The sequence below is a fragment of the Scyliorhinus torazame genome, chromosome 13, assembly GCF_047496885.1.
Source record: "Scyliorhinus torazame isolate Kashiwa2021f chromosome 13, sScyTor2.1, whole genome shotgun sequence".
NCBI lineage: Eukaryota > Metazoa > Chordata > Chondrichthyes > Carcharhiniformes > Scyliorhinidae > Scyliorhinus > Scyliorhinus torazame.
This window is the reverse complement of record NC_092719.1, coordinates 7,280,677-7,806,862: the sequence shown is the minus strand read 5'-3', so window position 1 is coordinate 7,806,862 and position 526,186 is coordinate 7,280,677. Positions and strand designations below refer to the sequence as shown.

Below are 526,186 nucleotides of genomic sequence, written 5' to 3'. Positions count from 1 at the left end.
AGGCGTCGGAATGTGACGACTGGGGCTTTTCACAGGAACTTCATTGCAGTGTTGATGTAATAATAATAATAATCGCTTATTGTCACAAGTAGGCTTCAATAATGTTACTGTGAAAAGCCCCTAGTCGCCACATTCCGGCGCCTGTTCTGGAAGGCTGTTACGGAAATGTGTCCCTAGTGTGAGAGAAGTGGAAACATGGAAAAGCTGAAGGGGATATTATTCTGAGCACGTGGAATGGACAACACTGGACAAACATTTTGTAGAGAAAAAAAAAACTTTTTTCTGAAAAGCTTTCCAACAATTGGCTACTCTGATGCATAGAAAACTTTCATAATGCATAGAATTTACAGTGCAGAAGGAGGCCATTCGGCCCATCGAGTCTGTAACGGCCCTTGGAGAGCACCCTACCTAAGTCCACACCTCCACCCTATCCATGTAACCCAGTAACCCCATCTCACCTATTTGGACACTAAGGGGCAATTTAGCATGGCCAATCCCCTAACCTGCACATCTTTGGACAGTGGGAGGAAACCGGAGCACCCGGAGGAAACCAACGCAGGCACAGGGAAGATGTGCAGACTCCGTACAGTGACCCAAGTCAGGAATCGAACCTGGGACCCTGGAGCTGTGAAGCAACTGTGCTACCGGGCCGCCCAATCCTTAATAATCCCTAGATGCCAACTTCTTTAGTGTACGAGTTCTACTAATCACCCAATCTCTCCGTTCTCTCCTTTTTCACTCCCCACTGCAGGAGTCAATTTCTAAAAGCACTTATCTTTACTGGACCTGCTACACATAATTCATTAGTTATGGCTCAGAGTGTTTACAGAGCAGACAGTCCCAGGTCCAATCCTTGTTTTTTCCTCGAACATGGTGCTTTCAAACTATACCTTGTATGATTGCCAACGTTGGTAACCAAAGCACATTAGAAATGCAAGACCTGAAAGTGCTGTGAAAGAAAGTCCGATGACTAAAGTATGAGGGGGAAAAATAACCAGGAAAGCTCTTGATTTTACGAGCACGGAGGAATCTTACACATGAAGGAACTAAATGAAGCAAAAATGATTAATCTGATGTAGGATTTCAGGTTAACCCATGAATGTAAAAAATTACAAAAGGGTACAAATTAGCAGCAGGCAAGACACAGACAGGTCATAGTTTGACGTTCGGAGGCTTTGTAAAGACAGTAGCAGGGACGGCCTGGCAGACAGTTCCAATGGCAGGACAAAAAAATGGCAATTCCCTCGAGCCAAATAGTTCCTGATGTGTGAGGGATGTTAACATGTGTAGAACAGGCAACCGAACAAGATTGGTCATCTCACTAGTCTGTGAGCCAACTGGATCTTGCCTTGCACATCTAGAATCATAGAATTTACAGTGCAGAAGGAGGCCATTCAGCCCATCGAGTCTGCACCGGCTCTTGGAAAGAGCACCCTACCCAAGGTCCACACCTCCACCCTATCCCCATAACCCAGTAACCCCACCCAACACTAAGGGCAATTTAGCATGGCCAATCCACCTAACCTGCACATCTTTGGACTTGTGGGAGGAAACCGGAGCCCCCGGAGGAAACCCACGCACACACTCTGCACGGACAGTGACCCAAGCCAGGAATCGAACCTGGGACCCTGGAGCTGTGGAGCAATTGTGCTAACCACTATGCTACCCTGCTGCTCATCTAGGGGGCTTCAATCTCTTTATCCTCCAGTTTTCACCCTCCCTTTCCCAATGCCAAGATACATTTCCTTGATGTTACAGTTCCTCAGCAATTAGAACGCCAAGTCGTTCACTTTCTTTCCCCGCCTCAGTATTAACAGGTTTTGCACGAAACCTGATCCAGACCACACCTATGTAAATATGCAGACACTTGAACGAGGGCTCAGCAGTAACCAGGGGTGTGAACCTTGTCAAACATGTTTCCCTGAATGGTATTGGAATACCCCAACCAATGTAATAATAATATTTATTACTGTCACAAGTGGGCTTACATTAACACTGCAATGAAGTTACTGTGAAAAGCCCCTAGTCGCCAAATTCCAGCACCAATTTGGGTACACAGAGGGAGAATTCAGAATGTCCACTTCACTCAACAAGCACATCTTTCAGGACTTATGGGAGGAAACTGGAGCACCCGGAGGAAACCCACGCAGACACGGGGAGAACGTGCAGACTCCGCACAGTCACCATAGATTACCACCGTTCAGAACTTAACTTCATACTGTTAGTATTCGTTTGGTTGAACAGAATTCGAGTATTGCTGAAAAGAGACATGGCGAAGCTTTTTGTCTTGCACTCAAGATACTTTGTAAGGATGACTTCCGGCTGCGGCGATGACCAGCTAAGTCGCACGTTTCAGCACCTCCCGTTTTGACGGACGTTTGGGCTCTTATCGGGAGCCCCAACGGCAATTTTCAAAGGCTAAACCCACTGTGAGGCGACATAGAAGGGAGTCCCCCCGGATGTGAATGGACAGAAGAGATAATAGCGTCCAGATTGCGGAGGATCCTCTGGAGCAGCGGCAAAGAAGGGAAGTGAGAAGCAAGATGGTGGTGGAGGGAGGCCAGTTGGTATGGGGCCTGGAACAGCAGGAGTTCCTCCGGCGATGTGTAGAGGAGCTCAAGAAGGAGGTGCTGGCGCCGATGCTGCAGGCGATTGAGGGGTTAAAGGAGGCGCAGAAGACCCAAGAGATGGAGCTCCGTGGAGTGAAGGCAAAAGCTGCCGAGAATGAGGACGAGATACAGGGCTTGGTGGTGAAGACGGAGATGCACGAGGCACTACATAAGAGGTGTATGGAGAGACTGGAAGCCCTGGAAAATAGCTCGAGGAGGAAGAACTTAAGAATCTTGGGTCTTCCCGAAGGGGCAGAGGGAGCCGACGTTGGGGCGTATGTGAGCACGATGCTTCATACGTTAATGGGAGCTGAGGCCCCGACGGGCCCCCTGGAAGTGGAGGGAGGGTATCGAGTCCTCGTGAGAAGACCAAAGGCAGGAGAAATACCTCGAGCAATAGTGGTGAGGTTCCACCGCTACAAGGACAGGGAGATGGTCCTGAGATGGGCGAAAAAGACACGGAGCAGCAGGTGGGAGAACGCGGTGATCCGCGTGTATCAGGATTGGAGTGCAGAGGTGGCGAGAAGGATGGCGAGTTTCAATCGGGCCAAGGCGGTGCTCCACAAGAGGAAAGTGAAGTTTGGAATGTTGCAGCCGGCAAGACTGTGGGTTACATACCAGGGTAAACACCACTACTTCGAGACGGCAGTAGAGGCGTGGACATTTATTGAAGAGGAGAAGTTGGACTAGATTGGAGAAAGAGTGTTTGAAATGAAGTAGTGAGGTGGTGGTAAGGGACTGTGAATCAGATGGGGGAAAATTTTCTTTCCCCTCGAAGGGGGGAGACACACGAAGGAATGTGGGCGCCGGTGGGGAAGGGAGGGGGAAGGAGAGAGGGAGCTGCACCATCAGGGGCGGGGCCGAGAGGGAAGCTCCCGCGCTATGGAAATTGTGGCGGGAAAAGGGGGCGCAGGAAGGAGGGGGCCTCACATAATGGGAGGCTAAGGATAAACGGGGGAAGCCGAGGTCAGCCAGAGTTTGCTGACTTCCGGAAGCAATATGGGGGGAGCAACTAAGCTAGAGAGGGATCTAGCCGGGGGGGGGGGGGGGGGGGGGGTGTTAACTGGGTTGCTGCTGCTAAGGGGAAGGGGGAGCTGTTACGGGATGGGATGGGAGGGCGCCGTCGGGGGGATAAGCGGGTGCGTGGGAACCGGGTGAGGAGCTGGTCTAAAAAAGGGGATGGCTAGTCGACGAGGGTGGGGGGGGGTAAAGAGCCCCCCAACCCGGTTGATCACGTGGAACGTGAGAGGGTTGAATGGGCCGATTAAGAGGGCAAGGGTACTTGCGCACCTAAAGAAGCTAAAGGCAGACGTGGTCATGCTTCAGGAGACGCACCTGAAACTGGCGGATCAGGTCAGATTAAGAAAAGGATGGGTGGGACAGGTATTCCACTCGGGCTTGGATGCGAAAAATAGAGGGGTGGCAATACTGGTGGGGAAACGGGTATTGTTTGAGGCGAAGACCATAGTGGCGGACAGTGGGGGTAGATACGTGATGGTGAGTGGCAGATTGCAAGGTGAGGCGGTGGTGCTGGTGAATGTATATGACCCGAACTGGGATGACGTGAACTTTATGAAGCGTATGTTGGGGCGCATCCCGGACCTGGAGATGGGAAAGTTGGTAATGGGGGGGGGGGGGACTTCAACACGGTGCTGGACCGGTCCAGATCTAGGACCGGGAGGAGGCCGGCAGCGGCCAAGGTGCTTAAGGGCTTTATGGAGCAGATGGGAGGAGTAGATCCCTGGAGATTTACTAGGCCAAGGAGTAAAGAGTTTTCCTTCTTCTCCCATGTCCACAAAGTGTACTCCCGGATAGACTTCTTTGTCCTGGGAAGGGCGCTGATCCCGAAGGTGGCAGGAACGGAATATTCGGCTATAGCCATTTCAGATCATGCCCCACATTGGGTAGATCTGGAAGTAGGAGAGGAAAAGGAACAGCGCCCACTCTGGAGATTAGATATGGGACTGTTGGCGGACGAGTGGGTATGTGGAAGGGTGAGGGGATGTATTGAAAGGTACCTAGAGATTAATGATGACGGAGAGGTCCAGGTGGGAGTGGTCTGGGAGGCGCTGAAGGCGGTGGTTAGAGGGGAGCTGATCTCCATAAGGGGAAACAAGAGGGTAAAGAAAGGGAGAGATTGTTGAGGGAGATTTTGAGGGTGGATAGGCAATATGCGGAGGCTCCAGATGAAGGGCTATACAGGGAAAGACAGAGATTGCACACGGACTTTGACTTGTTGACCACGGGTAAGGCGGAGGCACAATGGAGGAAGGCACAGGGAGTGCAGTGTGAATATGGAGAGAAGGCGAGCCGGCTGCTGGCCCAACAACTTAGGAAGAGGGGGGCCGCGAGAAAGATCGGAGGGGTTAGAGACGAGGAGGGAAAGATGGAACGCGGAGCGGAGAGGGTGAACGGGGTGTTTAAGGTATTTTACGAGAGGCTATATAAGGCTCAACCCCCGGAAGGGAAAGAGGGAATGATGCGTTTCCTAGACCAGCTGGAGTTCCCGAAGGTTGAGGAACAGGTGATGACAGGACTGGGAGCGCAGATTGAGGTGGAGGAGGTGGTAAAAGGAATTGGGAACATGCAGGCAGGGAAGGCCCCGGGACCGGATGGGTTCCCGGTGGAGTTCTATAGGAAATACGTGGACCTGCTGGCCCCACTTCTGACGAGAACCTTTAATGAGGCTAGGGAAAGGGGGACACTACCCCCGACGATGTCGGAGGCGACGATATCGCTGATCCTGAAAAGAGACAAGGACCCGCTGCAGTGCGGGTCATACAGGCCTATTTCCCTCTTGAACGTAGATGCCAAGCTTTTGGCCAAGGCGATGGCGACGAGGATAGAGGACTGTGTCCCTGGGGTGGTGCATGATGATCAAACGGGGTTTGTTAAAGGGAGGCAATTGAATGCTAATATACGGAGGCTGCTGGGGGTGATGATGATGCCCCCACCGGAGGGGGAGGCGGAGATAGTGGTGGCGATGGATGCAGAGAAAGCATTTGATAGAGTAGAGTGGGACTACCTGTGGGAAGTACTGAGGAGGTTTGGATTTGGAGAGGGGTTCATTAGATGGGTTCAGCTCCTGTACAGGGCCCCGGTGGCAAGTGTGATTACAAATAGGCAACGATCTGACCACTTACGACTATATAGGGGTACAAGACAGGGATGTCCCCGTTACTGTTTGCGTTGGCAATTGAGCCACTGGCCATAGCGCTGAGGGGCTCTAGGAAGTGGAGGGGGGTACTTAGAGGAGGAGAAGAGCATCGGGTGTCATTATACACGGATGATTTGTTGTTGTATGTCGCGGACCCAGTGGAGGGGATGCCTGAGATAATGCAGACACTCGGGGAGTTTGGAGAATTTTCAGGATATAAATTGAATATGGGGAAGAGTGAACTGTTTGTGATGCACCCTGGGGAACAGGGCAGGGGAATAGACGATTTACCGTTGAGGAGGGTAACAAGGGATTTCCGGTATTTAGGGATCCAGGTGGCCAGGAACTGGGGAACCTTGCATAAGCTTAACTTGGCACGACTGGTAGAGCAGATGGAAGAGGACTTTAGGAGGTGGGACATGGCGCTCCTGTCATTGGCTGGCAGGGTGCAGGCGGTTAAAATGGTGGTCCTTCCGAGGTTTCTTTTTGTGTTCCAGTGCCTCCCTGTACTGATTACAAAGGCTTTTTTTTAAGAAGGTGGACAAGAGTATTATGAGCTTTGTGTGGGCTGGAAAGACCCCAAGGGTAAAGTACAGCGCTGTAGGGACAGAGGGGGACTGGCACTGCCGAGTCTAAGTGATTATTATTGTGCCGCCAACGTGTCAATGATATGTAAGTGGATGAGGGAAGGGGAAGGAGCGGCGTGGAAAAGATTGGAGATGGCGTCCTGTAGGGGAACTAGTCTGAAAGCACTGGCGACGGCGCCGTTACCGTTCTCCCCGGAAAAATACACCACAAACCCAGTGGTGGTGGCAACTCTGAAAATTTGGGGGCAGTGGAGACGACATAAGGGAGTGACGGATGCCTCAGTGTGGTCCCCGATAAGGAACAACCATAGGTTCGTCCCGGGAAGGATAGATGGGGGATTTAAATCTTGGCAGCGAGTAGGAATTGCGAAATTGAAGGACTTGTTCTTAGACGGGACGTTCGCGAGTCTGGGAGCACTGACAGAAAAATATGGGTTGCCACCTGGGAATGCATTTCGCTATATGCAAGTGAGGGCATTTGTGGGGCAACAGGTGAGGGAATTTCCGCAGCTCCCGGCGCAAGAGATCCAGGGCAGAGTGATTTCGGGGGCATGGGTGGGTGATGGTAGGGTGTCAGATATATATAGGGAAATGAGAGACGAGGGGGAGACAATGATTGAGGAGCTGAAGGGAAAATGGGAGGAGGAGCTGGGGGAAGAGATTGAGGAGGGGCTGTGGGCAGATGCCCTAAGTAGGGTAAACTCTTCGTCCTCGTGTGCCAGGCTCAGCCTGATACAATTCAAGGTTCTACACAGGGCGCATATGACTGGAGCAAGGCTGAGTAGATTTTTTGGAGTGGAGGATAGGTGCGGGAGATGCGCGGGAAGCCCGGCGAACCACACCCACATGTTTTGGTCATGTCCGGTATTGCATGGGTTCTGGGTGGGTGTGGCAAAAGTGATTTCAAAGGTGGTGGGGGTCCGGGTCGAACCAGGCTGGGGGTTGGCTATATTTGGGGTTGCAGATGAGCCGGGAGTGCAGGAGGCGAGAGAGACCGATGTTTTGGCCTTTGCGTCCCTAGTAGCCCAGCGAAGGATTCTACTTATGTGGAAAGAAGCTAAGCCCCCGGGTGTGGAGGCCTGGATCAATGACATGGCAGGGTTCATAAAATTGGAGCGGATAAAGTACGCACTAAGAGGTTCGGCTCAAGGGTTCACCAGGCAGTGGCAACCGTTCCTCAACTATCCCGCAGAGCGATAAGGGAAAATAGGAAAGGTAGCAGCAGCAACCCAGGGGGGAGGGGGGGGGGGCTCATTTGGGTCCTCAGGGGTTTTATATTAGTTATTTATATTTGATTTCACAAAGTTACTTATTTTAGTTATTATTTCTGTTGTTTCTTATTTTGTTGTTGGCAGTTGCCGTTAGTTAGCATATTATTTATTTAAAAAATGATCAATGTATATATTATTACAAAGCTGTAAAATGGGAAATTTTTGTTTGATCGAAAAACTTTAATAAAATATATTTATTTTAAAAAAAGGTACTTTGTAAGAATACCGATTTAAGGGGAAAACAACAATTTATACTGGCATGAGAAGAGAATGCTGATTGGTTGGCAAGTGGACTCTGATAGGGGCATTGGCATGAAGAATGCACCAGTTGAGAGTGGCCGACAGATAATTGGCAAGCACAGACAGTCACCCGAGGCCAGAATTGAACCTGGGACCCTGGAACTGTGAGGCAGCTGTGCTAACCACTGTGCAACAACTCAGCCTGAAAAAAAATAACTGTTTCTCCGTCAACACATGCAGCCCGGCTTGCAGTGTTTCCAGCATTTTCTTGTGATTTCACACCTCCAGCAACCTCAGTAATCTGCTTTTGCCTCCATGCCAATAATGTCATTGTATTCAGGATTACTGAAAAAAAAAACAGCAGCAAATCAGACTGAATGGTGCAAAAACCATGGTTCCGTTTGTAAAAGATATTTTAAGTCAGGGTCATGGATTTAACCTTGAATGAGCCAATTTCAATTTCTGCAGGAACCGGGCGGCACACTACTGCCTCACAACGCCGGGGACCCGGGTTCAGTACCGGCCTTGGTTGACTGGCTGTGTGGAGTTTGCACATTCTCCCCGTGTCTGCGTGGATTTCCTCTCACAGTACAAAAATGTGCACGTTAGGTGGATTGGCCATGATCAATGCACGGGCTTACAGAATTAGGGCGGGGAGTGGGCCTAGGTAGAGTGCTCTTTCACAGCGTCGGTGCTGACCCAATGGGCTTCTGCACTGTAGGGATTCTATGGTCACTGAACTTAAGACTAAGCCGAGAGTGACTGTCCATAGTTCCCCCGTTAATAATGATTCAATTCCCCCAAACAGGTCAAGCGCATTGGGCAAGACTAAACTGCTGACATTCACTGTCTTGGGCCATTTACGAAGACTTGTTAAGTCAAGGTACTGAGGGCATTCAGTACCCCTGGAACCATACGTCCCTGTGTCATTCCCTTTGATGGGCACGTTCTTCCAAAACCCAACAACTAATTTGTCACAACTCTTTAAATTGGAATGTAAGATCGAGTAACCTGTTATGGGTGTGTAATGATATGTTGCAGCACTATTGCTATGTTGTCTGTATTGCTGGAAACATTAAACAAGGGAAACTGCTGGCATAATTTAGAATTTATTACAGCAGCCCTCTTAGGATACTCGTCCCATGATCCAGTCTACAAGTCCGAGCAGCCTGTTACTGGAACCTGCTCGTTACCATTGGGTGCACTGATATCAGTTCCTGTCAATATGGAGTATTCGAGTGGAGTGAGTAGAAAGAGACTGAAATATTCTTCATGTCAGATTATCTCTTGGCCTCACCAATGAATCGAGTGGCCGCTAAACAAGTATTGAGCTCACTCATTGGACAAATAACTTATCTTCATTATTGCAATAAAATTCCCGATGATGTGGATGCTGGAATGATGGGAGTATCAGATGCTGCCTAAACCTAATTTTGGAAGTTGCACAGTAGCTGTGACGCGAAGCAGTGGGATAGTCACCAAATGTAAACCCACACAATTTTGAAGGATAAGTTACTCTTACATTGCTATGTTGGACCACATTCTGGTGTCTGAGAAAAATGTGCTGATGTTTGAAGAAATGTCGAAGTGCCTAGATATATTCCAAATAAAGTTGAGAACGGTTTGATCAAACAACAAACCATTTGAGCATGCCCCAGTTAGCAAGAGAGTTGACCTCTGGTTGCTGTGATGTGCCTCATAGCTGCCATGCTTCACACCACTGGCTGTGGTATCTGAGGGGGTTTGCTCTTGGCATGGGTGGAACTGTGCAAGGGTGTTTGTGCATCATTACCAGGGGACGGCACAGGAAACTACAGATAAGTCTCATAAACCAAGACTGGGGTGTGTTCAGGAATAAACTCTCTTTATTAAGAGGCTCTTCATTCTTATGCCAATTAGCTGATATAAAAGTGTCCTGCTTGCCAGCAGTAACTCATAAATGAACCATATAATTGCCGTCTTCACAACAACATTTTTTTAACGATTTCTGTTCATTGCTTCAATATAATACAAAACAAATAATTACCTCTTTTCCAATGCTGATCCAAGACATGAAGCACATGCACAGTATAAAAGTGTGTTCATTAGCTTGAAGTATGGCAAATCATAATAAAACAGTTTATCATAACCACTGTATAAAGTTGACAAAATCCAACTAATACTTAAAACGCAACTCAATTTACAGAAATTATTACAATCATTTAAGGTTTTCTGTCACTACTTTGCTTTTCGTCAAGATGGATACACAGCCAAATATATACCAGCTGCATGTGAATTTTGAACAGAAAAAGAATGACAACTATGCAAGAAGTCCCAATGCCTCCAACCGGACACCCATTTTTAACGAGTGCACAGTGTAATCAAATAGTTCCAGTATAATTACTTTCTTCAGAGTCAAATCACTTCACTGAAAAATTAATAAGTGTAACGTTTTACAAATTTTGTCACAAACATCAACAATGGATGAAGGGAAGGACTGGTTGAATAGATGGAAATAACGACGTCACTGCTTTCCCGGAAAGTTCAACAAAATCCCCAGGAGCTCAAGCTAATGAAAGAATGCATTTCCTGAAAATGTATTGGGTCGCCCGATCAGGTTACCATCCCTCAACAAGTCAAAAACAAACTCGAAATGGTTTCAATAGCCAAGGTAAATTCTGATGGAAAATACTACAACGAAGCTCTGGTTTCGGAAACAGCCTCCCGTACAGAAGGAAACAAGAACAATGGTAGAATGTCACACTTGCCAACTGAGCATTAGTTCAGGGTGAGCTTGTGAAATCCAAACCACCCGTGTGCCCCTAGGAAAAAACAACACCTCCTCTTGAGGATGCGAAGGAAGGAAAAATATAATTACTGGCTACAATTTAAAGATGGTTAATGTCATTTCAGAATGAATTATAGTTCCCCTCCCCTTTCTTCACAACTTCGGACTGAGGGGACTGTTTACACCGTGTGCAGGCAGCCGATGGATGTAACACTTTCGCTTGTGCTTCTAGTAAAGGTCACCAAGGTCCAGCTGACGGAATTTATCCAGATTGTAGAAACACGCCTGCACCACGCGGCCACCAAAGTATCTTGTATTCAGGTCAACAACAGCTGGAATAAGAGGAGCATCAGTCACTATTTCCAGGGCCTAGACACTTGCAGTAGTAAAGAATTAGCAGCATAACCATGAAACTATCACCGCTGGTGGAAGGTAATTAATACAGAATAATTATAGTCAGGAATTAATCACACGGGTAATTTTGGTTCAAAGGAATGGAACAGGCATGCATACATATTGTTGATAAATTTGTGCAAGATATAAAAAGAGGCTCTTTCTGATATTATTTTTTAAATTCATTTTAAATTTTAGGAAACTGACGCCAGTGCTAGTTTTAAAATTGACTTGAATTAAAAATAAAGCCAAACTTCACACATGACCAGAAATACAGGGCATTAAGGACTCCGAGTTCAACAATTTCAGATAACCTCTGTGCTCGCTTAAAACCTAATACGTCTCTTAACTTTCTTTCCAGTTCTGCTTAAGGTCACAGACCTAAAACATGAACTGTGCTTCTTCCTCCACAGATTCTGCCAGATCGACTGGGTACATCCAGCAATCTCTGTTTTTATTTTAATTAAGGAGCTCATATGGACACAAACCTGCCCCACTTAAAAAATCCATGAATAAATATCTCATGAAAATCCATGTGCAATCGATCAGCAAATAACAAGGTCTTTAGTTTGGTGAATTGATTTTATTATTATAATCATTATTATAATTATCTTATTAGTGTCACAAGTAGGCTTACATTAACACTGCAATGAAGTTACTGTGAAAATCCCCTAGTCGCCACACTCCAACGCCTGTTCGGGTACACAGAGGGGGAATTCAGAAATGTCCAATTCACCTAACAAGCACATATTTTGGGACTTGTGGGGGGCTCTTATAGAAATATATAAAATTATGAAGGGAATAGATAGGATAGATGCGGGCAGGTTGTTTCCACTGGTGGGTGAAACCAGAACTAGGGGGCATAGCCTCAAAATAAGGGGAAGTAGATTTAGGACTGAGTTTAGGAGGAACTTCTTCACCCAAAGGGATGTGAATCTATCGAATTCCTTGCCCAGTGAAGCAGTAGAGGCTCCTTCATTAAATGTTTTTAAGATAAAGATAGATAGTTTTTTGAAGAATAAAGGGATTAAGGGTTATGGTGTCTGGGCCGGAAAGTGGAGCTGAGTCCACAAAAGATCAGCCATGATCTCATTGAATGGTGGAGCAGGCTCGAGGGGCCAGATGGCCTAGTCCTGCTCCTAGTTCTTATGAAACCAGAGCACCCGGAGGAAATCCACGCAGACACGGGGAGAACGTGCAGACTCCGCATAGACAGTGACCCAAGCTAGGAATCGAACCTGGGACCCTGGCGCTGTGAAGTAACAGTGCTAACCACTGTGCTACCGTGTCGCCCATGTGTTGTTGAAAGTGAAGAATGGAACACTATCCTTCTGAGGCCACCCACTATCAGGTGTGGCACAGATATGTTTCTGAGTAAAGATCTTACTTCAGTAAAGCCTCAAAGTCCAAATTAAGGATGACTCCTGCTCTTAAGTTTATTGTCCTACAATATTCATACCTTTCTAGCCTCGAGATACTAATCTGTTCAGTCATGTTTCACCAGGTGTCACATACCTTTCAATACCTCAGCCAATTAGCCACCGTTTGTGTGTTCACAGTGCATATATTCCTAGGCTAGTCAGCCAAAGCAGCTTCACAGCCAATTCAACTCGTGTTCTCACAAGATTCGCAAACATGCACCCTTCACCTAAGAGTCACCGGATAGAGATCAGCAACTGGGACTATCTTTCCTTCCTGGCCCACAGTCACTAAGTGTGGCTGTAATGTGGGTTGCTGTAATAGTATTACTGGCCAAGATCAGCTGAGCATCAATTAGGTATCAAACCTGCAAGGTTCCTGGTCTATCTGCCATATGTATTCACTGGGATAACACGGGGGATACGGTAACGCTCTAATTTTTTTTTTTAAGTGACGAAAAGTACTGTTACCTTTGATTGCAGACTCGACCCGCTCAAATTCCACAAATATCCTGACTGCCTCATCATCAGGTGCCCCAGGAATCTGAAAGATTAAACGAAAGTATTCATTTGAGAGGACCCAGAGGACGCACAGGAGTCAATGAGTAGGTGGAGGACAATGGCACCAATTCTCTGGATGCTTTGAATCAGGTGTGTATCTTTCACAGCCACTCAAACCAGGGTCACAAGCTTCCAACAAAACAGGTGAGAACGTATCACTGGACTAACTCGATATTTTAGTCCATTTACACTAATTCCACTGACTAATTTTAAAGACCCATGCAAAACACATTCCCACGGCTGCGGGGCAGCTTTTCCGAGGAGGAATAAGATTTTAAGTTAAAAGAACTACAGCTTTGTAAGTTGCACCTTTGCATTTTTTCCACCCTACACCTCTAGGTAGGGCCACGAGCCATCAGTTCTGTGACTGTCATATTTTGCATCAACAAAGGGTTTCCCCTCCCTGAAAAATGAGAAAGTTGCTATTTTTCAAGAGGAGGTGGTGGAATAATGGAGCAAGCAGCTAGTGTTTCAACACTCGAGTACTGTGCCCATTCCCATTATCCTCATACTGCAAACAGCAAAGTCATATTCACCTGGAGAAAGACTGACTAGGTTCCAATCCAAGGAAAATACAGCAGAGTTGCGCCACCTGCCTCAAGTCTGAACGGCCCCAAACTACAGCACAAACAGTACCGGAGACTGTCATCTCCGATCTCCTTACCATTTAAAGTCTCAGGCTCTCTGCAAATTCACTACACTCTGGGGGTTATTAAATAGGGCAACCCATCTCCTTATGAATTACTTAAAAATGAATTGAGCTTCCCTGATAGTTTGGTGGATATAAATGTATAATGTAGTCCAGTACCAAACTGTACACACCAGCATAAGTCCAGGTTCACCCCGAGCTAGTTAATCCTGACCAATGCATTGATCAGGGCTTTATTTAGCCTGGGAACGAGGAAATGAAAGACATTTTTTTTAAAACAGTCCCATGCTCCTGAAAGTCTTGTCACTTTTACTGAAAAGTGTTTGTAGGCGATACTGGATGATGTGGACTGACCTCCATTGTAATAACCTTTGCCCTCTCTCCCTTCACCCAAGGCCAAATAATGCACCACTATTAGTGGTATGGCTTTGTTAGTGTCTGATCACTCACTGACTTAAGGAGAAGAAAATGAATAAAAGAATGAAATGAAATGAAAATCGCTTATTGTCACAAGTAGGCTTCAAATGAAGTTACTGTGAACAGCCCCTAGTCGCCACATTCCGGCACCTGTTCGGGGAGGCTGGTACAGGAATTGAACCGTGCTGCTGGCCTGCCTTGGTCTGCTTTCAAAGCCAGCGATTTAGCCCTGTGCTAAACCAGAATCAAGTAGGTGTTAAAACATATAAACAAAGGAGTGTCTGGTGTGATTCTATAACAGCTATGGAAAGTTCATAATGTTTGCTCTAGTTTGTTACAACATGTACCAACATGTGAATAATCTGATTGTAGAAGGATCTTCCAGCTGACCAGCACTCTCCTGGGAACTGGGGAGATTCTGACTCAGCCTAAATGACCCTTGGCTGACCAGTACACCGCTATCAATACAGGTCAGCTGAATTCTCTGGCTGAATTTGTAAAGCCACAAATTGAGGCTGTTCCTGAAAAGAAACACTTCTCGATTAAAGTGCTTACGTCACAACTCCTTCAGAAGACGCGTCAAGGAAACTACAACAGGAAAGGGCTGGGAGCAATGCCAAGTATTGAAGTGTTTGCTGAATGGGTAAACCGGAAACCACAGTAGAACTTTCTTCTCTGGAGTCCGGGGCAGTAAAGCATTACAGAAGTTTAATCTACTTATGTCCAAAACAAATTAATATTGTTCACAGAACTATCCATTTGATAATTCTTTCATATACAGTGTCAACCACAAAGCACAACTGACAGCTCGATTATTTGCCAAAACGAAGCTCGCTCAAATCTCAATACTGTAATTTTTAGTGTATCCCTGCGTTTCAGCTCATGTAAATCAGTGAGTGGGGAAGCTGAGAATATTGGCATTTGGGGTACACACAAGAAACTACAATTCAGTAGAGCCACAAAAGGCGGGTTTTCTCCATCTATGGAAATGTTATACACACTCTCTCAGAGTTAAAGGATGAGATATTTGGGTGAGTCATTAAACTGAGGCCTTGTCTGCCCTCTCGGGTGGATATAAAAGATCTCATAAGGCTACAAATTTACACCCACTTCAAAAACATGTAAAATTCTGATTTTTCATCAGGGAATCGCGACATCATTCTACACACTGGCTGAGGAGTAATTCTGCCATTCAACTTACATTTATATCGCACTTCCCGCAGCCTCAGGGCATCCCAAAGCATTTGATAGCTTATTAAGTATGTTTGGCAGTGCAGACACTTTTGTTATGGAGGAAGCATGGCTGTTTTCACTTGGCAAGCTGACAAACAGTAATGAAATATGTAACCAGATCATCCATTTTAGGTGTCATTTGAGAGATAAGCACAGGCCGGGAGGCATGGCGAACTCTTCTTTGAATGGTGTCATGGGATCTTTTATATCCACCTAAGAAAACAGTCAGGGCTCAAGTTAAACCTTTAGTTCTGACATTCTACACACTCGCAGTTTTGTAGAAAGTAAACTTTAGAATAATTTTCAGCAATCATGTGCTGGTGCACCAACGTAATGCTGCAGAAACGGATGGAATACACCTGCTTTAATCCAAATGGTGAGTTCTTAATCTCAGTCTCTAGCCATCAGCAAGAAAATCTTAGAGAGGAAAATTGCAGAAAATACTGAAAGTTCTGCCTTAATCCAATTTATTAAGAAACGGCTGAAACGTGTAGAAGTAACGTTTTGATATCAGCTGCTGAAATAAGCATTGAAACTATGCATATGTTTATATCACAGAAACCCATATATCAGGTTTAAAATACCCTCGAAGCATTGAACTCCATTCTCAATTCACCTTGAGTTCCATCTACTCACCAAGATATAGTTTAGAAAATTGTCATCGCTGATTAGGATGCCCTGCATTCTTGGATCACCTGCATCAGAGCACTAGCAGTGAAAAGGCTCAATTATCTAACCCTCTGGTGGGAAACTGTATTGATGGAAGTGTTGCTTTCTCTCTCTTCGTCTTTTGCCAGTTCACTATGTAAATGTTCAATAACTTTGAACTTATTCTAGATTGTCGACAATTAGATTTGTTTCCAAAGAATAATAAAATGTTATTCGCCTTAACAACTCTCAGGCTATATATCATTTGGCATGGGTTGATTTGTGTTTAATGTTACTCTAGTGTTCGCTACACCTTTGGCAAGTATTGGTGGGGCTGGTTTAGCACAGGGCTAAAATCGCTGGCTTTGAACGCAGACCAAGGCAGGCCAGCAGCACTGTTCAATTCCCGTACCAGCCTCCCCGAACAGGCGCCGGAATGTGGCGACTAGGGGCTTTTCACGGTAACTTCATTTGAAGCCGATTTGTGACAATAAGCGATTTTCATTTCATTTTCATTCATTCTTACTTTTCACTGTAGTGAAACTTTCTAACACCCTTCAACTATAGTTGTTTGCAAACTGAGGTCCGTAGACTCCTGGCGGTCCGTAGAGAGGGGGAGGCAGCCACATGTGGAGTGCAGGGTGGGCTGTCAGTCTCATTTTCAAGGGGAGTCTTTTAAAAAAAATAAATTTAAGAGTTTCCAATTTGTTTTTACAATTAAGGAGCAATTTAGCGTGACCAATCCTCCTACTCTGCACATCTTTTGGGTTGCGGGGCGAGACTCACACAGGCTCGGGGAGAATGCGCAAACTCCACATGGACAGTGACCCGGGGCCAGGATCAAACCTGGAATCTCGGCGCCGTGAGGCAGCAGTGCTAACCACTGCGCCGCCATGCCGTCCTTCTTCAAGGGGAGTATGAACAGCGAGAACAGCTAGGAGACCACTGGGTAAAGTCTCAGTTCCAAAGTCCGATGCTGTGCCTCAGGTGAGCTCAACCTTGTTCAAGGAAAGGAGATATTATTATTAAATATTTAATTACTGTATGTTGTACAATGAGAAGCAGGCACACCCATCTCGCCGATATCGGGAAGTAAATACCCGTTTTTGTTAAAATAAATATTAAATACTCTTTACATGCAGTTATTATGAGTGTTGTATTTTTGCATTTATAATAATAATAATCTTTATTGTCACAAGTAGGCTTACATTAATACTGCAATGTTACTGTGAAAAGCCCCTAGTCGCCACATTCCGGCGCCTGTTCGGGTACACAGAGGGAGAATTCAGAATGTCCAATTCACCTAACAAGCTCGTCTTTTAGGACTTGTGGGAGGAAACCGGAGCACCCGGAGGAAACCCACGCAGACACGGGGAGAACAGTGACCCGAGCCGGGAATCGAACCCGGGACCCTGGAGCTGTGAAGCAACTGTGCTAACCACTGTGCTGCCATGGCAAAATTTTGTAATTTCGATGGGGGGGGGGTGTCCATGATTGGTAATCCATTTGAAAGGAGGTTCTTCAACAAAACGGGTTGACAAACACTGCTCTAGTGATTGAGTCTGACATATTAAACCATTGCTGCCTGTGAAAGGTTATCAGAGTTGTAATGAGCACACATCTAACAGGATCATGAGTGATGCATGCACATAAAGGAAGGTAAAATGTGCCTCCTCAGCGGATGTGCTAAACATGGGGGATCAAGTTTACAAAATATTTAAAACAGCATCTCAAGCGGATAAAGTCAGAAGGAATGTTAATGCCAGTGATTTTATGGCAAAAGGCATAGATTACAGAATTGTAATGGCACAGGAGGAGGCCTTTCAGCTCATCGTGTCTGTACCTGCTCTCCAAATGAACTAAGTTAATGCGATTTCCCACATTATCCCCATAACCCTCCAAATTCTTCCTCTTCAGAAAAAAATCAAGTCCAATTTCCTTTTGAATGCTTCAATTGAACCTGCCTCCACCACACTCTCAGGCAGCACACTCCAGAACGTAACCACTCGCTGTGTGAATCTGCCTCCACCACACTCTCAATCAGTGAATTCCAGATCCTAACCACTCGTTGCGTGAACCTGCCTCCACCACACTCTCAAACAGCGCACTCCAGAACATAACCACTCGCTGTGTGAACCTGCCTCCACCACACTCAAACAGCGCACTCCAGAACATAACCACTCGCTGTGTGAACCTGCCTCCACCACACTCAAACAGCGCACTCCAGAAAATAACCACTCGCTGTGTGAACCTGCCTCCACCACACTCTCAGGCAGCACGTTCCAGATCCTAACCACTCGCTGCAAGAACCTGCCTCCACCACACGCTCAGACAGTACATTCCGGATCCTAACCACTCGCTGTGTGAATCTGCCTCCACCACACTCTCCGACAGAACATTCCAGATCCCAACCACTCGCTGTGTGAATCTGCCTCCACCACACTCTCAGACAGTGAATTCCAGATCCTAACCACTCGCTGTGTGAATCTGCTTCCACTACAATCAGACAGTGAATTCCAGATCCTAACCACTCGCTGTGTGTATCTGCCTCCACTACAATCAGACAGTACATTCCAGACCCTAACCACTCGCTGTGTGAAAAAGATTTTTCCTAATTTTGCGTTATGAAAGTCAGGATAGAAAAGTAAATCTATATTAAACATTTGTGCTGTTAGGTGAATTGGACATTCTGAATTCCCACTCTGCATACCCGAACAGGCGCCGGAATGTGGCGACTAGGGGATTTTCACAGTAACTTCATTGCAGTGTTAATGTAAGCCTACTTGTGACGATAATAAAGATTATTATTATTGATTCTTACAGGGCTGAAAAGGGTTTCCCCAGGCCTGGGGTTCTAAACCAGCACACACAGTCTCAGAATGAACGGTAGGCCATTTAGGACCGAGATGTTATGGAATTTTCAAACGCAGAGGATGGTGAATCTTTGGAATTCTCTGCCTGAGAGGGCCGTGGAGTATGTTCCAAGACAGAAATCAATCGATTTTTAGAGAGTAAAGGCATCAAAGGACATGGGGAAAATAGGGTAAATGGCATTGAGGTAGCAGATTAGCCATAATCTAGTTGAATGTTGGAGCAGGCTGAAGGGGCTGAATGACCTACTCCTACTCCCTATGTTGCTAACTCAACTGGCTCACTAATGTTCTTTGGGGAAAGAAGCCTTGCCCAGTCCGGCCTACATTTGAATCCGGACCCACAACAATGTGGTTGGCTTTTAGCAGATCCCCGAAATGGCCCAGTAAGCCATTCAATTTTTGCAAGCACCTTCTCAAAGGTAATCAGGAATGGATAATAAATGCTGGTGATTCCAGCGACTCCCACAGCCCGTGAAGGAAAGAAGAATTGCCAAACAGGCACATCAGATAAGAGGTGTACTGCCCTCCTGTTTAATATAGGGCATGCGTCAACAAAGTTCCTACCTCGAATATGACACATTTGGACACTTTTCCATACTTTTCACACTCCTCCTTTGTTTCACCTTCCAGGTCATCATCGACTTCTCCGGCCCCGACCATGTTCTAAGAATAAATCAACCAAATATAAACTAACCAATATGAAACAGTGACCGAACAATACAAATGAGGACATGGGCGAGCTAGATTTAGGTTTCATGCGTTTTAATAAAATATATATTTAAAGTGGCTTCTAAATTCAATTTCTTCTTAATTGGATCAATATATCAAACTACTTAAGTCAAAAGTAATCACCAGCAACACTATCGTCAGAATGTGCTTTTCTTTGCAAAACATGCAAATTCTGGATTCCTCATAAAAATGAAATTTCAAAGACAAAAGTCTAAATATGTTCTTGGATACCAAACGCTTACGCTGTTCTGCTGCTCGAATGAAATTCTTTCCCATGGGTGTTAGAAAAGTGAGGGTTCCCATTTGCCACCAAGTTTACACTATATATAGGGACGGCATGGTGGCGCAGTTCTCTGCTGCCTCACAATGCTGAGGACCCAGGTTCGATCCCGGCCCTGGGTCACTCTCCGTGTGGAGATGGCAGTCTCCCTGTGCTTGGGTGGGTCTCACGCCTACAACCCAAAGATGTGCAGGGTAGATGAAATGGCCACGTTCAATTGGCCCGGAAGTGCCCGGAATTGGGTACTTTGCACTTTCTGGGCGGGATTCTCCAGCCACGTCCGCCGAGCGACCGGAGAATCCTGCCCGAGGTCAATGGATTCTCCATTGTCCGCGTCTCGCCCGTGGCGATCTTGCCCTATATTTCTATTTTATAATGTCAGACAGAAATGGCCACTGTCCAATAGGTTCCACAGAAAGATGTAATGTCTCCCTGTACCACAATTTAATCACTTGCTTAGAAGGTAAATTTAGAAACAATCACAAGATTATAGAACAGTAGTCATCCCAATATCTGATGCATGAATCAGAGATTCACACAGGAACGTAATCATCTGCAAACTCGAACTGCACCTGGGACACCAGCACAAGCAAGTTTCCATCATTTGGTAACGGCTGTAGTATTTTAGCAGAAGTGTGACGACTATCACCATTGTCTTTATGGCAACTGAAAATCTATATGCAAGGTAGGATTTTCATGTGAATGATGCACAGATCAATTGTATACGTATCGAGATCAGTTACAAAAATGTGCATCTTTTTTAATAAACTTATTAGTTTCTGATTCCAAATTTTAAAATGCAAACAGGTTAACGCCTTCATTCCTTACCCGTAATAAGACCACTTTTGTGGGATTTTTCAAGATCTCTGTCAGTGGGTTTGCTTCTGATTTCTTGGTAGTGACAGGCATTTCCACTGTTAAGTCAACCAAAAGTCAATATAAATTCACGTACTGCCATTTTACCAAGTTTTACTGAAACACAATTTCATCTATGAAGCTAAATTGTAAAAGTTAAAGTGCCCTAAAGGCATACTGCATAGTGCATGCACTGGATTAGAATAACAGAACAAGAGTCCCAAACACTAATCATGGCCAGTATCACTGCGCTTGGACAGAATAGGTAGGGAGAAACTGTTCCTCTTGGTGGAAAGATTGAGAGCTCAGATTTAAGGTAATTGGCGAAAGAAGCAATGGTGACAAGGGGAAATGTCTGAGTGGTTAGAATCCAGCATGCAGTACCAGAGAGTGTGGTGGAGGCAGGTTCAATCGCGGTTTACAAGAGGGAATTGGAATACTATCCAAAAAGTACGATGGGGAGAAGGCGGGGAGGAGCGGCTCCTTCAGGGAGGCAGCACGGGCTGAATGGCACCTATCTGTAACCATCCTGCGATTCGGTAATGTAATTTCCAAGAAACACAAGGTACAGAAAGCAAGTCGTGCAAGTCACTTGGATGAAAAAGATCACAGGGCGAGGCCAGGAATATTTGGTACTTTTTCTTGGAATTTTATCCTGGTTGAACGAGGAGTGCATATTGCAAAAGGTCCTGAAAGGGACAGGGAGAAACAGAAACAACATGAGAGGAAGAGACATTTCTTCTTCTTTTGCTTTTAATGTCCATTATTTGATCGTTTTAATTGCCCTGATCTTTCTGATGACAGGAATAAATTCAGATTAAATCAGTAGCGTTTTCAAAGCCAGCTGCTGTTGTCAGCAAGACACTCCGGCTCTGTATTTTGATGTGTTTGAGACAAGAATGCATAACATAAAATAAGAGAGAGACACCTTGATACAAAAGGTTAAAATCACTTGGGATATTGGAGAGGAAATGACCCTCAACTGGTTCACTAATGTCCTTTAGGGAAGGAAATCTGCCATCCTAACCTGGTCAGGCCTACATGTGACCCCAGACCCACTGCAGTGTGGTTGAATTCCCTCAAGGGGGCATTTAGGGATGGGCAATAAATGCTGGCACAGCCTGCGACACCCACGTCCCATGGAAGATTTTAAAAAAATTATTTGATGGCAATTTATAAAGTAATTTTCAGTGAAGGGAAGTGAAGTTACAATGTCCCTTTAATACAGATACCAGACATTGGGCTGGATTCTCTGTTTGGGAGACTAAGTCACCACGCCAGCGTGAAGGCGGTGGTGTTTTACACCTGGAAAACTGGTGCAAAACAGCCACCGATTCCCCGTTTTGCTGGGGGCTTGCACAGAGGCAGCACGGTAGCATTGTGGATAGCACAATTGCTTCACAGCTCCAGGGTCCCAGGTTCGATTCCGGCTTGGGTCACTGTCTGTGCGGAGTCTGCACATCCTCCCCGTGTGTGCGTGGGTTTCCTCCGGGTGATCCGGTTTCCTCCCAAAGTCCAAAGAGGTGCAGGTTAGGTGGATTGGCCATGATAAATTGCCCTTAGTGTCCAAAATTGCCCTTAGTGTTGGTGGGGTTACTGGGTTATGGGGATAGGGTGGAGGTGTTGACCTTGGGTAGGGTGCTCTTTCCAAGAGCCGGTACAGACTCGATGGGCCGAATGGCCTCCTTCTGCACTGTAAATTCTATGAGAGGCAGCGTAGAGCTCCCAGCTCTAGCTGCCGAAACAGCCCGGAACATTATCGGCCCCAGCCCCGAATGAAGTCCCCCCCTAACCCCCCCCCCCCCCCCCCCCCCGTCCGTCCGTGGATTGGCTCTTCCCCCGACAGTGGCAGTGCCGGACTGAGTCCGCAGCCGCCAGGCCAAGTTCACAACGGGCGAGACCACGAGAATCCAATGCCATTGTGAACTCGGCCGGTCGGGGATGGAGCACCACGAGGCGGGCCTCAGGATATGGAGGAGTACGCCACTTTTCAGGGGGCGGTGCATCGTGAAAGCAACGCCGCCCCCGATTTTGGCATCATCAGGGATTCCCCGTCCCCTCGCCGAACGTGATTTTGGGGCCAGGAAGCGGAGAATCCAGCCCACTGTGTCTGTATGATACAGTTCTCCAATGAGTTTACAAAGCACTGCTCTGATATTTTTAAATCATTGCTGGCACACACTGATTTAGCCCTTCTGTTCCCTGTGAAGTTTGCATATGGAGGATGGCGCATTCAAATGAATTTGCACAAATGTGTCACTTAGTGTGCAGCACAACCTGGACAGGAAGAAATTTAAAATTAATACTGTAGATTTCATCTCAAATTACAAAAGGTGTATGGAGCCCATTATTCTGTTAATATTTCTCATTCAATATTTTTATTTGCAGGTATAGTAGTTTTGATAAAAGCATTAATATTTGGACCCAGTACTAGAGCCTCATGGGTGCGGGTACCTTTTTCTGCGCTATCGCCAACAATAATCTTTCCTCCTCGTTTGCTTGTCTTCTCCACTGACAGTGCTGTGCTCAAACCTTGTTCGTGTTTTCCTAGGCCTTGCCCCTCGCGGAAGCCATATTTCTGCATAATTTTGTGTGCCACCGTGCCACTGTGAAAAAAAGAAGGATGTGTGTAAATTAAAAGCCAGCTATTGGAATTGGTGGATGCACTTTGTATCCAATTTCATAGCCCTTTAGCTGTGCTTTCAGCTGCCAAAGCCCCAAGCTCTGCAATTTCCTCCCTTCTCAATCTCTCTCCTCTTTGGTTTGGTAACACTCCTGTGAAATTCCTTGTAATAATGTGGCACGCATCAAAAGTGCTGTATAAATAAAAGATGTTACTCTCTAAATCTGTTTCTACGTTATACAATTTTCAGGAAAATTCCAAGATCCACGTGTTGAAGGACACTGCAATATAGCACCAGGTGTAGCTCAACCTGGCGCAGAGTTAAATCCACGTGTCTGCAAAATAACGTAACGAGGCGAACACGCAGACAAAAAGAACTGTTGCTACGTTAATCGTAAGCCAGCCCACTGTGTGCCATTGCATCACGTCAGTCTCTTATTTGTGAATTGGCCTCTCAGCAAGGGTGGAAAAATATAAATCTAGGCAGGAGTAGTTACCACATGACACCAGATTGCCAGCGAGCAAAACAAGTGAAATTAAACTTTGCAAAAGGTTAGCCCGACTAAAACCAGAAAAATATACACATTAAAATAAAGCTGAAGCCTAAATGTGAGTTTGTGCCTTCCCTGTACTCCCCAGCACACGTTAAAGAGTTGTCTTGCTGCCAAGCATTTTTGAGATTAACACTGCCATCTGGTGGCCAAGGGCAACAAAATGAGCAGTTGTTTGGTATGGGAACCGCCACTTGCATCACCTTGCACACCCACATTTAGTTTCATCCTAATGTATCCCCCCAATCTACTCATCTGTCATCAACGCCATTCCACTCCCCCCCCCCCATCACCCACAAAGCCGCAGAAACCTTTGTTTCACAATTAACTGAATCCCTCTTTCTGCATTATCTGCACATTTTAATATTGTGGTCTCTATCCCCAAATTCAGATGATTTATACTGAGAGCAATTTTCCTAACACCTTCTTCAAAGTGACGTCAACCATTTCTTCTATGTCTCGGTAATACAGCTAAGTCTGCAAAGTACTGTGGTGCTTGGCATACCGCCTCTTCAGGTGGCTGTATAGCACATACGTAAAATTATTTTTAACTCATTTTATTTTTCAAGCTTTCCTTTCAACTGTGTAAAAAATTCTAGTTGCCAATACATTAAAACTACTGCTAAGAAGAATCTCGCGACATAGTCACAGTAACTTTACTGTCCTTTCAGCTCCAATATTGGGGGCAAGTCTAACCATACCGGGAACCCACAGGGTCGGGTGAAATTTAGGTTGGACCCCAGGCAATATTACTCATTGGCTTCAATGGAGAGTAGAATTGGTTAGGGTGGAAAATCAACACTTTACCAATCACATCAGCTTCCCCACTTAAGAGGGCAGCACGGTGGCGCAGTGGTTAGCACTGCTGCCGCATGGCGTCGAGGACCCAGGTTTGATCCTGGCTCCAGGTCACTGTCTGTGTGGAGTTTGCACATTGTCCCCGTGTTTGCATGGGCCTTACTCCCACAACCCAAAGATGTGCAAGGTAGGTGGATTGGTCACGCTAAATGCCCTTAATTGGGGGGGGGGGAAAAAGAATTGGATACTTTAAATTTATTTCAAAAAAGATTCCCAACTTTGATTTTTGACATAGCAATAATAAAGGAATGACGATATAGTTCCAAGTCGGGTTCATGTGAAACTGTGAAGGGAACTGGAGAGTGGAGATTTCTCAAGCACCTTTTGCCTTGATACATTTTGCAGGTGGTGCAATCGAAGAAGCCTTGGTGAGTTGCTGCACTGCATCTTGCTATGGTGCACAATGCTGTCACTAAGCACAGGGTGAAGGGAGTGAATGCTTAAAATGATGGAAGGTGTGTCAACCTTGGCTTTGTCCTGGATGATGTCAAGCTTCAAGTGTTGTTGGATTTAGGCAAGTGGGGAGTTTTCCATCACACGTCTAACCTGCGACTTGGCGGGCAGGCTTCAGGGAGTTAGGAGAGTTATTTTTGTAACAAATTTAGACCGTATTTCATGTACATGCCTGGGGCTGGGTTAGCACAGGGCTAAATCGCTGGCTTTGAAAGCAGACCAAGGCAGGCCAGCAGCGCAGGTTCAATTCCCGTACCAGCCTCCCCGAACAGGCGCCGGAATGTGGCGACTAGGAGCTTTTCACAGTAACTTCATTTGAAGCCTACTTGTGACAATAAGCGATTTTAAAAAATAAAATAAGAGTGAGAGTTTTGGAGCAAGTATATATACGCTGGGAAATGCACATACATAAATCTGAATTGTTCAAAATAGCAATTGTGTGTCAGAGATTCAACTGACAATCCATACTGTGTAGAATTTTGATAAAGAAATTTGTTTGTTTTCACCGACCCCATGTTTGCAATGAAGGAGTTGGTGGGCCCAGGCGGTGACCGTGGTCTCTCTGGTTCCTCATAGATTGGAGGGGGAATCGCAGCCTTGCTAGGTGCAGTACGTGGTCTGGATTCATCCTCATACTGGAAAGGTGCAATGACTTGCGTAAAAAAGAGGAAAACAGCAAATTAGCGACCAAGATGAGAACGTTTCCCCTTTTATTCGTCGAGTACAGTAAACAAGTGCAAACCATAAGACATAGGAGCGGAAGTAAGGCCATTCGGCCCATCGAGTCCACTCCACCATTCAATCATGGCTGATTTCAACTCCATTTACCCGCTCTCTCTCCATAGCCCTTAATTCCTCGAGAAATCAAGAATTTATCAACTTCTGTCTTAATGACACTCACCGTCCCGGCCTCCACCGCCCTCTGTCGCAATGAATTCCACAGACCCACCACTCTGGCTGAAGACATTTCTCCTCATCTCTGTTCTAAAGTGACTCCCTTTTATTCTCAGGCTGTACCCCCGGGTCCTAGTCTCCCCTGCTAATGGAAACAACTTCCCTACGTCCACCCTATCTAAGCCATTCATTATCTTGTAAGTTTCTATTAGATCACCCCTCAACCTCCTAAACTCCAATGAATATAATCCCAGGATCCTCAGACGTTCCGGACGTTTTTGTTTCTATTTCTGAAAACAAAATCTCCAGAATATTTCGGGAGTTTATTTTGGAAGCAATTGACAAGAACATTTTTTTAAAAGTAGAAATGATTTTCAATATTAATTGGGATGGGGGGGCTGATCTGTAGGGCTTACAAACAAGATTCCTGAACTAAATTAGAATGCAGGGCTGGAAAAGGAAGTATGGATTCCTCGGAAGCCAGAGACGGCGTTTACAGCTCAAATTCAGAGAGAGTTAATATAAAAATCATGTAAATCAGAGAATAATAAATGATGGAAAAGGGATGAAATATCCGGGGATAAAGTGGAGGGAAAAGAGGGAGAGATTGTGGAATAGTGGTAATGTCACTGGACCAGTAATCCAGAGGGCTAGGGCAACGCTCAGGGACATGGGCTCAAATCTCACCACGGCAGCTGATGGAATTTAAATACAATTAATAACATCTGGAATTGAAAACTGGTCACAGTAATGGTGGCCTTGAGGTTAAATCACCACCGGTCAGCTCTTCCCCCCCCCCCCCCCAATCAAAGGGGAAAACAGCCTGTGGTCATCTGGGACTACGGTGACTTTGCTTACTTTAATCCCAATGAGACTTGGAAACAATGACAACAGAAAGTCCAGAAGGTTAACACTGGTCAGAACAAAAGAGGAACTGGCTTCAGAACATTCTGAGGACATGGAAGAGAGTTGTCGGTCTAAAATGGAGCACAATAAATTTATACAGTAGAAATTCCCAACGAGTGACCACCGTGTAGGAGGAAGCCATTCCGTCCTCAAACCAGTTTCACTAGTCCATTAGATCATGCCTTGTCTGTATATTAATTCCATTCACCTGCTTTGGTTTCTTATACCGATATCCCTATGAACATTAATTTATCGATCGGTTTTGAAATTTCCATTTGGCCCACAACCTCAGCAGCTTTTTGGCTGACAGAACTCTAAATCTCTATGACCCTTCTGATGAAGAACTGCTCCCCAGCATCAACTCCACACATCTTAGCTTGAATTTCAAGGTTATGCTCCTTTGTTCTGGGTGGCCTTACCACAGAAAACTGATATTCGCTACCTTTCTTTTACTCTCTCATGTGATGTGGGCAAAGCTGGCATTTGTTGCCCATCCCTAATTGGCCTCGAGTAGGTGGTAGGTGAGCCACCTTTTTGAACCACTGCAGTAAGTGTGGTGCAGGTACATATGCAGTGCTGTTTAGGAAGGGAGATCCAGAATTTTGATCCAGCAACAGTGAAGGAACAGCGATATTGTTCCAACTTGGAATGGTGTGTGGCTTGGAGAGGAACTTGCAGACGGTGGTGCTCCCTGCGTTTGCTGCTCTTGTCCTTAGTGAGGTCAAGGAAGACTGGCGCAGTGCTGCTGTGCATCTTGTACATAGTGCAAACTGCTGCCACTGTTCATTGGTGGTGGAGGGAGTAAATGTTAAGGTTGGTGGATGAGGTTCTGAGCAAGCGGGTTGCTTTTATCCTGGTTGGTGTAGGGCTTATTCAGATTGTTGCAGCTGCACTCATCCAGGCAAATGTTGAGTATTCCATCACGCGTCTGATTTGTGCCTTGTAGATGGTGGATCGGCTTTGGTGAGTCAGGACGAGATATTTTCTGCAGCATTCCCAGCATCTGGCCTGCGCTTGTAGCCACAGTATTTATAGGGTTGGTCAGTTCCGTTTCTGGTGAATGGTAACACTCGGAGTTGATAGTGGGGGAATCCAACAATGATAATGTCATTGAATGCCAAAGGGAGATTCTCTCTTGTTGGAGATGGTCACTGCCTGAACATTTGTGGCAAGAATGTTACTTGCCACTTATCAGGCCAAGCATGAATATTGTCCAGGCCTTGCTACATTTGTACTCACAGGCTGCTTCAAATGGTGCTGAACATTGTGCAATGAATGAACATGCCCACTGACCTTACATTGATGAAGCAGCAGATGATGGTTGGCCAAGACACTAAACTGAGGATCTTCTGTAGCGAGGTTCCGGAAGCGAGATGATTAGCCTCCAACAACCATAACTACCTCCCTTTGTGCCAGGTATGACTCCGACAAGGGAGAGGTTTCCCCGATTCACATTGACTTTAATGTTGTTCGGGCTCTCTCATGTCAAGGGCAGTCACTCCCACCTCATCTCTGGAGTTGAGCTCTTTTGTCCATACTTGGACCAAGGCTGCATTGAGGTCAGAAGCTGAATGGCCCTGGTGGAATCCAGCTGGAGAGGCAGTGAGCAGCTTCTTGCAAAGTGCTGCTTGATAATACTGTCGATGACATCTTCCTTCAATTTTGCGATGACTGTGGGGGGCCCTGATGAGGCGATACCTGGCAGACTGGATTTATCTTGCTCTTTGGGGACAGTACATACCTGGGACATTTTCCACAATATGCCAGTATTGGCTAGGGTCTTCAATACTATTGCCGGGATCTTGTCAGCCCCACAAGCTCCGCAGTATCCAATGCCTTCAACCATTTCTTGATATCACGTGGAGTGAATTGAATTTTTAAAAACATTTAGAGTGCCCAATTCATTTTTTCCAATTAAGGGGCAATTTAGCGTGGTCAATCTACCTACCCTGCACATCTTTGGGTTGTGGGGGCGAAACCCACGCCAACATGAGGAGAATGTGCAAACTCCACATGGACAGTGACCCAGAGCCGGGATCGGACCTGGGACATCGGCGCCATGGAGTGAATTGAATAAGCGGAAGTCCGGCATCTGAGATGCTGGGAACCTCAAGAGGCGGCCGAGATGGATCATTCGCTCAGCAAATGCTTCTTTGCACTGCTGTGCTACGCTGCCCCATCATAGATGATGGAGATATTTCTGTCTCCTCTGCCTGCTCATTGTTTAATTGTCCACCACCATTCACAACTGGATGCGGAAAGAGTACAGAGCTCAGATCTCACCTAGTGTTGTAGCTTTGCCAGATTGACGGTTAATTTTTATATTTGCCCAGTGCTATTCCTGACATGCCCTCCTGCAGCCTTCATTGACCGAGGGCTGAATCCTTTGCTTGATGGTTAGAGTGTGGGATATGCCAGTTACTAGGCCACTGTCTTATGATCCATCCAATACAATCCTCCAAACGCCATAAACAGCTGCTAGATCATCACCTAATCTTCCAGTCACAATTCACTTGTCCATTTATTTTACAACTAACTGCCTCCTCCAAGCTTTGACACATTTGATTATCGAAATGAGGTAGCTGAGCAGTCTCATCAGAAGGTTTGTGCGAGACTAAATCTTTCCCGAGTGTTGAACGTTTTTACTCATTGCATGGTAATTAGACAATTATTTTCTTTCAATATCCTATAAACGATCTTTGACACAGAGTATGGAAAATGAATAGCTTTGAGATCAGAGTAATCTGCTTTGAAATAAAAACAAGCTGTATATGCCAGAAATCCGAAGTATAAATAGGAAATGCACAGCACAGCCATCAGCATCTGCAAAGAGAAAAGAATTGAATACGGTGAACAGTTTGGTCCCCTTGTCTAAGAAAGATATACCGGCATTGGAGGCAGTCCAGAGAAGGTTCACTGAGTTGATCCCGGGTATGGAGGGATTTTCTTACGAGGAAAACTTGATTAGGTTGGGCCTGCACTCATTGGAGTTCAGAAGAATAAGAGGCGACCTTATTGAGACATGTAGGATTCTCATGGGGCTTGACAGGGGAGATGCTGAGAGGTTGTTTCCCCTTGTGGGAGAGTCTAGGACCAGAGGGCACAATCTCAGAGCAAGCGGTCGCCCATTTAAGACAGAGATGAGGAGGAATTTCTTCTCGGAGGGTAGTGAATCTGTGGAATTCTTTACCGCAGAGAGCTGTGGAGGCTGGGTCATTCAGTATGTTCAAGGCCGAGGTGAACATATTTTTAATCAGTAAGGGAATCAAGGGTTATGGGGATAAAAATGGATTTGAGGATTATATCCGATCAGCCATGCTCTCAGTGAATGGTAGAGCAGACTTGATGGGCCGAGTGGCCAACTTCTGCTCCGTCTTATTGTCTGCATGTTTAGGATGATGACCCTTCACCATAAACTGGAAACCAAAGGTCAGTGAGCCCCTCATGGAAGGATGTCCAATCTTTCAGAGCCGCATAAAAATCAACGAGTGAACCACCCCTATATACAGAGAAATCCAAGTTGTAATATACGTCCCCAACAAAAGATGTCCAAAGTAATACACACAAAAATTCCAAGACTTCCCAAGACACAAAAGAAACAAGATCCCTGACACAAACATTCTGAAACTAGACATATAAAAATTCTGTGATCTCGAGGAAACAAAAATGAGGAGGACAAGGGAAACAGGCACCAGCTCCAATTCACTGATATATTTGCAATATTTACATTGTAGGCAGTATGTCATTGCAAAATGTTTGACCAACGTCAGAGAAACATATTTGACAATCAAACCGAGTTTACAGCGTAAATCATTGTACATACGTTCTTTGTCCTTTTCAACAAGCGACGAAGGTGGGGCAATTGCTGCTCCTCCCATACCTAAAATACAATAAAATAAAGATTATTCAACTGGTGAAAACTTTTGCCTGTGCAGGAATGAATGCCGATCTCAAGAGTGAAAAGAAACTGAAAGCAACAGTCACAACACCACACTGTAAAGACCGCCATGGTGTCTACTTCTAACCTAACAGTCACAACACCAACCTGTAAAGAACATAAGAAGCAATGTTGGTAATTCAGCCCCTCGAGCCTGCTCCGCTGTTTAATACAATCATAGCTGATCTCATCATCGCCACCTTCCTGCCTCGCTCCCCGAAACCTTTCATCCCGTTGCTAATTAAAAACCTAGCCACCTCCTCCTTCAATTTGTTTAGTGTTCTGCCATCCACTGTACTCTGGGTTAGAGAATTCCACAGATTCACAACCCTTTGAGTGAAGTAATACCTCCTCCTTTCTGTTTTAAATTTGACATCCCTTAGCCTAGAACTGTAGCCTCTCGTTCTGGAATGTCCAACAAGAGGAAACATCTGCTGTGTCTACCCGTCAATCTCCTTTAGCATTAACACCTCTCAACGGTGTCTACTAACCTACCAACAGTCACAATACCACCCTGTAAAGACCGCAAGGGTACCTACTCCTTTTTCGCCTTTCTTTTTCTCTTTCTTCGTCATCTTCATCCGATTCTGGATCTGGTCTTCTCGGCAACCCACTAGGTTGTTCATGTCTCTCTTTCCTTCGCCTGGATGTATAAATATAGAAATTACTTTGACACGTACATATTATTTTATACAAGTGTACAATGCTGCTAGATCTATAGTGATAATATCCGGGGTGAATCAAGAAGACAGGGTATCAGACAAAACTGGTCAATGCCAAATAAATGCTTCACACGAGCTTCCTAACATTTAATTACATCGGCCCCCGCCATATCGCCCGTGTCCCATACAGGGGGCTTGTTTAGCACAGTGGGCTAAATCGCTGGCTTGTAATACAAAACAATGCCAGCAGCGCGGGTTCAATTCCCGTATCAGCCTCCCTGAACAGGTGCTGGAATGTGGTGACTAGGGGCTTTTCACAGTAACTTCATTGAAGCCTACTCATGACAATAAACAATTATTATTTGCCCCGCCATATCCCACTATTCCCATACATCTGCCCTGTCATATCCCACTATTCCCATACATCTGCCGTCATATCCCACTATTCCCATACATCTGCCCTGTCATATCCCACTAGTCCCATACATCTGCCCTGTCATATCCCACTATTCCCATACATCTGCCCCGTCATATCCCACTATTCCTATACATCTGTCCTGCCATATCCCACTATTCACATGCATCTGCCCTGTCATATCCCACTATTCCCATACATCTGCCCTGTCATATCCCACTATTCACATACATCTGCCCTGTCATATCCCAATATTCCCATACATCTGCCCTGTCATATCCCAATATTCCCATACATCTGCCCTGCCATATCCCACTATTCCCATACAACTGCCCTGTCATATCCCACTATTCCCATACATCTGCCGTTATATCCCACTAGTCCCATACATCTGCCCTGTCATATCCCACTATTCCAATACATCTGCTCTGTCATATCCCACTATTCCCATACATCTGCCCTGTCATATACCACTAGTCCCATACATCTGCCCCGCCATATCCCACTAGTCCCATACATCTGCCCCGCCATATCCCACTATTCCCATACATCTGCCCTGTCATATCCCACTAGTCCCATACATCTGCCGCCATATCCCACTATTCCCATACATCTGCCCCGCCATATCCCACTATTCCCATTCATCTGCTCTGTCATATCCCACTATTCCCATACATTTGCCGTCATATCCCACTATTCCCATACATCTGCCCTGTCATATCCCACTATTCCCATACATCTGCCCTGTCAGAACCCACTATTCCCATACATCTGCCGTCATAGCCCACTATTCCCGTACATCTGCCCTGTCATATCCCACTGTTCCCATACATCTGCCCTGTCATATCCCACTATTCCCATACATCTGCCCTGTCATATCCCACTATTCCCGTACATCTGCCCTGTCATATCCCACTATTCCCATACATCTGCCCTGTCATATCCCACTAGTCCCATACATCTGCCGTCATATCCCACTATTCCCGTACATCTGTCCTGTCATATCCCACTATTCCCATACATCTGCCCTGTCATAGCCCACTATTCCCGTACATCTGCCCTGTCATATCCCACTATTCCCATACATCTGCCCTGTCATACCCCACTATTCCCATACATCTGCCCTGTCATATCCCACTATTCCCGTACATCTGACCCCGCCATATCTCACTAGTCCCACACATTTGCCCCGTCATATTTCTCTATTCCCTTCTCCCTTGTGAACATGTCAGTTCTCCTCTTGAAATGTATCAATGGTATCGACTTCAACCAATCTATATGGTCGAGTGCTCCACTCACACACCACCCTCTTAATAAAGAAATCCCTTCAAAATTCTTTATTTGATGTGCTAGTGGCTATCTTAAACTTATGCCCACTTGTTCTGAACTAGTGGAATATAAAATTCCAAACCACCAATCCTGAATATATTCATAATGATGCACGAGGTCCCCTTTGTTTTCACTTCCTCACATAAAAGAAACCCAGTAGCCCCAGGGGATAGGGTCGCAGAGGCAGAAAGAGTGAGACCTCCTCCTGTACATTACCCGACTCTCATACTCTCCAATCATTTCTCTGAAAAATGTCTACCCAACACTTTTGATGTGCCCATTGCTTGGTGCAAAACATTTGATACTAAACTACTGTGCATATTTGCATTTAGATAAGTGCCAGGTAGCACTGAGGAAAATGCAAGGACTTAAAAGCAATGTTGAAACTTTGCAATAGGTCCAGTTGGACAATCTGGCACATCATATAATGGAGCCAATGCCATTCTTTCTGAGCAGTAGAAGCAGAACCCTCAAACTTGAGCCAAACTACCCAAAACGCTTAATGCAGCAGATGCTCATTTGTGGTGAGCTAGTATTCTTTCATTCTCCCTGCAGAGTCAAGAAAATACTCACAGGTGGCACGGTGATTAGCACGGCTGCCTCACGGCGCCAAGGATCCGGGTTGAACCCTGCCCCAGGTCACTGTCCATGTGGAGTTTGCACATTCTCCCCATTTCTGCGAAGGTCTCGCCCCCACAAACCAAAGGTGTCCAGTGTGCGTGAATTGGCCACGCTAGAGTGCCCCTGATTTGGGAAAAATATTATTTTAAAAAAGTAAATACTCACAGGTTCCCAAATACTTACTTTTCTCTTTCTTCAATTTCTTTCTGTCGCTCCAGTTCCCGTTGTCGTTGTCTGTCCTCACGCTGCCGTTTCACAACTTTCTCATAGTCATTTGGGTACATGGGGTCATATTCATCTGCCAGTGGGATCAAGACCTCTCCTGTAGAAAACCCACTTGGTACAGGATCCTTGGAAGGAGTAATAATATTTAACATTTATCCATAATAAAAGAAACAATACCTCCTGTTACATACATGACCCTCTTTAGATGGTCAAGTATGCTGCTTAGATCATACATGAAGCATCACAATGGAATTGTAGAATGGTTACACCACGAGGAGGCCACTTGACCCAGCGCGTCTCTCTGCAAGGACAATTCACCTAATGCCACACCCCCACCTTTTTTCCCCAATAGCCTTCAAACTTTTCCCCTTGAGATAGATAATTATCCAATTATCTTCTGAAAAAGATTTTGCCTCCATCACACTCGCAAACATTACATTCCAGAACCTGCCCTTTGACCTCATGTGACCATTACTTCTTTTGCTAATCACCTTGAATCTGTGTCCTCTGGTTCTCGATTCTTCTACCAATGGGAACAGTTTCTCTCCATCTGCCAAGATGCCATGTCCTTTATTATTCCCACTCTCAAGCTGACCTCCCAATGATTTATGCACATTTACCCCCAGGTTCTTCTGCTCCAGGCCCCGCTTTAGGATTGTACACTGTTCGTCTTACCAAAATGAATCACTTCTCTACATTAAATTCGATCTGCCACTTGTCCGCCCATTCCACCAAACTGTCTTCCTCCTTATCAAGTTCCACACCATCTTCCTCATGATACACAATGCTTCCAAGTTTCGTAGCATCTGCAAATTTTAAAACTGTGCCCTGTACACCAATGTCTAGGTAATTAATCAAGAATAAGCCATGGAGGAAGGTGAGCGCTTGCTGAGCACAGTCCTGAGCTGGAGCCACAACCTTCATAGAATCCCGAGTGCAGGAGGAGGCCATTCGATCCATCAGATCTGCACCGATCCGCTGAAAGAGCACTCCATCTATCCCTGTAACCCCACCTCACCTACACATCTTTGGACACGAAGGGACAATTCAGCGTGGCCAATTCGCCTAACCTGCAGATCTTTGGACTGTGGGATGAAACCAGAGCACCCAGAGGAAACCCACGCAGACTCGGGAAGGACGTGCCAACTCCACACTGACAGTCAAGGTCAGAATCGAACCCAGGTCCCTGGCGCTGTGAGGCAGCAGCGCTAACCACTGTGTCACCATGCCTTCAATTCAGGGCCACGTAAAGTTGGGTAAAAATTTAAATGTTGATTGAGTATTTCAATTCACCTGCCAGGATCAGATTTAAATCATATCATTCTGATATCATCTATACGGAACAATATATTTATATCTTGCAACATGGAATTTTGGCATTCATACCTGAAGGAATAGAGTATAAAATTAGGAAAGTATTGCTGCAACTGGACAAGGCATTGATGAGACCGCACCTGGAGTACGGTGTACAGTTTTGGCCCCTTATTTCAGGAGGGATGTAGTTGCGTTAGAGGCAGTTCAGAGGTTCACGAGATTGATTCCAGAGATGAGGGGTTTGTCGTATGAAGGGAGATTGAGCAGTTTAGGCCGATACTCTCGAGAGTTTAGAAGAATGAGAGGAGATTTAATTGGGATATATAAGATGATAAAAGATACTGACAAAGTAGACGTGGTGCAGACGCATCCTCTCGTGGAGCAATCTAGAACGAGAGGTCACAGTTTTAGGATAAGGGCTAACAGTTTTAAAACAGAGATGAGGAGAAATTACTTCTCTCAAAGGGTCGTGAAAAAGGTGCGGAATTCACTGCCCCAGAGTTTGGTGGGTGCTGGGACATTGAGTAAATTTGAGGAGATAGACAGATTTTCAATTAGTAATGGATTGAAGGGTTATGAAGAACGGACAGGAAAGTGGGGTTGAGGTCGAGGTTAGATCAGCCATGATCTAAAAAGTGGCGGAATGGGCTCGAGGGGCTGAATGGTCGACTCCTGTTCCTCGGTCTTATGCAAAAGTGAGATCACATCCTAATTAATCAACCGCTTTTCCTTCAAGAATTCCTTTTTACAAATGTTTTAAAATCTAAAATGTGAGACATCAAAATAGTGTTCAAAACATTTATTATGAAGGATCCCACCCACAGTATTCATACTTATCGCTACCACAGGCTGTATGGCCACATCCCCTGTACTTCCAGAATGCTCTGTATTATAGCTGATTTCCAGTGTTTGTGGTTTTCTCTTTAGCCTCAGATTATCCACTATGGATGCAACCAGCACCATAGCTTACAGGTAAACCATAAAGAGGCAATTCTGAAAAGCCAATACATGATTCATTGCTTTTGTTTGAAATAAGATGTAATTCACCCGCTCTCTGTCGCTTGATCCGAGCCGGGCATTGGAGCCTAGATTAAAGGAGCTATCACTGAGGACTTCCATTTCCGATTGCTATTCAATCATCTCCACTGAATCAGTGGTGGCCTCAGTATTCCCTACAGCCACTTGGGAGAGGTCCCAGGATTGTTTCAAACTGTGGTACTACACCAACTCCAAACATACTTCCAGCAAGGAGCCAACAGCCGGAGGAAGGAACAATAAAAGTAATATTTTAAAAATGATAAAAGGCACTCATTAGACTTTATGGAGGCTCTTACCTTTAAACCAGATGCTATATGAGGCGGCGTGTCAATGATCTGCCTGTCATCCCCAGAGCTGCCTCGCTTTAGGTCTATTACTGGAGCTAAAACTGTGCTCTGCTTTGAACGCTGGGTCTAAAAGCAATGGCAGACATGAATTAGAACCAGTGCTACTTTCTAGCAAAAGATGGCAAGTACCAATTGAAGATCTTTAATAAATAGTTCCACCAGATTACATTGACAGAGACATATCTCCTGCTGATAAACACTACCACAACCAGGACCTCAGATGATAAAATATGTGAATAACCAGTTAACAACAAAAGTCATTTGGACCGGTTCATCAAAAACAGCCCATCATTTTGCTTTCTGGAATAATTTTCATTCCTCTCTACTTACCAACCATGTTTTCTTCTGCCATAAAGTGGGCAGTTCGAAAACGCTTCTCTTGATCATCTGGCCTCCAGGTATTGCAGTTGGGGCACTCTGCCCGAACCGCTCATCAATTTTCCATTTTCCCTTGAACTCTGTGGCAAAGTACTGGATGAAGACTGGGCACAATAGCAGAAACTGGTAGCTTCACGCACCACAAAGACACAGAATTTCATTTCATACCAGTTTATCGCAATCGCGCCTATGACACCATATCAAGTTCAGTGGATATTGGGCATGAGACAGAGACGGACTGTCCAGGCAAGATTCAGCACACTTTAGTGGCTAATGTCAAAGTTGAAATGCAGAAGCTCAGGCAAACAAAATGCACAACATAGAAAAGCCTGCGCAAGATACCTCTTGAGCGTGTGAAAACAGAAATTCTGGAAAATTTCAGCCAGTCTGGCAGCATCTGTGCAGTGAGAAACAACACATTTCAAGTACAATATTACTCTTCTTGAGAAAAACGTACTGAAGACGACTCAAATTGGACTCAAAATATCAACTCTGTTTCTCTCTCCACAGATTTTGTCAGACCTGCTGAGTTTTTGCTTTTATTAAAGTATTACCTTTGTTTGAGTAAGTGTTGCTTTCTTCACTTGCAGCTGAGACTGAAGGAGTTTGAAGTTTTTGGACCAGCCCTCTGTCTTTGAGTCGCTGGTTTCCACACCCAAGTCATCATAGAGAGACATTGTGCTTTCTCTGTACAACTGCGACAAGCAGAACATAAAATCACATTTTGATCAAATTATAAATTCAGTCAGTAAGCAAGCAATGATGAAGCACTCAGGCCTTTGGCAACATTTCAAATCCCCCAATGAATTTGAGCAATCCGCTGCAAGTGATCAATACAGTGTGAAATAAATAATTCAATTATTGGGGTTGGTATTTAGTGATGTAGACAAAAGCAGCACAAATCAGCAGGAGCCGGTTTCCCGGTGGGGAACGAAGAACATGTTCAATACATAAAATAAATATATTAGGTATGTTGGAAACCGGAACCAAAAACCAAAAAGCTTAGAGACACCCAGAAAATCAGGCAGCATCTATCAAGTGAACATACATCAGTTGACAAAAGAGATGATGGGAGAGAAGAAGACATGATGGGGAGAAGAAGAGATGATGGGGGAGAAGAGGTGATGGGGAGATGGTGGGAGGAGAGATGATGGTGGGGGAGCAGATGGGGGGGGGGGGAGATGATGGGGGGGGGGGGGGAAGAGATGATGGGGGGGGGGAAGAGATGATGGGGGGGGAGATGAGGGGGGGGGGAGATGATGGGGGGGGGAAGATGATGGGGGGGGGGGAGATGATGGGGGGGGGGAGATGATGGGGGGGGGGGAGATGATGGGGGGGGGAGATGATGGGGGGGGGGAGATGATGGGGGGGGGAGATGATTGGGAGAGATATGGGGAGGAGAGATGATGGGGGGGAGAAGATGAGGGAGGGAGATGATGGGGGGGGGAGATGATGGGGGGTGGAGAGATGATGGGGGGGGGGAAGAGATGATGGGGGGGGGGAAGAGATGATGGGGGGGGGGAAGAGATGATGGGGGGGGGAGATGATGGGGGGGGGAGATGATGGGGGGGGGGAGATGATGGGGGGGGAGATGATGGGGGGGGGGGACATGATGGGGGGGGGACATGATGGGGGGGGGGAGGGGAGATGATGGGGGGGGGAGATGATGGGGGGGGGAGGGGAGATGATGGGGGGGGAGGGGAGATGATGGGGGGGGGGAGATGATGGGGGGGGAGGGGAGATGATGGGGGGGGGAGGGGAGATGATGGGGGGGGGAGGGGAGATGATGGGGGGGAAGAGATGATGGGGGGGGAAGAGATGATGGGGGGGGGAGAGATGATGGGGGGGGAGATGATGGGGGAGGGGGGGAGATGATGGGGGAGGGGGGGAGATGATGGGGGGGAGATGATGGGGGGGGTGGATGATGGGGGGGGGGGGGGGAGATGATGGGGGGGGGGGGAGATGATGGGGGGGGGGGGGAGATGATGGGGGGGGGGGGGAGATGATGGGGGGGGGGGGAGATGATGGGGGGGGGGGGGAGATGATGGGGGGGGGGGGAGATGATGGGGGGGGGGGGAGATGATGGGGGGGGGGGAGATGATGGGGGGGGGGGAGATGATGGGGGGGGAGATGATGGGGGGGGGGGGGAGATGATGATGGGGGGGGGAGATGATGATGGGGGGGGGAGATGATGGGGGGGGGGAGATGATGGGGGGGTGGATGATGGGGGGGTGGATGATGGGGGGGGGGGGGAATTTTAAGGCGCAGACCTGGAGCTAATGCCGGAGGCCCGGCGCTAAATTTCACCCGGAGGCGGCTCCTGCGCTGTGTGGCGGGGCCTCACCGTCGGGCGGTCCGGGCCCCGGGGCTGCTCCGGGCTCTCCCGGTGCCGGTCTCTCTCTCCCGGGTTGTTGTTGGTTTCCTCCCGCCGGGCCCTCAGCGCCGCGCCGCTCACCGGAAGCCGGCGCAGGTCCGTCCGCATCGGGGCTCCGGGGGGAAACACGGAGCGGCCGGGCCGGCCCCCGCCACACACACTCACACCCTGCTGCCCCCAGACCACTGTCCACTCCCACTGGGGTCCCCGACACCCCCACACCCCCTAAAACACCCACCTCAGCCTCCAGCTCTCTGCCTCCCTCAACCACACCCTTGGCAATTCGACTGTGGTGGGCATCTCGGGTTGACAAGTGTCCAGGATGGCCCTGGACTCCAGCAATTGAAGATTAATTCCCCTGGACACTGCTGTGAGCAACCTCGAGGGTCATTAAAGAAATGTTCTTGGGAGGGGGGGGAATCCTTCTAGCAACTTTGCCAATTAGAATAATATCATATAATCATTATTAGTGTCACAAGTAGGCTTACATTAACACTGCAATGAAGTTGCGGTGAAAAGCCCCTAGTCGCCACATTCCGGCGCCTGTTCGGGTACACGGAGGGAGAATTCACCTAACAGCACGTCTATCGTGACTTATGGGAGGAAACCGGAGCACCCGGAGGAAACCCACGCAGACACGGGGAGAACGTGCAGACTCCGCACAGACAGAGACCCAAGACGGGAATCAAACCCGTGTCCCTGGTGCTGTGAAGCAACAGTGCTAACCACTGTACTACCGTGCCACCCTAATTAAACTAAGTAACGTCAAAGGGGAAGGCCGTTCGACTGGGCCAGGTACCGGATTGAGGGACCATAACCTCCAGGAGTACAACCGACCAAAGTTGGCAACCCCGTAGGCATCACGGCCAATCGTGTCTTCATCCCCACGGCCTGCACTTCTGCCAGGGGTCACTCATACCCATCGGGGTGAGAGAGGAGGGGTGGGTGAGATTGTGCCCCTTTTGCCTTCTGCAACCCAGAGTCCAAATGTTCCACCACCCCCAGTTGGAAGAAAGAAAGACTTTCATTTTTATATCGAGCCTTTTGTGAGCTCCAGAGGTCTCAAAGCAGTTTGCTGTCAAAATGAGTATCTTTTTAAAAAGTGGAACTGCTGTTGTAGTGTCGGGAACACTGCAGCAATTTGCACACAGCAAACTCCCACAAACGATGGTCTGTTTTGGAACCGTTGCTTGAGGAATAAAGATTGGCTAGGATGGCCGAGAAATATCCTCCGCTCCTCTTGAATAGAGCCATACGTACACCCGAGAGGGAAAACAGGCCTTGGTCGAATGCCTCATCTGAAAGTTGGGGTATCGCACTGGACTGTCAGGTTTTTAAAAAGGCTTAAGAGTATCCAATTCTTTGTTCCAATGAAGGGACAGTTTAGCGTGACCAATCCACCTACCCTACATATCTTTGGGTTGTGGGGGCGAAACCCATGCAGACACGGGAAGAATGTGCAAACTCCACACGGACAGTGACCCAGGGCCGGGATCGAACCCGGGTCCTCGGCGCTGTGAGGCAACAGTGCTAACCACTGTGCCACCGTGCCGCCCTACTAGAACGGGAGTCGTGCTCAAGTCCCACAACCTTCTGGTGCAGAGGTGAGAGTTAGCCGCAGCCCCAACATTGACTAGCAGATACCTGTGGCGTGACTCACAATACTAAAGCTTTTAAACATCACCAGCATCAACATTTGCAGAAGTGTTAATGGTGGGGAAAAAAGAAAAACACAGGGGAAACCCATTTAAATAAAATAGCCATTTTTACCGACTCAGGTATTATTAGAGCAGGTTAAACAAAAAAGATTATAATTTACAATGGAACAACATTCATCAGGGGGAAAAGGGTAAGCAATAAGTCAGCAAACCCATGGTTGGAGTGGAACAGAGGTGGAACTTTAAATCTGAGTTTCGGGTTGTGTTGGGGCCGGTGTACTGTATGAACTGAAGCATCCTGGCAGCACCATGGGATATTTGTACGCTGCTGGAAGATGTTTCGGGAAAATCAGAGGCTTGGCAAGACCCAGAGCTCAGCTTTTGCAGGGGTGGCGCACGGCGAAAATCGTACCTCCTGCTCACGCCCAAACCCGCTTTGCCAGTGAGGCGGCTGCGGCCAAATGTGAGCGACTGACTGTTAGAAAGCAGAAGGACGGGATCAGGTTGGTGTTGACTCAGAATTGATTCAATTTTAATTTACTGCAGTTTACCGGAGAAGGTGGTGGTGCGCTGCCTTCTTGAACCCGCTGCAGTCCGTCCGGCGCAGGTACGTACACCCACCGTGCTGTCAGGGAGGGAGTGCTACAATTTTGACCCAGTTTGATTGACCTGAAGGACAACTGTCCCAATTCTGGCACAAATCCACAATAGTGTGTCTTCGTCAACAAGTTGGGCTTTCTATGACGAAGGCTTAATTTGCCCTTTATGCCAGATTTATTTTGTCAACTAAATTCCAGTTGAACCCTCCAGACCTCCTTCCGTGAGCCTCTTTGCCTCAGCACTACCTTTCCTCTTTAAATAGCCTCCTTCAAACCTTTGATTTTTTTTTCAACCGTATGTCACTGTGTCTTGCGGGACCGAGGGTTTGAAGTGATCACATGTTTAGACCCGATGATGGAGCCTCAGCCAATCTATTTCTCGGATCACGCTGAGGCACGATCAATTGGACAAAAGACGATCGTTGAATCCAACTGAGGATTTATTGCTCTCAGATGTGTGGCCTCCCACAGCAGCTGGCGAAATGGCTGCTGGCTGGAGGACATGCATATTTATACCCCGCCTCCTGGGCAGAGCCAGCAGGCAGGGACTACCGGCAAACCTGTAGTACAGGTCCTACCGTACATCACCTAATAGAGGTGCAACAGTGGTTTGCCACACACGCCATGTGCTGTGGACTGAGACATAGTTGTTTGGGAAGCTGGCTGTCGTGCGGCGGTGAGTGATGGAACTCTGGATATATATCAATGAACATTCAGGGCAGAATCTTGTGCCCTCCTCCTTGACAGATTTGGTGGCAGGGTGGGGGGGGCATTTAATCAGGCAGGAGAGTGACCAGTTCGATTTAGGTTCATGACGGGAAGGTCAGTGGACCGGTCTCCCCGCCCAGCCGACAGTTAGGGCCATTAAATAGGCAATTGCTGTCAAGCAGTGATCTGCCTCTCAGCTTAGCCAACTCAAGCAGTGGAACTCTGACCATTTCTCCCCAGCCCTCCAAATTTCCTGGCCTCTCACAACTCTCTCATCTCCGACAAGGCAGGGCAGCACAGTAGCATAGTGGTTAGCACAGTTGCTTCGCAGCTCCAGGGTCCCAGGTTCGGTTCCAGCTTGGGTCACTGTCTGTGCGGAGTCTGCACATCCTCCCCGTGTGTGTGCGTGGGTTTCCTCCTGGTGCTCCGGTTTCCTCCCACAGTCCAAAGATGTGCAGGTTAGGTGGATTGGCCATGATAAATTGCCCTTAGTGTCCAAAATTGCCCTTAGTGTTGGGTGGGGTTACTGGGTTATGGGGATAGAGGGGAGGTGTTGACCTTGGGTAGGGTACTCTTTCCAAGAGCCGGTGCAGACTCGATGGGCCGAATGGCCTCCTTCTGCACTGTAAATTCTATAAGTTTATAAAGCACAGGAGAATTTACTTCTGTGAAGTTCCCCTGTCCACTGTTTTTATAAAACGTTTCACCCCTACATTAAAACAGCATTCATTGGTTAGTAATTGCGGAGGAGGTCATGTGACACAGTGGCTAGCGATCTCACTTCTGGGCCAGAGTTCTGGGTTCAAATCCCACTTCAGGACTTGATGGCCACTGAAGGTGGGTTCATAGTGTGGCCAAACAAGCTGATCATCCTTGCCATAGGATAAAGAACGAGAGCATTCCCTGGTCAGCCGGACTGCAGAAGGCAATGGAAAACCACTGCAATACTTTGTCAAACATAATCATGGACCAGTCCAATCAGAGTCCACCGTTGTCAATGGCCTGAAGTGGGAGGGGTAATAATGGACTATGCAATTTCAGACCAATGGTATTTAGTCAAGGGCTAATCATTTAGAGGATAATGTTCAACACATTCAGAAACTGGACCAGCCATATAAAGACAACATAGTGTTCCAAGAGCAGCTCAGGCTGGGAATCCTTCAGCGAGTAGCTCACCTGACTCCCCAAAGCCCGTCCACCATCTATAAGGAATACTCCCCACTTGCCTGGATGAGTGCGGCTCCAACAACACTCAAGGTGCTCGACACCATCCAGGACAAAGCAGCCCACTTGATTGTTCATCCATAAACATTCACTCTCTCCATCACTGACGTACAGTGGCAACAGTGTGTACCATCTACAAGATACACTAAAGGATATCACCAAGGCTCCTTACGCAGCACCTTCCAAACCCATGACTATTACCATCTAGAAGGACCAGAGCAGCAGACACATGGGAACACCATCACCTGGAGGTTCCCCTCCAAGTCACTCACCACCCTGACTTGGAAATATATCGCCGTTCCTTCACCATCGCTGGGGCAAAATCCTGGAACTCCCTGCCTTACAGCACTGTGGATGTACGTATATCACAGGGACAGTGGTTCAAGAAGGCAGCTCACATTCTCGAGGGCAATTAGGGATGGGCAATAATTGCTGGACGCCCGCATCCCGTACAATGAATTAAAAAAACACTGAAGTTCATTTTAATTCGCAGCACCGAGGCAATACCGATCGCAGTATTGTTATCACGTTGAAGGAGGCATTCGGCCCATCATGTCCGCACCGGCTCTCCAAATGAGCATTATGATTTAGTATAATTTTACACCCATCTGAATAAACATATAGGGCCTCAGTTTAACATCCCATCTGAAGGACAGTGCCTTTAACAGTGGAGTGCTCCATCAGTACTGCACTGAGTACCAACCTTCAACTGCAGGTGTTCAAGCCCTGGAACGGGTCATGGATCTAGAATCTTGAGATCGGTCCGAGATGCGAGTGCTACCAAACTGAGCCACAGATGGCAGAGGACGTCACCTTCCCACTGTAGAACGTGTCTGATTGTTAGTCGATAGCAATAAGGTGAAAATTGGCAGGTTGTATAACAAGCATGACATACTGCCGGTGGTGAGGTTGAAAATTATGGCATAGATTCGTGCACAAGTCAAACTTTTGAGACCAAATGTCTTTTACAGGGTAATGTATTTGAGATGTTGACATGCAGGTTTGATTTAAGGTCCATAAAAATGGCTGTCCCAATGAAACAAAATAAAATGCTTCAGAAAATCATGTTAATTATCATTCTTAATCTGATTACTTTACTAATTTGAATAAGAAAATACAAATTTTAAACATCGGAACATTTTAAACATTTACTTACCAGTATACATTATCATTGTAATTTATGCATTTACAATGAAATTAAATCATTACCGTCTCCAGGATTACACTTTGGTTCTGAAACTTTTGAACTTTGAGCCCGAGGAAACTAGGATTGACTTTTACACATGGTGAATGAAAAATTACATATTTTTGGCCAAAAGCCATGGGGTTAACTTTCACAAGACTGATTTTTACACAAGTCTATCTGGTACTCCCGTACGTATAATCTTGATCATTTAATTTAATCAAGCTCCTTTTGGTAAGCCATTGGGTGAACTAAGAATATCTTAGTAAATGCTGTACGGGTAACTGCCACGTAACTTTGTCTGCTGGAAAATAGTTTGTCTTCTGTTTAGGACCATCATTCTGAATAACCCAAAGAAGCGGAATGCTCTATCACTGACCATGTTAGAATCTCTGCGCAGTGACCTCCTCCATGAAGCAGAGAGCAATGACCTCCGAGTTATCGTGATTTCAGGTAATTCCAGACTTGATTTAGGATTTACTAAACAAGTTAAGATAATCAGTCAAGCTCCTTATGTGGCACATTTACCCTTGCTAGAAGTGACTTATATTCATACCCAGGACCTGTATTCTGCAAGCAAAAGGAATATGCTCAAGCCTCGCATCTTCTTTGAATTACCTGGGGGTTTGGGGAGCCTATAGTTTCCTGTTGCTTTCTCCCTAGCAACATCTTGGCCAATCAGAGTCGGCTTCCAACCAAACACCACTCTTTTCTCATGTGGTACAAATTGTTGTAATTGTTTGACATTTAGCATCCTTGTTGTGGTGTTCTTTGTGTTGCTTATTTCAGGATGGTTAGCGTAGTGTTCACAAAGACCAGAAAATAGCTTGAACTTAAACAAAGCTATAAATTTATTAAGACTACTAACTTGGATTCGACACGTACTCCTGAAGAATACACAGTTGATTAATAACATCTAAACTACACTCATCCACAGCTAATCTCACTACTGATTTAAACTATGATCTGCTCTCACTTACACTATCTGTACTTTGGACTCTCACCAGCTAACTCCTGCACACACTCTCCCACAAGACTTAGCATCACTGTCTTATATAGTTGTAAATGTAGCTCCCTCTAGTGGCTAATCTCGACACTTCATTAACCCTTGCAGTACCGACGGTTACAATAATACCATACTTGTGTTTGTCCAGATGAGTGCAAGGTGAGAAGCTTCAGCAACACGTCTCTCTTTTCAGTGATATTCAGTTCTGTATTACCAAGTTTAATAAGGTCCAACAGATCGACTTAGATCTCAAGTCAAGCCCATGGGGTAAGGTGTGAAACTTGGCCAGGGAAACCAGAATGAAGCCAAATTCAACAGCTGCCTTTAGCCGCATTGCTTGGTTCATCCCACCCACCGCACCGACCAAGGTGCAGTGATTAGCTCCAGGTGGGAAATCAGCGGGTGCTCCTGCTCAGCTGTGTGGATTTGGAGAGTTCAGGTGTGGTCCGGATCAGGCTGGGCTGCAACTTGCGGACACTGTCAAACCTCACGCATAATCAATGGGGCAGCCAGCAAGGGACGGAGGCTGCTGATGGAACCATGTCCCGGCAAGGTGTCAGCTCCACGAGAGACAGGAGGGCTGGAAAAGGGGGCAAAGAATTGAGTTATGAGAAGTTATGTCCTGTAAGGAGAAATTCCAGTTGAAATTCCCCACCTGACCCACGCACTTTGATTCTGGGGATTGCTGGTTGTCCCAGTGCTGGCCATCGCTGGGCTTACGGAGCTGCCCGCCAGTCATTCTGAGCGAGGGGCGGGCATGTCACCTCCAGCCCATTAGTGTTGCTCAGAGCATTGAATGGCTGCTCGGAATCCCAGGGATGCATTCCCCAGCAACCTATCCATAGGTCTGACTCCAGAAAGATTCTGTCCCATGTCGCTGGATCACTTCCCAGTTAAATAGTCATAATGCAACTGAGCCTGTTTGGGTTCCGCTGGGGAAGGATGAGGTTGATGGGCCGAATGGTCTCCCTCACCTTTACATATCTGTGGGAGACCTGGGAATAGGCTCTCTCTCTATCACTCTCTCTTCCTCTCTCTCTCCATGCCCTCTGCTCTACAGTACAAGAAGGAGAAAACAATAAATTTGTGCTGAGCAAAAGAATGTGTTAATATGAGCAATTGCTGGAAACATTTTCATTTGTACTAAATGCAATATTAGTGTCCTATTTCCATTTGAGGCTTATCCTGTGTGATTCACGTGTGCAGCTGAAGGGCCGGTATTTTCATCTGGACATGATCTCAAGGAACTGACGTCTGCCAAAGGATGGGATCACCATGCCGAGGTCTTCGCAGTCTGCACTGAAGTAAGCTGATCAATTTATAATTGATGTATTGAGTAATGACAGCAGCTTGCATTTATATAGCCCACAATTGTTCACAATTTACATAGATGATTTGGAGTTGGGGACCAAATGCAATGTGTCCAAGTTTGCAGACGACACTAAGATGAGTGGTAAAGCAAAAAGTGCAGAGGACACCGGAAGTCCGCAGAAGGATTTGGATAGGCGAAGTGAATGGGCTGGGGTCTGGCAGATGGAATACAAAGTTGCCAAATGTGAGGTTATCCATTTTGGTAAGAATAACGGCAAAAGGGATTATTATTTAAATGATAAAATATTAAAACATGCTGCTGTGCAGAGAGACCTGGGTGTGCTACTGCATGAGTCACAAAGCATTGGTTTACAGGTGCCACAGGTGATTAAGAAGGCAAATGGAGTTTTGTCCTTCATTGCTAGAGGGATGGAGTTTAAGTCTAGGGAGGTTACGCTGCAATTGTATAAGGTGTTAGTGAGGCCACACCTGGAGTATTGTGTTCAGTTTTGGTCTCCTTACCTGAGAAAGGACGTACTGGCGCTGGAGGGTGTGCAGAGGAAATTCACTAGGTTAATCCCAGAGCTGAAGGGGTTGGATTACGAGGAGAGGGTGAGTAGACTGGGACTGTACTCGTTGGAATTTAGAAGGATGAAGGGGGATCTTATAGAAACATATAAAATTATGAAGGGAATAGATAGGATAGATGTGGGCAGGTTGTTTCCACTGGCGGGTGAAAGCAGAGCTAGGGGGCATAGCCTCAAAATAAGGGGAAGTAGATTTAGGACTGAGTTTATGAGGAACTTCTTCACCCAAAGGGTTGTGAATCTATGGAATTCCTTGCCCAGTGAAGCAGTTGAGGCTCCTGTTCGGGCCGGAGAGTGGAGCTGAGTCCACGAAAGATCAGCCATGATCTAATTGAATGGCGGGGCAGGCTCAAGGGGCCAGATGGCCTACTCCTGCTCCTAGTGCTTATGTTCTTATGAGATCTCGTCTTGCAATAAACAACATACAAGACATGAGTCCACCTTTCATTGCTTTAACCATTGGCTTAGTGCTGTAAAGGAGTGAGAGGTTGAACCATCAAGTGGAGCGGTACAGCGGACAGGATCGGGCTCAACCGTGCAGACGAACATACCAATTCGGAACAGGAGTAGGCCATTCGGCCCCTCGATCCAGCCCCACCATTTGATAAGATCATGGCTGATCTGATTCGGGTCTGAACTCTACTTCCCTGTCTGCCCCCAAATCCTTTGACTCACTTGTCAGTCAAGAATCATTCTGATTCGGCCTTCAGGAGTTCCACAGACTCATGACCCTCTGAGAGAAAACATTTCTCCTCATTTCTGTCTTGAAGGGGAGACCCAGGGGCAGCACGATGGCGCAGTGGTTAGCACTGCTGCCTACGGCGCTGAGGTCCCAGGTTCGATCCCGGCCCTGGGTCACTGTCCGTGTGGAGTCTGCACACTCTCTCCGTGTCAGCGTGGGTCTCACACCCACAACCCAAAGATGTGCAGGGTAGGTGGATTGGCCTCGCTAAATTGCCCCTTAATTGGAAAAAAAGCAAAACATTAAATGGGAGACCCCTCCTTTTTAAACTGTGTCTCCGGGTTCTCGACAGTCTGACAAGAGGGAGCCCCCCCCTCAACATCCACCTTGTCAATTCCCTCAGGACCTTCTCTGTTTCAATAGGACAGTGGGAGGGATTTTTCGCCCGTTCCTGCCGAAGGCATCACCGATCCCGACGAGGGCGAGCCCCGTGACACATTCCCCGGCGGAGAAGGGTGCACACAGCGGGAACGCCGTTGTCAACGGCGGGATCAGAAGGCCCTGCCACCAGCCAATGGCGGGCTGCTTCCTCTGCCGTGAAAGTTGCCGTGGAGGGGGCGGGGTGTCGTCCCCCCCCCCCCCCCCCCCCGCCCTGGGGGTCCCCCACCCTATGATTCCCTCGTGGTCAAGTTACCTGCTAGCATTCTCGGTGTAGACGCCCAAGTGAAGAGTGGTCACTTTGGAGCGATACTAGAGGGCAAGGGGCGCTTGCGAAACAGGCAATATCCCTTCAGGCGACAAGGCATTCAGGATGGGAGACAGTTGCTGCAAGGGCTTAGGAAAGGGGCAAGGAGGTAAAGAATAGGAAACAGAATGTTATTGAACAGGAGAGAGAGATTGCAGAACTCGGAGGTGCAGAGGGATCGGGGTGTCCTGACGCACGACTCTCAAAAAGTTAGTCTGCAGGTACGGCAAGTGGTCAGGAAGGAACGTTGGTGTTTATTGCAAGGGGAATGGGATATAAAAGCAGGGAAGTTTTACTAACACTGTAACGGGCCTTAGTGAGTCCACATCCGGAGTACTGTGAGCAGAGTTGGTCTTTTTATTTGAGTAAGGATATAACTGGGTTGGAAGCAGTTCAGGTAAGGCTCACTTGACCCACTCCTGGGTTGAAGGGCTTATCTGATGAAGGAAGGTTGAACAGGTTGGATCTAAAACAATTGTGGTTTAGAAGAATGGGAGGTGATCTCATTGAAGCATGTAAAATCCTGAGGGGACCTGAGAGGGTGGATTCCAGAAGGATATTTCCTCTTGTGGGGGAGATGGGTACTATGGGACACTGTTTAAGAATACGAGGTTCTTTTTTAATAGAGATGAGGAGAATTGTGTTCTCTCTTTCAGGGCCATTAACATGTGGAATGTTTTTCCCCAGAGGGCAGTGGTGGCTGGGTACTTCAAGGCTGAATTTTGATTGTCAAGGGAGTCTAGGGTTATTGGTGGGACGGAGAGGAAAGCGGAGTTGGTATTACATCCAGATCGGCCATGATCGTATCGAATGGTGGAGCAAGCTCAAAGGGCAGAATTGCCGACTCCTGCTCCTACGTCCGACCTTCCCATGTCCTAAATGACCGTGAATAATCAGGAGCAGTCAAATGAAATGTCACCAAGTTAGCTCTGCCTCTCACACTTTTCATAACTTGTAGGTCATGACCCTGCTTCAGGATATTCCGGTGCCAGTCATTGCTAAGGTTAACGGTTTGGCCACAGCTGCTGGCTGTCAGCTGGTTGCCAGTTGCGATGTTGCCGTGGTGTCGGACAAGTCAAAGTTTGCCACTCCAGGAGTCAACGTGGGAGTCTTCTGTTCCACACCAGCTGTCGCAGTGGGGCGATCTCTTCCTAGAAAGGTGTGTGGCGGCATCATTTCAACTGGGTTGAATTTCACCGCAATGTGTTTGTACTGTTGTCAGCATATAATTTTAATCTTTATTACTGTCACAAGTCGGCTTACATTAACACTGCAATGTAGTTATTGTGAAAAGCCCCTAGTCGCCACATTCCGGCGCCTGTTCGGGTACACAGAGGGAGAATACAGAATGTCCAATTCACCGAACAAGCACGTCTTTCGGGACTTGTGGGAGGAAACCGGAGCACCCGGAGGAAACCCACGCAGACACGGGGAGAACGTGCAGACTCCGCACAGACAGTGACCCAAGCCGGGAATCGAACCCGGAACCCTGACGCTGTGAAACAACAGTGCTGACCACTGTGCTACCGTGAATGCCTCATCCAAAGCGTGGCACGTCCGACAGTGCAGCACTCCCTCAGTACTGCCCTGGAGTGTCAGGCTTGATTTCTGGGCTCAAGCCCTGGAGTGGGACTTGAACCCACACTTTCCGATTCAGGGTGATCTTTTCTTTCCCTCTGAGAAATGATTTCCTGTTGTAGTCTCCCTGCCCCCTGATCCTTCCTAATCCACGGTAAAAATTTCAAAAAGTACTCCAGCTCTGTGTCGACGTAAAACAAAATTGGGGCGGAAACGTATCCTTTTGCTCAGTTTTCCTTTAATGCAAATACGGAAACTCTATTCGCCACAGGTCACTTTAGAAATGCTGTTCACGGGAGAGCCTATTTCCGCGCACGATGCGCTGCTGCATGGGCTGGTCAGCAGAGTGGTGCCCGAGGACAAGCTGGACGAGGTGACCATGAAAATTGCCGGCAAGATATGCGAAACCAGCAGGTCCGTCGTGGCACTGGGAAAAGCCACGTTTTACAAGCAGATGGCCCTGAACCGAAATGAGGCCTACCAAATCGCCGCCCAGGTCATGGTGGACAACCTAACACTGAAGGACGGCCAGGAAGGAATCCTCTCCTTTATCCAAAAGAGGAAACCTGTTTGGACACATTCCGCAGAGAAGGCAGACGAATAACCGTCTCTGTCGTTTCGTGGTGTGCGGTGATTTGATGAGTGTTTCCAAAAAGAGAACCGGGACGCAACCTCTGTAAATTTCCCAGCGTGAGACGCAATCCACTTCGGGGAGTAATGATTTCTGCGTGAAATGAATTGCACACGGAAAATAGATTGTAAATAAAAGAAAATTTAATTTGCGGTGGAATTTTATATTCAAACTACAAAGAGTTTTTTTTTTAACGATGAATCACAACTTTGAATTATAAAGCGATGCCGCACAAAAGTTGGCCATTCCGCCTATCAGATCAGTGCCTTTAGTCCCACGATTGCCAGATAATTTTTCCCTTTGCAAGTACTTATCCAATTCCAAGTATCCAAGTTATTAGTCAATCTATTTGCCTCACCCTTTCAGACACCACATTCCAGATTGAGTCAACTCAGGCTTAAAAAAAGTCTCCTCAGCTTGGGCCTGCTTGTTTTGCCAGTCACCACATATCTGTGACGTCTGGCTACTGGGCCTGCTGCCAGGGTTAGCTATCGGATTATTATTCTGCCAAGCAATGAAAGATGATTCTGAGTTTCCTGATAGCTCAGTGAGTTTAACCAGTGTGTATGTAGTAGCTCAGCTATATGGATGAGGAGCAGCAGTGTGGCGCAGTGGGTTAGCACTGCTGCCTCACGGCGTCGAGGACCCAGGTTCAATCCCGGCCCTGGGTCACTGTCCGTGTGGAGTTTGCACATTCAGCCCGTGTCTGCGTGGGTCTCACCCCCACAACCCAAAGATGTGCAGGGCAGGTGGATTGACCACGCTAAATTGCCCCTTAATTAGACAAAAAATAATTGGGTAATTACATTTTTTTTTTTTTAATTAAATGGATGTGGCTAATATAGGTTTATTCTACATAGCCTTAGCTTGGGGGCCATTGGGCTTTTTAAAAATAAATTTAGAGTACCCAATTAATTTTTTTCCAATTAAGGGGCAATTTAGCGTGGCCAATCCATCCACCCTGCACATCTCTTTGGGTTGTGGGGGTGAGACCCACACAGTCACGGGAAGAACGTGCAAACTCCACACGGACAGTGACCCGGGGCCGGGATCGAACCCGGGTCCTTGTCTCCGTGAGGCAGCAGTGTTCACCACTGCATCACCACGACGCCCAATACTCACACACCACAGCAGATGTGGTCTGTTTCCCTCAGCGAGCCGATTGAAAGTTTGCCAATGTGTTTACGTGGAACTTCACAATGTTATAACACTGCTTCATTCTTGGTGCAAATATCCAGATCTGACTGGATTCCGATACTAATTTGATGCAAATAAAATCCAGGTGAGCTGCTGTACAACAGCAACATGCTTTCTGTTGGTAAATAGCAGAGCATGGTTTCGATCCATTGACCTCTGGGTTACGGGCCCAAGCACGCTTCCGCTGCTCTTTCTAGCAGGGGGCCATTGATGATGGTACAATAGTCTTCAATATTAGTGGGTTACACATCAACTGAGGTCTGAGATTTAATAATGGGAGATGAGGAAATGGCTGAGGAACTGAACAGGTTTTTTGGGTCGGTCTTCACAGTGGAAGACACAAATAACATGCCAGTGACTGATGGAAATGAGGCTATGACAGGTGAGGACCTTGAGAGGATTGACATCACCAAGGAGGTAGTGATGGGCAAGCTAATGGGGCTAAAGGTAGACAAGTCTCCTGGCCCTGATGGAATGTATCCCAGAGTGCTAAAAGAGATGGCTAGGGAAATTGCAAATACACTAGTGATAATTTACCAAAATTCACTAGACTCTGCGGTGGTCCCGGCGGATTGGAAATTAGCAAACGTGACACCACTGTTTAAAAAAGGAGGTAGGCAGAAAGTGGGTAATTATAGGCCAGTGAGCTTAACTTCGGTAATAGGGAAGATGCTGGAATCTATCATCAAGGAAGAAATAGCGAGGCATCTGGATGGAAATTGTCCCATTGGACAGACGCAGCATGGGTTCATAAAGGGCAGGTCGTGCCTAACTAATTTAGTGGAATTTTTTGAGGACATTAACAGTGCGGTAGATAACGGGGAGCCAATGGATGTGGTATATCTGGATTTCCAGAAAGCCTTTGACAAGGTGCCACACAAAAGGTTGTTGCATAAGATAAAGATGCATGGCATTAAGGGGAAAGTAGGAGCATGGATAGAGGATTGGTTAATTAATAGAAAGCAAAGAGTGGGGATTAATGGGTGTTTCTCTGGTTGGCAATCAGTAGCTAGTGGTGTCCCTCAGGGATCAGTGTTGGGCCCACAACTGTTCACAATTTACATAGATGATTTGGAGTTGGGGACCAAGGGCAATGTGTCCAAGTTTGCAGACGACACTAAGATAAGTGGTAAAGCAAAAAGTGCAGAGGATACTGGAAGTCTGCAGAGGGATTTGGATAGGCTAAGTGAATGGGCTAGGGTCTGGCAGATGGAATACAATGTTGACAAATGTGAGGTTATCCATTTTGGTAAGAATAACGGCAAAAGGGATTATTATTTAAATGATAAAATATTAAAACATGCTGCTGTGCAGAGAGGCCTGGGTGTGCTAGTGCATGAGTTGCAGAAAGTTGGTTTTCAGGTGCAACAGGTGATTAAGAAGGCAAATGGAATTTTGTCCTTCATTGCTAGAGGGATGGAGTTTAAGACTAGGGAGGTTATGCTGCAATTGTATAAGGTGTTAGTGAGGCCACACCTGGAGTATTGTGTTCAGTTTTGGTCTCCTTACTTGAGAAAGGACGTACTGGCACTGGAGGGTGTGCAGAGGAGATTCACTAGGTTAATCCCAGAGCTGAAGGGGTTGGATTACGAGGAGAGGTTGAGTAGACTGGGACTGTACTCGTTGGAATTTAGAAGGATGAGGGGGGATCTTATAGAAACATATAAGATTATGAAGGGAATAGATAGGATAGATGCGGGCAGGTTGTTTCCACTGGCGGGTGAAAGCAGAACTAGGGGGCATGGCCTCAAAATAAGGGGAAGTAGATTTAGGACTGAGTTTAGGAGGAACTTCTTCACCCAAAGGGTTGTGAATCTATGGAATTCCTTGCCCAGTGAAGCAGTAGAGGCTCCTTCATTAAATGTTTTTAAGATAAAGATAGATAGTTTCTTGAAGAATAAAGGGATTAAGGGTTATGGTGTTCGGGCCGGAAAGTGCAGCTGAGTCCACAAAAGATCAGCCATGAACTCATTGAATGGCGGAGCAGGCTCGAGGGGCCAGATGGCCTACTCCTGCTCCTAGTTCTTATGTTCTTATGTCTCTACTACTGATTTCCCACTAAGATACACTTTGTGAGCGCATGGGTGAGGATGCGATTAGTCCTATCGTGACTCTCCAACCCCTTGTCCTACAGTCTGCCAACACTCACTGTCAACACTTCCAAATGAACAGTAGTTCCTTGGGACCGGGCACGGGGTCTTTGGAAGCATATCCCGGGATGGAACCAATACCTTCAGTCAAGAGCAGGAATATCTCCAACAAACAACGTCAAAGAAGGTTCTTTGCCTCTGAAGAATCGTAGAATTTTTTTTTTTACAGTGCAGAAGGAGGCCATTCGGCCCATTGAGTCTGCACCAGCTCTTTGAAAGAGAACCATAACCAAGCCCACATCTCCACCCTATCCCCATAACCCAGTAACCCCACCAACACTAAGGGCAGTTTTGGACACTAAGGGCAATTTAGCATGGCCAATCCACCTAACCTGCACATCTTTGGACTGTGGGAGGAAACCGGAGCACCCGGAGGAAACCCACGCAGACAGGGGGAGAACGTGCAGACTCCGCACAGACAAGCCGGGAAGCGAACCTGGGACCCTGGAGCTGTGAAGCAATTGTGCTAACCACTGTGCTACCGTGCTGCCCTAGAAGAGTTGGGCGGACTCGAAATGTCAACACGGGTTCTCTCTCCACAGATACTGCCAAACCTGGGTTTTTCCCATATTTCCTCTTTTTACTTCGCTCGAGGATTCCTGGGAAGGCGCAGTCCTACGAAGAAAGGCTGAACAGGTTGGAGTTTAGAGGAATGAAAGGTGCCCTTGTTGAATCACATAAGATTCTGAGGGGGCTCGACATGGCTGTGTTCCCTTCAGAGTGGGTGGTGGTGGGGAGGAGGGATGTGTGGATGGGCAGTCAAATCTACAAATATCGGTGTTTCAAAATATGGGGAGGGGGCCCAGTTAGGACAGAGATGAGAAATCTATTCTGTCAGAGGGTTGTCAATCTTTGGAAGGCTTCACCCCAGAGGCTGAATCATTGGATGTATCAAAGGTGGAGTAAGATAAGTTTTTGATTGACACGCCGTCAAGGGTTATGGGGGACAGGTGGGGAAATGGAGTTGAGGCTAAGATCCGACCAGCCATGATCTCCATCCGGCCAGCCATGATCTCCTTGAATGGTGAAACAGACACAAAGAGCCGGAATGACCTTCCCCCGCTACTATTCCTTACAGTCTTATCTCGGCCTCAAATTTCCCTCTCAGCGGAACGTTACAGCTCCATTCAGCCTGAAGGTGGCGGTAGATTGCAAACTTATCCATCAACTGAAACAACCTTCAAACGAATGAAGCCACAAGACACCAAAGTTAAATATTTTCAAAGACTCGTATGGAGTTTGAGACAGGATTCTGCAAAGGTGTGAGATGCGTTATTTGAGGGCGTTTTCACACACTAGTTGTTGCAATTTGGATTCCGTTGCACTGTCATCTTTCAGGGGTTCCAATAAACAAATTTCAATAAATAAACCTTACAATCTGCAGTTCACCAGCCGTCCTTCTTCAATAATGCATTCTTTGCCAATTGCATAACACAAGGATTATTCAGCCTTTGTCAAACATAGATTTATGTCACACTGCCATATACACTTTGGAACAGCAGATTGTAAACTTAGATCAGGTTTTAACAATCACATAAAGAAATCAAGCATAAACCTTTGGTTAATATTAAAAGATATAAACCATCAATGGATTGGAGAACTTCGATTAGCAAGCTTTAAATATCTAAATGCGTGAGAATTCTTACAGTCTTGGGACGGTACGGTGGCGCAGTCGTTAGCACCGGGTTCAATCCCGGTCCCGAGTCACTGTCCGTGTGGAGTTTGCACATTCTCCCCGTGTTCGCGTGGGTCTCGCCCCCACAACCCAAAGATGTGCAGGTTAGGTGGATTGGCCGCGCTAAATTGGCCCTTAATTGGAAAAAATAATTGGGTACTCTAAATTTATAAAAAACAGTGCAGAAGGAGGCCATCGGGTCCATCGGGTCCTCACCTATGAAAGAGCACCCCACATAGGACCACTCCCACGCCCTATCCCTGTAACTCCATCTAACCATTGGACATTTTCAGGGGCGATTTTAGCAGGGCCAGTCCACCATCTTTGGACTGTGGGAGGAAACCGGAGCACCCGGAGGAAACCCACACAGATACTGGGAGAAAGTGCAAACTCCGCACAGACAGTCCCTCGAGGCCGGAATTGAACCCGGGACCGTGCCGCTGTGAGGCAGCAGTGCTAACCACTGTGCCGCCATGCCGGGAGAGTTTGGTAACTTGCCCCTCGTGCAACTTTAGTGTCTCTTATCGAAAGAAAGGTTTGTGTATGTTGTACCTCATAGAATCATAAAAATGTTCCAGCAGAGAAGGAGACTCATCAGCCTGTCTAGTCCATGCCAGCTCTCTCTGAAAGCGATCTGGTCCCACGCCCCCATCTTTTCGCCACGGCGCTACTCATTTCTTCACCTCAAATACATACTAATTTCCTTTTGAAAGCCCGTGAAGTGGGAAGTGATGAGGGTAGCCCTCCTGGCCATGCGAACCCTCGCCCCCAAGAGTATTCCAGGGATTTGCAATTGCCCAAGGATGTGACTATCTTGCACGTTCCCTGGAAAACATACGCACACGTGCATGAACCTCACCTGGTGCTCACACACCAGCTGGACATTAAGGGAGTGGAACCCTGGCGCAGTTGAAAGGTTGGTTGAGATTGGGTGAAGACGGAGGGAGGGGCCATCTTGGGTGGATGATTAAGAACTACGTTCAGCTCAATCAAAATGGGGAGGTCTCTGCAGCCACGTTCTGGGGGGCTTAGAAGGCGGTGGTTCGGGATGAAATTATTTAGTTTAAGGCCCACAGAGATAAGGTTGAGAGGGAGAGGTTGCTGTAAGTTATTGGGGCGGCACGGTGGTTAGCGAGTCGCCCGATTGCCCATCAGTTGCGACGGCGGGCAGCGGTAAGGGAAACTGTGCAGGTGAGGGCGGTGGAGGGGGGGGCCGGGGGGGGTGGTGGTGGTGATGGAACCAGAGACCATAGATGAAGTATTTGGGGCCTTTTTGTCGAGTGTTGTACAGGGCTGAGCCTAGGGGGGAGGAGGCAGATATGGCAGGTTTTCGAATGGGAAAAGTGGGAAGGATTGAACAGGTTGGTGTACCTGGAGGTAGGGGAGGGGAAGCAGCAAGCATTGGAGGAGCCACTGAGGTTGCAGGAGGTAGTGGAGTGCATTGGTATGATGCAGTCGGGGAGGGCGCCGGGGCCAGATGGTTTTCCGGCAGTTTTTATATACAGCTCTCAGCGGAGATGGGCCCCCCATCGTTTGAGTAGGTTTAATGAGGTGGTGGGAGGGAGGAGCTGCCGGATACGCTGGCGCAAGCCAGACAAGGATCTCGATAGAGTGTGGGTCTTATCGGCCTTTCTCGCTGTTGAACACAGACATGAAAGTATTGACTAAGCTACTGGCAAGGAGGTTGGAGGGGCGTGCGCCGGATGTGGTCTCAGAGGATCAGGCAGCTCTCCAGTAATATTAGGTCATTCATAGATTATCATAGAATTTACAGTGCAGAAGGAGGCCATTGGGCCCATCGAGTCCACACCGACTCTTGGAAAGAGCACCCTACCCAATGTCAACACCTCTACCCTATCCCCATAACCCAGCAACCCCAGCCAACACTAAGGGCAATTTTGGACACTAAGGGCAATTTAGCATGGCCAATCCACCTAACCTGCACATCTTTGGACTGTGGGAGGAAACCGGAGCACCCGGAGGAAACCCACGCACACACGGGGAGGATGTGCAGACTCCACACAGACAGTGACCCAAGCCGGAATCGAACCTGGGACCCTGGAGCTGTGAAGCAATTGTGCTATCCACAATGCTACCGTATGAATGGTTTGGATGAGGGAACAAATGTAATATTTCCAAATTTGAAGAAGACAAAGTTGAGTGGGAGGGTGAGCTCTGAGGAGGATGCAGAGGTCCTTCAGTGCGATTTGGACAAGTTGAGTGAGTGGGCAAAAATGGCAGATGCAGTATAATTTGGAGAAATGCGAGGTTATCCACTTTTGTAGCAAAAACAGGAAGGCAGACTATTATCTGAAAGGCCATAAATTAGGAGAGCATAATGTGCAACGAGACCTGGGTGTCCTCGTACACCAGTCGCTGAAGGTAAGCATGCAGGTACAGCAAAAGGTAAAGAAGGCAAAGTTTTGGTGGCCTCCATAGCGAGAGGATTCCAGTACAAGAGCAGGGGTGTCTTGCTGCAATTATACAGGGCCTTGGTGAGGCCACACCTAGGATATTGTGTGCAGTTTTGGTCTCCTGCTCTGAGAAAGGATGTTCTTGCTCTAGAGGGAGTGCAGCAAAGGTTTACCAGACTGATTCTTGGGATGGCTGGACAGAGGGGTGAGGAGAGATTGACTAGGTTAGGATTGTATTCGCTGGAGTTCAGAGGAATGAGGGGAGATCTCAAAGAAACCTATAAAATTCTGACAGGACTAAACAGGGTAGATACAGGAAGGATGTTCCCGATGGTGGGGGAAGTCTAGAACCAAGAGTCACGGTCTGGGGATACAAGAAATGTCTTCACCCAGAAGGGGGTGAGCCTGTGGAATCCGTTACCACAGCAAGTAGTTGGGGCCAAAACATTATGGGAGAGACTTAATGGCCACATTGTGCCTGAAAAGCAGCTCACCATGGCGCAGTGTGGTGGATAGACCCCGCTCCCAGGATCTACCTGGCTCGCAACGCCTCGCGTGATACAACTCGATCGTGGGAAACGCTGCGATGTGAATCCAACCCATTGTGGGTGGATCACATTTTTAGCTGTTCTGCATCTTAAAGTGAGACAGCTAGTCTCCCTTAATGTGAAGATTCTCAAGTTAGTTGGGGGGGGTGGGATCAATCTCCCTTGCCTTGAAGGCCGCGGGCGAGCACCGTTCAGGACTGGTTTCCACAAGTGGGGCCCAAATGGAATGACACTCCTGGGGTTCTCCCAGGGGATCGGAGGCCCGAAGCTGCATGGCCTTTGGGCAGTGCGGCACCCTGGCACTGCTGGTGCCACCTGGGCACCCTGGCAGTGCCACATGGGTGCCAGCCTGCCACTGGCAAGCTACTCAGGTAGCACTGCCAGCTGTAGGGGCCCTGCCAGGGTGCCAGGTCGGCACTGCCAAGGTGCCAGGCTTGGGCGCAGTGGTCAACACTGCTGCCTCACAGCTCCGAGGATCCAGGTTCGATCCCAGCTCCGGATCACTGTCCATGTGGAGTTTGCACATTTTCCCCGTGTCTGCGTGGGTCTCATGCCCCACAACCCAAAAAGATGTGCCGGTTAGGTGGATTGGCCACGCTCAATTGCCCCTTAATTGGAAATAAAATAATTGGGTACTCTAAACGTATTAAAATAAAATAGGTGCCAAGCTGGCAAATTTTGCACAGGTGCGATCGGGCCAGAGGAGTGTGGGGGGGGCTGGGGATCCTCCCATAGTGCACTGGGGCTTCTTGGGGGGAGGGCAGGAGGATGGGGTTCACTTGACCTCTATCAAGCAGGAAAGCTTGAAGTTCAGCCTTCTCTCTGCAGTTATGACGATCCAGCCCAGGAGGCCTTAGCCTTGGCTCCCCTTCACAATGTCACTGGGGAGAGAGGATCAACCAGGGTTGGGCAATGACTGGCACAGAAAAATCTCAATGCATCACCGCACGCCCTCTTCAATTTTCTCAAATTCCTTTTTGAACCGTGAGCGTCAAGAGATACAGAATCGAGGTGAATGGGGTTATCAGGCCGTCACCTTCCTGCTCAGGGATTGCTTTCAATTCCGTTCAGTTAAAAATTGAGGTTCTTTTGCGCACTTCACCCCGGGATCGAATGCGACCCTTCCCCGACTCAGGAACACATTCAAAAGATTCAAACTTCAAAGACACAGCCCGACAAGCAGACAACACGGCAGATCAAAGGGTCTGAAGATGAAAACTCCACAAGTCCCGTTTCGCGCGGTATCCATAGTAACCATCTGAGGCCACTGTAATATTCACAGGATTCAGATTTTTCAAACCCAATCATTGGGAAGAGCAATGGTCCTTCTTTGAACATAAATATTTTGGGGGGTCACGTGACGCGAGCTCGGGACTGCCTGTGCTTTCGCGAGCCCGGTCTTGTCTTTTAATCCTTCATTTTATCCTAATGCACATCCCATAATTATATATTTTGGGTATATATGTCTTGCACTATGTCCCTGGCTGATCCTGGCTGGATTTTGGTATTAAGGAGCCAAGTTAAAACAGACGAAATCCTGGTTTGATTGAGGCAGTCGGAAGTGGCTGGGGTGGGGCCCAAGTTGCCATGGTGAATTTGCTGGTGAGCTGCTTTTCAATGTGGTTATGACCCCCCTCGGGAGGGAGAGTGCCTGAGATGATTGCATCCATGGATGCGGACAAGGCCTTTGACCAGGTGGAGCAGCGGTACTTGTTTGAGGTCCTTGAGAGATTTGGATTTGAGTCGAAGTTCGTGGCCCGGATCCGGCTACTGTCCGCATTCCCCAAGGCGAGTGTGAGAGCGAACGAGGCAATATTTTGGGCTGTCTCGGGGGGCAAGTCAGGGGTGACCATTCTCACCATTGTTATTCACGTTGGTGTGATTGTGAGGGTGTCTCTCTACGCTGATGATTTATTGTTGGATGTGGTGAATCCACTGGAGAGTATGGACAGAGTTTGGACTTATGGGGGATGTTTGGGGCCTTTTCCGGGTACCAATTGAATGTCGGGAGAAGTGAGATCTTCCCGATGAACGCTTTGGGGCGGAATGCGAATTTGGGGGCCCTGCCGTTTAAGGTAGCTAGTGTTAGATTCCGGTATCTGTGGGCAGCACGGTAGCATAGTGGTTAGCACAATTGCTTCACAGCTCCAGGGTCCCAGGTTCGATTCCCGGCTTGGGTCACTGTCTGTGCGGAGTCTGCACGTTCTCCCCGTGCCTGCGTGGGTTTCCTCCGGGTGCTCCGGTTTCCTCCCACAGTCCAAAGATGTGCAGGTTAGGTGGATTGGCCATGATAAATTGCCCTTAGTGTCCAAAATTGCCCTTCGTGTTTGGTGGGGTTACTGGGTTATGGGGGTAGGGTGTAGGTGCTGACCTTGGGTAGGGTGCTCTTTCCAAGAGCCGGTGCAGACTCGATGGGCCAAATGGCCTCCTTCTGTACTGTAAATTCTATGATCTAGAGACGAATCCAGGTGGCGAATGACTGGGCCACCGTGCATAAGTGGAAGTTGACAGTCCTGATAGAGAGGGTTAGGGGGGATACCAAAAGGTGGGACACCCTGCCTTTGACGTTGGCGGGGAGGCTGCAGGTGGTAAAGATGAACGTGTTGCCAAGGTTTTTGTTTATTTTTCAATCCTTCCCAAATTTCCTTGCCAAGGCCTTTTTTTCAAAGGCTGGACAACCTGATTTTGGAGCTTCTTTGGGCAGGCAAGACGGTGAGGCTTAGTCGGGCCTATTGCAAAGAAGGAGACTGGAGGAGAGGCCGACGCTCCCCAACCTGCTGTATTATTACTGGGCGGTTAATGCCCCCATGATGGTGGGGGAAGGGGGGTCGGGATGGGTCTGGCTGGAGGAGGAATCTTGTAAGGGCATGAGTTTGGGGGCTCTGGTGACATGGGATGTATGGGAGATGGCGGGAGGAAGGAAGGGATAGAGCAGGTTAGGGACCTGTTGAGGGTGTGTTTGCGAGGTTGGAGGATGTGCGAGAGAGGTTTGAGTTGCCGAGGTGGAGCGAGTTTAAACATTAGCAGGTGAGGGAATGTGCGCGGAAGGAACTGCCCTTGTTTAACGGCTGCTGGACTATACGCTGTTGGAGCCGTTGTCGGTCCCAGATGAGTCAGGGGGAGGATAATTGGGGATATCTGTGGGTGGTTGGCAGAGAAGGGGTCAGCCCTAGTGGAACGGATCAAGCGGAAGTGGGAGGAGGAGTTGGGGATCGAGGTGGGGTGGGGAATTTGGAGCGAGATAATTCACCGAATCAGCTCAACCTCCTCGCGTGCGAGGATGAGCCTTGTTCAGTTTAAGGTGGTGCATAGGGTTCATACGGATCTGGATGAGTGGGTTCTTCCCGGGAGTGGAAGATGTGTGGGAGAGGGCTGGCGAACCATGTTCACATGTTTGGGGGGGTGCAAAGTTGGGTAGATTCTGGGAGGCGGTGTTTGAGAGTCTGTCGGGGGGTCATGGGGGTGAGGAGGACACCGGACCCTATTCTGGCGATCTTAGGGGTGTCGGAGGTGCCGGGGCTGAAGGAGGGGAAGGGGGCCGATGTGGTGGCCTTCGCCTCTCTGGTATTTTGTTTATTTTTTTAACTGTTGACGTGCCTGTGTGGGTTTGGAATAATATTTATTTTTTAATACAAGGGAGTGGAACTCCCTCCTATTGATGAACGGAATTCCCCGATGCTATGAGGCGCGGAGGGCAAAATGAGCACGATTCATCGCACTCATCTGTGGCAGACAGATGCAAAATTCTGCAGCTCCCTCGTCCTGCTGGGTCTGGTCCAGGTCGAGGCCCTCGTGTGAATCCGAGGGAGATGTTAGGACAGATGACCAAAACTCTAATCAAAAAAAGTCAGCGCCTGTTTCAGTTCTCGTCTGGATCTTTGAAAGAAATCTTGTTCATTTTATTTCTGACTTCTGCCCATCTCTCACCTTCGACTCTTTCATTCACTTCCTTGACACTTCTATCTCTGGGAACGGACTTCCCACTATTATCCACGACAAGCCCTCCGACTCCTACAGTGACCCCAAGTATCGTTTTCCACCCCCATCATCGTGAGCAGGGTCCGCTGGATCTGGGCCGCCGCACCTCTGTGCACATAGTTCACATGCATTTGTCATTAGTAACAATATCCTCATTGCGAAAGGGTCATAGAGCTTATCGTATTGATATCACCCGCAAACAGGTCTCACCAATCTATATTGTTGCAATAAAGACAGATCCGTCCAATAAGAAGTATTGGAAAATATTTTATTGTCGTCTTATTATTTTGAAGGGCCTGTTTCATCCTGGCGAACATCAATAAAGCAACATTACTGCCCAATCTGATGGCAGAACAAGTGGTACGTTCCTCCTTCGATACAATGCTCGTGGGTTAAGCTGGTTTCTCCGTGTTTGACACTGATTGGTTTGAAAGAAGTCACGTGGTCTGTAAGCACCAGCGAAAACTCTGATCAGCTCCTGTGTTACAAAGAACATCGGTAAACATGCAAACTGCCAATTCATCTCGATTACATAATTAAACAAACAACTGTGAACATTGCTTGCAGCATCAAAGAGAAGCTTTTCTTAACTCAACACTTACCCTTGCAGCTTTGAAGTTCTGCACCTTTCTACTCAGTTTAACAGTAACTCAATGGGCCATAGCTTCCTGGCTCCCCAACATCACATTTAGGAGGTATACCCCAATGATACACTGGGGACTCCTTCTTGGAAGTTTCCGGACAAGGTTTTACCCGGCAATTGCCCAGACCTCCCCTGGGAAATTGTACTGGGCTGGGAAACCGTCCGATAAAGTGATTTAAATCACTAACTTTGATGCTTCTGCCAGTATTACTTTCATAGTTACTCTGGAAGAGTGAGAGGGGAAAAAAAGCACTTCCAACTGATGCATCCATCAATTCACACAAAACCAGGAGTAGAAGTAAACTGTGGCTTTAATCAACTAGAACAGTGCCTGCCTGCGACTGATCTGTTAATGGGAGCCGCCTACAGGGCGACTGCTCTTTATACCTCCCCTCAAGGAGTGGAGCCAGGGGCAGAGCCCACACAGGCCCCAACATGCTACATCATAGGTAATACCATACAATGGGTCCATAGGTGGAACCCACATGGGCAACAGCGTAATACAGATATGCACATGGTGAATTGTTACAGCAATACATTCACCACATTCACCCCCTGTTAAAAAATGAAATCCGGCGGGTTCAGCCTGTCCGCCGCACGGATTGTGCGCTGTGATCGCCGAAGCTCTGGTATCGCAGCTGACCCAAGCGTCAAACTCAGTTATGCGGGCATCGGGAGTGAAGTCGCCGGTGCGGGCACAGATGTGGACTCCGGGAGCGTATCTTCTGGGGTTTCATTCCTGTGGGTCGGTGAAGGGGGAACGGTGGGCGGGAGGGGGTGCGGGTGCATGTAGGGGCGCTGGTCAGCGTAGGTTGGGCAGGGTAAGATGGGGATGGCGGTGGCAGTGGAACCTGCGGGTGCCAGGTCCTGGAGGGAGACCGTATCCTGTCGGCCGTCGGGGTGTTCAATGTATGCGTACTGGGGGTTGGAGTGTAGGAGCACGGTGGTTAGCACTGTTGCTTCACAGCACCAGGGACCCGGGTTCGATTCCCTGCTTGGGTAATTGTCTGTGCGGAGTCAGCACGCTCTCCCTGTGTCTGCGTGGGTTTCCTCCCACAAGTCTCGAAAGACGTGGGGCGAGATTCTCCACTCCCGCGCCAGTTGGGAGAATCGCCTGGGCCGCCAAAATTTCCCGGGACGCCGGTCCAACGCACTCCCGCGATTCTCCCAAGCAGCGGGAACGGCCCCGTCGAGTTCCGCGGGCCGCAGGCCGGAGAATCGCCGGAGACACCCAAAATGGCGATTCTCCGGCACCCCCGCTATTCTCAAGCCCGGATGGGCCGAGCGGCCAGGCCAAAAGGGCGGGTTCCCCCCCGGCGCCGTCCACACCTGGTTGCTGCCGTCGGGAACAGCGCGGGAACGCTGGGGGGGCGGCCTGCGGGGGGGGGAGGAGGGAACCTGCACCGGGAGGTACCTCAAATGTGGCATGGCCCGCGATCGGTGCCCACCGATCGTCGGGCCGTCCTCTCTGAAGGAGGACCTCCTTCCTTCCGTGGCCCCGCAAGATCCGTCCGCCATCTTCTTTAGGGGCGGACTCGGAGAGTAAGGCAGCCACGCATGCGCGGGTGACCCCAGTTATGCGGCGCCGGCCGCGTCATGTATGCGGTGGCGCCGCCTTTACGCGGCGACAACGCCTGGCGCGTGTAGATGACGCGGCCCCGATCCTAGCCCATTATCGGGGCCTGAATCGGTCGGGCTAGGGGCCGTTACGACGGCGTTCACGACGGCGTGGGCACTTCGGCGCGGGAGTGAACAATCCCGCCCGTGCTGTTAGGTGAATTGGACATTCTGAATTCTCCCTCTGTGTACCCGAACAGGCGCTGGAATGTGGCGACTAGGGACTTTTCACAGTAACTTCATTGCAGTGTTAATGTAAGCCTACTTGTGACAATAAAGATTGTTATTATAAAATTATTATTATACAACACAGGGGTGAGCTGCCAGGTTCACTGTCAAAGACTGAAGCCTCCCGCCTGCTCAAGCACCCTTTAATCAAGTGTGCTCCCATGACATCAAGGGCCAATCCCAAAGGAAGACCTCTTTGCTATCTTTCAAACTGACCCCTCCCCTCCAATCTCCTTGACAGGGCCCGGCTGACTGCCTCAGCTAGGGCCCCTCCACCGCTAAGCTGGGTTCCAGGGCCTGAGGCACTGCTCCTTGTCCCGAGTCACCTACAGACCCAGCTGGGGCACCCACTCCCGGTGCCATTGCAGGGACTGATCTACCCACCTCTGTTTGGCCAGCAGCGTTTGGAGGCCGGGCATCAGGCCTGGTGGCCCTGGAAACCTCAGCAACAGGCAGTGAAGTGTGAATTGGGATTGAATCCATTCAAGGCTCCTAGAAATGGCTTTGGCGGGGTTGCCACTGGCTTTCCAGCTGATAGAGAGGCTTACCACTACGGCTATGACACCCAGGTCAAGATGGCAAGAGACATCCTTCTCGTGTGTTTGGGTGGGGGGGGGGGGGGTTACATCTTTTTGTTAGGGGCGGGTATTGACCTATGTTGCAACTTAAATTCCTATGTAATGAAATCTGGCTCAATCATTGATTTTTATGCAGCTTAAGGTTGGACATCCTTCCATTCAATGATTGAACGTCTATGTTCCAGCTTTTGGTGAAGGATCACAATAATCCCCTTTCATTTGAAGATTCAGATGGGCCACATGTGCATTTCCAGATTATCTTTTACTTCGGAACGGATTACTGTGTGATCCCAAACCAACTCATTTCCCCAACTTCATTTTAAAGATGATTCATGGTATATTGAGAAATAATTGGCTGGGGGTCAGACCAAAACAGAGGTTGGTAGATTTTTTTCCTGGGCAAGGTTATTACAGGAACCAAAACATGTATCTGGAGTTCAGGTAAAGATCAGGTACGATCAAATTGAACAGGATTTGTTATTTATTTACAGCACAGAAGGAGGCCATTCGACCCATTGAATCTGCACCAGCTCCTATAAGAACAGCCAAGCTCGTCCCATTCCCCAGCCTGTACCCGTAGCCCTCCAAATCCGTCACTTTCAAGTATATATCCAGCTCTCTTTTGAAGCCTCCTCTGGAATCCACCTCCACCACCCTCCCAGGCAGCGCATTTCAAACCCCAACAACTCTAGCTCTAACAACTCTAACAACCAAACTCCTGTTCTTGAGTCTTGTGTTGAGTTCTTTGCTGGTCTGACTCACGGCACCGTGATCTCCACCACAATTAGGGCAAGGCAGCAGCTGCCAGAACCACCCCAACTGGAACAGGGATCGAACCCCGTGTTGTTGGCACCAAACCGATCCACATCAGCCATCAAGACAACTGAGCCATGCAGCCTGCGAGGGAGTTGAGTGGCTCTTTTGCGCGTAAGGAGCGATGGGTAGTGATGGTAGTGGCTTCAATTTCTTTCCATCACATGATCCTCCAGGAATCTCCCCCCCGCTCTTAGCACCGGCCATTGGCATGTGTTGGAAGAATTTACAAGTTGATACTCAACCTGTTTGACCACATTATGGACATACCTTCCTTAGTCATCAAGTCCTGGAGCCAGAGTGTGTGCCTCAGACGCACAGAGGCTACCCTCTGCATCACAGGTGCCCTCAGCTATTATTGTATGAACATGGAAAGAAAGAGCAGGGTTGGTCTAGAATTAAGTACAATAAACTTGCATGGGGGAGCAAAAATTGCCAAAGAAGTTTAATCATTGTGCAGGAGGCCATTTAGCCCCTCTAACCTGTTGGCTTGTTCTCCTTAGAGCAGAGAAGATTAAGAGGGAACCTTATTGAGGTGTTCAAAATTCTGAACAATTTTGAAAGGGTAAAGAAGGATATTCTGTTTCCGCTGGTTGGTATGGCGGTGACTGGAGGGTAACAATGTCAAGATGATCAGCAAGAGAGCTAATAATAATAATCTTTATTAGTGTCACAAGTAGACTTACATTAACACTGCAGTGAAGATACTGTGAAAATCCCCTCGTCGCCACACTCCGGCGCCTGTTCGAGGGAGAATTCAGAATGTCCAATTCACCTAACAAGCACGTCTTTCAGGACTTGTGGGAGGAAACCGGAGCACCCGGAGGAAACCCACGCAGACACGGGGAGAACGTGCAGACTCCGCGCAGACAGTGACCCACACCGGGAATCGAACCCGGGACCCTGGGGCTGTGAAGCAACAGTGCTAGCCACTGTGCTACCGTGCCGCCCAGCTAGGTGTGAGATGAGGAGAAATGTCTTTACCCAGAGAGTTGTTGGGGTTTGGAATGTACTGCCTGGGAGAGTGGTGGAGGTGGATTCCATGGAAGGCTTCAAAAGAGAGCTGGATATATATTTGATAGTGACAAATTTAGAGGGCCACAGAGGTAGGGCTGGGGGAATGGGACTAGCTTGGTTGCTCTTATGGGAGCCGGTGCAGACACGGTGGGACGAATGACCTCCTCCTGCGCTGTAAATAAATAACAGATACTATTCAATTTGATCATGCCTGATCTTTACCTGAACCCAGGTCCCTGGCGCTGTGAAGCAACAGTGCTAACCACTGTTCTACCGTGCCGCCCCATGGAATAGTGTTTGTGGTATTATCGGGTATTACAGTACCCAAGAGGCCGAAGACCATTGGTTAAACCTAGGAGTTTACCATTGGCTGTTGGTACGTAGCTCCGCCTTGACGGGCGGGGTATAAGAACCGGTGCCGTCCCAGCAGCCCTCACTTTCTGTACCGAAGCTGCTGGGGAACAGTTCTAGTTGATTAAAGCCTTCAGTTATGTTACAACCTCGTCTTTGAGTTTAATTGATCGTGCACCAATTTAATCGACTAGACTTAAGCTGAAAGAATGGATCTCCGAATTAAGCCGGAGTGTCTAAAACTCAGCCCCGACGCAGAGAACTCGGCGGCGATATTTAAGCACTGGCTGGCGTGTTTTAAAGGCTACCTCAAGACGGCCGGAGACACCCCCTCAGGAGAACAGAAACTGCATCTCCTGCACTCGAGAGTAAGCCCTGGAATCTTCACCCTCATCGAGGAGGCGGAGGACTATGATGCTGCGATTGAACTGTTAAAAGGACATTATATCCGCCCTGTAAACCAGGCCTATGCACGTCACATGCTCGCAACTAGACGGCAAAGCCCCGGGGAATCGCTGGAGGACTTCTCCCGTGCGCTACTGGTGCTGGGCAGAAACTGGGCCTGCCCGCAAGTTTCAGGCTGCGAGCACACGGAACTTCTAATCCAGGTTGCCTTCGTAGCAGGTATGAGCTCCTCAGAGATCCGTCAAAGACTCTTAGAAAAGGACACCCTGGGACTGAGAGAGGCATGGGCCCTGGCAGGGTCCATGGATGTTGCCTCCAGAAACGCGCAGTCCTATGCGCCCGACCGTGCGGCGCCCCCTGGGCTGTGTGGCATCCCGCCGCAGCAGCCCCACTGACCTTCCCCGTGTCCCCACAGGCCTGCGCTGTAAGACGGCCCGCTAACTCCGTCGGGCCACGCTGTTTCTTCTGCGGGCAGGCGAAGCATCCCCGCACGCGCTGCCAGGCCCGCTCCTCCACCTGCAAAGGGTGCGGCAAGAAGGGCCACTATACTATTCAATTTGATCATGCCTGATCTTTACCTGAACTCGGGTCCCTGGCGCTGTGAAGCAACAGTGCTAACCACTGTTCTACTGTGCCGCCCCATGGAATAGTGTTTGTGGTATTATCGGGTATTACAGTACCCAAGAGGCCGAAGACCATTGGTTAAACCTAGGAGTTTACCATTGGCTGTTGGTACATAGCTCTGCCTTGACGGGCGGGGTATAAGAACCGGTGCCGTCCCAGCAGCCCTCACTTTCTGTACCGAAGCTGCTGGGGAACAGTTCTAGTTGATTAAAGCCTTCAGTTATGTTACAACCTCGTCTTTGAGTTTAATTGATCGTGCATCAGTGTTTGGCATCTTTGACTTCATTAGTGAATTGGTTTCTAAGCCTCTCTGCCATTATAGTGATGAAGTTATCGTAGGCTCTGTGTGATAAAAAGCTGGTCTTCACTGAGCCTCAATATTGATAACTTTTCAAATGCTCTTTGAGAAGCTCATCACATTCACTGAGATATTCAAGGCAGACAAAAAACATACCTGTTTGACTTGACACTGATGACTCATCATGTCCTCATAGGGGTAGTCCGAAGGAGTTCAGCAGTTTGACTGTGACAACAGCACATCTCGACACTTCCCCCAGTAAGAAAACTCCTTTTCAACGTGAGCCGATAACGCTGAATCAATTCTTCCAGGTAATATATCTTTGACCAAACGCACATACAGCCTCAATGTGATTTTTGGAAGTTTCATGATCAGCGATATCTCTCCCAACATTCCTCCAGTTAGAGAGCCCATCGACAGACAAATAATTGTTTCCTTTCACTCGAGTCAGGGAATCATTTTTCAGGCGACGTGTTGTCTCTGGAAATCAGCAGGTCGAAGTGATCAGACAGGTCACTGAAACTTTTGTGGATGTTGTTGAGGATGAATGTTCAGTACTGCTCAATACTTCAAACCTTTTAAAGTAAAGTGCTGAACTTTCTTTTGCCTCGCTTCGTCCTCTTGCCTTGCCTTCAACTTTCTGCGTTTTTGACATACTTCCAGATTCATAATGTCTTTTCATATTGATTTCAATGTGAATTTTCAGAAACAGCAGGCTTCTTTGCCCTCCTCAGCACTGGCCTGGGGGTCGGGGCGCCCCTGTCGCAGCTCCCCTCGACGACAGGAGTGCTAGTGGGGACTCACTGGCTGCCTGACTATCTGGCCTAGCCTCCTGACTCGCCCTCGCTGGTCCGGATTCTGCCTCTCATTCTCAGCCCTGGCCTCTGGCTCTGGTCAATTGCCCCGCTGGCCGTTGCACCCTGAAAACCCCGATCCAGCCCTTGCCTGGCCCTCGCACCTACCGACTGTTCACCTGTCGCTCAGGTGGCCAGGCCTTGAGCCTCAACGGCAACATGTGCTCCTGGCTGGCTGCCTGGCTGGCTGCTGGGCTTGGCCTTATCTAGCCTGCTCTGGTCTCCGTTCTTTCTTTGGATGGTTGCCCAGCCTCCCTCCTCAGTCCCGGCCTAGAGGGCGGGTGTCTCCCTGCTACTTCCCTCGATGGCCATTGGCCAGCGCCTCGCTGCGAGGCTTCATGAGAGTTAAAGGTTTGACTGATCTCACGCTTCTGAAATTTTCCATCTTTTTTAAATTTTGTTAAACAGTGGCCTGGATTTTGCAGTGAGATTAAGCACTCATCATTATTAAGGAGTAATGTGGAGATACGTAAGAACATAAGAACTAGGAGCAGGAGTCGGCCATCTGGCCCCTCGAGCCTGCTCCACCATTCAATGAGATCATGGCTGATCTTTTGTGGACTCAGCTCCACTTTCCGGCCCGAACACCATAACCCTTAATCCCTTTATTCTTCAAAAAACTATCTATGTTTATCTTAAAAACATTTAATGAAGGAGCCTCTACTGCTTCACTGGGCAGGGAATTCCATAGATTCACAACCCTTTGGGTGAAGAGGTTTCTCCTAAACTCAGTTCTAAATCTACTTCCCCTTATTTTGAGGCTATGCCCCCGAGTTCTGCTTTCACCCGCCAGTGGAAACAACCTGCCCGCATCTATCCTATCTATTCCCTTCATAATTTTATATGTTTCTATAAGATCCCCCCTCATCCTTCTAAATTCCAAAGAGTACAGTCCCAGTCTACTCAACCTCTCCTCGTAATCCAACCCCTTCAGCTCTGGGATTAACCTAGTGAATCTCCTCTGCACACCCTCCAGATGCCAACGTTGGACTGGGGTGAGCACAGTACAAAGTCTTACAACACCAGGTTAAAGTCCAACAGGTTTGTTTCGAATCACTAGCTTTCGGAGCGCAGCTCCTTCCTCAGGTGAATGAAGAGGTGGGTTTCACAAACACATATATAGATGTGTTTATGTATGTGTTAATATGTGTTATATATGTGTGGTCTATATATATGGTTGTGGAACCCACCTCTTCACTCGCCTGAGGAAGGAGCTGTGCTCCGAAAGCTAGTGATTCAAAACAAACCTGTTGACTTAACCTGGAGTTGTAACACTGATTATTAAGGAGTAAATTGGTTTTTAATTTAATATTTTAATAAGGATGTGTGCCTCAGGTTTAATCTCTCTTCCAGCTTTAATATTGGTTTCCTGGGCCTCAGGAACTCTGGCAGCTAAAGGGAGGCAAGGGATGAAACAGGGAAGTGCCTTTTTGCCATTGCTTGTGGTCCAGGAGGAGCGGGGCTGTTTCCTGACCACCTCCCACAGCCTCCCTCTCCCCATCTCCCAAGCTCGCCCATTTCCCCCTCGTGCAATTGGAACTGGTACATGATTGGAACCCTATTCCCTGTGATCACCCTCCCTCCCCCTCCATTGCTCCCTCATTTCCGCCCTCAATATGTGTCCAATCCTCTGCAATCACCACTGAGCACTCAAGTCACAGTGAGCTGTGCTATCAACCATTTGCAATCTCTGGTCAGGAAAGCCGCCACAGTCCCAGATGACCATAGGTTGTTTTCCTCTTTGATGGGGAGAGCTGACTGGTGGTGATTTAATCCGAGGATCACCACACCTCAGCCGAGGGGCAAGGTTGAGAAGGCGGGACCTTCATGAATATCCTCAGCCGGTACAGGAATTGAACCCGCGCTGTTGACCTCATTCTGCATCACGAAACAGCTGTCCAGCCAACTGAACTGGTTTCCAACCAGCACAATGCCCTCCCGCCAAACCCCACAGCCCTGGCCTGGTTATCCAACCCCAGTAAAGATCGCCCCCTGTGTGTCTTGAACAGGATTCCTCAATCGCTGGACATGGCAGCACGGTGGCGCAGTGGGTTAGCACTGCGGCCTCATGGCGCCGAGGTCCCAGGTTCGATCCCGGCTCGGGGTCACTGTCCGTGTGGAGTTTGCACATTCTCCCCGTGTTTGCGTGGGTTTTGCCCCCACAACCCAAAGATGTGCAGGGTAGGTGGATTGGCCACGCTAAATTGCCCCTTAATTGGAAAAAATGAAATGGGTACTCTAAATAAAAATTTTTTAAAGTCAGTGTAACGAATGGCTGAAGCCGTTCCTTCATCACTGACCACACAATCCGGGCCATATTCTTCCTTCAATTTGTATTTCGGCAGCCCGAGCAGGTGAGATTGGTGCTGTTAAATCTGTTCCTGTAGCCGAGCGGCAGACTCCTGAGGCGGAATTCTCCCATTTCGAGACTCAGCGCAACGTTTGTCCCACTGACCAGAGTGGCGGGAAACCGTGCCAAATTCTGTGCTTGGAATCTTGTTAATTATGCACAAGCGAGTTGACCTCCCCCCCCCCGAACCTCCTTGTGGACGGGCAGCTGATTTGTCCTCCCAGCATCAGCGGACGGGTTCGATGGTCCAAGCGCCATATTTAAATACTTGTCCAGCGCACTCGTATCGCTCTCTCCAGCGCACCTGTCCTCACCAGACTCTGCAGGATTATCATAGATTATCATAGATTATCATAGCAATGGCAGAGATGGATGGCAGCAATCCAGAGGGAAAAGGCCAGCAGATCGAGGAGAAGTCTGCTCCTCGATTCAAACACCTTCCTCCTGAGCCCATCATCTGCGAGGCGCCCCTGCCCCACACGGACCTCTACCCACCGCATCTGGGGGTCTTCATCCGCCCCCCTTCCAGTAAACGATGTGCTCTGCCTTTGACCCTCCTTGTGAGTAAGCTTTTCGTGCAGCCTTGTCGGGGTCCAGCTTTCCTCTCCTTCGTCTTCCTGCTGCCCTTCATTGCTCATCGTCTTCATCCGCCTCCTTGCCACCGTGCCTGCCACCGTGAGCCCTCGCCACCCCTCCTCACCCCCAATTGTGCAGGTCTCTTCCACATTCCCCCCTTTTTCTTCATACGGGGAGGTGGTGGCATAGTGGTATTGTCACCGGACGAGTAAACCAGAGACGCAGAGTAAGGCTCTAGGGACCCAGGTTCGATTCCTTCCGCTGCACATGGTGGAATTCGAATTTAATAAAAAATCTGGAATTAGTAGTCTGATGATGACCATGAAACCATTGTCGAATGTCGTAAAAACCCATCGGGTTCACTAATGACCTTTAGGGAAGGAAATCTGCCACCCATACCCGGTCTGGCCTACATGTGACTCCAGACCCACAGCCGTGTGGCTGACTCTTAAATGCCCCCTCAACGGCAATTAGGGATGGGCAATAAATGCTCGCCCAGCCTGCGACACCCGCACCCCATAACCAATAACCCTGCCCCCCACCCCCAGCCTTCCCGTGCACTCCACCCCTGGCTGAACTTTGGCCCTTTGTTGCAGTGGCTGCATGGGTCCCACAGCACGGCGCTGTCCAGATAAACACTGGTGCCTGGCACCGGGTGAAGGAGACCCCTGTGTTCCCCAACCCCAGGTGCAGTACTGATCCGAGATGGCGACAGGAGGGTCCCGCAGCACGGTGATGTCCTTGAAGACCAGCTCGGAGACGGAGGAAGGAACTGGTCTGCCCCGGCAGAGTGGTGAACAGCACATCATGAGCAGGTCGTGACTGTGGAAGAAAGCTTCTGCACTCACCCCCACGTCTCTGGTGAACCGTCTTGCGCCCGCCACCCATTGGCGATCGGGTTTGACGCCGACATAAATACCCGCTGGTGTGACGCAAGTTTGAAAGGCCTGATGGAATTCCAGCGGGCAGCTGCTTTAATGAGATGCAAATTAACACAAGTGCTGTTTGCGCCACCTGGCAGCGGGAGGAGTGACGCACCATAAACCCGCCATTGGGAGAATCGCAATGGGATTCTACATCGGTGGGTTTCTGGGCTGTTTATTTGCTGTCACCTGTTTTGATACATGTTTGTAATAAAATACATTAAAAAAAAAGAATAGAAGCAGATTGTCAGTTGTTCGTCATTGAGGGAAGGCCTGGGGGAGAGATGCCAGAGAACCATTTAGATTACATCTGAACTTAGGCAGTATCCACCCCAACTCTGAGTAACAACTCTGTAAATAGAATCCAGTAGTGCCAGACTTTTAGGGAACCAGTATAAACAAGATGCCCCCCCCCCCAGCTCCTCTGGAAACAGCTGGGATATCAAATATGAATGCTGTCTCTATCTGTGAGGAACGCTGTTATTGCTGGCTGGAGGTCAGCCAACAGGGAAGAATTGCATAAGGACAGTTGTCTGTCTGTCAACATCAATGTTTGGAATGTGCCTCATCTTGTACAGAACCAGTGCATTAAAGAACCAGTTCTTCAGGGACGTGTTGTGAGTTTTTTTTTAAAAGGCTTCAGAGTGTTAGGAGTTAATTCCAAGATTAGATCTCCATACAGCGTTACCCTTGCTGCGTTGGACCATTTTATATTGTCGGACGGTGAAAGAACAGCAATGTTATTACAGTAAGGCTCTTACGCATCTGCCCTTGCATAGCACAAACTATTACAACCACAAACATTGAAAAAATTATGTCCCAAAGCACCTCACAGTTCAAGGACAGACCTAAGTAAAAGGGAGACTTGCATTTATATCTTTTATGAACTCAGGACATCTCAAAACGCTTTACAACCAATGAAGTACTATTTAAGTGTAGTCACTGTTGTAATGTAGGAAATGCAGCAGCCAAGTAGCACACAGCACGATCCCACACACAGCATTTTATTCTTAAACTCAAATCATGCTTTACAATAAAATAGTAGAAGCCGATTATTTAATACATATGCCTTATTAATGCTGGCGCATCTGTATTGACGAGTCTGTCCTCACCACAGACCATGGCTGAATGGCAAGCAAGGTGGCACAATGATCAGCACTGCTGCCTCACAGCACCAGGGACCCGGGTTCAATTCCAACTTTGGGTGACTGTCTGTGAGGAGTTTGCACGTTCTCCCAGTGTCTGCATGGGTTTTCTCCGGGTGCTCCGGTTTCCTCCCACAGTCCAAAAGATGTGCAGGTTAGATTGATTGGCCACGTTAAATTTCCCCTTAATGCCCAAAGATTGGGCGGTTGCGGGAATTGGGCGAGGCATTGTGCCTTGATACATTGCTCTGTCAGAGGGTCGGTGCACACTCGATGAGCCGAATGGCCTCCTCCTGCACTGTTGGGATCCTATGGATTCTGAGCTGCTGAGTGTTTCTACCTTGACTTGTTTCTGATTTCCAGCATCTGCTCTTTTTCGTGTCACAGGCAGGAGAAAGAGAGGCACACTTCTTTATCCGCTTACTGCCTGCCTGTAGGCAGAGATGTTTTTAATTGTTTTAAAACCCTCAGTTTGCATGGTCCAATTTTAAATCTTTATGGTCAACTCAGAAGGTTTGTTTATTGCATGTTCAAACCAGAGGGGTGGGGGGAACATTTGTAACTCCACACATACACACACGCACATGCACACACACACACACACACAAAGAAGGATAGAAGAGAGGGAGTTTTACAACTATGGATCACAATAGTAAAAGAACAACAGAAATGAATATTAGTTTGCATGATTTTCAGAGTCCAGAAAGTCGAAGTCCAGAGAGAGTTTCCTTCATGGAGATTTCAATTCAGATGAGTCCATGTTTGGAGAGAGCAGTGCAAAAGTCCTTTAAAGTGACTGATGAGTCAGCACAATGTTGTTTCTATACAGACACTGTTTGACAGGCAACGGTCAGATGGTTTTAGAAGAAATCAGGCTTTGATGACTAGAGAGTGGTGGCCAGCTACTTGATCAGCTGGGGGACCTGCTGTTGATCTGTACAGGTTCGAGGCAACCTCCAGATACCTTGTTTCCCAGTTCTCAACTGAATATAGAGATTTGCATTTGTGTATTGTGACCTCCTTCCTTCACAGTGATTTAAAAAGGAATGTTTATCTGGTGTCTGGGTCTGGCTTTTGTTTTATAATTTCCCAGTCATTAGCTTCTGAAAGAATCACCATCCCTGCTGAGAATCTTGTTGTGGGGAGCCATTGTCCGGACAAACCCTGTGACTCCACTACAAGGGTAAGCTTATCAAGGTGCAAATGACATCCATTTTCCCCCTCAATGGTCCCTTTTTGAAATGGACCTCGACAGTCCCAGGTACGAGATGATTCTGTTAACACCTCTGCGGGAATAATGTGTTTTGAACTCTGCGACGTCCCTGGTTTTGTGATTAAGATGTCCTTACAATGAGTTTCCACAGGGATGAGGGGGGAACCATTTTGTTCTTGCTGGAAGCTTCCAGAACATAGAATTTACAGTGCAGAAGGAGGCCATTCGGCCAATCAAGTCTGCACCGGCTCTTGGAAAGAGCACCCTACCCAAGGTCAACACCTCCACCCTCTCCCCATAACCCAGTAACCCCACCCAACACTAAGGGCAATTTTGGACACTAAGGGCAATTTATCATGGCCAATCCACCTAACCTGCACATCTTTGGGCTGTGGGAGGAAACCGGAGCACCCGGAGGAAACCCACGCACACACGGGGAGGATGTGCAGACTCCGCACAGACAGTGACCCAAGCCGGAATCGAACCTGGGGCCCTGGAGCTGTGAAGCAATTGTGCTATCCACAATGCTACCGTGCAGGTGCAGTTAAGTTTGACATACACAGTTTTGATTTATTTCATGTCTTACTGACCTGTCACTAGGTTTATAAAGAATGAGTTGTTTTGTGGGAACGAACTTTAATCCTAACATCTCTTTTCTTTTCCTGTCTTGGAAAGTGGGCATTGCTAGCAAGACCAGCATTTGTTGCCCATCCCTAATTACCCTAAATGCTCAGCGGGGTCATGTCGACTAGGCCAGGTGAGGACAGCAGATTTCCTTCTTTGAGATGTTTTGAGATGTGCTTTGAGATGTTTTTGAAAGACACAATGATTTGTTACTCCATTGTGAGTCTTTCTTTGTCGAAGAACAATGTCACTTTATTTATGCCATATCTATCTCTGCTAATGCAACCACTATCTTATTTGCTTTGCAGAGAGGCAGCGTTTGTGTGTCACCCAAAGTGCTTTACAGTTGCGTGGTTCTTGACTGGAAAAAGGTTCCGAAATGCATTAATTAATCTGGAACTGACTGTGGGTTCTTCTCTGGTCTAAAGTAGAATGATTTATCTTCTGAATTGCAAAGTAACGAAACCAGCAGCAGGCGCTGTTTATTGCGGACGTTTCATAGAATCGTGGTTACAGCATAAAAGTCTGTGCCAGCTTTATATAAAACCTACTCAGCTAATCCCATTCCCCAACCTTTTTCCCAGGGGTTGGGGAATAGGGAAATCTACAATTGGACTTAGCTCCAACGCACCATCTGTACATTCAAGCAGAAACTCCAGTGTTTGGGTTACTCAGGCCTGGTGCTTCTCTCCCACCTGTGGTATTATCATAACTATCAGCATTACAAGGGTTAATGCAGTGCTGAGAGTAGCCACTAGAGGGAGCTGCAGATATAACTATATAAGGCAGTGATGCTAGACCTTAGGGGAGGAGTGTATGCAGGAGACAGCTGGTGAAGGTCATCAGAGCAGATAGTGTGAGAAGGTATAGTCAGAGGCTTTTCCCCAGGGTAGAGGGGTCAATTACTAGGGGGCATAGATTTAAGGTGAGAGGGGCAAGGTTTAGAGTAGATGTACGAGGCAAGTTTTTTACTCAGAGGGTAGTGGGTGCCTGGAACTCGCTACCGGAGGAGGTGGTGGAAGCAGGGACGATAGTGACATTTAAGGGGCATCTTGACAAATACATGAATAGGATGGGAATAGAGGGATACGGACCCAGGAAGTGTAGAAGATTGTAGTTTAGTCGGGCAGCATGGTCGGCACGGGCTTGGAGGGCCGAAGGGCCTGTTCCTGTGCTGTACATTTCTTTGTTCTCTGTTCTTTGTAAGGTTAGATTATAGTTTATACCAGTTGTGAGATTAGTAGTAGTCGAGATTAGTTAGATGTTATTGATCAATTCTGTATTCCAAAGGACTAAGTGTCAAAACCCAGTTTAATAATATAAATAAAATCATAGCTTTGTTTAAGTAAAAGCTATACTGTGGTCTTTGTGGACACCACGCCAACCATCCTGAAATAAGTGACACCATGAAACTACACCACCTTGCAAAAGTACTGTGCTCAATTCTGGGCACCAGACTTTAGGAAGGATGTGAAGCCAGCAAAGAGGTGCAGAAAACATTTATAATTACCGTTCTGCAGATGAGAGACTTCAATTACACGAATAGACGTGAATTTTAGATCCACGCCACTCGCGGAGGAAGAACCGATTTTCCTCATCAAACTTCTGGTCCTTTTTTCGATCACCTTGCATCGGTAGCCTCTTGTTTCCGAGCCTTCCAGTAACTATCTACTCTGCCCAGACCCCTCATGATTTTGAACTAGCCTAATCACGGAATCTAATCTCTTCTCCGGCCTCTTTTCCCTCTGGGGAACTGTCCCAACTTTTCCAATCTTTCCGGGGAGCCGGAGTCCCTCAACCCTGGAACCCTGGTTGTGAAATCCCTTCTGCAAAACTGGACACGACACCTTTGCAAGGCTGGAGAGAAGCACCTTGCCTGACTAATCCAAACCTTTGCTTGAATGTACGAATGGTGAGCTGCTGCTGTTGATTCCGGTTTCAGCCGGATGCTTCATTGTGTTCACATTCCACTGCTGCTTGGGAGCTTTTCAATGGGATTATCAATCAAGACTGCAGAGGGTAACCTGCTCTCCCAGCGGCCAGCCAGCCATCAATCCACCCAGCTCAGTCCATGAGCTTTCAATGCAGAAACCATCAACCTCCGCACACCAGCAGCAAGAAGAGCTTGCATTTGAATCGCACCTTTAACATAGAAAAACATTCCAAGGTGCCACTGAAGCATAATCAGACACAAATTGACATTGAACCGAAGGAGAAGATAATAGGACAGGTGGCCAATCCACCTAACCTGCACATCTTTGGGTTGTGGGAGTGAAACCCACACAGACATGGGGAGAATGTGCAAACTCTACACGGACAGTGACCCAGGACCGGGATTCGAATGCGGCTCCTCAACGCCATAGTCCCAGTGCTAACCAATGCGCCACATGCCGCCCCCTTACAGAGCAAACATGACAGATCAGTTGGCATTGTAGTTGTGTTTGATGTTCTGTCACAAACCCGCTGTCTCCTCTGATTCATGGCGCACAGTAGGATCCCCAAAAGGAATTCCTATCTGTAGTGCTCAATTCTTCTGTGCTTAATTCTGTGTGTCTGGCAGCACGGTGGCGCAGTGGGTTAGCCCTGCTGCCTCACAGCGCCGAGGTCTCAGGTTCGATCCCGGCTCTGGGTCACTGTCCGTGTGGAGTTTGCACATTCTCCCCGTGTTTGTGTGGGTTTCACCCCCACAACCCAAAGATGTGCAGAGTAGGTGGATTGGCCACGCTAAATTGCCCCTTAATTGGAAAAAATGTATTGGGTACTCTAAATTTAAAAAAAAAAAATGATGTGTGTCTGTTTACGATTGATGCTCACTATGTTTGATTGGGTCCACACCCAGACTTAGCCAGGAAAAAAACAAACCATAGAAAGAGCTGGAAGATAGAGCGAGAAGCACAGAGTACGCAGTGTGATTCACACCAAAGAAGCTGGTGTGTCATCTCTGCACAGATCCGAGATATCTAAAATGTATCGCACTGTCAGAAGCCCTTTGTTTGATGCAATTCCGATGCTGCAACAATACGGTGTGGCAAATAGTAATAAACTGCACAAAAATTCATCCTTCACTGCAAATTAAACTAATGCAAGGAACTAGATGCAACAAAATACCAACCCTGCATTCAATAAAGCACAAGTTTTAATTGAACTTTGGTTTTGGTAACACATCTTGAAGAATTGAACTTCAGCAAAGCAGGCCAGCGAATTAGTCTCTGCACGTTATATGGGGAAACTGAGTAGCAAGGGACAGGAGCACAAGCAAGCAAGGTAAAGGGGGCAATTCTTTGGCCATGTTGCACCCGGCGCAAATCCTGCCATATCGGGAAAATATGCCCCCTCGGGGCATAAACCGATCGTAAATCTCCCCACCCACTCCAGTTGATTAGGATCTCCCCAGCAACAGGTCCCAGGGGCGTGAGTCACTACTGGTCTCAAAAAGCTGAGATCAAGTGCTATGGGAACCAAGGGGCTTACCTCCAGGGTGCCGAGCGGGGTCCTTCAGGGGACATGGGGCTCAGGGGGCTCAGGCCGGGGGATTTTCCTGAGATGGGGGACATGTGACAAGTCATCTCGCTGCAGGTTTGAAAATCTTTAAACTCTTGTTCAGCTTGTCAATTTCAGAGAGCTGTCAGTTATGGTTAAACAGAATTAACGTAGTTAGAGTTAAACAGTTAAAGGTGTTGAAAACTGTTGATGTCTCTTCCAACATGTCAGTTTCAAATATCTGTCTGATGAAGGGAAAAGTCTCGCCTCTGATGTGCTGGAAACCTTTGAAGTGCTTTGTTTCACATTCTATTTCATTTTCCTTGAATATTTTCAAGCCTCTGGACTAGCTGAGAAACCAAAAAGCTTTGAACTGCATTGTTCACATTCAATTTGACGGCCCATTACCTTTTACAAGCCTCTTGATTGACATGGCCAGGCTATTTCAAAGGAGGGCTTAACTTTGTTTGTTTTTATAGCTCTTCACGGTCCATTAATTCTGAAATGCTTCCTCTTTTGAGCAGGTGTTGTTTCTAACCTCAGTTCTTTTGTGATGGGGTTTCATAGATTTACATAGAATTTACAGAAGGAGGCCATTCGGCCCATCGAGTCTGCACTGGCTCTCGGAAAGAGCACCCTATCCAAGGTCCACATCTCCACCCTATCCCCATAACTCAGTAACCCCACCCAACACTAAGGGCAATTTTGGATACTAAGGGCAATTTATCATGGCCAATCCACCTAACCTGCACACCTTTGGACTGTGGGAGGAAACCGGAGCACCCGGAGGAAACCCACGCACACACGGGGAGGATGTGCAGACTCCGCACAGACAGTGACCCAAGCCGGAATCGAACCTGGGATCCTGATTCTGTTCTGTTCTGAAGTCCGTCCTAGAAAGTCTATGTGCTCTGCCCGGCTGCCTTTTTTTCATAGTGTGTCTTTTTCAACCTCTTACGTCGGAACAACATTCCTGTACTGGAGGTTGTTTCCAGCCAATGAAGAAGCTGGCGCAACTCAGAAAGTAAAGTCCAAGGGTTCCTCAATGAGAACCTTCTCGCAGCCACTGTTTAATTTTCTGGATAGATATTATGACCACGCCCAGGGGGTTTGGGGGGCTTTTGGAGCCCCTGGTTGGCCAGTGGCATGGCTGGATGGTGCACTGGCATTGGCAGTGCCACCTGGAACCCTGGCAGTGCGGGGGGGGGGGGGGAGTGGGGGGGGAGGGAGATGTCACTTTAGGCCACCCTTTAAAATGGCACCCCTATCTCTGAGGTATCGGGCCGCTGTGTTTAGGCCCCGCCCCTCTCCGAGCCGGTGCAAAACTCACTCCCTCCAAAAGAATGAATAAGTGTGGGTGGATTGCAATCGGGATCGTTGCCAAACACCTAGCGGGAATCTTACCCTCCTTCTTGCCGGAGATTACATTTTGTGATTTTTTTGGGGAGAACTCTGCCCAAAGTTTTTGTTGGGATTTTAATGTCAAAACACTTCCACGCTTCCCTCACAGGGAGGTCACTCTGACCTACAACGCAACTGTCCTTTGGGCCACTTTCTATGCCAAAGAGCAAAATATATATTTTTGAAAAATGTATTTTATTACAAACATGTATCAAAACAGGTTACAGCAAATAAACATCCCGGGAAACATACTTCCCAGCAATTGACTGTACAGTCTGTACAGATTTTCCCACTTTTTCACCCCCCCCCCCCCCCCCCCCCCGGCGACGAACAGCTCCTCAAACACAGTCACAAACATCTCCCACCTTCTCTCAGCCCCCCCTGCAGAGCCCCTTAACTCATACCTTATCTCCTCCAACCGCAGGAAGTCGTACAGGTCACCCAACCAAGCCACTAACCCCAGTGGCGATGCCGACCGCCACTCCAGCACAATTCGCCGCAATGCAATCAGAGAGGCGAAGGCCATGACATCGGCCTTCCTCCTCTCCATGAGCTCCAGCTTCTCTGAAACCCCAAATATCGCCACAAAAGGGTCCGGGTCCACTCTCTCCTCCACTATCCTGGCTAAGACCGTGAACACTCCCGCCCAGAATCTTCCCAATTTTTTGCAACTTCAAAGCATGTGCGCGTGATTCGCTGGCCCCCGCCCACACCTCTCACACTCATCTGCTACCCCCTGAAAGAACCCACTCATTCTCACCCGAGTCCTATGCAACCTGTGCACCACCTTAAACTGTATCAGGCTCATCCTTGCACAAGAGGAGGTCCCGTTTACCCTTCGCAGTGCCTCACTCCATACTCCCCAATTGATCTCTCTTCCCAACTCTGCTTCCCATTTCTCCTTGATCGTCACCCTGCTCCCCCAGCCACTTATATATATCCCCAATTCTTCCCTCCCCTTCCACATCCGGAAGCAGCAGTCGCTCCAGCAGGGTCTATCCCGGCAATCTAGGGAACTCCCTCCAGATCTTTTGCGTAAAGTCCCTAACCTGCAGATACCTGAACTCATGCCCCCTCGGCAGCTCTACCCTCTCCCTGAGCTCCTCCAGACTGGCGAATCCTTCCTCTAAATACAGATCCCTCACCTTGACCAGCCCCACTTCCCTCCACCTCCTGTGTACACTATCCATCCCCCCGCGGCTCGAACCCATGATTCTCGCACAGCGACGTTAGCACCGACATCACTCCCACCCTAAAATGCCTCCTCAACTGATTCCATATCTTCACCGTGGACTGCACCACCGAGGCAAAATGTGATGTTCACCATCTTTGGGACATAGCAACAGGCAGAGTCAATCCAACACATTGAGCCCGTTCCATCCTTTAAGTTTTAAAAATTTACAGGATCCAATTATTTTTATTTTTTTCTCCAATTAAGGGGCAATTTAGCACGGCCAATCTACCTAACCTGCACATCTTTTTGGGTTGTGAGGGTGAAACCCACGCAGACATGGGGAGAATGTGCAAACTCCACACTGACCGTGACCCAGGGCCTGGATTCGAACCCGGGTCCTCAGCGCTGCAGTCCCAGTGCTAACCACCATGCCACCGTGCTGCTCCAAGTCCATTCCATCCTTCATGGCTGATCTGCATCTACACACCATCCACCCACCTTGGGTTCTTTCACAGAAATATTCTTGCCCAAGGAAAATCTACCAATCGAAGTTTAGAAACTTCCAATTGATGCCACACCTCAGTGCCACTGACATATTTATTAATATGAATTTGCAGCATTATTTTTCTGAGGTCAATTTTTATTTAGTTATGGTCATTTTGGTTTCCAACATTTCCAAAACAAAAGGTCCATTATATAGGCCCTCAGCCGACTAGCAACGGGGGAAAAAAACGTTCTTCCAATATCAAATTCCACAGGACATCAGGAAGCCACACAGGATGTGGCTGCAAGCTACACATTTCTGGTCCACAGTAAACGAAGGTAACGTTCAACATGGGAGTTGGTTTGGATGTGGCCCAAGAACAGTGCTTCATAGCTGAAGCGCTACAGGATAAAAGAAAGCCATGCAGGGCGATCAGCAAGCACTTAAGCAGCACAGGCCACACCTGTCATTATGCGCCAATAGTACCTGAAGGTCTTGGCACACTTCTCCCGCCAATGACCTGGGACACTGGGCGTGCAGTCCCCAAGGTCAGCCAGCAGCCACTTGCTGAGCTCTCCCACCTTGCAGCAAAGACACCTGCAGTCAACCTGTATCGTAACAAAAACTTGCAATAATATAGCACCTTTAAGGTGGTAAAACAAAAAATTCCCAAGGCACTTCCCAGGATTGTGAAGCAAATAAAATCTGACACTGAGTTACGTAATTGGATATGCGGCAGATGTTCAAAAGCTTGGTTGAAGAGGTAGAATGCCTGAATAGAGGAATGCGAGGTTGGGAATTTGGAAGAGGCTCAGGGAGTGAATTTCAGAGCTCAGGACCCAGACAATGGGCAAGAGTGGTGGTACGATTAAAATCAGGGTGGGCAAGAGACCAGAATGAGGGGAGCGCAGTGACTTCGAAGGACCTTCGACGGAGATTGAGGGGCGACCTGATAGAGGTCTACAACATTATGAGGGGCAGAGACAGAGTGGATAGTCAGAGGCTTTTTCCCAGGGTAGAGGGGTCAATTACTAGGGGACATAGGTTGAAGGTGCGAGGGGCAAGGTTTAGAGGAGATGTACGAGGCAAGTTTTTTACACAGAGGGTAGTGGGTGCCTGGAACTCGCTACCGGAGGAGGTGGTGGAAGCAGGGACGATAGTGACATTTAAGGGGCATCTTGATAAATACATGAATAGGATGGGAATAGAGGGATACGGACCCAGGAAGTTGTAGAAGTTTTCAGTTTAGACGGGCAGCATGATCGGCACAGACTTGGAGGGCCGAAGGGCCTGTTCCTGTGCTGTATTTTTCTTTGTTCTTTGTTCTTTGATTGCAGGGCGGGAGGAGGTTACAGAGAAATCTCAGGTTTAATTCCCCATCTGTGCTACGTTAGCTGTCCATACCTGACAGCTTGTTCTAACTGACATATGTGTTCAGGCTAGAGAATTTGAAAGATGCCCAGCCCTCTGAGCAAAGGAATTTCTCATGTCAATCTTCAATGGCTGACCCCTTAACCTGAAAATATTCCGTGCACCCCCTCCCCACCACCCCCCCCCCCCCCTTCTCCAAGCAGGAGAAACAGCCTCTTCGCACCCACGGTGTCAAAATCCAGGGAGCTGTGGGTGATCTGATGTTGAGTATTTTCATAGACAGCAACCAACAGATTTTGGGGAAATGAAGGAGTTAGAGGATAGGACGGGAAAGTGGAACTGAGGTAGAAAATCAGTAATGATCTGAATGTCGGAACAGGCTCGAGCAACCATATTGGCTGTCTCTACTCCCGCTCTTATTTATTCTGATTGCCAGTTATCGATCTGACCTGATTCCGTTTCATTAATTTGTTCATTTGGGTACCAGTCCCCAATAGGGCAAGTGGGGAGATGGTGGTGAAGTGATAATGTCACTTGATTATTAATCCAGGCACCTAGATGAATGCTTGGGAGACACGGATTCAAATCCCATCACAGCAGCTGGTGGAATTTAAATTCAATTAATAAAATCTGGAATTAGTCATCAGTGATGGCAGCCATGAAACTACCGTCGATGGGCGGCACAGTGATTAGCACTGCTGCCTCACAGCAGCCGGGACCCGAGTTCAGTTCCGACCTTGGGTGACTGTGTGGAGTTTGCACTTTCTCCAAGTGACTGCCTGGATTTCCTCCGGGTGCTCTGGCTTCCTCCCAAAGACGTGCCGGGTAGGTGGATCGATGCCTCACGGCGCCGAGGTTCCGGGTTCAATCCCGGCCCCGGGTCACTGTCCGTGTGGAGTTTGCACATTCTCCCCGTGTTTGCGTGGGTTTCGCCCCCACAACCGAAAGATGTGCAGGGTGGGTGAATTGGTCACACTAAATTGCTCCTTAATTGGAAAAATTAAAAAATATATATATAGAAAAAAAAGGGTAGATGGCTTGGCCGGGCTGAAGTTGCCCCCGAGTGTCCAAAGAGGTGCAGGTTAGGTGGGGTTACGGAGATAGAGCAGGGGAGTGAGCCTAGGCTGGGTGCAGACCCGGCGGGCCCAATGGCCTCCTTCTGCACTGTAGAGACTCTATGTTGTAAAAACCCAGCCTGCTGACTGATGTCCTTTACGGCAGGGAAATCTGCTGTCCTTGCCTGGTCTGGCCTACATGTGACTCCAGACACGCAGCAATGTGGTTGCCTCTTAACAGCCCCGCTGAAATACCCCGGCATCACCATCCAGTTCAAGGGCAATGAACACTGGCCTGAACCCAACACAAAGGCCATCTCAATCTGGGCAGGAATCTGGCGGCCAGAACCTCCCAAATGCCCAGGGAACCATAAATTGTCAGCAGGTGGCGCTCTTTCAATTGATTTCCTGCAATCAGATCAGAAACTGATTTTCTTTCCTTTTTTAAAAAATAGGTGAAATTCTGAATATTTCTCAGCGCCCAAGAAGAAGAAGACACTGGAAAGGGGGTGGGGACTTTCAGCATATACCCCACAGGCTGCCCAGTGAGATTTCCCCCAAGTCCTGTTCTGTGTCCCATTGCAGGGGAGGTGTCCAACAATGATGTCATGTGCAATTCATGCACACAATCTTGCATCCACATTCCCCAGTGCATTTAAAAGGAAATGTACACACCTCCATGCCCCACAGCACTCCATTCCAGCGAATGCAGGCGTGGCAAAATAGTAAGTGGAAACGATTTAACCAGTCCTCGCCCCTTTTGCCTCCCTCACGTAGCTGAGGTCTATTAGTGACAGCAGGCTGTTGCGCACGGGCAGTTGCCTAGAAATGGGAGCTCTTTAAATGGAGAATTAATCAGTAACTCGCTGGCAAGAGGGACTGAACCCAAAGCTCAAGGAGAGAACTTGCAGGCGGACATCCAGATACGGCTGAGAGAGAGAGAGAGGGGGGCGGAGAGGATGAGAAGTTAGTCATTGGCACAGGTACACAGAGCCCCCCCCTGTTTACTGCTGCCTGCTGCTGCGAGATCTCCACCACTTGTTCAGGTAAATCACTGCGGCTGGGTGCGGGGGCTTTGCTTTGGAAAGATCTCTTCCTCCTCCTGTCTGAGGACAGTCTTCCTGGCTGATGTGTTGCAATCTGTCGGTGCTGGAAATCCAGGCATTTTTAAAAAAAGTATCCTAATCTGCTTTCTCTGCAGGACCGAACCCTCTGTCTGCCTGGCAGCGCCACAGTTTGGGGGGAGTTCTGTACATGTTTTAAACCTGTTTGCTCTGTGCATCGTACTCAGCAGTGGTATATTTTACACGCCATTGATCCCCAACCAGTACAGATTGTTATAGATACTGACTTGTCATTTAGAATCCTTTGTGAAATTCCGTATGATGGGGAATTAATTATTATTTTTTTAAATCAGAGGACTTTGCATTTGCATAGCGCCAATCGCGACCACAGGGTGCTCCACGGTACGTTGCAGCCCAGTGAAGGATTTTTTTTTTGTTTGTCGTTGAAGTGTCACTGCTGTCAAGTAGGAAACGTGGCAGCCAGTTTGTCTCGTGCACAGCAAGCTCCCACAGGCAGCAGTGGGATATTGACCAGGTGAGGTGTGGCTGCCATGGCTGATGGATAATTATTGGCCCCAGGACACTGCATGGGGTACCTCCACCCCTGCTTCTCCATGGGATCTTTTTACATTGAGGGCAGAAGGGGCCTCACTTTTATCGTCTCATGTGAAAGACGGTGGGCGGGATTCTTCCCCCCCCCCCCCCCCCCAGCTATGTGTTCCTCAGCCGTGCACCGTTTCGCTGCCGATGGGACACTATCTTCCTGCCGCTTGTCAATGGGATTTCTCATTGTAACCACCCCATGTCGCCAGGAACGTCTCAGACAGTGTCGCACTCCAGCGGTATTGCGCGGGAGTGTCCGTGTTGATTTGTTGCGCTCTATTCCTTGAAGTGGGATTTTTTTTTCTATTCCTTCACGGGATGTGGCCATCACTGGCTGGACCTGCATTATTTCTCGTCCCTAATTGCCCTTGAACTGGAATGGCTTGCTCCTCCATCCCCAGTGCATTTTTAAGGGTCGATCACATTGCTGTGGGTCTGGAGTCACATGTAGGCCAGACCGGGTAAGGGTGGCAGATTTCCTGCCCCAGAGGGCATTAGTGAGCCAGATGGGTTTTTGCAACAATCGACATTCGTTTCATGGTCACCATTCGGCTTTTACGTGATTTTTCACCACCTGTGGGAATCGAACCGGGACTCCCCAGAGTATTAGTAGACCCCTGTCGCCACTACCCTTCTGCCCCCACAACCTTCTGACATGGGTTGAGGGTGCTATCAATGGAGCTGCGGTGAACACAAAAGCTAGTCAATCTGGAACATAGTTTTGCCTGGGAGAGGAGAGCATGTGAAGTGGAGCAGACGCTATGTTGTGCACCCCCGTGCTGGTGTCCCTCTGGGCAGTGGGGGGGGGGGGATGTGACATTCCTGTTTTGGTGCCGCTGTGTTGGGGGGGATGTGTGGGCACTCCTGTGTTGGGGTGGGGGGGGGCACTCTATGTTGGTGTATCTGTGTTGGGGTGGGGGCCATGTGGGCACTCCCGTGTTGGGGTGGGGGCCATGTGGGCACTCCCGTGTTGGGGTGGGGGCCGTGTGGGCACTCCCGTGTTGGTGCACTTGCGTTTGGGGGGGGGGGCGCTACCTGTTTTGGCATACCATTCTTGAGTTGTTTACCCATGAGATCGTAATTGTTGCATGTCAGTCTTACGTATGTGTCAGTGTACCATATTAATTTGCATTTCCCATGTCAAGTGCTTTGCATATTAATCACACACCAGGGTGAGTTCCTGTACCTATTGTTGTGTCACATACAGGTAATGGTGAACCATGTTGACACATGTCAGTTTGACTGATTTGTTGCTGTACGTAATAAGGTGTGTTCTGTTAACACATCTTGCCAGTATGTATTTAGCGTGCACTTGCAGTGTACCTTGTCTCTGTAAATGATTCATTCCAAATCCACCCATCCAGACTCTGAAACTAGGCTTTGATATACTGAAGTCACCCCTCATTAGGGGAGGGATATCATATTAACAAGTTCCCTTGATGGTGTCATTGTCCAGATGCAGTGCCAAACTCGGCACACAGTCTGCGTTGAGTTATCTCATATCAGTTGAGGTGGTGATGAGCTTCTTCATTCCGGGCCTAGGGAAGAGGGAGGGGGGAAAGCAGCCAAGGTTCTTGTGGCTGTTCATCCGATTGAAATCCTCGCTGAAAGGTGCAAACATCTGGTTGTGGAATGAGGGCAGGAGCGGCTTGGCGCTGGGGCAGTAATCTTCCAGACAGCATTGGCTGTCTGGCTTCAGACATAAAATAAAGTTTATTTGGGTGGAGGGGTGTTGCCAGAACAAAACCTCGGATTGAGTCACTTGTCTTTAGTGAGAAAAAACAAGATACAAAGATTGTACAAGAATGAGAAACACGGAAGTCCCCAACAAGTTCCTGGTGTCAAACCCCATCTATCAAACGGCAGGATTTGAACTACCATGGAGACAGGGGTTCTTGTTAAACAGGTTCAGGACAGGCCAGGGTCCCTGTGCAGCCACGCTCCACTGCCTGGGTCTCAGTACATGTACCTGTAGAGAGACACAAACTATGCTGTATGTCAGCAAGGACTGTCCCCATCACAGTATAAGTGGCAGTCCAATCACCTTTTACACTCGTGTGTTTATCATTTAGCTTTAGGGGTTTGCATTTGCTAAATGAAATATACAAACGTGTGTGTTTCACATTTGTACCGAGTGACGTTCTCTTTAAGGATCTGAAGTCAAAATATTTGCAGGTTTATGAGGATAGGCTGCCCCCACCTCCCTCTGTGCTGGAGCCATTCTGAATCAATTCTATTTTTGCACAACGTGCTATCATTGAGGTGTAGACATCAAGCAAAATGGCTGCTCACGTTTAGTCATTTGCCAAACGGGGGTGGGACGCGGTGTAGCTCGGTGAGCCTGACTGATATGGGAGGGCAGAACTTAGTGCAAGCTGGACATATGGCAACAGAGAGATTTAAAAGTGTGTGTGTGTGTGTGTGTGTGTGTGTGTGTGTGTGGGGGAGGGGGTTGGGGGGGGGGGAGAATTCCTTAGGGTGGAGAAACTGAGTGGAACTGAGAGTTGAGAATGTGGGACTTGTGTGAGAAAGGACAAGTGGATTGCAATGTCCAGCCTGTTATGGTAAAAATCCAGGAGTATAAATCTTTTTAAAAAAATTATTGTCACAAGTAGGCTGACACTAACACTGCAATTGCTATGAGCCAGGTTTTAGAGAACCCCAAAGTATATCATGGAGTTCACCTGACCCACAACTTTTACTAGATTGTGGTATGGGGAGCACACGGCCCACTCTACAGGTGTGGTACAGCAGAAATGGAAAAGTATTTTTAAAAGCAAAACAATGTTTATTCTATGAACTCAAGTTAACCTTTTTAAAACATACCGTGAACATCTTAGCAACCATTAATTCAAATACAACCCCCAAAGAATACAACACTAAGTAATCCTTTAAGCTTTCCTTTTAACATCCATACGACTTAAAAACACCTTTTAACAGAAGCACATTAGGTTTACATTCACTACTGAGAACATTTCTAATTCTGAATTCACCAAATGATCAAGAGATAGTCTTTTGATGGCAGAGAGAACAGTAGTACACCTGCTTGGTCTGGCTTCAGCTCCAACACTGAAAACGAAACTAAAACACACCCTGCAGCCTGCTCAAAAACGAAAGTAAAAAGCTGACAGACAGCCCAGCCCCACCCACTCTCTGACATAACTGAAGTAGTAAGCACCTATTTCCTAAAGGTACTCTCACTACAGATATTTATATACACACCCATTTATAAACACCCATTTCTTAAAGGTACTCCCACATGACACAATGAAGTTACTGTGAAAAGTCCCTAGTCGCCACACTCAGGCACCTGTTTGGGTACACTGAGGGAGAATGCATAATGTCCAATTCACCTAACAAGCACGTCTTTCGGGACTTGTGGGAGGAAACCGGCGCATCCGGAGGAAACCCACGCAGACACGGGGAGAACGTGCAGACTCCGCACAGACAGTGACCCAAGCCGGGTATCGAACCCGGGACCCTGATGCTGTGAAGCAACAGTGCTAACCACTGTGCTACCGTGCTGCCCAAAATGTGTTTGGTTCACCTCTCCTCCCTTCTCCCTCAAAGTATTTATTTCAAAAATCAGTAGACTGTTGGATATTAAGGGAATCTAGCGATGGGGAAGTGGAATTGAGATAGATTAGGTCTTGTTGAATGGTGGAACAGGCTCAAAGGGTCAAATTGCCTGTCCAGTGTGCCTATTCCATGATTCGAAGTGCAGCAGTATCTCGCGTCTCCTGAGGGGTTGAAGATTTCCTGTGGTGTCTGTTTGTTAGTGACTTCATGAACAAGAGTGTTAAGATTTCCTGGAAAATCTTTTTAATATATTCCCTTTTGAAATGTTCGTAGAACATTTGGCAGAAGGATTTCCTGTTGTGTATCTGGTGCCATAGGTATGCTACAGCCAGAGGATATCCCACCCTCCCAATTAAAATGGCTAAATTCAGCCAGGAGGGATATGTTCACTCATCAATACTGCACGCAGTAAGATTACTTGCCTACACCTGGGGTTTCAACATTTTTCAAGCAACTAGTTGTGACCTGGTTAGGATTGACAAATTGGATATTTTCAGCCGCCAAATGCATGTTCTCTCTGAAAAGAGATGTTTTTAAAAAACATTGTGAATGGAACCCAAGTGAGGTGGGACAAACTACCGTCTCGGCTTGAGGGGAAAAAGTGTGACTGGCATGTTCATTATTTTTAAAATTTTTCCAAAGTTCCAAATGGAAGCAATCACATTTTCATCTTTTAAAGAGAGCAAAATCACTCGCTGGTTTCTCCGCTAGATTTCTTCCAGGAGTGCACATGAATGTAGGACAGTGGATCAGTGCAGTGTGACTGGCTCATCTCTGATAACTACCCTCCCCTCCTCTCCAAGTTCGAATACTTGGCTGACATTCACAACTGAGACGCACAAAGAAGGACAGGGTTGCTGACCGAACAGCAGGCACCTGATGCCAGTGGAACCAGAGACAAACATGGATTTGGTTAATGGCAGGAGCGCATAATGGACTCATTGCGAATTGGTGGCCTGTTCCACACTGGGACAACTTACTTTCCCATTTACTTTATTGGCAAAGGAATGAAGTTGAGTGTGAAGTAGGGTGACGATTTGCTCTGAATGCCTTCATGTTGCTGGGCGTCAAAGGAGTTCACCCTCAAAGTTTTAAGACACTGAACTATATAAAACATTGGTTAGGCCACAGTAAGATTATTGTGTGTAGTCCTGGAATCTACATTATAGGAGCGATGTGATCGCACTGGATTGGGTGCAGAGGAGATTTACCAGGATGTTGCCTGGGCTGGAGAGTTTTAGTTATGAAGAGAGATTAGATAAAACTTGGATTGTTTTCCTTGGAGCAGAGGCGATGGAGTGGGGAAACATGACTGAGATGTATCAAATAATGAGGGGCACAGATAAAATAGGAAGGAACTTGTCCCCTTGGTGGAGAGATCAATGACCAAGGGACACAGATAAGGGGCAGGAGGTTTAGAGGGGATGTGAGGAAAAGCCTTTTTACCCGGAGTGTGGTGGGAGTTTGGAATTCGCTGCCTGAAAGGGTGGTGGAGGCAGAGACCCTCATAACATTTTAACAGGTATTTGGACGTGCTCTTGCGATGCCAAGGCAAACCAGGCTATGGACCAAGTGCTGGAAAATGGGATTTGAATATTTGGGTGGTTGCTCTTGGCCGACGCATATGCGATGTGCCGAAGGGCCTTTTCTGTGCTGTGGACCTCATCAGCGTGGTTTAAAAACATGCTGCTCATTCTCCCCCGCACTAAAGACACTTTTGACAGACCGCATGGGCAGCCGCTTAATTATATTTGCCGTTAGCCCAATAAATTTGAAAGCTAATATTTATGAATCTGATTGAACAAGAGACTATAAATTGTGATCTGTAGTGGATGATGTCCATTTCTGTGCAAGTGGCGTAGCACAGTAGTTAGCACTGTTGCCTCACAGCTCCAGGGTCCCAGGTTCGATTCCCAGCTTGGGTCACTGTCTGTGCGGAGTCTGCACGTTCTCCCCGTGTCTGCGTGAGTTTCCTCCGGGTGCTCAGGTTTCCTCCCGCAAGTCCCAAAAGACGTGCTGTTTGGGTGAATTGGACATTCTGAACTCTCCCTCCGTGTATCCAAACAGGCGCCGGAGAGTGGCGACTAGGGGATATTCACAGTCAGTTCATTGCAATGTTAATGTAAGCCTATTTGTGACAATAAAGATTATTTTAAAAAATAGTGGAATGCAACTACAATACCGAGGAGTTTCAGTATAATATCCCTTCTAGGAAATTACAAAAGAATTGTGTGCTATGAATATAAATCAAATTGATTTCAAGTACAGACTGAAGTATTTTAAGTTGACAATATGTTATTTCAGAAAGACGTTATATGTATTCTATCACAGTCTTTTTAAAATATACTCCGAACTCCTATGCAAGGCAACTTGATAACTTTGACTCTGGATTCAAGACCATTGGAAAGGTAATAGCAACCAAAGGCACTTAATACGATTATCTTATTGTAGAAATGACAAAAAGAGATTTGAAGAGCTACTCTAGAAGGTATACCAGGCTAGTTTGGAAATTTGATTGCAGATGACAGGATCACAATCGCAAAAAATAAAAAGGACCATTGTCATGTGAGAGTACCTTTAAGAAATGGGTGTTTATACATGGGTGTGTATATAATTATCTGTAGCGAGAGTACCTTTAAGAAATGGGTGTATATGACTGCAGTGATGTCCGAGAGTGGGTGGAGCTGGGCTGTCTGTCAGCTTTTTACTTTCGTTTTCGGTTTTTTGCTGCAGGGTGTGTTTTAGTTTCATTTTACTTAGTGTTGTATTCTTTGGGGGTTGTATTTGAATTAATGGTTGCTAAGATGTTCACTGTATGTTTTAAAAAGGTTAACTTGAGTTCATAGAATAAACATTGTTTTGCTTTAAAAAATACTTTTCCATTTCTGCTATACCACACCTGGAGAGTGGGCCGTGTGCTCCCCATACCACAATCTAGTAAAAGTTGTGGGTCAGGTGAACTCCATGATACTCTTTGGGGTTCTCTAAACCCTGGCCCATAACACCTTCTGAATATTAACCTGACGAATGGACTTGGGAATGAGGAAAGTTAGAATAATTGTTACTTTTGGCATTTTGGGACATTTGCATTTTTGTGTTCAATACTCATCGTTAGTCACATCATATAATTCTCTGGGAAACTGGAGATCTACAACCCAAATATCTTAATCCTGGACGTTGTACAACTCTAGATTAAAATCTAATCGGGAAAGGACAAAATGCAGAACTCTGCTGCTTGATGTTTTGAAACAGTTCAGCAAGGAAACATGTACCCACACTCGTCAAAGAAACAACACTGGAGTGTACACACTCTCCCCGAGTCTATGTGGGTTTCCTCCGGGTGATCCGGTTTCAACCCGCATTCCAAAGATGTGCAGGTTCGGTGGATTGGCTGTGCTAAATTGGCCTTAGTGTCCAATGATGTGCAAGTTAGATGGGGTCATGGGGATAGGGCGGGGTAGGGGGGGTGTTGTTAGGTGGGGTCATGGGGATAGGGTGGGGGGGGGGGGGTTGTTCTCTTGAGGGTCGGTACAGACTCGATGGGCTGAACGACCTCCTCTGTACTGCGGGGGATTCTGTGGCTGCAGTGGCAAAAGAGAAGGCTGCCCGACAGCCAGGAGAGGAGATGGAGAGAGTGGAAGGTGAGGGAGGTTAAGAGGGGAAGAGGGAGAATCTGAAGTTACATTTGTCGAAGGCACGATTCGGGGACTGTTTTTAAAAAATATTTTTTTGAATGACAATTTTGTGCACCCTGCCTCCAACCCATCTGCTATGGGAGTGACTAATGCTGACGAACAGAAAAATGTTAATTGCTGCATTCCTTAGATTTAAAAAAAAACGCCTGAACTGAAACACAAAATAATTACACAGTTCCATTCCAAAACTGCTCAAATCATTTTTTCCCCCCACTTTTTTTCTGTTTAGTTTGACATGACAATGTATTGGTCCTGCTAGGATTTGACACAGTATTCTATTCATGTTCGGCTTTCCAAACCAGTCTTGAAAAATACAACATTGGACTCCGACAAACTGCTCTGCGGTTCTTCCTGCTCAATATCTCGCTTAAATATCGCTCTGTACCAGCTTATTGGAATGTACGCATGCCATCCTGGCTCTCCTCTTCATCTATGGCAGGCGACGCTCTCTATGGAACAGATCAATAACAGCAACCCGCATTTGCATGCCATCCTCAACATCATGTAGCGCCCCACAGGAGGATGAGACTTCGAGGCACAGTAACACAGAGCGACACAAGGAGATATTGGGGCAGGAAAATAGCTTTCATGGAGCATTTTGAAGGAGGAAAAGTGAAGGAGGAAAAGGGAGGGGAATCTCCGAGCTCGGGGCCTGAGCAGCTGGAGGCTTTGATGGTGGAGCCACTAAACCTGGGCCACCTGATAAACCAGAATTAGAGGAGTGGAGCAATTTCTGAGGAATTTATTAGTACTTCAGATGTGCGTTTCACCTCCACGTGACATTTGTTTTGTCCGTAATTGGTCTTCCTTTGATAGCTCATTACAATATACGTGTTGATCAAAGACATTTGGATTCCAAATCTGTTCATCCATTCTCCTACTTTCTTTATGTCTTTCATTCCCCTTTGTTAGACCTGGATACTTTTTGTCTTCAGCCTGGTTCTCTCGTGTATTATGAGCCTTTGGTAAAGGTACGGTAAAGTTGCCATAATTCCAGATGACCTAAGGCTACTTTCCCCTTTTGAAGGGGGCGAGCTGATTGGTGGTGATTTAACCTGAGGGTCACCACACCTCGGGTGAGGTGCACGGTTGAGAACGCGGGGGGCTTCATGAATAACCTCCGGTTATGAACCTTGCATTTGGGGCAGCACGGTAGCATTGTGGATAGCACAGTTGCTTCACAGCTCCAGGGTCCCAGGTTCGATTCCGGCTTGGGTCACTGTCTGTGCGGAGTCTGCACATCCTCCCCGTGTGTGCGTGGGTTTCCTCCGGGTGCTCCGGTTTCCTCCCACAGTCCAAAGATGTGCGGGTTAGGTGGATTGGCCATAATAAATTGCCCTTAGTGTCCAAAATTGTCCTTAGTGTTGGGTGGGGTTACTGGGTTATGGGGATAGGGTGGAGGTGTTGACCTTGGGTAGGGTGCTCTTTCCAAGAGCCGGTGCAGACTCGATGGGCCGAATGGCATCCTTCCGCACTGTAAATTCTATGATTTGTGAAAAGCCTCCTTTTTCTGTTTCATTTGAAATGTATGCTTAATTCTTTTGCCGATCACCTTCACTAGAGGTGGCTTGAGAAAATGTTGTTTATGTATTTGAGTGGTTAGGATCTGGCATGCACTGGCTGAGAGTGTGCTGGAGGCAGATTCAATTGTGGTTTTCGAAAGGGAATTTGCCTGAACGGATAAAAAAGATTTGCAGGGTTACGGGGAAAAGTCAGGGGTGTGGGGCTGTGTGTGTCACAGTTGCAGTGAGCCGGCATATACTCGACGGGCCAAATAGCCCTTTTATGCATGTCATGAATTTTCAGTAAAATACGTGTTTGTGTAGAGTTTTTAAAAAGGCTGCCTTCAAATCGTGTGAACTTTGGCATTCAAGTTATAGCCAAATACCTAATTAAATATAGACACCTGTAGCTATGCGGGAAATTCACACATCTCTTTGTTTAGGGCCACAAAAGACTGTGGAGTTATCAGATATCACTCGTACGGAGTGGAAGGGAAGATTGAAACCCATAACACCAGGATGTGATATCAACATAAACATCATCTCTATAAGTCACATGGGCCAGCCATGTTTTTGTCTGCTTTAGAAATGAGCTATCAGTCATCAGTTGTTCACAAAGCCAGACCACAAACCTGCCAGTCATCGCACAGCCAAGGGAATTATCAGCAATACCTTTTAAAGTGGGAGATCCACTTCAAAGCATGGAAACCATTCGAGAAACTGCTAGCCTTGTGGGAGACTGGAGATTGGCTAAGCTAACTATAACCTGTAAACGACATTATTTTCCCCGTTTTCAATTTTGTTTGTGTGTGTGTGAGGTCACGTTGGTAACATTGCATTTAATTTAGGGTAAATGGGTGGGAATCAATAACCTCTATTTTTAAACTAACAAAAGCTTGCTGGTGATTTTTTTTTGAATCGGACTGGAATTCAAAGAGGGAAGGAAGCACACACCTCTTTCCATACAATACATGCTGATTTGGAGGATTAAGAAAACAGATACATTCTGTCCTGTGATAGCTGTAACTAAACTATGATTCTATGAATTTCAGCCATGCACCTGTTTTGATGGGATTAGTTGGGGAATAAATATTAGCCAGTTCACCAGAAGAACTCCCTGATCGTAGCAAAAGGGCCACTGGTTTTTATTTACATTAACCTGTACATGCATACAGGGCAACATCTCACCTGAAATATGCCAGCTGCAACAATGCATCACTCCCTCTCAGTACTGGATCAGTATAATTTATCTTTTAACCTCTGGAGTAGGGCTTGAACCAAAGTAATTCAAGCCAATAATGCAATAATACATAAATGCTTCATTTCCATTACATTGCTCTTCTATCTGCCTGCACCACATAAAAATAGACGGGAGCGAAGCTAGGAATGCAATAGACATCTAATGTCATTCCCCGTTTCAATGAATCATCTTTTCTCCAATTAATTCCTTCCCCTCCAGCGCACCACCTCCAGCGCACCACTGTCTTCTCAGCAGAGACTGAGGGGAGTTTCAGCTTGGGTGTGTAAAATTGCGGGGCCGTGGTAGAATGGGACCAGAAGGATCTATTTTCCTCAGCAGAGGAGTCAATGACCAGGAGGCGTGGATTTAAAGTAATTTTCATCCAGAGGATGCTGCAGGGGTCTGGAACCCACTGCCTGAAAGAGTAACAGAAGCAGATACCCTCATCACATTTAAAATAAATACCTGAAATGCCCTAACAAACAGGACTACAGACCAAGAGCTGACCATGGCCAGAATGAGTTCAATGGCTTCCATCGCTGCCATAAATGCTGCATCTGTGTTATTGGTGTAATATTCCGCCCCCTCTGCACCCAGAACATTAGGAGTGCAGTGCAAGCTATCCTGCCAAACAACAGGTAATCAAATTATATATATATATATATATATATCAACTTGACACCAGAATCTCCAATTTAGAAAATTGCCAACCTTTCTACAGCCGATACCTGGACAGCACTTAGGTATTTTTTATTTTCTTTTAAATAAATTTAGAGTAGAGTACCCAATTGTTTTTTTTCCAATTAAGGGGCACGCAGCCAATCCACCTACGCTGCACATCTTTGGGTTGTGGGGGCGAAACCAACACGGGGAGAATGTGCAAACTCCACACAGCCAGTGACCCAGAGCCCAGATCGAACCCGGGACCTCGGCGCCGTGAGGCAGCAGGGCTAACCACTGCGCCACCGTGATGCCCAGCACTTGGGTATTTGAATACATCTGTTGCAATGGTCCTGCAGATGTGCTGTCTGTAGCTGTGAATGGGTCTGTAGATCCCAAGAATGAGGGATTTATAAGAAGACCGACGCACGACCATCACTGATGCATATTGATCAGGTTTACTTTTTAGAACTAAAGTACATGGATTGGGAGGAAAGTCTGGAAGTTGAATTCAGACAGTTTTTGGCTTATGTTGCATTGAATAACTGTGCAAGTGCCTGCCTTTGGTTCAGAACACAGGGAGGAGAACTTATTATAACAACTTGGCAGCAAAGTGGCCTAATATACTCTCGAGCAGCCGATCTCCATATACCGGAAGTGCTGCAGTTTCCCCAGCTTTAATGCTCTTAAAGGGTGGGGGGAGGGAAGGAGAGGAAAAAAAGTATTAAAGAGGAGTAATCCTACCAGCAGGGATCAAAACAATGAATTTAGAGCCATTCTCAGTCGAACAGCTTTTATGCAGTAAATCAGAAATGAATAAGAATGTTCCTCCAGTGCAGCAGTAGCTGATCAAAGACTATTAATTTATTCTGCTGTGTTCAGGACCGAAAACAACCCAACACTTTTTCATTCAGAAGTCAGAAATATAAGTTTGCAAAGGAATAGTGCAGGGCGCTGATAGCTTTTATCTGAGGTGAAGGTAGTTTATTTGTTTACCTTAACCCTTCATTGATCAAGGCAGCTTTTGACCCAGTTTGGCGCTGTCTTAACTTATCTGAAGACATTTCTCCTGGATGCACATGCCAAGCGGAACATGAAAGTGTGTTTACAATGTGGCTGAATGGCAATTTAAAATCGCCCAATGGAGCGAAGGAGGCAAAATAATTCTGAAATAAATCCAACGTGCGAGGCAGCTGCTGCCATTGCTAATTGTCAGCCGAGCTGTAAGGTGACCTGCTGTAAGTGGCATGCTGTGTTTTATTTGAATGCATGTTTACCGTCTCTCGTTCCGTGTTTGTGGTGACTGTGGGACAGGTGGCCCGTCCCACGCAAACTGGTTCTAACCGATTACAGATTGTGTCAAGATATTTTAAGCTTGGAATCTGTGGAAAAATCCAGTTTTGTGTTGCGCCATTCAGTTTTGTTCTGGCCTACATGTGACTCCAGACCCACAGCAATGTGGTTGACTCTTAAATGGCCTCTGGAATGGCCCAGCGAGACCCTCGGTTGTATTCAACCGCTAGAAAAACCCGAAAAAGGAATAAAACTGGACGGACCACCCGGCATCGAAACAGGCACTGGAAACGACAACGGCAAACCCAGCACTGCTGACCCTGCAAAGTCCTCCTCACTAACATCTGGGAGCTTGTGCCAAAAGTTGGGAGAGCTGACTCACAGACTAGTCAAGCAACAGCCATAGTCATACTCACAGAATCATACCTCACAGACAATGTCCCAGACACCACTATCGCCATTCCTGGGTATGTCCTGTCTCACCGGCAGGACAGACCCAGCAGAGGTGGCAGCACAGTGGTATATAGTCAGGAGGGAGTTGCCCTGGGAGTCCCCAACATCGACCCCGGACCCCATGAAGTCTCATGGCTTCACGTTAATCATGGGCAAGGAAACCTCCTGCTGACTACCACGTACCGGCCACCATCAGCTGATTTAATCAGTACTCCTCCATGTTGAACAACACTTGGAGGAAGCTCTGAGGTTGGCAAGGGTGCAGAATATGCCTTGGGTGGGGGAACTTCAATGTCCATCACCAAGAGTGGCGCGGTAGTACCGCCACAGAGCGAACTGGCATAATAGACTCGAGCTGCAGCAGGTGGTGAGGGAACCAACAAGAGGGGAAAAACAAACATGACCCCATCCTCACCAACCTGCCTACTGCAGATGCATCTGTCCATGACAGTATCTGTAAAAGGCTACCCTCCCTCATGTTGTGTGGCACTAGCAACTCGACTGGGCGTCCATAACTTACCGTGACCATCAGCAGCAGGAGAATTGAACTCCACCACAATCTGCAACTTCATGGCCCAGCATATCCCCCACTCTACCATTACCACCAACCCAGGTTCAATGAAGAGTGCAGGGGAGCATGCCAGGCGCAACATCAGGCACACCTTAAAAAATGAAATGTCATCCTTGTGAAGCTACAACACAAGACTACATGTGAGCCAAACAGCATAAGCAACAAGTCATAGACAGAGCTCAGCAACTCCACAACAAACACATCAGATCCAAGCTTTGCAATCCTGCCTCTTCCAGCCATGAATGGTGGTGGACAATTAGACAACTCACTGGAGGAGGAGGAGACTTCACAAATATCCCAATCCTCAATGATAGAGGCACCTAGCACATCAGTACTAAAGACCAGGCTGAGGCATTCGCAACAATCTTCAGCCAGAAGTGCCGAGTGGATGATCCAACTCGGTCTCCTCCGGCTGTCAGTCTTCAGCCAATACGATTCACTCCACGTGATATCCAGAAACAGCTGAAGGCCCTGGATACGGCAAAGGCTATGGGGCCTGACCATATTCCAGCAATAGTACTGAAGACTTGTGCTCCAGAACTTGCCGCACCCCTGGCCAAGCTGTTCCAGTACAGCTGCAACACTGGCATCTACCCGGCAATGTGGAAAGTTGCCCAAGTGTGTTCTGTACACAAGAAACAGGACAAATCCAACCCAGCCAATTACTGCCCTATCTGTCTACTTTCCATCATCAGCAAAGTGATGGAAGGAGTCATCAACAGTGCAACAAAGGGCAGCACGGTGGCACAGTGGTTAGCATTGCTGCTTACGGCGCTGAGGACCTGGGTTCGAATCCTGGCCCTGGGTCACTATCCGTGTGGAGTTTGCACATTCTCCCCGCACATTCTCCCCGCGCCTGCGTGGGTTCAGCCCCACAACCCAAAGATGTGCAGGGTAGGTGGATTGGTCACGCTAAATTGCCCCTTAATTGGAAAAAAGAATTGGGTACTCTAAATTTTTTTTTTTTTTTAAACCAATGCAACAAGCAACACTTACTAAGCAATAGCCTGCTCACCGTTGCTCATTTTGGATTCTGCCAGCGTCATTCAGTTCCTGACCTCATTTCAGTCTTGGGTCAAACATGGACAAAAGAGTGGAATGCCAGAGGTGAGGTGAGAGTGACTGCCCTTTGACATCAAGGCAGCATTTGACCGACTGGCATCAAGGAGCCGTAGTTAAACTGGAGTCAAGGGAATATGGAGGAAAACTCTTGGCTGGCTGGAGTCATACCCGACACAAAGGAAGATGGTTGTGGTGGTTGGAGGTCAATCATCTCAGCTCCAGGACATCACTGCAGGAGTTCCTCAGGATCGTGTCCTAGGCCCCAACCATCTTCAGCTGCTTCATCAATGGCCTCCCTTCCATCATTATGTCAGAAGTGGGGATGTTCGCAGATGATATTTGCGACTCCTCCGATAATGAAGCAGTCCATGTCCTAATGTAGCAAGACCTAACATAGAATATACATACAGTGCAGAAGGAGGCCATTCGGCCCATCGAGTCTGTACCAACCCACTTAAGCCCTCACTTCCACTCTATGCCCATAACCCAATAACCCTTCCTAACCCTTTGGACACTAAGGGCAATTTTGGACACTAACGGCAATTTAGCATGACCAATCCACCTAACCTGCCCGTCTTTGGACTGTGGGAGGAAACCGGAGCACCCGGAGGAAACCAACGCAGACACAGGGAGAACGTGCAGACTCTGCACAGACAGTGACCCAAGCCGGAATCAAACCTGGGACCCTGCTGCTGTGAAGCCACAGTGCTAGCCACTGTGCTACCATGCTGCCATGACAAACTCCATGCATGCTTGACAAATGGGAAGTTACATTTGCACCACACAGATGCCAGGCAAGACCATCGACCATCTCCTACAAGAGGGGATCTAATCAGCACCCCTTGATATTCAATGGCATTCCCATCCCCCATAATCAACATCATCGGGGGTTACCATTGATCAGAAACTGAACTGGACTAGGGGGATTAATACTGTGGCTACCAGGACAGGTCAAAGACTAGGAATCCTACAGCGAGTAACTCCTCTCCTGACCTCCTCTCTCCCCCCCCCCCCCCCCCTCTCAAAGCCTGTCCACCATCTACAAGGCACAAGTCAGGAGTGTAATGGAATATTCCCCACTTGCCTGGATGAGAGCAGCTCCAACAACACTCAAGAACCTCAACACCATCCAGGACCAAGCAGCCCACTTGATTGCTTCCCCTTCCACTAACATTCAAACCCTCCATCACCGACTAACAGTGGCAGCCATCTACAAGATCCTCTGCAATATGTCACCAAGATTCCTTGGCAGCTTCTTCCAAGACCACAACCAGCTTGAAGGACAAGTGCAGCAGATACCTGGGAACCCCACCACCTGGAGGTTCCCCACCTATCCCGACTTGGAAATATATCGCCGTTCCTTCACTGTCGCTGGGTCGAAATCCCTCCCTAACAGCACAGTGGGTTCACCTATACCTCTGGGACTGCAGCGGTTCATGAAGGCAGCTCACCACCACATTCTGAAGGTGGCTCAGTGGTTAGCACTGCTGCCTCACAGCTCCAGGGTCCCAGGGTCAATTCCGGCCTCGCGTGACTGTCTGTGTGAAGTTTACACTTTCTCCCCGTGTCTGCGTGGGTTTCCTCCGGGTGCTCCGGTTTCCTCCCACAGTCCAAAGATGTGCCGGTTATGTGGATTGGCCATGCTAAATTACCCCTTAGTTTCCTAAAGGTTAGGTCGGATTATTGGGTTGCGAGGATAGGGTGGAGGTGTGTGGTGCTCTTTCCAAGGATCAGTGCAGACTCGATGGGTCGAATGGCCTCCTTCTGCACTGTAAATTCTATAACTAGGGATGGGCAATAAATACTGGCTTGACTGGTGACGCCCACATCCCGGGTATGAATTAAAAAAAAAAAGACATTGTGGAGTCAAATCTGATTCTAATTGAATGTGTTGAAGCGGAAAGCTTTTTTCAATTTGTTCTTCTGATGTGTGCATGACTGACAGCATTTATTTCCCTCTGCGTAATAGCCCTTGGAAAGGCTGCTCTGAGCCACCTTCTCAATCAGCTGCTGTCCAAATGGCGTAGGTGTGCCGGAATGCTGTTCGGGAGGTAGTTTGAGGATTTGGACCCAGTGACAGTGAAGGAAGGACAATATATTTCCAAGTTAGGATGGCGAGCAGCTAGGAGGGGAAATTACAGCGGGTGGAGTTCTTGTGGGCCTGTTTTTGGTCTTTCTCGGTGGTAGATGTCATGGGTTTTGAAGGTGCTGTCAAAGACGCTTGGCAAGTTACTGCAGTGCACCTTGCTAACGGCACACACGGCTGCTGCTGTGTTCTGGTGGTGGAGGGAGTGAATGTTCATTACTTAGTAAGGGAGTAAGGAATAAGAACATAAGAACATAAGAACTAGGAGCAGGAGTAGGCCATCTGGCCCCTCGAGCCTGCTCCGCCATTCAATGAGATCATGGCTGATCTTTTGTGCACTCAGCTCCACTTTCCGGCCCGAACACCATAACCCTTAATCCCTTTATTCTTCAAAAAACTATCTACCTTTATCTTAAAAACATTTAATGAAGGAGCCTCTACTGCTTCACTGGGCAAGGAATTCCATAGATTCACAACCCTTTGGGTGAAGAAGTTCCTCCTAAACTCAGTCCTAAATCTACTTCCCCTTATTTTGAGGCTATGCCCCCTAGTTCTGCTTTCACCCGCCAGTGGAAACAACCTGCCCGCATCTATCCTATCGATTCCCTTCATAATCTTATATGTTTCTATAAGATCCCCCCTGATCCTTCTAAATTCCAACAAGTACAGTCCCAGTCTACTCAACCTCTCCTCGTAATCCAACCCCTTCAGCTCTGGGATTAACCTAGTGAATTTCCTCTGCACACCCTCCAGTGCCAGTACGTCCTTTCTCAAGTAAGGAGACCAAAACTGAACACAATACTCCAGGTGTGGCCTCACTAACACCTTATACAATTGCAGCATAACCTCCCTCGTCTTAAACTCCATCCCTCTAGCAATGAAGGACAAAATTCCATTTGCCTTCTTAATCACCTGTTGCACCTGAAAACCAACTTTCTGCGACTCATGCACGAGCACACCCAGGTCTCTCTGCACAGCAGCATGTTTTAATATTTTATCATTTAAATAATAATCCCTTTTGCCGTTATTCTTACCAAAATGGATAACCTCACATTTGTCAACATTGTATTCCATCTGCCAGACCCTAGCCCATTCACTTAGCCTGTCCAAATCCCTCTGCAGACTTCCAGTATCCTCTGCACTTTTTGCTTTACCACTTATCTTAGTGTCGTCTGCAAACTTGGACACATTGCCCTTGGTCCCCAACTCCAAATCATCTATGTAAATTGTGAACAGTTGTGGGCCCAACACTGATCCCTGAGGGACACCACTAGCTACTGATTGCCAACCAGAGAAACACCCATTCATCCCCACTCTTTGCTTTCTATTAATTAACCAATCCTCTATCCATGCTCCTACTTTCCCCTTAATGCCATGCATCTTTATCTTATGCAACAACCTTTTGTGTGGCACCTTGTCCAAGGCTTTCTGGAAATCCAGATATACCACATCCATTGGCTCCCCGTTATCTACAGCACTGTTAATGTCCTCAAAAAATTCCACTAAATTAGTTAGAAGGAGGTACTGAGAGTGGGAGAGGAGATAGGGTGGGAGGACACTTGTGTGGAGCATAAGTCAATTAATGAGAACCTACTGTTCAGCGACTATAATTTCAATGTAATCAGCCTTGCTGTCATTAACTTCAAATCCAGAAATAACCAACTTCCCAGGTTCCACATGGCCTCACAGGGTTTTAATTTTAATTTTAAGAATGATTGGACAGTTTTCATTTTTAACAATTTGACCATATATAAACGGATGTTACATCGTTTCTCGGTCTTGTGGCCGGGATTGAGCGTGAGGTCAGGTGGAATGCCTGGATCTGGTATGTCTCGTTTGTGGGGACCATGAATTGGATTCAATTTGAATTGGTTTTTGGAGCAGGCCAGGAGTGGGATTAGGGGTTTGCCCCGTCCACCACTCTGAGAAAGTAATTTTTTAAAAACCGGATGTTACAAGTTTTTAAAAATAAATTTAGAGTACCCAATTCTCTTGTTTTATTCCAATTAAGGGGCAACTTTAGCATGGCCCATCCACCTACCCTGCACATCTTTGGGTTGTGGGGGTGAGAATCGCGCAGCCAAGGGCCGTAACACAGGGCTGTGATCACTGCGCCACTGCGCTGCCCACGGATGCTACAAGTTACTTAATTAAAAAACACATGACCAACAGGATAGATCACATCCAACAAACCCTCAACCGTAAACTAAACCCCCATTCCCAAACAACCGACGGTGACTAACTCTTTTAAAAGTGAAATTAATGGCTGCCATCTCGGGTGGACCCCCCCCCTCAACCGACCTCCTGATGGTGTATTTGACCTTCTCCAAATACAAAAATTCCACGAGGTCACTCAATCAGGGCCGAGGCATCGGGCGGAGTCAGGGACCTCCACCCAAACAGAACTCGCCTCCGCGCTATTAACGAGGCAAAGGCGAGGACATCGCCTTCACTCCCGTCTGCAGCACCAATGGATCTGATACCCCGAAAATGGCCACAAGCGGGCAAGGCTTCGACATTCAGAATTACTGACATGGCGTTAAAAAAGGAGACCCAACAGCTTAGCAATTTGGGACATGACCAGAATATCTGAGTGTGGTCGGCCTCCGAGAGCATTGCTCACACTGGTCCTGCACTCCCAAAAAGAAACCACTCCAAATCTTGGTCAGATGAGCTCTGTGAACCACTTTAAATGGAACCGCACACAGGAGGACGTGGAGTTTACCTTGCGAAGGGCCTCACTCTACACCTCATCCAAAAGTGGATCTCAATTTTCCCTACCACTTTGCTTTCATTTCCTCCACTGTGGCTGACTCCACTTATAAGATGTGCTCCCCCACCCACCCACACCACCACCACCAGATTCGGCAAAAGACAGAATCCAGGGATGATGGTGGCGGCAAGGGAAATGAGGGGAAGGTCTTTTGCACCAAGCTACGAATCTGGAACATGTTCATCCCAGAAAGTTGAAACTTTACCAAAAGCTCCCCAAAGCTGGCAAACCGTCCCTCCACGAACAAGTTGCCAAACCTCACCAGACCCTTCTCCTCCTCCCACATTGAGTCCAAACTTGATGGCTCAAGAAGATGGTAACCACACAGGGGCCAACGACATAATAATAATCACTTATTGTCACAAGTAGGCTTCAATGAAGTTACTGTGAAAAGCCCCTAGTCGCCACATTCCAGCGCCTGTTCGGGGAGGCTGGTACAGGAAAACATGGACCAAAGCTTAAAAACTGGCCTCGTAAGCTTAAAACGTTGTCTAAATTGCAATTTTCCCCATTGGATCTTGTTTAGTTTGGTTTTCAAAAATCCAGTATTACGAGGCCAGTTTTGCCACCAGGATAAGAGATGGGTGTGCTGCTGCCAGGATCAAAACAGATTGAGTAAGCCAGCGCCTTTAAAATTCCTCCATGGCCTTGCCCTCTTCCAGTCTCTGTCATCTCTTTCAACATCACCGCTCTTGAGGCCTCTTCGCTCCTCCAGTTTAATCTCTTCACCCTGGTGGCCAAAGCGCTAAACTCTGGAATTCCCTATCCCTCCCTTTTTTACTTTAGTCTCGCTGCCTCTTTGACCAAATGTTTAGTCATCTGCCTACTATCTCTTTATAGAACCATGCAAGTTGTTAGTTCAACAGAGTCTACAGGTCCAGTGACAATTCCACTACACCACCACCTCCTCCCCTAAAGGTTATAGGGGCTCAAAGCAATAGAAATATGGCACACTTAACACTGACGCGAGAATAGCAATTCATTGGACTATTGTAAGAATTTGCCATTCTCAGCCTCCCCTTCCAGTACCCAAGTGTGTTTTTAAAAAAATCTGCCCACCTCTTTTCTCTTATCCAACTCCTCACCTACTATTTTCAACCTTGTGGTTCTCCAAAACTCCTGGACCTACATTTTTCAACAATACAAACTATACAGACGGGCAAGGACTGTTTCTTTTAAATTCAAATTGATTTCCAATTGCCTTTTATGATATAAGCGTAAATCGTTACAAAAGTTCATTGGGGACAGTTTCTCGAAGTAAACTGACATTTTCATAATAGCGCTGGTTTTGAAACATTTTAAACAGGTTTTCCGAACTTTTCAAGACTGGCATGGGGTGTGTTCTTCTCTCAAAGGTTTGCAAAATAATGTGGATCACATCTAAGTTCTAAAATCATGGTCACTGTCCAACCTCACTCTCTCTCTTTCTCTCTCAATCACATTCTCTCTTTCGCTCTCTATCATATTCTCTCTCTCTCTCGCTCTCTATCACATTCTCTCATTCTCTCTCTCTCTCGCTATCACATTCTCTCGCTCTCTAACATTCTCTCTCTCTCTCTCTCGCTCTATCACATTCTCTCGCTCTCTATCACATTCTCTCTCTCGCTCTCTATCACATTTTCTCTCTCTCTCTCACATTCTCTCTCTCTCTCTCATTTTCTCTCTCTCTCTCTCACTATCACATTCTCTCTCTTGCTCTATAACATTCTCTCTCTCTCTCTCTCTCTCTCTCTCTCTCTCTCTCTCTCACATTCTCTCTCTCCCTCTCTCTCTCTATCATTTTCTCTCTCTCTCTCTCATTCTCTCTCTCCCTCTCTCTCTCTCTATCATTTTCTCTCTCTCTCACTCTCTATCACATTCTCTCTTTCGCTCTCTATCACATTTTCTCTCTCTCTCTCTCTCTCGCTATCACATTTTCTCTCTTACTCTATAACATTCTCTCGCTCTCTATCACATTCTCTCTCTCTCTCTCTCTCTCTCTCTCTCTCTCTCTCTCTCCCAGCAGAGACAGAGCCACTTTCTTCGAACCAGCCAAGTGAAATCCAGACAAAGGCCTTATCCATTTGCACAGTGCCGGTCGCCCTGAAGTGAAGTATAGGTTATTGTAGCTGATAGGTGCAGTTTAACCCGTAGTAGATATTGTGTTTGCATGTCAAGGTAACTCTTGTGTATGTAAAGAAACCATCTTTTGAACTAACTAACTGGTTGTGTGGTCATTTGATCGATATAAGGGAAGGCTTGTGGTTCACCAACATTATCATTAATATCAGCAGCAGTATTGGCGACACTGTTGGGATCGAAAGCGGGCAACATTCCCTCTCGCTAATGGTGACCCCACTTTCTCAAATAAATAAAAGATTCAGCGAGTATCCCCACTAGTCCGGGCAGCAAGGTGGCACAGTGGTTAGCACTGCTGCCTACGGCGCTGAGGACCCGGGTTCAATCCCGGCCTCGGGTCACTGTCCGTGTGGAGTTTTCACATTCTCCCCGTGTCTGCGTGGGTTTCGCCCCCACAACCCAAAGATGTGCAGGTTAGGTGGATTAACCTCGCTAAATTGCCCCTTAATTGGGGGGAAAAAAGATTGGGTACTCTTTAAAAAAAAAATTTTTTTTTAAATCTAGTGCTTTGTTCCTCACAATGGGTAAAGGGAGGAATACTGGTTTGAAATGGGGAACAGCACCTTTCTTTAAGTCTGTGTGTTCAGGATTCCAGTCGGGTATGAGTGCAATTGGACCCAAAATTGTCGTAACAGAAGCGATTTTTGAGAAGTTGTTTTTCATTCTAATTTTTTGTTTTCAAACACTTCCCTGGCCTTCCCACTCCATGATGGCCAGCACAGTGGGACAGTGGTTAGCAATGCTGCCTCACAGCACCAGGGACCTGGGTTCAATTCCTGCCTTTGGGTCACTGCCTGTGTGGAGTTTGCACGTTCTCCCTGTGTCTGCGTGGGTTTCCTACGGGTGCTCCGGTTTCCTCCCACAGTCCAAAGATGTTAGGTGGATTCGCAACGGCAAATTGCCCCCTGATGTCTAACGGTTGGGGTGGGGTGGGGTGCTCTTTCGGAGAGTCCGGACAGACTCGATGGACCAAATGGCCTCCTTCCGTACTATCCGGATTCCGACAGCGGGATTCTCCGACCCCCCCCACCACCCCCGGCCGGGTCGGAAAATCCCCGGGGGGCGGCGTGAATCCTGCCCCACCGCCCTGACGCCGGCTGCCGTATTCTCCGGTGCCGGTTTTCAGGAGGGGGCGGGGTTCACGCCGGTCGGGAGCCTTTGACAGCGCCCCCCCCCCCGGCAATTCTCAGGGTCCCGATGGACCGAGCTGCCGTCTGCTTTTGGCCAGTCCCACCGGCGTGGGTTAGGTGTGGTCCCACACGGTGGGACCTGGCAGGTAAGTTGGCAGGGGCAGTCCTCGGGGGCGCAGGGGGATCCGACCACGGGGGGGGGGGGGGGCATGGTGGCCTGGCCCGCGATTAGGGCCCACTGATCTGCGGGCGGGCCTGTGCCGTGGGGGCACTCCTTCCTTCCACGCCAGCCCCTGCAGGGCTCCGCCATGGCCGGCGCGGAGACAACAACCCCCTGCGCATGCGCCAGAATACGCCGGCCGTTCTGCGCATGCGCGGAACCACGCAGGCGAATCCGCGCATGCGCGAGATCACGCCGGCCCTTTGGTGCATGTGCTAACTCGCCTTTGGCGCCGGCTGGCGCGGTGCCAACCCCTCTGGTGTCCACCTGGCCCCTGGCTGCGCTAACTCACGCAGTACCTTCGGCACCAGCAGGCGCGGTGCCAACCCCTCCGCCGTCCACCCTCCGGCGTCCACCTAGCCCCTGGAAGTGTGGAGAATTCTGCACTTTCAGGGGCTGTTGCCGCCGGAGTGGTTCGCGCCGGTTTTCCCGCCGGCGTGGGGACTTAGTCCTGCGAAAGGAGAATCCCGCCCCATATCTCTGTAGTCTCCTCAACCCTCTGAAGTATCTGCATCCATCTAATTTTGGCCTTTTGAGAAGCCTCCTTTTTAACTTCTACACCATTGGTTGCTGGGCCTTCAACTTTCAAGGCCCCACGCTCTGGAATTCGCTCCTTGCAGCTCTCTGTCTCCAGATACGCCTTAAAACCTACCTCAACTTGACAAAAGAGGAACTTCCAAAGCTGACTGCTTTTTTGTCCATTCATCACAATTGCATGTTTTCAGCTCCAATTCTGCTGAAGTGTACAAATAAACATTTCATGGTGAGTTCGAGCAGCATCTGTCAAAAGAATTTGATATCTGCCCTGGTAATTGTTTTGAACTGGTTGACTGCCTGAAGTGGAACTATAACGGCTCTCAGCCCCCCGAGTTATAAAATATCAACAGGGTTTTCTTATGCTGGTTACTCGCCAGTGGTACCTGCTGGGGGAGGGGGTGGGGAGGTGGAGGTGGGGGGGTGGGGGGGGGGGTGTATACAGATGTGACACTAGGCAATTGCACCCGAACCCCAAGATCAGATATTTGGTGGTAGCTTGCTGTGTACAACATGACCGCCTCATTCCCCATGTTCCAGCAATAAATGCACTTCACTGTTGGCCTTGCTCTGCATCACAAGCCAGCTATCCCGCCAACTGAGCTAAACCGGCCCCCGTACCGGCTGATCATGAAGGCCCCGCCTTCGCAACCTCGCCCCCTCGCCTGAGGTGTGGTGACCCTTGGGTTAAATCACCACCAATCAGCTCTCTCTAATAGCAGAAAGCACCCTATGGTCGTTTGGGACAATGGCAACTTTACTTTTACACTCGACTGCCTTCAAAAAAACTTTGGGATGTCCCGAAGCTGTGAATGGTGATGTATAAAGTATTTAATTTTAGACCAGCACAAGAGTGTGGATTATAGCTGAGGCTTCCCTGGTTTGTGAAGCTCCGATAGTCACTGGGAAGGCCGGAGCGTAGCGGCAGGCAGTGGTCCAGAGGTATTGCTGCTGGACTAAGTAATCCTGAGGCCCATGTCCTCTGGGGACTGTTGAAAGCTGTAATGTTGGCCATGAAATTGTCATCAGCTGTTGTAAAACCCTGTCTTGGTTCTTGAATGAATCTGGCCTGGCGTCCATGTGACTCTAGCGTGGTTGACTGGGCAGTTAGGGATAGGCAACAAGTGCTGGCCTTGCCAGCGATGCCAACATCCCGTGAAACTAGTAAATTGCACAGAAATAGCACAACGTTCTGTGCAACCAGTTCATCTCCATCACATCAGTCTTCAGCAATACTGAAAATAATGAGTGAGGAAGTCTACCTGTCTTCAACATCTTGCCTTGTCTCCATTCACTTATGTTCCCCAAAAGGATCCAATAATTCACACTTTCATTAAACCCCACTCGCCCTTATTATGTATCCTCAACCCGTTGCTAATCTATAAAAATGTAGCAGGATTTGCATTTCACTATTTTCAAAACCCCCTTTTGGAGAATATATACCATGTTCATGATGACTTTGTCATATGTAAACTGGGATATGGGACCAGTGAGAAATGAAGCGAAATAACAAGCCTATGAATTTGATTTAGAGTCGATAAACACACCCAATTCAAACAGCCAAGTTAACTTTACTTCAACAAACAGATTGTCTTTTACACAATACATTTAACATTGTTTCTGGAGGGTGCAGATCATTGGAATAGTAAAGTCTTGAGGTGACAAAGGCTCGACTGAGGGTCTCAGCAGCAGATGAACTGAAGGCCTGAGGTCCAACGTTACAAAGTGTGAAGTAGGCAGACCACCCTTTATGGTGGAGGGGAAATATGGGCCCAGCACACTTCAGCGTCCTATAGCGACCAACGTTGCGAAAAGTCCGACTCCACCTGAGACCGTGTCGGGATGGGGATGGACTCAATTCGGCAAGTGCGATCTTTGTGGTGGGTGTTGATCGTGTTTAACGAGAGGAAATGGTGCCTCATCCAGGACAATCCAGAGGTGGTGGAAAAGTAGAGCTAGGTGTCAACGTACTCATAGAACCCAAATCTTGGGTGTCACCAAGGTGTGCCGCATGTAGATGAGCAGAGGAGGGGTGGTGCTGTCAAGAATATATTCCACGGAGCTATTTGTGAGAGGGCAGCAAGAAACGCCATGACGGGAGATAATCTGACTATTATTGAAGAGATGAGAGTAGAGTCAAGAGAGAACTTTCTGCTCTCACTTCATCCCACATCTGGCCTTTGCCCAAATAATCACAATTTGTTGTCATTGATTTTAGTTTACCTTGTGCAGAATTTACCTCGACCATTTTTCAAGAACCCTAAGCTTCCAAAAACAAAAGGCAAACTTCACTTATTAAATAAATTGCACATTCCCTGGATTCAGACATTTATTGATTCAAATTTCAGCGAGTCCCTAAAATGATAAAGCAAGCAATCAGGGAGGAGTAGGTATTGAACCAACTGCACAGTCGGTTATATGGTATGGCTTTCAGATGGAAATCATGCGAGTGTATAGTTTGCAGTGTAATGCAATATAGAGTCTACTTGGGATCTCTGTTTGTTAATCCATTTTCCTCTCTCCGAGGTGTAATTATGTTATTACGGGTTACAGCATCCCCAACAGCTGTTAATTGATTGGCGGTTTTGCATTTCATTGCATGCTCGTAACATCAATAGTGCTCCCAAGTGAACTGTACGGTTCATTTAACATTCAAAGGTAACCCCACTTGAGTGTTTGGCCTCCGATGTTCCCGCACCTCTAATTATTCTGCCTCTGTGAGCTCCTTGCTTACTCTCATGGCTTTGCACAGTTTCAAATGCCACCTTGACAAATGATGGGTGACCATTAATACCAGGGGGCTTAAAATCTTGGAGATATGTTACCGACTATGAATGGTCCATTGCTCTAAATCGCCTTGGCTTTTTTAAACTTTAGTTGTTGTCAGGCCCAACAACACAGCTCATGTTGGTGTGTAAGAGGACACTCATCGAACCCAATTGAATGTGGGATTTAGTGAATACGTGGCCTGACCTTGCACTTCACCTCTATTGGACTAATCTCGGTGAAGTAGCTCGTTCAGTGTCTTCCTATTAAGTAGTTTCCAGCTGGTTATTAAGGTTCCTCCCCAGGGAGGGGCTGTGAGGAGGTTGTAAGTCAATTATAGTTGGCCCTGGCGTGAATTTCGGGGTAAAGGTGTTGGTGTTTGTCAAAAAAAGACATCACCCGATGCCCTCATTTGCCTCTATTCAAAGGCCAACCTGTTTCCCTGATCGTGGGAGCAAATCTAAACCGTTTGATGTGCTGGTAGTGGGTTTGCTGTTTTTGATGTAGACATGGGTGGGATGACTTCTCGAGCGTCCATGAATGGAAACAATGTGCTTTTGCCAATATTGATATGTATGGGTCTATGTTTCACAAGGTGTGAGGGTAGGTTCTAGTCAGACTGGAATAGTCACTCATCTATTACACCTTGACTTGAAAATTTGCAACCATGTGTTCCAATCATGGCCATCAGCCTCACCGCCACTGAAACGACGTCCGTCTGGAATACAAATTGCTCCAGATTCAGGTGGTCAGAGTGCTGGCCCATTAGCATGTCCTGAATTGCTCCACAAATAGCGCCCCCCAATGGGAACACGAACCCCTCTCAATCCAGTCCTGGCGTCAACACTTACCCAAAAGGAGAATTTCGCCCAATGTATCACCGTGTTGCCACAGTATCACATGTAGAATCTTCGCAATAGAGGAGAAACATTCAACAGTACAATTCTAGAATTTGTTCTTCTGAACTGAGAATGCGCCTTGATTGAGGTTTTTGTAGCGGGTAACATGAAAGTCAGCACCTTCCGACCCCGCTACGAAACGGGACTTTGGGGTTTTTGGGCCTCGGCAAGGAATGCGCGAATGAGGTCGCCGTCAGTGCAGGAAGAGATCAGGGCACCATTTTTAAATGCTGCCCCAATCTCTGGACCACCACCATAGCATCTAAACACCAGCACCCCCCCCCCCCCCCCCCCCCACACACACATACACACACGCACACAACCCAACTTACCTGTTAGGGGGCTCTCGGGCCCCAACCTTACCCCACCTCATAAGGTAATGCACCCCCTGGCCTGGTACCTGCCAGTGCCCCAGCGAGCCTGTGCCACCCCCACCCCAGGGTGCCATTGGGTTAATCTGGCGGCAACATATTTAAGTGAGCAATTATGCAAATCTGGACCTCGCTCTTCTGTTTGATCTCGCGAGGCGTCCTAAGCATCACCGATCTCGCGAGAGGCCTCTTGTGAGATTTCACAGCCTCGTTGCGTCCCAAATCAGGCACGATGCGGCCGTTCAGTTGGGCCAATGGAGCCTAGCTCCGAAAGTGAGTGAGTTCAAATCTTACGTTTTATTTTCAGTTTTCCTTTTCTTGGGCCCTCTCTAGGTCAAACAGGCAACCTGCTCCAAAAACAAGAAATTGGAGCAAGATTAGACCAGACGGCCTGTCGAGCCTGCTCTGCCATTTAATACGATCGAGGCTGATCTTGGGCTTCAACTTTACTTTCCTGTCCTCGCTCCATCGCCTCAATCTCCCTGAGAGAACTAAAATCAATATATTCAACAATTGAGTATCCACTGGGGTAGACAATTCCCAAGATTCACAACCCTCGAAGTCAAGTCATTTCTCCTCATCTTGGTCCTAAATGATCAGCCAATTATCCTGAAACTATGTCCCAGTGTTTGCGACTCCCTGACCAATGGAATACATCTCTCAGACTCCACCCAGTTACGCCCCCTCAGAATCTTGTATGCTTCAATGAGATCACCTCTCATTCTTCGAACTTCAGAGAAATTTACTTAGTCTCTCATCACTGGATCCTCTCCCGAGGGACGATTTAGTGAACCATCTCCAATGCAAATACCTCCTTCCTTACACAGGAACAACAAAACTGTACACTATTCCAGGTGTAGTCTCACAAAGCCCTATACGAATGAACTCTTCAAATGGGGGATATGCAATTGCAGGCTGATTTGTTTCCCAATTTCCATTGGTTTCTCCATCTCCCCTACTGCCCCCCCCACCCCCCCTCCCCACCCCCCGCCACCCGCCACCCGCCCGCACCTCCCAACTTGCATAAGGAAGATCCCCGGCAGAATGCTTAGACTCACATGGATTAGCTGAGCGTGCAATATGCCAGTTAAAGGTCCACATTCTTGGGTGCTCATTATCCACTCATGATGATGTACTAGCTGGTATTCTACGCTTGTATGTGCTGCATAATAATGATCTAATACCTTTGGCTTATTTACTGTACAAGAGATGGCAACAATCACTCATAAGGATTGGGTAAACACTTGACCTAGTGAGCTTTATTCCAATCTTGAATCTGTCATGATGCACATTCACATCTAAAGTTCCTTTGCATTTCCAACAGCCACATTGCTGTGATATAAATGGGGCAGTGTTATTCCTGCTGGAGTATTTCGTAAGATGGTATTTCCTGGGACTGGAATATCACCATCCCCTGTTGCCATTCTTTCTGACTCCTGCAGATAACCATCGTGTTTCTCTGCTACATGTCCTTTATGACCTCTCTGCAGCCATCAGGAAAGTTGCAAATTAAAGGGGCAATGGATGGCATGCAAACATGTCATGTGAGGGTGGGGCATGGACTGTATGGCTGAGCTCTGTGTCATAATGTTGAACTGTTGATTGGGTAATGTGTGCTGTATGTGAGTTGGACGTCAAAAGGGCCTTTGCTGTCTGCCTTGGGAGACGGATATTCTAGGAGTATTTTGGCAGGTGAACTTTGTGTCGATCCCCATTTTTACTTTTATTTATTTTTAATTTAAAGTACTCCATTCTTTTTTCCCAATTCCAATTAAGGGGCAATTTAGCATGGCCATTTCCACCTACCCTGTACATCATTTTGGATTGTTGGGGTGAGAGTCATGCAGACACGGGGAGAATGTTTCTCGCTACCCCTCACTCGCCCTTTTATAATGCTCCTTAAAACTCCACACAGACAGTGACCTGGAGCCAGGAGCGAACTCGGGTCCTCGGCGCTGTGAGATGCTGTCCCTAACCCCCTTGTAGCGTGCTCATTAAGTTGTGTCGATAACAACATTGGGATATTGCTCGCCTCTATTCCCATAAATTTGAAGTCCTACAAAACTCTGTTACAGCTGCTGTCCTAACTCACGTCAAGTCCCCACCTCCCCCGTTCTACCTGAATTATGCTGGCCATTTGAGAACACCTTGATTTCAAAATGCTTATCTTTGTTTCAAATCCTTCCGTGGTCTCACCCCACCTTTATCTCTGCAATCTCCTCCAGCTTCTCAACCCTCCCAAGATACCTGCATTCTTCCAATTCTTGTCTCGTCTTTAATTGCCTCATCGCTGGTGAGTGGGCTTTCAGTTGATGTGGCCTTGCACTGTGAAATTTCCTCCCTAAACCTCTCCGTCTCTCTCTACCCCTCACTCTCCCTTTTATAATGCTCCTTAAAACCCTCCTCTTTGACCCAAGCATTTGGTCACCTGTCCCTCATGTCTCCTTACGTGCTTCAGGGTCAAGTTTTGTCTAATAATGATCCAGTAAAGTATCTTGATTGCTTCACGAGGTTAAAGGTGCTATATAAATACAAGTTCATGTTGTGTGTAAATGAAAATCCGTTTTAGATTAAAATAACAAGGATGTTTTTTAAAAAAATTACTTCAGGATATGTTCAAACAAACCGGGCCTCATTGCTACCCTTTAACATCAACAGAACTTCTATTGATGCCTGCATGAAGTTGGCAGAGTCCGGCTTCTGCCATACCTCAAACATTTCAGTGAGCGACTGCTAGTTTTTATTTTGTTTTCTTGAGGTTTGACTCACCCGGATTCCTGTCACTGCTCAAAGCCACCTTCCTAACACACTGAAGTTCATGAAACACCAAAACACTTCAACATTGGAGTTGTCCTCCAACTTCAGTGTTGTCTTGGGGGAATCAGGTTTTTAAAAAAAAAACTTTCCAGATGAAACCAGAATATTTTCTTTTAAAATCATTTTAAAAAAATTTTTTACTCTCTACGTTAAATGAGGCATCGCTTGGTTTGCAAATAAACAAAGGGTCACTTTGGGGAAATTTAAATATCCTCGAGCTCCATTATACATACAGGCGGTTAAACTAATCCTTCAGAACAAATATTCACTAAATAGGAAAGGATATCTGTTACTTGCCAACAACTTACTCGCTGGTTAGAGCTGCTGCCAAATCCAGCTCCTGTCCATTGCTAGAATAACTCGGATTTCAGGGTCAGCAACTGCGCTTGCCAAGGATGCGGCACAAAAGGATTTAGCCATTTCTGTGGCACGGATTCCCCCTTTTCCAAAGTCCGTTTGAGTTTGTCACTGAGTCGGGGGGGGGGGGGGAGGCAGGGGTGGCAACCCAAGTGTGCAGCAGCCATGATGTCAGCAAGGTAGGTAAGTAGCCAATCGTATTGAAGAATCCCCGCAGGCAGCAAACCAGGAAGCAACAACCACTGAATCGCTTTTACGTTAAATTTTTAAAAAGAATGATTGGAACACAGACCGAGGATTAAAGTAAAGCTGAAATATCTTAAAGTTTAAACATATTTTTAAAATGTGGACTTTTTTATCAGTGAGAAATTTGACGTTCAACAAATACAAAATTAGTTTTTCTTCTATTTTTAAGTTGAAAAACAATTACTGTTTATTTATACCAGGAACTATCGCAGTAAATACAACTGAAGAACAGCCCCCTTTAATGGTCCCACCCACACTCACAAGGCAGACAAATACAGAGAGCGGTGGAAAGGGGTAAAATAATAAGGATGTAGGTCAAAAGATAAGAGGGCGGGATTCTCCACTCCCGCGCCGAAGTGGCCGCGCCGTCGTGAACTCCGTCAAGGTTCACGACGGCGCGAAACGGCCCCGACCCCGACCGATTCAGGCCCTGACAATGGGCCAGGATCGGGGCCGCGTCATCTACACGCGCCAGGCCTTGTCGCCCGCGTAAAGGCGGCGCCACATAGATGATGCGGCCAGCGCCGCATAACGGGCGTCATGCGCGCATGCGCGGGTTGGCCGGCACCAACCCGCGCATGCGTGGTTGCCGTCCTCTCTACGTCCACCCCGCAAGAAGATGGCGCACGGATCTTGTGGGGCGCGGAAGGAAGGGGGGTCCTCCTTCAGAGAGGACGGCCCGACGATCGGTGGGCACCGATCGCGGGCCACCCCACATTTGAGGTACCCCCCGGTGCAGAATCCCCCCTCGCCCCCCCGCAGGCCGCCCCCCCAGCATTCACGCACCGTTCACGACGGCAGCGACCAGGTGTGGACGGCGTCGGGGGGAACCCGCCGTTTTGGCCTGGCCGCTCGGCCCATCCGGCCCTGAGAATAGCAGGGGTGCCGGAGAATCGCCATTTTGGGTGTCTCCAGCGATTCTCCGGCCTGCGGCCCGCGGAACTCGACCAGGCCGTTCCCGCCGCTTGCGAGAATCGCAGGAGGGCGTTGGACCGGCGTCCCGGGAAATTTTGGCGTCCCAGGCGAGTCTCCCAACCGGCGTGTGAGTGGAGAATCTTGCCCATGAGTCTTTAGTTCAAATGGTGGCTCTTTAGCACGCTTTCCTCACAGCACGCTGGTTAATCATAAAGTCTCTGATTTATGGCTAGTAATGGTCTTCCTTACAGTCAATGATTCACTTACAGGCAACGGGCTTTCTGGAGAGACGCTTAATTCCTTACCAAACTGGGCCTTCAGCTCAATGTTCGCATTCAGGCCTATATCTTTCTGTATAGGCGCTTCCTTTCAGCTCGTGGTTCCACCTCAGGCCTGTGCAGTCTCAAGAGAATGGCACCCCAGCAGAATTAGTTTTTCAGAGCCAGTGAGGTCGTTTAGCAGCAATCATTTGAGTCAATATGCCGTTTGTTTTTTTTGTTTTTTTAAAAAGCCGTTGCCCATTATTCAACAAGAGGTCACTTTCTCAATGCTGTTATTTGCTTCGCAGTAAGACTGCGGGGTGTAAGGTTGGAGGTTCTTGTCAGTTTAATGATTTCTAATTGATTGCAGTGTGTGGGGACCTCGACCACTGATCCTCTGACAGCAACCCCTACGATTTCCATGTTTAAATGACCCAGTAAGCCACCCTGTTCAAGGGCAATTAGGCAATGCTCACATCCCATGAAAGAATAAAGGAAACAAATGTACGAGAGCTGATTCCTTCCAGGGGATTGATTTTATTGATTCTTTTAATCCATTCAAAATCCACCCCGAGCAAAAGTTCAAGTATTGGGCTTTAGTGGTTGCTCCTAATGATGACAGTGATCACTGATAGTTTATTTTCAACATCATCATAAAATCCAGGCCAATTTCGATAATGCATTAGACCTGTTAGGTGGATCAGCTGGTTTAAGGCACTGAATCGACAAGCTATCCAGAACAGAATGTCCTTCGGTTGGTTGCCCACTCTTGACGAGGTTCGATGATCAGAGTGGGAGTGGCAATGGAGGCATTAAATTATTCCTCCCCCCTCTCAGGAAAGGGATAATCAGCCAGAGTTCCCACCCCTGATTGATACACAGTCTCTTTTTGCCAGTAGCGTCTGTTTGTGGACACTGGGTGAGGACAGGGCTGTCCTCTCTCTGTTTTCCCCACTGCCAACCAGCACGCACCATCTAGCACTCGAGCATTGATGGTGCCTGTGGAACCAGACCCCAGATAATCAATGTTAAACCTAGGTAATGTTGAGTCTATGGGAGTTGGTGAATAGCTGGGACACTGCATTGTTCCAATCAGTTCCATCGACATAATACAAGTGAATATTGGGCATGTCGTACAGCTGACGGAAAAGCTCATTATGAACCTTGCATCTCCCCTCATATCCAACGTCTACCCCAACGCCATTTCGTTAGGAGAGTGAGTGGAGGGAACGATTGATGTGGAAACTGTATTATGTTGGAATTAGATGCAGTGAGGAATGACCTGTTTCCTTTCGTGCTTTTGGAGACTTTGTGAGGAAGCTGAGGCACCCCAACTGGAATTTGGAATGCAGATGTTCAGCAATGATTTATTATTAGACTGTCTTGGGACATGCCCAATGTCTGTCTGATTTTTCTATTTATAAACAGCTGCTTACAATGAAAACGTGTCATTATACTCCATCTGTTTCAAAATTCAAGTTTAGCTTGTCTGACAACAGCTTTAAATCCATTCTGCCTCTGTTAAAGTCACAATGGGTGGATTCATTTCGTAATATTGGCAAAGTAACCATCGGATCTTGACCATCTATCTGATCTTGAAACGCTGCAATTTTTGGCAATGAATGTCTGGTAATAGTCAAAGCTGCAAATTTGGTCTCAATATCAATTCATTCATTTTTTTTCCAGTTAAGGGGCAATTTAGCGTGGCCAATTCACTTACCCTGCACATCTTTTGGTTGTGGGAGTGAGACCCATACAGACATGGGGAGAATGTGCCAACTCCGTCATTGCAAAAGGAAAATAGACCCCACCTCCTACCTTAGCCAAATAGGCAACTTCACCCCATTTAACACATATCACAACATGAAACGAAAAATAGAACTATATACAATCTTCCATCCCACCTACCCTCAGTCCAAGACCAATCCTCGGTCCCATTTCTCACTTCTGCCCCAATCCTTCTGCCTTCACAAACGCCTCCGCCACTTCCACCATCTCGAAGTATAGTGCTGTCTTTACTCGGCCGAAGGCCGCACGCCTCCTCGCCAACTCCGCGGTTAAGTCCCAGCAAATACATATACCAACTCCAGCCCACTGCACCTCCCGCTTCTGCTTTGTCCAACTCCGGACCTTCACCTTCACACGGTACCTATGGAAACAAATAATCACCGCTCAAAGCCCGCCTTTCATTTAGACTTCAACGACCGATGAGCCCGATCCAGTTTGTACCGGGAGGGATCTGCCCCCTCCCCCAACAGCTCCGTCAACATCTTGGGCCCTCCACCCCTTTGGGAAGGCCCACGATCCTCAAATTTTGCCGCCTAGCTCAGTTTTCCAGGTCCTCCTCCTTCACTCGCAGACCTTTGTTGGTCTCCCCCACCCTCTGCACCTCCTCACCCATCGAAGTGAGCTGATTGCTGTGTTGCGACAAGGCCTCCTCCACTCCCTTCAGTTTCTCACCCTGCTCCCGCACCTCTGCCGATGTCTTCAACACCGCCGCCTTCACCGGCGCAATCGCCTCCTCGACCAGTACCTTCAACGCCGCCATCATCTCCTTCCTCATCACCTCCATGTGCTTTGCAAACTGTTTTTTCAAATTCCAGAACCATCACCTTGGTCATCTATTCTTCCGCGAGCAGTGCAGTCCCACCCAACGACCCAACCTCCCCCATCCTTCCAGTTGCCGAGCCAACCCTTCCACTCGGCGGCGAACCTTCATTCACCCCCTTCTTTTGGGTTTTGGGCATCCTTCTTCCTTGCACTTATTTGATGAAAAATTGACCTGGGATCGGGCATTAAAGTCTAAAAAAAAATCAAGTGCCGAGCAGGAGCCAGCCAACATGCGACCTCCTCCTACATGCTGCCGCTGCAAGTCCCCCAAGAATGTGCTAACTCGACACGGACAGTGACCCAGGGCCGGGATCGAACCGGGGTCCTCGGCTCCGTGAGACAACAGTGCTGCACCACCCTGCCGTTCCAAATTTGAACAATTTTTGATACTGATCCAAAGATCTGTCCCCTGGAGGTAAAAAAATAAAAAATGAATTTCCCTCTGATTTTAAACCCATGCTAACATCAATGGGAGTGAACTTTGTTGTGGCGTTCAATACACGTGGGTTAACTGTGGCTGACTCGGGCAGCTGTCCAACACTGATTTTTGCCTCCTCTTTAACTATGTTTTGGGTGGCTCGGCAGCCGCGGCCATTTTCTTTCTGAATTTTGATTTGTTTATGTAGCACCATCGATCACCCACGAGGCGAGACAGAGAGAACTCCAATCGAGGCTTTATTGAGCAGACTTGTTCAGACTTGTTCCCCGGCAGCTCAGTCACAGATTGCAGCTGCGGGGAGTAGACCGGGTTCTTATACCCCGCCTATCTGGGTGGAGCCCAGTAGGCGGCAGATCCAATCGGGACCCAGCATCTGTCCTCCAATAGCTCCTCGGCATTCATGGTGTACCGTATTACCCCTAATACATACCTCCACAGTTCATAAAGTTGCTAATGCTCTTGTTGGTTGTGCCAGACCTGCGGCATGTTCAGCAGGCTGAAAGCAGGAAAATTACTCTCTCTCTCTCTCTCTCTCTCTCTCTCTCTCTCTCTCTCTCTCTCTCTCTCTCTCCTCTCTGGGTTTCAATACTTTCAAACCCTCCACCAGCGAGTCAGCTGAATTAGAAAACTGACCCAAGGTGGACACGTCATCCCCCATCCCCAGTGAACCGGTTCAGTAAACAGACCTGGTGAACACTTCACTGTTTAAAAGCCCCTTGCTGATCGTTGCAGGGGAGAAGTCTTTCCATAAATTCAGAAAGATCATCCTGCCTCTGGGTTTCAGGTGCTTTTTAATCACGTCTTTCTAGCTTGTGGTTCAGTCTGATATTTTGTTTTGTTTAATTAATTTCAATCCTGAATTGCAAATCAAACATTGCAGCAGATGTTCAGATTGTAGCCAAGGTTTCAAAGGGTTGATTCCGTTTTTGAAGTGGTGCGAAGCGAGAAAATAAACAGCCGTTTACAACTGGCTGGGAAGGTGTAGCCGTGTTCAGTACAAAACGTGATTGAGCACGGCCCTTAATGAGTAAAAGTGTTGATACATTTTACAGCGATCCGGTGTCAAATCCAGTTTGGGCTGAGATTGCTGATTTCAGTCATTGATCATAGAATTTACAGTGCAGAAGGAGGCCATTCCGCCCATCGAGTCTATACCGGCCCTTGAAAGAGCACCCTATTTAAGGTCATACCTCCACCCTCTCCCCGTAACCCAGTAACCTCACCTAACCTTTTGGACACCACAGGCAATTTAGCACGGCCAACCCACCTAACCTGCACGTCTTTGGACTGTGAGAGGAAACCGGAGAACCCGGAGGAAACCCACGCAGTCATGGGGAGAACGTGCAGACTCCGCACAGACAGTGACCCAAGACAAGAATCAAACCTGGGTCGCTGGCGCTGTGAAGCAACACTATGCAACCGTGCCACCCAGTCAGGAAGCGAGTTTTAGGGGGATGATTTATGAGGCGTTGGCTCAGCCACAACTGGGAAACCTGTGTCCAATTCTGGGGCCATCCTTAGAAAAAAATGTGACGTTGTTAAGAGTACAGAAAAGATTCACGAGAATGGTCCCAAGTATGAGCTACTTCTGTTGTGAGGGTTGTTCTTGTTCCAAGATGTTGGATGCCATTCAGTGGGCCTCTGTGAAGTCTTTGTAGTCTTAAGAAAGTTAACTGTATTTTTAAACATACAGAGGGTTCAGACTCGTAGTTGTTTCCATGCTTGCTTAGACACACAGCTCTGCCCAACATTAGACTGACCTCTTAGCGCAGGTCATGTAATCTCTTACATCACTGTGTGGGTGGTCCTGTACTCTTTCCCCCCCCCCCCCCACATTAACCCTATGTGTGCCGGAACCTTGTATTACAGTTCTCCTTGAAGAGAAGGTTGAGAGGAGATTTGATTGAGGTATTCAAAAGCATGAGGGATCAAGACGAGAGCTGTTCTCATTGGTAGGAGTATCTAGGACCAGAGGGCACTGATTGGCAAAAGAATCAATGGCGACCTGAGGAAAAGGTTTTCTTTTTATACCAAGAATGGTTGGGATCTGGATTGGATTCTCTGCGCATGTGGTGGCGGCAGAGCCAATTGTGCCTTTGAGTTAGAAATTGGATACCTAATTTGAAGAGGAAAAACATGCCGGACTACAGGCTGGAGTGGGATCAGGTGAATTGTTCTTGCAGAGAGTTAGCGCACACAAGACTGGCCAGGTGGCCTCCATTCTATGATGCCGAGATCGTGATGAAAGCAACGCAATTAACCTCGGTGCCCCTACACTAAGGAAAAATAAAACCAATGTTTTGCTTCCTATTGTTACTCAGTGAGCAACCTGCCCTTCCCCGAACGTACAGTTACATAAACAGCTTCCGAGGTGTGGATTGTTACAATGTAAGAAGCGCTCCCAATAAATAATGCAGAACTATTCTCGAATGAAGACTCTGTGTCATGGATAGCGTTTGTTTTCACTCCTTAGCAACCTCAGTGCATCACCTAGAATTCCTGCCTCATCATCAACGTTCCATTGTCCCTACAGGATATAACGGAGAAAGATTGCCACCCGTGAATGAGCTTCATTCATTTTTTAACGCGCAACTCAATCCCTGTTTATATAACCCAGCCAATTAGCCATTCTGAGCACCCATGTCACCAGCAGCCGAGCTGCTACCGCACGCTGTCACACCAAAACTGACCATTCTGGTGAATCTATGCCGCATCTTTGCTACACTTTTATACTGGGACTCCGGAATTACGCAGTCCATATCTCGACCCTGCGTTATTTCATAGCTGGTTCCTATTACGATCGGGCTTGATCCCAGCCATGCCAGGACTGACATTGAAAAATGACATGGAAATCGCTTATTGTCACAAGTAGGCTTCAATGAAGTTACTGTGAAAAGCCCCTAGTCGCCACATTCCGGCGCCTGTTCGGGGAGGCTGGAACGGGAATTGAACCGTGCTGCTGGCCTGCCTTGATCTGCTTAAAAAGTCAGCTATTTAGCCCTGTGCTAAATCAGCCCCAAATATTGCATGCCTTTTTCTACAGTTTCCAGTCCATGTGCTCCAAAATCAATGAATAAAGCAGGTGCTGCGTAAAAAGCGACCAAAAAACACTGACCTCTCGCACCTTGACCAGAATAGTCAGCAAAATAGGAATTACGGTAACACCAATTCAAAGGGAAATGCCCAGTAGAATCAGGGGAACAATCAGGAGGCGGCACGGTAGCACAGTGGTTAGCACTGTTGTTTCACAGCGCCAGGGTCCCATGTTCGATTCCTGGCTTGGGTCACTGTCTGTGCGGAGTCTGCACGTTCTCCCCGTGTGTGCGCGGGTTTCCTCCCGGTGCTCCGGTTTCCTCCCACAAGTCCCGAAAGCCGTGCTGTTCGGTGAATTGGACATTCTGAATTCGCCCTCAGTGTACCCGAACAGGCGCCAGAATGTGGCGACTAGGGGATTTTCACTGTAACTTCATTGCAGTGTTAATGTAAGCCTTCTTGTGACAACAATAAAGATTATTATTATTAAGTGGACACGGCCGCTTAGGAATCACACTACATCTCATCACCTTAGAATTACAGAAGTTCCAGAAATGCAGACCAAAGCTTCCAACAACTATTCAACACATTTCTTTTCTATCCATGTGGTCTCGTGTAAACTGTACAGGCACGGGCCATTCAGCTGCCTGCTTATTCTCCACATTAACCTTTATAGGGGGAGATAGTAATGTGACTGGACTAGTAATCCCGAGGACCCAGGCTAATGCTCTGAGCAAAGGGGTCCCAATGGAGCCAAATACATCTCTGTGGTTCTGGAGTCACATGTAGGCCAGCTGGTGGAATTTAAATTCAATTAATAAATCTGAAATATCACGCTCATCTGAGTAACAGTGACCATAAACCACAATTGATTGTTGTAAAAACCCATCTGGTTCACTAATGTCCTTCAGGAAAGTCTGATAAATGTAGAAAATTGTTATATATTTTTTATATTTTGTTGTAGTAATGTTATTTAAAAACCCTGGGTCCACATACATGTAGCATGTCTGCTAAAACTGTGATTACGAAGGCAGAACGGTGGCGCAGTGGTTAGCACTGCGGTCTCACGGCGCCGAGGTCCCAGGTTCGATCCCGGCTCTGGATCACTGTCCGTGTGGGGTTTGCACATTCTCCCCGTGTTTGCGTGGGTTTCGCCCTCACAAACCAAAGATGTGCAGAGTAGGTGGATTGGCCACGCTAAATTGCCCCATAATTGGAAAAAATTGGACACTCTAAAATTTACACAAAAAAAAGGAAGAAAAAACTGCGATTAAGGATCATAAAGGTGAAGTAATCATTGATTTTAGCCATTTACCAGTTTACATACAGATGGCTAATGAAATATTGTTCATGTTTAAAAGGTTCCCTGTAGTGTAGATAATTTGAGGGATTGTGTTTAGTCCTAGCTAAATTGGGCAAGGAACATCTTAAGGAGACTGGAGAATGCCTTATGCATGGGATGCAGATTGATTAATGGGAGAAGCCAGGTCTGACTGTAGTTTTGCAGTCTGCTATAATATTTTATGTTGAGCAGAAGTTTGCCATAGGATTTGAATCTGACGAGAAGGATTTTCAGGTTGATCCTGAAAAGAACTTTCTCCAAGGTTTGCACAGAGAAGCAAGTAATCCTGATTATTAATTAATATTTATACTATATATTTGAACTGTTTTTGGTTGCTTGTTCGGAAAACGTATTGGCACGTGTAGATAGGGAGTTGAAGGATTTTCACCTTTTTTAAATTTAAGAACTATTTTAACTGTTAATTGGAAAGCTTTGATGTGCTGCTATTACTGTGATTGATTTCAGTGAATCATAGAATCATAGAATTTACATCGCAGAAGAAGGCCATTCGGCCCATCGCATCTGCACCGGCCCTTAGAAAAAGCACCCTATCTAAGCCCACACCTTCACCCTATCCCCGTAACCCAGTAACCCCACCCAACCTTTTTGGACACTAAGGGCAATTTATCATGGCCAATCCACCCAACCTGCACATCTTTGGACTCCGCACAGACAGTGAACCAAGTCGGGAATTGAACCCGGGTCCCTGGCGCAGTGAAGCAATGGTGCTAACCACTGTGCTACTGTGCCGCACGTTTCTTTTAGGTTGTATACGGGCACGAGGCAGGGGTGTCTGTTGTCGCCGTTGCCGTTTGTGCTAGCGATGGAGCCCTTGGCGATGGCCCTTAGGGGGTCAGCAGAGTGGCAATGGATTAGGAGGAGGAGTAGGGAGCACCGGGAGTCGCTGTACGCGGACGACCTGTTGTTATATGCGTCAGACTGCTGGAGAGTATGGGGAGAATTATGAGCCCGATTATGAGCCGAGAGGTTCGGGGCCTTCTCGGGTTATAAATTGAATGTGGCGACAAGTGAGGTGTTCCCGGTGAATGAGTCGGGTCGGAGACCTACTTTAGGGGGGTTGTCATTTAGGATAGCCAGCAATAGGTTTAGGTATCTGGGGATCGAGGTGACAGGGGACTGGGCGACATTACATAAGTGGAACTTAACAAAGTTGGTGGAGGACTTTATGAGATGGGATACACTGCACCTGATGTTGGTGGGGTGGGTTCAAGTGGTGAAAATGAATGTCCTCCCAAGGTTCCGATTTCTATTCCAGACGCTCCTGATTTTTATTCCAAAGGCCTTTTTTCGGAAGATGGGCACAGTCATTTCAGAGTTTGTATGGGTGGCGTAGGTGCCAAGGGTGAAGAGGGCCCTGATGCAGAGGCAGAAAGGGGGGTTAGCGTTACCGAACCTGCTGTACAACATGGGCATCGAATGTGGAGAAAGTGAGGCGGTGATGGGAAGGAGAGGGGTAGGGGTTGGAATGGGTTAGGATGGAGGAAGGAGAGGTCTGGGGTTGGAATGGGTTAGGATGGAGGAAGAGTCCTGTAGGGGGTCCAGCCTTAAGGCCATGGTGATGACAGTGCTACCGCTGGCAGTGAGGAGATGTACGGAGATCCCGGTGGTGCTGTCCATGATTAGGCTGTGGGACCAACTGAGGAGGGGATGCCGGTGTTAGCGCCGCTGGGTGATGACCACGGGTCTAAACCAGGGGAGATGGATGGTATGTAAAGGCAGTGGAGAGATGTGGGGCTGGTGAGGGCGAGGGATTTGTATTTGGAAGAGAGGTTCGCAAGTCTAAAGGTGCTGCGGGATAGGGTAGAGCTCCCAAAGGGAAGTGAATTTGCATGGAAGTTGCGGTAAGGCTGCCGAAGTTTGCCCTCTTGGAACGGTCTGGATGTGGAAGGGAAGGGTCGAATTGGGGACATGTATGGGGAGCAGGGGAGGATCAAAGAGAAATGGCGGGGGGGCGGGGGGGGGATGGGTTGTAGAGTGAGGCACTGCGTAGGGTGAATTCGACCTCCTGGTGTGCACAAGACTCTTGCGAGGATGAGTGGGTCCCTCCAGAGAGTGGCGGACGAGTGTGACAAGAGTGGGTGAGGACCAGCAAACAACGCACTTATGTTCTGGGGCTGTGAGAAGTAAGGAAGATAATGGGCGGGAGTGTTCGGGACGCTAGCAAAGATTAGCTGGCGAAAAGTTTTGCTGGAACGGAGGTTGACTACGCCTCTGGGGGAGGCGGCCTGACTAGGAAACCTGTATGACTTACTCCAGTTGGAGAAAATCAATTTTTCATTGAGGGGTTCAGCGGAGGGCTTTGAGGCACGATGGGGATTGTTCGTGTCCATGTCCGAGGGATTGTTCGTTCGGGGGGGGGGGGGGGGGGGGGGAGAGGGGGAAACCTGTATAGACTGTTGAGTTGGGGGGTGTTCCCCGGTTATTTATGTTTTTTTAATTTTTTAAAATATGTTTGGAATAAAATACATTAAAAGATTTTTCCTCTGGAGTATGTTTGATGCTGACACTGGTATTGCCCAAGACAGGCCAACATTCCTCACATCGTCATTCTGAGCATCAAATCATGTTGGCATTACCCAATTTAATTCTCTATTTCCAATCATCTCCATGCCACAGGAATGTTGGTTATGAGTCAGAAGGTTGCGAATTCAAACCCCACTCCAGGATTTAAGCACATAATCTCGGTTGACGCTGCATTGTCGGAGGGTAACATTTTCAGATGAGGCGTAAAACTGATTATTCCAGTGGATACAAATGATCTCCTGCCACTATTTGAAGAGGAGCAGGCAGTCCTCCCCTTCGTAAAAGATTCAGAGACTGGCTTGCCCCGAAGGAATCAGTCGCCAACTCTGTTAAAACCAGATGGGCAGATTGTGGGTCAGGTTTGAGGTTTTAATTTTTTTTTAAACCTCTCTCTAGCGGTCTCCATCTCACTCGTGGGTGGCACTAAACCTCCCCCCAGTAATCCAAAGTCAGTCTTCCAATCTCCTGTGGGTGGATTAGTTGAGTTGGGTACTTCCCATGCCACCGCGAGCCCCAATAGTGAGCAGTCCTCCAGGTTTATGTGGCTGGTTTGCAAATTGAATGCTGAGTCACCTTCATTGTTTCACTAAACTGGATTGACAGAGTTGACGTGACACGATCATTGAAGCATCTTGTACTGTGTCCCAACTAATAGTAATCAGCATTAAACTCAGTAACTCTTTTCAAAGTCCGTTCCCACTGATAACATTTCCAGTTATGTGGGATAAGGCAGAAGTATATCATTGACTATTTAATTGTTTGAAACAAATAATGGCTTGTTTGGGAAGAACAATTACTAACTGAGTTTCACAAACTCGAAAGCCAAAATAACGATGATGGGTTCAAGTCTGGAAATCTCAGCAGAGAGCCTTTGATTGAGCGGCTGGGTGGAGCTTCGAGAGAGAGAGAGAATAGAACCCTGTTTTAAACCGGTAGAGAAGAAGGCTTTAGAAATAGACCGAGAGAGGTCATTGCCATGGAGGCAGGCTTTGGGAAAGGGTTCAGGATGAATGTTCCTAACAGAAGAAAAATTGCTTCATAAATGCAAGTATTGCCTTTGTCTGGTGGTGTGATTGGATTGGATTGGATTTGTTTACTGTCACATAAACAGATTTTTCTGCATGAGAGCTTCATGTTTATTGAAAGTGCTGTTTAATGGGAACTAGTGTGTTGAGGTTGAGAAACTACGTGTAATCTGGTAGTGTTGAAGTTGAAAGTTTAAATTTTGTTTTGTTTTAATAAAGTTTGTTCTCAATAACCAACCCCTATTTCTTATATTACCACTCTTGGAACGAATCGATCTTTCTGCACCATCTTAAAACGTATCTGGTCCAGTCTCTTAGCCACTGTTGAGAGCTGAGCGGGCGACTGTAACAATACTAGCAACTTAGTCTGCTATCATAGAAACATTGAGTATACTGTTGTCCTTTCTACCCCTTGTTATGGTTCCAGCCAATCCCAGAGTGGAACCTGGCTTGAAAGATCCCTAACTTTTTTTTTAGAACCAGAGAGCAAAGTTACTAATCATATTCATAGGAGTCTGCTAGTGTTTTTAGAAAGTCCAATGATGTGCAGGTTAGGTGGATTGGTCATCCAGAGATAATTAATAGATTTCATAGAATTTACAGTGCAGAAGGAGGCCATTCGGCCCATCGAGTCTGCACCGGCTCTTGGAAAGAGCACCCTACCCAAGGTCCACACCTCCACCCTATCCCCATAACCCAGTAACCCCACCCAACACTAAGGGCAATTTTGGACACTAAGGGCAATTTATCATGGCCAATCCACCGAACCTGCACATCTTTGGACTGTGGGAGGAAACCGGAGCACCCGGAGGAGACCCACGCACACACGGGGAGGATGTGCAGACTCCGCACAGACAGTGACCCAAGCCGGAATCGAACCTGGGACCCTGGAGCTGTGAAGCAATTGTGCTATCCACAATGCTACCGTGCGGGTTAAGCGTGCTTACGGGGTTGCAGGGATAGGGTGGCAGCCTGGTTAGGTGCTCTTTCAGAGGGTCACTGTAGGCTCAATGGGCTGAATGGCCTCCTTCTGCACTATAGGGATTCTATGATTTAAAAAAAAAAATAGATTTAGAGTATCCAATTATTGTTTTCCAATTAAGGGGCAATTTAGCGTGGCCAATCCATCTAACCTGCACATCTTTTGGGATTTTGGGGGCGGGACCACGCAGACTTGAGGAGACTGTGCAAATTCCACACAGACCGTGACCCGGGGCCAGGATCGAACCTGGGCCCTCAGCGCCGTTGGCAGCAGTGCTAACCACTGCGCCACCGTACCACCCCAGGGATTCTATGATTCGATTAAATATTTTATTCTTGTAGTTGAGGTAGAGTGGGCTTTTTTTACACCAGGTTAAAAGGTTGGAAAAATCTCGGTAAGAAGACTGTTCAAATTCCCACTAGTCCTTCACTTCAGCAATATCTTGACAGACACATATAAACCAGTGAAGAGTTACCACTAGCTTGGCACGAAGGCGTCTCACTTTGGACTGGCACTGTTGCAAATGGATTTCTTCTGATGATTTCTTTTTTAAATTTAGAATACCCAATTATTTTTTCTCCAATTAAGGGGCAATTTAGCGTGGCCAATCCACCTAACCTGCACATCTTTGGGTTGTGGGGGATGAAACCCACGCAGACATGGGGAGAATGTGCAAACTCCACACGGACCTTCTGATGAATTCTTGAGCATTTGCTTGATGCTTCTCTCCCAACTTGTGTCTCTCCCTGAGAGACCCTGAGAAACCCTGAGAGACCCCAAAACCACACTCTAAACTCACTATTTCTTTAACCGCAGAGGAAACAGACTCCGTCTTCCAGTAGCACCTCTGCTGAACTGATCACTTTGTCCTCTAACTTGATTATTCAGTTTATTACTGTCCCAATAACCTTGTAGATCCCTTGTAATTTTTTTCTTTTCAGAGAGCTTAAAATCGTTGTCTTCTCTCTGGCACACACACTGAGCACCCCTCCCTCAACTCATGCCTTTGCTGTGTTTATATCCCTGGATCACTGTCGTTAAACAACAGTAAAGTTTTTCTACCAGAATTACAAAACATATTCACCCCTTTTAACCCATCCATTTAACTTTCGGGGTTGTAAGACCTCATTAAAAATGTGCATTAACAAACTCATTGTGACATTTTCAGTCACAAAACTATCCAGGCACCAAGGTTCATAAAGCACACCTAAATGAAACTGAAACCATTTTTACCTTTTGTAACACACAAATTCAACTTGAAACTACACACTGTTCATAACCCTCCCTCTCACTCCTCCCATGTAATGGAGCTTGCCATCCCACGGAGTTTAATATTCAAAGCATAAGGTTAGAAACCAGCTTCAACCGAGGAGACAAGCGCTGGTTCAGAAGCCACACCACATTGTGAAGCTGTTATAAAAGGACCCAGATGTTTGTGGTCACTTCAGCTTGTATTGGTATGTTGGAAATATGTCCTGTTGTTCAACTCTGAGATGTACAAAACAACGTTTTAAGGTTTGAACTTGGTTGTCTTTGGCTGAAAATGATGTAATTGATTTAACAAGTAAACATTGCGAAGTAGCTGAAATTTACAGACCAGGGGAGGATTCCGACCAGTGATAAAAAGATGGTGCGAATGCACATTACAGCAAAAAAATCCAACCAGCAGCTTAAAAACCCCTCCATCTTGCTACCTCTCCAGTCTGACTATCCCACAATGTCATACCCCACCCTTCTACAAACTCTCATTAACCGTTTCCCCTGCCCCTTGACCAGTTCACCATCAGCTCCCATGCTGCTAACTCTGCATGAGAACAATTAACTCTGCTTGAACCAGGACACGAACCTCCGGATACAAATTGAGAAAGTTAAAAGCACAGAAGTAGGTCGTCCTGTCCATTTGTATCTCCATGCTCGTGAAAGAGCTTTCCAGCCGAATCCAGCTTCCAGTTCTTGGGTTCGCCACTTTAGACAATGCACTTCTAAGTGCATATCGAGATCTTTAAAAACACCATGAGAGTTTTGGCCTCTATCAGCCTTTCAGACAGGTGAGTTCAGGACCACCTACACCCACTGGGTGACATACATACTCCCACTCCCCTTTAATACTTCTACTAATCACTTGAAATCTGTGCCCCCATTAGCCACAATGCTAAGGGAAACTGCTTCTTCCTATCCACTCTACATAAGCCCCTCAGAATTTTACACACTTCAGTTGAATTAGCCCTCAGCCTCCTCTGTTCCAGAGAATCTTCTGGCCTGCCTCACCCCGGGAATGCGCCATTCTAGCGGAGATATCATCGACAGCAGAGAGAAACAGCTGAGAAACCTATCTTTAAAATGTCTTGGGAACTGAGGGTTTTGTAACTTTTTTAAATCTTTTATTTTTCACCCCCACCCCACAGGAGGAATCTCCAGTTAGAACGAACACCAGGGATACACGTTGATAATATTCCATTACAAGTTCTTACTGCGGGCTGGAGTTGACCTGCAATGCCAGTTGAGTCGAGTTATTCCAAGATGGACTACGATGTTTCACTAAGGAGCAAGCTGCCCGGCATTGAGAGAATGGGAAGTGAAGACAGTGGATTCGGATCGAGATCCAAGAACTCCAATTTGGTAAGTGTTATTGCCTTTGGCAGACCAATGGCAAATTAAAGATTCAGACTTTATGCAGCTTGACTACCTCGGTCTTTTACCAATGGGACTATACCATAGTACAGTGGGCAGGGCCCTTTTGCTTGAGTCGGAACGTCGTGGATTTCTGCCCCAATTCTGGACTTGAGCACATTTCTTTTGAAGGACAGATTGAAATGACCCCTTGCCAAATCATTCAGAAACCTCCCCAAATGCTTCATGTCCTTCACATTACTTTGAAGTGCAGTGATTTATTCTGCAAGTTACAGTCAGCCTGTAATAAAGCGTGCAGAAGCTCGTGCTGCAGAGTTGGACCAATACAGTCAGTAAACTGCAATTTAAACTTGCAATTTTATACCTGCAGTTATGTGGCAGTTTCTAAATGCAGATTGTTAATTTTCTTTTTGCTGTTGTAAATTGAGGGGCTTTTGATGTATTTTCTGTCAATCGCTTGCGTTTAAAATCTGGGTCACAGCCACAAACTGCTGTAACCTTGGAAACTCAAAACATCACAAATCACAATGTCACATTTGATGTCTTCTTATTAATAATTTCCTGCCTTTCAAAAAAAAAAACCTCTTCTGCCCTCCCTGTAAGCTAAGCCGGTTTAGCTCAGTGGGCTAGACAGCTGGTTCGTGATGCAGAGCGGCGCCAGCAGCGTGGGTTCAAAGAACAAAGAAAAATGACAGCACAGGAACAGGCCCTTCGGCCCTCCAAGTCTGCGCCGATCCAGATCCTTGATCTAAAACTGTCGCCTATTTTCTCAGGATCTGTATCCCTCTGTTCCCCGCCCGTTCATGTATCTGTCTAGATACATCTTAAATGATGCTATCGTGCCCGCCTCTACCACCTCCGCCGGCAATGCGTCCCAGGCACCCACCACCCTCTGCGTAAAGAACTTTCCACATATATCTCCCTGAAACTTTTCCCCTCTCACCTTGAACTCGTGACCCCTAGTAATTGAGTCCCCCACTCTGGGGGAAAAAGCTTGTTGCTATCCACCCTGTCTCTACCTCTCATGATTTTGTAGACCTCAATGAGGTCCCCCCTCAACCTCCGTCTTTCTAATGAAAATAATCCTAATCTACTCAACGTCTCTTCATAGCTAGCGCCCTCCATACCAGGCAACATCCTGGTGAACCTCCTCTGCACCTTCTCCAAAGCATCCATATCCTTTTGGTCATGTGGCGACCAGAACTGTACGCAGTATTCCAAATATGGCCGAACCAAAGTCTTATACAATTGTAACATGACCTGCCAACTCTTGTACTCAGTACCCCTTCCGATGAAGGAAAGCATGCCTTCTTGACCACTCTAGCGACCTGCGCAGCCACCTTCAGGGTACAATGGACCTGAACACCCAGATCTCTCTGTACATCAATTTTCCCCAGGGCTTTTTAATTTACCGTATAGTTCGCTCTTGAATTGGATCTTCCAAAAATGTATCACCTCGCATTTGCCCGGATTGAACTCCATCTGCCATTTCTCCGCCCAACTCTCCATCTATCTATATTCTGCTGTATTCTCTGACAGTCCCCTTCACTACCTGCTACTCCACAAATCTTAGTGTCATCTGCAAACTTGCTAATCAGACCACCTATACCTTCCTCCAGATCATTTATGTATATCACAAACAACAGTGGTCCCAGCACAGATCCCTGTGGAACACCACTGGTCACAGTTCTCCATTTTGAGAAACTCCCTTCCACTACTACTCTCTGTCTCCTGTTGCCCAGCCAGTTCTTTATCCATCTAGCTAGTACACCCTGGACCCCATGAGACTTCACTTTCTCCATCAGCCTACCATGGGGAACCTTATCAAACGCCTTACTGAAGTCCATGTATATGACATCTACAGCCCTTCCCTCATTAATCAACTTTGTCACTTCCTCAAAGAATTCTATTAAGTTGGTAAGACAAGACCTTCCCTGCACAAAACCATGTTGCTGATCACTGATAAACCCATTTTCTTCCAAATGGGAATAGATCCTATTCCTCAGTATCTTCTCCAGCAGCTTCCCTACCACTGACGTCAGGCTCACCGGTCTATAATTACCTGGATTATCCCTGCTACCCTTCTTGAACAAGGGGACAACATTAGCAATTCTCCAGTCCTCTGGTACTTCACCTGTGTTCAAGGATGCTGCAAAGATATCTGTTAAGGCCCCAGCTATTTCCCCTCTCACTTTCCTCAGTAACCTGGGATAGATCCCATCCGGATCTGGGGACTTGTCCACTTTAAAGCCTTTTACCCAACACATCCTCCCTCCTTATGCCGACTTGACCTTGAGTATTTAAACATCCATCCCTAACCTCAACATCCGTCATGTCCCTTTCCTTGGTGAATACCGATGCAAAGTACTCGTTAAGAATCTCACCCATTTTCTCTGACGCCATGCATAACTTTCCTCCTTTGTCCTTGAGTGGGCCAACCCTTTCTCTAGCTACACTCTTGCTCCTTATATATGAATAAAAGGCTTTGGGATTTTCCTTAACCCTGTTTGCTAAAGATATTTCATGACTCGTTTTAGCCCTTTTGATTCCTCGTTTCAGATTGGTCCTACATTCCCGATATTCTTCCAAAGCTTCGGCTGTCTTCAGTTGCCTAGACCTTATGTATGCGTCCTTTTTCCTCCTAGCTAATCTCACAATTTCACCTGTCATCCATGGGTCCCTAATCTTGCCATGTCTTTCCCTCATTTTCACAGGGACAATTCCCGTACCGGCTGAGGTTATTTCCTAAAGGCCCCGCCTTCTCTACCTTGCCCCTCCCCTGAAGTGGGGTGATCCTCAGGTTAAATTGCCACCAGTCAGCTCTCCCCCTCAATCTATTTGCTTCTGCATCTTGCCTATCCTATGTGACAGTAGATTGTGGTAGCTACAGAACCAATAATTCGTGGTTGGATACAATTCTACAGGATGTCCCCACAACCCAAAACTGTGCATGGGAGGTGGATTGGCTTCGCTAAATTGCCCCTTAATTGGGGGGGGAACTTTTAAATTATTTTTTAAAATCCACTAACCATCTGGTGATTGCCAATCTTAGGTCGAGGTTATCGCCTTCACATGGAGCCGAGTGTTAAAAATAGCCTTTTGGGGGGCAGCATGTGGCACAGTGGTTCGCACTGCTGCCTACGGCGCTGAGGACGCGGGTTTGAATCCTGGTCCCGGGTCACTGTCCGTGTGGAGTTTGCACATTCTCCCCGTGTTTGCGTGGGTTTCACCCCCACAACCCAAAGATCTGCAGGCTAGGCGGATTGGTCACGCTAAATTGCCCCTTAATTGGAAAACAAAAATTGGGTACTCTAAATTTTTTTTAAAAAGAAGCTTTTTGTCACATTCAAAGCTGCGAACAAACAGCGGCCCAGTCAGGATCCGATAGATAGAAAGAATGAATGAAAGAAGAGAAGTCTTGCATTTCACAGCCTCGGGACGGGATATCCCGTAACAGCCTCCCCGAACAGGCGCCGGAATGTGGCGACTAGGGGCTTTTCACAGTAACTTCATTTGAAGCCTACTTGTGACAATAAGCGATTTTCATTTTCATTCATTCATTTCATTTCATTCAAAGCACTTCAGTGCCAATGAAACCACTGTCCTCAACCACTGTCCACATGTACAAGGAGAAAGATATATTCACGGAGCCCTCATTATCCTGATGAAGGGTCACACTGGAAACATTGGTCGGAATTCTCTGGCCGCTGCGATTCTCTCTGAATTGCGCACCACCAAGAAACACGCGACTGGGGTGATGAAAAGGTCAGCCCATTGACCAGCCTTTGTCAATAATTGAATGATTTGCTCTGTTTTTTTTGAATGCGTTTACTATTTTGCTTTGACTTCTTGCATTCGTAGTTTTGGTTTTTTTGGGGCCTAATTGTTGGGCTTTGTTGCCTGTAGGATGATGACTTCATGAATTACATGTCTCACGAGGAAAAGGAATGCATCCTGTTCTTCGAGACAACGTTGGATTCCCTGAAGGTTGATTTGGAGGAAAGCTGCTCCGTTTGCAGTGTCAAAAGTGAAGATCCAACCACACCAACCCAGATCAACTCAGGAAATGAAGAAATCATTGATTTAGTGGCAACCCGATCTCGGACAACAGAAAGTATACCGAAATATGACAATGTGCTACCAGGTATGATCAACGGCTAGAATTTCTCCCTCTTCCCTGCACCCTCACTGAGTTCAAATCAAGACTCCCTCATTGCCTTCCACGCTAGCTCTGTTTCAAAGTTCTGGCGCTCCCAATCAGTCTTTCAAACATCAGCGAACCACTCCTGATTTATTTCATATTCTTTCCCACTCTCCTTCCGGCCATGCTGACATCCTCCACTTGCGGCCTTTGTTCTTCAACCAGGCTTTTAAACTAAAGTAAATGGGTACCCCTTTCTTCAGTTACATCAACGATAGTTGTTGCTACACCATGGATTACTGTTGAGTTTTGCAATATAGACTTCCTCCCTTTTATCAGTTTAGTTATTTGGATCACTTTATAGAAACAAATATTGCAGGACAGAAGGAGGCGATTTGAGACCCATTGAATCTGCACTGTCTCCAGTTAATTCCACTCCCCCTTTCTTTCCCCATATTACTGCAATTTGTTTCTCCTCCAATTCCCTCTTGAAGACACAATTAATCTACATCTACAGCCCTTTCAGGCAGTACATTCCAATCCTAACCATGCATTATGCAGCCGTTCCTTCTGTCGCCTCTGGTTCATCCCGGGTCACTCTCCGTGTGGGCTTTGCACATTCTCCCTGTGTCTGCGTGGGTTTCACCCCCACAACCCAAAGATGTGCAGGGTAGGTGGATTGGCCGTGCTAAATTGCCCCTTAATTGGAATAAAAGTTTTTAAAATTACATGGGGAAACCCCTCATTTTTAAACTGTGACCCCGGATTGGCCGTGCTAAATTGGTCCTTAATTGGAAAAAAAAAATTGTGTTCTGTAAATTAAAAAAAAAAAAATGGGTCGTGAGAAAGGTGTAGGCAGTCGTGACATATACACATTGGAATTAGTGGAGCCAATATTCCAATGGGATTCCAGTTATCCTTTTACAAGGCATGTTACGGGAAGGTGGCCTTCCTAAGCTGGGATCAGGCAGGAATACTGACCACTGGGTACTGTGAAATGAGATGTACCTGTTTCCACAGGGACATTCGTGGGCACTAATGGTGAGGTCCTGGTTGGGAAAGTCGACTGCAGCCTCTATAAGAAGTAAAAACAAATAGTTATTTTAGCCAGATGTGCAGCTTGATTACTGCCCAGAGTTCTGGGCTGTTTGTAACAATTTTGGGTTTGGGGAGGCTCCTGCACATGGACAGGTGGGGACCAGAATTTTCTCACGCAGGGGGGACAATTAGTGCTACAGATGAGCCTGCGGCCCTAACCTTCCCCCTAGTTGCTAACGTGGTTCTCTCCCATCCATCCTGCAAGCTCCAACAAGGTTAATGCCAAGTACAATTCCTATGTTCATAACCACCATGGTTGTAGCCTCAGTAATTACAGGCCGGTGTCTTCATGTTAGGAAGAACTTGTCTTCACATATCCAATGATAATTAGAGTAGAATTAACTACTCTAATTGAAGTTGCGCATGTGAGAATTTAAAGTTCAATGGGGCATCTTCCAACATTTCAAAACCATTTTTCCTTTATTTTAGTTGATGTACCTCGGAAAGAGGAGGTGCGGACAATTGAAGAGAAACCTCAGCTGAAACAGCCAGAGCTCCCGCTTCCCGCTAAGAATGCAGCGCCAGCACTGCTTAAAAAACAACGGAGCTTTGAGAGAACTTCTCTTGAATCGGAAATGGTGCTGGCCGGAGCATCCTACAGCCCAGACAGGCCACCTGGATCAGTGCCAACTCCGGTGGTTATCGCACAGAAGATTGCAGAGAAACAAGTTGGGAATGGGACCACGTCGCCCGTGTCCCCGGCGGAAAGCAAACGATTCACTTATGAGAAAGACCAAATGAATTCAACCTCTCCGACTGAGAGTCAGGAGTTTCATTACAAAAATGCGAAGCTCCAAAAGTTCCCATCCAACATTAGCATTTCTGTGCCAAGCAGGGGTTACAGCGACACCATCTCCAAAGCTGCTGTTAAAGTGCAAGATCGCAAAGCACAAGTGTTGGCCAACCTGGGCGGTACAAGCCTCCTTGTTGCTGAACTAGATGACCAGCAACCGAAAGTTGTTCCGCCAAGAAGAAGCTTGTCTTTCAAAGAAGCGGTATCCATCCAAACAAGGGGTGGGGCTCTGTCAAAGCTAGGACCGGTCAAAGAATACAACGTGACGGATTTGAATATTCCCAATGGCTTCAGTTCAAAGGTCAGAAATTCACCTTCCGCTCAGTTGCTGCAGATGTCACCTGTAACCAACGGCACTCCTGTGGCTAGTCCTGTCCCTGTTACACCACCTCTGAAAGCTCTCAGTCCCAAGCCTGAAACTAAAGGGATTCCTCATCCGAGCACAAAATTAAATATTTCGGGAATACACAGGTCACGGTCCATTCAAAAACCAGCGGGATTTAGGCCTCAAGGAGTAACAGTTCAGTTCTCCGGCCGTGGCGCGTCAGATGAATCTCGCAAAGAAGCATTACGGAAATTGGGTTTGCTGAGGAACAATGACATTCAGTGAAAACTTGGCCAACACCTTTCAGGAATATTTATAATGCCTTTTGTTCAAAATAAGGAAGGTGATCCTTCTTATACGCTGCCTTTAGAACCAAAAGGATTTCTTTAAAATGCAAAACAGTTGATGAATGATAGCTAGCTTTATGTTCCGTGGTCATAATGGCACATTTACCAGGAAGCCTGAAAACGTTAGCATATCTTCATTGATATTTTTCTGTTAGATGGGGGCCAAGGAAAGCTAATGAAGATGACATTGTTGACCAGAGTAAGTGAAACAGATTTGGATCATTCTGTTGTGCAATTTGAACATTGCAGAATATCCCACGGAAATATTGGTGAATCTTGGGTTACCGAGCTTGTCGGAAAGTTAATTACCTCCATCATTGTTGTCTAGCTTCAATGTCGCAACATCACCAACAATGTAACTCAATAAGTCCTGATGAGGAGGAGTGTAAATTACTAATGGTTGTTTCTCAACTTTCACCATTTGCTCAACTGTCCCTGCACAGTCTCCGTCTGTGAGAAGTTGCTTAAATAACTTGTTTACATGAAGCAAAGTGAAATACTCACCAAAACCCGTACCCACATCTGATGGAATATGTATTTTTGATGCCCCTTCTTTGTGTTAAACCAAGGCAGTTCGGACTTGAACTGTTAGATTGTACCTGGCCAAACTACAAACTAAAAATGCCAATGGAGAGATGTTCTGTCCCTCCAAAAGCCAACATTTAGGCCATGCACAAGTGGGAAAAAAACTGTCAAAGCATTCGGAAACAAACTAATCCCTCAGCAAAACAAGTTGGGTCAGTCACAAACTAAAGGAAGTGGATTAACCTGCCTGTTATGTATCAAAGAATAGGACAGAATGCATTGCACCTCAAATCAAAGTTCAAAGATGGAACGTCGCTTGATCTTTTTGTTTGTATTACATTCAAAACGCGATCATATATTGTATAGAGGACACTTTCTCTCGTGTTAAGTAATACCTTAAGTGTCACTAGTATCTGTTGGTGAATATCATTCTGCTGAAGTTGTAATCTAAAACATTAAATTTATGAACAAACTACAATTTTTAAATCCCACTTGAGGGCAAAGAAAGTATGGGATGAACGTTTTGTTCAAAATGTTTATTTTTAGGTGAAAATGCAATTCTTACCAACAATTTCTCCTTTATCACTGACAAGAGTGGGATCGTCCTCTCCCGGCTTGACTGATTTGTCGGGTGTCAATTCTGGGGGTGGGTCTTTGCCCAGAGTGGGACTTCATTGAGTTCATTGTGAGCTAACCAGACTGCAGGAAACCACACTGACGTTGTAAATATTTCGCTCACTTCTTCGGGCCCTGTCAAAATCTCAGTCATTACATGCTGCACCACCCTGGCACTGACCATCCTGTTTTCATTGGTTACTGCCTCCGCTCCAACCTCTCTTTACTGCACAAGGTGTATGAGTGGATTGTCCCCTCATCTAGAGGGGTCTGTGCTTATCTAGAATTTCATTTGAATCAATCCACCTATCTCACAGCACCGACCCAATCCTAACTAAGGTCAAAAGAGGCATTGTGTGTGACTGCACACATGGTCTTCTTTATCCTATTCAACCACCCTGCAACCTTTGACATTAAGCAAGATTGGGTGATTAACCCAATGGTTTTCCCATTGCCCTGTTCAGTAACTGGTTTGGTTCTACTCTTACCCAATGATTATGTGACTCCTCAGATACTGAAGCAGTCCGTGTCCAAATGCTGCAAGACCTGGGCAATATCCAGGCCTGGGCTGACAAGTGGCAAGTTACATTCACGCAACACAAGTGCCCGGCAAATGAGCTTCTCCAATAAGAGGGTCCCAAACCATCATCCCATGACATTCGATGGCATTACCATCACAGAATCTCGCACTATCAACATCCTGGGGGTTACCATTGACCAGAGATTGAACTGGACTGGCCGTATAAATACTGTGGCTACAAGAGAAGGTCAGAGGCTAGAAATAACCCCCCCCCCCCCCCCCCCCCCCCCCCCCGCCCACCAAGCCTGTCCACCGACAAGGCACAATTCTGGAGTGTGATTAAATTTCCACTTGCCTGAATGAGTGCAGCTCCAACAACACTCTGGAAGCTCAACACCAAGTGACTAGCCAGGTCTTTGCGGAATGCAGTGAGTCACCCACACTGCTGTGTGTCTAGAGTCAGGTGTAGGCCATACCGGGTAAGGATGGCAGATTTCCTTCCCTCAAAGCTGGACGGGTTTTTAACAACCATCCATGACCATTTCACAGTCACCATTCCAAAGGCCAGCTTTATATTCCATATTTCTTTAATTGAATTTAAATTCTGCCAGCTGCTGTGCTGGGATTTCACAGAATCATAAAACATGCAGTGCAGAAGGAGGCCATTCAGCCCATCGAGTCTGCATCGACCCACCTAAGCCCCCACTTCCACCCTATCCCCGTAACCCAGTAACCCCTCCTAACCTTTGATTTGGTCACTCAGGACAATTTATCATGGCCAATCCACCTAACCTGCACGTCTTTGGACTGTAGGAGGAAACCGGAGCACTCAGAGGAAACTCACGCAGACACAGGGAGAACATGCAGACTCCGCGCAGACAGTGACCCAGCGGGGACTCGAACCTGGGACCCTGGCGCTGTGAAGCCACAGTGCTATCCACTTGTGCTACCGTGCGGCCCATTTGAACCCATGTCCCCCAGAATATTAGCCTGTAGGCCTCTGGATTACTAGTCCAGTAATTTCTGGTCCCGTGACTTGGCCACCTTCCCCCTGGTCCCAGTGTTCTCAGTTTGCAGCCTGGTTCCCCAGGACTTGGTGGCTTCAGAGCTGTTTTGAAGGCGTGCTTCGCTCCTGAAATATTTTGAATGGAGTTACGCCTGGAGGTTGACGCACAGGGAGAGTCTCTGGAATTGACACCATTAGAGCAACATCGCCCAGTGGGAGAACCTACCTGAAAAGGTAGCAATAATTGCCATTTTCTACAAAATAATTGTCAAACCTATTTCCAGTAAGACCTTTATTTTCTCAGCTCTTCGATTATCCTTCCATTTCAAAGCAGGTTTTGTACAAATGGGATGCAGTTATTGAATTTTTTTTGTTTAAGTGTATGAATGGCATTGTAATATATTTTCTATAATCTGCACAAATTCAGGTCAAACATGCCTTTATTCAGTTCCATTTCTTAAACACTTTACTGACCAGTTTACAATGGTGGTCACTTTTGTCTTCAAGTCACATTTTTCTCACAATCCTACCCACCTTTCTCAGTAATATGCTTTTTTTTTTTACATAAGAGTTTTTCTAAATGTTTAAATCAGCATAATCTCCTTCTCGATCAATAGCACAGCTAACACTCCCAACCCTGATAACCCAGGTTGGATCCCGGCCCCGGGCCACTGTCCGTGTGGAGTTTCCACATTCTCCCCGTGTCTACGTGGGTCTCAACCCCCACAACACAAAGATGTGCAGGGTAGGTGAACTGGCCATGCTGAATTCGGGTAGCATAGTGGGTAGCTCTGTTGCTTCACAGCGTCAGGGTCCCGGGTTCGATTCCCGGCTTGGGTCACTGTCTGTGAGGAGGCTGCACATTCTCCCCGTGTCTGCGTGGGTTTCCTCCGGGTGCTCCGGTTTCCTCCCACAAGTCCCGAAAGACGTGCTGTTAGGTAATTTGGACATTCTGAATTCTCCCTCAGTGTACCCGAACAGGCGCCGGAATGTGGCGACTAGGCGCTTTTCACAGTAACGTCATTGCAGTGTTAATGTATGCCTACTTGTGACAATAAAGATTATTATTAAATTGCCCCTTAATTGGGAAAAAAATAATTGGGTCTACTTAATTCATAAAAAATACAGCACAGCAAACACTCCCGAGTTCAGTTGTACAAAGTCATAACCCAATATTCCACTGAATCTTGCCCTGCAAACAAGATACTGGCCGGATTCTCCAGCCGTTAGGAGCCTCTGTTCCTGTCGGCAGTGTATCCCCGCCCACGGGTGTCCCGGTAGCATTGCTTCAATGGGAAATCCCATTGACAAGCGGCGGCAGTAGAGGATCCCACCGCCAGAGAACGGCGCACAGCCAAGAAACACGTGGGCAGTGGACGGGAGAATCCATTGACTTTGGACTGTGTGAGGCTCATTTAAGCACCGATTGGCGCAGCACCGGTCGGGGGCTGCTCTACGCAGCCCACCTGGCCAATTCTCGGCCCGGGATGGGCCGAGTGGCTGTCATAAAAAAACCTGAGTCCCACCAACGCCGTTCTAACCTGTTCTCAGCCGCTGGGACCTCGGCGTGGAAGGGTCCGGGGGCAGCCTGTGGGGTGGGGGGTGGGGGGGGGCGCGCGGGCCCGACGCCTGGGGTGGCCTGGCCTGTGATCGGGACCCACCGAGCGGCGGGCTGGCCTCTCTGGCTGGGGGCCTCCTGTCTCCCGCGCCGTCCCCTGTAGCCCTGCGCCGTGTAGCGTCGGGGCCGGAGCGGAGAAGGGAGCCACTGCGCATGCCCCACTGCGCATGCCCCACTGCGCATGCCCCACTGCGCATGCCCCACTGCGCATGCCCCACTGCGCATGCACGGACACCGCGGCGCCCAGTTCACGACAGGATCAGCAGCTGGAGCGGCGTGGATCGTTCCAGCGCCGTGCTGGCCCCCTGTAGGGGCCAGAATTGCTGATCCTGAGGCCGCGTTGACGCCGTCGAGAAACGGGACTGCGTTTCCGACGGCATCAATACTTAGCCTCAGGATCAGAGAATCCCACCCAGTGTACTTGCACATCCATCAATTTACCAACTCACTTTTTGCTCTGGTTAGAAAGTCCATTTCTTCTGTTGCCCCCTCAAGCCGCCGTGACTGGTTAAGAGGTTTTGCAGTAAATATACAAAGCTGTAAATGATCCCATGCTATCATTGGAGTGGAATGGCCTCTCGAAGGGAACAAGATGGTCACTTGTTCCATAATGTGAAACGTTTCTCGTGGTACCAAATACAACTATACAGATGAGTGGCTCCTGAATTTATACTATGGGTTTTTATATTATATTTATGTATATTATTTTCGTATTTTCTATCTTTTCAATGATGATTCTGAAATAAGTACTGCTTTTAAAATCTATGCACAGTGCATGTATAATTCAAAGATTACTTGCTTGTCTTCAGTTGATAAATCATGTAAACATCTACTGAGTCCTGCGTGCAATTATGAAACAACATATTGACAATATTTGTTTTGATCAAACTGTGAAGGTTCTGGAACAGTTGCATATATTGGTGGAAGATATAATGTATTTGTTGTAAACATTAAAAGACTTTAAAAATTCCAGTTTCCAACATTGATGGGAAGTTTTAATAATTGGAACTAACCAGTTGGGCATTAGTGTTATGCTGGGAAGGTCATCAATGTGACAAGCAAGTCGATTACCAAAATGTCAATTATTAGCAGTGGATATTTTATTATATATAATTAGAAGCTATTTTTATCCAATCTCCATTGCTATTTTTTTCAAAGATTGATCCATGTGGCCACTGTTCATGAGTGTCAGCAGCAAATTCCTTGCCTTTTTGGGATTGGCTATCAACCCTAGTTCTTTTCTCACCTATACACCTTGACCAATTGTTCTTACAGTTACCATAACAACTCAGTGTAGGATTAGTGATTAAACCTGGAGACATTCTGGTCTATCCAGAGTCCAGTTACTCACTGGGACATTCTGGTCTATCCAGAGTCCAGTTACTCACTGGGTGAGGTACCCTCAATAATGATGCTTAGAGATTAAACTGTAAAGAAGGCTTTATTAGGCTAATAACTATGCTACAGATTTGGACGAGAGCTGACTGCTATGCAGACCATGAGGCAGGCCTTTATGTATGGCTCCCAGATGGGCGGAGCCAGAGGCGGAGTCCCCAGGGTTCCAAGCCTGGTCTTAAAGGGGACATCACCTTACATGATGATAAGGCAGTAACCGTTCATCACATTCACCCCCTGTTTAAAAAGGAGTCCGGCGGGGGTGAAGTGCCATCATAGGTCCATCCGTCTCGGCGGCCGGATCGTCCTCCTCGATCTCCTCAATTCGGGCGGTGGTGCGGCGGGCACGGACGTCCCAGTTGAGGGCACATCCGGGAGCACAGCGGTCGGAGCTTCGGTTCGAGTCGGGGCAGAGGAACTAGGCAGGGCCGGGGGTAGCGGAGCCGGCGCCGGCGGGGTGTGTAAAGGGGGGGCGCAAGGGGGGGCGCATGGTAGGAGCTCACCAACGGGTGGTAGGGCCGGAAGGGGGTGTGTTGTAGGGGGCGACGGGTCCTGCATGGGAGCGGCGCGGGAAGGGGCGTCTGTGGTGGAGGATCCAGCGGGCGCCAGATCCCGGAGGGAAACCGTATCTTGCCTGCCGTCGGTGTACTCCACGTAGGCGTAACTGGGGTTGGCGTGGAGCAGTCGGACATTTTCAACTAGGGGGTCCGTTTTATGGCTCCTCGCGTGCCTCCGGAGAAGAACAGGTCCCGGAGCCGTCAGCCAAGGTGGAAGCGAGACCCCGGAGGTAGACCTCCTGGGGAAGAGAAACAATCGGTCATGAGGGGTCTCATTTGTGGCCGTGCAGAGGAGTGACCTAATGGAGTGTAGGGCATCGGGTAGGACCTCCTGCCAGCGGGTGGTTGGGATATTTCTCGACCGCAGGGCCAGAAGGACAGCCTTCCACACGGTCGCGTTCTCCCTCTCCACCTGCCCGTTTCCCCGTGGGTTATAGCTGGTCGTTCTGCTCGAGGCGATGCCTTTGCTGAGCAGATACTGACGCAGTTCATCGCTCATGAACGATGTACCCCGGTCGCTGTGGATATAAGCAGGGAAACCGAACAGGGTGAAGATGCTGTGCAGTGCCTTAATCACCGTGGCTGAGGTCATGTCGGTGCAGGGAATGGCGAATGGGAAACGGGAGAACTCATCGATCACGGTGAGGAAATAGGCATAACGGTTGGTGGACGGGAGGGGCCCCTTGAAGTCCACGCTCAGTCGCTCAAAGGGGCCCGAGGCCTTCACGAGCCGAACCTTGTCTGGTCGATAGAAGTGCGGTTTGCACTCCGCACAGACCTGGCAGGCCCTGACCATGGCCTTGACCTCCTTGGTTGAGTAAGGTAGGTTGCGGGACTTGATGAAATGGACGAGCCGGGTAACCCCCGGGTGGCAGAGGTCATTGTGGATGGCTTGCAGGCGGTCCTCCTGCGCGTTGGCGCATGTGCCGCGGGACAGGGCACCTGGGGGCTCGTTGAGCTCCCCTGGACGATACTTGATATCGTACGAGTAGGTGGAGAGTTCGATCCTCCACCTCAAAATTTTATCGTTTTTTATTTTGCCCCGTTGCGTGTTATCGAACATATAGGCGACCGACCGTTGGTCGGTGACGAGGGTAAACCTCCTACCGGCGAGGTAGTGTCTCCAGCACCGCACAGCCTCCACAATGGCTTGTGCCTCCTTTTCGACTGCAGAGTGTCGAATCTCGGAGGCGGTGAGGGTTCGGGAGAAGAACGCTACTGGTCTGCCTCCTTGATTGAGGGTAGCAGCCAGGGCGATGTCTGATGCATCGCTCTCTACCTGGAAAGGGATGGTTTCATCCACCGCGTGCATGGCGGCCTTGATGATGTCGGCCTTGATGCGGTTGAAGGCCAATTGAGCCTCAGCCGAGAGGGGAAAAGTGGTGGTCTTTAGGAGTGGGCGGGCTTTGTTCGCATGCTTGGGGACCCACTGGGCGTAATAGGAGAAAAGCCCCAAGCACCGTTTGAGGGCCTTGAGGCTGCGGGGGAGAGGGAGTTCCTTAAGGGAGCGCATGCGGTCGGGGTCGGGACCTAGGACCCCGTCTTCCACGACATAGCCGAGGATGGCCAGCCGGGTGGTGTGGAAAACGCATTTGCCCTCGTTATAGGTCAGGTTAAGGGCTCGGGCGGTCTGGAGGAACTTTTTGAGGTTAGCGTCATGGTCCTGCTGATCATGGCCGCAGATGGTGACATTGTCCAAGTACGGGTATGTAGCCCGCAAACCGTACTGGTCCACCATTTGGTCCATCGCCCTTTGAAAGACGGAGACCCCATTTGTGACACCAAAGGGGACCCTGAGGAAGAGGAAGAGCCGGCCGGCTGCTTCGAAGGCAGTATAGAGGCGGTCTTTTGGTCGGATGGGGAGCTGGTGGTAGGCAGATTTGAGGTCGACCGTGGAAAAGACTCGGTATTGGGCGATCCGATTTACCATTTCCGCGATGCGAGGAAGAGGGTACGCATCAAGCTGCGTGAATCGGTTTATGGTCTGGCTATAATCCACGACCATCCGTTTCTTCTCCCCGGACCGGACTACCACCACTTGCGCTCTCCAAGGGCTGTTGCTAGCCTCGATGACCCCCTCTCCCAGTAAACGCTGGACCTCTGACTTGATAAAAGCCATATCTTGGGCACTGTAGCGCCGGCTCCTGGTGGCGACGGGCTTACAGTCGGGAGTGAGGTTAGCGAATAGCGAGGGGGGTGCGACTTTCAGTGTCGCAAGGCAGCACACCGTGAGGGGGGGCAAGGGTCCGCCGAACTTCAGTGTCAGGCTTCGGTGGCTGCACTGGAAATCCAGTCCGAGCAACAGGGGGGCACAGAGGTGAGGGAGGATATGAAATTTGAAACGGGTGTATCTGGCACCCTGGATCGAGAGATCCGCCATACAGTACCCCGTGATTTGTACCGAGTGGGACCCGGATGCGAGGGCTATGGTTTGGGATGTGGGATGGGTGCGTAGGGAGCAGCGCCTTACCGTTTCAGGGTGGATAAAGCTCTCCGTGCTCCCGGAGTCGAAGAGGCATGCAGGGTCGCGCCCGTTGACCTGGACCTGCATCATGGAGTTCTGCAGGTGTTTTGGCCGAGTTTGATCGAGGGTGATCGCACCCAGTCGCGGGTAGTCGGAGTCGTAAAATGGCCGCATCCGTTGGTCGCACGTGTCGGGTCGAGAAGATGGCCGCCGACCAGATGGCCGCTCCCATGATTCGCACGAGGCTGATGACGCGTCAGAAGAGGACGTGTCGGGTCGGTGCGCAGCAGCATTGCGAGGCCTGCAGGCCTGAGAGCCTGATTTTCGGGCCGGCTGTTCTTTGTTTTTCTGGCCCCTGGGTCTGGCCAGGCAGACCCTCGCAAAGTGCCCTTTCTTCCCGCAGTCGCTGCAGATCGCAGAGCGGGCTGGGCAGCGTGGGCGTGGGTGCTGGCCCTGCCCGCAGAAGTAGCAAGGTGTGCCCCCATGGTGAGCGGGTCGCCGCGTGGCGCAGGCCTGTAATACGGGCGAGTCTGAGGAAGTCCGGGGGAGGGCTGGCAGAGTCCGCGGGGTACGTACCCAAGTTATGTCGGGCCACCTCCAGCGAGGAGGCGAGCGTTAGCGTCTCCTGGAGGTCTTTTGCCCCGTTTACGAGCAGTCGCTGCCGGATGTAGGTCGAGCGGATGCCGGACACGAAAGAATCTCTGATGTGCAGGTTCATATGGACTTCCCCTGTCACATCCTGATGGTCACAGTCCCTGGCAAGTGCGGTGAGTTTCTCAACAAACTCGTCGAGCGATTCCCCCGAGCGCTGCCGGCAGGCAGAGAGCAGATGCCGGGCGTGCACCTCATTGACGGGTTTGACAAACCGCTTGCGGAGCAACTCAATCGATTCCTCAAAAGTCGTCGCCTTTTCGAGCGTGGCAGAGATTCTGTGACTCACCCGGGCGTGGTGTAGACGCAGCTTGCGTGGCCCCAGGATGGGAGTCTCTGCGGAGTCCAGGTAGGCCTCGAAGCACCGCAGCCAGTATTTAAAAATTTCCTTTGCCTCCGGCGTTCGTGCTTCCAGATTGAGCTTCTCTGGTTTTAGGCCTGCGTCCATCCTGAATCTAGTTTAGCCTAATAAATTGAGGTACCCTCAATAATGATGCTTAGAGATTAAACTGTAAAGAAGGCTTTATTAGGCTAATAACTATGCTACAGATTTGGACGAGAGCTGACTGCTATACAGACCATGAGGCAGGCCTTTATGTATGGCTCCCAGATGGGCGGAGCCAGAGGCAGAGTCCCCAGGGTTCCAAGCCTGGTCTTAAACGGGACATCACCTTACATGATGATAAGGCAGTAACCGTTCATCACACTGGGACATTCTGGTCTATCCAGGGACCAAATACTGGGACATTCTGGTCTATCCAGGGTCCAGTTACTCACTGGGACATTCTGGTCTATCCAGGGACCAATTACTGGGTCATTCTGGTCTATCCAGGGTCCAGTAACTCACTGGGACATTCTGGTCTATCCAGGGACCAATTACTGGGACATTCTGGCCTATCCAGGGTCCAGTTACTCACTGGGACATTCTGGTCTATCCAGGGACCAATTACTGGGACATTCTGGTCTCTCCAGGGTCCAGTTACTCACTGGGACATTCTGGTCTATCCAGGGACCAATTACTGGGACATTCTGGCCTATCCAGGGTCCAGTTACTCACTGGAGCACTTGAGGAAGCCAACATTTCCACCAAAACTAAAATGACCTATTGGCAGCAAAAGTGTCATATTTGCAAATTGTGTTAAATGGTAACCAGGAGGGAATCTAGGAGAAGTCAGTATTTCGATTAACATAGCCCATTTTTACAGGGAAGTGTTGGCATTGGCGATAATAATTTCAGTTTAGTGTGCACCCTCTGCTCGATATCGGAAACAAAAATACTATTAAAAATATATTGCCTGCACGGGCTGGAGGATGGCCTAAAAAGGGGATGGCTGATCGGCGGGGGCGGGGGGGGGGGGAAGGAAGAGGAAGGAAGGAAATGAGCCCCCCCCAACTCGGCTGATCACCTGGAATGTATGAGGGCTAAATGGGCCGGTCAAGAGGGCACGTGTGTTCGCGCATCTGAGGGAACTGAAGGCGGACGTGGTAATGTTGTAGGAGCCGCACCTTAGAGTAACTGACCAGATTAGATAGAGGAAAGGCTGGGTCAGTCAGGTCTTTCACTCGGGACTAGATCAAAGACGAGAGGGGTCGCGATCCTGATCAATAAGCGGGTGGTGTTTGAAGCAGGTAGAATAGTCTCGGATGTGGGAGGTTGGTACATTATGGTCAGTGGGAAACTGGAGGGGGTGCAGGTGGTATTAGTAAATGTGTATGTGCCAAATTGGCTTGATGTGGAGTTTATAAAGAGGATGCCGGACCTGGACTCGCACAAGTTGGTCATGGGAGGGGACTTTAACACCGTTATTGACCCTGGCTTGGACCGGTCAAGCTCGAAAACGGGCAGGGTGCCAGCAATGGCAAAGGAACTAAAAGGGTTCATGGAGCAGATGGGGGGGTGGACCCATGGAGATTTGGGCAGCCGAGGGTGAAGGTGTTCTCCTTCTACTCACATGTGCATAAAGTGTACTCCCGGATCGATTTCTTTATTTTGAACAGGGCCTCACTGGCAGGGGTGGTGGACACTGGGTACTCGCCGATCACAATCTCAGACCATGCTCCGCACTGGGTTGACCTGCAGGTTAGTAAAGACAGTAACCAGCGCCTGCACTGGAGGTTAGATGTGGGACTTTGGGCTGACGAAGGGGTGTGCGAGCGGCTGAGGAAATGTATTCAGAACTACCTGCAGGTCAACGACACGGGGGAAATTTCAGCAGCGGTGGTCTGGGAAGCACTGAAGGCGGTGGTCAGAAGGGGAGCAGATCTCGATACGGGCCTATAGGGAGAAGGTGGTCAGGGCAGAGACGGACCGACTGGTTAAGGAGATATTATAGATCGATAGGAGGTATGCGGAGACCCCAGAGGCAGGGCTTTTAAGGGAATGGCGGAGGCTACAGGCGGAGTTCGGCTTGTTAACCACAGGGAGGACAGTGGAGCAGCTGATAAAGGCGAGGGGGGCGATCTATAAGCATGGAGAGAAGACCAGCAGAATGCTGGCACAGCAGCTTAGAAAGAGGGAGGCAACCAGCGAGATAGGGAAAGTAAATGACGGAGTTGGGAAATTCAGCAGGGGTGAATAAGACGTTTAGTGATTTTTATAGTAGGCTGTATGGGGCAGTACCCCCAACGGGGCCGGAGGGAATGAAGCACTTCTTAGGAGGGCTGAATTTCCCAAAGGTGGACGGGGAGCTGGGAGAAGGGCTAAGGGCCCCGATCGGGTTGGAAGAGATAGTGGAGGGTCTGAAGGCCATGCAGTTGGGTAAAGCCCCGGGGCCGGACGGGTACCCAGTGGAGTTTTATAAAAAGTTCTCTGGGATATTGGGGCCAGTGTTGATGAGGATGTTCAATGAGGCAAGGGAAAGAGGGGTGCTGCCCCCAACAATGTCACAGGCCACGATTTCACTGATTCTGAAGCGGGACAAGAACCCGGAGCTATGTGGGTCCTACAGACCAATATCCCTGTTGAATGTGGACGCCAAACTGCTGGCCATAATTTTGTCCTCCAGGATTGAGGATTGTGTTCCGGACGTTATTAGGGAGGACCAGACGAGGTTTGTTAAGGGTAGGCAGTTGGTGGCCAATGTAAGATGGTTGTTAAATGTGATCATGATGCCCCCGGAAGGTAGGGAAGTGGAGGTAGTGGTTGCAATGGATGCAGAAAAGGCTTTTGACCGGGTCGAATGGGATTATCTGTGGGAGGTACTGGGACGGTTCGGATTTAGGCGGGGCTTTATTGACTGGGTTAGGCTACTGTACCGGGCTCCGGTTGCTAGTGTACGGACGAACAGGACGACTTCGGACTATTTCAGGCTGCACCGGGGGGCGAGACTGGGATGCCCCCTCTCCCCACAGCTGTTTGCGCTGGCGATAGAGCTGCTGGCAATTGCTCTGAGGGCCTCAAGGGGCTGGAAGGGGTTGGTTGGGATGGGGGGTGGAGCACAGAGTCTCGCTGTATGCGGATGACTTACTGCTGTTTGTCTCAGACCCAATGGAGGGGATGGAAGAAATTATGGGAATTTTAGGGGAATTTGGCTGGTTTTCGGGGTATAAGCTCAATATGGGGGAAGAGCGAGATGTTTGTGGTCCAGGCGAGAGGTCAGGAGAGGCGACTAGGGGAACTGCCGTTCAGAGTGGTAGGGGACAGTTTCAGGTACCTGGGTATCCAAGTGGCGAGGGATTGGGACAGGCTGCATAAATTGAACTTGGCCAGGTTGGTGGACCAGATGAAGGAGGATTTCCGGAGATGGGATGCGCTCCCGTTGTCTCTGGCGGGTAAAGTACAGTCGGTAAAAATGACCGTCCTCCCGAGATTCCTATTCGTTTTCCAATGCCTCCCCATCTTCATCCCGCGGTCCTTTTTTAAGCGGATCAATAAGATTATCGTGGGCTTTGTGTGGGGGGGGGCAAGCCCCCGCAAGTGAAGAGGGCAATGCCCGAGCTGAGTCGGGGGGAGGATGGAGGGCAGGCGCTGCCGAATTTCAGCAATTACTACTGGGCGGCTAACATAGCCATGGTGAGAAGGTGGTTGGTGGTGGGGGAGCCCGCGTGGATGCGCATGGAGGCGGCTTCTTGTAAGGGCACAGGTTTGGGGGCGTTGGTAACGGTGCCCCTGCCGTTCCCGCCGGCAGGGTACTCCACCAGTCCAGTGGTGGTGGCGGCCCTGAGAGTCTGGGGCAATGGAGGAGACATGTGGGAGCAGAGGGGGCATCTGTGTGGTCCCCAATCTGCGATAACCATCGGTTTGACCCAGGGAGGATGGACGGGGGGGTTCCGAATTTGGCGGAAAGCGGGGATTGAGAGGATGGGGGACTTTTTCATAGAAGGAAGCTTCCCGAATATGAGGGCAGGGGGGGAGAGGTTTGCGTTGGCGGGGGGGAAATGAGTTCCGATATTTACAGGTACGGGACTTTTTGCGGAAGCAGGTACCAACCTGCCCACTCCTGCCGCTAAGGGGGATTCAGGATAGGGTGGTCTCTAGAGGATGGATAGGGGAGAGGAGCATTTCGGACATATATAAAGAGCTTATGGGATCGAAGGAGATGCAGATTGAGGAGCTGAAGGGAAAGTGGGAGGAGGAGCTGGGGGCAGAGATAGAGGAGGGCCTTTGGGCAGACACGTTAGGCAGGGTCAATAATACCGCAACATGTGCCAGGCTCAGCCGGATCCAATTTAAGGTCGTTCACCGGGCTCACATGACAGTGGCCCGGATGAGCAGATTCTTTGGGGTGGAGGACGGGTGCGCAAAATGTGCGGGAGGACCAGCGAACCATGTCCACATGTTCTGGGCATGTCCAAAACTGAGGGGATTTTGGCAGGGGTTTGCGGACGCCATGTCCACGGTGTTAAACACGAGGGTGGCAGTGAGTCCGGAGGTGGCGATTTTTGGGGTATCGCAGGACCCGGGAATCCAGGAGGAGAACGAGGCGGACGTTCTGGCCTTTGCTTCCCTGGTAGCCCGGAGGCGGATATTACTAGCTTGGAGGGACTCAAAGCCCCCGAAATCGGAGACCTGGCTTTCAGACATGGCTGGCTTCTTCTGCCTGGAGAAAATGAAGTTCGCCATGAGAGGGCCTCTGCTGGAATTCGCCCGGAGGTGGCAACCATTTGTCGACTTCCTCGCAGAGAACTAGTCATCAGCAGAAGGGGGTGGGGGGGTTAGGTTAGCGTAGGTTAGGGGGGTAAGCAATGGTCGGACCTGCGGGAGAGGGAGGCGGTATTTGCACTATGTTTATATTTTCCTTGCTATGTACATTATTGATTTTGTTGCTGATACAATGCCAAAGAAATACCTCAATAAAATGTTTATTTAAAAAAAAGAGTGGAAACCCACCGAGCCACATTCTGCATATTCCCAAACATTACTCTATTGCTTCAACTTTTGGGACACATAATTCTGTTTATCTGATTTTCCAAATATTTAGGCAGTTCGGCATTTGGTGGAGAGCAGTTTCAAAACGTTTCCGAGAAACAACTGGAAGGTCATCACTTTAAAATTCAATCACAAGAAACGAGAGGAGGAATGGACCACACAGCACGGGGAGCGCTCGCTCCTCCAGGCCATACGGTCATGCCTGATATTGGTTTTCAATCCCACTTTCCTACCCACTCTCCCGATCCCTTCATTTCCACAAGTCTGTCTATCCCAACCTTAAATGTCTTCAACAATGGAGCACCCACGACCCTTGGTAGTCGAGATTTCTAAAGATTCACAATGCTTTGAGTGAAGAAATTTCTCCTCCTCTCAATCCTAAATGACTGGCTCCTTAATCGTGAGACTGTGACCGGGTGGGAAATAATTCCTGTGTCCACCCTTGCGAGGACCCCCTTCCCACCCCCCGCAAGGGTCTGGCAAGCTTTAATAAGATCACCTCTCTTTCTTCTAAATTCCACAGAATACAGGTGTACACTTGGCCTGGCCTCTCATCATAGGATAACCCCCTCCCATCCCAGGGGCCAATTTGGTAAACCTCCACTGGACCACCTCCAAACCTATCAGTTTAAGTCCATTCCCATTCCCTCTGCATCTCCAGTACCCGATCCCCTTAGTGTCATGGATCTGGGAATACATTGCTGCCGGTTCAGCGTCACGTGACGTGTTGTGAGACCAGCAGGGTGTTTGCACAGGCTTGGGTCCGATCGCCATCTTGATTGTATTGCGCAACACCCTTTATTAGGCCTCTCGTCGTGTCTTACAAGAATCCAGAGTGTGGGCAGCTCCATATCTTTTCTCTTCTGCGGCAACAGGGAAATATAACACTTAGCGTTTGTCCTTCCACTCAATCCAGTTCTCTGGAATTCTCGACCTACCACCATCCATTCTGTTAGCCACATCTCTGCTTTCTCACAAACAATTGACTGTTTTTCTTTTCACATTTCATTTGATTTTTCTCTTTCTGTTCCAATTTGGTTTAAAAAATGTTTTAAATTAATTCACGGGATGTGAGCATCACTAGCTAGGCCAGCATTCATTACCCATCGCTCAATACCCTTGAGAAGGTGCTGGTGAAGCTGCCTTCTTGAACCGCTGAAGTCCTACGCCACATGGTATCTGGGGCTGTGAAGTTTTGTTTCATGGTATTTATGCATCATTACCAGTTGTGTTTATCTGCAATTAATTTGTTGCGGATTTGAGGTACATTTTTAAGGAAACATTTGACCCAACAATGTAAATTGTCCCAACATTGCCGCAATAGTGTATGAACTCTGAACTGTAGCCACTTAAAATGGCCAACTCCCGATTTAAAATGACGAACGGCAAAGGCTGATGGGAAAGTCAGCCAACAGGACAAAAACGAGCAGCTGCAGGTTGACTGTGTATTTACCTCTGGAAAGGCCAGATAAGATCGATACCAGCAACCATCAGCATAACAAAACACCAGCCATCTGCATACTAATGAGCAATCCCCGGGAACAATAAGCAACATTTAGACACACAAAGCCAAACCAGACTCTTCGGCGCCAGCAGGAGCCTACACAAAGGGAGGTGAATGAGCAGATCAAGACCGCCCATCGATCAGGGAACCGCTCTATCATTGGAGAAAATCGAACCAAGTGATTGGGACAAAGTCCAATCACTTGGGACCAGGTACAGGGTCCGCCCAGAAAGGCGGGAAGCCCCTGGGGGCTATAAGAATTGAGCCCCACGTTCAAGGCGCTCTCTCTTCCAGCTCGCTTAACTCTTCAACAGCCGCTCAAAAACTGTAAGTCTTACTTCAACGCTCGCTACGAGATAGGCGCACCTAGCTACCAACCTGTACCAACTTCGAATCCCGCAGGCTCAGAACCCGAACGAAAGGCCATTCCTTTCCCTGACCTGGTGGGCCAGTTCCAAGTTAAGTATTGGCCTGTTAGCTGTAGAAGTAGCTTAGACATAGAATTTGTACATGAGTAGTGATTACTGTGTATAATAAATGTGCTTTGACACTTCCGGTTGCGGCGATGCTCTGCTAAGCCGCACGTTTCGGCAGCTCCCGTTCTAACGGACTTTTGGGCTCTTTTTGGGAGCCCCAACGGAAATTTTTTCAGACCAAACCCAGTGTGGGGTGACGAAGTAAGGAGTCCCCCCTAGTGTGTATGGAAAAGATCGGTGGTAGTGGCCAGATTGCAAAGGATCCTTTGGAGCAGCAGCAGAGAAGAGAAGAAGCAAGATGGCGACAGATGGAGCCCAGACGGCATGGGGCCCGGATCAGCAGGAATTCCTTAGACGGTGTGTGGAGGAATTAAAGAAGGAGGTGCTGGCGCCGATGTTGTTGGCAATCGAAGGGCTAAAAGAAACGCAAAAGGCCCAGGCGATAGAGCTCCGTGGGGTGAAGGCGAAGGCAGCTGAGAACGAGGATGAGATTCTGGGCCTAGCGGTAAAAATGGAGACGCATGAGGCGCTACATAAGAGGTGTATCGAAAGACTCGAAGTCCTGGAGAACAGCTCAAGGAGAAAGAACCTCCGGATTCTGGGTCTCCCCGAGGGAGTGGAGGGAGCTGACGTTGGGGCTTATGTGAACATGATGCTCCATACGCTAATGGGAGCTGAGGCCCCCTCGGGCCCCCTGGAGGTGGAAGGGGCTCACCGGGTCCTTGCGAGGAGACCAAAGGCTGGAGAACCACCAAGAGCGATCGTGGTGAGATTTCACCGCTTCACTGACAGAGAGGCTGTTTTGAGCTGGGCCAAGAAGGTACGGAGTAGCAGGTGGGAAAATGCGGTGATACGAGTGTATCAGGACTGGAGCATGGAGGTGGCGAGAAGGAGAGCGAGTTTTAATTGGGCCAAGGCGGTGCTTCACAAGAAGAAAGTAAAGTTTGGGATGCTGCAGCCAGCGCGATTGTGGGTCACGTACCAAGATAGACACTACTATTTTGAAACGTCGGAAGAGGCATGGACCTTCATCCAAAAAGAGAAATTGGACCAGAACTGAGGGACTGATGCTGTGGGGGAGATGATGATGTTGATGTACAGAAATGTAAATTGGGGAATGGGAGGTTCATAGTATCGGGATGATAGATGGTTTTTTTTCTCTCCTTGACGGGGGGACACTGAGAAATGTGGACGCCGGTGGAAAAAGGGACAGAGGTGGGGGATGGGGAATGGGAACGGGGCTGTAGGGGGAGCTGCGCCATAGGGGGCGGGGCTGATCCAGGAAAGCGTGGGTTTTTTCCCGCGCTAGGGAGATGATGGCGGGAAGATAGGCGCAAGGAGGATGAGAGGATGAGAGTTCCACACACGGGGGGGTCAAGGAGCGAGTGGGGAAGCCGGGGTCAGTTGGAGTCAGCTGACTTTCGGAAGCATTATGGGGGGAGTAACCATGCTAGATGGGGATCTAGCGGGGGTGGGGGGTTGTGGGGGGGGGGTGTTGGGGGGACAACTGGGTTGCTGCTGCTGGGAGCGAGAGGGAGCTGGCAAGGGAAGAGGTGGTCGGGACGGGAGTGCACCGCCTGGGGGACGGGTGGGTGTGCGGGACCTGGACGTGGGACTGGCCTAGAGTAGGTGATGGCTAGTCGGCGGGGGGGGGGGGGGGGGGGGGGGGGGGGGGGGGGGGGGGGGGGGGCAGCCCCCCAATCCGGCTGATCACGTGGAATGTGAGAGGCCTAAATGGGCCGATTAAGAGGGCCCGAGTGTTCGCGCACTTGAAAGGACTGAGGGCAGACGTGGCCATGCTTCAGGAGACGCATCTGAAGGGGGCGGATCAGGTTAGGTTAAGGAAAGGACGGGTGGGACAGGTGTTCCACTCAGGGCTGGACGCAAAGAACAGAGGGGTGGCCATATTGGTGGGGAAATGGGTGTCGTTCGAGGCTAGGAATATAGTGGTGGACAACGGTGGCAGATATGTGATGGTGAGTGGCAGACTGCAGGGAATGGAGGTCGTGCTGGTCAACGTATATGCCCCGAACTGGGATGATGCGGGATTTATGAAGCGGATGCTGGGACGTATCCCGGACCTGGAGGTGGGAAGCCTGGTAATGGGGGGGATTTCAATACTGTGCTGGATCCAGGGTTAGATCGGTCTAGATCCAGGACCGGAAGAAGGCCGGCAGCGGCCAAGGTGCTCGGGGTTTATGGAGCAAATGGGGGGAGTGGATCCGTGGAGATTTGCTAGGCCGTTGGCCAAAGAGTTTTCCTTTTTCTCCCATGTTCATAAGGCTTACTCCCGGATAGATTTCTTTGTTTTGAGTAGGGCACTGATTTCGAGGGTGGCAGGAACGGAGTACTCGGCCATAGCCGTTTAGACCATGCCCCGCACTGGGTGGATCTGGAACTAGGAGAGGAGAGGGAACAGCCCCCGCTCTGGTGACTGGATGTGGGACTATTGGCGGATGAGGGAGTCTGTGGAAGGATGCGGGGATGTATTGAGAGGTACCTGGAGGCCAATGATGATGGTGAGGTTCAGGTGGGGGTAGTATGGGAAGCGCTGAAGGCGGTGGTTAGGGGAGAGCTGATCTCCATTAGGGCTTACAAGGAGAAAAAAAGAGGGCAAAGAAAGGGAGAGATTAGTGGGGGAGATTTTGAGTGTGGATAAAAGATATGCGGAGGACCCAGACGAAGGACTATATAGACCAGAATGTTCCCCAGTGAGTAACTGGACCCTGGATAGACCAGAATGACCCAGTGAGTAACTGGACCCTGGATAGACCAGAATGACCCAGTGAGTAACTGGACCCTGGATAGACCAGAATGTCCCAGTGGGTAACTGGACCCTGGATAGACCAGAATGTTCCCCAGTGAGTAACTGGACCCTGGATAGACCAGAATGTTCCCCAGTGAGTAACTGGGCCCTGGATAGACCAGAATGACCCAGTGAGTAACTGGACCCTGGATAGACCAGAATGTCCCAGTGAGTAACTGGACCCTGGATAGCACCGTCAATATGACGCGAGCCAGGTTGAGGTAATGTCAATTGAAGGCTTTATTAAGCAGAACTTTATCCCCAGCAGGGTGGTTACAGAATGCAGCTGCTGAGGGAAATGGAGGGAAAAACTGGGTTCTTATACCGGCATTTCTGGGTGGAGTCCAGTAGGTGGCAGATCCTATCAGGACCTGGCATCCCTCCACCAATAGCCTGTCGACACGTGGTGTACCGTATTACCCCTAATACATACCACCACAGACGGCAAGTTGCTGGCAAAAGTGCTAGCGACGCGGATCGAGGATTGTGTCCCGGGGGTGGTGCATGAAGACCAGACAGGGTTTGTAAAGGGGAGACAATTGAATGTTAACGTGCGACGGCTGTTGGGGGTGATAATGATGCCCCCAGCGGAGGGGGAGGCAGAGATAGTGGCAGCGATGGATGCAGAGAAGGCATTTGCTAGGGCAGAGTGGGAGTATTTATGGGAGGTGTTGAGGAGGTTTGGGTTCGGGGAGGGGTTTGTCAGTTGGGTTAAACTCCTCTATGGGGCCCCAGTGGCAAGTGTAGTCACAAGTCAGCAGAGATCGGAGTATTTTCGGTTACATAGGGGAACAAGGCAGGGGTGCCCCCTGTCCCCATTACTGTTCGCGTTGGCAATTGAACCACTGGCCATAGCGTTGAGAGACTCTAGGAAATGGAGGGGGGTGGTTAGGGGAGGAGAGGAACATCGAGTGTCACTCTACTCAGATGACCTACTGCTGTATGTGGCGGATCCTGTGGAGGGGATGACAGAGGTTATGCAGATATTGAGGGAGTTTGGAGATTTTTCGGGATATAGGCTTAATATGGAGAAGAGTGAGCTTTTCGTAGTACACCCCGGGGATCAGGGAAGAGGGATAGACGCCCTGCCGTTAAGGAGAGCGGAAAGGAGCTTCCGATATTTGGGGATTCAGGTAGCCAGGAGCTGGGGAACTTTACACAAATTCAATCTGACGCGGCTGGTGGAGCTGATGGAGGAGGATTTCAAGAGGTGGGATATGCTGCCGCTCTCATTGGCGGGCAGAGGGCAGGCGGTCAAGATGATGGTCCTCCGAAGGTTTCTTTTTGTGTTTCAATGTCTCCCCATTTTGATCACGAAGGCCTTTTTTAAGAAAATAGATAGGAGTGTGATGAGTTTTGTGTGGGCAGGGAAGACCCCGAGGGTAAGGAGGGGGTTCCTGCTGCGCAGCAGGGACAGAGGGGGACTGGCGTTGCCGAATCTGGACGATTATTACTGGGCCGCCAATGTGGCGATGGTTCGCAAGTGGATGAGGGAGGGAGAGGGGGCGGCATGGAAGAGGCTGGAGATGGCGTCCTGTAAAGGAACGAGCCTAAAGGCGCTGGTGACGGCACCGCTACCGCTCTCCCCGAAAAGGTACACCACAAACCCGGTGGTGGCAGGAACCTTAAGGATCTGGGGGCAATGGAGGTGACATAGGGGTGTGACGGGTGCCTCGGTGTGGTCCCCGATCAGGAACAACCATAGGTTTGTCCCAGGAAGGATGGACGGAGGGTTCCAGAGCTGGCATCGGGCAGGAATTAGGAGATTGAGAGACTTGTTTATTGACGGGACGTTTGCGAGCCTGGGAGCGCTGGAGGAAAAGTATGAGTTTCCCCCGGGGAATATCTTTAGATACATGCAAGTGAGGGCGTTTACGAGGCAACGGGTGAGGGAATTTCCGCTGCTCCCGACACAGGGGATCCAGGATAGAGTGATTTCGGGGATATGGGTCGGGGAGGGCAAAGTGTCCGAAATATATCAGGAGATGAGAGACGAGGGGGAGGCGCTGGTAGAAGAGCTGAAAGGAAAATGGGAAGAAGAGCTGGGGGAGGAGATTGAGGAGGGTCTGTGGGCTGATGCCCTAAGTAAATTCCTCGTCCTCGTGTGCCAGGCTTAGCCTGATACAATTCAAGGTTCTACACAGAGCACACATGATGGGAGCGAGGCTGAGCAGGTTCTTCGGGGTGGAGGACAGGTGTGGGAGGTGCTTGGGAAGCCCGGCGAAGCACACACATGTTTTGGTCGTGTCCGGCACTGGATGAGTACTGGAGGGGAGTGGCAAGAGTGATTTCAAAGGTGGTGAAGGTCCGGGTCAAGCCAGGCTGGGGGTTAGCTATATTTGGGGTAGCGGAGGAGCCGGGAGTGCAGGAGGCGAAAGAGGCCGATATTCTGGCCTTTGCGTCCCTGGTAGCCCAGCGAAGGATCTTACTCATGTCCCTGGTAGCCCAGCGAAGGATCTTACTCATGTGGAAGGAAGCAAAACCCCCCGGCGTGGAGGCCTGGATAAACGATATGGCGGGGTTCATAAAACTGGAACGGATGAAGTTTGCGTTGAGAGGATCGGTTCAGGGGTTCTCCAGGCGGTGGCAACCGTTCCTTGACTATCTCGCGGAACGTTAAGGGAAAATAGATCGGCAGCAGCAGCAGCCCGGTGGAAAAATTGTGTTTGAAAACTTTAATAAAATATCTTTAAAAAAAAAAAAATGTGCTTTGATTTAAATCTTACTAAGCGGTGTATTGGATTATTAATCATTACTCGGACTTGAACCATGTGGCGGTATCATAAAGATTCCTGGCGACTCAAGAGCAAAGGTGATAAAACAGTGCAATTAAACTAAGGCAAAGTTAGCAACAGAACATCAAACAATATCAGAGACACATTTTCCTGGCTGCTGTCAGGTGTCTGTTGGTATGTTACAGTTAACTGATGGAGTCCACGTTGCTGTGGAAACGTACACCTTTACATGTGTTGTAATTCAGAGCGATAGATAGTGATGGCAGCGACCCCAACATTCTTTCCACTGCATAGCTGACCAGGAATCTCTCCTGCTTTTACCACCTACCATTGGCATGTTGGGAGGGTTTTGTCAGGCTGATACTCAACCTATTTGGCCTTTCTTAGCGATCAATTCCAGGGGTGGGACTTGACCCAAGAGCTACTGGCTGAGAGGCCGGGACACGGCCCCCTGCGCGACACGAGCTCAGCAGGAGGTTTGAGGGGCTTAGTTTGATTATTGCTCCTGTAGGAACATTCCTTCAATGTTAACAATTCCTTTCCCTGATGATTGGGTTTTTGGATTGTAGACATTGGCCATAAATCCACTAAGTGGATTCCTTTCACCGAAAGGAATAATACAATTTCACTGACCTCAAACGAACCAATGCTGAAACAATTGTTAGATCTTCCCTAACAATTATTCCCGTTGTGAGAGAGAGGGAGGACCATTTGCCACCTCCCAGGCTTATTACCAAACCGCACTCTCACCAACCATTGGGTGGTGTGAAATCCTGGCCCAAGGTGACTCGTTCTCACAGTTGTCCCTTCCTGCAACACTCTGCTCAGCACCTCCTCCATTACAGCCCAGGTGAAATTGGAAACTTGCCACCTGCTGCTTGACGGACCTTATTAGAAATGCTCATTCATGTGGGCAGCACGGGGGCGCAGTGGGTTAGCCCTGTTGCCTCATGACGCCGAGGTCCCAGGTCCGATCCCGGCTCTGGGTCACTGTCCGTGTGGAGTTTGCACATTCTCCCCGTGTTTGCGTGGGTTTCGCCCCCACAACCCAAAAGATGTGCAGGCTAGGTGGATTGGCCACACTAAATTGCCCCTTAATTGGAAAAAATGAATTGGGTACTCTAAATTAAAAAAAAAAAGAAATGCGCAATCATGCTGGTGAGCATCCGTTACACATTCATAAATTTACTCTGGCTATCAAGAAGCAAACAATCTTAACAAGTGACAACATCTTACTTTCAGTAAGACCGCAAACCACACCCGGGGGCTGCTTTAGCACACTGGGCTAAATCGCTGGCTTTTAAAGCAGACCAAGCAGGCCAGCAGCACGGTTCAATTCCCGTACCAGCCTCCCCGAACAGGTGCCGGAATGTGGCGACTAGGGGCTTTTCACAGTAACTTCATTGAAGCCTACTTGTGACAATAAGTAATTTTCACTTTCACTTCAGTATTGGGAGCTCAGTTCGGTTACCTGTTTGGCATCACTTTTCATATTCTGCACAGCAGCTCCAGCACACCGTTAGGGACAGTGTATATGAATTGCTGCACACCGTTAGGGACAGTGTATATGAATTGCTGCACACCGTTAGGGACAGTGTATATGAATTGCTGCACACCGTTAGGGACAGTGTATATGAATTGCTGCACACCGTTAGGGACAGTGTATATGAATTGCTGCACACCGTTAGGGACAGTGTATATGAATTGCTGCACACCGTTAGGGACAGTGTATATGAATTGCTGCACACCGTTAGGGACAGTGTATATGAATTGCTGCACACCGTTAGGGACAGTGTATATGAATTGCTGCACACCGTTAGGGACAGTGTATATGAATTGCTGCACACCGTTAGGGACAGTGTATATGAATTGCTGCACACCGTTAGGGACAGTGTATATGAATTGCTGCACACCGTTAGGGACAGTGTATATGAATTGCTGCACACCGTTAGGGACAGTGTATATGAATTGCTTCAATTATTTCTCCTCTGAATTGACACCAGTTAAGCTAGTTAAAGATCTGGAGCTGGATTTTAACGCATTAGAAGAGAACTCATTCTTAAGTTGGCAGTCCTGGTGAACCCAATCAAATTGTAACGTTATGAAATGTGATTAAAAAACCTTTTGAGTGTCCAGGTATAATGGGTGCCTTGCAGACAATGGCCCAGATTTTCACTACGACTCACAGCCTCTCCTTTGTGGGGAAAATGGCCGACGCGCCAGCAAATGACAAGTTCCGCCTCAAACTCGACACTCGCCTTTCTCGTGGGGGGAGGGGGTAATGGGTGTGGTTTGTATTTCAAGCATTCATGTTTCACGGAGGCAGTTGCCATTTACATCATCAGCTGTCTCCTCTGAAGCGGCATTTTGGGAGGGCAGGTGTATGAAACCCCAAGTGCGCAGATTAGGCCCGGTGAGAACTGGTCTGAACTTTGTGGATTTGTTTCAATGGTATGGTGCCCGTTCGGAGAGGTATGGTACTCCTTTGGACCTCTATACAAATCAACTGCCAAGAGGACTGATGAAGAGTGGGTTTTTTTTACACAAACAATTTTATTGAGGATTTTATTTTTTGGCATTTTAACAGTTACAGATAACAGAAATGTGCAAACATCAATATAAAACCAATACTTCAATCAAACCGTACTGCACATGCCCGCTCCTCTCCCCGAGACACTACCCGCCTATTTATCCCTCCTACTCTACTCTAATCTCCTCCCCCCCCCCCCCCCCCCCCCCCCCCCACCTCCCCACCGCCCCTGCTGACGTTCACTCTCCCGCGAAGAAGTCGATGAATGGTTGCCACCTTCGGGCGAACCCCAGTACAGATCCCTTCAAGGCGAACTTAATTCTTTCCATACCCAGAAAACTTGACATGTCCGAAAGCCATAGTTCGGTCTTCGGGGGTTTTGAGTCCCTCCAGGCCGGCAGTATTCGTCGCCGGGCTATCAGGGAAGCAAAGGCCAGAACATCTGCCTCTTTCTCCCCGGTCTTCTGAAACCCCGAAAATTGCCACCCCTGGACTCATCACCACCCTTGTTTTCAGCACCCGGGCCATGACCCCCGCAAATCCCTCCCAGTACCCCCTAAGCTTAGGACATGCCCAAAACATGTGAACGTGGTTCGCTGGTCCTCCCGCGCATCTAGCGCACTTGTCCTCTACCCCAAAGAATTTGCTCACCCGAGATACCGTCTTGTGGGCCCAGTGAACGACCTTAAATCGAATCAGGCTGAGCCTGGCACATGTTGCAGTTGAGTTTACCCTACTCAGAGCTTCCACCCACAGCCTGTCCTCCATCTCACGGAGCATAGTGGATAGCACAATTGCTTCACAGCTCCAGGGTCCCAGGTTCGATTCCCGGCTTGGGTCACTGTCTGTGCGGAGTCTGCACGTCCTCCCCGTGTGTGATTGGGTTTCCTCCGGGTGCTCCGGTTTCCTCCCACAGCCCAAAGATGTGCAGGTTAGGTGGATTAGCCATGACAAATTGCCCTTAGTGTCCAAAATTGCCCTTAGTGTTGGGTGGGGTTACTGGGTTATGGGGATAGGGTGGAGGTGTGGGCTTCGGTAGGGTGCTCTTTCCGAGAACCGGTGCAGACTCGATGGGCTGAATGGCCTCCTTCTGCACTGTAAATTCTATGAAATCTATGAAATCTCCCCGCCAAGCTCCTCCTCCCATTTGAGTTTCAGTTCCTCCGTCTGGAACTCTTCCTTCTTCATGACCACCTTGTAGATATCTGAGACTCTACCCTCTCCTCCTTCTCCTACAGAGACTATTCTGTCCTGGATCCCTATTGGCGGAGGCGTGGGAAGGATGGGACCTGTCTGCGTACAAAGTCCCTCAACTGATGAAGAGTGTTGAGAAGAAATGTCAAAAGCATCTTTCAAAGGGAGTTGTTCATATATTTAAAAGTCCTGTCCTTCGAACCTTTGAAAAGAAAAGTCTGATGAAATGTTGAAAAAAAATCATTACTTGCTATTTCACTCTGTCTGTCGGCATAAGACTAAGGGATTCCATTGCTGGATTAGTGCCCCATGACTGATTTCACAACCATCTATTACTACAGATGGGTGCCTGCCATTTCACAGTTTGATTGACAGCCACAAATGGTTATAAACTCTTTGAAGTGGGACTATGAAAGCTTTATGTAGTTGAAGGAATATGAGGATGCTAAAGAGGTTTTATGAGAGCTATATTCAATATAGTGAAGCCTACAATATACTCATAACTTGATTTTATACAACTTTATTTTGTCTCACCTTGGCAAGGGTACAGAGGTCACACGGTGGACAATGCGTGAGTTGGCATCTTAGGTGGAAAGGCAAAGGAAGCTGGGTGGGGGCCATAGATTAGCACTTTTTTTTTTTTAATTTAGAGTGCCCGATTCATTTTTTCCAATTATTGGGGCAGCACGGTAGTATAGTGGTTAGCACAATTGCTTCACAGCTCCAGGGTCCCAGGTTCGATTCCCGGCTTGGGTCACTGTCTGTGCGGAGTCTGCACGTTCTCCCCGTGTGTGCGTGGGTTTCCTCCGGGTGCCCCGGTTTCCTCCCACAGTCCAAAGATGTGCAGGTTAGGTGGATTGGCCATGATAAATTGCCCTTAGTGTCCAAGATTGCCCTTAGTGTTGGGTGGGGTTACTGGGTTATGGGGATATGGTGGAGGTGTGGGCTTGGGTAGGGTGCTCTTTCCAAGAGCTGGTGCAGTCTCGATGGCCTGAATGGCCTCCTTCTGCACTGTAAATTCTCTGATCTATGATCTATGATCAAATTAAGGGGCAATTTAGCGTGGCCAATCTACCTAGCTTGGACATTTTTGGGTTGTGGGGGCGAAGCCCACGCAAACAGGGGGAGAATGTGCAAACTCCACATAGACAGTGACCCAGAGCCGGGATCGAACCTGGAACCTCGGCGCCGTGAGGCCACAGTGCTAACCCACTGCGCCACCTTGCTGCCAGGATTAGCACTATTTGGCATAAGAGCTATAAGGGGACATGGGGAAGGGTCTTAGGGCAGCATAGTGGTTAGCACTGCTGTCTTACAGCACCAGGGACGCAGGTTCAATTCCGGCCTTGGGTCACTGTGTGGAGTTTGCATGTTCTCCTTGTGTCTGTGTGGGTTTTCTTCGGTTTCCTCCCACAGTCCAAAGATGTGAGGGTTAGGTGAAATGACCTTGATAAATTGCCCCTTGGTGTCCAGTGATGTGCAGTTTGGGTCATAGGCTAGGGTGGGGTGGACGGGGGAGTGGACATTGGTAGAGTGCTCTTTCTAAGGATCAGTGCAGACTTGATGGGCCGAATGGTTCCCTCCTGCACTGCAGGTATTCTAAGTTAAAAAAAGGATTGTTATTTAGGGTATGAGAGGTCATGGGAGTGGGTAGAGGAGCATAGGTTGGCATGGAGAGTATGAGGGGCCACAGGGGTTTTATAAAGTTTCCCCCCCAATTTAAAACTTTTTCTATCTTTGTCCTTTTTCATACTGATGCTAAATCTAGATATATTATGCTCAGTATCCCCAAAATGGACCTCCACTGCCACTTCAGCAACTTGACCAGCTTCATTTCCGAAGGCTAAGTCTGCCCCCTCTTTGTTGTATTTGTTTTGTGCTGGCAAAAAGTTTCTCTTGATTGCAGGTCAAGAATTTTGCACACTCCATGCTCCGTCACACTTTCCCATTTGATACTGGGGTCGTTGAAGTCCCCAACGATTACTGTCCTATTGTTTCTGCACTCAGAAATCTGTCAATGTAATTGCCCTTCTAACTTCCTTCCACTATTTTGGAGTCTATAGTACATTCCTAGCTCAACCCATATGGCCTAATTTGATGCTTCATTTGGTATATCATCCCTCCTCACAGCTGTAATTGACTCTTTAACCAATAATGCTACACCCCCAACTGTTTTACCCCCTCTCTTTCCTGCCTGCAAATTCTATGTCCAGGGACGTTGGGCTGTCATTTTTGCCCCTCCTCAAGCCATAATTCCGTTATAGCGATGATATCATGCTGTCCTCAGCTCATCAGCTTTATTTAATATAAGACCATAAGACATAGGAGCAGAATTAGGCCACTCGGCCCATCAAGTCTGCTCCGCCATTCAATCACGGCTGATATTTTCTCATCCCCATTCTCCTGCCTTCTCCCCATAAACCCTGATCCCCTTATTCATCAAGAACCTCTCTATCTCTGTCTTCAAGACACTCAGTGAATTGGCCTCCACAGCCTTCTGCAGCAAAGAGTTCCACAGATTCACCACCCTCTGGCTGAAGAAATTCCTCATCTCTGTTTTAAAGGATTGTCCCTTTAGTCTGAGATTGTGTCCTCTGCTTCTAGTATTTCCTACAAGTGGAAACATCCTCTCCACGTCCACTCTATCCAGGCCTCGCAGTATTTATTTAATATGCTCCTTATATTATATTTACCTTTTAACACTGCCAAATTCCTGTGCTGTACACTTTTAACTGCTTCTGTCTTTCAGAATCACTCACTAAATCTCCATCTCCCACTCACTGAATTTGCCCTCCGGGCAAGCTTAAACCACCCCTGACCACACCATCCGGCTCGTACAGGTCCAACCTCCCCCAGTGCCTCAAAAAACTGATGCTGTCCCTCCAACAGCAGCTCAATTCTCTTATTTCCACACTCACTCGCGTGCGGGACTGGGCGGAATCCTGAGATTACTGCTTGAAGGCTTAGTTTTCCAACCTCCTTCCTAGCTCCCGAAAGTCTGCTTTTAGGATCTCAGCCCCTTTGTTGCTTAAGTCATTGGTTCCAATGTGGACCTGTGGCTGATCACCTTCCCCCAGAAGAATGTCCTGCAGCCTCTCAGTGACATCCTCGACCCTGCACCAGGGAGTCAACCACCCTAGAGATATGTCCGCAGCCACAGGAACGCCTCTCCTGTACAGCAAAGCTGTGCCTCAAATGCGGCTCTGGCTGCACTACTCTGAGGAACCAATGCACTCACTGGTATCCAAAGCAGAAAACTAATCGGTGAGTGGGAGCCCAGGGGATTGCTGCACTATCTGCCGAATGTTCTTGGACTGCTTTGCAGTCAGCCATTCCCTCTCTGCCTCCAGGCCTGTAAGCTACGGTGTGGCCATCTCTCTGAACGTGCGATTCACATCATCCGTAGCCTCGCGGATCTCCCACACTGACTCTCCAGCCGCTGCCTGAGCTCAAGGTTCTAGGACAATAGGAGGCACCAGGACTTCCCACATATTATAAGACATGCACTTCCCAAGACTAAGTCATCCTGCCTTGGCCTAATTTTACTTCCCTTACGTTAACCTTATTTTACTTTTGATGTGGAGATGCCGGCGTTGGACTGGGGTGGGCACAGTAAGAAGTCTTACAACACCAGGTTAAAGTCCAACAGGTTTGTTTCGAATCACTAGCTTTCGGAGCACTGCTCCTTCAGGATTCACCTGAGGAAGGAGCAGCGCTCCGAAAGCTAGTGTTTGAAACAAACCTGTTGGACTTTAACCTGGTGTTGTAAGACTTCTTACTTATTTTACTTTGGTTTATTTATGCAACTTTATTTTACCTGGTCTCGACTTAATTTATTTTGTATTGATTGTTTTTCTCGCTTAAATGTAACTGGCCCCTCAGCTACTTGATGCCTCGCGCTAACAGCAGTTTCTCACCAACCTATGAACTTATGTCTCCCTTGTGATGTTCTTAGCTGATTGCCTGGATTGGTCTCCTACTTTTACACTGTCCTCTACGCACTGCTGACTGCCTATCCCAGAGTCTTCCCCTCACACTCTCCACTGGATACGGCAAAGGCTCTGGGTCCTGACAATATCCCGGCAATAGTACTGAAGATTTGTGCTCCAGAACTTGCTGTACCCCTAGCCAAGCTGTTCCAGTACAGCTACAACACTGGCATCCAACCAGCAATGTGGACAATTGCCCAGGTGTGACCTGTACACAAAAGGCAGGACAAATCCAAACCAGCTAATGACTGCCCTATCAGTCTACTCTCCATCATCAGAAAAGTGATAGAAGGAGTCACAACAGTGCTATCAAGCGGCACTTACTCAGCAATAACCTGCTCACGGACACTCAGTTTGGGTTCCGCCAGGGTCACTCTGCTTCTGACCTCATTACAGCCTTGATACAAACATGGACAAAAGAGCTGAATGCCAGAGGTGAGAGTGGCTCCCCTTGAGTCACTCCGAGTATTTGGCCGAGTGTGGCATCGAGGAGCCCTAGCAAAACTGGAGTCAATGGGTATCAGGGGGAAAATTCTCCACTGGTTGGAGTCATACCCGGCACAAAGGAAGATGGTTGTGGTGGTTGGAGGTCAATCAGCTCAGCTCTAGGACATCACTGCAGGAGTTCCTCAGGGTAGTGTCCTAGGCCCAACCATCTTCAGCTGCTTCATCAACGACCTTCCTTCCAACATAAGGTCAGAAGTGAGAATGTTTGCGGATGACTGCTCAATGTTCAGCACCATTCGCGACTCCTCAGATAATGAAGCAGTCCGTGTCCGAATGCAGCAAGACCTGGACAACATCCAGGCTTAGGCTGACAACTGGCAAGTTACATTCGTGCCACACAAGTGTCAGGCAATTACCATCTCCTACAAGGGACGATCTAACCATCGCCCCTTGACATTCAATGGCATTATCTTAGCTGAATCAACATCCCGGGGGTTATCACTGATCAGAAACTGAACTGGACTAGCCACATTAATGCTGTGGCTACCAGGGCAGGTCAAAGGCCAGGAATCCTTCAGCGAGTAACTCACGTCCTGACCCCCCCAAAGCTTGTCCACCATCGACGAGGAACAAGTCAGGAGTGTGATGGAATACTCTCTACTTGCCTGGATGAGTGCAGCTCAAACAATACTCAAGAAGCTCGACACCATCCAGGACAAAACAGCCCCGCTTGATTGCTCCCCCTTCCACAAACATTCACTCCCTCCACCACCGACGAACAGTGGCAGCCGTGTGCACCATCTACAAGATGCACTGCGGGGACTCACCAAGGTTCCTTAAACAGCACCTTCCAAAACCACGACCACTACCATCTAGAAGGACGAGAGGAGCAGATAGCTGGGGACACCACCACCTGGAGGTTCCCCTCCAACTCACTCACCACCCTGACTTGGAAATATATCACCGTTCCTTCACGGTAACATCCTGGCACTCCCTCCCTAACAGCACTGTGGGTGTACCTACAACTCAGGGACTGCCACGGTTCAAGAAGGCAGCTCACCACCACCTTCTGGAGGACAACTAGGGATGGGCAATAAATGCTGACCTAACCAGCGATGCCCACATCCCGTAAATGAATTTTAAAAAAACATAGTCCCAAAGCTCTTCACAGGAGCATGAACAAACAAAGTCTGATGCCAAGGCATCGAAGGAGGTATTAGGGCAGATACCTAAGGCTTGACCAAAGATAGGTTTTCGGTAATTCCATAAATGAGAAAAGAGCTGGGGAGGCTTAGGTGGGGAATTCCAGAGCTGAAGGCGCCAGTACCGGAAGACATAACCACTGATATGCCGGGCTGCCCAAGGGGCCAGAATTAGAGGAACGCAGAGATCACAGAGGGCTGGAAGACAGTGCTAGCGATGGGGCAAGGTCTTGGAGGAACTTGAAAACCAGGATGAGAATTTTAAAATGGAGGTATTGCTTAACCGGAAACCATTAGCATCTAGAAGGACAAGAGCAGCAGATACTCAGTGAGCACAGAGGTGGTGGGTGAATGGGGTTCGGCATGGGTTATGACAAGGCAGCAGCTTTGGATGAGCTCAGGTTTATGGTGGGTAGCAGATGGAAAGTCAGCCAGAAGTGCATAGAATAGTCCAAACTAGAGGAAACAATGGTTTGGGTGGAGGTTTCAATGGGAGACAGGTTTGGATATAAGCCTCAGCTGACAATATTTGAACTGGACTGACCTAGTCGGCAAAATTATTTCATCATTCCTGCTAACAGGTTGTATACATCACGGCCTTGAGGAATCAAACTTCAGGTTACTTAGAAATGTGGGATATAATTCAGCGGAATAAAAGAAAAGCAAAATAAAAACCGAAAATGCTGGAACACAAGACTTATTTATGTTCAACTCGAAATTTTCACTCGAAACTGATTCTCCCTCCACAGATGCTGGCAGACCTGCTAGTTATTTCCAGCGTTTTCTAATTTTGTGGAACACTTGGCTTGTGAATGAAACAATTGGAAAGGTGGAACAGGCTGTTGCAGTACAGCTACCACACTGGCATCTAACCAGCAAGTTTAAACATTGCCAGGCATGTCCGAGACACAAGAAAGAGGGCAAATAAACCCGGCCAAAAACCGCCTCATCAGCCTACTATCAATCATCAGCAAAGCGATGGGAGGAGTCATCAACAGTGCTGACAAACGGCAGTGACTTGGCAATAGCCTGCTCACGGACGCTCAGTTTGGGTTCCGCCAGGGTCACTCAGCTCCTGACCCCATTACAGACTTGGTTCAAACATGGATAAAGTTGAAGAAAGCAGTTCACCGCCAACTTCTCAAGGGCAACTAGGGATGGACAATAAATGGTGGCCTCGCCACGACGCCCACGTCCCATAAATGAATAAAATTTAGGGGCTGGTTTAGCACACTGGGCTAAATCGCTAGCTTTTAAAGCAGACCAAGGCAGGCCAGCAGCACGGTTCAATTCCCGTAACAGCCTCCCCGAACAAGCGCCGGAATGTGGCGACTAGGGGCTTTCACAGTAACTTCATTGAAGCCTACTTGTGACAATAAGCGATTTTCATTTTCATTTTTTTTTTTCAAATAAAACATTGAATCTTTTCACCTGAACAGGTGGCCTGATACTTGCTCATTGAAGTTCTGTTATTGTATGGCCTTGGGGGTTTATTTATATCCGAAAGAGGCTTCTTCAGAGTCTTTGGTTAGAGATGTGTGTTCGTACTTTCCCAGAATAATGCATCTCTTGTGATTGAATCAACAATAACTCCCTTCACCGTGAAGTGTAACTAAAATCTACCAAAGGAATGAAGTAGATACCTGGTAAATTGATACATTCGTAAAACAAACCTTCTGTTATACCATCAGAATCAGGTCAACCTGTCACATTGTTGGACAAATTTCATCTCAAATTATATTAGCTTTCAGAATTATTCAGGATAATGGATGCAAATTGTGAATAAGAAATAAAATAAAAAGACTTGCATTTATACGCTGGCTTTCATGTCCTGCCGAAGCGCTTCACAGTCAATCAAGTACTTTTGAGGCGTAGCTGCTGGGTTTTCACATTTTATTCTTTCATTGAATATTGAATTGGTAAATTTGCTGATGACACAAAGGTAGTAAGTTGTGAACAGGACATAAGGGGCGGAATTCTCCGTTTCAGCGGTTAAGTACTGAGGCCGGGTCTGAACTGTATGGGTTGGACGGCCCAGAAAGCAGTGCCAGTCCCGGAGTGATTCAGGACATCCTAATTGGAAAGCGCCGGTGCCACGTGGAACTACTGCAATTCCAACAAACACTGGCGTGTGATTCGCCGGGGTTGTGATTGGCACTCGAGAGGCTGACACGCTGCAGCCACATATAAGCACGCCGCTCCCCACACGCCCTCATTCCAGCCAGGAAAATGCCATTCGGGCTACTGGCAGCCCATGGCTGCACCTCTGGGAACATGTCTGACCATCTTTCCACCCCCCACCCCCCCCCACACCCCAGCAGTCACAGCGCCCGCTTCCCGATTTGAAAAACCACAAGTGAATCTCGGCGTCGGTAACGTCACCTGGCAGAGGAGGAGCAGCGCAGGATGCCCGTAGATTGCCGGGTCGGGCCCGTTAATGAAATGTCAACGGCCTTTACTGTACAATTTGCATGCCCAAACTGGGGTGTGTCGTGGAACATATTCACGGCGCAGTCGAGGCTCCGGAGGATGCCATTCCACTTGGGTGGCCGCCACCGGCTTCAATTTGCGGCTGACGCACTATTTTCTCCCAAACACGATTCACAGTTCCTGCGTCGCGGGACGGAGAATCCTGCCCAAGGGGCTGGATTGTCCGATTTTGAGGCTATGTCCTCACGTGGGAACTGTGGCGTTGTACGACGAAAACTCGGTGCAAAACGACCACCGATCCTCCGTCTCGCTGCCGATACAGCCCGGAGAATTGCCGGGTCCGTGGCCGCGCAGACACATGGCGGCGGCCTGCAGTGGCCGCGCTGTGCAACATGGTGCCTTCCGCGTGCAGACATGGCCTGAAAAATAGTGCCCCCCCCTTTGGCCGGCTCGTGAGCCCCGGACCACCCCCCAACCGTGCCCCCAGACCCTGGCAAAGTCGTCCCAGCCGCGGATCAGCTGACCCCCGACTGTGGTGACGCTGGACTGACTCCACAGCCGCCACGCCGAGTTCCCAATGGATGATAGCACACACGACCGATGCCATCGGGAACTCCGCCAGTCGGGGGCGGTGCATCAGGGGTGGGCCTCCAGCAACGTCCTGAGGCCATCAATATGGCGTGCGGCGTACTCCTAGAGTATGCCGCTTTGGGGGGAGCGAGGCATCGTGAAAGTGTCACCGCCCCGATTTTTCGGAAACTGCGGGATTCTCCCTTCTGGGGACTAAGTCCCCATGGCCGGCGGGAGAACCGGCGCCAACCACTCGGGCATCCCCCCCGAGGACCGGCCCCGCTGACATGCCTGCCAGGTCCCGCCGTGTGGGACCACGCGTGACCCACGCCGGCGGGACTGGCCAACAACGGCGGCCGCTCGGCCCATCGGGGCCCGGAGAATTGCCGGGGGGACCCGCTGCCAACGGCCCCCAACCAGCGTGGCATGAACCCCGCCCCCGCCCGAAAACTGGCGGCGGTGAATACGGCAGCCGGCGGGGCGGCGGGGCAGGATTTGTGCCGCCCCCCCCTGGGGATTATCCGACCCGGCGGGGTGTCGGAGAATCCTGCCCCTTATGTTTGTACAGGATGTGGGTGTTGCTGGCTTCAATTGCGTGGCCGCTTTAAAGGGCGTGCCCTCACGGCCCATGTGACTGGCTCGAGGCCTATTGTGCGGCAGCATGTGAACCCCGACCGATACGGAACAAGCGAGGGGCCCGAGGTTCTAGTCAGAGTGAGTCCGAGAGCCAGAGTGTTAACACCCGTACTAGAGACTCTGCTTGCACATACGTTAACCTTCTTAGTTGCCAATAAACATTTTGTTCTCCATCGCTACCATTTACTGGTTATTACCTCAAACCACCACATTGGCGACGAGTATAAATCAAATCAGTTGCAAGCCGCAGTCGTCACATTCGAGGGGGGAAGGAAATGCTTCCAAGATGAACACAGAATCGGAAAATACTGATGATTGCAGAGAATAGTGAGTGAAAAATGCCCATGATTGAGAAGTTAGACCCATTCGATCAGGGGGCTGAAGACTGGAGCCAGTATATTGAGCAGTTCTGTTACTTCTTTGTGGCAAATTAAATAACGGGGGCGAGGGTAAACAGAAAGTTATCCTCCTAACATTCCCAACAACCTGGTTAGAAATTTGACGTTCCCAGAGGTTCCTGACACAAAGTAATTTGACCAATTGGTGAAGCTGGTCAGAGAGTATTTCAACCCCAGACCTCCGGTCATGTCACATTGATACACGTTCAATCCGGTTGTTAGGGCCCCAGGAGAAACTATCTCCCCCTTCGTTGCCTGACTTAGGCAAATGGCTGAGCATTGCGAGTTCAGTGTAGCACTGGGTGACATGCTCCGTGATCGGTTAGTATGCGGTATTAACAACATAAGCGTGCAAAAGAAGCTTCTGGCTGAAATGAAGCTTACCCTAGACAGGGGTCAGATCGCCCAAGACAAACGAGTGTGTTGAGAGGGGCGCGTCAGAACTTCACAGCGTGCGGGAGGGTTAGGTGAACGCGTTGTGGGGCAGTATGGGTGGAAGGCACGCAGCCAGGTCAACAGGTACAGAGGAAGTTCAATCACGATCCCAGGAACAGTATCCTAGTCTGTGGTCAGGAAAAGAATAGGGCCATCAGCCCAGGATGTCTGTGATCAGTGTGGGAGAGACCCCCCCCCCCCACTGGAATTGTGCCCCTGCAGAGAGTTTATTTGTTTAAAAGAGAAGCAGCAAACCATCGCGACAGTAACAGTGGAGAGAAATTCACAAGAAGAAACTGAAACATACAGATTAAACGTGGTGAAAGTGAGCAAAACTGCCCCAATTGAGATAGCCCTCACAGTAAACAGAAGATGTAGGTCGACACCAGGGCCGCAGTTCTGAGTGAACAGACATTTAAATATCTTCGAGGAGGTGTTCAGTCTTTGGATTTGAGTGAGACAACAGCCAAGTTGGCGATATATATGGGGCGACCCTAACATTTCTGGGAACAACCGTGACTCCAGTGTCATATCAGCAACAAGATGCCCAGTTACCCATGCACCTGTGATCATTGGCGAGGTTATATCGACCAAGGCAGGTGGAGTGGGATTGGTTGCGCCAAATCAAATTGAACTGGTTGGAATTTTTTTAAATCTCAGACAGCGTCTTTCAGGAAGTCGTGCACCGTACCAGCCTCCCCGAACAGGCGCCGGAAATGTGGCGACTAGGGGCTTTTCACAGTAACTTTATTTGAAGCCTACTTGTGACAATAAGCGATTTTCATTTCACAGATGCAAGGACATATTGCTGAATGAGTTGGGTTGAATAAAGTGTAAAGGCCAAGTAGAAGATGAATTTAAATCCCTCGATGAACTGGGAATCATCAGACTTGTGCAATTTTCAGAATGGGCAGCCCCCACCGACCCGGTATTGAAGCCTGACCGCTTTATGAGGATATGCAGGGACTACAAGCTTACAATGAACCAGACAGTCCAAGTAAATAGATGCCCAATTCCACAAACTGTAGACCTTTATACGAAGTTGGATGGGGGCTTCAATACACCAAGCTCAACCTCAATTATGTTTACTTGCAATGAGAACTGGATGAAGATTCCTGAAAGTTTGCGACGTATAACAAGCTTAAATGCCTATTTTAATACACCGGATTACGTTTTGTCATCTCCTTGGCCTGTGCGATATTCCAGCGGACGATGGAAAATCTGCACCAGGACCATCCCGAAGGTTGTAGATGGCATCCTAATAACAGGAACACCACATAAGAACATAAGAACATAAGGACTAGGAGCAGGAGTAGGCCATCTGGCCCCTCGAGCCTGCTCCGCCATTTAATGAGATCATGGCTGATCTTTTGTGGACTCAGCTCCACTTTCCGGCCTGAACACCATAACCCTTAATCCCTTTATTCTTCAAAAAACTATCTATCTTTATCTTAAAAACATTTAATGAAGGAGCCTCTACTGCTTCACTGGGCAAGGAATTCCATAGATTCACAACCCTTTGGGTGAAGATGTTCCTCCTAAACTCAGTCCTAAATCTACTTCCCCTTATTTTGAGGCTATGCCCCCTAGTTCTGCTTTCACCCGCCAGTGGAAACAACCCGAGAAGCAACTACAACTCAGAAACACGAGAAGTGCACTTTCCAAGGGTTCAAGTTAGACCTCCAACCATAGAATCAATAGAGTCCCTACAGTGCAGAAAGAGGCCTTCAACTCATCAAGTCTGCACCGACCCTCTGAAAGAGCACCCAAGGCCCACTCCCCTCCTTATCCCTCTAATCCCACCTAACCTGCACATCCCTAGACACTAAGGGGCAATTTATCATGGCCAATCCACCTAATTTGCACATCTTTGGACTGTGGGAGGAAACCGGAGCACTCGGAGGAAACCCACGCTGACACGGGGAGAACATGCAAATTCCATACAGACAGTTACCCAAGGTGGAATTGAACCCGGGTCCCTGGCGCTGTGAGGCAGCAGGGCTAACCACTGTGCCACCATGCCACTTGACGACAAGGTGAGAGCCATAAGAGAAGTCCAGGCACCATCATGAGCTTTATAATTCAGATTCATTCAACTGAATTGAAGTTCTACCAGCTGTGCTGGGATTTGAACCCTTGTCAGCTAAATATGGCACCAAAGATCCTGGCAAAATGGGGGGAACCCGTGAGAAATCCTCCGAGTGCTCCGACTGACTCACAATAGAGTTGCAGTTGTTGGAGGTTAATCATCACCATACCTGAATATTCTGCCAGAGTTACTTAGGAATGTGTTCCTGATCCAATCATTTTCAATGACCTTCCTTCTGTTATAAGGGAAGAATTGCAGGTGCTGAATGATAGTTCTAAAGTGGTTAATGTGCTTCACTCCTGCAACAATGGAGCCAATTACTGAATGCTGTCTTTTGCTGATTCCAATTGTGGTTTGGGCTGACTATTTTATAATATCCACTCATCCAACAGCATCTCGTATGTCTGTTGTATGTGCTGTCTGCAAGGTAAAATGTAGCAACTCATCAGGTTTCCTTTGACAATGCCAGTGATAAGGTTTGAGTGATTCAAACCTAAATCAAGCAGGGGCTTATCAAGATGTGTTAAGGTAATGAACTGTTTCACAAAAGCAAGATTTCAGAAGTTCCTTTGGAGACCTCTACACACACACACACTTCTAAATCTCTGGTTTTAATTCAATTCCAAATGAACTGTATAATTAATAAGATCCATGGGCGAGCACAATCCACCAGCTCACAAATATAGATAAGGAGATGTCTGAAAACAGAATCTCAAAAATATCAGTGCAGCAAAACATGAATGTGCCAACTCACCAAATCTACCAACCCCTGTGTCTTGCGCCATATAATTGCAAGTTTTTGCTGTCGAGAGAACCAGGTGTATGTATTAATATTGACACATGAGGAGTGAGTGGCACTGGATAAGGTAGCCATAAAACCATGCCTCCATCACAAACTAGCGGCTTTCACTGTACAAACATCTTTGCTCTTGCGATTGCACAGCACGGAAATTCCTTCAGCACGTGGTGCGGTTTAACGAACGAACATGTCATCTCATTGATCCTGAGATGGATCTTGGGTTGAGATCAAAGGTCTGCGTCTGGTTCTGTGAAAGACTTGCAGTGACCATTTCGTTGCACAGGCGATGAAAGCTCAGTGGGCGGGGCAAAGGCTTCAAAGTAAAAAAAAATTTAAAAACATTTTAATGATGTCTTACTCCAAAATACTTTTCTTCCCAAATAGCCCTTCTGAGCCTAATTGCCTAATAGGATGCATGAAAGATGAAAGAAATATTGTACTTCGTCAATGGGTTTGTGTGTGTCTGGTACAATAATTCATCTGTCAGAGCGGAAGCATTTTATCTCAGCAATTCCGATGCAAACAGCTTTTTGAGAATTTGCCTTTTGGTGAAATAGAGTGTCACAGAATCCAACATTTTCCCCCTTCCCCACAGTATCAGCAAAGCGCACAGCATAAAGATTCCATTGTCACACTGAAAATCTCTGACCACAATGGTCTTTTAATCTGACTTCATTTGAGATCTCAGTTGCTGCTTTTGACAAGGGCACAGCGAGGTTTATGTCACCAGCAAGGCAATCTTAAACCTGGATATAATGGCTTCCTTTATTCTCACATGCTGGTTCGTTTATATGTGCTTTTTTAGTTTAACAGGGCATGGTAGCATAGTGGTTTTATTACAGGGCTAGTAACGCAGAGGCCTGGACTAATTATCCTGGGGCATGAGTTCAAATCCCACCATAGCAGCTGGAGAAATTCAAGGAAATTAATTGAATAAACCTGGAATAAAAAGCTCGTCTCAGTAACAATGGCCGCAAAACTATTGGACTGTCATAAAAATCCACCTGGTTCCCTTTTGGGAAGGAATTGTGCCACATCTGGCAGGCCTGGGCGACACGTGACTCCAGACCCACAGCAGTGTGGTTGAATCTTAACTACCCCACCAAAGGGCGCCCAGCTAAAGGGAAATAAATGATGAGTAATAAAAGCCAGTGATTCTCACATTGTGTGACTGAATCCTGGGCGGGGTTCCCCGTTGCCCCACGCCGAAATTGTAATCGGTGATCGGGTGGCGAATCGATTCTGACAGCGGAATCGGGGTTGGCGCCCGTTTGGCGCCGGTTTGTGATTCTCCGCCCCCTCCAAACCGGCATCATCGTGACGCGCGCAGTCGCAATGCCGATGCCGCCTCATCGGCCGGCCCACCCATGATGCTCCACCCTGGATGGGTTGAGTTCCCAATGGCGCGATCAGCCAGATCCACCGCGATCAGCCAGGGTCCCCAGGGCTTCATGGTTACCACCAGTGAAATCTGATTGTGTGCATGGGTGTGTGCGTGAGTGTGTGCGTGGGTGTGTGCGTGAGTGTGTGCGTGGGTGTGTGCGTGAGTGTGTGCGTGGGTGTGTGCGTGCGTGGGTGTGTGCGTGAGTGTGTGCGTGTGAGTGGGTGTGTGCGTGAGTGTGTGCGTGAGTGTGTGCGTGAGTGTGTGCGTGAGTGTGTGCGTGAGTGTGTGCGTGGGTGTGTGCGTGGGTGTGTGCGTGAGTGTGTGCGTGGGTGTGTGCGTGGGTGTGTGCGTGGGTGTGTGCGTGAGGGTGTGCGCGTGGGGGTGCGCGTGGGGGTGCGCGTGGGGGTGCGCGTGAAGGTGCGCGTGGGGGTGTGCGTGGGGGTGTGCGCGTGAGTGTGCGCGTGAGTGTGCGCGTGAGTGTGCGTGTGGGTTTATGCGTGAGTCTGGGTGTGTGCTTGAGTGTGTGGATGTGTGCGTGGGTGTGAGTGTGTGCGTGGGTTTATGCGTGAGTGTGTGTGTGTGTGCGTATGTGCATGGGTGTGTGTGCGTGGGTGTGTGCGTGAGTGTGTGTGTGGGTGTGTGCGTGGGTTTATGCGTGTGTGTGCGTGTGAGTGTGTGCATGGGTGTGTGTGTGTGCGTGGGTGTGTGCGTGGGTGTGTGCGTGAGTGTGTACGTGGGTGTGTGCGTGAGTGTGTGCGTGGGTGTGTGCGTGGGTGTGTGCGTGAGGGTGTGCGTGAGGGTGTGCACGTGGGTGTGCGTGTGGGTGTGCGCGTGAGTGTGCGCGTGAGTGTGCGCGTGAGTGTGTGCGTGGGTTTATGCGTGAGTCTGGGTGTGTGCTTGAGTGTGTGGGTGTGTGCGTGGGTGTGAGTGTGTGCGTGGGTTTATGCGTGAGTGTGTGTGTGTGTGAGTGTGTGCGTGGGTTTATGCTTGAGCGTGTGTGTGTGTGCGTGTGTGAGTGTGTGTGTGAGTGTTTGCATGGGTGTGTGTGAGAGTGTGTGCGTGGGTTTATGCGTGTGTGTGCGTGTGAGTGTGTGCATGGGTGTGTGTGTGTGCGTGGGTGTGTGCGTGAGTGTGTGTGTGAGCGTTTGCATGGGTGTGTGTGTGAGTGTGTGCGTGGGTTTATGCGTGAGTGTGTGTGTGTGCGTGTGTGAGTGTGTGTGTGAGTGTTTGCATGGGTGTGTGTGTGAGTGTGTGCGTGGGTTTATGCGTGAGTGTGTGTGTGTGTCCGTGTGAGTGTGTGCATGGGTGTGTGCGCGTGGGTGTGTGCGTGAGTGTGTGTGTGGGTGTGTGCACTTACACATGTGTGCACATCTGCACATCGGGCGAAGATGCATATCTGCCTCACCTGTACTGCCGTCCATGATTAAATTGCCCTGTCTATCCTCATTTCATTGAGGTACTGGGTCACTCCTGGCACCCCTGGAGCTCTGAGCTCCACCAAAGCAGAAAGAAAAATGTTTAATAAATTAACTTTAAGGTCGGCAGGTCCTGTGCCCTGCATCACAGAGTGGCCTGGGTGTGTTACACACTTGGTGTGAAGTGTGCAGTGGAGCTGCCAAGTGGAGAGATGCTTATCAACCCAAGTCTCTGCAGGTTAGGCAGATTGGCCACACTAAATTGCCCCTTAATTGGGGGGAAGAAAATTGAGTACTGTAAATTTATTTTTTAAAAAGAAGAGATTCTCATCCCAGAGCTACAGAGGGTGTGTGTAGTGGGGGGGGGGGGGGGGGGGGGCTGCTATTGGAACTTCACCCTGCAAGAGTCAGATCCAGACAGCAGGAGCGTGGGTCGCAATGTCGGAGTTGTATATATGACTGGTGATGCAGAACGAAAATAAACATTTCCACCAGAAGTTTAAATCAGCTTGGCTCCGCAGGAAACTCTCATCAGGAAAAATCTCTACTCTGTTAAAAAAAAGTACCACCGCCTGAATGAGAAAGCAAGGCCTCAGTCCATCATCTCAGGCACCACGGTAGCACAGTGGGTAGCACTGTAGTTTCACAGCGCCAGGGTCCCAGGTTCGATTCCCCGCTGGGTCACTGTCTGTGCAGAGTCTGCACGTTCTCCCCGTGTCTGTGTGGGTTTCCTCCGAGCGCTCCGGTTTCCTCCCACAGTCCAAAGATGTGCAGGGTAGGTGGATTGGCCATGATAAATTGCCCTTAGTGACCAAAAAAGGTTAGAAGGGGTTATTGGGTCACTGGAATAGGGTGGAAGTGAGGGCTTAAGTGGGTCGGTGCAGAGTCGATGGGCCGAATGGCCTCCTTCTGCACTGTATGTTCTATGGTCTATGTTTTTATCTCACCTGAACAGGTTGAGAAGGCCGGGCCTTCATAAATAAGCTGAACAATAGGCCCTGCCGCAGTACAATGATTCCATGTCTCCTACATTACAACAGTGACACCACTTCAAAAGAACGCTATTAACCGTTATGCATTTTGGGAGATGCTGAGGTTGTGAGCGATGCTGGTACGGACCGGAGCGGAGGTTTAATTTCTGATTTTTGCTCTTGCCAGCCATCTTGTAAACAGAGAGGTTTTTTGATTTGTTTCCCATTTCACTAGCGGTGCCATATTTCCCAATCCCTCCATTAATAGCCAAAGCAAACACGAGATAGATTGAACTCAAAGGGTTAGTTGACTTGTACACACTCAAACCGCCAGAGGAAATTGGCTCCATTGCATTCGTACAGTCAAAGAAAGGTGGAGAAAAGAAAGAGCTACAGGGAAAGACCGCAGGAAAAAGAATCATCGTTTCGCGTGGATTTCAGAGTCCCAAATCATAGTTCAGTGCGCTATTCCTTCACGCAGGTCAAAACCAATGCTGTATAATTAACTTTCGAGTGGAATAGGCATGTGGAGATGAATCAGACCTGCAGGCGATGGTACAGAAGTTCCAGCAGTGTATATGTGGCCAGGTATCCAGAACTTTTTTCTACTTGCTACTAGTTAGATGGTAAAATCGCAGACTGACGTTTTGCAGTGCAGCAAGGCAATATTACTGGTTACACAAGCTAGAGGTCCACGTCACGTGAATTCTATCTCTCCAAGTTGTCTTTGGGAATTGTGTTTGTATCCCCCCATCTCTGTGCTCGAGATTGTGAAATGTCTCAGCCATTACGAATTGAAAGTTTGCCGGGCCCTTTTCCCTAGCAGATGATGAGACTCCAGTTGGCCAACCTTTGTGTAGCCCTCTTTGAATTTGGTCTGTGCAGACCACACGGTGTCATTAGCGGTTCTCCAGAGATAACAAGGTCCAGATTTCTTTGGTACTGCCAGGAAGTCCCTGTTGCTTGAGAGTTACAGACAGAAATAGATTCAACCATTTTAAAAGGTCTTTGTCCAGTTTTTAAAATTTTAGAAATAGCCATGAGGGTATCTTTATATATTTTATAAAAATATACATTGCAAAGTTTTAGTCCCCTCGCAGTGCTGTAGAAATATAAGTTTTTTTCTCTTTTGACTGTTTTCCACTTGCCTGGATGAGTGTAACAACAATATTTAAGAAGTTCGACACCATCCAAGACAAAGTAGCCCACTTCATTGACATCTCATCCACCATCTTCCACATTCATTCCCTCCACTACAATGGAAACATCTACAAAATATACTGCAGCAACTCCGCACACCTCCTTCAACAGCACCTTTCAAACCCATATCCTTGACACCTGGAGAGACAAGGGCAGCAGATGTTTGGGAACAACAGTGACTTGCCCTCCAAGTTACAATCCATCATGACTTGGAACTATATTGTGGTTCCTGCACTGTCACTGAGTCAAAATCCTGGAATTCCCTCCCCAACAGCACTGTTGGTTTACCTATGATGTGGAGATGCCGGCGTTGGACTGGGGTTTGCACAGTAAGAAGTCTTACAACACCAGGTTAAAGTCCAACAGGTTTATTTGGAATCACAAGCTTTCGGAGCGCAGCTCCTTCATCAGGTGAATGAAGAGGTAGGTTACACACACGCAGCATATGTAAACAAAGCCAATGATGCAAGATGATACTTTGAATGCGAGTTTTTGCAGGTAATTAAGTCTTTACAGGTCCAGGCGGTGCGACTGGAGAGAGGGATAAGCACAGGTTAAAGAGGTGTGAATTGTCTCAAGCCAGGACAGTTGGTAGGATTTTGCTCGCCCAGGCCAGATGATGGGGGGTGAATGTCGTGACATATGAATCCAAGATCCCGGTTGAGGCCGTACTCATGAGTGCGGAACTTGGCTATCAGTTTCTGCTCGGCGATTCTGCCTAAATCTCTCCCTAAATCTCTCCGACTCTTTCTGTCCCCCCTTCTTTCAGGCCTTCCTTCAAGCTTTGAGTCACCTGCTTTCCTTTGCAGCTCAGCGTCAGATTTTGTTTGAGAATGATGCGGAGCAGCACCTTCATTAGAGGCACTATATCAATGCAAGTTGTTGTTGATTGCACACCACACTGGCTGAGCGGACCTTATTTTTTATAAACGTTGCTGCAAATCCTGAGTACTGCTCACTGGAATTAAACGGCACACCTTGAATGGTAAATTTCCTGCCAGGGTCCATGGGGAAGGGAGTGACATTGTAGAAGGATCACCGGCTCCCTTCGAAAGTCAGCCTCCTCATTGCAATAACCACCTACCCGAGCAGAGACTTGTCCAAATTACGTAACCATGCACACACATTTAGAGGTTGGACTGTAAACTTTTTGAACACTAAAATCGGAATATTTGATGCCACAGGCTTCACCATAAATCAGTGTGAAACGTATATATTTAACAAACTGTCCATCTGAATAATGCACCGTACTCTTTTTGCAACACAACTAGATTTATTTAACAGACAGAACAAGTTCAGGCAACTTCACCAGCATCACAGACCCATGTCATAACAGCCAGCTTCTAATTATCCCAGCGAGGTGGTTACAGTAAAGACATTTCAAACCCTTTTTGCAAGACTCTCTAATCTTCACCCATTAGCGCCGCACAGACATAGTTTCAGATAATTATGCATTCAAATTCGAAAGAGAAGATCTTTAAACTGGTACCACCCAACTCCAATTTCTAAATAGAAGCTTTTAAATCGCCCACTGCTTCATTTAATGTGAGGATGATCCTTTGCATTAGTAACTTCTTGCTATTTTTCTAGTTTCCCCACAGCCCACATCAATCAGAGAAAGCCATGTCGCAAGAGAGAGGAACATGTTTAAGCTCCAGGTCAGGGAAGGATAAGTGGAGAGCTTTATCTTGGGCGGGATTCGCCGTATGCTGATGCTGAAATTGCGAAACGCCACAGGGCAGAGAATAGGTTCTGACGCTAAAATCGCGCCGGCGCCGATTTAACGCCAAATTGCAATTCTACGTCATCTCGACAGTGGCTCCAATGTGGTCCGGAACGCACGTACAGTAAACACCGCTGGCATGTCACGAGTGGGCCCTACCCGGTATTCTCCGGGGTCGGGTTCCTGACGGTTCACTTGGGCTTTTAAAAATCATGAAACTGGCGTTGTGGCTGCTGAGGGAGAGTGTTGGCTGGGATGAGTGTGTGTGTGTGGGGAGAATAATGTGTATATGCGGCTGCAGCTTGTCAGCCTCCTGAGTGTCAATCACGGAGCCGGCGATTCCTGCACCGTTTCTCATTGGAATCGATTATGTTCCACGCGGCACTGGAGCTAGCCCCTCAATGGTATCGCTCCAGGTTCGGCACCAGTTTTGCCGTCATGAAAGTCCACAAAATCAACACTTCGTCTCAGAAACAGAGAATCCAGCCCTTTGTCTTTCTTGTTTAAATAAATTTATAATAATCTTTGATAATAATTTTATTGTCACAAGTAGGCTTACATTAACACTGCAATGAAAGTTAAGTCACGATGTTCGGGAAGAAAGGTTTTTTTTTCTCTTCCTCTTCTTCTTGTGTAATTTGATTTTGATTTATTGTTTTACGTACAAGACTTTTAAGTTGCGATGGGGTGTTTTCCTTTCTGTTAGAAAGATGGTTGATTCTTGCAGGCATAATTTTGCTTAAGCTTCTTGAAGCTTCTTCTATTGTGTTTGATTCTGTTTGAAGGTAATGAGACTGATCAGAATCGGTTAAAGGGGGAGGGGTTTGCCTCGTTGCCTGCGCGTTGGGGGAGGGTTTGTTTGCTTTTTGGGATTGTTGTTCTGTGTTGAGTGCTCGTGTTATTGCTGGGTGTGATAGAATCTGGCAGTCAGCAGGTTTTTTGACGCCAGAGGGTGGGAGATGCTGAGCTAGCTGGATAGCTGGTTCACGGGAGCAAAGTGGGGGGAGAGCTGAGGAAAGACAAAGTGAGGGGGAGGGGGAGCGGGAGGGGGGTACTGCTGACGGGTAAGGGACAGTTAGGAGACTGGAGATGGAGATCAGATGGCGGTCGCCGCCGAGGGGCAGATCAAGTGAGGTGCGGAACACGGGCTAGGAGCTGGCGTAGGAAAGGTCATGGTTGACCGACAGGGGAGGGGGGCAAAAGCCCCCCCGACCAGACTGGAATATTCGTGGACTGAACGGACCGGTTAAGAGAGCTTATGTGTTTGCACACCTGAGGCAGTTAAAAGCGGACGTGGCTATGCAACAGGAGACACACTTGAAGCTGGGAGACCAAATTAGATTAAAGAAGGGATGTGTTGGGCAAGTGTTTCATTCAGGACTGGACTTTAAAACAAGGGGGGTGGCTATCCTGATTAACAAAAGGGTGACATTCGAGGTGGGGAGGATAGAGGTCGACCCGGGAGGCAGATTTATTATGGTTAGCGGGAAGCTAGAGGGAATGGCAGTGGTGTTGGTGAATATATATGCCCCAAACTGGGATGATGTCGCGTTTATCAGGAAGGTGCTGGGGAAGATCCCAGACCTTGACTCGCACCGGCTGATCATGGGGGGTGACTTTAATATGGTCCTGGACCCGAGGCTGGACCGGTCGAGTGCTAGGTCAGGGAAGCTATCAGCAATGGCAAAGGAACTGCGGGGCTTCATGGAGCACATGGGAGGGGAGGATACGTGGAGATTTAAGATACCAAGGAGCAGGGAATATTCATTCTACTGCCATGTACATAAGGCGTACTCCAGGATAGATTTCTTCGTGCTCGATAAAACACTGTTAGCAGGAGTTGAGGACACTAAGTACTCAGCAATTGTGGTCTCAGATCATGCACCACACTGGATAGACCTACGGGCAGACACGGGAATGTCCCAGCGCCCACAGTGGAGACTAGATACAGGGCTGTTAGCGGATGAGGAGATCTGTGAGCGAGTGAGAGAGGCCATTCGGGGGTACATAAAGATCAATGACACAGGAGATACTGCAGCTGGGGTGGTCTGGGAGGCACTGAAAGCGGTCATTAGAGGGGAATGTATTTTGATTCGAGCCCACAGGGATAAAACTGAGTGGTCGGAGCTGGACAGGTTGGTAGGAGAAATCTTAAACGTGGACAGGAGATATTCAGTCTCCAAATGAGGAGCTCCTGAAGGAGCGTCAGAGACTTCAAATGGAGTTTGGGCTCCTTTCCACAGGAAAGGCGGAGGGTCAGCTGAGGAGGGTAAAAGGGGCAATATTTGAACATGGGGAGAAAGCGAGCAGGATGCTGGTGGATCAGCTGAGGAAACAGGAGGCGGCGAGAGAAATAGGGAAAATAAAGGATTTGAGGGGGAAGACGGTGACGGACCCGGGGGCAGTGAATGAAGTGTTCTGGGAATTTTATAGGCCACCCCCCTTGTTTTATAGCTATACAAGCCGGAACCCCCGGATGGGGAGGAGGGCATGAATCAATTCCTGGGGAGGCTAGAGTTCCCGAAGGTAAATGAGGAGGTGGTGGAGGCCCTGGGGGGCCCGATTGGGCTTGGGGAGGTGATAGACGGACTGGGGGCGATGCAATCGGGTAAAGCCCCGGGACCTGATGGGTTCCCAGTGGAATTTTATAAGAAGTTCTCTGGGTTACTGGGGCCGCTCCTGGTTAAGGCTTTCAACGAGTCCAAGGAGCTGGGAGTACTCCCCCCAACGTTATCACAAGCATCAATTTCTCTTATCCTGAAGCGGGACAAGGTTCCGGAGAGCTGTGGATCATACAGGCCAATCTCCCTCTTGAATGTAGATGCCAAATTATTGGCAAAGATCCTGGCCACTCGAATAGAGGATTGTGTCCCAGAGATAATTGGGGAGGATCAGACGGCATTTGTAAAAAGGCATGCACCTGACATCCAACATTAGACGGCTTCTTAATGTAATTATGATGCCAGCGGAGGGGCGCGAGGCTGAGGTGGTAGTTGCCATGGACGTGGAGAAGGCTTTCGACCGGGTGGAGTGGAAGTATCTATGGGATATTTCAGGCAAGTTTGGTATTGGGCAGGGATTTGTGGAGTGGGTCCGGCTACTGTACCAGGCCCCAGTGGCAAATGTGAGAACTAACCGAGTTTGGTCAGAATACTTTAGTCTTTGTCGGGGGACAAGGCAGGGATGCCCGCTCTCCCCATTACTGTTGCCATGGCCATAGAACCCTTAGCAATTGCTCTGAGAGCAGCGAATACCTGGAGGGGAATAGTGAGAGGGGAGGTGGAGCACAGGGTCTCTCTCTATGCGGACGATTTGTTGCTTTATATCACGGACCCGTGGGGGGGGAAATGACAAAAATCATGGCGGTATTAGGAGAATTTGGGCGATTTTCAGGCTATAAGTTAAATATGGGAAAGTGCGAGATGTTCGTGATTCAGGCACGGGGGCAGGAAAGGAGGCTGAAGGAGCTACCTTTTATCTTTTTATTTTTTTTATTTAAAAAAAATATTTTTATTCAAATTTTTTACATATTTTCAACAACCCCCCCCCTTACAGAAATAAGAAAAAACAAAGAACACATAAATAAACATCTAATAGCTATGTCACGTATTCCCCCAATATACAAGCCCCCCATTAAACGATAATAAACACAGTAGTAAACACTAAGTATCCCCCCCCCCCCCCACCCCCCCCCCCCCCCCCCCCCACCCCCACGCCGCCCCCGGGTTGCTGCTGACCATCTCCTAACACTCCACTAGAAAGTCTAGGAACAGTTGCCACCCGCCTGAAGAACCCTTGCACAGATTCTCTTAAGGCAAACTTTACCCTTTCCAATTTAATGAACCCTGCCATGTCGCTGATCCAGGCTTCCACGCTCGGGGGCCTCGCATCTTTCCACTGTAGCAGAATCCTCCGCTGGGCTACCAGGGACGCAAAGGCCAGAATACCGGCCTCTTTCGCCTCCTGCACTCCCGGCTCGTCCGATACCCCAAATAGTGCGAGCCCCCAACTCGGCTTAACCCGGGTGTTTACCACCTTAGACACCGTCCTCGCAATGCCCCTCCAGAAGCCATCCAGCGCCGGGCACACCCAGAACATGTGGGTGTGATTTGCTGGGCTCCCCGAACACCTCACACACCTGTCCTCCACTCCAAAAACCGACTCAGCCTCGCCCCTGTCATGTGTGCCCTGTGCAGAACCTTAAATTGTATCAGGCTAAGCCTGGCACAAAAGGAGGAAGGGATTTACCCTACCCAGGGTGTCCGCCCACGTACCCTCGTCTATCTCCTCCCCAAGCTCCTCCTCCCATTTACCTTTCAGCTCCTCCACCGAGGCCTCCTCCTCCTCCTGCATCTCCTGGTAGATCGCCGAGACCTTGCCTTCTCCAACCCACCCCCCCCGAGAGCACCCTATCCTAGATCCTGAGTGCTGGCAGCAGTGGAAATTCCCTCACCTGCCGTCTTACAAACGCCCTTACCTGCATGTACCTGAAGGCATTTCCAGGGGGAGCCTGAATTTTCCTCCAACGCCCCAAGGCTCGCAACGTTCCATCTATAAACAGGTCCCCCATCCTTCTAATTCCCGCCCTGTGCCAGCTCAGGAACCCCCCATCCATTCTCCCCGGGACAAACCGATGGTTCTCTCGGATCGGGGACCAAACCGAAGCCTCTGCCTCCCCCCTGCGGCGTCTTCACTGCCCCCAAAATTTGACGGTCGCCGCCACCACTGGACTCGTGGTGTACCTTGTCGGCGGGAGCGGCAGCGGTGCTGTCACCAGTGCTCCCAGACTCGTGCCCACACAGGACGCCATCTCCAGCCTCTTCCACGCCGCCCCCTCCCCCTTCATTACCCACTTGCGTATCATCGCCACATTGGCAGCCCAGTAGTACTCACACAGATTAGGCAACGCTAACCCTCCTCTGTCCCTGCTCCGCTCCAGAAAACCCTTCTCACCCTCGGGGTGTTTTTCGCCCATACAAACCCCATGATGCTCCTGCTGACCCTCTTAAAAAAGACCTTATGGATCAGGATGGGAGGCACTGGAATATAAAAAGGAACCTCGGGAGCATCGTCATCTTCACCGACTGCACCCTACCTGCCAGGGAGAGTGGCAGCATATCCCACCTTTTAAATTCCTCCTCCATCTGCTCCACCAGCCTCGTCAAGTTGAGCTTGTGTAGGGCTCCCCAGCTCCTGGCCACCTGGATCCCTAGGTACCGAAAACTCCTTTCCGCCCTCTTCAGTGGAAGCTCATCTATCCCCATTCCTGGTCCCCTGCGTGTACCACGAAGAGTTCACTCTTCCCCATGTTGAGCTTATACCGGAAAAGTCTCCAAACTCCCTGAGGATCCGCATCACCTCCGGCATCCCCACACCGGGTCCGCCACATACAGTAACAGGTCGTCTGCATACAGCGATACCCGTTTCCCCCCCCCCCCCCCCCCCCCCACCCCCGCACCAGCCCCCTCCAATTCCTGGACTCACTCAAAGCCATCGCCAAAGGTTCAATTGCCACCGCAAATCGCAGGGGGGGATAGGGGGCACCCCTGCCTCGTCCCCGGTACACGCGAAAGTATTCCGACCTCCTCCGATTTGTGGCCACTCTCGTCACCGGGGCTTCGTACAGTAACCTAACCCAACTAACAAACCCCTCCCCGAACCCAAATCTCCTCACATTTCCACAGGTACCCCCACTCCACCCTATTGAAGGCCTTCTCTGCATCCATAGCCGCCACTATCTCCGCTTCCCCCCTCCACTGCAGGCATCATGATTACATTAGGAGCCTCCGCACATTGGTGCCTTCCCTTCACAAAACCCGTTGGTCCTCGTGGATCACCCCCGGGACACAGTCCTCAATTCTGGTAGCCAACACCTTCGCTAACAGCTTCGCATCCAGATCAACGCCATGGACAACATCGGGGGTAGGGGCCCCCCCCTCCCTCGCCTCATTGAAAGTCCTCACTAGTAGTGGGCCCAACAGGTCCATATTATTCCTGTAAAATTCCACCGGGAACCCATCGGGCCCCGGTGCCTTCCCCGCCTGCATACTCCACAGCCCCTTAGTCAGCTCCTACAGCCCTACCGGTGCCCCAAGCCCAGCCGCCTGCTCCTCCTCTACCCTCGGGTACCTCAGCCGGTCCAGAAAACGACGCATCCCCCCCTCCTCCGTCAGGGGCTCAGACCTATACAGCCCCTCATAGAAGTCTCTAAATACCCCATTTATTCCCACCGCACTCTGCACCGTCTTCTCCCCTTTATCCCTAACTCCCCCAATCTCCCTCGCTGCCTCCCGCTTCCGAAGCTGGTGTGCCAACATCCAGCTCGCCTTCTCCCCGTACTCATACACCGCCCCTTGTGCTTTCCTCCACTGCACCTCTGCCTTCTTGGTAGTCAACAGGTCGAACTCGGCCTGGAGGCTTTGTCGCTCCTTGAGTAGTCCCTCCTCGGGGACCTCTGCATCCCTCCTATCCACCCTTAAAATCTCCCCCACCAATCTCTCCCTCTCTCTCTTATCCTTGTGGGCCCTAGTGGAGATTAGCTCTCCCCTAATCACCGCATTCAGCACCTCCCAGACCACCCCTACCTGCACCTCCCCATTATCGTTCACCTCTAGGTATCTTTCAATGCACCTCTGGATCCGCCCGCTCACCTCCTCATCCACCAGCAAACCCACCTCCAGGCGTCACAGCGGGCGCTGGTCCCTCTCCTCCCCTAGCTCGAGCTCCACCCAGTGCAGGGCATGGTCTGAGATGGCTATGGCCGAATACTCCGTGTCCTCCACCCTCGGAATTAGTGCCCTGTTCATAACGAAGAAGTCAATCCGGGAGTAGGCTTTATGGACGTGGGAAAAGAAAGAGAATTCCCTGGCCCCCGGCCTGACAAACCTCCATGGGTCCACTCCTCCCATCTGGTCCATAAACCCCCTCAGCACCTTGGCTGCCGCCGGCCTCTTACCCGTCCTGGACCTGGAGCGGTCCAATGCTGGATCCAGTACCGTGTTGAAGTCCCCCCCCCCCATTAACAAGCTCCCTGCCTCCAGGTCTGGAATCCGGCCCAACATGCGCCGCATAAATCCGGCATCGTCCCAATTTGGGGCATATACATTCACCAAGACCACCCTCACCCCCTGCAGCTGACCGCTCACCATCACGTACCTACCTCCATTGTCTGCCACGATGTTCAGCGCCTCAAACGACACCCGCTTCCCCACCAAAATTGCCACCCGTCGATTCTTTGCGTCCCCGCTGATTAGCCATCTCCCTTTCTAGGCCAGCTGCGTGCCCGCACCTCCCGCAGTCTCCGTTCCCCCCAGCGGCAGACCCCCCCATCCTGACTCACTCTTCAGGCTCCAGCTCCCCTTTGGCCAATGCAGCAGCAACCCAGCCCCCCACACCCCCTCAGCTAGGTCCCCCCCCAGCTGCGTTGCTCTCCCCATAGCACTCCCGTAAGTCAGTTGACTCCTGCTGACCCGGCCGCTCCCGCCACTCCATCGACCCCAGTGTGAGAATCTCCCCCCCCCCCACCCTGTCCATCAGCGGGCGCTCCTCTCCAGCATCACCCCTCCCCCGTGACCCCGCCCCCTTCCTTCCCTAGCGCGGGGAAAAAAAACGCGCTTTCCATCAAGCCGGCATCGCCCCCTCAGGCGCAGCTCCCTTTCGCGGCCTGATCCCTGACCTCTCGTTGTAAATTGCCCCACAAGAAGAAGCATCTGCTCCACGTCTACATTGTCTGGGCCTCTGGATTACTGGTCCACTGATAGGAGCACCATGCTACTTAAGAGAGAGCTTATTCACACATCCACCCGAGTGTAATGTAGAGTAAATTTTAATTTGCTTCCTGCTATGCCTATTTCCTCAAGTGTGGCATGTAAATGCGGTATAAAATATCGCCCTGTTAAGTTTCTAAGATAGTTTAAGTTCTGTTTGCTTTACTTTGTCAACGTAAACTATGATATAGACATGTTTCAGATTCTGTGGGAGAAAGGGGACTTGTTAATGTCTTCACTATAATAATAATCTTTATTATCGTCACAAGTAGGCTTACATTAACACTGCAATGAAGTTATTGTGACAAGCCCCTAGTCGCCACATTCTGGCGCCTGTTCGGGTACACAGAGGGAGAATTCAGAATGTCCAATTTACATAACAGCACGTCTTTCGGGACTTGTGGGAGGAAACCGGAGCACCCGGAGGAAACCCACGCAGACACGGGGAGAACGTGCAGACTTCGCAAATCTATGCCATCGAGCAGGGTGGTAGTGCCACACAACACAATGGAGGGTATCCTCAATGCGAAGGTGGGACTTTATCTTCACAAGGACTGAGCAGTGGTCATTCCGACAAATACTGTCATGGCCAGATGCACCTGCGGAAGGCAGGTTGGTGAGGATGATGTCTGGTGTGTTTTTCCCTCTTGTTGGTTGCCTCACCACTTGCTAGTCCCAGTCTACCAGCTTTGCTCTTTAGGACCCGGCCAGCTCGGTCTGTGGCGGTGCTGCTGAACCCTTTCCACCTCAGTCCTTCTTCCAAGTGGTGTTTAACATGGAGGAGAGCTGATTCATCAGTTGGCGGTGGACGGTGCATGGCAATCAGCAGCAGGTTTCCTTACCCATGTTTGGCCTGATTGTGGTAGTCACCACTGTTGTATTATATTGTATATATGGGTATTACGGTAAGGCCCCTGTACTACAGGTACGGGGGTAGATCCCTACCTGCTGGCTCCGCCCAGGAGGCGGAGTATAAATATGTGTGCTCTCCGAACAGCAGCCATTTCGTAAGCTGCTGTAGGAGGCCACACATCTCTGTGTAATAAAGCCTCGATTACATTCTACTCTCGTCTCGTCGTAATTGTTAGTGCGTCAATTTATTACACAGAGAATTTTCAGAGATGGACCTCCGCATCAAGCTGGATCGCCTGCAGCTGCATCCTCAAGCAGACAACGCCAAAAAGGACTTCCACCATTGGCTAGCTTGCTTTGAAGCCTACATCGGGTCTGTGCCAGACCCAATCTCAGATGCACAGAAGCTCCAGATTCTGTACACACGGCTGAGCTCCAACGTTTTTCCCTTCGTCCAGGACGCGCCTACCGACGCAGAGACCATGGTGATACTGAAGGAGAATTACGCTCAGCAGACCAACAAGGTCTCCGCCAGGCACCTCCTGTCCACGCGGCACCAACTTCCCGGTGAGTCTGTGGAAGATTTCTGGCATGCCCTGCTCGCCCTGGTGAGAGACTGTGACTGCCAGGCCGTTTCGGCCGCTGAACATTCGAACCTGCTAATGAGAGACACGTTTGTTACGGGCATAGGGTCGGCCTACATCCGCCAGCGCCTCTTAGAAGGAGCCACGCTTGACCTCGCAGCGACCAAGAAACTAGCGCTCTCGCTCAAGGTCACCTCACGCAACATACAGGCTTATGCCCCGACCGTACGCCCACCCTCCTGTGCATCGTGGACCCTGCCAGCGGCCACCCCATCGTGGACCCCATCAGCGACAACCCTCAGCCAACCCCACGCCTGCGCCGCGCGGCAGCCAACCAACCCCGGGCGACACAAGTGCTACTTCTGCGGCAGACAAAACACCACCGGCGTGGAGCACAAGGCCTGTGGCAAGAAGGGACATTTCTCTGCAGTGTGCTAGGCGCGCTCAATCACCGCTATTGTCCCGGCACCACCCACGTGTGGCCAGTGGGCGCCGCCATTTTCCTCTCCTCAGACCACATGCGGCCCGTGGGCGCCGCCGTTTTGCTTGCCTCAGAACCAATGGGCACCGTCATGTTGCCTGCCCCAGGCCACGTGCGGCCCGTGATCGCCGCCATCTTACCCGCCTCAGGACCCTTGCCCGTCGGGCACCTCATCGGGCCGCTCATCGCCTGCAACCGCCGACAACCAGCCGCGTCTCGCCTTGGTCACACAATCTCGCGACTGCTTCGACAAAGGTGAAGGCCAACGGGCACGAGATATCCTGCCTTCTGAATTCCGGGAGCACGGAGAGCTTCATCCACCCCGATACGGTAAGGCGCTGTTCCCTCGCGGTACACCACGCTAACCAAAGAATCTCCCTGGCGTCCGGATCCCACTCCGTGGCGATCCGGGGGTACTGCATCGCCACCCTCATCATCCAGGGCGTAGAGTTCAGCGGTTTCCAGCTCCACGGCCTCCCCAACCTCTGGGCTGCCTTGCTACTTGGCTTGGACTTCCAGTGCAACCTCCAGAGCCTAACCCTGAAATTTGGCGGGCCCCTAACTCCCCTTACTGTTTGCGGCCTCGGGACCCTTAAGGTCGACCCGCCTTCTCTGTTTGCAAACCTCACCCAGGATTGCAAACCCGTCGCCACCAAGAGCAGACGGTACAGCGCCCGGGACAGGACCTTCATCAGGCCTGAGGTCCAGCGGCTGCTGCTGGAAGGTATCATCGAGGCCAGCAATAGCCCCTGGAGAGCCCAAGTGGTAGTGGTGAAAACCGGGGAGAAAAACAGGATGGTCGTTGACTACAGTCAGACCATCAATCGGTACACACAGCTCGACGCATACCCCCTCCCACGCATATCTGATATGGTCAATCAGATTGCACAGTACCGGGTTTTCTCGACAGTGGACCTGAAATCTGCCTACCACCAACTCCCCATCCATAAGGCGGACCGCCATACACTGCGTTTGAAGCAGGCGGCCGTCTTTACCATTTCCTTAGGGTTCCCTTCGGCGTCACCAATGGAGTCTCGGTCTTTCAATGGGAGATGGACTGAATGGTTGACCGGTACGGGCTGCGGGCCACTTTCCCGTAACTGGACAATGTTACCATCTGCGGCCACGACGCGAACCTTTCCAAATTTCTCCGCACCGCCACACTCCCCAACCTAACTTACAACAAGGAGAAGTGTGTGTTCAGCACGAACCGATTAGCCATCGTCGGCTATGTGGTTCAGAATGGAGTGCTAGGGCCTGACCCCGATCGCATGCGCCCCCTCATGGATCTCCCCCTTCCCCATCAAACGATGCCTGGGATTATTTTCGTACTACGCCCAGTGGGTCCCTCACTATGCGGACAAGGCCCGCCCACTCATTCAATCCGCCGCTTTCCCACTGACGGCCGAGGCTCACCAGGCTCAACCGTATCAAGGCCGACATCGCCAAGGCCGCGATGCACGCGGTCGACGAGACACTCCCCTTCCAAGTCGAGAACGATACATCAGATGTCGCCCTGACCGCCACCCTCAACCAGGCAGGCAGGCCCATGGCATTCTTTTCCCGCACCCTCCATGCCTCCGAAATTCGGCATTCCTCCGTCGAAAAGGAGGCCCAAGCGATCGCTGAAGCTGTGCGACATTGGAGGCATTACCTGGCCGGCAGGAGATTCACTCTCCTCACTGACCAACGGTCGGTTGCCTTCATGTTTAATAATACACAGCGGGGCAAGATCAAATATGATAAAATCTTGAGGTGGAGGACCGAGCTCTCCACCTACAATTACGAGATTTTGTATCGCCCCGGTAAGCTCAACGAGCCCCCCGATGCCCTGTCCCGAAGTACATGTGCCACGCACAAGTGGACCGACTCCGGACTCTGCACGACGATCTCTGTCACCCGGGAGTCACCCGCTTTTACCACTTCATTAAGGCCCGCAATCTGCCTTTCTCCATTGAGGAAGTCAGGGCTATCACCAGAGACTGCCAGGTCTGAGCGGAGTCTAAACCACACTTCTACCGGCCAGACCATGCGCGCCTGGTGAAGGCCTCCCGCTCCTTTGAACGCCTCAGCGTGGACTTCAAAGGGCCCTTCCCCTCCACCAACCGCAACACGTACTTTCTTAATGTGGTCGACGAGTATTCCCGATTCCCCTTCGCCGTCCCATGCCCTGATATGACGTCTGCCACCGTCATCAAAGCCCTCAACACCATCTTCGCTCTATTCGGTTTCCCCGCCTACGTCCACAGTGACCCGGGATCCTTATTTATGAGCGAGGAGCTGTGCCAGGAGCATTGCCTCGAGCAGGACGACCAGCTACAACCTCAGGGGAAACGGACAGGTGGAGCGGGAGAATGGGACGGTCTGGAGGGCCGTCCAGTTGGCCCTACGGTCCAGAAATTTCCTGGCCTCCCGCTGGTTGAGTTCCTCCCCGACGCACTTCACTCCATTTGGTCGCTCCTGTGCACGGCGACTAACGAAACCCCCCATGAACTTCTCCTTGCCTTCCCCAGGATGTCCACCTCCGGGGTTTTGCTCCCAACGTGGCTGGCAGCTCCAGGACGCGTTCTCCTCCACAAGCACGTGCGGCTCCACAAGGCGGACCCGTTGGTTGAGAGAATACAGCTACTCCATGTGAACCCGCAGTACGCCTACGTAGTGTACCCCGACGGCCATCAAGACGCAGTCTCCCTCAGGGACCTGGCACCAGCTGGGTCCCCACACACCCCCCCCCTCCCTGCCCCGGCGCCACCCTCCCTCCCTCGGTGCACCCCACCGCAGCCCCCGCTCCAGGACAATCCGTCCTCCCCTTGCTCCCACCCGGGGATGAAGAGGATTTCGACATGCTCCCGGAGTCACCGAAGACCAAGTCGACGCCTGAGTCGCCACCAGCACTGCGGCGCTCTCAACGACAGGTCAAGCCGCCTGATCGTCTAAATTTGTAACCGCCTCTGTAATTTTAAAACCAATCTGTATGTATATAGTCCCCCCCCCCCCCCCCCCCCCCCCCCCCCCCCCCCGCTGGACTCATTTTTAACAGGGGGTGAATGTGGTAGTCACCACTGTTGTATTATATTGTATATATGGGTATTACGGTAAGGCCCCTGTACTACAGGTACGGGGGTTGATCCCTGCCTGCTGGCTCCGCCCAGGAGGCGGAGTATAAAGGAGTGTGCTCTCCGAACAGCAGCCATTTTGTAAGCTGCTGTAGGAGGCCACACATCTCTGTGTAATGAAGCCTCGATTACATTCTACTCTCGTCTCGCTGTAATTGATAGCGCATCACTGATGTCATGAGAATTTATGGAATTCAGAGTCGATATTAAGCGCTCCCAGGGGAACTTCCTCCTGACTGTGTACCACTGTGCCGCCACCTCTGTGGGGCTGTTCTGTCCCACTGACAGGATAGAGTGGTGGTGGTGTACAGGAAATTAACTGTCTGTAAGGTATGATTCCATGAATATGACCATGCCAGGTTGTTCTTTGACTAGTCCCGGAGACAACTCTCAGATGTTCGTCAAGAGGATTTTGCAGTGTCAACAGAGCTCAGTTTGCCAATATTGCCTCTGGTGTTCTCCAGTTTCTTTAGTGGCTTGATATGGCTGAATCAACCAAGCTGCTCTGGAGTCACAGATAGGCCAGACCAGGTAAGGAGGGCAGATTTCTTTCCTCAAAGGACATTAAGTGAACCAAATAAGTTTTTATGACAATCCAGAATGGTTACATTAGATCCAGAATTTTTATGGAATTCAAGTTTCACCATCAGCCACAGTGGGATTCACAAACTATTACCCTGTCTCCACAAACTATTACCCTGGGTCTCAGGGTTACTAGTCCAGTGACAATACCAGTCGACCAGCACCTCCCCATTGAAACACTTCACTCTATTAGCTGGAGCGTCGAATTTAAGAGCAAGAAGGTTATGCTGGAACTGTAGAAACATAAATGAGGGACAACTAGAGACCAAAGTGCAGATCTGATCACAGTGGAGAGGTTTGAGGAGATTTACGAGGATGTTGCCAGGACTGGGGAACTTTAGTGATGAGGAAAGATTGGACAGGCTGAGGATTGTTTTCTTTGGAACGGAGGACTCAGAGGGGAGATTCAATTGAGATATATAAAATTATGAGGGGCTTGGATAGAACAAATAGGAAGAATTGAGTGCCCCTTGCAGAGAGGTCAGTCAATAACCAGGGGTTATTGGAAGATTTATAGTAATTGATGAGAAGGATAAAAGGGGTGTTGGAAGAGAATTTTTTAATCCAGAAGGTGGCATTGGCTTAGGACAAACTGCCTGAAATAATGGGAGAGGTAGACACCCTCACCACCGTTAAAGAATATTTGAATATGTCTCTGAAATGCTCTAACCTGCAGGGCTACAACCAAGACCGAGAAAGTGGCTTCAGGCTGGATAGCTCCTTTTTGGCTGATAAGAGAATCCTGAGATAACAGAAGGAGGCCACTCGGCCCATCGAATCTGCACCGACCCTCTGAAAGAGCCCCCCCCCCGCCCCCATCTAGGCCCAGTCCCCCGCTCTATCCCCTCAATCTTGGACAAGAAGGGGCAATTTAGCACGACCAATCCACCTAACCTGCCCATCTTTGGACTGTGGGAGGAAACCGGAGCACCCGGAGGAAACCCACGCAGACACGGGGAGAACGTGCAGACTCCGCACAGCCATTCCAGGCAGGAATTGAACCCGGGTCCCTGGCACTGTGAGGTAGCAGTGCTAACCACTGTGCCACCATACCGCCCCTCATGATAGACATGATGGGTTGAATCTCCTTCTGTGCTGCAAACATTACCAACTGAACTCATTTTCAGTTATATCCTGCGCACTGGAATATTTGTGAGATCTCCACAGCACGCAGATCAGGCTGTACGTTCAATATTACTTTCTGTTCCTGTTGGTGTGACACAAGGAGATAACTCAGGCATTAGGCCGTGGAGTTAAACAATAAATTTGATCCCTAAAGGGCCTGTTCCTTCCCCGTTGTTTGTCACCTGCCAGGGGTAGCAGCCTCTCAGTGCCTACCCTAGCAAGCCAGCTAGGTCCAAGGTACAAAGCCCTTTGAAAAGGCCCTGGTAAACCGGAAAAGATCATTCATGTGGAGATAGGGGAAGGCAGCTACTGTTTAACTGCTGTATCAACTCCGTGACGGAGAAAATGATCTCAGTCTGATCTGACTGATAAACGCTGCTTTTGGAATAATCTCCTGGGAAAGCAAATATAATTGGAATACAAAGCACGATAGCTATCTCAGTCAGCTCAGGACTATCATTTTGCAAAGTCACAGTCTCAAAAGGGATGACGAACGGGGTATTGTCAGAGGTATAATTGTATCAAAGGTACACAGGCAACACTTGTTGACAACTGTGACAATAGGGTAGGGCACCAAGTTTGCCAACACTTACTGTCTAAGCTCACAGGTAAGGAATGTCTATTCAGGGAGGTCACCAAGAGGGCAACCACTGCAATGAAACCAGGCAAATACAACTATTCGCCTTCATATAGTGCCTTTAACATAGGGGCGTCCAACATTTGACACTGAGCCACTGGGCAGCACAGTGGTTAGCACTGTTGCTTCACAGCGCCAGGGACCCAGGTCCTATTCCCGGCTTGGGTCATTCCTGTGCGGAGTCTGCATGTTCTCCCCGTGTCTGCGTGGGCTTCCTCCGGGTGCTCCGGTTTCCTCCCACTAGTCCTGAAAGACGTGCTGTTAGGTGAATTGGACATTCTGAATTCTCCCTCAGTGTACCCGGACAGGCGCCGGACTGTGGCAACTAGGGGATTTTCACAGTAACTTCATTGCAGTGTTAATGTAAGCCTACTTGTGACAATAATAAAGATTATCATTATTATAAAGAGATATTAGGGCAGGTGATCAAAAATGCGCTCAAAGAAATAGCCTTGCAGGAGTAACTTTGAGGTGGTAGGAGGGAAGGGAAGCGTAGGGATCTAGGAAGGGGATTCCAGAGGTTGGGGCTACAGGAAGGGTTGAGGTCTTTAGGGAGAGGAGGGGGGGAAAAAATGGAGGAAAAGAAGTTCTGGTACTGACAAAACTGGAAGTTGTAAATGTCTAATTCCATAAGATTGAGCATTACATTGTTTGTCCTGGCGTGTAGAATATACACAGGAAGCTCCCGTCATGCCTGAGCTGCCTAAAGCAGGGAACAGCTGCACAACAGAGGCAGAAGGTCTGGTACTCAGACTATGTTGACATGACCTATCCCCACTGGAGTAGCAGAAACTATTCTACATTTTAACACGGTACCCCTGGATTAGGGAGAGTAAATTGCCCCATCACTACCCATTGATCCCTGCTGCAAAACATGCATGTGAATGCAGGATAAGAGCAGGGTCGGATGCCTGTGATGCCCCAGCAGTTAAATAGCCAGTTGGCATTTACATTGGGGATGAAGCGGAAAGAAATGATTGGTTAAATTCAGGCATTCTAAATTGCGATGCTATGAGGCGGGAACTTTCCAAAGTTGATTGGCCGAGCTTGTTTACAGGCAAGGGGACGGCTGGTAAGTGGGAGTCTTTCAAAAGGGTGTTAACCAGGGTTCAGGGTGAGCACATTCCTCTTTGAGTGAAGAGTAAGGCTGGAATTTCAGTCACTCTTTGCTCTCATTAAACCCAGATGAAAGAGCTGGGTGGGATGGAGGAGATTAAATGCCCTTGAGGATTTTCTCCAGTGGGGAATGAGACTCTGCCTAGATCATTTCCAGCTGAGCGATAACGTCTCGGGAGTTACTGCCCCTCCGGTTACCGCTCTCCCCCTTCCTCTGATATCAACGTTTAATGGCGTGGCTGAGATTTTGACTTTGCCGTATTGGTAATTTCACGACAAGTTCACACTGCGTACCCTCAGACCCAGAAGAAACCGTGAAAGCCATGAAACCTTGAATCGCAGCACCCAACGATCTATTAATAAAGACACTGCTGTGCAAATGCTGAAACGTATGCATGATAAAGCTGGGATGAATGTACAAAATTGTTATATTTTATGTTTGTTGCAGGAATGTTCTTTAAAAGCGGGTTTAAGATGCATACAGCCAGTATGTCTGCTAACACTGAGATTAAGGGGTCAGAAAAGAGGGGTGGCACGGCGGCGCAGTGGTTAGCACTGCTGCCTCACAGCACCGAGGACCCGGGTTCAATCCCGGCCTCGGGTCACTGTCCGTGTGCGGTTTGCACATGCTCCCCGTGTCTGCATGGGTCTCACCCCCCACAAGCCCAAAGATGTGCAGCACAGGTAGCTTGGCCACGCTAAACTGCCCCTTAATTGGAACAAAAATGAATCGGATACTATAAATTTTTTTTTTTTAAAGGGGGGCAGAAAACAGAGGTAATCCATGATTTTGCAGAGAGATTATTCTGCTGATAGATTTGAGAAACATTTACTTGTTTACAGATAGGTGGCTAATGGAATATTGTTTTGGTTTGGAGGTCCCTTGGATTAAGATAATGTTTGAGAGATATTGGATTTGGCCCTGGCTAACCAGGTCATGGTTGGTGGAGACAGAAGGATGCCTTATGCTTTGCATACAGATGATGTAATTGAGGGGAGGAGCCAGGTCTGACTTTAGTTTTCATTTGCCGTAGAATTATAGAATCAGAGAATTTACAGTGCAGTAGGCGGCCATTCAGCCCATCGAATTTGCACCAGCCCTTGGAAAGAACGCCTCATTTAAGCCCACACCTCCACCCAATCACCGCAACCTAGCAACCCCACCCAACTTGACACTAAAGACAATTTAGCATGGCCAATCTACCTAACCTGCACATCTTAGGACTGTGGGAGGAAACCAGAGCACCCGGAAGAAACCCACGCAGACACGGGGTGAACGTGCAGACTCCGCACAGACAGTGACCCGAGCCGGGAATCGAACCTGGGACCCTGGAGCTGTGAAGCGACAGCGCTAACCACCGTGCTACCCCTAGGATTTTAGTCTGCCAAGAAGTGTCTTTCAGTTTGCTCTTGAAAGGTTCTCTCCAAGGACTCTGCACAGAGAAAAGCAAGTAAAATCTGAATGGTAACTTTAATTATACATGGTATTTGAACTATATTGGTTGCTTAATTGGAATATACAGTGGCAGGTGTAGGGAATAAGTTAAAGATTTTCCTTTCACTTAAGAACTGTTGTCTGTAAAGCTAATTCTTTGTTGCTGATGTGGATAATTCTGTGTTTAAATTAAAGTGTATTTTAACACAAAAATGCCTATTAGTCAGTGTTATCACTCCTTTTTTTAAAATTAAGGGGCAATTTAGCGCGGTTCAATCCACCTACCCTGCACATCTTTTGGGTTGTGGGGGCGAAACCCATGCAGACTCGGGGAGAATGTGCAAACTCCACACGGACAGTGACCCAGAGCCGGGATCGAACCTGGGACCTCGGCGCCGTGAGGCAGCAGCGCTAACCCACTGCACCTCCGTGCTGCCCCAGTGTTGGTGATAGGGAGCACTGCACTAAGCTCAGGCTCCTGAACTGCTTTTCATGACTTCTGGTTGAAATTACATGGATTTGACCATCCTTCCACCCTTCAGTGTGGAGTCTCTCCAGACAGTCCATTACAGTGTTGCCAAACCTGCGTGCAAAACATGGTCTGAAGCAAGATGGCAAAGTACTACTTGGAGCAGAGGTTATTCATGAAGCTCCTGCTTTCTCAACCTTGCCCTTCGGCTGAGGTGTGGTGACCCTCAGGTTAAATCACCACCAGTCAGCTCCCCCCCATACAGGAGAAGAAGCCTATGGTAATCTGGGACTATGGCGACTTTATTTGGAGCAGGGAATCGACAACAAATGCAATCCTGAGAGGTCCGCTCCATTCTTCACTTGACCCACAAAGACAACGGGCTGGATTCTGCGCCGACGGGAAGCTCCGTTTTGCTGGCAGCCCGGGGGTTTCCCGATGGCGTGGGGCTGCCCCACAATGGGAAATCCCATTGACCGGCTGGCGTAACGGAGCATCTCGCCAGCGGGGTGCGACAGAAATGTGGCGCGGCGGGACGGAGAATCCAGCCCAACATTTTTGTTTTCCTTTTGCTCATAAGATAAGAGCAGGAGTCGGCCATTCGGCCCTTCGAGCCTGCTCCAGCATTTAACAAGATCGCAGCTGATCTACCTCAATACCTTCCTCCGCAATCCCCAGGATGCTCGATGGGGACTCTTCTTCCGAGGTAGTATGGGCTGAGGTTAGAAACAGGAAAGGAGAGGTCACCCTGTTGGGAGTTTTCTATAGGCCTCCTAATAGTTCTAGGGATGTAGAGGAAAGGATGGCGAAGATGATTCTGGAAAAGAGCGAAAGTAACAGGGTAGTTATTATGGGAGACTTTAACTTTCCAAATATTGACTGGAAAAGATATAGTTCGAGTACAATAGATGGGTCGTTTTTTGTACAGTGTGTGCAGGAGGGTTTCCTGAAACAATATGTTGACAGGCCAACAAGAGGCGAGGCCACGTTGGATTTGGTTTTGGGTAATGAACCAGGCCAGGTGTTGGATTTGGAGGTAGGAGAGCACTTTGGGGACAGTGACCACAATTCGGTGACGTTTACGTTAATGATGGAAAGGGATAAGTATACACCGCAGGGCAAGAGTTATAGCTGGGGGAAGGGCAATTATGATGCCATTAGACGTGACTTGGGGGGGGATAAGGTGGAGAAGTAGGCTGCAAGTGTTGGGCACACTGGATAAGTGGGGCTTGTTCAAGGATCAGCTACTGCGTGTTCTTGATAAGTATGTACCGGTCAGACAGGGAGGAAGGCGTCGAGCGAGGGAACCGTGGTTTACCAAGGAAGTGGAATCTCTTGTTAAGAGGAAGAAGGAGGCCTATGTGAAGATGAAGTGTGAAGTTTCGGTTGGGGCGATGGATAGTTACAAGGTAGCGAGGAAGGATCTAAAGAGAGAGCTAAGACGAGCAAGGAGGGGACATGAGAAGTATTTGGCAGGAAGGATCAAGGAAAACCCAAAAGCTTTCTATAGGTATGTCAGGAATAAGCGAATGACTAGGGAAAGAGTAGGACCAGTCAAGGACAGGGATGGGAAATTGTGTGTGGAGTCTGAAGAGATAGGCGAGATACTAAATGAATATTTTTCGTCAGTATTCACTCAGGAAAAAGATAATGTTGTGGAGGAGAATGCTGAGCCCCAGGCTAATAGGATAGATGGCATTGAGGTACGTAGGGAAGAGGTGTTGGCAATTCTGGACAGGCTGAAAATAGCTAAGTCCCCGGGACCTGATGGGATTTATCCTCGGATTCTCTGGGAGGCCAAGGAAGAGATTGCTGGACCTTTGGCTTTGATTTTTATGTCATCATTGGCTACAGGAATAGTGCCAGAGGACTGGAGGACAGCAAATGTGGTCCCTTTGTTCAAAAAGGGGAGCAGAGACAACCCCGGCAACTATAGACCGGTGAGCCTCACGTCTGTAGTGGGTAAAGTCTTGGAGGGGATTATAAGAGACAAGATTTATAATCATCTAGATAGGAATAATATGATCAGGGATAGTCAGCATGGCTTTGTGAAGGGTAGGTCATGCCTCACAAACCTTATTGAGTTCTTTGAGAAGGTGACTGAACAGGTAGACGAGGGTAGAGCAGTTGATGTGGTGTATATGGATTTCAGCAAAGCGTTTGATAAGGTTCCCCACGGTAGGCTATTGCATAAAATACGGAGGCTGGGGATTGAGGGTGATTTAGAGATGTGGATCAGAAATTGGCTAGCTGAAAGAAGACAGAGGGTGGTGGTTGATGGGAAATGTTCAGAATGGAGTACAGTCACAAGTGGAGTACCACAAGGATCTGTTCTGGGGCCGTTGCTGTTTGTCATTTTTATCAATGACCTAGAGGAAGGCGCAGAAGGGTGGGTGAGTAAATTTGCAGACGATACTAAAGTCGGTGGTGTTGTCGATAGTGTGGAAGGATGTAGCAGGTTACAGAGGGATATAGATAAGCTGCAGAGCTGGGCTGAGAGGTGGCAAATGGAGTTTAATGTAGAGAAGTGTGAGGTGATTCACTTTGGAAGGAATAACAGGAATGCGGAATATTTGGCTAATGGTAAAGTTCTTGAAAGTGTGGATGAGCAGAGGGATCTAGGTGTCCATGTACATAGATCCCTGAAAGTTGCCACCCAGGTTGATAGGGTTGTGAAGAAGGCCTATGGAGTGTTGGCCTTTATTGGTAGAGGGATTGAGTTCCGGAGTCGGGAGGTCATGTTGCAGCTGTACAGAACTCTGGTACGGCCGCATTTGGAGTATTGCGTACAGTTCTGGTCACCGCATTATAGGAAGGACGTGGAGGCTTTGGAGTGGGTGCAGAGGAGATTTACCAGGATGTTGCCTGGTATGGAGGGAAAATCTTATGAGGAAAGGCTGATGGACTTGAGGTTGTTTTCGTTGGAGAGAAGAAGGTTCAGAGGAGACTTAATAGAGGCATACAAAATGATCAGGGGGTTGGATAGGGTGGACAGTGAGAGCCTTCTCCCGCGGATGGATATGGCTGGCACGAGGGGACATAACTTTAAACTGAGGGGTAATAGATATAGGACAGAGGTCAGAGGTAGGTTCTTTACGCAAAGAGTAGTGAGGCCGTGGAATGCCCTACCTGCTACAGTAGTGAACTCGCCAACATTGAGGGCATTTAAAAGTTTATTGGATAAACATATGGATGATAATGGCATAGTGTAGGTTAGATGGCTTTTGTTTCGGTGCAACATCGTGGGCCGAAGGGCCTGTACTGCGCTGTATTGTTCTATGTTCTATGTTCTAAATCCCTCAATTCCTTCCTCACTGCCCAAAACGCTATTAGAAATAGAACATAGAACAGTACAGCACAGGACAGGCCCTTCAGCCCACGATGTTGTGCCAACCATTTATCCTAATCTAAGATCAACCTAACCTACACCCCTTCAATTTACTGCTGTCCATGTGCCTGTCTAAGAGTTGCTTAAATGTCCCTAATGACTCTGACTCCACCACCTCTGCTGGCAGTGCATTCCACACACCCACCACTCTCTGTGTAAAGAACCTACCTCTGACATCTCCCCTGTACCTTCCTCCAATCACCTTAAAATGATGTCCCCTCATGACAGCCATTTCCACCCTGGGTAAAAGTCTCTGGCTGACCACTCTATCCATGCCTCTCATCACCTTGTACACCTCTATCAAGTCACCTCTCTGCCTTCTTCGCTCCAGTGAGAAAAGCCCTAGCTCCCTCAACCTTTCTTCATAAGGCATGCCCTCCAGTCCAGGCAGCATCCTGGTAAATCTCCTCTGTACCCTCTCCAAACCATCCACATCCTTCCTATAATGAGGCGACCAGAACTGGACACAATATTCAAAGTGTGGTCTAACTAGATTTTATAAAGCTGCAGCAAAACCTCGCGGCTCTTAAACTCAATCCCCGTTAATGAAAGCCAACACACCATTCGTAACAACCCTACCAACCTGGGTGGCAACTTTGAGGGATCTATGTACGTGGACCCCAAGATCCCTCTGTTCCTCCACACTTCCAAGAATCCTGCCTTTAACCCTGTATTCAACATTCAAATTCGACCTTCCAAAATGAATCACTTCACATTTATCAAGGTTGAACTCCATCTGCCACTTCTCAGCCCAGCTCTGCATCCTGTCAATGTCCTGTTGTAACCTGCAACAACCCTCAACACTATCTACAACTCCCCTAACCTCCGTGTCATCGGCAAACCTACTAACCCACCCTTCCACTTCCTCATCCAAGTCATTTATAAAAACCACAAAGAGCAGAGGTCCGAGAACAGATCCCCGGGGGACACCACTGGTCACCGACCTGCAGGCGGAATACTTTCCATCGACCACCACTCACTGTCTTCTTTCGGCCAGCCAATTCTGTATCCAGACAGCCAAATGTCCCTGTATCCCATGCCCCCTAACTTTCTGAATGAGCCTACCATGGGGAACCTTATCAAATGCTGTGGAACCTTATCAAATGCTGTGGAACCTTATCAAATGCTGTGGAACCTTATCAAATGATCTCTATTGATCTCTCTTAAATATACTCAATGACTGAGCATTCGCAGCTCTCTGGGATAGAGAATTCCAAAGATTCACAACAATTAGAGTGAAGAAATATCTGCTCACCTCAGCCCTAAGTGGCCACCCCCTGATTGAGTTTGTAACCCTGTGTTCCAGACTCTTCAGCAAGGGGAAGTTTCCTCTCTGCATCTAGTCTGTCAATACTGAAGAACTTTATGTGTTGCAATGAAACTAAACTCTGGGGATTACAGGCCCAGTTTGCTCAGTCTCTCCTCACCAGAGAAGCCCCTGACCCCCAGGAATCTATCGAGTGAATCTTTGCCCCAGGACAGGTTTTTTCTTGTAAATGTTCTCTCCTCCTTCCTGTCTGATTTCCACATCTGTCCATATGCAGGCTGGAAAGGTGAATCGTGGCTGACACCGGTTAATCTTCATAATGCAATGGGTGCTGTTACACCCAATTCACCCCATCACCGCGACCACCTCACTGTCCCAGGGACCAAGCAATCATGACACAGCAATCAGTACCCATTCTCCTTGAGCCTACAGGAGAAAATGGGTCAGCTCAGTTGGCTGGACAGCTGGTTTGTGATGCGGTAGGGCAGGTTCAATTCCTGCACCGGCTCCAATTACCCACGAAGGCCCTGCCTTTTCATCCTTGCCCAATTGCCTGAGATGTGGTGACCCTCAGGTTAAATCGCCACCAGCCAGCTCTCTGTCAAAAGCGGGGAGGGCAGACTCTCGTCCTCGGGGACTATGGCAACTTTCGCAGGAGAAAATAATAAAAAAATCTCAATATTCACTGGAATTTTCCAAAGGAGGCAAAACAAAATGAACAGGAAACACTTCCATCCAGCTTTCACACCGATTAGAATTGGACCAAACGCATTCTATTGAACAGCCGAGATCCAGCTGGAAAGACAACTGCTGAATCCAGCGAATGAATAGAACCATTTGAAAAGCATTATTAGAATCCCTACAGTGCAGATGGAGGTCATTTGGCCCATCGAGTCTACACCGGCTCCAGTAAAATACTCTCGCCCCACATTGTTGTAATGAAGTAAAGATGCTCCATCTGTGCAGTAATTGAATAGCAGGTGCTACATCAGTGTTGTAATTGGTTAGCGGGTGCCCCATCAGTGCTGTAATTAATAATTTTGTGCTCCGTCATCTTGTAATTGGTTAGCGGGTGCTCCCTCATAGTTGGAATTAAGTAAAGGGTACTCCATCAGTCTTGTAATAGATTAACGGGGGCTCTATCAGTGTTGCAATTGATGAGTGTTGTAATTAGCGGTTGCTCCCTCAGTGTTGTAATTGGTTATCGGTTGATCGCTCAGTATTGAAATTGATTAGCGGGTGCTCCCTCAGTATTGTAATTGATTAATGGGTGTTCTCAGAGTGTTGTAATTGATTAATGCGTGCTCTCTCAGTGTGGTAATAGATTAGCGGGTGCTCCCTCAGTATTGTAATAGATTGTAGATAGAGTGGACATTCAGAGACTATTTCCTCGGGTGGATGTAGCAGTTACAAGGGGGCATAACTATAAGGTTCAGGGTGGGAGATATAGGAGGGATGTCCGAGGTAGGTTCTTTACTCAGAGAGTGGTTAGGGTGTGGAATGGACTGCCTGCTGTGATAGTGGAGTCGGACACTTTAGGAACTTTCAAGCGGTTGTTGGATAGGCACATGGAGCACACCAGAATGACAGGGAGTGGGATAGCTTGATCTTGGTTTCGAACAAGGCTCGGCACAACATTGAGGGCCGAAGGGCCTGTTCTGTGCTGTACTGTTCGATGTTCTATGTTCCAAAGGGGCACCCTACCTATCCTGTCCTATCCCTGTGACCCTACCTAACCATTGTATACGAAGGTTCAATTTGGCACGGCCAATCCACCAAAGCTGCAGATCTTTGGACTGTGAGGGGAAACCGGAGCAGCCGGAGGAAACCCACACAGACACGGGGAGAAAGTGCAAACTCCAGGCAGTCACCCAAGGTCGGCATTGAACCCTGCCGCTGTGAGGCAGCAGTGCTAACCACTGTGCACCCGTGCCTCTCATATTAATTGTGAAATTTTAATTCCTTCCAGTTGGGCAAATTTTGATTGGTTGGAAAAATTTAAACAGATACTAGATGGGCTAAGTGTGGTGATATCCGTCCGACCAGCTGGAATAGCTCCTATATCTTCATAGTAATTGCGGTTAAAGCCAGAGTGAATATGTGAAGTGAGAGACTGAAAGCAGGTAAGGTACAGGTCATCACTTTGGCACGTGTTTGAACACCATGTTCCAGTGAGTCACCTGATACAAATAACCATATTCAATAGATAATTGTCGTCAGACGTGTTGGCCAGTGAATGATTCTGTTTCTATATGAATGACCTTCTTTATTGCTCGAAGGATTACAAAAGCATTTGTCAAGTTGTGAACTTTCATAACATTCTTGTGATCTCAGTTATTAGAAGTAGACTTTGCAGTCCTGGTCAAAGGGACAAATTAATTTAATAATCTGACATAAAATTACTTTTAACAATGTAACAATCGGTAAGGGAATAAACACAATTAGACAGATCTATCCTGAAGTCAATTCTTGATTGGAATCTTTAGGATATTCCTTCATTACACCGTATAAGAGGAAATTCCATCTAATTCACTGTTGGGGTAGCGTCACAGAAATTATTTCTTAAATATATTTTTATTGGCATTATTCAGTTTTTACAGAGTAACAACTCAATCTATAGTGCACCTGGTATTTACACATAGTGACATTTCTTATTTACAGAATTTTCTTTTTACATATATTCCTTCTGTCTGCCCTCCCTCCCTCCTCCTCCCCACCCCCCCCCCCCCCCCCCCCCCACCCCCCCTCCTCCCGCTGGCAGTCTGTTTTTTCCCTAGTATCACCTTCCGCCCTGGGTCTCACACATTGTGTTCCACTCCATTCTGCCGCGGTTTTAGGTGTTGTCCCTGCGGGGCTCGGGGGCTTCCTGCCCCCTCCCCTCCTCCCTTTTTCCTCTTGTTTCGCTCTGTGACTCCCTTGGGTTCTGTGGTAGTCACCACTGTTGTATTGTATATACTGCATACGAGGGTATTATGGTGAGGCCCCTGTACTACAGGTACGGGGGTAGATCCCTGCCTGCTGGCTCCGCCCATTAGGCGGAGTATAAATGTGTGGGCTCTCCGCGCTGCAGCCATTTGGGCAGCAGCTGCGGGAGGCTCCACATCTCTGCGTAATAAAGCCTTGATTACTCTCTACTCTCGTCTCGTCGTAATTGATAGTGCATCAGGTTCCCTGCTCACCTCCTCTCCCCTTCCCCCTCTGCTCCTCTCCATTGTGTGTGTTCATATTTGTTTTCCTCTCCCCCCCCCCTTTCTTAGTCGCTGTTTGCTTCGAACAATCTTGGAACAGGTTGATGAATGGGCCCCACGCTTTGTGGAAGCCCTCGTCCGACCCTCGGATGGTGAACTTGATCTTCTGCAGATGGAGGAATTCCGCCAGGTCAGCGAGCCTGTCTGCAGCTGTGGGTGATGCTGCTGATCGCCAGCCGAGCAGGATTCTCCAGCGTGCGATTAAGGAAGCAAAAGTCAGGTCGTCGGCCCTCTGCCCCATGTGTAGTTCTGGCTGGTCCGATATCCCAAAGACTGCCACTCTCGGGCACGGCTCCACCCTCACCCCCACAACCTTGGACATCACCTTTATTGGTGGGAGAAGGCTGTCCAGAACTGGACAAGTCTGGGGCAAGCCCAGAACACGTGGGTGCGACTGGTCGGGCAACCCTGGCACCGTTCACATTTGTCGTCCCCCTCCGGGAAGAACCCGTCATTGGGTTCTGGTCAGGTGCGCTCTGTGAACCACTCTAAACTGCATAAGGCTGAGCCTAGCGCAGGAGGAGGTGGAGTTGGCCCTGCTCAGTGCTTCAATCCAGAGTCCCCAACCCACTTCCGGCCCCAGTTGGTCCTCCCATCTTCATACGGCTCTGTCCAGCAACTGCCCATAGATGTCCCGACAGTTTCCCCTCTCTTTACTGTCTGTGTTTATTAGCTCTTCCAGTAACATGTCCCTCAAGGCCCAAGGGTACCTTGCCACCTGGTTGCGGAGAAAGTGTTTAATTTGAAGGTGCCGGAGTTCCTGTCCTGTCAACAGCTCCAGGTCTTCTGTGGCATCTCCCAAGGTTGCGAGTCTATCTCCTATGTAAAAGTCCCTGACTGCTAGCGCCCATCCCTCCCCCACTCCTTGTCTCCATTTTCTAAAGGTGGCGTCGAGCGTGGCTGGTGGGAATTTGTGGTTGCCGCAGATCGGGACTTTTGGGGACATCTCGGTTAGACATCTCAGGGGGGGGGGGGGGGGGGTGCCATGGCAAGGGCCCGAAGCGTTGTTCCCGTGCAGGAGGACTCCTCCAGCCTCACCCATTCCGTGTTGGGTTCTCGTATTCATCCCCTCACCCTCTCGGCTGTGGCCGCCCAGTGGGAGTATTACAGGCTCGGCAGGGCCGGGCCACCCATAATTTTCCTCCTTTGCACTGTTGACTTAGGGATCCTTGAGTTCTTCCCCCCCCCCGCGCTTCACACAAACGCCATGACCATTTTGTCTATCTTTTGGAACAAGGCCTTGGGGCTGAAGATCGGTATGGATCTGAACAGGAAGAGAAACCGTGGCAGTCCATCTGCACTTCCCCACCAGGGAAAGCGGGAGTGCATCCCAGGTCCATAGGTCCTTTTTTTACTTCCTCCGCCAGACTGGTCAGATTCCAGTTGTGGATCCGTGACCAGTCGTGGGCTATCTGGATCCCCAGGTAGCAGAATTTGCTTTGCGCTAGTTTGAATGGTAGTCCTCCAGCTCTGACCCTCCCCCGTTATGTTTCACCGGGAATGCCTCCCTCTCGCCCAGGTTGAGGTTGTAGCCCGAGAAGGCTCCAAACTCTTCCAGGAGCTTCATGATTGCTTTCAGGCCGTTCTGTGTGCCCGAGACATAGAGGCGCAGGTCATCCGCATAGAGTGAGACTCTTTGCTCTCTACCTCTTCTTTGGATGCCCTTCCAGCCTTTTGCGTCTCGCAGAGCGATCGCCAGGGGTTCAATTGCTAGGGTGAACAGGAGCGGGGATAGTGGGCATCCCTGCCTTGTGCCTCTATGCTGCTGGAAGTATTCAGAGCTCGCCTTGGGGGAGTTGTAAAGGAGCTGAACCCCGCTCCTAGCCCAAACTGTTCCAGTACCTCAACGAGGTATTTCCATTCGACTAAGTCGAAGGCGGTTTCTGCGTCCAGGGAGACGATCACCTCTGGTGTTCTCCCCCCAGTGGGTGGGTGTGGGGGTGGGGGTGGAGTCCGCCGGGAACTCAACGGGCGGGTCCCGGCGCCTTCCCCGCCTGCATGGAGCTGATGCTCTCCATGATCTCTCCAATCCTATTGGTGCTTCCAGCTCCCCCCGACTATCGTCCCCCACGACTGCCATGTCAAGTCCATAGAGGAACCGTGTCATCCCCACGTCCCCGTCGGGGGTCTCGAAGGTGTCTAGCCCTCGGTAGAAAGTCTCAATTGCTCGGTTGACCTATTTTTGTTCGGCTACCAGTCTACCCATTCTTCACCCGCGCTATCTCCCTCGTGAACTTCACAGAAACAAATAATGTTTAGTGGGGAAGGTTCGACGAGTCAGGAAGGCCTCCTGCTGTTACTATCTCTCTTGTGTTATATTGGAGCCTCATCCAGCCATGCATACACGTTAAACAATAATAATAATCTTTGTTCGTGTCACAAGTAGGCTTACATTAACACTGCAATACTGCGAAATTCTCGTAGTTGCTGCAGAGGTCACTGAAAAACAATAAGATTCACCACTCGCTGCTGCCAGATAGATATCTGTATCAGTGTCCTGGCTGAGGCTGAGGCCAGTTAACAACACAGACCGGCTGTCACACTTACTCATCTTATATACCTTAACTTCAGATGCTATTGGGCTCTCCTTGAAGTTTGGATGGTTGGTTAGTTCTGGTGGAACAAATGCTCATGTTCAGCGAGTTCCGCTCCGAGGAGAGCTGGTTTAAATTAGCAGGAAATCTGCTCGGCTGTGGTGAAAACCAGCTTCTGAGAAGGCATCTTTGAAAATTCAGTGCAAAATGCAAATACAGCACCAAGACCAATTATGCCAGCAATCTTGTCGCATCATCATAGAATTTACAGTGCAGAAGGAGGCCATTCGGCCCATCGGGTTTGCACCAGCCCTTGAAAAGAGCATCCTACCCAAGCCCACACTTCCACCCTATCCCCAGCCCACACCTCCACCCTATCCCCATAACCCCACCTAACTTTTTTGGACACCAAGGGCCATTTACCTAACCTGCACATCTTTGGACTGTGGGAGGAAACCAGAGCACCCGGAGGAAACCCACGCAGACACAGGGAAAACGTAGACTCCGCACAGTGACCCTGGAGCTGTGAGGCAACAGTGCTAACCACTGTGCTGCCGTGCCGTCGCATGCTACCGTATTTGCCAATGCTTCCAGATTAAGGTTAGCAAGCTAAGCTTGAATATTGCTGCTAACGATCTTCATGTTGGGAATTTAATTGGGCAAATACCCCTTTGTCAATTTTCAATTATTGTATTGAATTAGGTTACAATCCTTCTACCGGATTCTTATGTTTGGTTCATAGCATTAGTATTCTTTGCGTGATTGGATCTCAGCAGGCTTACATTAAAATCCTTTGAAGATTTCCTGTGAGCTCAAGTTCCTTTTATTCAAAATGTGTTCCTTTAGTAATCCTGGTGTTGGCATGGAGCATTTGCAAACTCCTGGTGTTGTTGATTTGGCACATGGCAGGTATAGCATTCAGCCCATTATAGTTCCCCACATTTTGCTCGTAATACTGCCACATTTTCTTTCGTGGAATCACAGAATGGTTACAATGCAGGCGGCCATCTGGCACATCATGTCTCAGCCAGCTCTCTGCAAGAGCAATTCACCAATTGCCCCACCCTCACCTTTTCAGACTGGTACAAAATGTGAAGTCACATGGGATCAGGAGTGAGCTGGCAAGATGGATACAGATCTGGCTAGGTCATAGAAGGCAGAGAGTTGCAATGGAAGGGTGCTTTTCTGATTGCAGGGCTGTGATTAGTGGTATTCCACAGCCTCCTTGAAGGTTCTCCCAATGGTCAAAACGTAACTGGGTTACAAGACAAACAGAAAGCAGCCCGGTAGCACAAGTGGATAGCACTGTGGCTTCCAGGGTCCCAGGTTCGATTCCCCGCTGGGTCACACCTGTGCGGAGTCTGCACGTTCTCCCCGTGTGTGCGTGGGTTTCCTCCGGGTGCTCCGGTTTCCTCCCACAGTCCAAAGACGTGCAGGTTAGATGAATTGGCCATAATAAATTGCCCAAAAAGGTTAGGAGGATTTATTGGGTTATGGGGATAGGGTGGAAGCGAGAGGTTAAGTGGGTCAGTGCAGACTCGATGGACCGAATGGCCTCCTTCTGCACTGTATGTTCTATGAAGCTCAAAAATTTTAACTCCAAGTAAGTAGAGTTAGCAGATTTCCAATAACATGCAGTAATATAGAACAGGAACGGAAATTTAAAAAAACATCAAATCAAAATGTGAAAACTGGGTCGATAAAGCAGTCCAACCGCTGCTGTGCCCATCGAGCACAGAAGGCCTCGTGCCCATGGACACTACAATCTCCCTCTCCAAGGACATCTGGCGCGAATAAAGCCGCAGAAGAGGGGCAGACAGTCCCTCCTCGGTCGCTGGCTGCCTGGACCTGTTTATGGCAAGTTTCGCCAGGAGCAGGTTCACGAGGAGGTCCTCTGGCCTCCCGCCCCCCCTCCACAGCGGATGCCCGTAGATCAGGAGAGTGGGGCTGATTTCCCCCCCTCCCATCATGATGTGGTCCCTCCTCACTCAACTTCTACTGCTTGTGCCACTCCCTTTGTTCCACCTTCAGCTACCTGTGCTGGATGCTCTGGAGTTCTCACCTTAAGCACTTCTGCCTCCCCACTTTCTTTATGACCATTTGAAGATAAACCTTTTGACACCGTTTCCAGTCAAATCATTCGATGGTTTCTTCTTTGGTTTGGGCTTTCTTTATATTTTTTCAACTTTCAAAATTAAAGGTGTTACACTAATGCAAGTCGTCGTAATATTCTCGTTGCTATAATCTCGATCATAAACCAGACAGTATCAAATCAGCAGACAACAAACAAGCACCTCATTCACTAAGCAGCGTGACACAGAATTAGAAAATGTCGGACAATCTCAGCAGATCTGACCGCATCTGTGGAGAGAAAAGGGAGCTGAATGCCTGGATGACTCTTTATCAAAGCTGTCGAGAACTGGAAATACCTACCCTGAAAAATTACTGCTCGTCTTCCAGTCCTCTCCAGCTTTGAAGGTCATCCAGTCTCGCAACGTTAGCTCCCTTCTCTCTTCACCGATGCTGCCAGACCTGCTGAGATGGTCCAGTATTTTCTGTTTTTGTTTCAATTCCAGCACCCGCAGTCATTTGCTTTTATGACACAAGTTACTTGGTTACATTGAGCAGATGCCTAATTGAAGGAGGATGGTTGACAGTAAGTGGAATTGGTAAACACACAAGGAACTGAGGTTGGTACATTAGTTTACATTGGCAACAAAGTACTGAACCCAACAGATGTCCCACCCCCTCCCCTTTCCCCTCCCTGTAGGCATATGTCCTGCAGCAGATGAAGCAAAGGTTTGTGAGATTCAAGGCGTTAGACGAATGCAATCATTTATTTAACTTCTATAAACTTTTGGGACAAGCTATCTGGCCAAGGAGTAATCAGAATTTGAATAAGATCTCGGTCTAATTTGTCATTTCTGCATTTTTCTAACTTTCTGCCAGACATTAATTGATGCCTGTGGTTAAAGAACATCATAGTTTGGCACGTTGAAGAATGAAGGGGGTGTTGGGTGTGTATCTGTGCATTACACAATATTGCAATAATATCTGATGTACAAAGAGGATGCACGCAATCCAAAACGTGTTGGCCTGGAATCTGTGCTTACAGCTGACCGAGAAGATAGCTGGCCACAGTGATGTTTTGTGGCATACATTTCACCGTTCCGAACATTTAACTTAATACAGGCACTGCCAATAGCGAACTCCAATGTCCAACCACAAGTGATGTTATCAAACAGGTCAAGTTGCATTTCATATTGAAGAATACTCACACACCAAATGAGGAAAGTAAAATGATAATCGTTCAGTTTTAGGGAGTAAAATAAATATTGGGACATACACATGGGACTAAACTTAAAAGACATTTTAAAAGTCCAGAATTTTATTAAATGGAGAAATTTGACATTCCACATATGTACAATTAGGTTTTCAGGTCCCGAGGGGTTGTTCCACAGTAATTACGATGAGGTTTGCCATTAAAAAAACCCAGTTATACGTCATTCAAGACACGTTTTACAGTGAGATTAATAATATACAACCGTTTAAGTTCACATCAATTGAAGTGATTTCTAAGATTTCCACCTGCGAGGGCTTCAATGCCGTTCCTTATGGAGGAGCAGAAATCACAGCCTGCACCGTCTGGTTTTCCATGTTTAGTTGCACATACGTGGAAGACAGAAGTTGCCACCAGTTTCACAGTAATGACAGAAAATGCGGAGTTTCATCATGACTTCAACCACAAAATTTGGATTGTTATTGGTAAATTTATAATCAAATTCCAGAATATCCGTGTTGCTGATATACGTGGAAGGCAGCTTTCACAGGTACGAGGTTATCACAGATTTCTAAGCACAGATTACGCTTGAGCATCCCGTGTGAATTTGTTGGAGGCACAACATCAACTTATATTTATGTAGCACCTTTAATTGTAATGAAATGCCACAAGGCACTTCACAGGAGCATCATCAAAATATGACCGAGCCACACAAAAGAGACATTAGGTCAGATGAACCAAAGCTTGGTCAGAGGTGGGTTTTAAGAAATATCTTACAGGGGGAAAGGGAGATGGGGACAGGTGTAGGGAGGGAATTCTAGACGTTCCGGTCTAAGCAACTGAAGGAGCGACCACCAATGGTGGAACAATTAAAATCAGGATGCTCAAGAGGCCGGAATTAGAGGGCACAGATATTTCAGTGGGGGGGGGGGGGGGGGGGGGGGGGAGGACAAAAGTACAGAGACAAGGAGGGGAGAGGTCATGGAGGGGTTTGAAAACAAGGATGAGAATTTTACATTTAAGCTGCTGTTTGGCCAGGATCCAATGTAGGCCAGTGAGCACAGGGGTGAGAAATGGCAGTCGGGGCGAGTTAAGACATGTGCAGCGGCGTTTTGGATGGTCTCAGGTTTAGAGAATACAATGTGGGAGACCAGCCAGGAATACATTGGAATGGTCAAGCCCGGAGATAATGGCCGACATTCTCCAGCCGCACCTGCCCGGCGACAGGAAATTCCCTCCCAAGGTCAATGGGCCTTTACATGCTCCTCGTCCCACCCATGGCGATCTTGCGGTGGGCGTGGATGAAGAATCCAGCCCAATGAAGGCGTGAATGAGGGATTCAGCTGGAGTTGAGACAGAGGTGGTTGGATCATGTAAGGCAGAAGGCAATAGTCAGTCTTAATGACTCAGGATCAAATATAGCACCAAAATTGAAAAACGTCTGGTTTAGTATCAGACTGTTGTCAGGGGAGGGATGGAAGGATGGAGCTAGTGGACAGAGTCTGGAGAGGGGACTGAAATCAATAGCTTCAGTCTTTCCAATACTTAATTGGAGGAAATTTCTGCTCATCCAGCACTGGATGTGTCGGATAAGCAGTCGTGTAATGGTGGTGTTGAGCGATATGACGTTGAGGTAGATTTGGATGTGGTCAGCGTGCATGTGAAAACTAATGCAGTGTTTTTGGATGTCATAAAGGGGGAAGCAAGCAGAGAACTAAAAGGGAGACTTACGATACAGGAAGCCTGAAAAACAAACCTCATCAGGATTGCTTGCAGGCTTCCAGGAGGTGGTCCCTCAAGGTCAGGCTCTTAATGGCCAATAGGAGGCCCCGGCCTTGGGGAACCAAGGCCAACTCCCATCCCATCGGTCACTCACCTGTGGTGTGGGTCCTTTGGCCATCCTGTGCCTCAAGTGGGTGCATTACTGGCTTGCAGCCAGTGCCTTGCTGGTGGTGCTGCTGAGCAATGCACATGTGCCTGCCTCTGATCGGCTGGCCACTCCCGGGGTGGGATTTCCACCTAAGAGTCCTTGATCCTAGGGAAGGCCCTCCACTGCCCAGTAAGTGCCTTTTTGGTATTTAATTTGCCGGGCCTTCCCAAAAGGGGGTGATGCCGTGCTCTCACTGGCTCTCTCGACCCCCATTGCCTACATTAAATACTGCCCGGTGTAACATTCTATAAATGAACTGTCCCGCTACAGGGTAAACTTGCTATCTCACATCAAAGGGAGTATTAACAATGACATTCCCTCCATTATTAGGCCAGATTTGGGGATGTTTGTTGACGATTTAGTGCTCAGTCCCATTCATAACTCCTCAGATACTGAGGCAGTCCACTTCCCCATGCAGTAAAACATGGACAATATGCCAGGCCTGGACAGTTCAGTGGCAAATAACATGTGTATCACACAAGTGTCAGGCAATGCCTATCTCAAACAAGAGAGAATCTAACTATTTCCCCTTGACATTCAATGGCATCACCATCAAGATACTGGTGGTTACCATTGACCAGAAACTTAACTGGACCAATTACATGAATACTATGACTACAAAAGCAGGTCTGAGGCTTGGAATTCACCTCTTGACCCCCCAAAACCAGGCCACCATCTAAAAGTCAAAGGTAAAATTGAAAACTCTCCAATAAAAACAGAAAATGCTAGATAAACTCAGCAGGTCAAGCAGCGTCTGTGGAGGGAAACAGAGTTAATGTTTCATGTCTAAATAACCCTTTCAACAGTTCTGTAGAAGGATCACTTAGACCAGAAACATTAACTCCGTTTCTCTCCATAAAAGCTGCCAGGCCTATCCAGCACTTTATGTTTCTATTTCAGATTTCCAGCAGTATTTTGCTTTTATTTGAATACTCCCCACTTGCCTGGACGAGTACAGCTCCAAGGGCACACAAGCAAGGCACCATCCAAGACAAAGCATACCGCTTGCTTACCATCCTGTCCACCGCTTAAACATGAACTCTCTCCACCACTGAGGCATAACGGCAACAGGGTACATAATCTGCAAGATGCCCTGCAGCAACTTGCCAAGGTTCCTTTGACTGCATCTTCTAAACCTGTGACCTTTATCAACTAGAAGGACAAGGGCAGCAGATACCTGGGAGCACCATCACCTGTAAGTCACCCCATGCCCCGATCCAAGTCACTCACTTCCTTCGCTGTCGCTGGGTCAAAATCCTAGAACTCCCTCCTCAACAGCCACAAGAACTGCAACAGTTCAAGAAGGTAACTCATCAGCACCTTCTCAAGAGAAATCAGGGCTGGGCAATAAATGCTGACCTCGTCCAGTGACATCCACATCTTGTGAATAAATTTTTTTTAAAAAACTTATGGCTCGTTGACTTTAAGGTTTACTTTTGCCCCATGTCAGAATTTTAACCAAAATTTAAATAGTCTTCAAAAGTTACCTAAAACATGAATCGTCTCATTTTACAGTGTATGTAGAACTATCTGACAAAAGTGTAACCTGCCACATTAGCTCATATGAAATTATTCAGTTTGATTCTTATATTGAGAAACAAATCAGAAATATCACCTCACTCCCCTGAATACTCCCGCCTGCCTGATTAATAATTACTACCATGCTTTTCAACTAGATGTCACTAAAACCCCAAAACTTTAACTTCATTCTTTGTAAGTAACAGCAAATAGGTCACACTGGATCACAATAAGGAAGTACTAATTAATAAGTAATTCCATGTTGGTAGCATCGTGCGGATCCCAAATTGTATAAACTGTTCCAGACGATAAGCTTTTGTGTCGAACACACGATCAAACAGCGGAAATTCAACCTGGGGACCATTCAAATCCCAAAATACGAATTTGACAACATATCACTAAATAGTGAAACTTTATTAAAGTAAACCATTAGCTTTTAAAATGTAAAACACTTAAGCTGTTAGCAGTTTGTGATTCACAAGCTTAGAAAGCAGAAGGGAATAATTCAATATTATACAATTAAAGAGCTTGCATTTTATACAGGATCTTTCATTACCTCAGTTCACCCCAAAGCACTTCACAGTCAATTAAGTATTTTTGAAGTACAATTTCTGTTGTCATACAAGGAGCTACGATACAAGAACATGTACAAAGGTTGCTACAAACTTAGCCATCAGCATCCTTGCTTCTGATTGTACAGTCAAAATTCACAATTAATACAGAGCATGATGGATAATATTATACTTTTCCCATTCCTCTCCTCAAAGCGCCAACTCCGTTTGAGGTACAGTTTCACGGATGCCTGTCACGGTCGATCGCCGTATCTGAATGCTAGTCTTCTTTATTTGAACCGTGGAAGTGTCAGTAAGGTGATTGGATCAGTGCAGTTGTCACAGCCAAACCAAATCCTCTACTTACCTGACATCCACATACCTGTACGTGCAGCTTTCAGTAAACAGCACTAAAGAGTGAGGGGGAGCAGGCTAATACTGACTGGTGTCATTTTCAGAGGGTGAATCTTCTGCACTTAGAAAGATGAGAGATTGAATAATTTCCCCATTGGTACCCAGGATCAGCAGCAAATTCTCTCATGGGTCAGATAAAATATATTTAGACGTAGATTAAAAACTTCACTCCACGCTATCTCATGATAGACCTGATTTCCTGCTTCAGAGAAACACTAACTACCTGTAAGTCACCCCATGCCCCGATCTAAGTCACTCACTTAGAGTAACTATCTCACATTTTCCACATCAGCCACCCCTTGATTGCCAATCTTAGACCAAATTAGGAGCCATTTTCCACTGCGCTTCAGTGCCCTAAAAGAACAAAGCTGAAACTCATTTCACCAAGAATCCTGAAACCAAGCTGCCATTTAATGCTAGGTTTAGCTATTCGCCTCGCAATGTGTGTGTTTCCGGCGCTTGCCATCCACATAAGAAGGGCTCAAACCCATGCCTGTCGGTTGTCCAATACCATTCTCCTGGGAGGGTGCGATATCAAAGTTAATGGTACCAAATGATAGAAAACTAGAATTTAGTATGGTAGACTTGGTAATCAGTAACCAAAGCCGAGAAGGTTTGTCGTATCCCAAGATCTATTAAATACTGACTGGCAGGCCTAGTTATTGATGAGCCCCAGAGGAATGGACCTACCTGGGAATCCTCCCTCTCAGTTCCAAGTAATTCAGCAGGAGGCTTGCCACGGTCTGTTAAGCTGTAGAATTTTAATATTAAATTCTAGTGGTACCCATGGACATACAAGGAACTCGAGACCTAGACTCTTGGCAATCTATGTTTGAGTTCAATTGGGGGGCAGGGTGGACCGAGTGTGTGGATTCAGTGTCAGGGAGGAAATCTTTACGTGTCCAGATTTCTCAATAGTCTGTTTTACAAAATCTTCAGTTTATTGAAGGTTTTCCATATGTAGCAGTCATGAGGCAGGCCAAAAAACTGACAAATGAGATTTTTATTCTAACAGATGGGCTGGATTTGGTTCCAAATTTAAAATCTAGTTTTTGGGATCTCAAACAATCCCGTGGGCAATTTTACTTTTAAACGCCGTGAGATTCTTTTAGGGCATGTAATAATTCAAGTTGCCAAAACTCTTAGAAATTCATGGTTAGAAATGAATGGACCATGCTGAAGCCAGTCACGAGATGTACAGAGATAAACACAGATTTTAATATTTTAATTTCCCCGCCCCCACCCCAGCACTTCAGCAGTAAATTGGGATTTATGCAGTTAGTGCATTGAAGAGCTTGAACCTGCACATATATATTTTAGCAAATGCAATTTGCACATTCTGGGTGTGATTACCTTGTACACATAATTCCATTCACAAAGGAAGTGAATTAAATCCATCAGAAACCATTTTACGGTTGGCAACTAGAGACACCTTCAACAGCCATCGGCTAGGATGACTCTAGAACACAAATCAAATTGACAAAAAGAACTTCTAACACTTAACACACTGCACCACCAGTTTTTTTCTTTAACTCTCCTCGTTCTGTGTGTTTTAAAATGTAAGAAGAGTGCCTGCGCGCACAAGAAGTCTGAGCAGAAACTTAATGAGGTCAACAACTTTCTTTTTTACTGCAAGGTTGGCAACAGCCAAAGGTTCAGCAACTCATGAATTAAACCATGCTGTGTTGTGAAGCCAAACATATACTTCTACACTTAGCTTCCACTAAGTATTGTACAAGCAGATACTTCAAACAGAAGAAACAAACAATGGTGAGCTTTGAACTGAAATGACAGTGCTATTACAAATAGTTTGCTGAAGTGACATCGACTTGATGCACATAGCCGTACCTTCAAAAACACATGAAAGCAAATGCGTTCACTGACAACTGCAGTTGTTCTAACAACCAGATGGCAATTTTGGTGCAAACAGAAATTCAAACGCACGCAAGCCCTCATTTAGGTGTTCATCTGTGTTGCCAAAAGATTGAAAAATAAACAAGGTTTTATAAGTTTACAAATATCTCAAAGAATTCCAAAAATTGAATGCAAAACAAAACAGAATTAGATGCTTCTTTGCCCTCTTAATACCAGTTTCTGCTGCCAAGGTGATCTAGTTGTTGGCTTACGATAGGCTTATACTTTTCTTCCAATCTGGGACTTTACACGTTTTTATGTTTAAAACTCAAACCTTTTCTCAGCAGTGACTGAACAATTGCTGATTTGAGGTAGCAGAAACAAAAAGGGACCTGGGAATTCCAGCCCAATATTGTTGTCCCATTATCCAGAAGTACAGCCAAGTTCTCACTAAAAGTGCCAACCGATTTCTTGTTGCTCTGGGAAAAATATTTCCCCCATCGCCTTGCCACACTATCCTGAGGGAAGGGTTGCTGCTGCTTAGCTTTTACGATTCACACTTTCCATTCAACAAAAAAAAAGATCTTTTTCCCTTTCTTCTGCTGTTTCATTACTAAATTTTTATATGAAGGATGTTTACATTCACACAAAGTTAAAAATTCTGAAACCAGAAGATACTGGTGAACAAAGTCCAAAACATCTTCGACTCAAGAAGTAATCCCCATCCTTAATTAAATGGATCTGGTTTTCTTTGTTTTACTACTTACTGACACATAGGCCACCTCACAATTTCACTCTCATTCTAAAAGGTGCCAAAGATGTATAAGAATTAACACTTAGAAGTGTTCTTGTAGAAGCATTATCAATTCTCTTGTTTTGTTTAGCCTGCCAGCCACTTTGCGCTATTGTCGGAGGCTGCACAGTCTGCCCAAGGCCTGGCTCGTACCAGGCACGTGTTGATCTCTAGACAGCCATGGTGAGGTGTGTCCACTGCTCTCGATGGGAGGACTCAGATACCTTTGATATCAGAGATAGAGGGCAAGTCAAAGTGCCACCTGTCACTAACATCAACGTCGCCTGTAAATGATAAAAAAGATCAATAAAGTACTGATTTGATAAAATTCAAAAAACGTATTCCTTGAAACAATTACAAAATACTGATTTTCATATTCTCTTCTAATTATCTCCTCTCCCCGCCACCTCTCAACGCCTTCCCTACTAAGTAATAAAATCTGAAGTAATTTCAGTCATTGGCCTTCTATTTTCTCACGCAAATTACTGTTCTTAATGCTCAAACCGAGATGCTAAGCATCTGTGAGCTTGTCTGGGCCGTCAAGAGTCTAAACTTACACTCATCCTGCTTCCAAAATGCTGATGTGCCCCATTGATTGAGATACCAGGTGGTTGCACTGGTCAATCAGCGAGGCCAAGGGACAAAATATTTCCAGTTCTTAATTTCGAAAGTCAAAGCGCAGTTTTTGGGCTGAGACCAGCCACTCTTCTAGTTGTGTTGGGTAAGGAACGCTGAAGAAAATGGGGGGGTGGGGGGGGAATGAAAAACATGTCACACACTTACAAACTGTTACACCAATGCATTTTCCAAATGTTATTTAATGCGTGCAGACATTAACTTTTGGGTCTTTTTTTCTTTGTTAACTATTTCTTCCTGCATCCCAAGGCATCAATACCTTTCCTGCAGTGCTGCATGTGTTTCCAGTTTGGGGTTCCCAGCCCCAACAGAACCTAAGATTAGATTCCAGTCTGTCAGTCAGGAGGAGGGTAGCAGGCTGTATTTATTGACCTACTTTCTTTTTTGCAATAAAATAAAGTTAGGATCAATGGCTCTTGCGAACATGTCAATACTTGCATTTGAAAATCTTTGGGTGGCATTTCTGAGAGTGACAGCTGCCCTCTGGTACATCAATCAAGTATTATTAATGGGAGAGCGTCAAAAGGAAACAGTGACAGGCAATTTGATCACAATACCAAGTTTGATCCTGCCCCCCATCAGACACTGAAGTGTATTTTCAGCAGGGGTCACTGCACACAGTAAAAAACAAATGAGAATCCTGGTTGCCTTTTGTCTCTTTGGCTGCTAAATCCAGCTGCGGGCTGCAATTGTTACCTTGAATAACAACTGTAAAAACTGAGCACCAATCCTAGAACCTTCCTGACTCAGTTTAGAAACCTGCAGATTTATCAAGGGAGTGAGCTGTCTGTTTTCAGCGTGATGAGGTATTCATAAAGAGCCGCTGTCATGCAAAGCCGGTGGTTACAAAGGTACAAAAGAAGTTAGCTTGCAATTGTCTGGGAAATAATAAGCATATAAACATGCACGTTATTGACACGATGGCTGGATGGATTTAGGCTGTAATGTGAAAGGGGAAACAAGAATGACTTACAACTAATCAAACCGCCAAACCCTACCGCAGCATTAAATAAAATACAGCCACAAATATAACTTTATCTATTAATCAGTCAGCTATATCTAAGCCTAAGACTTGGGCATGAAATTATCACTAGAAGCTCCTGCAGAACCTTCCCTGTTCTCTCTCCATTCACATTTATCTGTACAAAGTCCCACTAACTAACGCCTTTTGCATGATTTCTTTCACCTGTGGTGTGGCACCTCTTGTGCCAACATGTGCCAAGGATATCTGCTACTTTAAAGCTTTCTCACTGAAGAACTATTCTTGTGTATCAGCTATTGCTAATCATGTAGTAACATAATTAGACAACATATCCCGTAACTAAATGACTGGTAAGTTATCGGGTGAGATTCTCTGATGTTCTCCGCTGCGGGTTCCTCGGCAGCCTGCTGTTGGCCGGTGGCAGGACCACCTGTCTCTGCCGCAGACAATGTCAATTCCCACGGAGACCACCCACGCCGTTGGGAAACCCGCGCCCGTGGCAGGGGTGCGCCGTTGGCGGGCCAGGAGATCCCGCCAGCGTGAACAACTGGAAGATCTCACCCATAATTTTAATTCTGGGGTTTTGGCGGATAAATAAAATGAATGGCTTTCACAAATGAAAGACCATTTGTCTTATGGAGTCGAAATACTCCAGTATACGTTCTAAATCTATATTTCATCAGAGGTATGAAGCACGGCAATTATTAATACATGTGTATAAATTCATCAATTATAGTCAAAAAAAGAAAACAAATCAAAGATGCTGGAAATCTGAAGCAAAAAAATTGGAAACACTCAGCAGGCAATGTGTCTGTGGAGAGAGGAGCAAACATTTTAGCTGTGGAACTTTCCAAGTCTGATGAAGAGATAGCACCTGGAAATTCATCCGTACTCTCAATAGGTATTTCAGCACTTCATATCAATTTTGGCAACCGTGTGCTCAAAAGTGCACTCTTTTCACATCATTATTGCTTAATTTCAAATAGTTAAAAAAAATATAAATTGTAGAATTTGAATCAAGATTTTTACTTAATAATAGTGCCCAAGTGTTGCACTTGCACAGCACCTTAAAGCTGGCCAAAAATAAGGATCTTTAAATCGCGGCTGCAATATTCTCATGTTCTGATGATAGGAATGATGCCTTTCACACATTTCGAGCATGTGGTCTGACGGCTGAGCTGCTTATTAATGGAAAGGTTGGCTCCAAGGTTGGAAGCAGAGATCAGTCAATAATGGGCAAAGTAGGATTTATGAACAATGCCGAACACTTTTGTTCCCAAAACTGAAGGTAAGAACAGTTTCATAACTCCAGCTTATTCTACTGAATGGGAATGAAATGATCAAGGCTTCAACCCCACCCCCCCAAATCAAGAATTGACGTTGACAGTAAAATTCCAATAAATAACTTTAATGCAGTCATGCTGTTATACTTTTATACTTCTAACATTACTGCAAAATTACCTTCATATTTATAAAAATAAATTGTAGAATGAAGTTCAAAGATTTCTCAAGTTGGTGGCATTACCCAACCAAGAAGTCAGAGGAGGTTATCTTAACAAGCAAGGCAATTAACGACAAGCTTTGCTGGCGACTGTTCTCTGCATTCAAGTGCTTGAGTCAATCTTCGTATTCATGAGTAACTCATTCCTAACTGTTCTAGAAAAAAAAGTTTGAGATATGCAATTATATTGCTAAAGTCACTTCCAAACCTGGTTTTATTTGTCATATTATCCATGGACAGGACTCCGATAAAGGAAAGGCTGATCTTTCTGCTGAATAGACTCTGCTTTGTATCCCCAGAATTTGAAAGGCTTTATATTTTTGTTTGATAAAAGCAGATTTATTAAATGTCCCAGAAATTAGTCGGGATAGAAACAAAAGAACTCTATCCTGCACAAACGCAGTTGTCCCTGGCTATCACCGCCTGGCCATAATTATCAATAAAACTTCCTGAAACACAATGTTTACTGGTCTCTGCAAAAAAACAACACGGCCGTAAGTGATGGTTATTGCATTAAATAAAATTTTAAAAGAGCCGAATGGGGATTGTATCTCTAGAGTAAGCGTCTCCTTGTAACTGAACTTGAAATATAAAACCTACAAGATCAAGCTGGTCCCGCAAAGGTCATCATGATGACTGATAGTGTTGACATCTATTTTGTTATCCATCGGCTAGTCCTTCTAGCCATGCAGACCACGAGAAACTTGTTCAATTGTGGGAGATGTGCAGCATCAGGATTTTAATCAATGAGAGTTCTGAAGAGGAGTTGAAACTTTCTCTCTCTGCTGATACTGCCAGACTTGTTGAGTCTTTCCAGCATTTTCTTCAGATTTTTCCCAGTTTTTACTTCAGATTTCGAGCATCCTTGCAAGAAGATTTAACTTGTTAAAATAACTAAATTAAGTTTAGCATAAAGTGGTGCACAAATCTGATTTACAATGCCACCCACAGCTGATTTAAAAAAAATAAATAACGAGCATCAAAATGAAAGGCCAACTCATTGCATGGATCTACGTGCGCAGCTAGAGTTATTAAAATAACACGGGTTTTTGAAAAGGGATAGTAAGAAAGAAAAAAAAATTCTAACAAGCAGCACAAATTGAATCAAGATTTTATTCAGAACTATTGTACCTTTTCACCTGCCATTTGCTGGATTGTTAAAGGTTGTCTGTCATGTGAATGCTTTTAAAAAATCAGAATGCTTCTTGCCATTTCTGGCACCATTTACAGGAATCACAGTGCAAGTAATGACTACAGTCTTGGCAAAACTTCAGGATCATAAATCAACTAGCTTCCCATTTTATCACACAGATTGGATGCATCTTATTGAAAGAATGGTTTGTCATTTGGCCTATTCGATTTGTACATTTTTTTTCTACCTCTTGTAAAATCCATCATGAGAGTTTCAAAAACTGGACATAGAGCATGCTTTCCTCTGAATTTTAAGTGCATTAAAGTCAGTCCTGATGTTACACATTTCCCAATGTATTTGGATCTGGTTACCAGCATAACACTTGCATTATTTTGAAAGGAAACTACATAAAGTTAAATTTCAGCAACCAATATAAGCCAACCCTGGGCTATTCAGGTTTAAAATAGAAATATGATGAAAGAGATACTGTGCTACTTCATTGCAGCAATTCCCTTCCATAATGCTAACTGGACTTAAATTTGCCAGAAGATAAGTTGCAAAGATCAGTTCAATAAACACAGACATATTGCCTGCATGCTTTCATTTTACCCTTGAGTATTCCTAAAAGTTCAGAGATTTAGCATTCCCAAAAGTTCAGAGATTTATATTGTTTTCAACAGCAATCAACAGACTGTTTTGGGAAACTTTGTCCAGGAAAGTACATACACAAGCATATACAAATCACTGGATATAAAGTAAAACATTAAATGAAGCTACTTGTTTTTTATGGAAGACAGGTAAGAAGTGAAAAAGAATATCTGTCTTTATATTGCAACCTATACATACAAAATAAAAACTATTACAAAGTTTCACAAGGTAAACAGTTTTTTGTAATGTTCAATTTTGTACGTATCAATCAAAACATTTGGGTGGTAATTTCAGGTTTGAAGTTGATAAAATTAAAAATTTAATTTAGAGACATGACTTAATTACAAGGCGGAACTTCATGCTGAAATAGGACCTCAAAGATGTCGACACAAGGTATGAAAATTCCTTTCTGTCCTGCATCAATATCCCCCACCTACATTAAAAAAAGTGACACCTCCTATCTTGAGGATGTTTTCAATTCTCCCCGACCAATTAAAAAGATCGAAAGACACAATTTCCCACTATCAAAATATTTTGTTGGTGCTATATTTTTATTTTAAAGGGTGCACTGCGTAATTGGATTTTGCAGCATTTCACAGCAAAAATCTGAAATAAAAATACTACATAAATTATATCCACAAACTTCGAAGTGAGCTTCTTGAACAAAATCATTTTCATCCGTTACTGATGGTTTAATTTTAAAAGCTTATATTTTGGAAAGGAAGCCAAACGGTTGCGTTGATAAGCATTTTTTGTTTGTCAATACGACAACTTTTAAATTCAGATATAATCTGATTAAAGGTTACAAATGCATTTTGTAAATAGTATATAATCCTTTGCTTTGAAGTTAAAAACAAGTGAAACAGGATGCAATTTGGGTGCAACGACTGAGCAAACCAGCTGATTTTGTATTTACAACAGTAGCACCTATCTCTGTATCACCCCAATTGGGGTGAACTCTCTTAATTCATAGAACCACCTAACCCACAGTGGCTCTATCAGCAGAAAACAGTGGAAGCACACAGCAAGCCTATTAGAAACTTTTTCATGAAACACATGTTAGTTGTGGATATGCGCCCATCAGAATTGTAAAACAGCAGTAAAGAGTGAAAACACTTTTCTGCAATTTCTGTTGTAGATTCCTACCATCTGCGGGAATGAATATATTTTGTCGACACAGACATAATAGGCCGAATAGCTTCCCTCTGTGCCGTAAAATTCTATGATTTTATAATTATTAAACTCGTAATTTAAACCTAGTTTTCTTCATGGAAGCAAACCCTCTGAAAATAATTTCTGACAAAACAGAAATAAATGCTAGCTCATTTGCTTTAGATTTTATTAAAATTCTTACTGCATGTCCCATCGTGGGCTAATTCCCCTCAACACTATTTCAGCAAAAACACAGCAAACAGGCCTCTGTTAGTTGGAGTTCAAGAGTGACAACTCGAGTCTCCCTTCTGCTCACCACAATCTCCCAACATTTGAGAAAAGAACCAATCTGTGTATCAACCAATCGAAATCAAAAGGAAAGAAAGAGCAGAGAAACTGGGGAAATTTTCTGGAGTTTATTTTGGACTTGTACATCTGAAGTAAATCCGCATTCAATGTTTCTAATTCAAAGTTAACGTCAACCTACAAACCAAACTCTAGATAATGCAAAGATAATCTGGCACTAAAGGATCAGTCCCAGGACGAATTCCAGGTAAATGTTGTGCATTGATCATGTTACTTTTCTTCTGCCAAGATTGAGTTTCTGCTCCTTTGATACCAATTCAATGCCTTTCCAGATTTTAACATGTCTATCAGATTCCCACATAAGTGTGTCTGATTTAATTTTAATAATAATAAATACAATCTTTATTATTATCACAAGTAGGCTTACATTAGCACTGCAATGAAGATACTGTGAAAAGCCCCTAGTCGCCACCCTCCGGCGCCTGTTCGGGTACACAGAGGGAGAATTCTGAATGTCCAATTCACCTAACAAGCACGTCTTTCGGGACGTGGGAGGAAACCGGAGCACCCGGAGGAAACCCACACAGACACGGGGAGGACATGCAGATTCCGCACAGATAGTGACCCAAGCTGGGAATTGAACCCGGGTCCCTGACACTGTGAAGCAAGTGATTCAACCTACCTTCACAAGCATAATCTCTTCCCATCGTCCTAAAACCCGGTTTGCTGCCCAGAGCAGCATTCAATGCCTATAAGCCTACTGACCCTAATCAATGTCTTGCATAAGTTCAAGATCACTTCTTGCTTTTATTTTCAACACCTCTATAAATAAAGCAGAACTTTATTATATTCTTTTATTCTTTTTCATTTTGTCAAGCTCCCCAATTTAATACTTCAGTATCATTACTCATGTCCAAGGGCAAATAATTTAGATCAACAGAAAGCTTCCAAGTAGATCTTGGTCACATCCCATTACCCACATTTTGTCAATTTAAAAACTAGTTTACCATTACACTTTGCTTTCTGTTCCCTGGCAATCATTATAATTTTAGTTACATTCCCTTTAATATGTACTGAATTTATTAAGTCTCTTTCATGATACCTTGTCAAATGCCATTTGAAAATTCTTATAAAAAAATCAATGTTGCATTTATCGAACTGATTTGATTTCCTCAAATTTGTCAAATGCAACTTGCCTTTCACAAATCATTGCCAAATATTTCTGATGTGATTTTCGAACCATTCACTAATTTCACGGTTTTCTATGCATTCTAGAAACTCATTTATAACTAAGCCAAAAATAAGGAGCATATAACCGTATATTATCCTCTTCCCCATTTAAAAAATAAGCAGATATGTAACATTTGTTATTGTCTAATCATTTGGCACAAGCCCTATATTTTCATAATGTCCACTACTTAACAGATTATTTTTCCATTAAGCCAGGCTAATATTCTGATCCAGGAAGTGAAAATTAGATTTGGAGGGACAATGTAACACAACTTGAAACAATAATAGTACAACGTGTAAGTCATTTTTATTTTTTAAAATACATGATTTAATTAATACTTAGGATTACTTAATACAGTGAATCAAATACTGTCATATACTTTAACTTGCATGACTTTTTGCCTGCAAACTATGGTCTGTACTCCCCACTATTTTCAACAACTGGAGTCTTTTTGCCCTCATAAGAGACAATGAAAACTCTTCACTAGAATAATCATCTTCTAAACCACTCTTCCATACATTTCAGCTGTACGTAATTTCCTTAAACAAATACGTTGAAGCCACATGACCTTTTTTCACATCAGGGTCACCCCCCCCCCCCCCCCCCCCCCCCCCCCCCCCCCCCCTCCCACACCACCCACGCACTCAACACTTTTCACCTTCTGTTATGCCACATTGGGCAAAACTCCTATATAATCTTTGGCACGACTACTCTGCGGTTGCTTGCTCACTAGTGAGAAAGAGCAGTGTGTCACACACATTCCCCAATAATTTCTGCTTCCCCTGGTTAAACTACATTTGTGTGCAGAACTACACGCATAAACCTACACTCCAAACTTTACCATACAATGCTTTAATAAACCAATGCATGTTGTCATCAACAAAATTACTCCCCATCCTTGGAGCCATCATTTCCCTCCCCCTAGATTCTCTTCTCCCCTCATGCTGAAAGCCCTCCAGTACCTTACCCAAATAATTAGTCTACATAGTTGCTGAACATAATAAGTATCTCTTGAAACAGTTTTGTCCTATTCAAAACTGATAACTCATTTATTACGCTTCATGTTAAATAGACCTGCCTGAGTTCCTGTATCATAATTTCGTAAATTGCATTCTTTGATTTTTGAGCCATTGTAACAGGTTATCTGGACCAACTCTGCAGAATCTCTTCATGATTTAAAAATTTTTATTATGTCTCCCGGACGTCTCTTCTTTTCTAATGATGGAAATCTCAATGCTTCGAGCATTCTTACAGATCATTGCAGACGAAGAGAGTCAAGTTCCCATCACTTGTTCTAATCGCTTTCCCAAAACTAGCATGAAAGTTTGGAATTCAGACACAAGCTTTTTTTTTGTTGCACAACTTAAGTGTAACGTAGCAGCAAAATTAGCATAAGCACCCTGGCATTCCTGCACCCCAAGAGAGATCAAGTGAGATTGAAAATACTTCAAACAGAAAATAGATTGGATCCTGGTGTAAACTTCACAAACATAATCCTTACTTACAATATAGGCATCTGATACTTTTTAACCAATGAAAATATGTAAGCAAAGGTACATATAACCTGAAATGCCACACCACTCTTTTCGTGATATTTTCATTTGAATTGACCAAACAAGAAAGAGCTTCCTACTTTACAACAGTCTTAAACTTTCCAGTGCCTCTGCACAATAGTCTAAAATAAGGCAACATAACCATAATTAGAAAGAAGGCAATTTTAAAGAAGTGCCAATTTTTCTTTGTATTGTTCAATCAGGATGCATGGGAATAAGATGTGAGAAGCTCTTATCAAGGAGTGCTGGTTCTTTATGGACAGACACATAATTACAACTTGACAGATCTAGTTCCATTTTGGTTCTGTTGTGGGTAGAAATGCAAATAAATAAAAAGAATTTGCCTGCAGAGAGGAGAAATATTGGAGCGACATTTAGACTGCTTGTGCACAAATAATAATGGTGACTTGAAGTGTAATTTTACCAAGGACTCTGAATATAGTCTATCTGCTCTTTTCAGTGAGCCAGTCCGAATGGTTCAATGCTGCCTTGTGGCACCTCCCTAATCATTTTTTAAAAAATCATTCATCCAAAAATGGGTCTCCCCCCAACCCCCCTGAAAATAGGCTGAGTAACCCGTTGGAGTAGCATGCACATTTTAATATAGTCATATCCAATGACAACTTGCACTTTTATAGCGCCTTTAACATATTAAATGTCCCAAAGCCCTTCAGATGTATAAATAGGCAAAAATTGATGTTCAGCCAAAGGAGACATTTGGAGGGGTGAATAAAAGCTTGCTCAAAGAGTTGGGTTTTAAGGAGGATTTTAAAGGAAGAGAGGGAGACGGAGAGGTCTAGGAAGGAAATTCCAGAGCGTAGGGCCCAGACAGCTGAGGGCATGGCAGCCAACGATGGGGTGAGGGGGTGGACGAGGAGAGGGAGCAGATGCACAAAAGGCCAGAGTGGGAGGAACGGAGAGTTCTTGGAGGGTTGTAAAACCCTTACCTCCCCCCTGTCTTGAAGATAAGATCAGCATTTGGTGCTCCTTTAGGGTGCTGATACCGTGGGCGCCGCTCTCGATTGGTGTTTGCAGGAGCTGGACGCTGTGCCAGGGACTGCAACATCTCTGCAAAAATCATTTTAAATCATCAGTAGAGAAATTGCAACTTAATGTTTCACACTCACTTTGTAACGCTTCACTTTCAAGCTGTCTTTTTAGCAAAAAACAAGTGACGAAGAAAGCGATGGTAACAAAACAAAAAGCCCATCACACAAAGTAGCCAAATAAAAGTTCTCCTCGCCCTCACCCATCAACCATAAAGACCCTTCTGCGAGACACCAATACTGATTTTCAGCATATGGTCCAATAAATTACGGTTGGTGAATCTCACATTTTGTTTTTCGCCACAGACTCTGGTTGGAGTATGATTAGACAAGAACATAACGTATGAAACAGGAGCAGTAGGCCCTCCCGCCAGATCCAGGATCTCAACAAGATCATGGTTGATCTGGCTCTGGCCTTAATCAGATTTCCTGCCTGTCCCCATAATCCTCGACTCCATTGTAGACCAAAAATCAGTGTCTAACACGCACAGGTGGCTCTTATTTAGCTCGCTCTAAGGCCCTTCTCATCATTACACGTCTAAATCACATCCTTGCTCCTCACCCAATGTCACCCATAACCATCCCATTGCTTGACGTGATAACAAGCAGTGACTTCACCCAGTAGTCCCCCAGGGACCTTGAAGGTTTTCTTTCCGTTTGTCTTTATGCTGTACTCTAACACAGAAAAAGCAGTTCTTCATAACACTTGAATTAGCAACAAGTGGTGCGGTATAGATGATTGAAATCAATGGCTACATCGTTCTTGCAGTGCAGAGAAAGTCAAAACCAAGGCAAGACCTAGAGGTGAATAGTTTAAATGCTAAAAGAATTGTTAGAAAAATGTAAATTTAATCTTGTATTCATGCAAAAGAAAACATTTATTTTTGCAACAACAGAGATGCCAATCCCTCACGTTACTTGAACAATTCTTTCCAGCCAATCCTTGAGACTTAAACACGTTTGGAACAAACGGATGCAATTGTGAAGTCTGCAACTGAAACCAACAAAGCTAATATCACACCTACATGAACCAATGTGCAGAATAGATTATTCACAAGAATATAACATTGAACTTTTCCTTCAATATAAAGCAGTTCATGCTCAGTTCAGGTTGAGGAACTCCTTTTCTTGAGAGACTATGAAGTAACACAATTGGGACCCTGACGATGGCTTAGAATCCATATAATCCCGACAGTGCTGGAGGCCATTCGGCCCATTGAGTCTGCTCCGAAAGAGCACTCTACCTAGGCCCACTCTCCCACCCTACCCCTGTAACCCCACGCATTGACCATGGCCAATCCACCTAACCTGCACATCTTTGGACTGTGGGAGGGAACCGGAGCACCTGGAGGAAAGCCATGCAGTGTCACACATGTAGTCACCCAAGGCCGGAATCAAACCCGGGTCCCTGGTGCTGTGAGGCAGCAATGCTGACCACTGTGCAGATTGTGAAAGCAGAAGCTTCTGTATTGGCGGCTAAGCGTCTCTGATCTGCATTACTTTGGACTGCGCCACAATAAAACAATTTTGGGAAAGATGTTAAATAGAACACAGTCCAGTGCAGCAATCCACAAATACCATGGAGATCTCTGTTGTAATTCTAGTAATTTGAGTGGTTAATTTACACATAAACATGGGATAATCCCAGTCTTGCAGATCACTGAGAATACAACGTCTATTAAAAAACATTGAAGTCTGGAACAGACTTGCAATAGCCTGACAGCACTCACCATTTCAAGCTGAGACAAGGGGAATGAATGTTGGCAGCGGGGAGAAGGAAGAGATCTGTGACCTGTGAAGCAGCCTCCAAGTTGTGGCTTTTGCAAACTGGAAAAAGTCTTCAAAGTTTCACTGCTCTGACTTTCAGGAGGGAAAAAAAATACGACAAACGGCAATATTTGACTTAAAAATGTCTCCTGCTATACAACCAACAGTTAAGATTCAGAACGCTGCAGGTGAAGGGAATAAAGAAACCAAGGGCGTGATATAAAATTATGACATACAACGCAGAGGAAAGGACACTTGACTAAACAATGCTGCATATTTCTTCAGTGCTGTTCTCTTTCAGCTCCCCATCCCTCTGGATAACAGTGAATCCTATTTGTATTTTGTAGAGCATTTACAGAAGAATGACTATAACATTACGATGCAAGAAGGCTGTACAGAAGTGAATGTAGAGTGGTTTGAATTTCTAGAAGCATGCACTTATCTAGTTTTGTACTGCATATATTTTGCTTTTGTGAAATTATCTTAAAAGTTAAAATGGGTAACATGCTACCTTCGCAAGTAGCCACATGGCCATAAAATCCTTAAACTGAATTACTGTTGTTAAGAATCTGCTGATGTTAAATGCGAGAGTGTCCCAAAACCCAGAAGGGTAACTTGCAACACTGTTCTTAGTGGTTATTCATGAAGGCCCACCATCTCAACCTTGCCCCTCGCCTCAGGTGCGGTAATCCTCAGGTTAAATCGCCATCAGTCGCTCTTCCCCTCAAAGGACAAAGCAGCCTATGGTCATCTGGGACTATGGTGACTTTACCTTGCCTCTTAAGTGGTGCAAATTTTCAATTTGGTATACTGTGAGAAGAGAAAAAGCAAACCAGGGAGGAATAGTCCAGTCGTTTTGTGATCAATTAATAAAGAATATTTATTAAGTTAAGTTAAAAGAAAACAGCACAACAAGAATAAGACTATAACAGTGCACTTAACCACACTGATGGCTATACATACAGTATTACATGAATTTACTCCTTTGTTCCCACCTACATTTCCTGAACTTTGAGGTGCCTCTTGTTCTCAAACATCCAATATCATATAAATTTATGAGCGCAATGCAGCAGTTAAGTACCACGCACAGGTTATTTGTCCACGTTTGGGAATCTTCTCGGTTCAAATTTTGGATTTTAACTGGCTGCCCTTTTAGCAATAACTTTGTTTTCAGAGGAGACTGTTCTCTAAAATTGGGTGTGGCTGTGATGGTAGCTGCTGCGACTGTATCCCTTTCTGCAGTTACTGTGCTTATGGATATATCATTCACTTTGATGTTCCCCACCCTGTGGATCCTGCTTTTTAGCGTTCAAATGCCAATTCTCTTTTATCTCCACTTTGAATTTAATCGCTTCTATACCGCATTGTTTTCCCTAGTCACGTTGGTAAACACTTGCTTTTCTCACTGGTACACTAATTATCAAATCAAAACCCCTTCAGTCAACTGCCCTTATCAATTCCACTTTTATTTTATCCTACTTTAATTTTTCATCTTAATTTCCCCCAATTCTTAACACTGTGGTATTGTCCTTTTTAAACTTATTAACATTTCTTATATTTTTGCCAAAACTTTCTTAAATATGTTGAGATCTTATACAAGATCTTACGCCTCCAAGGCCATCATAGAAGAATTTTAATGACTCAAGTGTTTGTCAAAGCATCACAACTGAATCACTTCTGCCTCCAATTTGAACTTTTTCTGTGCTGCCAGGCATAAGTTTTAAATTACTCTAATGGGTACTTATTAGCATGATTCCAGTTAATTCACTAGACAAGGGTGCCTTTGCCCACGTAAATAATGCTGACCACGTATTCACATTATTTCCTCCAATGCATGATTATAAAAATTTACGTTTTGATTCTTATTAAATATAGTATTCAAATGTTCTTCCTTCCATTCTTTTTCCTTTCTTCTGCTTTCTCTCTCACCTACTTTCCGGAAGAAGGTGGGTGAACTTGCGGCATGGGTTGGTACCTGGGACTTCGATGTTGTGGCCATTTCGGAGACATGGATAGAGCAGGGTTAGGAATGGTTGTTGCAGGTGCCGGGGTTTAGATCTTTCAGTAAGCTCAGGGAAGGTGGTAAAAGAGGGGGAGGAGTGGCATTGTTAGTCAAGGACAGTATTGTAGTGGCAGAAAGGACGTTTGATGAGGACTCGTCTACTGAGGTAGTATGGGCTGAGGTTAGAAACAGGAAAGGAGAGGTCACCCTGTTAGGGGTTTTCTATAGGCTTCCGAAAAGTCCCAGAGATGTAGAGGAAAGGATTGCAAAGATGATTCTGGATAGGAGCAAAAGCAACAGGGTAGATGTTATGGGGGACTTTAACTTTCCAAATATTGACTGGAAACGCTATAGTTTGAGTTCTTTAGATGGGTCTGTTTTTGTCCAATGTGTGCAGGAGGGTTTCCTGACACAGTATGTAGATAGGCCAACTAGAAGCGAGGCAATATTGGATTTGGTACTGGGTAATGAACCAGGCAGGTGTTAGATTTGGGGGTAGGTGAGCACTTTGGTGATAGGGACCAGAATTCAATTAAGTTTACTTTAGTGATGGAAAGGGATAGGTATATACCGCAGGGCAAGAGTTATATCTGGGGGAAAGGCAATTATGATGAGATGAGGCAAGATTTAGGATGCATCGGATGGAGAGGATAACTGCAGGGAATGGACACAATGGAAATGTGGAGCTTGTTCAAGGAACAGCTACTGCGTGTCCTTGATAAGTATGTACCTGACAGGCAGGGAGCAAGTGGTCAAGCAAGGGAACCGTGGTTTATTAAAGCAGTCGAAACACTTGTCAAGAGGAAGGAGGCTTATGTAAAGATGAGACATGAAGATTCAGTTAGGGCGCTCGAGTGTTACAAGTTAGCTAGGAAGGACCTAAAGAGAGAGCTAAGAAGAGCCAGGAGGGGACATGAGAAGTCTTTGGCAGGTAGGATCAAGGATATCCCTAAAGCTTTCTATAGATATGTCAGGAATAAACGAATGACTAGGGTAAGTGTAGGGCCAGTCAAGGACAGCAGTGGGAAGTTGTGCTTGCAGTCCGAGGAGTCAGGAGAGGTGCTAAATGAATATTTTTCGTCAGTATTCACACAGGAAAAAGACAATGTTGTCGAGGAGAATACGGAGATTCAGGCTACTAGACTAGAAGGGATTGAGGTTCATAAGGGGGAGGTGTTAGCAATTCTGGAAAGTGGGAAAATAGATAAGTCCCCTGGGCCGGATGGGATTTATCCTAGGATTCTCTGGGAAGCTAGGGAGGAGATTGCGGAGCCTTTGGCTTTGATCTTTAAGTCATCTTTGTCTACAGGAATAGTGCCAGAAGACTGGAGGATAGCAAATGTTGTCCCCTTGTTCAAGAAGGGGAGTAGAGACAACCCCGGTAACTATAGACCAGTGAGCCTTATTTCTGTTGTGGGCAAAATCTTGGAAAGGTTTATAAGAGATAGGATGTATAATCATCTGGAAAGGAATAATTTGATTAGAGAGTCAACACGGTTTTGTGAAGGGTAGGTCGTGCCTCACATACCTTATTGAGTTCTTTGAGAAGGTGACCAAACAGGTGGATGAGGGTAAAGCAGTTGATGTGGTGTATATGGATTTCAGTAAAACGTTTGATAAGGTTCCCCACGGTAGGCTACTACAGAAAATACGGAGGAATGGGATTCAGCAGTTTGGATCAGAAATTGGCTAGCTGGAAGAAGACAAAGGGTGATGGTTGATGGGAAATGTTCAGAATGGAGTCCAGTTACTAGTGGTGTACCACAAGGATCTGTTTTGGGGCCACTGCTGTTTGTCATTTTTATAAATGACCTGGAGGAGGGCGTAGAAGGATGGGTGAGTAAATTTGCAGATGACACTAAAGTCGGTGGAGTTGTGGACAGTGCGGAAGGATGTTACAAGTTACAGAGGGACATAGATAAGCTGCAGCGCTGGGCTGAGAGGGGGCAAATGGAGTTTAATGCAGAAAAGTGTGTGAGGTGATTCATTTTGAAAGGAATAACAGGAAGACCGAGTACTGGGCTAATGGTAAGATTCTTGGCAGTGTGGATGAGCAGAGAGATCTCGGTGTCCATGTACATGGATCCCTGAAAGTTGCCACCCAGGTTGAGAGGGTTGTTAAGAAGGCGTACGGTGTGTTAGCTTTTATTGGTAGAGGGATTGAGTTTCGGAGCCATGAGGTCATGTTGCAGCTGTACAAAACTCTGGTGCGGCCGCATTTGGAGTATTGCGTGCAATTCTGGTCGCCGCATTATAGGATGTGGAAGCATTGGAAAGGGTGCAGAGGAGATTTACCAGAATGTTGCCTGGTATGGAGGGAAGATCTTATGAGGAAAGGCTGAGGGACTTTGTTGCTAACTTTTGGTTGGTTCAATTGGCTGTTTTATAACCTTTGCTCTAGAGTCGCCAGGTATCTTTATGATACCACCACAAGGTTCAAGTTCAAGTAATGATCAATAACTCAACACACCAGTTAGTAAGATTCAAATCAAAACACATTTATTATACACAGTAAATCACTACTCATGCATAAACTCTACTTTCTAGGCTATTTCTATCATTAACAGGCCTATACTTAGCTTCGGACTGGCCCACCAGGTCAGGGGAACAAATGGCCTTTTGTTCAGTCCTGAGTCTGCGGGATTCAAAAGCTGGTATGGACTGGTAGCTAGGAGCGCCTATCTCGTAGCGAGCGTTGACTTGAGACTTACTTGCTTGGAGGCAACAAGACAGGTGACTGTCAAGGGTTGGTTCAAGTCGCTGAGTGACCCTGCCAAAGAAGGACGATTTGAACTTGGGGGCTTTACTTTATAGTCCCCAGGGACTTTCCGCCCTTCGGGGCGGACCCCGTACCTGGTTCCAAGTGATTGGACTACTTTCCGATCACTTGGATCGATTTCTCCAATTCTGGAGCGGTTCCCTGATCGCTAGGCGGTCCCTAAATGTCCGTTGGCCTTCCTTTGTCTTGGCTCCTGCTGGCGCCGAGGAATCTGGCTTGGCTTTGTTTACCTTAACTGTTGCCATTGTGCCTGGGAATCGCACATTACTATGTAGATGGCTGCTGGTTTCAGTGCTGTCTGGTTGTTTTGCAGGTTCCAATATACGTGATCTCTGTATTTGCTAGTCTTTGCCTGTGTTGGCTGAATTTCCCTTCAGCCCTTGCGGTTCTCCATTTTAAGTCGGGAAGTGGCCAACTCAGGTGGCTACAACTTGAGGCTGTTTTTGTTTGAGAGAAGGTGGTTAAGAGGTGACATAATTGAGGCATACAAGATGATCAGAGGATTGGTTAGGGTGGACAGTGAGAGCCTTTTTCCTCGGATGGTGATGTCTAGCACGAGGGGACATAGCTCTAAATTGAGGGGAGATAGATATAGGACAGATGTCAGAGGTAGGTTCTTTACTCAGAGAGTAGTAAGGGCGTGGAATGCCCTGCCTGCAACAGTAGTGGACTCGCCAATACTAAGGACATTCAAATGGTCATTGGATAGACATATGGACAATAAGGGAATAGTGCAGATGGGCTTTAGAGTGGTTTCACAGGTCTGCGCAACATCGAGGGCCGAAGGGCCTGTACTGCGCTGTAATGTTCTATGTCCTCGAGGTGCGTTGATTTTGTTTCAGAGTGTCTGTCTCGAGGCGGAAGAGCTATCACATTTCCCAGGTGGCTACTTTATAATGCAATTGATTGAATGATTTTACCCCTACTTGAGTGTGAGACTACACCATCAACTCTGTGAATCGCCAGTTTTACTGTGATAAAGCAGGTTGAGTTAGCCCTTCTTCAGTAAGAATGAGTCCAACTCGTTCGACCTGTAGTAACTGCAAACAATATGGATAATGGAAATGGCAACCATGAGCCAACCAATTCTAGACTTTAAATTTTTAAAAACTCAACCCCAATCATATTGGAAAGGTGAATATCCATTTCCGTAAACACAGGAATTTTCCTGTTGTCACTCGCCTGAAGGAGAGTACAGCGAGCCACAAATATTGGGGGTGAATTTAAGCCCTCTCTCAGTCTGTGAGAAACTCGACAGGAGCTCAAAATCTGGAGAGAATCGTAAAACATGATTCGCTCTGGCGTGATTTGACTTTTGGAATCCTCCCCTCTGCCCCCAACTCCCCCTCATCAGTGGAGTGGTGTGAAACGTGCAGTGAGAGCTTGGGAACATCATTGTGATACATTGGCATGTTCTTTTGTACAAATAGGAATGGGCAATCAGGGGGAGCCTCAGGGGAGAACCTTTGTTCGAGTGTGTGTGTGTGTGTGAGGGGGGGGGGGGGGGGGGGGGGGGGGGGGGGAGGGAAAGAGAGAGAGAGAGAGAGAGAGAGAGAGAGAGAGAGAGAGAGAGAGAGAGAGAGAGAGAGAGAAAGGGGAAAGAAGCCCTATTCCCGTAACCCCACTTAACCTGCATATTTTGGACTGTGGGAGGAAACCGGAGCACCTGGTGGAAACCCACGCAGACATGAGGAGAATGTGCAGACTCTGCACAGACAGTAATCCAAGGCCAGAAGTGAACCCTGGTCAATGGCGCTGCGAGGCAGCAGTATTAACCACGATGCTACCATGTCGGGTCACGGGCGTACTCTCGAGCAGCACAGGTGTTGCAGTGCTGCCCTCCTCAGTGCCGGAGACGTGTCGCTCACAGAGAGGTGACTGGCAGGTGCCAGATACCCTCTGGGTCCCAGATGGCCCGGACACCCCGGAGGTCCCCGGGCTGCGATCCTGCCGACCCTCTTCCCATCAGGTTCCCAGGTGCCCCTCCATGGGATAGAGGGACAGCAGGAGTGAGATCCAGAACCTCCGCCGTCCTCTGGCACAGACACGTGGATTCCCACCAGTACCTGCATCATGTAGGTGAAGCCCTCAGCCATGGAGCAGACATCCCCCGGCATGGAGTGAACCCCCGAATTAATGTCTCCACTGCGGACCCCACCCTTGCCGTGTTGGCCTTGTTGTGTTGGAGTAACAGCACCATTTCCTTGGACAGAAGATGGTTTAGGGGGGATTTGAAGAAAAACCTATTTACCCAGAGGATGCTGATGGTCTGGAATACACTGTCCGAGAGGGTGGTAGAGTTGGGTACAGTTGGGTTGCCTCACATCCTTTTAAAAAGTACCTGGATGAGCACTTGGCACGTCATAACATTCAAGGCTATGGACCAAGTGTTCGCCAATGGGATTAGGTAGGCAGGTCAGGTGCTTTTCATGCGTGGTGCAGGCTCGATGGGCTGAAGGGCCTCTTCTGCACTGTATTATTCTGTGATTCTGGGATGGGGCACCTTCCTGTCAGAGGAAGGATGCTATCATCCCTTTTGATTTGCATGAATCTGCCTTTGCAGTTCCATCAGCTCCGGGACAACTGGACCCAGGGGCATGTCATCGGCTAGGGGCTCAGGAGTGTCCAGGACCCCACCGTCCCTCTGAATGTCGGATCCCTGAGAGGTCCTGTCTCCACCTGCTGTGAAGCATCGACTGTCAGGTGCTCAGCAGTGAGTGGCCCAGAAGCCTGCCTACGGGGTAATCCCACTGAGCTGTGTGAATCTGTGCTGGTGAAGGGTGTGGGTGACAGATGTGATGCCTATCCATTAGTTATATCCGAGAAGTCTCCATCAGAGCTACTCGGGTCTGGTGATTCCAGGGGGCGCGAGGATGGTCCAGGCTGATTGCCCTGAAAGGGAGGGGACATATTTACTCACGTGAGGCTTGATGAATGATGGTTTGTCATTAGGATTCTCACTTTTGCTCGCTGCCCCCCCACTTCACCGAGCACAGACACAGTCAGGCTCCTCCTCGGCCAGATCAAGGGCTCTTTCCTAATGCGGGGTCAGGTTCCGGAGCACCTGCATGACACTGGGTGGCTGTCCCCTCTCATGCCGGTTGTGCTCGAGTTTGTCCTGCAGAGTCACAGATGCGGAGTGTGTAGGCAGGAGTCCTGCCAGTCCAGATGTTTGAGGATTAACATGCGTGGGTCTGGAGTGGGAGCAGGGATGTGATGAGCAGAGTTAAGACTGGGGGGCAGCATGGGTGTTGGAAGAGGGCGTTGTCACCTATTGGCAACCCACGAGAGGGCTGAGAGATCCGAGGGCTGGGTGATCAGCTGTAGTGAAAGACTGCAGGTGGCAGACCTACCCTGGCCGCGAAGGTGGTCATTCATCATCTTCCTGCACTCCTGCCCCATCCCCTTCTGGAGAGAGCTGCCACTCACCGAGGCAGCTATTGCCTCCAGGCGGGGGTGGATACCTGCTGGTGGTCCGCCTCCCGGATCTGGATTGCGGGCACAGGACTCCCCACCTCTGCTGCACACCATCCAGGGGTCTGGTCAGAGCTCCCTCCATGAAACATGGTGCTGGCTTCGTGCTGCCACCCCTCCCATGGATCTAGAACCAAATGTTGGGCAGTGGTGGGAAGGTGTTTATATGGAGATTCCCAGTCTGTAGATTCCCTCAAAGTTATCGAAAATCAGTGGGAGGGCGCCAGGAAAAGGGCGTGATTTTCGTGGGGAGAAATCCCAACCATCACTCGTTTTGTTTTTGCTGGGACTGACACTTTGCCATTTTTGATTCCGCCCATTATTTTCTCTTTTTCACCTCCTGAAGCTATTTAATTCATCAGTGGGTGATGGCGTCATTACTCAGTATCTATTACACATGTGTAAGCCGGAACAGTGTAAGGGGTGGGAGGGAGAGAGGACGAGACAGCAATGCAGCCAAAACTGACTCACTTCAGACAACTTTGTGGTTTCAGCTGCAGACTTCACACCTACATCCACTTTTCCAAACCTGTTTAAGCCTGAAGGATTGGCTGGAAAGAATTGTTCAAGCAACCTGAGGGATTGATACCTCTGCTGTTCCAAAACCTAAACACATTAAAGAAGCCATCCCCTATGGACAAGCGCTCCGTATACACAGGATCTGCTCAGACGAGGAGGAGCGTAACAGACATCTACAGACGTTGAAAGATGCCCTCGTACGAACGGGATATGGCACTCGACTCATCAATCAACAGTTCCAACGCGCCACAGCGAAAAACCGGACCGACCTCCTCAGAAGACAAACATGGGACACAACCGACAGAATACCCTTCGTCGTCCAGTACTTCCCCGGAGCGGAGAAACTACGTCATCTTCTTCACAGCCTTCAACACATCATTGATGACGATGAACATCTTGCCAAGGTCATCTCCACACCCCCACTACTTGCCTTCAAACAACCGCGCAACCTCAAACGAACCATTGTTTGCAGCAAACTACCCAGTCTTCAGAACAGTGACCACGACACCACACAACCCTGTCATGGCAATCTCTGCAAGACGTGCTAGATCATCGACATGGATACCACTATTACACGTGAGAACACCACCCACCAAGTACGCGGTACATACTCGTGCGACTCGGCCAACGTTGTCTACCTCATACGCTGCAGGAAAGGATGTCCCGAAGCGTGGTACATTGGCGAGACCATGCAGACGCTGCGACAACGAATGAACGGACGTCGCGCAACAATCAACAGGCAGGAATGTTCCCTTCCAGTCGGGGAACACTTCAGCAGTCAAGGGCATTCAGCCTCTGATCTCCGGGTAAGCGTTCTCCAAGGCGGCCTTCAGGACCCGCGACAACGCAGAATCGCTGAGCAGAAACTTATAGCCAAGTTCCGCACACATGAGTGCGGCCTCAACCGGGACCTGGGATTCATGTCGCATTACATTCATCCCCCACCATCTGGCCTGCGAAATCCTACCAACTGTCCTGGCTTGGTACAATTCACACCTCTTTAACCTGGGGTTACCCCATCTCTGGATCTGTAAAGATTTAATCACCTGCTAATGCTCACATTCCCAGCATTGTTTGGCATCTTTGAATTTGTCTATATATGTGTTTCTGGAACAGACCTCTTCATTCACCTGAGGAAGGAGCAGTGCTCCGAAAGCTAGTGACATCGAAACAAACCTGTTGGACTTTAACCTGGTGTTGTAAGACTTCGTACTGTGCTCACCCCAGTCCAACGCCGGCATCTCCACACCAAAAATAAATGTTTGGCTTTGCGCTAACGTAAGATTAAAATCACATTTTTCTAACAATTCTAGTACATGAACCTCTAGATCTTGCCATTGGTTTTGACTTTCTCTGCAAAGCAAGAATATTGTAGCCATTGATCACAATTATCAAGATACCAAACATTTTTTTTTATTCAAAGGATGTGGGCATTGGTGGCAAGGCCAGCATTTATTGCCCATCCCCAATTGCTCTTGAAAATGTGGCGGCTACTTTCTTGAAGTCCTTGTGGTGTAGGTACACCCACAGTGCTAATAGGGAGAGCGTTCCAAGATTTGGGTCCAGCAGCAGTGAAGAAACGGCGATATATTTCCAAGTCAGGACGGTGCATGGCATGGAGGGGAACCTCCAGGTGGTGGTGTTCCCATGCGCCTGCTGCCCTGGTCCTTCTAGATGGTATCGATCATGGGTTTGGAAGGTGCTGATTAAGGATACTTGGTAGATTCCTGCAGTGCATCTTGTAAATACTACCCATTGCTGCCACTGCGCATCAGTGGTGGCGTGAGTGAATGCTTGTGGATGGGGTGCCATTCAAGTGGGCTGCTTTGTCCTAGTTCGTGTCAAATTTCTTGTGTGTTGCTGGAGTTGCAGTCATCCAGGCAAGTGGAGACTATCCCATCATAATAATAATCTTTATTGTCACAAGTAGGCTTACATTAACACTGCAATGAAGTTACTGTGAAAAGCCCCTAGTCGCCACATTCCGGCACCTGTTCAGGTACACAGAGGGAGAATTCAGAATGTCCAATTCACCTAACAGCACGTCTTTCGGGATTTGTGGGAGGAAACCGGAGCACCCTGAGGAAACCCACACAGACACAGGGAGAACGTGCAGACTTCACACAGGCTGACCCAAGCCGGGAATCGAACCTGGGACCCTGGAGCTGTGAAGCAACAGTGCTAACCACTGTGCTACCATGCGTCACACTCCTGACAGGTGGACAGGCTTTGGGTAGTTGGGATTCCAGCTGCAGGATTTCTAGCCTCTCAAGGGTGATCAGGGAATAATAAATGTTAGTCTTTGCATCAATGCGCACATCCAAGAAATTAACAACAAAAAAAAAGATAATTTGGGCTCACCTGTTTGGATATATACAATACATTGTATACTGCAGATCAATTTCTATATAAAAATGCAACATTTCCCCAAATTTTTTTAAAATGTTGTCATTTCAAATATTACATCTATTTTCAGGTGATTAGATAATTACATTTTCATGAAATGTTACATTCCCACATTCTAATGACAAACTGAAGCTATTAAGAATATACATTGATCATATTAACTACATGGCAAACACAGTATCATCAAAAAAAAGAGGAACACTTAAATTACATTGAAAAGTTTAACAAAAAGGTATTTAGAAAATCTGAACATACTGGTTCTTTTAACAAACCTTGTACTCCCAATTCTATGAAGGTTTAAATAAGTTAGCCTATCTACTGCAATATTCTTAGAGGGGGGAAAAAAGAGCAAGGAAAACACATTTTGTGTAGAGGTCTCCCCATTTTAATGAGAACTTTACGAACTTCGATTTCATTTACAATATGGAGTGAGGTCTCCCATTTTGCGAGGTCTCTCCAGTGGCACCAGCTGTAGGGAATGTTTCTGTGCGTTCCACAACAGTGCAGAATGACTTCAAACCAGTTCAAATGTGTTGCCAGAGCTGCCTGACTACAGGAAACGGCACAGTTTGAGAAATCTGCATGGAATGTCAAAATCTTTTAACGTGGAGGCAATATTTTGCATTATAATCTTCCCCCAGATTCTTTAACAGCGGCTCTTGCCTTTTCTGACAGTCTCCAGCTGCAGTTCTGACACAGTTGAGCCTCACATTTGGGACCTGTAAAGTTATTAATTATACGTCACCGACATCTTCCAGTGAAACATAGCAGTCTCTTGGCCATGCCAAGTTTTTTCTTTGAAAGTTCGCTGTGCCACAGAACTAGAGTTGGAATTCAAAACTGCATGGCCAGCCAAATGTTAACAAGGCTAGAATACAGTAACTTCCAGCACATTCTTAATACCTAGACAATCACCATCCAAACAGTCTTGTAGGAGTTTAATGCAAAGTAACATTGGGCAGCATGCAAACCAGCTGGCCAATCTGACTGCCAGCTTCCCACTAGTTGGGTTAAAATAACCCTGATTATATTAGCTCGAACACAGTAAGCCAAGAAAGCACCAGGGTCCAATAGATACTATAATGCTTTTTTTGAATATTTCCAATTAAGGGGCAATTTAGCATTGCCAATCCACCTCCCCTGCATATCTTTGGGTTGTGGGGGTGAGACCCACACAGACACGGAGTGACCCAGGGCCGGGATCCAACCCGGGTCCTCAGTGCCGTGAGGTAGCAGTGCTAACCACTGCGCCACCGTGCTGCACTAGGTACTAGAATTCTGTTACATAGATTGGAAATGGATTAGTGGAGTTCCAAATCGCAAGTCAGCAGACAGTGCAAGGTATGCACAATGGATGCACCAATAAATATACAGGGAGGGAAACAAAAAAAGGACCTTTTATTTACAGAGAAATTGTCCCAGTTACTATTCTAGATTAATTACAACACAATTATTGCAAGTTTTTCTTTGTTTCTTACCCTGGTAGTCTTCCTGTTCCTGCCGTTCATTAATATCAAGCGTCAGCTTCTTCATACGCATCCTTTCTTCCTGTTCCGCCTGCTGCTGATTCCAGTGATTTGCAGCAAGCTGCGAATTCATTGGCACGTTCAGTATTTTAAACTGGATAAAAAGAATATAACTCATAAGAAATGGATTTTGCACCAACCGTTAATAAGATAGTCAAGTTGCAGCATTTATTTTTGCAACAACATAGCCTGCGCTCCTGAATTGTGAAGTGAGATGGCTGGTACAGTGCCTTGGCAAATAGACCCCAATCTAGGTTAAAAAACAACATGAATCAATTTTAGTTAATCTTCCTTCTCAGCCAGGGTTTCAAAATTAAATTCAACCGGGAAAGTCTCAGCAGTTTCTCCCAGGCTTTAGCCTGGATTTGACAAATTAAAGCAGCCAAAGAGCCAGCCGGTAAGAGGAAACTTTACACTGGTGTTTCATAGAGCTTTACTAATGTTGCATACCAGAGCTCAATTGCAGAAGTTGGAGTTTGTTTTTTGAATTGAAGGTGGCGTGGAACTGTTTCCTGTCTGTTCCGTAAATTATCTATCGGCAAGTTGCTGGTGGGAAAGTGCAGTATTGCAGTGAGGACACAGCATTATTTGACCCCAGTCTTCATTGTGATAGGGTTTGTGGTAGTTGCGTTGGTGAGGATCATGGATTGCATGTCATTGTGGAGTAGGCAGAGGATGGTGACAATGTCTGATGGCAGCTAAATTTGAGGAGGATACTCCAAAAGCTTTCACAACCAACTGAGTCAAAGGTTGTCAAGACGTCAAAAAAGGCCACGTACAGTAGTTGGTGCTGCTCCTTACATTTTTCTTGGATTTGCCATGCAATGAAGATCACATCTGCGGTGCCTCTCAATGGATGAAATCCACACTGTGACTCTGGAGGTGCTCTTCAGATTTGGGAGTTTACGATCTTTTCTGTGGCACACAGCATCCTCTCCCAAGCCAACATGCTCAGCATCAAGCTGCTAATCGCTCAAAATCAGTTGTTTGTGTGCCTAGCACCCGACTCCCGAAGCAATAATTCTGCAAGAACTCCCTCGTGGCATGAGACTCCCAGGAGGCAGTGAGAGAATGTTATAGGGATGTCCTCAAAGTATCCATGAAGGCACTGGACTTGTAGAGAGACTTTGTTGAAATCAAACAGAGGCAAAGTCAAGGCATGGGAGGGAACTCAAATCCTCCCAACAACTCAGCTACCCAACCTGCCAAACACCACCTGTCCAGCATGTGGCAGAGTCTGCAGATCGCCCATTGGACTTGTCAGCTCTCTCAGAACGCATCGAACTGGAGTGGACACAAGTCATCCTCAATACTTCTTCATCCTCAATAGTTCTTCTCTTGGGGACTTATCCTCAATACTCAGAAACTGCCCCCAAGAGAAGAACTGATGTTACCATTGTCTCAGTGTTTCTTGGTCGACTGCTATGGTTTGGTTAATGGGGAAAGATTATTGCAAGGTAGGTGCACGCAAATGCTTGTTGAGATCCAATACAGTAGCTCTAACAAGTATTTATGAATGATATCCTTTGTTCACACAGAAGAACAGTCCAGGTGAGAAATCTCCATTCATACAATTCAACATTGGCCTATTGGGATGCATTTGCTATTTACCACGAGTCTCTTTACAATTTTCCTTCATAACAGATAAATGCCAGATTTCAGACAAATAACAGTTTAAAGCTTAAGCAAAAGGATGTTCCAATACCATCACCTAACCTTTAAGTTTACATTAACAGACGTTAGAACAGTGAACACCTCAAAAGAGCTGTTTAGAAATAAGCATCCCTGCTGGCTCCTTAAAACACCAGCAATTGACAGCCAATTCCAGAATAGGTCAATGAGTCTTAAACAGGATTGTGAGCCGTTCCAGAACTAACTTCCAGAGCAAACCACAATCTCAGTTAGGATATCTGTTTTCCTAGATAGTAACATGGCTTTAACACCTGTCAAGTTGGTCTTTGGTCAGAGCCAATGTTCCCCAGAAGGTCCCTGCAATAACAAAATTCTACTCAAACAGAAAGAAAATTAACATCCCCAAAGAGCACTATACATCTTTCAATTAAACAAACTACACTCCCAATTTTTCTACTATTTAGAGCAAACAGGGGAAAGTACATCTGTCTAGTACAGAATGGCACTCCTTTCAAAGGCCTGACTGTATCTTTTGCCTGTCAGGCACAAGCACTAGGTGGGCCTGGAAACAGGCATGAAACATGTTCCTGGTTGCGGTCAGCCCTGTGGCACAATTTCACGCTAGCCGGCCAGTTGACAGCCATCCAGCGTGAAACGCAGTCTGCGAAAGGCTGAGCGCTGCTGGGGAGGGCGGGCACCAAGAAGAGGGAGTGTGACAGCTGGCGTTTCCATTGTGCTCTCTCAAGGAGGACAGCTGCTGCAGAGCTGTCTCACAGAGCTAATGACCCGTGAAAAATAAATAGCAACAGAAAAACTACGCAAAGTGCATCTAGGCAGCACCTTCAAACATAAAGTCCAGTTCCCAGACATCTCTTTTAAATTTATTTCAGCCATGACATTATATGCCACCTAGGTTAAAGCTAACACGTAACGTCTGCCTGGCCAATCGCCTGCCTGCCAACCTTAGGTGCAGACGGGCCACGTAAAATTGTTTTCCATTGACCGAACCATGTAAAATTCTGGCCAAAGTCTTAACTACAATACTGCAGTTAACTAATCTGCCATGCATTTATAAAGATTGATACAAATACTGTATATAACTTATTGAGCTAAAATATCATGAGGGGAGCTATTGAGCTATACACGGTAGTTTCGATACAGATCAGTTTAATTAATCCCACACACTGTCTGTCTACCCTGCCTGTCCATCAAATGGGAGGGAGAGAGAAAACCTGACAAATACTGACACCAGAAATAAAGGCAGAAGTAATCACAGAATCATTACAAGGAAGGAGGCCATTTGGCCCATCGAGCCTGCACCGACCGTCAGGAAGTGCACCCCACCCAGGCCCAATCCTCCAACCGATCCCCGTAACCCCACCTAGGGGAAATTTAGTATAGTCAATCCACCTAACCTGCACATCTTTGGGCTGTGGGAGGAAACCGGAGCACCTGAAGGAAACCCATGCAGGCACAGGGAGAAAGTGCAAACTCGACACAGTCACCCGAGGTCGGAATTGAACCGGAGTCTCTGGTGCCGAGAGGCAGGAGTGCTAACCACTATGCCATCGTGCCGTCTCTGGCACAGTCATGGCAGAGAGCTTCTTGAACAAAATACATTTCAAATGTGCATATCCACAAACATCTTGCAATGTTCTTGCAAGAAGCTATTATGTAAACACAATGAGCGGCTATGAATAGAACAGAATTTCAGGACTGAGAGAACCCCAATGCGATCTATTCCCTTTCCCCCACCCTGTTGACTAGAATCAGTGTATTCACATTCCTCAGATAACTCCTTTTAGCACGTGACAAGTCAGATTAAGAATTAACAGGTTAGGCATTAATGTTTGACATGTCTGATTTGCAAAGAATGGATTTGTTTTAAGATTAGCTTCTTTTATTTCATAGTTTTAATTGATTTATTAGCAAAGAGTTGGACTAGTGAGTGTAGCAGCTTGTAGCATTTTTTTTCTTCTGCGCCCCTAGCTGTTTTTCCTCCCCCTTTTCTTTCAGTGATATAATTGCATGGTTTTGGAGGCCCTCCAATTATTTGTAATTACTGAACCTTGAAAGTGCGTGTTGTGGTCCTTTACACAAAGGGGCGCCATCCAAGCCTCACCCCACCGTGCACACACACTAGCTTAGTGGTGCCATAGCCAACTGCTCTTTCTGTTGTCCAAGTGATGAGACGAACTGTGTGAACACAGAACTTCTGATCCACATCATTCAGATAAGACTTTACCATGTAACAAACCAAAACTAGTCAGAAGGCTGTGGGCTTAAGAACGACAGTAGTGACAGAAGTAATAACTGCTGCTGTAACATCCTGAGCGCAGCATTGTCTCAGAGTTGTTGCTGCAAGCTATTTATATTGTGCAAAGACACATCTGAAAGATTAAAAAGATGATTTTAAAAGTGCAAGGTAAAGCTGGCCAAGATGAAGAGAAAGGGAAAACCGAATGATAACTCAAAAGGGAGTGCTTTCCACACTCATCAGTAGTTACCCTGAATGGCGTAAACAAAGAGTTTTGTCTGTCCCCCCTTATGGTATCAAGGCACTGGGACAAATTTTTAAAAAAATTATTCAGGCAGTCACAAACAACAGAGGGTTGATGAAACCTGGCGGCCTACATTTTCCTCTCTATTGGTTTCTGGACCATTTTTCATCTGAAAATTGTATGCTAGTTAAATACATTCTAGCCCAGTTACTTACTTGTATGATTTCTGCTTTTAGCAGTGCTCCCAGCTACTTAATGCAAATCCTGACACTTGCAACGTATGACTTGGTACAGACAAGTAGCTATACTTGATGTGAAACATTTCCACCATTCATCATTACTGGAATAATACTCTATTCATTCAGCCTTTAACCTGTTCTTTTGGTATGCTGTTTGCTTATTTCATAGCAAACATTGCTGACATTTCCGTAATAGCCACAATGACTATGCAGGAACTGCTTGTAGAACTTATTTCCCTGAAGAAACAATGTACGTTATTATAGTTCCTTTAACATATCACAATGGTGCTTCACAGTTGGTCAGCAAACCAGAGGTTAGAAGGAGTTCAAGAAGCCACTAAATTGAGTTTTAACCAGGCTTTTGAAGATGAAATATATAGCAAGATGATGCAGTCTAGAGCCAGGATGCCAACTGTTACGCAGTTTTCCAGTATTATTTTTTCTGTTCATTTTAAAATTTGTTTTTGGGATGTGGGTGGCACTGGCTATGCCAGCATTTATTGCTCATCCCCAGGTGATGGTGAGCTGCCTTCGTGAATCACCGCAGTCCATGTGGTGTAGGTACATCCATTGGATTGTTAGGATGGCGTTCCAAGATTCTGACCCAGTGACAGTAAAGGAATGGTGATGTATTTTCCAGTCAGGATGGGAGAGGAATTTGCGAGTAATGCTGTTGTCATCCATCTTCTGCCCATGTACTTTGTAAATCATGGGAATAAACAGGAATTTCCATTGAACACAGAGATGTTGGCACTCAAAGAATACAAGCTAACTTCTATTCCAATATGCCAGGTGTTGTTTTATACTCAAGTTTCCACTGTAAAACTAGAGGTACAGTCCAAAATCAGATTTTCCTGCAGTATACTGGAAAGAGAAGGACCTTCTTGGAGCTTTCTCCTTGATTGACAAAACACCCATGTTTTTGTTGAGTTAAGACACAATTTAACACAGTCTATGTTGTTCAATGCTGTGGAACCTGTCAAACCAGAAGAATTTATATTTGAACAGGAAGTTACTTATTTCTGCCAGGAAGAACCTACCCTTTTGGAAAACAGTGAAAACTCCTTCAGAACAAAGCACAGCTTCATTACTCCAATGCCACAAACCCAAAGCGTGTATTTTTGTTAGAATTCAACCTGCTTCAAAACACCACTTTGGTTTCAGATGAACAGTCTGCTAGCTGTTTCTAAAACGTTTAAATATAAGAGCAAAAGCCCTTAAGTATCATCACTCACCAATTTACACATTTTTCTTGACCAATGCTATTCTTAGCTCTTAACAGCAACATGCAAAATGTTGCAGCCCACAGTGATTTGACAAATAATAACAATAATCGCTTATTGTCACAAGTAGGCTTCAATGAAGTTACTGTGAAAAGCCCCTAGTGCTAAATCAGCCCCTAAATTATACCGATCATGAAGAGACACCAAAAAGCAGTCCTCATAAATCAGGTCTGCTATAATAATCAGACTTATATTTCATCGTATGTACTTGGTGGGCCAATTTTTACCCTGTTGTAAGCACCACACCTCCCATGTACTTCACCTCATTATGTGACTAGCCAGCTTGTAAAGCTGCTCGTCACAATGTGAATTATCAAACAGTTGTTTCGGATAGCTGAGATTAGAGAATTTTTTTTTTTTAATTAATAATTTTTATTGAAGTTTTCACAAAATATCAACAACAAAATGAAAAAGGAACCCAATAGAATTAATTACAAAACAAAATAAAACAACCCCCGTGCCCCCCGCTTCCCTATATATAAATGATAAATTAACACCCCAAATTAACACATAGCAAATATATACACCCCCTCAGATCCCCCAGTGTAGACAAACAAAAATAAAATGGAACCCCCCACCCCGGGTTGCTGCTGCTGACCATTGTCTACCGTTCTGCCAGGAAGTCCAAGAACAGTTGCCACCGCCTGAAGAACCCTTGCACCGATCCCCTTAAGTCAAATTTCACCCTCTCCAATTTAATAAACCCGCCATATCGTTGATCCAGGATTCCACGCTTGGGGGCCTTGCATCCTTTCACTGAAGAAGAATCCTTCGCCGGGCTACCAGGGACGCAAAGGCCAGAATACCGGCCTCTTTCGCCTCCTGCACTCCCGGCTCCTCTGCCACCCCAAATATTGCGAGCCCCCAGCCCGGTTTGACCCTGGATCCTACCACCTTCGGCACCATCCTTGCTACGTCCTTCCAAAACTCCTCCAGCACTGAGCATGCCCAGAACATATGGGTGTGGTTTGCTGGGCTCCCTGAGCACCTAACACACCCGTCCTCACCCGCAAAAAAATGGCTCATACTTGTCCCGGTCATGTGAGCCCTCCCAAGGGCATCTGCCCACGTCCCCTCCTCGATCTCCGCCCCCAACACCTCCTCCCACTTACCTTTCAACTCCACCACCGAGGCCTCCTCCTCCTCCTCCTCCTGCATCACCTGGTAAGTTGCCGAGATCTCCCCCCCCCCCCCCCCCCCCCCCCACCACCCCCACCCCCACTGATCAAGGAGATCAGTGCCCGGGAGGACATCATTGGGGGCAAAGGCCCCCCCTCCCTCGCCTCATTGAAGGTCCTAACCAGCAACGGGCCCAACAGGTCCACATATTTTTTGTAGAATTCGACCGGGAAACCATCCGGCCCCGGTGCCTTCCCCGCCTGCATGCTCCCTATCCCTTTGGCCAGCTCCTCCAGCCCAATCGGGGCCCCTAATCCCGCCACCAGTCCCTCCTCCACCTTTGGGAACCTCACTTGGTCCAGAAAGCGGCCCATCCCTCCCTCCTCCAGTGGGGGCTCGGACCGATACAGTTCCTCATAAAAGTCCCTGAAGACCCCATTGATGCCAACCCCACTCCGCACCACACTCCCTCCCCTGTCCTCAACTCCCCCGATCTCCCTAGCTGCGTCCCGCTTCTGAAGCTGATGTGCCAGCATCCGACTTACCTTTTCCCCATATTCATAAATCGCCCCCTGGGCCTTCCTCCACTGCGCCGCTGCCCTCCTGGTGGTCAACAGGTTGTATTCTAGGTCTACCCAATGCGGGGCGTGATCCGAAATGGCTATCGCCGAGTACTCAGTATCCTCTAATCTCGCTATCAGCGCCCTGCTCATAATAAAAAAGTAGATCCGAGAATAGGCCTTATGAACATGCGAGAAGAATGAAAATTCCCTAGCCCCCGGCCTTGCAAATCTCCAAGGGTCCACCCCTCCCATCTGGTCCATAAACCCCCTCAGCACTTTAGCCACCGCCGGCTTCCTACCCATCCTAAACCTGGAGCGATCCAGTGCCGGATCCAACACCGTGTTAAAGTCCCCCCCCATTATCAGGCTTCCCACTTCCGAGTCCGGGATCCGACCCAACATGCGCCGCATAAAACCCGCATCGTCCCAGTTTGGTGCATACACGGTGACCAGCACCACCCTCTCCTCTTGCAGCTTACCACTTACCATTACGTACCTGCCACCATTGTCTGTCACAATGCTCGACGCCTCGAACGACACCCTCTTTCCGACCAAGATCTACACCCCCCGATTTTTGGCATCCAGCCCCGAATGAAACACCTGACCTACCCACCCCTTCCTCAATCTTACCTGGTCTGCCACCTTCAGGTGTGTCTCCTGGAGCATGACCACATCCGCCTTCAGCCCCTTCAGATGCGCTTGACCGGCCCGTTCAGTCCCCTTACATTCCAGGTTATCAGCCGGATCAGGAGGCTGCCCTCGCCCCTCCCCCGCCGACTAGCCATAACCCCTCCTCGGCCAGCCACGCGCCCGCACCCCACACCCGGCCCGTTCCCCACGGCGGCAGACCCCCGTCCCAACCCCCTCTACTCGCTTCAGCTCCCCATGACCATACCAGCAGCAACCCGGTTCCCCCCCCGCCCACCCCCCACCCAGGACCCCTCCTAGCTGCTTTGCTCCCCCCATTGTACTCCCGCAAGTCAGCTGACCCTGGCCACTCCCGCCTCTCCTTCGACTCCTCCCATTGTGGGACATCCCCTCCTCCTCCATTACCCATCAGCAGGCTCTCCGCCTCCCCATTCCATCACAAGTGTGGGAAACAACCCTCGCTTCCCCATCCCGGCCCCGCCCCCTCCAGCGCGGGAAAAAGCCCACGCTTTCCACCTGCCCGGCTCCGCCACCTCTGACGCAGCTTCTTTTACAGGCCCAGTCCCCTCACCCCCGACTCGGGCCTCACCCTCCCCCGCGGGGCCCCATCCCCCCTACCTGCCATCCACCCCTACTCCATTTACTTGCCCCCCTCCAAGAGCCCACCCGACAGACCCAACCAAAACAGTGCCCAACCCACCCTAACCACCCACACCGAATCAGAAAGAAATAAGAGCAAAGAACCCCCCCCCCCCCACTCAAAATGTAACACACCAACAGCAATCCCCGACCACCCATCCCGACCCTCAGTTTGTGTCCAGCTTCTCGGCCTGAACAAAGGCCCACGCCTCCTCCGGGGACTCAAAATAATGGTGCCGGTCCTTGTAGGTGACCCACAGTCGCACCGGCTGCAGCATGCCAAACTTCACCCCCTTCCTGTGCAGCACGGCCTTCGCCCGGTTGTACCCGACCCTCTTCTTCGCCGCCTCCGCACTCCAGTCCTGATATATTCGAACCTCCGCATTCCCCCAACTGCTGCTCCTCTCTTTCTTGGCCCATCTGAGCACGCACTCCCAATCAGCGAACCGATGAAACCGCACCAGCACCGCCCGCGGCGGCTCGTTAGCCTTGGGCCTCCTCGCCAGCACTCTATGGGCCCCTTCCAGCTCCAGGGGCCCCTAGAAGGACCCCGCTCCCATCAGCGAGTTTGACATGGTGACCACATAGGCCCCCACGTCCGACCCCTCCAGCACCTCCGGGAGGCCCAGGATCCGCAGATTCTTCCGCCGATTCTCCATTTCCTCGTACCGTTCCTGCCATTTCATGTGGAGCGCCTTGTGCACCTCCACCTTTACCGCACGGCCCAAGATCTCGTCCTTGTTATCGGAGATCATTTGTATGACCTTCCGGATTGCCACCCCCTGGGCCGTCTGAGTCTCCAGCAGCTTATCGATAGAAGCCTTCATCGGCTCCAGCAGGTCCGCTTTGATCTCCCTGAAGCAGCGCTGGATAACCTCCTGCTGCTCCTGCGCCCACTCTGCCTGGTCCCCGCCTGCCACCATCTTGCTCTTCTTCCCTTGCACTTTCTTTGGGTTCACCACCACTTTTTTAGTCGCCCCGCTCCTAGTTCAGTCTTCTTCCCACACCGGGAAATGTCGAAACAATGCCGTTTGGAGCCCTGAAAAGAGCCCAAAAGTCCGTTCCAAGTGGGAGCAGCCGAACGTGCGACTTAGCTCTGCATAGCCGCAACCGGAAGTCGAGATTAGAGAATTTGAATTACACAACAATTTGTTTCCAAATGACAAAATCAAAATTAATTTTGTATAAGCTACATTTGGAAATGGAGCTCTATAAATCTTAGTCGAATATTCAACCATTGTAGGGTATCAGTCACCAAGGTAATAGAGTCCGAATGAATGAAGAAACTTACATTGTGAAGAAAGATATTATTTGAAATTCTTTTGGGGATTATTGTGTCATCCTGTGAAGCATGTATGTGTGCACATGTGTGCATACGCGTGCGTCACTAATTTAATTAAACTGAAGATAGTTTGTCAGCAGGGTTGAGGACATCAAAGAAACCTGGCTTTGATTGCAGGCACTCGAAGTAAACATGGCCAAGTTAAATCTTGTATAAGGATATAAGTCATGGGTAGGAACTTGCATTCGGAGGCAAATAAGCTCTGTCGAGTTCAGTTGTTAACTTTCAAAGGAGAGTTAAAAAGAGTTACAACTTGGAAAAGGTCATAAATAAATAAAGCACAGTCATTAAGGTTTGTTTTAACTAAACGTGGGGCAGTAGGGCAAACACAAGAATTTTTTATATTCTGGGAAAGGTGAGCTTCAAAGAAGGATAAGGACAATGGATTAAAGATGAAAGAGGGAAAAAGAAAGAATAAGGAGAGATGAGAGTGTTGTGTGGGTGCGGGGAGTGGCCATGTAAGACCTCCTGCAGTCCTGCTCTGTGCTGGGAAAAGGGCTGTGAAGAGGCAAAGTGAGGCAGTTTTCCAGCACATCCAGAAAAGTGTTTTTCAGAAAGCAGGGCTGTGTTTTAAAGTTTCTTGAACTACAACAGCAGAGTGGGAGACAGTGGGAAGCCACGTGACATACTTTTCCTACAGCAAGTGGGCTTGCCTTGTGGTACTATCACTGGACTTTATCAATTAAATATCTATTAGGGATTGTTGCCAAAAGGGGTGTCTATTTGTGAGTCTAACCGAGTAGAAAATCTTTTGGGAGGAATGTTTTGCAAGACTAATTTTAACAGTGTAAATATAATCTTGAGTTTTCTTTCATTAATAAATATTTTAATTTAGTATTTAAAAACCCGAAAAGTGTTACCAGAATTTGTGGCTTCTGACTTCAATACACTTATATTCTCGTGGTCAAAATGCAAAAGGAAAAGAGTTGTGATAAACTAGGTTTCCCTTTGGGAAACACAACAACATTTATATAGTCAAAGCAGTAGATTACAGGTCAGAGGAAGTCACAATCTGGTAAGACCACATCTCTAGTACTGTGCCAATTCTGGTCACAAAGGGGCACTGAAGCATTGGTGACAGTGCAGGGAACAGTAATGAAGTTGATCTCTAATTTTATGGGCCTCAGTTATGTGGAAAGAATGGAGAAAATCGGGATTTTGTCATTTCTCTTCTGGAAAGGAAACTCACATTTGCTTAGCACTGCTAAGAGGAGGCACCCGAGCAATGATTTTATGGTGATATATAACATTGAAAATAGTATGGAAGAGGCAAATCTGAAAACTGCAAATCTATGACAGTGGGACAAACAGCAGATTACAGGATTAAACAGAGCTGATGTCAACGTATGGAACTAGCTCCCAGAAAGATTAGTGCAAGTAAAAACCCTGGAATAATTTGAGGATGAACCAGATACTGCCATTAAGGGACTTTTAGAATCCTTCTGGAGCCATGATCCAAAGATGTGCAAGTTAGGTGGATTGGCCACGCTAAATTGCCCCTTAGTGTCCAAAAGGTAGGTGGGATTCCTGGGTTAAGGGGGTGGAGGTGCGGTCTTAAGTAGGGTGCTCCTTCCTAGGGCCGGTGCAGACCCGATGGGCCAAATGGCCTCCTTCTGCACTTAAATTCTATGATTTATGACTCTGTGAGCTAAGATGGGTCGAATGATTTACATTAGTATAATCAACTTGTGATTTCCAGAAATGCGATTGAACTATTAATGGGACTATTTAGTTCAATATAATTAGATAATCTGTATTTGTCATTCAGATAATCCAGTCTTCAGCTGCAACTGGGTAAGATTATGGGGTGGCATTATATAAGATACAGGAAGTAATTAGGAAACATATTAGAATGTTATTGTTTATTGTGAGGGGAATGGTTTACAAAGTAGGATGGTTATGCTTCAGTCGTACAAGGCACTGGTGAGACCACATGTATAGTATTGTGTAACGTATTAATTTCCTTATTTAAGGAAATATGTAAATGTGTTATAAGTAGCTCAGTGAAGGTTTGCTGGACTAATACCAGAAATGGGCAAGTTGTCTTACGAGGAAAGATTAGAGGTTCGGTTTGTATCACTGGAGTTTGGAAGAGTAAGAGATGACTTGACTGAAACCCTTATGGTCCCGGGGGGTATTGAGAGTGGATGTGGAGATGTTTCCTCTTGTGGGAGAATCGAGAACGACGGGCATTGTTTAAAAATAAGGGTGGCTCACTTAGAGATTAGGAGAATTGTTTTATCTCAAAAGCCGAGAGTCTCTTCCTCAAATGTTTGTCTTTAAATATTTTAATGCAGAGCTACATAGATTCTTGATTAAAAAGGGGCTGAAAGGTTACTGTGGGTGGGCAGGAATGTGGGGTTGAGGTTACAATCAGATCAGGCATGATCTTACTGAATAGCAAAGCAGGCTCAAGGGTCCAAGAGGCCTACTCCTGATTCGTATGTTTTATGTTCACATAACAAATATCCCACATGAGATCTGTTAATTTGTTTTCCTAGACTAATTTAGATGTACAAAATAGAAGCAATCAGTGGGAAGGGCACAGCAGCAAAATTAGCATAATATCACTTAACACAAGCAATGCTCAGAGGAACTAAATCCCAGTGGGAGCTATTTGGAGGTTGTGGGACAAAAATGCTATCATATTTTCTACAATTCTGAAAGATTTTACTAACAGCACTGTCAAACAATGGTTCAATAAATACTTAATCCTTCAGCGGACTTGCTGGGTGCTGGGTGATTGCGACCCATTTTCTTGGGCAGTGTGGATTGTTGCTCCTTTTGGAGTTTGGTGTTCTTTGACTGTCCTGCTGGATTCAAGGCAAGGGGCTTCAACAGCATGTCTCTTTATTCAGTATTCTTTCATGGTAAATTGAGACTTTATAAAATAAAGAAAGTGTGCATTTCTGTCGCACATTTCATGGCCTCAGGATGTTCTGAAACGCTTCACGACTAATGAGGAGCATTTGGGGTGTGGCCATTGTTGTAGTGAGCGAAGCGAGGCAGTCGGTTTGCATGCAGCTTGGTCCCACAAACAGCAATGAATACACGCATACGAATTAGGAGCAGGAGCAGGCCACTTGGTCCCGAGTCTGCTCCACCATTTAATAAAATCATGGCTGATCTTATTAAATCATTTCACCCCTTTGCCGGTCAGGAATCCATCTACCTGATGTCATAAAAGTATTCAAAGACTCCGCTTCCACCGCCTTTTGAGGAATAGAATTCCAAAGACCCACAACTCTCAAGAGAAAATAATTCCCATCACTGAAATGGGTGTCCCCTAATTCTAGATTCTCCAACAACAGAAAACATCCTCGTCACATCCACAATGTCAAGACCTTTCATGATCTTATGATATGTTTCACAGTAATCACCTCTTACTCTTCTAAACTCCAGTTGATGCAAGCCTATCCTGCCTAACCTTTCTTCATAAAATAACGTGCTCATTCCAGTAAACCTTCTCTGAACTGCTTCCAATGGGCTTGTTTAGCACAGGGCTAAATCGCTGGCTTTGAAAGCAGACCAAGGCAGGCCAGCAGTACGGTTCAATTCCCGTACCAGCCTCCCCGAACAGGCGCCGGAATGTGACGACTAGGGGCTTTTCACAGTAACTTCATTTGAAGCCTACTTGTGACAATAAGCGATTTTCATTTCATTTTCATTTCAATGCACTTACATTCTTCTTTAAATAAGGAGACTAATATTGTACACGGTCTCACAAGTGCCTGATGTACCTGAAGCATAACCTCCCTAACTTTTTGTGCAATTCAATGATGACATTTCATCAGCTTTCTTAATTAATTGCTATGCCAGCATACCAACTTTTTGTGATTCATGCACGAGGACACCCAGATCCCTCTGCACCTCAGAGATCTACAATCTCTCACCATGCTTCTTTATTATTTTTCTTGCCAAAATGGAACAATTTTACATTTTCCCACATTATATTCCATGTCGGATTTTCTTCCACCCACTTAATTTATCAATATCCCTTCGCATTTCCATGTCCACTTCACATTTTCCTACCTATCATTGTTGCATCAGTGAATTTAACAACCGTATCTTCAGTCCCCCAAGTCATCTATATAAATTGTAAAAAGTTGTGGCCTCAGCACTGATCCCTGTGGCAAACCACATCTTGCCAACCATAAAAAAAAACTTTCTGCCTGCTCTCAGTTTCTTGTTAGTTAGCCAATCTTTTATCCATGCCATATTACTCCCCCTACACCTTGAGCTCTTATTTTAATCCAATAATGGCCAAATAATGTTTTTTAAATGTTTTTTGAGGGATGAATGTTGATCTGCTTTTCCAGGTTTTATGATCCTCGTCACTGAAACCCAAACTGGCACTTAAGATAGAACTTGAAGCAGAGCCACACCTTTGCCGGAAAAGCAGAAATACTAAACTGGCAGATCCTGGCATCATACTGTAACCTTGAAGACGGAGTTTGACCTTAAAAAGCCTCAACAATCAATGGTTTTCCATCAGAGTGGACGGAATGGCTGGTGTAAATTTCCACCTTCCTTTTGTGACTATTATGCATCACTGTTTTGAATCATTAATTTCTACCCCAGTTTAAGTCTGTGCAGTTCAACCTGTGCTAAGCTAATGCCTCAGCAACCATCCCCTTTCCCACTGTTCCCATTAGCTCACAGTACAAGGAGTAGAGGGTACATTATAGGCTTTTGAGAAAGAGATGCAAGGGGAATGTGAGGAAGGCCTTTTATAAATAAATTTTAAAAAACATTTTTTTTTTTTTTTTTTTTTTATAAAAGAGTACTAATTCATTTTTTTCTAATTAAGGGACAATTTAGCATGGCCAATCCACCAACCCTGCACATCTTTGGGCTGTGGTGGCGAAACCCAAGCAAACACGAGGAAGACCTTTCTAACCCAGTGAGTGGCAATTATCTGAAATTCGCCACCTTCAAGGGTGGTGGGCAACATTTTAGAAAAATTTTGCTGAAGCCTAAAGCTTGTGTTTTCATATAGGATAAACAAGTTACATAGGGGCATGTAAGAGAAAAGCTTTTACGCTTCATGTGAAATCACCAAACGTGCTACTTAATTTCAAACAGGGCCTAATTAAGTACAGCACTACAATTCTGGATTATAACTGAAAAGTGTTTCTGGATTTAAACAAGTCACAAAAATCACTCTGATGTGCAGGGAGCATGATTCAACAAAAAGCGACGAATAACCGGTTAATCTCTTTACTGTCAGTCAAGTTGAGAGGGGAATGTTGTCAAAATAGTATCGTGAAATCTGAAACATGCAGCTGAAAAGAAAAATCCATTCCTGCAATCCAATGAGTTGGCAATGAACACATCCCCACTGATGCTGCCTGCCCTGCTGCCATTTAGCGCTCCACAAGCACCTGATGTTAAAAGGACTGGCTGATGGAGGTATCCATCACCACTTCCCATCAGAGGAACTTTCAAGCTTCCCCCTGCCCCCAGAACTCTCCAACCAGTGTGTAAATTGAGCTGGGCGGGCCTATAAGTGGTCACTAATTGGCCACTTAAGCACCTCAAGTGGTGCAAGGGCCGACCTCGGCTTCAACCACCCAAACATGGAATTGCAGAGGGATTGGAGCAGGCGGGAATCCAATGGGACAGCTATCCGAGTAATTTAACAGGCACCCCCCGCAGGGGAACGCAAAGTTCTGCCCAAGGTTTAAATATGCAAATAGAAGAATGTCACCTCCAATAGTGCAACACTCCTTCACTATTGCACTGGATTGTAAACCTAGATTTACTGGAGTAGAACTACAATTTCCTAACTCAGAGGCAGTAGTATACCAAGTGACACTGGTGACTTGTGAAGCTTGGCTCTTGATTTGTGAACTAGTTGTTTTTCTCCTTCAAGTTAATATTAATTATTTTGGCGCCATGCCCACCTCCTCCCCACCCACAGTATTATTTGTCAGCTTTTAGCATCTATTTTGTCACAGCTTTTCCATAAATTTAATATAAGGCTTCATACAATTCGCAAAAGAATAAGTAACAACCCCTTAAGACTATTGCTACAAACAGTTGATCATAAAAATACAGTAACATTCTCAATTAGGTTAACACACCCTTTAAAACAAGCTAGATTTAACAGCCATGTCATCCAATCAGTCCATTAAATGTGAAATTAATTTTCACAGGTCCAACTGCTGCTTTTATTCTTGCAACCCCTCTATCTCTGCCAATTAGTCAACTAATGCTCCTCCAACTGGATGAAAGGCAACATATTCTAAACTTTCCCTTCCATTGTATTGTATCTACCTTCAATCATGCATGTTGAGGCTGTAAAATTCTGACAATCCTCTTTGATGACTCAGACTCTTTTCAGTGAGGCGGCGAGAAACACTGCTCGATTCCTGGTTAGTGCTCCGCAGATTCAGCCCGAATTGATCGATGAATGCCTTCTCTCCCTCTCTTACGGCAAAAGACTCCTCCCCAAACTGAATTTGGGGACTTAAGCACTTGATCCGGAGCCATACGCGGTTCAATTTAAATGAGGAACAAGGTAGCAGTTTCACAGAGGAGCCACGTCAGGGCCGGCTTTCCACTTTACAATGCAAACTAGCAGCAAAAACCTACAAAGGTTCACAATCTCAGAAAGCCATTTGGTTCATCTTAAAGCATTGGTCCACAGATTTGACATTGCCCATAATCTAGCCTAGGATATAGCTGCCCCAGAAATCAAAAATGGAATAAATATTCCATTTCACAGTGGGATATCCATCTCCTTGGTGCAAGGAAAGAAAGTACATCTTTTTAAAATTTAAAAAAAAAAATCCAATTAAGGGGCAATTTAGCCAGGCCAATCCACCTACCCTGCACATCTTTGGGTTGTGGGGATAAGACCCATGCAGACTCGAGGAGAAGTGCAAACTCCACACGGACAGTGACCTGGGGCCAGGATCGAACCCGAGTCCTTGGCGCCGTGAGAAGAAAGTGCATCCTAATTCGCTCAATGACCTCCATTCAAAAATAGATACTGTTTGGTCACCTTCTTTAATTGAACGACTTTGATTCAAACAGCTGTGTTAACAACTTCCGCAGTAACAAAAAGGTACAACACTCAATTGCAACCCATTAGCCTTGAAACATGCAATTATCTATCAATTCTATGTTACAACAAAAAATGTGTATTTGCATAACACCTTCTTGCAAAACAAAACCCCAAAATGGGCAGCAAGACAATGAAGGCGATATTTGTAGGGACCGAAGGATTGTTAAATTTGAGTGTTAAAGGAGAAGGAGCGTGAAAGGCAGAGATTTAGGGAGGGAATTTCACAGCTTATGTCCCTGACAGATGAAGCCATGGTATTAAAAGTGGGATAAAGAATAGTAGAAATGTACTGAAGAGCAGTCAGAGGAGCAAGATAGGTTAGGGAAAAGGGGCTGTTAGGGCTGTAGGCCAATGCAGCAAAACCAGGATGGGACGCAAATGCACAAATTAAAATGTTAAATTTGAGGCGTGGAGAGACCGGGGGACAATGTAGGTCTGCAAAGACAGGAACACATTGCAGGTTAGAGGGTGTAGAATGGGAGGGTCACCAGGACTGCCATTAGAATAGTCGGGTGTGGAAGTGTCAACGGCATGGATGAGGGTTTCAGCAAACAGACTGAGGTAGGGTCAAGACCTGGATACGGTTATCGGGGTGGAAGTCGGCAGTCTTGACGATGAAGGAGTCAGAGACTCATCTTGGGCTCAAATGGAACACCGAGTCTGTGAACAGTATGGTTCAGTCTTAATCTGCAACGTAACACTTTACCACTGTGGTATCCACCCAGGATGCTGCAGTAAAATTATTCTTAACTTGTGGTTGTAAAGTACCTGTTGTTTGTTCCCCCTTCTGGTAAGCATCACGAACTGCATGGTTTCTGAATTATCAGAGTCACCTTCTCCTCCTCCTTGGGGCGGAGGTCCTTTCTTCAGCTGGCTTTTTAGTTGCAGTGGAATAGCTACATCTAACTGGTGCACTTTGACAGACTCGCCGGTTCGCTGCTACACAAGGAAAGAATAATTTTAGTGCAATTGCTTCTCAAAGTTACTTGTTAATTTTTAACTTTGTTGACAGTACTGCAAGTTAAAACATCAGCATAAACGTCATCCTCGATAATAATGGCAATGTTACACATTCACAATTACTGAACACCCTTAGCAAATATTCAAATCGCATTCAAAGCAGAAGAGTTAAGAGTTTATGCTCAATGCTCAACAACCAACAATGATGAGGTTCGAATGGAAGGAAGATGGACTCAACGCAGAAAGCAATCTGGACCAATTAAGCAAGGGGATTAATAATAATAATAATAATAATTTTAATTGTCACAAATAGGCTTACATTAACACGGCAATGAAGTTACTGTGAAAACTCCCTAGTCGCCACGTTCCGGCGCCTGTTCGGTTACATACGTAGAATTTACAGTGCAGAAGGTACACAGAGGGAGAATTCAAAATGTCCAAATTACCTAACAGCGTGGGCGCGATTCTCCACCCCCACGCCGAAGTTGCCGCGCCGTCGAGGTTCACGACGGCGCGGAACAGCCCCGATCCCGACCGATTCAGGCCCTGACAATGGGCCAGTATCGGGGCCGCGTCATCGACCTGCGCCAGGCCTTGTCGCCCGCGTAAATGCGGCACCAAATAGATGACGCGGCCGGCGCCGCATAACGGACGTCATCCGCGCATGCCGTCCTGTCCAAATCCGCCCCGCAAGAAGATTGGGGACGGATCTTGCGGGGCCGCGGAAGGAAGGAGGTCCTCCTTCAGAGAGGGCGGCCCGACAATCGGTGGGCACCGATCGCGGGCCACCCCACATTCAAGGTGAAGCCCGGTGCAGGATCCTCCCTCGCTCCCCCACAGGCTGCCCCCCCAGCGTTCACGCACCGTCCACGACTGTAGCGACCAGGTGTGGACGGCGCTGGGGGAACTCGCCGTTTTGGCCTGGCTGCTCGGCCCATCCGGGCCTCAGAATCTCGGGGGTGCCGGAGAATCACCATTTTGGGTATCTCCGGCGATTCTCCGGCCCGCGAAACTCGACCGGCCCGTTCCCGCCGCTTGGGAGAATCGCGGGAGGGTGTCGGACCGGCATCCCCGGAAATTTCGGCGGCCCAGGCGATTCTCCCAACCGGCGTGGGAGTGGAGAATCGCACCCCATGTCTTTGGGGAGTGGTGGGAGGAAACCAGAGCACCCGGAGGAAACCCACGCACACACGGGGAGAACGTACCGACTCCACACAGACAGTGACCCAAGCCGGAATCGAACCCGGGACCCTGGAGCTGTGAAGCAACAATGCTACCCACTGTGCTACCGCACTGCCATAAGAAATGGCAGATAAAATTAAATACTGCTCCAAACACACAATATTTTTCAAAAATGAATTAATAGGATGTGGGCATCGCTGGCTAAGCCAGCATTTATTGTCCATACCCAGTTGCCTTTCTCAGAAGATGGTGGTGAGTTGCCTTCTTGAATCGCTGCAGCCCCAGAGGTGTAGGTACACCCACAGTGCTGTTAGGGAGGGAGATCCAAGTTTGACTCCATCCAGGAGAAAGCAGCTCGCTTGATTGGCACCCCAACTACAAAGTTTACTCCCTCCACCACCGACACACAGTAGGAGTAATGTGTTTTACCTATAAGATGCACTGCAGGAACCCACCAAGGTGCATAAGACAGCACAGTTCAAACCCACGGCTACTGCTAACTAGAAGGACATGGGCAGCAGATTGAGGGGTAAGTGGCCTTGTTGTATTGTTACCGGACTAGTAATTCAAGAGACCCAGAACAATGCTCTGGGGACCCAGGTTTGAATCGGAATTCAATACAAATCTGGAATTAAGTCCAACGATGACCATGAAACCATTGTTGAATATTGGAAAAACCCATCTCGTTCAATAATGTCCTGTGGGAAACCTGCCGTCCTTATCCTGGTCCAGCGACTCCAGACCCACAGCAATGTGGTTGGTTTTTAAATGCCCTCTGAAGTAGCCTAGCAAGCCACTATATTGAAGTGTAATTAGAGCTGGGCAATAAATGCTGGCCTAGCCAGCAAAGCCCACATCCCATGAATAGAAAAAGATACGCGTGAACGCCACTACCTGAAAGCTCCCCTCCAAGTCACTCACCACCCTGACTTAGAAATATATCGCCATTCCTTTACTGTTGCTGAATCAAAATCCTGGAATTCTCTCCCTAACAGCACTGTGGATGTACCCACATCACAAAGACTGCAGCGGTTCAAGATGGAAGTTCACCACTACCACCTTCTCAAGGACAATTAGGGATGGGCAATAAATGCTGGTTTAGCCAGCGAAGCCCACGTCCCTTGATTGAATTGTTTTTTTTTTTTTTTAAAAGTACCATTAATGAGTCAGTCTGGTTGGCCATTCCTCAAATGGAGCCTGGAGCACCGCAGATTGACTCTGCCTTGGAGACTGTTACTGTCTCCCGCTGTCTGGAGTATCATCTGGCAGCCATCAACCAAGTGACAATTGCTTCCCCTTCTCCCCAATTCATGGCCGATAATGTCGTTATCACTAGCTGCAATATTCTTGTCTTTCACCACTTTGCACTGATGTCAAATTTCCTCTCCTTGTATTTACCCTGTTGGGGTCTATCGGATTTCATCAGTAGCTGTAGTCTGGACTGAAAATTTGAAGTGGAGATGCCGGCATTGGACTGGGGTGAGCACAGTAAGAAGTCTGACAACACCAGGTTAAAATCCAACAGGTTTGTTTCGAATCACTAGCTTTCGGAGCACTGCCCCTTCCTCAGGTGAGGAAGGAGCAGTGCTCCGAAAGCTCGTGATTTAAAACAAATCTGTTGGACTTTAACCCTGGTGTTGTAAGACTTCTTACTGTGAAAATCTGAAGACATTTCAATATCTCAGCAATGGAGGAGTGGACCAAGAAATTAAGAGATTTGTGCTAATATGGTGCTGCTGCTGGGTCTAATACCTTTAGGGAATCTGCTCCAAGAGGAAAAAGGCCTGAGTGGAGGTATGAAATGGATATATGATCCTTCTACTCAACTATCACACATCCAATACACAACTTCAAGAGTGATAGGGACAGAAGCTGAGACTGGTCTTTTCTCTTGACCAGAGAATTAAGAATGGCATGCGGAGTGGTGTGTGGGTCAGGGTCCAGAAAATAGACAAATGGTAAAAATGCATTTGTTACAAATCCAAATTATTTTTGGGGGAAATATACATGTCAATTGGAATCTGAAAGAAACACCAGTTTTAAGTGAGACTCTTTAGAATAATGAATGGACCGCATAAAATATTCAAAACTTTTTTCTGACGCAATTGGACTGATTAATTTTCAGCATTTTCGGTTGTTAGCTGAAAACAGGAATTTTAAAAAAGTTTGTGAACATTTTCAGTGTAAAGTTTCAGCGACTCGCATAAAGTTGCTATAATTTGATTGTTTGCATGAAGTACCTGCAGGTTCTCGAGCATCATTTTATCCAAAGCTTGAATGAATTCTTCATCTTCTGCACAGGGAAGATGCTTTAAGCCTCCACCCTTGATCATCACTTCCTGCACAACATAAATATAAGCAGCACTAATTTGAGTATTTTAATTAATTCTGACATCCAATAACAAACGTCAAAAAATCCTATTCCAAATATGTTAAAACATTCTGGAAACCTAATGGAGAATTTGCTGAAAATAAATACATTTCAAATGCAGTTTAAGAAGTATTCGCTAAAACTGGGTTCCTGAAAGGATTTAACCTGAACTGCAACTTGCCAAAACCCTGGAAGTTATGGCAGCGCAAGTGAATATCTAAATACTTCTTAAACGTTACATATGGTAGCAAAATTTGCTGATGACATAAAGATAGGTAGGAAAGTAAGTTGTGAAGAGGACAGAGTCTATAGAGGGATTTATATAGGTGAAATGAGGACAAAACATTGGCAGATGAGTATAATGTATTCTTCGGTATAAGATGTTCTGCTACCTCAGAATCACAGGATTGTTACAGTGCTGAAGGAGGCCATTCGGCCCATTGTGTCTATACCAGCTCTTTAAATGAGCATTATAACTGCATTATAAATGAGCAATCCCCTGTAACCCTGCATATTGTTTCTATTCAATTAATCACAATGAATCACAAATAGTGTGCATTTGCAGGAAGTGTACAGGAGGACAAATGGAATGTTGGCATTTATTGCAAAATGAACGGAGTATAAAAACAGGCAAATTATGCTACAGTTAGTTGTACAGGGCATGGGCAAGACCACATCTGGAGTAGTGTACAATTTTGGTCTCTTTACTTAGGAAAGTATATAATTGGTTGAGAAGCAATTCAGAATTTCAGTAGACTGATTCCTGGGATGCAGGAGTTACCTTACGAGGAAAGATTGAGCAGGTTGGGCCTAAAGCCACTGGAAGTGAGGAGAATGGGAAGTGACCTGACTGAAATATATACGGTCCTGAGGGGATTTGATGAGTGGCTGCAGAGAGCGTGTTTCCTCTTGTGGGGGAGTCTAGAACCACAGGACACCATTTACAAATAAGGGGTCTCCCATTTCAGACTGAGATGATGAGATTTTGTTCTCTCAGAGTCTGCGGAATCACTTTCCTTTGAGAGCCGCGGCGGAGGGTGGGTAGTTAAATATGTGCAAGGCTGAGTTAGATAGATTATCAATTGGCAAGGGCAGCAACGGCTATCAGGGGTAGATAGGAAAGTGGAGTTGAGGCCAGAATTAGATCAGTCACGACCGGAGTGGTGGCTGTGTGGAATGAACTGCCAGCAGAGGTGGTGGAGTCAGAGTCATTTGGGACATTTAAGCAACTCTTAGACAGGCACATGGACAGCAGTAAATTGAAGGGGTGTAGGTTAGGTTGATCTTAGATTAGGATAAATGGTCAACACAACATTGTGGGCTGAAGGGCCTGTACTGTGCTGTACTGTTCTATGTATCAAATTATAGAGCAGTCTCGAGACCGAATGGCCTACTCTTGGTCCTAATTCTCGAGTTCTTCTCTGGTCATAAACAACACAAATTATAACTAATGTGCTAATAATAATATAAAAAATTGTATCAGCTGACTGAGAATTCTGAAGTTGACATAAATGCTGCATCATAATCTTTTTATTCTTATACACGATAAGAGTACAAACAGCTAGCACAAGCAAGAAATGCTGGATTGCCTCCTGTGCCTTATCCTTCTATGATGTGCTATCACAAAACTCAAAACCCTCAGGTAGTTTCACAGTAAATTCATTGCAGTGTTAATGTAAGCTTACTCGTGACAATAATAAAGATTATTATTTTTAGGATTAGCTGCCTTTACGTCAAGATTCTAGCAATTATGTATTCAAATTCCTAAGTCGCTCAGCTTGTCCACACCCGATAGCATCCTTCCATTCCTTGCTTTTCCTGTGAAAATGTATCAAACTATCTTTCTCCACCTTAAATTGCACTTTCCTGTTCATTCTGCTAATCTATGAACGTCCTCATAGTTTTTTTACTTTGCCTTACTGTTCACCAAACTTTTTAAAAGAATAGAACATTTTATTTTTGTTGCACTTTTCACAACCATCAGGCACCTCAAAGTGCTTTGCAGCCAACGGAGTATGTTTTGAAGTGTAGTCACTGCCAAAATGGTGCAGCCAATTTGCATATAGCAAGCTCCAATAACCTTTAATCTGTTTTGTCATGAGGGATAAATACTGTCCAAGACACTGGAGACGATTCCCTTGTTCGTCTTTGAAAATAGTGCCGGGCGATCTTTTACATCCACCAGTGCAGGCAGAGGGGCTTTGGGTTCGACATCTCATCTAAACATTGGCACCTCTGGCAGTACAGCAGCCCCTCAGTGCTGCAACGGACTGTCAGTCTTGATTGTTGGGCTCAAGCATTCGAGTGGAACTTGAACCCAGAATCTTGAGTCAAAGGAGAGAGTGCTTCCAATTGAGCCATGGCTAATGACCTTCCTTTTTTTATTCATTCAAAGGATGTGGTGCTGCATGTCCTCTGTGTACCCAAGGCAGCAAAAGATAAATCAGCTGCTTTTAGTGGAAGTGGTCAAAATTAAAGCGTCTCAGGAAAGAGCAAATATTTCAGACAGTTTTAGCTGGGTTCACGAATTACACTTACATTATTATCCTCATCAGTTTCATTTTCCTTATTAGAATCAGTCAGGTAATCTGTGTTTTCCTCCTCCTCGTCATCTTCTTCTTCGTTCTCAGAAGCATCCTAAAATTAAAAAAACATACATTCTTCAAAAAATGGTCAATGGGTAGTCTCAAATAGCTGCTAACTAGAATGCGAGAAATTAAAGGGTTTAAAAATAGATAAAACATTTCAGCTAGTTTAACCTAACATTACAGCCTTCGGGACTTAACATCGAGTTCAACAACTTTAGACTGAACTTTTCTCTCCATCTTGACTCCTCCCTTTTGTTTTTTATTATTTGGTTCACCTGGCTTGGTCCACCAGAACCCCAACCCCCTCCCACACAGCCACTGTCCCTTCTTGTTCAGTTTTGCTACAATTGACCTCTGTTCTCCGATTAACACATTCTGCTATCCTAGGAAGGATGTGGAAGCATTGGAAAGGGGACAAAGGAGATTTACCAGGATGTTGCCTGGTTTGCTGGATAGGTCTTATGAGGAAAGGTTGAGGGAGCTAGGGCTTTTCTCTTTGGAGCAGAGGAGGATGAGAGGTGACTTAATAGAGGTTTATAAGATAATGAGGGGGATAGATAGAGTGGACGTTCAGAGACTATTTCGTCGGGTGGATGTAGCTGTTACAAGGGGGCATAACTATAAGGTTCAGGGTGGGAGATATGGGAGGGATGTCCGAGGTAGGTTCTTGACTCAGAGAGTGGTTAGGGTGTGGAATGGACTGCCTGCTGTGATAGTGGAGTCGGACACTTTAGGAACTGTCAAGTGGTTATTGGATAGGCACACGGAGCACACCAGAATGACAGGGAGTGGGATAGCTTGATCTTGGTTTCGGACAATGCTCGGCACAACATCGCAGGCCGAAGGGCCTGTTCTGTGCTGTACTGTTCTATGTTCTATATTTGCCACTATTAACACTCTTCAGTCCCTAATGGAACCTGAACATCACTTTGTCTCATGTCCATGATGTCTTTGTCAATCTTGCCTAGCTCCAACCTATCACGGACTTTCCATTCTGCTCCAATTATACAATTCATGACATTTGGATCCCTTTTTATTTCTGTAGAAGGGTCATTTGTTTCTCTCTCCACAGATGTTGACAGGCCTGCTGAGTTTATCCAACATTTTCTGTTTTTATTTATTATAGACACCTACACAATGCAGGAGGCCATGCAGCCCATTGAGGCTGCACTGACCCTCCGAAAGAGCACCTCACACAGGCCCACTTCCCTGCCCTATCCCTGGAACCCCACCTAACCTTTGGACATTATGGGGCTACTTTAGCATGGCCAATCCACCGAACCTGAATATCTTTGGACTGTGGGAGGAAACCGGAGCACCTGGAGGAAATCTGTGCAGACCCGGAGAAAGTGCAAACCCCACACTGTCACCCGAGGTCGGAATCGAACCTGGGCCTCTGGCGTTGTGAGACTGCAGTGCCACCCCAATAACCTATTATCTTTATTTCATACACAAACATGTTGGAGAAAAAAAAACAAAGTTTTCTTCTGCTAAATACTAACTAACTGAAATTTTTGCTGTGTTCAAATAAATAATTATATTAGACGCCAGGAAAATACAGTAAATTAGGCCTATTTTGTTCCTTTGATGGACCATGCTTATTCATGATCCTATTCAGTTATTCTCCAGAGGCAAAGAGCCAAGAGTCATGAAGTTATTTATGGCACAGGAAGTGGTCTTTGGCTCAAGTCTATGCCAGTTCGTCATCGAGTAATCCAGTCAGTTCCGTTTCCCTGCTCAATCCCATAGCCTGCAAGTTTATTTTCTTTAAATGCCCCTGCAATTCCTGCCCAAAACCCAAACCTGTCGTTATTATCTTGGTGCATCTCAATCTCCTTTGCTCCAAGAGACCAACTCCAGCTTCGACAGCCTGGTAACTAAAGTCTCCTCTCTCTGTATAACCATTTTGGTAAATCTCCTCTGCCCTTTCTCAAGCACTCTCACATCCTTCCTAAAGTGGTGACCAGGACGAGTTGCAATATCTTAGTTTGGCCTTGTGAGGTAATGGTATTGTGAGGTTTCCTCTGTAGCATTTCCTTCCCCCCCCCCCCCCCCCCCCGCCAATAAAATATTCATCTAATCTTACATGACACATTAAAAATTGATGGCCTTCTTTTCATGGGCATTTTCTCTGGTTGTTTCTCAGAAATCATCACTTTCCATTATGTTTGATCACTGTTAGTGCTTATTTCAGTTCCAAAGCAGATATAACCCAATTTACTTTGAAAAACCAGGATGTTAAATCAACACAGTATTAAATAGCAAAATAAGCATTCTGAGCAACAATACTCCTTTAAAAGTCTTGACAACAGGGATCAGAAGCTCAACAAATCTCTGAATGATGCCTATACTGCATAGCCCACAATGCTGCCTACAAATTACTTAATACAAAACATCTTGCCATGTGGGTAAAACATCAGCATGTGCACGGTCTTTATTTACGTTTCACTTTTACATATGATTTTTTTTCCTGTACTTGCAGGGTAAGGCTGGCCATTCTGCAAGTGGGCTGCACAGCAGCCAATATTGGCACAGGTTACTTGAAAGCAGCTTCGAAAAGGCTGCTGTTTCAGCAATCTAGTTGGGGCTCAGAACTCATCTGGTTGCGTTAACATTTCAGATTTTTAAAAGGGCCAAGCTGACAACACTGCTGCTCAATAAGATATCTCATGAGCGACCTGGGCTCAAGGGTTAACATGTTCAATTTACATTTCCATAGGCTGCACAACTTAGAAGAAAAATTGTGTTCGAACTCTGAGTTAACTATGTAAATAATCCAGCAAAGGGGAACTTAGTATTAAAAATGATTCTCATTTGAATGAATGGGTGCATCAGCTGTGATTCAGTTGGCAGCACTCATCTCCGAGACAGAAAGTTGTGAGTTCAATCCCACTCAGGACCCGAGCACAAAAGTGAAGGTTGACACTCCAACGCAGTGCCGAGGGAGTGCTGCACTGTAGAAGGTGCCATCTTTCAGATGAGATGTTAAAGAGGTCGAGTCTGCCCTCTTAGGGGACATAAAAGATCCCAGAGCACCATTTTGAAGAGGAAGAGGAGCAGGAGAGTCCCCCCCCCCCCCCCCACGGTGCCCTGGCCAGTATTTATCCCTCAACAAACATCACAAAAACAAACAATCTGGTCATTATCACATGGCTGCTTGTGGGAGATTTCAGTGTGCAAAGCGACTGCTGCATTTTCAAATTACTACAGTAATTCTCAAAATTAATTAATTGACTGTAAAGCTGTTAATGACGTGCGGTGCTTATGAAAAGTGCTTTATAAATGCATGTTTTTTTTTTAAAGCAAGTTTGAATTCAGAGCGATAGACTGCATCATCTCAATAACTTGAACATCTAAAGTGTTTCAATTGTGTATTGATTACATAAGTGCACTAAATTGTTTTATGGACAAATGTTGTAAATTCTCAAACATTAATAAGAAATCAGTGGACAGTTAAGCTATTTTTGATTGAGGAACACTGGCAGAACACTGTACTCTCCAAATTATGCGACAGGAACTCAGTATCAGAGCTCGTACCTCCAGTAATACAAAACAGTATTGGAGTGTCAACACAGGAGAACAAAATTCAGAGGACAATTACAGAGTTGGCATCAAATGTACAATAGTGAAGTGCCAACAAAAACTTTTGTTTCCAATCATGATAATTTGGTATCACAATGTCATAGGACTGTGTTCGCAAACAGTTTCATAGCTCACTGAGCTCATTCTTACAATGAGAAACAGCCCTCAAAAATAATTTGTCAGTATATTCTAAAGAAAGTAATTTGAGATAAGAACAAAAAAGGCTAGGAAAACTCAGCGGGTCAGACAGCAAGAGTTAAAGTTTCAGGTCGATAACTTTTTATCGGTAACTTGAGGTCTTTAAAAGGCCTTGTGAATTTGTTCCGTAGGGAATCTTTTACATGACCAGTCACAATTGAAAGGAGCAACTGATATGACATCTTCAAACCTCTCTCCTCTTTTAAGGTTAAAAAATAAATCACAATTAGGAGGATGATTTCATAACTATTTATTATGTAAGCCCAGTGCTTATGTCAGCATTAAAATAACATGATGCTTGACAAAACCAATGTGAGTGGAAATCCATCAATCCGTCATTCCAATCTGCCATTCATTTAAGGCAATGGCTTTGACAATCAATATGAATTGTACCTCTTCTTCATGTTCATTCATTTCACTTTCATTCCCAGACTGTTCCTCCGTTTCTGCTCCGCCCTCTTCCTCCTCATCGTCATCATCGTCATCCTGATTTTCTTCTCCTTCGCCCAGACTGGACAGCTTATCGGACTTGGAATCTTTCCCATCAATGAGAAGGCCTACGAAAATATACCAAATTTAATTTAGAAAAAACATTTTTTTGGTAGCTTTTCAGTCTTACAAAACCATTTACCAAGAACATTATGAAATTTCCTAAAATGGGACACACAAGCACAATTACTTTGCCAAAATAGTCCACTGGTAGGAATTTAAGGAACTGTCATTAAATTCACTTTTCAGTTTGCCTTTCATTTCCAGATCCCCAGTTCAATTATGAAAAGTGCAATAGGTGCTCTGCCAATTCCAGTTCTACAGTGAGTGAATTGCAATAACGTCCTGGAGTTCACGCAGCACCTGCATTTACAAAACAACTGTGATCCATTACACGCACACAGTGTAGGCAAACAAAAGCCATGGGTATTGTCTTGCCATGCTACATTGACATTAACACTTAAATGAACACTTATCTGTAAAGGTGTGGAACTGGATGCCATATGAAAGGAACAGTATTGCCCACCCGAGGTAAAATTACAGCACCCCTTCAGCAGTACACTGAAATGTCAACGTTACATTACGTATGCGCTGGAATGAAGCTTGAAACTTCAGCCTTCTCACTAAAATCGTACATGTCTTCAAGTTCATTACTGCCACAAGTTCCAATTTTCCAAACGTTACAGCTGCTAATGCTATATCCTAACCCTTTCTGGAGGGACCACGGGTCCGACCAGCACCAATGAAGCGCACAATTTAAATGATGAACTAAGAAATTAAGACAACACCAAAACTGAAGAGAGATCAAATGGGTTGTGCGGCCAAAAACATAAGATACAGGAGGAAAAAGCCATTCGGTCCATCAGGCCTGCTGAAAATGAAAATCGCTTATTGTCACAAGTAGGCTTCAATGAAGTTACTGTGAAAAGCCCCTAGTCGCCACATTCCGGCGCCTGTTCGGGGAGGCTGGAACGGGAATTGAACCGTGCTGCTGGCCTGCCTTGGTCTGCTTTAAAAGTCAGCGATTTAGCCCAGAGTGCTAAACCAGCCCCATCTCCACCATTCAATAAGTTCATGGCAGACCTAATTGTGGCCTTAACTCCACTTTCCTGCCTGTCCCCCATAAAGCTAGGCTCCCTTGTCAATCAAAAATCTAGCCAATTCCGGATATTCAATGACCCAGCCACCACTGCTCTCTGGGCAAGAGAATTTCAAAGACTAACAGCCGTCTGAGAGAAATTCCTTCTCATTTCTGTCCTTAAACAGGGGAACCCTTGTTCTGAAACTCAGCACTCAAGTTCTACAGAAACATCCTCTCAGACCTGTCAAGCCCGCTCAGAATCTTATAGATTCCTGACAGGGACCAAACAAAGACTTCATGGACGGGATCTTTCTGAAATATATTACAAAAACATATTTGCAAGTATATGGGTAGGGTGTGTTTGTCAACCATAGCTGTTATCTATGTTTGAACTCGTTGCACCCAACATGTTTTAGTTACCACAAGTGTTCGTTCTTCACCGTTTAATAGCCAAAGTATTTCAAACATGCTTCAGCTCCTACACTACACTGGGGAAAAGGGGAAGTTCAAGGGCATTGTTACACCTTGTAAAATGTCAAATCAGATAAGAAAGAGGGAATTTTGATGGTAAATCCCCTCAATATAAAGTAACAGCTAATCTCAAAAACTTTTAATGTTCTGCATCAGAGTTGTTACCTGAAGCTGGTGGAATTAGATAAAGACAGGATGAAAAAGACAATGTAATAGTGCTGGCCATCTGGAATAAAGCTAATCCAAATTAGAGGTGAGGGGCAGCAGGTTTGGAGGGGAGGCGTGGGGGGGGGGGGGGGAGAGGAGATGAGGAAAATCCTTTCTCCCAGAGGGTGGTGACGGTCTGGAATGCACTACCTGGGAGGGTGGTAGAGGCGGGTTGCCTCACATCCTTTAAAAAGTACCAGGATGAGCACTTGGTGCATCATAACATTGAAGGCTATGGGTCAAGTGCTGGCAAATGGGATTAGGTAGGCAAGTCAGGTGTTTTTCATGTGTCGGTGCTGACTCGATGGGCCGAAGAGCCTCTTCTGCACTGTATTTTCTGTGATTCTATAGCACATTAGAGTTCTGAATGAATTAAATCGCAAACATCAACTATCTTTCTCTTTTTGAACTATCTGCTGGGCTCTGTCAACATTTTCTGTAATTATTGCACATCCTTCTGCTAAAAGGATCCTTAGACAATGCTAAGTGCCTGTGCTGAAATCACACACAGCTTTGCAATGAGACTTAGGACAGGGATGAGATCTTGAGTCTATCTGGACACAGGAACAACATTTTTAAAAACCATCAACCTACTTGCGCAAAATCTCTGCAACAAATTGTTCATTGTATAATACCTCTTGCGATAAGGGATATAAAATACAGCGATAATCTTTGTTAAATGGGCTTTGTTTATCATTCCACATAGCCAAGGCTACAATTCTCTAATTCCCAGGTACAGTATATCCCTTTAAAAAACTGAACGCGAATGAAGCATTCCTTACAAGTTTCAAAGCACTCTGAAGTACTGAAGATTTTTTCTATTTCAAATAAAGATATACAGGATAGTTTGAAAAGGAATATTTAGAAATCATATTTTTGAATTAGCAAGTTTGTTAATGGAGGCAAATTAGATAGATCTGCAACAACTGATAAATCAGTCATTACATGTGTGACAACTCTCATTATAATACAACATTCCAAGGAAAAGTGCAAGACTGAACAATAGTGGGATCAGTTGAAAGGTTGGTGGGGTGTGGACGTGAATTTGTGCATGATCCAATTAATTATCATATTTTACCAACTTTCTTTCCAAAACTCCCTTATGTAGTTCACTGGTAAAATACAATAAGTGGCTGAAAAATAAGGTATTCGGCAGATCGAATCTTGGCTCAGCACCAGCACCAGCACTCAACTTTAGCGACTGGAATGCACAAGGTACTCCCTCAGTCGCTGAGCATGGTGTTGTATTTGAGGTCTGGAGATGATATGAATTCCTATTAGCATCGGCTGACAACACAATAATTTCCATTGACTGGAATTGTGAATTTGGCAGTATTTGGTAATTTCATTGAGATTGCAGATTGGTTGTTGCTGGAAATATATAAAATGTCACACTGGTGCAGCAGGCAATGTAATTCCAAAATTGAGACTGAGGCACAATATTAGGATAACATAGAGGGTGTTTTAATCTGTCTTTACCGTGTTCTACTTTACAGGTTGCTTAAATGCTCCCCCTACCAATTACTTTGGAGGGTGGAAGGGACTGATGTGGCTGTCAGTGGCAAGTTGTCAATTAAGCTCATCAATGAGCCAATTAACACCAATTATTCCTGAGCGAACCATAATTTAGTGACAGCTCAAGGATTAAACGGAGGCTGCATGGGTCTCCAGTACCCTCATAAGGCTACCTAGAAAAATCAGTCAGTCCCTTTGTAATCCTGTGCGGCGGGGTAGGTTCAGTGCCGTAAGCAGCCACCAATCCTACTGACGCCGGCAGCACGAGAAGCTACAAGTCTGATTGGCCACCACTGACGGTCATAATCATGGGGTTAGGCACAATGGTGGTCAATTAAGTGCCCAAAGGGGTACTGATGGGGATTCCCCACTGGTTCTCTGATTGGTGGGCAAGACTGCCATGGACCCAACAAACCCAAGTCATTGTAAACAATTGGAGAGTTAGGGAGGGTGACCAGACTGATCAGAGGGCTGCTTCACAGCCTCAAAGACAACTTTTGGAAACCATGAATGAATTACACTTGTGTGCAGGAGAATTGGGCCATTGTGATGGGTTTTTGACTCGTGCTTTGTCCCATTGGCTGGTGAAATCACCTTATACTACATAAAAGGGCCCTTTTTATATCTACGAGTGGGTAAAGCCACAACTGTGAGTAATTCACAAACTTGGCATTAGTCTTTGCTGTCTCTGACTTGGTGTGAAAATGAAACCTACACCTGGCCTGTTTTTAGTCAAACATAATTCTCATCCATAGCTCAGTTCTTGCTCTGCACCCTTCACAATGAAGATTCAGAGAGCCCCAGACGCAAGACACAGAATTTGAACAGCAGTGCGAGTGTACCATTTGCTGAACCTCAGGCTTTATTACAGGAGTAAAACAGATCGCTATATCAATATAATCAAGCAATAACTCGTCAGCTGTAAAAGTCTGAAGACCTATCATTCTTGTTGAAGCAATAATCGACAATAAAAGTTCAAAAGAAAGCTTGCTTTTCTATATGGTCTTTTTCATGACTTCAGGATATCCCAAAGTGCTTTACCAGTAATGAAGTGCCTCTGAAGTGTTGTCACTGTTGTATTATAGGAAGCCAGACAGTCAATTTGGACAGAGAAAGCTCCCCAAACAGCAATGTGAAATGGCCATTGAACCCATTTTTGTGATGTTTTCTGAAGGATTTCTAAATATTGGCCAGTGTACCGGCTATTAAGTCCCATGCTCTTCTTTGAAACGGAGCCATGGGATCTACTGTGCCCACCTGAGAACACAGACAGGGCTTCATCACATTTAGAAATTAAAAAGAGTTTATTCAAAAGTAAACTGAAAAACATAAGCACATTGGCTATACTGGCTCAATATTTGGTAAATGATTAGCCAAATCTATTGCCCAAAATAGAGTCCTGCATATCACCCAAAGAAAAATGATTCCAACAGAATGACAATCTTGGGGTTCAGAAAGAGAGTTTCGCTATTTGTGATGATATTTCAAACCGTGAATTAGACAATGACTCGATAACAATTTTGAGATTTGTGCTATTCATGCTCTAATTTTAGTTGGAGATGGTGGTATGCAAAGAGGAAGGATAAGGTGGGAGGAAGAACTGTTTTATATATTTTTTAATTCCCAAAGCATGCTCATATAGTTTAACGATGTCTGTGCTGAAGAAAACAATTTTCCTGAACCAAAAGGTGCTCGGAATGCAAGATTTTTCTTTTCGGAAATTGTTTTTGACATGAAAAGTAGCAATCAATCAGTTCCACAAATTTGTTTGTCCCCCCCCAGAAGCAATTGTCACTTTATTTTAAAATTAATAAGGAAGGGAGCTAAAGCCAAGGTAAATAGGAAAAAATTTGAATGAACTCGCAGCAACCCAAGTCACCAACCAAAAACTACCCAAAATATCGTGAGACAAAAAAAATCCAAGGATTTAACTCACTACTTGCGGGACCATAAATGGCAATATCTTGAATACAGTATCAGTTATGGTAGGCTTGCCAATCATTGCAACAAAGACCTTTATCTGAGAAATTCCTTCCCACCCTTGCTAAATCCGAGACAAAGTACAAGAGCCCATTATAAGCCCATTCAAAGCTAAGTTCTCAGCATTTACAAAGTGTCAAAAATAACAATAACGTACACGCAGTCCACTGCCAGGTCATTCGCATTATTCCAGTTTGTTAAAGTTAAGTCGGAGAAAATAATTCACAGTGCTATGTAAATGAATTCCTCACACTAATGAAATGAAAATCGCTTATTGTCATAAGTAGGCTTCAAACGAAGTTACTGTGAAAAGCCCCTAGTCGCCACATTCCAGCGCCTGTTCGGGGAGGCTGGTACGGGAAACGAACCGTGCTGCTGGCCTGGCTTGGTCTGCTTTCAAAGCCAGCGATTTAGCCCGGTGCTAAACCAGCCCCTGACACATGATGTCGACACATATCCAGAATTTTCTCAGCTAAAATAAACTTCCATTTGATAGCCACTGGTGTATGTATGTTCTTCTTCCTACAGAAGAATGTTCAGATAAAAGCATAACTGTGGCCCAGTTTATCATCTGGTTTATTATTTTAAAAAATCTGGGTTTTGCCACCTTGTTGTGAAAGTGGTTGTCAGATGCCGGTAAGATTTCATGATTATTCTCCAATAGATGTTAAGGTGGCAGTTCGAGCAGCACTTTCTAAGTAACCTCAACGCACTTGGGGTACTGTGGAGAAAAATCAGCCAAAGTTCCTTCCATAAACCCAGCTCAATGTGTGGGCGTTGGGAGGACAATGACACAGTAGCTTTAACATGGTAAGAAGTCCCAAACTGCTTCAAACAAGCTGAGCTACATCAGGAAATTAAAGCAGATGGGGTAGGTATTAAAGAGCATTTTGAAGGTGATAAGAAAGGTAGACAGGCTGAGAGGTTTCCAGAAGGCATCCTGGAGTCTAGGGCCTTGGCAGCAGAAAGCATGGCCGCCGATTCTGGAACAATTAAAATTGGGATGTGCCAGAGGCCAGAATTGGAGAACTGCAAAATGCTTAGAGGGATGGAGGAGATTATGAAGTTAGGGAGGGTCAAGATCATGGGAATAAATAACCCCAGCTTCTGACTGTCAATGCCTTCACAGAATGCAGTCAGGCAAATGTGAGTAAAGTCTTATCCAGGTTATAAATTTGCATCTACTTTTCTTTTATGCACCTTCTGATAGTTGCTGCAGACACACGGGGACTGCTCCCCGTTGACAAAGGTTTCAAGGGGACACTGCTCTTGTGGTTTTCTTTTCCAACCCAAGTACATGTTTTACTCCAATGATATGCAGAGGGCGCACAAGAAACCAAAATCATTTTATTGGAAACTAGTCAGAATTCTTGTAGAAGATTTTCTTCGCAACATTTGCTTGGTGCTGCACTAGGTGTGTAAATGGTTGAAGTGCAGTGAAAAAAAAACCAATCTATGTTGCACAACCATCACAAAATAAATTGAGCCATTCCTCACCTAGCTTAATCAAGAACTCGCGCTCGAGCTCCTGAATTTGCTTGATAGCCTCTTCCAGGGAACCACAGAATTTCATCTTTGGTCGAAGCAGCTCAAGTATGTCACTAATCATGTAGTCGACATCAATCGGAAAAGGGTGATCTTTCGTCCACACATCTAAACTCTTCTTCCACCAGATATAACGCTACAGATGCGCAAACAGAAGGCTCCAGTTTGTTAGTATATACAGAAATTATGCAATAATAATTCCAGTAAATATGAAATAAAAATCCTGATTAAAATAGAAACTAACAGTAGCTGCATAAAATAAATAATGGAATCCCACTGAAATTACACTCAATTATTCCAACTGAAGATACTGAAATTAATAAAGTTAACAAATGCTATAGTAATCAGAATATCAGGAAAAAAATTAAAATAAACTAGATAAGGTGCAAATGTGACGTAGAGAACAAAAATAAAATGTTCTGAGTTGCAAAATAACTAGGAAAGGATAAAATGACAGGTGAGAGTCATTCACTGGAGGACTAATAATTAATTACACAAATTATACACGAACATATGTTCCAGTCAGAGTAGCGAACAGGAATCAATTCAGTTTCTATTTGCCTCGATAAATGGTGCTATTTTGCAGACTATTTTTGAAATCTGCCTTTTCATCGACATATGCAACAACTCTATTTCTGACCTCAGTTGAAAACTGTGGCACCTTGAAGGCAGAAGTCACTGAAAAACATAGCACAACTGAACAGTATATACCCCTACCCTGTCCCTTTCCAATTTTAACAGATATCAAGGAAGAAGTGCATGCAACAGCAAATAGAATTGCTGTCTTACAGGGGCTGCATTGATCAGTCAAACTGGCAGCTGCCATGATTTATAACCTTCATTTTTGCCCTCTGGTTGCTTAAAGTGCCTTTCTGTTGCCTCAAGTACTTGTGGCATTTAATTGTTCAGATGTCAGTGGCGTAAGTGCTCAATCAGCAAAGTTTGGTGCAGCGTGTAGCACTTGTGCCCAAGTCACAAAGTTGTGGGTTCAAACCAACCTCTGAACGTCAGCACGTAATCCCAGTCTACCAATTCAGATTGATAGTAAAGAAATAACATGCATTCATGTAGTACCTAGTATGAGCTCAGAACATCCAAAAGCACTTCACAGACACTGAAATATTTTCACGTTGCAGTCACTATTGTATTGCGCATGGGAAACACTGGACAGCAATTTTTCACACAGCAAGTTTCCAGAAACAGCATGTGATAAATGGCCAGAGAATCTATTTTAGTGATGCTGGTTGAACAATATTGGCCAGGAAACAGGGGGAACTCACCTGTTCTTCTTCTTATAGTGATATAGAACCTTACATGTCTAACCGAGGGGACAAATGCGGCCCCGGTTTAACATCTTATTTAAAAGTTGACACCTCCAACATTGCAGCACTCACTCAGTACTGCAATTACGTGTCTGCCTAGATTATAGTAAGAAGTCTTACAACACCAGGTTAAAGGCCAACATGTTTCGATATCACTAACTTTCGGAGCGCTGCCCCTTCCTCAGGTGAATGAAGAGGTATGTTCCAGAAACATATATTAGCAGGTGATTAAATCTGTAAAGATTTAATCACCTGCTAATGCTCGCATTCCAAGCATTGTCTGGCATCTTTGAATTTGTCTATATATATGTTTCTGGAACATACCTTTTCATTCACCTGAGGAAGGAGCTGCGCTCCGAAAGCTAGTGATGTCGAAACAAACCTGTTGGACTTTAATCTGGTGTTGTAAGACTTCGTACTGTGCTCACCCCAGTCCAACGCCGGCATCTCCACATCATGCCTAGATTATGGGCTCGCGACCATCTCAATAACTCACTCTTACTTATCTGATTGTTACACCTTGCAAATTCAGTGTCCTTGAACTTCTCTTTCCCCAGTGCAGTATAGGAGCTGCAACATGCGAGAAATTTTTCTGCTATTAAAAAGTGAAGAATGGACTTCCGCTTGTGACCATGGAGTGATTGGTCACATAAAGAGCTGTTCCTGTTCAGATCCGGGTTTAATTTCGATGCAAAGGTGTAGGCGAACGTTAGAGGACTAGTTTTAATGTGGTGTCAGAGCCAGGGAAGATAAATGAGGCATTTAGAGTGTATTACCAGGTATGTCTTCTGATCACCAGACCCGGCAGAAAACTGAGAGAGGTTTGGCTGGAAAGTTGAAACAGTCTTGTGCTTCACAGACTCTTCCAGCATGCAGGCAGGGGAGGGGCAAGCTGTAAGGCCCCAGATACAGGAACTGATGACTTTTATCAAGGAAGACTTCCATAAACAGAGGAAAGAAATGCATGAGGATCCTGCAAAGGCCACTGCAGAAGCTGTGGCACCCCTGACGAGTACTTTGGAGCGGATGGAGAGGTGTTTGGAGGTGCAGGGGTCACAGATTCGGGAGATTGATCGTGTGGTGGCTCTGGAGGCGGATGTGGGGCTCCTAGGAGACCGTTCTAAAACGCTGAGGGCAAAGGTGGAGGAGCAGGAGAATGCCTCGAGTAGGCAGAACCTGCGAATAGTGGGCCTGCCTGAAGGAGTGGAAGGTGTGAGTGCCACGAGGTTCGTCTCGAGGATGCTGGCGGGATTGGTGGCAGAAGGGGTGCTAGATAAGGCACCTGAAGTGGACCGAGCGCATAGGTCTCTGAGGCAAAAGCCTAGAGCTGGGGAGCCGCCGCGGGCGGTGATCGTGAGACTCCATAAATTTGTGGAGAGAAACAATTCTACGGTGGGCCAGGGAGAAGCGTAGCTGCGACTGAGAGGGAAGTAACGTCTGGATTTATTAGGAAATCGGAGCCGAGTTGGCAAAACGGCGGGCAGGTTTCAACAAGGCCAAGGCGGTGCTGTACCGGCGGCAGATCAGGTTTGGGGTGCTCTACCCAGCGACATTATGGATGACATTTGGAGGCCGGGAGTATTATTTCGAGACCCCAGAAGTGGCCGAAGACTTCATTAAGGAGCATAAACTGGGGGAGAACTGAGTGGACAATGCTTGGGAACCGGGGTGCTGGCACTATGTAATGGTCGGGAGCATGTTTGAAGTGGGTGTAGGGATTGGGGGATTTTCGCCTCTTTTTGTGGGGGGGGGGGGGGGTTCTGTTCAATGTTGAGATTGTAAGGAGTTGTAGTGGTGAAATGATTATGTGGGGATGGAAGGTCCCATCCCCCCTCCTGTTTTATGGAACTGTTTGTGTTTAACATCTGTTTGTTTGCTTTTGGAGAAGGCTACCTGGAGTTCAGGAGAAGTCCTTGTTTGGGTGGCGGAGGGTAAGGCCAGCAGGAGGCCTTCTTCTTGGAGCTGAAGAGGGGGGGGGGTCATTAGGATGTGCCTTTGGGCAGGGGCAACCGCGCAAGCAGGTTATGCTGGTGAACGGAAGTGAGGTTGTGGAGGAGAAGGCCAAGAGGGGTGGCCGGGGGGAGGGGGGGGGAAAGGGGAAGTGGGAGGGGAAACAGGGGAAGGGGAAAAGCGGGGGGGGGGGGGGGGGGGGGGTTCTGCGATGTGGCAGGGGGTGAGAGATGACATGATCAAGGGCGAAGAATGGGGCCATCTGGGATGGGCTAGGTACAGAGTGGAATTAAAGGGGCAGAAGTTAAGTGGGGAAGATGACGGACGGTAGAGGGGATTGGAGGCGCAAGCCTCCGGTAAGGTTGGTAACGTGGAACGTCCGGGGACTGAATGGGCCGGTTAAAAGGTCACGGGTGCTTGCGCATCTCAGGAGCTTGAAAGCGGGGGTTGTCTTTTTGCAGGAGACACACCTCCATGTGAAGGACCAGGTTAGGTTAAGGAAGGGGTGGGTCGGGCAGATTTATCACTCGGTGTTTGATTTGAAATCGAGGGGTGTGGCGATTTTAATGAGAAAAAAAAATGGGATTCGTGAGTGTGAAGGAGGTGAAGGATCCAGGTGGGAGATATGTGATTGTGAGTGGGGTATTGGAAGGGGTACCGGTAGTGTTGGCAGGGGTTGCTGGCAGCAATCCCAGATTTGGTCACGTGCCAGTTGATCATGGGAGGAGATTTTAACTGTGTCCTGGAGCCGAGGGTGGATAGATCGAGCCCCAGGTCGATGGGTAGGATACGAATGGCAAGGGAGCTGGGGGGGTTTATGGAGAGGATGGATATGGTGGATCCATGGTGCTTTCAGAACCCAGGGGGAAGAGAGTATTCCTTCTTTTCACACGTCTATAAGGTGTATTCGAGGATTGAATACTTTGTAGTGAGTCGGGAGATTTTGGTTGGGGTGGAGGGGGCAGAGTATGCGGGGATAGTTATCTCAGACCATGCACCCCACTGGCTGGATATTCGGTTCAGTACGGGACGAGAGCAGAGGCCGGGGTGGAGGTTTGACTCGGGGTTGTTGGCGGATGGAGATTTTTGTGATAAGGTGTGGTTGGCGATTAGGGATTATGTGGAGTTCAATCAGAATGGGGAGGTGGCGGCGGGCATTTTTTGGGAAGCACTGAAGGCAGTGGTCTGGGGAGAAATTATCTAATTTAAGGTTCGTGCGAATAAGGAAAGGAGGGCGGAACATGACCGTCTAGTGAGCGAGATAGTGGAGGTGGACAGGGAATATTCGAGGTTGCCCACCGTGGAGGGACTGGCGAGGAGTAAAAAATTGCATGGGCAATTTGACAGGCTGACAACGGGGAGGGCGGTAGGGCAAGAGGGGGGCAATATGAGTATGGGGAGAAGGCGAGCCGCACGCTGGCGCTCCAGCTGCGGAGGCAGGCTGCGTCCAGGGAAATATTGAAGATCCAGACTGGGGCTGGGGATGTGGTGTCAGAGCCAGGGAAGATAAATGAGGCATTTAGAGTGTATTACCAGGGACTTTATGAGGCAGACCCAGGAGGAGAGGAGGGAGACATGGGGTGGTTTCTAGATGAGCTGGAATTTCCCCAGATGGAGGAAGCAAAGAGGCAGGCGTTGGAGGAGCCTCTGGGGCTGAGGGAGGTGCTGGATAGTATCAGGGGTATGAAGTCGGGAAGGCCCCTGGGCCCGATGGGTGCCTGGCAGAATTTTGCATGGAATTTGCGGCGGACCTGGCACATCTGTTGGGGGCGTTTAATGAAGCGCTGGAGAAGGGGGAGTTGCCGGAGATGATGAAGCAGGCAGTAATCACACTAATCCCCAAAAAAGGGAAGGATCCGGTGGAATGTGGGTCGTATAGACCCAATCACTATTGAACACGGATGTGAAAGTATTGGCTAAGTTGTTGGCGGGGAGGATGGTGTCCCGGGGTGGTTGCAGAAGATCAAATAGGCTTTGTGAAGGGCAGGCAGCTCGCGAGTAATATAAGACGGCTGTTGAATGTGGTGATGAATCCGTCGAGAGCTCTGGTACTGGAGGTGGTGGTGTCCATGGACGCGGAGAAAGCATTTGATCGGGTGGAATGGCGGTACTTGTTCGAAGTTTTGGGAAGATTTGGGTTTGGGCCGAGATTTGTGGCATGGGTGCGGTTGCTGAATGTGGCGCCAAGAGCGAGGGTGAGGACGAATGATATGAGCTCACGAAGCTTTGACTTACACAGGGGTACGAGGCAGGGGTGCCTGCTGCCGCCACTTCTGTTTGCGCTGGCCATAGAGCCATTGGCGATGGCTCTCAGGGTGTCGGCAGAGTGACAGGGGATAATGAGGGAACAGAGGGAGCATCGGGTGTCGCTCTATGCCGATGACCTCTTGCTGTATGTTTCGGATCCATTGGCGAGTATGGGAAGGATTATGGGCCTGTTGGGGAGGTTTGGAGGGTTCTCGGGATACAAGCCGAATGTAGGGAAAAGCGAGGTATTCCCGGTGAATGAGCTGGCACACCGGGTTAATTTCGGGGGGATGCCATTTACGGTAGCGAGGGATAGGTTTAGGTACTTGGGGATTCAGGTAGCGAGGGAATGGATGGGGCTCCATAAGTGGACCTTAACGAAGCTGGTGGAGGAGGCCAGGGATGATATTAAGAAGTGGGATACACTGCACTTAACGTTGGCGGGGAGGGTCCAAGTGGTGAAAATGAATATTCTGCCGAGGTTCTTGTTTATCTTTCTGGCTCTCCCGATCTTTATACCAAAGGCCTTTTTTCGGAAAGTGAACACAAACATCTCTGACTTTGTATGGGCGGGGAAGGTGCCGAGGGCGGGGAGGACCCTGCTACAGAGGCAGAAGGGGGGGTTGGCGTTGCCAAACTTGCTTCATTATTATTGTGCGGCTAATGTGGACAAGGTGCGGTGGTGGTTGGAGGAGAAGAGGTAGAGTGGGTTAGGATGGAGGAGGAATCGTGAAAGGGGTCTAGTTTGAGGGCAAGGGCAACGGCAGCATTGCCAATGGTTTCGAGTAGGTATTCAGGGAGCTCAGTGGTGCAGTCCACGATGAAGATATGGAATCAGTTGAGGAGGCATTTTAGGGTGGAAGGGATGTCGCTGCAGTGCGAGAATCATGGGTTTGAGCCAGGGGGGATGAATAGTGTATGCAGGAGGTGGAGGGAAGTGAGGCTGGTCAAGGTGAGGGATTTGTATTTTGAGGAAGGGTTCGCCAGTCTGGAGGAGCTAAGGGAGAGGGTAGAGCTGCCGAGGGGTAGTGTGTTCAGGTATCTACAGGTTAGGGACTTTGCACAAAAGGGGTTCCCTAGATTGCCGGGATACACCCTGCTGGAGCAACTGCTGCTTCCAGATGTGGAAGGGGAGGGAAGAATTGGGATATATATAAGTGGCTGGGGGAGCAGGGAGGCGTGCGGGTGAAGATCAAGGAGAAATGGGAAGCAGAGTTGGGAATGGAGATCAATTGGGGAGTATGAAGTGAGGCACTGCGAAGGGTAAACGGGACCTCCTCTTGTGCAAGGATGAGCCTGATACAGTTTAAGGTGGTGCACAGGGTGCATATGACTCGGACGAGAATGGGTGGGTTCTTTCATGGGGTAGCAAATGAGTGTGAGAGGTGTGGGCGGGGGCCAGCGAATCATGCGCACATGTTTTGGGGTTGTGAAAAATTGGGAAGATTCTGGGCGGCGTGTTCGCAGTCTTAGCCAGGATAGTGGAGGAGGGAGTGGACCCGGACACTTTGGTGGCGATATTTGGGGTTTCAGAGAAGCCGGAGCTCATGGAGAGGAGGAAGGGTGATGTCATGGCCTTTGCCTCTATGATTGCACGGCGACGAATTTTGCTGGAGTGACGGTCGGCATCGCCACCGGGGGTAGCAGCTTGGTTGGGTGACCTGTATGACTCCCTGCGGTTAGAGAAGATAAAGTACGAGTTAAGGGGCCCAGCAGGGGAGTTTGCCGGGGTGTTTATTTGCTGTAACCTACTTTGATACAAGTTTGAATAAAATGCGTTTTTTTTAAAAGTGAAGAATGAAAAGTTGTGATGAATAAAGTGTGTTAGGGCCAGAAGTTCAAACATAGATGACAGCTATGGTTGTCAAAACGCATCCAGCTATATACTTGCTCATATCTTATTGGAACAAGATATTTCAGAAAGATCTGGTTTATGAAGTTATTTATTAGGCCCCCGTCAAGAATCTATTCTTTGGGGGTTTGACAGATTAGATGCTGAGAGGATGATTCTTTTTGTGGGAGAACTAGGGGGCACGGTTTCAGAATAAGAGCTCTCCTGTTTAAGACAGAAATGAAGAGGAATTCAGGGGGTTGTTAGTCTTTGTAATTCTCTTCCATGGAGGGCAGTAATGTTTGGGTCTTTGCATATATTTGAGGTGGAATTAGGTAAGATTTTGATTGAGAAGGGAGTTGAGGGGTTATGGCAGACAGGCAGGAAAGTGGAGTTAAGGCACATTCAGATCAGTTACGATCAGTGGAGCAGACTTCATTGGCCAAATAGCCTACTCCTGCCTCTATTATGCTCTTATTTAGGTTTGTGGAGGGGTACTTTCAATCATGATCTTGTGACTCAGAGGCAAGAGTGCAACTGAGATCCCACAGTACCATTTGAAGAACAGTGTATTCTCTAGGAGTCCTAGCTCACTCTTCTTGATCTGCTAAAACCAAAAGTAGATATACAGGTTATCTCATTGCTATTTGTGGAATCTTTGTTTTTTTTAAAAATATATATTTTATTAAAGTTTTCAAACACAATTGTTTCCCTTACAAATCAACAAAAATGGTAACATGATAACTGCTATATAACATTGTTTAACTAACATAGTAAACTAACCAAATAACACAAAGTAATACTCCCCCCACCCACTCTCCCCCTCCAAAAACACAAACAATTTACCCCCCCTGGGTTGCTGCTGCTGGCCATCTATCTTCCCCCTAACGTTCCGCTAGGTAGTCGAGGAACGGTTGCCACCGTCTGGTGAACCCTTGAGCCGATCCTCTCAGCGCAAACTTCATCCGCTCCAGTTTTATGAACCCCGCCATATCGTTTATCCAGGCCTCCAGTCCGGGGGGGTTTCGCTTCCTTCCACATGAGTAAAATCCTACGTCGGGCTACTAGGAACGCAAAGGCCACAACATCGGCCTCTTTCGCCTCCTGCACTCCCGGCTCATCCACCACTCCAAATATAGCTAACCCCCAGCCTGGCTTGACCCGGACCTTCACCACCTTCGAGATCACTCCCGTCACTCCCCTCCAATACCCCACCAGTGCCGGACATAACCAAAACATGTGTGTGGTTCGCCGGGCTTCCCCCGCACCTCCCACACTTGTCCTCCACTCCAAAGAACCTGCTCAACCTTGCTCCCGTTATGTGTGCTCTGTGCAGCACCTTAAATTGGATCAGGCTAAGCCTGGCACACGAGGAAGAGGAATTTACCCTGCTTAGGGCATCAGCCCACAAACCCTCCTCAATCTCCTCCCCGAGCTCTTCTTCCCATTTTCCCTTCAGTTCGCCCACCAGCTCCTCCCTCTCTTCACTCATCTCCCGGTATATCTCTGACACTTTGCCCTCCCCGACCCACACCCCTGAAAGCACCCTGTCCTGGATCCCTTGTGTCGGGAGCAGCAGACATTCCCTCACCAGTTGTCTCGTGAACGCTCTCACCTGCATATATCTAAAGAAATTTCCCCGGGGCAGCTCATACTTTTCCTCAAGCGCTCCCAAGCTCGCAAACTTCCCATCTATAAATAAATCTCCCACTCTCCTGATTCCTGCCCGGTGCCAGCTCTGGAATCCTCCATCCAGCCTCCCTGGGGCAAACCTGTGGTTGTTCCTGATCGGGGACCATACCGAGGCTCCCAACACACCCCTCTGTCGCCTCCATTGCCGCCAGATACTTAATGTTGCCGCCACCACTGGGTTGGTGGTAAATTTTTGGGGGGAGAGCGGTAGTGGCGCCGTCACCAGCGCTTTTAAGCTCGTTCCTTTGCAAGACGCCATCTCCAGCCTTTTCCACGCCGCTCCCTCTCCCTCCATCATCCACCTACGAATCATCCCCATGTTGGCGGCCCAATAATAATCGCCCAAATTCGGCAACACCAGTACCCCTCTGACTCTGCTACGTTGTAGGAACCCCCTCCTTACCCTCGGGGCCTTCCCTGCCCACACGAAGCTCGTGATGTTTCTATCTATTTTTTTGAAAAAGGCCTTAGTGATCAGTATAGGGAGACATTGGAACACGAATAGGAACCTCGGGAGGACCATCACCTTAATCGCCTGCACTCTGCCCGCCAGTGACAGCGGCTGCATGTCCCACCTTTTGAAATCCTCTTCCATTTGTTCCACCAGTCGAGTCAGATTGAGTCTGTGTAAGGTTCCCCAGCTCCTGGCTATCTGAATCCCCAGGTATCGGAAGTTTCTTTCCACTCTCCTTAGTGGTAAGCCATCTATCCCTCTACTCTGGTCATCAGGGTGTATCACAAAAAGCTCACTCTCTCCCATGTTAAGCCTATATCCCGAGAAATCTCCAAACTCCCTCAATATCTGCATGACCTCTGTCATCCCCCCCACTGGGTCCGTCACATACAGCAGTAGGTCATCTGCGTAGAGTGACACTCGGTGTTCCTCTCCCCCTCTAATCACCCCTCTCCATTTTCTGGAGTCTCTCAGCGCTATGGCCAGTGGTTCAATTGCCAGCGCGAACAGTAATGGGGACAACGGGCATCCCTGTCTTGTTCCCCTGTGTAGTCGAAAATACTCCGACCTTTGCCGATTTGTGACCACACTTGCCGTTGGGGCCCCATATAGGAGTTTAACCCAGCTGACAAACCCCTCCCCGAACCTCCTCAGCACCTCCCATAGATACTCCCACTCCACCCTATCAAATTCCTTCTCTGCATCCATGGCCGCCACTATCTCTGCCTCCCCCTCTGCTGGGGGCATCATTGTCACCCCTAATAGGCGTCGCACGTTGACATTTAATTGTCTCCCCTTTACGAACCCTGTCTGGTCTTCATGCACCACCCCCGGGACACAATCCTCTATCCTCGTTGCCAGCACCTTTGCCAGCAACTTGGCGTCCACATTTAGCAATGAGATAGGCCTATAAGACCCGCACTGCAGCGGATCTTTATCTCGCTCCAAGATTAGCAATATCGTCGCCTCCGACATTGTCGGGGGTAGGGTCCCCCCTTCTCTGGCCTCGTTAAAGGTCCTTACCAGCAGCGGGGCCAACAAGTCCACATATTTTCTATAGAATTCCACCGGGAACCCATCTGGTCCCGGGGCCTTCCCTGCCTGCATGTTCCCCAGCCCTTTGGTAACCTCGTCCACCCCAATTGGCGCCCCCAGGCCTTCCACCTCCTGCTCCTCCACCCTCGGGAACCTTAATTGGTCCAAAAACTGCTGCATCCCCTCTTTTCATTCCGGGGGTTGTGACCTATATAGTCTCTCGTAAAAGGTCTTAAACACCTCGTTTATCTTCCCTGCTCTCCCCACCGTGGCTCCCATTTCCTCCCTAATTCCCCCTATCTCCCTCGCCGCTGTCCTCTTTCGCAGCTGGTGGGCCAACAGGTGACTCGCCTTTTCCCCATATTCATATCTCATCCCCTGTGCCTTCCTCCACTGTGCCTCTGCCCTCCCTGTGGTCAACAGGTCGAACTCCGCCTGAAGTCATCGCCTCTCCTTGTATAGTCCTTCATCTGGGGCCTCCGCATATTTTTTATCTACCCTCAAAATCTCCCTCAGTAGTCTTTCCCTTTCCTTGGCCTCGGTTTTCCCCTTGTGGGCCCTGATGGAGATCAGCTGTCCTCTGACCACCGCCTTTAGTGCTTCCCATACTACTCCCACTCGGACCTCCCTGTTGTCATTGGCCTCCAGGTACCTTTCGATACATCCCCGCACCCTTCCGCAGACTCCCTCATCCGCCAATAATCCCACATCCAGTCGCCAGAGTGGACGCTGCTCCCTCTCCTCTCCTAATTCCAGGTCCACCCAGTGTGGGGCATGATCTGAAACAGCTATAGCTGAGTACTCAGTTCCTTCCACCCTCGAGATCAGTGACCTTCCCAAAACAAAGAAATCTATCCGGGAGTACACCTTGTGGACATGGGAGAAGGAGGAGAACTCTTTGGCCATTGGCCTAACAAATCGCCACGGATCCACTCCCCCCATTTGGTCCATAAACCCCCTAAGCACCTTGGCCGCTGCCGGCCTTCTTCTGGTCCTAGAACTAGATCTATCTAACCCAGGGTCCAGCACGGTGTTGAAGTCCCCCCCCATTATCAGGTTTCCTACCTCCAGGTCTGGGATACGTCCCAGCATCCGCTTAATAAATCCCGCATCATCCCAATTCGGGACATATACATTAACCAACATGACCTCCATTCCCTGCAGTCTGCCACTCACCATCACATATCTGCCACCGCTGTCTGCTACAATGTTCCTAGCCTCGAATAACACCCGTTTCCCCACCAGTATGGCCACCCCTCTATTCTTTGCATCCAGCCCTGAGTGGAACACCTGTCCCACCCATCCTTTCCTTAACCTAACTTGGTCCGCCACCTTCAGGTGCGTCTCCTGAAGCATGGCCACGTCTGCCCTCAGTCCTTTCAAGTGCGCGAACACTCGGGCCCTCTTAATCGGCCCATTTAGGCCTCTCACGTTCCACGTGATCAGCCAAACTGGGGGGCTGCCTGCCCCCCTCCCCTGTCGACTAGCCATCACCCTCTCTGGGCCAGTCCCACGTCCTGGTTCCGCGCACCCACCCGTTCCCCAGGCGGCGCATTCCCACCCCGACCACCTTTTCTTTTACCAGTTCCTTTTCGATCTCTGCAGCAGCAACCCAGTTATCCCCCCCTGCCTTGCCCCCCCCCCCTCCCCGCTAGATCCCCATCTAGCATGGTTACTCCCCCCATATTGCTTCTGAAAGTCAGCTGACTTCAACTGACCCTGGCTTCTCCCGCTCTCTCCTTGACCCCCCGTGTGAGGAACTCCCATCCGCCTTGCGCCTATCTTCCCGCCATCATCTTTCTGGCGCGGGAACAGGAAAAATAAACCCCCTGTTCTCTAGAGCCATCCCGCCCCTCGTGGCGCAGCTCCCTCTGCCGCCCCACTCCCTTTTCCCATCCCCCGCCTATGTCTCTTCTTCCCCCCCACCGGCGCCCACATTTCTTAGTGTCCCCCCCTCCCCAATTTATATCTCTGTATACATCAGCATTTTCGTTTCCCCTCCAACATCAGTCCCTCAGTTCTGATCCAGTTTCTCGTTTTTAATGAAGGTCCATGCTTCTTCCGCCGTTTCGAAGTAGTGATGCCTCTCCTGGTGCGTGACCCACAGTCGCGCCGGCTGCAACATCCCGAACTTCACTTCTTCTTGTGTAGCATCTCCTTGGCTCGATTAAAACGCGCCCTCCTTCTCGCCACCTCCGCACTCCAATCCTGGTACACTCGTACCACCGCATTCTCCCATCTACTACTTCGTACCTTTTTGGCCCATCTCAGAACCACCTCTCTGTCATTGAAGCGGTGAAATCGCATGATCATCGCCCTAGGTGGTTCTCCCGCCTTTGGTCTCTTCGCAGGGACCCGATGGGCCCCTTCCACTTCCAAGGGGCCCGAGGGGGCCTCAGCTCCCATTAGCGAGCGCAGCATCGTGCTCACGTAAGCCCCGCCGTCCGCTCCTTCCACTCCCTCGGGGAGACCCAGGATCCGGAGGTTCTTTCTCCATGATCTGTTTTCTAGGACTTCAATCCTTTCAATGCACTTTTTGTGGAGCGCCTCGTGCGTCTGCATTTTGACCGCCAGGCCCAGGATCTCTTCCTCGTTGTCCGTCACCTTCTGCTCCACCACACGGAGCTCCATCTCCTGGGTCTTTTGTGTCTCCTTAAGCCCCTCAATTGCTTGTAGCATCGGGGCCAGCACCTCCTTTTTAAGCAGCACCACACACCGTCTTAAGAATTAGTCTTGGTCCGTTGGTCCGGTCAGCATGTCGCCTGGGCTCCCTACGCCGCCATCTTGCTCCTTTTTTCCTTCTGCCCCTGTCCTCGAGGATTCTTCGCGATCTGGCCGCCGCTGCCGATATTTTTCTTTTTCGCTGGGGGGGGGGGGGGGGGGGGGGGGGAAGAGAGACGACGACTCCCTGTTGTCTCACCCCTCACCGGGTTTCGTCACGAAAATATTCCCCGTTGGGGCTCTTAAAAGAGCCCGAAGGTCCGTTCGAGCTGGAGCCGCCGAAACGTGCGGCTTAGCTGGTCATCGCCGCAACCGGAAGTCGTGGAATCTTTGTTATGCAGAGTTATTTAATTACACCATAGCAATTACTAAATACTTTGCGTGCAAAACAGGCGTTTCTGACTTATAATCAGGGGATTACATAAATGCCTTTCATTGACAAGACACAGTTCTTTGCCATCTCCAAAAAATACTTTAAACCTCACATCTTTACAATTAAATTTTTTAAACTCTGACACATCTAATTCATGCCTTTAGTGTTAAGACATAGGGCGTTATTTGCTCGAAAAATGAAGTTCATTTGTGGTGTTTTTTTCAGCACAGCCGACAGGTTCCCCATCACTATTCAATGACACTTTCAGAGTGCAGCTCCTTCTCACCCGATGAAGGAGCTGTGCTCCGAAAGCTAGTGATTCAAAACATATCTGTTGGGCTTTAATCTGGTGTTGTAAAACTTCTTACTGTGTCCACCGCAGTCCAACGCCGGCATCGCCACATCAATGACACAGTAATTGTTTGGGGTCTGGGGGGTTTCTCACTGGTTTAGCCCACAGAATTTTTTTTTTTAGCACTGGGGAGCTGAACTCTGATATCGGGCTGCCATTCTGAAAGGGTGCCCCGATCTCCACACCACCCACCCATGGGCAATGTCACCCCCCACAGATATGGGCACTACACCACACACCCCCACAAGTGAGGACACCCTGCTCTGGGGTCTCTGGGAATACCCCTCTTCAGGTCCCCCCCAAGCCCCCTTACAGCACCATCTCTCTTCCAGGACCTCCACCCATCGCCCCTTCAACCTCCCAGAGGCCCCTACTCACCTGCTCTGTACACCCCACTCTTCATACCCCCCTCCACCCTCTTTTCATAGGCATGGCCCCCCTCGACCTTGGCTGTACCACCCTGGCACTTGGGCACCCTTAATAATAATATTAGTAATAATAATCACTTATTGTCACAAGTCGGCTTCAATGAAGTTACTGTGAAAAGCCCCTTGTACTGCCACCCTGGCGCCCAGGCAGTGCCATGGTACCCGCGTTCCAGGAGGAGGGCCAGCGAACCACTCTCCACTTACCCTGACCACCCAGGAGTCTCCGATAGCCCGGGGACCCCCCGGGTGGTGTTCCGCGTGGTTCACGTTTTGTGGGCCAGTGCTGAATGACGCCCGGCTGCGGCCTCGCTGGGGAGGCCGGTGGATCCCGCGTACGTTCGCCTAAGCCGGTTTACAACACCTTGTGGACGTGTTTCAGATTCGGACAGCTCACAGGACTTGGGTGAATCCCGCAAGCCACGAAGACAGTCGGGAAGCCCACGAGAGGACTCACCCGGCATTCACCAGCCAAGGAGAGCACAACGCGGCCGGTGGATCTCGCCCATATAATTACAGTTAACTTGACAACCCATTATTTTATTTTTAACAACACTATCTTTATAAACACAAACAAGGCATTAGTAAGAAACCAGATCTGATTTGGCCACTTAACTTGGTTCTGAGTCTTTGAAAACATGCAGTTTTAAGAATGTTTGTAGAGTCTTTCTTTTAATTTTATTTGACCGAATGCTTACCCTTAACAGAAAGTGAAATATTCTGTACAAGTTAAAAAATATAGGGGATCAGAATTCGGAGAATAAAATGAACTGGAAGTTATCCTTTGTCTTGTAAAAAAAATTATAAATGCGTTCTTAATACATTATGGAAGAATGCAAAAAAAGCTTTTATATTATATATACTTAAAAAAATAAATTTAGAGTACCCAATTATTTTTTTCCAAATAAGGAGCAATTTTGCATGGCGAATCTACCTACCCTGCACATCTTTTGGGTTGTGGGGGCGAAACCCATGCAAACACGGGGTGAATGTGCAAACTCCACACAGACAGTGACCTAGAACAGGGGTCGAACCTGGGACCTCGGCGCCGTGAGGCAGCAATACTCACCACTGCGCCACCGTGCTGCCTATATTATATATACTTAACTTCCATTTTGATTGCTCAAATTTCAACCTGACACTTAATAGGTAATCTCAAAGAAATGTGCCAGTCTACACAAAATCTTGCACAGCTGGAGTTTTTGGAACAATCAGATGTTTGGGGTTTTTTGCCCTCATTTCAAAAAGCATTGCTCAGACATTCAAAATATATTGTTGAACTTCCCACGGTTTCGCTGCCGAGGAAATTGTATACCATTTAGTTGCTATTTTTGTAACAAGCTTTGAGTTTTTATGCCACTATCCCTCCAGCAAATCAATGTAATTCACTGATCCCCAATTCACTGGGAATCTGACAGCAATATTAACTCAAACATTCTTATACATCCAGATGTAAGTACTCTACGGATACATTTTAGTAAAGCTTGTGCAGGGACAGTTTACAAATCTTTTTTATAAATACCTGAAAATATACAAGGAAACAATCCAACTTTCGTTTGCTGGAGCCTCTGTCAAAGTACTGCCCACAAGTGTCCAGCAGTGTGCAAACCAGTCGAATACGAAATAAATGCTCTGGTGGGTCCAGAGGTGTTGCACTGCCATCAGCACTTATACCAAATGTAATAAAGGAATACAAAATGCGGAAGATGACCGCAGACTCCACCATTCTATAATTGTACAATTCTCCAAGGAACTTAACACTGCTGATACGCCTCTGGTTGAATTTAGGTTGATTGACCTGAAAAGCAAAGACAGGTTATCATAACAAGTATACATTTGTAAAATCCATGGGTAGAAGCAACAGCAACTGCAAGAATTAAGGAGACATTTTGAACTTTGGTTTGGTCCCCTTTCAATGCTGAGTTACCGTATCTCAGTTAATGCACCAGAAGATGCTGCATTTTCCTCAGTAAAAGTAAAGTCACTATAGTCCCAGGTGCTCATCGTCTCCTTTCCCCTTTGAAGGGGAGAGCTGACTGGTGCCAATTTAACCCGAGGATCACCACGGTGAGGCACAAGGCTGAGAAGACAGGGCCTTCATGAATAACCTCTGCCAGTGCAGGGATTGAACCCATGCTGCTTGCCTCGCTCTGCATTACGAACAAGCTGTCCTGAGCTAAATGGGCCTCCTCTTTGCTCAGCGCCACTGGGCAAGTAGAAAACTCCTATTAGAGTTCTTTGAGGAAACAACAAGCAGGGCAAATAAATGTAAAACCAGAAGAGATTGTGCATTTGTATTTCTACAGCGCAATGTGATGAGGTGCCACATAAAAGGTTATTGCATAAGATAAGTTGGGGAAAGAGTGGCAGAGGTTTGGCTAACTAACCGAAAACAGAGTTCGGGCAAATGGGTAATTCCCAAATTGGCAAGCTGTAACCAGTGGGGTGCCACAGGGATCAGTGCTGGGGCTTCAGCCATTTACAATCTGTATTAATGACTTTGATGAAGGGACCAAATATATTGCAGCCAAGTTTGCTGATAATACAGAGAGCGATGAGAAACCTAGTTCTGAGAACACAAAGGGCGTGGAAAGGCGTGTAGATAGGTCAAGTGAGTAGGCAATAATTTGCCAAATGGAATATAATGTGGGAAAATATGGGGTTCTTCACAAGCAAAATATTGTTTAAATGGAGAAACGACAGAATGCTGTGTATATAGAGGGGTTTCGGTGTCCTTGTACATGATTCATACACAGTTATGCAGGTACAACTAGTAATTAGGAAAGCAATTGAAATGTCAGCCTTAATGGGAATCTTTGGAATTCTGTACCTTAGAGCTGCAGAGGCAGAGTCATTGAATATATTCAAGGGCGGGATGGTCAGATTTTTGAAGTACAGGGGAGCAGTGTTATAGGGAACAGGCAGGAAATGGTGAGGTCGGCATCAAATCAGTCATGCTCTTATTGAATAGACTCAACGTAAAGAAATACTGCTTGCTCAGAACGAGAGGGGTACTGATATCTGTAGGACAGCATTGATCAGCCCATTTTAGAGAAAGCGAAAAAAGGAATGTTACCATTTGCACCACTTAAAAAAGATCCTTTTGTGTCATCACAAGTGATTCAATTAATAGAACATAACAGCGCAGTACAGGCCCTTCGGCCCTCGATGTTGCGCCGACCTGTGAAACCACTCTAAAGCCCATCTACACTATTCCCTTACCGTCCATATGTCTATTCAATGACCATTTGAATGCCCTTAGTGTTGGCGAGTCTACTACTGTTGCAGGCAGGGCATTCCACGCCCTTACTCCTCTCTGAGTAAAGAACCTACCTCTGACATCTGTCCAATATCTATCTCCCCTCAATTTAAAGCTATGTCCCCTCGTGCTAGACATCACCATCCGAGGAAAAAGGCTCTCACTGTCCACCCTATCCAATCCTCTGATCATCTTGTATGCCTCAATTAAGTCACCTCTTAACCTTCTTCTCTCTAACAAAAACAGCCTCAAGTCCCTCAGCCTTTCCTCATAAGATCTTCCCTCCATACCAGGCAACATTCTGGTAAATCTCCTCTGCACCCTTTCCAATGCTTCCACATCCTTCCTATAATGCGGCGACCAGAATTGCACGCAATACTCCAAATGCGGCTGCACCAGAGTTTTGTACAGCTGCAACATGACCTCATGGCTCCGAAACTCAATCCCTCTACCAATAAAAGCTAACACACCATACGCCTTCTTAACAACCCTCTCAACCTGGGTGGCCACTTTCAGGGATCTATGTACATGGACACCGAGATCTCTCTGCTCATCCACACTACCAAGAATCTTACCATTAGCCCAGTACTCGCTCTTCCTGTTATTCCTTCCAAAATGAATCACCTCTCACTTTTCTGCATTAAACTCCATTTGCCACCTCTCAGCCCAGCGCTGCAGCTTATCTATGTCCCTCTGTAACTTGTAACATCCTTCCGCACTGTCCACAACTCCACCGACTTTAGTGCCATCTGCAAATTTACTCACCCATCCTTCTACGCCCTCCTCCAGGTCATTTCTAAAAATGACAAACAGCAGTGGCCTCAAAACAGATCCTTGTGGTACACCACTAGTAACTGGACTCCATTCTGAACATTTCCCATCAACCACCACCCTTTGTCTTCTTCCAGCTAGCCAATTTCTGATCCAAACTGCTAAATCACCCTGAATCCCATTCCTCCGTATTTTCTGTAGTAGACTACTGTGGGGGACCTTATCAAACGCTTTTCTAAAATCCATATACACCACATCAACTGCTTTACCCTCATCCACCTGTTTGGTCACCTTCTCAAAGAACTCAATAAGGTTTGTGAGGCACGACCTATCCTTCACAAAACTGTGTTGACTATCTCTAATCAAATTATTCCTTTCCAGATGACTATACATCCTATCTCTTATAAACCTTTCCAAGATTTTTCCCACAACAGAAGTAAGGCTCACTGGTTGAGAGTTACCGGGGTTGTCTCTACTCCCCTTCTTGAACAAGGGGACAACATTTGCTATCCTCCAGTCTTCTGGCACTATTCCTGTGGACAAAGATGACTTAAAGATCAAAGCCAAAGGCTCAGCAATCTCCTCCCTAGCTTCCCAGAGAATCCTACGATAAATCCCATCCGGCCCAGGGGACCTATCTATTTTCACACTTTCCAGAATTGCTAACACCTCCTCCTTGTGAACCTCAAGCCCTTCTAGTCTAGTAGCCTGTATCTCTGTGTTCTCCTCGACAACATTGTCTTCTTCCTATGTGAATACTGACGAGAAATATTCATTTAGCACCTCTCCTATCTCCTCGGACTCCAAGCACAACTTCCCACTGCTGTCCTTGACTGGCCCTACTCTTACCCTAGTCATTCGTTTTTCCTGACATATCTATAGAAAGCTTTAGGGTTATCCTTGATCCTACCTGCCAAAGACTTCTCATGTCCCCTCTTGGCTCTTCTTAGCTCTCTCTTTAGGTCCTTCCTAGCTAACTTGTAACTCTCGAACGCCCTTACTGAACCTTCATGTCTCATCTTTACACAAGCCTCCTTCTTCCTCTTGACAAGTGTTTTGACTGCTTTAGTAAACCACGGTTCCCTTGCTCGACCACTTCCTCCCTGCCTGACAGGTACATACTTATCAAGGACACGCAGTAGCTGTTCCTTGAACAAGCTCCACATTTCCATTGTGCCCATCCCCTGCAGTTTTCCTCTCCATCCGATGCATCCTAAGTCTTGCCTCATCGCATCATAATTGCCTTTCCCCCAGATATAACTCTTGCCCTGCGGTATATACTTATCCCTTTCCATCACTAAAGGAAACTTAATCGAATTGTGGTGACTATCACCAAAGTGCTCACCTACCTCCAAATCTAACACCTGTCCTGGTTCATTACCCAGTACCAAATCCAATATGGCCTCGCCTCTCGTTGGCCTATCTACGTGTGTCAGGAAACCCTCCTGCACACATTGGACAAAAACAGACCCATTTAAAGTACTCGAACTATAGCATTTCCAGTCAATATTTGGAAAGTTAAAGTCCCCCATAACAACTACCCTGTTGCTTTGGTCCTATCCAGAATCAACTTTGCAATCCTTTCCTCTACGTCTCTGGAACTTTTCGGAGGCCTACAGAAAACTCCTAACAGAGTGACCTCTCCTTTCCTGTTTCTAACCTCAGCCCATACTACCTCAGTGGACGAGTCCTCATCAAACGTCCTTTCTGCCACCATAATACTGTCCTTGACTAACAATGCCACCCCTCCCCCTCTTTTACCACCTTCCCTGAGCTTACTGAAATATCTAAACCCCAGCACCTGCAACAACCATTCCTGTCCCTGCTCTATCCATGTCTCCGAAATTGCCACAACAACGAAGTCCCAGGTACCAACCCATGCCGAAGTTCACCAACCTTTTTCCGGGTGCTCCTGGCATTGAAGAAGACACACTTTAAACCACCTTCCTGCCTGCCGGTACACTCCTGCAACTTTGAAACCTTACTCATGACCTCACTACTCTCAACCTCCTGTATACTGGAGCTACAATTCAGGTTCCCAAGCCCCTGCTGAACTAGTTTAAATCCTCCCGATTGTGATAATTGTGATAAACCTCACACTTCTTAGGAAATGCAGATAGCAGCAGTTTCTATGAACATCAATTTTGGAGAGGGGGTGTGTTTCAAATCTTTCTTACATTGTTTAATATTTAGGTAAAATCTCATCACCTCCATTCCCAGACGGATGTCTTCCAGTACTCCATCTACAACATGTATCCCCACATCTTCTTGGTATGGCACTAATCCCGCCAATAGATTAGCAACACAGTGAATACTGTTGTATTTGACATTCCAGATGTTGATCATGCAGTTAATAACATATTCCTTCACCTCTGGATCATGCCACGCCAATTTTCTCATCTGTCTCAACACCTACAACATGGAGGATTGGTTAGGTGTTTTTTTTAAAAAAATGTACAATGCACAGTTTGCTTCGATTCAACACTTCAGTTTCAATGATGACAATTGACATACAAAGAAAAGTCACTGTTTATTTGTAAATTTTAAATTGCTTTTGACTTGTCTTGTAATATTGATAGACCAAATGGAACCAGTGAACGTATCATATTGGGCCTGGACTTGTATTTTTCGCCATTATTTTCCATTACTTAGAATATATTTAATTATACCATTAGATTGCCCGTCACTAATTGGAATGACACTAGCCTGTTTGCAATATGTTCAATTCAAGACAACAACTAGGTGGTACCAGGGAGCTATTTAAGAAAGGAATTGGCTCAACTTTCATGGTTTGTTCCCTCCGTCACCAGGAAAAGCAGATTGTTTTGGACCACCACTGCATTCTCTGCTGTAACAGAGACTGAAAAGGAATGCACCATGTGGACATAAGTAGGCAAAACTACATACCACTGTTCAATGATACATGGCATCAATATGCTTACCCCTCAGCCAGGTATTTTTTCAAGTTTGACAACAGATTGTCACAGAAAGAATATTAGTGCCTAACATGCAGGGAACAAATAGGCACATTTTGGTATCAAAATAGAGGTGTAGATTTATAGCTTAATTGCTGATTGCCCAGGGAATGTTATACAATGCAAAAAGTTTCTAAATTTCAAGCTGCAGGTCAGAAGGATACCTTATTAAGTGACTGACTATAGAAACATAGGAGATCATTCAGCCCATTGTGTCTGTGCCAGCTCTCTGAAAAAAACTACATATTAGTCACACTCTCCTGCCTTTCCCCAGAGTGGTGCAAATGTTTCAATTTCAAGTAATGAGCCAATTTTTTTTTACTAAAAGCTAATACTGGGGCTGGTTTAGCTCACTGGGCTAAATTGCTGGCTTTTAAAGCAGACCGAGGCAGGCCAGCAGCACGGTTCAATTCCTGTACCAGCCTCCCCGAACAGGCGCCGGAATGTGGCGACTAGGGGCTTTTCACAGTAACTTCATTGAAGCCTACTCGTGACAATAAGCGATTTTCATTTCATTTCATTTCACATAATTCTGCTTTCACCACCCCTTTCACTCGGTTGAATACTTCAATTACATCTCACTTTAATTTCTCGGCACTGCGAACAATTACAATTCACAGAATCTTCGGAGGAGGCCATTCGGCCAATCCGTGTCTGCACCGGCTCTCCAAACGAGCATCATGACTTTGTGCCGTTCCCCTGCCTTTTCCCCATACCCCTGCACATCGTTTCTATTCAAATAATTGTCGAATGCCTTCTTGAATGCCTCAATTGAACCGGCCTCCACCACACTTCCAGGCCGTGCATTCCCGACCCCAACCACTCGTTGTGTGAAAACGTTTTTCTCACACCAAATTTTGCTTATTTTGCAAATTAAAATATAATGTTTTCATTTTAAAAATGTTTTGCATCTTTCACAAAGATGTCCGGAGTGTAAGTGATGCACACGAGATCCCATATATATCCAGTGGGTTGCCCTGGCTCACATTAAGTCACATAAGAGGTGTATTATTAAGCAGTGTACATTTCTGACAGTAAGAATATTTCACTGCTCTTCTTTAAGGTCATAAAGGTTAATGGCTATAATGTAACTGAACTGCAAATAATCAATTATTTTTGGTGAGGCTCCAGATCTGAAACACCCAGCATTAAATTACTGTCTTTTTTTATATATAAAGAGAGAGACTGTTTTGAATCTGTATTACAGCTTCAGGGTAATCAAGGTTTAGTTGCTAAGGTTTTTGTTGAGAAAACGGTGAAGATCAGCTGCAGTTTAGAAGCAGCCAGCATGAAATTAATGGCCTCTCGCCTATGCCACTCTATTTAATAAAGCATAACGTCTGGAGCCATCACTATGTTGAGAAATATTTGAAATATCTCTGCCATCAGTTTGCAAACGTTAACCCTTTGATGAACACGCTTATTCAATGCCCTCCAATGGGCTCAGTTGGTAATGCATTGGCTAGCCTAGAATTTGTCATACAGGTAAGCAAGGTTCAGTGCCCAACATGTATGGAGATAGGCCATCTCTGTTCGGGCAGGGCAGCAGTAAAAGTGGTTTCAGCAGCACCAAGTTCAGGGATGTGAAGGTCCCAATCCTTAACATTAACTAAACCATCCTATTTAAAAACCATAGTGCATGCAAGGAAGTTCAATCTAAACAAAAAAACTTGCCGAGCTTGACAAACTAGCAAACAAGTACTCTCTCAGCCTGGAACAAGCAAGTTAGATCGATCAGAGAGAAGTAAGAGATTGAGGTGAACATATAAACTTTATTTGGGATCACAATCAGGCTCAGCCTTTTGTAGATAGTTTACTGACATTCACTGTCTGCTTAAAATGAAGAATGAGCAAATGGGAAATGTATGCACATCATTCCTTTCAAATAAGAAAAGTATGCAGGAGGCTGGAGGGGAAAAAAACTTAACGAAGAAAAAACACTCTTAGTAGATTTTAACTTTATATTACTTGTGGTTGTCATAACAGGCATTTTGGAGAGTTAGCCTGTGTGTCTATAGACAGTGCACTAGCTTAAATAAGGTGTCATTGTTCAGTTGTACAAAAGAAAAAGGATAAAGCATGGTGTTGAGGGCAGCACGACGGTAAGCACTGCTGCCTCACAGCACCCGGCACCGATTCCACCCTTGGGTGACTGCCTGCGTGATCAATGCCAGGGCAATCCACTGTGCGGAGTTTGCACATTCTCCCGTGTCTGCGTGGGTTTCCACCGCGTGCTCAGATTTCCTCTCTCAGTCCAAAGATGTGCAGGTTAGGTGGATTGGCCACGCTAAAATTGGCACTTAGTGTCCAGGGATGTGCAGGTTAGGTTACGGGAATAGGGCACAGTGGGCGATTGAGTGGACCTAGGTAGAGTGCGCTTTCGGAGGATTGGTGCAGACTCAATAGACTGAATAGCCTCCTTCTGCACGGTAGGGATTCTACGGATCCTATGATTCAAATGAGCAGATTCACCAGCAGATCAGATTCCATTAACAGAGTGACCACTGTTTACTTAGCCAAGTTCAGAGGTATTTTGGTTTATTCTCAGCATCCAAGCAAGGTCAGTATTTATTGCCTCTCCCTAATTAGCCTTGAAAAATTGGCGATGAGTCACCTTTCTTGAAACACAGCAGGAGGTGCAGTAGAGATATTTCCAGTGTTGTTCAGTCGGGAATTCTGGAATTTAGACCCAGCAACAAAGAAAGAATGGTGGTATGTGCCCAAGTCAGGATGGTGCGATTTCGAGGGCAATGTAAAGGTGGTGCTGTTTCCTTGTGCCTTCTGGCATGGCTCTTCGAGATCAGAGTTTGCAGGGTTGGGATGTGCTGTCAAAGGGGCTTTGGCAAGTTGCTGCAGTGCAACTTGTAGTTGGTACACATTGCAGACATGGTGCACCAATAGTGGAGCAAGTGAATGTTCAAGATGGTGGATAGGGTACTGACCACGCAGGTTGCTTTGTCCCGGATGGCGTTGTGCTTCTTGAGTGCTGCTAGAGCTGCACTCATCCAGGCAAGTGGAGATATTTCATCATACTCTTAAATTATTCCTTGTGGGTAGTGGACAAGCTTTGGGGGAATCACTCGCATTGAATTCTCAGCCTCGCCCCTGTAGCTACAGCAGTAATGTGGCAAGCGCAGTTGAGTTTCTGGTCAATGTCAAACCCTAGGATGTTGATGATGGAGGATTTGATGATGGTAGTGCCACTGAATGTCAAGGAGAGGTACTCAGAGTCTCTCTTGTTGAACATGGTTAAGAGTACAGGCTTTTTTCCATGTGGCACAGACTACTTCATTACTTGATGAATTACAAATATAACTGAACATGATGGAATCATCAACGAACATTCCCACTTCTGACCTCATGATGGAGGAAAAATGAAACAGCTGAAGATAACTGGGCCGACGGCACTTGCCCGAAGAACTCCTGCAGCGACGCCCTGGGGTTGAAAGAATTGGCCTTCAATAAGCATAACTATCTTTCTTTGTGTTCGGTATGCAGTTTTTGCATTCTTGTGCCATAGCAGGTTTACGTTTAATGGAGTGAATGATTCATTTAATTAACTAGTAGTTACCTTTTCAGTAGTGACCTTGGACAAGTCCTTGTAGAGAAGTTTGCGGATATATTCCTGAAGCGGGGGGCGTTTCTTCCTCACTGTTTTCTCGACAGGTGGTGGATTACAGTAATAGTATGCATTTTCCACCATTGTAACATAACGAGCATCTAAGTGCATTGCTTGCTTCTTACGCATCATTTGCTCCTAAAGCGAGGGCATTGAAATTGGTTAGCAAAATTGGCACAAACAGAAAATCAAACAAGAACACAGGAAATAGGAGGAGACGACCGTATGGCACACCAAGCCTGCTCCACCCTTCAATATAAACATGGCTGATCTTGGCCTTCAGTTCTCCATATCTCTTGATTCAGAGACACCAAATATTTGTTTGTGCAGTTCTAAATATAGTCAACGATGAAACATCAACAAAGCTCTGGGTAGAGAATTCCAAGGATTCACAAATATTTATAATGAAGGAAATTCTCCTCATCTTAGTCTTAAATGATTGACCCCATATCCTGCAACTGTGCACCGCGTTCTGGATTCCCCAGCTAGCAGAAACAACCTCGCAGTGTCTACTGTGTCAGGATCCTTGAGAATCTTGTATTGAATGAGATCACCTCTTGTGCTTCTAAACTCCAGAGAATATAGGCCCAATATACTCAGCCTCTCACCATAGGACAACTCTCTCATCTCAATCTTGTGAACCTTTGCTGTATGTCTCCAATGCAAGTATATCCTTCCTTAAATATGGAGACCATAAAACATAGAACCATAGAAAGGTTACAGTGCAGAAAGAGGCCATTCAGCCCACCATGTCTGTGCTGGCCAGAAAACAGGAAAAAGAAACCAGCCAGTCATTCTAATCCTATTTTCCAGCACCTCATCCATAGCCTTGCAGGTTGAAGCACTTCAGATGCAGATCCAGGTATATTTTAAACCAGTTGAGTGTTTCAGTGTCAACCACCAATTTAGGCAGTGAATTCCAGACATCCACCACACTCTGGGTGAAAAAGTTTTCCCTCATGTCCCTTCTACCAATCACCTTAAATCTCTGCCCCCTGGCAATTGACACCTCATCTAGGGAAACATGTCTTTCCCGTCTAACCAGTCTTCATTCTGTACACCTCGATTAGGTCAACCCTTAACCTCTTCTGTTCTAAGGAAAACCACCCACGTCTTTCCAATCTCTCCTCATAGCTGCAATTTCCAAGCCCTGGCAACACTCTTGTAAATCTCCTCTGCACTCTCTCCAGAGCAATTATGCCTTTCCTATAATGAGGTGACCAGAACTGTGAACAAAACTGCATACCCATGTCTCTCTGCAATTACAAGTTTCACAACCTTAGAAAAATTCTACTTTTCTATTCTAATGACCATAGTGAATAACCTTATCCATCGTCACATTATAATAATAAAGAATGAAGAGTTACTTGAAGACTTGGTTACTTGCAACATTAGAAGAGTATTTAAGCAAAAGCATAGGGTTGTGATTAGAGCTGGGGCTATTCTTGCATCTTTGGATTTTGAGAAGAAATCCATTTAGATTAATGAAGCAACGGTCTTATGATTGCCAACTAAATTTGAGAAATTGTTCATGCTGAACCCAATTCCGAGGGAGAACAAATCTACAATATGGAGTCAGTCATCATGAAGAAGATTGGTGCAAGAAATTGAAAATTCACTTTCTTGAATGTTAGAAATGAGACACTTCGAAGAACATAAGAACTAGGAGAAGGAGTCGGCCATCTGGCCCCTCGAGCCTGCTCCACCATTCAATCAGATCATGGCTGATCTTTTTGTGGACTCAGCTCCACTTACCCGCCCGCTCACCGTAACCCTTTATTCCTTTACTGTTCAAACATCTATCTATCTTTGCCTTATAACATTTAATGAGGTAGCCTCAACTGCTTCACTGGGTAGGGAATTCCACTGATTCACGAGCCTTTGGGGGAAGAGGTTCCTCCTCAACTCAGTCCTAAATCTGCTTCCTCTTATTTTAAGGCTATGCCCCCTAGTTCTAGTTTCACCTCCCAGTGGAAACAACCTCCCTGCTTCTGTCCCATCTATTCCCTTCATAATTTTATATGTTTCTGTAAGATCCCCTCTCATTCTTCTAAATTCCAATGAGTATAGTCGCAGTCCCAGCCAGATCTATTCCTGGGGAGGAGGGCGGACGCCCTTGCCTTTGCCTCCCTGATCGTCCGCCGTAGAATCCTGTTCGGCTGGCGGTCAGCAGCACCACCCAAAGCTGCAGACTGGCTCTCCGAACTCTCAGAATCTCTACAGGAGCAGAGAACAAGAAAAATCCGTGCGAAAGACGGGATGAACGGCTGAAGCGGAGGTGATCACGAGACGGCAACAGCAGCGAAAACTGTCCGGGAGAAGCAAGCGACAACACCAACACCAGATCCATAGGGGCTGGTTTAGCACACTGGGCTGAATTGCTGGCTTTTAAAGCATACCAAGGCAGGCCAGCAGCACGGTTCAATTCCCGTACCAGCCTCCCCGAACAGGCTCCGGAATGTGGCAACTAGGGGCTTTTCACAGTAACTTCATTTGAAGCCTACTTGTGACAATAAGCAATTTTCATTTCATTTCATTCGCGTATTGCCCTCTGTAATTGTTCTGTAATTGTTTCTCCGGCACCCAAACGTATATGTACCCGCCCCCCCACCCCACACAAACAGATGCCTACGTATGTGCTAAAAACAATACTGCCAATTACAGAGTTGCTGTTGTTGGGCCAGCGCATAATACCCTACCAGTTATTTTATTCCAACTTTTTTTGTTGTTGTTTGTTTTGTTTTTTGTGCGTGTTCCCTTCTCTTGTATGTGTATCTATATCTATATTCTATTTTGTGTACATAACGGTAAATATACTTTGTTCAAAAACCCAATAAAAAACATTTAGATTTTTTTTAAGAGTATAGTCGCAGTCTCCGTAGTATCTCGTCATAAGCATTCCTCTCAACTCCAGAATCAACCTACTGAATATCTCCTCTGCTCCCCCTCCAGTGCCAGTACATCCTTTCTCAAGTAAGGAGACCAAAACTGTACATAGTACTCCAGGTGTGGCCTCACCAGCACCCTATACAGCTGCAACGTAACCTCCCACTTTTAAACTCCATCCCTGTAGCAATGAAGGACAAAATTCCATTTTGGAATAGAATCGCTACAATGCAGGAGGAGGCCATTCGGCTCATCGAGTCTGCACCGACCCTCTGAAAGAGCACTCTATCTAGGCTATTGCCTCGCCCTAGCCCCGTAATCCCACCTAATCTGCGCATCTTTAGTCATTAAGGGGCAATTTTGGCATGGCCGATCCACCTAACTTGCACTTTTGGACACCAGAGCTGCAAACTGCCCAACCATGCACTCAAAACAGTTCAAAGCCAGACCTCAAAGGACAGAGGTGCCTTCCATAAAAAGTGAGATCGTAAGCAAAAACATATTAAACAATGACTTTCCTGATTTGTGCATTCTCAGTGTACAAATCTTACCAAAAGAACACTCGTCCTCAAGTGGGATTCAGGTGATCGGAAAAGAAAGCGGCCAGTTGTCTCCAGGAGTGTGCAAGCCATTTCGATATGGTGGTGAGAGAAGTCAGCCAAGAGCATCTGCTCACAGGAGAGAATAAAAAAAGAGGTATCATTACCCATCAAGTATGAATCTTTGTCTTCTATTTTTTAGGTGTAAAACTATTGCATTTATGAAATGATCACTATAAACCAATTGCATAAGAAAGGTTGAGGATAGAGAGGTGGGGGAGAAAAAAAAGCAGGGAACGACAAACCAGTTAACCTAATATCCGTTGTCAGGAAATCACCAGCGTTTAGATTGAATGAACACTATGGAGGTTTTCAGCTGATCGGGGTAGGTGGCATGGGTTTTGCAATGAGTGAGTTGTGTCGCACGAGCTTTACTGAATGTCTTGAAGAGATAATTTAATAGCAGACAGGGTAATGTCTATGCATGCTGTTTAAATGGACATCTGGAAGATATTTGATCAAGTCCCTCGTACAACACTTTCTGCTAAAGTAGAAGCTCACAGAACTGCAAATTATGCACCTGGTTAGATAATAGATTGAGCAGCAGGAGAAAGAGAGGAGAGATCATGGACAGGTACTCTACCTGACAGGCTATGATTAGTGGTGACCATAAAGGTCTGTGTTGGGACCTCAACTTTGCACCTGATTTGTTAATGGCTCAGACAATGAGATAGAAAACCATCGGGGCTGGATTCTCCGCTTTATGACCCCGGAAGCGAATTGTGATCGGGCCAAAAGTCGCGCAAAACGGGAAAAAATCCATTTTGTTCTCGGCACCGATTCCAACGCTATGCTCCGTATCTCACTGGCAGCGATATTGAGATTTGCATCCCTCACCGAGGGACCCATGCAAAACCTTTATTTGCATGGATTTTAATGTCATTAACGGCATGGGCACTTCATGCGCCACCCCCTCCCCCTCGATGTTCCGCCCCTCTTAGGCGGAGGTCTTGCGGGCACAAATTAGTGCACTTATTTCCAAGCGGAGCCAGGGCGTCATGGCTGCGGAGGGGAAGCAGGAGGCTAACGGAACTCTGAAACAGCCTCAAAAAGTGTTGGGTTTGCTGGGGGTGGATGCACAGGCCGGGGGTGGTAGTGGGGAGCAACCCGGTGCCAAGTCTGTGGACTCGGAGTATCCCCCTCGGGATTGGAGTGGCCATTGTTGCAGTGTGTGTGTTTTAAACACACCCCTCTGGTGCTACCTACAGGCTCCTGGCTTCCAGACTGCTGGGTGCTCCCTCTGTCCTTTGAATGCTCAGAGAGCCTCTGCATCATCTGGTTGCCCACCCAGGCATCCTCTCTGGCCACCCACACATCCCAGATGTTTCATCAAGGGGACCGGCATGGCCAAGCTCACTCAGTGGCCCACCAGGTATTGGCATTCCTCAGAAGTGTTGCCCCACTGCAGCGGAAGCAGGGGATTAGCAGAGCTCACCCCAACCAAAGGACATCTGCACAATGGCCTTTGGAACCCTCCCTGACACCCTGTCCCTCTCAGAGCAGGGCCCTCACCACTGCCCTCCACCCCTCAGGAAAAGCAGTTGTCTCCTCCTGGTGAGGCTGGCAGCACTGGCTGCCTCTGCCACCATCCCCCCCAAGTGCTGTTCAGCTGGGCGGGTTCAAATCTGAGGCCCACCCTGGGGAAGAGAGTATACCTCCGCTCCTCACTGGCATGGAGCGGTGGGTTTAACTTCGACTCCCGAACTCAGGGGTCAGGTCTTCTGCAAACTATCTTCGTGGTTGCAATGAGTGTGTGGTAAGTGGAGCTCTTAAGGGCAGCACGGTGGCGCAGCGGTTAGCACTGCTGCCTCACGGCACCGAGGACTCGGGTTCGATCCCAGCCCCGGGTCATTGTCGGCGTGGAGTTTGCTCATTCTCCCCGTGTCTGTGTGGGTCTCACCCCCACAAGCAAGAAAGTACAGGTAGGTGGATTATCCATGCTAAATTGCCCCTTAATTGGAAACAAATAATTGGGTACTCTAAATTTTGTTTATTTTAAATGGATTGCTTAAAAACAGCTTCAGCTGCCAGGCTCTTTGGCGCTATTTCTAGCCCCAGCGTTTAGAACGTTCGTTGGGCCGGGAATTGCTTCAATTCACACCGGCAGCGCGCTGGCCAATTTGCATGTCCAGACTCGCTTACCAAATAGCGCCCCCAATGGAAGTGCAATTCGCACGCTATTCCGTCCCGGTGGGAACAGAGTCTCCCAAACGGAGAATTCCAGCCCATAGCCGTAAGGATAGGTGGTATTACTAACAATGCAGCTGGAAACATGAAATTAAAAGATTAAATGACTGCTCAGAACTGTGACAAGTGGATTACACCTTAGGCAGAAAGGAAGCCATTCATTTGGACCTAAAAGGTTAGGACACAGTATGTTCTAAATGGTGGAAAGTTGGAAACAGTGGTGGTAAAAAGAACTTGGGTGGGTCCAGGGTCATGAGCAAGTACAGAAAATAGTCAAAGATGGCTAATGAAATGCTCTCTTTTATATCCAAATGAATTCAAGGAGGTAGGGATTATGCTATAGTTATGCAATTATAGTTAGATTTTTGTTCTAATAAAATAAGAATCTTTTTTTAAAATCATCTTTACTGTCACAAGCAGGCTTACATTAACACTGAAATGAAGTTACTGTGGAAGACGCCTAGTCACCACATTCCGGCGACTGTTGAGGTACACAGAGGGAGAATTCAGAATGTTCAGTTCTCCTAACAAGCACGTCTTTTGGGACTTGTGGGAGGAAACGAAAGCACCCGGAGGAAACCCACGCAGACACAGGGAGAACGTGCAGACTCCACACAAACAGTGACCTAAGCCGGGAATCGAACCTGGGACCCTGGAGCTGAGAAGCAACAGTGCTTGAAGTCTAAATGTCCATGTCTGTGTAGGTTTACTCCAGGTGCGCCGGTTTCCTCCCACAGTCCAAAGATGTGCAGGTTAGTGGATTAGCCATACTAAAATTGCCCCTTTAGTGTCCAGGGAAGTGCAGGTTAGTTGGGGTTATGTGGATAGAGTGTGGGAGTGTATCGAGGTAGGGTGCTTTTCTAGAGTCGGTGCAGAAGTGATGGGCCGAATGGCCTCTTTCTGCACTGCAGGGATTCTATGGAATCGATGTATGGATCAGTTTGGTTTAGATGCATGCATGGCAATGAGGGTTTACGATGTGAAAGCAAACAGGGTTTGAAGAAAAACTAGGCTGCTGCTTAGCAATCAGGAGCCACCCTGGGACAGAAAATACTTCTAAGTTAGTTCTGAGCTGGTGTCAGAGAAACTGGACACAAGACAAGGCAACTGCAGAGAACAGATTTCCCAAAAGAAAGACCCAGAAAACCAGGGAGTTGAGACAAAAACATGTCTCAGGAAAAGTTAAAGGAACAAAGAACAAGAAGTTGAACAAGGTCCCATTCAGTGAAGTTAAAGTAAAAAGCAGAGAAAGTGCTGCGAGTTAGAGATAGCTGCAAACACCAGATTAAAGTTTGCTAGATGAAAAGCCAGACACCTGAGGTCAATCAAAAGTTTGGTGACATCTTAATACAGCCTGTGAAGCAGTAGTGTTCCGTTGGCATGGCTGGGTACCAGACAGATTGTGTGGAAACGTGAATGGACATGAATACTGAAAGGCGAGATTGAAATCCTGGAAGGGGATGATTGGTGAAAGCATCTGAGAGAAAGCGTTATTTGGGAGAAGATTTCAAGGCGTAATTTTCTTTTTCGAGAGTGGGGTTTGGGAACACGCGAGTGGAAGTCAGAGTTCCAGTGAGACCAGTTGCCTCACAGTGTGACGAACATCTGGGGGAATTTGATGAGAAATCCACAGAAGTTGTTTTAGGTGGCCTGTCACTTGGTTTCAGAGTATGGTGTTTCTGGCCACTGTTGGCCCCTTGGTTTACATGGACTGTCTATTTACTGAGAACATTAATATATTTTGTAACTTGTATTAGCCTAACAAATTTGTGTACATCGTTAAAGTTTGGATGAAGGAGTAGCGTATTATAGTTAAGGTGAGGAGTAGTACATTATAGTTAATCTTTTCTTGTTTAGGTTTTATTCTTTTGTTAAAAGTTGATCAACAGCCCTGTGTTCATCCATGTCTCAAAACAAAAAAGAAATAAAAGTTATGGTCTATTGAGCTGGGATCGAATGGGACCCGACTGCCCAATGGTAACATCAGCTGGGTTTGTAACACAGTCTACAGAAATCCTCCTCGCTATCTATCACATGGCCAATTTTTATGTTGCATGCAAACTTCTTGATCATTCCCCTCTATATTTCTCTACAGCTTACACACTTTGATCCTACGCAGTGCCACAAATTCTGCCCTTCCTACTTGTGTCAATCCAAGGACAAAATCACCTTAACATCATTAAATAAACAAGTGGATATGCTCAGAAACTACAAGATTTCAGTTCACTTGAAGAACACGTATAGGTCCCAAGTCTTAAGGTTAAATATATATGGATAAAACAAGTGCAGACTGACCTTCAGACAATGAAGTGAATCGTTCTTCAAGAACATTTTAAACTTTGTTAGTTCCCCAATGAACCGAACAGTTTTGTTTTTAGTTTCAATGTTGATCTGGTCCTTCTTCCTGACCTGAAGTGTACAATGAAACATATGGATACTTATCACTCACGTAACTTGCGCTCTTATGTATAAAGATGTCTTCTGGCACATGCAATGCTGCATTTACACAAACAAAAAGGTTCAGTATGTTATGCTTCAGTTCATGATATACTGTATCCTATTACCACAAATGCGCTTCAGGTTTTAACAGGAAAATTTATGCATTTCTCTGGACACAAATGGTGTCTTGCACCAATTTTAAAAAAGAAATCACAGCTGTGGCTCTCAAAAAGAACGTACATGGAATCGGAAGTCTCCTTTTAACATAGCACAGAGGTCCTCTGCCACATCAGTCATGCATGGATGTAAAGTGCCAACCAGGCGGGCATAAAATGGAAGTAGGTCCAACCTAAAGGTGGAAAGGTTTTAAATAAATGATCAACTCACAAAGTACCAGGTACAGGCTATTCTGTACTAATATTGAGTACAAATTTCTTCAAAAAATACAATTCTTACTCTTTAGTCATTATATTAAATATACAACATCAGCCAAACACAATAATTTTGTTTTACAGCACTATTACACCTCGAGTGAAACCAGATTGGCTTGATCATTCCAAGAATGCATAGACTGTAAACATGTTTAATTAACTGTGCTTGGCAACAACATATTGTTACTGATTTAACAAATAGGGCAGTAAAAAATTTACTTGCCTAAAATATCAGTTCAAACTCCATCTCAAAACAGTTAACTCTGGCTTGTAACTTTAGGAGAAATAAAAATCCTTTTTGAGATGTATTCAAAAGGTGAAGGATGTCAACAATGGGGAATAAAATACTTCTTCTCCCCCGCCCCCCAAGTCAACATTAAGTAAATCCGCATCAGGTACAACATACCTCGATCCAATTTGCAAAGCATTTACTACCCTTAGTTCAAATTGACTCAGTTTTCCTCTTCTAGCTTTTATATTTGTCTTGCAAATAATTGCCAGTGACCCATCCAGGAATGTAGTACGCGGCATGTATATGTTATCAGGTTATTCACAGTAACATAGTGAGCAAAATACACAGATCATTTGAAAAATATATTTACAGGTCCGCTTCATAACTTATTTTCACTATTGATGAATGAAACATCTACAGATATGGAGCTTTCAAATGTCAATGGGAGTTCTACAGTTGTACTGACAATAGCAGGAGTGTCTATGTTAAACTTTGTGTCATCAGTCACTGCATCAACTACAATTCTCACTGAATCACTGAAACGACTAAACGATGACATTAATAAGTTCCATCCAACCATCAGACTCGCCATGGGCTACTCTCCAAAATCAGTTGCATTCTTGGACACACTCGTCTCCATCAAGGACGGTCACCTCAGCACTTCGCTTTACCGCAAACCCACGGATAACCTCACGATGCTCCATTTCTCCAGCTTCCACCCTAAACACATTAAAGAAGCCATCCCCTATGGACAAGCGCTCCGTATACACAGGATCTGCTCAGACGAGGAGGAGCGTAACAGACATCTACAGACGTTGAAAGATGCCCTCGTACGAACGGGATATGGCACTCGACTCATCGATCGACAGTTCCAACGCGCCACAGCGAAAAACCGCACCGACCTCCTCAGAAGACAAACATGGGACACAACCAACAGAATACCCTTCGTCGTCCAGTACTTCCCCGGAGCGGAGAAACTACGTCATCTTCTTCACAGCCTTCAACACATCATTGATGACGATGAACGTCTTGCCAAGGTCATCCCCACACCCCCACTACTTGCCTTCAAACAACCGCGCAACCTCAAACAAACCATTGTTTGCAGCAAACTACCCAGTCTTCAGAACAGTGACCACGACACCACACAACCCTGCCATGGCAATCTCTGCAAGATCATCGACATGGATACCACTATTACACGTGAGAACACCACCCCACAAGGTACGCGGTACATACTCGTGCGACTCGGCCAACGTTGTCTACCTCATACGCTGCAGGAAAGGATGTCACGAAGCGTGGTACATTGGCAAGACCATGCAGACGCTGCGACAACGAATGAACGGACATCGCGCAACAATCACCAGGCAGGAATGTTCCCTTCCAGTCGGGGAACACTTCAGCAGTCAAGGGCATTCAGCCTCTGATCTCCGGGTAAGCGTTCTCCAAGGCGGCCTTCAGGATGCGCGACAACGCAGAATCGCCGAGCAGAAACTTATAGCCAAGTTCCGCACACATGAGTGCAGCCTGAACCGGGACCTGGGATTCATGTCGCATTACATTCATCCCCCACCATCTGGCCTGCGAAATCCTACCAACTGTCCTGGCTTGACACAATTCACACCTCTTTAACTTGGGGTTACCCCATCTCTGGATCTGTAAAGATTTAATCACCTGCTAATGCTCACATTCCAAGCATTGTTTGGCATCTTTGAATTTGTCTATATATGTGTTTCTGGGACATGCCTCTTCATTCACCTGAAGAAGGAGCAGCGCTCCGAAAGCTAGTGACATCAAAACAAACCTGTTGGACTTTAACCTGGTGTTGTAAGACTTCTTACTGTGCTCACCCCAGTCCAACGCCGGCATCTCCACAATTCTCTGGTCACTGGAATTTTTGACAGTGTGATTTTTTCCCCCCAAAAGCCAGACAGATATGCATTTTTTAAAACAAAAATAATAATCGCAGAATTGTTATGGCGCAGGCCACCATGCAGCCCATTGTGCCTACATCGGCTCTCCAAATAACAGCAGCAGATTCAAAATCTGCAGAAATAGCTCATAGGCTCTTTACAATGAAATTATTATTTTTTTTGGTAATTGTGCCTCCACAAAAATACACCATTCGGAGCAAAATTGGCCTGAAACGCGTGGTGTCAGCTTGGTCTTCAGTTGCGGCGGTTTTACTGTAATGCCCTGCTATGCTGGAGCTATTGACTGTCCGGCTGCATCCTTCCTCCCCTCAACCCCACAAAGACAGAACAGCAACTGGAGTCCAGAGAAATTTTGGATTAGTCAGAGCCACTCATCCCCATTGTATGCTAGTATTGTTTAAGAATATTGCCAAGCTTTTGGAGAGCATGATACTTAAAATCATAGAAGAACCATAGAATCACTACAGTGGAGAAGACCATTTGGCCCATCAGATCTGCACCGGCACTCTGAATGAGCACCGTACCTAGGCCAACGTACCCTATCTAGGACCAAACCCCCACCCTATCCGTGTAACCCAACAGCCCCAACTAACCTTTTGGACACTAAGGAGCAATTTAGCATGGCCGATCCACCTAACTTGCACATCTTTGGACTGTGGGAGGAAATCGGAGCACCCGGAGGAAACCCACGCAGACACGGGGAGAGCATGCAAACTCCCCATTGACAGTGACACATGGCTGGAATTGAACTCGGGTCCCTGGCGCTGTGAGGCAGCAGTACTAACCTGTAAGCAATATTGATTCAAAAGACATTGCTAAATGTTTAAAAAACACAAAAAGTAAATTTCAACTACAAAATAACCTTTTACAACAATCTAAAGAAAATTGTTTGGGATTAAAATTCATGCATTTTTGCTTCCCTTGACAAGCCCTAACTATGTGATTGTGAATGCTGTCCAGAATCTGCTGTGGTCAATTTGAACGTTCCTGAATCACTGCCACAGAATTTTTGAATGCCTTTTATAAATTAACATTTAATAGTGGGATGATTCAAATATATTCGGGCCAAAGACTGGAGGGGGGGGGGAGCGAGAAGAAAGAACGGGACACAGACAAAATAAAGAGACTCCAAACAGCTTCTCGAGGTGCCCAAAGTAATCAGTCCTTTGTAACTGAATTCCTGTGGTTATGATAAATGTTGGGCACCTTTTCCCCAATGTAGGCAGTGTTTCTGGACAAAAGACGACAGTATAAGTGATGATTGTACAAATGCATTGCTTTGAGTTCTGTTAAACACAATTCAGCTCCATAGATCAGCTTTGCCATTTTTAAACTATTTTTCCTGAATGCTCATAAAGCATTATTGCTGCTAAAGATCTGAGTTTGGCAGCCATGAACACAAGTTTGGCATTTTTTACAGCCGCCTTGGCACCACAAATTAACTTTCTGTTAAAAAGGTCTTTTGAACAACTCTCACAACCAGACAATTCCAAATTTATAAAGTTACAAAGTTAGTCAGATGGCCAAGGCATTTTAAAGACATTTCAATTCCAGATGCCTGCCAAAACAGTACAGACTTTTCAAGTTTATAAATAAACGATCTCATCCTGTACTGTATCCCAAGTCTTGTTCCCTCCCCTGAAAATATTAACTCGAGAAATGGCTAAACGGTACAGCATACTCAAGAAAATACAGCCCATTAACAATTTAATTACAGAAATTAAACAAGGGTTTCACACATTTGAAGTAGTTAATCGAGTGATTCTAACCTGGAAAGAACACTATGATAACCCTCACCTGGTCAACTTTCAAAACCAACAAACCTGATCTATCCACATCCCCAACTCTCGGTATTGAACATATAACATTTATTCCATTTAGAAATTGTAGAAGAATCAATAAACTCTTACAAGCCCAATATAAGTAAAGACTATGGCCCAAATCTTCTGTTCCCCAGACGGTGTGCCAGGGAACCTCATGCAAGTCCTGCTTGGGAAGTTTCAACTTCCACTGGGAAATCTCACTGAACCTGCAAACCTCCAAAACTCTGAGATTTTGGATGGTCCGACTTTTTTAGCAGAACAGTTATCTAGGAAAAGTTAGAAGGATCAAAACTAGTTCTAACTCTGCATACTATATTGGCCACCCTCACCAATACCCCCAAGACCCCACAACTCCACTAGACCCCTGACTGCCTCCCACCTAAGTATGCACCCCTGCACACACCCCCACCACAGACCCACCAACCCCCTTCATATTTGGTAGCTCGTCATACCAAGTGCATTGGACTAAATGTGGTCTGATCTGATGATTTCCTCAAGAGGATTCCTATATTATGCAGCCCAAAGTTGCACACTACATACAGTACTCGCCTGTAGTCTCACTAAGCATTTACACTAATTCACATCCGATTTCTGTGTTCGCAACTATTACGCGGCATAAAAAGGAGCATTGAGATTATGAGCGTGCTCGGGGTTCCCAGATGCTCTTGGGAGGTCACTCGGGGTTCAAAGGCACAAAATGTTTGGGAAACCCTGAATGAAGGTATAACATCAAAAGTTTGATGAACCCTAAGACTTTATTATAAATAGAATACACAGTTCATTTTCTGTATAATTTTAGAAAACTAGATGTTGAACTATAGACAGAATGCTAGAAAGATGGATTATATATGAAGAACTGACGATGGGCTGAATGGTGACAGTAATGAAAGGTTTCATTCTATGATTTTATATATAAATTCTGCTGAAAGATAGCAGACGGTAGTGTGTAGACAGTTACACTGCGAAAGATGGCCTCTTGTGCCCTCTTACTGCAAAATGCAACAGATTGCAATCAATTAACTGATTTTAGAACATTTCAAGGCTGATGGCAAATTACAAATACAATACCATATAATTTATTTTCTAACAACTTCTTTTAGAACAAGCTGAAGCTTAATTCAGATGATTATAGAGAGGTCCGTGGCCAGTTTACAGCAGGTAAGTCTTGGTTTAGTTCTAAAATCACCTTTTATTTGCCAAAAACTGTTTTAACGCCAGGACCTCATTACAATTGCAATAAACGGAATAGCCCGAAAGGAAACTCGCCCATTTCTGGGGCATAATTTCTGGTGTCAGCCAGACATCTCTCCAAGGCAGGAATGCATCTCTTAAAATGGGGTTGCAGTCACTCACACCGTTTCACATTTCCAAGTTGCTGGGAGAAGAATTTTGCATCTATCAGTAATGCATGAGGAGCCACCAACAGTAATAAGTACCACTATTCAGTTACCATAAAGAATGTAAGTCTTCGCTATCTGGGGATCCAAATTGCCATCGACTGGACACAGATCCACAAATGGAACCTGGTCAGTCTGGTGGAGGGAGTAAAGAAGGGGACCCACTCCCACTCTCCCTGGCGGGGAGGGTGCAGACGATCAAGATGAACGTACTGTCCAGGTTCCTCTTTCTGTTGAGATCCACAGCAGAAAGAGTGAGGGATGGGTAATGGAGCCGGAAGCTGAATGGGTAAGGATGGAGGAGAGCTCCTGCTTTGGGACGTCCCTCCGAGCCCTTGCCACAACACAAAAGCGCTCCCATCCCCGCCAGCCAAGCACTCAACAAGCACTGCGGTAATAGCCACGCTCCGGACATGGAACCAGCCAAGGTAACATCTCGACCTGACCGAAATGTCTACCATGACCTCCATCTGCAACAAGCACAGGTTCATGCCAGCCACAATGGAAGCCACCTTTAAAAGGTGGAGGGGCGGGGGGGGGGGGGGGGGGGGGGGGAGACATTGACAGTTAGTGACTTTTACATGGACAATAGACTAGCGATACTAGATGAACTGACGGAGAAGTTTCAACTGCCCAAAGGGAACGAACTACGACACATACAAATCAAAAATTTCTCTATCAGGAAGCAACAACAGACCCATGGACACCGGAACAAACACTGATAGAGGAGTTGTTGAACGCAGGCGACTTAAGGAGGGGGAAGTGCCAGGACCTGTATGGGTGACTGTTAGAGGAGGTGCGTTCCCCACTGGACAGGACAAGGGAAAGGTGGGAGGAACAACTAGGGATAGAAATAGGGTAGGGTCTCTGGAGTGAAGCGCTGAACAGGGCAAACTCCAAAGCACGTACCTTCTTGACTTGGATAGATAATTATCCTTTTTGAATTGCCACGACAATATCCTAGAATTCCCCACCAAGCACCACTATGGCAGCAGCATCATTACAAGAACTGCAGCAGTGCACAGAGAAGGATTCACATCATGGTAACCAAGGTTGGCCATTACATAGAATCATAGAATTTACAGTGCAGGAGGAGGCCATTCAGCCCATTGAGTCTGCAACGGCTCTTGGAAAGAGCACCCTACCCAAGTCCATACCTGCACCCGATCCCCGTAACCCCACCTAACCATTTTGGACGCTAAGGGCAATTTAGCATGGCCAATCCACCTACCTTGCACACCTTTGGACTGTGGGAGGAAACCGGAGCACCCAGAGGAATCCCACGAAGACACGGGGAGAACGTGCAGACTCCACACAGACAGTGACCCAAAACGGGAATTGAACCTGGGACCCTGGAGCTGTGAAGCAACTCTGCTAACCACTGTGCTACCATGCCGCCCAAATGCGGCCGTGCCAATGTCGCCCACATCCCGAGCACCCAGAGGAATCCCACGAAGACACGGGGAGAACGTGCAGACTCCACAGACAGTGACCCAAAACGGGAATTGAACCTGGGACCCTGGAGCTGTGAAGCAACTCTGCTAACCACTGTGCTACCATGCCACCCAAATGCGGCCGTGCCAATGTCGCCCACATCCCGAGACCAAGAAAAAGCGACAACAATAAACAAACCTCCCCTTACATAAACATACCCCTACATAGATTTATTAAAAAGAGCTACAACAATAATACACAAACCTCTGCCTGGGTACAGTGAAGAGGGCTCGGACTAATTTCCTTCGATTAGCTTTCGTGTTCATGTTCATGCAGAAATCCATCGCAGCCTGAGTAAAAAGGAAAGTTTATAAACTGTTGATTTGAAAGTTTTCAAACTTAGCTGTCAAGATCATCGCCTTTGAATGGTGTCTACATTTCATCAGGCATTGTAATATTGCAGCTAAATAGCATGAATTATTTTAACTACAAATGTTTGAGAGACTTGGATTTTTTTAAAGAAATGAGGCCGTTGTATCAAAAGATCAGATTATTTTAATACCATTTTTAAGAATTCAATGCGATTTTCTTTACAATGAGCCTAAAACCTGCATTAGTAGGGAAAGAGTTGAGCCATTACCCAAAGATCAAATGGATTGTTTATAAAGTTTCATCGTCAAAATAACGTATGAATGTTTGTGTCGTTTGACAGCTGCTTCATCAGTCTCTCAAACATTAAAAAAAACCTTATACTTTCCGAAAACATCCTATTTTCCAAAAAAAAGCTGCTTCAATACTGGCCTGACTTTTCCACTAACATTTTAAAAAAATTAATTTACCCAATTATTTTTTTCCAATTAAGGGGCAATTTAGTGTGGCCAATCACCTAACCTGCACATCTTTGGGTTGTCGGGGTGAGACCCACGCAGACACGGGGTGAAGGTGCAAACCCCACACAGGCAGTGACCCGGGGCCGGGATCAAACCCGGGTCCTGAGCGCTGTAGGCAGCAGTGCTAACCACTGCGCCATCGTGCCGCCCCTTTTCCACTAACATTAAGTGGAATTTCACCGTCAATATTTACTGGAGCGCAATAAACGTTTTACAATTGTTCTGTGCTTAATCATCAAGAATTGTTACGAACAGAATGTAGAATATAGCTGAACCCTTTAGGATGCAATGGTAGCATTTGAAACTTAGTTATACTCCCTCCACCCTCACCCATTAATCAAGGAAACACTGCAAACAAAGGAAAACTATATAATTCTTTGCCCATTTATGTCCAATTGTTAACAAATTAGCATAAGGAACTGTAGAAAAATCCCTTTTTTGGGTCAATGCGCAGGGACAACAATTCTAAGTGAACGGTCACAAACTCAGAAAATCATGAGAGGGTCATAGCGGCAAAGATGGTTCAGAAAGACAACAGTAAGATAGGATCCGAATACATCTAGACCTTCAAATAAGACGTTGGATTTCCTTTTGTAGCAAATTACTATTCCATGTACACTCCAGGGCAGCCTCACATAAAAGACAAGGCAAGGAGGGTTGAAATTATTTTTGGTTTAAGAAATAGAAATATCGTGCTCTCCAAGGCAGAGAATTATGCTGCAGAGTGCACAGAAAAAACTCGAGCACCCGGGGGTGCAGTAACTGTTGGAAGGTGCAAGCAAGGTTGCCCTTAACCACAAATGCAGCATTGGGAAGCGACTCAACTGCAGAAAGTAGCACTTACAACTTCACACTAGAAAAAAGGCGATGCACCAATGTCCAAAAAGGGAGAGAAAGATGAACAGTGTTAACTCCAGGCCAGTTGGTTTATGCCCATCAATTGTGCTTAAACTCTTAATCCATAATTTGAGACGCATTTAGTGAAATGTTTAGAAATTCATGTGCTAGTTAAGAACCATGGCTGACTGGCAACTTTGAAGTGAACTATTGGACAAATAAAGGCAAAATGGATTTTCAAAATAAATTTGAGAAGGGATCTCACAAAACTCAGATGTTTGGCATTGAAAGAAATACTTAGAAAACTATCTGATGGACAGGGAACAAAGATTTAAGATCAATGAGGTTACTCGAATTGAAGAATGACTGCAAGTCATGTACCCCAATGGTCAGAGCTAGGTCCATTTTTATTTTCAGTATTTACAGATAATTAAACAAAGAAATGAAATACTACGACCCCTTCCACAAAACAGAGAATATGGATGATTTGGGGGAATCGTCAATTTAAACCTGTCATTCAGTGAGTGGGGAGAAATTTCTTCACACAGCCACTGGCTTTGCTAATTGCATCTTTTAAGAGAAAATTTAATGAACATTTGAAGCAGAGCAATACACAAGCCTGCAGCAGGACAGAGAGATTAATTCCTCGAGCTGCAAAGGAAATTCTACAATTGCTATATGGTTAACAGCAGATAAATGAAATAATGCACACAAAGAAAAAGTAGCTGCACAAATTCCACAGAAATTGCAGTATGAAACAGAACTCTTAAATGTACCTTGTCTATCAGGTCACGGTTGACACAGTTAGGCAACTGCTGTAGAAAAGCATCCACTATCAGTTTCAGATGAGAACCAGTGCTGGCTTCCTCTTCATCTTGTTCTGCAATATAAATACCATAGATCAGAGAGAGTATAAATACATTTTCACATTGGGACCAAAGGAAGACATGCCAAAAAACTTGAGACAGTATCAGGTGCATATTAGTAAAGCACATTTCAATATTTTGCACTGTCTCCTTTTTTTCCTGAGTTACAAGTAAAACTTCTACTCCAGTTACTGACAACCAGGATTGCAAGCAGACAATCTACTCCAGTCCTCTACAATAACATCTCTGAGCCAGCCAAGAGATCCATGGCTATTGGTCAAATTGCATCTTCTCAGTGTAACTCCACAGCAGTTCATTTGAGACTGCCGGTTCAGCAGTGAACAACCGGTCAGTCCCGTGGGTTTTCTTCACTATGAGATTAAAGTTATCTTTTCATAACCACTGCACCATTAAAGTTGTTCCTGACAGATTTGCAGGACTTGGGATGGATCATTGGGTAGTAGGATATGGTTTCATGCTCAAGATTAGCTGTTAGTTTCCAATCTTGGCTACATGATTTAAGGAGTCAGAGAGGATGCTACTTTATGGATGAAAAAAAAAGTAGCGATCAATGTATATTAGTCTCATGCAATTCCTTTCCACTCAGCATGAGCAGAGGCTAGGGAGCAAATATGTGCTATTCACTAGCGAAGGAGCAATTAAAACAGGGGAGTGGATCAGGAATGTAAAAATATTGGTAGGTTCAATCTGTCAGCTCACATACCACTTAAGTAATAGCTGCAAAACTACCGATTAAGGCACAGGCATGCATGATTATCTAGGGCCAAGTGGGAGGAATTCTAGCTCACAGTAGCAATTCTACAGCCCCAGCTGCAATTAGTAAGCCAGATAAGCTGGTCAATTATTACCAGTGTCCTGGGACAGAGATAAATGTGTTGTCTGAGAGAAAGGAAAGACTTCAATCCAATCCACATGCACCACCTCAGAGGCATCTGAACCCCAAAGATAGCCCTACCCCTATAGTTCAGCTTTTGTTCAGCCTGTTTCAAAAGAATTCAATAGATAAGTATACCCCAACAACTGCGTGTTCTGCCAGGTGGAGGCAAGGCTGCAGAAGCAGCTGATTGCGACCAACAGTTACAAAATGAACAAGGAACAAAGAAAAGTACAGCACAGGAACAGGCCCTTCGGCCCTCCAAGCCTGTGCCGACCATGCTGCCCGTCTACACTAAAATCTTCTACACTTCCTGGGTCCGTATCCCTCTATTCCCATCCGATTCATGTATTTGTCAAGATGCCCCTTAAACATCACTATCGTCCCTGCTTCCACCACCTCCTCCGACAGCGAGTTCCAGGCACCCACTACCCTCTGTGTAAAACACTTGCCTCGTACATCTCCTCTAAACCTTGCCACTCGCACCTTTAACCTATGCCCCCAAGTAATTGGCCCCTCTATCATTGATATGGCTATCATTCCAAGCCAGAGGTTTTTATGCAAGGCAGCAATAGGTTTAATGTTCAATGTCGTGTACTAGGATTAGTTTGCCAACTCTGTGTGAAGAACTGTAGCAAAGAATTGTACCGGCTTTAAGGCTGACATCTGGTTCAGAATCATGAACAAGTGTTAAGGGCTTTAATTGCAGTGGTTTCTTAAAATATATGCAGAACGTTTTACGTCAATACGTAGAGGGTCTAACAAGGGATGGTGCAGTGCTGGACCTAATTCTGGGGAATGAAGCCGGACAGGTGGCTGAGGTGGTGGTGGGGAAGCATTTTAGTGATAGCGACCACAACTTGGTGCTATTTAAGCTCATTATGGACAAAGAAATAGGCAAGTTGCGAAAAAGTTTTGGATGGGGGGGTGGAAAGATAGAAGAAAGAATGTGGATTTTAGTTATTGGGGGTATTGGCAGGCTTAAAAGTGGGCAAATCTCCAGGTCTGGATGAATTGTGCCCCAGGAGGCGAGGCCAATCCACCTACCCTGCACATCTTTGGGTTGTGGGGGTGAAACCCACGCAAACACGGGGAGAATGTGCAAACTCCACACGGGCAGTGACCCAGAGCCGGGATCGAACCTGGGACCTCGGCGCCGTGAGGCAGCAGCGCTAACCCACTACGCCATCGTGCTGCCCTATGCCTAATAAATCTGATTAATTTTACGTAGTTTATATGGATTTCAGCAAAGCCTTTGACAAGGTTCCACATGCGAGATCCTTAAAAAAAACAATGCATGTGGGATACAATTTGATCAGGTGGATTCAAAATTGGCTTAATTAGAAGGCTGCATTAGTGACTGGAAACCAGTGTTCAGTGGCATTCCACAGGGGTCTGTGTTGGCTTTCTATTATTCATCATTTATATAAACGACATAGATGACTGTGTGGGGGTAGGATCAGTAAGTTTGCGGATGACACAAAGATTGGCCGGGTGGTTAACAGTGAGGTTGAGTGCCTTTATTACAGGAAGATATAGACGGGATGGTCAAATGGGCAATATGTGGCCGATGGAAATTAACATTGAAAAGTGAGAGGTGATGCAGTTTGTAAGGAGTAATTTGACAAGGAAATATTCAATGAATGGGATGACACCAGGAAGTTTGGAGGAACAAAGGGACCTTGGCCGTGTTTGTCCGTCGATCTCGGAAGGCTGAAGGGCAGGTTAATAAGCTGGCGAAAAAGGCATATGGGGCACACAAAGCAGGGAGGTCATGGTTTGAGTTGTATAGAACTTTGGTGAGGCCACAGCTGGAGTAGTGTGTGCAGTTCTGGTCGCCACATTATAGGAAGGATGTGATTGCACCGGAGGGGGTGCAGAAAAGATTCACCAGGATGTTGCCTGGGATGGAACATTTAGCTAAGCTATGAAAATATGTTGGCCAGGCTTGGGTTATTTTTGTTGGAGTAGAGAAGACTGGGTGGGTGGGTGGGTGGGGGGGGGGGGGCGGACGACGACACTTGACTGAGGTATACAAGATTATGAGGGGCATGGACAGGGTGGATAGAGCAAAGCTGTTCCCCTCAGTTGAAGGGTCAGTCATGGGGGACGCAAGTTCAAGGTGAGGGGCAGGAGGTTTAGGGTGGTTGTGAGGAAAAACTATTTTACGCAGAGGATGGTGAGAGTCTGGAATGCACTGCCTGGGAGGGTGGTAGAGGCATCTCACATACTTTAAAAAGTACCTGGATGAGCACTTGGCATGTCTTAACATTCAAGGCGATGGGCTAAGTGCTGGCAATTGGGATTAGGTAGGTAGGTCAGGTGTTTGTCATGCGTTGGTGCAGACTCAATGGGCCTCTTCTGCTCTGTGATTCTGTGAAATCAGTGTAGGCTTGGAGCAACCAGAACCCCTTTTGGTTAGAAAGCCACTGTTTGGACTTATCTGACAAGTGAGCATGTAGTTTTATACTGTACATGAGCATTTATGCTTACTGTACCCTACGGCAAATGATGTGGAAGACGCAAATCATTCTGACAGCAAAGAAACTCCAACTGGGCGCCTCCCCATCTAACGTTGTGGTGTTGTCAGTACTGTGCTGTGGCAGCATTTCGTGGACACCAAATGGAACTGGTTCATGCTTTGCAATGACTGGCTGGTCATCGTAGGATTTCCTATGGTGACTGGACTTGTTGATCTTGTTCTGAACAATGTAGAGCATATGTGCAGCCACTCCTGACAGATGCAACTGCTGAACAGGTGGAAATTTCGCAACTCATTGAACCATGTTTAGGTCAAAAATATTTTTTTCAACAACTTATTTTAAGGAAGGTACTTAAAATCTTTGTCAGACTGAATGCAGACTTGCTGCCCTACATATCAAAATATTTGGTTTGAAGATAAAAGCAGAAAATGCTCGAAATACTCAGCAGGTCAGGGAGCATCTATGGGGGAAAAACAGAGTCAACATTCCAACTTTGATGACCTTCCATCAGAAAAGTTTGAGCTGGGGTAAAACAAACTAGGAAAATGACGCTGGTTCTCTAGCTTTATATTGCATTGGAGTAGGAGACAGCACAAAAAGCAGCATCTATCTACAATGTTATGACAGGATTTTCATGTACAATAGCTTAACCAGAACTTAGTACCTAGTATCGCGATAAACATTTAGAATACAATTAACAATGAAAGGTTACTGCCAATATCACGTTAATATTTTCAAACTCCATTCATAGAAAAAAGCGAAGGTAAAATATTTTAAGCATATACATTTTGTACAAAATCTCTCTTACTTACCTTAATAAAATTAATAATCTTTATTAGTGTCACAAGTAGGCTTACATTAACATGCACTGAAGTTACTGTGAAAGGCCCCTAGTCGCCACACTCCGGCGCCTGTTCGGGTACACCGAGGGAGAATTCAGAACGTCCCATTCACCTAACAAACAGGTCTTTCGTGACTTGTGGGAGGAAACGGGAGCACCCGGAGGAAACCCACGCGCAAACAGGGAGAAGGTGCAGACTCCGCAAAGACAGTGACCCAAGCCGGGAATCGAACCCGGGTCCCTGGCGCTGTGAAACAACAGTGCTAACCACTGTGCTACCGTGCCTTATTGAAACATACCATATCTTAACAAACTGGGGTCGTTATTACGTCAAGGGTGTTAACACATAGGTTGTAACCTTTAAGGAAAATTGTTTAATTTTTGCTACATTTCTAGGTTTTGGGCTAGATAGGTGGTGGCTTATATCTTGCTCTGGACCACAAAAGCATTGCTAAATAGGGGCAACACAGTTCTCTTTTGCAGGGCATGCTTTTTAAAAGACCAGTTGGTTTGTGGAGTTTCTGAACCAGTTGCCCACTTAAAATCCGACACAGGCAGGAAGCAGAGAAAATTACTTTTTTAAAAACCCCTCAGCATTCATGTCCTCCAACAGTCATCAGCATCATCATGCATCACCTCAGAATTTCCAATCCCAGTCGGATTCCTTTGTAAAAGTGAAAATACATTCCGCCTAATCAAAATTGAGGTTTTCTTTGGGGGAAGTGACAGAATAATCAACAGCTAGCAACCCTATGCTGTCAAGACAGATAATCCTAAAGAAAATGGCTTGTTGGGCCCAATGGTACTTCCCTATTTCTAAAAAAGATATCATCCCGCAAATAAAGAAAATATGAAAATACAAACGGCAGTCTCAGTAGTTTGTGGAGGTTGGATGCAGTTCAGCCACATTGTTGAAGCAGTAGACTGCACAGTTTAATTACAGTGGTTAAAACAAGTGTTACCATGTTCCTCCAGAAGTTTTTGACTGAGTTCTTCTGTTTCTTCTGGTCCTTCTTCCTCCAATATTTCATCATTAATATCCAGATTCTCCAGTTCCAGCTCCAGCTCTTCTGTGGCAACAACTAACTCTTTGGAATCCTTTCCATCCTTGGTTTCTTTCCCATCTTTGGAATCTGTTACAAACGTTGAATTACTGTAAATAAAGATCTCTGTGGCGAATTCTGCAAAAGCTCCAATTCAACCATCTATGGCAATACAATTAGAGTTGGTTACAGCAGCAGAACTATTAAAAGTCCTTTGTAACTTTATTTGTCCTTCACCCATCAACTGGAGGGTGGTGGAAGTGACTGAAGCCCAATATGCCTGTGAATCTATCTGCATATATCTGAAGGGGTACTGGATAGCAGTCAGGTATAGAAAACCTGATTTCTTTTCAACCCTGCCCAATCCAGAAATATGGGCGCTTAACTTCAGAGCCGCTTATGGCTGCAACAAGGCAAGTATAAACTGAGGATCAAGGTTTGCGCTCCTTGCCCATGACGATTAAATCCCATATATCCACTCAACACAGTTAGATCTCTGCTCTCAATGTGAAACACACAAATTGTGTGGCAACATTGTTACAAAAACAATCAATCAATTGATAACATTTTACATGCATCCTTCGTAAATTAATGCAAATTATTTTCGTCAAATGTTCGAAAAAAACATTACAGCCAAAGATATGCCGAAATTAAACCTTCAATGTGTGATAATAGTCTGCAATGCCATTAGTAGGGCAGAATTATCATGTTTGGACAAATGCATTGACTCCTGCTCCCCTGATTTATCAGAAACCATTGCTCTAAGTTGTTGTCAGCAAAGATTAAATCATAAATAAACACTTGAAGAAAAGGGCTAAGAACACAATTTCAAGCACACTGAAAAAAATTCTCTAATTTAACAAACTTTTAAGAAGCACTGTTGCCAGCCTCCATGGGCCGAATTTTCATCTGCGTACAGAGGTACGTTTCAGTGAGGATTCTCCCCCGCGTTCCCGAACCCGCTCCTTTCTGCAGATCGGGAATGCATACTGTGCAAAACGCACACCTACCTCTGCTAAGGTTGGGTTCCCCATTTTAAATTGAGGACAAAAATTGGATTTCATCCAGCACACCATTTTCTTCTGGTGGTGCAGGTTTTTGAAGCCCGTTAAAACACCTTCATATGACAACGTTAGGTGCTGTATTGCAATGTAGAATGTGCATTTGGTGCAGTGATCTGTCCTTTAAAGTTAAGTGGACCCTTACATTGACTCACCTTATACACTTGTTCACATACATTAAATAATAATAATAATAATAACTTATTGTCATAAGTAGGCTTCAATGAAGTTACTATGAAAAGTCCCTAGTCGCCACATTCTGGCGCCTGTTCAGGGAGGCCGGTACGGTAATTGAACCCGCACTGCTGGTCTTGTTCTGCATTACAAGCCAGCTGTTTAGCCCACTGTGCTAAACAGTACTTTTCCAATGGTGAAAGTATCATAATGCTGTGAAAAATGTAGAAAAATGTCCTGTCAGCTTCTGTTGTCATATTTTCTTCCATGATTTAAATTGTTCTGGCACGTTAAAAAGGAGCCTGGTTTTGACACTTCAAAAAAACTAACCATCTGCCTTGCTACATTGATCGACAAGCACTCAGCTTTGACATTGAAATGAGCATTGGTTCTTTCCTTCCCAGAGACAAGTTTATTCTTTGGACACCTATGGCCATTATTAGTGTTCATTAAGTTCCAAGTATTAATGGGTTTTAGCACAGCAAGTGTTCCATTCATCTGAGACTGATTAACACTTTCAAGCGGTTGTAATAACATATTGTGCTTTTGATGTGGTTTTTGGTTTGCTGACACGGGATTATAAGCATTTTCTTTCTCTTACTGCCAATTATATGGAGGCTTTTATTGGATATAATGTAAAATATTTTCCATTGATATTGCATGGAATCAGAGGACAATATATAGTGCTACTGGGCGAGTGATCATGGAGGATAAATGGCAAGGGGCATGGAGGAATCTGAATGGGCATGGAGGATAAATGGGGGCATAGAGGTGGCATTGGTAATTTGAGGAGGGTAAAGGCTGGCATGAGGGTGGGTGGGAGGGGAGTGAGGTATGAGGTTAGAGGGGCTTTAAATTCTGTTGGGAGCTGGAATAGTATTGGACAATTAAGGCAAACCTTGTGACTAGTCTGCTTTCGTACCCATACTCCTGTGCTGGTTCCTGGCTCACAAACTGTACAGCAACCCCCCCGACCTCCCCCCCCCCCCCTCCCCAAGCATAAAAAGACAAAAATGCTGTGTGAACTCACATGTGCAGATTATGCGCCACGGTGATTGATGCACAGGTCAGATTTTCCCTTGTCCAGATAAAGATTCAGCCCCTAAACTATATGAAATTAGAGTGCAATAACTGCAGTATTGTAGATTGCACCATAGCTTTGATAAGGTGAATATTGCTTGTTTTATTTCAATACCTTTATATCTGAGAGATAATATATATACAACTTATCTCATTGCAATTAAACAAACACCGTTGGAATTTGTAATTGGAGCAGCAGATCGTCATCAAGATGGAATGTGACACAGTAGTTTTCCTTACATCCATCACACATTCACCCGATAGCCTGCTTATATCCTATTGAGATCCATTACAATCTAATAACAGAGTCCATTTGTCCTCGAGATGTATCAGTCGCCAGTATAAAAGAAGCTGGTGATAATCTAGTCAAATGGCCAGACTTTGCTGAAAACCTAATAGCACCTGAGTGACACAATCATTAATGAATAAATCATTCAGCAACTTGAAGCAAGAAGTCACGCCATGAATTGTGAATCACCGCAAGTTGCTGACCAATTTGGGTCTTTCTGCTGAAGTTATAGCCCATATTCTCAAAAGCACATTACACTTGGTCAAATTCTGAAATGAAAATGCAAGCTGATTTCTCTGTGGCGAGAGAAGGGAGCAAATGTTCCAGGTCTGGATGACTCTTTGTCAAAGCCATTGGGGCCTCTTCCAATTCCAATCAAATATTCTATATATATGGATTTTTCATTCCACACCCACACACGGCATTACCTTTTGAATCTTCTTTGCTGGCATCTTTGTTCTGAGAGTTCTTGTCATTATCTTTGAACAATATGGCAGGTACAAATGCTTTCAGGTCAATTAGGTTTTCATAGAAATTGCGCGCATCTTCATCCTCCCAGATTCCTCCATCAAGGTCATATTCTCCAGGTTTCCCAGGTGTGAAGATGTCTATGCCAGTGCCATGCTCTGTTAAATAAAATTACAGAACTTCATTGCAGCGTTTGAAACAACTGTCATTTAGTGACACCTAGTGGCTGCTGATATAAATCTAATAAATATATTCATGGCGCTAACTAAAGCTGTTTGCATTGGATTTTCAAAGTCACATCTTGGCTGCCAAACACATGTTTTTGATGAAACTGCCTCATACTACAGGGAATCATAGAATTGTTACAGCGCAGGAGGCTATTTGTCCCACTGTGTCCACACCAGCTCCCCAAAAGAGCAGCATGCTTATTGCAATTGCCTTTGCTTTTCCCCATACGCCTGCACATTGTTTCTATTCAAATAATCATCTAATACCCTCCTGAATGCCTCGATTGAAGCTGCCTCCACCACACTTCCAGGCAGCGCGTTCCAGACCCCAACCACTCGTCGTGTGAAAAAGTTTCTTCTCACACGTGCCCCCACCCCCAACCCTATTTGGATGCAACTTTAGCATAAGTGCAAAGGATGACTTCTTTATGTCACTGTCCTGAAGTGTGGTGTAAAAGCATCCCAAATATGTGAAATAACATCCAAAATACATAAAATAACTAAATAAGACTACCTGTATGTATTGGTTAAATTAGGTTAGGTTTGCTCTGGGGATTGATACCCTTGGAAGATGATTTCTGGATTATGTATAACTGGAGAAAGTGCTCTATAATGCCTCATAGGGTGGCACAGTGGTTGGCACTGTTGCTTCGCAGCGCCAGGGTCCCAGGTTTGATTCCGGCTTGGGTCACTGTCTGTGCGGAGTCTGTACATCCTCCCCGTGTGTGCGTGGGCTTCCTCCGGGTGCTCTGGTTTCCTCCCGCGGTCCGGGGATGTGCAGGTTGGGTGGATTGGCCATGATGGGTTGCCCGTGGTGTCCAGGATTGCCCTTGGTGTTGGGTGGAGGTGTTGGCCTTGGGTGGGGTGCTCTTTCCGGGAGCCGGTGCGGACTCGATGGTCCGAATGGCCTCCTGCACTGTAAATTCTATGATAATCTATGATTAATCTAGGACAAAGGTTCAGCACAACATCGTGGGCCGAAGGGCCTGTTGTGTGCTGTATTTTTCTATGATCTATGATTACAATTGCTTCTTTTGCGAATCACTTTAAATTTCTGCCTTCTTGATCTTGAACCTTTTACAAGCGGGAAGAGTTACTCCCCAGCTACTCTGTCCAGCTCCCTCATTGATTTTGAACATCTGTATCAAATCTCCTCTTAACCTTCTTCTCTCGAAGGAGAACAGTCCCAACCTCTCCAATCTATCCTCACGACTGAAGTTTCTCATCCTTGGAACCATTCTTGTAAACCTCTTCAGCACTCTCTACAATACATTCACATCCTTCCAGCAGGGTGGAACTCAGAACTGTGCACAATATTCCAGCTGTGGTCTAACTAGTGCCTTATATAGGTTCCGCATAACCTCCTTGCCCGTGTACTCTTATACCGCTAATAATAAGGTCCAGAATATTATATGCTTTATTAACTGCTCTCTCCACCCATCCTGCCATAATCTGTGCCAGGGTTTTGCACAAAGAACAAAGAAAAGTACAGCACAGGAACAGGCCCTTCGGCCCTCCAAGCCCGTGCCGACCAGGCTGCCCAACTAAACTACAATCTTCTACCCTTCCGGGGTCCATATCCCTCTATTCCCATCCTATTCATGTATTTGTCAAGATGCCCCTTAAACGTCACTATCGTCCCTGCTTCCACCACCTCCTCCGGCAGTGAGTTCCAGGCACCCACTACCCTCTGTGTAAAAAACTTACCTCGTACATCTCCTCTAAACCTTGCCCCTCGCACCTTAAACCTATGCCCCCTAATAATTGACTCCTCTACCCTGGGAAAAAGTCTCTGACTATCCACTCTGTCTATGCCCCTCATAATCTTGTAGACCTCTATCAGGTCGCCCCTCAACCTCCTTCGTTCCAGTGAGGACAAACCAAGTTTATTCAACCTCTCCTCATAGCTAATGCCCTCCATACGAGGCAACATCCTGGTAAATCTCTTCTGCAACCTCTCTAAAGCCTCCACATCCTTCTGGTAGTGTGGCGACCAGAATTGAACACTATACTCCAAGTGTGGCCTAACTAAGGTTCTATACAGCTGCAACATGACTTGCCAATTCTTATACTCAATGCCCCGGCCAATGAAGGCAAGCATGCCTTATGCCTTCTTGACTACCTTCTCCACCTGTGTTGCCCCTTTCAGCGACCTGTGAACCTGTACACCTAGATCTCTCTGACTTTCAATACTCTTGAGGGTTCTACCATTCACTGTATATTCCCTACCTGCATTAGACCTTCCAAAATGCATTACCTCACATTTGTCTGGATTAAACTCCATTTACCATCTCTCCGCCCAAGTCTCCAAACGATCTAAATCCTGCTGTATCCTCTGACAGTCCTCATCGCTATTCGCAATTCCACCAACCTTTGTGTCGTCTGCAAACTTACTAATCAGACCAGTTACATTTTCCTCCAAATCATTTATATATACTACAAACAGCAAAGGTCCCAGCACTGATCCCTGTGGAACACCACTAGTCACAGCCCACCAATCAGAAAAGCATCCTTCCATTGCTACTCTCTGCCTTCTATGACCCAGCCAGTTCTGCATCCATCTTGCCAGCTCACCTCTGATCCAGTGTGACTTCACCTTTTGTACCAGTCTGCCATGAGGGACCTTGTCAAAGGCCTTACTGAAGTCCATAGATAACATCCACTGCCCTACCTGCATCAATCATCTTTGGGCAGCACGCTAGCATTGTGGTTAGCACAATTGTTTCACAGCTACAGGGTCCCAGGTTCGATTCCGGCTTGGATCACTGTCTGTGCGGAGTCTGCACGTCCTCCCTGTGTGTGCGTGGGTTTCCTCCGGGTGCTCCGGTTTCCTCCCACAGTCCAAAGCTGTGCAGGTTAGGTGGATTGGCCATGCTAAATTGCCCTTGAAGTCCAAACTTGCCCATGCTAAATTGCCCTTGAAGTCCAAACTTGCCCTTAGTGTTGGGTGGTATTACTGGGTTATGGGGATAGGGTGGAGGTGTGGACCTTGGGTAGGGTGCTCTACAAGAGCCGGTGCAGACTCGATGGGCCGAATGGCCTCCTTCTGCACTGTAAATTCTATGATTCTTTGTGACCTTCTCAAAAAACTCTATCAAGCTAGTGAGACACGGCCTCCCCTTCACAAAACCGTGCTGCCTCTTGCTAATACAAACTGCGGGCCACGACCCGCAGAGCTATCAGTCGCAGCGTTCCCACGGTGAAATGGCCGCTACCGGCATTTTTACTGAGAATGGCGGCCACTGTCTTTTAAATGAGATGGAAATGAGGCTGCGGGCTTTGTGCAGACTACTGGCTGCAATACAAAAGAATATAAACTCTTATGGAGTCGGGACACTGTCACATAATTGTGTTTGCACATTATCCTCTGCCACTAAAACAACAATGTTCTGATGGGTAATTCACCTTCCTGAGCAGATTTATCTAGGGGAAGTTCAGGCATGTTCTCATCCAACAAATCAGCCAGGCTCTGCGTGTTTGCCAACAGCTTCTGGTATGAGGTGGCAAATTCCTCATACTGTTTGTGCCGATCTTCACTCAGCTCTCCTTTTGAATGCAAGATTCGCCTAACAGAAAAAGACCCCACAAAAGCAAAAGTTAAAAAAGAGGTTTCAGCATAGAGCTCAATTCTGCTGTCAAATTAAACATGTGTGATACACAAATATTAGTCCCAAGACAGCTAAAAAATTATCAACTTTAATAATCAGTTGAGGAACCATGTTTGTATGCGCACGTTACTGAAACAGCAATTCCCAAATAGGTAGCAAGTACTGTCTTATTTTACTCAGCCCCAAATAAAAAGCCAACATTTCAACTGACAGTACATAATGAATGGGTTATACTAATGGGAATAAAGAACACTGCAAATATCCACATGACATACAGATCTTACTGATAAAGCAATCAGGTTTCACTCCAAATTACTTTAAACAGAGCAGATTTCAATGGATCTATAGCTGATCCAGTATAGATTTAGTTAATTCTTTCTTGACTGGGATAGTTGTGAATTGACCAACTAAAATCACAAACCTTCTGCTACAATGAGGTTAGCAACAAGATATATTACTATAACTGGCACGTTTATCCTAGACTAGAATAAAACTGAACCAAATGCTTGAACGAGCTGAAGCCCGATTGAATTCACACACCAACTTCGGGAAAGTCGATAACCATTACAAAATTTCAAAACCAAATCTGTAACTTCAAGCTGAATTTCAGTTCAGAAGGAAATAGATTATTCAAAACTGCCTTGCACTGAAAAATAAATTTGCAAACCTATTATTTCTTAAGGATGAGAATACCCGTTCTGCTTGGGACGTAGGAAATATTCTGGCTACAACACAGCACCCAGTAAGTCTACTTGACACCTTCCCAGTCAACTATGAGAACAGAAGACAAAAGAGGCTTCCAAGAAATTAACTCGAAAGCTAAACCGCAGGAGGTAAAGTTTATGATTGTCGACTTTAGTGCATGCAGCAATTGATAATCGCACTGAAGGATTCTTAGAAAGAGGACTGAGGTTTACTGGGTCACGATTAATAAAAGATGTCATGCACCAAATGCCACCATAGTAATACAGAAATTTTCACCAATACGAATATTCTACCCAATGGAAATTAATACATATTGGAAAGTTATTGAAGGTGATGGTCCTCTTGACTGAGCTGAGAAATAAGAGCTGTCCAGCAAGAATGGGCTTCTGTGACAGAATGCTAATTAGTGGAAAGATAAACATACAAGAATAATTTATTTTACTTCAGAAAATCTCTAATAATTAACTAAAGGTAGCTAAGACAATCCCCCAAGAATGGAAGTCAAAATGGAAAATTATTTAGAAAATACATTCAAGGCAGAGCTCCTTAGTAGATTAAAGAAAGTCTTACATTAATATAACACCCATCATGACATCAGGAGAAGTTTTGATGGCGTAAATAAGAAGAAACAGTTTCCAGCGGCAGTAGGGTTAGTAACCCGAGGACACAGATTTAAAGGTAATTGGCAAAAGAATCAGAGGGATGAAGAGGAGAAATATTTTTACATCGCGAGTTCAAACTCATGTTTATAGGGAGACAGCATTCCCATTGGCGGAGGATACAGAACACGATTTACGGTGATTGGCAAACGAGCAACAACGTCTTGAGGAAAAACATTTTTTTTACAAAGTGAGTGATTAAGATCAGGAGTACACTGCCTGAGGGTGTGGAGGAGGCAGATCTAATCGAGACTTTCAAAAGAGAATTGGATAATTATCTGAAGATAAATAAATTTTTGGGTTACAGGGAACAGGATAGGGAGGGGAACCAGGGAAGTTGTTCTTGCAGACAGCCATTATGGACACGAGCTGAATGGTCTCCTTTGTGCTGTAACCTTATAGAACAGAATAGAAAGGTCATAGAATTTTTACAGCACAGAAAGTGGGCCCTTCAGCCCATCATGTTCGCTTCAGCCACCAATAGCTAATTTTCATCCCCTATTCCAGCATTTGGCCCGTAGCCTTGAATGCTATGGCATCATCTAATTGCTTCTTAAATGTTGTGAGCATTCCTGCCTCCACCACCGTTTCAGTCAGTGAGTTCCAGATTCCAACCACCCTCTGGGTGAAAAATTTCCTCACATCCCCTCTAAACCCTCAAATCCCCTCTAAATCGCCTGTGTTTACCTTAAATCTATGCCCCCTGGTTATTGACCCCTCCGCTAAGGAGAAAAGTGCCTTCTTATCCATGTCCCTCAATTTTATACACCTCAATCAGGTCCCATCTCAGTCTTTTCTGTTCCAAGGGGGAAAAAACGAGACTTTCTTTACAGCTGGAACCCAGGCAACATCCTGGTGAATCTCCTCTGCACCCTCTCTAGTGCAATCACATCCTTCCTAAAGTGTGGTGACCAGAATTGCACACAGTATTCCAGCTATGGCCTCACCAGGCTTTTATACAGCTCCATCATAACGTCCCTGCTCTTATATTCTATGCCTTGGCTAATAAAGGCAGGTATCCCATTTGTCTTCTTAACCACCTTATCTTCCTGCCTTTCTGTCTTCCCCAAATCTATTCACCCAAGGTCCCTCTGTACTTCCTAGGGTCCTAATTCTGTAAAATATTATAATCTGGAATGGACAGCCTGAACAGGCAGTGGAAGCAGATTCAATAATAATTTTCAAAAGGGTAAATACTTGGGACAATGGCCAGATATTCTGCTTCAGCAGTGTTCACTGAAAGATAAACTTTGGCCAGGACACTGGGGAGAACTCCCCTATTCTTAGTACGTGGGATCTCTACCACCCACCTGAGAAGCCAGATGGTGCCTCAGGTAAACATTTAATCTGAAAGATGGCATCTCCGACTTCCTCAGCAACACACAGAAGGGTCAGCCTAAATGACGTCCTCAAGCCTCTGGAAAGTCCCACGGAAAAGGGCAGGGATGGGATATAAATTCCCAGTGCAGCCATTTGTCCTTATTGAGTGCATCGATACCAAAACATTACAAAACAGTGGGAGAAGAAAGACCAGCATGATTCTTGCTATGTGATACTTTTATGCTGCCTGTCAGATTATTCCTTCCAGGAGTGCTTCAAAAGGGTCAGGCCAGCAACGTCAAACTGAAAGTGTGAAATCATTAACTGTATTGCTGGCTATTAACAGTCCATGAGAACACTGCAAAACACTTCAATTTCACATGCCAAAATTATGCACTCGACGGTGGAGATCAGATTTTAAACATGCCACTTCTGTTGAAAATGGTTACAATAAATAATTGCTTCTCAAATGGTTCAGTTCTTGCGACTGTAGGAACTGATTAAAATTACAAAACATATTCAACAATTAGATGGAACAAATATATTGCAAAATAGTAAGATTCATGTTGAATTTGCACAAAGTGTTGTTAAGTTCACAGTTGAAGTTTTGCGTGGAATTCTGGGCGACTTTATAAACATCGATAGTAAAGGCGTGGAAAGCAGACAGTAAGGATCCAGCCCCAAAATTTCAAGAATCAGGGCCACAGCAACGAAGGGTGAAAAATGGGGCCTCTTTCTGAAAACAATTAATATTAAGTAGGGAATCAAATACAGATTTTCAAATCTGCTGGCTGGGATTTGAATTCCCTCTGAAAATGACTGCAGCTTCTGGAAGTCGGACATTACAGATTAGTGCAGAAATCCTGAAGTTGCAGTCTGTTGCTCAGGCGGACTCCGACACAGGTGATGGTACAACCCCTCTCAAAGCTGGCAACCATGGAAATCAGTGAACCTTTCTACCCCCACACATCAGCATTTGAAAACCCTTAAACAATTACACCCGGTTGAGACAGCTGTACTAGTTTTTAACAGCAATATGATTAATAAAATTTGATGAGCAACAGAACTGGCACTGAAAAAAATATTTGTGCAGTGTTTTATGATTAACTAATAGATTTTCTCGACTTAATTTTTAATTTAAATTTTTTTTATTTCAGAATATCTTAGCTTCTGAATGGCCTTCCGCATCGTATCACTTCTACGATGGGTCATCTCAGGTGCTTCCCAATCTTCAATTTGCTATGTAAAATTTTTGAAAAGCGATTTCAAGACTACTATGTTTTCTGTTTGTGTCTGTGAAAATTCTTTAACATGATTGGCTGTTTGGGCAGCCTGATGACATCACTGCAGCACCACACTATAAATTCCAGGTCAAGAACGCTGGCTTGTTAAACCATTTCTGAGGGCAGTGAGATTAAAGCACAATTTGTGGAACTGAGGTTACATCTCGGCCACACCAGGAAGGGTGGCAAGATAAATTCCGTCAAGGATATTAATGAACCACTGGCTTGCAAAAATGACTAGTTGTTCACGAGATTAAAACACTGTAATGAGAACAAACATTTTTTATAAAAGGACCATTCCAAATGAGTGCAGGCACTGGTTAATTGGACCAAAATGGAAGGCAGGCTGAAATAAAAACTGAAAGAGCTGGAAACACTCAGCATTTTCTGTTTTATTTCAGATCTCCAGCAACTGCAGAGTCGTGAAGACAGCCAGTCCATCACACGAAACCACCTCCCATCCATTGACTCTGTTTACACCCCCCCCGCCACTGCCTTGGGTGGGCAGCATAATCAAAGACCCCTCCCACCCGACTTACTCACTCTTCCAATTTCTTCCATCAGGCAGGAGATACAGAAGTCTGAGAACACGCACGAACAGACTCAAAAACAGCTTCTTCCCCGCTGTTACCAGACTCCTAAATGATCCTCTTTTGGACTGAACTGATCTCTCCAATCATCTTCTGTTCTGAATAGCACTACTGAGTAGCACCATTCCGATGCGCCGGAGGAGGCAAGTAAGTTCCTCCGGGACTACGCTCTGGGGGACTCATGAGACCATGTGGAATTTTTGGTGAATACCGTTGGCAGGAGGTGAAGGAGTATGGGAGGGCACAGAGGTTGGGTAGGGAAGAGGGGACGGACAGGGATCTTGGGAGGGAAGAAGCTATTGCCTCGGGTGGGGGTCACTCTGCTAGCAGGTAGGCCAGTTAACGGTAACAAAGAGAGGGAGTGGTGGAGCGAGAGAGAGGAAGGGGGTGCTTGGGAGAGGATGATTTTCTTTGTTTGTGGCTGGGGGGGATGGTCAGTTTCTGGTGTTTGGGTTGGGGGAAGGTACGGTGGTGGTGGTGTTGCTGCCATTGTAGAAGCTGGTGTGGTGTAGTTGATTCGGGGAGGGGGGTGGGGTCAAGATGTGGGCCTGGAGGGACTCATTAAACAGTGGCCGATGGCGAGGGAATTGTTGGGATTTATGGAGCGAATGGGAGGGGTGGGAGGCCAAGGGCAAAGGGATTCTCGTTCTTCCCGCATGTTCACCGCTTGTATTTTTGGATTGATTTTTGTGTGCTGGATAAGAGGTTGCTGGCGGGGGTGGTTGGGTCAGAATATTCAGCGATCATGGTTTTGGATCACACACCGCACCAGGTGGGCTTGCGAGTGGAAAGAGGGAGTTCCCAGCGGCCGCAGTGGAGGTTGGATGTGGGGTTACTGGCTGATAAGGGGGTCTATGAAAGGATAGGGGTGGCTATACAAAATTATGTGGAGCTAAATAAGACGGACGAGGTCTCCACCTCCGTAGTGCGGGAATCATTGAAGGTGGTGATCAGGGGGTATTTTGTTTTGATCCGGGGGCATAAAGAGAAGGGGGAGCGGCAAGAAAGGCAAAGTGGAGGCCAATCTGGAAGTGGATCGGAGGTACTCAGCGGCCTCTGAGGACGCGTTGCTAATGGAGAGGAAGGAGCTCAATATCCATCTGGAGCTTACATCTACAGGGAAGGATGTGGGGCAGTTGCATCGGGTCAGGGGTCTCTATATGCACATGACCATTTGCTGTATATTACAAACCCGGTGGAGAGCTTTGATAGGATTATGGGGATATTGGGGGAGTTTGGCTCGTTTTCGGAGTTCAAACTTAACATGGGAGGAAGCGAGGTATTCTCAGAGAGGACGGAGGGGTTGGAGGTGTTGCCATTTTGGCTGGTTGGGGCACATTTCCGGTACTTGAGGATACAAGTGGTGCAAGTTGGGGCCCGAATGCACAAGCTGAAATTGGCGAATCTGGTGGAGAGGGTGAAAGAGGGTTCTTTTAGGAGGTGGAATGTTTTGCCTCTGTCATTTGCTGGAAGGGTTAAAATGACGGTTCTGTTGAAGTTTCTGTTTGTCTTCCAATATCTCCCAATTTGTGAGCCCAAATCTTTTTCCAGTAGGGTCAATAGGATGATCTCAAAGCTAATATGGTCGGGTAAGGTACCCCGGATCTGAAGGGCATTCTTGGAGAGGGACAGATGGACTGGTGGGTTGGCATTGATCGAACCTGCTGAATTATTACTGGGTGGCGAATGTGGAGAAGGTCAGGAAGTGGGCAGTAGGGGAGAGGTTGGTGTGGGGACGGATGGAGAAAGTAGAGTAGAGGAACAAGTTTAAGGGCACTGTGATTGGCACCTCTTGCGTTCTTGCCGGACAGATACTCCACAAGCCCGGTGGTGGTATCAGCACTAAGGGTATGGAATCAATGCTGGCAGCATTTCAGATTGGAGGGGATGTCACTATGGATGCTGATTTGTGGCAATCACTGGTTTGTGTCGGCAGTCCGAGATTCCATGTTTTGGACGTGGGACGGGGCGGGACGAGTGCTTTTGGGGAGGAGAGTTTGTAGAGTTGGGAGGGCTAGAGGAGCTCAGACTACTGAGGAGGAATGGGTTTCCATATCTGCAGGTCAGGCACTTTGTTTGGAAGGAGTTAGTTACATTTCCGAAGCTACCACCCCTGGCGTTGCAGGATAACATTTTGTACGAGGGGGGAGGGGGGTCTTCGGCGAAGGAAATAAAACGGAAATGGGAAGAGGAGCTGGTGGAGGGTTTAGAAGCAGGGCTATGGAGTGAGGCTCTATGGAGGGTGACCATGTCCTCCTCATGGGGGTCCCATCCAATTTAAGGTTGCGCAGAGGGCGCATGTGAAGAATGAGTCAGTTCTTTTCAGGAGTAGAAGATAGATGCAGGCGGTGCATAAGGGGACCGGCGAATCTCGTCCACATGTTTTGGAGGAAGTTGACAGAGTTTTAGGAGGCCTTTGTGGAAACTATGTCGAAGGTTCTGGGGGTGAAGGTGGCTCCGAGCCAGTGGGTGGCAATATTAGGAGTTTCGGAAGATCCGGGAGTGAAAGTGGGGAGAGAGGCCCTCGTGTTGGCTGGCCTTTGCCTCCCTGATACAGATATTGTTAGGGTGGCGGGACTCAGAGCTGCCTAAAGAGATGGTGTGGCTAAGTGAATTGGTGAAGTTTCTTCTCCTGGAAAAGATAAAGTTTGCGATTAGAGGTGCAGATGAGGGGTTCTTCTCGAGGTGGAGGTTGTTCATAGACTTCTTTAAAGAGTAGCGAAACATCAGCAGGCGGGAAGGCTCTCTGTGATGGGGTTCTTTAGTTATTCTAGGTGGAAAACGGGGCAGCGGTCGGACAGAGGGGTTCGGGGGGTGATTTGTGAAGGTTGATTTCTGATGTTCTGCCTCATTGTTTTCTGCATAAAATTGCAATTGCCTCAAAAAAGATCAATAGAATTGCCACCTTCATTCGTAAGTTCACATAACACAGCAAAAATCCATCAGTAACATCAACACTTCTGAAAACAAAAAACGGAATCACCTGTTCTGTCTCTCCAGATTCTGTAGTTCTCGATGGTCTTTTTTAAGATGTTTGGTCAGTGAAGTAAAGTACTCCCTCAGCAGGTTCATGAAGGGCTGCTGTTTCTCCGTGCTGATTATCTCACTGGGAGGGAAGCTGAGGTTGTATTTCTCAGAGGCAAACTTCATCTTTCTGGTCACCAGACTGGCAACATCATCACCGCAATGCCGGCAAAAACTGATAATCACAGAGACGTGAGTGTGAGTGTCACGATCAGCATAAATGATGTTCTTGAGTTGCTCATAGATGAGTGACAGGCCTTCTTTGTCGGTGAAGATCCCACAAATTGTTAGTTCTGCAATGAAGCGCATATCAGTCCTTAGCTTGCTAATGTTTGGAGTTTTCTCCTCCTTCCTGGCTTCAAAGTGCTTTCTCCAGCCTTGTAGAAGCAATGGCGAAAAGTCAACATACCGCAGGTGAAACAGGTAGCAAAGGTGAACAGCACAATTCACATCAGATAATTTCAGTTTAGCTTCTACAATGGATGCAACAGCTTCTGCAATGTATTTGCTCAAGTTAAGCATATTGAAATCACTGGAGAGGGAGTCTCTTTGCTGCTCAGTAATAGTTCTGAGCTTCTTGACAAACGCAGTATTTTTCTTCAGGCTCGAGTCCAGCCTGGTGAAGAAACTCTCCTCTGGACGGTTCTCATGCGCAATCTGATTCTTACTGCGGAGTTCTAATCTTGTTTGATGACGTTCCCAAGCCTCTTGATGTAACTGATATGCTTCCTCCATCTCCCTACAAAATGAAAAGAAAAGTAAGTCTCTGAAACTGATTTCCAGCATAAAAAATGTGTATATTTCTAATTTTGTTAAACATAAAATCTAGGAGGGAATTCATGAGATCATTCTAAAGACCGTGATGGATGAGGAAGGCTCTTCAGCGTATTTGATTCACCAATTCAGAGACATCCAAACACGCCATTGTCCTATTTTAGGAATCAATGGTTTCCAACCATTTTGATTGACATGATCAGTTGTTTCCACAAGGCTGTCAATGTCTCAGCAATTGCATATATTTTAGTTTAATAACATTTCTTCCATATACAAAAGCAACAAAATACAGAACATTAAACAATAACAGGTAAAATACAGTGAAATCACCGGCATTTCACCATTACAAAGAAACAGACCAAAACCTGGCCCATGAACAGTGTGTATAGCACTAGAACCGTAAATCCACAAGGAGACGGCACAGTGCCATACATGCAGACTCCAATACATTACAATATAACTATACAAACAGATACCAAAACATTACACTTACGTGAGCTAACCAAGTTCAGAATAATAAAATACATAGTGACTATGGCCCCCCCGCACGCTGCATGCACCGCCCCCGCACTCTGCATGGCCCGCCCCCCTGCACTCTGCATGCACCGCCCCCCCGCACTCTGCATGCACCGCCCCCCCCCCCGCATTCTGCATGCACCGCCCCCCCGCACTCTGCATGGCCCGCCCCCCCCCCCCCCGCACTCTGCATGCACCGCCCCCCCGCACTCTGCATGCACCGCCCCCCCCGCACTCTGCATGCACCGCCCCCCCGCACTCTGCATGCACCGCCCCCCCGCACTCTGCATGCACCGCCCCCCCGCACTCTGCATGCACCGCCCCCCCCGCACTCTGCATGCACCGCCCCCCCCGCACTCTGCATGCACCGCCCCCCCCGCACTCTGCATGCACCGCCCCCCCGCACTCTGCATGCACCGCCCCCCGCACTCTGCATGCACCGCCCCCCCGCACTCTGCATGCACCGCCCCCCCGCACTCTGCATGCACCGCCCCCCCGCACTCTGCATGCACCGCCCCCCCGCACTCTGCATGCACCGCTCCCCCGCACTCTGCATGCACCGCCCCCCGCACTCTGCATGCACCGCCCCCCCGCACTCTGCATGCACCGCCCCCCCCGCACTCTGCATGCACCTCTGCACGGTGTTATTCCTCGTGCTTCGTATGCCCTTGCACACAGTATCTTCTCGCACACAGTACGATGGTGTCCCGCGTGCTCGGTGTGCCTTCGCAAATGTTGGTCCACCGCGCTCTAGATGCCCTCGTGCTCGGGACGCCCTCATACTTGGGATGCCCTCCACTTGGATGTTAAATGCAGTCCTTACCTCGGTGGGCCCTCACGCGTGGATATACATATGCCCTATACAACTACCACACTGAAAATAGAGGCAAGTAACAATATAACAACATAAACCAACAGTAATAATCCACGTGACTCCCTAATGGGGAGCAGCACTTAGCCACCAACACAGGAGGTCACCAATAGGTCACGAAACACCCTGATATGACCTTCCAGTTGCACAGTCAATTGAGCCGCCGACCTTCCACTTCCACTGTACAGGCATCTGGTCTTCTGACATCATCCAGTTCAAAACCTGTACGAGCAAGCCCTCCTCCACCTTCGGATTCCTTTCTGGATCTGGATCTTGTATGTTTCAACCAGACTACCTCTCATTCTTCTAAATCCCAATGGGTCCAAGCCCAACCTGCTCAACCTTTCCCCATAAAATAAGTCCTTCACCCCAGGAATGAGTCAAGTGAATCGTCTCAGAACTGCTTCTAATTTTTAAATCTAATTATAATTCAATCTTCTATCACAACTCTTTGCCAAAATTACACAATCTTGCAACAATAGGAATTTAAACAAGCACTACGCACAAAACTGCATTTTTGAAAATGTGACAGTCGTCTGTACCATAGACAGACCTCCTCCGCAACCGGAGGACTCCTGAAAATCATGAAGAAAACTACAGAAGAGGTACACCGGTCAGTATAGCTAGTTCATGCTTCCACAGAAATCTACTTCTCTATAACAGCATCTGAAGGCCTCTTGAATAATGTCCCTTCCATACCCAGAAGACTATTCTTCAAAATTATTCATTTTGCACGAGGAGCTCCCGATATCAGTGTTGAACCTGCCTTTTAACAGTCTGTACACTTGACCCTCTTGTTTTAGTCTTAGAATTTAATTTATAATGTGCACTAGATTATTTTTTTTAAAATTCTACTGACAGAACAATCTTGCTTTGCATTTTACAAGAGGGGAAAATACTGAGATGTGGCACTCAGTGAATTGTTCTTGCAGAGACCCAGCACGGTAGGATGAATGGGCACCTCCCGTGCCTTACCCATTATATGATTCTATACAGTGGGATATGCTGAAGTTGTGGAAGGCAAGAAGTGTAATCAGTTGTAATGTACGAGACGGGGACCAGTTTAGCTCAGTTGGCTGGACAGCTGGCTTAGGATATGGAGCCAGGCCAGCAGCGCCGGTTCAATTTCCATACTGGCTGAGATTATTCATGAAGGCCCTGCCTTCTCAACTTTGACCCTTGCCTGAGGTGTGGTGATCCTCAGGTTAAATCATCGCCAGTCAGCTCTCCCCCTCAAAGGGGAAAGCAACCCATGTTCACCTGGGACTATGGCAACTTTATCTTTTCGACACAACAGCAAGATTGCATACAGGAAAGTCCTACAAACAGCAACGCGATAATAATCTTTATAGTCACAAGTAGGCTTACATTAACACTGCAATGAAGTTACTGTGAAAAGATAATGACCATAATGTATTTTATGCCCCATCACCATTCCCTATGGCCCTAACACTTGCATCATTTAATCACTCCTATCTTCCACCCAATCACAAACCTTCCCTTTTGTCCTGTTTCCAACCCATCCCATTCTAAAAATCAACTCCATTTCAAATTCTTCCCAGTTCTGATGAAGAATTATTGACCTGAAATGTCCACTCTTTCTCTCTCCACAGATGCTGCCAGACCCGCTGTGTATTTCCAGGTCAGTTGTTGGTTGAGGGATAAATGTTGGCATGGATATTGGGGGAGTACTCCTCTGATCTTTTTTATAAAAAAATTTTTATTGAAAATTTTTGGTCAACCATCACAGTACATTGTGTATCCTTTACACAATAATATAACAGTATAAATAACAATGACCTGTTTTATAAACAAAGAATAAATAATATATAACAAAAACGAAAACTAAATGGCAACTGCCTTGTCTCAGATAAACACTCTCCAAAAATATGATTTAACAGTCCAATATACAATTATTTATAGCAACGACCTATACATATTATACATATATATAAACAACCCTGAGAGTCCTTCTGGTTCCTCTCCCCCGCCCCCCCCCCCCCCCCCCCCGGGCTGCTGCTGCTGCCTTCTTCTTTTCCATTCCCTCTATCTTTCTGTGAGGTATTCGACGAACGGTTGCCACCGCCTGGTGAACCCTTGAGCCAATCCCCTTAGGACGAACTTAATCCGTTCCAGCTTTATAATCCCTGCCATGTCATTTATCCAGGTCTCCACCCCCGGGGGCTTGGCTTCCTTCCACATCAACAGTATCCTGCGCCGGGCTACTAGGGACGCAAAGGCCAAAACATCGGCCTCTCTCGCCTCCTGCACTCCCGGCTCTTGTGCAACCCCAAATATAGCCAACCCCCAGCTTGGTTCGACCTGGACCCCCACTACTTTCGAAAGCACCTTTGTCACCCCCACCCAGAACCCCTGTAGTGCCGGACATGACCAGAACATGTGGGTGTGATTCGCTGGGCTTCTCGAGCATCTCGCACACCTATCCTCTACCCCAAAAAATTTACTGAGCCGTGCTCCAGTCATATGCGCCCTGTGTAACACCTTAAATTGAATCAGGCTTAGCCTGGCACACGAGGACGATGAGTTTACCCTACTCAGGGCATCCGCCCACAGCCCCTCCTCAATCTCCTCCCCCAGCTCTTCTTCCCATTTCCCTTTCAGCTCATCTACCATAATCTCCCCCTCGTCACTCATTTCCCTATATATATCTGACACCTTACCGTCCCCCACCCATGTCTTTGAGATCACTCTGTCCTGCACCTCATGCGTCGGGAGCTGCGGGAATTCCCTCACCTGTTGCCTCGCAAAAGCCCTCAGTTGCATATACCGGAATGCATTCCCTTGGGGCAACCCATATTTCTCGGTCAGCGCTCCCAGACTTGCGAACTTCCCATCCACAAACAGATCTTTCAGTTGCGTTACTCCTGCTCTTTGCCATATTCCAAATCCCCCATCCATTCTCCCCGGGGCAAACCTATGGTTATTTCTTATCGGGGACCCCACCAAGGCTCCCGTCTTTCCCCGATGCAGTCTCCACTGTCCCCAAATTTTCAAAGTCGCCACCACCACCGGGCTTGTGGTGTATTTCTTCGGTGAGAACGGCAATGGGGCCGTCACCATAGCTTGTAGGCTAGTCCCCCTACAGGACGCCCTCTCCAACCTCTTCCACGCCGCTCCCTCCTCTTCTCCCATCCACTTACTCACCATTGAGATATTGGCGGCCCAGTAGTACTCACTTAGGCTCGGTAGTGCCAGCCCCCCCCCTATCCCTACTACGCTGTAAGAATCCCTTCCTCACTCTCGGGGTCTTCCCGGCCCACACAAAACTCATGATACTCTTTTCGTTCCTTTTGAAAAAAGCCTTCGTGATCACCACCGGGAGGCACTGAAACACAAAGAGGAATCTCGGGAGGACTACCATTTTAACCGCCTGCACCCTCCCTGCCAGTGACAGGGATACCATGTCCCATCTCTTGAAGTCCTCCTCCATTTGTTCCACCAATCGCGTTAAATTTAACCTATGCAATGTACCCCAATTCTTGGCTATCTGGATCCCCAAGTAACGAAAGTCCCTTGTTACCTTCCTCAGCGGAAAGTCCTCTATTTCTCTGCTCTGCTCCCCTGGATGCACCACAAACAACTCACTTTTCCCCATGTTCAGTTTATATCCTGAGAATTCTCCAAACTCCCGAAGTGTCCGCATTATCTCTGGCATCCCCTCCGCCGGGTCCGCTACATATAACAACAAATCATCCGCATACAGAGATACCCGGTGTTCTTCTCCTCCTCTAAGTACTCCCCTCCACTTCTTGGAACCCCTCAATGCTATTGCCAGGGGCTCAATCGCCAGTGCAAACAGTAATGGGGACAGAGGGCATCCCTGCCTTGTCCCTCTATGGAGCCGAAAGTATGCAGATCCCCGTCCATTCATGACCACACTCGCCACTGGGGCCCTATACAACAGCTGCACCCATCCAACATACTCATCTCCAAAACCAAATCTCCTCAGCACCTCCCACAGATAATCCCACTCCACTCTATCAAATGCTTTCTCGGCATCCATCGCCACCACTATCTCCGATTCCCCCTCTGGTGGGGGCATCATCATTACCCCTAGCAGCCTCCGTATATTCGTATTCAGCTGTCTCCCCTTCACAAACCCAGTTTGGTCCTCATGGACCACCCTCGGGACACAATCCTCATTGCCATTACCCTGGCCAGAATCTTAGCGTCTACATTTAGGAGGGAAATAGGTCTATAGGACCCGCATTGCAGCGGGTCCTTTTCCTTCTTTAGGAGAAGCGATATCGTTGCCTCAGACATAGTCGGGGGCAGCTGTCCCCTTTCCTTTGCCTCATTAAAGGTCCTCATCAGTAGCGGGGCGAGCAAGTCCACATATTTCCTGTAAAATTCAACTGGGAATCCATCCGGTCCCGGAGCCTTCCCCGCCTGCATGCTCCTAATTCCTTTCACTACTTCCTCTATTTCAATCTGTGCTCCCAGTCCCACCCTTTCCTGCTCCTCCACCTTGGGAAATTCCAGCCGGTCCAGAAAGCCCATCATTCTCTCCCTCCCATCCGGGGGGTCCTCTGATCTTTTATGCCCACCTGGTTTAATATCTCATCTGCAAAATGGCCCCTTTGATTCTGTAACACTCACTAGCACAGCACTGAAGAGTCAGCCTTGATTGTGCACAATATTGCAACATTCTATGGACAATCACCAGTGTCTCATATCTTGAACCCGTAAGCTCCTGGCTCAGATATGTGTTATCAATGAAGCATGCTTGGCATTTCAACACGATGCTCTCAAAAGCTCACAGCTGGCTGTGAAGTACTTTGGGACATCTTGAACTTGTAAAAGGCCTGGATAAATGCAAGTTCCTTTTTTTCCCCACCAAGTTCTTTCTATGACATGATGCAGATCAATTCTACCATTGTCCATGGTTTAAATCCAATCTTCCAAAGGTAGAAAGTAGGTTTGAATGAGAACATTGCATACCCTGGCTGTACCATTGCTTCAGCACCATTGCTGTGCCCCCAAAAAGGTTGTAATGACGTTCTATATGTGTTCCAGTATGTATGGTTGGTTTAGTCCAAGTTTCAGTTCAGCCCCAAGAGCCCCCAGGATCCATAATCAGAAAACTTGGTGAATACAGCGAAGATGGATAAAGCACTAAAAAAAGTAATTATGTAATAAATAAAAAGTAGATCCAAAGTAGAAGTTAGCACTATATTTATCTGAAATGGGTGATCTGGGTGTCCTTGTACACTAGTCAATAAAGGCGGAGAGGCAGGTGCAGCAAGCAATTAGGAAGGCAAATGGTATGTTGGCCTCCATTGCAAGATAATTTGAGTTCAGAAATCGGGATGTCTTATTGCAGTTATACAGGGCCTCGGTGAGACCACACCTGAAGTGTTATGTGCAGCTTTGGTCTCCCTATCTGAGAAAGGATATACTTGCGAGAGAGAGTGCAGCGGATGTTCACTAGGTCGGTACCGGGATTGGTGGGACAGTCCTATGGGGAAAGATTGGTTTGACTGGACCTGTATTCACTGGAATCTGGAAGGATGAGAGGAGATTGGATTTAAAAATTCTCACAGGGCCGGACAGACTAGATGCAGGCAGGATGTTTTCCCTGGTTGGGGAATCTAGAACCAGAGGGCACAGTCTCAGGATATGGGGTAGACCATTTAAGACTGAGATGAGGAAAAATACCTTCACTTAGTGATCCTGTGGAATTCTCTGCTACAGAAGCTGTGCAGGCCAACTCATTGAATGTATTCAAGAGATACAGTTTTTGATTTTAATGGCATCAAGGGATATGGGGAGAAAGTAGGAATATGTCTTTGAAATGGAGGATCAGCCATGCTCATACCTAATGGGAGAGCATTGTTCTGAATTTGCGTTAATTCTTTAAAACCTTTGAAAATAAATCTTACCTCTGTCTTGCTGCTGCTTCTTCTCTCTGCCTTTTTTCCTCCTCCTCCTGTTTCTTCCTTTCCTCCTCCTCTAGTTTCTTTTTTTCTTCTTCTTCCTTCTTCCTTTGTTCTTCCTCTGCCTTTAACTTTTCTTCTTCCTTCTTTTTACGCTTTTCTTCCTCCTTTTTGCGTTTTTCATCCTCTTGCCTCTTTTTTTTCTCCTCGGCTGCCTTCACGGTCTCCCGTCTGCTGCCAGCTTTAAGATCGTCCCTTCCCTTTTCCCGACTGGAGGTGGGCCTCCTCTCGGTAGCTTCCTTGTCTTTACTGCTTCTGTTCTCATTGCTGAAAAGTGTACCATCCTTATCTTCCATGCTTACAGACTTCTTAGGCTCTCGTGATGCTCTGTCAAAAACAAACAATAGGAAACAAGGAATTAACACAGAAGATGCTGGAAATAGTCAGCAGATCTGGCAGTATCTGTGGGGGGGGGGGGGGGGGGAATAAAGCAAATATTTCAGTTGAGGTTTTTTCATCAGAACTGGCAAAAGATGGAAATGTAACAAGTTATAAGCCATAGTCAAGACAGGATATTATTGGGAGGGGGCATGGGCAGTGATCACAATCGAAAAATGCTGAACTTAATACGGAGTCCGGCAAGTTTTCAAGTGCTCAATCAAAACAGTTCTTCCTCAAACTTAATTGGAACAATATGACAGCCAAGGAAAAGGTGGTCAGAGTGGCACAAAGAATTAAATGGCATGTACTAGCAGTTCAGGATTATACTTGTAGACTGGATGAAGGTATCCAGTAAAACAATCACCCAGTCTGCATTTGTTCTCCCTCCATTGAAGGGGACTGCGCCATGAACTACAAATACAGTATACTAAATCCATATAAGTGCAAATAAATTGCTGCTTCACCTGGAAGGAATGAAAGGAGGGGGGTTAATTTACTTGTTTAGTATGTTACTTATAGCTTTGCTCATTGGTAGTATAGGCTGGTAGGCAAATTGGTAATTTGTACTAAAACGGATTCAAAATTGTCACCATTACTGTGAAACAATAAACGGAATGTATCTTGCCAACATAGCTAAGTGAGCTCTACACATACACAAACTCTGTGCACATGCAGAGCAATCCCCTCAACCTCAAAGTGGGTCTGCAAATTTGTCAACTTCCCAGCATCAATTCACACATGCGCACATTGACGTCAGCATGGCAGCAATGTCATCACATGCCTCCATGGGATGCACGTGCACCTACCAGTGTCATCACGCATAGACATCATCACATAATGTGATGCCATCACACATGCTCACACCCACAGATTTGTCAGCTTGCAAAAACAAAACCCTGTGAATCAGTACAAAAGATTGGGGGTAGGAACCATCTGAAGAATACGCTGTGTGTATAACTCATTCCCACCTTCCTATCTTCCGCAAAACAAGACCGAGTTCAGTCTTCGTCTTTCTTACAGATCTATCATAGGTTTTCAATTACACCTTAATTTTGAGGAAATTTATGTGTACTCAATTTGTTAAAATCAAATTTTATTTAAAACCCTACTTATAAAACAATATGTATCGATTTTTTCAATGAATTTAGAGTACCCAATTCGTTTTTTTTCCCCCAATTAAAGGGGAATGTAGCATGAACAATCCACATGGCCTGCACATCTTTGGGTTGTGGGGGCGAAACACACGCAGGCACGGACAGAATGTGCAAACTCCACGGTGACCCAGGGCCGAGATTGAACCCGGGTCCTCGGTGCCGTGAGAAGTGCTAACCACTGTGCCACAGTGCCACCCTTCAATATGTATCGATAATTAAGGTTTTTTTTTCCAGAGTGACCCAACGATTCAGCTTTCACATACCGAGAATTCAAAAGGTGCTGATGCACCGGCAGAAGTTAAAGAGAATGAGCAGTGGATTACGGTGATTTTCAAACATCTTCTAAATGGGGTCGGTCCCTTTGCAAATGGGCACATAAGACCATAAGACCTAGGAGCAGAATTAGGCCACTTGGCCCATCGAGTCTGCTCCGCCATTCAATCATGGCTGATATTTTCTCATCCCCATTCTCCTGCCTTCTTCCCATAACCCCTGATCCCCTTATTAATCAAGAACCTATCTATCTCTGTCTTAAAGACATTCAGTGAATTGGCCTCCACAGCCTTCTGCAGCAAAGAGTTCCACAGATTCACCATCCTCTGGCTGAAGAAATTCCTCCTCATCTCAGTTTTAAAGGATCGTCCCTTTAGTCCGAGATGGTGTCCTCTGGTTCTAGATTTTCCTACAAGTGGAAACATCCTCTCCATGTCCACTCTAGCCAGGCCTCGCAGTATCTTGTAAGTTTCAATAAGATCCCCTCTCATCCTTCTAAACTCCAACGAGTACAGACCCAGAGTCCTCAAACGACAAGTTCTTCACTCCAGGGATCATTCTTGTGAACCTCCTCTGGACCCTTTCCAAGGCCAGCTCATTCTTCCTTAGATAGGGGGCCCAAAACTGCTCACAATACTCCAAATGGGGTCTGACCAGAGCCTTATACAGCCTCAAAAGTACATCCCTGGTCTTGTATTCTAGCCCTCTTGACATGAATGCTAACATTGCATTCGCCTTCTTAACTGCCGACTGAACTGCCGACTGAACCTGCACATTAACCTTAAGAGAATCGTGAACAAGGACACCCAAGTCCCTTCGAAATGAAATGAATGAAAATCGCTTGTCACAAGTAAACTTCAAATGAAGTTACTGTGAAAAGCCCCTAGTCGCCACATTCCGGCGCCTGTTTTGGAGAGGCTGGTAGGGGAATTGAACCATGCTGCTGGCCTGCCTTGGTCTGCTTTCAAAGCCAGCGATTTAGCCCTGTGCTAAACCAGTACCATGCTTCTTTGCGCTTCTGCTTTCCGAACCATTTCCCCATTTAGAAAATAGTCTATGCCTAAATTCCTCCTTCTAAAGTGCATAACCTCACACTTTTCCACATTGTATTTCATTTGCCACTTCATTGCCCACTCTCCTAGCTTGTCCAAGTCCTTCTGCAGCCCCCTTGCTTCCTCAATACTACCTGTCCCTCTACAGATCTTTGTATCATCTGCAAACTTAGCAACAGTGCCTTCAGTACCTTCTTCCAGATCATTAATGTATATTGTAAAAAGTTGTGGTCCCAGCACAGACCCCCGAGGCACACCACTAGTCACCGGCTTCATCCTGAAAAACACCCCTTTATCCCCACTCTCTGCCTTCTGCCAGTCAGTCAATCCTCTATCCATGCCAGAATCTTACCCTGAACACCACGAACTCTTAACTTATTTATACTCCCAGGGCAACCCTTAGTCTAATTTACAAAAGACTGTGTCAAAGGCACAATTTTCTCATGTCTGACATATGTGAAATATATGCATATGTTTGCCTCGAAACGAAGCTATGGAGTAATATACACACAGAATGTATGGTTACAAAAGCAAAATACTGCAGCTGCTGGAAATCTGAAATAGAAACAGAAAATGCTGAAAATACACAGTATGTCAGGCAGCATCTGTGGAGAAAACACAGTATCATCGTTTCATATCAATGACCTTGCATCACAAGCGGACCCGAAGTGTGTCCAGGGGTGTTGTGCGATAATCCGATGGCCCGAACAGCTCAAGGGCCAATATTTGAAAACTTGTGGATTACAAAAGCACCATCAGGGTGGGCAGAATAGGAATTGAAGTTGACAAGCTTTGAAATGGATCGCATGAGAACTGAAACTAAATTATACCCATTAAACGTCAAAATGCTTTGCTGCCCTAAATGAGATGTCCCACTAGATGTCCAAAGGGACCACCAGCTCCCAGTTCCCATCCAACTCCAAAATTACAGACACCAGCATGGGGCGGTACGTCATCAGTCAAGATGCAGGATGAACACTGCACTTTCCAAACTGTATCTGAGCATACTTAGAGTTCTAGCCACAGCAGCATAAATACCAACCTGCAAGTGATTCTGGATTGATCTGATCCCATCATAGCTTCACATCAAACATTGCAGATGGATTCAAATTCAAGAAATAGAGCGAAGCAGGCGGAGGCTGGGATCTGAAACACCCATCAATTCCGGAGGGCCCAAAACTTTCAGTTCACTTTTCTCTCTCAACTTTCTCCTTCACATTAATCGTCCCGTTTGCTTTAGCTCTATTTGCAATTTCACAAACTCACACATTTTCTATATCGTACACTTTACCAAGCCCAGGTTTTCACTAACCAATAGCAACAAACCTCAAGTGCTTGAAACAAATAACACACAACTTAATTTACACAGGTAAATCTATTTGAATCGCCATGGCATTAATATACCCGAAGCGTTAATTTACAGGAATTTTGAGCAAAGATTTTTATTTTGTAGAATGTGTTATTTAATATGAATGATTAATTTTTGAAATCACTCAAAACATTTTCGGATTGATTATGCATATCAAGGCAAGTTTCAAAAACTTGGAATGGTTGGGGGAATCATGATTCATGATAATAATCTTTATTATTAGGCAGCACGGTAGCACAGTGGTTAGCACTGTTGCTTCACAGCTCCAGGGTCCCAGGTTCGATTCCTGGCTTGGGCCACCTTCGCCCATGTCTGTGTGGATTTCCTCTGGCAGCTCTGGTTTCCTCCCACAAGTCCCTGAAAGACGAGCTGTTAGGTAATTTGGACATTCTGAATTCTCCCTCTGTGTACCTGAACAGGCGCCGGAATGTGGCGACTAGGGGCTTTTCACAGTAACTTCATTGCAGTGTTAATGTAAGCCTTCTTGTGACAATAAAGATTATTATTATTGTCACAAGTAGGCTGACATTAACACTGTAATGAAGTTACTGTGAAAAGCCCCTAGTCGCTACACTCAACAACTGTTCGGGTACACAGAGGGAGAATTCAGAATGTCCAATTCACCTAATAGCACGGCTTTCGGGACTTGTGGGAGGAAACCGGAGCACCCGGACGAAACCCACGCAGACATGGGGAGAACTTGCAGACTCCGCACGGAGCGACCCAAGCAGGACTCGAACCCGATAGGCTGGCGCTGTGGAGCAACAGTGCTACCGTGTTGCAAGCATTCAATACAAATATCTATGGATTCAACTGAACAAATTCTCAGTTTCCAAAGGGACCACCAGCTCCCAGTTCCCATCCAACTCCAAAATTACAGACACCAGCATGGGGCGGTACGTCATCAGCCAAGATGCAGGATGAACACTGCACTTTCCAAACTGTATCTGAGCACACTTAGAGTTCTAGCCGCAGCAGCATAAATACCAACCTGCAAGTGATTCTGGATTGATCTGATCCCATCATAATGATGTTCAGTACTTCACTGCCAATTCTCTAAATGCAAGTATAGGTAAGGAAAAGTCGCCATAGTCCCAGATGACCATAGGCTGCTTTCACCTTTGAGGGAGAGAGCTGACTGGTCGTGGTTTACCCGGAGGATCACCAGACCTGAGGCGAGGGGAAAAGGTTGAGAAGGCAGGGCCTTCGTGAATAACCTAAATGCAAGTACAGTACTAAGTATAACTGGATTCCAAAATGATATCCAATTGCATTTCTTTCAGCTGTTTACAGCATCTTCAAGAAATAGGATTTTTTTTTTAAATTGAAGAAACTTTGATTATGATTGAGACTTTTAAAATGATAAAGGAAATAAGACTCAACCCAAGTAAATTGGTGATTTGTAACAGATAGGAATAGGAGTATAAAATACAAGTGTCATGAGTAAGGTTAGAATGCGAGAAGTAATGTTATTGGTAAGAGTTTGGAACAGATTACAGAAACATGTGAACCTTCAAAAAGGAACAATGCAAGTTGTTGAGAGTGGAGAACATGTTAAATTGCTAAAGTAGGTGCAGAGTAGATAGGATCAGGAGTACTTATGTTGCAGCAGTCTTCTGAAGTTTACTTGGTTGCCTTCGGCACTCAGAGATGAAACCATCTGTTTTTCCTACATTACCCTTCCCTTTTTAGCCTTTCCCAGAAGCAGTAGGAGTGGTGAGATCATAAGAAGGTGGTTGTAGGAGCCACCTTTACGGAGTGGGCTTGATCACCAGATGGCCTTTTGATGTTTGTGTGCTTTCTTTACAGGAACAGCATCAGCAAATTAGGAATTAAGCAGAAGTAGAACTTTTTTCCCCCCCCACTCTTTCACGGGATGTGAGCACCACTGTGTAGGCCAGCATTTATTGGTCATCTCTAATTTCCGAAGTGGTGGCGGTGAGCTGCATTCTTGAACCGCTGCAGTGCATGTGATGTAGATACACCCACAGTGCGATTATTAGGGAGTTCCAGGATGTTGACCCAGCGACAGTGAAGGAACGTCAAGATATTTCCAAGTCAGGATGATGAGTGGCTTGGAGAGGAACTCCCAGGTCATGGTGTTCCCATGAATCTGCTACCCTTGTCGATCTAGGTGGAAGAGGTCTCGGGTTTGGAAGGTACTGGCGAAGGAGCCTTGGCGAGTTCTGCATTGAATCTTGTACATGGTACTCACTGCTGCCACAATGCATCGATGGTGGAGGTAGAAGGTGTTGAAGGTGATGGATGGGGTGCTAATCAAGTGTGTTGCTTTGCCCTGGGTGATAGTAAGCTTCTCGAGTGTTATTGGAGCTGAACTCATTCTGGCAACTGTAGAGTATTCTATCAGAATTTGACTTGTAGGCGGTGGACAGGCTTTGGGGAGCCAGGAGGCAAGTTCCGCAGCTCAGAATTCTCAGCCACTGATCTGCTCTTGGAGCCACAGTATTTATATGGCAGGTCCAGTTCAGTTTCTGGTCTATGGTAACCCCCAGGATGTTGATCGTGGATGAGTCAGCGATGGACAATACCATTGAAGGTCATGGGGAGTTGGTTGGATTTTCTCTTGTTGGAGATGGCCATTGCCTGCCACTTGTGTGGCATCAACCCAAGTTTGAACGTTGTCTAGGTTTTGCTGGAAATGGGCACGGACTGCTTCACTTTCGTAGTTGATGCAAATTATGCTGCACATTGTGCAAAACATCAGTGAACGTCCCCACTTCTGACCTTATGATGGCGGGAAGATCATTGCTGAACAGTTAAAGATGGTTGGACCTCGGAAACACCCGAGGAATTCCTGCAGTGATGTCCTGTGACTGAAATGATGCCTTCCAACAAGCACAACCATTTTCCTTTATGCTAGGTATGATTCCAACCTGTGGAAAGTTTTGCTTGGACTCCTTAATGACACACACGGTCAAATGCTGCCTTGATGTTAAGACCAGTCACTCAACCTCGTCTCTGGGGTTCAGCCCTTTTGTCCATGTTTGAACCAAGGCTGTAATGAGATCAGAAGCAGAGTGGGCCTGGCCTAACCCAAACTGAGCTTCAGTGAGCAGGTCATTGCTAAGTAAGTGCCACTTGATATGGCTGTTGACAACAATTTCCATCACATTCCTAATGATCAAGCTTAGACTGCTGAAGTGGTAATTCTCCGGGTTGGATTTCTCCTCTTTTTGTGGATAAGACATACCTAGGAAGTTTTCCCACATTGCCAGTCGGATGCCAGTGTTGTAGCTGTACTGAAACAGCTTGCCTAAGGGTGCAGCTAATTCAAGAGCACATCTTCAGTACTATTGCTGGAATGTGGTCAGGGTCAATAGCCTTTGCAGTATCCAGTGCCTGCAGCCTTTTCTTAATATCACATGGAGTAAATCAAACTGGCTGAAGACTGGCATTTGTGATGCTGGGGACCTCAGGAAGAGACCGAGATGGATCAACCACTTGGCACTTCTGGCTCAAAATTGCTGCGAATGCTTCAGTCTTCTCTTTTTCACTGATGTGCTGGGCTCCCTCAACATTGTGGACAGGGATATTTGTGGAGCCTCCTCCTCCTGTTAGTAGTTTATTTGTCCACCACTATTCATGACTGCGTGTGGCAGGACTGCAGAGATGATCTGTTGGTTGTGGGTTTGCTTGGCTCGGTCTATCACTTGCTGCTTTCACTGTTTAACATCCAAGTACTCCCAGGTTGTAGTTTTTTATGGGCTACTGTTTAGAAAACTCCAAAGTATATCATGGAGTTCACCTGACCTACAACTGTTGATTAATTTTGGTTACGATGAGCACAAGGGCCTACCTTTCAGGTGTTAGTCAACAGAGGCCTTAAGCACTTTTAATCAAAAACAAAGTTTATTCTATGAATTTAGTTAACATTTTTATAAACACAGACAGTAGACATTTTTATCAACTACAAACACAAATACCCCACACAGCTGCAGTACTTTATGTATAACCCTTAATGAATTTCCCCTTTAAACTGTTCCAATTTAATAACAAGATCCCATAAACCAGAAAAACCCTTTTCAAAGGTGTGGCCCAACACACAGCACTCAAGACCAGGTTTAGATGCTCTTGTGCCCTTTCCAAAGCAGGTTTGAATTTCTTCCAGAAAACAATTATTTATTTCAAGTTATCAAGTAATCTGGAAACAGCTTTTAAAATGCAGAGAGAGAGCGAGAGACAGGACAAGACTTATCTGTCTGAATCCAACAGCCAAAAGTGAAAATGAAAGCAAAAAACTCAGAGCCACAAAACAGCCCCAAACCAAAGCGAAAGTAAAACACAGAGCCACAGCCCAGCTTCACCCACACAAGGACATCACTGAAGCCATGTGATAAGACAAAACATTTCTTCAAGGGACACTCCCCTGACAAGCTTCACCAGGTTTCACATTTCTAGGTATGCCTGGTGCTGCTCCTGCCATGCCCTCCTGCATTCTTCATTGAACCATGATGGATCCCCTGGCTTAGTGGCAATAGTAGAGTGGGAGATATCCCAAGACCTGAGACTGCAGATTGTGTTTGTATACAATACTGCTGCTGCTGATGGCCAACAGCACCTCACTGATGCCCAGTTTTAAGTTCTCACATCTCATAGAGAATAGAATTTACAGTGCAGAAGGAGGCCATTCGGCCCATCGGGTCTGCACCGGCTCTTGGAAAGAGCACCCTACCCAAGGTCAACACCTCCACCCATTCCCCATAACCCAGTAATCCCACCCAACACTAAGGGTAATTTTGGACACTAAGCTTTCAACACTAATCATGGCCAATCCACCTAACCTGCACATCTTTGGACTGTGGGAGGAAACCGGAGCACCCGGAGGAAACCCATGCACACACGGGGAGGATGTGCAGACTCCGCACAGACAGTGACCCAAGCCGGAATTGAACCTGGGACCCTGGAGCTGTGAAGCAATTGTGCTATCCACAATGCTACCGTGCTGCTACCGAACTGCTCAAAATCGATCCCATTTAGTATGGTGGTAGTGCCACACAACACAATAGACAGTATCCTCAACGTGAAGGTGGGATTTTGTTTCCACTGTGCGGTGTTCGCTCCGACCAACACGGTCATCTCACTATAAAACATTTGGTTTGTATGTTTCATACTTGGGTTGATGCCACACAAGTGGCAGGCAATGGCTATCTCTCAAATTCTCACAAGAAATAGAAAAGCGTATAAACTGCACTTTGAAGGGAAATTCACACCCACGGATATCCTACAGCCTTGCATGCACCTTGTGATGTACTAAGTGTCAATCTTTTTTATCCAGCTCTAGCTCTGGGGATAGCAAGGAAAAATTAGAAAAATAATGCTAATATAAAGAATGGAAATTTGGATAAAGACATACTATCTCATATGGCCTAATCGCATAACCAAAATACTGTATTTGGATTAGTTTGTTCCTCCTGATATTTTCTACCACCTGCTTACCTTTTGCCTTTTCTCGCCATTTCACTCATGCTGTTTTCTCAAGTTTTCAATGAATCATTTTTTAATGAGGCCTCAGTAAGCTGTCAAATCCATCTGTATATCACTATACTGCAATAGCATTGAATAACAAATGCATTAAATAGCTATCAGGCGAAACATGTTGGCGTACACAAATCAAGCTAACAGCTTGGCAATTTCTTGCAACTCAAGAGATAGTCAGTGTCGTGTTACTGGTGAAACAGTGGTGATCCCTCAGTGCCAGCAACAATAACATTGGTACATTAACTTTACTGATTAGATCATTGCTCATGGCGGAACACAGGCTACAAATCTATTGTACGGTGGTGGTCTGAGATTATTATTGGAATATGGAGAATTTAGACAGAGAAAGAACAAAGACTGGCTCCATGAATTTCATCACTTCTCAATTTCACAATGTAGGATCATCCAACTGGCTGTTCGAGATGCAAATATAACAAAACTACTTGTCATATGACACATCATCCTGGTGTGCTATAGCCCCATTTAAGCTATTTATTTCGAATTTTAAAATAATTATATTTCTAACTATGCAAGAGGAAGGGGCTTTCAAGTAGATCCCATGAAAATCATTTTAACTGTGCCAGACACATGCGGAAGACAAATGGTGCCACTGTCAGTACTCATTTTTCAATCACTTATGAAGTCATCCCATAGTTTAAATCTGGAAGTTAACTCACCTGGAGAAGATGAACAAGTTCAAATATTCAGTACCACATTCCAGGAAACTGGGTACACTTCATCTGGCACACTGTCGCTTGCAATAAAATCCAAGCGGGTCCAGTTTCACTCTAAAATTATAAAACACAGTTTAGTAGTTCTGGCCAGTTACATTTTCAAAGTGCACGTTAACTCATTGTTGCCATATATGGAGATGGGTAATATCACATTGATTTGTATTGTGAAATCACTAAAATGCACAACCTTTAACAGAAATCATTTCAGTACACTGCAACTGGTTTCAGAACAAAGTGATCAATGGCAACAAGGACTAGTGGTTCTCACTGCTCTAATATTGCAGAATTGTTCAACGTGGGTGATACGAAGTTGAGGAGAAACTACTTCTCCCAAAGGGTTGTGAATCTGTGGAATTTGTGCGGTGGACAGTGGACAGTGAGTAAATCTAAGGAGGAGTTCGAGATTTTTAATTGGTAATGGGGTGAAGGGTTATGGAGAACGGGCAGGACGGTGGAGTTAAGGCCAGGATGAGAGCAGCCATGATCGAATGGCTGAGCAGACTCGATGGGCCAAATGGCCTAATTCTGCTCCAATATCTTACAAACGTATGATAGATAAATAACCACATTTTGAAATCATTCCACTTCTCGCCTTGCAGTGTAAGTGTTTTTTTAACTGATAACACAAACCCTAATGACTGTTCAATCAAAAAGTGTCACAAAGATCAAGTATGGCTATAATCAAAGAATTTTGACCCAGAGGACCTGGACAATATCCAGGCTTGGACTGACAAGTGGCAAGTTACATTCACGCCACACAAGTGCCAAGCAATGACCATCTCCGACAAGAGAGGATCGAACCACCACCCTTTGACATTCAATGGCATAACCATTGCTGAATCCTCCACAATCAACATCCTGGGGGTTTCATTTTTTTAGAAAAAATTGAGTACACCCAATTCATTTTTTCCAATTAAGGAGCAATTTAGCGTGGCCAATACACCTACCCTGCACACCTTTGGGTTGTGGAGGCGAGACCCACGCAAACACGGGAAGAATGTGCAAACGCCACACGGACAGTGACCCAGAGCCAGGATCGAACCTGGGACCTTGGTGCCTTGAGACAGCAGTGCTAACCACTGCGCCACCGTGCTGCCCTTTGGGGGTTACAATTGATCAGAAACTGAACTGGACTAGCCGTATTAATACTGTAGCTACTAGAGCAGGTCAAAGGCTAGGAATCCTACAGCGAGTAACTCACCGCCTGACCCCCAAAAGTTTGTCCACCATCTACATGGCTCAAGTCAGGAGTGTGATGGAATACTCTACACTTGCCTGGGTGAGTGCAGCTCAACAACACTCAATAACCTCAACACCACCCAGGACAAAGCAGCCGCTTGATTGCTCCTTCTTCCACAAACATTCAAACCCTCCACCACTGACGAACAGTGGCAGCCATGTCTACCATCTTCAAGATGCACTGCAGTAAATCACCAAGGTTTCTTAGACAGCACCTTCCAAACCCACGACCACTACCATCTAGAAGGACAAGAGCAGCAGATACCTGGGAACCCCACCGCCAAGAGATTCCCCTCCAAGTCACTCACCACCCAGACTTGCATATATATCACCATTCCTTCATTGGGGCGAAATCCTGGAACTTCCTCCCCGACAACACAGTGGGTGTACCTACACCTCAAGTTCAAGGCAACTCACCACCCACCTACCGAGGGGCAATAAATGCTGGCCTATCCACCAAATGAATTTTTTTTAAAAGGAAAAAACATGCAGATTTCAAAAACGTCTGAAGGCAAGAGGAGGGAGAGATGGAAGAAGGAATTTATTTCCACTGGCTGGCAATTTGGTTTGTTGTTTGTTTGGTTTGCGTTCACACCCATACACTTGTTTTTTACCCTTTGGGGAATAGTCGGGGAAGTGGTGGAAGGATTTCCGAGCCGATTATCAGCCTGTTGAACCGTGTTGAACAGTCCTTCCATGGCCACGGGTCCTGGTTTTGGACTCGAACCCACAGCTTCTGGTCCACAAGGCCTCCACTGGCAAGGTGGTAACAAGAGGGCATCAATTCAAGGCCATCGCAGGAAAAGCGAAGGTAGAAGTAGGAAGAAATGTTTCTGGCAGATTAGGAAATTCAATACAGCAAAATTGGTTAAAGATACAATCAAGCTGTATGCATTGCTTCTTCAACAAATTTTCTGTTATGCCCTCCACTTCAAAATTAATCTAATTAATTTCAGCTTTATTGTTGTTTTACTATAAAATCCCCAAATCAGTCATTATTATTAATAATAATAATCGCTTATTGTCACAAGTAGGCTTCAATGAAGTTACTGTGAAAAGGCCCTCGTCGCCACATTCCGGTGCCTGTTCGGGGAGGCCGGTACGGGAATTGAACCCGCGCTGCTGGCATTGTTCTGCATTACAAGCCAGCCGTTTAGCCCACTGTACTAAACCATCCCCTTAAATAACAGCAAGCTGCAAACAATACAGTTCTATATGTTTCACACTTCTCTATTAGACAAGGAAATGTCATTAAAACAGAAATGAAAATCGCTTGTCACATGTAGGCTTCAAATGAAGTTACTTTGAAAAGCCCCTAGTGAGTTTATTACCTAAACATTTACTTAAAACATCACAACATAAACAGGGTACACTACACCCAAGAATCACTATCAATGGACTGAGAAAAAACAAGTTTCTGTTTGGAGACAGAGGTAGGGAGGGGATTTATGATCATAAAACACCACACATGGTTCCCCTGAATGTTGTTTTAAAGTATATAAACCATAGTATTGACTAAAATTACTGTGGATGAGCAAGTGGTGCTATTTCCATAAAAAGCCAAATGAAGAGCAATTAGTTGATATCCAAGCAACAAAGCTAAAATTGTTAGATACAAAATGGGGGTACAAAAAAATAATGGCAAAATTATATCTTCCAAAGATGATTCTGAATGCAAATGATGACAGAGGGAACCCAAGACACTGTAGGTTTTGGGGGTGGGGTATCTTCCTAAACCCAGTTACTATAGGTTTTAGTGATGGGGCATCTCCCAAAGACCCAGTGATGGTACGTTTTGGGGACGGGGAATCTCTTTAAACCCGAATACTGTAGGCTTTAGGGATGGGGAATCTCTCCAAACCCGGCTTTGGTGGGTTTTGGGGACAGGGGAATCTCTCTAAACCCGGTTACGGTGGGTTTTGGACATGGGGAATCTCTCTAAACCTGGTTTTGGGGATGGGGAATCTTTCTAAACCCGGTTACGGTGGGTTTTGGGGATGGGGAAATCGCTCTAAACCCGGTTACGGTGAGTTTTGGACATGGGGAATCTCTCTAAACCCAGTTTTGGTGGGTCTGGGGGTCAGGGAATCTCTCTAAACCCGGTTTCGGTGGGTCTGGGGTCAGGGAATCTCTCTAAACCCGGTTTTGGTGGGTCTGGGGACAGGGAATCTCTCTAAACCCGGTTTCAGTGGGTTTGGGGGAATCTCTCTAAACCTGGTTTCGGTGGGTCTGGGGTCAGGGAATCTCTCTAAACCCGGTTTTGGTGGGTCTGGGGACAGGGAATCTCTCTAAACCCGGTTTCAGTGGGTTTGGGGGAATCTCTCTAAACCTGGTTTCGGTGGGTCTGGGGTCAGGGAATCTCTCTAAACCTGGTTTCGGTGGGTCTGGGGTCAGGGAATCTCTCTAAACCCGGTTTTGGTGGGTCTGGGGACAGGGAATCTCTCTAAACCCGGTTTCAGTGGGTTTGGGGGAATCTCTCTAAACCTGGTTACGGTAGGTTTTGGACACGGGGAATCTCTCTATACCCGGTTTCGGTGGGTTTGGGAATCTCTTTAACCCGGTTAGAGTAGGTTATGGGGATGGGGGACCTCTCTAAACCCGGTTACAGGGGGTTGGGGGATGGGGAAATCTCTCTGAGCCCGGTTAAGGCTGGCTTTAGGGATGGGGATCTCCCAGGGCCGGGGTATGGGGCCCTGGCTGAGGGCCCAGTTACCGAGACCGGAGGGGGACGGGGAGAGGGGGAGTTACCGGTGCGGCGGCCGCGGTGGCGGAGTAGGCCGCGGTGCTGGCGGTGCCGGTGTTAGCGGTGTCGGTGTTAGCGGCCCCCCCGGGCCGGCACAGGCTCTCTGCTGCGGAGACTCGGACACCGAGAGCGGCCCTCAGCGCCAGGACCCCGCCATGCTGACTGCCCCGAACACCGCCTGATCACAACCGCAACGCTCTCACTCCCCAAAGCACACCCGGGGGGAAGCAGGGAAGGGATATCGAGCCGCAGGAACGCAGTTTGTTTTTAATGGGCAGCGTTTTTTTTTGAGGTGCAATTTTTTTAATCCGTTGGTGACAGGCGCTCCGTCGGGTCTCTGCGGCAGAGAAGCCCCAAGACTCCTCCTCCTTCCCCTCCCCTCATTGGATGGTTGCTATGGGGGGGCCGAGTCGTTGCTAACGAGGGGACTGGGTGGTTGCTAAGGAGGGGGGACTGGGTGGTTGCTAAGGAGGGGGGACTGGGTGGTTGCTAAGGGGGGGGCTGGGTGGTTGCTAAGGGGGGGGCTGGGTGGTTGCTAAGGGGGGGGGGCTGGGTGGTTGCTAAGGGGGGGGGGGGCTGGGTGGTTGCTAAGGGGGGGGGGGCTGGGTGGTTGCTAAGGGGGGGGGGCTGGGTGGTTGCTAAGGGGGGGGCTGGGTGGTTGCTAAGGGGGGGGCTGGGTGGTTGCTAAGGGGGGGGCTGGGTGGTTGCTAAGGGGGGGGCTGGGTGGTTGCTAAGGGGGGGCTGGGTGGTTGCTAAGGGGGGGCTGGGTGGTTGCTAAGGGGGGGGCTGGGTGGTTGCTAAGGGGGGGGCTGGGTGGTTGCTAAGGGGGGGGCTGGGTGGTTGCTAAGGGGGGGGCTGGGTGGTTGCTAAGGGGGGGGCTGGGTGGTTGCTAAGGGGGGGGCTGGGTGGTTGCTAAGGGGGGGGGCTGGGTGGTTGCTAAGGGGGGGGCTGGGTGGTTGCTAAGGGGGGGGGCTGGGTGGTTGCTAAGGGGGGGGGCTGGGTGGTTGCTAAGGGGGGGGGCTGGGTGGTTGCTAAGGGGGGGGGCTGGGTGGTTGCTAAGGGGGGGGCTGGGTGGTTGCTAAGGGGGGGGCTGGGTGGTTGCTAAGGGGGGGGGCTGGGTGGTTGCTAAGGGGGGGGCTGGGTGGTTGCTAAGGGGGGGGGCTGGGTGGTTGCTAAGGGGGGGGGCTGGGTGGTTGCTAAGGGGGGGGCTGGGTGGTTGCTAAGGGGGGGGGCTGGGTGGTTGCTAAGGGGGGGGGCTGGGTGGTTGCTAAGGGGGGGGCTGGGTGGTTGCTAAGGGGGGGGCTGGGTGGTTGCTAAGGGGGGGGCTGGGTGGTTGCTAAGGAGGGGGGACTGGGTGGTTGCTAAGGAGGGGGGACTGGGTGGTTGCTAAGGAGGGGGGACTGGGTGGTTGAAAGGGGGGGGACTGTGTGGTTGCTAAGGGGGGGACTGGGTGGTTGCTAGGGGGGGACTGGGTGGTTGCTAGGGGGGGACTGGGTGGTTGCTAAGGGGGGGACTGGGTGGTTGCTAAGGGGGGGGACTGGGTGGTTGCTAAGGGGGGGACTGGGTGGTTGCTAAGGGGGGGGACTGGGTGATTGCTAAGGAGGGGGGACTGGGTGGTTGCTAAGGAGGGAACTACAGGCCGGCGAGCCTTACTTCAGTGGTATGGAAATTACTGGAGAGAATTCTTCGAGACAGGATCTACTCCCATTTGTAAGCAAATGGACGTATTAGTGAGAGGCAGCATGGTTTTGTGAAGGGGAGGTCGTGTCTCACTAACTTGATAGAATTTTTCGAGGAGGTCACGAAGATGATTGATGCAGGTAGGGCAGTGGATGTTGTCTATATGGACTTCAGTAAGGCCTTTGACAAGGTCCCTCATGGTAGACTAGTACAAAAGGTGAAGTCACACGGGATCAGGGGTGAGCTGGCAAGGTGGATACAGAACTGGCTAGGCCATAGAAGGCAGAGAGTAGCAATGGAGGGATGCTTTTCTAATTGGAGGGCTGTGACCAGTGGTGTTCCACAGGGATCAGTGCTGGGACCTTTGCTCTTTGTAGTATATATAAATGATTTGGAGGAAAATGTAACTGGTCTGATTAGTAAGTTTGCAGATGACGCAAAGGTTGGTGGAATTGCAGATAGCGATGAGGACTGTCAGAGGATTCAGCAGGATTTAGATTGTTTGGAGACTTGGACGGAGAGATGGCAGATGGACTTTTATCCGGACAAATGTGAGGTAATGCATTTTGGAAGGTCTAATGCAGGTAGGGAATATACAGTGAATGGTAGAACCCTCAAGTGTATTGAAAGTCAAAGAGATCTAGGAGTACAGGTCCACAGGTCACTGAAAGGGGCAACACAGGTGGAGAAGGTAGTCAAGAAGGCATACGGCATGCTTGCCTTCATTGGCCGGGGCATTGAGTACAAGAATTGGCAAGTCATGTTGCAGCTGTATAGAACCTTAGTTAGGCCACACTTGGAGTATAGTGTTCAATTCTGGTCGCCACACTACCAGAAGGATGTGGCGGCTTTAGAGAGGGTGCAGAAGAGATTTACCAGAATGTTGCCTGGTATGGAGGGCATTAGCTATGAGGAGCGGTTGAATAAACTCGGTTTGTTCTCACTGGAACGAAGGAGGTTGAGGGGCGACCTGATAGAGGTCTACAAAATTATGAGGGGCATGGACAGAGTGGATAGTCAGAGGCTTTTCCCTGGGGTAGAGGGGTCAATTACTAGGGGGCATAGGTTTAAGGTGAGAAGGGCAAGGTTTAGAGTAGATGTACGAGGCAAGTTTTTTACGCAGAGGGTAGTGGGTGCCTGGAACTCGCTACCGGAGGAGGTGGTGGAAGCAGGGACGATAGTGACATTTCAAGGACATCTTGACAAATACATGAATAGGATGGGAATAGAGGGATACGGACCCAGGAAGTGTAGAAGATTGTAGTTTAGTCGGGCAGCATGGTCAGCACGGGCTTGGATGGCCGAAGGGCCTGTTCCTGTGCTGTACATTTCTTTGTTCTTTGTTCTTTGTTGAGGGGGGACTGGGTGGTTGCTAAGGAGCGGGGACTGGGTGGTTACTAAGGGGGGACTGGGTGGTTGCTCAGGAAGGGACTGGGTGGTTGCTAAGGAGTGGACTGGGGGTTGCTAAGGGGGGGGGGACTGGGTGATTGCTAAGGAGGGGGACTGGATGGTTGCTAAGGAGCGGACTGGGTGGTTGCTAGGGGGGGACTGGGTGGTTGCTAAGGGGGGACTGGGTGGTTGCTAAGGGGGAGGACTGGGTGGTTGTTAAGGGGGGGACTGGGTGGTTGCTAAGGCGGGGACTGGGTGGTTGCTAAGGCGGGAACTGGGTGGTTGCTAAGGGTGGGACTGGGTGGTTGCTAAGGCAGGAACTGGGTGGTTGCTAAGGGGGGATTGGGTGGTTGCTAAATGGGGACTGGGTGGTTACTAAGGGAGAACTGGGCTGTTGCTAAGGAGGGGACTGGGTGGTTACTAAGGGAGGACTGGGCTGTTGCTAAGGGGTGACTGGGTGGATGTTAAGGGGATTGGGGGTTAAGGAGGATGATTGGGTGATGGTTGAGGCATGGGCAGTTGCTAAGGGGGGACTGGGCGGTTATGGGGGATTGTGGGAGTAGTTGGAGGACTATATAAGGGCAGCACGGTAGCATAGTGGTTAGCACAGTTGCTTCACAGCTCCAGGGTCCCAGGTTCGATTCCCGGCTTGGGTCACTGTCTTTGCGGAGTCTGCACGGGTTTCCTCCCACAGTCCACAGATGTGCGGGTTAGGTGGATTGGCCATGCTAAATTCCCCTTAGTGTCCAAAACATGTTAAGTGGGGGTTACGGGGATAGGGGAGATACGTGGGCATCAGTAGGGTGCTCTTTGTAAGGGCCGGTGCAGAATCAATGGGCCGAATGGCCTCCTTCTGCACTGTAAATTCTATGACTATGACTGGCAGTTGCTAAAGGGGGACTGGGCGGTTATGCGGAATTGTGGAATTGTAGGCTGGTTGCGTGACTATGCGGTTGCTAAGACGGAATGGCTGTTTGTCACAGGTAGAATTGAGGAGAGGGAACCAGTGGGTGTGGTTTACTTTGACCTTCAGAAGGTTTTCAACAAAATCCCACAAAATAAATTTTCATGTAAAATTAAAGCGGATGGGATTGTGGGCACTGTATTGAGATGGATAGAAAACTGGTTGGCAGACAGGAAACAAAGAGTATAAACAGGCATTTTTCCGATCGGTGCTGGGACGCCAGATATTCACCATATATATTAATGATTTAGATGAGGGTACTAAATGCAATATCTCCAAATTTGCAGATGACAGCAAGCTGGGTGGGAGGGTGAGTTGTGAGGAGGATGCAGAGATCCTTCAGTGTGATTTTGACAAATTGAGTGAGTGGGCAAATGGATGCAGTATACTTTGGATAAATGGGAGGTTCTCCACTTCGATAATGAAAACAGTAAGGCAGACTATTATCTGAATGGCCATATATTAGGAGAGGAGAATGTGCAACGAGACCTGGGTGTCCCCGTACACCAGCCACTGAAGGTAAGCATGCAGGTTCAGCAGGCGGTAAAGAAGACAAATGGTATGTAGGCCCCAGACCGCCCAAAGTGGAGATAAAGAATACGGGAAGGAGCTGAACTCCTCAGGTTTCATCGTCGAGAGCAAGCTGAAGACGAGCATGGACAGCATGGTGACCCACCCACCCACCACTCCGCCATCCAATGCCTACCCCACCTATGATAGACTGTAGGTCACGCATTGGACTCTTCAGTCACCCGAGAACTCATTTTTAGTGTGGAAGCAAGTGGTCCTCGACCCCATCTAAATCATTGATATAGACTTTAAATAACTGAGGCCAAACACTGATAGAATCATAGCATTTACAGTGTAGGAAGAAGCCATTTGGCCCATTGAGTCTGTACCGGCCCTTGGAAAGAGCACCGTGCTTAAACCACAGCTCCACCCTATCCCCGTAACCCCACCTATCCTTTAGACATTAAGGGGCAATTTAGCATGGCCGATCCACCTAACCTGCACATTTTGTAGGCAGTGGGACGTAACCGGAGTACCCAGAGGAAACCCAGACAGACACAGGGAGAAAGTGCAGACTCCGCACAGTCACTCGAGGCCGGAATTGAACCCGGGTTCCTGGAGCTGTGAGGCAGCCGTGCTAACCACTGCCACTGTGCCGATCTTTGCAGCAGTCCACTATTTACAACTTGCCAACCTGAAAATAACTTATTTATTCCCATTTTCTGTTTTTTGCCTTTTACCCAATCCAAGCTAATCTACCCCTGTCCCTGGAACAATTCTCACAAATCTTTTCTGCACCCTTTCTATTACCTTTCTAAAGTGTTCATATAGAGCAATATAAATTAGTTGGACATGCATATGTAAGCTGCCTGGAATGGCTTCTCTCCTAATATATTGGTTGATTATTATAGATGAAGTCGTCGTGCTTTCACTATCAGTCAATTGTAACCATACCAATTTACTAATAATATCTATCTCAAAACACCGATGGCCTTCAGCAGTATCAAAAGGAAGGCTCCCTTGACATAAAACTGACCCATAAAAGAAACCTATTAGTATTTCCATAACTACTTCCCAAATTGCATTGAGGAATAGTTTGCTGTGCTATGATATGATTGGAAGCATACTCATAGCCTTTCATCACAATGCAATTGCTCTACCGCACACCTGCCCAAAATTTTACTTCTGGCTTAGACCTGATTTAAAGGACACTATGTGCATTGTATAGATTCTGCCCTCCTTAAACTCATCTGCTGTTGAAGCCCTCACCCATGTCTTTGTTACCTCCAGATTTGACAGTTCCCATTGATTGCCCCGCCATCATCCACCTTCCATAAACTTTAGATACTTCAAAACCACTGTTTGTATCATAAATAAAAACAGGAAATGCTGCAAATACTCAGCAGGCCAGCAGCACCTGTGGAGAGAAACAGAGTCAAGTCGTTGACCTGAAACGTTAACTCGGTTTCTCTTTCCACAGATGCTGCCTGACCTGCTGAGTATTTACAGCATTTCCTGATTCTTTTCCAGCTTTCCAGCATCCGCAGTATTTCGCTTTGGTTTCTATGTCTGTACTTGGCTTTCGGTCCAGCAATGGCTCAATTTTTAAATCCTCATCCTTATTTTCATACCCCTCTGTGGCCTGGCCCGCTCTCCGAAATCTCCTCCAGCCCTACTACCCTCCGTGATCGTCCAATTTTGGCCTCTTTAGCATCGCTGATTTTAAGCACTGCCCCCTCCCCTAGGCTTTGGAATTCCCTGCATAAATAAGCCTCTCTATCTCTCTTTCCTCCTTTAAGAAACTGCTTCAAACCTAATTCCTTGATAAAGCTTTTGGCACCTGTCCTAATATATCCCTATGTAGCTTAGAGCCAGATTTTGCTTGATAGTGTACCTGTGAAGTGCCTTGGGTTATTTCATGACATTAAAATGCAAGTTGCGGTGATTATAATAGTTGATTTTGCCTGCCAACCTTTTCATAAATGATAGAATCTATCAACTGTGAATTGCACCCATGGATACAGTCCTCACTGCACCTGCCCCAGGATGTCCTTTCCAGCTGGCTGCTCAGTGCAGAACACTGGGGAGAATGCAGTGCCCTCGCAAAGGGCTGCAAATGGCTAATTCACAGCAGCAAAGCAAATCTGGTGACATGCCAAAGAGTGGGAGGAAAGAGGACATTTTAAAACAAATGTTCTTTCGCCTCAGTCAGCGATCTGCTGCTATGGAAGTACTCGTGTTAAGAAAACAAACAGTCACGGCGCCGAGATCCCAGGTTCGATCCTGGCTCTGGGTCACTGTTGTGTGGAGTTTGCACATTCTCCCTGGGTTGTGGGGGCGAAACCCATGCAAACACGAAGATGTGCAAAGTAGGTGGATTGAACGCACTAAATTGCCCCTTAATTGGAAAAAATGAATTGGGTACTCTAAATTTAAAAAGAAAACAGGATCACTTCAATAAAATGACTCTCAAAGCAACACTGCTGCTGTTGACCTGTTTCAGGGAAAGAACATTATCCAATCCTTCCTTCCTTGTTTGCCTGCAGTTCCCAGAGCTGCAGGTCTGGGAGGAGCCAGCTTTTGCCAGCGTCGATTCCCACAAAGTGTAACCTATCACAGTGAAAGAGGTGGTGTGGGTGTGTGGTCTGCGCGGTGACGTCCTCTTGTGAGCCATTGACACATGTCTGCCTGAACAGCCTGGGTTCAGCACCTCGAGGGGCAGTGGGGTAAGAGAGGATGTTGGCGTTTCTCTCCCACTCGGTGTTGGCCGGCAGGGCAGCCATGGAGGGCGGCTGGAGACTCGGCCCCAGGCGCCTGTACCGCAGCCAGCGGGGAGTTTATGGTCACAAGCCTGCCAGGAGTGACAGTGGCCCTGCATTAACCAGGGAGCAAGAGCCAACTCAAGGTCAGTGGTGTGTGTGCGCGCATTTTAAACCCTGGATTATAGTTGGGGGGGGGGGTTTCTTTGGTGGGCGGTCTGACTGTAACATTGTCAATGTAACAATGGCAAGATCAAGCGGCAGGGATTTGTGAAGCTCCAGCGGTGACAAGTCAGCGAGACTTATTGGAAACTTCGGAACTTTTGGTAACAAAGTGACAGCTCAGCAAGTTGCCTTGGCCCATCGCTGCGATACTGTTCCTGGAATTACTACCCTTTATGTTGCAAATGGCTGCCTCTGGGCTTTCTCTAAAAAGCTCCACATCCAGAGCACACATCTTGACCACTCTTGGCTCCTCGCGTTTCAACTGGAAATGCAAGAGTTTGCCTATTCGCCAGGGATTTTTTTTTTACCCCTTAAATTGTCGCTGTTTTCGTTGTCGTCACGGGTGGTTTGTGTCTGTCTCCCTAGGGTTTTGTCGCCTTCTTCCGCCTTCCTTCCAAACTAACCAGCTGGAAATTGAGCTGCTGCTACTTCTAATGCAGCCTCGCTGGCAGAATGTCAGAGACGGATATGGAGTAATTAGATTGTCAATGAGCGTATTGGGTGCTGGCCCCAGGATGTGTGATCAATAATACATGATCTAGTTTAGTGAGTATTGTGTGAGTGCAAGGTGTTTAAAGCCTGTTTGTCGATACCTTTTTGTACGATTATAGGACCCAGAGCAAATAATTGGGCTTGTTGCGTCCTTGATGATATTAAAAGGACATTATTCTGATTTATAACAAATGTTCAAGATTGTCTCTTCGTCACCATCTAATACAGTGGGATAACTCAGCGAAGCATTTTTCATTCCACAGTCTGAAATTATCTGCTCTCCTCACTTACTCTTCCCAGTTGTCACCACACTGCTGTTTTACTGCCTTTGTCCACTTTGCTAACTGGGGATTACTTGCCCCGTTGGCGATGCCAGAACAGGCCTTGTCTAGATGTTATTGCATAAGCATGGGCCATTTTAGCTTCCACCTTCTTCCTCAAACTTCTTCTACTGAGACAAACATGGGCTCTGACACAGCTACCTTGCCTTGTCCTTACACTGCTATCTTACCTTAAACTCCACAGTGAAAAAAGTTCCTGGCTGCCTAGCAATAGTGTACGTGTTTGACCGATATTTGTGTGTGGTTACTTAAAAGTTTTTAATTACTGATTTCTTCAGCAGAAGAAATAGTTTGATCTTTGATCATTTGAGAATTGCCTGATCTCTGTCAGGAGAGCATCATAGCACAAAAGTAGAAAGCGCTGCAAATTCCCAGCAGGTCCAATAGTAAATGTGGAGAGAGAAACAGATTTAATGTTTCAGATCGCTGACCTTTCTTCGGAGCACAGTTCGTTCAGAACTTTCTTCAGAGTTCTCGTTGTTCAGAATGTTCTGATAAAGGATTACTGACCTGAAATGTTCACTCTATTACTCTCTGCACAGATGCTGCCTGGGCTGCTGACTATTTCCAGCATCTGCAGTATTTTGCTTTTGTATCAGCTTCACAGCCCTTCTTCTGCACTGCCTGACCCAAGGAGAGGAGAAAATAACCCATTTTGCTGTTTTATTGGCCGTAGGTCCATGCTGGTTCATCTACATGTAGGGCAAGGACAGGATTGGAAGTGGTTGTGATGCCCCGTGTACCCTAGGATCATGCATGAAAATTGTTGCGCCAAGTAAGCTGGCCTACCTGAAACTACCCATTTTTGGGGGTGGGGGTGGGGGGTTAGGGGAGGAGACATGTAGGACACAACAACTTCCATTTATAAAACTGAAGGAACACAAAATCTGTCACAGGAAAGTTGCAATGAAAGTTACAAAATGACTTGTACAACAGGGCAGCTTTGAGTGAGTTAAAAATAGACTGATGGAAAATCATAAGAGCCTCCCAAAGGTTCGAAAGAGGAAGCTACTTAAATTAACTGTGTTCCTCCCATTCAATAGCAAGATGGCACGGAGCATTGTGACTGCGAGCTCTCCCAAACAGATCCTCTTTTTACATCTCTTATAATCATACTTTTATTTTATTTTCATGTACTAAATGATCTGTTTGAGCTTCTCGCAGAAAAATACTTTTCTCTGTACCTTGGTACAGGCGACAATAAACAAATTCAAATTTGGCTTGGGCATTAAAGACAAAAATTTTTTTCCTGATCATGAGGTGTTGCAAAGCACTATAGATACACAGGGAAGCCGGCAGACACATTGATGATTATCTGGGTGATAGGTGGGCCATGACATTCAGAGAATTTTTCTATCTTTGCAAAAGATCCGATGGCACTATTCGTACATCTGAAGGCAGGCAAGCCTTAATGTCTCATGTAGTGGTAATGTTACTGAACTAGTGATCCAGAGGCCCAATTTTTTGTTTTGTTTATAAATTTAGAGTACCCAATTCATTTTTTCCAATTAAGGGGCAATTTAGCATGGCCAATCCACCTAGCCTGCACATCTTTTGGGTTGTGGGGGCGAAACCCACGCAAACACAGGGAGAATGTGCAAACTCCACACGGACAGTGACCCAGAGCCGGGATCGAACCTGGGGCCTTGGCGCCATGAGGCAACAGGGCTAACCCACTGCGCCACCGTGCTGCCTTCCAGAGGCCCATGAGGCCCAATCTAATGTTCTGGGGGCAAGGGTTTGAATCCCGCACGGCAGCTGGTAGAATTTAAATTCAAATAATAAATCTGGGATTTGAGAAAAAAAGCCAGCCTTGATAATAGTGACAAAATCTCATCTGGCCCGTTAAGGATGGAAATCTGCTGTCCTTACATGGTCTGGCCTACATAATAAGTCTAGACCCACAGCAATGTGGTTGACTCTGAAATCCCCTCAGAAATTTTCTCGTGAACAACGCAGTTGTACAAAGTCGATTCCCGGCTTGGGTCACTGTCCGTGCTGAGTCTGTACGTTTTCCCCGTGTCTGCGTGGGTTTTCTCCGGGTGCTCCGGTTTCCTCCCACAAGACCGGAGAGATGTGCTTGTTCGGTGAATTGGACATTCTGAATTCTCCCTCTGTGTATCAGAACAGGTGCCGGAGTGTGGTGACTGGGGGATTTTCATAGTAACTTCATTTGCAGTTCATTGCAGTGTTAAAGTAAGCCTAATTGTGACATTAATAAACAGTATGATTAAACTGGATGGACCATCAGGCATCGACCTAGGCACCGGAAACGACAACGGCAAATCATGCTTGCTAACATCTGAGAGTCTTTGCCTGAATTGAGAGAGCTAGCTCACAGACTAGTCATACTCACGGAATCATACCTTAGAGACATGACCGTCATCATCCCTGGGTAATTCCTGTCCCACCTATAGGACAGACCAACCAGAGGTGGCAACACATAGTGCTATACAGTTCAGAGGGAATTGCCCTGGGAGTTCTCAACATTGACTTGGGACTCATGGCATCAGGTCAGACATGCCTGCTGGCTATCACCTACCATCCACCTCAGCTGATGAATCCGTACTCCTCCATGTTAAACACCACTTGGAAGAAACACTGAGGGTGGCAAGGGCACAGAATGTACTCTGGGTGGGGGACTTCAGTATACATCACTAAGACTGGCTTGGTAGCACCACCACAGACCGAGCTTGCTGTGTCCTAAAGGTCTTAGCTACTAGTCTGGGACTGCGGCACGTGGTGAGGAAATGGAAATAAGGGAAAAGCACACTTAATGTTGACAGCACCAATCTATGTGTTGCCACTGTCCATGACCGTATTGGTCAGAATGACTACTGCACAGTCCTTGTGGAGCCAAAGTTCCATCTTCACATTGAATATATCCTCCATCGTGTTGTGTGGCACTACCACCGTTCGAAATGGGATAGACTTCAAACAGATCTAGCAACTCAAAACTGGGTATCCATGAGGCACTGTGGGCCATCAGCAGCAGCAGAATTGGGCTCAATCACAATCTGTAACCTAAGTTCCTGGCACATCCCCCACTCTACCACTAAGTTGAGGTATCAACCCTGGTTCAGTGAAGGGCACCAGGCATCGGCAAAAATGAGGTGTCAACCTCCTGAGGCTACAACATAGGACTACTTGCATGCCAACCAGCTTAAGTTGCATGCAAAAGACAGCGCAAAGCTCTGTATTCCTGCTACATCCGGTTGTGAATGGTGGTAGACAATTCAATAACTCACGAGAGAAGCGTTATTCAAACTTATTTTCCAGCGACCCACATTTACGGAAAAGCCGGCTGTCGCGACCCATGCCACATTCACAAAAGGTTCTCCATAAATACTTTTTAAAAACGTCACACTCATTGTTGGCACTATTGAGTGTGAATTTGTAAAGTGAGCAGCTGTTTCACCTTAAACGACAGCTCCACCCTGACACCTTGCTAAAGGATGTAACTCAGGATTATTTTATTTCTTCAACCAATTGTTAGCATTTGGAAAATTGCATGTAAACACTGGAAAGATTAACGGGCTCAATATTGCAGTTTTTAACAATGTCATGTTCACCCGTTCAAAACCGAACACGACCTCGGATAGGAAATGAAACTCAAAACTTCAACTTCAGAAACTGGAGCCCTAACTGTTTGAACGAAAAACACGGTCAGACGGAATGTCAATGGACCCCTGTCAGTCCTGTTTCCAAGGTAATTATGCAACAGACTGAAAACATGCTTAAAAAAACAATGTTGGGCACAGCTCAGCTGACCAGTATGCAAAACGTGTAGACATATTCCATTCCATACACCTGCAACATTTTACCGGCTCCTGTGTACGAGTGTAGTATAGTCGCCAGCTAATGCCATCCTTGGTGAACAATTCAAGCCCCGATAAAGGTAGATGCAAAAGCTCTTCGGGAGAAGAACCGATTCAGCTGATGGAGCCCATGTAGCCACACGGCAGAGACGGATGCTTGGGGACGAGGACCTGGGAAGAGTGGGTGGATAGTGGTGGGGACGGTGATGAAAAAAAGAAGCGTCCTTGAAGGACAAGAGCCCCAGGTGTGGAGAGACAATTCAGAAGTGGAAGGAATGGACATAGGGGCTTGTAGGGCTGGAGGAGGCTGTATGTCTAGGTTAACTGAGAGAATGATAAAAGACGCATGGGGTTTGTAAGTGATACACTGAACTCAAGAAATAATACGTATCCTGATGCTGAACACAGGAGCAGGAAATGCTACCCAAAGAGAATTTTACAGATCTCTGACTGCAAACTGCCCACCTACACTCTGGCCCAGAGAGGCAAGGAAGTCCACGGCACCGGCTTCTACATCAGCTTTGTGTATTCATACACTTTACTGCAGTGACAATTTACTAGAGAGAAAACGGTAACCAAGGTCAGGTAATCTTTGGGGATTCTTTTGGCGACCCATTCTACCCCATCCTGCGACCCACCCCCGCGTGAAAATCACTGCCCTAGAGGAGGAGGCTCTATTGAGGGTTCCCAGAACATCAATGCAAGAGACGAGGCTGAAGTGTTTGCAAGAAATGCCAAGTGAATGATCCAATCTCTGCCTCCTCCCGAGGTCCCAGTCTTCAGCCAATTCAGTTCACTCCATGTGATTTCAAGAAATGGCAGAAAGCATTGGATGCTGTAAAGGCAATTGGCCCTGAAAACATTCTGCCAAGAGTACTAAAGATTTGTGCTCCAGAACTTGCTGTGCCCGTAGCCAAGTTATTCCAGTACAGCTAAAAAACTGACATCTACCTGGCAATGTGGAAAATTGCTTCCGTATGTCCTGTCCACAAAAAGCAGAACAAATCCAATACTAACAAGCGGCAATTGCTTCGCAATAACCTGGTCACTGCTGCTCAGTCTGGGTTTTGCCAGGGTCACTCAGCTCCTGGTCGCATTACAGCCAAACATGGACAAAAGAGCTGAACTCCAGAGGTGAGATGAGACTGACTGCCCTTGACACCTAGGCACCATTTGACCGAGTGTGGCATCAAGGAATCTTACGAAACTGGAGTCGATGGGAATAAGGGTGAAAACTTTCTACTGGTTGGAGTCATACCTAGCACAAAGGAAGATGGCTGTGGTTGTTTGAGGCGAATCACCTCAACTCCAGGACATCAGAGGCGACGCGATGGCACAGTGATTAGCACTGCTGCCTCACAGCACCTGGGACTCGGGTTCAATTCCAGCCTCGGATTACTGTCTGTGTGGAGTTTGTACATTCGCCCCGTGTCTGCATGGGTTTCCTCCCTCCCACAGTCCATAGATGTACGGGTTAGGTGCACTGGCCGTACTAAATTGCCCATGGGTGTCCAAAGGTTAGATGGGGTTTCAGGGATAGGGTGGGGGAATGGACCTGGTTGGGGTGCTCTTTCGGGGAGTGGGGGGGGTCAGTGTAGATTCGATGGGCCGAATGTCGTCCACCTACTCTGTAGGGTTTCTATCACTACAGGAGTTCCTCAGGGCTGTGTCCTAGGCTCACCCATCTTCAGCTGTTTCACCAATGACCTTCCTTCCATCATAAGGTCAGAAGTGGGGATGTTCGCTGATGACGACTGCGCAATATTCAACCCCATTTGCAATTCCTCAGTTACTGAAGCCGCCTGCACTTTATCGGCATGTTAGAGTTGTTTGAAAATTAGGCAACTTAATTTTTCAGTGTCTCAAGAAAGAGACAAAGTGTAAATGTGTAACTTCCTAATTTGCAAGTGTTTCGAATTTTGCCCCCACCGCATTCTTGTGCCAAGTTTTTGATTTGATTTATTATTGTCACATGTATCAGTATACAGTGAAAAGTATTGTTTCTTGCATGCTGTACAAACAATGCATACCGTACATAGGGAAGGAAGGAGAGGCTGCAGAATATAATGTTACAGTTATAGCAAGGTATAGAGAAAAGATCAACTTAATACGAGGTAGGTCCATTCAAAAGCCTGATGGCAGTAGGGAAGAAGCTGTTCTTGAGTCGGTTGGTACGTGACCTCAAACTTTGGTATCTTTTTCCTGACACAAGAAGATGGAAGAGAGTATGTCCGGGGTGCGTGGGGTCCTTAATTATGCTGGCTGCCTTTCTGAGGCAGCGGGAATTATAGATAGAGTCAATGGATGGGAGGCTGGTTTGAGTGATGGACCGGGCTACATTCACGACCTTTTGTAGTTTCCTGCAGTCTTGGGCAGAGCAGGCTCCATACCAAGCTGTGATACAACCAGAAAGAATGCTTTCTATGGTGCAGCTGTAGAGGTGGCGAGGGTCGTAGCTGACATGCCAAATTTCCTTAGTCTTCTGAGAAAGTAGAGTCGTTTCTTAACTATAGTGTCAGCATGGGGGGGACCAGGACAAGCTGTTGGTGATCTGTACACCTAAAAACTTGAAGCTCTCGACCCTTTCTACTTCGTTCCCATTGATGTAGACAGGGGCATGTTCTCCACTATGCTTCCTGAAGATGATGACAATCTCCTTCATTTTGTTGGCATTGAGGGAGAGATTGTCGTCGCACCAGTTCACCAGATTCTCTATCTCATTTCTGTACTCTGTCTCGTCATTGTTTGAAATCCGACCCACTACGGTGGTGTCATCAGCAAATTTGAAAATCGACAGACACAGTCAAAAGTATATAAGAAGTATAGTAGGGGGCTGAGGACACAGCCTCGTGGGGCACCGGTGTTGAGGATGATCGTGGAGGAGGTGTTGTTGCCTATCTTTACTGATTGTGACCTGTGGGTTAGAAAGTTCAGGATCCAGTCGCAGAGAGAGGAGCCGAGGCCAAGGCCACGGAGTTTGGAGATGAGTTTCGTAGGAATGATGGTGTTGAAGGCTGAGATGGTCGATTAAATAGAAGTCTGACATAGGTGTCTTTGTTATCTAGGTGTTCCAGGGTAGAGTGCAGGGCCAAGGAGATGGCTTCTGCTGTGGACCTGTTGCAGCGGTAGGCGAACTATAATGGATCAAGGCAATCCGGGAGGCTGGAGTTGATTCGTGCCATGACTAACCTTTCGAAGCACTTCATGATGATGGATGTCAGAGCCACTGGATGATAGTCATTAAGGCACGCTGCTTGACTTTTTTTTGGTACAGGGATGATGGTCGTCTTCTTGAAGCAGATATGGACCTTAGATTGTTGTAAAGAGAGGTTGAAGATGTCTGCGAATACCCCCGCCAGCTGAATACCCCATCCGGGCCAGTGGCTTTCCATGGATTGACCTTCGAGAAGGCTGCTCTGAGTCTGCAGTGGTGATCTCCGATACAAGTTCATCCGCGGCTTCTGGGGTGGAGGGCTCGCTCTCGCTGACCTCTTGCTCAAAGCGGGCATAGAATGTGTTGAGCTCATCAGGGAGGAGTGCGTTGGAGCCGATGAGTGGACATTTTAATCATTAGTTGGTGAGGCTTTTAAATCCTGCAACAACAACAAAAACCACTGGAGTTAATTTCTAGAGGAATCGAACACAAAAGCTGGGCACTTATAGTAAATTTATGCAGAACCTGGGGTAGGCCACAGTTTTGATTACTGCATGTATTTCTGACCTCCATGCCACAAACGTTATATTGAAGCACTGGGTAAAGTATAGGAAAAATCTACTGTCCAGGAATGTCACCAGAATTGAGCGGGTGCAAATATTTCTGAGATTGAAGTGGCCAAGGGTTGTTTTTTTTCTCGAAGGTGGTGGCTAAAATGTCGAAGATGAATGCAGTTGGAAATAAATGTCTAACACTAACTTACACCAAGATACTACAGAGCTACTCTAATCTACGACCGCTATCAACTCCTTACAAACACCTTCTGATGGAACGCATGGTGCGTCCGGGTCCCGGGACTGCATACTCGTCCCACCTGCTGGTCGGATGCTAGAACTACAACAGTAAAACAATTAACTTATAATACACATACAGATGATGAACTACTCCTACTATGTACAGATGATAGTCTACCTATCATCAAACAAACTAGTACAATTAGTTCCCAGGCTTTACTGTGTTTTTTTCAACGCTGCTTCCATTTGTGGCTCAGTCTGGAACAAGAAGGTATAAGTGTGTTCATCAATTTCAGCCCCTACCAGATCAAATAAGGAGTTTAGGAGGAATATCTAAGCACAGAATGGTGAAAATATGGACGTTCCTGCTATACGGAGTGAATGAAGCAGATTGTTGCCCCAGGATTCTGAAAAGTCATCAGGTGATGGGCACAAACCCCCTCCCTCCTCCATCCATGGAAACACTAGTTTGTTCATCTTACCGATGGAGACAACATGGGAGCTGTGGTTAAGATCTGAAGTTGTTGAACTCGACATTAACAGTCAAACTCCAAGTAGAAAGATGGACTACGATTTCTCAAGCTTGTGTTGAGCTTCACAGGAAAAAGGCCAGAAGACCACAGTCCAGAAATTCAAATGCAATTGCAGGTAGAACTGAGGCATTTGGCAGTGTTAGCAAAACATTGGCCATTTTAGAAATTCCTATTTATACATGAGACCTCCTGAAGCTGCTGCGTTAATGAAACAGTCACGTTTGAGCATGTGAACAACTTTTTTTAAAAATACGTTCATGGGATGTGGACGTCGCTGGCTGGGTCAGCATTTATTGCCCATCCCCGAGGACATTTAACTACCAACCCCATTGCTGTGGATCTGGAGTCACATGGAGGCCAGACTGCATAAGGATGGCAGATTTCCTTCCCGAAAGGACATTAGTGAACCAGCTGGGTTTTTACGGCAATAGGTTGGCTCCCAAATTAAATTGATGATAAAATCATTCGGTTAGACTTTTTTAATACTCCAGATTTTAATTGAATTCAAATTTCACCATCTGCCATGGCGGGATTCGAACCCAGGCCCTAGTGTTACCCTGGGTCTCTGGATTACTAGTCCAGCGACAATACCACTGCGTCACTGCATCCCTCGTTGTTGCATTGTCTGGCATTAATGATAATGAGAATATCCGTGTAATTCTTTTTCATTCTCCAGTTGACCATGGTTTAGTACGGCTAGTGACTGCCTATCGCGAACATGGCCACAAAGCTGCTAAAATCAACCCATTGAATCAAGATGTGATTGAGATGATTCCTGAAATCCAGGTTTTAACTGAAGCACTTCAAGGTCACGACCTGTTCCGCACAAAAGGTAAGTGTCTACTTTTGTTAGAGAAATGTCTCCCCTTTTCCACCTGGATACAGCCGGGATTGCAGAAGCGTGATAGTTTACATGTTTTACCCAAGACTGGAGATAACTTGAATGTAGTGTGACAGACACATACCCATGATTCCCTGAAAGTCGGTGTACGTGTTTTGCATTACACATCTCCGATGTTGTACATAAGTTTTTTTTTATTTAAATAAAAAAAAAATTATGTAGAGCACCCAATTTGTTTTCCCAATTAAGGGGCAATTTAGTGTGGTCAATCTACCTCCCCTGCACATCTTTGGGTTTTGGGGGGGGTGAGACCCATACAGACATGGGGAGAATGTGCAAACTCCACACGGATAGTGACCCGGGGCCAGGATTGAACCCGGGTCGTCAGCACAGAGCGACAGCAGTGCTGACCACTGCGACACCGTGCCGCCCGCGATGTTGTGCGTAAGTTGGACAATACATTGGCATCAAGAGAAATAAGAAAGAACTATTTAAAGTAAATGAGTTATGAGGAAAGTTTCGAAGAGTTAAGCGACACAGTAGGGGAAGTTGTGAACCCCTTTAAAGTATTAAGTAGTAGAGAAAAAATTAACATAAAATATTGCTTTGAGGTGAATCCGGACAATAGGATATGAAGTTTAGATTGACATTTATTTTTTTACACAAATCTTAGAAGGCAATCATAGCATTCTTTGTGGCAAATACATTAAACATTTTAAATAAATTATTGTCATTACCTAGCTCCTAAACTGGGGGATTGGGGATGCATTTGATAAGCTGAATAGCCCTTTTTACTTTTGTTTTTATTCCTTTATCGCTCATTCTCAGACTCAACAGATTCATCATCCTCAATTGCTGATTAGAAAATGATGGGCTTTTAAGAGAAAGGATCGAAAATAATATAAGGTTAAGTCAGCCTAAGCTGATCCACAGGCGGCAATTCTGTTTTGTAATGGCATTGAGCAAAGATTCAGGGGAGCTATCTGAGAAGCTAAACTTTTTTTTTTGGCATAATGGAAGTTTTTGGGTGGCACGGTAGCACAGTGGTTAGCACTGCTGCCTCACAGCTCCAGGGTCCCGGGTTCAATTCCAGTCTCAGGTGACTGTCTGTGTGGGGTTTGCACGTTCTCCCCGTGTCTGTGTGGGTTTCCTCCGGGTGCTCCGGTTTCCCACAGTCCAAAGATGTGCAGGTTAGGTGGATTGGCCGGGCTAAATTGCCCCTTGGTGTCCAAAAAGTTAGGTGGGGTTACTGGGTGGTGGGGATAGGGTGAAGGAGTGGGCTTGGGTAGGGTGCTCTTTCCAGGGGCAGTTGCAGACTTGATGGGCCGAATGGCCTCCTACTGTAAATTCTATGATTTACTACAGATTCCATTACTACCCAATGCCATGTGTGAACACTGATTATTCAGTGACCTTGCCAATTGCAATGCACCTTATTATCTTTGAACCTGTAACCTTGCGGACTGGTACAGTGTGCTGTCACGTCAGAATGCAATCTCACGATAATTGATCTTCTGCGTCAGCAATCTCTGCCATCCAACATCAACCCTTGCTGTTGCAAACCACCTCCTAGCAACTGGCTGGATTGCAGGGCAATGACACAGGCACATTGATTCTCTGTCCCTTCAGATCCAAGTAATTTGTAGGTACTGAGGCCAGTTTGAGTCCCACAGTTAAACTTGGGATTGAAAGATTCCTGCTCATGACGGTTACCCAACAACCTGCTTGAATTACACCTGCAAAGGCATTGACAGAGGTCGCCATATGCAGATGAACAGCCCATTAATATTCCCTGTTGAGGTTTATGTATGAACAATGATGACTTGGATGATACACCGGAGGAGGGTGCGGGCGTCCGTGGGCCAATAATGGATAAATACATCAACGCCTTCAGGAAAGAGGAGGGAACAAGAGAGCAAATCGAACTAACTTTCCTTCTTCTCAGAAAGAACACACAAAATACTGTCTGAGGAAGTGAATCTTCACTGGTTTCTACAAATGTGATAAAGGCACCTTCCTGTTTTTAAACTTGCAAAGGAAAGTTGAAAAACATGAAATATTTAGTTTTCATTTGTGTTACTTTTCCCATTGAGCTGCCTGTGTGTCGGGTTTGTTATTAAAGTGACTCCAGTGCAGTTGTATTCGTGATCTTGACACCAGTAATGTCTGACGCTCTGTGGATTGCTGTACATGTTTACCCGCTGTACATGTTTACCCACATTAATATGCCCACTAAGCATCTCTTCTGTCTATTTCTTTGCCATTCTCTCTCCCGAGCAGTCTTAGAGTAAGTAGTCTGAGATTACGCCAATCTATTTGTAACCTTGGTTTCGCCTTTGAATCCAAGGTGAGCTTCCACCCATGCGATCTTTCCCCACTCCAGATCATCTGCTGCTGAAACCCTCATTTGTGCCTTCATTCCCTGTCGTCTCGACTACCCAAATGCACTCCTCCTGGCTGATCTCCCACATTCCACCCTTCATAAACCTGAAGTCATCCTAAACCCTGCTGCCTGTGTTTTAATTCACTCCTGGTATATGGTTAGTAGGTTTCTCATGCCCACTCACTGTCTGCTCCCAGGAGTGTCCAAAACCTAAGCGAGTCTCATACGTTTATCATGGCTTGAATATTGTGATATATATTGTAACCAAAATGACCTCAATGGAAAAGGTAAAACTGGTGAGATTTGTTTGCCCACTCACTGCTTCCCCGTGACGGGGTCAAGTTTCCATTCAGCTGCCTTGGACTTTGAATTCTGGGTGCGGACAACCTCATGGGAAATTTTCAAGTGGGAACATTCCGTGATGCCATGTGAAAGCGGATAATCCTTAACGTTGAGGGGTGAGGGCCAATGGAGACCAGAAATAAATATTAAAGAAATATATTACAATTGCTTTTCAGGAGTGTTGAACTTCAGGAAGGAGGAAGCCACCTTGGAAGAGGTGTTGGCCTATTTGGAGCAGACTTACTCCGGGCATATATCTGTTGAGATTGGCCAACTGGAGACCATGGTAGAGAGGGAATGGTTTGCTCAGAGATTTGAGCAAGCAAAGCAAGAAACGTTAACCCCAGAAGAGAAGAGACATTTAGCAAAGCTGATGCTGGAGTCTCAGGTAATAGGTGTGTTCGAACTGAATGGAAAAATGGATAAGAGGAGTTGGGGGTGGAAATGAACAAGAATAAATGAGCGATTTCTGCAAGTCATGTAGCACATTGACTTGGGCCTTATCATTTTCTCAGGGCCGGCCACACTTGCCAGGTATTTCCAGTCGGGTACTTAGACTGCTAAAATACATTAGAGTTCGCTTTAATGCGTTATCACAAAAATTTCTTTGAAAACTGATATTGTAAAAGTTTCTGAAAGGACTGCAATCTTTCACTTGATCAAAGCAAACACCGTGTAATAAGATAGTTTTGCTAACAACGATGCAAGAAGTTTTCTTCTTCAGTGTTTGCACCAGGATCACAAAAATTGGAAAGTTGGTAATTCCCTTGCAGAAACGCATCCTCGTCCCAGCCATGCCCCTTCCCCTCTCCCTCCCTAATGTAGCTTTTGAGAAAAGTCCTTGACCAATTGAAAAGGTTTTGAAAGCATCAACGTACGTTAAGAGGTGCTATACAAATGTAATAAAGCGGCCCAAGCTTCTTCAAGAGCAATTGTAAAACAACCTGACACTCAGCTACGTGAGGGGATGTTACGTTAAATGATCCAAAACTTGGTCAAAGAGGTAGGTTTTAAGGAGTGTATTAGAGGAGGAAAGCACAATAGAGAGGGAGAGAGGTTTAGAGAGTGACTTTAAAATCTTACGGCCTCGGCAACTGAAGGAAAAGCCACCATTGGGGTAGCAATCAAAATGGGGGATACTTCAGATATCTTGTGGGCAGTGGGACTGGAGGGGATTACCGAGATAGCGAGGTGTGAGGCCATAAAGGGATTTGAAAATGAGGACGGTTGTTGAAGAATTGAGGCATTGCTTAAATGGTCAATGAGTGCAGGGATGATGGGTGAATGGGACCTTTGCAAGTTAAGATTCCAAGTATCCGGAATGGCACACCAGCCAGGAGAGCATCAGAATAGTTGAGTCTGGACGTAACAAAGGCATGAATGAGCGTTTCAACAGAAGATTAGCTGGGACACAGGTGAGGTCGGTTGATGTTACAGACGTGGAAATAGGTAGTCTTGGTAATGACACAAATATCTGGTCAGAATCTCATCTCATGGACAGATACGACATCAAGGTTGGCAACAGACTGATTTAGTCTCAAACAGTTGTCAGGGAGAGGATTGGGAGTCGCTAGCTAGGGCCTGGAGCAGGGTCCAAACATTTGGTTGGATGAAATTTCTGTTCATCCGGTACTGAATGTTGGGTAAGCAGTCATAGTTTAGCAACGGTGGAGGAGTTGAGAAAGGTGTTGGTGAATTAGAGCGGGGTTTCAACATACAGGTGTGAAAACTAAGATAAAATGAAGTTGCTGAGGGGCAGCAGTAGATGAGAAATAAGAGGGGGGGGCCAAGGACAGATTCTTGGAGGATACCAGAGGTAACGGTGTGGGACTGGGAAGAGAAACCGTTGCATGTGATTTAGTTTGGCCACGATCAGATAAGATTGGAACTCTGTAAGAGGGGTTTGAACCAGCTGGATGACAGTGTGATATGGAGGTGTTGGAGGAGTGTGCTGTGGTCAAGCATGTCAAAGGTCGTAGACCAGTCAAGAAGGACGAGAAGGGATATCATAGTCGCGTACAATGTCATTTGAGACTTTGATAATAACTGTTCCGGTATTATGATGGGGCAGATTAGAGGAATTCAAAGAAGGAGTTCCAGAAAGGATGGACACGGATATGAGGCAGCAGGCCTTGGAAAGGGAAGAGAGGCTGGAGATGGGAGAGTAGTTTTGTAAGGATGGTGGAGGACAAGGGTTTTTGAGGGGAGGGGTGATGAACGTTGATGTAAAGGAGAAGCGAGGACCATTTTAAATATCAGCCAACACGGAGACCAGGAGGGGAAGTTGGGTAATCAGTTTAATGGGAATAGGATTGAGGGAACAGGAGGTGGGTCTCATGGTACAGATGAGCTCTGAGAGAGCATGAGGGGAGATGAGAGAGAAACTAGAGCGAATTGAACTCGGGGCTATGGCAGGAGGGGTGGTAGCTTTACAGGAAGCTTCAGCCAGTGAGCTCGCAGAAGGAAGGGACGTGGCACTGACGGCTGATTGGATGGTATTGGTTTTAGTGACTAAAGGAGGTCATAAGCATTATTGGTGAGGGTGGAGGAGGGGGATAGGGCTTTAAGAAGACTGTGTTTACAGGAGAGGATAGAAACCAGGGTTATTTTTACAATTCAAGATAACCGTGGGATATTGAACAGTGTTAGAAGTTGAGCAGGAAGAAACAAAATCATCAGGGATGTCACAGGAAAGCGGTAAGCTGTTTGGTGGGTGAGTCACTGATATTAGGGACTGTGTCTAAATAGTTGTAACTTAAACAAGTGAAAAAGATAATAGATAGGAGCTTGGAGGATAAAGGATAAAGCAAATCTGAAAGCGGAACCAGGAAATCAAAAGAGCTGATTGTTGAAGGGGTTTATAGATTTTATAATAACAAAGAGCAGAAAAGAAGAGCGTTGCTTAATATTAGTTTATATTAGTTAATATTATTTGATATTAAAAGGATACATTTAATTTTAAAGGGTAAGGCACGTCAGCGGAGCTCCACACCGTGGTCTGCTCTTCTTGCTCCATGTGGGGGACCAGGAACGTTTCCAGATCCCAGGACCATCATGTTTGCAGGAAGTGTCTCCAACTGCAGCTCCTGGAAGCCTGAGTTTCAGAGCTGGAATGGCGGCTGTGGAGCATCCGCAAGGCGGAGGGTATTGTAGATATCCTGTCCATAATGAATGGTGGACTCATACCCGGCTATGTTCTATTGTTTGAGTAATTGTACACATCTGTGGTGCTGTACATCCATCTCCTTGTGGGTGGGACAAGTGGAGAGGTGGGCAGGTACTTGATGCACGATCAATTGCACAAAGACTAAAGTTGGGTACAACTGTGGCTTTATTACAGTCAGGTGCGTGGCCTCCTGCTGCAGCTGGCGAAATGGCAGGGCACTGGAGGTCATGCATATTTATACAGTTCTCCGTGGGCGGAGCCAGTCAGCAGGAGCTACCGGCGAACCTGTAATGCAGGTCCTACCTTACGTCTCCTATTACAGTGGTTCACCACATTCACCCCCTGTTAAAAATGAGTCCGGCGGAGGTGACGTGAAACTATATGCAATTAGTGCAATTATGTACAGTGGTAGGGAAAGAAAAGTCCATGTTGACGGTCCAGAGTCCGTCATAGGTTCAGCCGGTCCAGTGCTTTGGTGCTTCGTTGGGAGCGGCGTAACCGTGGCGGCGAAGTCGGGTCTGGCGGTGGTGGAGGTGGCACCGATGGTGGTGGTGGCGGTGCTGATGCTGGCCAGTCTTCGGGGAAATCCGGGAGCGTGCAGACGTCCTCTTGTGCGGAAAACGGGAGAGGGGGGGGGGTGCTCTGGTGGGGTCAATATTGGCTGGGGGGTGGGGGCACATTGGTGGGGGGGGGGTGTTGGGGTGGAAGTATCTTGGCAGCCGTCGGGGAACTCAACGTAGGCATATTGAGGGTTGGCGTGTAGCAGGTGAACCCTCTCCACCAAGGGGTCCACCTTGTGGGGTCGGACGTGCCTACGGAGAAGGACCGGTCCTGGAGCAGCGAGCCAAATCTGGAGCGACACCCCGGATGTGGACTTCCTGGGGAAGGTAAAAACACGTTCATGGGGTGTGTTATTAGTGGCGGTGCACAATAGTGACCGGATGGAGTGTAGAGCGTCAGTCAGGACTTCCTGTCAGCGAGAGACTGGGAGGTTCCTGGACCGTAGGGCCAGCTGGACGGCCCTCCAAACCGTCCCATTCTCCCGTTCTACTTGCCCGTTCCCCTGGGGGTTGTAGCTGGTCGTCCTGCTGGAGGCTATACCCCTGCTGAGCAGGAACTGACGCAGCTCATCGCTCATGAATGAGGATCCCCTGTCACTGTGAATGTAGGCAGGGAAACCGAACAGAGCGAAGATGGTGCTGAGGGCCTTGATGACGGTGGCAGACGTCATATCGGGGCATGGGATGGCGAAGGGGAATCTGGAGTATTCATCGACCACACTGAGAGTGTACGTGTTACGGTCGGTGGAGGGGAGGGGCCCTTTGTAATCCACGCTGAGGCGTTAAAGGGGCGTGAAGCCTTGACCAGGCGCACACAGTCTGGCCGGTAGAAGTGCGGCTTGCACTCCGCACAGACCTGGCAGTCCCTGGTGACTGTCCTTCCTCGACGGAGTAGGACAGATTGCGAGCTTTGACCAGATGGTACAATCGAGTGACCCCTGGATGACAAAGGCTGTCGTGTAGGGCCCGGAGTTGGTCCACTTGTGCGCTGGCACATATACCTCGGGAGAGGGCGTCTGGGGGCTTGTTGAGTTTACCGGGGCGATACAAGATCTCGTAATTATAGGTGGAGAGCTTGTTGCTCAACCGCAAGATTTTTATCATTTTTGATCTTGCCCCGCTGTGTGTTATTGAACATGAAGGCTACCGACCGTTAGTCCATAAGGAGAGTGAATCTCTTACCGGCCAGGTAATGCCTCCAATGCCTCACAGCTTCAACGATAGGATGGGCCTCCTTTTCGACGGATGAGTGTCGAATTTCAGAGGCATGAAGGGTGCGGGAAAAGAATGCCACGGGTCTGCCTGCCTGGTTTAGAGTGGCGGCAAGGGCGACGTCTGAAGCATCGCTTTCTACTTGAAAAGGCAGTGACTCGTCCACTGCGCGCATCCCGGCCTTGGCCATGTCTGCTCTGATGCGGGCGAAAGCGTGTTGTGCCTCTGCCGCGAGGGGGAATTGAGTGGGCGGGCCTTGTCCGCATAGTTTGGGACCCACAGAGCGTAGTAGGAAAAGAATCCCAGGCAGCGTTTGAGGGCCTTGGGTCAGTGGGGGAGGGGAAGTTCCATGAGGGGGCACATGCGGTCGGGGTCGGGCCCGAGAAGTCCGTTTTGGACTATATAGCTGAGAATGGCTAACCGGGTCGTGCTGAACACACACTTCTCAACCTGAGCTACAACAAAGAGAAGAGTGGCAGTGCGGAGGAATTTATCGAGGTTGGCATCGTGGTCCTGCTGGTCATGGCCGCAGATGGTGACGTTATCTAAGTACGGAAAGGTGGCCCGCAAACCGTACTGGTCGACCATTCGGTCCATCTCTCTTTGGAAGACCCAGACCCCATTTGTGACACCGAAATGGACCCTAAGGAAGTGGTAGAGGCGACCGTCCGCCTCGAAGGCCGTGTATGGCCGGTCCGACTTCCGGATGGGGAGCTGGTGGTAGGCGGATTTCAGGTCAATTGTTGAGAAGACCTGGTACTGTGCAATCTGATTGACCATATCAGCTATGTGTGGGAGGGTGTACGCGTCGAGCTGCGTGTACCGATTGATGGTCTGGTTGTAGTCCATGACCATCCTGTGTTTCTCCCCAGTTTTAACCACTACCACTTGGGCTCTCCAGGGGCTGTTGCTGGCCTCGATTATACCCTCCTTAAGCAGCCGCTGGACTTCGGACCTGATGAAGGTCTTTTTTCTGGGTGCTGTACCGTCTGCTCCTAGTGGCAATGGGCTTGCAATCTGCAGTTAGATTGGCAAAAAGGGAGGGGGGATCGACTTTGAGGGTCGCGAGGCCGCAAACGGTAAGGGGGGGGGTAAGGGCCCGCCGAATTTGAGGGTGAGGCTCTGAAGGTTGCACTGGATGTCCAGGTCCAACCGGAGTGCAGCGCAGAGATTAGGAAGGACCTAGAGGCGGAAGTTACTAAATTCTACACCCTGGACCGTGAGGGTGACTGTACAAAAGCCTTGGATCGGGACGGAGTGGGATCCGGATGCTAGGGAGATCCTTTGATTGGCAGGGTGGACCGCGAGGGAGCAGCGCCTTACTGTATCTGGGTGAACGAAGCTTTTGGTGCTCCCGGAGTCCAGCAGGCAGGAGGTCGCGTGGCCGTTGATTTTAACCGTCGTCGACGCGGTGGCCATGTTGTGCGGGCGATATTTGTTCAACTTCATGAAAGCGAGCTGCGGGTAGCAATCGGATGCTTCGGGTGGCGAGCGGGTGCGGTTCCAATGTCGGGATGTCCGGGAACCCTGTGGGGAACGAAGATGGCGGCGCCCATGGTACGCACATTGCGAGGTCGGGATAAGATGGCGGCGCCCACGGGGCGCACGTGGCCGAAGGGGGACAAGATGGCGGTGCCCATTGGTCACACGTGGACCCGGGAGAAGAAGATGGCGGCTCCCATTGTGCGTCTGGCATGGGGGAGGGGGCGATAGTGGGGCGCGATCGCAGCGACAGCGCAGGCCTGGCACACAGCCGCGAAGTGGCCCTTTTTACGGCAGGCGTTACAAACGGCAGTGCGGGCCGGGCAGTGTTGGCGGGGGTGCTTCTGCTGACCGCAGAAGTAGCAGCGGGGACCTCCGGGGTGCGTGGATCGGCGTGTGGCGCAGGCGTATTGCGAAGGCAGGGCCCCGGCTGAGGAGGTCGTTGGCGGGGTGCAGGAGGGGTAGGAAGGGGTAGAAGGGTGGGCAGCGCGGCGGGAGAGGTACGATTGTATGTTACGGGATGCAACCGTCATGGAGAGCGCCAAGGTTTTCGTCTCCGCCAGTTCGAGCGTGGCCCCTTCCAGCAATCGTTCTCGGATGCGGTCCGACGCAATCCCCGTCACGAAGGCATCACGCATGAGGTGATTCGCGTGTTTGGCGGCCGTGACGGCCTGACAGTCACAGACCCGGACAAGTGGGATTAGGGCCCGCCAGAAGTCTTCGATGGACTCACCAGGTAGTTGCGAGCGGGTGGCAAGTACATGCCTGGCGAAGAGCGTGTTCGCCTTCTGCGCGTAGTGTTCTTTGAGGAGTTCCATTGCTTTTGTGTAAGTCGTGGCGTCTTGGATCAACGGGAACACGCTGGAGCTCAGTCTGGAGTACAGGACATTTATCTTCTGAGCCTCCGTTGGCGCGGGGTCCGCTGCGTTGATGTAAGCCTCGAAACATGCTAGCCAGTGAGTAATGTCTTTCCTGGCGTCGGGCGAGTGCGGATCCAGCTGCAGGCGATCGGGCTTAATTCGGATATCAATTCTGCGGAAAATCTGACTGTAATAAATTGATGCACGATCAATTGCACAAAGACTAAAGTTGGATACAACTGTGGCTTTATTACAGTCAGATGCGTGGCCTCCTGCTGCAGCTGGCGAAATGGCAGGGCACTGGAGGTCATGCATATTTATACAGTTCTCCGTGGACGGAGCCAGCCGGTAGGAGCTACCGGCGAACCTGTAGTGCAGGTCCTACCTTACATCTCCTATTACAGTGGTTCACCACAGTACTCTGTTTATTTCAACCCACCTCGCGGTCTTGCACTTCCCTCTTCAGTTGCTCCCATTTTCAATTTCAATGGGGAATCGGGGAAAGGAATCTGTGAACTGGTTTCCTGTTGCTATCCTCCTGTGTGCTTAAAGGAAACATAAATCCTCTTTTCGACTGATCCTACTGGCTGTCAGCAGCTGTTGTCCTTTGAGGCTCCAGCTCTTCACCAGCACCACCAAAACTTCACTGGTGGAGTTCAGCCATGGCTTGTAACCCTGAGATGTGACACTTACCTGGGCCTGGGGTAACGTGCAACAGGTCTAAGACATCCATATCCTGGCGTCTCAAATGGCCCACCTTTCCTAACCTAAGTCACAGATTTGAGATTACTATCAGATCAGTCATGATCTTATTAAACGGTGGAGCAGGCTGAGGGGCCAAATGGCCTACTCTTTTTCCTATGTAACCCTGGGACATTAAAATATGATAAATCGCCTAATTAATGACTTTGTGTTTTATTCACCAGGAATTTGATTGCTTCTTGGCCACTAAGTTTTCCACCGTAAAACGTTACGGTGGTGAGGGCGCAGAAAGTATGATGGGATTCTTCCATGAACTGTTCCGATTGGCAGCATTCAGTGGTTTGACTGACGTGGTACTGGGAATGCCTCACCGAGGCCGACTCAACCTGTTGACTGGACTCCTGCAATTTCCTCCTGAGGTAAGACAAGAATTCACCAATTCCCAACAACATGACTGAAATGTGTGAAGTAAGATTGAGAAAAATGCCTAGATTTGATTTTAGTTTGTACGACTTTGTCTGGGTCCTCAGTATCCACTGGAACCGGATGAGATGTTGAACTGAAGTTCAGGCATTGGGCAGAATTTTTCCCATAACTTTTCATGGTGCCAGGCTCTGACTGAAACCCGGCGTGAATTGGACATTGTGAATTCTCTCTCCCGTGTACCCGAACAGGCGCCGGAGTGTGGTGACCAGGGGCTTTTCACAGTATCTTCATTGCAGTGTTAATGTAAGCCGACTTGTGACACTAAGAAAGATTCTTATTATTACTATGTAGCTCTGCAGCTGCATCGCCAAATTTTTAGTCCAGGTTTTGCACTTCTCTGCGGTGCGGAAAGGAAATTCAGGGACCGTGGTTTATGCTGTCACTGTGGCGGGGCGGGGCCTGATAGAGGCAGTGAGGTCGGTGCCATAGAGATCGAGGTGCCCTGATCACAGAAAATAAATAAACCTCCTCTAGTCCCCACTGGGCCCAAGGCTCCCTCCACATATGCCACCACCAGCCCTCTCCCACCTTGCCAGCATCCTGCATCGCGGTGACTATGACTATTCAGTGAGGCGTTAGGCAGCACGGTAGCATTGTGGATAGCACAATTGCTTCACAGCTCCAGGGTCCCAGGTTCGATTTCGGCTTGGGTCACTGTCTGTGCAGAGTCTGCATATCCTCCTCGTGTCTGCGTGGGTTTCCTCCGGTTGCTCCGGTTTCCTCCCACAGTCCAAAGATGTGCAGGTTAGGTGGATTGGCCATGATAAATTGCCCTTCGTGTCCAAAATTGCCCTTGGTGTTGGGTGGGGTTACTGGGTTATGGGGAGAGGGTGGAGGTGTTGACCTTGGGTGGGGTGCTCTTTCCAAGAGCCGGTGCAGACTCGATGGGCCGAATGGCCTCCTTCTGCACTGTAAATTCTATGATAATCTATGAGGAGGGGAATCATGTGGCAGGGGGGCTGGGTAAGAAAATTAAAATGTAATTAAATGAGGTTCCCGCCTTTTCTGGGCGTGGACCTCGTTACGTCACCGGCAAGGGACTGGAAAAATTGGAAAACAAGATCTTCTTTGGGAGGATCGCCATTCTGCCCACGTCGCCATTCTCGCTGATGGCTAATGCAAGCTGCAAGTCGCCCCCATTGACTGTGTTTTATGTTTTCTAAAGTTCAGGCTAGAACAGATGGATAAAGCATCCGGCAAGATGGGTGTGTCCTCGTGAGCCTCGTGCGTTCATGACAGTCATTTATGGATATCTCAAGTTGCTAACACTGACGCATCTTGGATTCTGATTTAGGACGTGTCCAAAAATGATGCATCAATGCTTAAAGCTATGCTCTCGCACTTCGATCCACAAAATTCAAACTGGACATATCGGTGAAAGTAAATGTTGCCACGGTCCCGCTAGACCCCTTTGACAGCTGACTGGTGGTGATTTAACCTGAGCGTCACCACACCTCCGGACGTGGCAGCACAAACAGCTGGATAACCCCATGGGGCTTGAGAATTGCAAGTGGCCGAAGAACCACTTTGGACACAGCTGCTCGAAAAGCAGTTGGGTATAATGGCTCTTGCTACTGTCATCTCGGGCTGCCTTCGGCTGTTATTACAATGTTTTTATTCATTGCTGGTTGAGAGGCTGCTGATGTGATTTTACTATGGTATTTACAAGAGTAAACTTTGCTGTTTTGTACTCTAATCTCCGTGCCTCGAAATGTGGCATGCCATTAAATTTGGATACGTTTCAGTTCGCTGCTGCATTATTGAGTGCTGAGAAATCTTTCTGAATTTGCTTCCAGTTGATGTTCCGTAAAATGCGTGGGCTGAGCGAGTTCCCCGACAATTCCCCGAGCATTGGAGACGTCCTATCTCATCTTACGTCCTCCCTGGACATGGACTTTGGTTGTGACAGGCCACTGCATGTCACCATGCTGCCCAACCCTTCCCACCTGGAGGCCATTAACCCAGTTGCTGTGGGGAAGACACGCGGAAGGCAGCAGTCTCGTCAGGATGGGGATTATTCACCGAGCAGCACGGCACAGCCAGGGGACAAAGCTGTTTGTGTGCAGGTCAGGAATGGACATGTGCCATGTGTACTCGCCAATGGAATGAAATGCCAGGAAATGCTATATGCTAGCACTTATTATTTTTTTATAAACATTTTTTTGAGGTATATTTGGTATTGTAACAACAAGAAAATAAACAATGTACGTTAAACTATAAACAGTGCAAAGGCCGTCACCCTTCCTTACAGGTCCCACCTTTATTAACCCCCTACTCTAAGCTAAACTAACCCCACCCCCTTCTGCTGACCATTAATTTTCTGCGAAGAAGTCGACGAACGGTTGCCACCTCCGGGCGAACCCTAACAGTGACCCTCTCAAAGCGAACTTGATTTTTTTTCCAAACAGAGAAAGCTAGCCATGTCCGATAGCCAGGTCCCCGACTTCGGGGGCTTTGAGTCCCTCCAAGCTAATAGTATCCGTCTCCGGGCTACCAGGGAAGCAAAGGCCAGAACGTCTGCCTCTTTCTCCTTCTGGATTCTCGGATCTTCCGACACCCTGAAAATCGCCACCTCTGGACTCAGCGCCACCCTTGTTTTTAACACCGTGGACATGACGCCTGCAAACCCCTGCCAAAATCCCCTAAGCTTCGGACATGCCCAGAACATGTGGACATGGTTCGCTGGTCCTCCCGCACATTTTGCACACCTGTCTTCCACCCCAAAGAATCTGCTCATCCGGGCACTGTCATGTGAGCCCGGTGAACGACCTTAAATTTTATCAGGCTGAGCCTGGCACATGTTACAGACGCGTTGACTCTACTCAACGCGTCCGCCCTTGGACCATCTATCTCTCCTCCCAGCTCCTCCTCCCACTTGCGCTTCAGCTCCTCGGTCTGAGTCTCCTCTGACCCCATAAGTTCCTTGTAAATATCCGAGACGCTCCCTTCTCCTACCCTGTCCTGAATCCCCCTTAGCGGTTGGAGCGGGGAGGTTGACACCTTTTTACGTAGGAAGTCCCGCACCTGCAGATACCTGAATTAGTTTCCCCTCGCCAACCCAAACTTCTCCTCCAGCGCCCTCATACTCGGAAAGCTCCCCTTTATAAACATATCCCCCATCCTCTCAATCCCTGCTCTCCGCCATATCCGGAACCCCCCATCCATACTTCCCGGGGCAAACCGGTGATTATTACAGATTCAGCTAGCACTTATTTTTAAAGGTGGATTTACATTAACCCAGTCACTGGAAGGTCTGCAGAAGGAAGAGAAAATCTTATCTTTAATGAAAAGAGAAAGCTTGCAATTGTGCAACAGATTATTACACAAACACCTCCAAAGAGTTCGGACAATGGATTACTGTTGAAGTGTAATAGGCAAAAGTAATAATGACTGCAGTTGCAAAGCTTCACAGATAATGGGGTGCATGTGCAATATTTTATCAGTAATGTTTTGGTTGCAGGGATATGTTGGCCAGGACATAGAGGAAAGCCCCTGCTGCTATTTCAATTATTAGTTTCATAGAATTTACAGTGCCGAAGGAGGCCATTCGGCCCACCGAGTCTGCACCGGCTCTTGGAAAGAGCACCCTACCCAAGGTCAACACCTCCACCCTATCCCCATAACCTAGTAACCCCACCCAACAGTAAGTGCAATTTTGGACACTAAGGGCAGTTTATCATGGCCAATCCACAATCCGCACATCTTTGGACTGTGGGAGGAAACCGGAGCACCCGGAGGAAACCCACGCAAACACGGGGAGAATGTGCAGACTCCGCACAGACAGTGACCCAAGCTGGAATCGAACCTGGGACCCTGGAGCTGTGAAGCAATTGTGCTATCCACAATGCTACCGTGCTGCCCTCTTATTACTGGAACTCTTTAAACCCGACCTGAACAGGCGTTCATGGTTCGATGTCCTATCCAAAAGGTTACGAAACAATCCATTGTCCCCACATAAAACTTCCAAATATTCCATGCTTGCCAGTTCAGAGATTATCCAGAAACATCAATTCTGAAACTTTGATGCTTTAAAGCTAAATAAATATCATCTGCTCCTTGTGTGGCTGTTTTGAAAGTGATGGGTTTTCTCGCCCTTCCCCATTTATCACAGGTACACGGTGATGCTTCTTTCCCAGGACAAGGTGTTGTTGCTGAAACCTTCACCCTCGCAAATCTTCCCCACTACAGGATTGGTGGAAGTATTCATCTCATCGTCAACAATCAGCTGGGCTACACCACCCCCGCTGACAGAGCCAAATCCTCACTCTACAACAGTGATGTTGGTAAGCTCATTCTTACACACTGTGGTGATTGGTCTTCAGTGAAAGAAGCAAGATGTTAACCTTTAACCCGAAGATAAAATGATGAGACTATTGCTTTAAGGAAAGTTTAAGATCTATTGTTGTTCTGTACGCACAGTCATCTACATAGAACATAGAACATACAGTGCAGAAGGAGGCCATTCGGCCCATCGAGTCTGCACCGACCCACGTTAAGCCCTCACTTCGACCCTATCCCAGCAACCCAACAACCCCTCCTATCCTTTTTGGACACTAAGGGTAATTTATCATAGTCAATCTACCTAACCTGCACTTCTTTGGACTGTGGGAGGAAACCGGAGCACCCAGAGGAAACCCACGCAGACACCGGGAGAACATGCAGACTCCTCACAGACAGTGACCTAGCGGGGAATCGAACCTGAGACCCTGACGCTGTGAAGCCACAGTGCTAGCCACTTGTGCTACTGTGCTGTTCGTTGGCCAGGCTATGGATATGGTCCACAAATGTGAACCTCATATAGATAGAGAATTCTCTGACTTGGGCCTTGGCCAAAATTGTAATTGAAACAAAAAAAGGAAAGACTTGCATTTCTATAGCATCTTTTATGACTTAAGGATGTCCCTAAGTGCTTAACAACCAATGAATTACTGTTGAAGTGTAGTCACTGTTGTAATGTAAGAAACAATTTGCATACAGTAAACTTCCACAAACAGCAATGTGATAATGCCCAGATAATCTATTTTGTGATGTTGACGAGTGATAAATATTGGCCAGAGCATCATGGGGATAACATCCATTCTATGTAAGTGTAGCAACTTTTATTTCCAAAAAGGCTAACCTTCTAAGGCCATAAGACATAGGAGCAGAATTAGGCCACTCGGCCCATCGAGTCTGCTCCGCCATTCAATCATGGCTGATATTTTCTCATCCCCATTCTCCTGCCTTCTCCCCATAACCCCTGATCCTCCTTATTAATCAAGAACCTATCTATCTCTGTCTTAAAGACACTCAGTGAATTGGCCTCCACAGCCTTCTGCGGCAAACAGTTCCACAGATTCACCACCCTCTGGCTGAAGAAATTCCTCCTCGTCTGTTTTAAAGGATCGTCCCTTTAGTCTGAGATTGTGCCCTCTGGTTCTAGTTTTTCCTACAAGTGGAAACATCCTCTCCACGTCCACTCTATCCAGGCCTCGCAGTATCTTGTAAGTTTCAATAAGATCCTCCCTCATCCTTCTAAACTCCCAACGAGTACAGACCCAGTGTTCCCAGCCGCTCCTCATATGTTCCCTCATGGCAAGATTGATAAAATAAATGCATCTTTGTGTGGAGAAGACTTTTCACTTGGGATCCTTCTTGTGACTGAGACGGCTGTTCAGCTGATTCTCACAACATTATACAGCGGGGATGGTGCGGTGGCACAGTGGTTAGCACTGCTGCCTCATGGCGCCGAGTACCCTGGTTCAATCCCGGCCCTGGGTCACTGTCCGTATGGAGTTTGCACAATTCTCCCCGTGTCTGCGTGGGTCTCGCTCCCACAACCCAAAGATGTGCAGGGTAGGTGGATTGGCTACACTAAATTGCCCCTTAATTGGGGAAAAAGAAAATAACACTGTACAGCTAGAATGCGCGTCCCTTCTGTTCAAATATTTCATTTGAAAACAGCCTGTTTATTTTAATTTCAATTCCAGGTAAGATGGTTCATTGTGCAGTGATTCACGTGAATGGCGATGATGCAGAAGAAGTGATTCGAGCCACAAGGCTGGCTGTTGACTATCAGCGGCAGTTCCGAAAGGACGTCATCGTAGACTTGCTCTGCTACAGGCAGTGGGGCCATAACGAACTGGATGACCCGACCTTCACAAATCCCACCATGTACAAAATCATCAGGTACAGTTAAGGATAGGAGTCAAATAGTTCTCCTCAATACATATTTATTGCTGATCTCTTCCACGTCAGTTGGCATTGTGTCTATACATATATCGAAAAAATACCCTGTCAAAACTGAAATAAACATGGGGAATGTTGGAGAAACACAGAGCAGGTCAGTTCAAGGGGTTACTATTTTGGGTGGGATCCACGGTAAGTAGTAAGATTGACCTTTTTTATTTGCTGCACTTCCATTTGTTAATTGTAATCCTATATATTAAAGTCAATACACAGGTCACACATTCCATTCAATAAATGATTGGAATTGTACTTAAAACGACTTTATGCCATAGCGTCTGCCCAGGATGGACCCCCCCCCCCCCCCCCCCCCCCCCCGGCGGCGTGACATCCCGCTGGCATGAATCGCTATTGGTTTTCAAAAGCGTCGGACGTGCCCGGAGACTCCAGGGGTTGAGGGCCAAGACTGGGCAAAGGGGGCACTGCCAGCTCTGTCAGGCCCTGCCCTGCCACTGTGATGGCAAAAACCAAGCCCTCAGATGTTCTGTGCACCAGGTGGCAGAAAACCTGTTCTGAAAATTTGGCTGTGTTTCTGGAGAGAATCACACCAGTTTTCAGTCAGACCCTTTGCCATTTTTTGGGAAAGATTCGGCCATGATCACCAAGTTTGTACTAATTTTCTTCAGAGTGCTCCACGTTGTGTGAATTCATTTCTTCTTCTGGTTTCCACAGATCTCGTAAAAGTATTCCGGACTTGTACTCTGAGCAATTAGTAGCAGGTGGCCTCTTAACTGAGCAGGAAGTTTCCACCATTAAGACCTCTTATTATTCTAAATTAAACGACCATTTAACAAATGCGACTTTGTTTTGCCCAACGGCTCCAAACCTGCAGGCCCACTGGAGTGTCTTGGTGGAGCCTATGAGCAGGATCAGTACATGGGACACTGGAATGCCCATTGACCTGCTGAAGTATGTGGGTGCCAAGTCTGTGGAAGTTCCTCGGGAAATAACCATGCACAATCATCTGATGAAGACGCACGTAAAGGTGGGTTTCAGGCACTTCAGTTATTAAGGTGCGCGTTGATTCCAAACGAGGGGATGACTAGCTAAGAGACCTTGCCAAATGCAATATAGTATTCCTCACTCATTTTTGTGAGAATGCATTTCCTTTTGCTCAGTCTAAACTTCAAATATCGTAGTCCGCTGTACTGTATTACTGGAACTTTTATATTATTATATTAGGTTTCGGCTGCTGCTTGTCTGCTATTAGATTTCTGGGAGATCAGGTTGGGAAAATGGTCTGATCTTTCTCCCCAGTATTCCTGTACACACTTCGCTGTTTAATAAAATAGCGATAGCATTCCGCACCCTCCATTTTAAGTTTGGATTTGTGGTAATTCTGTCATAATTTGCATTAGATTTTCAGTTTCCGTGTTTTTAATTTCTTAACTTGTAACTTTTGGACTTGTTACCATAGTAAACAATTTCCTTTAAGCACGGCAATTGGATCAAAGTCTCCACTTTAATAAGTGGAACTTATGTAACTTTTCTTCCATGATTAAATGACTGATCATCTTTACTCCTCCAATTGTCGCTCTTCAGAGAGCACACATTCTCCCTGTGATTCCTTGACCAGGACTGCACACAGCTATCCAGATTGGGCATTGTCCAATGTTTTGTGTAATATATGCGCTGTTTTAATTTATTAGTTCTCACTTTAATATTGGAATCTGGTACCTTGTTTGTCCAGCACCCTGGACAAAGAGAGAAAACATTTGAGATTCAATAATTTCCTCCTGTTCGTCCAATAAAATCTTGATCATTGCATTTGTTGATAATCCTTACCTGATTTGATTTATTTTCACGTGTACCGAGGTACAGTGAACAGTATTGTTCTGCGTATAGTCCAGCCAGATCGTTCCATACATAGACACAGCCATAGTATGAACCTGTGTTATCTCTAGACATGACTATTCCAATTCTTTCCTGACGAGCTTCCACCCTATTTTAACTTGTGTTCATCCAAAATCCTGCCTTCCATAGTTTAACTCCCTCCAAATCACATTCACCCCAGTGCTCACTTATCTTCACTTGCCCCCCCCGAGCACACCTCCACTTTAAAATCCTTATCCCGATTTTCAAATCCCTCTATGGCCTCCCTCCCTATCCGTGGAACCTCTTTAAACCCTGGGGTCTCTCCAAAATCCCTCCGCTCCTGCAATTCTGGACTCGTGAGCAATCCCAGCTTTAATCACCCCAGTGTTGGTAGACCTGCTTTCAGCTGACTGGGCCCTTGATCTCTGGAATTCCCTCCTTAAACCCGCTGTGACTCCTTTTTTAAGGTGCTCCTTCCAAACCTACCTCGTCGATTGAGTTATTGATCATCTGGCCAGGTTTCTCGTTATGTTGATTGGCATCAAAAATTGTCAATGTTTTTATCCCTATCTCTCTAGCGAAGCATCTTGGGCTGTTTTGCGATGTTAAATGTGCTATGTAAATGAACGCTGTTGTTGGAGTGGAGGGTGTTATATTACTCTTTGGTAATATATTGTTGCTCTTTGCTTTATACATCCAGAATAGTCTGATGGGGTGATTCTGAAGAAACCACCAATCTTCAACTTGAAGCAAAACAGATTTATTGAATAATAAATTGATTAATATTGAGTTTGCACACTCTACAGAGCTATAACTAATAATCAAGTAATCCAGAATAAAGTATTAACTAATTTAAACTACACGTGCTAACTATGCTGTGATCTAGCTCTCTAACACTCTGCTGTCTAGTCACTCTTGATTGGAAGATACCCAAGCTGCTTTCAGTTATCATATGTATAAAGTGGAATCCAGTGTTGTCCTCTAGTGGTTGCGTTACACTAAGATGTAATCATTAGCACAGTGGGCTAAACAGCTGGCTTGTAATGCTGAACAAGGCCAGCAGCGTGGGTTCAATTCCCGTACCGGCCTCCCCGAACAGGCGCCGGAATGTGGCGACTGGGGGCTTTTCACAGTAACATCATTGAAGCCTACTTGTGACAATAATGTCTCTATATATACATATCACTACAGAGGGGACCTCAATTTAACATCTCATCTGAAACACTGCACCTCCCAACAGTGCCGAACGCCCTCAGTATCCCCCCCCCCCGCTCTGCTGGACACATCACAATAGGTTTCATAATCGGAGCTGCAGAACCTGCAGGTGGTGCAATCATCCATAAATAAATATCGTCCACTTATTCTTCTTAATATCTGTTCAGGCTAGATTGCAAAAACTGGAGGAGGGCACAAAGTTGGACTGGTCCACAGCAGAAGCACTGGCTATTGGAACTTTACTTTGTCAAGGTAACAATTTTGAAAGAGATGAATTGGGACTGAAATGTCCAAATATAATAAATACATCCCGGCGGTGAATACATTTCAGCTGGGCTCCTGTGGCTCGATTCTGCTCAGTTTGGTGCTCAGTTCTGGGCCAACAGCTCTCATTACCCAAACTACAAAAGTAAATGGTTGCGATTTGAGGGGGTCTTTATGGAATATCATGTGAATGGTGCCTGAACCCTGGTATGAAACCTATGAGCAAATAATGCTTTGATTCACCTTTAGTTTTTAGAAATCCTGAACTGAGTTAACTCCTTCACAAGGCCAAGATAAGTTGAGGCACTTAACTTGGCCTCTGCCAACTATTAGAGGGAGGCAGCCGGAGTTCCATAACCCTGATTGCTGTCCGCTGACAGCTGCTGGAAAGTATTGTGAGTGTCGGGTAAAAACAAGAGTGGCTGCAATGCAGTCCATGTTCTGCTGACATTGTCACTATCCGGATTCACACAGACGAATAGCGTTCTGTTCCAGATACAGTCAGGCTGTAGGCATCCTGGGAACTGTAATCCAGCAGGAGTCGGGAGAATTCCACAAGTCTAAGAAAATCCCGCGGTGGGTAAAAATAAAAGATTTAAAGGTGTTATTGACAACTGGGCTTGAAATTTTAAAATCGATTTGCTTTTAGTTTAACTGTTACTTTCACAACAAATTAAAACTGTTAAATATTTTTTGCCAAACCATGAATGTGTAAACAGTGAATATTTGACAAAACAATTCTATTTTTAAAAGATTTTAACGTGCGCATAAGTGGACAGGATGTAGGCCGGGGCACCTTCAGTCAACGACATGCAATGGTCGTTTGCCAGGACACAAGTGACACTTGCATCCCTCTCAACCATATGAATCCAGAGCAAAAAGGATTTTTTGAGGTAAAAGATGCAGATTTTGAGCTTCTTTGTTGCTGAGCCAGTATAATGTTGATAAAGTGTTTTATTTCAGTGTTGCTGGACCAAAATCCTGGAATTCCCTCCCAGACAGCGCCTTGGGCGCACCAACACCACAGATGATCTGCAGCCTGACAAGAAGGTGGCTTTCCGCCTCCTTCCTGAGGGCAATAAGGGAATGGACACTCAGTGCTGACCTGGCCAGTGACATTCACAGCCCATAAGATAAGGGTGGGATTTTCTGGCCCTTCGCGCCGGAAGGATCTTCTGGTTGTCCGGCCAAATGTCATGTCTTCTCTCCCCCCCCCCCCCCCCCCGACTTGTGGTGGGATCACCGATGGTGTGGCCAGTGAGCCACGCAAAACAGCATTGACATCAGTGGAAGATCCCACCGGGGGCCAATGGCAGGGTGCCTCCATTGCTGGTAAACTCGCCACGCGGTTTGGGCGAGGGGACACTGGAAAATCCCATCCTGCTGCACTGTCCATTGGAGTACCCATATATCCCACTCACTGTCAAGCTGAACGTCTTTTTTTTAAATCCTATTAGTGGAGAAAATGCATGTTAGCTGACTAAAGTTTTAAAATAAAGTCATTGAACCCCAAATCTGTTGTAACATGTACAAGAAAAATAATGTGCTTCTTTTCTATCAGGTCTGCAACAGTCCATTGTCTGAAGAGGCGGTGCTGGGCTTTGAGTACGGGATGAGTATTGAAAGCCCGAATCTGCTCCCAATATGGGAATCCCAATTTGGGGACTTTTTCAACGGTGCTCAAATTATATTTGATACGTTTATCTCTGGAGGTGAGCCTTAAAACAAAGTATCCTAACCCTGCCAGGCAGATTGGTCAAATTGTAAGGATATGTGTTTGTGGAATGCTGTGGGTAGAGGATTTCCCAGTTGCAGTCACATCTCTTTCATCGGGTAGCACGGTGGTGCAGTGGTTAGCACTGCTGCCTCACGGCGCTGAGGACCCGGGTTCAATCCCGGCCCTGGGTCACTGTCCGTGTACAGTTTGCACATTCTCCCCATGTCTGCGAGGGTCTCACCCCCACAACCCAAAAGATGTGCAGGGTAGGTGGATTAGCCACGCTAAATTGCCCCTTAATTGGAAAAAAAAACAATTGGGTACTCTAAATTTAAAAAAGTATATATCTCTTTCATCGACATGTGTTGCAACAGTTTTTGAATTGTCCTTTCTTAAGCTCTCCAGTTCCCACGTTTGATCTAGTACACGTTAGCTGTCACCTTGAGCAGAAGTTGACTAAATCAATACCAGATCATGTGTCAGGTTCAGAAGAGAGAGGTGGTAGAGGAGGAAGAGACTTTCAGAAGCAGGAAAAGAGATCAAGAAGCACCTGGAGACAAAATGCAAAAATGACAGAGCAAGAGTGCGAGAGGGGAGAAAGAAGGGCAAGAGTGCGAGAGGGGAGAAAGAAGGGCACAGCGGGAAACAAACAGGAAATTAGAGTAAGAAATAAGCAGAAAAGACAGTTGTCGAGATCACCTCAATATTTTAACTTTTGTGAGGTAGACCTTGTGATCAAATTGATTTAAATTATATTTGCATATCATCAATAGCTTTCATTTGATAAAAGGAGGTTATACCCATCCTGCAAGCTGTGTTCCATTTTAATGGCCCCTTCTTGTCAGTGGCCTCTTCAAGGAAAGGGAGCTGTGTTTTAATCCAGCCTGTCAAAGAACGAACCTGAGAATATTGGAGACTAGCCATTTCCACTGTTCCATTATTTGAAGGGGCTGTTCCTCAATTGCTGGTTGCAGTTCCACTGAGCTCCTGAATTTTGGCCACCCAGTGCGGGAGGGAGTGGGGACGATGGAGGACCTCCTCATGGCTCTGCTCCTGGGCCTGGTCACTACAGCCGTTTACAGGAGGCTGGTTGCTCTGGCTGTCCATGTCTCTTCCATGGCCTTGACCACCCTGGAGAAGCGATACGCAGTGTGCAGTTTTACACCACTGGCAGGGGCTGGCCTCCGCAGTTGAGACTGTGTGACAGTTTCATGAGTCCCATTTTCGGTGGGAATAGTGGGGCGTTTCTCAGTACCAGCGACGGCGAGAACGGCACCGCTATCAAACGGGACTCTCTTTGTTGGCCCTGGCGAGGAATGCCCTTCTGAAGCAGCACTTACCTTTGTTCCCTGAGACGGGCTGAGCTCATCACTGCAGGAAAAGATTGGGCACCATATTTAAATGTCACACCAATCTCTTGACCCCCCAGCATCGCAGCCTGCAGCCCCCCCTCCCATGCCAAATTACTTGTTAGGGGATCCTCAAACCCCTCTTAGTCTACCACATAAGAGCCGGGCCTCACTGGGCCCTATCCCCAGCATGGGCAACCTAGCACCTTGGCACTGCCAGCCTGAAACCTTGGCAGTGCTCCTGCCAGCCTGACGGTGCCACCCAGACATCCTGCCAAGGTGGCTGGGTGGCTGTGCCAAGGTGTCCAGATGGCAGCGGGAGTGCCAGGGTACCACCCTGCCCAGAGCCTGACCACTCGGGGGCCTTAAATGGCCTGGTAAATGCCCCCCAAGTACCGTTAGCCTGGTCCACCTTTGTATGGACCACTGCTAAATGGCACCATAGTAAGGTCTTCCAGGCACGAGTAGCAGGTCCCGGGCCTTGGGAGAATTTGGTGCCGACATACTGACATAGCCTAAGTGCCCATTTAATTATATAAACCTGGATCCTGCCCAACGAAGGCAGGATCCAGACCGCGACGCCTCATGAGATCTTGTTAGATCTCACCAGGCATTCCGAGCATCGCAAATCTCACGAGAGGACTCTTGCGAGATTTAACGGCCTCATCGAGTCACCTGGCCGGGAGCGATAAGGCAGTTCAATCGCGCCTTTAATTACTGGTGGAGGTTTGCTTTTAGATTGCTAGTTGTTTGTAAATTCCCAGCTGTTCCTTTTGGGGGGGGGTGAGGGGAGGAGAAGGTCAGGCTGTCTAGATCAGCAGGAAATAGCAAACACTCTATTAAGGTGCTACTTATTGGTAGGTTCCCTATCTGTCCAGTTGGCTAGCTTAAAGAGTGAATATGTGTAATTTGCTCCAGTCACAAGAGTTACACTTGGAGCAGCAATAATTGTTTGAAATCTATTGAAACAGCCGAGTATCATGTCCCCACTAAATACCATATATTTGGCAGGTGAGGCAAAGTGGCTGCTACAGAGTGGAATGGTTATTCTTCTACCACATGGCTATGATGGTGCAGGCCCCGAACACTCCTCCTGTCGTTTAGAGCGTTTCCTGCAGGTAAACTGCGTCATAATGTATCCTAACTACTCCTTAAATAGGCTATCAAAATAGGAGGTGAATCAATTCCTGAAGATTAGTCTCCATTAGGCATGAACTGTTGAACTGCTGAAGATCCAAGAGGTTAAGGGAGGAAACACTTGCTTTGGAAGAGATTTCGGAGAGGGTTGACTAGGCTGATTCCGGGGGTTGTCTTATGAGGAAAGGTTGAGCAGGTTGGGCCTATGCTGACTGGGGTTTAGCAGAATGAGTAGTTATCTTGTTGATTCATATAAGATTCTGAGGTGGCTTGTCAGGATCGCTGATCAGAAGATGCTTCTTCTCGTGAGGGAATCTAGACCAAGGTTGCCCTTTGAGGTAAAGATCTCCCATTTAAGACGGAGATTAGGAGGAATTCCTTCTTTGAGAGCGGTTACAATTTGGAATTCTCTTCCCCAATGAAGGCTGGCCCATTGAAAATGTCCAAGGATAGGTGAGGCAGATTTTTGATCGCTGAAGATGTCAGGGGTTGTGTGGGAATAGCAAGGAAGTAATGTTCAGGCCACAGTTAGATCAGCCATGATCTTATTGAATGGCGGTGCAGATTGATGGGTTGAATGGCCTACTCCTGATCCAATTTCTTATAAAGTATGGCAGAGGTGTAGCAAATACTGTCCCATCGCAACCTGATTTCTATCCACAATGTAAGGCCTGGTACTCATTTATCCAACCCTGAAACCTTGCTAAAATTAACTCTCAAATCAGGCATGCACCTGACTTCCGGCCAGATAGAATAGAGGCTCTGATCATCAATTGATTATTTTATAGAGGGGAATAAACTAGTTAATTCGCAGTAGGAACAGGAAGAGGCAATTCACGGAGCCTGCTCTGCTATTAGGTCAGATCCACAGCTCAACTCCATTCACCGGCCGTTCCTCCATATCCCTTAATACCCTTAACGGAAACCTATCTCTATTTTGAGAAATCCATTATCCCAGCACCGTAGAATTTCAGGGGTAAAGAGTTTCCGATTTCTCCAAAGGTTTTGTTTGAAAAATTGCCCCTTAATTTCAATCCTGAGCGATTTGTGCTGAATTTCCCCCACCCCCCCCCCCAAACCAATGGTGATGGTGTGACTACAGTGAAGCTCTCAAATCCTATTACATTGGATCAGTCTTTCATCAAGATAACGCAAGGCAAGATTGTGCAACATATGTTCATAATTTAACCGTCTAAACCCCAGTATCTTTCTTGTGAGTCTGCATTGCAGCTCCAGAGGCTGGGAAATGCTTCTTGATGTGCAGTGACCAAAATTGGAAATCTAAATTGGCTGCTCCACTTCCTACGATACGACAGTGACAACACTGCAGAAGTGTAAAGTGCATCAGAGCATCCTGAAGTCGTGAATTGGTGTTGTTGTAATCCAAGGTTTTTCCGCTTTTGTTTTTCGTAAACAGACCGGTTTTGTTTCTCTGTAGCTCAGAACACAGCCTCCAAAAAGCAGCAAGGCAGAGGATTGACGTAGCATATAACCTTTCATCATCAGCTTCCTTTTCCCCAACAGATGTGTGACAGCAAGGAAGAAGGAGTTGATGGAGATAATGTAAACATGTTCGTTGTACACCCGACTACACCAGCACAGTACTTTCACCTACTACGGCGACAGATGATTAGAAACTTCCGGAAACCCCTGATTGTAGCCTCTCCAAAAATGCTGCTGCGTCTCCCAGTGAGTTCATACAGCACTTTTGATATAACAATCCACAATCTTTATTATTAGTGTCACAAGTAGGCTTACATTAACACTGCAATAAGTTACTGTGAAAATCCCCTAGTCGCCACACTCCGGCGCCTGTTCGGGCAGCACGGTAGCACAAGTGGATAGCACTGTGGCTTCACAGTGCCAGGGTCCCAGGTTCGATTCTGGCTTGGGTTACTGTCTGTGCAGAGTCTGCACGTTCTCCCCGTGTCTGCGTGGGTTTCCTCCGGGTGCTCCAGTTTCCTCCCACAGTCCAAAGACGTGCAGGTTAGGTGGATTGGCCACGATAAATTGTCAAAAAGGTTAGGAGGGGTTATTGGGTTACAGGGATAGGGTTGGAAGTGAGGGCTTAATGTGGGTCGGTGGAGACTCGATGGGCCGAATGGCCTCCTTCTGTACTGTATGTTATGTTCTACACGGGGAGAATTCGGAATGTCCAATTCACCCAACAAGCACGTCTTTCGGGACTTGTAGGAAGAAACCAGAGCACCCGGAGGAAACCCACGCAGACACGGGGAGAACGTGCAGACTCCGTACAGACAGTGACCCAAGCCGGGAATCAAACCTGGGATCCTGGCGCTGTGAAGCTAACCATTGTGCTACAGTGCCGTAGTATTTGCAGGGAACTTGGTTAAATAAATGGGTAGCTGAACAGAAACTCTGTAATTGAAATATTTTATAAATGCGCTGAACATTATTATGCATTTGTAGATTTCCCTTTGGCCCAACTTACCCCGTGAGGGTAGTTTGGGGCTGAGGCTTTTGTTGATATCACTGAAGTCTCTTATGGGTTCAAACCCTACTCCAGGATCTTGAGCACATTATCGAGGCTTACACTTCAGTGCGGCACTGAAGGTGTGCCTAAGCCTTTTGGATAACATATCAAAGGTTCAATTTTCCTGTTTCACCAGGTTTGACTATTTCCTGCTAATATTCAGAACAATATGCATCCTTCAGTCAACAATGCAAAATTATTTGTCTAATTTGCTGCTTGTGAGGTCTTGGTGTGCACAAAATGGCTGCTACGTTTGCTTCCAAAGCAAATGACTACACTTGGAAATCATACTCGTTAGCCAGTGGTCACCAAAGGTGAAGAAGAATCCAGAGACCCAGGGTAATGATCTTGGGACCTGTGTTCGAATCCCACCACAGCAGATCGTGAAATTTGAATTCAGTAAAAAAAAAAAAAAAAATGTGGAATTAAAAATCTAATGATGACCATGAAACCGTTGTTGATTGTCGTAAAAGCTACCAGGTTCACTAATGTCCTTCAGGGAAAGAAATCTGCCGTTCTTACCTGGTCTGGCCTAGATGTAACTCTGGACCTTCAGCAATGAAATGAAAATGAAAATCGCTTATTGTCACAAGCAGGCTTCAAATGAAGTTACTGTGAAAAGCCCCTAGTCGCCACATTCCGGCGCCTGTCCGGGGAGGCTGTTACGGGAATTGAACCGTGCTGCTGGCCTGCCTTGGTCTGCTTTCAAAGCCAGCGATTTAGCCCAGTGTGCTGAACAGCCCCTTGGTTGACTCTGAAATGGCCACACAAGCCACTGAGTTCAAGGGCAATTAAGGATGGGTAATAAAGGCTGGCCCAGCCAGCAACACCTACACCCCATGAATGAATACAAAAAAGGAAAGGGATCATAATGTTGTTGAAAAGAATGATGCGCCTGAAGATTGGGAATATTTTTGAACTCTGCAAAGGATAATCAGGACACTAATAGAAAAGAGATTAAGAGAGTAAATTAGCAAGTAACATAAAATCAGATTGTGAACACATCTATAAATATGTAAAAAGAAAGTGATAAGCAAAATTAAACATGGGTCTCTTGGAGGCAGAGAAATGAGAATCCTTACTGTCCAGAAGGAGGCCATTTGGCCCATCGAGTCTGCACCAAGCCTCTGAAAGATCACCCTACCTGGGCCCAATTCCCTGCCCTATCCCTGTAGCCTGTTTAACCCACCTAACCACACTTTTGGTCTGTGCAAGAACAGCAAAGCACCCAGAGGAAACCCACGCAAACTCCACACAGTCATACAAGGCGAGTATTGAACCCAGGTCCCCGATGCTGTGAGGCAGCAGGGCTAGCCAATGTGCCACCCAAATTATACTGGGGATTAAGGAAATGGCAGAGACCAATCTGCCCTCATGGCAGACGACAGATTCAGCATTCCCAATGGCAATCGGAAAACAAGGAAGACGGAGAACTGGAAAAATCAATGGGATTAAAGTACCCCAACCCGGATGGCCAGAAATTCCAATATTTTAGGAATAAATTCAGTACCACCTTTTATTTTTCTCACTTATTTCCCCCTTTTCCTCATCTGAAAGCATTGACTCTTCGCCAGGATATGGTTTCTAGTTGAGCAAGTATGGATGATGAACCGTGTCATCACGGCTGAGCCTAATGTCGTCCTCGGTTATGCCGTTGGACACTGACCTTGGTGAAGAATTGAAATCCCTGGCACTTATTTCTTTCTGTATTCAGATGCCAGGTGCAGGAAGGGTGTTAGATGAAAGATGCCCTACTTCAGGAAAAGACGTAAAGGGTAAAAGCAAATTACTGCGGATGCTGGAATCTGAAACGAAAGAGAAAATCTCAGCAAGTCTGGCAGCATCTGTAGGGAGAGAAAAGAGCTAACGTTTCGAGTCCAGATGACTCTTTGTCAAAGCTAACAGACCAAGAAAGTGGGAAATATTTATACTGTGGAATGAGAATGAAAGATGAGTCATAGCCACAGAAATCCAGGGAAACCAGGTGCGAATGGCCACAGAAACCAAGGGGAAAGAGTGCGATGCACGATCAATGACCACTAAAGCGAGGTTGTAGTCCAACTGAAGGCTTTAATAAGCTAGATGTTTCCCCCAGCAGCTCAGGTACAGAATGAAGGCTGCTGGGGCGGCACGGGCTCTTATACCCCGCCTAGCAGGGTGGAGCTACCATACATCCTAACCAACAGAAAGCATACAGTTGGGGGACTTCCAGTTGCGGCTATGCCTAGGTAGGTCGCACGTTCGGCAGCTCCCGCCGGGAACGGACTTTTGGGCTCTTCAGAGGGGCCCCAACGGCAATTGTTCAACGGCTTCCAGTGTGGGAAGGTGACAGCAAGGTACCCCCGACATATATGGATTGGACCAGGAGTGGAGTGGTTAAAAAAGTGATTCTGGTGCAGCGAAAAGTGCGAGGGAGGAAAAGCAAGATGGCAGCGAGTGGAGAACAAGCAGCGTGGTCGCAGGAGCAGCAGGAGTTTCTTAAACACTGCTTTGAGGAGCTGAGGACAGAAATGCTGGCGCCAATGAAGGCGGCGATTGAGAAGCTTGTGGAGACCCAGAAGGCCCAAGGGGCGGCGATCCGGGAGGTGCGTCAAAAAGCTTCGGAGAAGGGCTGTATGATGATCTGCCTCTGAGGCGGCGGCCGCTCCTCCAGGAGCCGCTGCCCGGCCGCTGGGAGCCGGAGGCGCCGCAGGGGTGAGTCCGCCGCCCGGCCCGGGAGGCGCTGCAGGGGAACGTTACTTTATTCTTTACATTCAGCCAACAAAAATTCACAAAAGGAAATTTGATTCAGTTGGGGTGGAGATAGAACCGAATTTTAGTGAAACCAAAAAGGTCAACACTGGCTACTTGATGTCTTCCTTCAAAGTGGAAGCAGAGGGACAAACAGATGAGATTTCAGTGGATGAGCTGAAGAGTTTGATTAATAAACCCGAGCTGTTGAGAATCTCTGAGAAGCACACACCTGATCAGAGCTTGGCATTCTGGATCCCGGAGAGAGAGATGGAAAATATTGAGTTGGAGATTGGAGATGGACTACGTCTGAAAACGAGAGGGGACAGTCCTTTTATTTTTTCACTTGCCAAAATGGATGCAGGAATTGTGACTAAATGCAACTTTGCAGGAGGTGAGAAGATGGGAGCTTCTTGGACTGACAACGTGTTTACTGCAAAGTCTAAAAAGGAGCAAGATGACAAAGCTAGCACCCCAGGAGAAGGAGCTGATGATGATGAATGGGAGGATTGAGATTGGGAAATTCAGTGAAATGAAGAAAAGGCGGCAGTTTTGGAGATTATTGAAGACGATCAGCGGTCTGAGGGTGCTTTTCACTCAACCTCTTGTGATCGCTATGCTTAAAATTCAGAACAAAACTTCACCCAGAATAAAACCAATACATAACCTCAAAAAAAAAACTAGCTTCGGAGAACGAGGACGAGATCTTGGGCCTGGCGGTGAAGGTGGAGGCGCACAAGGCGCTGCACAAGAGGTGGGCGGAAAAATTCGAGGACCTGGAGAATAGGTCGAGGAGGAAGAATCTTCGGATTCTGGGTCTCCCTGAAGGAGTGAAGGGGCCCGATGCCGGGGCATATATGAGCACGATGCTCAATTCGCTGATGGGCGCGGGAGCTTTCCCGAGGCCCCTGGAGCTGGATAGGGCTCATCGGGTCCTGGCAAGGAGACCCAAAGCCAACGAGCCGCCAAGGACTGTAGTGGTGAGGTTCCACCGCTTTATGGACAGAGAGTGTGTCCTGAGATGGGCCAAAAAAGAGCGGAGCAGCAGGTGGGAGAACACTGAGATCCGAATTTATCAGGACTGGAGTGCGGAGGTGGCTAAGAAGAGGGCTGGTTTTAACCGGGCTAAGGCGGTGCTCCATCGGAAGGGGGTGAAGTTCGGGATGCTGCAGCCAGCGCGATTGTGGGTCACGTTCCAAGATCGGCACCACTATTTTGAAACGCCTGATGAGGCATGGAACTTTATACAGACTGAAAAGTTGGACTCAAATTGAGGGTTTGTCGTGGGGGGATGTTTACTGTGTTTACCGCGTTTGGGGAATGTTCTTTTTGTTTGAGTGCTGGGTGGGGATGGGTGAATGGATTTGATGTGGCGGCTGTGGGAGTGTGTGGACATCGGTGTTGGAGGGGCAGGGCCCCCGGAGGAAGAGGGGGGGTGGAGACCCAGGGATGGGGAGTTGGGGTAAGGCCGCAAAAAGGAGCTGCGCCAGAGGGGGCGGGGCCGGCTCAGGAAAGCACGGGCTTTTTCCCGCGTTAGGGAAGGATGGGGGTGGGGGGGGTGCTGGAGGGGGGCGCACACTGACTGCCAAGAGGTGGGGGGATTCTCACACTGGGGGGTCGATGGAATGGCGGGAGAGGAAGGGGTGAGCAGGAGTCAGCTGACTTACAGGAGTGTCATGGGGGGAGCAAAATGGCTAGATGAGGATCTAGCGGGGAGGGGGGGGGGTTGCTGCTGCATTGGCCAAAAGGGAACTGGAAGTAGAAGAGGTAATGGGGGCGGGGGTCCGCCGCCTGGGGGACTGGAGTGTGCGGGAGGCGCGGGCATGTGGCTGGCCTAGAAAAGGAGATGGCTAGTCGGCGGGGGGGGGGGAGGTCAAGAGGGCCCGGGTGTTCGTGCACTTAACCACGTCTGCCTTCAGTCCCTTTATGATCCAGGAGACACATCTGAAGGTGGCAGATCAGGTTAGGCTGAGAAAGGGATGGGTAGGACAGGTCTTTCATTCAGGGCTGGATGCGAAGAACAGAGGGGTTGCAATACTGGTGGGGAAGCGGGTGTCGTTCGAGGCACTGAATATTGTAGTGGATAATGGAGGTTGATATGTGATGGTGAGAGGTAGGTTGCAGGGGGTGCGGGTGGTACTCATGAACGTATATACCCCGGGCAGCACGGTAGCATTGTGGATAGCACAAATGCTTCACAGCTCCAGGGTCCCAGGTTCGATTCCGGCTTGGGTCACTGTCTGTGCGGAGTCTGCACATCCTCCCCGTGTGTGCGTGGGTTTCCTCCGGGTGCTCCGGTTTCCTCCCACAGTCCAAAGATGTGCAGGTTAGGTGGATTGGCCATGCTAAATTGCCCTTAGTGTCCAAAATTGCCCTTAGTGTTGGGTGGGGTTACTGGGTTATGGGGATAGGGTGGAGGTGTTGACCTTGGGTAGGGTGCTCTTTCCAAGAGCCGGTGCAGACTCGATGGGCCAAATGGCCTCCTTCTGCACTGTAAATTCTATGAATTGGGATGATGCCAGATTTATGAAACGCATGCTGGGTCGGATTCCAGATCTGGAGGTAGGAAGCTTGATAATGGGGGGGGACTTCATCACTGTGCTGGACCCAGCACTGGACCGTTCTAGGTCCAGGATGGGTAAGAGGCCAGCTGCGGCCAAGGTGCTCAGGGGGTTTATGGACCAGATGGAGGGGAGTGGATCCATGGAGGTTTGCCAGGCCGCTGGCCAGGGATTTTTCCTTCTTTTCCCACGACCATAGAGCCTATTCCCGGATGGATGTTTTCATTTTGAGTAGGGCGCTAATCCCGAAAGTGGAGGGAACGGAGTATTCGGCCATAGTCATCTCGGACCACGCCCCGCATTGGGTGGAGCTGGAGTTGGGGGGGGGGGGGGGGGGGGGGGGGGGGGGAGAGGGACCAGTGCCCGCTGTGGCGCCTCGATGTGGGACTGTTGGCGGATGAGGGGGTGTGCGGGCAGGTGCGGGGTGTATTGAAAAATATTTGGAGGTCAACGACAACGGGAAGGTGCAGGTGGGGGTAGTCTGGGAGGCGTTGAAGACGGTGGTCAGGGGAGAGCTCATCTCCATTAGGGCCCACAGGGAGAAGAGAGAGGGGAGGGAGAGGGGGAGGTTGGTGGGGGAGATTCTAAGGGTAGACAGGAGGTATGCAGAGGCCCCCGAGGAGGGGCTACTTCGGGAGTGACGGAACCTCCAGACAGAATTCGACCTGTTGACCACGGGGAAAGCAGAGGCACAGTGGAGGAAAGCGCAGGGGGTGACGTATGTGTATGGGGAGAAGGCGAGTCGGATGCTGGCACATCAGCTTCGTAAGAGGGAGGCAGCGAGGGAGATTGGTGGAGTTAAGGATAGAGGGGGAATACGGTGCGGAGTGCGGTGAGAATAAACGAGGTATTTAGGGACTTCTTTGGGGATCTGTACAGGTCTGAGCCCCCAGCGGGGGAGGAGGGGATGCGACAATTCCTAGATCAGCTGAGGTTCCCGAGGGTGGAGGAGGAGGAGGTGGCTGGTTTGGGGGCGCCGATTGGGCTGGAGGAGCTGGTTAAAGGATTGGGGAGCATGCAGGCGGGGAAGGCCCCGGGGCCGGATGGGTTCCCGATTGAATTCTACAAGAAACACATGGACTGCTGGGCCCGTTGCTAGTGAGGACTTTTAATAAGGTGAGGGAGGACCTTGCCCCCGACAATGTCCAGGGCGCTGATTTCTTTGGTCTTGAAGCGGGACAAGGATACACTGCAATGTGGGTCGTATAGACCGACCTCGCTCCTCAATGTTGAGGCTAAGTTGCTGGCGAAGGTGCTGGCTACGAGAATTGAGGACTGTGTCCCGGGGGTGATTCATGAGGACCAGACGGGATTTGTGAAGGGTAGGCAGCTAAACACTAATGTGCGGAGGCTCCTCAATGTGATTATGATGCCCTCGGTGGAGGGGGAAGCGGAGGTAGTGGCAGCTGTGGACGCGGAGAAGGCCTTTGATCAGGTGGAGTGGGAGTATCTTTGGGAAGTGTTGCGGAGGTTTGGGTTCGGGGAGGGGTTCATCAGTTGGGTCAGGCTGCTGTATAGAGCCCCAGTGGCGAGTGTGCCTACGAACCGGCAGAGGTCGGAGTACTTTCGGCTGTACCGGGGGACAAGGCAAGGGTGCCCCCTATCCCCCTTGTTGTTTGCACTGGCAATTGAGCCGCTGGCCATGGCACTGAGGGAGTCCAGGAAATGGAGGGGACTGGTCCGGGGGGGGAGAGGAACACCGGGTGTCGTTGTATGCCGACGACCTGTTGTTGTATGTGGCGGATCCAGTGGAGGGGATGGCGGAGGTCATGCGGATCCTTAGGGAGTTTGAGGACTTTTCGGGGTAGGGAAGTGTGAGCACTTTGTGGTGCATTCAGGGGACCAGGGAAGGGGGATAGACGAGCTACCGCTGAAGAGGGCGGAAAGGAGCTTTTGGTACCTATGGATCCAAGTAGCTAGGAGTTGAGGGGCCCTGCACAAGCTCAATTTGACGTGGTTGGTGGAGCAGATTGAGGAGGATTTTAAAAGATGGGATATGTTGCCACTCTCACGAGCGGGTAGGGTGCAGTCGGTCAAAATGACTGTCCTCCCGAGGTTTCTCTTTGTGTTCCAGTGCCTTCCCATTTTGATCCCCAAGGCCTTTTTCAAACGGGTAAGCAGGAGCATCGTGGGATTTGTGTGGGCGAAGAAGACCCCGAGGGTGAAAAGAGTGTTTCTGGAGCGTAGCAGGGTCAGGGGGGGGCTGGCGCTGCCGAATTTGTGTGGCTATTATTGGGCTGCCAATGTGGCGATGATCCGTAAGTGTGTAATGGAGGGAGAGGGGGCAGCATGGAAGAGGCTAGATATGGCGTCCTGTGTGGGCACAAGCCTGAGGGCGTTGGTGACGGCCCCGCTGCCGCTCTCGCCGACAAGGTACACCATGAGTCCAGTGGTGGCGGCGATGCTGAAAATCTGGGGGCAGTGGAGGCGACACAGGGGCGGGGTGGGAGCCTCAGTTTGGTCACCGATTCGGGAGAATCATCGGTTCGTCCTGGGAAGGATGGATGGGGGGTTTCGGAGCTGGCATCGGGCAGGGATTAGAAGAATGGGGGACCTGTTCATCGATGGGACGTTTGCGAGCCTAGGGGCGCTGGAGAAGTTTGGGCTACCCCCGGGAAACGCTTTCAGGTACATGCAAGTGAGGGTGTTTGTGAGGCGGCAGGTGAGGGAATTCCCACTGATTCCGGCACGTGGGATTCAGGACAGGGTGATTTCGGGTGTATGGGTTGGAGAAGGCAAGGTTTCTGCGATTTACCAGGAGCTGAAGGAAGAGGAGGAGGCCTCAGTGGAGGAGTTAAAGGGCAAGTGGGAGGAGGAGCTTGGGGAGGAGATAGATGAAGGTCTGTGGGCTCATTCCCTGAGTAGGGTTAATTCTTCCTCCTCTTGCGCCAGGCTCAGCCTAATACAGTTCAAAGTTACTCACAGCGCATATGACAGGGGCGAGGTTGAGTAGGTTCTTTGGGGTGGAGGACAGATGTGGGAGGTGCTCGGGGAGCCCGGCAAATCACGTCCATATGTTCTGGTCGTGCCTGGCGCTGGATGGGTTTTGGAGGGGTTTTGCGAGGACTATGTCCAAGGTGGTGAACGCCCGGGTCAAGCCGAGCTGGGGATTGGCATTATTTGGGGTATCGGACGAGCCGGGAGTGCAGGAGGCGAAAGAGGCTGGTATTCTGGCCTGCGTCCCTGGTAGCCCGGCGGAGGAATTTGCTACTGTGGAAGGATGCAAAGCCCCCTAGTGTGGAAGCTTGGATCAATGACATGGCAGGGTTCATCACGCTGGAGAGGATAAAGTTTGCCTTGCGAGGGTCTGTGCAAGACTTCCTCAGGCGGTGGCAACCGTTCCTAGACTATCTCGCGGAGCGTTAGGAGGAGGTCAGCAGCAGTAGCAGCCCAAGGGCAGGGGGGGGGGGGTTCCTTTTGGGGTGGCATTTGGGTGAAGGTGTTTTTTTCCCCCCTATTTGTTTTCAAATGTTATATGGGGGGTGATTGTACATGGGGGAAATCCAATATATAATTTCTGCTTGTTGTGTTCTTGTTTCTTTCTTTTTGTTGGTGGGGGGGGGGGGGGTTTGTTGAAAATTTGTTGACAAATTTGAATAAATATATTTTTTTATAAAAAGGAAAGCATACAGTTTCCACCAATGGTGCTCCAGCCTATCAGGTACCGTAATACCTATAATACCACATTCACCCCCTGTTAAAAAAGAGTCCGGTGGGGGTGGTGGCCTGATACTACATGGCAATGTGGTAGAATTAGTTATGGAGGTACCGTAATACCTCCGTACAGTGTTTTGTAACTATTTACAATTCTGATAGCTATGTACATTTGATGATTTACATTTACAGTTTACAGTCTACAATTTAAAATGAAGCAATCAGTCGATCGGGGGCCCTGGTCGTTCTCTGTGATCGTCGGAGGTTCGGCGGTGACTCCGGGAGCGTGGCTTCGCTCTCCATGGCAGCTTCGGCTGGTGGGGAAAACGGTTGACCTGGGAAGGGAGCGCCTGCGGGGAGCGTCGGTGGGTGGGGGGGCCTAGACACGGGCGGCGGAAGGACCGATCCTCCTGTATGGTGCCCCGGTGGAGGGGAGGGTGGGACTGGTGGCTGGGGTGTGCGTGGGGTTCCGGCGGGCGCCAGGTCTCGTAGGGAGACCGTATCTTGTCGGCCATCGGGGTATGCCACGTAGGCGTACTGGGGGTTAGCATGGAGCAGATGGACCTTCTCGACCAACGGGTCCGACTTGTGCGCCCGCAAGTGTTTTCGGAGCAGGATGGGTCCGGGTGCTGCCAGCCAAGTCGGGAGTGAGGTCCCAGAGGAGGACTTCCTGGGGCAGACCAGGAGACGTTCGTGAGGTGTCTGGTTGGTGGTCGTACAAAGCAGTGACCGGATGGAGTGGAGGGCATCCGGGAGGACTTCCTGCCAGCGGGAGACTGGGAGGTTCCTGGAGCGTAGGGCCAGTAGGACGGTCTTCCAGACCGTTCCGTTCTCCCTCCCTACCTGTCCGTTACCCCGGGGATTGTAACTGGTCGTCCTGCTCAAGGCGATGCCCTTACTGAGCAGGAATTGACGCAGTTCGTCGCTCATAAAAGAGGACCCCCTATCACTATGTATGTAAGCGGTGAACCCGAACAGTGCAAAGATGCTATGGAGGGCCTTGATGACGGTGGTTGCGGTCATGTCGGGGCAGGGGATGGCGAATGGGAACCGGGAGTACTCATCAATCACGTTCAGGAAGTACGTGTTGAGGTCGGTGGAGGGGAGGGGGCCTTTGAAGTCCATGCTGAGGCGTTCAAAGGGACGGGAAGCCTTTATCAGGTGCGCTTTCTCTGGTCGATAGAAGTGCGGTTTGCACTCTGCGCAGATTTGGCAGTCCCTGGTGGCTGTCCTGACCTCGATGGAGAAGGGCAGGTTGCGGGTCTTGACAAAATGGAAAAAGCGAGTGACCCCCTGATGGCAGAGGTCCTCGTGGAGGGCTCGGAGGCGGTCCACTTGTGCGGTGGCACATGTGCCGCAGGACAGGGCGTCAGGAGGCTCATTTAGCTTCCCGGGACGATACAAGATCTCGTAGTTGTAGGTGGAGAGTTCGATCCTCCACCGCACGATCTTGTCGTTTTTTATCTTGCCCCGCTGTGCATTATCAAACATTAAAGCCATCGACCGTTGGTCCGTGAGGATACTGAATCTCCTACCGGCCAGGTAATGCCTCCAATGTCGCACAGCTTCTACTATGGCCTGGGCCTCCTTTTCGACTGAGGAGTGGCGGCTTTCGGAAGCATGGAGGGTACGTGAGAAGAAGGCCACCGGTCTGCCCGCTTGGTTGAGGGTGGCCGCCAGAGCTACGTCGGACGCATGGCTCTCAACCTGGAAGGGGAGGGACTCGTCGATGGCGTGCATCGTGGCCTTCGCAATGTCTGCTTTGATGCGGCTGAAGGCCTGGCGGGCCTCTATCGACAGGGGTAAAGCTGTGGATTGGACCAGGGGACGTGCCTTGTCCGCATAGTTGGGGACCCACTGGGCGTAGTAGCTGAAAAACCCTAGGCAACGCTTCAGGGCCTTGGGGCAGTCAGGGAGGGGGAACTCCATAAGGGGGCGCATGTGTTCAGGATCGGGACCTATGACTCCATTTCGCACTACAAAGCCTAGGATGGCTAGGTGGTCGGTGCTAAACACGCATTTATCCTTATTGTATGTAAGGTTAAGGATTTTTGCGGTCTGGAGAAATTTTCAGAGGTTGGTGTCGTGGTCCTGCTGGTCGTGGCCGCAGATGGTGACGTTATCAAGATACGGGAACGTTGCACGTAAGCCGTACCGGTCAACCATTCGGTCCATCTCTCGCTGGAAGACCGAGACCCCATTAGTGACACCAAAGGGAACTCTTAAAAAGTGATAGAGCCGCCCATCTGCTTCGAAGGCAGTGTATTGGCGGTCACCATGACGGAGGGGCAGCTGGTGGTAGGCAAACTTGTGATCCGCCGTGGAGAAAACCTTATAATGCGCGATCCTGTTTACCAAGTCGGATATGCGGGGGAGAGGGTACGCGTCCAGCTGCGTAAGTCTGTTGATGGTCTGACTGTAGTCGATGACCATCCTATGCTTCTCCCTGGTCTTTACCACCACTACTTGAGCTCTCCAGGGGCTGTTACTGGCTTCAATGACCCCTTCCCTCAGTAGCCTTTGGACCTCTGACCTAAACCTCTACCCAGGAGTGTAGCCATGCAGAGGTGGGGAAGGATGTAGAGACGAAAATTTTTGAACTCCCTTCCTTGAACTGTGAGGTTTGCTGCACAAAACCCCTTTATCTCCACTGAGTGTGAACCGGAGGCCAGGGAGATTTTTTTATTAACGGGGTGGATGAGGAGAGAACCGCTTTACCGAGTCGGGGTGTATGAAGCTCTCTGTGCTCCCAGAGCCGATTAGGCAGGACGTCTCGTGCTCGTTGATGAATACGGTCGTTGTAGCAGTTGGGAGTTTTCTAGGCCAGGACTGATCCAGGGTCACCAAGGCTAATCGCAGCTGTTGAGAGTTCTCTTCGGGCAGTGCGTGGTCAGCCGAGCTGGGGTCCTGGGGGTTCATCCAAGATGGCGGCTCCCATTGGTCGCACATGGCTGGGGGTGCACAACGTCCAGGGAGCCTGCAAGGGCCCGTGCTTCCCTGAGACCCAGAGTGTATTTTTCGAACAGTCGCTGGCGGATTTGTGAGGATAGCATACCTGCCACAAAAGCGTCCCGGACTAAGAGTTCAGTGTGTTCGCTCGCCAAAACTTGCGGGCAGCTGCAGCTTCTCCACAACACCAGGAGTGCATGGTAGAATTCTTCCAGTTATTCCCCAGGGGTTTGTCGCCTTGTTGCAAGCAGGTGCCGGGCGTAGACCTGGTTTACCGGGCGAATATAGTGTCCTTTTAGCAGCTCTATTGCTGCATCGAAGTCTTCCGCTTCCTCGACAAGGATGTAAATCTCCGGGCTCACCCTTGAGTGCAGGACGTGCAGTTTCTGCTCTCCCGTGGGTGTGTTTTCGACCGTCCCGAGGTACCCTATAAAGCACGCCAGCCAGTGCTTGAAGATTGCTGCTGAGTTCGCCGCGTGGGGGCTGAGTTGCAGACACTCCGGCTTGATTCGGAGCTCCACCCTTTCTTCTTAAAAAAAACTAGCTTATTAAATTGATGCACGATCAATGACCACTAAAGCGAGGTTGTAGTCCAACTGAAGGCTTTAATAAGCTAGATGTTTCCCCCAGCAGCTCGGGTACAGAATGAAGGCTGCTGGGGCGGCACAGGCTCTTATACCCCACCTAGCAGGGCGGAGCTACCAGACATCCTAACCAATAGAAAGCATACAGTTTCCACCAATGGTGCTCCAGCCTATCAGGTACCGTTTAATCCTATAATACCACAGAGTGGCAGTCCCCAGAGAGGACAAAAGATGTGAAAGGTCAAACAGCAGGGAAATTAACATCAAAGGATGAACTGTAGATGTGGGGGGAGGGGAAGGGGGAAGCAAAGAGGAGGAAGGTGAAGGAAAGGTGGATAGGATTGGGAGGGGGGGGAATTAAATGTATATTAAGAAAGAAAGAAATGGTAAAACACAGTTAAAATGAAATGAAAACGAATGGGTCGAGGTGGGGTAGAGCTGATCATCTGAAGAGCAGGTTTACCAGGGAGGAGGGGCTGGAAAAGTCGGGACGGTTTGTCTTGGAAATGAGAAATGTAAGAGGTGAAACAGTCGAGGTCTTCAAGATGATCAGAAGTTTGATCGAACGGGGCGAGGAAAATGGTTCCTTTTGGTGAGCGAGTCAATAACTGGAGGATATAGATACAAGATGATTGGGGGGGGGGGGGGGGGGCGGGGGAACCGAGACAGGAGATGAGCATATTTTCACTTGGAGTTGTTGGGATCTGGAACACTCTTCCTGAAAAGCTGGTGGAAACTGAGTTCATAAATAGTTTGAAAAGAGATTTGGGCTTACTTCATTGCCAGTAAAACATTTTAAGATGTCGGGTCATGAAAGGTTCTATATAAATTCAAGTCTTTTTTTATTCCAAAGTAGTTTGAAGTAGCTTTGTTTCTCCTTTTGATGAAAATACCCATCTCTGAATAAGAAAGAAACCATTGCTCAGACAGTGAGAGGATTACATTATGACAAACAAGCACCAGGCCAGTGAAGCAATGAAAATATGTGAATACTTCACCGTTAACACATTTCATATTTAGTCCAGAAATAATGTGACCATTTTAATGGTTCTTTCATGTGGTATGGACCTATCCCGTTCTAGTCTATTACGAATGTGATATAGAATTATTTGCTGAAATGATATTCTTTCTTTCTGAAGGCTGCAGTCTCCAGCTTGGATGAGATGGCCCCAGGAACCACTTTTAAACCCGTCATCGGGGACTCTTCGGTGGATTCTAAAACGTAATTGTTTTCCTCTTTCCGAAACGGAGCTCTTTTGCTTTCTAAAAAAAAAAGGGGGGATCTTGGCGGAAAGTTATTAAGATCATGGGCCGGATTCTCCGTCGGCGGGATCCTCCGCTTTGCCGGTAGCGTGCTCACGCCCGTGGATTTCCAGACAGTGTGGGGGTACCCACCAGGGGAACACCATTGGCCGGCTGCCGGGATGGAGGATTCCGCTGCCGGCGGGGGCGTGCCGCACCGCAGGTTTGCGCCAGGGAGGATGGATGGGATGTACTTGAGATGGAGGGAGGAAGGGCTAGTGCGGGTCAGCGACATTTTATGGAGGGCAAGTTTGCTGGGCTAGAGGAACTGCGGGAGAGGTTCGAGCTTCCACAGGGGACTGACTTAAGATTCTGGCAGGTGCGGGACTTGACGTGCAAGGAGTTGCCCTCATTCCCTCGGGTACCGGAATACACGCTTTTGGAGAAAATGCTGCTCCCGGATGAAGGAGAGGATGGAAGGATTGGGAACATGGGTGGTTGGGAAAATAGGCAGGACCTTCGTGAAAATGGTCGAGCGGCAATGGGAGGAGGATTTGGGGAGGGAGATAGGATGGGGGATTTGGTGCGAAGTAATGCACCGAGTGAACTCGGCCTCCTCCTGCACAGGCATGAGTCTTATTCAATTGAAGGTGGTGAAGGGGGTCCACATGACTTGGGCCCAGATGAGTGGGTTTTTCCCAAAGGTAATGGATAGGTGCAAGAGGTATGGAGGATGGGAGGAGGCCGGCGAACCATGCCCATATGTTCTGGGGGTGTGAGGAGTTGTAGAACTTTTGGGAGGCAGTGTTAGGAACATATCGAGGATTGTAGAGTTTGAGGAGTCAGACCCAATGGTGACGATCTTTGGGGTGTCTGACGTGCCGGAGCTGCTGGAGGGGAAGGGGGCCGATGTCGTGACCTTCGCTTCTCTGATGCTCCAGCGACGGGTACTTTTGGATTGGAAGTCGGCTATACCGCCGGGGGTCGCGGCTTGGTTCGGGAGACTTGTGTGAGTTTCTCAGGTTGGAGAAAATCAAATTTGCCCTCAGGGGGTTGGAGGAGGGCTTCGAGGTAGGATGGAGGCGTTCATGACTACATTTGAGGAGCTGTTTGTTGCGGAGGGAGGGGGGAGCAAATTGGGGGAAATGAACAAACTGTAAACTCCGTTGGATCTTAAAGTTGTGTTATCACGTTGAACATGTTTGGAATAAAATACATTTTTTAAAAAGAAATACTTTTTTTTTTATTCTCCTCCATTTTCACATTTTCTCCCACATTTACATCCATCAACAATAAACAATAATCAGCAAGATATGTCAGTCCCCATATTAACAACAACGATCCCATCTACCCACCAACCCCCAAACCTCAACCCGCATGTTTACATAAACAAATGACAAAAATAAATCAGGGATTACCCGTAGTCACCCTTAATCTTACACAGCTCCCACCCACCCCAGGTCTCCAGCTCCTCCCGTCCACTGCCTCTTGTAAAACTCCTCCCCCTACCCTCGATTCCTTCCCCCCCAACTTTCCACCCTGGCTAGACCACTCGGACCCTGTTCTGCCAGGCTCCGATGGCCGCAGCCCCTCCCCCCACCTCACCCCCGTTCACTGGCCGGCACACACCGGCCAGCGTGGAGGCCCCCGCCCGGGTCCCTTTCCCACTTGCCCGGCCCCAGGAAAGCCCAAAGATCCCCTTTTAGCACACAAACCCCACATATCCACCTACACCCCAAAGAGCCCTCATTTCGAGTGAAAGTCCCGTCCCTTCCCTTGTCCAAATATATACCACATTGGCTCCTTTAATCTCTACACCCGCGCGCAATGATACAAGAAAGAAGAAAATACAGTCATGAGGTTACATCGGCACATGGCCATTCCTCAATTTGTCAGTTCTGCCACAGTCCTTCTGCTTTCGCAAACTCCTCCGCTGCTTCCGCCGTTCCAAAATAAAAGTCCCTGAGCTTGTAAGTCACCCTCAGCTTCGCTGGATATACAATGCCGCACCGCACCTTGCTAATGTACAGTGCCCTCTTCACCCGGTTGAAGGCAGCCCGCCTCCTTGCCAGCTCCACCGTAAAGTCCTGGTATACCCGTATACCAGCTCCAGCCCACTGCACCACCCGCTTCTGCTTGGCCCAGCTCAGGACCTTCTCCTTCACCCTGTACCTACGGAAGCACAGAGTCACTGCCCTTGGCGGCTCACTCGCCTTTGGTACAGGCCTCCACAACCGATGAGCCCGATCCAGTTCATATGGGGAGGGGTCCTCCCCCAGTAGTTTTGCCAGCATCGCGGCAAAATACTCAGTCGGCTTCGGTCCTTCAACTCCTTCGGGCAGCCCCACAATCCTCAAGTTCTGTCGCCTGGATCTATTTTCCAGGTCTTCCATTTTTCCTCGCAGATCCTTGGTAGTATCCATCACCTTCCGCATCTCTTTCCCCATCGAGGCAAGTTGATCACCGTGCTGCAATAATGTCTCCTTCACTTCCTTCAGCGCCTCCCCTTGCTCTCGCACCTCCGCCACTGCGCTCACCACCTCCGTCCTCACCCGGGAAACCGCCTCCTCCACCAGCACACTCAAAACCTCCCTCATCTCCTTCCTCACCGTCTCCATGCATTTCGCAATCTGCGCCAACTGCTTTTCAAATTCCGCAGCCATCACCTTAGTTATTTCTTCAGACGTAAGCAGTGCGGCCTTCCCTGGTGCTCCAGCCTCCATTTTTCCTGGTGACCATCGGTGACCTTTCCACTCCCCGACGGACCTCCAGCTGGTTTTTTTTCGGCAGTTTTTTTGCTCACCCTCGACATTTTTCTTTGGGGTTTTTTTCCCTCCTGTGTCTTCTCAGTGCCTCCTCCGTGCCTTCTCCCTGCTTCTGCCGCCTCCGTGGACCCTGGGACCGGGCTTAAAGCCCCGAAATTGCCGTTCCCGAGCGGGAGCTCTCCATTGTGCGGCCGCCTCCTGCCCGCCGTCACCGGAAGATATCAAAAGAAATACTTATTAAGCCAATATCCAGAATGTTCCTACTTTGTCATTCGTATTTAATGACATACATGGCTAAAGATATTGCATAGACTTTTGAATTCAGAATATATGAATTTGTATCCTTGTGTACACTATATATATATATATATATATATATATATATATATTATATATATGTATGAATTGCCCCATAATAACGATGGATCAATGCTGACACATCATTGTTTTATTTTTGCTGTTTCCAGACTTTAAAACCACTTGAAGTCAAGTCTCATTGCGCCTGTTTCCCACTAAATTTATTTCCCAGGGCCTCCACACACCATGGTTAGCACAGTTGCTTCACAGCGCCAGGGACCCGGGTTCAATTCCACAATGGGTCACTGTCTGTGCGGAGTCTGCACGTTCTCCCCGTGTCTGCGTGGGTTTCTTCCGGGTGCTCCGGTTTCCTCCCACGAGTCCCGAAAGACGTGCTCGTTAGGTGAATTGGACATTCTGAATTCTCCCTCCCTTGTACCCGAGCAGGCGCCGGAATGTGGCGACTAGGGGCTTTTCACACTAACTTCATAGCGGTGTTAATGTAAGCCTTCTTGTGACACTAATAAAGATTATTATTATTTCAGAATCCCTCCTTTTTGGTGTCATGGTCAAGTTCCAGTCCATAAATTGGGATTCCTGTCCACCCTCCTCTAGTCTATGCGAAAGACCCCTGTTCCTTAGCTACCTCTGTAAAATCAAAACTGAGTGCGGCATCTATACAGATAGAAATCCTTCCCTTGATGGAGTGCATTGTTTTAGGTGCGATCCTGTAGATGAGATGCCAAATCAAATTGATTGCAGACTGTTCAGGTGCAATGCTCCGTCGCACTGTTCAATTTGGAGGAAATCAGGGTTTCCTTTCCAACGTTCTTGCCTCCGCTACCACTTTAAACAAAAAATACTTGTGCCTTTGCTGCCTTTGGGACGTTACATTGTCCATGAAGTAATTTCTGATGCAGTTAGGAATTCTGTTAAATCATGGTTTTCCTGTGTGATAATTCAGACAAATGCGGCTTTAATGAACAGAATGTTATAACCTTGGTGCAGGAGTATTATGTATAGGAGAAATCATTCCCGCTGGTCATTATATTTTTACAAGAATCCAGAGTGTGGCCCCTCCATATCTTTTCTCTTTGCGGCAACAGTAAAATATAACAAACAGCAACTTGCTGTGATTTTAATGCACAACAGATTAAAGGTTAAAGTAAGATTTGATGTCATAATTAAAATCAATATTTTATGTTTCCAACATCAATTACAGAATCCTGAACTTGTTGAACATCAGCAATTCTAGTATTTGTCGAAAACATTTTTGTTTGTGTCATCCTTTAATGCATTAATAATTTGTTTGGCCGACTATTGTCTATTTTTATGATGCAGTTAATAACATCTTCCTACAATGGTCCTTTACTTGGTATTTTTTTTTGTCAATTCTTATTTATTTCAGTGTGACTCGAGTGGTGGCATGTTCCGGGAAGCACTATTACACTCTGGTTAAACACAGAGAATCTCTCGGTGAAACTGGACGGAATACAGCACTCATCCGGGTGGAAGAGCTGTGCCCTTTCCCACTGGAAGCACTTCAGCAACAAATGGATAAATATAAAAATGCAAAAGGTCAGGCATGCTTCGCAAACATTGCACGAGCCTTGAATATGTACTGCTAATCAGGCACCTTCAGAAAACTTGGGTAAAATGTTTATTTGTGTGTGTGACCTCAGTGCCTCACGTTTGTTTGGTTGATGCAAGTTGTTTTACTGAAGAGTTTGACACAGCCTTAATTGCCTCGTCAATTTGACCAGATGACATGTAATCCTGACAATGAGTTGATAGATTTCTGGAGAAGGCATCCACCATCTAGGAACATAACCGCGATCAACTGCACTAATCTATGAATGCAATTTTGAGTATTAGCAACATCTATTGTGCAGTAAAACAATTTTTTGTGTCTGGTCATACTAAGCGCCTTGCAATCTTTTGTGCGTTATATATAGTGCAGTTTGTTCTCCCACATTACCAAAAACTTTGCTTGTGTTCTTCCATCATAAGTTTAGCTCCGCACCTGACCTCATTACAGACTCGGTTCAAATATGGACAAAAGAGCTGAACTTCAGAGATGACATCAAGGCGGGTGTGTGGGGGGGGAAGGAGGAGGCGGGGGGGGGGGGGGGGGGGGAGGGAAAGAGGAGAGAGAACCTGGTTGGTCTCATACCCGGCACAAAGGAATATGGTTGTGGTGGTTGGAGGTCAATCATCTCAGTTCCACGATATCACTACAGGAGTTCCTCAGGGGAGTGTCCTAGGCCCCAACCATCTTCAATGACCTTCCTCTCTTCATAAGGTCAGACGTGGGTTGTTGGTTGATGATTGTCACAATGTTCACCACTCATGACTCCACAGATACTGAAGCAGTCCGTGTCCAAATGCAGCAAGGCCTGGGCAGTATCCAGGCTCGGGGCTGACAAGTGGCAAGTTGCATTCACGCCACACAAGTGCCCGGCAATGACCATCTCCAACAGGAGAGAATCTGTTCATAGCCCCTTGACATTCAATGACATTACCATCGTTAACTACCCCATTATGAATATCCTGGGGGTTTTCATTGACCTGAAACTGAACTGGACTAGCCATATAACTACTCTGGCTACAAGAGCAGGTCAGAGTAACTCGCTTTCTGACTCTCCAAAGCCTGTCCTCATCTACAAGTCACAAGGCAGGAATGTGATGGAATACTTGTCTCTGCCTGGATGAGTGCGGCTCCAACAACATTCAAGAAACTTAACTCCATCCGGTACAAAGTAGCCCGCTTGATTGGCACCTCTTTCACAAACATGCACTCCCTCCACCACCAATGAACAGTAGCAGTGTGTGTTCCAAATGCACGATGCACTGCAGGAACCCACCAAGACACCTTAATGTGGAGATGCCGTCGTTGGACTAGGGTGAGCACAGTACGAAGTCTTACAACACCAGGTTAAAGTCCAACAGGTTTGTTTCAATGTCACTAGCTTTCGGAGCACTGCTCCTTCCTCAGGTGAATGAAGAGGTATGTTCCAGAAACATATCTATAGACAAATTCAAAGATGCAAGACAATGCTTAGAATGTGAGCATTTGCAGGTAATTAAGTCTTTACAGATCCAGAGATAGGGGTAAACCCCAGGTTAAAGAGGTGTGAATTGTCTCAAGCCAGGACAGTTGGTAGGATTTCACAAGCCCAGGCCAGATGGTGGGGGATGAATGTAATGCGACATGAATCCCAGGTCTCGGTTGAGGCCGCACTCATGTGTGCGGAACTTGGCTATCGTTTCTGCTCGACGATTCTGCGTTGTCGCGCGTCCTGAAGGCCACCTTGGAGAACACTTAACCGGAGATCAGAGGCTGAATGCCTTTGACTGCTGAAGTGTTCCCCGACTGGAAGGGAACATTCCTGCCTGGTGATTGTCGCGCGATGTCCGTTCATTCGTTGTCGCAGCGTCTGCATGGTCTCGCCAATGTACCACGCTTCGGGACATCCTTTCCTGCAGCGTATGAGGTAGACAACGTTGGCCGAGTCGCAGGAGTATGTACCGCATACCTGATGGGTGGTGGTCTCACGTGCAATCGGATGGTGATGTCTCGCACGAGGGGTCATAGCTTTAAATTGAGGGGCGATAGATATGACAGATGTCAGAGGTAGGTTCTTTACTCCGAGAGTAGTAAGCGCGTGGAATGCCCTGCCTGCAACAGTAGTGGACTCACCAACACTAAGGGCATTCAAATGGTCATTGGATAGACATATGGACGATAAGGGAATAGTGTAGATGGGCTTTAGAGTGGTTTCACAGGTCGGCGCAACATTGAGGGCCGAAGGGCCTGTACTGCGCTGTAATGTTCTATGTTCTATGTAATGGTGGTATCCACGTTGATGATCTGGCGCGACTTGCAGAGATTGCCATGGCAGGGTTGTGTGGTGTCGTGGTCGCTGTTCTGAAGGCTGGGTAGTTTGCTGCAAACAAAGAAACACAACATAACAATTGGAAGAATGAACGTTAGATTTTTTTTTACATTTTGTTTTCTCTTGTCCCTAAGTTAGAGATGCTGAGGCCCAATTTAGTGCTACCTCTTGCTAAGAGCACCTCATGTAGCTCAGATTTAAGAATCTTCCTAATCTAAGTTCCACATTGGTCAAAAGTATTGATGCACTGAAAAAAAAATGTATTTACTTAGCACTATCATATCAAAGCATTTAATGTGTAATTTTACTTGTAAGTACACAGTAACATGTTAGCAAACAATACTGCCTTGACAGCAGTCTTTAGATGCCATGAATACTAAACTAGATGATCGTTTTTCAGACTTTATATGGAGTCAAGAGGAACCACAGAACATGGGCCCATGGTTTTATGTATCCCCCAGGTTTGAAAAACAGTTAGCGTGCAAGGTAAGTTGCCATACATCCAAGTAATGATCAAATGTTCAAAGTTCTCATGATCAAAATGTGATATTGATGGGGCTGGTTTAGCACACTGGGCTAAATCGCTGGATTTTAAAGCAGACCAAGGCAGGCCAGCAGCACGGTTCAATTCCCGTACCAGCCTCCCCGAACAGGCGCCGGAATGTGGCGACTAGGGGCTTTCACAGTAACTTCATTTGAAGCCTACGTGTGCCAATAAGCGATTTTTCATTTCATTTCATTTTCATGTTTTAGAGTCTTGTTGGAGCGGCAGTCTTGAAACGTTATTAACCTGGATGTGAACCCAATTACGTACCGTTGGCATGCTACTTATAAAGAAATTTATTGCCCACCCCTAATTGCCCTTGAACTGAGTGGCTTTACTTGGAGTACTCATGCTGAAGATTAAATGGTTGAGGTATAGTCCATGGTCTATCTATGGGTAGAATGAGGTTCTCCTTCATCTGCTGCCTGAATTTTTTGAATAACTTTTAATAGGAGCTGCTCGCAGAAAAATACTTTTCACTGTACCTCGGTACATGTGACAATAAACAAATCCAATCCAATCAACTCAAAAATTAATGCTGAGCAGTAAAAGGTAAATGTTGGGTTGACTAACAGCAAGGTGACAGGGTGGAAGGTTTGAGGCTAAGCTTTTGTTTGGGGCTAAGGTGGCTGGCTGAGAGCTCTGACAGCAGAAGAGGTGCTAAGGAGGAGCAGAATACAAAGCGGGCAATAAAGCTGGTTGTATGTGCTGGCAAATGGGCTGGAGGAGGTCGCAGGCTCCTGCCCTGCCCCAGCAGTGCCGATCTCCCCTGTTGGGAGATGTGGAAACGCGCAGCATGGAGAACCTGCCCATTGTCCTTAACGGGACGGTGAGCAGAAAAGCGGGCAATTAGGAAGCACCCCGGGGAAGATTGAGCTGGTGGGCACACTTCCAGTTAGCCGGGGGGGTGGAGATCCATTTGGTCAAGCCGTTGGGGGTTCCAATGCCTGCAGTAAAATCCAGCCACTTAACCCTGTTTCTCTTTCCACAGATGCTGAGCATTTCCTGTGTTTTTATTTCAGATTTCCGACATCCGCAGTATTTAGTTTTTGTACAGAGTGGATTTAGTCCTGCCGTGAAGTGAGAATAAATTCTGGTTCATCCATGATTATAACAAATGATAAGCAGTGTAAAAGCTGGGGTCAGGTCATGGATCTAATGTAATGAAAACAATGAATTATATAACTAAGTGTTCTCTGTGCACATCTGGAAGTGGATCCGTGTCTATAAAGGGGAGCACAATATTGATGGGACCAAGTGGAGGTCAATGGGGAGACTTTTATCAAGGGCCTCTGATCTTAAAAATATAGATAATCCACATTTTTCTTCCACGTCAGGGCTGGAAAAGAATGACTTCAATCTTGACCCAATTATCAAACCAAAATATTTGGTTGCAAGTGATGGTCAGTTGTTTGATATAGTTTATATGCAGCCACTATCTTGTCCACTTAAACTTACTAACATTTTTACAGGCCTGTCCACTTGGTCATTTTCCTACAATAAGTGTTTGTTAACATTACCACTTGCTATTCCTAATTCCTTCTGCAAAAAAATTAACTCCCTCTAATTTTTATTATTTGTCTGTAGTTGAAATTGGTCAGCAGACCACCTCTTCCAGCACCTGCAGTTGCAATCGGGACTTTGCATCAGGAACAAAACCAAGACATTCTCGCCAGAACTTTCTCCTAAAAGGAATTTGGAAAAGCCTGGGTGCACTCCACTGTGCCTGACTCCTAGAGAAGACCTCCAACATTTTGATACAGTTGAGAGGTTTCCATTGAGAAACACTGTTTTCCAAGAACAAATATTACTACTATTTTTTTTTATTTTTAAAAAGGACTTTGATTTAGCTCAAATCATGGAAAGTATTCCAACCTAGTGTAGTTAGAATAAGAATTAAAACCCTGAGTTACTTGACAGCTAGGTCTGAAAAATGAACTGGACTTTTGTAAGCAAGTATCTTGGGCATATTATACACATATTCTCAAGTACTCCACAAAAGCAAGTTTGTTTATCTGCAGACTAGCTATTGCTGCTGTACAAGTCGTGGCTTCAAAGGAGTTTTTAAATTTAAGTTTTCTTTCATTAAATCAGCTTAAATTCCACAGCTACTGGAGCAGGAAAAGTCACCAAATCATTGGTCCAGGCCTCTGGATTGCTAGTCCAGTAACAGTAATCTCTGTTACTGTCCCTTTATTAGATTGGTGATAATTAAATTATAACAGGGGAGGGGGGAAGAATCTGGCCGTAAAATCTTATTTAGAACATAATGTGATGCTCTTGTAATTCACAATCAGTTTCTTTGTTATGTTTGGGTGCTGCAATGACGCCCAATTTCTGATGTTCGCAATTGTGAAATGATGCAAGCGACAAGTAACCTCAATATATTCGATGTTCTCTTGTCTCCTTGTGGGTTTAGTTACTTTTATCGATGAACAAAAATGTGGAGTCGAGTTTAACAAAGTAAAGATTGTAACAGTCGTTCTTTACAAATTGTTTACTTTTTTCTATCAAATCTAGATATTTAATACGTATCCCACCACCAGCCTCCTCCTTTTTACATGGAGGGTTTTATCTGGAATGGTAGCTGTTGATGGAACTGCTCACTTAGTAGGGGAATGTACATTATTTATGTCCCGGGCAAGTTCAGTCCCCACTTTCTCAGCGCAGACTACGTCCTGTTGAAATGGAGTGAGTGCAAATGCTTTTGTCATACTGTAAGATTTCAAGAAAATTGATAAAGGAGTTTCTAGGATCACCGATTCTGCTGCAGGAGGATACAGGCTGTAACAGTCCAGTTGTCTCTGTCTACAGGGGTCCTAATCTTGTTATGAATTAATTTATTAATCCTTTGTCTGCCTCCAAGCTGATGTCCCAACACTTGTTTACAGCAGTACAACAATTTCCATTTTCTTTTTAATAAACATTTGATTGAGGTATTTTTTGGTATTATAACAACACAATAAACCATGTACATGAAACTATAAACATGGTGCAAAAGCCGTCCCACCTTCATTGACCCCCTACACTAAGCTAAACTAACCCCCCCCCCCCCCCCCCACCCTCCTTCTGCTGATGATTAATTTTCCGCGAAGAAGTCGACAAACGGTTGCCACCTCCGGGTGAACCCTAACAGTGACCCTCTCAAGGCGAACTTGATTTTCTCCAAACAGAGAAAGCTAGCCATGTCCAATAGCCAGGTCTCCGGCTTCGGGGGCTTTGAGTCCCTCCAAGCTAATAGTATCCGTCTCCGGGCTACCAGGGAAGCAAAGGCCAGAACGTCTGCCTCTTTCTCCTGGATTCCCGGGTCTTCTGGCACCCCGAAGATCGCCACCTCTGGACTCAGCGCCACCCTTGTTTTTAACACCGTGGACATGACATCTGAAAACCCCTGCCAAAATCCCCTAAGCTTCGGACATGCCCAGAACATGTGGACATGGTTCGCTGGTACTCCCGCACATTTTGCACACCTGTCTTCCACCCCAAAGAATCTGCTCATCCGGGCCACTGTCATGTGAGCCCGGTGAACGACCTTAAATTGTATCCGGCTGAGCCTGGCACATGTTGCGGACGCGTTGACTCTACTCAACGCGTCCGCCCATAGACCATCCTCTATCTCTCCTCCCAGCTCCTCCTCCCACTTGCGCTTCAGCTCCTCGGTCTGCGTCTCCTTTGACCCCATAAGTTCCTTGTAAATGTCCGAGACGCTCCCTTCTCCTCCCCACCCTCTGGAAACTACCCTGTCCTGAATCCCCCTTAGCGGTAGGAGTGGGAAGGTTGACACCTGTTTACGTAGGAAGTCCCGCACCTGCAGATACCTGAATTTGTTTTCCCTCGCCAACGCAAACTTCTCCTCCAGCGCCCTCATACTTGGAAAGCTCCCCTATATAAACATATCCCCCATCCTCTCAATCCCTGCTCCGCCATATCCGGAACCCCCCATCCATACTTCCCGGGGCAAACCGGTGATTATTACAGATTGAGGACCAGACCGATGCTCCCTCTGCTCCCACATGTCTCCTCCATTGCCCCCAGACTCTCCGGGCCACCACCACCACGGGGCTGGTGGAGTACCGTGCCAGCGGGAACGGCAGAGGTGCAGTTGCCAGCGCCCCAGACTGGTGCCCTTGCATAAAGCCACCTCCATACGCTCCCAGGCCGACCCCTCCTCCACTACTCACTTCCTGATCATGGCTATATTCGCCGCCCAGTAATAGTTACTAAAATTTTGCAGCCCCAGCCCGCCCTCTCCCCGACTCCGCTCAAGCATTACCTTCCTTACCGGCGGGGTCTTGCCCGCCCAAACAAAGCCATGTGGTAAACCACTGTATTGTATTATACCTGCTGTATGTAACATGCCTGAGCTTACCCCTGCTGGTTCCGCCTGTGGATCCTCCCCTCAGGCTCTGGTACAAAGGTGGCCAACCTCAACCCCTGCCTTCAGTCTGGGGCTGGCTGCCACCAGGTATCGTTAAGCTAATTAAAGCCACAGTTTCACTCTCAACTCATCGTCTGTCGTTATTGATGGTAAATCAAGCCAGAGATCACTTTGTTGACCCGTTTAAAAAAGGACCGCGGAATAAAGATGGGGAGACATTGAAACATGAACAGGAATCTCGGGAGGGCTGTCATCTTCACCATCTGTACCCTCCCAGCTAATGACAACGGGAGCGCGTCCCATCTCCAAAAATCTTACTTCATTTGGTCTGCTAGCCGGGTCAGATTTAATTTATGCAGCCGGTCCCATTCCCGCGCCACTTGAATGCCTAGGTACCTAAAAGTTCCCCTACTAATCTAAACGGCAGCTCCCACAATCACCTCTCCTGTCCCCTCGCCTGGACCACAAACATCTCACTTTTCCCCAAATTTAGCTTATACCCTGAAAACCGGCCAGATTTTTCTTCCATCCCCTCCATTGGGTCCGATACATACAGAAGCAGGTCGTCTGCATAAAGCGAGACTCTGTGCTTTTCTCTCTCTCTCTCTCTCTCTCTCTCTCTCTCTTCTCCTCCTCCTCCTCCTCCTCCTCCTCCCCCCCTCCCCCCCTCCCCCTCCCCTCCCCCCCCCCCCCCCCCCCGGACCAGCCCCTTGATGCTCTCAGAGCAATTGCCAATGGCTCTATAGCCACTGTGCTAAACGAGTAGAATATAGGAGGGAGATTGAGAACCTAGTGGAGTGGTGTAGCAACAACAATCTCTCCCTCAATGCTAGCAAAACTAAAGAGCTGGTCATTGACTTCAGGAAGCAAAGTACTGTACACACTCCTGTCAGCATCAACGGGGCCGAGGCGGAGATGGTTAGCAGTTTCAAATTCCTAGTGGTGCACATCTCCAAAAATCTATCTAGGTCCACCCACATCGACGCTACTACCAAGAAAGCACAAAAGCGCCTATACGTCCTCAGGAATGTAAGGAAATTTGGCATGTCCACATTAACCCTTACCAACTTTTACAGATGCAGCATAGAAAGCATCCTATCGGGCTGCATCACAGCCTGGTATGGCAACTGCTCGGCCCAGGACCGCAAGAAACTTCAGAGAGTCGTGAACACCGCCCAGTTCATCACATGAACCTGCCTCCCATCCATTGATTCCATCTACACCTCCCGCTGCCTGGGGAAAGCGGGCAGCATAATCAAAGACCCCTCCCACCCGGCTTACTCACTCTTCCAACTTCTTCCATCAGGCAGGAGATACAGAGATCTGAGAACACGCACCAACAGACTCAAAAACAGCTTCTTCCCCACTGTCACCAGACTCCTAAATGACCCTCTTATGGACTGACCTCATTAAAACTGCACCCTGTATGCTTCATCCGATGCCGGTGCTTATGTAGTTACATTGTATATGTTGTGTTGCCCTATTATGTATTTTCTTTTCTTCCCTTTTCTTCCCATGTACTTAATGATCTGTTGAGCTGCTCGCAGAAAAATACTTTTCACTGTACCTCGGTACACGTGACAATAAACCAATACAATCCTATAGCTAGCCCGAACAACAGTGGGGAGAGGGGGCATCCCTGTCTCGTCCCCCGGCGCAGTCTAAAATAGTCCGATGTTGTCCTATTCGTCCGTACACTTGCCACAGGAGCCTGATACAGCAACCTGACCCAGTCAATAAAGCCCCGCCCAAATCCGAACCGTCCCAGCACCTCCCACAGATAATCCCATTCGACCCGGTCAAAAGCCTTTTCTGCATCCATTGCGATCACTACCTCCACCTCCCTGCCTTCCGGGGGCATCATGATCACATTTAACAAACATCTTACATTGACCACCAACTGCCTACTCTGAACAAACCCCGTCTGGTCCTCCCCAATAACGCCCGGAACACAATCCTCAATCCTGGAGGACAAAACTTTGGCCAGCAGTATGGCATCCACATTCAATAGGGATATCGGCCTGTAGGACCCACACAGCTCCGGGTTCTTGTCCCGCTTCAGAATCAGGGATATTGTGGCCTGTGACATTGTCGTGGGCAGCACCCCTCTTTCCCTTGCCTCATTGAACATCCTCACCACCCGCTTATTGATCAGGATCGCGACCCCTCTAGTCTTTGAATCCAGTCCCGAGTGAAAGACCTGACTGACCCAGCCTTTCCTCAATCTGATCTGGTCAGTTACTCGAAGGTGCGTCTCCTGCAACATTACCACGTCCACCTTCAGTCCCCGAAGATGCGAGAACACACGTGCCCCCTTGACCGGCCCATTTAACCCTCGAACATTCCAGGTGATCAGCCGAGTTGGTGGGCTCATTGCGCCCCCCCCCCCTTCGCCGATCAGCCATCCCCTTTTTTGGCTCGCCTCCAGCCCATGCTCCGCGCCTCCACCGGTCCACCCCCAGGCAGCCTCCGCCCCCAACCTTCTCCCTGTCTCTTGGCCCAAGTCCCTTCCTCATCAGCAGAACATTTCCCCCCCTCCCCCCTCTTCTGTAACCCAACTTCTTTGATAAACCAAACCTATGCACCCCCCCCCCCCACTGCGCTTCCGAGAGCTAGCCCGCCCAGCTAGCTTGGTGGTCTCCATCCCTGGCGCCGAATAGTCTCCCACCTATTGTCCCATCCCGTCCCCCTCTCCCCGCTCATACAAACATTCTCCAACATCAAACAATCCCCACACAATAGCCCGACAGAAAAAACACCAAGATCTAAACAAGCACACCTCCATCCCCCAACAATGCAAATGAAAACCTTAACTCACTCAGCTCTGCCACTGGTCCCAAACCAATACAGAAGGCATTACAGACAGCTTCCACAAAACGAAAAACAAGAAACTTTTTTTTAAAGAACAGAGTAACAAAAACATGAAAGTTGCAGCAAAGAGTTCTCAATCCACCACCAGTCCTTTCCTTTTCGCGAAGTCCAGCGCGTCCTCAGGCGACTCAAAATAAAAGTGCTGTTCCTCGTACGTGACCCAGAGACGGGTCGGATACAACAGTCCAAACTTCACCTTTTTCTTAAAATGGATCGACCTAATCTGGTTGAAGCCTGCTCTTCTCCTGGTCACCTCTACACTCAGGTCTTGGCAGACGCGCAGGATACTATTGTCCCACTTACAGCTCCGTGTCTGCTTGGCCCACTGTAGAATACGTTCCTTATCTGAGTACCTGTGGAATCTCACCACCATTGTCCTCGGGGGAGGGGGGGGGGTGTTCTCCCGGTCGCGGCTTCCTCGCACGTGCTCTCTGAGCCCCGTCCACCTCCAATGGTCGGGAGAATGCCCCATCCCCCAGCAACTTCTCAAACATATCTGCGATGAATGCCCCAGCGTCCGCTCCTTCGGACCCCTCCGGGAGCCCAACGATTCTCAAGTTCTGCCGGCGGGACCTATTCTCCAGGTCCTCCACCTTCTCCAGGAGCTTCTTCTGCTGGTCTCTCAGCATCCCCACCTTCAACTACACCTACTGGATTGCCTGAACTTGGGCGTCCATCTAAGCTCCAGCCGCTCAGTTGACTCTTTTATCGGGTCCAAGCAGTCCTGTTTCAGCTTGTCAAAGCCTTCCTGAATAACTTGCATCAGCTGCTCCGTTGACCGCTGTGTTGACCGACGAGAGGCCCGGTCCTCCGCCAAGCTGTCTCCCGCTGCAGCTTCAGCCCAAGCCTTCTCTGTCTTTCTGTTTCTGCCTTTACGAGCACTTCTAGTCCTTCTCTCCATGCACCGATGTGGGAATTCAGTACACAATTGCCTCTGTCTTCAGTTTTACAGTTCAGGTCCGGTAGAAAATCGGGGGGAAAGGTCCAAAAGTCCGACTCGAGCGGGAGCCACCAAATGCCAAATGTGCAACTTACTCCTTCATAGCCGCCACCGGAAGTCCAACAATTTCCATTTGTGTAGCGCTCCTAATCTTTGTGTGGAAGAGCTGAATAGCTGATCAGAAATAAAGGAATTTGGGGAGTGAGGCAGAGCCAAAATCGAAAGGCTAGTTTAATTTGGGAGATGATTGTAAGTAGGGAGAGAGGGTAATAAGGAATGTAATGGCTGAAACATAGGGAGGGGTACAAGCACTGGTCTGGAGGGAAGTATTGGTTGCTGCCTGTGCTAGCTCCCGATGAGCCTCTCGGCCAGTGCCACTCCACAGCCTTTCCCCAGTATCCTTGCGGATGTGGTATATTGATGAGGTTGTTGTGAGTCAAGGGAATCTTCTTCCGCAGAGATCCATAATGTACGTTTGAAATCCTGGAACTGCTTAATGCTGAAATTGGATCACATTAAATTCCCTAACACTAATCCCCTTGTGTGTTTGTCCTTTATTTTTTTTCTTTGCAAAGTAAATTGGACTCTGGAATTGCCAGATTTGATGCATCCATGGTAAAACGCACAGACAGCCACCATGGTTAAACATAAACATAATCGCTTATTATCAAAAGTAGTGAATGAAGTGACTGTGATAAGCCCCCTAGTCACCACTTTCCGGCATCCGTTCGGAGAGGCGTTAAACGCACAGACAGCTACTAACTATAAGAACAACAGTGGGTAGAGTTGCTGCTTTGCGCACAATGCGAAAATTACATCCATAAATCTACTGGCTGAGTTACAGTTCAAATTGTTGCCAAAGATTATTTGTATAATCAAACAAAATACCTATGAACCAGTGCAATCGAGGCGTGCATTGGAATGTAAATGTTTTTCCCCCGTAATATTTTAAATGCAGTCCGGGTCACTGTCCGTGTGGAGTTTGCACATTCTCCCCGTGTTTGCAGGGGTCTCACCCCCACAACCCAAAGATGTGCAGGGTAGGGGGATTGGCAAGCTAAATGGTCCCTTAATTGGAGAAAAAAGAATTGGGTACTCTAAATTTATTTTAAAAAAGCACATTTTAAGTGCAATAAATTGCTGCAGTTTTACTAATAAAAATGAAAATGGGTTTATTGGTAAAAAAACATAAGCATTTTTAATGAGTGTGCATTCCTCCACCTGATTAACCAGATTTTAAATCGCCAACAATTACTTTTTCCAAAAGAAAGACACTGAATCGTTTACTGCTTCCATCAGTCTACACTGGTCCGTTTCTTTATTATATATATTTTTTATATGATAAATCTTGTCTGTTGGTGCCTGTGTGCCCCTGGAAATGGAAGCTGCTTTGAAGAGCTTTTTCTATCCAGTGGAAACTCACGATTTCGACCTGGAGAGGGTGTAGCCAGTTTAATGGGCAGGTCCCGATCTGTGCAAATTGAACCTTGGAGCAACCAGAGTTTACTGAAGGTCAAGTGTTTTGGGAATAATTAACTTGCGTTTCCCCAATGTTTGCCGATTGTCCTCATAATGACTTAAGGGATCTGAAACTTTGACCCAGATGATTTGGTACTAGTTCTGCCAACTTGTGAGACATGCCACAATTGATGATGGTGATCCACGACTCCTAGGAGCAGCCTTGGGAAACCGTACTGTCACGGCAGCCTGGGCTTGTGACACTAACAAAGATTATTATTATTAAAACACAACCAGAAAGACAACAATGTAGAACAAAAATTAGAGTTCCAAATCTCTTTCCTAAATTCTAAGACTACACCTCCCCAAAACAACATCCCATAGATTTTAACATTGAGCCAAATCCAGCAATAATTACCACACATGACCTGTACCTTTTTGAGAAGTTTTTTCTGGTTTAGAGTAGCAAACAGCTAGGGTTTAAACAGCAGTCGCCAGGCAAAAGTTTGTTTTGGAAGGGAACTTAATAATAATAATAATAATTGCTTATTGTCACAAGTAGGCTAGTTACTGTGAAAAGACCCTAGTCGCCACATTCCGGCGCCTGAACTTAGCTCCGTGTTTGGTCTGGCTGTGATCTTTTTAAGCTGTTAGCTTTTGTCACAACAGGACCAACCCTGCCACTAATATATTGTTTATTTCTTTTGATCTTGCCTTATCTGAACAACTTGGCTTAGTCCCTCTTACTAACACTTCTTACATGAGCTTCCCTCTTTTAGCAGGTAAATGCAACATTCATTCTGATATTTCCTTTTGAACTCAAATGGGATGTCCTGTTGTTGGCCACTTCCCTTAAACTATCTATTCATCTTGTTACTGGGCTAATCTGCACACTAAAGCTTTCAGCGCAGCGGAATCCTTATTTCATCTTCAATCTTCATTTTATCCCAGCTTCTTGGCACTCTGCAGGTTGGAGTCATACCTGGCACAATGGAAAATGGTTACGGTGGTTGGAGATCAATCATCTGAGGGCAGCATGGCAGCACGGTAGTTAGCACAATTGCTTCACAGCTCCAGGATCCCAGGTTCAATTCCCAGCTTGGGTCACTGTCTGTGCGGAGTCTGCACGTCCTCCCCGTGTCTGCGTGGGTTTCCTCCCACAGTCCAAAGATGTGCAGGTTGGGTGGATTGGTTATGCTAAATTGCCCTTAGTGTCCAAAATTGCCCTTGGTGTTGGGTCGGGTTACTGGTTTATGGGGATAGGGTGGGGGTGTGGGCTTGGGTAGGGTGCTCTTTCCAAGAGCCGGTGCAGACTCGAATGGCCTCCTTCTGCACTGTTGATTCTATGATCTCACTCCCAGGACATCACTACTGAATTCCTCATCCGACCAACCATTTTTAGCTGCTTCATCAATAACGTTCCATCGTAAGATAAGGTGGGGTTCTAAGCTAAGTGGGGTTCAGTACCATTCAAGACTCCTCAGTTACCAAAGCAGTCCATATCCAAATGCAGCAAGACCGGGACAATATCCAGGCTTGGGCTGGCAAGTGGCAATTCATATTTGTGCCCCACAAGTGCCAGGCAATGGCCACCTCCAACAGGAGAGAATCTAACCATCTCCCTATGACACTCAAAGACATCACCAATGCTGAATTCCCCACTAACAACATCCTGGGGGGGTTACCATTGACCAGAAACTGAATTGGACTAGCCATATAAATACTGTGGTTATAAGAGCAGGTTAGAGGCTAGGAATCCGGCGGTGAATACCCCTTTTCCTGACTCCCCAAATCCACAAGGCACACATCACCTAGTTGAGTGGAGCTCCAACAACATTGAAGAAGCTCGGCACCATCCAAACGAAAGCAGCCTTGAATGATGCACACCTTCCACCAACAAGTGCAGCTAACACATGGGAACAGCACCATCTAGAAATCAAGTCATTCACCAGCCTGACTTGGAAATATATCCCCTTTCCTTCACTGGGTCAAAATCCTGCAACTCCCTCCCTAACAGCACTGTGGGTGTACCTACACCACTTGGACTGCAGCGGGTCAAGAAGGCAGCTCACCACCACCTTCTCAAGAGCAATCTCACCAAGGCTGCTGGTGGAATTTGAATTAAAAGGAACAAATCTAGAATTGAAAGCTAGCCTCAGTAATGGTGACCATGAAAGCAATATCAATTGTTGTTAAAACCCACCTGGTTCACTAATGTCCATTCAGGATGGAAATCTGCCATCCTCACCTGGCCTGTCCAACACATGACTCCAGACCCACAGCAATGTGGGGGCTCTCAGCTCAAGGGTGGGATGTAAGTGCTGGACTTAACAGACAGCTCCTGCATTTTCAGTCCTGCCCCATGTGCTGTCAATCTGCCCCCTGCACCCCACCACAGAACCAACCCCGCCCTGCAGTCCAATCATGAACCTTAGCCCCACCTCCTGCACTTTCAACCCCACCCCTGCACTGTCAACTATGTGCCTCAGCCTCACCCCCTGCTGTCAACTCCTCCCTCTGCACTATCAACCTCACCCCTGCACTGTCCAACCCACCCCCTGCACTGTCAACCATGTACTTCAGCCCCGCCCTGTAAAGTTTGACATTGCACATGGAGTTGTGTGTTCACACAAGAGGCAGCCAATTTCAAAGTCAGCAACGAGTCTCACTGCAGAACTTTCATCAAACACTCCATGCTCTGGACCTCCAGGAGTGAAGAAATTGAAGAATCATTTGGTACAGTTTTCGCAACTGTTTTATGAGTACCCTGACCCTTATGCTTCGTTTCAATGGTTTTCAGTCGATATCTTTTACTTCCTTCCAGTCGATCTGGCACCCTATGCATTCCGTGATTTCTAGTTCGTCAAAAGAATTTTAAAAAATAATACTCATCAGGTCACGATTCCATCTGGTATACTTTTGTGACGACCTCATTTGTGAAATACTCATTTTGCTCAAACTTTCTTTTTAAAATTTAGAGTACCCAATTCATTTTTTCCAATTAAGGGGCAATTTAGCGTGGTCAATCCACCTACCCTGCACATCTTTGGGTTGTGGGGGCGAGACCCACACAAACACCGGGAGAATGTGCAAACTCCACACGGACAGTGACCCAGAGCCGTGACCGAACCTGGGAGCTCGGTGCCGTGAGGCAGCAGCGCTAACCCTCTGCGCCACCGTGCTGCCCTCATTTTGCTCAAACATAAACTCCCGAGTGAAGCTCATCGGCTGTTGCAAGCTCTGAACATTTAAGTGTTCACATCTTGTAGATGCTTTGCTATGGGCTCATCATGGTCCTGCGTCATGCCACTGAGCAAATTCACATTTTAATATCTTGATGCTACAATTAGACATTTCCATCTTCTGATTGAGTTCATTTACTCCACCAGTGTTAACATCATGTTTATTTCCTGCTATAAGAATTCAATATCTGCTGCCTAACTCAAGTCTTTGAGTAATTAGATCGATTGATGTTTTTATTTTGTTAAGCATCAGACAATTGTTAGGCCAATGCTGTACAAAAATCAAGGTATTTATGCCAGAAAATAACACTTTTGTTAGTGTTAACATAATCACCAGGCAGATTGTCAATCCGTAATGTTTGATTTTTTTATTTAGGATGTTCAACTATATATTTAATTATCCAAATGAAGACAACACAAAAATGAAATAAGTAGACTGGCTTGTATTCGTTGGGTGTGCACTGGTTTCCCGGCAGCATGGGATGGCTTCAATGGGACTTCCCATTGACGAAAGGCGGGAGTGGATAATGCTGCCGCCAGCGAATGACGCAGCCAGATTCTCGGTCCTCGCTAGCAGTGTGGTGGACTCGCCTGTGGAGATTCACGTCTACTATTTCCAGAGCATCAAAGAGGCATGGAAAACCAAATCTTGCATGACTGACAAAAGTCATGAGGATTTGAGAAATCTGGAATCTTGTCGGTCTTCTGAAAATGAAGACCTTAGGTACATACTTTTTCAACAGGTCTACAATTTACAGAAACATACGGATCGACATTAGGCTGTGCAACATTAGAAATGTATGCATTCATATTAAATTCATTTTGTTCACTACCTTAACAAAGGCATCGAATTATTTCTCGTAAACAGGCAATGCCAGAATTTCATATGAAAGTTAATATTAGACAGGGTTACATGCACATGATATTCACTTGAGCTGTGCCTTCAATCACTTTAACCCAAGGAAAGATGTACTTGCTGTAGAGGGAGTGCAGCAAAGGTTCACCAGACTAATCCCTGGAAAGGTGGGATTATTCCTAATGGAGATATTGAGGAGACTGGGCCTGTATTAAGAGATCGATAGATCTAGATATTAAACATGATGTGGAAATGCCGGCGTTGGACTGGGGTGGGCACAGTAAGAAGTCTTGCAACACCAGGTTAAAGTCCAACAGGTTTGTTTCAAATCACTAGCTTTCGGAGCACAGCTCCTTCCTCAGGTGAGTGACTCCAAAAGCTAGTGACTCCAAACAAACCTGTTGGACTTTAACCTGGTGTTGTAAGACTTCTAGATATTAAAGACATCAAGGGATATGTGAATAGTCCGGGAAGATGGCATCAAGGTAGAAGATCAACCATCATCTAGATGAGTGGTGGGAGCAGGCTCAAGTGACTTAATGGCCTACTCCCCCTATTTCCTATGTTCCGACTAGTGTCTTGCTGTTAATCACAGCTCTTAAATCTGAAAGAGCACACTGCAATAACTCCATTCTGAACAACTTTCATCATTCCCTCAGATATTTACAGCAATTATATGTAATAGCAAAAGACAGAACCTGCACTGTAGCTGTAAAAAAAAAATTATACCCTTAACTAAAACATTGGTCAATAAAACTGGAATTCATTATTAATCAAATACAATGGCAGCCTGCTGTTAGAAAACATTGCAATGGTGTCTGTGTTTTCTGTTAAATGCACAACTTTTTTCTCATCTGCAGTTAGTTGCCTGGTGCAAAATAAAGTTCAAGAAGCACTCGCAATCCAAATGAAATATTCTCATTTAAGAACAGCACAAATTGACTAACGAATGTGAAGGAGGAATGTTCCTGACATTATATCCAGGATTTTGTACCTACTAAGAGTCAGTTGAAGGTAGGCAAAAAAAAAAAAAGGTAAAGTGCCACACCTGAAAAGTGGTGCGATTAACCACTTGACAGGGGAATGTTGTGTTTGTGCAGTTGTCATGATCTTGGCAGCACACTGACGTTTTATGGAGAGTTGTGTTGCTCACGCCACCTGCGAAACCCCTTTGTTCCAGCTGTCCACCTGGTCAGGCCCGACACACGTACTCCCTAGTTGCCTTATATCCAACTCGTGACTGCTTTTGATGGGTGGGAGTGTGGTGCAGTGGTAGGGAGACCAGCAAGGGTATCTTTGAGGCCAGAATGAGACACATGGGGCAACAGGAGTTTGAACCAAGTCTGCTCTCTGTATACTCAGTAATCCAATATTTTAGACTGGCAGTGCAATACACTCGAGGACACTGAACCTCCACATTAACTTATTATTGGGGACCTGGAGAGGTTGGGGAAGAAAGGCCTGGGGGCTGTAATCCCTGCAAACCGGCTCCAGCTAACCCTCAAGCCAATATCCCAATGGTAGTGATTTTGACTGGCTAACAATGGGCAACTTGAATAAGAGTGTGCACTCCACATGGGGCAAACAGAAAATCCTGTGGATTTCACAATACCTGGTATCTTGATTTGGAGGTAAAAATGCAAACGAGTTTCTTCCTGTGTCATAACCAGCTGACAAAAATTAATTCTACTTAAGGCTGACATGATTTCAGAGGATGATCAAGGTCACTGGTTTCAAGGCAACTGCATCAGACAAATTCCATGACATGGGATTCCAGAATTTTCACAATGTTCGGATCACATTCCACAATTTTAACAAACCAGAATTCTGACCCATAATGTACAAAGGAGTTTCAATTATCAATCGACCATTTCACTTTGGTCCACACCGGCACTGGCCATCTGACCCACAAGCAACTTTCTGTACCAGAGGCAAAAATTTGAAAGTTGAGGTTTTTAAAAAATATATATAATTGCTAAGTCCAAGCACATTTATCCGTCTTGATTTTGCAAGTGTTGAAGGAAAGGATGAAATTATGCTGTTGTCAAGCCAGCAGTGTACTGCAGATATGCCTGTTTTGTGAATAAGGCAGGTCAGAAAATCCAGCTTCTTAAATCTAGATAATTATAACAATGTTATTACATTCTAGAGAAATGGTCCGTCGTTCCTTAGTACAAGGGCAGAATACAAAATTAGGGTTAAATATTTCCTCGCGTTGAGCATCAATTGCAGATGGGGATCTTTATGCCTTCAAGCTTTCATCACGGGCAACATGTTGGGCTTTGTCGAGGCAGACATCAAACCCATTGCAAAGACGTAAACTCGAGCATCCACCACAATATTCTCCTTTTGGAGCATTTCTGAAAAATAAAGACCAGTACACGTTTGTGAAAAGCTTATTATGCCACTGATGAAATATGACTGGCTAACTGTTTATAAACACACTCCTATATTAACTGTTTATAAGCACAGTCCTATATTGTGATTTTACTGAATGCCATCAATATGTTTCTTTAAATATTTCTTGAATTAATAACTTTTAAAAAATATTTGTCATGGAATGTAGTGTCATTGGCAAGTCCAGCATTTTTACTGTCCATTCGTACTGGCCCTCGAAAAGGCAGTGGTGAGCAGCCATCCCAGACTGCTGCAGTCTCTGGTGTAGGTACACCCTCGGTGCTGTTAGGGAGAGGGCGCTAGGATTTTGACCCAGCGACAGTGAAGGAACGGAGGTTTATTTCCAATCAGGATGGCGAGTGGCTTGGAACGGAACTGCCAAGTGGCGGTGTTCCGATGTGCCTGCTGCCCTTGTTCTTCTAGATGGTAGTGATCGTGGGTTTGGAAGGAGGTGCCGAAAGAGCCTTGGCGAGTTCCTGCAGTGCATCTTGTAGACGGTACACACGGCTGCTGCAGTGCATCAGTGGTGGAGGGAGTTGATGTTTAAATGTGGTTGCACTGAGGCATTCCCAGTTATTTCAAAAGCATGATTGTGTTCAAAAAAAATCACCTAGCAGCATTTACCAGCCTTCTGCACAAAACGTCTCTCAGTGTAACACTTGTCGGAATAACTTACGGAAAACAGAAGTGACGGGAAAACAAAATAGTAAAACTACCCAGATCAACGTGAGAATTTTATGACAAAGCAAAACTTCTAATCTTAAACATTTCAGTAACAAGAGAAAACTGGTCTTACCATCAAGTTTCTTCCGAAGTTCATTGATAGGAACTAAAACAACTTCAACAAACTCTGAAAAGATGAAAAGTCTAAATCAGAAGACAACACACTGCAACAATTTTATTTACAAATCATAATTGAAGCATTATGGCATTTATTTGCACCAGAGAGGGTAGAGAGTGACCTAAAAGGATGTTGCCAGGTCTGGAGAAGTTTGGCTATATTGAAAGACAGGATAGGCCACGACGGATTTTTTCTGGAACAGAAGAGGCTGAAGAGGGGTCTAACTGAGGTGTATGAAACTAAGATGGTCTTAGGTAAACAGGATAAGGACTCATTTCCCTTGGATGAGAGGTCAATGACCAGGGACATAGATTTAAAGTAGTCATTAGAAGGAAAAGTGAGAATTGTTTACACCCAGACGATGGCAGCTGTCACTCTCTGTTCACTGGGGCTGGTTTAGCACAGTGGGCTAAACCGCTGGCGTGTAATTCAGAACAATGCCAGCGGCGCGGGTTCAATTCCCGTACTGGCCTCCCCGAACAGGCGCCGGAATGTGGAGACTAGGGGCTCTTCACAGTAACTTCACTGAAGCCTACTTGCGACAATAAGCGATTATTAATTAATTAATGAATTAAGTCCAAGGTGTTAGAGGCAGAAACCCTCAATCACGTTTAAAAAACAAACCTGGATATTCTCTTCAAGTTCTATAACCCCTACAGACCAAGAGCTGGAAACCGGATTTAGGCTGGGGAGCAATTTTCCAGCTGGCACAGACTCAATGGGCCAAATGGCTTCCTTCTGTGCAGTAAGCGTACATGATTCTCTGCTTCTATACAAGAATGAGATAGTCCATAACTATACTTAACCACGACAGGCCTCCAGGTTGCGTAAATGTGAATGAAAACATACCTCCATCATCTGAAAAGGTGAAAAAAGCTCTCTTTAATCCATCTTGGAAATGACTGGATTCATATCACTACACAAAACATAGTTATTATATCTGCAATCCCAACGCAACAGAATATTAACAATTACAAAATAATTTTAAACATTATATATATATACATTCTATATCAAATAGGAAGCCTAAAATAGTTCCAACATAATCTAGGTTCAAGATTTGAGTGTTTGTACATTGGTTACATTTCTTTTTGATACTTATTTCCTCATTTAGACTGTTTTGAAAGTACTGTCACCAATAATCAACCTTAAGTTTCTCGTACTTTCTTGTCCAGAGATAGTTGTGGATTCGAGCCCCACACCAGGAGCTGAGCTAGGTTAATATATCATTGTACTGAATGTAACTGCCACATTTATAGCAGCACAGTAGCTAGCATTCACAACGCCAGGGTCCCAGGTTTGATTCCTGGCTTGGGTCACTGTCTGTGCGGAGTCTGCACATTCTCGTGTCTGCGTGGGTTTCCTCCGGGCGCTCCGGTTTCCTCCCACAAGTCCCGAAAGACGTGCTGTTAGGTATTTTGGACATTCTGAATTCACCCTCCGTGTACCGGAGGCGCCGACTAGGGGATTCTCACAGTAACTTCATTGCAGTGTTAATGTAAGCCTACTTGTAACACTAATAATAAAGATTATTTTTATCCGCTTACCCAGCCTTTGTTTCGGTTTGAGGTTCGCCGAATCATCTCCATTAACGTTAACAGTCACGTACTGCATCGTACAGTTGGTCAATCCGGGATCCAGGCACAAAGCTGGAGGAAAAACAAAAAAAGAGAATTCAATGTACAATAAAAAATTACTCAAATCCAAGTGCAATTTCCTAACTTGGTACGGCTCTGCAAAATATTTTTACAGATACAATCGGAGTACACTGTACATTGCCTATAGATTGTGCAGGCCACACAGTGCATTTCTCACGATCCCAGTGGTTTCACAGAAACACAGTGGGTCAGGGAAAGCAAAGAAATAGGTGACAAATATTCCCCTTACCCCACAAAGAGTGCTCATTTCCTTGCAGATAATGAGAGAAAAGACTATCAGATCCGTTAATCCTGTCCCATCAAAACATGGTGCAACCAAGTCCATCGAGGAAAGAAAAACTGACCAATTTAAGGATGTGTTTGGGAAATTCCTCTCCGACTCCCTAAGACAATCAAGCAAGTATCGAGTTGGTTAGGAGCTCGGAGCTACAGGTGAGGAGAAACGCACTTATAATTGTCAAGTGTCTTCTTTGCAAGAACTTGCCACTCATTCCCTACAAAACCTTATTTACTTCCTCTCCATTATACTTAGTACAATATCTTTGTAATATACTTAAAATGGAATTGCCTTTCGAAAAGGTTTGACAAAAGCTTACTTTCACCTAATTTCTATTCTGTTTCAAAAAGGACAACAGGGCTACAATGCAGGGTGAGGGTGGGAGTGGTTGAATTCAGTGAACATTTAGAAATCTCTCCCAATTTCTCCACAACTTCCACCATCTAGAAGAACGATATCAGCAGGTATATGGGACCCCCAACACCTGGAGGTTCCCCTCCAAGCCATCCTGAACTTGGAAATATATCGGCCATTCCTACACTGACGCTGGGTCAAAATCTTGGAATTCTTCCCGAACAGCACAGGTGTACCTACACCTCATGGACTGCAGGGGTTCAAGATGACTGCTCACCACCACTTTTTCCAAAGGGCAATTAGGAATGGGCAAAATTGCTGGCCTAGCCAGCAACGCCCACATCCTACGAATGAATAAAAATAAAAGAATTCAAACCTGGAGATGTTTCACTGATCTCTCCTTTGAATCCAGTCTCTTCCAAAAGCTCTCGTAAAGCAGCAATCTCTGCAGTTTCGCCATCATCTATGAGGCCTGAGAATAAAGTGTACGGACACAATGATACCTCTGAACAATGGTTTACCGAGATACAATACAAACATGATCCTATTCAGCACCCTGGCAGAGCCACCAGGGGAAAGAGGGGTGTCGAGGACCCGCTAATTGGTAAGCTGGGGCTTGTGGGGGAGGGGAGGTCGAGAGATCGTGGCAACAAGCTCAGAAGTGAAGTTAAGTGCGGCCTCAGTGGGGCGTTCCTCGCGCAACCCCCTCCTCCTGCCCCCCCCCCCCCCCCCAAATCAAAGTCCTGTTAGCATTCTCAGTGCTACAGGCTCGGAAAAACATCCTGCTATTCGCACGCAAAACAGGGCTGTCTTTTTCCATTAAATCAGATGCAAGATGTTTGCCGACTGGCAAGTCTAAGACGCAGTCTCAGAATAAGGACATTAAGGCTGCGAGATTGAGGAATTTTGTCAGTCAGAGGAAGGTGAATCTTTGGAAGTCTCTAATCCAGAGAGCCGTGGAAGTTCAGTCATTGAGCAAGCACAAAACAGAAATCGATAATGGTATCAAGGGATACGGAGATAGCGCGGGAAAGTGGCAGAGAGGTAGATGAGCACCCGTGATCTAATTGAATGGTAGAGCAGGCTTGATGGGCTGAGTGGCCTTCTCTTATTCCCATGTCTTCTCACATCCATTGTCATTATGGACATATTCAAGTTGTCATCTGAGAGTACCTTTAAGAAATGGGTGTTTATCAGTGATGTCAAGAGTGTCGGTGGAGCTGGGCTGTCTGTCAGCTTTTTTACTTTCGTTTTAGGCTGTTTGCTGCAGGGTGTGTTTTAATTTAGTTTTCAGAGCTGGATTGCTGCAGTCACAGCCAGAAGGTGTATGAATCTCTCTCTGTAACCTAAAAACTGTAAATCGATCCTTTGGTGATTTAAAACTAATAACTGCTCTCAGTGGTGACTTTAACCTGACGTGCTTCTGTTAAAAGTTCTTTTTTAAGTCTTATGGATGCTAAAAGGAAAGCTTAAAGGATTACTTAGTGTTGTAGTCTTTGGGGGTTGTATTTGAATTAGTGGTTGCCAAGATGTTCATGGTATGCTTTAAAAAGGTTAACTTGAGTTCATAGCATAAACATTGTTTTGCTTCAAAAAAATACTTTTCCATTTCTGCTGTACCACACCTGTAGAGTGGGCCGTGTGCTCCCCATACCACAATCTAGTAAAAGTTGTGGGTCAGGTGAACTCCATGATACACTTTGGGGTTCTCTAAACCCTGGCCCATAACAAAGTAAACACGTACTACCTCACCTGCTGGTAATTCCAGGCAGTAGCATCCCATTGGTGGTCTGAACTGTTTCACCATAATCAAACAGTCATAATGCAGAGTTTTCTTCAGCACAGCCAGTACAGCTACTCCTAAATATTAAGGGGGGGGGGGGGGGAAGAGAAACAAATGTGTCACAATTTGAGCTTTCAAACTGTTAAGAACAAAAAGAATAGAAGCAGTCGATCATGTGGTCCCTCGAGTCTGCTCTACCAAATAATGTCTTGACTTCTCCATCAACTCCCCTTTACTTCCCAATCCCCTTACTCTTGGATTCCAAGAATCCATCCATCTCGGCCTGGAGTATAATCAACGATTAAACATCTGCAGCACTCTGGGGTGCAGAGTTCTAAAGATTCACAATACTCTGGGAGAAGATATTCCTCCTCGGTCTTAAAATGGCCACCCCTCATTCTGACTTGTGAACCCTAGTGCTGACCTCTTCTGCCAGCATGAACAAGATCCCAGTCAAACCCTCACAGGATGTTACATGTTTCAGTGAGATCGCCTCTTATTCTTCTGGATGCGAGTCAAGATAGGCCCAATCTATTCAAACTGAGATTACTAACTGGACACGAATGTATTAAGGACAATTGAAATACCAATACAATAATAAAAATAATAATCTTTACTAGTGTCACAAATAGACTGACATTAACACTGCAATGAAGTTACTGTGAAAATCCCCTCGTCGCCACACTGGGCGCCATTTCGGGTACACAAGAGGGAGAATTCAGATTGTTCAGGTTACCTAATAAGCACGTCTTTCGGGACTTGTGGGAGGAAACCGGAGCATCCGGAGGAAACCCAGGCAGACATGGGGAGATTCTGCACAGACAGTGACCCAAGCCGGGAATCAAACCCGGGTCCCTGGCGCTGTGAAACAACAGTGCTAACCACTGTGCTACCGTGCCGCCCATATATATATATATATAAATATGTGGTCAATAAGATAACTTCAGTCATCCATTTTCTTAAGCTAATCTAGACTTTTAACATTTGTTTCAGACATTAACCCATAAATGGAATGTGGGGTTGATTTACTAGACTGTTGTCTCCTGGGCTGCACAGGTGCCTATTTTTATTTTAAAGAACACACTGCTCTTAAACAGAGGAGGGGAAATTGGCAACAGTCATAATTTCATCTACTGTAGGGCAGCACGGTAGCACAAGTGGATAGCACTGTGGCTTCACAGCGCCAGGGTCCCAGGTTCGATTCCCCGCTGGGTCACTGTCTGTGTGGAGTCTGCACATCCTCCCCGTGTCTGCATGGGTTCCCTCCGGGTGCTCCGGTTTCCTCCCACAGTCCAAAGACCTGCAGGTTAGGTGGATTGGCCATGATAAATTGCCCTTAGTGACCAAAAAAAGGTTAGATGGGGTTATTGGGTTACGGGTATAGGGTGGAAGTGAGGGCTTAAGTGGGTCGGTGCAGATTCAATGGACCGAATAGCCTCCTTCTGCACTGTATGTTCTATGTTAGCTCCAAAATTGCAGTGTGAATGGAAACAGGAGTATGAGGAGAAATACAACACCAGCTGTTACTTTCTCAATACTTAAAAGGTTATCAAATCAGCCTCAAAATAAAAGGTTCTAAATGGTCAATCTTGGTGCTGATGTAGTGGGTAATAATGGGTTGTGGGATAATGGAGCCAGGATGTTTGGCTCATAACTTCCTTTAGTGTTCAGATTTTCCGCTGCAATTAGATCTCCATTCAATCCTCCTTCAACCAGGTGTGATCCATAATTTTCCCATGTGGACAAAAATGATTCTTAGTGGGATGAGGGAGGTTTTCAGGCAACCCTTTTTATTCCCTCATCTGATTCTATCAGCAAGTTATTTAACTGGGGTGTGTATCTGAGAACTAATAAAACTCACCCACAGCATGTAGCCAATTTAAAATAACCAGACATCAGAATTGAACAGTTGGATGGCTGAATTGCAGTCCAAATAGTGTGACTAGTGTTACACCTGACCTTACTATCCCTGTATTTGACTAGATACATGCCAACTTTCCCACAGAATTGCTCGTTGCAGATCTTTTCCTGGGTGCAGAAACCTTAAGAGGCAATAAATACTACCACAACCACTTTTATCGTGGAAACTCAACCTGACACTGTAACATGGTGATACGAGACAGTGATTCATACTTCACTTCAGGCTTTTACACCTGTACTTGTTGAAGGTTAATTGATCACTGAGCAAGACATTTCTAAAAGCAACTAAATGGGATACACACAGGGAACGTAGCAACAGAGCAGAAAAAAGACAAGAGCAATAAGAATTACACATGATGACTTACCATCAGAACTAGTGTTCGGTTTTCTGGTTGTTCGTTTCACTGTTTCCCAAACTCTGTTATTTCACAATTTAAAAAAAAAAATATATATATAAAAACACTCAAATAACAACTAATGTCATCAGCTTAGAAAAATGCCCCACGGTTGTTCTTTGAGCTGTAATCAGATAAGGAAGGAATGTTGAGCCAGATATAAGGTAAGCTTTAAGGAGGTTTTGCAAGAGAAGAGTCTGGTGGAGACATAGGGGATTTAGTGAGGGGATTTCAGAGCAACGGGTTAGATGGTTGGAAGCATGGCCACCAATAATGGGATAAAGGGGAGGGACACACATGGCCAGGGACAGAAGAATAGAATGTTGTTGGAATAAGGGGTGTAATACTGGACAAGATTACAGATAGGAAATAAAACAGGAATACATTCAAGAATCCTTCCATGAATTACATCCGTAAGATAAGATCATCAGAGACAGGAACAGGAGAAGGCTGGCCCATCAAGCCTGCTCCAAAGGATGATGGTGGATTTGACTGCAATCTTTAACTCCAGCTCCACTGGAGGGAGGGAGGGAGGGAGAGGTGGAGGGAAGGAGAGATGGAGGGAAGGAGAGATGGAGGGAAGGAGAGATGGAGGGATGGACAGATAGATGGATGCCCACCAAACCCGGGCAGTATGGTGGGGGTTACACGTAATGTGACATGAATCCGGGTTTGCAGAATCCTACTAACTGTCCTGGCTTGAGACAAATCACACCTTGATTACCTGATATTATCACTCACTCCACTCACACTCTTTGTTCTGGTAAAGAACTTGGTTTTTTAAAATTACTTTATCAGAGTTACAAAGCCAGAGCTCAGAGTGCGGACAGGGGCAACCCCCTAATCCAGCTCCTGGCCTGCTCCAAAAACCAATTCAAATTGAATCCAATTCATGGTCCCCACAAGAGACATACCAGATCCAGGCATTACACCTGACCTCACGCTCATCTTAGCCAAAAGGCCTGGAAGCGCTACGCTTGATCTTTGCCTGTAAAGACTCACATTCCAACCATTCTTCGCATTCCAATCTGTAATTATCTTGCTATTTTGTCTCTCCTATACCGTGTTTGTGAACCTGCCACCACTTCACCTGATGAAGGAGCAGCTCTCTGACAGCTTGTGATTTCAAATAATCCTGTTGGACTTTAACCTGGTGTTGTGAGACCTCTGTACCACTTCTTCAGTCTTTGTCCATTTAAGTAATATTTTGCTTTTCTGTTGTTCCTACTAAAGTAGACAATCTCACATTTCCCACATTATACTCCATCTGCCAATTTGTCTACTCACTTAACCTATCAATATTGAATTGCAGACTTCTTGCATCATCCTCCCAAATTGCTTTCCCATCTATCTTTGTATCATCAGCGGGTTCGGCTACAATACTGTGTGTCCGTTCATTCTAGTAGATTGTAAATAATTGAGGCCTCCGCATGTGTAGATAGTCACATTGATCTTTCGATCAATCATCTAAAGATCATTCACCTGCTTTTCAGTGCATTGTGGTAATCATCTAAAGATCATTCACCTGCTTTTCAGTGCATTGTGGTAATAGGGGTACACAGCTATTCTTCTCATGCTGGGGAAGATGGTGACAGAGTGGTAATGTTACTGGGCTAGTAATCCAAATAACCAGGCTGATGCTCTGGGGACAAGGGTTCAAATCCCACCATGGCAGCTGGTGGAATTTAAATTGAATTAAAATGGGCGGCACAGTGGTTAGCACTGCTGCCTCAACGTCAGGGACCTGGGTTCAATTCCAGCCCTGGATGACTGTCCGTGTGGAGTTTGCACATTCTGCCCCTGTCTGCGTGGGTTTCCTCCAGGTGCTCTGGTTTCCTCCCACAGTCCAAAGATGTGCAGGTTAGGAGGCTTGGCCATGCTAAATTGACCCTTAGTGTCCAAAGACACCCAGGTTAGGTGGGGTAACTGGAAAATGGCAAGGGAGTATGCCTAAGTTTCTAGGGAGCGGGTGCTCCGCTTTCCTCCCACAAGTCCCAAAAGACGCGCTGTTAGGTGAATTGGACATTCTGAATTCTCCCTCTGTGTACCCGAACAGGCGCCGGAATGTGGCGACTAGGGGCTTTTCACAGTAACTTCATTGCAGTGTTAATGCGAGCCTACCCGTGACAATAAAGATTAATATTATTACAAGTAGGGTGGTGTTTTAAAGGGTCGGAGCAAACTCAATGGGCCAATTGGCCCCCTTCTGCACTGTGGGGATTCTATTTTATGTTATGAATTTTACCAGAAGGTTGCAGGTTTTCCAGCACAACAGCTGATGAAAACAGGATTTTTTTTTTCTACCTACCTGGTTTTGCCGGTAGGATCGACGTAGGTGGTTTGTAAAAGTTGAGCCCATTTGCCTTTTGCCAGAACCTAGGAGAGAATCAATAGCACATTCAACAGGGCAGAATTATTTCAGTTCCACTGGCTTTGTCCCACGGGTACAGACCAGGAAGGACCAGATTGATGCCTGGTCCACGTCGTTTGCTGATTTCATCTTGTACAGCGACTGGGCAGCTAAAAGTGGCCGCAGTCTCACTCAGTAAAGTAGTGGGGTGCTCATGCTGCAATGGCATGGCTATCAATGCCAGTTGAAGATGGAATCAGTCGCAGAGGGTGATGGCCATGCAGCTAATTATCAAGTCTAAGATCAGAATATAATGCATTTTTAACATCATACTTACCTCTTCTTTGATAATTGATTGGTTCGTAGGATTACTTGGTTCCATGTTTGTTGATAGTTTGTGAAGTTGATGTTTAACTTTTCTACTTCAAAATGATAGCAAATCAAACGGGCCTTTGGACTCGGGATTAACGATCTGTTGTCTCTTTTATGGCGTTCTGGTCCAGCTGCTCAGTTTTCTCCCCAAAATTCTCTCAATCTGTCAAGAGTAAGACATGGTTCAGCTGATTGTTTGCTGAAACATCGGCTGCATAACATAATTCACAATCGAGGGCAGCACGGTGGCGCAGTGGGTTAGCCCTGCTGCCTCACGGCGCCGAGGTCCCAGGTTCGATCCCGGCTCTGGGTCACTGTCTGTGTGGAGTTTGCACTTTCTCCCCGTGTTTGTGTGGGTTTTGCCCCCACAACCCAAAGATGTGCAGGGTAGGCGATTGGCCGTGCTAAATTGCCCCTTAATTGGAAAAAATGAATTGGGTACTCTAAAGGGGCAGCACGGTAGCATTGTGGATAGCACAATTGCTTCACAGCTCCAGGGTTCCAGGTTTGATTCCGGCTTGGGTCACTGTCTGTGCGGAGTCTGCACATCCTCCCCGTGTCTGCGTGGGTTTCCTCCGGTTTCCTCCCACAGTCCAAAGATGTGCAGGTTAGGTGGATTGGCCGTGATAAATTGCCCTTAGTGTCCAAAATTGCCCTTAGCGTTGGGTGGGGTTACTGGGTTCAGACACCCCACAGCGCAGGGGGCGATACGGCTCATCGAGTCTGCACCGGCCCTCCGAAAAAGCACCCCCCCCCCCCCCCCCACCCCCAGGCCCACTCCGCCGCCCTATCCCCGTAGCCCCACCCAACCTTTGGACACTAAGGGCAATGTATCATGGTCAATCCACCTAACTTGCACATCTCTGAAGTCGGGGAGGAAACCGGAGCACCGGGGAGGGAATCCAGAGACACGGGGAGAAACTTCACACACTCGCCCAAGGTTAGAACGGAACCCGGGTTCCTGGTGCTGAGGCAGCAGTGCTAACTGCTGTGCCACCGTGGCTTATCAAAGCATTAATATTAATCTATACAATCAGCTCGCGTGGGGCTGGCTGGCTGACTGACTGACTTGGACAACATCCACCCACACGCCTTTGCACCGAGGGAGAAAAATCAGTACCTGCAAAGTATGAGAAATAGGGCAAATGGAGGATAACGGCACAGTAAAACGCAAAGGTTTTAAGAAGGTTGAAGATGATGATGATGATATGGGGCGGGAATTCTGGAGAAACTGGAGCATGGCAAGTTAAGAACATGAGAACATAAGAACTAGGAGGAGGAGGCCATCTGGCCCCTCGAGCCTGCTCCACCATTCAATGAGATCATGGCTGATCTTTTGTGGACTCAGCTCCACTTTCCAGCCCGAACACCACAACCCTTAATCCCTTTATTCTTCAAAAAACTATCTATCTTTATCTTGAAAACATTTAATGAAGGAGCCTCTATTGCTTCACTGGGCAAGGAATTCCATAGATTCACAACCATTTGGGTGAAGAAGTTCCTCCTAAACTCAGTCCTAAATCTACTTCCCCTTATTTTGAGGCTATGCCCCCTAGTTCTGCTTTCACCCGCCAGTGGAAACAACCTGCCCGCATCTATCCTATCTATTCCCTTCATAATTTTATATGTTTCTATAAGATCCCCCCTCATCCTTCTAAATTCCAACGAGTACAGTCCCAGTCTACTCAACCTCTCCTCGTAATCCAACCCCTTCAGCTCTGGGATTAACCAAGTGAATCTCCTCTGCACACCCTCCAGCGCCAGTACATCCTTTCTCAGGTAAGGAGACCAAAACTGAACACACTACTCCAGGTGTGGCCTCACTAACACCTTATACAATTGCAGCATAAGCTCCCTAGTTTTAAACTCCATCCCTCTAGCAATAAAGGACAAAATTCCATTTGCCTTCTTAATCACCTGTTGCACGTGCAAACCAAATGTTTGCGACTCATGCACTAGCACACCCAGGTCTCTCTGCACAGCAGCATGTTTTATATTTTATCATTTAAATAATAATCCCTTTTGCTGTTATTCCTACCAAAAAGAGAACCCGCCAATGGCAGTGTGTGGAACCGAAAGCAAAACAATGTGAAAGCAAGAGGATGGTAGAGAAGATTGCTAAGGAATAGGCCCATAGGGTACATGCCATGAGGGAATTAAAAAGGTTTTTTAAATTGAAAAGTTGAATTTGATGGGTCCTTGGCAAGGTGAGGCAGCAGTGCTAACCACTGCATCACCATGCTGCCCCCTCAGTATCGACCTTGATAAACAATTCCATCATCTTGCAAAATTTACAGTACCCAATTATTTTCTTTCCCCAATTAGGGGGCAATTTAGCGTGGCCAATCCACCTATCCTGCACAGCTTTTTTGGGTTGTGGGGGTAAGATCGACGCAGAGAGAATGTGCAAACTCCACACGGACAGCGACCCAGGACCGGGATTCGAACCCGGGTCCTCGTGGGCGCGAGGGAGCGCCGCTAACCACTGAGCCATCATGCTGCAGGCCTGTGGTTGAGGTCATTCACATCTTAATAAGAGGCCAGTCTGCCAGATTGGACACGCTCGAGGGCAAACCTTCTCCTCAGAGGTGTTTAAATTTAAACACGTGTGATTGTGATCCAGCCTGGGCAACGTGTAAATATAAATGAAATGAGCAACGTGGAGGGGAAAAAAAGAACCCGATTACGCAAATTACTCAAAATGAACCAATTCCCCCTTTTAAAAAGCTCGGTCTTGACTGGAAGTGAATGTGGAGGGTGCAGAGGGACCGAGGAGGGGGCAGAGGGACCGAGGAGGGTGCAGAGGGACCGTGGAGGGCGCAGAGGGACCGTGGAGGGCGCAGAGGGACCGTGGAGGGCGCAGAGGGAATGTGGAGGGCGCAGAGGGAATGTGGAGGGCGCAGAGGGAATGTGGAGGGCGCAGAGGGAATGTGGAGGGCGCAGAGGGAATGTGGAGGGCGCAGAGGGAATGTGGAGGGCGCAGAGGGAATGTGGAGGGTGCAGAGGGAATGTGGAGGGTGCGGAGGGAATGTGGAGGGAGTGGAGGGAATGTGGAGGGAGTTGAGGGAATGTGGCGGGTGCAGAGGGATTGTGGAGGGAGATGAGGGAATGTGGAGGGAGTTGAGGGAATGTGGAGGGAGATGAGGGAATGTGGAGGGTGCAGAGGGAATGTGGAGGGAGATGAGAGAATGTGGAGGGAGTTGAGGGGATGTGGAGGGAGATGAGGGGATGTGGAGGGAGTTGAGGGAATGTGGAGGGTGCAGAGGGAATGTGGAGGGAGTTGAGGGAATGTGGAGGGTGCAGAGGGAATGTGGAGGGAGTTGAGGGAATGTGGAGGGTGCAGAGGGGATGTGGAGGGAGTTGAGGGAATGTGGAGGGTGCAGAGGGAATGTGGAGGGAGTTGAGGGAATGTGGAGGGAGTTGAGGGAATGAGACTGGTCAGGCTGGCTGACTGCAGGAGTGTCCTGGGCCTCACCCATCCGTTCAGAGCAGAATCACTGGTGGCGCCGTCCCGGGGCTGCGGGGTGTGGAGGCCGAGCCGGAAAGCAATGCAGGCCGGGCGGCGCTCACCCTCTCTCTGTCCCCCGCCCGCCGGAACCTTCCTCGGGTACTCCGGCCCCGCCCCGGGGACCCGGCCGGAAGGGGATTTCTCCTGTGTGGGGGAAGGGTTACTGCGGCGCGCACTTCCGGCGGAAGCGCGGTTGCCAGGGGCGGTGATGAAGAAGGAGCAGGTGCTGAGCTGTCAGCTGCCGGCCTGGTATCCGCTCTTCAGGAAGCTCACCATCAGGAGGTGGGTGGTTGGGCCGGGGTCGTCAGGCTGGGGTTTGGGGACCGGGCCGGGCTGTCAGGCTGGGGTTTGGGGACCGGGCCGGGCTGTCAGGCTGGGGTCTGGGGACCGGGCCGGGCTGTCTGGCTGGGGTTTGGGGACTGGGCCGGGCTGTCTGGCTGGGGTTTGGGGACTGGGCCGGGCTGTCTGGCTGGGGTTTGGGGACCGGGCCGGGCTGTCTGGCTGGGGTTTGGGGACCGGGCCGGGCTGTCAGGCTGGGGTCTGGGGACCGGGCCGGGCTGTCTGGCTGGGGTTTGGGGACTGGGCCGGGCTGTCTGGCTGGGGTTTGGGGACTGGGCCGGGCTGTCTGGCTGGGGTTTGGGGACCGGGCCGGGCTGTCTGGCTGGGGTTTGGGGACCGGGCCGGGCTGTCAGGCTGGGGTCTGGGGACCGGGCCGGGCTGTCTGGCTGGGGTTTGGGGACTGGGCCGGGCTGTCTGGCTGGGGTTTGGGGACTGGGCCGGGCTGTCTGGCTGGGGTTTGGGGACCGGGCCGGGCTGTCTGGCTGGGGTTTGGGGACCGGGCCGGGCTGTCTGGCTGGGGTTTGGGGACCGGGCCGGGCTGTCTGGCTGGGGTTTGGGGACCGGGCCGGGCTGTCTGGCTGGGGTTTGGGGACCGGGCCGGGCTGTCTGGCTGGGGTCTGGGGACCGTGCTGGGCTGCCTGATCTGGGGACTGGGCTGTCTGGCTGGGGTCTGGGGACCGGGCTGTCTGGCTGGGGTTTGGGGACCGGGCCGGGCTGTCTGGCTGGGGTCTGGGGACCAGGCTGTCTGTCTGGGGACCGGGCTGACTGGCTGGGGTCTGGGGACCGGACTGCCTGGCTGGGGTCTGGGGACCGGACTGCCTGGCTGGGGTCTGGGGACCGGGCTGTCTGGCTGGGGTTTGGGGACCGGGCTGTCTGGCTGGGGTTTTGGGACCGTGCTGGGCTGCCTGGGCTGGGGACTGGGCTGTCTGGCTGGGGTCTGGGGACCGGGCTGTCTGGCTGGGGTTTGGGGACCGGGCTGTCTGGCTGGGGTTTTGGGACCGTGCTGGGCTGCCTGGTCTGGGGACTGGGCTGTCTGGCTGGGGTCTGGGGACCGGGCTGTCTGGCTGGGGTCTGGGGGCCGGGCTGTCTGGCTGGGGTTTGGGGACCGGGCTGCCTGGCTGGGGTTTGGGGACTGGGCTGCCTGGCTGGGGTTTGGGGACTGGGCTGTCTGGCTGGGGTTTGGGGACCGGGCTGTCTGGCTGGGGTTTTGGGACCGTGCTGGGCTGCCTGGTCTGGGGACTGGGCTGTCTGGCTGGGGTCTGGGGACCGGGCTGTCTGGCTGGGGTTTGGGGACCGGGCTGTCTGGCTGGGGTTTTGGGACCGTGCTGGGCTGCCTGGTCTGGGGACTGGGCGGTCTGGCTGGGGTCTGGGGACCGGGCTGTCTGGCTGGGGTTTGGGGACCGGGCTGTCTGGCTGGGGTTTTGGGACCGTGCTGGGCTGCCTGGTCTGGGGACTGGGCTGTCTGGCTGGGGTCTGGGGACCGGGCTGTCTGGCTGGGGTCTGGGGACCGGGCTGTCTGGCTGGGGTCTGGGGACCGGGCTGCCTGGCTGGGGTCTGGGGACTGGGCCCGGCCGGGCTGCCTGGCTGGGGTTTGGGGACCGGGCTGTCTGGCTGGGGACCGGGCTGTCTGGCTGGGGTTTGGGGACCGGGCTGTCTGGCTGGGGACCGGGTTGTCTGGCTGGGGTTTGGGGACCGGGCTGGGCTGCCTGGCTGGGGACCGGGCTGTTTGGCTGGGGTCTGGGGACCGGGCTGTCTGGCTGGGGTCTGGGGACCGGGCTGTCTGGCTGGGGTTTGGGGACCGTGCTGGGCTGCTTGGTCTGGGGACTGGGCTGTCTGGCTGGGGTCTGGGGACCGGGCTGTCTGGCTGGGGTCTGAGGACTGGGCTGTCTGGCTGGGGTTTGGGGACTGGGCCGGGCTGTCTGGCTGAGGTCTGGGGACCAGGCTGTCTGGCTGGGGTTTGGGGACCGGGCTGCCTGGCTGGGGTTTGGGGACCGGGCCGGGCTGTCTGGCTGGGGTCTGGGGACCAGGCTGTCTGTCTGGGGACCGGGCTGACTGGCTGGGGTCTGGGGACCGGGCTGACTGGCTGGGGTCTGGGGACCGGACTGCCTGGCTGGGGTCTGGGGACCGGGCTGTCTGGCTGGGGTTTTGGGACCGTGCTGGGCTGCCTGGTCTGGGGACTGGGCTGTCTGGCTGGGGTCTGGGGACCGGGCTGTCTGGCTGGGGTCTGGGGACCGGGCTGTCTGGCTGGGGTTTGGGGACCGGGCTGCCTGGCTGGGGTTTGGGGACTGGGCCAGGCCGGGCTGCCTGGCTGGGGTTTGGGGACCGGGCTGTCTGGCTGGGGACCGGGCTGTCTGGCTGGGGTTTGGGGACCGGGCTGTCTGGCTGGGGACCGGGTTGTCTGGCTGGGGTTTGGGGACCGGGCTGGGCTGCCTGGCTGGGGACCGGGCTGTTTGGCTGGGGTTTGGGGACCGGGCTGGGCTGCCTGGCTCGGGTCTGGACAAAGGTTAAGGGGCTATCTTTCACTCCTCATATTTCTCTTGCTCATCCTGTCATTTGGGTAACCTTTTGTTGATTTTTAAATGTTCCCTCTGGTTAAAAGGCTGGTTAAATGTGTGAGGTAGGGATACGTTAACCTGACTGGATGTGATGTACAAAGTTCAGAGCTGAAATTAAATTTAGAAATAACAGAAAAGAGCTGCTGTTTAAGGGTCCGGATGTTTCAAGGCACATGAAGATTTGTATTGTTTCTAAGGAAATATCATGTCGCATTTGTGAACTTGGGAAGGGGAGTGTGCTTTTAGTGATAGCCAGAAAGTCTTGAAAATATTTAAGAAAACAGACAAGTCAAAACTGTCAGATAATTTCCTTTCACAGACCTGATAATGTCCAATTTGTTATGAACGGTTTGGCACTGTGGTGAGCATTGCTGCCTCACAGCCCTAACAACCAATCTGACCTCGGTGACAGTGTGGAGTTCGAATCTGACCTTGGGTGATTCGGGTGACTGCATTCTCCCTGTGTCTGCGTGGGTTGCTTCCGGGCAGCACGGGAGCACAGTGGTCAGCACAGTTGCTTCACAGCTCCAGGGTCCCAGGTTCGATTCCCGGCTTGGGTCACTGTCTGTGCGGTGTCAGCACGTTCTGCCTGTGTCTGCGTGGGTTTCCTCCGGGTGCTCCGGTTTTCTCCCATAGTCCAAAGATGTGCAGGTAAGGTGGATTGGCCATGCTAAATTGCCCTTCGTGTTCCAGCAAAAGGTTGGGTGGGGTTACTGGGCTATGGGGATACGGTGGAAGAGTGGGCTTAATTGGGGTGCCCTTTCCAAGGGCTGGTGCAGACTCGATGGGCCGAATGGCCTCCTGCACTGTAAATTCTGTGATTCCTCCCACAGTCCAAACATGTGCAGGTTAGGTGTAAGATTGCACCTTAGAGTCCAATGGTTGGGTGGGATTACGGGGATTAAGAGGGTGGGGTGGGGGAGGGTGGCGTTCAGCCAGTGTAGGGTGCTCCTTCCGAGGGCCGGTGCAGACTTGATGGGCTGAATGGCCTCCTTCTGCACTGTAGGGTTCCTATGATTCTATGAATTGCACCTAACCATTTTAATTGCTTCATCAAGGGTTCTGCAAAGTCCCCTTTCCTGTACCCATCAAAAAATTTAATTATGGTAGCTATCAAACCGTGTAAATTTGACTAGTCACCTTTCCCAACATGAATTTTCCAAGGTGCTAGCAGTTTGAAAAACAATGATAGCACTCAATCCCATTTGACTAGACATTTGCCCAGCTTTTACAAAAGATTAATGCAGCAACCCTAAGATTAAAGGAGAGATTTACACTCGCGCTCCTGTAATGTAAATGGAATGTTGAATACAAAGGCCACATTACCTATGAGCGTCTTAGAAAAATAATACTGTGAGCTTATTGCAAAAATAGCCACAGAGATAACAAAATCACTCAGAAATCAGAAAATTGTAACAGGAAATGTTTGACATAGGAGGCAGAGCTGAAGAGAAAAAATGGGTGAACCTTCTGGATAGAGAGTTGAAATGAAAATCGCTTATTGTCACAAGTAGGCTTCAAATGAAGTTACTGTGAAAAGCCCCTAGTCGCCAAATTCCGGCGCCTGTCCGGGGAGGGTGGTACGGGAATTGCCTTGGTCTGCTTTAAAAGCCAGTGATTTAGCCCTTAACCAGCCCCTACGTTGTTGGAGAAGTTGAAAACAGTGGATGTTTCAGTTGGGTTTATTGGTGCCTTGCAAGGAATTAAATACAACAGGGAAAGTCTATGAGAGTACCTGTGGTCTGTTTGAAAAAGGAGGCATACTAGCCTAATCTATTCTTGGAGCACAGTACATTCTTATACTCTAATAAGAAAATAATGGGTTACCGGAAGCGTGTTTCAATGCACCTAACATTTTCAAGAGGTGGATCTCACCAGTTTGAAACAAAAGTTGTTGTTTGGGCACATTCAGATTCTCATCTCTGTTTTCATAGAATCTACAGTGCAGCAGTAGGCCATTCGGCCCATCAAGTCTGCACCAGCCCTTGGAAAGAGCACCCCACATAAGGCCACACCTCCAACCTAACCCGTAACCCCACCTAATCTTTTTTTTGGACACTAAGAGCAATTTAGCATAGCCAATCCACCCAACTTGCACATCTTTGGACTGTGGGAGGAAACCAGAGCACCCGGAAAAAACCCACACATTCACGGGGAGAACGTGCAGACTCCGGACAGACAGTGACCTAAGCCAGGAATCGAACCTGGGACTCTGGAGCTGGGAAGCAACTGTGCTAACCGTTGTGCTACTGTTTTAACAAAGATCACATCCGATAGAGCTTTCATAGTGCGATGCTTCACCTTTTTGAAGCTATCCATTTCAGTTCTGCCATTTAGTGTTTGCATCCACGGTTACAACCCTTGAATTCTTTTTTAAACTGTGGAGTAGTGTTTTGAACAAAGTGTGTTTGATTTGTGATGTTGGATCAGAGTAAATGGGTTCTCAGCTAATTGCCAGAGCAGGCTTTCTAAAGAAAAAGGTGCTTTTTAATTATGGGGCGAAGACTTGTGTATGGAGTTAGGTTGCAGCCCAGCCATGATCTTATTGTTGCAGCACAGTGGTTAGCACTGCTGCCTCACAGCAATCGGCATTAGGGACCTGGGTGACGGTGTGGAGTTTGCACATTTTCCCTGTGACTGCGTGCGTTTCCTCCAGGTGCTCTGGTTTCCTCTTACAGTCCAAAGATGTGCAGTTTATTCTATGCTGATGGAGATTGCTAAAATATGTATTTCCCTTATATTGATAGCAGCATTTCCTGATTATTAACAACTTGTATTGTGGTTTGGTTCTTTCATTGAAAATCTCCTTATGCCATATTACGCAAGTAATTGTTAAACATTATGCTGCATTGGCAAGTTATTAGTGTGTTAAATATTTTATACTTCAGTATTATGTCCATCGTGGATCATCACTCCTGCAGAACATCTGTGTACTATAGGAACTGGACAATGCAAAAATAAAAGGGCGTACTACACTCATTTATGATTAAAGTATTAAACGGTATTATGGAAAAATGAGTACCAATTTGTATTCAGTCAGGCTGTTGGGCATATGGATTTAATGGAGACTTCAAACCACTTCGCTAAAAGTAGAACTAGTTTACAAACCAGTATTCCAACAATGTCCTTTTGTAAACTAGCAGGACAGAGCAATAGAGGCAAAGAAAACAGTAAAATGTGTGCAATAAAACTCATTTCTTTCTGTTACCATCCAGAGTTTCCTGAAGTTAAAGTAAAGAGTGTAAGAGTATTTAAGAATCTAAAACCTTTCCCTTCATTAAATGATATGTATAGACATGTGACATTTGTTTCCCATTTTACAGTATTATCCTTCCCTTGCCGCAAAATGTAATTGATTATTTACTGGATGATGGGACACTGGTGGTTTCTGGAAGGTGAGAATCAAACTCGGTGTGTTTGTGTCGTGGTTGTGGTAATACAGTAAAAAAGACATTTCAAAATGTGGCATTCATAATGGGCTTGTTTACTACTTTTCAAAAAATTACTCGTGTTACCAAACCATTTGAGTGCAATAGCGACAAATTCTTTAATCAATTGGATTGATCCTGTAGAAAACGTAAACAAAGCTCAGTAATTCAAACTGGAATCTCAATGATTTACAACTTTAATAATAATCTTTATTATTGTCACAAGTCGGCTTACATTAACACTAATGAAGTTACTGTGAAAATCCTCCAGTCGCCACATTCCGGCGCCTGTTCGTGTACACTGAGGGAGAATTCAGAATGTCCGATTCACCTGACAAGCACGTCTTTCGGGACTTGTGGGAGGAAACTAGAGCACCCGGAGGAAAGCCACAGGGAGAACGTGCAGACTCCGCACAGACAGTGACCCAAACGGGAATCGTACCTGGGATCCTGGTGCTGTGAAGCAACTGTGCTAACCACTGTGCTACCGTGCTGCCCTATTTTAGCTTAAGCTGAAAAACTTTGCTCTCTTTATTAAAACAGGAAGAAGTAACGTGAGCGCAAAATGAGAAATCTAGCCAGTTTACCACTAAAACTATTAAAAGGAAGAATTTCATTTTTCCAGATACCTTTTGTAGGGAATTGCAGGATTTGTACATTTTAAGTAATGTCCTTACTACAGCAGCCCAGGGAATTCTTGTCAGACATAAGGGAGTACATCCGCATTCTACATTGGGCTGATCACTTGTGGGCAGTAAAGAGCAGAGCAGGCTTAAAGATTTTGACCCAACAATTATTTTGAATCATTTTGTTTTAAGTTAGTTATACTTTAACTGGCCCTATCTTACTTCCAATGGATTTGGTGTTTACAGCCTATCAGGACTATAATTAATTCCTTGTTTTGTAAATTGTACAAACGAAGCACAAATCTTTCTGATGATACATTGTCTTTCTGATCTTAGTGATGGTGTAATTTGCCACGAATGCAAGTGCTGCAGTTTAGGATGAGCCGCTGAATTCCATTTGATTAAAATAAAGGGCTGGATTCTCCCACCCCCAGCTGGGTGTTTCTCAGCGCCATGCCATTCACTGGCGGTGGGATTCTCTATCCCCCCCACTTGTCAATGGGCTTTCCTATTGAAGCCACCCCACACTGCTGAGAAGCTCAAGGGCGGGGGTGAGCTGCCGGCGGGAAAGGCGATCCCAACAGCCAGAAAGTGCTGGACAAAATCCCAATCACTCTAAAAGTGCAGTTGTTATGTTTTAACCGGTCCGTGTTATCCTGAATGGTTAAGCATTCCTTTCATTCCATCATTTCCAATGCACCTTGAGCCCACATTCCTGAGTTTTGTTTCCATTTTGTTTTAGAATTGAAACTCCAAGTTGTTCACATGCAGATGATGGCAGTGATGAAGAACAGGATATACAGGTCAATGTTGTCTATTGTTGTTCACTGTCTTAATGAGACAGAGAATTTGTTTTCATAGTAATTCTGTATATTTACATGTAACAATCTGATACAATAGTTCATGATGTAAGAATGTTTGCTTGGTAACTTTTTATGTTTCTTTAATGCAGTGGTCAGATGATGAGAATGTGACAACTCTTACGGTAAGGAATGTACTTGCACACATGTAACTGTGATATTTGTGTTTAATCTGATTAGTTTATTGGCTGAATATCATTTATGATTTATTTTGGGACACCGAGAAGGCTAATTCGGTAAAAGGAAGTGGGATTGTAGCTTTTATTCCTGAACTTAATTTTAGTAACTACCTTTCCCTAGCCAAGCGACAGCAAGGTTTTTCATTGTATAATTTTCAATTGCAATTTTCTATGTTTTAGTTTGTCAAGTTTGCATAATTAAATGTAGATGTCTTTCCTAGTCTCAGCACAAGGGATCAACAGTTTAGGAATGAGATAAGGAGAACATTCTTCACACAAAGGTTTATGGATCTTAGGACTTCTCTGCCATGGAAAGCTGTGAATACTCAGTAACTGAGCATGTTCAAGGTAGAGATGGATTAGATTTTTGGATATCAAGAGATATTGGGATAGAACAGGAAGGCTGACATTCTGCCTCAACTTATTACATAATAGAGCAGCTTGAAGGGCTGTATGGCCCACTCCTCTCAGATTTCCTATGTACCTAAATATAAAATTAAGGATATTGCACTAATCCAGCTTGTGAAATCAAGTCAACAATTATACTGCACTTAGAAAATGAACAATTTTACGATTAAACGTTTTACTGAATTGAAGCATTCGCTGGTTTGGGATTAATAGTATTTCTGCGTTTTTAACATTTGAAATTGAACTTTGTGCATCTTTCTTCAACCTGCAGGCTCCAGAATTCCCAGATTTTGCTGCTAAAGTACAGGAAGCTATAAACTCTCTTGGGGGCAGTGTTTTTCCAAAGCTTAATTGGAGCTCTCCAAGGGTAAGAAATCTAGGGAAGAACGACCACTTGTTTGGAAGTGTTTAGTGCCAGCATTTTGCCATTAGTTTTATATGATTCAGCTTCAGTCACCCTCCAGGAACACTGGCAAATTGAAAAGCAAATTTATATCTGGTTTGAATCTATTTTTTATTTTTAAAATTTAGAGTACCCAATTCATTTCTTCCAGTTAAGGGGCAATTTAGCGTGGCCAATCCACCTACCCTGCACATCTTTGGGTTGTGGGGGCGAGACCCACGCAGACCCGGGGAGAATGTGCAAACTCCACACGGACAGTGACCCAGAGCCGGGATCGAACCTGGGACCTCGGTGCCATGAGGCAGCAGGGCTAACCACTGCTCCACCGGGCTGCCCATTGGTTTGAATCTATGTTTGCCATTCAGGTGGAGTTGATTTTATCAGACAATGTTGGTTTATAGTAGATCTTTCCAGAAATAAATCGCTACGTTGTGATAGATTATTCACAAAACAAATTCTGTACTGGCTTACAAACTTGCTCATGAATCGATCTTGAGTTTCTTGTAGATGCAGACTAATTCTAATTGGTTATCATTCTGTCACCATACTCAGTCAATACCCAAGGAGCGTAATCAAATAAACCTCGAATGGCTCCATCAAGCTTTATCAAAGTAGTGCAGTCACCTTGCCAAAAGGGTAAGACTCCTTACCTTCTGAAGTTGGGCCAGGCCTTACAAAAATTAAGCCAACCAACAGAACCATTGGGATTTTGAGAAAAGAAACCTGAAGGAGGGATTTGTGGGCGTGGCTGTCATTTTGTTAGCCGTGGCTGACTTGTGTGGATCTGATCAAAAAGAAGAGTAGGTGAAGATGACGGTTGATGCAGCTTCTCAACGTGTCATACTACGATACTGCTTTGAAATGCTGGAAACATTCTGGTCTGGCAGCATCTGTGGAGAGAGAAACTGTTAACACTTCAGGTTGATGACATTTAATCAGAACTGGAGAATGTAGGAGGTTTAACGGGCTTTAAGGAGGTTCAGAGGGAGGGAGGCAGAAAAGAACAAAAGTGAAGGTCTGTGACAGATGGAAGGCTGGAGAGATGAAGTGACAAAAGGGATGATGGTGCAAGGCAAAAGGGAGATGGTAATGGGACAAGTAAAGAAACAAAGAGTATAGGCTCCAGAGGAAGTGTACATGGGAAAAACAGAATCTTCAACATGGCTAACATTGAAAAACAAATAAAAAGTTATTGCGGCAGAGATTTCAATTTGAAATGCTGAGCCCAGTTCGGCTATAAAGTGCATAATCAAAACAATGGGATGTCTTTTGTTTGAAACCAATGCGATCAGTTTCAATTTTGACTGGGGCTGGATTGAATGGAAGGAGTGCAAATTGGAGAAGAACAGATTTACACCATCTTTCGTTCCTTCAAAAGGTGTGATATAGGACAACAATAGGTCAAGACCGGTTGAATAGATTCTGTTGGGAAAGACTTGGCCTTATTTAAAACAAAATTTGGAATATGCAAGAAAATGATAGAAAAATGAATTGGTGCATCGTGACTGCGGGTGGGGGCACCGTGACTGCGGGTGGGGGCACCGTGACAGTAGAGGAGAGTGAAAACATGTTTGATTTCACCTCTACTGAGTCTGAACCGCCTTCCTGTTGGGAGATGGTAAATGCAGGCGGCTCGAAGATATTTTTCACTGAGTTCAATGAAGGCAGGGTATACTTTGGGATAATTTGTGATTGAGTGGAAGTTGTAAGTAGTTGGCAATGCAGACTGGCCACTGCACATTGCCAGACTGAGGCCTGTTTCTGGTACTCTCTCCCTAAACCACTCTGCCTCACTATCTCTTGTTCTTTCAAAAATCTTCCAAGAATCTTTTTGCTTTCCATTCGGTCTCTTTTCCCTCCCATTGTTTTCATTGGCTAAACAAATGTCATTTTCCTTGCATAATGGCAAAAATGAATGAGCTCGAGAGGAAAGAAATTATTAAAACTCAGGACATGAAATAAAGCTGTAGTACTTGGTTACTTTCATTAGGTGGCATATCTGTTCAACAAGAATTGAAATAATCTTGCATGAATGAAATTGAAAATTCTTCTCGAACTAACTCAAGTAGCCGGCAGCTTTTCCTTCTCTCTCCACTTTGTGAAGGCACAGTCGGGGGTATGATTCAACAGGCAGCGAGTTGTGCTACTGCCCTCGTTCTGTGTTTTGTCCATGTGGCTGTCATTCAGGATTGTGTGTTGACCATTATTGAACTGCAAGAAGGAGATCACTATTTGTCCTGGAACTAATGTTACTGATACCCTTATTCAAACGCACGAGTATCAATCAGTTGTGTGAACGGTAACTAATTCGGTAGGATACTGATACCAATTGTAATGTTTTAAACAGCAGTAGATGCTAGCTCAATTAATAATTTTACATCTGAGGTCAATAGACTTTTACTAAAAAGTGTATAAAAGGATTTAGAATCAATTCAGATGGATGGAGTTGAGATACAGATCAGTCATGATCTCATTGCAGTACCAGCTCAAGGGGCTGAATGGTCTCTTGTTCCAATGTTATGTCTTCATAAAAGATGAGAACTCTGCATTGGGCGGCACGTTGGTTAGCTCTGCTGCATCATTCTGCCAGGGTCCCGGGTTCGATGCCGACTTTGGGTGACTATGTGTGGAGTCTGCACGTTCTCCCCGTGTCTGCGTGGGTTTCCTCCGGGTGCTTCGGTTTCCTCCCACAGTCCAAAAATGTGCAGGTTAGGTGGATTGACTATGATAAATCCAAAAGTTAGGTGGGATTGCGGGGAGGTGGACCTAGATAGGGTGCTCTTTCAGAGGGTTGGTGCAGACTCGATGGACCGAAGGGCCTTCTGCACTGTAGAGATTCTATGATTGACCAAGAATCAAAGCTCCGCCTTCCTAGTCTATGTGGCTCAGATACTCGCTGCTTTTTGATCGTGACCCGCTTGATGATTGTTACAATAAAACATTGGAGACGATTTGTCCTTGCTGGGGAATTTAAATAGGCAGTCTTTACAACCTTGTATTAAATGTATAAGACTAGATTTTTCTGTCTATGATTATGTATTCACAAAGTTCTTAAACGTTATATATTCTCAATTTATTCTCTATTAGATTGTAACATTTCGTTTTGTCCAATGCACAACTGTGGCTCACTGCTGCTATGTACCAAGTATTCAGGGTGAATGAGAGCTCCTGTTGCTGGGTTTGGTTACTCCTGATTGTCTAGGTCAGGGAATTCGATGTTAGGTAATTTATTGTTATAAAAATTCTCATTCTTGCGTGAGGTGTGTTGTGTTTAGTTTAAATGTAAAACATTCAAAGATCTTCTCTAATTTAAGAAAGCATTTTACAGAGGAATTTGGGTGATACCAATCACATCCAATAACTATATGGTCCACTCCCAATGATTGTTTTATGACTTTCTACTAATGTTTTTTCATCCTCCAGGATGCTCAGTGGATTGCAATGAACAGCTCGCTCAAGTGCAATAATCTCAGTGACATCTTTCTGCTCTTGAAAAGTTCTGACTTTGTTACTCATGACTTAACGCAGCCGTATGTACTTCAATCATCAATATTTTTACCGTCAGAGATTTTTCTTTTTGTTTGATTGTACCAGTGGAATATGTTAAGTGCTTTCCAGCCAAATGTTCCCCCTGTTGCCTCCTCACCCTCTAAAACGTTACTTCTTGCATTCTGACACCTTGCCCACAAAAGGTTATTTATATGCAAGCTTGAGCAGTGTGCGACAAAGTCACTTGAATGCAAGAGATCACAGCCAAGCCCAGATTATGTCATGTGGGTGGGTGGGCTGAACTGCTCGGTCTCTAATCATGGGGTTGTTCTGCATCGTTTTGTTTTGTACATTCACGGGATGTAGGCCGACAACGTCAGCATTTATTGTCTATCCCTAATTGCGTTTGAGAAGTTGGTGATGAGCCACCTCCTCGAACACAACAATTCAGGGCCAACCCCATTTCTGTGGGTCTGGAATCTGACACAGGCCAGATCAGGTAAGAATGGCGAGTTTCCTCGCCCTAAAGGACATTCGTTGCTTGTAATTTCATGTTTTTTTTTTAAATTTAGTGTATCCGATTCTTTTTTTTTTCAAATTAAGGGCAATTTAGCGTGGCCAATTCACCTATCTTGCACATCTTTTTGGATTGTGGGGGTGAGACCCACGCAGAAATGGGGAGAATATGCAAACTCCACACTGACAGCGACCCGGGGCCGGGATCGAACCCGGGTCCTCGGCGCCATGAGGCAGCGGTGCTAACCACTGTGGCACCGTCCCACCCCTTGCTTGTAATTTCATGATCATGATTACTGATACTAGCTTTTGTTCCAGTTTTAATTAGTTGAATTTAAATTCCCAAGCAGCTGTGGTGAGATTTGATACCATGTCTGCGAATTATTAGTCCAGGCCTCTGGATTACTAGGCAGCACGGTAGCATGGTGGATAGCACTGTGGCTTCACAGCGCCAGGGTCCCAGGTTCGATTCCCAGCTGGGTCACTGTCTGCGGAGTCTGCCGTTCTCCCTGTGTGTGCGTGGGTTTCCTCCGGGTGCTCCGGTTTCCTCCCACAGTCCAAAGACGTGCAAGTTAGGTGGATTAGCCGTGGTAAATTGCCCTTAGTAACCAAAAAGGTTCGGAGGGGTTATTGGGTTACGGGGATAGGGTGGAAGTGAGGGCTTAAGTGGGTCGGTGCAGACTCGATGGGCCAAATGGCCTCCTTCTGCGCTGTATATTCTATAACCGCTATGCTACCATACCCCTGGGACATCGCCCTTTCAAGTGGAACTTAGACCATGTACCACCCCTTTTAGATTATATGCAAGTATTCCAAATTATTTTGAAGTATTGAATGCAGTCTTTTTATCAATAGCTGTGGAGAAAATGTTTTTTTATGTTTAAGTAGCAGAAGTGTTTGTGTAGCATTCAGTGTTGTTTGGCCATCACTGTTCATCCTTCCAGTTCGCTGGGAAAGTTGTTACTGCTTAGAAATTTCAGGGTTGTTTCACTATTTTGGGCCAGAATGCTGATTTGGAAGAGCTTAAAACATCTGTGACACTGCCAAAGAAAACCCTCTGAGATCATTGCTATTTTTGAACTATGCTGGCTGTAAACAGAATTCAGTCCATGATACTTTTCTCAATCATTTATATTTACGGAGCAGTTCCGGCAAGAAAAATGACAATGCAGAGGATGGCATTTCAATACATTAATGAGACATTCCGCCCATCCCTCAGAATAATGGCCACCTGGGCACTCCTGAACCGATTCCGCACTGGCCACGGACTTTGTGCAGCAAAGCAGCACAAGTGGGGCCTTGTCGAACTCCCAGACTGCAGCCTGCAGCTGTGGTGCCCCCCGATCAATGACTCCTATCATTGGAGACTGCCCCCCTGACAAAATTCAGCGGACGTCTCAGAGATCTCCACTTCGCCAAAGCGGAAGCGATTGCCCAGTTGTTTTCTAAAGCTCTGCTGAAATTTTCCAGCCATTGGGATTCTCTTTTCCCACCGGCAGCTTACCCCGGCCTGTGGGTTTCCAGCGGTGTGGGGTGGCTCCAATGGAAAATCGCATTGACAAGCGGCGGGAATTGAGAATCCTGCCGCCCACAAACGGCACGCTGCTGAGAAACACGGCTGGGGGATCTGCAAATCTCACCCTCTTATTATCCAGATAGTTAAGAGCTTATTAGAAATCCGTTGAATGTTTGATTCTTTTCACCCAGATTTCTTCACTGTACTGATGATTCACCAAATCCCAAAGTATATCCTCAGGTAAGTCAGTCTAGCTTCAAATCTCTTGGGTAAATGTAAGGGTGATTCATATGGTGATCGACTATCAGATTTCTGAATTGATTCTACTGTTTGGAGTATTGTTTAATGTGACTCGCCCATTTGAAAGTGATACTTTTGGCCTGGATTTTATTATTAAAAATAATGGTGAGGCTGTCGGGTGTGCGTGTTTATTAAAATGTTAATGGGACCGCAATTTCAGACCATGTGGAAATTAAATTGCTGTCTACGTTACCCAGCATAACTTCCCTGCCTTTCTACTCAATACCTCTATTATGAACCCATGGTCACATGCTTTGCTAACTACACTCTCAATATGCCCTGCCACTTTTATCACCTTTCTGTAAATTTAAGTGAACAATTACTGCTTTTTCCTGTTCACCGTATATAATATTTTTATGTAGCTCGGACATGTTAGTTAGATCTGACAATGTGTTGATATTTTATTGGCTGATTTTTTTGCCTAAGTTACAAATTCAACTTTTTCACTGGGCCAAGTTACTTTTTCTGGTAATTAAAACTGATTTATTAAAATTCACAGTGAATTAAACAATTTACTCAGGACAGCAAGGCTGTGTTGTACTGAATTTAATTAAATATGTTGGAATTACTAATCAACCTGCTAAATTTATTGATCAACCTACCTAATTGGAATCAGGGCTCTAGGTTCTCGAGTGATAGAATCCCTACAGTGCAGAAGGAGGACATTCGGCCCATCGAGTCTGCACCCTCTGAAAGAGCACCCTACCTAAGTCCACTCGCCGGCCACTATCCCCACGTGCCGTTGGACACTAAAGGGCAATTTATCATGGCCAATCCACCTAACCTGCACATCTGGACTGTGGGAAGCACCCGGAGGAAACTCGTGCAGACATGGGAGAAAATGCAAACTCCACACAGACAGTCACCCAAGGCTAGAATTTAACCTGGGTCCCTGGTGCTGTTAGGCAGTAGTGCTAACGACTGTGACACCGTGCCTCCCTATCTCCTGAAATGCAGATGCTCAGGTTCAAAATAAGTTTGTTTTTTGAATTGAGATGACATGAAGTAATTGGCTGTCAGTTATTTAATACAATGTAGGTATTTTTATACATCACTTTGTGTAAGATGCAATATTTGATGCACTATCATAAAAAGCTTTATTTTGCTTTCTCTCGTGTGTGTCTGTGTCTGATTTCTCTGAAGTGACTTGATGACAATGTGTTTATTTAACGATGTTGCTAAGTTCACATGATTAAAATCCAGATTTCTATTTAGCTTGTTCTCAGGAAATGGTGTGAATTAATTCCTGGAGGGGAGTTCAGATGCTTTGTCAAAGAAAATAAACTGATAGGTACTGTACTAAAAATATAACTTCAGCTGTTTAAGTAATAGCGGATAACTAAGAAACTGATGTCAATTTTCTGTTTTTTGTTTCTGGCAGGGGTTGCACAAAGAGACCACACGCAGTACTATGATCATGTCTGTAACCAAGCAGCCAATATTCTTAGCTCCATACTAGATTTCTTTAGAAATCAAATACAGTATAAGTTCTTGGATGAAGATTGTAAGTATCTTCAAACTTGTAAGGGCTATTTACATATACTATGCTGCACTGTCATAATACACTACCATCTGATTTATTTCCCTCCGCGTTTCTGGGATCACTTCGTCTAGAGTTGTTGCCGCTACCATCATGTAAAGTTTTTAAATCTCCATTTGTTCTTGCAGCAGCAGATTAAGTTTTAAATATGATTTTGTTCCTTCTCAGACGTGATAAAACAATGATCATGCTAGGTATGTGTTAATAAGACTGCTGTCAGCAACAGACTCCCCAGGGAAGGCGGGACTGCCATATGAGGAGAGGTTAGGATTGTTCTCGCTGGAGTTCAGAAGAATGAGAGGGGATCTCATAGAGACTTATAAAATTCTCACAGGACTAGACAGGGTAGGTGCAGAGAAGATGTTCCCAATGGTGGGGGAACATGATGGTGGAGATGAGGTGACATTTCTTCACCGAAAGAGTGGTGAGCCTGTGGAATTCATTACCACAGGAAGTAGTTGATGCTAAACATTGAATATATTCAAGAGGCGGCTGGATAGAGCACTTGGGGTGAATGGGATCAAAAGCTATGGGGAGAAAGCAGGATTAGGCTATTGAGTTGGATGATCAGTCGTGATCGTGATGAATGGCGGAGCAGGCTCGAAGGGCTGAAAGGCCTCTTCCTGCTCCCAATCTTCTATGTATCAATAATTATTGATCCAATGTAATCACTGAAATTCTGAAGTGTGCTTACTAAACTTGTCCCCCAATCAAAGCTCAAGTGATTTATCAATGCTTTAGGAATCCAAGTTACCCTATACTTCTTTATAATTGTACAGCGCAGGGCAGCATGGTGGCGCAGTGGTTAGCCCTGCAGCCTCATGGCGCTGAGGTCCCAGGTTCGATCCCGGCTCTGGGTCACTGTCCGTGTGGAGTTTGCACGTTCTCCCCGTGTTTGCGTGGGTTTCGGCCCCACAACCCAAAAAATGTGCAAGCTAGGTGGATTGGCCACGCTAAATTGCCCCTTAATTGGGAAAAAATGAATTGGGTACTCAAAATTTTTTTTAAAAAATATAATAATTGTAGAGCGCTCAGAATGTTTAATGAAAAAATATATTTTGAAGGGCAGGAAGGAAGATATGTTTATCTTGCGATTTTAATCTGATCCAAAGCTTTTATTTAACTGAACGTTCTTCGTATTGTATGATTACCATCTTAATAAGTGGAAAATGTCAGCAGTCTTATTCTTTGTAATTAAAAAAAATATATAATGGAAATAAACAGATTTCCTATGTAGAAGAACAGAAGTCTTATTGCCCTGCAGTCAAATAATTGCTTCACGGTATACAAGCTTAATGTGTTCTGGAATGATCACAGTAAAGCTACAGAGTTGGCAGCTCACGGGAGAATGCAGCATTGCAGAATGTTTAGAAATGGAGAATGAGAAGAATAATATCTGCAACAATGTCCAAACTCCAGAGGATAGAAGCCTTGTCTACGCAATCTCTCTTTGTAAAATAATCCCCTCATCCCAGGAACCTGCTTATTAATTCTACGTGGCACTCCTTTGAAGGCAGATATTTCTTTCCTTGGGTAGGGAGACCAAAACTGTAAACATACTCTAGGTATATTATCACCAAGGCCTATATAAATGTAATAAGACTTCTTTACTCATGTACTCTAATTCTTTTATACTGAAGACAAACATTCCTAATTGCTTGCTATACCTGCATTATAACTTTCTCATTTCCTATGCAAGTGCTTCATCTGAATCAATGTTTCTTGATCTCCATTTTTAAAAAAAAAATTCTATTTTTCCTACCAGTGGATGACTTCACACTTCCGCATATTAGATCCCAACAGCCACATCCTCACCCAATCACTTGACCCATCTAAGTACCTTTGCAGTCTCCTTGTGTCCTCCTCACAGCTTTCTTTCCCACTTAATTTTTAAAATCATTTTTTATCATCAAACTAGGATACAATGCGCTTTTCCCCTCAGTTAGATCATTGATATAGATTGTGCTGTGACCTCAAACAGCTGAGAGTTTTTCCACCTAGTTCCCATTGAGTCCAGTTTTGCTAGGGCTCCTTGATGCCACACTAGTTACAGCCTGCCAGCCTAAAAATGGTGGTCAAAATCCTGCAACTTTCTTCCCAACAGCACTGTGGTTGTTCCTACAACACATGGGCTGCAGTGACTCAAGAAGGCAGCTCACCGCCACCTTCTTGAGGACAATTAGGGATAGGCAATAAAAGCTGGCCCAGCCAGCCATGCACATTTCCCATGAATGATTAAAAATAAAAAAATGACTCATTTATCTCTACTTTGTTAACCAATCCTCCCATCCCATAAGTTCTAATTTTGTATAATATCATCTTGTGTGGTCCCGGGTGCTCCGCATCCTCCCACAGTCCAAAGATGGATTGGCCATGCTAAATTTCCCCTTGGGGTAAGGTTGTACATAGAACATAGAAAAATACAGCACAGAACAGGCCCTTCAGCCCACGGTGTTGTGCCGAAGCTTTGTCCTAGATTAATCATAGATTATCATTGAATTTACAGTGCAGAAGGAGGCCATTCGGCCCATCGAGTCTGTAGGAATAGGGTGAGGGATTGGGCCTAAGTTGGGTGGCCTTTCGAAGGGGTGGTGCAGACTTGATGGGCTGAATGGCCTCATTCTGCACTAGGGATTCTATCGAATGTCTTTTTGAATATCCAGATACACTACATCTATTCATTCCCCATTATCTATCAGTTAAATCCTCAAAAACTCCTAAAATGTGTCCCTTGTTGACTCTCTGATAGAATTATGATTTTTGAAGTGCACTGGTATCATGTTCCTAATAATAGGCATTTTCCCTACCGCTGACATCAAGCTAACGCTACTTTCTCTTTCCCTCATTTCTTGAATCATGGGGCTATGGTTACAACATTCCAATCGACAGGGACTGTCCTAGAATACAAGATAGTCTAAGGATATATAATATGATTTTACCAAATTCGGTATCAGATATTGAATGATGAAATGGCCGAGGATAGTTAGTAATGGGCCACAAATACTGGCCTTGCCAGCGATCCTCCAAAAATATTGTGACTTTATATATTTAGGTAACACTACATTCAGGAATCCAAGACCTTGTATAGTCTTTCAAAGGTAGTGAGTTTAAAGGCCAGGTGATATTGGACTAGGGCATGCGGACTGAATGTTTATAAATACATACGTGATGTCCTTACTCATTCCAGTTGAATAGCAAAACAAAAAGGAGGTTGGTAAACGGAGAGGTAGAGTTGGTTGGAGGATGAGTTTTTCTGTAATGCAAGCTGGGAAGTTGCAAAATTGAGGTGGTAGGCGAGCGGGTACAAGTACCACGTGGCAAGTTCACATATACAGATCGTTGGTATATTCTGTGACAGTAAAGTAATCCAGCACAACCTTGATTCCGATGTCTATCCACTCTGAAAAATAACCTCAATCTTTTTATCTCGGATTGTTGTACGCTCTCATATGCATATTTTGGTGCTTCAGAAAGCTTATCCATGCCTACAATTTTCTGTTCACAGTTGTGTTTGATGTATACAGAGACAGTCAGGTATGTAATCGTATCTAAAATAACCATATAATGTTTTTATTGTTTTCAGTTTTGAAGATAATATGCGCCCTGTAACAACATTTCCTTCACCAAATCTGGCCACGTGCTGAATAAATGTTTGCAGGCAAAACCCCTCCCCATGATTGCTTGAAACTTGACCACTTGTCCATAGAATCCTTACAGTGCAGAAGGAGGCCATTTGGCCCATCGGGTCTGCACCAACTCTTCAAAAGGGCACTCTACCCAGGCCCAGTCCCCCGTCCTAACCCTGTAACCCCATGCATTGATCATGTCCAATCCACCTAACCTGAACATCTTTGGACTGTAGGAGGAAACCAGAGCACCCGGAGGAAACCCACACCAACGCGGGGGGAATCTGCAAATTCTGACAGTAAAAAGGCTTGATGGAGAACGGGAATGAAAGTCGATGAGAGCCAGAGGGACTGAGATGGTCTCCGAAAGGCCAAGAGGCTTTGGGTACAGACCAAATCATGGAGAGATAACATGGGGCAATAAGGTGATCTTGGAAATGGGCTATGCAGGAATCTCTGGCATTGAGGAGCTGCAGGAAAGATGTTGAGGTTTGAGAGACGGACAGAGCATGTGAAAGTATAAGATTGTAGGACGATTCTACAGTTGACATTCATAAGGGTCAGTTTTATGTCTTGTTACCTATTGCCATTAGGTAGGTTTTATCTCTGAAATTGATCTGCCAATATAACAGATAATGTTAGTCTGAACTTTAAAAAACCACTGTCTGGAAGTGACTGGCAGAAATGAATATAATCATCATAAATAGTGCAGAAACTGCAAGTGGCAGTGTACTTGGCACCAGTTGTGAGGCTGAGACATAACTGGAAAGATGATTATTTTAGGTTTTAATGTGCATCATGTTTTTCTTTTGCTGATGCCCTTTATCCCCATTCAGCTTGTTCCCCTGAATATTGTTGGGATGCATTTCTATCTGGCAGTGCCAGTTCTCTGAAGCATAATCCAAGTTACTCTGTTTCTTGAACTGAATCAGAACAGTGAGTTTCAGCGGGCTTGTGAAGGCAACTTTCCAACAGATACCACTGGATTGCAAGCAGGAACAGGGATCCTGTCTGGTTTCCATATCCTCTCCCCACACACAGAAAAGCCGTTTTAACACTCCCAAATCCTGCTCTGCCTGAGCTTGGTTAACTCCATGCAGGCTGAGAATTGAACCAAGGACTTTCTGGCCTATAGGAATTGAAACCTTCACCCACAACATAATTGTAAAATCTCCATCCGACAATACCTAATGTTGCCCAGAGCCTCTAAGATGATGATGTAGAAGCCATTCAAGCAGTCTGCTCCCAAACTTGCAGTCACTTGAAGACGCAGCTTGAAAAGCAATGTAAATATCACCACAGTCCCAGAGGACCATAGTGTGCTCCCCCTTTTGAGAGAGAGCTAACTGGTGGTGATTAATTTATTCTTCAGCCAGCGGGTGGTGAATCTGTGGAACTCTACCGCAGAAGGCTGTAGAGGCCAAATCACTGAGTGTCTTTAAGACAGAGTTAGATAGGTTCTTGATTAATAAGGGGATCAGGGGTTATGGGGAGAAGGCAGGAGAAATGGGAATGAGAAAAAATATCAGCCATGATTGAATGGCGGAGCAGACTTAATTGGCCGAGTGGCCTAATTCTGCTCCTATGTCTTTATAGTCTTATGATTTAACCCAAGGGTCACCACACCTCAGGGGAGGGTCAAGGCTGAGAGGAGCCTTCATGAACAACTTCAGTCAGTCATTTCCCCTATATAGGCAGATCAGTTTAAGAGAGAAAATCTACCTAATTGTAATAGGTAGCAAAAGACACAAAACTGAACCTTCTGAATTGGACCCACGCTGTTGGTGTCGCTCCACATCACAAACCAGCTGTCCAACCAAATGAGCTAAGAACAGTGACAGTTGACCAAAGGCCCATTTATCATTTCCCAGACATCAAAGAAAACAGCTGAAAGTGATTCAGGACCCGATTAATTCTCCAGGAACACATCTGGATCTTGCTTCTCAGCTTTAAAGACCTAACTCAGCAATGTCACTGAGAAAATGTTACTGTCCATTGCCATTCTGGGTGGATAGAGGGTAAAAGTTCCTAAATTCTCCCTGATAAATGTTCTTGATCACAACCGGAGGAGGGTATCCTCTACCGCAGGAGTATTCAGGTTTCGGTGTTCGTGGACTGCATGGGCACGTCCTATGGTTTCTGGAAGCCCAGATTAAAATTTAAAACCAGGTTCCCATTAGTATCTCAAGTTGCTGATACTAACAAATCTTTAGGATTTATACTAGTGTATCAGTAGCATTATGAAAATGCCCCCACGTGAATTTGGTTGTTACCCCATCTTATTAATAGCCCGTCTCTAAGCCTACTTGTGACACTAATTTTTTTAAAATAAATTTAGAGTACCCAATTATTTTTTTTCCAATTAAGGGGCAATTTAGCGTGGCCAATCCACCTCACCTGCACATCTTTTGGTTTGTGGGGGCGAAACCCACGCGAACACTGGGAGAATGTGCAAATTCCACATGGACAGTGACCCAGAGCCGGGATCGAACCTGGGACCTCGGCGCCGTGAGGCGGCAGTGCTAATCACTGCGCCACCGTGCTGCCCTGACTTGTGACACTAATAAAGATTATAATTACATTTTGGGCCTACATCCAGCATGAGCTGATTCGAGAGTGCCTACATTCAGTTTGTGAAGGACTGTTTGAGGGAAAAACAACTTTTATTTTTATGAACTTCGACTAGGGGCTTTTCACAGTAACTTCATTTGAAGCCTACTTGTGACAAGCGATTTTCATTTAATTTCATTTCTGCTGGAATAAAGTTTCAACCCTAAACAGATTGTTTGTTTATTTGCTTCCATTGTGCCATTCTTTCTGCATCTTTTTAATCTGTTACTGTATCTCAACAACAATTTTGATCATTTTTGGTGTAATTGCCATTTTTTACTTTTTTCTTGCAATCTGTTTCATAGGGCAAGATGTGGCTTATAGATTTTAACCCGTTTGGAGAAGTGACCAACTCCTTGCTTTTCAGCTGGGAGGAGCTGACATCTGGCCAGACTATCAGCAAAGGAGACCTTAAAGATCCGGTAAGAGTTATGAGCGACGTAGTGAATATCTGTTCATTAATTAATTAGTATATTTCGGTGTGCCTGTTGTCCTCTACTTGCAGCTCCATGCATCCTAACTTCACCTGACGTGCTGAAGCTAACCCCTCCTCGCACAGTCTTTTCTCCTCCTGTTTGTATTTTGTTGTGTATTTCTGCTCGTCAAAGCACGCAAATTGGCCATTGAAAACGGAGCAGATTTCCACTTGGGCATCCCTGTAATCACAATTAAGCATTGACCTATTTCAAGGCAGGTGTACTGTCGTCTGGTGCACAGTAAAGCACACTTGACTGAACCCCAATGTCAGCACACTCCATTTCCAGACATAAAAGGACATTCTCCCAATTCTGCTAGTCCTATATACACCTCTTCAAGACTCATCTTTTGTTTCTTTACTTGTCCTGTTGCATCATACCATCTTCCCTTTTTGTTATTTTAATGTCTCCTGCCTTCCCCTAATCACAAGTCTTATCTTCTGCTCCCCCTGGAAACAGTACAACAGGGAACATTGACAAAAGGTACATCAACAAAACAGTGATTGGTTACAGTGCGGAACAAGGCAAACAAAGCAAATACATGAGCAAGAGCAGCATAGGACGTCGTGAATAGTGTTCTTACAGGGAACAGTTCAGTTGAGGGGGAGTCGTTGAGGAGTCTTGTAGCTGTGGGGAAGAAGCTGTTCCTATGTCTGGATGTGCGAGTCTTCAGACTGAACCTTCTGCCTGATGGAAGGGTCTGGAAGAGGGCAAAGCCTGGGTGTGAGGGGTCTCTGATAATGCTGTCTGCCTTCCTGAGGCAGCGAGAGGTGTATACAGAATCAATGTGGGGGTGGCAGGTTTGTGATGCATTGGGCTGAATTCACCACAGTCTGCAATTTCCTGCGATCTTGGACCAAGCAGTTGCCATACCAGGCTGTGAAGCAGCCAGATAGGATGCTATCTATCACACATCTGTAGAAGTTGGTGAGAGTCGATGCAGACATGCCAAATTTCTTTAGCTTCTGTAGGAAGTAGCGACGTTGTTGGGCTTTCTTGACTGTTGCATCAACGTGAGTGGACCAGGACAGACTGTTGGTGATGGTTAAGTTCCCCAGGAACTTAAAGCTATCGACCATCTCCACTTCGGAGCCATTGATGCAGACGGGAGTGTGTGTCGTGCTGCGCTTCCTAAAGTCGATGATCAGTTCCTTGGCCTTTCCAACATTTAGAGAGAGGTTATTTTCAGTACACCATGCAACCAAGTGATTTATCTCCCTCCTGCAGTCTGATTCGTCGTTGTTTGAGATGCGGCCCACCATCTGGAAGTGATGGTGCTCCCATAATCTTGGTGATATTTTCCATCTTGGTCATAGTTCTCCTGGATAGTCTAATTGTCACATTATATAGAATGCGAAGGGAATTCAGTGATGAATAGACACTGATCCAATCCCCAGCAAATGATTCAGAGGTGGTTTGACAAAGCGTTGGAAGGAGGTTAATCATGTTCTTTGCTGTGGTTGATGTGTAGTTCAAAAAGAAGAAAAAAAGTCTTGCATTTCTATAGCCCTTTTTACAACCACCAGATATCTCAAAGCGCATTAAAACGAATGAATTACTTTTGAAGTGCTGCCACTGTAGAAAACACAGCAGCCAATTTGCACAAAGGAAGCTCCTACAAACAGCAGAGTGATAATGACCAGATAAAGCTGGGAAATGGGACCTCAGTTTAATGTCTCAGCTGAAAGGTGGCACTTCTGACAGTGCAGACTTTGATTTTTGCACTCGAGCTGTGGAGTAGGACTTGAACCAGCAACTTTGTGACTCAGCCGAGAGTCCTATCAACTGGTATGTTGGGGGAAGGGTGGTAATTCATTCAAATTCAATTTGAGATGCTCCAAACCCACATAACATTTATCAATTCTTCCTGAACCTTTTCGTCGTTCCACCAACTTCACAGGAACATTACTCCACCAAGGTGCATTCTATTAATACTTGTTGCTTTGAAGTAATTTTGCATTCCATTGGCCTCTGACCATTAACCTAATTACTGCCACTAGTCAACTGATTTCAACATCTTTTAGCTGATAAACATTTTTTGCTTCTGTGCAGATTTTTGCAATAAATGCGTAGAACATTTATTGGACTAGTTTGGCTTATTTTGTGTACTGCATTTTATCTGTGGCCTTTTACTATTACTTCTAGGATTCTCCTGCCTTTCGCTATATAACAAGTGAAATGACTGTACAGCCTAGTCCCTGTTTGAGCTATCGGTTGCCAAAGGACTTTCTGGATTTGTCACGAGGAGAAGATGCTCATAAACTAATTGACTTTCTTAAACTGGTAAGCTGGGTGTAGAACTGTTTAAATAATTCTCTTTTAACTCAAAGAATAAAACTATAGGTTAAACAAACTGCCAATTCCCAGTTCAATTCTTGGGGTCAGAATATTTTTAACAGTGGTCAGGTCCTCCTTGTGTGAAATGAATGGGCCGGGAAACTGGCTTGTTGTCATTCCAGTGATAAGAGGTAAACATTCCTAACCAGAAGGGTTGAGCATCTTTTGAAGGTGAACACTCTCCAAAGATTTGGTCAGATCTCAACACTGCTGCTGGATGCAACAATGTGTAGCATTGGATTGCGCCTTCAGGGAAATGCCTTAAACCATTTGCTTTGGCCTCCAGAAGTAACCAACCAAGCATTGAGGGGAACTGAGGTGATATTATTGGTGTAGATCATTCTGCTGTCCTGGCCAAAAGAACAGAAACACAGGCAGTTGGCGGGGAAGTCAGTAAATCGAGAAGAAAATAATAATATGAAATTGCCAACTGTTGTTGAGTCTTATTCTTTTTAGAATTCCATTTATTTTTATTTAACGTCTGATCTTGCACAGTGAGCTCCACATTTCCAACTTGTAACAGCTGGCAGTATTTTGCACAACAATGAAGTCTGTCATTTGACCTGAAAATCTAGCACGAGTAGGTGGGAAGTTTACACTGGCCAGGGAATAGAAAATACACATTTGTGACGTGTATGAACAGTGATGAAGGCCCCAAAAGCATATTGGTAAAACTTCCTTCGTTACGAATTAAAAGCAGGGACATTTTCCTGTAGTTTTTAGTGGGTTCAATTTACAGTGATTGACGTATTTTAGAATTGCGTCAAGCAAAATGCTGCCAAATAGAAGTCCAGTTCAATATGGCCTTTCATTTATTGTTTCAGGATTTGATACAATCTACTGATCATTTGGAATCCTTTATATTTCACAATAACCCCCCCACCCCCCCCTAAATTAGTGATTTCTGCTGCATGTCAGAGTATTGGGTAATGGAAAATATCAAAAACTGAACCAATCTTGGACAGGGTAGAGCAATCAACCAGATTTGTTCATGCCAATAATTTATAGCAATAACAAGAACATTAGGCATGTCGTACCCGCACAGGTCTTTTTGGTAGTTTCTGCGCGTAACAGTTTCTTGTCGTATTTCCCAAGGGGGCAGGAAATATTGAAGCAAAAGCTCAAGTTCAGGATTCCAGAAGAAACTAAAGAATCTGCAGCTCGGGTCAAATTCGCACCTCATGTATTGGGTTGCAACTAAATTAAAAAAGGCCCAAGAACAGCAGAATAGTCACATTCATAATATATTTAAAATTGAAAACTGGCAAGATGCACAACGTTTACTATTTGAGTTGTTCCCCTTAAAGTAGCAGAAATATTCAAGTTAATTTGTCGGGAATGGACTCCAATGCTTCTGTGACAGCGAGAATATTCCATTGTACTAATGGGTATAAACAGAGATGCTGGACAGAGCTGCACATTAGCCGGATGAGTGAATGTTAGCGTATCATTATCGATAACTATACCTATCCACAAACTGCTTTGTGCTCACTGATTTGACTATAAGTCATATATAACTTAATGTCCAAATTGAGCAGTGTATTGTGCCAGCAGTGCTTCGACTAGAGATTTATATTGTTGATCGTGTGAAGTTTTAAATATGTGTAAGTTTCTAGTAAATGGGAAATTTGAAATTATTCTTTGCAATTTCCTTCACATGCTGTTTAGAAATTTGTGATTGAGGATTAAGTACAGATACTGGAATAAACTGGGTAGGGTATTCCTCAAAAGCAGTTATGTAGATGAAAGAGAAAGTGTTCTGTCCAATATACTGAGACCCAGGTTGTATTTTAGGTTGTTAAAAATAAGTTATAAAGCAATATAAGATGTGTCATGTTGTGTAGGGGAGTGACATGCTTTCAATTTGAAGTGTTCTTTTTCAATTAGTTGGTGAGGGGATAAAGTAAAAAGGAGGGAGGGTGGGAGGGAGGAGGCTGGGTAGGCTTACCTCTTTCTCCATTTTTGCATATCAGTATCAAATCTGACCAGAGAGTTTTGCACAGGCAATGCCATCATGGAAACATATCTGTGGTAGTTCCCTGCAACAGCAGGGACTTTGCTTTCAGAAGCAGAAGGAAAACAGTGAATTTTCCCCGGTCCTATTTGATGGTGGGACAACAAATGTGCTACAAATCTTTCTGAAATTTCATCAGAACTAATTGAATGATTGTGAGCAGACAATCTAGCCTTTCAGCTTAACAAAATCCTGCAGTTGTCAGCCCAGGACGGACTCTTTTGCTTACAGTCCCTGCCTCGAGAGGTTTATGTCTGGAGGGGCTAGGGCCACCCAGGCCAAACAGTCATCCAGTCAGCAGGAATGGAGAAAAACTTGCACATTACCCCAGGCCTTATGATGAACCCTCCAGCTGAAAGGTCACTTCGGACTTGATAACCAGACACTTGTCCCCTCTCAGCGAGTTAATAATGTGACGAGGCTTGAGAGACACAAAAGAAAAAGAAAACTTGTAAAGAAAGACCGATCCTTTTAATACTTGTTTATGGTTACATTTTTTTCCTTCCAACATAAGACAAGAAATCAAGAACCAGAAAGTTCAGAGGATGAAGGATAACAATCCTCCAGTTCCGCGGCGAGCGTCTTCACGGGATAAATGCAAAGCAGACGAAAGACTTTGATATGAAGTTCATTTGGTTTCCCTTCATACATGCCTTTAGCAAAGCATTATTTTGACTGAGAAAATTTGAAAACTTGCCTAGTTTTATGTAGTAAAAGAGGCTGATGTAACATTATTGTAAAGATTATGAAATAACTTGAAGAAAATGTAGAATAACTATAAAAGATAACCATGTGTTGAAAGAGTCTATATATCTAGGAGTACGATTAATTTCTGTAACATACATTTTTATAACTTGGAATGAATTCAGTTGCAACTGTTATTTTGTTGTAATAAATTGGTGCACTTCCCATTCGCTGAAGAGATCAGGAATAGGATGCGGTGGAAAACTTGCTGAGAACGGATTGAAGCAACATTTGGCCAATTCATGTTGTGCAGAACAAGTCACCGACAAGATGGGGCATAATGGGACAGCACTTTCGTGTGCCTTGAGGAGCCCATACGTATGTGGACACAGTGAGCCGTGAGGACAACTCCTATCATGTATATCACCTGGCAGCTCATTATTCTCACACCAGTCCAGCAAGTATTTTTGTAACTTGTTTTTGAGCGTGCATGTGTGGTCATGCTTTATGGCGGATCCAGCTGATGCAAATTGGGACCTGCCAGTAAGAGCGGTGTCGATATAGTCACACTTGTTCAGGATGACTATTCCAGTCCTGTTGTCAGGTTTACAGATATGCATGTCTGGGTTGACCTTGAGGCCTCACCACACTACCAGACATTCACATTGCATGTGAAAATCGGCTAAGTCATTGGATATCGCACAATATGCTTGCACTAGACCAACTGGGCATGCTTTCACAGATTTTCCACATTGAAGAATTCCTTCACCTTTGTGAAAACCACACAAGACTTGCATATTGATAGCAACATATTGTCCATGTGCTTGTTTGGCATTGCCAGCCTGTTTATTAATGTACGGCTCAAGGAAGCCATAAACATTTGGCACTGCGTCACTATGTCATGGGGATCTAGATGCACTGCCATTGTCTGAATCTGTATTCATTGAACTTGTGACCAACTCGCGCAATTGAGTTCAGTTTTAATGACACCCCATATGCCCAAATAGATGGTGTTGCGATGGGCCCCCTTCGAGGCTCGCAAACATCTTTGTTGGGTTCCACAGGGAACATGTCTTTGATGGAATGACACCAAAGCTCCTACTCCTCACATATTTCTGGTACATAGATGAAGCCTTTGAATTTCCTTACAGGACTTAATGGGTTCCACCCTGAGCTGAAATTCACATTTGAAGTGGAGCAGTCGAATGAATTCCCTTCCTTTTACGTGTTAGTTGAGAAGTCTGCCAATGGGTTCTTTACTGCTGTCTAACGCACGCCCGCCCTCACTGGTCAATTCACGTTGGGATTCCTACAGTTTCATGTGCCATACAATTGACCTTATTAACAACCTCCTAAATAAGACCTGAGCCACTGTACAAGTCTGATGCTAACCTAAGGCGGTTCAAAACTATCCTGTGGGGCAATGGGTACCCTGATCGGATCATTGTTCACTGTATATCACGCAAACTCATGAACGGGTCTAATGCTACCATTTTCTGTCCTGACAAGTGCTCAGTCTACTTTGGATTGCCCTGGAAGGGTATGGGGCTGGATTCTCTGACCCCCCCAATGCCACATTTCTGTTTCACCCCGCCAGCAGAATGCTCCATTACGCTGGCTGGTCGATGAGGTTTCCCATTGTGGGGCAGCCCCATGCTGTCGGGAAAACCCGGGCTGCCAGCAAAACAGAGAATCCAGCCCATGGTGTGTCAGATTTTGACAGTAGCAGCACTAGTGGTATTCTCCACTAATCGGATGCTGTTGTCAAGCTCCAACAAATGAGTAACATAACTGAATTTCAGTGCTCGTGTGATGCCAGGTATGAGGATGTACATCCCAATGATGGTGGATTGTATCAATCAGCACATTCCTTTGGCAGTTTGCAACAGGAAAAGTACTGACTGCCAAAGAGCACATACTTACAAAACTGGGGCAGGATTCTCCATTTGGGAGACAATGGGCGGGTTTCTCTGTCCCGGGTGTGGCACGCCGTCGGGGTTTTGCCTTTCGCCAGCTGGTCAATGGGGTTTCCCATTGTGGGACGGCCCCATGCCGTCGGAAACCCCCGGGCTGCCAGCAAAACGGAGAATCCCGACAGCGGAGAATTCAGCCCTATGTTCTCCCGCCGGGGCTGAATCCCGCTATCGGGCTGCCATTTTGAGCAGAGTTAAGTGCCGTTAGTTCTAGCCGACCATGTCAAAATCACTCTACTATGAAGGGAGATTATTGAAAAAGCACTCAATTCTGTTTGAAGTGGTCCAGGAGCTGTCAATCAAAGCTTGATGCTTATAAACCTTGCGGCTGGTTTCTCAGCTGATCACTTCAATGTTACACTGTGAAGGGAGATGAATGGTGACAACTGGGGGGGGGGGGGGGGTGGAAGCTGTCAATCACAGCCTAGTGAAATCAATATCAAAGAGAAGAGAGTGAATGGCTTCCAGATCAAAGATCGGGCGAAATTCTCCTACCCGCCCCGCCACATTTCTGCGTCGACCGGCCGGCGGGAGTCTCCGTAACACCGGCCGGTCAATGGGGTTTCCCATTGTGGGGCAGCCCCACACCGTCGGGAAACCCCCCGGTGCCGGCAGAACGGAGACTCCCGCCGGCGGAGAATGACGCCCCTGAGGGGGTTTAAGCCCAGCTGACTGGCTTCCCTTTCCAGGAATTGGCAGGTGCTGCTTCCTCTGCCTGAGCCATTATGTGTATCGCCCAGGTGAGTGTCAAAGCAGTGATTTTTGTCACTGCCTCTGGACTGCTCTCTCGCTTCCAGACCAGGGTCTCTCTTCTGGGGGACTTCCTGATAGGGATCTGTCTTGTGGTGGGGCTGCCTGACCGGTGTACCTATTCTGGGGTGTCTGTGGGGTGGGGGGTCTCTGTGGGGAGGGGTCGCCTTATTTAGGGGTCTCTGGGTGGCAGTGGGGGTGGCCAGGTCTTGCATCGGGGTGGGTGGGTCGCCCTCCGATGGACTTTGGGGACAACTCCCATAAGGATTTACCCCCTTGGCTCACCACAAGGTCCACCATGCCAGATACATGTTTGTCAGGAACAGTAGCAATTCTCACCCATGTGATTCCCAGCCCAGAGGACCGGAGAATTACATGGGCCAGGCACATCTCTTTTTTTCAACAATTCAAATTTTGTTCATTATAATCACATTCCAAGTATATATATATTCAAAAGGTTGGAATGCATGTTTGATTTGTTCAAGAATTTGTCTTAGTGAAGTTCAATACTGGAAGGTGAGGTGTCTCAGGACTTATGTTTTTAACCTTAAACCATAGTTTTGGTGATCTAACTGTTTTAACCCACGGGAGCCAGGCCGATTAGTGAGTCTTGTGGACTATGAGCTACCCCGCTGAGGTCACAGTGGCCCGGTTGCATGCTTGGACACAGACTGGTGCCCTGTTATCGAATGTTCACCATATTGTGCTGTATGGGGCCCAGCGTCGTGCCCTTCCCAGTGTACTGAACTGATCAAAGATCACTGGGTTCACCGTGGAGGACGATATACTCCTTTGGGGGATGTGAGAGTTGGTTCCACACAAGGGACAAGGAACCATCTTGGCAGACCTCATAAAGGACACCCCGACATGTCTAAGATGAAGATGTTTGCTCGAAGTTGCGTATGTTGGCCAGGGTTAGACACGGAGACTGGGCGGCTCGCCCAACAATGCAGAGTGTGCCGCGAGCAGCAGAAGCACCCATCTGCAGCACTGCTTCATCCCTGGGAGTGGCCGTGGAAACACCTCCATGCTTATTTTGCTGGCCCTTTTCAGAGGTCCATGTTCATCCTCCTCTTCGTCGTGAACTCAAAATGGTTGGACGTCCACAGGATGCCAGCGACAACTTTGAGAGCAACGATGGAGCAGCTCAGGCTATCAGCACACACGGCATCCCGGGGGATCTGGTCTCTGACAATGGAACACCGTTTACTCGTGCGGAGTTCGAAAATTTAATGTGGATGAATGAAGTGAGCCACATAAGCACTGCCCCGTATCACCCCGCTTCAAATGGTTTGGCCGAAAGAGCAGTCCAGACATTCAAACGTGACATGAACAAGCAGACCTCAGGGTCCCTCGATACACATTCGGCACGCTTTTTCTGTTACCACCTCTTGCTGCTTGCCACCACCGGTGTGGCACCGGTGGAGCTTCTCATGGGACTTCAGTTTCAAACTCGCCTCAGCCTGGCATTGCCTGATGTTGGTGGGAAGGTAAACCATGGACAGGAGAAGTTGGGGCATTGCCCTGTCGGGCATGCCCCACCTAGGCGATTCATACCAGGTGACGTGGTCCAAGTGCACAAATGAACAAGTGGGTTCCCGGCACTACCGCCCAGCAGGCCGGGCTTGTGCCGTACAGGGTTCGCGTGCGTGACCGGGAATTGAAAAGGCATCTTGATCATCACCGCGGGAGGAACCGGCACAACCCCAGGCCGCCCCTGCACTGACCGCTCTGCAGGTGCCGTCCCACGGAAGTGCCAAGATGCTGAGGATTCCGACTCTGCAATGGAGGTTCCACCGGCAGACGGTTCTGATGGGGAGTCTCCCGGCAATCAACCGTCGACAGTGGTGCTGCCCCAACGTTCGACGAGGAAGCGTCGGTCACCAGCTTGCTGTACGCTGGCTGGCCCAGCTCCGCCAATGCCCGAGAGGCAGCCACGGGCTAAGAGGTGCAGGGCGGCAAGGCAGCACAGTGGTTAGCACTGTTGCTTCACAGCGCCAGGGTCCCAGGTTTGATTCCCGACTTGGGTCACTGTCTGTGCGGAGTCTGCACAAAGTATTCTACACTTTAAAATAATTAATTTAATGTCTATATCCGAAGCTAGAATCATAGATGTGTATGGTTACAAAATATTTTGTACATCGATAACAGTCCTCCTCAGTCTCCAACTTTCTATTTTGGAGAGCTTTACCACTGCCAAAGTGACCACTTAGCGTTTAATTATTGTAATTATCATGGACACTATCTGGACCATAAAGACTTCAGTATATTATAGACCCAGCTATTTGCAGTGCTGCGCATCATTCTAATCAGCTTTGCTTTTGATTTCTCGTTTGTTTTACCCTTTCAATGTCCTCAGCGGGTCTTGTTTCATGCACAGAGATGCAGTGGGAGGTATTTCAGCCAGGACCATGGAACCTCTTCCGATTGTGATTCCGCACAGGTCAGGCGGGGAAAAACAGCAGACTGTTCTGTGGGTGGCGGTGAGCCTCGCTTCAGGGATGAAGGTGGAATGATGGAACGTTCTGCACTTTCCATTAATTTCCTTTGGGGCTCAAAATGCTTCCGAAAAGATTTCAGTCAGGAAATTGGGTCGGCAAGCATGGAGTATATTGCGTGGGCAAGGACGCCAGGAGCCAAAAATCCTGGGCGCGATTCTCCACTCCCACGCCAAAGTGGCCGCGCCGTCGTGAACGCCGTCGAGGTTCACGATGGCACAAAATGGCCCCAATCCCGACCGATTCAGGCCCTGACAATGGGCCAGGATCGGGGCCGCGTCATCGACACGCGCCGGGCCGTGTCGCCCGCGTAAAAGCGGTGCCGCATAGATGACGCGGCCGGCGCCGCATACCTGGTGCCAACCCGCACATGCGTGGTTGCCGTCCTCTCTAAGTCCGCCCCGCAAGAAGATGTCTGACGGATCTTGCGGGGCCGCGGAAGGAAGGAGGTCCTCCTTCAGAGAGGACGGCCCGACGATCAGTGGGCACCGATCGCGGGCCACCCCACATTCCAGGTGAAGCCCGGTGCAGGATCCCCCCCCCCCCCCCCCCCCCCCCCGCAGGCCGCCCCCCCCAGCGTTCACGCACTGCTCACGACTGCAGCGACCAGGTGTGGACGGCGCCGGGGGGAACCCGTCGTTTTGGCCTGGCCGCTCGGCCCATCCGGGCCTCAGAATAGCGGGGGTGCCGGAGAATCGCCATTTTGGGTATCTCCGGTGATTCTCCAGCCTGCGGCCCATGAAACTCGACCGGGCCGTTCCCGCCGCTTGGGAGAATCGTGGGAGGGCATCGGACCGGCGTCCCTGGAAATTTTGGCTGCCCAGGCGATTCTCCCAACCTGTGCGGGAGTGGAGAATCGCGCCCCCGCTTCCTTGTCCTTTGCTTGTTTATCCCCTTAGATCAATTTCTGAAATGTATATGTATTCATTGTAGGGTTGGGACACAAATAATTTAATTCAGACCCCTCGTTATACATTTCAATAATGTTTTCTGCAGTGAAGATAACCATTTAAAAAAAAACATTTTATTCGGGTATTTGTAGTTTTTATAATAATAACAACGAGCAACATAAACATGGTACATAAAACATTTCCATCCCTATCACGTTCTCCGCACCCCCAATAAATAAAGCAATAGCCTAGCCCCCACCCCCCACCGCTAGATTTCTCACTCTGCTGACATTTTACTTTTCGCCGAGAAAGTCGACGAATGGCTGCCACCTCCGGATGAACCCTAACATTGACCCTCTTAATGCAAACTTTATTTTCTCGAGACTGAGAAACCCAGACATGTCACTAACTAGGGGCGAAATTCTCCCCCAACGGCGGGATGCCCGCCGACTGGCGCCAAAGCCGGCGCAAATCAGACGGGCATCGCGCCGGCAAAAAGGTGCGGAAGTCTCCGCATCTTTGGCGGCCTAGCCCCAACATTGAGGGGCTAGGCCGACGCCGGAGGGATTTCCGCCCCGCCAGCTGGCGGAAATGGCGTTTGTTGCCCCGCCAGCTGGCGCGGAAATGCGGCGCATGCGCGGGAGCGTCAGCGGCCGCTGTCAGTTTCCCAGCGCATGCGCGGGAGCGTCAGCGGCCGCTGTCAGTTTCCCGCGCATGCGCAGTGGGGAGAGTCACTTCCGCCTCCGCCATGGTGGACGCCGTGGCGGAGGCGGAAGGGAAAGAGTGCCCCCACGGCACAGGCCCGCCCGCGGATCGGTGGGCCCCGATCGCGGGCCAGGCCACTGTGGGGGCACCCCCCCGGGGTCAGATCGCCCCGCGCCCCCCCCAGGACCCCGGAGCCCACCCACGCCGCCTGGTCCCGCCGGTAAATACCAGGTTTGATTTACGCCGGCGGGACAGGCAATTCCTGGGCGGGACTTCGGCCCATCCGGGCCGGAGAATCCAGCGGGGGGTCCCGCCAACCGGCGCGGCCGGATTCCCGCCCCCGCCCAATCTCCGGGAGCGGAGACTTCGGCGGGGGCGGGGGCGGGATTCACGGCGGCCAACGGCCATTCTCCGACCCGGCGGGGGGTCGGAGAATGACGCCCCTGGTCTCTAATTTTGGGGGCTTCGAGTCCCTCCACATTAACAGTATCCGTCTCCGGGCTACCAGGGAGGCAAAGGCCAAGTCGTCAGGCTCTTTCGCCCCCTGAACTCCCGGCTCTTCCGACACTCCAAAGATCGCCACCTCCAGACTCAGCACCACCCGTGTTTTTAGCACCGTGGACATTGCCTTAGCGAACCCCTGCCAAAACCCTCTAAACTTCGGGCATGCCCAATACATGTGGACACCTCGCACACCTGTCCTCTACCCCAAAAAACTTGCTCATCCTGGCCACCGTCATGTGTGCCCGGTGGACTAACTTGAACTGTATCAGGCTAAACCTGGCACATGATGAGGATGTGTTAACCCTGCTTAAGGCATCCTCCCACAGACCTGCCTCTATCTCTCCACCTAGCTCATCTTCCCACTTGCCCTTTAGGTCCTTTATCGGAGTTTCCTCTGACTCCATAAGTTCTTGGTAGCTATCTGATACCTTCCCCTCTCCCACCCATGTTCTGGAAACTACCCTGTCCTGTATCCCCCAGTGATTATAACCTGAACACTTCTTCTCTCCCGAAATTTTAAATGAAAAAGTTCCATGAACAATGTTTCAATTGATGAACGCAGTTTTCAAATTCGTCATCTTCCTGTTCGAACATGAAATTATTCACTGCTGCATCTTAGCATCAGAGGGAGGTGTTTTTCGACATGAAATGCATAGAATTTCATAGAATTTACAGTTCTGAAGGATGCCATTCGGCCCATCCAGTCTGCACCGGCCCTTGGAAAGAGCACCCTACTCAAGCCCGCGCCTCCAAACACCCCGTAACCCAGTAACCCCACCTAACCTTTTTGGACACAAAGGGGAAATTTAGCATGGCCAATCCACCTAACCTATAGATCTTTGGACTGTGGGAGGAAATCGGAGCACCCGGAGGAAACCCACGCAGACACGGGGAGAACGTGCAGACTCTGCACAAACAGTGACCCAAGCCTGGAATCGAACCAGGGACCCTGGAGCTGCGAAGCAACTGTGCTAACCACTGTGCTACCGTTAAGCCCAACCCACCGTGCATGATCTGTCATGATATTCAGGTAAACATCATAGCACATACATACTGATGGACAGATCAACGGACCAATCAACACACACACAACACCACAGGCAAGAGCATACACAGTACAAAACAGGGAACACAACACTTCCTGAGCATTCCAGCAGGAGACAGCTCAGGGTTACAGAGCTCACAGCAAGCCACTCAGGCATCCACCATGTGCTGAGTGCCACTACAAGATAGTATTAGGAATAGGTCCACAGATTCTAGGGTTATGATCGAACCTCAGTAACCAGTTTACCAGTGTAAATAGATGTGAGCAATAAAACTGAGTTGTACCATTCGCAACCGTGTTGGTTCGACTGTGTAGCAGAGTACCCAACACTTCATGACCCACCCAACTATTACTTTCAGGGTACGTTCTTGAAAAAGTAGAATGACACCAACAGATTTGAACTGTGTTATCGCATTGTGTCAATAAAGCTAGAAGGGCAAGATTTGTTTGTCCTTGAAGGGATTTCTTTTCTTCTCTGGGCCTGACTCCAAAACTAAAACACCATCCATTACCAATCTTCATAAAATCTTAAAATTCGAAAATTTTAATAAAAATATTTTTCAAAAAAAAGTAACAAGCTTCATTCATAGCCCGTTTCTTCAAACTGCATCTTCATCATCAGGTACAATACATTCAAACAGATTGTTTAAAATATTGGTTTGGATCTTGCAGTAAAAGACTGGTGTCAAATGCTCGCATTACTCTTATCGTCTGTGTTGACTAACGTAGTTAGACTCCTGTGCCATTTAACTTGGAGGAATGTGGACTAATTTTGACAACTGCTTAAAATCAAATAGCAGCTGTTCCTTAAATACTGCTAAAGATGCTTTCCAAAAATAGTTATCTGTCAATATTTGATGCTAAATTGACACTGAAAAATGCAAACTAAATTTACATTCGTACCAATGGTATTCAATAATCCTCGCTAATTAATATCTGGTTTTCTCTCATTTATTGGGAGTTCTAGAAATTGCGATCGCTTTTGCCCTCTGAGCTGTTTGTCTCAAAATTTGAGTATTTATATTTCTTAAAATGTGCTTCACGCAATGCTTGGCCTGTTCACAAGTGAAATCCAACATCAGTTTCCTCCACTGGGGGGAGCTCAGATTTCACTATAGCTTCAGATTCTTCAGCTTTCAGTCCTGTGTCAATTCCAAGCTGCAACAAGAGCAAGAACAAATGGTGGTTTTTTTTCTCCAAATAGTGGCCGGGATTCTGCAAAAACACAGCTAAGTGTTGACGCCAGCGTAAACACCGGAGTGTTTCACTCCGGCGTCAACAGGCCTCTTGGCCCAGCGATTCCGTGGCCCACATTGGGCCACACTGCGCTGGAGTGCTCTGCGCTGCTCCAGCTGCTGTTCGCGGCCCTGCACTGCTGGCCGCGGGTCCGCGCATGCATGTGGCGGCCGCTTCCGCGCCGCGCAACATGGCGGAGCCACACAGCGGGCCAGCGTGGAAGAAGGTAGGCCCCCCAGAGCGCGCCCGCCCGCCGATCGGTGGCCCCCGATCGCGGGCCTGGCCATTGAGGAGGCCGCCCCCCGGAGACTGATCCCCCTGACCCCACACCAGGATGGCCACCACTGCCGCGACACCCGCCGGGTGGAACCATACGTGAACCACTCCAGCGGGAACTCGGCCTGTCGACTGCGGAGAATCACCACCAGGGCCTCTTTCAACGGCCCCCGACCGGCACCGCATCAACCGCCGGAAAATCGCGACCCGCCGTCGGACCCGATCGCGGGTCTGAGGCCCCATTCTCCGACCCCGTGCCGAGCGCCATTTCGGCTCGGAGAATCCCGGCCAGCATTTTGCATTTACTATTTGCATTTCTCGTGATGAAGGCCTGGGAAAGCAAGCTGCACATATGCTTACAATATTTTTGGGATGAAAGTGTATGAAATGGCAAAGAATAATCCAAATAACAATGTGAAGATACAAATCTATTGAAGCTTTCGCCCAATGGCTGATTAAATCATCGTCAAAACAACAGACTGGCCTTAAAAGCTATATATCGCTGGGCACATTTTCAAAACTCACCATTTACCATTGGCTCCTCTTCTGCACACTGACTGCAGGGAATGCATTGTTTACGCTGCCGTTATTGGCAGCGAGTGAAGGGGAGGAACATCGAAAGGTTTACAGCACAGAAGGATGCCAGTCGACTGATCATGTCAGTGCCAGATGGGGAAAGGGTAATCCAGCTTAATCCCACCTTCCAGTTTCTGCTCTGTAGCCCTGCAGGTTCCTGCACCTCAATTGCGAGCCCAAGGCCGGGATTTTGCGCCCATGTTTTCAGTGGGCGGGGAAGCCAGTGGGGATGGGGACGTGCCGGGGAGTCCTCACACAGCTTCTATGCCAGCGGGACTTTCCCACTCCAATGTCCCTGCCCCGCCAATGATGTAATGGAGTTCTCATGATAACAGGTCCAAAACCCTATTACCATACATTTAAATATATGTGGGCTATCCCGCTGTATTACCCCCTCCCCCCATTGTGGTGATGTGCCTGTGGGCTATATCATAGATGGATGGACCTCCAACCAGCAGGTGGCGGCACAGGCACGCCATGCGGTCTCTAGACCAAGGTCATGTGACTTGTGACTCCGCGATAAGGGGAGACACATCCGGCCATCGTCAGAAGAAGATTGAGAGGGTAACAAGACGTACATGTGAATGGTCAGTGCTAGGTGCAAGTTCCAGAGGAGTAGTTAGCAGACTCCATGATAACGTGCTCTGTATCAGATTGCTATCTGCCCACACGAGATTCAATAAAAGATTCAGGTTTGGAAAAGTCGAAGTGTTTGGTGGATTCCCTCGCAAGGTCCAAAGGACCAAACACAACACCCATGTTAGGACCTCCCTCCCCTCATGCTTGAACAACAGTCCCTGCTTGGGGCACACAGGTAAGTACAGACCCCAGGTAATGCCTGGCACCTTGGCAGTGCCAGGAGGCAATGCTGGGGGGCATTTTCATTGGGGTGTTCAGAGTAATTGTGGGCGTCCCGTATCTATGGCAGGGATTTCTAGCGGGGGAGGGGGGATTCTGTCTCTGTGGGGGCTGTTAGAATCCATTGTTTTGATTTCCCTTTGGTCCCTTTTCTTTTGGTTTCATTTTATTTGTTTAGTCTGCGAACTCATCGGAATGTAACTTTATGCAATGAACTTAAGCTGAGGCAACCTGTTAGTCAGGACAGCGTGTTCCAGATTTGTTTTTGGGGATGAGAATACAGACTCGTCGGCGCCGAGTGAATCGCAAGAACCAACTTAGGAGGAAATTGGTTCAATTAACTGGCGGGCAACCTGTGGGTTGGCCAGGGACAGAGTTCTGTCTGACAACAGTCAGTGATTGGTTCCTGCAGTATGCTTCTGAGAGAGTTGGTCAGAAGTGATTAGACCTCGAAGGGAATAGGAGCTGCCGCTGTTAAACCAGTGGGTGCCTGGCACATCTTTACTACATCTTTACTGGGCAGCACGGTAGCATTGTGGATAGCACATTTGCTTCACAGCTCCAGGGTCCCAGGTTCGATTCCGGCTTGGGTCGCTGTCTGTGCGGAGTCTGCATGTCCTCCCCGTGTGTGCGTGGGTTTCCTCCCGGTGCTCCAGTTTCCTCCCACAGTCCAAAAGATGTGCAGGTTAGGTGGATTGGCTATGATAAATTGCCCTTAGTGTCCAAAATTGCCCTTAGTGTTGGGTGGGGTTACTGGGTTATGGGGATAGGGTGGAGGTGTTGACCTTGGGTAGGGTGCTCTTTCCAAGAGCCGGTGCAGACTCGATGGGCCGAATGGCCTCCTTCGGCACTGTAAGTTCTATGATAATCTATGACATAGTTGAATCTACAAATGAAGTAGACAGTCTTGCCAGAGAAAACCCTCTAAAACTTAGTGGGAAAAAGCATCAAACAAAACTCTGAACACCTGAAAGACTTTAACCCAAAACCATCATAGTGCTCCACAGACCAGTTAACCTTTTTACTTTATCATCATCATTTTTCTTCCCTCTCCACCACCCTTTCCCTCTATGGTGTGTGTGGCTGTGTGTGTGTGTATGTGTGTCTGTGTGAGTCTGTATGTGTGTGTGTCTGTGTATCTGTGTGTGTGTCTGTGTCTGTGTCTGTGTATCTGTGTGTGTGTGTCTGTGTCTGTGTGTGTGTGTGTGTGTGTGTGTCTGTGTGTGTGTATCTGTGTGTAGACAGATACACAGATACAAGTTGGAAAGGGCGATTGGGAAAAGGGTATTAGGTGACCAGTACATTTTTTTGTCAGTTTAATTATATTACTGTTAAATAATAAAAGATTATTCATGTTCAATTTACAAACCTGATGGGTTTCTTGGGCTCAGCCAAGGTCCTCAGGTATTTTAAAATATAATTTAATTCTCTTCTATTGCAACTCCAGGCCAAGTGGGGCTGAAATTGACCATGCGCTAGCCCAGGGGGTCTAGACAGGGGGGAATTCCCTGGGGGATTTTCCATGTCCATGGGGAGGGTGTTCCCTGAGGTGGGGGGGGTGGAGGGTGCAGTCTCTGTGTCCATGGGAAGGATCCATCTTGTTTTTAGGTCAGGGCCCCTTTTAAAAAGGTGCCCCAATCTCTTGAAAGCAGGGGTTGCTGGTGGGGCCCACCACACTAACGTGATGTTTTGGGACCTCTTCCCAGATTCCTTTTGACCAAGTGTCAAAAGATATGGTGGGAGAAGCCAGCAGGGGTGCCAGCGGGATACAGCCTGCCTCCCCTCCCCCACCCCCAAATTGACACTTAGCAAATAAATGCGAAATTCCACCCCATGTTTTTATGTGTTGAGATTTTCTGCCTCTGCTGGCCTTTGTCAGGCAATATATTCCAGACCGCAACTGCATTCAACCCCCTTCTAATCCTTCAACCCCCCTTCTAATCCTTCTGTTAATTATTTTAAATCTACGCCTCCTGGATCTTGACCTCTCTGGCCACAGAAATTGGTCCTTCCTGTACCCTCTATCTATGCCCCTCATAATGGTTACACTTCAATGAAAACTCTCCTCAGACCCCTCTGTTCTACTAAAAACAATCCCAGTCCATTCCATCTTTACTCATAATTAAAATTCTCCAGTTAAGAAACGTAGAAAATAAGAGCAGGGGGAGGCCTTCGGCCCTTCGAGTCTGCTCCGCCATTCATAGAATCATAGAATTTACAATGCAGAAGGAGGCCATTTGGCCCATCGAGTCTGCACCGGCCCTTGGAAAGAGCACCCCACTTAAGTCAACACCTCCACCCTATCACCATAACCCAGTAACCCACCTAACCTTTTGGCCAATCCATCTAACCTGCACTTCTTTGGACTGCAGGGGAAGCCGGAGCACCCGGAGGAAACCCACGCAGACACGGGGAGAACGTGCAGACTCCACGCAGACCGCCACCTGAGGCCGGAATTGAACCCGGGTCCCTGGAGCTGTGAGGTAGCAGTGCTAACTACTGTGCCACCGTGTCACCCCTTCATTATGATCATGGCTGATCATCCAACTCAACAGTCTAATCCCACTTTCCCCCATATCCTTTGATCCCCTTCACCCTAAGTGCTATATCTAACTGCTTCTTGAAAACATACAATGTTTTGGCCTCAACCACTTCCTGTGGTAACGAATTCCACAGGCTCGCCACTCTCTGGGTGAAGAAATGTCTCCTCATCTCTGTCTAAACGGTCTACTCCGTATCCTCAGACTGTGACCCCTGGTTCTGGACACACCCACCATGGGGAACATCCTTCCTGTATCTACCCTGTCCAGTCCTGTTAGAATTTTCTAGGTTTCTATAAGACCCCCTCATTCTTCTGAACTCCAGCGAATACAATCCTAACCGAGTCAATCTCTCCTCGTACGTCAGTCCTGCCATCTCAGGAATCAGCCTGGTAAACCTTCGCTGCACTCCCTCTAGGGCAAGGACATCCTTCCTCCGATAAGGAGACCAAAACTGTACACAATATTCCAGGTTTTACCTTACTAAGGCCATGTATAATTGCAACTGCTGCTGTCCTCGAATCGTCTCATCATGAAGGCCAACACATCATTTGTCTTTGTTACTGCCTGCTGCATGCTTACCTTCAGTGACTTGTATACAAGGACACCCAGGTCTAACAACAGCCCCCAAAACCTCCTCTGTACCTTTTCCAGGATGGTCACGTCCTTCTTGTAATGCAGTGACCAGGACTGTACACAATATCTTAGCTGCGGTATAACGAGATGTTTTAAAAAATACAGTTTGAGCATAGCCTGAAATAAAAACAGAAAATGCAGGATAAACTCAGAGGATCTGGCATCAACTGTGGAGAGAGAAACAGAGGTACAATTTTGAGCCTGTCTGACATTTCGACAAAGAGTTGGGCATGCGAGCGTTGGGGAGGGACAATGGACATCTGACCCCGTATTTAGGGAGGTTTTGTTCTCCCTTTATTCTACTCTCAAACTGGCATTCTTCATCTCCCATCTTTTAAACAAGACTGTAATATATTAACATTTTAACCATCCAGGAGACAAATTGTAATTAGTTGCGCCTAAGTGACTTGCCTAACCCAAGACCAGTCTCCGCCTTAGTGACTTTTATCAAATGAGTTGAATAAACTTCTTAATTTTGTGTCATTTTCTAACAGAATTTAAAGATTATTTCTGGTGCGATTTATAAACCTGGGTTGAAATTAGAATCTTGGTATTTCGGATTATCAACTGGCTGTTTTACACATTTCTGAATCTTGAGTCAATTCTTTACTCCTTTTCCTTGGCAGCTTTCTGGCTGAAACTAGCATTTCAAGGATGGCTGCTTCCAGTTTCACTTGTGGCATAAATGGTTCCTTAGAAACTTTGCTTCCCTCAATTTAATCTTTAGTTTTTACGTGCCTTGGTTGAAAAGATTGAAATGATTTGGAAGGAAAACGTCTGAAAGTTAACAGAGAAGAGGCTTCCGCATTACTGCCTCGTTACTGTCCAGGGTAATGAAGTAACAAAACTACCGGCAATCCAACCAAGTTCAATTCCACAGCTTCTAACGTTGCATTCAAACTTTTAGATTTGTTTTGGAAGTTAAATATTGTGATGAATGTAAGAAATTGTCATGTTTTATACTTTTTGCAGTAATGTTACTGAAACCTGTGTTAAGATGCATAGAGTTGGACTTCCGGTGGCGGCTATGAAGGAGTGAGTCGCACATTTGGTGGCTCCCGCTCTGGTAGGACTTTTGGACCTTTTCCCCCGATTTTCTACCGGTCTTGAATTGTAAAACTGATGACCGAGGCAATTGTGTACTGAATTCCCACATCGATGCATGGAGAGAAGGACTAGAAGTGCTCGTAAAGGCAGAAACAGAAAGACAGAGAAGGCTTGGGCTGAAGCTGCAGCAGGAGACAGCATGGCGGAGGACCGGGCCTCTCGTCGGTCAACCCAGCGGTCAACGGAGCAGCTGATGCAAGTTATTCAGGAAGGCTTTGCTAAGCAGAAATAGGACTGCTTGGACCCCAAAAAAAGAGTCAATTAGGCGGCTGGAGCTTAGATTGGACGCCCACGATCGGGTGATCCAGAAAGTAGAGAAGGCGCTGGCTGAGCAGGAGGAACATCAAACTGCGGTGGAGTTGGAGGTGGGGATGCTGAGAGACCAGCAGAAGAAGCTCCTGGAGAAGGTGGAGGACCTGGAGAATAGGTCCCGCTGGCAGAACATGAGAATCTGGGGTCTGAAGGAGCGGACTCTGGGGCATACATTGCAGACATGTTTGAGAAGCTGCTGGGGGAGGAGACATTCTCCCGACCCTTGGAGGTGGACAGGGTTCACAGAGCGCACGCACGAAAGCCGCGAATGGCAGACCCCCCCGAGGGCAATGGTGGTGAGATTCCACAGGTACTTGGATAAGGAGCACATTCTACGGTGGGCCAAGCAGACATGGAGCTGTAAGTGGGACAAGAGTATCCTGCGGGTTTACCAAGACCTGAGTGTGGAGGTGGCCAGGAGAAGAGCGGGCTTCAACCAGATTAGGTTGATCCTTTTTAAGAAAAAGGTGCAGTTCGGACTGTTGTATCCGACCCGTCTCTGGGTCACGCACGAGGAACAGCACTTTTATTTTGAGTCGCCCGAGGACGCGCTGGACTTCGCGAAAAGGAAAGGACTGGTGGTGGACTGAGAACTTTTGAACTTTGCTGCAACGTTCTTGTTTTTTTTTTGTTCTTTTAAAAAATAGTTTCTCGTTTTTCATTTTGTGAAAGCTGTTTGTAATGCCTTTTGCATTAATTTAGGACCAGCGGTAGAGCTGAGTGAGTTAAGGTTTTCATTTGCAGTGTTGGGGGATGGAGGTGTGTTTGTTTAGATCTTGGTGTTTTTCTGTCGGGCAATTGTGTGGGAATTGTTTGATGTTGGAGTTTGTTTGTATGAGTGGGGGGAGGGAACAATATGTGGGAGACTATCCGGCGCCAGGGATGGGGGTCACCAAGCTAGCTGGGTGGGCTAGCTCACGGAAGTGCAGTGGGGGTGGTGCAAATGTTCAGTTTATTAAATGGGTTGGGTTACAGAGTGTTGTTACTAGGCGGGGGGAGGGGGGTAAATGTTCTGCTGATGTGGGAGGGACTTGGGCTAAGGGACAGAGAGGAGGTTGGCGGCGGAGGCTGCCTGGGGACGGACTGGTGGAGGCGCGGAGCATGGGCTGGAGGCGGGCCCAAAAAAGGGGGTGGCTGATCGACGAAGGGGGGGGGCAATGAGCTCCCCAACTCGGCTGATCACCTGGAATGTTCGAGTGTTAAATGGACCGGCCAAGAGGGCATGTGTGTTCGCGCATCTTAGGGGACTGAAGACGGACGTGGTAATGTTGCAGGAGACTCACCTTAGAGTAACTGACCAGATTAGATAGAGGTAGGGCTGGGTCAGTCAGGTCTTTCACTCGGGACTAGACTCAAAGACTAGCGGGGTCGTGATTCTGATCAATAAGCGGGTGGTGTTTGAAGCAGGTAGAATAGTCTCGGATGTGGGAGGTCGGTACATTATGGTCAGTGGGAAACTGGAGGGGGTGCAGGTGGTATTAATAAATGTGTATGCGCCAAATTGGGATGATGTGGAGTTTATAAAGAGGATGCTGGAGAAGATACCGGACCTGGACTCGCACAGGTTGGTCATGGGAGGGGACTTCAACACAGTTATTGACCCTGGCTTGGAATGGTCAAGCCTGAAAATGGACAGGGTGCCAGCAATGGCAAAGGAACTAAAAGGGTTCATGGAGCAGATGGAGGGGGTGGATCCATGGAGATTTGGGCAGCCGAGGGTGATGTAGTTCTCCTTTTACTCACGTGCATAAAGTGTACTCCCGGATCGATTTCTTTATTTTGAACAGGGCCTTACTGGCAAGGGTGGTGGACACAGGGTACTCGGCGATCACAATCTCAGACCATGCTCCTCACTGGGTTGACCTGCAGGTTAGTAAAGACAGTAACCAGCGCCCGCACTGGAGGTTAGATGTGGGACCTTTGGCTGACGAAGGGGTGTGCGAGTGGCTGAGGAAATGTATTCAGAACTACCTGCAGGTCAACGACACGGGGGAAATTTCATCAGCGGTGGTCTGGGAAGCACTGATGGCGGTGGTCAGAAGGGAGCTGATCTTGATCCGGGCCCATAGGGAGAAGGTGGACAGGGCAGAGACGGACCGACTGGTTAAGGAGATACTACAGATCGATAGGAGGTATGCGGAGACCCCAGAGGCAGGGCTTTTAATGGAATGGCGGAGGCTACAGGCGGAGTTTGGCTTGTTAACCACAGGGAGGGCAGTGGAGCAGCTGAGAAAGGTGAGGGGGGCGATCTATGAGCATGGAGAGAAGGCCAGCAGAATGCTTGCACAGCAGCTTAGAAAGAGGGAGGCAACCAGGGAGATAGGGAAAGTAAATGACGGAGTTGGGAACCTGGTTGGAGAGTCAGCAGGGGTGAATAAGGCGTTTAGGGATTTCTACAGTAGGCTGTACAGGTCGGAGCCCCCTATGGGGCCGGAGGGGATGAGGCACTTCTTGGAGGGGCTGAATTTCCCAAAGGTGGACGGGGAGCTGGTAGAAGGGCTGGGGCCCCGATCGGGCTGGAAGAGGTAGTCTGAAGGCCATGCAGTTGGGTAAAGCCCCGGGGCCGGACAGGTACCCAGTGGAGTTTTATAAAATGTTCTCTGGGATATTGGGGCCGGTGTTGTTGAGGATGTTCAATGAGGCAAGGGAAAGAGGGGTGCTGCCCCCGACGATGTCACAGGCCACGATTTCGCTGATTCTGAAGTTTGACAAGAACCCGGAGCTGTGTGGGTCCTACAGGCCGATATCCCTGTTGAATGTGGACGCCAAACTGCTGGCCAGAACTTTGTCCTCCAGGATTGAGGATTGTGTTCCGGACGTTATTGGGGAGGATCAGATGGGGTTTGTTCAAGGTAGGCAGTCGGTGACCAATGTAAGAAGGTTGTTAAGCATGATCTTGATGCCCCCGGAAGGTAGGGAGGTGGAGGTAGTGATCGCAATGGATGCAGAAAAGGCTTTTGATTGGGTAGAATGGGAATATCTGTGGGAGGTACTGGGACGGTTCGGATTTGGGCGGGGCTTTATTGACTGGGTCACGTTGCTGTATCAGGCTCCTGTGGCAAGTGTACGGACAAATAGAAAAACATTGGGCTATTTTAGAATGCACCGGGGGATGAGACAGGGATGCCTCCTCTCCCCACTGTTGGTCACGCTAGCTATAGAGCAATTGCTCTGAGAGCCTCAAGGGGCTGGTCCAGGGGGCGGTGGGGGGCATTCAAATGGCAGGGGAATGGGACCGGCTGCATAAATTAAATCTGGCCCGACTAGTAGACCAAATGAAGGATGATTTTCAGAGATGGGACGCGCTTCCGTTGTCACTGGCTGGGAGGGTGCAGACTGTGAAGATGACGGTCCTCCCGAGATTCCTGTTGTATTTCAGTGTCTCCCCATCTTTATTCGACGGTCCTTTTTTAAACGAGTCAACAAAGTGATCACTGGCTTTGTTTGGGCGGGTAACTTACCCCGCGAGTAAGGAAGGTAATGCTTGAGTGGAGTCGGGGAGAGGGCGGGCTGGCGCTGTCAAATTTTAGTAACCATTACTGGGTGGCAGATATAGCCATGACCAGGAAGTGGGTGGTGGGGGAGGGGTCGGCATGGGAGCATATGGAGACGGCTTCATGCAAGGGCATCAGCCTGGGGCATTGGTAACTGCGCCTCTGCCATTCTCGCCGACACGGTACTCCACCAGCCCCGTGGTGGTGGCAGCCCTGAGAGTCTGGGGGCAATGGAGGAGACATGTGGGAGCAGAGGGAGCATCAGTCTGGTCCCCAATCTGTAATAATCACCGGTTTGCCCCGGAAAGTATGGATGGGGGATTCCAGATATGGCAGAGTGCAAGGTTTGAGAAGATGGGAGACATGTTTATAGACTCGGAGCTTTCCGAGTATGAGGGCGCTGGAGAAGAAGTTTGGGTTGGCGATGGGAAACTAATTCAGGTATTAATCGTCAACAGAAGGGGGGGGGGTTAGTTTAGCTTAGAGTAGGGGCTTAATAAAGGTGGGACCTGTAAGGAAGGGAGACGGCTTTTGCACTATGTTTATAGTTTCATGTACATTGTTTATTTTGTTGTTGTTACAATACCAAAAATACCTCAATAAAATGTTTATTTTTTTAAAAAGGTGCATAGAGTTAGTATGTCTACTAGAGCTTTGATTAAGATGCCATAAATGTGAGGTCATCATTAATTTTGCAGGTGTTCTACTAATAGATTTGAGATTTTTTTATTTGTTTACAGGTAGCTAGCTAATGGAACATTGCTTACATTTAAGGGACAACTGGACTGTAGCTAATTTACGAGGAGCATTGTGTTTAGTCCTGGCTAAAAAGGTCATGGGACATCTTGTGGGAGGAGACAAGAAAATGCCTTATGCTTTGGGTGCAGATGATGTAATTAAGGTGAGGAGCCAGGTATGCCTGAAAAAGTTAGTTCTTCCTCGGATTTTAATCTGAACAGGGGTGTTTCAGTTTTGATCCTGAACAGTTCACTCTCCAATGTTCCTGCACAGATAAAAGCAAGTAAAACCCTGGTTGTTAACTTTATTCACGAGTGGTATTTAATATATATTGGTTTGCTTAATTGGAATATAGTGGCAGGTTTAGGAAATAAGTTAAAGTTTCTTATTTTACTTAAGAACTGTTGTAACTGTTAAATATAGAGCTATTTCTTTGTTGCAAATGTGGTTAATTCTGTGTTTAAATTAAAGTTTGTTTTGACATCAAAGATTGGTCAACGTTATCACTCCTGTGGTGCAGTAACATTTCATCACAGTGTTACAAATTGCAAATAGTTGGGTTCTCATCCGGGATCCTAACAGTGTGCATGATATAGTGCAGCCATAGCCAGCTGAAACAAATGTCAATCAAAACTGTCAGCTAGGAAGAGCACAGGGGCACGTTTTATTCATTATTAGGATGCGGACTTAGTTACAACACTTAGTTGCGGCTTTGCGATTTGAGCACACATCCATTTTTCCTGTTCTTAGATATTGAGAGAAATTATTCTTCCATTAAGAAAATCATTTGCATACTTCAAAGTTGAATGAAGAGTATATTTGTCATTTATACAATTAAGAGGCAATTGAGCAGATTGGAAAGTTCAATAGCATTGTGTTCCAGGTGCGTCATTGCTGGCTTTTACTTCTGTTATTAGATTTGGATTGATTGGAAATCAAGTTTATTTGCATCCCCTATCTTTAATTTGAGCTTGATGTTTCCTCCATTTTCAGTTGAATTGACCCTTTTGTTAACACCCGCAGGGGTCTCATGGGATAGGGATGATCCACTACCCGCGGGACTTGCAGAATACGAGCTTCCCCGAAAAGGGGGCGGCGACCCTTAACAAAGTTCATACACCTTAGTATGAATACAGTCGGCCAGTCAGGCACTGAGTGGAGAAGACCCAGTCGTGAGCTACTGGGGCTGTATGTAATAGTTAACATGGTAAATAAAAATAAGTTTTGTTTCTCTCCACAACTCCTTTTGTTGCTCCTTACAAAAACCTTTATTTAGTGATTTCCAAAAGAAGCAAATACGATGCAAGAAAACCTTTTTCACACAACGAGTGGTTGGGGTCTGGAATGCGCGGCCTGGAAGTGTGGTGGAGGCAGCTTCAATCGAGGCATTCAAGCGGGCGTTAGATGATTACTTGAATACTTGAAGACAATGTCTACTCAGAGACATAATAATTATGTGCTTCTGTGAGTTGGGAAAATGGAAAATTCATCATTTATGCTTTCTTAACTCTTGCTTGGCACTGCATTCGATGGGCCGGCAATCACGTGGGCAAGGATTGTGACAGATAAGGGTGGCTCACGGGGTCCAAGGGGGTAGCTCCTTAGGGGCTGGCCCCCAAAGTCCATCTGAGAGCCACGCCCACTCCCCCCCCCCCCCTAATGCAAGACCTGCCAACCCGACCCGCACCAGATACCCCCACCCCCCAGAGTTCCCCTAAATAAAGAGAACCCCCCAGGGACCACTAAATAAAGGGACCCCCCATAGACCCACTCCCCCCAGAAAAGAAACCCCTGTCAGAAAGCCCCCCAGAAATGAGACCCCTGTTGGAAGCTAAAGAGCAAACAGGAATAAATTGCTGTTGAAATTATTCATCTGGGCAATGCACTTGCTGACTCAGAGACAGGAAGCGCCATGTGTCAATTCCTGGAAAGAAAACCAGGCAGCCATGTTAAAACCCTTCAGATCCTTGAGCTGCAAGCCATTCATTCATTAACCTTACTAGGCTGTGATTGACAGCTTCCACGCACGCACACACAGCTGCCAGCCTTGCTTTATTCATCTTCCTTCACGGTTGACCAACTTTGAAGTGCTCTAACCACAATGTTTATAAACATCAACCACTTCAAAGAGAGTTAAGTGCTGTCAAATTCTAGCTGACCAGTTCAAATTCGCTCAAGCATGAAGGGGGCTCTCTAGCTTCCAGAAAGGGGTCTCTTTTCATAGAATAATAGAATCATAGAATCATACAGTGCAGAAGGAGGCCATTTGGCCCATCAAGTCGACATTTACCCTCTGAAAGAGCATCCTACCTAGGCCCATTCCCCCACCCTATCCCTGTAACCCTATAACCCCATCTAACTTTTGGATATTAAGGGGCAACTTAGTATGGCCAATCCACCTAACCCGCACAACTTTGGACTGTGGGAGCCTTTTATTCATATATATTCTTATATACATCAAAGCCTTTTATTCATATATAAGGAGCAAGAGGGTAACTAGAGAAAGGGTTGGCCCACTCAAGGACAAAGGAGGAAAGTTTTATGCTTGGAGTCAGAGAAAATGGGTGAGATTCTTAACGAGTACTTTATATCGGTATTCACCGAGGAGAGGGACATGACGGATGTTGAGGTTAGGGATAGATGTTTGATTACTCTAGGGCAAGTCGGCTTAAGGAGGGAGGATGTGTTGGGTATTCTAAAAGGCATTAAGGTGGACAAGTCCCCAGGTCCGGATGGGATCTATCCCAGGTTACTGAGGGAAGTGAGAGAGGAAATAGCTGGGGCCTTAACAGATATCTTTGCAGCATCCTTGAACACGGGTGAGGTACCGGAGGACTGGAGAATTGCTAATGTTGTGCCCTTGTTTAAGAAGGGTAGCAGGGATAATCCAGGTATTATAGACCAGTGAGCCTGACGTCAGTGGTAGGGAAGCTACTGGAGAAGATACTGAGGGATAGGATCTATTCCCATTTGGAAGAAAATGGGCTTATCAGTGATAGGCAACATGGTTTTGTGCAGGGAAGGTCATGTCTTACCAACTTAATAGAATTCTTTGAGGAAGTGACAAAGTTGATTGATAAGGAAAGGGCTGAAGATGTCATGTACATGGACTTCAGTAAGGCATTTGATAAGGTTCCCCATGGTAGGCTGATGGAGAAAGTGAAGTCTCATGGGGTCCAGGTGTAGTAGCTAGATGGATAAAGAACTGGCTGGGCAGCAGGAGACAGAGAGTAGTAGTGGAAGGGAGTTTCTCAAAATGGAGAACTGTGACCAGTGGTGTTCCATCGGGATCCGTGCTGGGACCACTGTTGTTTGTGATTTCATAAATGATCTGGAGGAAGGTATAAGTGGTCTGATTAGCAAGTTTGCAGATGACACTAAGATTGGTGGAGTAGCAGATAGTGAAGGGGACTGTCAGAGAATACAGCAGAATATAGATAGATTGGAGAGTTGGGCGGAGAAATGGCAGATGGAGTTAAATCCGGGCAAATGCGAGGTGATGCATTTTGGAAGATCCAATTCAAGAGCGTACTATACGATAAATGAAAAAGCCCTGGGGAAAATTGATGTACAGAGAGATCTTGGTGTTCAGGTCCATTGTACCCTGAAGGTGGCTGCACAGGTCGATAGAGTGGTCAAGAAGGCATGCTTTCCTTCATCGGAACAGGTATTGAGTACAAGAGTTGGCAGGCCATGTTACAGTTGTATAAGACTTTGATACGGCCACATTTGGAATACTACGTACAGTTCTGGTCGCCACATGACCAAAAGGATGTGGATGCTTTAGAGAGGGTGCAGAGGAGGTTCACCAGGATGTTGCCTGGTATGGAGGGTGCTAGCTATGAAGAGAGGTTGAGTAGATTAGGATTATTTTCATTAGAAAGAAGGAGGTTGAGGGGGGACCTCATTGAGGTCTACAAAATCATGAGAGATATAGACAGGGGGCTGCCTGACATGGGCCTCTTTTCTGGAAGATCTGTGTGGGAGGGGGGGGGGTCCCTTTATTTAGGGAGTCTCTGGAGGGAGCTTCATTTCGGGGTTCTGGAGGGATTCCTTTATTTAGGGGGGCTCTGGGGTGCCTCTTTATTTAGCGGTCTCCAGGGTGGGTGCTGGGGGCAGCCTGGTGGGGTTGGAGGGTGGCCCTTGGATAGACATTGGGGTCAACCCCCCTCAGGAGTAACCGTGAGGACCGCCACGTCAGGGCCACGCTTGTCCAAACCTGTCATAACCCTCGGCCACGGGATTCCTGGCCCAGAGTCCCGCATGCCTGCAAAATATGGTGTCAGACCCACTAAGTGGACGCAAATGGGTCATTAGGACTTATCTGCATCCTCCTGCTGGTGCTTGAGTGTACACCTCTACACCTCGATCCCAACGTCAACAGGGGGAAGGGGGGGCGGAGCATTGGCAACGGACCTGCACCCGGTGCCAATCCCGATTTCTCCCCGATGCTGGATTCTCCGTCGCATTGGGCACTCCACTACCAGCCGGGAGTGACGGACAATCCAGCACATAGTCTCCCAAACGGAGAATCTCGCCCTATGTTTTAAAGCCCATTTTGAATCTCTAGATAATCAAAAAAAAGCGCTGGCTGATGAAAGTGATTAATTATTAAACACTGATTTAGGAAAATAAATATTAGTTGCTCGTTATTTCTTGCAGATGGAGTCATACCTAGCACAAAGGAAGGTGGTAATGGTTGTTGGAGGCCAATCATCTTAATCACAAGGCATCATTGTCAGAGTTCCTCAGAGTAGCGCCCTAGGTCCAATCACCTTTAGTTGCTTCATCAATGACCTTCCCTCCATTATAAAGTTGGTCATTTTGATGCTCATTGATGATTGCACAATGTTCAGTACTGTTCACAACTCCTCAGATACTGAAGCAATCCGTGCCCACGTTCAGCAAGAGCTGGGCAACATTCAGGTTTGAGGTGGTAAGTGGTAAGTAGCATTGTGTCACGAGTACCAGGCAATGGTCACCTACAACAAGAAAGAATCTAACCATCTCCCCTTGACATTCCTTTGCATTACCACTGGTGAATTTCAATCAACATCCTGGGGGTTACCATTAAGTAGAACCTGAACTAGATCAGCTGTTAGAGGCTGGGAATTCTGCAGTTAGTAACTTACCTCCTGACTATCGAAAGCTACCACACCAACTACAAGGCACAGGTCAGGAGTGTGATGGAATAATCCCCACTTGCCTGAATGAATGCAACTTCAATAATACTCAAGATGTTTGACACCATCCAGGGCAAAGCAGCCTATTTGATTGGCACCCCACCCAATATCTCAAACATTCATTCCTTCTGCTAATGATCCATGGTTGCAATGTGCGCCATCTACAAGATGCACTGCAATAACTCTCCAAAACTTCTTCGACAGCACCTTCCAAACATGAGGTCAGTCCAAGGTGGAAGAACAATAGCATCAGAGGCACGGGGACCCCCACCACCTGCAAGTTCCCCTCCGAGCCACTCACCATCCTGACTTGGAAATATATCGGCCGTTCCTCACTGCTGCTGGGTCATACTCCTGGCATTCCCTCCCTAACAGCACAGTGGGTGTACCAATTGGACTGCAGGTTCAAGAAGGCAGCTCACCACCACCTTCTCAAGGGCATTAGTGATGGGCAATAAATGCTGGTCTAGCCAGCGATGCCCACATCCTGTAAATGAATAACAATAGTTGGTAACATATTTGGTGAAGTGACTCTAAAATAAGAGCTGGTTGCTCAGACTCACGGATTATTGCTGTAATTAAGAAGGCAAATGGAATTTTGTCCTTCATTCCTAGAGGGATGAAGTTTAAAAGCAGGGAGGTTATGTTGCAGCTGTAAGGGCAGCACGGTGGCGCAGTGGTAGCTCTGCAGTCTCACGGCGCCGAGGTCCCAGGTTCGATCCGGGCTCTGGGTCACTGTCCGTGTGGAGTTTGCACATTCTGCCCATGTCTGCGTGGGTTTCGCCTCCATAGCCCAAAGATGTGCAGGGCATGTGCATTGAACACTCTAAATTGCCCCTTGGAAAAAATGAATTGGGTACGCTAAATTTTTTTTTTTAATGTTGCAGCTGTATAGGGTGCTGGTGAGGCCAGACCTGGAGTACTGTGTAGTTTTGGTCTCCTTTAGAAAGGATGTACTGGCACTGGAGGGTGTTCAGAGGAGATTCACTAGGTTGATTCCAGAGTTGTGAGGATTGGCTTATGAGGAGAGACTGATTAGCCTGGGACTATACTCATTGGAATTTAGAAGAACGAGGGGGGATCTGATAGAAACATATAAAATAATGAAGGGAATAGTTAAGATTGAAGCAGGGAGGTTGTTTCCATTGGTGGGTGAAACTATAACTAGGGGGCATAGCCTCGAAATAAGAGGGAGCAGATTTAGGACTGAGTTGAGGAGGAACCTCTTCACCCAAAGGGTTGCGAATCTGTGGAATTCCCTGCCCAGTGAGGCAGTTGCGGCTACCTTCTTGAATGATTTTAAGGCAAAGATAGATAGATTTTTGAACAGTAAAGGAATTAAGGGTTACGGTGAGCGGGCGGGTAAGTGGAGCTGAGTCCCCAAAAACATCGGCCATGATCTTATTGAATGGTGGAGCAGGCTCGAGGGGCCAGGTGTCCATCTCCTGCTCTTAGTTCTTATGTTCTAATGTTTTTTATTTGTTGCATGTGCAAAATCGGACACAGATGAAGGAATGCCAACAATGTGACAATGCCTCTAAACTAAGGATTACAGCACTCCTGGGGGCTTACGTTTTCTTTGCTTAAAGAGCTACTATTACCTCAATGCTGTCCAGTAACTTGCAGTAACAATCTCTCTCATTCTCTTTTGCAATATTCTAATATTTACCTTAACACTCTGCCTCCCTGCATCTGTTACAATTGTTAACTCAGTGGGCTAACCATTTTTCTCTGACTCTTGCGCTGCAATATTTGCCTCATTGATTGACTTTCTGACAAATAGCAATTTCCGAGAGAAGATTCCAATTATACCCTCTGAATCAACATTTCCTCATGATGTTTAGAGTTTCATTTAAAAACCACTTTAAAGGGAATGTTTATTTACAATAGCCACTGGAAGCAGTTTCAAAAGGGTTCCCCTGAGCTACAGATACCGTCAACATTAAAACGTGACCATTGTATGACACAAACTATCGTTTGCAACATTTGATGAACAGAGAAAGGTTCTCTGAAAAGATGCAGTTTTTGATCATTTTGTTGTAAATGTATTGGTATCGCTCATATATTTTATAGAAATGGATATCAAGGCTGCAGAACAAAGAAATTGTGTATCCTCTACTTATAATGATAAAGGAATCCATACCATATTGATAAAAGGAACTTAGTTTTAAACCAGTGTAGTCTCCAAATGTGTATTATTGATTTAAAAACAGAAAATGCTGTAAATATTCAGAAGACCATATAGCCTTTGTACAGCGAGAAACAGAGATAACATTTAAAGTCTTAAGAAAGCTCAGGCAAATTAAATTTCCAAATATGGGACAAATTAGCATCCGAATCAAATTCCAAACAAATCATCATAAATCAGCAATATTTTAATTGAACTGAACTGAAATTTTAGCGTTTCTTCCAACAAACTGATTTTTTTTAACGCTTGGAGAGGTGAAAGGGAGGAGAATTAGATTTTGCAACCCCCAAAACAGGGTATTTTCTGAAATGATAAGGGGGCTTTAGGCAGCGTGGAGGAGTGTGACTGAGCAGCTCAGTTGACAAGGTGACAGGTTTCAATCCCTGTTGCAGCTGAGGTAGTATCGGGGCCTGCCTCCAAACTCTGCCCTTCAGTAGCAACCGCAAAATAATCAATGAAGCTACCTGGCGAAGAAGGTTTAAAAGGAGTTTTTATAATTTGCTTTTCCTTACAGCTAGGTTGCATTGCCCTTTGCAACCACACGGGTAAGCAGGTAGTCAGTAATGAGGAAGGATTGTTCTATTTTTGAAGAACAATCAATTTATAAGACCGCCCTCTGTTTATCATTTGCATAATTCGCCTGCACAAAGCGAGCCACCATTTGACGCTAATGTGCCACCCCCTGCAGAAAGGACCTAAGGATGACGGATGAAAGATTAAGTTGTCACTCTCATGCACTGCCGACGCTTTTGAGGTTGGTTAAGATGAATTCTGGGAGCATTGTAGACACAGCTTTAACCTGCATCAAGAACAGCCTAAAAAAAGAAATTGACGGATTTCAAACGTTAGAAAATTATTTCATTTTTACGACTGGTATTCCTCGCAGCCCATGTAACAAAAATAATGCACGTTCGTCTGAAGTTCTGTGAAGAAAAATGGAATTACCTAATTGTTAAAAGTTGCTTTGTAATGTATTTTATTAGGTTTAGTCCCGGACAACATTCATCCCCAACCAACAGCACTGAAACAGGTGATCTGGCCGTTATCACAATGCTGTTTGTGGGAGCTTGCTGCTCGCAAAATTGGCTGCCATGATACTACGCTTCACAAAACATTTTTTGATTGGTCATAAAGCACAGTTGTGACAGCCCGCGGTCATAGAAGGTGCTATGTAAATGCAAGTTCTTCCTCTACATACTTTTGCTGCTCTGCTGTGATCAAAAATACCAATTCTTTGTCACTTTTTTTTAATTTTTAAGAAGTATGGAATAAATATACGATTTTCGTGATTCTGTCGCTGTAGTATATGACCTGATTCTGCACAATGGATAGAGGCATAAGAGATTCTCAGTTAGTTCAAAATTAATTCAAATTAGATCATCTCTGAGAATAGGGGAGCATGACAGCCATACTGTGGAACAATGTTTCCTCTAGTTTTTGTTGTTGTATGCAACCTGTTAATTGCACTATCTGGTATATTCTGGATGGCTGTGTGGCCACACACCTGGCAGCATTGTTCTGGAGTATGTTTTCTATATGCCATGATTTGCAGTAAGGATGAGCAACACATCTCTTGTGGTCCATGTTCAGTATACAATATAACCTCCAGTTGAATGGCAATCAGTATGTTTGTTGAATAATAAGCCAGTTGAATAATTTGTAAGCCTTGTGTTAGAATTCTGAAGTTTATAAGGTTGTTATGGTTTGAAACTGTGGGCGGGATTCTCTAACCCCAGGCCGGGTCGGCGACTCGCCGGGGGGGGGGGGGGTGGCGCGATTTACATGACGCCGCCCCGACCGGAGAATCGGTGCCATTGGCGCCGGCATGGTCGGCCCCCCCAGCGATTCTCCACGCGCGATGGGCCAAGTGGCCGCCGAGATAAGCTGAGTCCTGCCGGCGCCGTCACATGTGGTCCTACCCGGCAGCACCTCGGTGTTCATCCTGCGGGGGGCGGCTTGGTGGGGGAGAGGGGGGGTCCGGCCCGGAGGGGTGGGGAAGCCTCCACCGTGGCCTGGCCCGCGATCGGGGCCTACCGATCGGCGGGCCGGCTTCTCCTGGTGGGGCCTCTCTTACTCCGCGCCGGGCCCCTGTAGCTCTCCACCATGTTGTGTTGGGCTGGCGCGGACAAGGAAACTAGGTCGTAACACGCATGCGCAAATTCGCACCGGCCGCAGCACGCATGCGCAGACTCGCGGCGCCCGTTTGACGCCGTAATCGGCAGCTGGAGCTGCATGATTCGGTCCAGTGCCGTGCTGGCCCTCTGTAGGGCGCAGGATCACTGATCCTGGGGACCTGTTGACGCTGTCGTAAAACGCGACGGTGTTCACGGCGGCGTCAACACTTAGCCTCAGGATCAGAGAATCCCGCCCCGTGTCTCTACTTTAAGGTATGAGGTCATAGGATCTGTTCTGGAGTCTGCCTAGCAAAGATCTGGCTGATGCGATTGTTAACGGTTCAAAGGAGGCCTGGGTTGTTTGCTGAGAAGAAGGTGTAAGGTGTTCCCAATTAGAGGCAAGGCAGCAGCAATGGTGCATTTAGTGGTTAGACTGATAGCCTCTAAAATCCCAGAAGAGAGTTGAGATGTTGGAAACATGCCTTGAACGGTCCATTTACTTCCGAAATAAAAGAGGTCTAAAGCATAGCTAATCAGTATTTATACCTAGATACAAAGTTCCATGTGATTTACATTGCCATGGAGAGAGGGTTTGAGAGGAAAAGGGTGCAGAGGAAGCAATTGTCAGATCGGGTTATAGGTTTTCTTCAAATATCACTGATTTTCACAGACAAAGTTAGTCTTACGGGGTCTGGGAGAGAGCGAGCTGCTAGAGCCTTAAAGTTTTTATGGCTCAGCATTCAAAAATGCTTATGGGAGCTCATGCCCAAATTGAAAATTTGTGATGATTTGAAACAAGGCTTGAAGATTCATCTAGCTTACCATAGAGGGAGAGTAACAGGAAACACCTTCACTGTGAAAGACACTTCTGGGGTTTACTTCTATTCTTTTCCCAGTTGTCTAACTTTTAACCCTTGGAAGCTAAAAATCACTTTGGACTGGGAAAATCTAGAGAAATTGAATTACTACTTAAGGGACAATGTTAAGTATATCTTTGAAGTGGGTTTTCGGTTGTGTTGAAACCAAAAAGAGAAAGTTCTGATCTATAGTTTAAATGATAAGTTGCCTCTAAAAAATGTGTTTAGTCATTAGTGCATTTAATTTGTTACAGTTAAAGTCTTAAAATATGAAATCTTGGCTTGTCATCCTTTCAGCTATCAACTGGAAGTTCAAATTAACTTTATTAAAGTTATCCATTCTACAGGGATGATAACAATTACAACTATTGGTACAGAGAGTACAGAAGTGTAAAAAATATTTGCATTCATTTAGTGCCTTTTATGACCACTAGCTGTCTTTGCAACCAATGAAGTACTTTTGAAGTATAGCCACTGTTGTCATGTCGGAAATGCAGCAAGAAATTGCCACAGCAAACTCCCACAAGGTGTAATAAGATAACCAAATCAAAAGATTTTTTTGTGATGTTGATTGAGAGTTAAATATTGTCCAGGACAAAGAACAAAGAAAAATTACAGCACAAGAACAGGCCCTTCGGCCCTCCAAGCCTGCGCCGATCCAGATCCTCTATCTAAAACTGTCGCCTATTTTCTAAAGATCTGTATCTCTCTGCTCCCTGCCCATTCATGTATCTGTCTAGATACATCTTAAATGACGCTATCATGCCCGCCTCTACCACCTCAGCCGGCAATGCGCTCCAGGCACCCACCACCCTCTGCGCAAAGAACTTTCCACATATATCTCCCTGAAACTTTTCCCCTCTCACCTTGAACTCGTGACCCCTAGTAATTGAGTCCCCCACTCTGGGAAAAAGCTTCTTGCTATCCACCCTGTTTATACCTCTCATGACTTTGTAGACCTCAATGAGGTCCCTCTCTTCATAGCTAGCGCCCTCCATACCAGGCAACATCCTGGTGAACCTCCTCTGCACCTTCTGCAAAGCATCCACATCCTTTTGGTAATGTGGCGACCAGAACTGTACGCAG

At 47.1% G+C, this 526,186-nt stretch overlaps 7 protein-coding genes, 1 long non-coding RNA gene and 1 pseudogene across 20 annotated transcripts; 5 read left to right on the top strand and 4 right to left on the bottom strand.

The window, feature by feature from the left end:
* Positions 1–9,707: 9,707 nt before the first annotated feature.
* On the bottom strand, positions 9,708–39,741 carry rbm17 (RNA binding motif protein 17). Of its 5 annotated transcripts, none has more exons than XM_072471018.1 (12): positions 39,583–39,741; positions 37,793–37,933; positions 36,810–36,926; positions 34,120–34,286; positions 31,449–31,552; positions 30,796–30,852; positions 25,683–25,824; positions 23,142–23,293; positions 20,661–20,746; positions 19,388–19,486; positions 12,914–12,986; positions 9,708–10,963 (listed from the first exon to the last, which is right to left on the bottom strand). In XM_072471018.1, exons 1-12 carry the CDS (start codon positions 39,718–39,720, stop codon positions 10,860–10,862), a joined length of 1,380 nt encoding a protein of 459 aa, XP_072327119.1. In that variant the 5' UTR covers positions 39,721–39,741; the 3' UTR covers positions 9,708–10,859. The 5 variants fall into 5 exon arrangements, with proteins under 5 accessions (XP_072327119.1, XP_072327121.1, XP_072327123.1 ...); XM_072471020.1 differs by having other exon boundaries at positions 39,546–39,718; XM_072471022.1 differs by having other exon boundaries at positions 37,793–37,925; positions 39,583–39,713.
* Positions 39,742–41,538: 1,797 nt separating this feature from the next.
* Positions 41,539–51,688, top strand: echdc3 (enoyl CoA hydratase domain containing 3). The gene is made up of 5 exons (XM_072471016.1): positions 41,539–41,773; positions 45,316–45,437; positions 47,197–47,294; positions 50,274–50,474; positions 51,165–51,688. Exons 1-5 carry the CDS (start codon positions 41,580–41,582, stop codon positions 51,495–51,497), a joined length of 948 nt encoding a protein of 315 aa, XP_072327117.1. The 5' UTR covers positions 41,539–41,579; the 3' UTR covers positions 51,498–51,688.
* Positions 51,689–63,765: 12,077 nt separating this feature from the next.
* Positions 63,766–87,505, bottom strand: LOC140387832 (uncharacterized). The gene is made up of 3 exons (XR_011934012.1): positions 87,386–87,505; positions 84,771–84,892; positions 63,766–63,964 (listed from the first exon to the last, which is right to left on the bottom strand). It is a non-coding gene; the product is annotated as an uncharacterized lncRNA (long non-coding RNA).
* Positions 87,506–87,514: 9 nt separating this feature from the next.
* LOC140387831 (proline and serine-rich protein 2) lies at positions 87,515–146,490 on the top strand. The gene is made up of 4 exons (XM_072471015.1): positions 87,515–87,756; positions 134,305–134,518; positions 138,437–138,674; positions 140,199–146,490. The coding sequence occupies exons 2-4, from the start codon at positions 134,393–134,395 to the stop codon at positions 141,170–141,172; spliced, it is 1,338 nt and encodes a 445-aa protein (XP_072327116.1). The 5' UTR covers positions 87,515–87,756; positions 134,305–134,392; the 3' UTR covers positions 141,173–146,490.
* A 76,119-nt stretch (positions 146,491–222,609) lies between these two features.
* Positions 222,610–371,256, bottom strand: upf2 (UPF2 regulator of nonsense mediated mRNA decay). 6 transcript variants are annotated; one of them, XM_072471011.1, is made up of 25 exons: positions 370,989–371,253; positions 366,945–367,055; positions 366,226–366,333; positions 356,486–356,866; positions 348,381–349,160; positions 340,638–340,798; positions 336,966–337,163; positions 333,853–334,023; positions 328,582–328,685; positions 326,343–326,428; positions 319,071–319,179; positions 318,687–318,800; positions 314,157–314,273; positions 310,672–310,857; positions 306,334–306,537; positions 301,618–301,893; positions 285,646–285,829; positions 278,799–278,962; positions 274,576–274,674; positions 271,907–272,005; positions 268,293–268,463; positions 250,439–250,580; positions 249,624–249,679; positions 235,915–236,035; positions 222,610–226,110 (listed from the first exon to the last, which is right to left on the bottom strand). In XM_072471011.1, exons 3-25 carry the CDS (start codon positions 366,252–366,254, stop codon positions 226,043–226,045), a joined length of 4,020 nt encoding a protein of 1,339 aa, XP_072327112.1. In that variant the 5' UTR covers positions 366,255–366,333; positions 366,945–367,055; positions 370,989–371,253; the 3' UTR covers positions 222,610–226,042. The 6 variants fall into 6 exon arrangements, with proteins under 6 accessions (XP_072327112.1, XP_072327114.1, XP_072327110.1 ...); XM_072471013.1 differs by lacking the exon at positions 249,624–249,679 and having other exon boundaries at positions 370,989–371,250; XM_072471009.1 differs by lacking the exon at positions 222,610–226,110 and having other exon boundaries at positions 234,045–236,035; positions 370,989–371,254.
* Positions 371,257–372,654: 1,398 nt separating this feature from the next.
* dhtkd1 (dehydrogenase E1 and transketolase domain containing 1) lies at positions 372,655–441,618 on the top strand. Of its 3 annotated transcripts, none has more exons than XM_072471008.1 (17): positions 372,655–372,803; positions 388,319–388,474; positions 391,385–391,596; positions 399,415–399,609; positions 401,473–401,742; positions 403,788–403,959; positions 405,646–405,844; positions 406,574–406,886; positions 409,099–409,183; positions 409,949–410,088; positions 410,757–410,907; positions 413,273–413,379; positions 414,923–415,087; positions 429,510–429,592; positions 434,083–434,252; positions 436,971–437,056; positions 438,702–441,618. In XM_072471008.1, exons 1-17 carry the CDS (start codon positions 372,791–372,793, stop codon positions 438,801–438,803), a joined length of 2,619 nt encoding a protein of 872 aa, XP_072327109.1. In that variant the 5' UTR covers positions 372,655–372,790; the 3' UTR covers positions 438,804–441,618. The 3 variants fall into 3 exon arrangements, with proteins under 3 accessions (XP_072327109.1, XP_072327107.1, XP_072327108.1); XM_072471006.1 differs by lacking the exon at positions 372,655–372,803 and adding an exon at positions 378,160–378,431; XM_072471007.1 differs by lacking the exon at positions 372,655–372,803 and adding an exon at positions 380,020–380,118.
* LOC140387648 (arpin pseudogene) lies at positions 417,526–419,235 on the top strand (annotated as a pseudogene).
* An 8,738-nt stretch (positions 441,619–450,356) lies between the features above and the next one.
* On the bottom strand, positions 450,357–466,844 carry nudt5 (nudix (nucleoside diphosphate linked moiety X)-type motif 5). Its single transcript, XM_072471005.1, has 9 exons — positions 466,682–466,844; positions 463,172–463,369; positions 462,793–462,860; positions 460,455–460,507; positions 458,139–458,246; positions 456,763–456,858; positions 455,645–455,746; positions 454,053–454,955; positions 450,357–453,219 (listed from the first exon to the last, which is right to left on the bottom strand). Exons 2-8 carry the CDS (start codon positions 463,214–463,216, stop codon positions 454,867–454,869), a joined length of 561 nt encoding a protein of 186 aa, XP_072327106.1. The 5' UTR covers positions 463,217–463,369; positions 466,682–466,844; the 3' UTR covers positions 450,357–453,219; positions 454,053–454,866.
* On the top strand, positions 466,845–494,742 carry cdc123 (cell division cycle 123 homolog (S. cerevisiae)). Of its 2 annotated transcripts, XM_072471002.1 has the most exons (13): positions 466,845–466,996; positions 472,932–473,003; positions 474,405–474,465; positions 474,615–474,647; positions 475,381–475,476; positions 478,936–479,042; positions 481,225–481,273; positions 482,549–482,624; positions 482,715–482,837; positions 486,379–486,407; positions 489,415–489,531; positions 491,731–491,868; positions 494,451–494,742. In XM_072471002.1, the coding sequence occupies exons 1-13, from the start codon at positions 466,923–466,925 to the stop codon at positions 494,490–494,492; spliced, it is 1,017 nt and encodes a 338-aa protein (XP_072327103.1). In that variant the 5' UTR covers positions 466,845–466,922; the 3' UTR covers positions 494,493–494,742. The 2 variants fall into 2 exon arrangements, with proteins under 2 accessions (XP_072327103.1, XP_072327104.1); XM_072471003.1 differs by lacking the exon at positions 472,932–473,003 and having other exon boundaries at positions 466,908–466,996.
* Positions 494,743–526,186: the final 31,444 nt, after the last annotated feature.

Coding starts and splice junctions, on each gene's coding strand:
- rbm17 (XM_072471018.1), bottom strand. CDS start 39,720: ATGCGGACGGACCTGCGCCGGCTTCCGGTGAGCGGCGCGGCGCTGAGG. Junction 37,934..39,582: donor GGGGCCCGGACCGCCCGACG/GTGAGGCCCCGC, acceptor TGCTTGTCGCAG/TTGTACAGAGAAAGCACAAT. Junction 10,964..12,913: donor GGTCGAGTCTGCAATCAAAG/GTAACAGTACTT, acceptor CTCTTATTCCAG/CTGTTGTTGACCTGAATACA.
- echdc3 (XM_072471016.1), top strand. CDS start 41,580: ATGGGATATTTGTACGCTGCTGGAAGATGTTTCGGGAAAATCAGAGGC. Junction 45,438..47,196: donor CCGAGTTATCGTGATTTCAG/GTAATTCCAGAC, acceptor TCACGTGTGCAG/CTGAAGGGCCGGTATTTTCA. Junction 47,295..50,273: donor TCTTCGCAGTCTGCACTGAA/GTAAGCTGATCA, acceptor CATAACTTGTAG/GTCATGACCCTGCTTCAGGA.
- LOC140387831 (XM_072471015.1), top strand. CDS start 134,393: ATGCCAGTTGAGTCGAGTTATTCCAAGATGGACTACGATGTTTCACTA. Junction 134,519..138,436: donor GATCCAAGAACTCCAATTTG/GTAAGTGTTATT, acceptor TGTTGCCTGTAG/GATGATGACTTCATGAATTA. Junction 138,675..140,198: donor ATATGACAATGTGCTACCAG/GTATGATCAACG, acceptor CCTTTATTTTAG/TTGATGTACCTCGGAAAGAG.
- upf2 (XM_072471009.1), bottom strand. CDS start 366,254: ATGAGTGAAATGGCGAGAAAAGGCAAAAG. Junction 301,894..306,333: donor ACATCCGTCTGGGAATGGAG/GTGATGAGATTT, acceptor TTTGCTTTTCAG/GTCAATCAACCTAAATTCAA. Junction 274,675..278,798: donor TGAATGAACATGAAGAAGAG/GTACAATTCATA, acceptor TTTTAATTTTAG/GATGCTTCTGAGAACGAAGA.
- dhtkd1 (XM_072471006.1), top strand. CDS start 378,263: ATGTTGGCGTTTCTCTCCCACTCGGTGTTGGCCGGCAGGGCAGCCATG. Junction 403,960..405,645: donor ACTCTACAACAGTGATGTTG/GTAAGCTCATTC, acceptor TTTCAATTCCAG/GTAAGATGGTTCATTGTGCA. Junction 437,057..438,701: donor AAAAACAGTTAGCGTGCAAG/GTAAGTTGCCAT, acceptor ATTTGTCTGTAG/TTGAAATTGGTCAGCAGACC.
- nudt5 (XM_072471005.1), bottom strand. CDS start 463,216: ATGGAACCAAGTAATCCTACGAACCAATCAATTATCAAAGAAGAG. Junction 460,508..462,792: donor GATCCTACCGGCAAAACCAG/GTAGGTAGAAAA, acceptor GTGAAATAACAG/AGTTTGGGAAACAGTGAAAC. Junction 454,956..455,644: donor CAAACCGAAACAAAGGCTGG/GTAAGCGGATAA, acceptor TCACCTTTTCAG/ATGATGGAGGTATGTTTTCA.
- cdc123 (XM_072471002.1), top strand. CDS start 466,923: ATGAAGAAGGAGCAGGTGCTGAGCTGTCAGCTGCCGGCCTGGTATCCG. Junction 482,625..482,714: donor CAAAGAAAATAAACTGATAG/GTACTGTACTAA, acceptor TGTTTCTGGCAG/GGGTTGCACAAAGAGACCAC. Junction 482,838..486,378: donor TAAGTTCTTGGATGAAGATT/GTAAGTATCTTC, acceptor TTCTGTTCACAG/TTGTGTTTGATGTATACAGA.